Source organism: Xenopus laevis, chromosome 9_10L (assembly GCF_017654675.1).
Source record: "Xenopus laevis strain J_2021 chromosome 9_10L, Xenopus_laevis_v10.1, whole genome shotgun sequence".
Taxonomy (NCBI): Eukaryota; Metazoa; Chordata; class Amphibia; order Anura; family Pipidae; genus Xenopus; species Xenopus laevis.
This window is the reverse complement of record NC_054387.1, coordinates 97,089,838-97,666,553: the sequence shown is the minus strand read 5'-3', so window position 1 is coordinate 97,666,553 and position 576,716 is coordinate 97,089,838. Positions and strand designations below refer to the sequence as shown.

General features: G+C 36.0%; 1 protein-coding gene across 9 annotated transcripts; it reads right to left on the bottom strand.

The window, feature by feature from the left end:
- Positions 1 to 120,440: 120,440 nt before the first annotated feature.
- LOC108701881 (RNA binding protein fox-1 homolog 1) lies at positions 120,441 to 495,918 on the bottom strand. Of its 9 annotated transcripts, none has more exons than XM_041575880.1 (14): positions 495,444 to 495,918; positions 295,548 to 295,784; positions 243,031 to 243,174; positions 241,636 to 241,689; positions 238,847 to 238,939; positions 236,055 to 236,115; positions 233,535 to 233,588; positions 200,754 to 200,889; positions 194,336 to 194,455; positions 190,413 to 190,452; positions 181,281 to 181,345; positions 144,203 to 144,255; positions 124,721 to 124,796; positions 120,441 to 120,568 (listed from the first exon to the last, which is right to left on the bottom strand). In XM_041575880.1, exons 1-14 carry the CDS (start codon positions 495,585 to 495,587, stop codon positions 120,520 to 120,522), a joined length of 1,326 nt encoding a protein of 441 aa, XP_041431814.1. In that variant the 5' UTR covers positions 495,588 to 495,918; the 3' UTR covers positions 120,441 to 120,519. The 9 variants fall into 9 exon arrangements, with proteins under 9 accessions (XP_041431814.1, XP_041431815.1, XP_041431819.1 ...); XM_041575882.1 differs by having other exon boundaries at positions 120,559 to 120,646; XM_041575881.1 differs by lacking the exon at positions 144,203 to 144,255 and having other exon boundaries at positions 124,721 to 124,813.
- Positions 495,919 to 576,716: the final 80,798 nt, after the last annotated feature.

Here is a 576,716-nt window from a genome sequence, read left to right as displayed (position 1 = left end):
AACATATGACAGATGACTTAAGTAGTAACCAATTCTTGTCTATTTGGTTGCCATGTAAAAACCTATAGAAACAACATAAATTCGTAAAAAACGTATCTGAGGTAAGAAAGAAAGAGTCAAAATATGATAAAGGATAAGTATGGCCCGCAATTATAATGATATAAATCCTAATAAATCGAGAACTTATTACTGATCATTTTCACTATGACATGCTTTACAACAATCAAGATAACGTGTAAATGATTCAGAATGCTTGATGCAATAAAATTCAGTCTTATGCTTGTATACATAACTCTAGAAAAACAACTTGTAAACATTTTCATATAATGAGCTCTTCTTGGGTTGAAATTTTCCCCCTTTTCCCATGCTATTAAAATTACGCCATTCCCTTTCTGTTTTCTTTAAGTTAAATATAAAAAGGTGTCTTTGGTAGATCTACTGTGCTTCTGATAAATACTAATATTCTACATGCCACTCAAATACAAGACAAGTACATACATCCTATACAAAAAAATAGAACACTCATTAACCAAGTCCTAAACTGCTGGCAACAAACAAAATGTAGGCTATATCATTTTTTTCCTCAGCAAAAATGCATTTAAAAGTAAAGTAATGTGTCACACAACCAATGAAAGCAGATTGTTTAATGATAGTGCCGGATGAAAAATGGAGACCTCAGGTTTAACAAGCAATGGCGGGAATGGAACCGCATATATCTTCCAAACCAATAATTATGAGAAACTATTCTGTAAGATCAAGCTAAATCAAAGCTTTTAATGCTCTCTAACTCTTGTCAAAGGAGAGAGATTTAATGGCTTAAAGTAGAATTTTTGCAGACTTTACTGCCAGGAAAAAAATGATTTGTCTCTTGATAAATGACTATTGGTCTTTTTTACTTGAAATAAATACACTTACATAGAAATAAATGCTGTAGAACAGGCACATCATTTATATTGCTCACTTGCACCTGCTGCACCAGATTTAAATGCAATAAAGGTGTTAAAAAATGTCCATGATGTATCAAATTCCACAAAAGGACATGTAAAGGCAAATCATTAAAAGGTGTATGCTTAAAATATCCCTCATGCTGTAGAGTTTAATGTATTTGTCTGCAGCCCAGATGCCTTAACATAAAAACTGGAGAAATTCTTTAAAAGTAATTCAAAAAATATATTAAAGGGTTTTCTAATGACTAAAAATGATGCACTATATTTCAGAGATTCTTTTTTATCTGGTGCACCTAACCACACTCTTTCCAGTAAATTTTACATTGTGTAACCCTGATGCATCAATAAAAAATGATCCATCTGTTATAACAATAAAATATATTTTTACTTTGTTCTGTTGCTTATTCTTTGTTAGCAGGAGTCAGCCTGAGGTTCTTCAATGCAAGCAGTAGCGAATGCTCTAAGCAATGAGCTGCACCAATCTAGAAGAGTGAGGGCAGGTACACAGACTGCATAAACAGATTCCTTCTTTGTTAAAGCCATATGCCTGCTGCAGAAGCACAGATACAATGTCAGTGAAACTGAGAACATAAGGTCCTGGGTTCAGTTCTGAAAGCAGCCTGCACCTTTCATATTGGCAGAATGCATGTAAGGGGGTATACGGAGTGATATACGAATATATACGATACAAGTGTGTAAATGAATGTCATGTATGTACAGTATGTGGGGTTATGTATGTTGGAAAAGTAGTAGTGGGAGTTTGGCCACTAGAGGGCAATAAAGTTGTGTCAATTATCAATATAGTGTAGAGAAGAGTACTGTATATAAAGGATAATAAAAAGGGAGGAGGGGTCTTTTTGTAGGCAGACATTGTCCAGTGAAGAACACCTTCTGGAGGAGAAAAGCCCAGGCCTAGGCAACAGGGGACAGGTTTAGCCAGTGGTAGAAGAATATTTGTGTTTGTATGCACAAGTTAGGAAGTGCAAAGCTAGAATGGTGCTTGTGCCAATTACATAGGAGAATGGGTTTCTGAGTGCTTTCCTTAACTACTAGGCTAGGAGAGCAGCTGTTATAGAATATGGTGCTTATGCCAATTGCATAGGATAGTGTTTGGTTTCTCTGGGATTCAAGCCAGGAACCTGCAGGTTTTTGAGTGCTCTCCTTAACCACTAGGCTAGCCTAGTGGATACCATGAAGATTAATTTCCAGAATAACAAGGAGACACCAACGAGGAGTGTCGGGTTGTTGAGGGCAGATGGTGAAAGAGAGATCCCATCGAGGGCGGTGGAATGGAGGGTGACCCATGGTGACAAGAAAGGGAACCTAACATTATGAGAAGGTAATGCTGCAATAGTTATCCTGTAAGTGCAGGGTAGTCTGCTTGCTGGGGCCACAACAGTTATTGCTGAATGTTTGGAACAATTGGAAGTGTATGCATAGATCAGATGCCCCTTGTATGCCTGCTGGAAAATAAAATATTACTATTTTACAAGTGGTTGCCTGTCCTGTGTGTTCCCTGTTATCTATGGTAACTCAGCCTGCATGCATAAGCCAGAAACACTGTGAAGAAACCTGATTGAACTACTGATGAGATTTGGCATTATATATTGAAGGTCTAGCAGTGATAGCAAGAATGTTAAAGGACATTAATATGTTAATATGTTGTGTGAGAAACAAAAATGTGCCAAAAATTGCAAATAGTCTCAGAATATCATTCTCTACAGCGTAATAAAAGTTAATTTAGAGATGATCAACACCTGAAATCAGAAATATGAAGATTTTTGGAAAAATGCTTTGGACATTTTGTAGTATACTGCTGGGAGTTTTTGACCAAAGTCAGAAATGTCCAAAACACTAAACATATGATATTGACTTTCCAATCAGTTGTATTTTTGTGACTAAAATAAATGATGTGTCTCATATGTGTGTTTATATCAAGGAAAATATGCTTAGGTCATTCTGAAAAAAACAATGCATATAGTTTTCCTAGGTAAACTAAAAGTCCCCCCCGAGGAAATGCAGCTGGATGTAAAAACCACAACGTGGTAATAAACGTGGCAATAAAAGTACCAAAGGCATCAAATTGGCTGGCAGTGAAAGGGTTAAAAAAGTATTAGGAATTGTTGCAGTTTTGATAATAAATCCCGGAAAGGTTGCGTTATTTTCCAGCGACCTTTTCAGGTTTTTGACGACAAAAAGCCAGACCCGAATATATCATGGCTTAGTAAATCAGCCCCACGGAGGTCCATTTAATACATTTGGAATTTAAGTGGTATTAGATATTTTTGAAGCCATGAATAAACTCATTTTCACAAATGTCAGTCATTTATCCAAAGATCTGAACTAAAAAAAAGCATGCATGGGAGATATTGCAGAAAAGGCATGAAAATCAAGACTTTTTTTTCTGCAACCTTTTCTGTTTTTTGCAGACAAAAAGCCCGACCCATAAAAACGGTGGCAATTATTGATGCTATTCATTAAAGGTACTTGCACTATAGTTGCACTAAGCACCATTGTATCTGCCCTGTCTTTTCCCATGGTGAATCGTATTCAGTTTTTTTTAACTCTTTGTGCTTTTTATTATAACCTTACTGCCTCTTTAAATACTGTTCTGACTTCTGTAGTGCAGTCGTGCAAAAATGGATGAAAACTTGACAATTATTGATGCTATTCATTAAAGTTACTTGCAATCAAACATACTCCTTGCACTATTCCCCATTGTATCTGCCCTGTCTCTTCCAATGGTGAGATGCATTCAGGTTTTTAGTCTCACCTTTCTGCCTCTTTAAATATAGTTCTGATTCTGACTTGCATTTCTATTATGTGATTTCAATCATCTTTGCATAATGTTGCCAAAAATTGTCTATTTTCATTGGTTGAACATGTTTTCAGACTTTTTTCTCTCCTAAATATGACCTGTATTTGCTATGGATGGAACACAGCAACAATAATACATTTACAAAAGTATCTGTTGCAACTTTCTTTACTTTTGCTGAGGACAGTAGCTTGCATTAAGAATATGAGACACAAAACATGTTATCATATTCCTTTAGGAAATGCTGTATAACAAATAAAGCTTTTAAGCTGGATTTTTGTCAGTTTTACTGTGCTTTAAATTTTACCTTGTTCCAGAAACACTTCAACTTTCCATGCCAAATTAGTTCTTATCTATAGGAACAAAAACTCTGTTTCTTCAAACTACCCAAGTTAGCTTTACAAATAGAGTAAATAAACATCTCAGTGCACTCCTGAAAGTAATTCTCGTCTTTTTCTTTTTTCATATATTTTGCAATCCATCAGTTGCAAGTTCTTTGTGTATTTCCTCTCCCAGTATACTACAGTACCTGATAAACGGCCTTTCCAACTAAAAGTGATTGGTGATCATTATATGACCAAAGAATACATTATTCAGTACATTTTCCTGGTTCTTGCTTAAATTGTCCAGTAATGCTTTATATTTTTTTTTGCATTCCTCTGTGTTAGCGTTACACTTCAGTTTTGGGTGAAAATACAAACAGTAATTCAAACGCAGAAACATACTAAAATGTATTTGTACAATAGCAATAGGATACTGATTGTTGGCACAGATGCAAATTGTATTCTATTGAAATAACAAAATAATTTCTTATACATAACATACAAATAAAATATAAAATCCATTGAGGCAATAAAAGTTGTATTTTAAACAAATATGAATAATGTTTGATTACTGCATAATTTTGAAGTGCGATTTTATGACACATAATGCATTGTATAGTGATGGGCGAATTTGCCAAAAAATTTGCGAATTTAGCGCGAAATTTGCGAAACGGCGAAAAATTCGCGAAACTGCGCCAGCGTCTCGTTTTTGACACCGGCGCCCGGTTTTGACACCGGAGCCCGTTTTTTCGAAGCCGGCGCGTGTTTTTGGCGCCGGCGCCCGTATTTTCGAAAAAAAAAATTTGATGCCAGCAAATTTTTCCCGCGAATTTATTAGCTGGCAGTCGAAACGCGCAAATTCGCTGCGAATTCGCGCCTGGCGAATAAATTCGCCCATCACTAGCATTGTATTCTTAGAACCGTGAATATGGATAATATTAAACAGCAAAAGTGGGAGTGGATTGATGGGTAGTACAAAATTGGAAAGTGTGGGGTGGTGAAAAAGAATAATAATATTATAACACTAACGGGTAAATTCACTAAAGGGGCAAAGTGACTAATGTTAGCAAAAATTTGCCAGCGTGATGTCATTTCGGAATTTTTTTTAGGGTACCCTCCTTCCCCTTACATTTTCTAACATATGGTACATAAACTATACACTGGGCTCATGTGTAGGGCAATATAACAACTCTATTTTATTTTATTAAGGTTCCCTGGGCTTGTGTAGTGTAATGTATTTGCTACAACATAAAAGTCCATTGAAATTTAACTTCCCGCCGTATAAAAATTAGCCAACGCTAGGGCAACTTCGCTCTGCTTGCCGAATTAATGCTAGCGAAACTTTGCCATCGTTCGGCACCCTGGATGCAACTTCACATTTTTGTGAATTAGCGTTGTCCTGGCAAATTTTCGCCTGGCGATGTGTGACGATGTGAGCAAAGCCATCACTGGCGAATTTCCCCAGGTTAGTGAATTTGCCCTATGGCTCAAGCTGGTTATTTGGAATAGGAGACAACGTGGATCAGCCTGAAAATGTTATAAGGATTGTAAGGATTTCCCGATAACCTTCCCCCATAGGAGTCACATCTCCCTCCCACAGACCTACAGTGCAAATTTGATGGGTTCCATTTACTGCCAATTTTTAAAAGACAACACAATCTCTATTAAGGCTAGTGTAGATCAGACTAGTTCCTTGTGTCACGTTGTAAACCATTGCAGCAGCTTTTACATTTGACTTTAAAATTCATTGTGATTAAGAAAGGAAAAATGCAGGGAAAACTGTATCCGCCAGACTACTGAGAACAATTTAATAAATCCTATGTTCTGCTAAGATGTAAAACCTTTTCACATACATCTGTAAATAATTCAGCTTGCTCTTTCAGATACAATTAACTTTTACATATTTCAGCACCAGTACTAGTTCAATGCAAACTGGACTGAATTGTTCTCCTACTGAAGAAGGATTTTAATGCTTTGCAAATGATTAAACAGCAGCAAAGTGCTTGTATTTCACTCACTCATTAGAGTACAACATAAAGTATGGGCTTAAGTACAATAAAGATTGCCATCATTTAATATGCATCGAGTTTTAGGCATATTGAGCCTTTTAAAAAGTTTGACTCTCATTTAATACTTGCTGACAAAACATATCGAGTTGTTCCGCATTCTTACTGTAATAAATGACTTGGCCTGCTATAAAATAATAAAAATGAAAACTTTATAAGTTTAAATGGAAGTAAAAAGCAATTCCACTCATGGGGAAATAACTCAATGACTTAGTAGGGGGAAAAAAGGAACATATTAGTAATAAAATATTTAGATCATCAATATTGAACAGAGATGTAAGAAATGTTCAATTATGGATAATTTGAGTTATTATTCATGTTAAATCTTCACTCATAAAATGTACATGTATCACCGGAAATATTTTATGAGTAACTTCTGGGGCATGAAAAATCTTAAGTGATATGTGTGTACACGTATCTATTTTTTTTTTTATTATTACTATTTTTTATATAATAGAAGTTTACAACCTTTGTTGTATAGGTATCCCTATATCTGTTTAAAAAAAACACTGTGCAACTCTGCATTTTTTTATTACCTTTCTCTCTGTAATAACAAAACAGTACCTTGTACTTTATCCTAACTAAGATATAATTAATCCTTCTTGGAAGCAAAAAAATCCTGTTGGGTTTAATTAATGTTTGAATAGTTTTTAAGAAGAATTACAGTATTGATATCTGCATTACAGAAAGACCCCTTATCAGGAAAACTCCAGGTCCCAAGCATTCTGGATAACATGTCCCATCCCCAACACCATCTTTTGTAAGGGGCTCCTTTCCACCACCATATGCAATTAAGGGAGAACTCCATCCAAATATTAAAAATAAATAAAAGTATGCAATCCATTGCTTGTCTTAAGTCAGCTCTCCTCCAGCAAACACTCCAGTTCCCATAGTGCTTTGCACAACCTTTAATTACCGGACCCCTGAAAGTACAAAATTGCCAAAGCAAGGTATTAAATTGTTGTAGGGTTATGGGAATATGAGTCTTGAATGGAGGAGACCTGATTTTGACTACATTCTTTCAATGATGTATGTAATACAATTTCTAATCTACTGATGGAAACTCCATTTATAAAATAATGTAATAGTCATTGAATACATGTAATTAATGTAAAATGTGATGCTTATAAAAAGTAGTTTGGTATGCTCGTTTAGACAAAACAGTTGAACTTAATGGCGGTCTTTTCTCAACCTCATCTACTGTGTGTTATTATGTATGTTAAATATGATAGTATATGGTTTTTATGGAGATATTAACTTCATGCCTTTAGGCATGTAGGAATGTTTCTGTTTACAAATTCACTCTGTTTCGTGTATGGTGTAGGTGGAATGTAGAGAGACAAAAGAGGAAGCAACTAAAAAAATGCTTTTCTTAAAAGACCAGTAACGTCAAAAAATGAAATTGTTTTAATGTAATAAAAATATAATGCAGAGTTGCCCTGCACTAGTAAAACGGCTGTTCTTGCTTCAGAAACACTACTATTGTTTATATAAATAAGCTGCTGTGTAGCTATGGGGGCAGCTTTCAAAGGAGAAAGGCAAAAGTTACACAGCAGATAAGCTCTGTAGAACATAATGTTATTCATTATTTATCCTGTGCCTTTTTTCCCAGGCACTGTCTGCTTTTCAACAAGGTGTGCTGCTGTTGTCTTCCATGTACATACATTGTTCTTGGCTTTGCTTATTATCACTTTGCCTTTAGTTTATTGCTCCTACAAGCACCTAATGAGAAAAATATCCATTATCCCACTCTAACAAAACATAAAGATAAGAAAATATAAAAGTCACATGGGATATTTTAATCACAGCTATTCTCTCTGCTTGAATCAAGATGATGACTATCCTTAAGCCCTATGGCAGTGCACTTCCCACCAATTGAGATGATATGGAGATGGATGGGAATGTCTGGTGCTAGACAGCTGTAGCATAGAGTCTGAATTGCATTGAATAGCATGGAACAGAATGGCCCATGATTGGGAAGACTGTAGCTCAAATTTAATGAAACATTGAATAACCAAACCCTGCAAGATTGATGATCATAGAATGGATGAGGTGGAATCCAAAGTTAAATGACAGATATAACAGAACGAAGCTGGTACAAGAGCAGGTAACTAAGTACACAGTAGGGGTTAGGACAGGAAGCTGAACATAGGGGAGGTTAAGGTGAGCAGTATTCAACCTACCTGTCAGGGAGCCGGGAGCTCCCTCCAGGGAGGTTGTCTGGATCAAGGAGGAAGCCCTCTTGAGGGAACAAGGTCGCGGTATCCAAAGGGTTAAACGGAGAATAGTCAGGATCAGGCAAGAGTTCACAGGCAGGCAGAATACAAACAAAGTCCAAAGTCCAGGCAAAGGGTCAGGATACAAGGCAGGAACAAGATTAGGCAATAAGGCACACAGGAAACCCAGGATATGCTTCAGGAAAGTAATCCTATTCTTGGGCGCCATTCTGGCGTCTAGTTGGCGTTTTTATTTTCAAATTTGGCGCCATTCTGACGTCATTGACGCTCTTGCGCCGACGTCGGCGCGCTGACGTCATCGCCCGGCGCCGCTACCCACGTGGCGGCCATGGGCGCCGCCATTTTGGGAGCGACGCCGGCGAAGATGGACGCGCCGCCCGGAGCTCCTGGGCCTGCTCCGGGCGGCGATCGTTACAGTACCCCCCCCCTCACGGGGGGCCTCTGGACCACCAGGACTTGGCTTCTGGGGAAACTTGGAATGGAACTCCCTCACCAGACGAGGAGCGTGAACATCACGGTGTCCTTCCCAGGAGCATTCTTCAGGGCCAAAGCCCTTCCACTGAATGAGGTACTGAAGGGACCCTCTGGAGATTCTGGAGTCTAGGATTTTCTCCACCTCGTACTCGAGTTGACCCTCCACTGAGATGGCAGGAGGAGGAGACTGACCGCCAGAGAACCGGTTGGTGATGGCGGGTTTCACCAGAGACACGTGGAACACGTTGGGGATTCTCATCTCTGGTGGAAGCTGGAGTCTGACAGCCACAGGGTTGATTATTTCCAAGATGGGAAATGGTCCCACGAATTTTGGACCCAACTTGGGAGATGGTATCTTCAACCGGATATTCCTGGAAGAGAGCCAGACATTATCACCCACCTTGTAGAGAGGAGAGGATCTTCGACGACGATCCGCGAAAGTCTTATGAACAAGAGCACTCTTCTCTAGGTTCAACTTGGTCGCAGCCCAAATAGCAGACATATGGGCTGCGGAGTCGTCAGCAGCCGGGACGTCAGATAGCACAAAGTCTTGGGGAAAAGCTTGAGGATGCTGACCATACACCGACATGAACGGAGACCTTCCTGTAGAGGAATGACAAGCATTATTATGAGCGAATTCCGCCCATGGGAGGAGATCAGACCAGTCATCCTGGCAGAGGGATACGTGGTTCCTCAGGAACTGCTCCAGGGCTTGGTTGACACGTTCAGCTGCCCCATTCGTTTGCGGGTGGTATGCAGATGAAAACTGAAGAACAATTCCCAGGTCTTTGCATAAGGAACGCCAGAACTTGGCAGTAAACTGGGTGCCTCTATCGGAGACGATCTCCACCGGGAAACCATGCAGGCGGAAGATGTACTGGATAAATAGCTGGGACAACTCCACCGCAGAGGGCAACTTCTTCAGAGGGATGAAATGGGCCATTTTGGAGAAGCGGTCAATAACAACCCAGATCACAGTATTCCCACCGGAGGGAGGAAGTTCGACAATAAAGTCCATAGAGAGGTGCGTCCATGGACGAGAGGGTACCGGCAAAGGCTGTAACAACCCACTGGGGCGGGAATGGCTAGGCTTAGAAGTGGCGCAGACATTACAAGCAGCCACAAAGTCCTTTACATCCTTGCGGATATCAGGCCACCAGACTAGGCGCCTCAAGAGTTCAAGGGTCTTAGCCGAACCAGGATGTCCAGCTTGCCTGGAGCAGTGGGTTTGTTGCAGGATGGCCAGGCGAAGTTCTGGAGGGACGAAGGCCATGCCAATCGGAGTATCTTGAGGAGCCGAGGACTGCCCAGCCAGAATCTGGTCGGCAAATTGGGGATACAGAGAGGCAATGATCTTGACAGGTGGAATGATTGGTTCCTGTCTCTCAGGGTCACGGTCCACCGGAGTGAAGCTACGAGACAAGGCGTCGGCCTTCAGATTTTTGGAACCTGGGCGAAAAGTCAAAACAAAGTTAAATCGGGAAAAGAAAAGGGCCCACCTGGCTTGTCTGGGATTTAGCCTCTTGAGGGACTGTATGAACTCCAGATTCTTGTGATCAGTGAAAATCTGGACAGGAATTTCAGAACCCTCCAGGAGGTGACGCCATTCTTCAAGGGCAAGCTTGACTGCCAAGAGTTCTCGATTCCCGACGTCATAGTTCTGCTCTGCGGATGAGAACTTCTTGGAGAAAAACGCACAGGGGTGCAATTTTCCATCAGAGGAATGTCTCTGAGACAGGATAGCTCCGGCTCCGACTTCAGAAGCATCAACTTCGATGCAGAAGGGTAGTGCAGGATTGGGATGTCGAAGAACAGGAGCGGACGTGAAGGCCTCTTTCAAGGACTGAAAGGCTTCTATAGCAGATGGAGGCCACAGGCTGGGTTTACCCCCTTTTCGGATGAGGGCCAGGATAGGTGCAATGCGGGAAGAGAACCCCCGGATGAACTGTCGATAATAATTAGCAAATCCGATGAATCTCTGGATTGCTTTGGTACTCAGTGGGAGAGGCCACTCCTGGATGGCCGACACTTTCACGGGGTCCATCTCAAATCCCTCTGGAGAGATAATGTATCCTAGGAAGGGGATCTTGGATACCTCGAAAACACACTTCTCCAACTTGGCGAAGAGAGAGTTCTTCCTCAGACGAGAGAGTACCTCCTTCACCTGGGAGCGATGACTTTCAAGGTCCTTGGAAAAGATCAGGATGTCGTCCAAGTATACGACTACGAACCTTCCTAGGAGATCTCGGAACACATCATTCACAAACTCCTGGAAGACGGCAGGGGCATTGCATAGGCCGAAGGGCATAACGAGATATTCATAGTGCCCATCCCGAGTGTTGAATGCCGTCTTCCATTCGTCACCCTCCCGGATGCGAATGAGGTTGTAGGCCCCCCGGAGATCCAACTTGGAGAAAATCTTTGCCCCTTTCAGCTGGTCAAAGAGCTCGGCAATCAGGGGCAGAGGGTATCTGTTTTTCACGGTGATCTTATTCAGACCCCGATAGTCTATACAAGGCCGAAGGCCTCCGTCCTTCTTCTCCACGAAGAAGAACCCAGCCCCTGCAGGAGAGGTAGAAGGGCGGATAAACCCCCGCTGGAGATTTTCTTGGATGTACTCCTTCATAGCGGTAGTTTCTGCAGGAGAGAGAGGGTAGGTGCGCCCTCTGGGGGGCATAGCTCCAGGCAGGAGTTCAACCGGACAGTCGTAGGAGCGATGTGGGGGAAGGAACTCTGCAGACTTTTTACAAAACACATCGGAAAATCCCTTGTAAGTGGAGGGCAAAGTCTTTAATTCCGCAGAGGAGACATTCACCTTCTCGAGGGGCTTTGGCGGAAGGCAATGTTGCAGGCAAAATAAACTCCAACGAGAGATCTGCCCAGTGGACCAGTCTATGGTGGGGTTATGCAGACGTAACCATGGAAGACCCAATATCACTGGAGTAGAAGGACAGGGGATGATGAAGAATGAAAGTTTTTCTTGATGCAGCGCCCCAACTTGTACAGATAGTTCCGCCGTGAACTTTGTGACGAATTCAAACTCCAGGGGTTTGTCATCTATGGCAGTAATTCGCAGGGGAGAAGACAATGGAAGCAGAGGAATCTTCATGCGTTCGGCAAAAAAGGCATCCATGAAATTGCCATCCGCTCCGGAGTCGAGGAAGGCCCTTTCGAAGATAGACTTACTTGCCAGGTGAATCTGCAAAGGAAGGAGAAGCCTGCGTGAATTTTCTTGATACTTCTCCAGAGAACCTCGAGTGATGCCCCCTACATGAGAAACCTGAGACATACCTCGGAGTACAAAACTCTTGGCTTTGGCAGGACAGGCGTTGGCAAAATGGGAATGCCCACCACAGTATAAACAGAGACCTGCCATACGTCTTCGGAGTCTTTCCTGCTCGGAGAGGCGAGTCTTTCCTACTTGCATGGGTTCCTCCAAAGGAGACGTCGACACATGGGTCACAGGAACAGCGGGTGTTTGCAGAATCGGCCTTTGAAAACGAGGGGCCAACATGGGAGAAAATCGTCTACTGCGCTCTCTCTCCACCTGGTGCTCTCTGAGACGAGTGTCCACCTTAATGGATAGAGCGATCAACCCTTCCAGGGTGTCAGGAGTCTCCCTGGAGACGAGATCATCTTTGATGCGGATGGATAGGCCTTGGTAGTATACAGCCTTGTAAGCGTCATCACACCAGGAAGTCTCCGCCATCAGTGTTCGGAAGTCTATAGCATACTCATTGACACTGCGGCTTCCTTGCCGGAGCTGCAAGAGACGGGCAGGGGCGTTCGTAACCCGACCTGGAGCATCAAAGACTATACGAAAAGCTTGGAGAAAGTCTTTAACATCAAAAGTCAGCGGGGAATTCTTCTCCCAAAGAGACGTTGCCCACTCCAGTGGCTTGCCTTCCAATCGAGACATCACATACCCCACCTTGGAACGCTCGCTTGGAAACTGTGTGGGTTGGAACTCAAATTGAATTTGGCATTGCGTGGCAAATCCCCTGCAGGCTTGTGGGTCCCCACTGAAACGAGGGGGAGGTGGAATGCGAGGCTCACCTGTCGGGTAGCTTGTGTTCGTGGGGGCTGCCGCCATGGGGGGATCCCCAGTAGGTGGAGCAGTGGAGGACGCAGAAGGCACTTGAGCCAGCAGGACATCGAGTGCTTGCCCAATGCGAACCTGCTGGTTTTCGTAGTCCTCCATGCGGGATGCCAGTCCGCGGAGCGCTCGTCCGACATGAGGTGTGGCTTCCTCAGAAGGATCCATGGCCCAAGAATAATGTCAGGGAGCCGGGAGCTCCCTCCAGGGAGGTTGTCTGGATCAAGGAGGAAGCCCTCTTGAGGGAACAAGGTCGCGGTATCCAAAGGGTTAAACGGAGAATAGTCAGGATCAGGCAAGAGTTCACAGGCAGGCAGAATACAAACAAAGTCCAAAGTCCAGGCAAAGGGTCAGGATACAAGGCAGGAACAAGATTAGGCAATAAGGCACACAGGAAACCCAGGATATGCTTCAGGAAAGTAATCCTATTCTTGGGCGCCATTCTGGCGTCTAGTTGGCGTTTTTATTTTCAAATTTGGCGCCATTCTGACGTCATTGACGCTCTTGCGCCGACGTCGGCGCGCTGACGTCATCGCCCGGCGCCGCTACCCACGTGGCGGCCATGGGCGCCGCCATTTTGGGAGCGACGCCGGCGAAGATGGACGCGCCGCCCGGAGCTCCTGGGCCTGCTCCGGGCGGCGATCGTTACAGTACCTATGAACTGCTAGAGCCACAAGGCAAATTAGGATGTGAGGACTGAGATTAAAACGAAATGCTGGAGAGTTGTAGTCTACAAACCCAGAGCAAACCCCAAGGACCCGGTCATGGCTCACTCTTCCACCTTTAGCAACCACATTTGGCTTCGGGAGGAGCCCTTCACTACTCGAATGCAGCCAGGTCTTAATATGAGAGGACCAGGGAGAGAGCTCTAGGCGGGCAAGGGAACTGGAGTGGAGAACTAGAAGCGTGGTCAAGTTACAGGCCGGAACATTATCAATCGGGTATTGCAGTACAGAAACAATAGACAAAGCGGAGTCGAGGTCACAGGCCGAGTCAAACACCAAATGCAGTACAAAAATCAGAATCCGGAAGATTGGTCAAAGGACAAGCAAAATCATGACAGGCAGCAGACTAGACAAAATCAGAGACAGGCAGAGTCAAAACGGTACATGTATCACTGGGAAAACATACACAGGAACTAAGTAAATAGACATTTATGTTGGACAATAAACTCAACACAAAGAGCCCTTTAAATATTCAAATTTTGCGCCAACCAATGACGTCACATTCAGCATTTTCCAGATATAGATGGAAATAGCCGAACACTCAAAACTTGGAAGAGACACACATTTAAACCAACAGTGACGATGGAGACAGACGTGGCGCGTGTCCCCGCCGAGGGTGCGGCGGGCGTCTCTGTCGCACCACCACTAGACCACCAGGGTGAGATATTACAATGAGCAACACAGAAATAATGGTTGCAATGTAATAAACTGTGCAATGAATTTCATACAGTGTCCTAAAAGTCCTATCACCTTTCAATGTAGACCATGTATTGCATCCCACATTTCCTCTTCCACTGTATTACACAGCATTTCAGCATTTCCCCCAGCAGTATATTAAGGGGTCCAAATATATCTGTGCCCCCATTCATGTTTGCCTTTTCTGCATAAACCTTCTTTCTTAGATATTTTTTAGCAGATCTATCTCCATCTATCTGCTCTATCACTAGGCACTCTATGACAACCACAACTGTCTAACTTAGGAAAGCAAGAGGGTCATGGATATATGATAGAGAAGAATAAGTATTAATAGTAGAATTTTATAAATGTCATCATTTTGAATAGCAGTTAGTAGTACTTATTGTAGAGCACAATGCCACTGTGTTAAATAACACCATGAATCACAGAACCATATGGAAGATAATGACTTTCATTTGTTCTGCAATTGTGAATGGGATTTTGTTTGGAGGAAATATAATTACTCATACCTAAAAGAATATATCACTCTTGGTAATGCAAATTAGCAGCTCACATGTAATTTTAATAGGATCTCTTTCTTAGGCTTTTTTTCTACAATATATTTGATGAAAAGTCACCATTTGTAAGGAATTGTAATTAATCATTAGGTGTGTGCAAGCAGTTTTGTGTTAGACATGTTGTTAAGCCAGCAAAATGCCAACAGATGTTAACTGTCCATCAGAGAAAAAAGATATTCAAAGCTACGTTCAGCTTCATTTGTTCTTTCTCAGAACATGACCAGGTGCCACATGCAGCAGCACTTTCGAAAGACAACACTGACATTTTTTTTTAATCTGTACAAGTTTCTGCATAAAATAAGAACTCCCTCCGACATTTTCTTGATTATTTTTACTTGAAATAGTCACATAGCCAGTTAAAGCTTTATTTATTCTTATTTATGTAAGTGGTTTTATTGGCTCAAAATTCCTCTGAATTCCCCTGTCCTCACTGAGGCAGATTATAGTATTGTAACATATGGTATCCCGAAATCCAGAGCCTTTGGTTTTGGGAGAAGCCATCCTCAGATACTCAGATGCCAAATGAAAGGACCAAGGGGGGAAGCTTGGGGCAGGCAAGGGAACTGTAACATATACAGAAAAGAAGGAGAACAAGGAGCGTGGACAAGGGACAGGCCAGGTCAATACCAAAACAGACAATACGATACCAAAGCAGGAAGCAGAAGCATAGTCAGGGTCACAGGTCAAGGTCAAACCAAACAAATTCGCAGTACAGTAACAGGATCCACCATAATAGTCGAAAAACAGGCCGAGGTCAGTACAGGCATCAGAACAGAAAGGGTCAAGGTTAGGCAGTGGTAAATAAGCCGGATCAGACGATATAACACACCCAGGAACTTTGGAACATAGCCCTGTACTGGGCAATGAGTCAGAGTAAAGTAGGGGATTTTTATAGCCAGTCAAATGGCTTACACAGATCACATGTGGCCAGATTGGCAACAGGTGAAAAAAGCCATGTTTACTAGCAATTATAAAGCATAGCCATAGGATTGAACCAGGGCCTTAGCTGTTTGCTCACATATAACAGTGTTCATGCAGACAGTACAGGAACATCTGGTTCAACTCCAGGCAGGTTATTACAAGTATTTCCCAACTCTGGCTCTTTAAAGTAGCTATGTAACATTACCAAAAACCAAAATGAGGGATAAAAAATTGTTATACTTAGTTATAACCCCTCAGTTTGCCCAGGGCTATCAGGGTGCACTATTTGGGGAAACCAGGGCTAAACCAGTAGTAAGCATACCCCATATATACCATCATTATATCTACTGCCCTCTAGCCAGTGGTCAAAGTTAGCAGAGCCCACCTATCCACACATCTATAAATAGAACATAGCAAAATATTCGAAAAGGCGCTTTAGACATTCAGAAGACATAACTAGTGAAGAGTTGGAGAGGCACCAACACACACGAGCAGATCTGGTTTATAAAAATCAACTGAGTTTTCATTTCCCACATATTATACAAACAGGGTCAGCTATCCTAGACTCCTGTGCTCCACACATAGGGTAAGCTTAATAAATTCTTACTTTGCATGTAATATGGAAATAAATGGTAGCTGTAACCACATAATGGGTCATTTTTGTGGGGGGAATATTCTTATCAGCTTTTTAATTATTAATCCTTCTAATGTATACAGATGTTTTATATAGAAATTTTACATTGCTGTTTATGTCACTTTTTTTGCAAAGGGTTGTGTGGATCTCCCTTACACTTGTGACTAATCACTTGTTCCTGTTGGACTTTTTGTCTATTTTATGAATCCATTATGGAGAGCCATTGGACTTTTTTTCACTATTGATTGCACACACTTGATGTGATATGAGCTTCATATTTGCATTTACAATGTGCACTGATTGGTTGATTATTTATGACATCTTAATTGAATTATTCACTACCTATTTAAATGCACATGTTTGTTGGAATCCGTATGCTTGACAAACGGGTTTTCCCCGAAACGTTGCTTTGCACTCGGCTTCAATAAAATAGAAGTGTTCACGCAGACCTGTGTGCCATTGGTTTTCTTAGCCTATGTGGGACCTCATACAATAGAAAAAAAGACTTTGCAGGTCGATCCTATTCACAAGAATTTAAAAAAATGATTTTTTTAATACATTTCAATTGTTTTTTTTTTCTTTCTTCGAATTCTGTGTTCATGGGAGTTTTTACAAACTCCCATGATCTCAAAATTCAACCCTTGATAAATCTGCCCCCAAGATTAGAAATGTGCACAAGATTTTTAAAACAAGGTATTTGTGATTCATTTTGCTTATATTTGACCATGCCCACATTTTCTAGAGCTTTTGTAAATGTTAAAATTCAATTGTGAAATGCAGAGAAGCCTGTCAAAATAATTTTTAACTACAAACTTGAATAAATACTGTAGTTTGCAGTATTTGATTAGTTTCAACCCCCATATTCACAGAACATGTTTCAGACAACAAACCCCATTATTTGATAAAGGGTTTTGTTACCCAAAACATGTCATGTGTGTTAATGTACTTTGCAGTAACTTCTGCTTGGGCTTTTTCCTTTAATTTATAATTCACCATTAAGAAGTTTATGTCAGGATAGGACATAAATGGAAGAGCCTAGCTAAAAGGTATTGTTTATTTGTGGAAATCCACAATAGATGTACTACTCCCCGCAGCAAGCATATCATGCCCTATGAGATAAAAGCCCTATGAGATAAAAGCCCCATGCAAACATGACTTACTTTCTGAGTTTGTTCACCATGGCTTTCCTCCTCTGAGACTAAATATATGGGAATGTAATAAAATTTGTTCATCATGACCTTTCTCTTCTAACACCAGAACATATGGGGAATGTAATAAAATCATAAAATAGGAAATATGTTTAGTATGAACAAATTTTTTCATATTTACAGCATGTTGAGATTTCACAGTTTGTAAATATAACTTTTTTTACTACAGTATGCACAAAAATATGCAGTGAAATCAACAAGCAATATCACATTGTGAATGTATCGTCACAAATGTTTGTATTATTGTGGATTTTTATTCCATTCACCCATTAGTCTATTCACTAAGTCTCAACTGCCTTTACTTGTTGAAGTTTTGTATTAGAGTTTTTGTGTTATTTTACACTTAGGGGCTAGGGATGTAGCGAACGTCGGAAAAAAAGTTCGCGAACATATTCGCGAACTTGCGCAAAAATGCGAGCGGTTCGCGAACGGTTCGCGAACCCCATAGACTTCAATGGGAAGGCGAACTTTAACATCTAGAAAAGACATTTCTGGCCAGAAAAATGATTTTAAAGTTGTTTAAAGGGTGCAACGACCTGGACAGTGGCATGCCAGAGGGGGATCAAGGGCAAAAATGTATCTGAAAAATCTGCCTGTGTGTGCTTGGAAGAGATAGTGTAGGGGGAGAGCTGTTAGTGATTTCAGGGACAGATGATAGTAAGTTTGCTGGCTAGTAATCTGCTTGATACTGCTCTGTATTGGAGGGACAGAAGTCTGCAGGGATTTGAGGGACATTTTAGCTTAGGTAGCTTTGCTGGCTAGTAATCTACTGTTCTCTTTAAACAACTGCCATACGTTGACCTTGTAGGCATTGTTTGCCCAGTTTTTTTGGACGCAGCCACTGAAGCACAGTTGCCAGAAAAAATATGCCATATAAATGCTGAAAATAGTAATTTTTCGCCATACGTTGACCTTGTAGACATTGTTTGCCCAGTTTTTTTGGACGCAGCCACTGAAGCACAGTTGCCAGAAAAATTATGCCATATAAATGCTGAAAATATAAATTTTTTTGGTTGCAGCCACTGAAGCACAGAGGCCAGAAAAATTATGCCATATAAATGCAGAAAATATGCATTTTTTTGGTCGCAGCCACTGAAGCACAGTTGCCAGAAAAATTATGCCATATAAATGCTGAAAATATAAATTTTTTTGGTTGCAGCCACTGAAGCACAGAGGCCAGAAAAATTATGCCATATAAATGCAGAAAATATGCATTTTTTTGGTCGCAGCCACTGAAGCACAGTTGCCAGAAAAAATATGCCATATAAATGCTGAAAATAGTCATTTTTTGCCATATACGTTGAGTCAACGTATGGCAAAAAATTACTATTTTCAGCATTTATATGGCATATTTTTTCTGGCCTCTGTGCTTCAGTGGCTGCGGGCAAAAAAACTGGGCAAACAATGCCTACAAGGTCAACGTCGTTGACCTTGTAGGCATTGTTTGCCCAGTTTTTTTGGCCGCAGCCACTGAAGCACAGAGGCCAGAAAAAATATGCCATATAAATGCTGAAAATAGTAATTTTTTTGGTCGCAGCCACTGAAGCACAGTTGCCAGAAAAATTATGCCATATAAATGCTGAATATATAAATTTTTTTGGTTGCAGCCACTGAAGCACAGAGGCCAGAAAAATTATGCCATATAAATGCTGAAAATATAAATTTTTTTGGTTGCAGCCACTGAAGCACAGAGGCCAGAAAAATTATGCCATATAAATGCAGAAAATATGCATTTTTTTGGTCGCAGCCACTGAAGCACAGTTGCCAGAAAAATTATGCCATATAAATGCAGAAAATATGCATTTTTTTGGACGCAGCCACTGAAGCACAGTTGCCAGAAAAAATATGCCATATAAATGCTGAAAATAGTCATTTTTTGCCATACGTTGACCTTGTAGACATTGTTTGCCCAGTTTTTTTGGTTGCAGCCACTGAAGCACAGAGGCCAGAAAAAATTAAACCAGTAGGGTTTGCACCCTAGTTTGTAACGGTGGCGGAGGGAGGAGGAGGACGCTAAAGGACAGCTGTGTGTGGAGTCATGAGGCTTGAAGAGAAGGACAGCTGCATAGAAGTCAGAACAAGTCTTCCGGCGTGCAGTAACCCTCCGAGATCCACCCCTCATTCATTTTAATAAAGGTCAGGTAATCGACACTTTTGTGACCTAGGCGAGTTCTCTTCTCAGTTACAATCCCTCCTGCTGCACTGAAGGTCCTTTCTGAGAGCACACTTGAGGCTGGGCAAGACAAGAGGTTCATGGCAAATTGTGACAGCTCTGGCCACAGATCAAGCCTGCGCACCCAGTAGTCCAGGGGTTCATCGCTCCTCAGAGTGTCGATATCTGCAGTTAATGCCAGGTAGTCCGCTACCTGCCGGTCGAGGCGTTCTTTGAGGGTGGATCCAGAAGGGTTGTGGCGCTGCCTTGGACAGAAAAACATTTGCATGTCTGACGTTACAGACTGGCCAAAGGGCTTTGTCCTTGCAGGTGTGCTCGTGGCAGGATTACTGGCACCTCTGCCCCTGGAATGTTGATGAGTTCCTGAAGTGACATCACCCTTAAAAGCATTGTACAACATGTTTTGCAGGCTGGTTTGTAAATGCCGCATCTTTTCGGACTTGTGGTATGTTGGTAACATTTCTGACACTTTATGCTTGTACCGAGGGTCTAGTAGCGTTGCGACCCAGTACAGGTCCTTCTCCTTAAGCCTCTTGATACGGGGGTCCTTCAACAGGCATGACAGCATGAAAGACCCCATTCTCACAAGGTTGGATGCAGAGCTATCCATCTCCGCTTCCTCATTATCAAGGACTGCATCATCCACGGTCTCCTCCCCCCAGCCACGTACAAGACCAGGGGTCCCCAAAAGGTCACCACTAGCCCCCTGGGAAGCCTGCTCCTGTTGGTCCTCCTCCTCCTCCTCCACAAAGCCACCTTCCTCCTCTGACTCCACTTCTGGCACCTCTCCCTGCGTTGCAGCAGGTGCCTGGGTTCGTTCTGGTGATTCCGACCAGAAATCGTGCGCTTCCAGCTCCTCGTCACGCTGGTCTACAGCCTCATCTGTCACTCGTCGCACGGCACGCTCCAGGAAGAAAGCGAAGGGTATTAGGTCGCTGATGGTGCCTTCGGTGCGACTGACCATATTTGTCACCTCTTCAAAAGGTCGCATGAGCCTGCAGGCATCGCGCATAAGCACCCAGTAACGGGGGAAAAAAATCCCCAGCTGTGCAGATCCAGTCCTACCACCCAGTTCAAAAAGGTACTCGTTGACCGCCCTTTGTTGTTGCAGCAGACGTTCCAACATAAGGAGCGTTGAATTCCAGCGAGTCTGGCTGTCAGAAATCAAACGCCTGACTGGCATGTTGTAGCGCTGCTGAATGTCAGCAAGGCGTGCCATGGCTGTGTAGGAACGTCTGAAATGGGCCGACACCTTTCTGGACTGGGTGAGAACGTCCTGGAATCCTGGGTACTTGGAGACAAAACGTTGGACTATTAAATTTAACACATGTGCCATGCAGGGCACATGTGTTAAATTGCCTAGTCTCAACGCTGCCAACAGATTGCTTCCATTGTCACACACCACTTTTCCGATCTGCAGTTGGTGTGGGGTCAGCCACCGATCGGCCTGTGACTGCAGAGATGACAGGAGTACAGATCCGGTATGGTTTTTGCTTTCCAGGCACGTCATCCCCAAGACAGCGTGACAACGGCGTACCTGGCACGTCGAATAGCCTAGGGGGAGCTGGGGGTGCACAGGTGTGGAGGAGGAGAAGGAGGACCCAGCAGCAGAGTAAGAAGAAGAAGAAGACGAGGTAGAGAGCGATGGAGGAGTAGAGGTGGTGGCAGAACCGCGTGCAATCCGTGGCGGTGACACCAACTCCACTGTTGTTGTTGAGCTACCCATTCCCTGCTTCCCAGCCATTACCAAGTCCACCCAGTGGGCAGTGTAGGTGACATACCTGCCCTGACCATGCTTGGAGGACCATGCGTCAGTAGTCATATGGACCTTTGGCCCAACACTAAGTGACAGAGATGCGGTAACTTGGCTCTGCACATGTTGGTACAGGTGTGGTATTCCCTTTTTAGAAAAAAAATTGCGGCTGGGTACCTTCCACTGCGGTGTCCCAATTGCTACAAATTTGCGGAAGGCCTCAGAGTCCACCAGCTGGTATGGTAAAAGCTGGCGGGCTAAGAGTGCAGACAAGCCAGCTGTCAGACGCCGGGCAAGGGGGTGACAGTCAGACATTGGCTTCTTACGCTCAAACATGGCCTTCACAGAAACTTGGCTGGTGGCAGATGACTGGGAATGGGAACAGGTGGTCAAGGTGGAAGGCGGAGTGGAGGGTGGTTCAGACGGGTCAAGGAGAGCAGAGGTAGAGCAGTAAGATGCTGGACCAGAAGGAGTGTGGCTTTTAGTTTGCCTGTTGCCTTTGAGGTGTTGCTCCCAAAGTGCTTTGTGCTTGCCGCTCATGTGCCTTCGCATAGAAGTTGTACCTATGTGGCTGTTGGGCTTACCAAGGCTCAGTTTCTGACTGCACTCATTGCAAATTACAATGCTTTTGTCAGAGGCACACACATTAAAAAAATCCCACACTGCTGACTTTTTGGAAGTGTGCGATCTGGCGGTAACAGTAGAAGTTGGCGGAGTTGGCGGTATTGGCGGCAATGGCGGGTGCGTTGGCCGGCTGAACACAGGTGCCGATACATGTTGTTGCCCTACTGATCCCTGCGGGCTGTCCTCCCTGCTTCTTCTAAGTCTTATTCTCCTACTGCCTCTCTGACTCTCCGTCTCTCCATCTGAACTACCCTCCTCTTGCTCTCTTCTACTAGGCACCCACAAAACATCAATCTCCTCATCATCATTCTCCTCAGATGCATCAATTTCTTCTGACACATCACAGAAGGAAGCAGCAGCGGGGACCTCCTCCTCATCACTCATTATGTCCATCTCTATCGTGTTCTCTGCCAGAATTAAATCTGGTGTAAGGTCCTCATCTCCTTCATCTTCTTCTGGCAATAATGGTTGCGCATTACTCAGTTCAAGAAACTCATGGGAAAATAACTCCTCTGACCCCAGTGAAGAAGGGGCACCGGTGGTGGAGGAAGTGTTACGTGGGGTGGCCATAGCAGTGGAGGATGAGGAGGATGTTGTGGTAAAGTTAGAAACGGTAGAGGATGGGGTGTGCTGTGTAAGCCAGTCAACTACCTCTTCAGCATTTTGGGAGTTCAGGGTCATTGGCTTTTTAAAACTGGGCAATTTGCTAGGGCCACAGGATTGCATAGCAGCACGGCCCCTAGCACGGCCTCTGCGTGGCGGCCTGCCTTTGCCTGGCATTATTTTTAAAAAAACAACAACAACAACAAAAACTCAGTTGGTTTTTCTGGAAACGATAATACACACAGCTAGATGGCGGGTTGAAGAAAACAGTGTGCAAATAACGCCTACAAGGTCAACGTATACACTACTACAGCGGTGGATACGGATTACGTAAAATATATTATGGCTGCTTGAAAAAAGTCACTCCGGTGTTTTTTCTGGAGACGGTAATATTATGGATATTTAGACAGAATGTGAACAAGGTCACACAGCTAGATGGCGGGTTGAAGAAAACAGTGTGCAAATAATGCCTACAAGGTCAACGTATACACTACTACAGCGGTGGATACGGATTACGTAAAATATATGAATGCTGCTTGAAAAAAAGTAACTCAAGTGGTTTTTCTAGAGACGATAATATTATGGATATTTAGACAGAATGTGAACAAGGTCACACAGCTAGATGGCGGGTTGAAGAAAACAGTGTGCAAATAATGCCTACAAGGTCAACGTATACACTACTACAGCGGTGGATACGGATTATGTAAAATATATGAATGCTGCTTGAAAAAAAGTAACTCAAGTGGTTTTTCTAGAGACGATAATATTATGGATATTTAGACAGAATGTGAACAAGGTCACACAGCTAGATGGCGGGTTGAAGAAAACAGTGTGCAAATAATGCCTACAAGGTCAACGTATACACTACTACAGCGGTGGATACGGATTACGTAAAATATATTATGGCTGCTTGAAAAAAGTCACTCCGGTGTTTTTTCTGGAGACGGTAATATTATGGATATTTAGACAGAATGTGAACAAGGTCACACAGCTAGATGGCGGGTTGAAGAAAACAGTGTGCAAATAATGCCTACAGGGCAAATAATGCCTAAAAGGTCAACTTATACACTACTACAGCGGTAGTAAAATAAAAAAAAGTAAAATAAAAAAAAATGAATATTAAAAAAAAAAAATTAAAGTTGGTGCTGCTGAACTACTAGGAGCAGCAGATTAGCACACCAGTCCCACTCCCCAACACTGCTAGACTAATAGCACTGGGCTCTTATAGTAGTAGTAGTAGTAGTAGTAGTAAAACAACAAAAAAATAAATAAAAGCAGTCCTTACAAGGACTACTGTTATTGCAGCAGTCAGCAGATGAGATCAGAAGCAGGACAGCTGCCCACTGCAGCTACATACAGAGCACTGCAGTAGAAGGTAGATTACTAGCCAGCAAAGCTACCTAAGCTTAAATGTCCCTCAAACCCCTGCAGACTTCTGTCCCTCCAATAACAGAGCAGTATCAAAACGATTACTAGCCAGCAAACTTTCAACTGTCCCTGAAATCACTAACAGGCAGCAGCTCTCTCCTACACTATCTCTTCAGCACACACAGGCAGAGTGAAAAAACGCTGCAGGGCTTCGGTTTTTATAGGGAAGGGGAGTGGTCCAGGGGAGAGCTTCCTGATTGGCTGCCATGTACCTGCTGGTCTGGGGTGAGAGGGCAAAAAAAAGCGCCAACAATGGCGAACCCAAAATGGCGAACGTCGCGCGACGTTCGCGAACTTCCGGCGAGCGCGAACACCCGATGTTCGCGCGAACAAGTTCGCCGGCGAACAGTTCGCGACATCTCTATTAGGGGCCCATTTACTAAGAGTTGAAGTGAATTTTTGAATTCAAAAACTTCAAATTTCGAAGTAATTTTTGGGTACTTCAACCATCGAATAGGCCAAAATTTGATTCGAATTGAAAATACTTCACAAATTCGACCATTCGAAAATAGAAGTACTGTCAATTAAAAAAACTTTGACTTCAACACTTCGCCACCTTAAATCTTCTGAATTGCTGTTTAGCCTATGGGGGAACCTCCTATAACCTATATGAGCTGTTGGCTAAGTTTTGAGGAGTCAAATGTTTTTTTGTAAAATCGTACGATCGTACCATTAAATCGTACAAATCTAACTATTCTAATGATTTCATCGTGCAATCGAGCAATTTTAATTTAGCGGAAAAAACCTTCGACCTCGACTATCGTACTACACCTTAGTATGAACAAATTTTTTCATATTTACAGCATGTTGAGATTTCACAGTTTGTAAATATAACTTTTTTTTATTACAGTGTGCACAAAAATTTGCATTGAAATCAACAAGCAATAATCACATTGTGAATGTATCGTCACAAATGTTTGTATTTTTTTGTTTTTTTATTTCATTCACCCATTAGTCTATTCGCTAAGGGGCAAATGCATCAAGGGTTGAATATCGAGGGTTAATTAACCCTCGATATTCGACTGGGGAATGAAAATCCTTTGACTTCGAATATCGAAGTCGAAGGATTTTGCGCAAATACTTCGATCGAACGATCGAAGGAATAATCGTTCGATCGAACAATTAAATCCTTCGAAATCGAACAATTCGAAGGATTTTAATCCAATCCAGGATTTTTTTTATCGTTCGACCAAAAAAAAGTTAGCCAAGCCTATGGGGACCTTCCCCATAGACTAACATTGAGTTTGGTAGCTTTTAGGTGGCGAACTAGGGGGTTGAACTTTTTTCTTAAAGAGACAGTACTTCGACTATCTTATGGTCGAATCGTTCGATTCAAAGTCGAAGTAGCCAAAAAAACACTTCAAAATTCGAAGTTTTTTTTCTTCTATTCCTTCACTCGAACTTAATGAATGGGCCCCTAAGTCTCAACTGCCTTTACTTTTTGAAGTTTTGTATTAGAGTTTTTGTGTTATTTTACACTTAGGGGCCCATTTACTAAGAGTCAAAGTGAATTTTCGAATTCAAAAACTTCAAATTTTGAAGTAATTTGAAGTATATATGGCTCAGTATGACATACAAGGGTGGGTTGTATGTTTTTTGTTTGCATATTGTCATAGTGTTAGTGGTACCATTGAAGTTGCTGTTATAATTGAAAAATAAATCATTGGAATCTTGATCATCACTTAGCAATAGCAAAAGGTCTAGGGGGTCACATAGTGATGGGTAAATCTGACCTGTTTCACTTCACTGAAAATTCGGGAAAATTTAAAACTGAATTGCATTGAAGTCAATGGGCAACAATTTTTTTTTTTTTGCCGCACAACAATTTTTTTCAATGATTGGAGTCTATGGCCATTTTTTTTTGTGGCAAAACCTGGTGAAAAATGTCACTCATCACTAGTCACCAAGCCTTAAAGAGAAAACGGAAGCTACTCTACTCCTGGTTCCTGCAATTTTAACAGTAACATAACGTTCATTCATACATGCAAGACATACGATACAAACGCATTAAATAGTATACAAAATATATTTATTGAGCCCTTGATAAGTGCAGCATCATGCATTGTTAACCGTAAATTAAAAAAAATAAATAAAAGTAGTAAAACTTAACAGTAAGAGAGATTGCTATTCTTCCAAACTGTCAAGTAAGCTAATTATCAATATGCCACTGCGAGTTATTTTGCCCTCCAGGTAAAACCTGATGGCGAACAGAATTTCTAATAATAAATGTGTCACATAAATAAATAGAAGAAGTGTTCATACTAATGAAGTCCCTTGGAGCATGTATTATGGTTTGCAAATTAAGTGTATAAAACATTTTCCTAGTTAAAAACAAATGGAATTTATACACAAGATAATTTCCACATTGGTAAAAAGGATGAAATCTGTTACTGATAAATGCGTAAACCTGAAATATTTTGCACCCAGTGATAGAATAGGACAGATCATCAAAAATACAAGAGAAAAGTTTTCCCCCGGTTCTATGAATCATAAATTTGTTGCAGAAGAAATAATAACAGCTGGAAGTCGTAAAACATCTAGTCAATAACTTAATGAAAACCTGCCAGACTTTAGAATAGTTTGTGCTGGAATTGTTTGTCATAGACAGCATAATTTAATGTAGACAACATTCCAGAACTAATTTCCAAACTGCTAAGAAATCATCTGAAACGAAATACTGAAACATGTGTAAAAGCAACACAGTACAGTGATACTCCACTAATAAAGTTATAAAAAGTGCTTGTCTATGATATCAGGGTTCTCCTTCTGAGACCTCCAGCAGTTCTATGCTATTAAGGCACATAATGATGTATCCAACAGTCAGCTCTTTCTGGTGCACAGTGTGTGTCTTCCTCATTGTATGAAACAGATTGGCAGGTTGTGAAGGAGAACCTGCAATGCACCTGAAAAATGCAGATTATTATTATTATATAATTATTATTAGCATGTATTTTAAGAGCTTCAACATACAGTATATTGATTTTAACTCCTGTATATATGATCCATATTTAAAATAAAAGTAAGGATGCTCCCTCAGCACACATTTACTTTATGAAGAGGGTATGTGTGATATATTTGCAGGCATTAAACATTTCAAAGCTGTCCCTTTGTGCATTCCATGGGAACTGTGCAGAATAATCACATGTCCACTCCAGCTCTGATTATGGCGGCTTATGAAGTGGTTAAGATTTCTCTCTATGTTAAGTTTCAGGTGGGGTAAGTGATTACAACAGGGTAATTGTAGTTTTGCAACAGTAGCCACATTAAAAATGATACTCTCCCATTGTCCCTAATAAATACCTGTCATGGTTCTTTGTAGAGTGTGCTTGTAAAGTCCAGCGAGCTGCACCAGTTTCATTTGTGCCACACCTATTGAGCACCCTCCTTAAACACATCTACTCAACAATAAGGATACACACGAACGTAAAAAAGATATATGTTTGCATGTCATACTTTCTGGATGTGGTTGCTGCTGATAAAACCTAAACAATGCCCCTAGAGCAGTTGGGTAAGGGAGCCAAAAACAGGGACATTCTTGAGCCAATAGTAGTGAATATTTTCATCCAGGTTTTGCAGAGAAAAATAAACCATCCATAGACTCTAACGTATAGTTGAAAGAAAAACAGTTGTGTGGTTTGGAAAAAGTCACAAAAAAAGCTTATTGACTTCAATGCATTGTGCAAATTTGCAAAACTTTAAGATGAACCGAAACAGGTCAGATTCCCCATCAAGACAGGGACCAAAGTACTAATATGGGGACTGATAGGAACCCTACACCAGTTCCTGCGATTCAAATTGTCACAGGGTATTGTCGAGACTTATCACACGCCGAGGCTCATTTATTAACGCAGCGCAGCGCTAAAAAGAGTGCAGAGGTCTGATATTTGCCCAGAGCATGCGAGTATTTATTAATGTTATGCACAACCCTGCAAGATACCTTAAAAAGTGTGATTGTGCGCTGTTGTAGACGCAGGCAGTTGAGACGGCGCGGAACTGCGTCTCAGTTGTCGCAATGCTTATAATACATTGTGCGCTCTGGAAGACGGCAAAGGTAAGGCTTAGTTGTGCGCATGTATGAACGCACATCTTATTTCAGTTGCGCTACCTATCGCGCATATTGCGTTCAATGTGCCCCACCTGTGTTTATTTTTACGCAAATATTTCTTTGCTTCCAAAGGTTTTTTGGCATCCTGGAACTCTTAAAGGAACCTTGGTCTCTTTTAAAATGTTGGGGGCGAGACCTGGTTGCTTGTTCTCCTTTGAGTTATCTTTAGTTTAACATTTGGTTAGTGGTTATCATTTTCCATTAGTTGTAGAGTTTGTTTTAATTAGCTTTTTATTTAGCAGTTCTTTTGTTTGCAGTTTTAGCAACGTGTTTGCTAGGGTCCAAATTACCCTAGCAAACGCATTGATTTCAGTAATAGATTCAGATATGAAAAGGTTAGGCTTTCAATAGAAACTGGAGTAATAGACACAGCATTTGTCATCTGAAAAACAAACATCCCCACCAACAGGCAGCAGACACTAATTGCCAGAACCCAATTTAGCAGTATTGCCCTGCACACATAAGTAAAATTGACATTCAATCAACATGAATCGCTAAAATGCGAACAAACTAGTGCAGCTATTTTGAAGAGCGTTACTATTACGCCACCAAGAGGCTGTCGTAAAAATTGTGGTGCTGTTGTGTGGGCGCAAATGTGCGAATATATAGACGCAACTCTGTGACGGCCGCAGTACAAGCGCATTGTAGCCACGCCCCCAGACACGCCCCTCTCAAACACGGCATAGTTTGCGACATAAATGCAAAATCTTTTGCGCAAAGCGTATAAAAAAAAGCCATCGCAAAAGCTAAGTGATAAGCGCAATAACACGCAAATATATTTGCGGTGTCGCTTGTGATGGCACAGTCAAATTTTGCGTCCAATTATGCGCTGCGCTGCGTTAATAAATGAGCCTCGCCGACTTTTTCAAGGTGATTTTTTGATAAATTACATACATTTGTGGATAGGAGTTAGGTCAACTTTGTTTTAATAAAAAATTTGATAAATTTGAGTTTTGGTAAATACCCCCAATAGTGTCCATAATCAAAAAATAAAGTCCAATTATCAAGTGATACATTGCTTTAACTGTGTAATCCATATTTAGTCCTTAATAAGGAAAATGCCCATAGTCCAAAGTTTAAATCTCTTAGTATTATAATGGCTACTTTGCAATTTTGCCCATAGTTTAAAACACATTTTATTAAACATCACTTACATATAGACAATATTTGATTGTGGTTTGCCAAAAGGGGTTAGCCATATGAAGAGGCGAGAGATAGCTAGCATACCTAAACTAGAACTTAAGTAACCAAAAGAGAAACAAGAAAATTCTAGATTAGCCTTTGTTAGTAAGTTCTCTGTAGCCAGGGAGGTAAGGAGAATAATCAATAAACACTGGTATATACTTCAAACGTGCTTCCCATGTTAAAAGGTTTTGCAGAGATTCAAGTAATGGCATAATAATAACTTACATGACATATTAATAAAGGCTGACATTGATGCCTTACTGCAGAAGAGACAAACATTTGTAGGTAAGCCAAAAGCAGGTACTTTCCCTTGACTAAGTTGTGCTAATTGCAACAACATAACAAAAGGGACTTTTTTTTACCCACTCTCACAGTGGGCCCAAGATTCCTATTAAAAATACTACACATGCAACTCCTTCTATGAGGTGTATTTAATATAACACAGGTGTACAGGCGTGATAAAAGGTGTCAGCCAAAATGTTGTGTGTTTTGTTGGCAAAATAAACCACTGTTTTAAGATTTGGAGTGCCACAGCACATCTTATTTGATGCATTCACTGCATTCCATGTATGTCTGTTCTAATGAATGGTGCAAAAGTGGACACTAAGGAACCCTGGACATAACACCAATGACCTGACAGTAGCTCTGAGGTCACACAGCAGATTGTGACACCCCTGATTTATGCCAAGCAAAACAAACTCCAATAAATGCAATATTGAATGAATTAAAGAAGCGATGCAACTCCCACTCTGAAAATGCTAGACAAAATTGTTCCCAATTTGCACCAAATGCAATAGCATTTGCATCCATTTTGATGCATTCAGAAATTATAATTGTGAAAGACACAATAAATTTGGGACAGAGGCTACAGCTTTAATAACCAAATGTAACAATATTAATAGGGACCAAATATAACATATTGGCACCCTCCGTAAACTCAGCTTTCTTGTCCTTTGAGAGGGCAGAGCAACACCAGTCACTCTATTAGGGCCCTTTCAATCACATCCTGGACACATTGTACAAATCCCATCTGACCAAAGGTAGCTTTCAGAGATTGGGTTTTACTTACCCATTGCTTCTTTGAGAAATTGTGCTGCATGGAATATCAAACTCAATATAAAACCAATTTCTTAACAATTCTCTGCCTCTACTACTACTGTCCTGCTTTATATCCCACCTGGTGGGCTGGGCAATGGTTCCCTGGGTGACATCACACTTACCGTATGCTCCTAAGTCATCTGTGGAGTAGTACCTTCAACTTTGATACTAATAAACATGCCAACAATGCCTGCCAGACCTATTCATTGGGGTAACCCCATTGGGATGTCCCCTTCCCATTACTTATCAGTAACCATTGATTGCCAACTGGGTCTGTGGCACAAGTGCTACTCTTGCCCTTCTTAGACCTCTGCAATACTCAACTGTCAGCACCAGTGCTTATTATCCCTGATAATTAACTAGACAGCTTCTTTATTCACTATACTGGTGCCTCCTAAAATGTACAGGAAATCAACAGTTAGTTACCTGTTTTACTCACAGTCCTTTGGGTAGTTTGTTTCTCAACAGTGTGTGACAGAAAGAGAAAGAAAGATACTGCTTTACACACCCCCGTTCATACACAGGTGAGCATTCATCACTTCAGACGAGTGAAAAGATAGATAGAGAACAAGTCCTCACCTCACCCCTTTAAAACGTAGCAGATATTACATCTACATTCTTCATTGCTAATGAGTAGGTCATTTAGAAACATCCTGCCAGCAGCACTAGTTTCAGTTCAGTCAAGCAGCATGCCTCCACATTAATCTTCATCTGACTCTCAGTAACAATCTACATGCTGAATGGATATTTGTCATTTAATTTAGATGCACACTGCATGGTTTCACAGAAATAAGTACAGTCTCCATCAGGTATCTATACAATGTGCCAGTTAAACTTGAAGTCTGAGGCTATTATACTGTATGTCTCTAAAGTGAAGGGAATGAGGCAAGAACCCTATTCTACCTGTCATGGTGCTTTATTTCAAATGATTACATTTTACATTACTACTATCACCTGTTACAAATAGGCCTTGTCTTGGTGCTTATCCTTCCTCCAAAAGAAAATAAGCGATTAATTGTTGTTTTAGTAAAAAAAATTGCATTAGACCGCTGCTAAGTTACTCCTCTAGGTCATATCACACCAGTCCACACTAGGGACTGGCAAATTATTTCTCCTTGTTTTGCCAAGGAAATGACGCCCATAGACTTGTATGGCTTCGCGCGTCAAAATGACTCATAGACTTTAATGAGTATCGGCGTCATTTCGTCGGCGGCAAATTTTTCGTGAAGTAAAACAGGTCAAATTTGCCCAACCCTAGTCCACACACATCATGAATAATGATTACAGTGTCATATTAAAGAATTCTTGAAGTTATTTACTGTTATTTTACTTCCTGTACCTACAGTACATTAAAAGTGTAGCCTAATCATTTGTTGGGCATAAATCCTTTAAAAATAAAATGTTAAAAAGTAAATTTGACAAAAGTCAACAAAAATCTTTCATCATTGGCAGTAAGATACAGTAAGCAAAGGGGTAAAAAGATAGTAAGCCAAATGATTACGTAAATTTGGTTCCATTATTTATGCCTTTCCCTTTAAGTATTGCTTAATACACAATAACTTCTGCTATTCCCAAAGGGTCTTAGGTGCCACTGAGGCATTGCAATCTAACTACTCATAGAAATACAACTCTCTGGTAATAGCCAATACAACATTTTACATTTTAGAAGTAAAATTTAAAAAGTCCTAATGTTAAAAAAAGACAATATTCTTAGTTATTTTAAAGATGGCGGTGATCTTTCATTTTAGAATTCCCTTTTTCCAAATTATGATAACACAAAAAAAACGCAATAAACTTGTTTGCTAGCATATTTCCAAAAAAACTCAATGCACTAAACTCTGAATTCAAAAATCACAAAATTTTTTAAATAAAATCTTTTAAAAAATTACTTATTTTTCGGAAATTCATTAAACCCCTGAGGATGGAAGAGTCAGAATCAGAAAATCCAGCATCTCAGACCTGTCAAGTTTGCATATAAGTGAATGGGAGGAATCCCATGTGCTGGGTTTTGGCAATACCCCAAAGTTTTTGGGCAAAAAACACAAGAAATCTGAGTTTTCAGGTGAAAAATCTGAAAAAATCATGTACATCAGTTTTTTTCACGCAAAGCAAATTTTCGGGAAAATGTAATAGTAAATAAGCGTAAAAAAACAGAGCGGATTTGATCGGAGTTTGCAGCAGAAAATGTTGAGATAAAATCAGACTTTGATTAAAAAATCCTAGGTGTTATTTGCACAGGTATGGCTAGCATTTTCTATCATCCTTAAGTATGTTTAAAGACAATATGTCAATAAGTCATGGCTTTCTAAAGTATATACAAAAGCATGTCAGATGAAAAAGCATCTACAGGTAACATACTGATTTTTACACTGAACTCACTGATCAATTGATTGGTCTAGACCATATGTCTGGCTCTTGACATAAAGTGACTGGAAGCTTTCGTTGTTTCATTCTGTTTCTGTATCATTCAGCAACTTATGATTTCCTCTGAGGTCACCCTTAAAGGTCTGTGTGTCATGTTATTCATTTTTGCCTTGTCAGGAGAAACTTGCTAGCACATCAATCAAAGTAATCATCAGGCCTTGATGTAAGAGTATGGTTCATCTCACATTTTTCATTACCACATAATTTATTAATACCCTTCTGAAAAACATTAGATTTATCTTGATAAAACTTTGGTGACACAGTTACAAAGCTGAAAACTAATAATGCGGCGGAGACTTTCTGTCCTTTTCAGCACTTTAGAACTTTGGAAGAAAGAAAATGTCTTCAACCAAAACATTTGAATAAATGAGATGATAATAACATCACGGAGAATTGGATTACTTTACAAATATCTCTCATATTCAGCAGTCAAGAGCTTTGTTATAATGCTGCAGTAATCAAATATGCAGTAAAAAATAATAACTTTTTTCATTTATTACCTTACATTACTATACCCTGATTTACAAAACAGAAATAAATATACATGGTAGGGTTGATTATTATGAGTTCATGTTCCACACTGGTGGACATTTGTTGTTCATTCTACCTGTGTTCCAAAAGTGTTAGTATGTAGCACAGCTGCACAGTGCCCTGTAACTACTGCCTGCCCTGCATGTACACTAAGGGGCATATGTATTAATAATTGAAACAATGCATCACCAGTGATGTTGTCCATAGCAACCAATCAGATCTTTGCTTTTGGTTTTCAAATTTGTGACTGTTGAAATCTGATCAGAATCACAGGTGATGCTTGTCTCCGGTGTTAAAGAAAAACGATACCACTGAACAATGTAGGTCTCCGTAAAAATATATTCCATAAAACAGCTCATATGTAAAACCCTGGGCAAACTTAGTGGAATTTATTAAATATGGGTGCTAGTGCCTTAAAGGGATACTAAAATGGGAAAACGTGTATTTTTCAAAATGAATCAGTTAATAGTGCTGCTCCAGCAGACTTCTGCACTGAAATCTTTTTTTCAAAAGAGCAAACTGATTTTTTTATATTTCATTTTGAAATCTGACACGGACTAGACATATTGTCAATTTCCCAGGTGCCCCCAGTCACGTGACATGTGTTCTGATAAACTTCAGTCACTCTTTACTGCTGCACTGCAAGTTGGAGTGATATCATCCTCCCCCCCAGCAACCCATCAGCAGAACAATGGGAAAGTAACCAGATAACAGCATCCTAGTAGATATAAGAACAACACTCAATAGTAAAAATTCATGTCCCACTGTGACTCCTTCAGTTACATTGAGTAGGAGAAACAATAGCCTGTCAGAAAGCAATTCCGTAGTGCAGCAATGGCTCTTTCTAAATGCATGAGACCAGGCACAATGACCTGAGATGGCAGCCTACACACCAATATTACAACTAAAAAAAATACACTTGTTGGGTTAGGAATTACATTTTATTTGGTAGAGTGAATTATTTACAGTGTAAACAGTGTCATTTAGAAATAAAAACTACACCATAAAAATCTGGTCAAAATCCCTTTAAAAATAAAGTCATAAATAAAATCATTGTTATTATGTGAATCTGCATTAGTCCCCTCTGATATTCTTATTATCCTATTACAACATGATGTCTTGTATATTATAAAACGGACGAAAATGTTGATGCCGTCGTCAATTTGTGGCCATCAAAATTGTCGCAGGCGTCAGAATTGTCGCCGGTGTCCGAATTTGATGCCGGCGAATTTTCTTGGCAACTTCACAAATTTATTCCTGTGGTGAAATGCTGAAATTCGCTGCGGATTTGTACCTGGCGAATACATTCGCCCATCACTTATTATAAATTTTTGCAAAAAGGAAACCAGCAGCACACTGTGTTGAATTGCAAAAGTGCACAAAAAGAAATTTATTAAGCCCACATCATACAAAAAAACAACGTTTCGGCCTACCACGCCCTTCATCAAGATTATAATTAATTAATTATAAATTCTTAAGATCTCTGTACTCTAAATTAATCTTAAAGTCATTTAACAAAATTATTAAAGTATATTTTTATCTGGGCCTCAACCTGCTATTTAAGGAATTTACAGCTACATCACTGGAGGCCATTAGGTAGTACAATAGGTTGCTTGGTAGACTTTTACACATAGAGTTAGACACGGATTTCAACATGACTAGCAGATGTTAAGAAACATAGTTTATGAAACCGACTACAGCAATTTCATTAATTGCATTTCACAGATCATTTCCTCAGAATACATTGGATATTAAATCTGCTTTGTTCTCCAAACAATTACTGAATAAAGTAAATTATCTGAAAACTTTAATGAATTAGTCATAATACTTTGTCAGCCTTAATTTGTTTTTGTTCTGTGCAAAATCTATTTTAATATGGTCCCAGTCAGGCACAGTAACAGGCAAATGCCTCCAAACACATACATAGTGACAAACCCTTTTACATACATACAAACATATTTGCACACACACACCAATACAAAAATGCACACATTATACACACACATGCACTACCACAAACATATTTTAACACGGATAGAGCAAAGTAAGTCAAAAAAGTCTTTACAAATTATGAAGGGTTTTAAATAATAATAATAAGGCTTGTTGTGTAATGTTAGGCCAGAACAGTAATCAGCAATGTTCATCAGCTGCATTTAAAATTTGAGCTCTCACAGTTGCTATCATCAACAGTGATCCCCAACCGGTGGCTCATGGGCAACATATTGCTCACCAACCCCTTGGATGTTGGCTCTCAGTGGTCTCAAAGCAGGTGCTTATTTTTGGCACTTCCTGAAAAAGGTTGTGGACTCGTGATCTAAAGACTGTAATCTACTGATATTTCATATATGGCTTTATACGGATAAATGGTCTTTCCGTAATATGGGTGACTATACTTTAATTCTGCCATAGAATAATTTAAACAACATTAAATAGGATTGTTTTGTTCCCAATAAAGATTTATCATATCTTAGTTGGGATCAAGTACAAGATCTTGTTTTATTATTACAGAGAAAAAGGAAACAACTTTTGCAAAAATTGGATTAGTTCATTAATATGGAATCTATGGGATATGGCCATCATATAATTTGGAGCTTTCTGGATAACAGGTTTCCAGATAACATATAAATAATACTCCTCTCAAAGTTTGCATTAAACCTAGTATCCCATAACGGCTTAGATTCACCCATCGCTAATTCTCCTATAAGATAGTTGACATGGTACAAAATGTATGACAATACTGCATACACCCATTAGACTTTGAGCAATAACAACTCAATAACCTGCTCAGTCTCACAAATCTTTCTAGGTACAAAGGCTTGAAGCAGAAGTGGTAAAAATAATTTCTGAACTCTTAGTGGTCATAGCGATTTTGAAGAAAGTTAGCCCCTACATCACCCAAATACTGTTCATGTTACATGCTGTAATAATGATAAGTCCTCACAGTGGGGCTCATTTCTAAACAGTGGGCAATTTTGCACACGGACAACCATTTTTGCACACCCCTACTCAACCAGTCAGCAATTGGCCTTTTTCAGCCAGTTGCAGGTAGAATAATTAATGCAACTAGGGTGAGACTGGACCATTGGGGGCTCACCTCCAGGGCCCTCATGACGCGTATGTGTGAAAGCCTCTACGTCAGGCTGCATTTCATTTTTTTATGGGGCCAGCCAATGGGAGAGCGGATCTGGGCCAGCGAGACCCAGTCTGACCCTGCATGCAACAATTTGATTGGTTCTATAGGTTATTGCCCATGGGCAAGTTTGCTTAGTGTCGATAAATGACCCCTAGTATATTATAATTGACTCCTCATAACTTCTGTTCTATTATGAAGGGTGGAACATTTACTGTATGCAGTATCTTTGTAGTTTAATAAAAATAACACATACAGTCCAATGCTTATTACTTGAACAATATTACCACATTCAGGGTTAAAATATTAAGTCAGTGCTGCATTAATAGAACATGATAGGAGTGCTGCTGATTTTTATTTAAAGACCATAAGGAATCACAGCAATGGCTGTATATTTTTATTCACACAGACCGTAACTGCTGAAACCTCTTTTGGCTGTATTATGTTTTCAATAACATATGATTTATTACTGATTAGGTAATTAAATCAAATACTAGTGTCTGGAAGGGAATCTGTTTTTATCTTCCTTATAAATTAAAAGTTCTGCATCATATAATGCATGACCATCTTGAAAATGACTAGTGATTTTTATGACCCTAAAGGATTTATTGCCAATTAACATATTGAATTGCATAGTCAGCTTTATCCTGAAATGAGGACCTGATCCAAAATGATTACTTTCATCCATAAAGCTGGTGTATACAGGAGAATGGAATGAACTACAGCCATCAATGAATCTGTTGAAATAAAATGTTATATATATACATAGGTGGTTTTTTACTATACATAAGAAATAATATTCCATTGATTTGGAAGAAGATATTCCATTGTATATGTAGTAAATTCAAATCTGTCAATGCTTAATGTTTTGAAGAAATGAAGTGATTAGGAAATAAGCATTGAATGGAAAAATCTATTAATCATTTGTAAAACTCTGTGATAATTATTATTTTGGCTCATATCAACCTTCAGTTTAAAATACAAAATATAAATTCTTACGTCTAAGAAAAAAAAAAAACGATAAGGTTACAAATACACAGGTTTTCTTCTGGGGACGAGGAATAAAGTGTACTGTACATGACGTATAGCATGTCCTATTTTGCCTACACTTCCCCATCTACTTCTTTACTTTACTGCTCTAAATATCCATTTTTCTCATTTAGTCTCCATTTATTTTCAGTAATGTTTCTCTCACAATATATCTCTATCTGTGGCAGTTTTCTCTAGTTTTCTCTAGTTTTCTCTAGTTTTCTCTAGTTTTCTCTAGTTTTCTCTAGTTTTCTCTAGTTTTCTCTAATTTTCTCTAATCTTCTCTAATCTTTGTACACCCCTTCAATATTTTCCCCATATTTTAAACATAGGTAGAAAGTTGAACACGGTATCTGGCTCATTTGGTCATTTACAATCTACTGCACAAGTACAATATACTAGGGATTTTCCATCTGAAAAATAGAACATTTCTAGCTAAAAGGCACCAGTAGAGGGGCTGCCAAGGGCTCTGTTTGTACCATAAACCTATATTTAAGTAAAAAAAAATCTTCCTGTGTTCTGTTTTGCTAAGGGGTCATTTATGAACACAAATTCAAATCTGCTTGGGTAAGCTACCGATACCTGCTATTACTCACTCAGCCTCAGCATGTCTATATACTTTGTCCAGATTAACCACTTCCCATGCTCCTCCTGGCTTCCTCTGCATGTACTCTCTGTACCTGTCAAAGAATACTATATTTTATTATTATAACTTCAGGGCTGATCCTGCCATGATGTATGGTGCAATATTTTGCACAGTTCTCAGTGTATGACCAAGCCTTTGTCATAAGCATTTGTCTCCAAATTCCAGTTCAATTTGGTCAGGATGTAGTGAGCAGCCATTACCAAGAGCGGAAAAAAAGCTAACTTTAAGGGACCGATTTATTAAAAAGTAATGGGAAAAAAACGTGACTTTTATTATGCGTGAAAACTGCGAAAATTCTGAATCCAAAAATACTCCAGCTAAAACCTGTTAAAATCATATAGAAGTCAATGTGCCTTTTACAGCTGTAAGATCTTTCTTTGATTCTTGGTTTTAGAGATTTTCAGGTGTTTTAGATGCTAGCTTTTGTGCAACAATATGAAAAAGTTGTACTTATTGTATGACAAGTTGAAAAATTATTTTCGGTGACTTCTCACTTTCGTGCTTTTGTAGTTTGGGTCTTTTAATAAATATCATGATATTTGTAGTTTTAGAGAAAGTGAGTTTAGTGGTGGTTTCAAAAATGCTTACTAGTTTACATTGGAAGACTCCTGATGTTGCAGCTCCAGTCTTTTTCTGCAGCACAGGACTTAATTATTAATAATAACCATCTGCAATAGTACCCAGCCTTAGGGAGGAACCTGGTTGAAGAAGACAGACATGAAATGGTCTTGATAATCTGGTTAGATAAAATAACTTGTGCTTGTTTTGTAGGGCTGATTACTTATCATCTGTAGCACATACTTCAGGCAAATAGCATGGGGATTTTAAAATTTGGTACAGAATTACTAAATAATTTCTTTATAAATAAATACCTAGAAATATACATATTTAATGGCTGAATACTGATAATCTTAGGAGTATACTGCATAAATAACAACACTATCTACAAGTAAATGAGCTATTTTAAAATATTCCCACCCATGTTTAAAATATGGGGAAAACATGACAGGAGTGAAAATGAATTTTAAAAAAATGCCATAGAAATTAATTGTAAGAGCGACATTCTAGAGATTAAATGGAAAATAAATAAGAAAAATGGGAATTTGTTGAGAAATTGCTAGCCACAAAGTACTGAATTACTGATTGGGAGCCACTTGTTTAGCAGAATCAATATTCAATATAAGAAAGAAACAGATGGGAAAAGTAAAGGCAAAACAGAATACATCATGCCTTCATAAAAAAGTACACAATGGAAAACTGTCAAGTCTTTGACAGGACAAAATGTGCCATGCAGTGGATTGCAAAGAATGAATAAAATGCAAGCACATCTGAATGTGGTCTGGCTTCTCCTGTTCATTGATAATCAATTCAATAACATGAGAGTAGACTGTAAATAAGTAGATGAAAGAAAAGGATGAATAGACTGCCATGGAATGCACATATTTGTGGAGGCTATAGAGTAAAAGAGTCACATTTGTATTGTGAAAATGCTAAAATAATTATAATAATAGAAACTGAATTAGTTGTTTTCCTTGTGAGAAGAAGGACTGCAATGCAAAAGCTTGGTACTGTATACTATAAGTACTTGTGGTGAAATTGTAATTCTGTAATTTTGTGTTCTCAGGTTCTATATGTGATGACTGCTTTGTTATTCTAACATTTTTTATTTACTTCTTACATCTTTTTTGCTGTGACACTGCAGTTTCTGACACAATACAGGCGGGCTGTTCTGCTGTTAGATTTCTCTTTACAATCTCTTGCACAACACATGCTCCTATTTAATTCAATGTATGTGCAGTTGTACGTATGTGGAGGGTGGTAGTGCTAAGTCAGACCATATGGAACACCACTTTGTTCCCTAGTGACTTGGCCCAGTCTCATTTGTAAGGGCTGCACCACTGATCGTCAAATGCACTTCCATGGTAACTTAACTATAACTAAACAAAACTGTTTTCCTTTGTCAATCATATTCTTTAATGAAATTGCTTCATGATTTACATACATTTACTATTTTCCTATTGCTGAAACATTAATTTCACCCTGCTTTTGATTTAAAGTAATGCTGTTTTTTCTGCCTTGCTGAACATCTTCCAGCTTCACATTTCAAAGTATCATCACCAATTAAAGCAGATACACAAAGCTACCCTGAACAGCAGAGAAAATACCTTCAGCAGCTTACTTTTCTTGGCATACTTGCATGAATGGTTAGTAATTATGCTGTAGCATATTTATCTATTAAGGTTTAAACAAAAGCAGTTAACCCAGCTTATTCCAGCACGTAGACTGGGACATATTATTGCATTATGCATTCAACAGACAAACAAGCAGAAAACATCACAGACAACATTGGACTGTTAAGTGAAGCACAGTTAGTTTCAGCATGCTTTAATCTAGATTTTGCAATACAGGTTTGGGACCTACTATCCAGAATGTGCAGGGCCTGGGGCTTACCAGATAACAGTGCCGGGCCAGCACAGTCAGGTGCCCCAGGCAGCGTGCATGCGCATAAAAACGTGCACGTGAACGCGCTGAAGAACATGTGCACTAGGGACTGCGCGCAAAACCCGATTGAAAAAAAAAGATGCGGCGCAAAAATAAGGATGGGACAAGCAGGGCAGAGGGGCAATCAGGGACCGGACTAGGGAGTAAGAGAGGCAGAGAAGGTGCCTGCCTGGCACCCCCTCAGCTTTGCGCCCTAGGCAGGTGCCTACTCTGCCTACCCCTAGTTCTGGCCCTGCCAGATAAGGAGTATTTCTGTAATTTGGATCATCATACTTACAGTATATACTGTCTACTTAAAATCATTTCAATTATAAATAAACCCAATAAAACATTTTTTGCCTCAAATAAGGATTAATAAGACAGTACCGTACATTCTACTTGATTCTAATTATTGCAGAGAAAAAGGAAATCATTTTAAAAGATTTCAATTATTTGATTACAATTTAGTATATGTGAAATTTTGACCTTTCTGGATAATGGGGTTCTGGATTACAGATCTTATACCTGTACCATACCTGTACCTGCACCATACCCAATAACTCTAAAGTTCAGCAAAACTGGATTAAAGGTACTGTCACACAGGTAAAAGGTTTTTTTTAACATGCAAACACATGATTATATTCCGATATTGCCAAAACTCAGCAAGAGTTGCCCGATTCCTCTTAATATTTTGATTTAGCATTGCAGCCCTGAAGAATATTTCCCTGTCTTAAAATCTTATGAGCTAAAATCTTATGGCTACAATATTTTTAAATGTTAACCTTCTGATTTATCTACACTTGCCTGTACACTTGCCTGTACAGTTAAATTAAATGCTCTTGGCCAATATGAAAATTAATAGAATGACCAATTTATTAAGCCTAGCCTTAAGACTGCTGCTTAGTTTTGGCAGCAGTCATAAGAACTAGGCATCTGTTGTGGCAATGAGGACATTTCAATAATTTGCTGACATTCATGTTTGACATCCCTTCCATTCCCCTCTTGCTTTCAACTACCCTAATAGTGTAAAGTCTTTTCGTTTCTTCTTTGTACATGTTTTCATAGAAAAAATATCACATATTTGACAACCTATTTATAATTGCCAATAAAAAAGGAAAGCTAAAAGAAGATCTAGCGACACACTTTCTTAAATGGCTTTGCTTGCCCATGCTGCTCAAGCTCCATACACATTGATTGCATCAAATAATCTACATAAAAAGGGATGTCCTTACCTGAGATAATGCTCTTAAGGCACATTCCACCCCACACTGACCCTATGTTGCTTCCAATGCCTTTTTAAATGCATGTTTGCCATAATGACTACAAACATCTCTATTTACAACCACCATCTGTTCTCTTGCTCTGTTCTGCCATTCCACCAGTTTCCCTTTCATGCCTGGTCATTCCCTCTCTAACTCATATATTCAATTCATATATATCAACTGGAAAATTTCCATCTACCTTTTAAAGTTCTGCATTCCTGTGTTGCTCTTTATATATGCCTTCATCAACCCATACACTCCTCCTCAGCACTGACCCAGCATGCCTGTAAGGACTCACCCTGGTGGTCTAGTTGGAGGGTGACGGGACCTGTCCTCATTGGCACCGGTACATTGAATGCACATTCTTCCAGGTTCGAGCGCAATACAGAGAATTGCACCCAGGAACTAATAAATAGACCTTTATCTTGGGCAATGAGATTTACACAGAGAGCACTTTAAATATTTGAATTTTGCGCCGGCAAACAGCCGGCTATATCCGGAAAGTGCCGAACATGCCGGCAACGGCATATATTTAAAGTGCTCTCTGTGTGAATCTCATTGCCCAACGTTAAGGTCTATTTATTAGTTCCTGGGTGCAATTCTCTGTATTTCTATTAGTGTTTGACACTGCCTGTTTTTGACCAAGTCCTGTCTGCTGCCTGTCTTTGACCCCTGCCTGTATTTTGACCATTCTCTTAGATCCTGAAAACTCTCTGGTATTTTGACCCAGCCTGTGACCCGATTACTCTTCTGACTACTGTTTTTTACTGCACTGCCATTTGGTAAATTGACCTAAAAACAAAACAGGCCCTGCCTTTTTATCTCTTTTTGTACTTTATGGATTTTTGCCCCTGATGAAGACCACCTCTGTGGTTGAAACACGTAAGTGTTTTTGATTAAATACATTTTTGACTTTTATAAATTGAGTATGCAATCCTTATGTTTTGTTTTTGGATTTATGTATAAGGAGGCGTCTCTTGGGCAGTCTCCATGGGATTAGCACCTTAGCATTCATTTTGGGTTTGTGCCCTCTAAAATATAGTCTTATGGTAAATTGACCTGGCTTGTGACCCTGATTATGCTACCGTCTACTGTTATTGTTCTGCTTAGCTTAGCTCATCTGGTGTATTGATCTAACCTGTGACCCAAACTTCGTTCCTGGTTTTCCCAGTCAGTTTAACATGTGGTTCCCTTGCTCGCTTAGAACTCTTCTCTGGGTCCTCTCATATTAAGACCTGGCAGCACCCGAGTACCGGAGGGCTCCTCCTGAAGCCAAAGGTTACATGCAGAAGACTGAGCCTTGACTGGGACCTAGGGGTTTGTTCTAGGTTCAGGATACCAATCGTAACAATGCCCTAGTCATCCCAGTTTTAAAGAAAGCATACTCAGACCAATTTTCCATCTCTACCTATATGGCAGTTTTACTCTTGCTCTTTAAAAGCCTCTGGAATGGGTTGTCTCTAACCATTTGCATGACCATCTGAATGCTAGTTATCTTCTTGATCCATTTCCGCACAGGTTTCCTGACTAATATCGCTTTAACTTAGGTTATCAATGACATTGATGATACTAAGAACCAAGGATAACTATTCTATTATCATTTTCCATTAACTTCAGCAGCATTTATTACAGGCATGGGTTTTGTTATCCAGAAAACTGTTATTCAAAATGCTCAGAATTACGGGAAGGCCATCTCCCATAGGTTCTGTTTTTGATCCCATCTATAGGCTTGATTCAATTCAATGGGCTAAATGTCCGATAAGAAGTAAAGATGTGTTTACTCTGAAAAATAATGTGCAATTATACCATATTCAATTACAATATGGTTGGTATTGGTTTTTTTTTGTTTGCAGATCACGTTGCAACTTAGATTCTACCTCCAACTAGAATTACATTAATACAGCATATGTCATGCTTATAACATTTTTGGTGCAGAAAATAACTTCCGGTTACCCTCTAACAGTCAATAAAATTTCTGGGAACATTTTCATTTGGTTCATCCCAACCAATCAAAGGTTATTACTTAAACACCACAGCCAGACATAGCAATGCTTTAAAAAGGAGTTGCTGTTCTGGAAGATTCTTGGAAATGCCTTTGCTCTCCATGCTGCAGGTGCTTGCATGCTCCAAGACAGCAATTCCAGGTATGTTTGGCCTTGCAAAACAAACACCCATGTGCATTCTAATAACCCACCAGACAACCATGTTAACTTAACTTTGTACAAAAACAACCTCAACTTCACTCTTTTCTTTTTTCACGCTTTTATATTTTTTCCCTTTTGCTCTTAACCAAGTCCTCTATATCATCTTATAGTGCACCCTATACTGGCAGAAATCTACCTTCTCCAGTCTTCCAGGGAGATATCTTTTTTTTCTGTGACTGCCTTTGCCCTCCATGCTGCAGGTGTTTGCATGCTCCAGGTTTGCTATTCCAGGTATGTTTGGCCTTGAAAAACATACACCCATGTACATTCTAACAGACCACACACCAAAAGAGGGAAAGGACCTTCGCCAGCCTTCCAAACAGATCATCTATCTTTCATTTTCAGCAAGTGTTCTCTTATGTGTGTTTTGTGTTTCAAAATGAAGTGTAATGTTTGAGTGCAAAAATAACCCACATTTAACCAAATATCTTTGTAACATCCTTCATCTACAACAATAAAAACAAACATAATGTACTTACTTAGAACCATTTACTGGTCATGTCTAATTTTTCACTCATTTTAATTCTAAATATAATTAGGCTTCTTCAGTGCATTTAAATGGTTACCCTGTTTAATGAAAAATCTATGTAGCCAATATCATTATTGGATGTTAATGTTACTATGTTTCAAACACCTAAAAATATTTTTTTTCTCCTTTGATGAAAATGTTTAAGTATTATGGACCCTAATACAGTCCACGGTGGCCCTGATGAGACAAACCCACATGGTGATGTGGCTAAAGAACCAAGCAAAAGCCTTCCACTATGGTTCACTTAGTTCTGGTAGAAGAACAAGGAGGTCTTCAAGCCAAGTCAATCTACCAAGGTTAGAAGACAACATCCATACAGACCATACCAATGTCAATACAGTGGATGATGAGGATAGGCAACTAGGCCACAGGTTTAGCTCTAAAGAAAATGTTGCACTAATCACAGCTATCATTGAAAGATAGGATTATCTGTTTGGAACTGGTAATGTGTATACATTCTATTCACAGAAATCAGCCTACTGGAATGAAATCACAGCATCTGTCAATAGCTAAACAGTGTACACAGAAGCACTGATATCATTAAAAAAATAATTTGAATGGGCGGTTAGGCATCGAAAAAATAGATCGCAAAAAGATATACAGTATTGGTTAAAGTGAAAAGTGTTCAGCACAATTAATTGAATTGCGAACATACGAAAAGGCACACTTCAAACGAAATGCACAATATCACATTAAATTGACTCAAGCCCTATATTTGGTATTTTGAATATTTTTGATATACATGTCTTAATGAGTGTTGCAAGATTTGAGAGCAAATACATCAGGAAACAAAAAAAAAGGAAAAAGGTTCTACCTATTTTGTCAAATAGGCCTCTCTATAAAAAATAAAGATATAATCAATGCAATGTGTCTGTTCACATTAAAGGTTTCAATTTCCTAAACACAATAGCCAAGAGAGCTGAATTTTAGAATGCATCTATTTTCTGCATATGACAAAGTTAAAAGCAGCAGTAAATTGGGAAACTTAAACGTGACAGATCATGATAGATGTGAGTTGGCGCTGTTGGAAAATGAGAAACATTAAAATCGTATTCTAGAATAGATCAAGCTTTTAATGCCAGTGAGTGTCAGCAACTTTTCTGATATGTCACCTCCTACAAAAGTTTTTATTCTTAACGCAGTACAAAGTCATGTTTGTAGCATTAAATGATAGATTTGGTCACTTGGTTCCTGGTTCCTTCTAATTTTTTGAAGACTCCTTGCCTGGTAAATATGCTTGTACAATGGCCAATGGTTACAAAAGCATTTTCTGATATGAAAGACATTAAACAAATTTATAATAGCTTTTTTTAATTCAGACACTAAATATGGTGCAAAAGTAATAGTTCCCTAAACAAAAAAAAATACAGCTGCAGAGAAACCCATGTAATGGTTGCGTCAATAAATCTTGAGTCATTGCTTTGTAACAGATTTACTCTACTGCCTCAGTTTTCTAGACTTTTTCAGTCATCGGTTTTAGAAAAATAAAACAGTATTGCTTGCTGCAGAGTTGATGCTTATTTATAAATGACAGTAAATGAATTATTAAGATATTAAATTGCATAGCAGTATCCCATTGTTAGATATAAAATATGTCTTTTTAAAAAAAGTAATTTAAGGCAATTTAAAGCAGCAACCTCAGCATGAATGAATTTTCTACTGATACTCTGGAACAGGGTTAATTTATATAAAATGATATTTCTTCCAAAATTCTTGTGTAGATTACATAACTTAACAAGGGTGGACTAGTGCTCCCACTATATATTTTTCTAGCTCTGCAACATGACTGGATTCTGGTCTAGGTGTGCTCTTCTGCCTATAACAGCCACTTTAGGATTATCAGGGAACAGAGAAGAAACAGAGCAGGGAAACAAGACAAGGTTTACCAGAATATTTCAAGAGTCAAGTCAAGAGTGAGTCATTTCATCCATATATGTTTGTATAGTACAGAGTGAAACAAAACAACATTCCTCTCTGACCAGGGTGCTACACACAACATAGATGTACCGGACTGGAACAGGAGTACAGGATCAAGAACACGATCAAGATATCACGGGGCTTGGAGTCAGCAGTAGGGTCAATAATCCAGCATGGGGTGTTGGGAAATTAGTCTTAAATAGCCCTCAAATGAGCACTTGCCCTCAGCTGGATAGAGGGTGTGCACTAAGGAAGGCTGACCTGGAAGCAATAAAGCAACAGGCATCACATCAGAGCCTGGTCACCACCACACTTCCTCCTGTGGCTCAAGCAGAAAAGGCAGTGCCTGGAACATAACAGGTCCCCAGTTCAAAACCAGGGAGTTCCTCACACTAACAGATGACACCTTTCCCTTGAACAAGACAAAACGTTTTATGTAATCTCTGTATTTTATATCACAAACTTAATAATGATATGTTGAATGGCACAAACACCACCAATGGAACCAACCTGGGTGGCGAACAAGTTATTGAACAAGTGGGGAAGGATTTAACCATAGTTAGGTAGGATATCTCTAAAACAGAGCCAGACAATCAGACTGTTTTATCTCAAGACAAGTCAGGGGACTGGCTTAGATGACAACATATACAAATACAGGGATGACTTGATCCCATTTAAGGATAGGAAACTTACTACTGTCAAAAGGAACAGGACAGGCAGGTTTATGGCTGCTTAGTTTGACTGATCGTAGGCTATATCCTAGACCTACGTCAAAATCCTCCAAAAAGCCATATTCCCTCACCTATAATTCAGGTCACTTGTCTGAATCTGACACTTATCTTACACCCGGCACTAGCATTCCATCGTTTTTAGGGGTAAGCACTCATTCACAAATAGGATCAAACAATAGCCACATCGACCAACAAGAAGAGGGGGGGGTATAGCCATAAAAGGACGCCCTCAAAGGCAGCCCAACAGGAGACGGTAATCTTTAATCTGTCTAAAGATACAGTGACAGACCAGGAACTGTCCCTTCTCTCTACGGGTCTTTCTTTTGTTTCTACTCACCATTTTGATCCTTTTGAGACCATGCAAGACGTATACAAGTTTACCCATAACCTGAAGTTAAAGCATCATTTTACGCACACCACTGACCAGGTAGCCCCTAAATTCCACTCTAAAAGCACTATCCCCCATAACACCCCTGCATCCATTGCATCTCGTTCACGTCTCCTTATGCAAGATTGCTACAAGTTATACCAACAAATCTTTTCTAAGTCCAAATCCTACAGCAACTAATCTAAAACTGAATGGGAGGCAATCAGATCCCTAAGATCTAATGATTCAATTGTGATCAGGCAAGCAGACAAGGGTGGGGTTATAGTGCTTCTTGATAAAGATTACTACAGAACAGAGTTGCTCAGCCAATTAGCGGATACTAGCACTTACCTAAGACTACCACGAGATCCCACAAGTGGCTTTAAAGCAGAACTTGACTCACTTCTCTCCATTGTCCTTCAATCTGGCAGGTTTGGCAATTCCACTTTTACTCTTCACTGAATTTCCAAAGAATCCTTTTATCTACACTATACCTAAAATAAATAAATCTCTCACTTGTCCCCCTGGACGCCCTATCATTTCTGCAGTTGGATCTTTATTTCAATCTGTGGCAACTTTTTTAGATCACATTTTACAACCACTGGTACAATCAAAGGAATCCTTTTTACAGGATATTTACACATTTGATTAAACTGCTCAGTGTCCTCACTGTCCCTCCTAATACTCTACTGGTTTCCCTTTATTTGAACAATCTATACACTATCATCCCACACAACACTGGTATTGCCACTGGTAATGCAAAACACTAACACCCTCCGATAGAGTTCCTTTGCACCTTATTGGACTTAGCCCTGTCTCACAATTATTTTTTCTTTGAAGACCTTCTTACAAATAGCTGGGACCGCAATCGGTTCAAATTTTGCACGTTCCTTTGCCAACCTTTACATGTGGCAGTATGAACAACCTCACATATACCCAATCCCATCATCATCCTAAATCCACCTCCAGGGGGGTCTTGTATTCACAGTTTCTTTGGGTCTTCAGAAACAACTCTGACCCATCAAGAGCCCGTGAACAGCTGCTAGAGATGGCTCATTGCTTTGAGGAAAGAGGATACCACCCAAATGAGATTGCACGTCTAATGGATAGAGCTTTCCACCTGAAACAACAGGATTTGTTGTTTTCAAACTCCACTAATAAAAGTAAGGAACCATCACTGATTTTTTCCAATACATTTTCTACCGAGAGCCCTGCTATCCATAAGGCCTTAATGGACAGATGGGAGATTGTGCAGACAGATGACTCCTTGCCCTTTACCAAGATCAACAAACCAGTTGTTGGCTATAGGAGGGCCAACAATCTAGGCAACATCTTGATGGTTAAAGATTTCCCTCCCCCACCCAAACCTGTTTCCTGACTGGGCACACTGGCAAAACCTGGGTATTATAATTGTACGGGTTGCTTGACATGCAGTGGGATAGTCCAGGGTTCAGTTTTTAATCACCCCCACACTGGGGTAAAATTCAAGATTCGACACAGACTTACATGTACAAGTGCTCATGTGGTATACCTTGTGTGGTGCCCGTGTGGTTTAGCATATGTTGGCAAGGCTAGCACTACGTATTGTGAAAGAATGAACAATCACAGGTGTTCTATCAGGGCAGCCATTAGTACTGGACAAGCCTTGCAGACAATTGCTAAACATTTTTTGGTGGCCTGACATTCATTGCCCCAATTTCGCCAAATGAGCATTGATCACGTCCCCCCTCCTAGGAGGGGTGGCAATTGGGACTTTGACTCTTTTAAATAGGATTCTTCTTGGATACACAGATTGGACACTATTGCACCAAGGGGATTGAATGAACTCCTGCCCTTATCTGTGTTTTTTTGACTTTCATAATACAGTTTTTGCCCTCCTACAAATGGTAGTGAATTGACACTTCGGATATGTAAAATCGTGTGCAACAACAGCAGTTAGTAAGGACTCTTTTCCTATGAGTCTGCTCCACTTTTCATTTTTTCATTGACTTTTCTCCCACAATTATTTGTTGCAGTTTTTTCTATATAATGACTCCTGTTTTCTTGTTTCCAACAATTGCAGAAGGAGTGGTCATTGTGATCATTTTGCTTGGGTCCTTAAATACTCAGATTTAGCTTTAGCTGACCTATTTTTTGGGTCTCCATTTGGACTGCTTTTTCAATCTACACTCCTTATGTGGTGGTTCACTCTCACTTTTGTCTATTTCTCTCTGTCCTCTGTTTTCTCTTTTTTTGGCTCTGTTTTCTCTTTCTCTCAAGGGCTTCCTTTTTTTTCTCCTTTTTTTTTCCTTTGTGTACTTCAACTGTATTTTCTGTCTTTACAACCAACTTTTCTGGATATCCTTACGTGTCACTTTAGTATGGCCCTATCTATTAGTCTGGGTTGGGGCAGTCCCTGTGTGGCCAACACTTTGGCTCCTTCTACAGCCAAATTTATGTGATAACTATGTGCCATAACTGTGTATTTAAGCCATGTGTTCCCATAATTGTGCAATTTGTCTTTTGACTGCTTTAATGTGCAATTGAAAACTGCCATACATACAGCATTATCTGTTTGAGTTTCACTATACAGTATTGACTAGCAGTCTGACGATCAGCCAGGGTTCATCTATAACTACACCAAGTATTCCTGTAATGGTGAAATCTGTCCTTTGACTGCATTAGTGGGCAATGAAAACTGCCATACACACAGCGGTGCTTATAACTGTATTCTATTATGTTTTGGATAAGCAGTCTGACGATCTGCCATGGTTTATGTTTAATCAATTTTTTTGCTCCACATCATGTTTGTGGTGCACATGCTGCACTTTTGGGATTATGCCCCCCCCCATAAATAGACTACATAATTTTTTCAACTTTTTCAATATTGTTATGCCAATGAGAGTTATAGTTCATACAATCCCTTTTCTTTCATTGACTTTAGGAAGCCTGATCCCTAGTGGCCACAATGTTTGTTACTTCATTCCTTGATATGTGTTTCTTGCACTGTCCTTAGCTATATGTGTTAAGGGGCCTCTAATCTCAGAGCCTCACACAGTTCTGTCACTTTTATTCGGGTGGTGCATTCCACTCTGGGCATTCTTGATAGTTTAGCATTTTTGAAACTGTGTTCTGTTTTGGTTCTGGATAAGACCCTTCTGCCTTATCTTGTTTATCCATTTTTGCCATTTTTGGACCCAGTGCCTGGGAACCAACCTCAACCTGCAAGGTAATATCTTGTTAATCCTTTATGCCTCACTTGGATCTTTGGTTATCCCCAAGGAACTGCATTAACTGCTTTGTTTCTTTGTATTATGCTATGAATAAACCAACAACAGCAGCTTGACTTTAACGATTTTCCATAACTAGCTGCATCTGTAGTTATCGCTTGCTCCCATTTTATTTGTTTTTACTAATTTTTGTTAGGCTGGTTTTCTTTAGTTTTTTTATTTCCAAATTGGGTTTCTATGGTAATTAATTGGATTCCTGTTTTTGGTTCCATGTTTTGCACAGCTGGAGGGTTCTTGAGGTTTTGCACTGCTTACGCTCTTGTCAGTTTTTTTCCCTGAGGAAGATGAATATGATGTGATCGAAATGTTGGACTTTCTTTTGTTTTTCTATTAAAATCAGTTACTCTAACTGATTGCAGTATTTTTTCCGCGTTTTATATGTGTGTGTGTATAGTGTGCTGTATATGTATTTAATGTAATCCCATTAAGTAAATGGAGGGGATATTTTGCAAATGAAAATTATTAATCTGTGCTTTATCTAAGGCTAGAAACACTAGATGGTGCTCCCTTTTTCTCTTTTTTTTTCAAAACAAACAAAAAAGATAGAATTGCCACAGCACAATTAAAAATATTCAATTAATGATTTGCATCCAGAAGTAAATGCTGCCTAATTCATTACCCCTAATAATCACAGGCAGAACCTAACCAAGTTAATTATATACAAAAATTTAAAATTATTTTGCTGTGTAGCATTGCTCACATATCAGCGTGTGTCTGGCAGTAATAAGTATCCCATAGGGCTGTACTATGTGGCAACAATAGCATAGATAAGAAAGCTATCAAGCCTGTCCAAGTCCCCTGTGTGTGCTTTGTTCCAATATAATGACATGCAGGAGACTTTTATTAGAGATATGATGGAGGTAGTATGTTGCATAACACATAAAAAAATGTAATTAGGTAATTTACATGCTTGCCGTTAACTATGGATTTCCAGATTCTTCCAGAAATAGAAGATTCAAGCTGTCACTCTAATTATAATGAATGACAGTTACACCAAGAGCTTCTCCTGACTGGTGAGGCACAGGTGGTCTCAATATTTCAGGGAACTACAAAGGATCACAGGATGTCATGAACATTATTCCTTTATGATATTAACAAGAGGTGGTCATAAACCAGTGTGAGACGTCATGCTTCTTTTTACCCTCCTGTATTAAGAAATTGCCATGAAACTCCAAACAATAACATATGCTGAAAATATCTAACCTTTTTTCAACTCTATGGAAATGTAAATCCATTTGTTTGAAAGAATTATGCACTGTACCATACTACAATATCATATTATATACTATAGAAATATAGCTATATATATCTATATTACATCAAGTTTTTTTATATAAAACTGAACAATGAAACACCCTATATAGGAAGGAAGCAAGTGAAAATATAAATGTAACAGAAGACAGGTGCTGAGGGATTACTCCTTAATGTCTGTTGTGTCTGGGGGGTATCACTCTGTTGGTAGTAAGGGTGTTACAGGTCTCCAGTAGAAATGTGGAAGTGTTTTTTTTCACACAACATTTTATAAAAAAAATACAGTTTACTCGTCTTCATTGTAGTCAAATAACAATAACTACAAAAAGAATTGGTGCACCAAGCCAGTATAAGCACTACCACAGTAGATGTAAATCCAATAGTTGAAACAAAGAAAATAATGTGAATAGGAGGACATACTCGCAGTTACACAACCTAGTCCAAGGGTGCATACTCATGAGAAAACAACAATAATTTTGAGTTCCTCCAGAAAATCAACCAAAAATAATAAAAATACAAAGTTTTTTATTAGGACATATTGATTGGAGGCCAAGGCCTCCTTGATACTACGTGTCAGGGACTCAAAAGTGATCTGGCTACCACCCCACAAGGAATTCTTAATGCCTTTGTTGAATTATATAAGGACTTATATAGGACAAGGGCCACCTACTCCCAAGACCAATTATCCCAATTTCTTAAGCCAATACATCTCCCCCGGTTAACACAAGAAGAGGCAGATTACCTTGACCAACATATAACAGCCTTTGAGGTGGCAGAGGCAATTTCATCCCTCCCCTCAAATAAGACCCCAGGTATTGATGGGTTCCTGGCAGCCTGGCATAATTTACAGGGTAATCTTTTAGTCCAGCAGCTCCACAACACTTATAATTATGCCACTGAACAGAGGCATCCCTTCCTCCTTCCTTTTATGAGGCAGTCACAGTGCTAATTGCTAATTGCTAAAGAAAGAAAGGACCCAGAGCTCTGTGACTTCTACAGGCCTATATCACTTAACACCAATGCCAAAATATTTGCCAAGATTCTTGCCACAAGGTTGGCTAAAATTGCCCCCTCTGTCATTCATTCGGACCAAATAGACTTTATGCCTGCCAAATGAGTCTGTCCCATTTTGCTTCACTGAAATTTTCACAAACTCCAGAAAAAATGCATTGAAGTCAATGGTCCACAATTTTTATATGTGCAACTTTTTTGTCCAAATGCATTAAAGTCAATGGGCATCCAAATAATTTTGCCACACACCAATTTTTACATGAGCGACAATTTTTACATGAGAGACTTTTTTGTCGCAGCGAAAATTTTTGCCAGTGAATTTTTGCACTAGTTTCGCAGGTGGCAAAATGCGGACATTTGCCGCAAATCCATGCCTGGTGAATACATTTGCCCATCACTATTATTAACCTTAGTAGAGTTTATACCCACGGTGCATAGCACAATATGTTTCGGACCTCTTGGGTCCTTCTTCTGGTGCAGTTAGTATGAGAGGACCCAAGAGGTCCGAAACATGTTGTGCTATGCACCTTGAATAAAACTACTTTAAGAAACTGAACCCATCTGCTCTCCAGTGAACCTTCATTTTCCACATAATACAATTATTCTGGAAGTGGTAAAACCAGATCCCTGTTTGACTGAGCAGCAAACGACTTTACACACGGTTTGTAGCTTCAAATACTTTTCAGTTTTGGAGTTTATACCCACCTCCAAATCAATTATACTAACATGGGCACTGGGATCCTAGTCTTACTTTAGATTACATTACTTTACATTTACATTAGACTGGAATGGCTCTGTCTTTGGGAGATAATGCGAAAGTTTCGGTTTGGACCAAGGTTTCTCAACTGGGCCTAATTACTATATTTGAAGCTCTTAGCATGCATAAACGTAAACTGTGACTTATCCTCCCCCTTCCCCCTAGCCAGGGGAACCCAACAAGTGTGTCCCCGCTATTGTTTGCACTGACCATCAAGCCTGTAGTCCTTTCTCTCACTTCTCTCCGTCAGAACCCAAGTGTCATTTGTCATTGGGTTTAAACATGGTCCGTTAGAAGATAAACTGGCACTATATGCCAAAGATCTACTGCTATATGCCATGAAGTCACTACAGGCCGCCGTACTTGTTATTAGGTGATTTGGGTGGTATTCAGGGCTCCAAATCCAAATTGGTGATCCTGCCACCAGACCCGCCACCCGCCTTACCCCCAGCAGTACAGGACCTTTAGTGGGTATCTAAATTCCAGTATCTTGGCATCATTTTCTCCCAAGATCTCTCCTCATATACAGTACTGTAGATAATCTAGAACCAGTTAATGGAGAATTCAAGACAGCAACTATGGTCTGTTCTAAGCTGTCTATTACCCTCTGTGGTAGAATGTACTTATATAAAATGATTTAGTTGCTCTATTGCACAATTCCCTGGTATGGGTCCCAGAGCCTATTCCACAGGATCAATTTGATTTGGCTTTTCTTCCTAATAAATCTCCATACATGACCTGGAGCTCTCTCACAGCCCCAATTAATAAAGGGGGTCTCACTCTATCCCACTTGCACTTTAACTTCCTGGCAAGTCAGATCTATCACATACACACCTGGTTCCACAGCGATGTTGAGCACATTACCTTTATGTAGCCTGCTATATCCTTATGAATACAGCTCAAGATAATGTTATATTAACCAGTATTAAGTGAAAAAAATGTACCTTACCTTTTACCTGATAGATGCTGTTCTTCATAGCTTATATACTGTATATATTAAGAGAAAGAGAGTATCTCTGCTGTTTTATAAAGCTTTGGATTATTAAATCTGGTTGCCAATTGATATTCAAGTCTGCTTTTAGTGGCGCTTCCAATCTTATGTATATTAATCTTAACATGACACAATACACAGAACAAAATGCAGTTCAAATGCTGCTTACTTTAATTTCTGAAATGCCGTGAATCAGGCTACGATGACTGCATAATTATGTTCGACCTTGCATTTCATTAAAATTACGAGTTTCAGATGCTTGTGACTTTTAATCTGCAAATGTGCCAAGGTGTAACATAAAACATTAATGATAATATAAATGTTGACATAATTGTAGTTATTTATCCAAACATTGTTGATCTTTCGTTGAAGTCAAGCAAGCAGGCTGCTAGATTGCACTTGGATGAAAATTGTGCTCTGCAACATTAGCTCGATATAAACAATAAATCAACAATAATAACAAAAATTATTAACTCTGGAACATGCTTTTCTAGTGCAATTCTGAATCCTGGAGGCGAATAAATACATTATCAAACAAAAAGAAAATACATTTCCAACAAAAAAGTAATTGGTACAGTAAAATTAGAAACATTAATGCAATAATGAATGTTTAAATGGAGTTCCAATGGTCAAAGGGGGTATTGGGACAGACAGTAAAGAGTGGCTACAGTTAATTTTTAGCTGATTAAATATAGGAATTGCAACTATATCCTGGCAATTTCTTTTAGGGGAAGGATTGTACTCCAGCATTTTTGGGGGACCTTCTAAACATCAGGCAAACCTGGGAACAAATATTTAAGTACTCATATCATTTTATGTTGCGGGGAAAAGATTTTGCCAACCAATATTTCAGATAGTTCCACAGGAGGGCTAAAAGTTGGTCCTGATTTACAGTTGCTAGGAGGGATATTGTTACGATTGGTATTCCAAACTCAGAACAACCCCCAAGGTCCTGGTCATGGCTCAGCCTTCTGCCTATAACAACCACCTTTCACTTTGGGAGAAGCCCTTCGCTACTCGGGTGCTGCCAGGTCTCAGTTTGAGAGGACCAGGGAGAGAGTTCTGGGCAGGCAAGGCAAACCTTACGTTTTACAGGAACAGAGAACAAGGAGCGTAGTCGGTGTCACAGGCCGGGTCAATACACCAGAAGAGCAGAGCAGTACAATAACAGGAGACAGGAACGTAATCGGAGTCACAGGCCAGGTCAATACACCAAAATACAGGCAGGGGTCAGGACTGGCAGAAGACAAGGCTTGGTCAGGAACAGGCAGGGTCAAACACAACTAATAACTACAGAGAACAGTTATAAAACTCTTGTACCTTAAATCAAACAATCTGTATAAATGTACTTAATGGTCATCTGTTAAATACCAATAAAAACTATTAATAAAAAAAAAGAATCAGAAGGGCAAAGATATGCCTCTCATTAACAGAAGCACACATTTAAAAATAATATAATTTCTCATGCAAAAAAAAAAAAAAGAAAGAAAGAACTACAGAGAATAGCACCCAGGAACCAACGAATAGACCTTTACGTTGGGCAATGAGATTTCCCTTTAAATATTTTAATTTTGCGCCGCCCGAAAGTGCGTTTTGCACTTTCTTGAAATAGCCGGAACCAGCCGAACATACGAACATACGAGTTTAGCTGGTATTTGAGTGATTTTAGATATATCCCTTAAAATTTTGTTCCAAAATTCTGTAAGGTTAGGGCATGTGTACCATGTGTGAAGTACCGACATTTCCAACAAGTATCTCTGGGGTTTTGCCCCCAACTGTTTTGAACATCCGTTAAAGGAATGATCTTATTACTTAAAAAAATCACTGATTATTAAAAGGTTTGCCAACTTTAAAATGCTTTCAGGTCTAAGCTAGGCTTAAAGTTGGAATTTAACTGTAGCGGTTGCAATATATATGGCAGTTGTATCAAGTTCAACTTCTCTTTATTCTTGAACCAAATTTGTGGAGTAGCATTAATCAGTGGGTGGGGCCAAAGTTCCTTTGGAATAAGCTCTATAACCAGTTTATAAGGGGTATCGAGGTGTATCCTTGTTCCGATTCTAACCATTCTTTTTCTTCTCTTTCAGGCCCCCACCTCCAAATACAAGTCAACTGTACTGACACATGATAGAGGAAAGTATCTGGGAGAGCTAAACCTCCTTTTCTTCTCCTTTTGAGTTTTGAATTCTTTCCTGCCCAGATGAATTTTGTTATTGCTGATTTCAAGTTTGTAAAAAAGTGAGTTGGTAAATAAATGGGGGGAACTTGCATAAGATAAATAACTTTAGGTAGGATCATCATTTTTGCTTCCACACTTCTTCCTGTTACAGTTAGAGTTACAGTATTTCTGGTCAGGTGATCTCTGAGGCAGCACACAGACCATCCCGAAATGGTGGCTCAAGGCAAGAGATGTTAAAGGGCAATATTTTCTGATATCTATATTCCAGTTGGGTAAGATTCTTTATTAGGTTACATAATATGTTTGCCTTTAATATAAAGTAGGAAAAATGAAGTAAATGCAGTGTACAGCCCCTAATTTTTTTTAAATTAGATTTTTAATTTTCAGTTTGTTCTACAATGGAAGTATTCCCAAACATGGCATTATCTTTTCAAAGTTAAACCTCACAAACATAAAAAACTGAGGCAATGGCTGCAGCTGGAGGAAGGAGAGAAATATTTATACAGGGCTTACTATTTGTATTTAAATTATTTTGATACTAGGGGAAGGGTATGTAGCTTTGAAAGAATGCAAAAAAATCTGTTACTGTTACATTGCGCACTGCACTTGCACTCTCTTGCATTTTAACTAAGCTTGTTACATGTCTAACCTTATCCTTTTAAAAGCAGGCACAATATAATAGTTTAGCAGTTCTAAAGCTACTCCTTTCAATTCTGCATGATTTCACTGAGCATCCGGCATAGTGGAACCATGGAGTTGCACTTGATTATTATGAAAAGCTTGTGCAAGTGCACTTATTGATGCAGGGAAACTCTGGAGCTAACAAAGTCATGAAGGTGTATGTAGCTCCAGTGTTCTCACAATGGCTTGCATCAATAGATGCCACAAAACAAAAGAATCAGACAAAGACGTCATTTTTATGCCAACTGTTGGAAATTGCGACATCCCTACAATTAAAATATTCTTCACCACTGTGTCTGAATTTCAATTTTATGATTAAATTTGGTAGTTAAGAAAAGTCCAAAATGATAAATCACTTAAAGATATGACATTTCTTGAAACTGAAGTTACTCCATGTATGGTCCTTGTGAGGTAGATCATTAGATCACTAGGGCATAGATAATGACAAAAACATAGGAGAAATTGAATGGATTGTATACTGGTAATCAAATTATCTGGCTAACAAGGTCCAAAAGGTGTAATACGTACCTTCTTTAGCTCAATAAATAAACAAAGCAATAAATGTTTTAGGATTAAGACAACAGACAAAAAGTATGTTCAGCACAAGCTGTATTCATTAAAGTAATGTTGAACAAAACTGCTGATTTAAAATTCCCAAATCCCACAAAAGAACTAACCTTTCAGTGTTAAGTAAGTAGCCAATAGATTGTGCAAGAACAATTGTGCTATAATTTACAGATTCTTGAAAAAAATGCTATTGAAATCAAATTATCTAAAAATCCCAATGAGATATTAGCAAATCCTTCTACACAGCAACATCCAGTGACACATTCCTCAGACACAGAAGATTCCAATATTGTAGCAGGAATGCTGCAGGGCAAAGGCACATTAGCAGCTGAAACTGCATGAGCTTTTGTAGAAATGCTAACTTGGTTTTTTATTTAAAAGAAGAATAGAATGATAAATTGTTGTAGAAAATAGTAACACAAATATCATGGAAAACATACTGATAAGGAAGAAAACTGTATTTGAGCCCCCCCAACTAAACAACCTTAAAGTAACCATTACTTTCATAGAAAATAACTTGACCCTTAGGAGAAAAGAGAAAAAGATTATACCATCAGACAATATAATTTGAAACAAAAGCTTCTTCTATTGTAAGAATTGGACACTGAACTTAAATAATCAGATGGGAGCCTGTATGGTGGTGAACCAAGGGTATAACCAAAAATAGCGTTACTGAGTCTTAGAGACATGGTGAAGGAAAATAAGGTTTAATGAGGCAAAATGAAACAAGTGGTTGATGAAAATATTAAATAATATACCAGTCAGTGAAATAAGGAATCAGCAGATGAAAACAGTGTCCAGTAATCAGGCCATGGTCGGGTCAGGCAGCAGGCAAATAGAGTCTAGTAATCAGGCCAAGGTCACAACCAGGAAATCTAACAAGACAGGTAAGGAGGGAACAGGAGAGCCGGAGCAAGACTGAGAATCAGGTCTTCAGAACGGGAATCCAGCAACAGGTAACAAGGAACAGGAATCAAGGCACTGAATAACAAGGTCAGGGCTAGGATGCAAAATGACCAAGCAAGGAGCTATGGTCAGGGACAGGTTTATAAGGGGTTCTGATTAGGGGGATGAAGATCCCATGAGACTAATGAGGTGGGAGGAAAAAAGGGAGCAGACAGAACACAATAAATATGGAAATAGGACTGATGAGAGCCTCCAGTGGCTCAATTGGAAAGTGCCTATTCCCTGGAACACCCCAGAGTTCAAAATCCATCTGATCCTGACACCTATGTTCTGTTTGATCAGAGATGTGTAAATGCCTCCATACAGACTGTATTACAAACTTGCACTGTTGATTTTGAAGTAGGCCCATGACATTTTGGGAAAACATCACCAGTAATATTGCCCACAGCAACCAATTGGATGTTTGCTTTTGTTTTCTAACTTTTAGGTGATTGTTGAATTCTAATTGTTGACTGGTTGCTATGGGCAACACCACCGGTGATGTTTCCTCTAATTTTTACACAGCATGCCAAATAAGCCCCTTTATATAGTGTGGTGGCATCATACTGCATGGGAATAAGGCATTTAGTCAATACAGTTATGCCATTTAGACAATTAAAACGAATTACGTGACAATTTGAATACCAACTCGCATAGTCTGGGCTGATTCTTTATTTTCACTTAAAAAAGTAAAATCCTAGAGCTAAATAAAACTTTAAAGGGCTTCTAAGATATGAAGTGAATTGCACCAGTGCAGTTGTCATTGGCAATTGATCAGCAATTAGTTCTGATCAGTCTAGTACAAGTCAGAAAAGCAAAATAAAGATCTGATGACTTGACATTACGTTACTCAAGCCATTTAGCCTCTATCTTGGTTAATTGGCCTTTTTGTCATATTTTCATAATGGTTAGTTGCTATGTGTGAGCTCATCAGAAAATAATGCACATACTGTACGTTAACACTTGGAGAACTTGCAACTGAATCTGTCTTGTTCCTGTTCCACCTTTAAAGATCCAGATTTCAGTCACTGCTGGAGCAAAGGACGACTGTATATATTCTGCCTTGAGCAGCTAGTAATAACAGGGCTCCAAATACAACTTGTACATACACACACTTTTACATCTTAAATGGTGATTCACCTTTAAGTTAACTTTTACTATGTTATAGAATATCCTATTCCTTGCAACTTTGAAATAGGTTCTCATTATTTTATTTCTGAATTATTTGCCTGGGTCGTTGACCCCAGCAGCCAAAAAATAGCTTTAGTTTGCTACAATTTTATTATTATTCCTACTTTTTATTCATATTCCTTCCTATGCAGACACTCTCGTATTCATATTGCCATTTCTCATTCAAACCACTGCCTGGGTGCTAGGGGTAAATAAGAGAGCTGCTAAACAAAAAGCTAATTAACAGTAAAACCATCAAAAATAAATGTGAAGACCAGTTGTCTCAATTTGTATCAGAAAAGAAATGTCTACATCATAAAATCAAAATTAACTTTTAGAGGTGAACTAACCCTTTAAATGAAATATGGATGGGGCACACATCTGGTGAGACTGGGTCTCCAATATCTCTTTTGTGGTGGAAAGGTGTTTAGCTGGGTATTGGCAAATCCCAACCAAGGCTGTCTTATTTTCAAGGTAAATAATACTGTAATGTGTAGAGGTCTGAAGTAAAAACGCTCTACAATAAAGTGAAAAGTTTTAAGACTATTTTTTCTTTACTAACGGCAAGCTCATCTTTTATTTGACTCATTCCATAGTATTTATGTCCCCCAATAAATGAATACTGTACATGTCTAGTAATAAATGCAACGATGAGTTCACATTCACAAAAGCTCCTATTTCGTCTATTTTTGAGTGTTACACGTTTGAGCAATATTTTCTCCCTCATTTAGAAATAAGCATCTTCAAAGCAAATATATTGTACGTGTTAAGGCTTAAAATTAATTTTTTTTCTGGCAGCTCTTTTATTCAAGGCAAAGAAAGCTGAGGTTTTACAGACTGGTTATTAAACTTGGTACAATGTTCTTTGATTGTACATTAGTCATAAAGACAAGGGTAAGACTGTGGTTGTCAGAGATATCATTAGAGTGAAGGTTAATGAGATAGAGATTCTGTGTAATTTTTCAAGAGTATTTTAGTGATAGGTAAATTGATGTCCTATAAATGGCAACTTTTAACAGTGAAATGTGTCCAGCTTATAATTGTGCATGACATTCACACTACATATAGTGATGTGTGTATCCAGGCATGGATTCACTGCGAATTTTTGTGTTTTGCCGCCCACAAATGTTTTTGTGAAATTGTGGCAAAACTTTTCCCATGAGAAAATTGCTGCAACAAAAAAATGTTACACGTCAAAATTGGTGCGTGCATGTCAAAATGCATTAAAGTAAACGGACGCACGTTTACTTTAATGCGTTTGGACAAAATATTTGCACGTATAAAAATTGTCCCTTGTTGCACATCAAAATAATTTTTGAATTTTTAACTATGTATAAAAACACTATTATTGTTAAATTTGTAATAGCAGCAGGAATTTAATAATTGTAATTATGAATGCCATACTGAATCCTGCAGTTTTGTGTCAATTTTATTAATTCAAGGTTTCTGCATATAGAAAATGTAATTAAAATAGTGGTTTTAAAATCTGTGTATACCATACTGGTATAGTGTAGCTTATTATATTTACAGGGCTGAAGGGAACTGCATTCATAAATATATAACTGCTTATATTTTTATACAATTGTAAAGGCCCCCGTCGGTCAGGCACGGTCTCTTACCATGAGGTAAGCTGATTGCCGGGTCTGGCGTCTTCTGGGTGTCATGTCATGACGCTGCGAGTCATGGTGCACTTTGTCGCGATGATGTGCAATGACGTCATTAGCACTCAAATAATGGGATAGGTATTCCATTGGCTCTTCTCCCTGTCCATCAGGCACCCTTATCCCTGATTGGTCCCTTAGGCTTTAAAACCCTCTCTTTCCTGGTGCCCAAGCTGGCTACTGATCCTCAGATCCTGCTAAAGCTATTGTTTGTTCCCTAATCTGGTTTTGACATTCTGTCTGGCTCCAGACTCTGATTCTAGCTGCCTGACCTGGCCGTGGCCTGTTCCTGTGTGTGTCTCTGCCTGCTCCTAGTCTGTACCGAGTTTACCCCAGAAGCATCCAGGTGCCTTGTCCTCCCCGCTGCACAAAATCCGGTACCCCAAAAGGGCGTCAGTGAAGACTGGGGTCGACAGGGAATCTCCCTGTTACACAAAAGGGGTCCTTCCAGCTGTCTCCTAGGATTCCACTCTAACAAGATCATTACAACAATATTACATGATTGTTCATACAGAGTGCCCAAACAAATATTTTACGTACTATGTAACTCAAGATAAAATAATATGGATAATTATGCAAAGAGATAGTTTGTTTTTCTGAAGAACGAATGGGAACCTTTAAACCATGCAGACCAAACTTATCTTGTTATGACTACAGAATCATATTTGTGACCTGTGTACCACAAAATTGTTGCATATTCCAGGGGTGTAAATAAAGGCCCCACAGGCTCTAGCCCCTAAACCATAACTATGGGAGTCACAAATGCTGTGTAAATAGAGGAGGTTGCAAAGGTCCTTAAAAATTCTGTTAACCATCAATTAAAACTGAATCAATCACTAGTTAATTGTGCATATGGCAAGTAAAATTGCTAACTTTCCAATACATTGTATTAAAAAAATTATATTTAGTCTAAAATGCATTTGCATCATCAGTAATAAAATACACTATGGGGATGATTTATGAAAATTCAGATTTCCTTTTTTCACAAATTGTATTGTTCTCTAAACATTGTCAGTAATTTTATAAGTGAATGATGTTTCTATGCAAAATATTAACATTTCAGCCTTTCCTCCTCCCTGTTTTTTGAGAGATTGCTGCTATTTTTTCATGGCTGTGAGGCACACTGATGGTGTAGCAGAGTCAGGTAAGTAGTAACCCTGAAAACCAACGAAAAATTGAGCTTTGAGTAGTTTCCCATCATGCTGCAGAGGCAGTAATTTAATTTGGACTGCACAATTTAATTTGGACTGCACAACCATTGTTACAACGACTGCAGTATGATATGACAACACTCTCACACACACAAAGAAAATATACAATTTCTTTTTGTCTCTCTTTAGAAGATAAAAGGGCTGAGTTTGAGCTTTAAAGTGCTACACCAGACCCCAATCAGCTGCCAGCATATGCCTGACAGACAAGGAGCAGACAGGAACTACTGTACATTTGTGGAAACCTTTTCCCAGGGAAAGTTCTCCTGAGATGAGGCTTGTTGTTGGAAAAAGGGATGGATGGGACACCATGTCCACATTCATCCAATAGTACCACTGAGGTTAGACTTTATAAGTTTCCAAAGATTTGCATTTCCTGTGCTTGATTTAGCTTAAATGTGGGTCTCCAAAAAGTAAAGTAGTCACTCACCACATTTACGAAGTGGCCCAGGTGCACCGCACTGATCCCTTAGCACGGGGAGCCGATGAACCAAAAAGTAATATATACTGTAGCACACACTTAAATGAAGGCTATCGTCAACCACCATGTTGTAGAAGCATATTTGAAAAAGTTTATTGTGTCCACAGCCTTACGCGTTTTGTGTTACAAACACTAAGGGGCTCATTTACTAAGGGTTGAAGGGAATTCTCAAATTCAAAAACTCAGAATTTCAAAGTAATTTTCGGTACTTTGACCATCGAATAGGCAAAAATTTGATTGGAATTGAAAAAACGTCACAAATTTGACCATTCGAAAATCAAAGTACTTTCTCTTAAAAACCTTCGACTTCGACACTTCGCCACCTTAAACCTGCCGAATTGCTGTTAAGCCTATGGGGGAACCTCCTATAACCTATATGAGCCATTGTTTACGTTTTGAGAAGTCGAAGGTTTTTTTGTAAAATTGTACGATCGTATTATTAAATAGTGCGAATCGAAGGACGATTCGAAGGATTTGATTGTGCGATCGAACAATTTTAATTTTAAGGAAAAAAACTTAGACTTCGACTATCGTACTACACCTATCTGATGGTCGAACTTCGAAGTTTTTTCACTTTGAAATACGACCTTTGATAAATCACTAACCGGCGAAGAGTTGCCAGCGACCTCCACACTTCGCCAGATGAAAATTCGCTCAGACAATGCTAATTCAATAAAATGCGGAGTTTCAATGTGATCGCCGACCACTGGCAAATTTTCTCTATCGTTACTTCGTCAATGCGAGCAATTCAAAGCGAAGATGCGCTAACGTTCATTTCTGCCTATCGCAAATTCGTCAGAGGTCTTGTACTCAGGTGAATTTGCATACGGCAGGAAATTTAAAGTTGAATGGACATCTTTATGTTATATGTTGCAGCAAATACATTACATTTCCACTGTTAATTGCACGTGTCCAGGGAACCTTAAAGGAGAAGGAAAGCTCCAAAACAGTTTATTGCCTATAGATTAGCCACAATAGTGCAAGCTAGGATGCTATATTTATTCTGCAGAATGCTTTACCATACCTGAGTAAACAGCTCTAGATGCTGTCTCTGTTTGTTAGGATAGCAGATTCCATATTCGCTTGGTGTGACATCACTTCCTGCCTGAGTCTCTCCCTGCTCACTCATAGCCCTAAACTCAGAATACAACAGGAATAGGAGGAGGGAGGGGGAGAGGAGCAAACTGAGCATGCTCAAGCCCTGCCCTGGAGGTTTATGCTGAAAACAGGAAGTCTGATACAGAAGCCCATGTGTACACAATAGAAGGAAAGAAATGCTGTGTTTTTTCTTTTGTCAGAGGACTCAGATAAGCATTACTTTGAGGGTTTACTGGTTTATTTATATAGACCTTTCTGATAAAGCTTACTTAGTTTTAACCTTTCCTTCTCCTTTAATAAAGACAACAGAGTTGTTATAATGCCCTACACATGAGCCCACTGTATAGTTTATGTTTCATATTTTAGAAAATGTATGGGGGAAACCGGTTACCCCAAAAAAAATTCAGGCTATCACTCTGAAAAAAAGGAAAGGACGCCAGCGTTTTTTTAAACTTTGATGCATTTTCCATTCACAGAATATGATGTAAGTAACAGAAGATTGAGGAAGATCTATGCACTCCAGTGCACTTCGCCTGGTCTGAGCTGACGAGGGCAAGTCTAGTGAAAGAGGTAACGTTCAGAAAAATACGCATTTTAGTGAATCTGAGGAGTAACTTCCATTCGCCAGAGCGAATTGTGACCTGGCAATAGAGTGCTAACGAGTGCCAGCACCTATCTCTTTCGCTAGCGAATTGCCGCCTGCACCCATTAGTAAATGGGAGATGTCCCTGCAGGCGGTAAAGCTGGCAAATTGTCAACAGTATTTGCCACTTTGTCCTTTAGTAAATCTGCCCCTTAGGCTGACTATGACTGAGTTTTTGTAACATGAAACGCGTAAGGCTGTGTACACAATTAACTTTTTCAACTTTGCTTTTACAACTTGCTGGAAAATTGCCTTCATTTGAGTACCTGCTCCATATTACTTTTTGGTATTTCCTGTACTTAGATTACCGAATTGCCTGTTTAGAAATATGGTGGATCTATCAACTTAATTGCAGGCCTTTATCATGTAGAATACTAGTGTACACTAGCGTATAGTGCTTAGTGAGTATTAGATACATATATATACTCACTAAAAACCTGATTGGAGAATATTTACAGTACCGGTTTCAGTTTTTTTTACAAACTTTCAAGTTTTGGCTTCTTATTGTAAGATATGAGTTTTAAAAGACAACTTAAGCTTAAATAAGTAGGGCAGACATGTTTTATATTATGTTTTGGGGTTCTGTACCAGTTCAAGGAAACAACAACACCCATTTAGCAGTAAAGATCTGTGTCTCTAAAGATGCCCCAGTAGCTCCCCATGTTCTTTTCTGCTGATTCACTGCACTTGCTCTGTGCTGCTGTCCTTTACCTGTGCTTAATGACCAAAATGCAAGATAGTGAATATATATATATCTATATATAGATATATATATATTATTCCATAACTTGTTCTGATGAATATTGATGGGCGAATTTATTTGCCAGGCGCGAATTTCCCGGGGAAATTTGCCGGCGTCAAAAAAAAAATTCAAAAACGAGATGCCGGCGCCGTTTCATGAATTCTTCACCATTTCCCGAATTTCGCGCAAAATTCGCGAATTTTCCGGCGAAGCGAAACGGCGCAAATTCGCTACTGATGAATAAAAAAAATATATATATATATTTTCATCAGAACAAGTTGGAGTGCGGTTCTTTGTGGAATTCTATGATAACAAATTTTGATCCAGCACCCACCATCAAACTAATACATAATATATAATAACATAATATAAAATGTTACAATATAAAGCTGAGGCTTATTAATGAATAATTATTGGTAATTATTGGCAGCTCAAAAACTAGCCATATCCATTTTTAGGGTTTAGTTCTGTAGTGAACTGATTAATCATGCAAGTTTTGTTACAGTTTATTACTGGAATATAGCAAGTTAAACATAAAAAGACTACATACAGTACTTTTGATTTTAAATCATATATTTATATAAAATATGCATGTATTTCTGCCCAGAGTTAAATGTAATCAGTGCTTTATGATGTTAGATTTACCAGATTGTACAAATATAATTTACAGCAGTTTAATTTCTATTACTGTTGTATTAACTACCCCTCGTATTGATGACACACCTGAGTGTGATGAATGCAAATATCTAATATAAACTGGATTGTTTATTGTGGATTAACCATCAATTTTGCCTAAATAAGAGAGCATCCATAGTGGTCTCACTAATGATTCAGAGTAATATTTCGACCTGGAAGAATGCTCCTCAAATTAGAAAGTTATTAGCATCTATATATAAACACTGCTCTATTGTAGCCCTATTATTTTATGATAGCCCTGTAACATATTCTTGGACTAATTCTTCAAACTGTGTAAATGTTCAGATACTGCTGTCAGCAGCTGGAACTTGCTGTAGGCATTTTATCTTGTGTATGGCCATCTTAAATGAGAACGCCAGGCTTTGAATAAATTAATTTTAAACTGACTAAGCGATTTCTGATTTTACACAGTATGTAAAAAAAACAGCATACAGGTTAAACTTATATTTACAAAATAATTCCCAGCTTCTGAAATGTATAAACATAATTCGTTATGTCGTGCAGATTCTTAAGAGAATTTGCATCCAGTTAGATTTCCTAAAAGGCGACAATTACTGTTCTTTTAAAGCTTCACTGAAAGGTTCAAATCTCACAATGGTTCAGAATATCCCATTCAAGTAAACATTGATGCAGTTAATAACTGAACATCACTGCCTCAAGCCAGCAGGTTTTTGTGATACTGTGTTATTTATGCCTTGCAGATATTTGCCCCTAGTTGTTTTTGTTTTCTTTTGAAAAATAATTAAGATTTAATGGCATGTTCTCTGAGTTTTACTTCCAGCTTGTGCCTTTTGCTGCCTACTGTGCTTATTGCAACTGTTTGATCTTGGTCATTACTAGAACTGTACTATAATTGCTCATCTGGCCTCATTAATAAATATTCCATAGGAATGGAAATGCTTCTCTTCTGATGTACATCATGTTTACCCTTGTATGTCTAGTTTTATATATATATATGTGTGTGTGTGTATATATATATATATATGTATATATATATATATATATATTTAGAAATTCTAAATTAAGAACAAATACTCCCAGCATGTCTAAGAATATGGAATGCATAAATAAAATAATACATATAAAAGAATACTAGGAAGAAATGAATAAATAATTTCTAGACTACTCAAATTGCCGCACACCAACACTATTTGGACACCAATTGACTTTAATGGCAGCATCAAAATTGACGCGAGTGACCTTTCTGATGTCAATTTCGAATTTTCACAATTTTTCCTCGAATTGTACAGGAAATTCGTGATTTTTTTGGCAAATCGAAACGGGAGAAATTCGCCTATCACTGTACTTAACAAATTGTGCAGAGTAAGTATCTGCCCTGAGATTCTTTATACAACCATTTTATATGTATATCGCAACCTCCTTGGCCTCAAAACTTTCTGGTAATTCAAGAAATATACAGTATTACTGACCCTTACTGAAAGTATTTCCTCTTCTGTTCTTCAACAGTACCTCAATCATCTATCACTTAACTTAATGCAGCGATGTCCGGGGCCATTTTTACAATTGGTTTGTCCCTTTCTTGTATCCCTTAATGCCTCACACTGCACCTCAGTGCCTGGTAATTTATTCATTATATTAATAATTCCCTCTGTTTTGCTGGCTCCTAATTTTAATTTAATGTTGGTTTTAGGAGGCATTGTACCAAGCATCCTAGAGCTCCAAAACAAAACAAAAGGCATAGGGTAGTTAACTGAACAGACAAGGTGGAATACTCACCTGAAGCAGGTTAAGTGCAGTGTTGTGCAGTGACTATAGCAATATCATGTCCTTTGTTGGAATTATATATTGTAAGTCCAAAAAATACTTTTCAGTCTTCAGTATCTTTTCGTTGGAGGTGTCAGTTTTCATGGTAGCTGGGAAGCATGGAGGCATGGAGGCATGGAAGGAAGAAGCACAAGCAGGAGTTCACCACAAAACATCCCATCCTGGTCACAAATGTAACATTTAATTTATGTGCATTTCACTTCTTAACTATATATATATATTTTTATGAGCTCGGTGTTATTAGGGGCAGATTTACATAGGGTCGAATATCGAGGATTTATTAACCCTCGATATTCGACTGCCGAATGTAAATCCTTCGACTTCGAATATCTACCGCAAATAGTTCGATTCGAAGGATTTTAATCCATCGATCGAACAATTTTTCTTCGACCAAAAAATTGGCAGGAAGCCTATGGGGACCTTCCCCATAGGCTAACATGGCACCTCGGTAGGTTTTAGGTGGCGAAGTTTTTTTAAAGAGACAGTACTTCGACTATCGAATGGTCGAATATTCGAACGATTTTTGGTTTGAATCTTTCGATTCGAAGTCGTAGTTGAAGGTCAAAGTAGCCAATTCGATGGTCGAAGTAGCCAAAAAAAAACATTTGAAATTTGAAGTTTTTTTTATTCTATTCCTTCACTCAAGCTAAGTAAATGGGCCCCTAAGTGTCATGATTTCTAAAGTCTCCATTAGTGATGGGCGAATTTGTGCCATTTCGCTTCGCTGAAAAATGTGTGGATTTCCCGTGAAATTCGCAAAACGGCGAAAAAAATTGCGGTTTTTTTACGCCGGCGGCCGTTTTTGATGCCAGCGTCCGGTTTTTAGGATGCAGTGACTTTTTTTTTTATGGCAGCGAATTTTTACCAGCGAATTTTTGCGGCCGTTTCGCAAATTTATTTATAAAAATTCACCCATCACTAGTCTCCATTAAATATTGTGTACTGAATTATAGAAATTAATGATTGATAGTTGACTATATTAAATCTGACATATTTTTTCAACAATACTATTATTGTAACTAGTGAAATACCACAACTGAAACTTGTATATCTTATGAGTGTCTTATGATGGAAACATAAATACCATCATACATTTTAGTCTTTACTGTTTAATAATTCAGTTGACACACTGACCCATTACTGATATCTTGTAAAGACTCAATGTGAAAGGCTGTACTACATCCTCTTGCAGTGCGTTCCATTTCTAATAAAATCGATAAACCAGAAGAAAATATTGTCGCTGCAGTTCCTTCCCTGTAGCAAGTATCACTCAAAAATGCTGACTGAACTAGTGTCTTGTGGATTTTCACTTATAGTGCTACAGTTTGGCTGCAGCCTTGTTAAGATTAAATGACTCTGCACTAAAGTTCCCAGTCCAGCTTGGTGTAATCAAACAGGTTGGAATTTTTGTTTTCTTTTGATAAACTTTCTATAAAGAGGAGTGTACCTTGAAAGATACTGTATAACACTTTTACTGTACATGTGTCTAACATAAAGATTGTCTTTCCCAATGATATTGCATGAATTATTGATGACATTCTTCTAATCTTTCTTTTCTTTCAGGTAAATTTAAAGCAAACGTAAGGAAAAATAGAAAAAGAAAATAGTGCCTAACCAGCATTATTGTAGCTTTTAGAAGTAGTCTTTCTCAGCAAGTGCATTTATATTTTATATTTTACAGTCACTAATAATGATATAAACAACATTACTTATTACTTATTAGTTAACATATCACAATTGAAAATCAAAATATTGCTTAACTGTATACATTAACCACTACAAAAGTAGTTTGAGTTTCACAAAACAATTGAATGCACAGCCATATTTTATGTCTTTACTAGACTATGGTATGACAGAACAATGGACTGATTACTAGCTGGATGTAAAGTCAACCAGTTGCTTTTTCTTATTTACCAGTAGGTCTTTCCAGCTGACAAGGGGTCACCTTTGATTAGAAGAAAGGGGGTTCCAGTTAATTATTCGGAAGGGTTTTTTTTACAGTGAGAGCTGTGAAGATGTGGAATTCTCTCCCTGAATCAGTTGTACAGGCTGATACATTAGATAGCTTTAAGAAGGGGTTGGATGGCTTTTTAGCAAGTGAGGGAATACAGGGTTATGGGAGAAAGCTCATAGTACAAGTTGATCCAGGGACTAGTCTGATTGCCATCTTGAAGTCAGGAAGGATTTTTTTCCCCTCTGAGGCAAATTGGAGAGGCGTCAAATTGTTTTTGTTTTGTCTTCCTCTGGATCAACTGGCAGTTAGACAGGTTATATATAGACTCAAAAGGTGTGTCTTTTTTCAACCTAACTATGCTACTATGTTACATAAGTAATGAAATGCTACAAAGCTCATGCATAGGTTAGATATAGAAAAATCATGGTGTATGAAGCTTGGCTTTCAGGTGTACCTAGGAGAGAAAATACCCACTCTCCATAAATCTCACCCTAATTGTAGAAAGAGACTGCACCCCACCGCTATGGTTCAGCTATACATACATATAAAATACATATGTATATGCTGAACAGCAACTGTAGAACCTCTTGATGGGGGTAGACTGTATCTTTTCCAAAATGATCTATGAGACAGAGCAAATGTTGAGAAAAACAAGAGGGCTCATTTAGGAGTCCAAGTGCAGTATGCAAAGTGCTTTTTTATCCACTCTGCAGTGCTTTCCCCACAATGGTAGCATAAACTCGCTAATCACAGAACACATAGCAATACCCTTTTTTAAAAAAGAGACAGCATCACCCAGTGTAACTCCAAGAAGGTATTTTGTTTTATTCACAGCAGAGTTTTCAACAAACTTGAAATTTGATAATTTGGCTTCAAACTGTAAATTGAAATACGTTTTGTTCTTTTTGTTCTCACTTCCTGGGCATGAATCGGAAATATTTTTTAAATGCACTGGTGTGTTCTGATGTAGTGTGCTGGCTGGATACAAGCACAGGATATGTTATCATATCACTTTAACTATGCTGTAAGGAACATGAATATATTAAGGGGCAGATTTATCAACATTCAAATTTTATTTGTCTTTTTACTGCAATAAAATATTTTTTTGCTGCAAAAATAGTGAATTCAGATTCAAGTTTCCAAAACTTTTTTTTCCCGGGATTCTTTTACATAAAAAACAAGAAAGTTAAAAAAAAGTTAATAGTTATGCTCCAGCAGAATTCTGCACTGAAATACATTTTTCAAAGGAGCAAACATATTTTTTTACATTTAATTTTGAAATCTGACATGAAGCAAGATATGTTGCTTGTTTCCCAGGTGCCCTTAGTCATTTCTCTATACCCCTCCATTTCCCCTAACATCCTATCAAAAGAACAATGGGAAGGGAACAAGATAACAGCTCCCTGACCCATGATGATAGCTCCCTGGTAGATATGAGAATATCACTCAACAGTAACAATCCAAGTCCCACTGGGTATCCTCCAGTTACACTGAGTAAAAGTAAACATTGTTTATCTGAAAGCAGTTCTATTGTGAAGTACTGGTTGTTTCTGAAAGCACAGGATCAGGAACAATGACCTGAGATGGTTGCCTTCACACCGATATTACAACTAAAAAAATCACTTGTTGATTCAGGAATAAAAAGTTTATGTGGTAGAGTGAATTATTTGTCATGTAAACAGTTCACAGACCTGATATCCTACTACTTGGGATTTGGGATTATTTAAATATAAACGAATACAATTATTTTGCCTCCAATAAGGATTAACTATATCTTTGTTGGAATTAAGTACATGGTACCTCAAGTACATCAAGTTGATTAGAAATTTGGCAGACTTATGGAAAATTTTGAGTACAATTTGATTTCACTATATTCAAGTAGTTTTTTTCATGTTTTTATGTGATTGAGTTTTTGAAATTTTAGACATCTTATAAACATATGAGATCCTCAAGTTTTTTGGATCAAAAAAAATTCTATTTTTGATGATTCAGCCTCCAAGTGTATACAGTTTCAATGCTGATTTCAATATATGTTTTCTATTTCGTAAAATGTATAGTAGTAGTTGATTTTTGTTTATGTATACCAGATGTGTGGTTAGGATTGCAAACACTATAATGTTTACCTCTCATAAATTCTAAGACCTTGTAGAGAAAGAAAGTTTTTTTTTATTGTAACCATCCAGTTAGTACACAATAAGGGACTCTGTTGTGTGTAGGACTGAGACATGTAATGATAGTTACATGAAAAAAACATAATTTGTTCACTTTTGTAATACGAGTATTAGGAATATGAAACCTCACTGATTTAAGTGAAGTAAGTTAACTTATGATGACAGAATTCTTTTAAATCCTTTACCTAGCCAAACATAAGCCATCAAAATAAATACAATTTCATATGATAATTTTTGTGCTATTTTTAGGCATCTATCACATGATTAACATATATGTTAGAACTTGAAATTAGTTAATTAAATAGTTATTGTTTTTGCTTTTATGCTTTTATTATTTTTATGCATGCTCTTTAGTTGGGCCTGCATAAACATTTCATGATTAACTTGCATTGGAAGTTTTATAGAGCAAATTGTGTTTTAATTTGATATTTGATGCATCTACACTTGATTTCCTTGAGTGCAATTAAACAAGAAGGGATTACATTTAAATGAAAAATGCTGACAATAAGAAAGTCTTTCATGTAACCTAATTTACTTAATTGTCATAAAATGCATTATGGTATAAAACCAGATGCTCACTTTTCTTCTAGAATGAAGTATATTCTCCATTTAATTACACAGCATAAAATATTTTTCTCTTAAAGCCATAATTTACTTATCCATTACACATTTATTTATCATATTTAAAAGCAATAATTTGTGAAGGAAACTGAAACATATGTGAAAATGTATAACACATTTTTAATTATAGAAATCATCAGTTTAACTGAGACATATCAAAGTATAACTGAGGTGTTTTCCAGTTTGGTGTCAGAAGAAAGAATTTTAATTTTTTAATTACAGAATTACAGACAACACAAAAAAACACCCCTGCAAAATGTGTGAATACAAAAACAGTAAATGTGCTTTACTTGTATTGCATTGCAAAGCATTATATAAAGTATACTTATTTTGTTGTAATTATTGGACATATATTGGTGTATATCATGGACAGATCCCTTATCTGGAAAACACCAGGTCTTGAGCATTGTAGATTATAGATCCTATACCTGTGCCAGAATTTGTAGACAAGTCCACCTTATACAGCAAATAATATACAGGATCAGTTTTACCATATTTCCTCCACTGGACTATTGATGATGGATTTGCATAAATTCCAGAGCTTGAGAAGTGTGATATACAGGTATGGGATCTGTTATGCAGAAACCTGTTGTTGAGAAAGCTTGGATATATGATCATAACTTTGTAACTAAAATTCTCTGTTTTTGAAATACATGCACTTGCATACAGTATATACTAGATTACACATTTCTATTTTTTATGCTTGTAGTTGATTGGCCAGATCAGTAGCACTTCCATTGTATTTAAATATATTTTTACTTAGCCTTGGAATGCTCCAACAACCCCCCTTTTTAGCATAGTGGGTGGCTAACTGAATAGAGAAATGAAAAACCAAAGTATCTCCATTTAGTTTATATGATATTTTTATTTGTGGTGTTGAGTCTTAATTTAAGAGTCTTAAGTACATAAATGAATTGCATCAATATGAACTCTCCAGTGTATTCATTTTGCAATTGCAGATATATTTCTTAAGTGGTCCTATTGTTAGTTTTTATTCCATGAAGACTGATAAATAAGACTTTAAGCTTTCTTTTTTGAAGATAAAAAAGCAGACACCTTTTTATTATTACATTTTACAAAGTACCATTCTGCAACTGTTACTTCAATCTGAAAACTTTAGAATGGTGTCAATACAAGTTTTTACTCTTTTTTTTTTTTTTAGAAGATTTATAGGGGAACCACCTTTTTTTTAATTCAAATGACTAAACTGTAGTGGATGCTTTAAATCTTTTTTAACAAATAGGTCTTAATCATATTGGTATTATATAGTATATTTTGGGACATCAATGGTTTATTGGTGTGCATAATTAATCTAACATTTTTCCTCCTGCAGACAACTCAACCAATGTTCCCTGTAATTCCTTCACAATTATGTGCGCCAAAAAATTATTTTGTGTACACATTTTAAACTTGTGTATACATTTTTAAAAAATGTGTTCTTAGGTCAGAATAAATACAAAATTTGTTGTTTACACACAAAATGAGTGCGCGTGTTTTACCCTAAATGTGCGTTTGTGCACACAAGCGCACAGGTTATAGGCAACATTGAACTCAACCATGCCGTTTGTCAGAAAAGCATTGCAAATTGCTGACTCGTTTAGAATCAACCTCTTACAGCAGGAAATGTGTCAGCAACTCATAGAATAAGTGTGTTCATTGAAGCGTGGGATAAAATGTTAGCTAGTTCAATATTTGCAACACATTTATTATTTAAACATCCACTAAAGTTGAATCAACTTTTATAAGAGAAACCATTTACCTTGAAGATATAGTGACCAAGTTATGGAAAATTCCAAAGCATTCTGAATAACAGACCCCTTACCTGTATATTAAAAAATAATGAAAAGTAATTGAGACGGCTTTTAAAATTCAAGCAATACACACACACAGTTTTGCCATTTTAAAGAGCCATTGTGTTCAGTCTGGTCCCATCTATGAAGCACTTGGTCTGTCACTATTAATTGAGTTTCTTCTGGGAGATCCAGTCTGTACTCAAAACCAAACACATACTGGTAGGTTGATTAGCTCTATATGAATTTGAACATGATACAGTATATTTGTATGCCTCTTTTAGGATTTTTGTAAAGTTTCAGGAAAACTTGAATATCTCCACATACACGATAGAAAGTGCACTGTAAATAGTTATAAAAACATTAAACATTTGTCCATAAATTGTCCATGAATAGTATACAAAGACTGCTGATAGCACTTCTGCATATGATTAACCAAAATCAGTATTATTCCTCAGGGCACAATCTGATATCCTTCCAGCATAGCCCAGTGCTCAGCTCGAGAAATCGGCACCCATGTATCAATACTCAAAAAGAATAAAGCTGCTTTGTGAGTACCAGAAATGAATGAGATATAAATACCTCAAAAATAAGATTATTGCACAACATTTTTCATATATGATGCTTTGGAACCAGCAAACAAAACACACTGAGCAGATTTTTGGATCACTGGCTATTTTTAAAACAGTTAACCAATAGAGGGATCATCTGAAAGTAGCTGATACCTACTACACAGAACTGATAACTACTAAAACATTTTATAGTCATACAGGAGCAGTGGCCAGCTCCATGTTGTAGCTTTAATTACTCCAGCTTCTGTCAGGTGATCCCTGTGGTGTCCAATGAAAAGGGCAATCATTAGGAAAAACAAGCTTTAGGTAAAACATAGTACTATAGAAATGGCTAAACAAATAGTAGCACTCATAATAAGTCAAATTAAAGTGCAGGAAAGCAGGACTTGCCAGACCATGGATAACTTAGATGCTGTTGACAGAATACACTTTTTTCATTCTATTTGCAAAGCACTGGTGAAGGGAACCACCAATCCATGACAGGTAATAGACTGTAAAAAAGGGACTAATAACATAATATAAAATGTCAATTGCATCCCCAATTCCCTACTATGTAGAGACTGACCTAAGACAATGGGTAATGGAGGATTTAACGGTGGTCCAATAGAGTAATATAAAACTATGCTTATATAATATCAAGACCCTATTACCAGAGGTCAAAGAGTAAACATCATTTGGGATATGAGGTAGAACTGTAGCTACAGAATTGCATGTATACCATGTCTACAGATGGTAGAGATAGACAACAAGGCTTACAACAGTTGGGCTGAGGATACCATTATCTTGAGCAACATGTTTTCCAAAAACTCTCCTGCTCTGATGTAAGGAATGTCTTGACCATGTATGAAAAATCCCTGTACCCCTTTCCTTACAGTAAATGCCCAGTAAAAGGTATAAAAACTTAAGGTATAAAAAAGGTGTGGCTTTGGAAGCCCTCGTGTCATACTTAAGAGTTAAACTCTGAATAAACTACCTAATTTATTCTCAAGAGCGTTGTTTCTAAATTTTGCTTTGTAAACATGTCCTGGTAAATAAATTATCAGTATTGGTAAGGCCCCATGTTGTAAATACAGTCATTTTGTGGGCTTATTTATCAAAATTCAGGTTTATGTAATTCTACAGGTTTTTCTACTTCAAATAAACTGTAATTTGAAAAAAAATATTAAAGAATCTGAATAGAAAATAATCAATATATACAATTCAAATAGATAGTCTCTCTATTTCTAATTTCAATGGTTTTAAAAAACTTTCATTAAAAATGCATTAACATTGCCATAGACAGCATATACTTTTTTTTTACTGGTCTAAGGTTTTTTGGGCTTGAATTTTTAGATAAAAAATAAACTCAAACTTTTCAAGATTTATGATACACCAAAGTTGCAAAAAATCCAAATACAAAAATCCGCCATATCAAACCTGTCAAGATCATATGGGAAATGTCCCTTTTACAATTTGAAGATATCATGATCTTTACTGGGTTTCATCTGATAATCCAAAAAATTCAAGATTTTCGAGCGATAACCCGAGAAAGATTTATGTTTTAGCTCTAGTTTTTTCTCCCGACCTGACTTTTTCTAGGTATTTTATTTATAAATAAAATAAAATGTGTGTTTTAGCTCTAGTTTTTTCCCAACCTGACTTTTTCTAGGTATTTTATTTATAAATAAGATAAAATTGTGGATTAGAGCTTGGTTTAATAAAAATATGTGATAAATTCAAGTTTTAGTAAATAACCCCCTTAATGTATGTGCAGAAAAAGGCATGTTAATTATTATTGCTGTAGTTATTATATTTTCTTAATGAAACATTAGTATGTTAATAAGAAAAATGTAAACAGTTTTGTAACCCAGCATTAATATGTTGGTAATTCTTATCAGCATTAATATTCCCCTGCTCTGCTTTAAGCAAAACATATTCAGTTCAGCTTTTTATCACCAAAAAATGTTAGGCAATAAAATATTTTAATAAATTATATTGCCTTTGGCCATCCTCTTTTTATATTTCCATAATTATATCTGGTAGCAAATAACGGGGCAGCTATAACTCGCTTTTCATAAAAATTAGAACAGTTGTTTCTCCTTCCTAAACACATTTTAACATTATTTGATCATTTTTGTCAATATAAAAATCAGCATCTAGCATCAGGAGCTCAGCTTCCATTTAAAGCTTTGGTTCTATGGAATTAAACACACACATACAAAGCCAAATGAAAGAAATGTAGAAGAGAGGAGTATAGTCTATAGACGCTAGATCACATCTAGTTTTCTTAGAAAGGTGTGGTGTAGTATTAGTGAATAAAGCATATTTTAAATTCTTATTTACTTTTGGGTACTGGTCAGTAAGATGCCCTGTTGATAATACGTATGTCAGTTACATAGTGCATGTTGTTGGTATGTCTAATATTTAGCTGTATGAACTTGAAACATAATTGGATACCACATATTTTTGATTTGGCAAATAAAATCACATTGTGAACTCCACTTCCATTGTGACATCCACTTAGACTTCTAGCACCTGACACTTTTTGTGGATTTCTTTTTGCAGAAGGCAGGGTTGGACTGGACATGGAGGGGCCTACTGGGTTACTATACTCCGCCCCCCCCCCGCGAGCATGCACAAACTTCTTGGCACAAGCCAGCGCACATTTGCAAATGGCTGGGCGCAAGCCAGTGTGTGTGTGCAAACGCTGATGCGCATGCGCTACCGGCACATCGATTCATTTTTATTTGGGGGCCTGGAGATTGGGGAGGGGGCTGGGCCAGTGGGGCCCATGAGTGCCTGGGCCCATTGGTTTTTTTCCTGGCTTCCTACCAGCCCAGTCCGATGCTGGCAGAAGGTGTCTATTAGGTTCAATTATCTAGTTGCTTAGGATTCACAATATAGGTAGATAACAGTATAATCAAAATATATTATTGATTACTGCAGATAATGTTTATGGTTTTTAAAAGACCTTTATCAGCTTGTACCATAATGAAACATAAAAATAGTTAAAATAAATCTCTGTTGCATTCAGTCAGCATTTCTCATTTTCATAAAAACAATTAATTTTTAATTGTTTAATCTGTTTTTCCCTCCACAAGCCAAACAGCAGACAGAATGTAGGATGAACTACTCACCGGCTGCAAATGCCACGCATGTTTAGACAGCCTCAACATTTCAGAGTATACAAAGAACCCGGGCCAAGTCACACAAAAGGTTTCAGAAACCTTATGCCCTTGACAGTTCTCAAAAAGTACCATTATTTTCTAAAATGTAATTATGGCATATAATGCTTAGGTCTAACTTTATGCGTTTTGAGGAAAATTTCCTTTAAAACCTTTTTATATTCTTTTTACTTATTAATGATGGAATAGACACAAACTACGGTGAACAAAGACTTGGTGTCGCTCTACAATGATTAAACTGCCTCTCAAATCCACAGTTATGTCACCTGTGAAAAACATTTCAGTAAGAGCGTTTGTGAATAATGTGTAAAAGAAAAGATATACAGAAGCATGTCAAAGCACAAATACGCCTTCAACCTTTCAGTTATCACTTGACAAGAAAATAATTAAAGAACTGGTGTAGAACTCCAATCTAATCATCAAAACAGCTGACAAAGACGAAGGAATCAGGATAAATTATAAGAGTTACAGTGAAGAAGCGCTCAGACAGTTGTCTGATTTAAAATGTTGTGAGCCTTTGAATAATGAGCCAACATTTATTTATCTCTAGGAAGCAAAGCAATTGATGAATTATGCTTTACGGAATCAATGGGAATATGAGCAAACAGCTGATTTTATGATAATAAATTCTCAGGGGAAGCCATGTCTGTTCCTATTATCCAATGTATATATGAGTTTAATATTCTCCCTTGGTAGCCTCAAACATACATCAATATGACAACAAAATAGCATCTAAAAAGTAGATGCGTCTGATATTCTAGGAAAATCATGAAAAAGTGGAATAGAATTATGTAAATACATCTTTTTAGAACATTGTATGCTTAATTTACATATTTATATTTACTAAAGCAGCATAGTAGGAAATACTTTAAATAATTGCACATGAACATGCTGAGAGACCCCCTAACTGTTTTCTCCACCGACTGTTAGATGTACCACAAAATCCATTCTAGCAGGTTGCATGGTTAGTGTAGGGATTTATCTTGTCTGACCTCATACCTGCATGTGTTCCTGAAATACTGATGTTGCCTAGGACCCAGACTATGTGCATATCTTATACACAATAAACTGTACATACAATATGACTTGAGAGGGCTCAAACCATATTTTGCCCTTAAAGCTCATCAACTGTAGCAGGAACAGTAAAGAATTGTAGGTGTAGTAAGAAAAGATGTTGAAATCAAGGATGGTGGTCATACCATTTTATTTTAGTGTTGTCTGACCTGCGACCCATAGCATCCACCAACATCCTTAGACTGTCAAGGATTGATGGGGGGTGGGTGTTCTGCAACAACTCAAAGACCAGGCAGAGTTTACTTTGCCACCTCAGACCAGGCGAAGTGCTAAAAGCTAGTTTCCTTAATCTTCTGTCACTTACATCATATCCTGTGTGCCGAAAATACATTAAAGTTCCAAAAACACTGATGACGTTTCCTTTTTTGAAGCAGGATTGCCTGCAAAAGTGCTAATTTATACTTTTTTTGTATAACCGGTTTTCTCCAGACATTTCATAACATTTGGAACATGTATTTTACAGTGGGCTCATGTGTAGGGCATTATATTAACTCTTTTGTCTTTATTAAGGTTCCCTGGACATTTGTAATAAAAAGTGGTAACTTCAAGCATTTGCACCAACATTTATAAAAAAAAACCTCTATACAACTTTAAATTCCCGCCCTATGCAAATTGACCTAAACGCAAGATCGCTAGAGAATTTTCATTAGGCACAAACGAACGCTAGTGCATCTTCACTAAGAAATGCTCGCACTGGCAAAATAATGCTAGTGAAAAGTCAAGAGCGTTCGGTGCCCAGGACGAAACTCCGCATATTAGTGAATTGGCGTAGTCATAGCGCATTTGAGCCCTACAAACTAGTGTGAGCTGTGTGAAAATTTGCCCGTTAGTGAATCTACCCCCAAAGGTTGGATAGTCCTATTTAAATAACTAAAATAGCAAAGTTTGTTTTGCTCCTGGCTTTGCCATTATTATTCCTGACTCAAGTATTTAAAGGAGCGAGTCTGTAATCTTTCCTCATCCATACAGTTTATCTTCTCTGCCACCCCCTTGCCTCAGGCCACACAATACTTTAACCTTCTTTTGTGTGCCAAAGCAAGAAAAGGCGAATTGCGCATGGGCAAAAAGTGAACTGCCTGGAAAAGTGACATAGGCGCAATAGAAAATGATGACAGTTAAGTTCAAGAGCAAGGGCTCATGTATAGAGGGACATCAGCTCTTTGGGGGGCAACAAATGTAGTGGTTAGGGGCAACATAATGAGCAATTTCTACAGAAATAATATTGCTGTTCTAGCTTTCATTCTCATTTAGGAGCAATTGTTTGTATTACTATCTTTGTATAATTTAAACTATATTTTTAGAAAATGTAATGTAATGTAAACAATTGCCCAACGGAACCTTTTTACAGTTCAGACACAGTATATTCAAGAAGATATTAAGTGCATGCAATTATAAATTATTTTGCAGAAATAATTTGGTGTTCTACATGATAATGCCAATCATTAACATATCAAAAAATACTTTGTATCTTGAAAGATATGAATTATTGCTAAAAATAATAGCAAATGTAGCTGACAATACAAGTTGCTATGTAGAGTCTGCATGAAAAATTATATTTTAACAATATACTTAGATCTCAGTGATAGCAATTAAAAAAGGATTAATTTAGTGCTTAATATTTAAACCCTGCCAATTATGATTTCCATTCTTTCCTTACTTAAGATAATGAGCTATTTTTTACAGTTAGCACAAATTCCCATATAATCTTAGCTTACCGCGTTAACATTTTTGTTTGTGTTAAAATATATAAACAGGGTTCGGAAATGTTCCTGAACATACAATGTAAAATTGTATACTTGCAAGAAATCTTAATTATGCTGTAAAATAAATATCAAGAAAAAACACAAAGTAGAGGGAATGATTGCAAAAAATATGGCACGCTTAACTGCTTAGCAATTCTCTTTATAAAGCACCTAGTAAACAAGAGGACTTCTCATTACCATTGAAGAAATAACAAAGTCAAGATTAAGTTATAAAATGCAATTAATGGTTATATGACTAGAATAGTAACACCCACCTTCTCAGCACAGAGAGTGGTGAAAGCTGGAAGACTTGAGCTCGGTTTTCACACTTTAATAAATATGCCCCTTTGTTTCTTTTCATCACTTTTTCACATGATGCTGAGGGGATGAGAGAGAAATAAAATAGAGAGTTTTATAAACCAGTTATGCTTCAGTGGTTGTGAAAGGTTTGAATTATTGTGTTTCCGTGAGTGTGTGGGAATTGTCTGCATTATTGTGCAGTAAGTGGGTATCATGGTGTGTGGTTAGGTTTTTTTGTGTTCCACCTCATGTGAATGCATGAGTTAATAGACCCTATTTATTTCCTGTAGTGACTGTACTCACAGGACCACACTGAACCGCCAAATGCAGATGAGGTGATACAGGTCGAAGACGAGTGCCTGGTCAGGTTTTGATGCTGATCAACCTCATCTGTACGTAAAAAATGTGTAGTCTGACTGAAAGCTCTCTCTAACCTATGGGTTAAGTCTCTTACACACTTGCATTTTATAATGTGTTTATAAACACATGCTGAGTGTGGGAAACTGCATTTATTGTATTTATGTGTTCATATATAGTGACGGGTGAATTTATTCGCCAGGCGCGAATTCACAGAAAACTTGCGTGTTTTTGCCGGTGGCACGCGAATTTGCCCTGAAAATTCACTGGTGAAAATTTTTGAATTGTATTGTATTGTATTTGGATTGTCGCCGGTGTCAAAATCGCCATTTCGTGAATTCTTCGCCAGTTTTGCGAAATTCGGGGCGAAGTGAAACGGGACAAATTTGACCATCACGATTAGAAAAATTCGCGAAACGGCGCCGGCGTCTCGTTTTTGACGCCGGCGCCCGTTTTTGACGCCGGCGCCCGTTTTTCCGACGCCGGCGCCCGTTTTTGCCGGCGATTTTTTTACGCGAATTTTCGCGGGAGTTTCGCGAATTTATTCGCTGGCGGCGAATAGCGCAAATTCGCCGCGAATTCGCGCCTGGCGAATAAATTCGCCCATCACTAATCACGATTCAAATATACTTTCTAATAAATGCACTTGAGTGTTTTTGTTAGTTTCAAATGCAACCTTCTATTCTATTGCCTCTTGAACACATGTCAAACACAAAAAAGACAACATGTTGAGCTAAAAAAAAACAAAACAATTAACCTGCCTAGGGGTGTGATTTTGATACCTGCCTCTTGCCTATGGCGAAGTGCTGCAGCTACAGATAACTTTACGGGCAGACACAAACATGGAGATTCGGGGTGATTAGTCGCCTAAAAGTTAACTACAAGGTGAACCACCCCTTTAAGGATGTCCTCCACCTAAAACCTGTTTTTTGCACAAAAATCACTGTAATCAACATTCTAATCTACATTCGATATAGATTTTCAACGGTTTTGGGGAAGAGACACATGTGGAGATTCAGGGAGATTCAGTCGCCCGGCAACAAATCGACTCTTCTTTGGATGACTAATCTCCCCTCAATACCTTTCAGCTGGCTAGAATTTAAATCGCTGGTGGGAATTTAGATTCTAGCTGGCGGGAAGACAATTCTGGGAGATTAGTCGCCAGAAGAAGAGACAATTTGTCTCTGAGCAACTGTATCTCCCCAAATCTCCACGTGTGTCTCCGCCCTAAAACCACTGAAAAGCCTGACTAGGTGCCCAATATCCACAATGCAGTCTGATGTTCTACCTAGTAGATGAACAAATGTCCCATCATCCACATGAGTGTCTACAACAACATTCACATAAGAAGGAGACTTCTCAACTGACCTTTCACCCTGACCCCCATTGTTACATACCTTAATGAAACAGCAGGAGACAAAATTGAGGTAAAATGGCCATAGCATTTATACAGGTTTTATCAAACAAATAGGACCTTGCCAGCGTAAACGAAGGCAATATTCTAAAGCCAGAATTTCATAAGAGATCTTCTATGCTCTGTCATTCCTCACTGATTATTTGACTTTCACTTCTATAGTTGCCATTTGAAACCAGCACAATGTCATTACTGTATATCCACCACTGAGTATTAGACTGCCTTTACCTACAGAGAGGATGGCCCCAACAATGCTACCAGCAGGAGCTGCATCTCCCACCATGAGAGCAGTTCAATAGTATCTGTATCATTCAATGCACCATGCAGTCACAGAAGAAATCCTCCTTACTCCCCTGTGCAGTACTCTGACAAGGTCCTACCACTGCTATGACAAATAAAACTTAAATACATTATTATATAGCCACTGTTTTGATCCAGAGGAAGGATGCTAGTCATTCGGATGCCTTTCCGGATCCCTTGTCATGCAACCCCTGCTCTTATAGCTCTTATAGCAGGGATTTCCTTTATAATTAATCAGAGAACCAAGAAAGAAACAAAATGTAATTGAACTAATAAAATAAAAAGTACATTCAAGGCCAAGTCAGAAATTTCTCAGCTTACAACAACTACTTTCCTTATACACTTGTTCTGCGATGACTATTCTTGGCTAGCAAATGCCTGGCAACCTAAAAGCCTGCATCCACTTTTAGCTGCCATAACCCCACCTTTGCCAGCTACATGAACCTTCTTGTCTTTGCTTCCTGGTTCTCTGTTACTGTGGAGGCAAAAGATAATCATTATTATAAAGCTTGATTTTAAAACTATCTTTTCTAAATACAGTTAAACTCTCTTGGAAAGATGTTCAGTGGTGACTGTGGTGACTTCCTATTTATTCTGTGACTGCTGTATTCATTCCTTAAGCAGCGCCCATCAGTGATTACCAATACATTTACTTTGAGAATGTTGTTTCCAGCTGGTCGCTGTAAAAGGAACAAAAAGAAACTAGTGAATTGCTCAGTTTCAGATCAGCCGCTATTCTAACAGCAAAAGGAGGGTTCTTCTGTAAATAATTGTATATTTCCAACAGCGTGCAAGTCCCCAGCTTTAGGAGTCCAGGTATTCCAGAATCTTATGTATTTGCCTTGTTAACTAGCTGTCAATTCCTCTATATATTTTAATGTTTCCATGTAGTTGATCCACTATTTTATTGTGGAAAAAAAATTTGACACGTGTCAAAATTGCATAAAATTCACGCGAGTCAAAATTATTCTGATGCCCATTGACTTTAATGCATTTGGACAAAATAGCCGTGCATATAAAAATTGTCGCTCATGTCAAAATAATTTTGACGTCCATTGACTTCAATGTGTTTCGGAAATTTTTTGCAGTTTCGTGAGTTTTTTTCGCCATTTCGTGTATCTTGATTCTATTTCCTGGGGATTAATGCTTTGGCAGTTTAAGACATATAGAAAAACAAATGGATTATTGATGGTCTACAGTGCATTCATTTCCAGTTTTACAATGGTCTCAGTATTCTTGTATGTGTATAGTTTTGGAGTGTAATTTACATTCTATAATTTTTTAAGAAATCATTGTTATTGTAATTGTAATTAAGTGTACCGTATAAAAAGTGTATCTGTGTCATTTACTGAGATGCAAGTGTAAGAGTGTCACAAAAGTGTGCCTCTTAGTTCTTGTTTAAAAAGTACTTCTGTCCTGGTTCTTGCTATGCTCTGCATGTCAAACCAGCCCTGTCTTACTACCTGCCATAGGGATGACTATACTGTAAGTACAGGACTCCATTATGGACAGCCGACTGGTTCCCCCCATCTTGTGAATTTGATGCAGCAGTTAGTGAATTGAGGAATTCACAGCAAACTGGTTTAGGAAAATATGGGGGAGGGGCTAGTTTAACAACAGCTGGAGGCCTGCACTATGATTGAATTATAATAATAAGGAACCAAAAATGTAAAATCAGCCATTTGTCAGAGCCAGAAAAAAAAGCTATGTAAAGTGTTTATTTTATTGTTTGCATTTGTAGAGAAACATTATGTCACAAGACACAATTAACTGAATACTATCTGCGTCTTACGATGGATTTCCAAGAATTATGCAGCTATATGTGCTAATTGCCCTTTAATTTTAATGATACGAACCAATTTCTCTAACTTTTTTGTTTCATAGCAGCGCAATTTGACATTTGGCAGTGAAGAAAAATGAACTACAAGTAATAATCACAGATGGTTCATGTATTCCACAGAATCTTCTAGTATAGATCTGTTGGGGTTTTATGCCAGTATGAACTATTTACCTTGCATTTGTGCATGTAAAATTTAGTTTTTTGATAAATGAGTTATATACCTTCAAGGCAACATTACCAGAGCAAAACTAAAGGGGCAAATTTGAAATTAAATTTGAGAACAGAAAATAATTAAAATTTTTATGTCTGCAACAAGATACCCCCAGCAGCTTTCCTTGAAGCAAATATATCCTCTTACAATATCATTCTCTGTATGTTATTTCCTATTTTACTGTTGTTGCCTTTAATTTTAATTTCTCTCAGTTTGATAAAACTGTTACTATCTGTTTCTCATTATCCCCCCTGCCTTGAGTTTGAGGGGTCTATTACACATGGCTGATCCCTTATAATGTCCATGTGACCTTGAGTTATCATTTCAAACTAATGATCTATGAATTGTATACAAATGAGATATTTAAGAGGGTAGTGGAATACAATTTTTAAAAAATGTTAAGTAATTAGGAACTGATTATATCTGTTCATTAAGCTGACAGAGTACATACACTAGGGTCCCTCTCTGTAAGAATGCAAGCAAAGTTTTGAATTCTGGGACAGATTTTACTACCATCAAGTCCTGAGAACTGAGTTACGACGATCGCCCACAAAAAGTGCTAATTTACCAATAGATTACTAATAGACATATTTAGAAAGGTGTGTAAAATATTTTAGGCCAAAAAATCATGATCATAGAAAAAAACATATTTTTTTTATCACTTTTTATTAAATTATTAAAATAGAAATACTGACAACTGATTTATAACCCAGTTTAGCTAGGTTAAGCTTTGTCCAATTAGGGAAGGATGAAGCATCAGATACATTGGACTCTAACACTAAGGGGCAGATTTATTAAGGGTCGAATTTTGAGTTCATAAGAGTTATTTAAAACTCCCATGAACTCAAAACTCGACCAAATGCAATTAAAAAATTTGAATTTTTGAAACTTGGGTGATTTGGATCGACCCATTTGTTTGAGTTTTTTTTCAAAACCAAAACTGTCAAATTCGACTAGGGAATTGTTAAAATTAAATTTGAGTTTTTTTAAAAATTCGAATAAGATTTTCGAGATTTATTATGCTCTGGCCTTTTAAGAATTTGAATTTGACTATTTGCCACATAAAACCTGCCGAATTGCTGTTTTCATCCTGGGATGAATTTGGAATTCAACTTTTTTTTGGAGACAAAACTCGAATCAGGTTATTAAAACTCAAACAAATTCCATTTTAAATTCGATTCAAGTTTTCATATCGATCCTAATCACCAAAGTTTAGAAATGTTTTAAATAAATTAAGAATTCATTGGAGTTATTGTAAGTTTTAAAAAAACTCCCATGAATTCGAAATTTGACCCTTGATAAATCTGCCCATACGTGAAATTATGAAGGGGAGATGTAGTTGTTCTTTGAAGCCGGCGAATTTTTGCCGCAAATTTTCACGGGCGTTTCGCGAATTTATTCGCTGGCAGCGAAACGCACAAATTCGCCGCGAATTCGCGCCTGGCGAATAAATTCGCCCATCACTAGTGCAGGCACCAATTCCCTAGCGAAAGAGACCATCGCTAGCGTTTGCACTCTATTTCCAGGCGACTTTACGCTCAGGCAAAAGGTCCTTACTCTGCAAATTCAGTAAAGTGCTGCTTTTACTGAACATTACCTCTTTGGCAGAGTTGACTTCGCACCTGAGACCAGGTGAAGTGCTTAAAAGAAGCTAGATCTTCCTCAATTTTCTGTCACTTACATCATATCCTGTCTGGCGAAAATGCATTAAAGTTCCAAAAACGCTGGCGACTTTTCCTTTTTTGAAGCAGAATTGAGTGCCAAAGTCCTGACAAACTTTTTTTTGGGGAACCGGTTTTCTCCAGACATTTCAAAACATATGGAACATTCATTGTACAGTGGGCTCATGTGTAGGGCATTATATTAATTATCTTGTCTTTATTACTGTTCCCTGGACATTTGTAAGAAAAACTGGTAACTTCAAGCATTTGCACCAACATTTATAATAAATACCTCCGTACAACTTTAAATTACCCGCCCTATGCAAATTGACCTAAGTGCAAGATCACTAGCAAATTTTCGCTTGGCACAAACGAACGCTAGCGCATCTTCGCTATGAAATGCTCGCACTGCCAAAGTAACGCTAGCGAAAAGTCAGAGTAGATGCCCAGGGCACAACTTCTCATATTAGTGAATTAGTGTAGTAGTAGCGAATTTGCACCTGGCTAATGGTGCAATGTGTGTACACTTTAGTGAATCAGCCCCATGGTTTAGAACAATAAATATTAAAAAGAAACTGGAAATAATCATATGTTTTTAAAGATAAATGTGATGCAGTTATTAGCTGTTATTGAAAAAAATGAACACAGCAGAATTTATTTCCTCTTCTTGGAGCTTTTCCAGCCACAGCTGTTCAATGATACCAATTAAATAATGTGGCTTTATTAAGTATTAATTTGAAAGCAAGACCTACTGTACAACAACCCATTGCTTGCCAAAAATATCCTAAACAATAAGGCACTTTGTGTTAGTATTTAACTTTCTAGTATTTTACAAATTATTTTTATAGATGGAATGCATAAAGTTCAATCTTAAAGCATTAAGCAGTTACCTATAAATCATTAGATCTGCCTGGTGTTTGTAGTGCTTACTAAAGCACAATACATTCATTGTGGCAACTCCCAAGGAAGTCTTACTGATCACTCAAATTACACAGGAGGAAATCACACACCATCTGGATGTTGAGAGAGTATGCTTTTGATTGGGATTATGATAATGTAGATGTTGAGATAGTTCAAGGTGAATAGTAGTGCAGTCAATGACCCATGCAATTGGAAAAACCTGCAAATCTGGAAGTAGTCCATCTTAAAATGTTCTTACTTGCAGTGGATAACTGAGAGGCAAAAATGTTTAATTTTCCATTAAAGTGGTGTGTTTTACGTCCAGGCACTAGAGGGCTTTAGTTGATATTTAGGGGGTAATTTATCAAAGGTCGAGTTTTAGAGGTTTGAGAGGTTTTTTTATACCTCGAATGAACTCACAATTCAAATATTTTACAATTTAAGAAAAAACTCGAATGGAAAAAATTTCAATCAGTGAATTCAGGGTATACAACCACGAAAACTCGATTCAATTGAGTTTTCCGTAGGATAAAAATAAGCCCAAACATCATGAAGGTTATTAACATTGTCAAATGGTTCAAGCGACCTCTGCCATTGACTTCTACATGACATCGACAGGTTTTAGCTGAAGTTATTTTTGATTTGAGCTATTTTATATTAAATCTCATAAACATTGAGTTTTTTTTTTTAACAAAAACTGGAAAAAATTTAGTTTTTTATAAACCCCTGAAAAATTCAAAAAATTTTACCCGAAAACTACCCTTGAAAAAAACACAACTCAACCTTTGTATCCCCCTGATAGTAGAGGAGACAATAGATTGAAATGACTTTTACAGAAAGAAGGCAAGTGGATCAAGAAGCTAGGTACACTTATCCCTGATGGTCTTAACGATTCTTGGAGTCTGAAACCTTATTTATAATATTAATATTATGACTCCTTTACTTTACAGACCTTGAAGTTGTGAGAAAAGTTAATGCTGAAATAACAACAAAAATAGGGTAAGATTTTATCGTTCTAAAGTTTTTTAATAGTCTCAAGTATTTTAGCCTTTTTCTAAGGGTAGTTTTAGATGGTAATATCACTTTACCTTGACATTTTGTATCTAACTTTGTTTTTTAACAGGTTGGTGAAACTAATGTAATCACTGATACATTGTATTTAATATATAGAATTAATTTTGGCTGTTTCTATACATTGTCTTTATTTGACTAGACATTATGGCACTGAATAATGTATACAATGTATTTTTTATATTTTTTATATTTTTTATGACTGGACACTAACTTAAAGAGTACTCAATCACCTGAAGATTTGTGGATTGCACTGGAATCACCTGTGGATACAACATTGAACTTTCTGATAATTTGCATACCATATCAGATTGGATGTGGAGATTTAATTGGCAGAATGGGTGTGTTTAAATGTTCACTGTGTATCTGTGTGTGTTACATTTGAGAAAGGGCTTTTTTGGGCCCGAAACATGTCGTGTCTCACAGACTGAAATAAATAAGCATAAGCAGTTAAATCTGCAATTTGAGTGCTCTCCTTTTACTTTCTACTAAGATTGATACTCTTGGATGCACGGTACTGTACATCCATACAAGAGGATTGAGGCATTCACCGTATAACCCATTGCTGGGCTGAGATTCCCCCATATTCTACTTTGATAAATATGGCAATTAGTGATGAGTGAATCTGTCCTGTTTCGCTTCTTTTTTGGAAATATTTTGTCTCGCAAAAAATTTTTTTCTTGTGAGTAATAGCAAACTACATCAGAGTCTATGGGCCTTTTTTCGTGGCACATTGTTTCTGCTTTGAGAGGGCAAGATAACATGCATTTTTCACTCTGCTGCACACATGCCCTACATTGTTAGAGAACCTCCTATCCAATACAACTGCTTTTATAATAGAAAAAAAGGCTCCCATGTTGGCAATTTCTTAAAAACATGTCTGTGGTTTTTGACATTACCTCTGGCATACTGGTAATGTTTAATTTTGCCGCCATATGATAAATTTGCGAATCTGAATCATGTGCGAAACTACTTAAGAATAGTTTCGCACATGAAATTGTCGCGTGGCAAAATGATTCATTCGACCATTGACTTTAATGCATTCGGACAAAATAGTCGTGCACGTCAAAATTAATTTGACGCCCTTTGACTTCAATACATTTTGAAAATTTTTCACACAGATTCACCCATCACTAGTAATGGTATCTACTACTACACTATGTTTCTGTTTAAGCAAAAAGTACCATCTATAGTTATTTATTACTACTATCTTACAAACGAAATATTTAATAATATGCAAAATATCTAATAATAAATCTGACCACCAACAAATAGGTGCAGATTTATTAAAGGTCGAGTTGTGTTTTCAATGAAAAATTTGAGTTTTTAAAGGTTATTTTTTGGTCAAAAATCAATTTGTTGGGTTAAAAAAAAATCTTTCTTTTTAAAAAACTTTAATTTTTCAAGATGTATTATACCCCAACCCTGTAAATAGCTTGAATCTGAAAATACACCATGTAAAAAACCGTTCGAGGTCATGTAGTAGTCAATGCCAAAGGTTCCTTGAACCATTTGAAGATGTTAATAGCCTTCATGATTTTTACGTTTTTTTCTGTGGGTTTCACTCGAAAACCCAATCAATTTGCGAGATTAGAGGGTTTTTTTTGCCCAGAACTCGCTGATTCAAGTCTTTTGCATTCAGGTTTTTTCTTAAAATAGAAACCATTCAAGTTGTGAGTTGATTCAAGTTCATTCAAGGTTTAAAAAAACTTACATAGCTCTAAAATTTGACCTTTGACAAATAACCCCCTTAATATCTGTTTGTATCCCACATTAAATTTTTTATACCTTGAATGAACTCACAACTAGGGATGTAGCGAACGTCGGAAAAAAAGTTCGCAAACATATTCGCGAACTTGCGCAAAAATGCGAGCGGTTCGCGAACGGTTCGCGAACCCCATAGACTTCAATGGGAAGGCGAACTTTAACATCTAGAAAAGACATTTCTGGCCAGAAAAATGATTTTAAAGTTGTTTAAAGGGTGCAACGACCTGGACAGTGGCATGCCAGAGGGGGATCAAGGGCAAAAATGTATCTGAAAAATCTGCCTGTGTGTGCTTGGAAGAGATAGTGTAGGGGGAGAGCTGTTAGTGATTTCAGGGACAGATGATAGTAAGTTTGCTGGCTAGTAATCTGCTTGATACTGCTCTGTATTGGAGGGACAGAAGTCTGCAGGGATTTGAGGGACATTTTAGCTTAGGTAGCTTTGCTGGCTAGTAATCTACTGTTCTCTTTAAACAACTGCCATACGTTGACCTTGTAGGCATTGTTTGCCCAGTTTTTTTGGACGCAGCCACTGAAGCACAGTTGCCAGAAAAATATGCCATATAAATGCTGAAAATAGTCATTTTTCGCCATACGTTGACCTTGTAGACATTGTTTGCCCAGTTTTTTTGGACGCAGCCACTGAAGCACAGTTGCCAGAAAAAATATGCCATATAAATGCTGAAAATAGTAATTTTTCGCCATACGTTGACCTTGTAGACATTGTTTGCCCAGTTTTTTTGGTTGCAGCCACTGAAGCACAGTTGCCAGAAAAAATATGCCACATAAATGCTGAAAATAGTCATTTTTTGCCATATACGTTGAGTCAACGTATGGCAAAAAATGACTATTTTCAGCATTTATATGGCATATTTTTTCTGGCCTCTGTGCTTCAGTGGCTGTGGCCAAAAAAACTGGGCAAACAATGCCTACAAGGTCAACGTATACACTACTACAGCGGTGGATACGGATTACGTAAAATATATGAATGCTGCTTGAAAAAAAGTAACTCAAGTGGTTTTTCTAGAGACGATAATATTATCAATATTTAGACAAAATGTGAACAAGGTCACACAGCTCGATGGCGGGTTGAAGAAAACAGTGTGCAAATAATGCCTACAAGGCCAACGTATACACTACTACAGCGGTGGATACGGATTACGTAAAATATATGAATGCTGCTTGAAAAAAGTGACTCCGGTGTTTTTTCTGGAGACGGTAATATTATGGATATTTAGACAGAATGTGAACAAGGTCACACAGCTCGATGGCGGGTTGAAGAAAACAGTGTGCAAATAATGCCTACAAGGCCAACGTATACACTACTACAGCGGTGGATACGGATTACGTAAAATATATGAATGCTGCTTGAAAAAAGTGACTCCGGTGTTTTTTCTGGAGACGGTAATATTATGGATATTTAGACAGAATGGGAACAAGGTCACACAGCTCGATGGCGGGTTGAAGAAAACAGTGTGCAAATAATGCCTACAAGGCCAACGTATACACTACTACAGCGGTGGATACGGATTACGTAAAATATATTATGGCTGCTTGAAAAAAGTGACTCCGGTGTTTTTTCTGGAGACGGTAATATTATGGATATTTAGACAGAATGTGAACAAGGTCACACAGCTCGATGGCGGGTTGAAGAAAACAGTGTGCAAATAATGCCTACAAGGCCAACGTATACACTACTACAGCGGTGGATACGGATTACGTAAAATATATTATGGCTGCTTGAAAAAAGTGACTCCGGTGTTTTTTCTGGAGACGGTAATATTATGGATATTTAGACAGAATGTGAACAAGGTCACACAGCTCGATGGCGGGTTGAAGAAAACAGTGTGCAAATAATGCCTACAGGGCAAATAATGCCTAAAAGGTCAACTTATACACTACTACAGCGGTAGTAAAATAAAAAAAAGTAAAATAAAAAAAAAATGAATATTAAAAAAAAAAAATTAAAGTTGGTGCTGCTGAACTACTAGGAGCAGCAGATTAGCACACCAGTCCCACTCCCCAACACTGCTAGACTAATAGCACTGGGCTCTTATAGTAGTAGTAGTAGTAGTAGTAGTAAAACAACAAAAAAATAAATAAAAGCAGTCCTTACAAGGACTACTGTTATTGCAGCAGTCAGCAGATGAGATCAGAAGCAGGACAGCTGCCCACTGCAGCTACATACAGAGCACTGCAGTAGAAGGTAGATTACTAGCCAGCAAAGCTACCTAAGCTTAAATGTCCCTCAAACCCCTGCAGACTTCTGTCCCTCCAATAACAGAGCAGTATCAAAACGATTACTAGCCAGCAAACTTTCAACTGTCCCTGAAATCACTAACAGGCAGCAGCTCTCTCCCTACACTATCTCTTCAGCACACACAGGCAGAGTGAAAAAACGCTGCAGGGCTTCGGTTTTTATAGGGAAGGGGAGTGGTCCAGGGGAGAGCTTCCTGATTGGCTGCCATGTACCTGCTGGTCTGGGGTGAGAGGGCAAAAAAAAGCGCCAACAATGGCGAACCCAAAATGGCGAACGTCGCGCGACGTCGCGAACTTCCGGCGAGCGCGAACACCCGATGTTCGCGCGAACAAGTTCGCCGGCGAACAGTTCGCGACATCTCTACTCACAACTCAAACGTTTTCTGATTTAAGAAAAAAAACTTGATTGCAAAAAACTATAATCAGTGAATTCAGGGTAAAAAAAAACCTCAAATGAATTAAGTTTTCTACAATCCTGAATAGCTCAGAATAATTGAGAAAAAAACCCACAGAAAAAAACCCTGAACATCATGAAGGCTACAGGCCTTTGATAAATAACCCCAAACTTTCTGTTATTTATACTATTTGCCATTTAGTCTGTACCTGGACTAAAAATCAGCTATGACTAAAAATCAGCTATAAAGGCACAAATGTTATATACTACTAGCTAACTGAATAAGGCCTGAAGTTCTGATCAGTGTGATTTTACAGAATAACGCACCCGGAGCTATAGTTCTCTTGATTTCCTTGCTCTAGAATGGATTACAAAGAGCTTGGCCTTGTTCCAAATGTAGCACTGACTGTAAAAAAACACATTACATAGTGTTGAATGCAACGTAAGCATCCCAGGGAACACCCCCTAGCGTGTGCATTAGTCTGTATTACCACCTGCCTATTGCAATTTTGCATCCATTAGTGTTTTTTCACTTGCTGCTGAATCAACAGTAAATGGCCCAATATTGCTGTATTGGTGAGTTTTTTTGTTATGTGGATATTTGTAAAGAAAAATAGAGATTTTATATTTGGTAAAAAGTTTCATTTTGCAATTCAGAAGATGTCTGATTTTACAAAATATAGGCTTTGGCTTATTCTGTAGTTTACCATGTATTTTGGCATAGCAATTGTAACTGTTGGCACCCTAAATCTAGAACCGATGTCAAGCACCCTGGTCTTGGCTCATGCTTCTGCCTATAGCAGCCGCCTTTGGCTTCTGGAGGAGCCCTCAGCTGCTCAGATGCCGCTAGGTCTTAAAACGAGAAGTGCAAGGCGAGGTGTTCTAGATAAGCAGAGGGGCACAACTGTAAACTAGAGTCTTTGGGCAGAAGTTCACAGTTCAAGGCGTATAGAAGAATCACAGTCAGATGAGGCTGGGTCGGGGCAGGCTGAGAGCAAACGTAATCAGGCAGGCAGGGGTCAAACCAGGTAGTCAAATAGAAGGATTAATTAGGAATTGGAGTCAAATGTCAAGCCAGGGTCAGGTTACAGAAAACAGGATCGTCAAATAGCCAGGAAATCAGAATCAGAGCAGGAATCAGGAACAATAGCACAAGGCTCAGAAGGCACCAGGAACAAGATCCTATCACGGCAGTGTGTAAAAGAAAATGTACCTTTAAATACCTGCGCCTTTAAATTACGAGGAGACGCACCGTGCACACCCTAAGAAACCAGCGCCTGCGGCGCAGAAGACAGACGTGGCATTTTTGGTAGTGGAGAACTCGGCAGGTATGGAAATTCAAAATGAGTTGGGCTTTCATGTTTATAAAAGAATACGCTTACTTTACATTTGTCTAAATTATGAAACATTTTTTTTTTATTACTTTTATTACTATGTATCTTTATTCACATATCTTGCTCTGAAAGTGGATTAGACATGTATTAAGATATATTTAAACAATATTTAAACTATATGGCTTTTCTAAAATTTGCTCCCGACTAAGTTGCCTAAATCAAAAGGGCACACAATGTTGAAAACGTGCCTGGCAACCAGGGCCGCTTAAATTATTAAAATCATTTTACAGCAACATAATGAAAAGATTTTGCCATAAAACAGAAATTTAGCTAAATGATTACATTGTTTTGTGTATGTTATGATCCAGGTTCGCCTATAGAGAACTGGTGTGACTCCAGTACATGAATACTACAGATGGCTGTTCATTTCACCTCTGAATATTATTTTAATAATAAAAATAGTGACATACAGTAACTTGTGAATTCTTCACCTGTCATAAAAATGTTTCTTATTTTCCTAAGAAGTAATAGCCTTCATTACAAAGTTCTGTGTACAAGAGCATGAGCACTAAGGACCTGTATACTGTATCATGGACCTCAGAGCATCTAGCTCTTCTGATGTTGAATCCACCCTCTCCACCCTGAGCAGGATTAAAAATCTCATGCAACTCTGTCATAGACAGATGGGAAGTACAGGGCTACCCTGTGCCTTATTAACCCCTGCTTGCACTCCCCACTTATGATCATTCTGCGGGATGCCCATGTAGCACCTACTTCTTGCTCTTCTATGTACAGTGTTCATGATGATGAATGCAGGCAGCTCTGCATACATAGTGAGGAGTGTTGGGTGCAATATGAAAACTTCATCAGAGAAAGGTTGCTATATCATAACAACATGTCCCCTTTACCTTGCCCCATTTTTGTAAATGTCCAGTGTCACAAACATGCCATATTTCTTTTGAAACCACTTTCTTGTGACAAAGAATGATTTCATCAATAGAACAAACTCACATACATGCTCAACATACAATAACGTTTTTATATATTTATTGAAGTAAATGGCAAGTATAAAATCTATAATGTTCAGAGAACAGTTCAGCAGGAAACATAGGGTTTGAAAGAAATTACAGTATATCTTATTTTGCAATTCTTGTTCATTAACAATGAGATGAAGCAGCCTGGGACTATAAGACAGCTCAAACAAGAAAGATAGAACATTAGAACTGAAAAGTTATGTTCTGAACAAAATATAACGTATAGTAATAATGTATTGTTACATTCAGGATTTATCATTTTAATCAGTTAAATTTAACAAAAGGCAAAAATGCACCCTAATATTAGTGATAGGCGAATAAATTCACCTAGTGCGAACTTGCGTCAAATTTCTGCGTTTCACCGCCAGCAAATAAATTCGCAAACTCCAGTGAAAATTTGCATGACATCAACATAATTCGGACACCAATTGACTTTAATGCTTGCGTCAAAATTGACGCAAGCGACTTTTCGGATGTACGTCCAAAATTGACACGGGCGTCAATTTTTGAGTATCACAAATTTTTCTGGAGAAATTCGCCCATCACTACCTAAGATACATGTTGACAATGAAGTATCTTTCCTTATCACATGGTCACATGTACTGCATCAAACATTCTGGCAAACTCCAAACAGATCACTGCAATCCCTCTGTCCAAGTTCCTACTTATTTCATCATAAAAAGCAATTACATTTGTATGACAACATGGGCAAGATTCAATCCAATGAGAAAAAATTTTCATGCGATAAACCATGAGATACGTTTTTTGAATTGAATTGCATCTCAAATTGAATCTCGTCCATGACTTTCCATGTGATAAACCTTTTTCTCACTGAATTGAATCTGATCCCATCTGTCATACTGATTACTACTTCTAGTTCTCCAGAACTTAATAATCAATCTGATCTCTTAACAAACTTGCCCATCACAGATGTCAGACTTACGGGCCTATACCATGATGATTGTGATCCCTTTTTTAATATTGCAGTGGCATACGTTTTTATCCAATTAAAAGGTAAGAATCTAAAGGAAATGAGACAAAATCAGAAAAAGTGGCATGGTTAAAACCACTAATCTTTTGTGAAATAATGCAGATCCAGTCACTAGATCCAGTATAGCATGGGCTCAGTTCTCAACAATCTGTGACATAAAATTATCTTGTAACAAGATTATAAACTTGTTTTCATTAACTGTCCCTCCAAAACAAGGTACAGTTATTTATCTGCCCAGTCATGTGACTCACCCAGTCATATTTCTGCAATGCAAATGACATGATATTTTTCATTTTCAATTGTGATCATTTCCCTAGGATTCCTGAACTTTAGCCTTTCACTTAGTTTCTTGAAATCATTCTTGAGGAATTCCCTCCTTCCTCTTTCTTTATCATTGGTTCCAGTATGTACCTAGACCACTCTGTCTTTCACAGCCCCTCCAAATAGTCTGTCCACTCAGTACACCTCATGGCGAACCCTAGCACCAGGCAAACAAAAGGATCATTAGAACAGATTACCATATCCTCCTTCCTAATAATTGAATATCCTATCCCTACAAGTTGCATTTCCTTATTAGCACTCTTCTTGCCATCTGTAGAAGGGAAGCTGACCCCTTCCCCCAGGGTGGACCAAGATCCAGTTTGTTCCAAACACACCAGCTCAGAGCTGTCCACCCCAAAATATTCACTCAAAATGGCAAATATATTGTCATGGCTAGTTGTGAACCAGTCATCCTGCTCTTCTGTCCCAACTTCCCCATTTTCAAATTATTTTTATTAAATAACTTTTTTTTTGCTTAAGTGTACAGCATTTTCATTGTTCACATCAGACATCACAGTTTGTTAACATATAAATCACATTGATATACGAATGATAATTGTCTCCTGTTGATATATACTCATACTATGATTGCTTTGTTTTGCTACTTTTAGCTTGTTGCCTAATATTTTATACCAAATTATGAGAATAATACAAAAACATTTAACATAGAACTTGATATGGCTATACACACAAATGAGTCTCAAGATTCTCAAGATAGAATGCAGCATTACATTAGCAAAGAATGGTGGTTTGTATTTCTATATAAATTTGGTTGATAGTATAGCAATGCTGGACTGCGAGTGTTTCAATTAGAAATTACTTCCTGATTTACATCCCAATTGTTCCATGTTTTTGAATTGGTCCACTGTGTCATTTCGTAAGGCCGTTAAAAAGTCCATCGGATTCGGTTCAGTAATTCTTGTTCTGTTGGTGGGGATGTCCTTTCCATTTACTTGCTATACAACATCTTGCTGCTGACAAGATGGAATTTGCTAATCTCTGTACTGGGTTTTTAAACTTGGGAATCCTATCTCCTAAGACAAATATCAGTGGGTCTTTGGGTATTTCTGCTAAAAGTACCTTGTTTAGCCATTTACTTACTGAGTCCCAAAGTATTTTGAGTACTGGGTTTTTCCAAAAAATGTGTAATATGTTTCCTTACCCATAACCACATCTCCAACAGGTAGGGGAGGTAGTCTGAGGAAATAATTTATTTAGCAATGCTGGTGTGTGATACCATCGCATTTGTAGCTTATAGATATTTTCTTTGATAACTGAACATATTGGGCCTTTAGTTGTATTCTCCCACATTCTCTGCCATCTGGGCAAATCTTGCATTGGAGATCATTTTCCCATTTTCTCATATAGGTATGTGGGTGTGTTTCCAAATCAATTGCATTCAACAAATAATACCATATGTATGTTAATCCTCTTTGTGTGTAGCCCACACAGCGAAGTGTTGAAAGTGGATCAGTATACCTTTTGGAAGGTGTGTGAGGTGAAATGTCGCAGTTGAAGATAATGAAACTTCAAGAGGTTAACTGTTCCTGTGTCTGAGTTACAATCTTGATAACTCTTTATATTCCTAGTGAGTGGATGAAATACTTTTTATAGCTGAAATAAATTGTTGGTCAGTTTGAAAGGTATATTTATAGTTTCCATATTTGCTGGTAGATCTAGATTTCCCCATAAAGGCATCAATGGAGGCGCTTTTGGTAACATTTTATGTTTCGCTATTGTTTGTTGCCAAAATGTCAATGTATGAAACGTTGACCTCAATAGAGTAGGGTAGCATGGGGGTTTATGTGTAGTCCATAAATAATATGCCAGATGTGGAGTATTGCAGTATGCTAGTTCCAATTGAGCCCACTTAGTGTTTTGATTTTACTCTACCCAGTCCATTGCTTGTTTGAGTTCTGCAGCTTTATAATAATTTGCTAGATTTGGGACTGCCAATCCCCCTTGTGTTTGATGAGTGAACATCGTTTGTCATGCTATACGATGCCTTTTACCTGGCCCTATAAAGTTCATAATAGCTGCTTGTAGTTTATCCAATGCTGTTTTTGGTATCATTAGTGGAAGTGTATCAAAGAAATATAAAATTCAGGAAAGAAGATTCATCTTGATTGCAGCTATCCTACCCAACCATGATAAATTATATGTATGCCATGTTTGGAGATCTCGTTTTATAGTTGTTAAAAGGGGAACATAATTCTGTTTATATAAAGTATTGTAATCTGTTCTGGTTTTTTCATGATTTATTTTGTATCCAGATATATTTCCATATTCCCCTAATATCTGGGAGCACCTGGATAACACCTGAACTGGAACTTATATAACAGTGTAACAAACTGTAACCCACAGCACCTTAATACCCCTCTCAATTGTGTCTGTATGTTACCCTCCCATTTAGACTGTAAGCCCTACGGGGTAGGGTCCTCTAGCCTTTTGTTTCCTTGACACTGAGCACTTAATCTGTATTGTAATTATATTTTTTATATATATGTGAATTGTATTCTTATAATGCACTTATTGTTACTTTTTATTCCAATGACCACTTGTTTGTTACTACTAATTTATTGCTTTGCTGTACAATGCTTTGCCCTCAAGGAGCGCTTTACAAATAAAAATATACATACATACATACATACATACATACATACAATATCTGATGGAGGTTTGGCAAAGAGGTTTGCGGATAGGTAAGCGTTAATAATATATCATCGGCATATAATCCTATTTTGTACATCTCTTTTCCTACTTTAATACCAGATATTTCGGGAGAATGTCTTATAGCTCTATTCTTCAACCAAAAATTCTGGTGTTACTTGCCATTGCTTGGGCCAGATTCATCATTTAGGAGATGTCGTTGGAGATCCGGAACCTGAAGAACCTTGAGAGCAATGAGGCTTTGGTGATGTTGTGCTCCACGAGGGAAAAGGCCAATATCAAAGTGCTCAATATAAAGACCATGTATATAATCAAATACAATGTGTAGAAAATTGAAGAAGCTGCACTAAATTTGGGTGAAAGTACATATTAGGAAGACTGGAAGGGATTGTGGTTTATATTATTTGGCATTCTGATGAGTGATGAATTTGGGTCATGGAAAATAAAATAGAAGAGTGGTAACTCCCTCCTAGCAGTGATAGAATGCTAATTAGAGGACTACATCAGAGCTTCTACAGTTATAAGGCGACAGCACAGCTAAACCTAAAGCTAAAAAATTGTAAATACGCATGAAATACAAAAATAAATTATATGGTTACCTTTAAACCACCTTCTAAAAACAAATATACACCAAGTTAATTCTGCTTAGAGGCTTGTATTCTCCTCTGTGAAGCAACATTAGAAAAAATATCACATTGATTGTGTTATGATAATAATGTAACCTTATTTTACACTGATTCTCTTCTCAAGACATGGATGGTCTCCTGCAGTGAGTTTAGAAAGAGGTACGTTTTCCAACAGTGATAACCAATTATCTGCATCATTCCAAATGCAGATTTCAACAACAAAAAGAATTTTAATGAATCATACTGTGACCTACAAGTCAGATTTTCATTTGAACATAGAAGATGTGAAGATATGAAAAAAAGAGTATGAGCAAGTAAGGTGATAGTTTGCAAAATTTTCAGATTATTCGAACAATAGACTATTTAAAAAATTATATATATATACATATATACATATATATATATATATATATATATATATATATATATATATATATATATATATATATATATATATATATATATATATATATATATATATATATATATATATTATATATATATATATATATATATATACAGAAATGGGACCTGTTATCCAGAATGCTAGGGGCCTGGTGTTTTCTGGATAACAGATCTTTCCATAATTTGTATCATCATACCTTAAGTCTACTAGAAAATCATGTAAATATCAAATAAACCCAATACGCTGGCTTTACTTCCAATACGGATTTATTATATCTTAGTTTGGATCAAATACAAGGTACTGTTTTATTATTACAGGGAAAAATCTTGGATTATTTGGGTAAAATGGAGTCTATGGGAGATGTTCTTTCCATAATTCAGAGCTTTCTAGAATGGGTTTCCAGATAATGTACACTATACCTGTATAGGATCTTTTATGCATAATGTTTGTGATCTGGGTTTTGCAGATAAGGAATCTTTTGTAATTTGGTTTACCATACCTTACATTTGCTAAAAATCATTAAAACATTAAATAAACCCAATAGAATTGTTTTGGCACCAATATGGATTTATGCAGCTCTAGGGCATAAATGCTTTCTGAACCAAGTGCCAGATTAAAAAACTGGCACTCCATTCTGTCCTTACAGCCTGCCTCAGGATTGCTTGCAAAATCAGCTTTGAAGAAGGAACTGCAATGCTCTGAAAGCTTGCTGTGATTATCATCTTAGTTAGCCAATAAAGGTGTCACCTTTACACCACTTTTGTTATGCTTCATATCAAAAGTTCTTCCCTATAACTTGCAAAATGAATAATGCTTTCCAGGCAAAACGGGAAAGCTTTGTACAAAAAAATGTTATATAACTGATGAAACTGAGACTTGGTGGTATAAAACATGCAAAATGAATTTACATTTAGATGGTTATAAAGTTATTAGGGATTAAAAATGGGTATTTTTTCTTTGCATTAAGCCAGACACACAGAATATATTACCAAGGAGAACACTGGGGAGTGTGTTGTGAGATTTCATCTGAACTAAGGATTACTATAAGTAAGGAGAGTAAAACCTAATTATTTTAAGAGATGAAATAGGATTCAAGTTGTATGATCAGTGGTGCCTTCAATTATCGAATATCAAGGCATTGACTGGAGTAACAGGGTAGCCAATTCAGAAAAATCTAATTTTGATACCTCCCAACTGTCTCATTTATCGCGGGACAGTCCCGATTTTTACAGCTCAATCCGCAGTCCCAGCTTGTTACTGAAATGTCCAGACTTTCTCTTTGATCTCCTGCACTGAACAGCCATAAAAAGATACAATGTTTCTAACTTACAGTAATTGGCTTTTGGCAGAGAGCCCAGAATAAATAGTTAGATACTTTTGTAACAATTTAAGATAAACAAGTCTCTTGGGGAAACTGTGATTTGCATCTAAAAGAGCAATGCATCGTTAGTAGCAAAACTCAAATAACACATAAAAACCACAGAAATGTGATCAAACTTTCATTGGAATGTAAAGAAAAAGCAGGGTAGACCGGCACTCAAATGGATCCACAGGACCAGAGAAAATTAGTTAAAAAATATTTTTATTCATACAAAGTTTAAAAAAATATATATCTGCATCTCCATCTGCCCGTATCCTCTTTTGTATTGGAATGCAGTTCTTGTCATATTCAATTCATGGTTCAAACCTCTCGTCCACTGAAAAATCATATTAGAGAGCACATTCTAGATAAAAAAAAAAGGGAATCCTGACTCAATATAGCTAAACATTTCAGTGAATGCAATGGCGGGGGTACTTCAAAACTGGTTTCTATAGGAATTGATAGAGTATTACGTGGGAAAGGTGGTGGGGATATCATTCCAAAACTACTTTGCTTGGAGACCAAGTAGATTTTCTACTTACAAACTAGAAAGCCCCTTGGCCTCAACAGTGATTTTGATGTTACGTGTTATTTTAAATAACTAATTACAGGAGATGGTTCATGGAATTCTATAAGTCACTATTCTGCTAAAAGAGCCTAAGTTTAAATTATATATAAAAAAATCTCTCAAATACAATCCCTATTAATAATTGACTTTGCCATAATATTTCATAATCATCACTGTGTATTATAGCAGTCTATTATATGTATCAATATTTTGTGATTAGAGACTGTTAATATTTAGGCTCATATTATAATTGTTCCCTGAGTACCTTTGTTAAACAAGATGCACCCCTTTGAAATATTTAGAAATTATAATGTATTTACTTACCTTTTGTTCTTTTTCATAATTTTTTTTTCTGATTCATTTTTTCAACATTTGTTTTGATTATGTAACAATCTTTATGATACATTTCTGTAGTTTCTTTTGTTGCTCTGTGTGGGTTTATAGTACAACTTACTGTGGAACAGTTTGTATGTAAATAGGTGAATTGGTATATTGGTTGTGATTAGTTGAGATATACTGTACACTGTTTTGTTTGGTCACAACCCCGATATAATAAATGTACAAGGGTGTACAAGTGCCCCAACAGGCACAAAACGTGTTAGGCCTTCACCTGTAATGTCCTAATAAATGTACTTGTATTTTAAACTACATTTTGCTTGACTTTTTTGGAGGAAACTCACAATTTTCGCTGTGGTTCTATATACATGCACCCACAGACTGGCGTGAACTGTGAGTATATTCTCTCACCTTTATTATTTTTGTTTACTTTTGCAATTGGATTCAAAACAATAGGTTCAAGAGAAAGAAGGGAGTTAGAAGAGACCTGATACTATAATTGTCAGCACACAAATTCAACAGATTTTACTGCAAAATATTTATTGGTACAACATTTTTCGGATCTTCACAGATCCTTTTTCACTTGAAAAAGGATCCGTGAAGATCCAAAACATGTTGTGCTAATAAATATTTTGCAGTAAAATCTGCTGAATTTGTGTGCTCCATCCTATTCCTCTTTGCATATATTATACCAGTAAACCCCCGATTCTCTAAAGAATCGTCACCGCTTAGTCGGTGGTGGCCAGCAGCGTGAGAGCGCTGTGATTGGCCGGCTGCCTGCGCGCAACTTCTGCCTCCCCGACACGCTGGACATATATAGCGGCGTAGCTGACGGGGTTAATGAATGTTACCATGTATATGGTGCAGAATTCCTAGCATAGAGTCATTCCTGTCCTTGCTTAGGAACACTGATTCAGAACTTATTTTGGTTCTCTTACACAACACTGTAAATTCATATTCAGATGTAGACTTTGTTTTTTGGTAACCTAGGACCATCTGTGGCCCTGCAAGAGACTTTGTAGCAAATGATTTCCTGTCCAAACCCATAGTGGCGATATGACTTCTTATGCGACATGCTTTTATTCAATTTACGTGGAATAGTGACAATTCTGGCCGGCCATCTGCTCGGAAATGTTGGACCGACAACGCTGGTCTAGTTGGAGATGACAGGAAGCGTGTTACCAAACGAACATAATTCTTTTGAAATGGGGGATATTTCTGTGACACAGGTCCCCAACCTTTTCCTGCCCACCTCCCAACCCACACCCTATGATTCCGCAATCGTCCCCCATCTTTATATGCAGGAGCTGACCTAATGATGTCAACATAAGGGGCAGGGCGGCATCATGACGTTACCAAAGGGTAGGGGCCTTGCCTGATTTCTGCCCAACCACCCACCGAACGCAGATGTGTGGCTTGGTTTTTTCCACCCGGATCTCGCCCGGCCTGCAGGTAAGGCTGGGTCTCGCAGGTTTTGGCCCGAGCAGCGCAGCATTAGTGTGCATTGTTAAATGTTCCTTGATATACGTGCACACAGCGATTTATATGTCGAATTGTATAATTTGCTTTGTTAAAACATTGCGTTGACACCCGTCCTTAGTGTTCCACCATTATAGCAAGGGATCTCTGCTGCCTTCGGCATCCCACAGCTCCTAATTCCACACAAATGAGAATGACACTGTGGTACTGTCTGTCATGCGTTTCTAGTCGGTGTGTGATTAGTGAATGTGCGGCCCATTTTTATTAAAGTGGTGTCTAAACTCAGTGATAGCAGCTCACCTAAACCCCCGATTCTCTAAAGAATCGTCACCGCTTAGTGGGTGGTGGCCAGCAGCGTGAGAGCGCTGTGATTGGCCGGCAGCCTGCGAGCAACTTCTGCCTCCCCGACACGCCACGCCAGACATATATACCGGCGTGGCTTAGTATGATAGATTTTCTTGTCACAAAATCCAAATAAATATGGATTCAAAATGTCTAAAACCTGCTTGGCAGTAGATGTTCCCTGTTAGGAGGAATTGTGTGACAGTGAAAGGGTTAAACAGGGAAAGTCTGGGGAAGGAGGGGGAGTGGCTGGGAGGATGGCTAAGTTTATTTCATGCTGGGGCTCAGCTTCTGCAGCTTTTCTCTGTACTTTCTTTAGAAATGCTAAAGGGCAGAGCTGCAGAAGGGAGATTGGTCAGTTCTATTAACTTTGTCAGGGCTCAAATTTTAATTAGAAGTTCTAACACTTATGGCAGTGTCTGTAGCACCCGCATAGAGACGATCAGTGACCTTGTAATTCAGTCTAACTGGTCTGGCTCGCAGACCCACAGAGCAACTGTTCAGTAACTGAGCCTCAGTCTGTCACTCAACCTCTCACGTGACCGCCCAGACCCCCTTCTCCTGCACATGAACCCAGTGCACGCTCCGTCCGTTTTGTTGTATAGGGTTTCAGAGGAGCCGTTCATTGGCTCTGGGTTGGCACATGACTGAGTGATAACCAATCAAAGCGGCCATGGGCGGGAGCATGTCACTGCCTCAGCCAATCCAAGAAATCCTGGGCAGGAATGGGCTACTCTTATTGCTGCTGCCTTTGCTACCGGTGGGGGAGTGGGCTTTGGATTCTGAGTGGAAGTGCTGTGGCTCTGTGTGACGCACTGTCGGCTTCATTCTCCTTTTCCACCACCCACGTCTGTGGGTTTCCCCTCGGAGGGAGGGACGCGCTAGAGCCATGTGAGAGTGGCTGCAGGTACACACAACCCCTCACTTCTCACTCTCTGCCCCCCTTTGCTTCTCTCTGTTTCTGTGTCGGAGTGTCTCCCCGTGTGTCCTGTCCCGCCGGGCGGTGCTGCCGGTTGGTGGATGTTCTCATCTTGTTGTGACAGGAGAATGTGTCAGCGCTTAGTGGGTGGTGGACAGCAAGCGCTGTGATTGGCCGGCTGCGATGGCGGCCCGCCCACTGCCTCCCCGACACGCCGGGCATAGAAACGGCTTTCGATTAGTATATAGGATTGGTCGGACTGGTGTGGCCTAATCAGGAGAGAGAGCAGCAACAGATGGTGGATTTTCGTTAGAACAAACCTGCCTTGTTCATACTATAATTGTCAGGAGGGTCAAAGTATGCACAACCTGTTATTAAAATAAACAAACGTTATACTGGTAATGGTGGGATATTACAAGAGGTTTGTAGATAATTTTCCTACTATTGCTGCCCCTCTCACTGAGTTAACGAGGGAAGGAGAAAGCCCACCATGGTTGTATGAAGCTTGAAGCTAAGAAAGCTTTTCAAAATGTCAAAGCTGAACTGGGCCAATGCTTTGTTTTGGTCACACAACAATTCATAGACCAGACAAATGCCCTAGATGTACTGTAGTTCTAGGTGCTATTCTGTCCCAAGTTATAAGGGGTGAAGTGCACTCCATGGCTTTTTTAAGTAGAAAGCTACCTCCTGGTGAAAGAAAACATCCCATGTGCCTGGCCATCAAATCAACTCTCAAAAACCTTTGGGCACAATTCAGATTAGAAACTGACTATACTCCATTAAAGTGAATGGCACAAAACAAGTAAAAAATGTCAGGGTAATGTAGTAAAACACTGACCAGGGAGTCAGCTGCAAATGTGATGCTGTGTATACTGTTTTTATAATGTCTTGTGGCTAAACGTGGCCAAACCAACAAAGAACAAAGAGTAGGATATGTGGCAATGGAGGTATGTTTCTCTTGTGTAATGCTTTATGAAGCAGCACAGTGGGCTGTGAATAGATGCATTTAAAACTGATTAATTGTTTTATTGTAATGTATCCTTAACTATTGTCTTCCCAAGCTGCTGTAGTTTGATTCCTGCAGCTTCTTTACAGGAGGTGCACATTAGTTCAGGGCTGAACACCAGTAACTCTGTGCTAGCTAGAATCTTGCCTTCTTTTGATAAAGTAGAGGCATGTTATGTTTTTTGTTAAAGCATTGCAGAGCAGCACCTTATATCCTTTAAACAGTGGTGTTTTGCTAAATATAGTCAGTATTCCACTAATTCTACCATGAGAGGTGCTCTGTGATGCTTGAAAAAGTCACATAGTCCACCAAACAGAAGCCTATGTGAAATGGTGTTATTTGTTAATAGTGTACACTTATAAGCAGTCATTTACAAATCCCCAGAGCAGAAGTGTAAGTTTTAAGAGCTGCAAGACTGTGCCAGTTAATATTTATTCAGGCAGTGCTATTTTATTCTGTGCAGTTGCAGATCTCTATGCTCAATAATTGTCAGGTTTTGCCAAGCAATGGAAGGATTTAAATTACCTGTTGTCTTCCTTCTTATCAGCAACTGGGGAAGGCTTTTTATAGGTCTTTTCCCCATTGCCTGAGCAAAACTCTTGTGTCTTGCAGCACTTCTATTGAGGTAGCTAAAGGGTTCATTTAATTCCAGAGAGTGTGTTTGATTTGGCCTAACTGACTAATTAATCTTTATCCCTTGGAACCATGTTTGATATAGCTCCCAGTGTATGACTTGGCTCACTCCTCTGGTTACATTCTTGTGAATTTCCCCTGTACTGTGAAGTCAGATTTGTCTGTGTATGACCTGACCTGCCTGACTCTCCCTGCTGACGTTTGCTTTCCAAAACTGCCAACTGTTACTAAGAGTGGCTTCAGTAGTATTGCATCTCTGGTTCTCCAGCTGCATGAATACATTCTAAAGAGGGTAATGCTGTTTAGCTTGTGATTGTGAATCTGAATAGTAACAATATCCTGCAGGCAAGGTAAGGCATAGTCTTAAGGAGACTCAGCTACAGGGGGTCCCTCTGAATCTTTCATCCTGCATCCTAACAGTAATGGAGCACAGAGATCTGTGGCAAGTCTGCAAGGTAGGAGGCAGTGTGCAATAGGGTTGCCACCTCACCCATTTAAAACTGAACACATATGGAATACACAGCCTGCATGGCTAATTAGCAATTCATTTAGATGCATGACTGCACATAAATCAATTCAGTATAGTGCAACATTCCCTTTCTTTTCTAAAGTTGTCTATAGGCTTGGGAAAAAACATTTTGAGTGGGCTGTTTAAAGGTTTGACTGAAAGCTGAAGCTGAAAAGTGCAAAGCATAGAAAAGCTGACCTTGTAATGACCAAGGCAGCATCAAGGCTCCAAACCAACCTACCTATCTCTCCAGTTGGATAACATATTTAGAGTTCTGAGTGGACTTAAAATTGCCACAAATACACTATATTAGTGCAGTTATCCATAAACTGGAAAGATTAAAGACTGAACAATACTACCAATAACAAAGAGACATTTTCCAGGATTAAACATGTTTTCTCCATGCCACCCACAAAGTTTAACTGCTCTCAGGTGCAAAGCAGAGTAAGGGTAGAACTACAGATTCTGCTGGATCCAACGTGCTGCACCAAAACGCAGGCGTCAAGTTGGATGCAATGGAAAACAAGGTAAGAAATACAAGTGTCGGATGGTGTCGCAGCGTTAATCTAACGCGACACGACAGTTGGATGCAGACGCATCGCTTGCATCCGACAGTCATATCGCGTTGGCCGAACGCTGTGACACCATCCGACATTGGATGTATTGTATTTCTTACCTTGTTTTCCGTTGCATCCGACTTGACGCCTGCGTTTTGGCACGGATCTGCAGAATTGCCTACAAAACGCTCATCTAGTTCTGCCCTTAGTCTTTCTCCACACCCCTACCTCCCAGGACCATTTCCCAAAGAGCAATGGCATAATTGAGGGACTACAGGCCCTGGTGCAAAACCTGAACTTGGACACTGGAGCTTTATTTATCCATACCTTCATTAGAAATATGCCTTTCTATCCACTTCCATCAATCTATTTGTCTGTCATACTAAAAAAAATACAAATCCACTGTAATGCTATTGGCATTCTAACTGAATTTATAATTAATGAAATTCATACATTACCAGTAACAAGAATACTTGTCTAACAAATATTTTATTCAGGCAGATGTTAAAGTAAAAGGCCTCCTATATGCAGTGAAAGGAAATAAGTTAAACTCAGCATTTGGATTGTTCTACAATGAAAATAATAGTAACCTTATTAAAAATGAATATCAATATGCAATTGCCTTAGTTAAACTGTACTGTACTGTGTCAAATGGAAATGTAGCACTTAACTCTAATACCCTTTTAGATACTTTTCCACTAAAAAAACAATAAAATGTATCCTAGTTAAATGTATATTTACACTGGTGGAAAAATATATCTAAGTAGATGTGAAAGTGGGGCCATAACTCTGCACTTTTCAGGTTTAAAAGAAAAGCATTTATATATTCATAGGGAGATATAATATGGATAGCAGATTCATTCTAGTGGCATTTTACATAAAATAAGGTGCATTTGTCTCATATACATTCATAAAAGGAACACTGGGAACTGCAATTAACTCTGTGCAACATTAAGGGGCAGATTTATTAAGTAAAAAAATTAGAATTTCAAGCAATTTTTCTGTACTTCAACTAGGGATTCGATTCAAATTTGAAACAAATTTGAATACCGAAATTTATCATGCACTGTCTCTTTAAAACTTCGACTTTGACCTTTCACCATCTGAAAACCTGCCAAATTGCCTTTTCAGCCTATAGGGGACCTCCTAGAACCCATTTGGAGTCAATTGGTGGACTTTGAAAAATCAAAGTTTTTTTTGAAAATAATACAAATCGAATTTGATCGAATTCGATCTTACTTCGAACAATCGAATACAGCTTCACCTGAAAAAAATGTCGATTTTTTTATTACATTTCAGTTGGTCTTTTTTTATCCGAATTTCAAAGTTATGGGAGTTCAAAAAAACTCCCATTACTTTGAAATTCGACCCTTGATAAATCTGCCCCCAAGCTTTATAGTGTTAAAAAAGGGAAAATACACATTTAATATTTAAAAAGAACAACACTACATTTTATGATTATAAAATGGGTGTTGGTCTTGGAGATCTGTCCCCTACAAGGTGCTGAAAGATCAGCCTGTAAGACTAATGCTTTGGGCAAGAGACATTTATCCAAGAAATGGAACCATGCAGGAACTACACGTGGCTAATGAAGGATTATATCGTAATTCTAAAAATGTAAGTAGTAATGGCTGGTTGACTCAGGAATAGAGATGTGTTTTCCTTTACTGTGGATAGCTGAATGGCAATAACATTTAAAATGACAATAGCGTAATAGGAAGTGGTTGTCTCTGAATTTATGATAAATTTCCATATAAAAAAGACCCAATTGTAATAATTGTTTTAATGTATGGTTGACCGGTAGAGATGAGCAAACTTTATTTAACAGGTATAGTTTTGTATCAACATTTTACATTTCACTCATGTCGCCATGTAGTCCATTTCACTGGGAAAAAAAGCAAAACAAAGACTAGTTCTGTTGTGTCTGAAGAAAATGTATATTTAATAATTATTTACAACTTGTTTTCCATTATTCACTATTCACTGTATATAAGTAACTGTCAGGGCAGGAGCAGGAGATAGGAGCTTAAGTCAGAGAATAGCTGGTATAGTAGGAATTTGGTGGAGCTAATTGATGCAGCGCAAGTAGAATATGTGGAGCAGTTTTTGCTGTTTTCCCCAGTTCACTTGCCTATTCTCCAAATGTCCTTGTAAGAGCATTGTGCAGCCCTCGTGTGGCTACTACTGCTGATTTTTGGGGGTTTTTTTGTTTAAATTTTTGATTGATTTATAGTAAGTAATTTTTGATTGATTATAGTAAGGGATCTACTTAGTTCTAGTTAGTGTTTAGGTGCCTTTATTTTTCTTCGTTACCAAACGTTTGATTAAAATTACACAAATTGCCAAGCTTTTTCCTGCCTGAAACCCAGGGCGATTATGGAAATTAATGCAGGGTTTCCTTGATGATTGCATGATCCAAAAAGCTTGCGTAATTATAAATTGGCACCTACTATAAATGCCTGTAAGTTTATCTATGGATTTTGGAGGGCATAATAATGGATAAAATGCTTGAAAACAGGTATGAGACCTGTTATCCAGAATGCTCAGGACCTGGAGTTTTCCGGTCTTTCCATAATTTGGATCTTCATACCTTAGGTCTACTAGAAAATCATGTAAACATGAAATAATCCCAACAGGATGGTTTTGCTTCCAATAAGGATTAATTATATTTTAGTTGGAATCAAGTACATGGTACTGTTTTATTATTGCAGAGAAAAAGGGAATCGTTTTTAAACATTTTGGTTATTTGGATATTGGTCTATGGGAAATGGCCTTTCCATAATTTGGAAATTTCTGGATAATAGGTTTCCTGATAATGGATCACATGCCTATATATTGCAAACCACAATAATATGACTGTGCTAGTATGGTGTTATAAAGAAACCTAAACATTGGGATGACTAATCTACTTAGATTTCGTTACTGCATTTGATACTGTACTACACAGACATTTACTGATTAAATTTAGGAATATTGGCCTGGAGCATAATATTATTACTTGGATAAAGAACTGGCTGAAGGATATATACCAGTGGTAAGTGGATAATTTTCTAATTGGCCCAGTGTCATTAGTAGCTTTCCCTAGGGGTGTATCTTTGTTTTGTTTTTTGCTTATAAACATGTTTATTATTGATCTTAAGGTGGGCATTGTCTCATTTTTTGCTGATTACACTAAAGTGTGTAAAACTAAAAGTTCCATGCAGGATGTTATCATAGATAGAATTGGATAGAAATTGGAGAATTGGGCAGCAAATTGGCAAATAAAACCCAATGTTGCTAAATGCATGGTTATGCCCTTTGTTAGAAATAAAATAATTCTGTTATACACTAAATAGTAATATTTTGGAGTGAATCCTTAATCGAGTGTCACTCAGTTTCTAATAAAGCAAATAAAGTACTATCTTGCATAAAAGCAGCATTAATTTGAGGGATGAAACACCATTTTTCCTCTTTAAAGGTCCCTTGTAAGACATAACCTTGATTATGAAGTGCAGTTTTGGACACCAGTCCTTAAGAGTGATATTAATGAGCTGGAGAGTATGCAAAGACATGCAACGGCACTAGTAAAATGAATAAAATAAGTAAACTATGAGAAAAGACTGTCAAAATTGGGTTTGTTTTATCTGGAGAGGAGATTAAAGAAAGAGAAGGGGGTATATTTTTTCATATGGAAACAATCAAAGAGGCCCCTTTTTACACTTGAGGAGCTGAAATTTGAAAATGGTCCTTCATGCTAAGGGCAGTGAGGCTTTGGAATAGTCTGTTAGACTATGTTGTTATGGCAGATTTTATCAATGCCTTTAATGACAGTTTGGATGACTTAATATATACGCATATATAGATTAACTACAAATTGTTCCATAGAAGTGCTAGAAATGCCTTCATGTAAAAGAGCACAACATGTGTTTGTATGTGAATTATTGCCTGGTACTAAAAGGGTTTAATAGGTTAAAGGGTTACGTTTAAGCAGAAATGCATATGAATATGTCTTAACATATCTTACATTGCTTTCACAGATATATTTAAAATGCTTCACATTTTATCTTTTATGTGGTAATATGCTTTAACCTTAAAAGCATATTGAATATTACATGTATTTTAAAATGTAAGCACTACTCCAGTTCTAATCAAAATATACGATTTTCAAGAGGTTACAGAAATAAGGAAAATATGTATAAATGTTTAAAAGAAAGGTGAGCTATAGTTAATAATATGAATGTATTTCCAAGAATGTATTTGGTTCTGTGCAATATTATAATTTTTCCACAAATAAATTTGTCATTAGAAAGAATGATCAAATATTATATGATCTTTAATATTTTAACTTTAATTATAATTATGTCAGACTGTGCTTTATCCTAGCTTCTGAAAAGTCTCGAGCTCTCTGAATAATTCTATTTTAAATGATTAAATTCCTTTGTTACTATTCAATGCCCCCTACCTATTACACACAGTTACAGTAATTACATTAGAATAAAATAATATATTCAGATATAATTGCAAACTGACCAAGCAGAACATAATTTCCTGCTACACATCCATATATTTTTTATGTATTATATTCTTACGATGATTTTTTTTTTCAAGGCCATATATTTGATAAATACAACTATTTGGTAAGTATTCATGTTCATGCAAGGAATTTTTTAACTATTGAATTTACAGGAAGAACACATAAGTCCTGCAAAAATGTTGAGAAGGTTTTTTTTTTTAGAATTTGGAATTTTTTTTGATGCGCGAGGCGGCGCGACAAATCCTTTTTGCCATGCAACAATTTTTTCACCCATTGGAGTGTATGGGTGTCAGTTTTGCTGTGAAGCTTGCCTAAAAATTTCGCTCATCACTATTTATAATAATTTATGACCTTTCTGTGCTCAAGTTTGCATGAAACAATGTCAGAAAACACAAGAGAGATCTTAGTTTTGCTTGTGTTTTTTTGGCATTGATTTTATTTTCATTGTGTAGGTTTTATTTTTGCAAGACAGTGTATTTAAAAAAAAGATTTGATTGAGCATAAAAAGATAATAAATATGTCCCAAAGAACTGGTTTTTTTCTGTTTCCATGAGGAAGACCCCCCAATTGAGGGGAGGTCAAAACACATTTTTTTTCATGTAAATAAATTATTTTGCATCAAGTATCTTTGAGTGCCCTGCTGTTCTTATATTACATCATTACCAGGGTTTGCTGACACTTGGGGTCAATTACTTAGGCCTGGGGTGCCAGTCCACTAAGGGACTTGTTGTGGATAAAAAGCTGTGTAACTCAGGGGGCACATAAGCAAATCAAGTACTGTCTTGTATAAAAAATGATAATAACTCAGGGGATAAAAATATGTTTCCTTTATAAGACTCTGGTAAGAGCTCACTGAACCAGTTCCGTTTGGGGCTTCACTAAAGATATTAATGAGCTGGAGAGAGTGTAGAAACATGCAACTGACTGGTAAAAGGGATAGAGGATTTAAATTTAAATTATAAGGGTAGACTGTCAAGTTTAGGGTTGATTACTCTGGAAGAAAGATGCTTGTGAGGAACACGATTATTCTTTTCAAGTACATTAGTGCACATTATAGAAAGATAGTGGGGGAGGTTTTTTTTCTCTGATCTTCTGTACAAAGTCAGATGTTAGACAATAAGATTAGTACCTGCTGCATTTAGGTGGCTACTTGCTTTGAGTGCAGTATTACAATACATTCTTTAAGACTAGTCTTTAATTACAAATTAAAGAAATTAATGCTGATTTGGATGAGGCAATTTTCTTTTTATGTATTTATTTATTTTTTCACTGTATCTACTATTTATATTCTGTATGTCAATTCTATAGTTCATATGATCTTCCTTGTTACCCTTTTTCAGAAGTGGTTGTACATTAGCTATTCACCAGCCTGTAAGCTCTTTGGACAGGGACCTCTTTCCTACTGTCTCATATCACATGGCACATAATCTCTGTAATCTATGTATTTATACTTATTTATTGTATTTAATACAATATATAATCTCCCTGTGTGTACTTTTGTATAATTTAAGATTGTACAGAGCTGAGTATCTTTGTAGCACTTGATAGATAAAGGTATACATACAACATCAGTCAATCCTAAGTATATATTGAAGTTCCTTTAATATCCTTGGAAATATGCCAAGCAGACCCAATGACTTAACTATTTTTCATATGAAGACTGCAGAATTAGTAACCCTTGGCAACCAATTATGACCCCATAAGAAGGTGGCATTTACTCTTTGAAAGGAAACATCTAATTCACAGACATGGGTTAATAGACTTGCAGCAAATTTTCATTTCATATTGCTACAAACTTATTTTTTATTATGCTAAAAACATAAAACATTCAGGCAATAATTAAGCAGTTTTTATTGCTCTCAGTATATTTCTCTATTCTTTGCCTTTAGTCTTACTGCTCTTTTTTTAATTTATTTTCATTCATAAATAATACCTGATGTATTGGAACTAATACCTTTATGTCTGGCTATGAAGCCTGAAGAGGACAGTCATTCTTTTTTCCTTTATTATTTATATCATTTTGTTTTCTAATTTCAACTCTTCGTGCGTGTATTTTTCATTATGTCTTTCCCACTAAAACAGTAGACAGGAGAATCGGTCTAAGACATTTTATTCCAGCATGCAATGTTAAAAAAAGCAATGTAAATTATAGTTCAATAATAAGTTGTTGTATGTAAATCAAAACAACAATGAGTGCTGGTTTTATTTATACACAGTATAGAAACACATATAGCTTTGTTTTTCCCTTATGACAAGTGTTAAATTTATTAAAGTTTTTTTCCCCTGGATTCCAGCATCATTGAAGATGCATGCACCGATCACAACTATAGGGCAAAAGTGCAAAGAGCACATTTTGATGCACATATTAAAGCAGCAATATAACATGCCACCACCCTGACTCCCAGTGTGGTCAGAGTCATGAGGTCATAGAACTGTAAATTACATTCCTGCAGGTGGTGCAATGATTATATGTTTCTGTAAGTTGGTCTCTGTGTAATGGCTAACAATATATTAGCCAAGTTTAGAGTGATGTATAGTTCAAAAACATATAAGTTGTTGTCTTACCTTTGAAGAAAGCACTCAAGAATCAGCCAAGATTAAAAAGAAGTACTGTATTTGTCTCTTTTATCAACTCTGTTAAATGCTATATTGGAGCACAAACGCTAAGGGGCCCATTTACTTAGCTCGAGTGAAGGAATAGAATAAAAAAAACGTCCAATTTTGAATGGTTTTTTTTGGCTACTTCGACCATCGAATTGGCTACTTCGACCTTCGACTACGACTTCGTCTTCGAATCGAACGATTCAAACTAAAAATCATTCGACTATTCGACCATTCGATAGTCGAAGTACTGTCTCTTTAAAAAAAACTTTGACCACCTACTTCGCCACCTAAAACCTACCGAGGTACAATGTTAGCCTAGGGGGAAGGTCCCCATAGGCTTTATATTTTTTTTTTATCGAAGGAAATCGTTCGATCGATGAATTAAAATCCTTCGAATCGTTTAATTCTCGATATTCGAAGTCAAAGGATTTTACTTTGACGGTCGAATATCGAGGGTTAATTAACCTCAATATTCGACCCTTAGTAAATGTGCCTCTGTGTGTACACAATAGAAGGAAAGAAATGGGGAGTTTCTTTTGACAGAGGACTCAGAAGCATTACTTTGAGGGTTTATAGGTGTATTCATATAGACATTTCTGATATGCTTACTTAGTTTTCACCTTTCCGTCTTCTTTAAAATAAGAATAGGCCTTCATATTGTACCTATTTTTAATTGTTGTTAATAAAACTTAGTATCCCCATGTTACAGAGTTTGCATATCTGTAAGCCTGCTCACACACACACAATCATACAGTTGCACACAGAAACACATCTGCTTCCACACACACATGTACAAATAGAGGAACACACAGAAACACATGCATACACACGCAGAAACACACAAACATGTTAACAAAAGCAGGAAAATAAAAACAGAATGTTACTTATACATTTCAGACTAAGCTTTTATTTTTTTTTGTAATATTACAAACCATTGTTCTTTATTCACAAATCACTGTAGTGATATAAACACTCATTTCTAATGACAGATATACACATTTCTGGGTTTGCATGTTTCCTTGATAAGTTTTTTTCAGATTATGAAAATCCACCCATTTTTATATTTCCCCTCATAGCTTATACAGTGTCAGTAGTTTTTTTTTTTTTAACATACATGAAAACATTTATCTGAAGATTATTCCCTTATCTACTGGCAACTATAAATGAAGCTACTGATAATTAACATGTCAATCATTTAAATCAGAAATGCTCACTTAGCTCTGATTTAAATGATCCTATCCATATAAGGTGTCTAAAAATTATGCAAACCCTGATGTTGCTTTAAGAGGTGAGGCCGATCTGTTAAAAAAATATGTTGTCTTTGTTTAACCCCAGTTTTACAGTACAGTTTAAATTTTGCATATAGTTTAAAGATACTGGAGGGAATCTCTCATTCGTTTTTTTTTACGCAAAATAACACAAAACAGTTAAGTATTCATTTGTTTGCACCATTTTCTCTTTACATTTCCAAACATAAGATTTCTTACCCATTCTTAGAATGCTACTAAAAACCTTTTTTGTGACTATTGATGGATGTTTGTTCAGTTGAATATATTTGCATGCACATACAATGACAAAGAGAAAATCTGATCACAAACACTTGGTATTTTAACCATTTTTATAGCGAGCTAGTAGGTACACATCAATGTGGTGACAATGTAATAAAGTGGTTTTCTCCATGAATTTGCTCAGTATGCATGAGATACATTTACTTGCAAGTAAAAATGAAGAAGGGAAAAAAGACAGGGCAAGGTGCATTGTGTGTTGTTTGCTAGCTCACTGAAAAAATGAAGATATAAAATAAAATAGAAAAAAAATAGAAAAATAAAGAAAGAACCTCTTGCAACAGCTCTGGCTCAGGTTGACTTTTAAACAGGACAACAAGTAAAAAGCTTACATAAATTATGCACAGACAAGATGCAATTTTTCAGTTACTTAATGCATGGAATTAAAGTTTCTTTAAGTGGATGCCATAACTCAGAACAGACATCTTTGTTGTTTATTATCTTTGATGGATTTGTGTTAAAGTAATGCAATAGCAGCATTTGTAAACAAACACTTCTTTGTAATTTTTGTACCTAAGAATATACTTTGTTGTGGCACACTTTATATTACGTACAAATATTCATACAAAAATGTGTATCCATAATGTATTACACCATGACAATGACTAGTATTGATAATGCTATGTGTTTTTGTGGAATAATACTAGAAATAGTAAATACAGTTATGCCATCATTTATGTTCATTTTCTAAAAAGCATCTATTCAAGTGGCCTGGTGGAAGCATAAGAAAGAAAGTTTTTATGGAGGGCAGTTGTGTGATTTGTAGCTATATGAGTTATTCTTAATGAATGGTAATGAGTATACTGTTACTGAGTATAATGTTAATGTGTCTTTTTTTATAAATAATTTGTAGGTCTTCGTATAACATTTAACTGTCATAAGTCAAGAATTCCTTTGAAGCACAAAACAAGTTGAAAATGACAGAATGCAAACAGAGAAATCAGAATTCAAACAAACTGAAAAATTGCAGATTGTTTACACAACATATCAATGTTTTCAAAAATCACCAGGCATTTGAAAATACCGTTACTATCTCTACTTTAACAGTTGCAATACTTGTAAAATGCTTATATAAATGTAAATATATTTAGTTTGTAATTTCATAAAAATGATACATCTGTCTCTAAGAGTTGATCTACTAGGCTAAAACTAAAGCATTATAGGCGGTGTATAGTTTTTGTAGAACTTAACAATTTCACTGCACAGATGTAAAGTTTATACATTTCTACAGGTACAAACAGTTAAGTTTTTATTACTTTCTTATTTAGCTTTCAAAAAAGAAAAAATAGAAACAGTGCTTTTTTCATTTTCTTAAATAATGCTCCCTTCCCTTATAAAAGTTATTAATGATATCAATAATTTAATATACTGGAAGAAATATAAAAAGAATGTCATGATCTACATATACATATATATATATATATATATTTCTTATTTTCAATATTTTTTGTTTTGTTAATTTTTAGTTTTTTAATCTCAAATTGTTTCTTGGATTTATCCTTTTGCTTCAATATCTACTTACTGTTTTAATATGTACTGCCTAATGGAATGATTTTAAAAAAGATCCTTATGTTAGCTTCCCATTGAATAATATGTACAAAGAGTGAAAACTTCAAAACTTAACACAACCTTTGGCTCTGGACTTTGAGTAAATACTTTACAACATTTAATAAGATTAGGTGCAATGACAATCTTTTGCATTTTTTTTATTTAGCATTATAGCCCTCCCAAAAATGAAAATATATGCAAATGCAGAAAAATGACTACTATAGTCACACTCTTACAAAATGTAATAATTCAATATTGTAATATTCAGCATATAATTATTTTACATATTATAGCAATCTTGATTGTGGCCCTAAAATATTTGTATTCATATCTACAGTAGTCTCTTTCTATATCAACCACAAAAATGTCTACAGCCAACAATCAACTACAGAACCTTCGGAAATTAAAGACCCACAATAGTAAAATACACAGAACAAAAATATCTGAGGTATAAGATAAAAAATGTAATTTCCTTTTTTATGTATTTTTTAAGAGTTGCTAAAATGATGCACTACTGCATGTATTGCAATACCCAGGCCTCGGAAAGCTTCTTTTTTTCCCACACTGGAAGAGTTTTATGGTATTGTCATTTAGTATGGAGCAAAACGGTTGTATCCCCCTCGGTATATACTAGCCTGTAATGAAGAAAGAACGAGACCGACATCATCAGCATGGCTCCTAGTCTTGGCATCAGTGAAGGGTGCAAAAGCATTCTGAAACAAAGCAATTTCATGGGTTGTTTTTTAATTTCCATGTATGTATATATGAAACCTATTTTCTATATATGTTCAACAGTTAAGAGATAACACTCTGCACAGCACACATTTCCTCTTCACATTTTCTGTATGACTACATTTATCATTTTTCATTAGTGATGGGCGAATCTGTCCCGAAACAGTGCTAAAATTGTGAAATAGCAAAAAATTTGTGAAACACATTGAAGTCAATGGCCTTTAAAATAATTTTGATGCTCGACAATTTTGATGTGAGCAGCAATATTTAAATGTGCGACTATTTTGTACATATGCATTAAAATCAATGGGCGTCCGCATAATTTTGATGCGTGATAATTATGCGTGACAATTACGTGTGAAAAGTATGCACATGCCAATTTTAACAAGGCAAATTTAGCGACAGAGAATTTTCGCTGCAGTTTCGTGAAAGCATTTGCGGGCCACGAAACACAAAATTCGCTGCAAATCCATGCCTGCCGAATAAATTTGCCCATCACTATTTATCATGCTATACCTGTAAAATACTGTACTAAATAAAAGTCTCTAAGCAATTTTTTTATTCATGAGTATACTGTAATCTCACAATTTAAGATCTGCCTTTAATGTGTAAAGCAGTATTCTAGAGTCCAATCTAGTAATTTTGAAGGGATACATGTTGTACATTGCAGATTGCAGAATTTTTAAATACTCCCACATTTCATTAATATTTTCATATCAGAAAATCAACCCAATACTGACAGAGGTTGCAGAGACAAATAGATTCACACATACACTGCTATAATATGTTCAGTTTAGATGGATAAGAAACATATAATTAATTTAATTAAGCAGTAATGTGGGAAGCTGCAGGCATGACCAACACTCTTTATTTTTGTTAGAAAATCCACACCCACTGCTATCTCCAAACTTAAACCTTTGTATCTTGCTGCTCCTTACTTCTGGAATTCCATCCCCAAATTACTTTGTATGGAACTCTCTCTCAATCTATAAGAAAAAACTCAGATTCTACCTTCTGGAGCACTAGAACGTTATGTAGCCTAGACTACTGCTGCACTTAATGGCCATTGCCCAAATCCTGTGCACTTTTGCCTTTAAATTCATGCCTGTATGTTTGTATTGACCCTCTTAGACTTTATGCTTTAGGGGACAGGGACCTCCTTCCTACTACTGTATGCAGGGCCGCCATCAGGGGGGGACAGGGGGGACAAGCGTACCGGGCCCGGGCATGAAGGGGGGCCCGGCAGCGCTGCATTTTTTGAAGATCCGGGCCCCCCTTACGAGCGCCCGAGCCGTACGTCTTGCCTCTTGCGTGCCGAATGCGGAAGTGCCGAAAAGCCGAAGCCGATGCGCCGAAAAGACCCGAAGTCACGGAAAAAGCCGAAGTCACGAAGCGCCGAAAAGACCCGAAGTCACGGAAAAAGCCGAAGTCACGAAGCGCCGAAAAGACCCGAAGTCACGAAAACAGCCGAAGCCGAAGTCCTGAAGCAGCGCAAAGACCCGAAGTCACGAAAACAGCCGAAATTGAAGTCCTGAAGCGGTGAAAAGACCCGAAGTCACGAAAGGAGGCGAAGTTGAAGTACTGAAGCCACGAGTTCAATCCTACTGAACAACAGTTTGTGTTTTTTTGTTTTTTTTTAATCCCCTGGACACCAATGTATTATTTTAATATTCTATAGGCCCCTGCCACCAATCTTTTTTTTAAAACTTTTTTTTGGGGCCCCAATTTTTTTTTTAACTCGTAAGGGGCCCCTTGCCACCATTGTTTTTTTTTTTTAAAAAAAAATTAATTTTCTTTTTGGTGGCCCAAATTTTTTTAACTTGTAAGGGGCCCCTGCCACCAGTTTTTTTTCAAAAAAAAATTTTTTTTTTTCAAATTTTTTTTTTGGGGCCCCAAATTTTTTAACTTGTAAGGGGGCCCCTGCCGCCAATGTTTTTTTTCAAAAAAAAATTTTTTTTTTTCAAATTTTTTTTTGGGGCCCAATTTGTTTTTAACTTGTAAGGGGGCCCCTGCCACCAGTTTTTTTTCAAAAAAAAAATTTTTTCTATCAAATTTTTTTTGGGGCCCCAAATTTTTTTAACTTGTAAGGGGGCCCCTGCCGCCAATGTTTTTTTTCAAAAAAAAATTTTTTTTTTCAAATTTTTTTTTGGGGCCCAATTTGTTTTTAACTTATAAGGGGGCCCCTGCCACCAATGTTTGTTTATTTTTTAGTTTTTTTTTACATTTTTTTTGTTGGGGCCCCAAGTTTTTTTTTAACTTATAAAAAAAAACGTTTTTTTAAAAAAAAAAAATTTTTTTTTTTTTTTTGGGGCCCCAATTTTTTATAAGGGGGCCCTGACCATCAATAGCTTTTTACAACTTGTGTGGGGGGGGGGGTTACTTTTTTAACGCTGATGTCTGTGTGGTCTTTTAACTGCGATGTGGAGTGGGCGGGATATGGGGTGGAGCTTGGTCGTCAGTGTGGGCGGGGCCCAGGGGGGCCCCAAAAATTTTGTTGTACGGGGCCCCGTGATTTCTAATGGCGGCCCTGACTGTATGTCTCATGCCACATGGCACTTAATTTCTGTGTATTTATGTATTTGTATTTATTGTAATACATGTACTTCCTGTGTGTGTTCATTGTAAGATTGTACAGATCTGTGTGTACTTGTAGTGATTTATAAATAAAGTTATACATACATGTGTTTCTACTTATTCTTACTTTATACATAACTAGTTAACACACTCATTTGCATTCATCATATGTTTCTATGTCTTCTACAGATCTTTAATTCATTTAAAGGGGTTGTTTACCTTTAAATTAACTTTTAGTATGATGTAGAGTGTGATATTCCAAGACAATTTGTAATTGGTTTACATTTTTTATTATTTGTGGTTTTTGAGTTATTTAGATTTTTATTTAGCAGCTCTCCAGTTTGAAATTTCAGCCATCTGGTTGATAGGGTCCAAATTATCTTAGCAACAATGCTATTCATATAAGAGACTGGAATATGAAAGGCCCTAAATTGAAAGATAAGTAAGAAAAAGTAGCAATAACAATACATTTGTAGCCTTACAGATCATTTGTTTTTTTTAGATGGGGTCAGTGACCCCCATTTGAAAACTGGAAATCAGAAGAAGAAGAAGGCAAATAATTCAAAAACTATAAAAAAAGAAAAAAAAACTAAAGACAATTGTAAAATTTGGTTGGAATTAGCCATTCTATAACATGTTAAACGTTTACATAAAGGTTTGCATACAGTTTGCATCCCATCTTCCACCTTTATAAAATGCAATTTAGGCAGTGGCTAACTAAGGTCCAATACCACCACCTTGAGTGAATAACTAAGAGGACAGAGGACTAAGGACTAAGTATGTTGACCAGCCTGAGGATAGGAGGTGACAACTTATTAGTGCTCTGGATAGATCTAGAACGATAGCAGGATGACTGTTACAGTATTGTTGTATATATCTGGAGCCTTGTTATGAGCTAAAGGGGTCCAGTCAAACAACCAGTTAAGATCAGATCAGAACTGAGTGCATAATTACTGTCCTGGATACTCCCGGAACTGTAGCAGGGTGTCCAATGTTTCTGTACCATTATGAATTAATGTTACCCAGTCTTAAGACCAACTAGAGTATGATTTTGAGTACTTTCCTGTCCAAGATACAATTGGAATTATTACACTGTGGCTGTTACAATTGTGTACATTACTGTAACTTTGCTATGAGGTAAGGTGGTGCAACCTGAAGGTCAACAAGGGTAAGATTTGAGGTCATTTCACCTAGTTGTCTGCCATCATGGCATCCTGATACCTCTCTTGGATCAATGTTTCAGGCCTGCATGGTGTGACCTGGATTTAGGAATTGCATGAAGTCCTTCTTTGTCCTCGCCACCTCTTGTGGGGTAGTGTGATATAATCAAGACCCTTCAAGTTAAAATTTGAATGGGGCTGGTAAATGTCTTTCTGTGATGTCAGGTTTACTGTGTATAAATATTGTCCACTAAATACACAATTGTCAGAAAAGTTTTCCACATACATATAAGAAATTTTGCAGATATAAAACATGCTTACCATGGTACCAGCGCCGTAGGTGGCTGCTGGAGCAAGTGTGTGGTGGTAGGGGTCGGCAGCATAAACTCGTCCGTAACTAAAAATACAATAAAACTGCAAATCATTAAAACAAGTTAATACTATACAAACTAAATACTTATAAGCATATATTTTTATACAATATAGAATTTAAAAAACAAAAAACATACAGGGACAAAAGTATTTAACAATTGCCAATGGCCTGGATGATTTTTTTGGACAGACAATATCAAAGGCTATTGTGATACTAAACGCTATAGTTAGTATAGGTATGGGTATATAGAATTTATGTGAAAATATGGAAGGGTGTGTGTATGGATGCTGGGTTTTCATTTGGAGGGGTTGACTTTGTCTTTTTCAACCCTATTTAACTATGTAACTATGAAATCATCTCTTATAACATGACATGAGTGAAAAGAAGCCAGGCTTTCCACTTGTTTGAATGGTTATGATAATCACATTCTAAATAATTGCAACTATCCTACTATCACGTATCCCACAGTATTTGCCTCTTATCCCGCTTATTCTATCATATCCATTATTTACTTGGTTCATGCTTCCCCTATTATTTGTTTATTGTGTTCCATACATAAAACACACATATTGTTGATTTAATTTAAGAAAGCTTTCAATTGTATTAAACAATACAGGATGCCCTCATCAGAGTTAATTCATGTTCGGTTGCTGTATGTTCTTCCGCCCACCACTGATTTACAGTACCTTAACCATCCCCTGAATGGCCGTGAAAAGTTCAAGTATGATAAACTTCTTTACTAGGCTATAAGGAAGATATTTAGAAAAATATTCTATTCATTAATAGCCATAACAGAAGGAATTTATGCCATTAACAAGACATTTAAAGAGTCCCTTGTGGCCGTCGTGCAAATGCATTTGCAACTAAAGCTCTGTAGTTTCTCAGAGACATGTGAGGCATACAAGTGTTTTAATAAAATAATTGGAATAACCTAGGTTTATGGAATATTGCATAATCAAACTCTTCTGTAGTGATGGGCTAATCTGTTTCGTTTTGCTTTTCTGAATAATTCGCAAATTTCCAGCGAAATTCGTGAAACTGCAAAATGCGCTGTCATTGGAAGAAAAAAAATGGATGCCAGCGACGGTTTCGTGAATTTATTTGCCGGAGGCAAATTGTGGGAATTCGCGCCTGATGAATAAATTCGCCCTTCACTACTCTTCTGTAAAAAAAAAATCTAGCGATGAACAAAACACACCAATCTCAACAAACCAGGCTAAAATAAATGCATCCCACAAATACACCAAATACACTGGAGTGTGAACTTAAACTTATTCAAAGTATTTTTTGTTTTGTCATTTTAGGCATAGTTTACTATAATATCTTACAAAAACACATTGTCTGCATAGATTGGGATGGTACTTTCTCAATTAAAAACACATCAAACATATTTATCCTGTCAATTAATATTAAATCATTACAACTCTCAATTTATTTTCTTAGGAAAGAAATGGAAAATAATTAAGCACCAACCTATGTTGCATAACTTAATACAGGTATGGGACCTGTTATACAGAATGCTTGGGACCTGTGGTTTTCCGGATACTGAATATTTATTTAATTTAGATCTTCATTCCTTAAGTCTACTAGAAAATCATGTAAACATGAAATAACCCCAATAGGCTGACTTTGCTTTCAATACGGATTAATTATATTTTAGTACCAAGTACAAGCTATTGTTTTATTATTACAGAGAAAAAAGAAATCATTTTTAAAAATTTTGATAAAATGGAGTCTATGGGGAGACGTCACGTGATGCGACCGTGAGCAGACGTGCAGGCACATCGCTCCGTCCCGGACCAAGGATATAGCACCTAAAAAGCTCCCTAAACCTGCTCCTTTTGGCTGCCGAAGTACACCAACCTCTGGGGCAGCATGCCCAGATCTGGCAAAACTAAACCCAAAAAGAGAGCTACGCAGAAACCGCTAACAGACTTCTTTGACTCGAACGCTGCGGCTGTGGACACTCCCAAGATGGCGGCGCCAAGCCCGACTTCACCTGCGCACTCTGACGATGTCCCAACGGATAGTCCGGTAAGCGCTTCTTCGGGCACGGTGCAGGACTCCCCACACATTAGCGACATAACTCTCCTCCATAAATTTAAGACACTATTACATACTGAGCTGGAGGAAATGTCCGCTTACATAACTGCGCAACTTACACGGGAGATCCGGGAATTAGGCCACCGCACCGATCAGATTGAGTCGAAACTTGACGAAGTCGTTGTTCAAGTTAATGCGCACGATGTTTCTATTGCCCGTTTATCTGCCCAGCATGATGATTTGTTGGAGCGACTAGAAGATTACGAGAACAGGTCCCGTAGAAACAATATTCGCATAAGGGGGCTCAGTGAAGATGTTAAGGACCTGCATACCGACATTCCCGCGCTATTGGCCACGTTGGTTCCTGAGTTGCCTAAGGACCGATTAGAGCTGGACAGAGTGCATAGGGCACTGGGCCCCAGGAGAGATGGTGGGATACCTAGAGACATTGTTCTCCGATTCCATTATTACGCCACTAAGGAAACTGTTATGGCGGCAATCAGAGGTGTTGCTGATTTGACCTATAACTCCCATCCATATCAAATCTTCTCTGATTTGGCAGGTGTAACTATACAGCGTCGGCGAGCAATGCGCCCTATCACACAACTTCTTCGACAGCACAAAATTTTGTATCGTTGGGGGTTCCCATTTAAGCTCTCCTTCAATTACAACAACAAACAGCATGTTGTCAAGTCATCAGAGGAAGGCCTATCCACTCTTCGGGCGTTACAGCTTCTTGAGACCGACATCGCTACTGGTAGCCCGAGTAAGATGCCTAGCTTGCCACATGAATCGTCACAGGGCCCGTTGGCCACTTTATGGGAACAGACGCCGCGGAGGACGACCCGCAGACAGGACGTCGACATCGGCTCCAACACATAGGCACCTTTCATAAGCTAAATTGGCGCTTTTAGGAATTGTGACAATTCTTCAGGAGACAATCCCTTGGACGGGAGGACGTTTCCCCTCTCACCTTTACACCACACCATCGGTGATGCTGCCATTAGAGGAGTTTTTCTCAGACATGGCGGAACACGCTTTTGTGGCCCCTATTTCGTGGCCAAATTTGGAATCCATACTGGCCTGCAGTTTGGATTTGTTTACTATCTCAGTTAAGTATTTTTTGTTTCTTGTTTTGTTTTTCTTTGCTTCGCTACTTTTTTTTTTTTTTTTTTATTTTTCTGCATTGACCACTGCCTTGAACTATGTTATCTTGGACCGGCCTGACATGCTTTATTGCTCCTGGATTCTGTACGTAATTTTTATGCGTCACTACTCAACTTTCCGATGGCTGTATTTCTCACGCACAATGTGAAGGGCTTGAATAGTCCTCACAAACGCTCACTGGCATTCCGCTACTATCTGTCCATGGGCGTACAGGTACTTTTCCTCCAAGAGACGCATTTTTCTAAAGTTTCACAGCCTAAGTATTTCCATGTACAATTTCCTCATGTTTTTCTGGCTAATGCGGAAAAGAAGCAGAAAGGGGTTGGAATTTTTATTCATAAAAATTTGCCATTTAAGTTGTTGAAATGTATACCGGACCCACAGGGTCATTTTGTGATAATTGTATGCACTATAGGGGAGGCACTCTACACCTTGGCATCGGTCTACAGTCCCAATAGCACACAGAGTAAATTTTATAACAGATTTTTTTTGTCACTGTCTAAGCATGCTCAAGGGCAAATCATAATTGGAGGTGATCTTAATGCAACACTGAATGCTAGACGGGATAGGTTTGATCCACTGAACCCCAATAAGAAATATGTTGAACCTCTGTCTAAACTTATACGTACTAAATTGCAGTCTATGGGTCTGGCTGATGCCTGGAGGGAGTGCAACCCCTTTAAGAACGATTATACTTTCTACTCTAATCCTGATGGGACATACTCTAGGATTGATTATGTGTTGCTCAGTGTTTCCTTAACCGCGAATGTAGCTTCTGCTCGGATTCCGGTGTGTTCTTGGTCTGATCATAATCCTGTGAGAATAACCATACAAAATTTACAATCCCCCAAAGCAGCTCCTGTTTGGCGATTGAATGAAGCCATTCTTACGAACCCACAGGTGCGCACGCAACTGGAGGGAGAGCTAACCTCTTATTTTCAGATCAATGACACTCCGGATCTCAGGCAGTCAGTAATCTGGGAGGCTCATAAAACCTACATTAGGGGCATTCTTATTAAAATATGTTCCAGAAAGAAAAAGGAAAAAAAGGAACGGGTCCGCCAATTGTCAAGTCAGCTGGAATTGGCGGAACAGTCCTTTCGAACTAAACCTAGTGCTGCTGGTTCCCGACACATCCGACAACTTAAAACGGAATTGAATTTGTACCTTATGGAAGAAACTGAGAAACAGCTTAGATGGCTGAAACACAGATTTTATACTAAAGCTAATAAGATTGATACCATGTTAGCAAATAAACTACGGAGCATTAACAAAATACCCCCTACGCATAGCATCCTAACTAAAACAGGGGCCATTACGGCAAATCCCCAGAAAATAGCGGAGTCGTTTCGAGACTTTTATTCACAACTCTACAAGCACCATACGAATTTTGATGAATGTAAAGCAGATTTATTGTTTCGGGATATAGGGCTCCCCGCGTTAACTGTGGATCAAAGGGATTATATGGATCAGGCCATTACTGCTGAGGAAGTGCAGTGGGCTATTAAATCCTTGAAGGCACAAAAAGCTCCGGGTCCTGACGGATTCACAGGCCCATATTACAAGGCTTTTATTAAAGAATTAACCCCGCATATTGTGAACTTATTTAATTCCATAAGAGCAGGAGACCGGTTTGTCCCAGATTCTCTTCGAGCCTTCATAACGGCTATTCCCAAGCCCAATAAGGATAGTAACTTAGTCGAAAACCACAGACCGATTACGTTATTGAATCATGATATGAAATTAATAGGGAAAATTCTGGCTAAACGGATTAATACGTTTTTATCTGATCTATTGGACAGTGATCAAGCTGGTTTTGTCCCTAATAGACAACCCTCTGATAACATTCGCAGAGCTATTGATCTAATCTCTTGGACCAGTGCAGGGGGCACTCCTGCAGTGCTCCTTTCACTGGATATAGAGAAAGCCTTTGATTCTCTGTCCTGGGATTTTCTTAAGTATGTCCTGCTTCGCTATGGGTTCCCAGAGACTTTCCTGTCTTCTATCCGGGCTCTGTACGACTGCCCCACAGCTCAAATAAAACATCAAGGATTTCTTACTCCCCCCATTGTAATTGCACGGGGTACCAGACAGGGGTGCCCCTTGTCACCAATTTTATTTGTGATGGCAATGGAATATTTAGCAGCTTTGATAAGACAAAACCGGGATGTCTCTGGGATTTGTGTGGAAGACCAAGAACATAAATGTTGTTTATATGCTGACGACTTATTATTGACTTTGTCGAAACCTTTGATATCTCTGCCAAATTTGTTTAATGTCCTGGATAAATTCTACGGGGTTTCAGGTCTGAAGATTAATGTGTCTAAATCTGAGGCATTACCTCTTAATATGTCTCCTAGTATGATAAAATTGCTGAAGCTCAATTTTGATTTCGCCTGGACGAATACGTCTATTAAGTATCTAGGAATTCACCTTACAGATTCTTATGGCACGCTCTGTGACGTTAATTATAGAAATTTCATTAAACGCCTCATGGATGACCTGAAGTCTTGGGAGAATTTTTCAGTTTCGTGGTTTGGCAGGGTTAATATTATAAAGATGAGTATTTTACCTCGGATTCTTTATCTGTTTCGTACTCTCCCTTTAGCACCACCAGCTGATTGGTTATCTAAATTGCAAAATGCTTGTCTTAGGTTCATTTGGAACAATAAACGGCCTAGACTTGCTCGGAGCCTATTATATAGGCATAGAACCATGGGGGGCTTGGGTGTCCCAAACCTTCGTGAATATTATATGGCTGCTCAGATGGCGCAAATGTTGAACTGGTTTGTTCCCCTTCGGCCTCCCAAGTGGGTTGTGCTGGAACAGGCTATATGTCAATGTAATTCTCTGGGGATTTTCTTTGGACACATAAGCATTCGCATAGGTCAGTGACTTTTCCAACTATACAGCATACATTGTCTCTATGGCGCAAAATTAAAGTTAATCCCCTTTGGATCTCTAAACACCAACCGATGGCGCCTTTATTTGATAACCCGATTTTCTTGCCTGGGCTTCAACCGACTCAGTTCCGTTGGTGGAGTAATAATAACTTTACACACGTACGGCATTTCATACTACATGGTAACATAATAAGTTGGTCAGTTTTGAAGGATAGATATGATGTCCCAGATCGGGAATTGTATAGGTATCATCAAATCAGACACTATTTGTCTTCGGTGCAGAAGAAATGCTCCTTTGGCTCTAACACTTCTTTTGAAGCGTTATGTCTCCATCGCCCACGTATGAAAGGCTCCCTTAGTTACATATACCATCAATGCGTTAATACCAAGCCCATCACCTCTCTAAAATTTGTGCAAAGATGGAATATGGAACTGACGTTGACGTTGCAAGATCGAGACTGGCAGGATATTTTCTTGAGTGCCAAACGTGCTTCCACCAATGTATTAGCTCAGGAAACTGTATAAAAAGTTATCAGCAGATGGTACTTAGTTCCGAGTCGCGTTGCTAAATGGAACCCCCAAACTAGCCCTAATTGTTTTAGGGGCTGTTCCGAGACTGGAACGATGGCCCATATCTTTTGGCATTGTACCAGGGCACGTCGCCTATGGATCCGGGTGTATCACTTGATATATTCTGTCCTGCAAGTTAATTTACCCAAACGGCCTGCTGACGCTCTCTTACATAGGAGAATTGATGCAGTCTCTCGAGCCCAACACTCTTTAATTACACATTTTTTCACGGCAACGAAGCAGGTGATAGCAAAAGCTTGGCTGACTCCGACTTTGGCTTTTTCTGATGTGAAAACTAGGATAGATGGAGTATTTATTATGGAAAAGTTAACGAGCATAATATTAGACAAGCAGGACCAATTTGCGAAGGTTTGGGACCCCTGGATCACCTACCGCTATCCGACTGGGCTTAATCGATCGGCACTAGTTTACTGAGTACAGATTGCAATGTTTCTAGGTGGGCAGATATTGATTGATTAATTCCCACTCATATAACCTGGGTTGCTACGGCAGTGGACTTTCACCCCCCCCCTTTTTTTTTTTTTTTTTTTTTTTTTTTTTCCCTTTTTTTTCTTTCTTTTTGCTTTTCTTTTCTCGGCCCTATGTTTTGTAGCTTTTCCTTTTTCTCTTGCATTCTATGTAAAAAGGGAAACGTGTACTGTTTATTCTTTGTATTATTTAGCCTTGACACATGTTCAGTATTCATGCTCTGTACTATGCTTGTTGTTACGGTTGGCTACAGCTGTTTTATTGTTCGCTACAGAAACATTTTCGATACTACCTGTATTTATGTAGTACCTGTAACAATGCTGCCGACTTTGTTGTTATGCACGATTTCCTCAATAAAAATTATTGATACAAAAAAAATGGAGTCTATGGGAGACAACCTTTCAGTAATCCGGAGCTTCCTATATAACAGATCCCATATCTGTACAAGGGAAGAACTAAAAGCCATAACAGACAGACAAATCATTAAACATTAACCAAATGTGGCAATGCAGCAATCAACTGATTGCGTTACTTGCAAAGACTAATTACATTTTTTAAGTATATCAGCAGTAAAAACAGGATACATTAAAAACTTAAACTTGCTTTCTTCCTACTGATAAGTTTCGTTACACATTTTGGAAAGATGGAAAAACAAAGTAAACCTTTCTTCCGTACTAGTCAACTATGCATGTCTTGAAAAATCATATTTTTATATCTATCTTCACAACAGGTTTTGCTAGCCTTGAATGTTGTACGTTAGAATTAATATATTTTAGGTAAGGGATATAAAATAGCAAATTATAATTATCAGGGGAGAAAACCCCTGCATAAAAGATATGTTAAAATGCCTACTAAATGAAACCAGTACAGTGGACCTCTTTTGATGATCTTTTCATGATCTTGCTAGCAATCTTGAGGAGACTATTGTCTTAACTGTGAGTTTATATGGTTCCTCTTTATGATTTGGCAGTCCTATAATGAAATGTATATGCAGCACTAACATCATCATTGAGTGATTAGCATCTGCCTCTGTTATTTTATAATACCTTCAATATGTGTTGGTACAAATGAAGCCACTTTTTTGTGTGTTTAACACACTTATCCCATTTAACGCAGAAAATTGCTTTACAGCATTCCATCTAATTAAAGAGTTCACCATTTGTGGACAATGGTGCTTTGGTATGCTAATGAAAAGGTTAAATGCATTAAATGAGTTTAGATGACTTTAGATAACACAGTTTCTTCAGTTTATCTTGAGTCACGGCACATTTAACAAACAAATCATGGCTTCATCTGTAGGTATTTCAGAAATAAAAACAGTGGGCTATGAAATAATTCCACTTTAAGCAAATGTACATAATGCCTCAAAGGCCATTTTACATGTCATATTGGTTTATGGCTTTTGAGAATTTTATTTAAAGCTTACGTATCCCTTTGTCAGGTCATTTATTATGTTATATATGTGTGTGTGTGTGTGTGTGTGTGTGTGGTGTGTGTGTGTGTGTGTGTGTGTGTGTGTGTGTGTGTGTGTGTGTGGTGTGTGTGTGTGTGTGTGTGTGTGTGTGTGTGTGTGTGTGTGTGTGTGTGTGTGTGTGTGTGTGTGTGTGTGTGTGTGTGTGTGTGTGTGTGTAAATATTATGGAATAGAACTAGTGATGGATGAATCTGGCCCATTTCACAAATTTGTTGGCAAAAATTCACCGAAATGCATTAAAGTCTATAGGTGACAAAATGTGAGACAAATTTTTAACTAGCGACACATTTTTTCACCTATTAGAATCTTCAATTTTTGCTACGAAACTTGGCAAAAAATGTTGCTTATCACTACATAGGACCTGTTTGCTTGCAACAATCATTTGATAGTTTAAGTTGTTTTGAACTTTATTCGATTGGGGAAAGGAAGTGGAATCAAACAAAATGTTGCTTCTTTAATTAAAACTGTTGCAAGTGATACTATTTTTTTGCTTTATGGTAAGATTCATAAGTAAAAAAAAATAAAAGCAATCTTATTTTGCTTAAATAATACTGTATAGAAAATCTCAAAATTGAAATATAGTTGAAAAAATTTGAAAAATAGTACTGTAAACTGTATTTTAAAGCTATGAAAATATCAATGTGCTATGGGCTTCTTTTTTGATCACAATTGTTTTTTAATCAGGAAAATACTCATCAAATCACATAGATGTGGTAAGGCATGCAGTGGCACATGGTTTGAAATAGGTGCAAACTATTTTACAGTATTCTCACTTTCACATGATCAAAAGAGCTTCAGTTTGCAGAATCTCCATACTGTATCTAAATCATAATCCCGAGATTAACCTAATCTTGTCATGGTGTCACATTAGACCAGCCGTGTGAACTGACCTAGAACTGTACAGAGAATGCTGTCAAAATGATAATGGCAGTGAGGCTAAAAAAGGATTGACTGTGTTTTTATCAGTTAAGGAGTATTCATAGTAAAAGCCACAGAAAACACATTCTAGCAAGTGGGAAGGCAGTTTGGGGAGATTAGACGCCCGAAGAAGAAGCAAGTTGTCGATGGGCGACTAATCTCCCAAAATAGCAGCGTGGCTCTGCCCTTACTGTGTATTTTATGATTAAAGGATTCCTAACACAAATTAATTAAAGTGCCCTGAAAGCACTTGCAGTAAGAGGTATATTTATTATGTGGTGTAAAAACCGGCAGGATAATTTTCCACACATCACCAAGCTTTGCGGTGTAAAAATAAACTGTAAAAAATGTTGTGCATTTTTTTACCTGTTTTTTCTTAGAGTGTCTTCTGCCAGAAGCAATGTAAAATAACAGCAGCAAATCTGGCTTTTGCATGGCATAAAATAAAACACACCTTGATAAATTCAATTTTTATTTTACACTTTTTTTTGGCAAATTACCTAAATATGTCTCTAAATGTTCAGTTAGTATGAACTTGAAAATGTTGCTTCATTTCTAAAGAACATGAAATGGGTAATTTATTAAACCCTGGGGTGCAAGTGTTAGAGCTCAAGAGCATACCCATTAGAGTTAACTTAACCAAATGCTAAGCAGCTTTTAAATTGATCTTCATTATTTATTCTTTTATAGTTTTTGAATTATGTGTCTTCTTCTTCTGACACTTTTCAGCTTTTAAATTGGGGTCACTAACCCCTATCTAAAAACAAATGCTCTATAAGGCTACATGTTTATACTTATTGCTACTTCTTATTACTCATCTTTCTATTCAGCCCTTATCCTATTCATATTCCAGTCTCTTATTTAAACCAATGCATGGTTGCTATGGAGATTTGGACCCTAGCAACCAGAGTGCTGAAAACTGAAAACCGGAGAGCCGCTGTATAAAAAGCTCAAAAACCAGAAATAATAAAAAATTATAACGAATTGCAACTTGTCTAAGATTATAACTCTTCATCATACTGAAAGTTTATTTAAAGGTTAACAACCCCTTTATACTCACTTACCAACACATTTGGGGCCCCAGGGAATACGGATATTTTTGTATTTATTTTATGTGTTTATATAATGGTTAAGGCTGACATGCTGAAATAAATACAAGTCCAGGACATATACTTCAAATTAAACATTTATACAAGTACACTATAGAAGCAAATTGTAACTTTGTGAGTGACTTCAACATAGCAATAAAGTAAGTAGATAAACTGAAGATTTGGTATCAAAGTAATTGAGAAATTCTTCCAGAAACAGCATAAATGTTATCAAACATAGGATCATATTCAATTCAGTGAGAAAAAGATGTATCATGTGAAAACTCATGGATTCAATAGATTCAATTTGAGATGCAATTCAGTTTAGAAAAACAATCTCACTGTTTATCATATGAAAACTCGAAGTTTATGTAAAAAAAACTGGAACTGAATTTGGAGGGTTTTTTTCTCCTCAAATTGAACCTTGTTTGAGTTATATATATATATAGCAAATTTGAGTACAGTGCACACGGATAACCGAAAAAAGCAATGCCTGTGTGCTGGTTACATGTGTCAATAGTCATAGGCAAGAGAGAAAAACCGCACCAACAGGTCTTTATACAAAAATAGAAAACCTTTTATTCAACGTTTCGGCTCAAACCGCTGGAGCCGTCTTCAGGAACAAAAAAATTGTGCATACCACCAAACAAACTTAAATACCCCCATTGCACGCCAAAAGGGAAGTGACAAGGAGTGGGAGTGTGTACTCTGTAACCAATCAGTGCCCCAATGCTCATCATCATAGTTAAAAAATAAATAATACATAAATAACCATCCAGTGTGTATATATACTCCGTGACCTGTGTGCCATAGTGCCACGTGCAAAGTTAAAAATCATTAAAAACATTGAAGATCGCCGTGTATATTAACTACACATATCTAAGTGAAGCTTACACTGACTGCACCCCGCCGGCAGGAAAGACTGCTCTTACATACCTCCATAGCCATGTCGCCTCAGATTAACAGGTACAGAGCGGTGTATGGAAGCAGCAGAGTAATCCGTCTCAGCAAACTTTTAAAACTGCAACAGATCCTCTCAGATCCCTGACAGCAGCTCTACAGAGTTTCCTCACTATCCCTTGCGACTCACACTGCTAAACACGCCCCCATTCACCATATATGGAATGCTCCTCTTGTGCATACAAGATACTGTATAGCACATTATATTAGACTAGATAATGTATAGCATGCAAGGGATGTGAGCAAGTGAGCAAGTCAGGAATAGTTAGCAACAGCAGCATGTGCTCCAACTAGGAGAGATAAAAGGGAATAGCTCTGAACTAGGCTCTGCTAGCCTAAGTGAAGGACAATACTGAAGAGGGATTCAAGCTAATTTTTTCCCTGATCCATTTCTGCTGTAGAGGATCCAGACCTCTTAGTGCAGCTGCCATGGCTGCATATACCAATCTAACTTTAGAACCCCATCCAATATATTAATATAACTTTTGAACATCCAGTAAATTCTGGCACTTAGGTAAAATTAAGCATTGCTACTGCAATATCGTTTGCAAGCTTGGTTCAATTTCATTCATAATACAACCTATAATATTTTATGATCACTTAGTGGATAAACCTTGTAATAGCTAAAATAAAAGTCAATGGTCAAAGTTAACTTTATTGTCATCTCAGCAGTATACGAATACACAGTGAGATAATGCACCTAAAGCCATTTCTTTATTATTCTGAATGAAATATATTTTGGTTTCTTAATTATCTGTAAATAAATTCAATCTATAGTTAATACGAAAAAGGGGCACAGCATAGTGTATCACACTCAACTCGACAGATTTGTATACTTCTTAATATCCAGATTAAAAAGCTAAATATTGTTGCTTTCTGTTGAAGTAAAATGGATCAGATTCACCGATCACTAATGCCAGATTTTTACATTAGAGGTTTTCAATTTTTTTTGCACATAATAAATCTCTAAAATATGAGTTTTGAAATTAGAATTCAAATTTATGAGCTTAGCTCTAACAAGCTGAAAACTCTGTAAATATTTTTGAACATTGATAAATCAGCCCTTTAGAATTTACTTGCACTAAACTAAAATACCCTGTATCATATACTGCAAAAATAATTAAAGGGCTTTTAAACAACTTTAAGTCCATACATCTAGTTTGTATCCTTATGAGAATTGATGTTTGCCTGAATGACAGAGATCATGGGGTCAACTTCCAACCTAGTTCTTACTGGTCTTAATCAGACAAGATATTAAACCAATATATGACCTGACACATCAATTGTGATCATCAAACACATGACTACAAGAGCTCTGCCAAGTAACCTGATCAAATGCCCCTCACTTTGGCAAAGTCATAAATAAAAGCTTACCTTCAAAGTCAAATGTTATTTCAGAAATGCAATATAGATTTGACTATACAGTATATTTCTATTTGCAAAATCATGCTGCAGATGCCTGTCCACAAAAGCCATATACCTAGTTTTGCAGATTTAATTGAATGTAGCAGATTTCCATAGAGATAAATAAATTTGAGTAGAGATAAATGCATTTGAATGAAATGGGCAGCACCGTTTCAAACCATATAATAACATTAAATTGTGAAATTACATTTTAAATCATGCATATTAAGAAAAAAAAGCTTAGTCACTTGCAAGTAAACTCTCTGCTAAGTGCAAGCTCTCGATAAGAGCAAGTTTACATTTTAGGGAGCTTAGGAAAGAGGGACATGAGAGGTGGAGTAGCTACAAACTGATCTAAAAAGAAAAAATTGTTGCTTGTTGTGCAGTTTTGGATAATAGAAGACTATGATGAGATCTGACTTTTACTGTTGATAGAGACACAATGTTGCAGCCTAATGATTACTAGATAATACACAAGGGATGATAGAACTTCTACCTGCTTTAAATTCTAAGACATTGCAAGGCAAATAGCCACACATGACATTTACTCATAATATTCGCACTACAGTCATGTATCTAAAGTAATGTGATTGTCTCTGTAGACACATACCAATTAGTTAGAGTGGTGACATGGATCTTGGAGGAGCATGTGCAGTTAAATCTTTGTCCTGAATCAGCTACTGTGCATGCTACCACAAAATCCATTTTGCCACCATGATAGCAGAAGAGGATCATTGACAGACAATAGATGTTTGAACTCTGCGGATTTCTAGCAGACCAGGATACAGGTCAACCAAAGTTGTGGTGTAATTCAATCGCAGAATGTGCGCATAATTCGCAATTTGTGAATTTTTTACATATTTAAAAAGCTCTTATAGACATTCGCATTGTGAAAAAAAATGTGCAATTCTGTTTGCACCACACTTATTCAGCTTTATAAATATAACCATGCACAGGGCAAATATATTCACTTTGCGAACCAATCTGCCTTGTGCAAAGTTTATAAATGACCGTCACTGTTTGCTATGCACTAGATCTAGATTGATCTTTGATGATTGATGACTTCAGAATCATAAAAACAATGTGTATAGAAAACGTATTCAACATATGATATATATATATAATACACAAAAGCCATGAATATCTTGTAAATTATATCCTTATAAACGGTGAGTAGTGATGTCATCAGTTATAAACGGTGAGTAGTGATGTAATTTCTGTCACATGACTCACTAAAATTTGTGTATTATAATTAATAAAGTACCCCCAGTTGTAAAATATGAGGATATTATGTTACCTCGGAGTTCCATGACCTGTATAAAAACACTCGGCCTTCGGCCTCGTGTTTTTATATGGTCATGAAACTCCTCGGTAACTTATAATATCCTTATATTTTTCAAGAGGGGGTACTTTATTCACTATATATATATATATATATATATATATATATATATATATATATATATATATATATAGCTTTAAATCTATACTAGTTAATCTCCCTAGTTACTTGACAGAAGCCCATTTATCTTATTTCTTATTTCTACATCTTATTGGTTCATAGAGATAGTGACCACATGGTGACATGGATCTTGGAGGAGCATGTGCAGTTAAATCTTTGTCCTGAATCAGCTACTGTGCATGCTACCACAAAATCCATTTTGCCATGATAACAGAAGAGGATCATTGACAGACAATAGATGTTTGAACTCTGCGAATTTCTAGCAGACCAGGATACAGGTCAACTTCTCAGAAGAACAGATGCTGCGGGGAAGGATCTTGGAGGGGGCAGTGGAGCAGGACGTGGAAGGGGTGGAGGAGGGTAGGGTTTAGTTCTCCCTAAAGGGAGTGACATAGGGTTTGGGCCTGTTTCAAATGAATGGGTCAACATTAAGCTGTGTAAGCATCAGAAATGCTAGATTTGTTGCAACAGCTCACTTATGAGAGCAAGTGCAATATGCAAAGTATTATTTGGAGCATACGTTGCTTTTTCACCTGTTTTTTACACACAATGCCTGGCCTAATAATGGCCAGTGCATTAAAGTGTGCATAAGCTTCAATGCAAATTGGATGTAATTTTCTTCAAAATGCACAAGTGCAAGGAGTGGCTATAGACAAAATTCCCTTTTAATGATTGGCTGATTTAGCTATGGCTAAAGTTGCATGATCATAACATCAGTTGCTTTTAACTGGCACAGAATAATTGTAATATTTGATGCATTTTATCAGTGGAGTGGGAATTGCATCATCCTGGTGCAGAAATACTCAGGGAACTGGAAATTAAATTAGCATGCTATTTTCAGGTGCATTGAGTTGCAAGTTTAAGTACAAGATGCAGAGGAAATCCCAGAGTAACAACACCTTAAGGTAATTCCTTGTGTTTGTACTGTAAATCTAATACTTTGCGCACTGTATCTTAACATAAAAGCTGACAAACTGGATACTTTTGTGCAAGACATAAGTATAGATGATTGTGTAATGATACAATTGCTTTTGTGAACAGCACAGTGCTTTGCTCTGTAGTTTGGGTTATTAAAAAAATGTAAAACCACGCAAATGTTGGATGTTGTTTTATGTGCTCAACTTATTCATAGGTGGTAATAATAAACAATGATATGCTGTTACTACTATATAGTAGATGCTATATCAAGCTGATTGAATATTGGAATAAGGTAACTAGCATGACATTTATATGAAGCCTGGCTAGTGTAATTTCTTTGAAGAGTAAATGCAACCTTAAATCTATATCTTAAAGATTAATAATTACTTGCACACAGTATAAGTCTATCAAACAAAATATATATAATGAAGTAGAGAAAACCAGAAAATAAGAAACTATCGATTTCCTGTTGTTTTATTGCAATGCTTGAAACTTTTCAGTACTGAAGATACTGTAACAGAATTACATACACTGGGGTCCCAAGAGAGAACAAATCATGCATTTTTCCCAACTTATTTTTAAAAACCATGCTATAAAAGTAATTGCGTTATAACTATTCTAACATATATTTCTGTATAAGGATGTTTTGGAGCACAATGCTTTTAAAAAAGCAAATACATTGTTTTGCTATGAACACGGATTTATTGTATGTTAGCTGAGTTATCATCAAGTTCAGAGTACTGTTTTATTAAAAAGCAAATCAGCCAAAAACAGAAATTTGTTTTGTTTTGTTTTAAATTAGCAACTATAGCAACTGTAATGGCCTTGTGTAGTTTTGGAGAACCCATGCCATTCTTTAGGTGTAGCAATCCCATGGGTTATAAAAAGCTATGTAATTATCATATATATATATATTATGGGGGATTTTTAAAGGGGATCCAAACGCTGTGGCTTTATCAACTGAATTCCTGCTAGATATTAAAGGAGAACTGTCATTAGATATAGTGTTCTCTATCTTTTAAGTATTACACAGTAAAGTTAACAATAAAAATTAATACAATATTTTTTCAGAGTTAAACCTATTACATAATGAAACAATAGCCTTATCTCACCTCTGCATCCTCAACCAAATATTTTGCTAATCCCATGCAGCCAAACTCAAAAGCAGCATAGTCTGTGACAAGGTGTCATGCTCCTCCTTCCTGACAAACTTGCCCCTGGCATGACTCCAGATCTGAAGTCCCTATGGAGGAGCCAGTCACTCCGATTCCCAGTCACTCTGATTCTCCCCCCTCCCCCCACCAAAGATTATGTCATAAGGACACAACCTCTATCAGAACCCTGCAATTTGCAATGAATTATGGGGATTGCAGTTTGAATGTGACATTCATTCCATTAATATTTTTAACCCTCCCCCTCCACAGTTGCTTATAATGGGGATCAGAGAAGGGCGGTGCCAATGTGAAATAAAGTTGTGTCATATCTAGAATCTCAGCCATATAGGCATTGAAGGACAGATAGAGTATGGTAAACACACAGGAGCATAATATGTTATGTATATATATATATATATATATATATTATTTTTTTTTATTTGCGCAGGGTGGCACACCGCTAACTAATGAGTGCCCAGGTGCATGGAAAAACCATGTATGTAGCATTCAAAAAGACCAGCAACACTGGGGGGCACATTTACTTAGCTCCAGTGAAGGAATAGGATAAAAAATACTTCGAATTTCAAAGTATTTTTTTGGCTACTTCGACCATCAAATTGGCTACTTCGACCTTCGACTTTGACTTTGAATCGAACGATTCAAACTAAAAATCGTTCAACTATTCGACCATTCGATAGTCAAAGTACTGTCTCTTTAAAAAAGACTTTGACCACCTACTTCGCCACTTAAAACCTACCGAGCATCAATGTTAGCCTATGGGGAAGGTCCCCATAGGCTTTCTAGCCAATTTCTGATCAAAGGAATTTCTTTCGAACAATGGATTTAAATCCTTTGAATCGTTCGATCGAACGATTATTCCTTCGATCGTTCGATTGAACGAATATCGCTAAATCCTAAGACTTCGATATTCGAAGTCGAAGGATTTAACTTCGAGGGTCGAATATCGAGGGTTAATTAACCCTCAATATTCGACCATTAGTAAATGTGCCCCTGGGAGTTTTGGTGAAACAAGTCAAAAATTTGTATTTTGAAGTGCGTATGTAGTCAATGTTACGTTTCAGTCCCCTCTGGGACCTTTCTCAAGGCCTTGACAATATCCCCGAACAAATCCAACTCATAATTTGCATATTTAAATTTAAATAAATTTAATTTATTTAAAAAAATCTAAATATAAAGAACAGCTTGCATTGACAAAACACTTTAAGGGGCAGATTCATTAAGGGTCGAATTTCGAAGTTAAAAATACTTCGAAATTCGACCCTCGAATTGAAATCCTTCGACTTCGAATATCGAAGTCGAAGGATTTAGCGCTAATCCTGCGATCGATCGATCGAAGGATTTTTCGTTCGATCGAACGATTAAATCCTTCTAATCGAACGATTTGAAGGATTTATTCCAACGATCGAAGGAAAATCCTTCGATCAAAAAATCACAGGCAAGCCTATGGGACCTTCCCATAGGCTAACATTGACTTCGGTAGGTTTTACCTGCCGAAGTAGAGGGTCGAAGTTTTTTTTAAAGGGGAAGTACTTCGACTATCGAATGGTCGAATAGTCGAACGATTTTTCGTTCGATTCGTTCGATTTCGTTCGAATTCGAACGAATTTAACCAATTCGATGGTCGAAGTACCAAAAAAATACTTCGAAATTCGAATTTTTTTCATTCGAATCCTTCACTCGAGCTTCATGAATCGGCCCCTAAATCTGCCATAGACAGGAACAATTGACTTTTAAAGGAACTCATCAGCTTTAGATACCAACATTATACATTCAAGTTTTACCATTTTTTTGCCCTTATTTCATTTTTGAAAGCATAATTCAAATTCAGGAGTTTTAACTCAAAAATTACCCTCCTTGGATATGGCCGAATACTACAAAGAGTGAATGTTCAGATTTGGCTAATCCCAAAGCAAATCATACTCAAACATATTATCAAAGCACAACCTGCTAGTGGCTTTGCCATGCCAACTACTTAAGAAGAAGGAAGTTGCTAAAAAATTAATTGTTCAGTGGTATAACCTTAAACCTTTCAGTAGTATAACCAGAAATGCAGGTGCTACATCAATCCCACCTGATGTTTGCAAATCTGGCTGCATGTTATATGTTCCTGCAACTGTAAAATTACTTTCTTGTGCAAGTTTGCCCTGTATTTTACATCTGTCTTGGGCAGGTAGTAAGTATAAAGCTCCTGCTGAGCCTTGCATAGGCACTCCTTTTGGAGCACACTAGTAAGGGACATGCATATGGGTACCCATGGGCTGCTCACATTAAATGTAGTATTGTAAATTTGATTTTGTAAATCTGAAAGAGGCATGTGAAAATAGGGGAGGATTTGGGAGCAAAAAAAACATGGTGTTGCTTTTTGAACTTTCAGCTTTCACTATATATATAATGCCTGAGCTCTATTATACTGTTTATCTTTAATGGCATTATTAGTTAAAATCACAAAATGTTTCGATTTTCACATTTATCACAGTATACCTAAGCTAGATAGGTTAAAACATATTTTTTACAAAGATTTGTGTTTATTGTCCAATCAGATATCAAGCAAATCCATTTTTTTCATTTGCTCTGAAAGGGTTAAAATATGTTATTCAGCTCCCCAGACTATCTGAAAGAAGCTAATCCAGTATCACTTCAATAGATTGAATTAAAATTAGACTCCAAATAAACAATCACAGTCAGCATAACTGCCAAATGTTTGCAGTGGAAAAGAGTCCTCAGGCTAGTGATATAATGAAACCAAGATTGAAGCCTTGATTTTGTTTAAATAGAGCATTCTAAAGTGATTAACTGAAGCTAGAGAAAAAGATGCTGAGAACTAGATGGATGTTTCAAAAAAAGTATCAATGGTTGTTACCTGAAGAGGAGTTACAAGAAATTTCATCTGCTGCAACGAAGACGAATTGATTTCTGTAAAAGAAGATAAAATTCACAATACTGGTTGCTGACTAAAAATGTAGTATCTGCCATTTGAACTGATGTATATAGATGGGCATTGGAAATAAGTATATTTTAATGGGATATTTTAGATCTACAGAATCGATAAGCATTATCATGAAATATGGTCACAGCATACTATAAAATAAGATATAAAATATGTAAAATTTTACTATAAGGTGCTTAAAAAACTAGAATTTGGTCACACATAAATTTTTTTTTGCTAGTCTAAATAACTTTTGAAATGTGGTTTGTAGGTTGTTTAATTTGTAAAAATAACAGATATGGGCCAGTGTATACTGCACCTGCAAAGAAGAGAACTTATGTACATATATGTGTGCATGTACTGTATGTGTATATATATATGTATATATATGTATATATATATATATATATATATATATATATATATATATATATATATATATATTATATATATATATATATACCATTAACGCAACAATAGATAAATGTGTTTCAGTGCATCTTTAATGCATCAACACGTTCGGTCCATGTGGGGCCGTCTTCGGGATATTCACAGGAGGTGAGCTAAACATTAAATACCCCCCATACCCAATCAAAACCATTTAGTGTATCACATATATAGAAAAAAGCTGTATCACATACTGTATAACCAGCACCTGGTGTGCCCTACATCACATAATACTCAATTCAAAATCCATATTAATTCATGAGACCATATAGATCTATAAATTTCAATATCAAAATGTGGAATCCATGATAATTCATTCCAACCTTAATATAGATCAGAAGCTTAATATAAAGTGCATTAAAAATGTGCAAATAGTGTTAAAACACTTAATAAAATATCTAAAAACATCATGCAGCAAACCCTATTAAATTAGAAACAAACAACTTTGTGCACATTTTTAATGCACTTTATAGTTTGATTCAGCTCTAAATAAAGGTTGGAATGAATTTTAATGGATTCCTGGCACATATTGATATTTAAATTTATGGATCTATATGGTCTTGTGAATTAATATGGATTTTGAATTGGTTTGTATGTGATGTGGGGCACACCATGTGCTGGTTATATAATAATGTGGAGGCTTTTTTCTATATATGTGATGCACTGATTGGATTTATATTTTGATTGGGTATGGGGGGTATTTATATGTTTATCTAAATTCCTGTCAATATCCTGATGAGGGACCCATGTGGACCAAAACATGTTGATGTACCATGCAATATTAAAGATGCATTGAAATATGTTTATCTATTGTTGCCATGAGTGCTTTCGTGGATTGCTATCAATATTTATGGTTAGCACCCGGCTGAGCCTCTTGTATTGGTATTCTTTCATTTGCTGGACTTTTTTGTTTTGCTAAACAGATGACAAAAAGAAAAGAACTAGTTTTGTTAATTCAACTAGTAAAGACAAACGTCTTCACAACAAATGTGTTTAATTCACCTTTTATAGGTTAATAATGATTTTCACTTATCATTGCAGTAGAGGTCACTGTAATAAATTGGCAAAGGAAGCATATTCCACTGGCACATAATAGTATTAGGACATAGAAAGTAAAGCCCTATTTATACCAAATATTTGATCGTGCCATCAAAACACAAAGAATTTTAATCATTTCCAACATGACAGAACTCAACAAATCATTTTCCTTTCAGATGCCCTCATACACTAGGAGATGGTTTATCCTAGTCTAAGGGTTTTATCATTATGTTTAAGTCTGTGGAACGAAAGTTACACACAAATGCACAATAGTGAATTTTAAAATGAAAGGGAAAGCGAGTGAAGAAACATACTTGTCTTATGGACACTTTATGGAGGGGAATTTCTATTCAGGACTTTCACAAGTATGTTTATAGCCTACTAATGGATTGCAACATCAGAGAAAGCTCTGAGGAATAAGACGTCTTTCTTCTTCCCCATCCTTCCCTTCATGTGTCTTGTCCTTATTAAAGCTTCTGGTCTGTGTTCTACTCCCTGCAGTTTTATTGTTGAGATATGTATGATTTTTTAGTTGTGCTGTACCACCGGAATTTTTGTTTTTTTTAATATATTTAATGCAATCAAAGGATAGTTTTAATAAAATATGCTCAAATAAAGTGCATATCATCATTCTGTTAGTGGAACAGTTTTATTTTATAATCTAAACATATTGTTTTAATCATTGTTTCTGGCCTGTGATCCTGGTATTTACACATTATCTTCAATTCCATTTTTTCTGTGACTATCATCCTACAACCATTCATACTGATACTGGTATTATAGCAGTGTCTTATAGTGGCACATACAGCCATGTTAGTATTAATGACATTTTTTACAATGCCTTAGGGTCATTGTTTCATGATGGCACTTTGCTTTTAAGAGTATGTAACATTGCACTGTATGTACTTTGAATCTTGTTTTTGTATGAGGCTTCTCTAATTCCATTGAGGTGGGTTTGCCATTAAAAATTTAAGCAAATATATTTGTATTTGGATGATTATGCACAAGACAAGTTTCCTCACCTTGATAGGTCCAAAATGCAACAAAGCTTAATTGTAATATGTATTTAACACTGTTTAGAGGGAAACTATTTTTATATATTTGAAAATGCTTAAAAATAGTTGCATTGTTATGGTTTAAAGTCTCTTTAGCCTTGGAATGTAAGCAAGCAATGGAACCCTTCTTTCTTGCATTCCTTCCTATCTCTTTATTCCTCTTTCTACATTTCTCTTTTCCTCAATTTACTTTTTACTGTTTTGCTCTAGTAAATAGCTGACATGATATACTGATCTAATGTGGCCTTAGATGTCACTAGAATATGTGAGATGGTGTTTGTATCTATTATATACTTTAAACTCTGTCTATCCAGCAATGTGAGCATTATGTTCCCATAAATAAATAAGAGGAACAAAGCCAACAAAGCAAAAATACAAGGTTTACCTGCATTAATGTATAAAAAACTTCCACTTTTTGAATCATGAGTTTGAATTAGGCATGTTTCTAGAAATACATCTTCTATTCCTGGTTCTGGACATCAATTTCAAGACAAATAAATACAAAACTGACAAAAAATCTCTGTGGGTGGAGAAGCAGACCTGGTATAATAGAGGTCACATTTTTCTATAACAATGCTCCCAGACATAGGAGTAATATCAATTTGCTCAATACAGCCAGGGCAAGTGAGCTGTGAAGGTCACTGCATTTAAAGGGATACTGCCAACCCTTAACAATACATCACTGGTCAACAGAGACATCTGTCATTTTTATATAAAATTTTTATGCCTAGAATTAAATTTACAGAATGTCATCATTTTTTGAAATAAAGAGTACAATGGATTATTTATTGTGATGTTACCCTGATCAAAATAAATCAACGACTGCAACTGATTTCTTTATCATTGCCTGGACAATTTTGCCAAAGCCAATGCCAACTGTTGGTACAAGATTAAAGGGGAACTATCAAAAAATGTAAATTCAAAATAAGATTCATCATACGGAAAAAAGAAACTTTCTAAATACAATCAATTAAAAATTCTGTACCATTTCTGAAATAATCAAGTGTATCTTCACTATGCCTGTCTCAGCATCTGTTTCTCTTCATGCAAGAGTTGGGTGTCAGATAATCATTGAGAGTTAGATCCAATATATCTTATAGGGGGTTCATTTTGCCTAGAAGATGTATAAGAACTCACTCAATTAAAACCAGACATTGTGTCTCTACAGGCAGGGTTTGTGCAAAAGGCAGTTATTTTGTTATATTTTGTTTGTACGGGAATCAGTTATTTGAGTGAGCTCTAATTCATCAGTTAGAAAAGGAAGCCCCCCTATAAGATATATTTGATCTAATTGTCAATGAATATCTGACACCCAACTGCTACATGAAGACAGAATGAAGAGAAACAGATGCTGAGATAGGGATAGTACAGATAGACTTGATTATTTCAGAAACAATGCCAAATATGCAATGGATTGTATTTAGAAAGTTCCTGTATGATGCAGCTTATATTAAATTTTCATTTTTGTAAAAGTTCCTCTTTAATTTTAATATAAGTTGTCACAAGACAGCATAAGATTTAAAGCTCACATCAGGGATCACAAAGCAACAGTTTAAATGTCGGGGTGATAGGCCCATTACATGGCAGTTGCATTGTAGTTCTTGATTGCTTGTTTGAAGCTAAATATTGCATTTTTACTGACAAGATGGAAAGACCATAACCTGGAGGAGTGTTTGTGTCTGATCAGTTTTTGACTTTGGTATCAAATCATGCAATGAGAGACAAATTATATATTTAAAAATGAGTTAAAATATGATTTTCCCTAATAATAAAAAGCACCATAAATATTACATTTACTAAAATACTACAATTAAAAAGTACAATCACAGACTGGGGTTTTTAATGGTGTCTCTGCTTGGTTTACATGACTTCACTAAGCAAAAAGTTTAATTGTTAAAAAAAGCCATATCAACAAATATGCTATCCTCTTTCAACATTATAAACATTTTAACTCATGTGCAGATCTTTGTACTGGTTAATTTATTTCCAGCCAAACTGTATAATGATCAGTGCATGTATACCAACAAAAATAGCTTTGCTGATCAACTTCATACATTATAAAACAAAACACTATCAGGCAAAAAAACAAAAACAAAAAAAAAAACAAAAAAAAACAATGACCTGATTCCTGTCATAAAACATTTGAGAAATGCACTGGAAATGCTTCCTTTACTTAATGAGTGATCCATCAATATGTGGACTGATCAGTCAGATCAAGCTAAATGAAATGTGTTTTGTGAGTACACCTCAAAATTAAATTAATTAGATTTTCTTTATAGGCATTGTACCAATATATCAAAAAATTTAGTATTTATTCAATTAAACAATATAAAAATGTAAAAGATGCATTGTTTCTTATGTATTTAATTACCTATACTGTATATATCAAGGTAGCTAGCTATCATTTATCCATCTATATCTGTGAAATATGTATTCTTTAAATACATGTTGGTATAAGGCAATTAAATTGATTTACAAACTTGTACACCTGTAATAAAACATTAGGTAGTTATTTTTTGAATGTATAACTTTCCCTGTAAGGAGCAGAATTGTCATTTTTGTTAAATCTAATATCCAATTTACAAATCTGCAAACCCAGTCTTAGCAGTTAAAAGCGATTTCAATGTTTTCAGCCAATATAAAGCAGACATCATGCTCATCTACAGCCAAATGCATGCAAACAAATGAGAATAAGGGCCATACAACATTCAACCAAGCAGTTTAATGTTGAAAGTGCATATAAAATATTTTACCTATAGAGAATTGATGCACATTTAAATTACCATTAAAACAAAATTGAGAAATGACTAAATGAGTATAAACTAATTATTTAGAAAAACTGGGCAATGCAGTGATTCCATAACAGATTCCATAACAGGTTTCTGGATTCTGTTTCAGCTGAAATGCTCCAAGTGGTTCTATCAACAGTATAATCATCTGGGTATGTGTACTACCCTCAGCGATTGATTTGATTGTGTAATACAGTATAATCTGATTGCTGTGGTTAATGCTTTGGATCAATAGCCAAGCTAGAGGTGCACAAGCCCGCACTTACCCCATTTTTGCATATTGTTACAATTAATCATCCTTCTGGCTAATTTTAATATTAAAATGTTTGTAAAATTACACCAGTCATGTTAAAACTCAAACTAAATATGAGTGCAAGTGGTTTTGCCAGTATCACTCAATATGTGTCTTGTCACATGTGTGTGGTGTTGGTGAAGCAGTTCCATGCAGTAATAACATGTGAAAGATGCAGGTGGGTTTTTATCCTGGAATCTGAACTGCATACTCTAAGAGGGGAACATAGGGGAGGAAAGGTGGCTCATAGAGCAACCACTGGCAGGGGCCAGTGTAGTTGGGGTGGAGAAGGGGCAGTCAAGTGAGGGAGATAGATTTGTGACAGTCTAGAGGAAGTAGGGTACGGAAGGGTAGGGGAACTGGTCCAAAGCAACAGATTCAATATTTTGGGTAAAGATGCTGGGGAGGACCACTCTGAACTGGAGTGTATGGAACAGGCTGATTCTCAGAGCACTCTGGGAGGCAGTGTCTCTAATACAGGTAGTGGGGGTAATGGCAGGTTTTAGTTATAGGGTATTCAATTATTAGAAATGTGGATAGGATAATCTGTCGTAAGGACCCTTCATGCCGGACAGTCTGCTGCTTGCCTGGTGCTAGGGTTCGGCATGTGGAGGAACGAGTGGACAGATTATTGGGTTTGACTGGGAAATCCCGGCGATCTTGGTACACATCAGTACCAATGAAGTCAGAGAAGAGGGGGGGGGAGTCCTCAAGAATGGTTTTAGAAAACTCGTTGAAAAGTTGTGCCTGTGCCACGAGCAACATTAAGAAGACAGCGGGAGCTTAGGGAGATTAATGTGTGGCTGAGAGATTTGTGTAGGGAGGAGGGCTGTGGGTTTTTGGAGAACTGGGCTGATTTCTCAATCAGCTACAGGATCTTTGCCAGGGATAGGCTGCACCTCAATAATGATGGTGCAGCTGCTTTGGGGGAGAAGATGGCTATAGGGTTGGAGGAGATTTTAAGCTAGGCATGGGGGAGGGAGGGTGCAGTAAAGAATTCCATGGAAGATAGGTTAGATGAGGTAGTGTGTTGAGGAAGGGATAATGTGGGAGATATTTTGATTAGGGGGTACTTTTAAGGACAGGGAGGACCATATGTATTTACAAAATTCTCACTCTGGTTCCAGTTTTAAATTTATGTTTTCAAAAGAGAGTCTGACTGATAAAATGGGTGCGGTGGAGGGAAAATATGATGTGATTGATATTGTCAAAACATGGCTAAATGAGTCGCATGACTGAGCAGTCAATATTTTGACTGGGCAGTTAATATCAGTCCCTTTATCGGAGGGAAAGAGGCAATAGAAAAGGAGGAGGGTATGTCTGTTTGTTAGGCAGGATTTAAAAGCTAATAAAAATGAGGAGGTGATGTTAGAAAGTAAGGGGGCTGAAGCCTTATGGGCGGAGCTTTTAACTGAGTGTAAAGAGTCCAGCAAATTAATTTTAGCAGTATGCTATAGACCCCCTAATGTAAGTAAAGAGGAGGAGACAAAGCTCCTGATGCAAATACAAAAGGCTGCTAGTTTGGGAAAGTAATAAGAATGAGGGATTTTAAATTCTCAGATATTGACTGGAGCAACAGTACCACCAGGACAGTTAATGGGAACAAGTTTATAAACTTGTTGCATGACAATTTTATGGCACAGGTTATTGAGGAGACAACCAGAAAAAATGATATACGGCATACATCGATCTCTAATAACCCAGAATGTATAGCAAATGTGCAGGTGATTGAACCCCTGGGTAATAGTGACCATAATGTCTGGTGCGAAAAACAAATATACACTGGGGAAACAAAATCCCTGTATTTCAGAAAAGCACATTTAATTTTAGCACCATAAGGGCTGCCATTCAGAGCATAGATTCGGGCATTATGTTTTCTGCTAAAAACACAGAACAGCAATGGTTGTCATTTAAAATATAAAATAGTTACTGTTCTCAATTTATTACCTTAAGAAATAAATGTAGAAGCACAAAGAACCTCCATAAGTGGCATAATATAGAAGTAAAGAAGTTAATAGGAATGAAGAGAAAGGAATTTAAAAACTACAAGTCTGTGGGGACAGAAGCTGCATTTAATGAATATAAACACTATAATAAATTTTCTAAAACAGCAATCTGGAAGGCAAAGATTGGAAATGAGGAGTGCATTGAGGCAGAGGCTATGACTAACCCCAACAAGTTTTTTGAGTGTATTAATAATAAAAAGATACAGGTTGAGAGTGTGGCTATTTTAAATAATGGTACCGGTATGGTTGTAACATATAAAGGAAGTAATTTGCACATGGATAGAAAACTGGCTACAATGTGGCAATGGTGGTTGTTAATGGTATATTCTCTACTTGGATTAAGGTTCTTAGTGGGGTCCTTTAGGGCTCTATATTGGGCCAATTATTAAAACTTTTATTAAACGTATAATATGAAATATTGCTCATTAATAGATACAGGGAAGTTATTGTAAGTAATTTATCAGTGTTTGCAGATGACACAAAACTATGCAGGCCAATTAATTCCATCCAATATGCAACATCCTTGCAGGAGGATCTTTACAAACTGGCAATCTTGGCGGGTAAGTGTCAGATGAGATTCAATGTTGATAAATATAAATTTGTGCACCTGGGATGTAAAATGATGCAAGCATGTATAACTTTAATGGGACTGCCCTACACAAATCTATAATGAAAAAGAACCTTATAGATAATAAACTTGGTTGTAGCAAGCAATGCCAGTCAGCAGCTTCAAGGGTAAACAAGGTCTTGAGCTGTGTTAAAAGGGGCATAGATTTGCGAGAGGAGAGGATCATTCTTCCACTGTACAGAGCGCTGGTAAGATTCCAGCTAGAATATGTACAGTTTTGGTCTCCAGTGCACAAACGGGATATTATTGAATTAGAGAGGGTACAGAGAAGGGCAACTAAGCTGGTAAAAGGTATGGAAAATCTCAGCTATTTGGATGGACTGGCCAAGTTGGTTTTGAAGAGAAGAGGCACTTAAGGGGGCATATGATAACTATGTATAAATATACTGTATAAGGGCATAGTACAATAACCTCTCTAATGCTTTATTTACCAGTAGGTCCTTCTAGCTGACACAAGGACTACCATTTCGATTAGAAGAAAGTATGTTCCAGCTAAATATTCAGAAGGAATTACTTACAGTGAGGGCTACGAAGATGTCTCGTCACCGGTGGGAAAATTTGAAATAAAAAGATACAGAGGTCACAGGGTTCAATGCCCGAGTATAGGATTTGTTTTGTGCATTCCAGGGTGATTCATATTTCATGTGTTATTGATTCCTGGACTTCTGACCCTGCCTGCACCATGACCTTGCTACTATCTGCCTGCCTATTGAACTCTTTCCTGGATATTGACTATGATTACACCTGATCCCTATTAGTACCGTGAACTTGGACTTTAACCCCTGGTTTTCCTCCTTGGTCCAGACTTCCCTGATAAAAGATAAAAGATGACTTATAGAACAAGTTGATCCATGGACTGGTCCGATTGCCATCTTAGAGTAAGGAAGGAATTTTTTTCCCCTCTGAGGCAAATTGAAGAGGCTTCAAATGGGGTTTTTACCTTCCTCTGAATCAACTAGTAATTAGGCAGGCTAGAGCTAGACTTAAAAGATTGAACTTGATAGATGTTTCTTTTTTCAAAATAATTTAATGTGTTACTAATTTGTAATCAATTTATCGGAAGGTCAGTAAGATGTTCAGTAACTGGTGTTGACAGGATTATCAATAAGGACAGAACTAGAGTGCTGTGTAGTGATGGGTGAGTTTTGGGTAACCCGCGGGTACTCGACCCTAGACAGAACTACACATTGTGTTTAACTGTGATACCATTGCAATATTGGCAAGACAAGCACTGGAATTATGAGAAAATGTAGAGTACCAGTTAAAAAAAACACTAATTTATTCAACCACTGATCCTAAATTGATAAATTGGTTTGCATGCATAACTGAATGTTTTTTCTCATAGAATTTGTTAGTACACACCTCTTTTTTTCTTTTCCATTCATATTTTATATGGAAATGCATTTTATGTAAATATGGTGTGTTTTGAGTTATTAAAGATGGACAATGCAGTGACTGTATTCATGGTGGTATTCATAAAAATGCCTATGATAAAAAAAAAACATCTTAAAATGTTAACTCCAAAGCTCTGCAAAGTATTTAAATGAATATGTCATACTGTATGTTACTATTTGCTGCTCACATTATCAATACCACAACCCAAGAATACTAATTTAAAAAATGCCATAGAAATTGCTTTATTTAAAAACGATAAATTACTTAAATATACCTGAACAGTCTTGAATTTTTTCTTGATTAGCTCTATTCGTCCTGGATGTCCATAGTTTCACCACTAAACTCTATAAGCATATAAAAAAGCTCTGCCATGATTACCATCTTATTATACCTACAACTCATTCAATGTTTATTTTGTTAGATAAATTATGTGTTTGCGATCTGCTACTGCTATTTCTCTACATTTTTACTATTGGAAAGCTTAAATCCTTTGATGTTATCTGTTTTTATAAAACCCAATTATCTCCATATCTACCATGTTTTCTTAAAATTCTTGGCATCAGCAATTGAGAGGAAATATATTCTAAACTGGCTTCCATTTTAAATATTGTTTCAGGTTTAATTAATTCTTTGATTCATTTAAATCATTCTAATTTCTGCATCTAAACGCATAATTTTTTCTAAATAACAAACATTTCCAGGTTACAAGTTACTAATTTGTCAGTTTCTACATCATATAGTCCTATTTAAAATTATGTCAATTGCCTAAAAAAAACACTGTTCCCTTAACCCCTTGCTCTGCCATAAAACACTTTTCAGTGTGAGATTTATGATGTCATATTTATCTCCCATTCCATTTTCTACACAAGTCCAACTTTTTATGACACCCACAAGCTATATTTTTCTTTCTATGAACATGCCACTTTTATAGCAATCAATTGTTTACATTCTTATACTTTTTCTGTTCCCTATCTTATCTAAGCTTAATACATATTTTAATATTAAGAGCCTTGATTAAACATGTGCACTTAAAACTATTTCTATATTCAAAATGTTGTACAATGCCTCCAACTCAGATTTAATGAAAGTTGTGAGTAATGTAATACAAGGGATGGAAAGAATGTAAGGGGAAAGTCATGCATTCACAAGATTCCACCAACAGTCATTGAACAGATCTATCAAGAGGAGAGCAATTTTGGTGGCCTTACTATGTAAACTCAATGGGGGTTATTTATAAACACTGGGCAAAATGCTGCACCTGGTCAGCATTCCATGGCAACCAATCAGATCATTGCTTTTAGTGTAAAATCTACAGTTGGTTGAAAAAAAGCTAATCACTGATTGTATGCTATGGATTACTGCCCATGTGCAAATTTGTCCAATGCTTATAAATGAGCCCCAGTGTGTAAGTACTGGTTGGGACCATGGGAACTATTACCTTGAGCATGAGTTGTGTAGAACTTGAATATGAGTGTACAGTTTAAGTACATATGACACTGCTATGTAATAATCTGTTAGGTATGAATTTCATTGGAGTCCCTGTAATAGCCTATATTTCAGACCAACCTCATTTTCTGCTTGATGATTTGCAACAACCCCTAAGCTTAGCTTCTCAACAGCTGCTCAGAGCCCACTGAGCATGTGAGTGTCGCAGACACTTTCCAAGATGGTGACCCCCTGTGACAAGTTTGAAGTTCTGGATCATTGCTGCTATTGACAAGCTGAAACTTTAGGCTGGTGCAATAAGTTCAGTATATAAAATGTGGCATTTTTAGCCATATTCATATTTTAGGATTGAGTTCTCCTTTAAGGAAAGTTATGCCAAAGTATTATATGATATCATGCACTTTGTTATCCAACTATAAATGGCTTTTGTTACAATATTTACTTGACCTGCCCAGTGTTATAATAGCCACCACACAATTGGCAAACTGTCAGACAAGAGGTAAACTTGTGAAAATGACCTTATTACATTGATGCTTAGGGACACTTCTTGTGCAGCAAAAAAGGTCAGTTGTCTACTTTTCTAGAAAGCCTTCAATTGATTTATTTTATGATTAACATACTGTAACTTTCAATAATGGATATGTATAAGACAGAGCACAAATTAAACAGCTTATTAAATTGTTAATAACGGCTTCATTAAATCTGGTTCTAATATCAGACAGCTGTCAATGTGCTTTTCAATTTTGCAAACAAAACTAAAATATATAAAATTGACTTTTGTTACAATACATTGCATTCAAAATAGTAGCATTAAAGAGTTGAGAAATGTGTAACTGCTATTAAGAACTGGAAAGTAAGAAACAGAATAAAGCATTTATGCTCACTATGACATTTCTATATTTAAATATAACATATTTTGCCTTAAGCAATAGAATATAATTTCAGTCACATTAATAGTGCAACCATGTCTGCTAGGGAGAACAAAGCATAGTTCACTTGCCTCATAAAGTCCAATTAGGAAAGGAACAATAAAGCCTATAGGCTTTGAAAAGAGAAAGTACAAAGGCTCTTAGTGTAGACCTTGACTGTGGCTTATTTATAAGTTGCTCTCCAAATTAAAATCTAATTGCAAACACAAAAAACCTAACATTAAGAAAGATTAACAAGCTGCATTCAGTATGTAATTTTGTTAAAAGATTGATATTGTGATATAAGTATAAAGATAATGTACTGTATGTGGCATTTTTTGGGATTTTCCCCCAGATGTCACTATTGCTATATGGTTAGCATTCAGTCTGCATTTCTGTTCAAAAAGAAAAGAAAGACGAAGAGTGAAAAATGAAGAGATTACCCCTCTGGGTTTTCCTGCCCTGACCCAAGATTCAGGGGAGGTTCAAGATGTAAATTGGGAATTAGCAGATGGATGAGTTTTACCTTTCAAAGAAATGTGCGTGAGCCCACCCCAAATGAGTTTAAAGAACCCTTAAGCAATAATTCATATCAATCTTATATATAGGCATTTTGCTCACTTCGGCAAAATAGCACCCAAGGCTCACATTACTGTGCATCTCATGCAGTTAATGTCCAACTGAGATGTTAATAGCTGGGAGTATGAAACACAGAGAACAAGTCAAAACCTTGCAGTTCTGAAAGGAGTGGAATGACTTTTGAAATCCAATTAACCCATTCCTCTGTTTGTGCCACAGCTGTCGATATAGAGAAAGCTACTGTTCTTTTTACAAACAGCAAGTTTACTTTTTAATTGTTGTTAAAATGTTACTATGATAATCTCTTGGACATGTTTGTCAGATAATGTCTGTCCTCATAGATTCAATTTTGGTATAAACAGTTAATCAGAAAACAAATGAAGCATCTGGATTCATAAGAGGGCAATGCAGGCATTTCTCACATGGAAAAAAATAACATTGTAACAAAGAAGTCAATCATTTAAACATTGCTTTGTTTTATGATGGACCTGTGTTTTTAGTATGTATAAAATAAATTCCACATGACATAAATCTTTTCTATTGTGGATAGTGTCCTTTCATGTTTCTTAGACAGATTTCACCATTATAAAAGTATTGTTACTTAAGTTCTGTAATACAGGTATAGGATCTATTAACTGAAAATCTGTAGGACCTGGGGTTTTCTTGAGGGGGGTCTTGTTCTGCAATGTTGATCACCATGCATTATTAAAAAAGGGAAAAGCCTTTCCTGTATTTCAGATCTCTCTGGATAACAGGTTTTTGGATAATACTATACATTTATACACATTACCATAGCAGTTAAAGAGTTTCAACATACTGGCTTGTCTTGACAGTTATTATGCGTTTTGGCTATACAAGTAGTTTATATTTTCATTTGACAAACAAGCAGATGCATGAAAGTGTGTATAGACCACACGAACACATAGCTGGTCAGGCATTTATATCACCTAGTCAGTCATTTTTGGGCATGTATATAATCTAGTTTATAATAATATAATAGAATTGGCAATTGGGACTCTAATATACAGTTAGTACTGGGATTAAAAGTGTTGTGTAGACAGATGAAACTTTTTTGACATCACACAACTCCCATGGTGCTACATAACATGGTGTAACCTGTTTACAATTTAGAGTACATATTTGTGTACTTTTGTGTGTGCAGTGCCGGATTTTCTCCCGGGTCCCGCTATCGGCGTGCACCTTTCCCCCTCCTCGCACAAGTGGGCACACCCATGCATCATAGTGCTGGGGAATGATGCGTTCCCTATACACTTTAGTATGCAGCTGGGTGGAATGCCACCCAGGCCTGAATTTGTGGAAAGGCCACCAAGGTCCAGGCCTAGGGCGGCAGGATTTTAGGGGATGGCATGCTGCCCAACCACACCCACATTGGTTCAGAAACAGTGGGGATGCGCAGGAGATTTACTCCCCTAAATTTGTGCAAATAAAGGGAAGTAGATGGGGGTGACGAACGACATCTGGCCTATGTAAATCAGGTCTTGATGCCGCCCCTAAAATTTCGCGGCCCTAGGCCTTTTTTTGTGAGGGTATATATAAGTAATATACCCCTTTCAATGTTACATTCTTTAAATTGATTAGAATTAAGTTGTAGTCTAAAAGTAGCCATTATCAGGTCAATTTATATTTAACCTGTTTATTAATGACTTTAAGAAGGGAATTAAAAGCAAAACATCTCCCAATGACAAAAGCTGTATAGGACATCCACCCAGGATTTTCCCCCTTGCAGTTTGTGTGCAAATTGGAAACCTAGGTGGCCAAGTGACAGTTTTACTTGGGCTTTAAATATATGCAGGCTGTTTATACCCACAATTTAACTAATTAGGCAAATCATTGATGTAGGACCTGGGGAAACATGTAGGGAAATAAAACTAGCTATCTCAACCAATGCCAGTAAGAAGCAGGGTTATTCTGTGTTTAAGGGGTAAAGATTAAAGGGAGGAGAGAGAAATACTTCCCATTTGAAAACCACTGGTAAGGCCCCATCTTTAATATGCAGTACAGATATGGGAATATTGAAATATTTCAGTTATGAAGAAAGAGTAGGCACACTGGGATTGTTGAACCTGGAGAAGATGAGGTAACGATAATATAACTTGGTATAAATTCATACCATACAATAAATTCTCTGATGTCTTGCTCAATATTGGATCCTTCCAGAGGATACAAAGACATTCCTTGACCTTTGAAGGTGTGTAATTCTGATGGGGTTGAACTGGCAGATACAGAGTTTTAGAAATGTTTAGACACAAGGTTAACAAAAACTACATTAGCTCTACAAAGTTGAGCCCTAGACTGATCTGATTGCCCTTCTGAAGGAGATTTTACAGCCTCTGGATAAACTAGAAGTTACAGGTATCTGGATAAAAGATCATATACATGTATCACATAAAAAAAAAAAACAACAATAACAAAAAAATAATAAAGGTATAGCATCTGCAAGATGCAATAAATGTCATAGTTTGCATGTTAATAAAAAAGTCTCAAGAAAAATGACAAGTAGTAGCTTTTTGTAAAAAATACCAAAGCATTTTAAGGGGCACATTTACAAAGCTCGAGTGAAGGATTCGAATTAAAAAAACTTCGAATTTCGAAGTGTTTTTTGGGCTACTTCGACCATCGAATGGGCTACTTCGACCTTCGACTACGACTTCAACTACGAATCGAACGATTCGAACTAAAAATCGTTCGACTATTCGACCATTCGATAGTCGAAGTACTGTCTCTTTAAGAAAAACTTCGACCCCCTAGTTCGGCAGCTAAAAGCTACCGAACTCAATGTTAGCCTATGGGGAAGGTCCCCATAGGCTTGCCTGAGTTTTTTTGATCGAAGGATATTCCTTCGATCGTTGGATTAAAATCCTTCGAATCGTTCGATTCGAAGGATTTAATCGTTCGATCGAACAAATTATCCTTCGATCGTTCGATCGTAGGATTTGCGCTAAATCGCTCGACTTCGATATTCGAAGTCGAACAATTTTAGTTCCTAGTCGAATATCGAGGGTTAATTAACCCTCGATATTCGACTCTTGATGAATCGGCCCCTTTATGAGTGTTTTGAAAATATAAATCTTCTAAAACACATAGAAAGAAATGAATTGAAAAGTGTTACGAGTTTCAAGGAATGAACAAGGAAGGAAGGAAGAATGCATTCCAGTTACAGTGAACCAAATAACCCAAGAATGTGGAAGGAATACATTGAGATTGTGAGTTAAATTCTCATTGAGCATAATCAAATCTCAAGCTCAACAAGTAAAAAGTGAAATCTTGTTTCTTTCAATGCACTTTTTGTTTGAGTTTAAACTTTGTAGTGCAGTGACTGCATGATCAAATCAAATTCTAATCCACAACCTAAATACTCAAAATGGAATTCCACTAAAGCATAGTTAGATATCAAATGGAGAGAGAGAGAGAGAGAGAGAGAGAGAGAGAGAGAGAGAGAAGAGAGAGAGAGAGAAGAGAGAGAGAGAGAGAGAGAGAGAGAGAGAGAGAAAGAGAGAGAGAGAGAGAGAGATACTGGATAAATCCTTATGTGCTTCAATTTTAAAGTGGTGCAGAATAATTGCTGGATACTGATCATACTTACAAAGAGCTGCTGCATTTAGTATGGTTATCAGTGAATATAGATAAAATTAATTGCAAATGGCAATGTTAAACAAGTAGTATTTCAAAGTTTTTTTAAAAAATAATTCTTTATATCCTTTTCTTTATTTTAGCTAAATGAAAAGTAGTACAGGTATGGGACCTGTTATCCAGAATGCTCGGGACCTGGGGTTTTTCAGATAATGGATCTTTCCGTAATTTGGGTCTTCATGCCTTATGCCTACTAAAAATTAAATAAATCCAATAGGCTGGGTTTGCTTCCAATAAGGATTAATTATATCTTAGTTGGGATGAAGTACAAGGTACTGTTTTATTATTACAGAGAAAAGGGAAATCATTTTGAAAAATTTGGATCATTTAGATAAAATGGAGTCTATGGGAGACAGCCATTCCGTAATTCGGAGCTTTCTGGATACCGGGGTTTCCGGATAAGGGATCCTATACTTGTATTACTTTCTTATATATGTCTAATAGATAAACCGTTTTTACATTTTTTTTTACCAAAAACATGTAGGGTTGATTTTCGAATTCATGTTAGTTTTTTTAATTCACATGAATTTGATTGTACTCAAAACTCGAATGTTCATCTATTTCTTAAAAAAATTGAATATGTTAAACTCGGACTAATTTTAATGATTTGAAAACTCGAATCAAATTTGAATCAAACCAAACTCGATTCAAGTTTGTTCTCAGAAAAAACTTGAATGTCAGGAAGGCTACAAACATCACCAAATTGATCCCTGGATCTCTCCCATTGACTTATACATTGACTTATACAACAATTCAGCAGGTTTTAGGTGGCGAATAGTTGAATTTGAATTCTTAAAGGGCCAGAGTATGGTAAATCTCGAAAATCAAATTCAAATTTTTTAAAAAAAACTCAAATCGAGTTTGGATAATTCTCTTGTCAAATTTGACTAGGGAAAATTTTTTAACATTTTAATTCAAATTTTCAATTCAACCCTTAATATATCAAAGTATATAAAGAGTTGTACCAGGTCCTCTTTTTTTACCACCTTACTTGCAGGCTCTTTTAATTTTATCAGCTAATTAGTATCCTTCCTATGAACAGGCAGGACAGCATCCAAAACTGCACTGCATTCTCCAGGGAGTGTCTTACGAGGAATTGATAAAAAAAAAAAAATAGCTGGTTCCATTCCTTGAATATATTCCATTTTATACAAGACAGTACTTTATTAACTATAACAGACACTGACTAACATGACTTGCATTTGCCTGTTATTCACAATAATCCCTCTGAATTAAGGAGACCCCTAAATTCAATGCTCCCCTTTAATTTATTTGTGGCAGTGTGCACAACATTTTTTGTGTTGAATTTTCAAATGTAAGTACTTTTTGAAAACTTTGTAAGAGTAAGTACAAAACAATGTGTTTCCAAGCAAAATATTTTGTGCACACTGCAGTGGAATGGCTTTGAGGAACAATGTCCTAAATACAATGCCATTTACTGTATAACTAGAATTTGTGTTCCATAACCTTTATTATAAACACCTCAAAGTCATTTGGAGGTGTAATGTTCTGTTCGTCATGTTACTGAATTTAAAAACCTCTGCAAAATGGAAGGAGCCTGTTGTTTTCCTAATTTAGTATCACCAATAAACACAGAGACACCTCAAGGTCATCTATTAATAAATTAAAAACAATGGACCAAGTACAGACCCCTGCGGTACTCAAATAACACTGGACTAAATCAAAATTACATAAATCACATCTCTTTGAAATATTTCAACAAAGTCTACATAAATAACAACTATTGTGTTCTAGGCTAATATTCTTTAATTTATTAATTGGATATGGATTGGGGAAAAAAAACTTTTCACTTTTTACTGTATCAAAAAAGTAAATCACATTCACTACAATTACAATCACATTCCCTCAGCTATCCAATTAAATTTGTCTGGCATAAAACTATTCTGGCATATATTTATATGGTGAAATGTAATAAGTAGTAAACAAAAAATAATAATCTTATTTCACAATATAATATTTTTACTGGAGAGTTATTACATTTTTAATTAAATATGACCATTTAGGGGCAGAATTAACTTTTTTTCAGTAAGAAGATCTGTTATGTAATCTCAACCACTAAAAGTGGTAAAAAGTGCAATCTTGTTTCCACTGGCAGATAGGTCACTAAATACTTTCATGTATTTGCAAAAGCTTTATTTAATATACAAAAAAATCTTTACTCTGCAAAATAATCTTTACATTGCATATGCTACTTTTATTACATTCCCCAATTAGTTTGTTTTTAAATATATTCCAGTTTCTTTTGCTTCAGTTTCCCCCCCAAATCTTGCCTACCATAGATGTCAAACTAACAGCTTTAGGCTTATGTCATATAGGTTGTAGTTCCCACTGGTTTATGTCCTGTGCCAGAACCAGCACCACAAACAATTCAGCCATATATTTAATGACATACATTAAAGGTTGATGGAAAAATAAGTAAATGGTCTGAGGCTGTGGGCTGTATTATCAGTCTGTAAAAATACACCAGCTGACAGCAGTCAAAGCCATCAGCCTGTGCACCCACAGCCTCAAACTCACAGCTGCTTTAGTACCAAAGGGTTAATTACATTGGTTTTTGTACCTTCAGATGAATAATTCTCTTTTTATCTTCCCTAGAGTCACTTATACATATTATTGTTTTGGTCTATTAAGAAGAAAGTGACTTAAAACTTTAGAATGGTCTCATAAATAAGAATGAGCAAATGTTTTTGCTCTGTACAGTTTGTGTCAAAATTATTAGTTGTGTCAGCAGCACACATTTTTAAGAACACAAATTATTTTGTCACATGTTCTGTTTTGCAAGAAAAAAAAACATACTCTTTTGAGCCTTCAAAAATGTCAATGTTGTTATTATGAATTGTTTGCCTTCCATATAAAACAAACACCCCCTGTATATCTAAGGACAGTGTCGGACTGGGCCGGCGGGATACCGGGAAAACCCCGGTGGGCCCCGGGCTCTTGTGGGCCCCGCCGGCCCAGATCCGCTACTTAGTAGGGCGGCGCGACCCCACTTTGTTTGGGGTCGCGCTATAATAGAGTAACTGCGCATGCGCATAAAGGTAGCGCCGCGTGCCTGCGCACAAACACGGCACCGCGCGCATGCGCACTAGTCCCCTAAAGCACTCCGGAGCGGTAGCGGCGGCCGGAGGGGGGCCCTGGGGCAGTAGCCCCGGTGGGCCCCACACCTCCCAGTCCGACCCTGTCTAAGGATATATCTAAGGATTTGTTTGGGTGAAAGCTTGGATGAAATTGCCAACAAGGAAGCCTTTTTTTTCTAAGAACAATTGTAGCCTAGTCGAAAGGAATGTCTAATAAGGTAGGGCAATGCATATGCTATTGCAGAGCTTAAAAATGCTGTATTAGTAATGTAATTTCACCTTCCCATTGACTAATGCATTCAGCATTTTTGTAAAAAAAGGTCAGCCTTTTTTGTGGTTTGCAAATGGCAATGCAAAACAGGCCATTTCTGCTCATCACTACCCATACACCAGTTTACATGACTCAATATATGTATATAATTTTTTTTTCAAAACGAATATTTAGATATTATTTTTTTATAACTTAAATGCATATGCACATTGTTCTCACCAAATGGGAGGTTTGTAATGTTTTGTTCCCTTCCTTCAGCTTGATAAATGTAATGGGGTAACAAAGCACTACTAATCTTCCTGTGTGCTATGAATAATGTAAACTACAATTCTTAAAAAAAACATAGTTTGTTTTTTTTATTACTGACAACATCTTAGGAAAACATTTTATGTGGTTATTTGCTGAGTGATTAGAACTGTAGTACTGGCTTGATAGAAAGAACCTCAGAACCCCAACTCAGTTGAGGCATATGTGTCCCACAGCTCCAACATTTCGGTACTATGAAATCTGCCATTGGTGTGGTCACATTGATCTTCTGAAATTACATGGGCAAATATTGAGGCACAGCAATTTCTGCCTTACCATCCCAACGCCTGGGTCTGGTCTATCTTAGGAAGAGACAACCCCAAATACCGATAATTAAAGGAAAACTATACCCCCCCAAGCAACGTAGGTCTCTATAAAAAGATATTGCATAAAACAGCTCATATGTAAAACCCTAAAAAAACACACACTAGTTAAGCATCACAAATTGTTTTCAGAAATTCCTTGCCATTGCTGGAGAGATTGTAAGCAACCTGGAGATTTACCTCATATATTCTGTCTCTGTCCCCAAATACAGCCATTTTGGGATGAGCTCCTGGCGTTATAATGCCAGATCATGCTTCAAACAATAGATAAGGAAATTCTTACTTTACACATGGGGAAACCCTCTAAACAATTTTCAAAGCACACACATAAACTAATTAATCATTTACTGTCAGCTGCCTGCATTTCAATTGCTACAAAATGGAAGCCCCCCACTATTCCTTCACTGACAGACAGGAAACAGAGATTCAATGCTATTTAACAATCTGAATATAAATTGACCCTGGTACAGAATAAAATCCCCCAGTTCCTCAAAATATGGTCTTCTTGGGAACTACTTTCAAATCAGTCTTGATCATAGTCCTGAAAATACAATTTAGCAGTGGCCAAGGCTCTTTCTCATTTCCTTCTTTTTTTCTATTGTGAATTGTACCTTTTACTATTTTTTGGTTGTTTACCAGTTGTTTCATGTTCAGTTTAACATATGTGTTTGCATACACAACATAAAACTTTCTATGATTTTCTGTAATCATGCCTTCCCATTGTCTGAGGTTTGTATGAATGACTGTACAAAATGCGTCAATATGCCTTTTTCCTTTAACAACAAACATAAAAGTGTAAGCTACAAAAAAGAACTGTAGGACTGGCATGTTCACATTTATGTCTGATACAGGAAATTACATTTAAAACATTCTTCCCATTTTTATTATTCATACAGGAAATTACAATTAAGATGCTGATTTAATTTTCATGAACAAATTCATTGGAAGGAAAGTTACTTGTCCAATGTTAGACACAGTAATAGCATATGACAGTCCCATGATGCACACACAGTGCACCGTGAATGCATTATTTTATTGCATTATGCATTTCTAGAAAGTGGGCTGTTGGAAACTTTACATTATAGGGCAATATGACAATAGGGGGCACATTTACAAAGCTCGAGTGAAGGATTCGAATTAAAAAAACTTCGAATTTCGAAGTGTTTTTTTGGCTACTTCGACCATCGAATGGGCTACGGCGACCTTCGACTACTACTTCGACTTCGAATCGAACGATTCGAACTAAAAATCGTTCGACTATTCGACCATTCGATAATCGAAGTACTGTCTCTTTAAGAAAAACTTCGACCCCCTACTTCGGCAGCTAAAAGCTACCGAAGTCAATGTTAGCCTATGGGGAAGGTCCCCATAGGCTTGCCAGCGTTTTTTTTGATCGAAGGATATTCCTTCGATCGTTGTATTATAATCCTTCGATCGTTCGATCGTAGGATTAGCGCTAAATCGTTCGACTTCGATATTCGAAGTCGAACGATTTTAGTTCCTAGTCGAATATCGAGGGTTAATTAACCCTCGATATTCGACCCTTAGTAAATCTGCCCCTAGGTCTAATTTACTATGTTTAAGGGTAGTGATGGGCGAATTTGCGGCGTTTCGCTTCGCCGAAAAATTTGCGAATTTTGCGCGAAATTCGCGAAACGGCGCCGGCGTCTCGTTTTTGACGCCGACGCCCGTTTTTGACGCCGACGCCCATTTTTTCTACGTCGGCGCCCGTTTTTGACGCCGGCGCCTGTTTTTGACACGAATTTATTCGCTGGCGGCGAATGGCGCAAATTCGACGCAAATTCGCGACTGGCGAATAAATTCGCCCATCACTATTTAAGGGTGTACTTTAAGTGTGTTGCTAAGGTGCACAGAATTTCACCACTGCCCATAATTGGTGGTGGTGTGTTTTTCACATAATACTGGAAGGTCAAAAGCTGCATCTCAGAGACTGAGTAACATTTGCGGGAAAACGTTTTATGGGATTTCTTAATCAGAAACCCAATATCCAGAAAGTCCCAAACTATGATAAGGCCATCTCCCAAAGTGTCATTTTTAAATATATCATTCCTTTTTTCATTATTTACAAAATCCCATGTGTTACATCTGCAAGCACCACCAGCACTAGAGGATCTAATCAGTGAGTTATATTAAGAAGATTAATAGAGCCTAAAATATTAGACAGAATAGGGGAGATATATTTTCTGCAAAGGAGGGGACAACCCTTAATTAAATAAATATATATATAATATATAAAATATGTGTGTGTAAAGGCATGACCATGCAGTACTTTCTGCAGTTATATTATATATATATGTATATATATAATTTTCTTGAAATGGTAGAATAAAATGTCTTAAAAGAAAATTTTGTGACTGTGTGGCTGTTTATAGTTTACAGTTACAGGAATATCTAGGATAAAAAATACACTGATATTTCAGTGTTTGTATATGTATACCTTTTAAACAAATGGCCTTAAAAAGTGGAACTTGATGCAAAAGTGCTTTTCACATTATATTGTGTAGGCAGGGTTTCATCAAAAAATAAAAAATAAAACTTGATCATAAGATGGTCCTGAGAAACTGTCATGAGAAAAATATCAATAACAGGAAACTAACAAAACATTTTCCATTTTTCAGGGGACAAGGAAAAACTATGTAAAAGTCTAGGAAAATGTTTTAAGCTGCATTTATTGCAATTGTGTGCTGTGCACCAATATGCACATTAATTATGGGGATTGATTACAGTGTATCAATGTGCCTGGTATGAGCATGTGATTTTCTTGACACAAATCAGTAACCCCTATTTATGTTATTCATAAGAGGAACCCTGGAACAAAGGGGGGAATTGGCCAGGGTGGTAAATTCTTTAAGTAAAAAAAATATATATAACATATATAATATATACTGTATGTAGGGATGTGTAAAATAGCCACCCCTAGTATTATGTGTAGGCAGTCCCTCCAGTGTTATAGACAACTTACTGGGTCCTAAAATACAGTTGGGAGGCGTACTGTTTGCTCTTCCTGCTTTAAGCTATGCTCCTTGTTGTTTCCCACAGTGACCAGCAGATGGCATTGTGCTAGAGTGTAAAAGGCTCTGAAGCCATGCTTTCAGGTCCATCTTGTGCTGGCTCTAGCCTGTGCAGGAGGCAGAGCTTGAGTGGAACCTAGACAGGTCAGGTCTAGTAAAGAATAGGCTACTCACCCTTATAGATCACTCTAGGAGTGACAGACAGTCAGATTATTTAGCTGAGCATCTTGAGGCTCCTACGAGGATTGTAGTGGGATTAAGATCCCAGGGTACTCATTGCCCAGAAGTAGGGACTAAGTGTACAGACCTAGGGTAGATAGATTCCCCTCAGGTTCCACTTAGGGAAAAGGCTGAAAACTGGATGTACCTCCTCAAAGCTGCATGTATTGTTCCTATCTCTGAGGAGAATCGTCCTGACCAAAGGTGCTGTGAGTACTGCCTATTCAATGTACTGTATGATCCTGCAAATGTTCTCTTTATGTACACTCCACTGAGGATTATATATTGTGCTCAATAAATCTGTTCTATGGTTAAGTTATAAGAACCACTGGCGCCCAATTCTTTGCACCCTGAATACAGTTACAGTTGCACTACACCCTGCTTCCACATCGCTGCGAAGGCTCACTCCCTAAGATTTTAAGGTCTCATCCGGAGCATATGTATTGGGAGTGAAGCTTATAGTAGAGTAAGGTGCACTCAATTTACTATAGCGCTACATATATAATATAATTTACCCTATTTCACCAGTTCATTGATGCTGTTTTACTCATTGCTGGGTTGTTTGGCACAAAGTTTATCAACCTTATTTGTTTCTATAGTCAAAACTATTGGTTTACCATTCCCTGTCTGTTTAGTCATGGCCATTCATTGTAATCTCCTCAGATAATGCAAAACATGGGACCAACACAGAATGACTGCTTAGTTGTTATTTTTTCTGAGTCCATGCTATAAGTGTCAAGCATCATAGGCCCTATTTCAAATGTAAAAATCATGGTCTCACCCATTTTAAGTACAACTACTACATTATGATTAGAAATAGAAGTGTCTGTAGACATTAATGTAATAAAAATTATACTTTTTCCTTACAGAAGAAAATTGTAATAAGAGCAAATAAATCACAATGTTATTCTTAAAACTGAAACAAAATGTTATGGAATATTTTATTACCCTCTCTTTCAGGGCTGAACTAGAGGAGGGCAGGTCAGTAATTGGATTCTATAAATATGAAGGAGCACTGATTTACTACCCAATATTTGTCCTATTTCTATTCCATTTAACTGCAAGCATTTCAGAATCTAGACCAGATGTTTTAAGACATTTTTTTTCATATCATTAGTTGGTCAGAAAGTAGTCATCAGTTTTTAATTTTGTTGTTAATTATAAACCTTGAAGTCACCAAAAAACGTTGCTGTAGAAAATAGTTTGGTGACTTTTCTATTAGTTAATAGCTGCAAACAATAGCCCTCTCTTATCATTTTAGCATATGTGCACTTCTGCCCCCAGCCAAAAAAAGGGCACTTACAGTATAAACTGATCTTAGGTTTATGTTTAAATACTCCCCATCCAATGTGTACTTGACAGATAGCCTTTTCTCCCAGTAGTCCCTCAATTGCTCCCAGCTATCTGTCATGTCATCAGGATGTGCCACCTGTGATCCAGTTGGAGAGAGCCATCTGGCTAGCTAGGCTGTGCTGGAAGCTGAAGGAAACACCTGGGCAAAAGGGAAGACAGAAGTGGAGCTCTGCCTTGGTTCCCAAGAAAGACGAGGTATCTGACACCTTATAAAGGTTCCCAACAGTCATCTTGGAGAAGAGACTGTGCAAGGAAGCAGTGAGGTCAGTACTTCCTTGCCAGAACAGTAGATTATTAGTTGTAGTAGTGGACAGAGGAAGACTTCTCACTTTTTTTCCAATAAATTATATAATAGCTGTTTAACTTCATAAACTCTGACAAGTTGCACTTATGGCACTTTAGTCCAGGTATGTACAGCATCCCTACAGTAGAAATACAGTGCATTAAGGTAAGCACTTTTTAGCAATGTATACAGTTGCCTTTTAGTGACGGTGGAATTTTTCACTGGGTTTTTTTTGTGTGAAAAATTGCCCATTGACTTTAATGTATTTCAACATTTTTGCTGTTTTGCGGACCAATTTGCCTATCACTATTGCGTTTTATTGCCACAACCCTACTATATATGAATGCAAATTTTTTTTTTAATAAACTTGCTATAAAACATTTTTTTCATTGTGTTCATCCTTTTCTTTGTAAATCGCATTTGGTGAGTTAAGCAGACATAATCTTAAAAAAGAAGTAGAAGTGCTATAATCATCCTTATCAATATAGTTAGATTTACTTGAAAAGTTCCGTGCAAAACCTTTTCTTCTGTACTTTTTTTCTTGGAAAGTACATTAAAATGTTCAAGGGAGCAGAAAGAAATATTAAAAGAAATAAATCAATTTAGACTTTGCTGCAGGCACAATAATTATATTTTAAATAAAGTATTGAAATACATTTGAAGTGTATTGTAGCATACTGGAATTCTTTTTCCAACATATAAATAGATTAATTAACATACCAAGTTTTTCCACACTATCTTTTTTTTTAATCTTTTTGGACCCCTAAAATTATTCTATTTTGTAGTTCTTTGCTAATGGGACTGTATATATATTGGGGTTTGAAAATTTGCATATAGCCCATCAGGACAGGAGGTTCACCACTAGACCTGTCATCTGCTATAACTTTTAACTGAAGCATTCTCCTGAAATGTTAGGTCCATCAGTTTTACTATTTTTATATTTTTACTAGGAGAGCACTATGAAGCAGTGATGCTTTAAGGAACTGTCCTTGACCAACAGTCATGGTAGTGAATGAACCATAATTGCAAAATGGGAAAACAAAAATTGCTTGGTTTCCCATTTTACAATTATGGTTCATCCACTACCATGACTGTTGGTCAAGGATGGTTCCTTAATTCAGCCCTGCACCTAAACAAAACCTAATAAATAAATAAAAGAGCTGCAGTAATTTCAATTTAATTTCAGCCATGCAATATGCATTTATTAGACTTCTCCTACATTTTCCTGCAAATCTTAACCTCCTAAAAAATGTATGGGCATATCTAAGGAATTCATGTTGAAGGGCTGCACTGAATGGGGAAAATAGTAGATACAAAGAAAAAAGAGGGGTGGTAGCTGAAGGACAGGAAGAGCTAGATGTATGAAAAACTGTAAAGAAAATGTTATTATTATTAAGTAGAATGCAAAGACAATGTTTTGAGAGATGTAAAAAAAAGGTTTCATTTCTTGTGTCAGCATCTCTTTAAAGTGGGGGAAACTAAAAAGTGTCAGTGGGTGTGGCATATTATCAGTGGGTGTGCCTTATAATTATGGGTGTGGGTGTGTGTGCAGCGCACATTCCATCCCTCCACCTTTTTAGACCCAATTCCAACACTGATTATAGACACAAATTTGCAAATCAGATTTGAGAACATGTTTTTTTACTTCAAAAAACCTTTTGGGATCATATGATTATTGAGTGACTTTTCTTTTGCTCTAAATAACATTCTTTCTACTGTAGCATTTGCACAACCTAATTTATTGGAAATGTTAAAACTATTGGTGTTCTTCAACATACACAACCATTACTTCTCAGGGCTGTTGGTTGTTTTATTTAAATAGTACCCCTGTAACTACTCCTTACTGCTTTTATGGTATTATTAAATGCTACCACTGAAGGACAGGTGAGTCATAGTTTTATAGTATGAGTTACCTAACAGCAATTGCATGGGATGGGTAGCCAACCAAATCCCTTCTTCTCATGCTTTTTTTTTGTACAGTATACTATTGACCACATGTTTCACCAAAGCATCATGGTAAAACTATCTATAAATTTAATCTCCAAGCTTTACATTTACTAATAAACCATTTAAACATTAAATAAACCCAGTAGGATTGTTTTACCCTCAATAAGGATTAATTATATCTTAGTTTGGATCAAGTACAAGATATTGTTTTATTATTACAGAGGAAAAGTCATTTTTAAATATTAGACTTATTTGATTAAAATGGAGTCTATGGGAGATGCCCTTCCCATAATTCAGAGCTTTCTGAATAATGGGTTTCTGTTTAACAGATCCTATCCCTGTAGTATGCTTCTGTTAGGACTCCATTAAGCAATTTTATGGAAACTGTATATATATATAATATATATATATATATATATAATATATAATATATATATATATATATATATATATATATATACTACTACTAAGTTGTCACATGTTATACAATTTACACATACTAATCTGCCACTAAAACAAGTAACATAAATTACAACAAACTATTAGATACTAGTTAAAATCAAGATACTGTGCAACAAAGTTCTTAACTTCCTTTTTCGATTGCTATGACATTCATATTGTTATCTATGTTACACAATGTATCGTCCTATTGAAAAGAGGTGAAAGGTCTGCACTGGGGCTCTCTCAGTCTTAAACATATTCGTATCCTTATATAGTATAACATCCCTCTAAACTAAAATTAAAAAAACATTTTTTACAAAAATATTTTTTACAATTGTTACCCACCTGCTACTGCTATGATACCCACTGAATGAAGCTATCAACCTTTGAATATTATCAAATCCCTCATGTATTAAGTGACATCCCCAGGCCGTAAATAATAGAAAGAATCCACTAACCATCCCCTAAACACATCGTGGTGGCTATATTATTTATGTACCCCATCGATAGATTAACCCTTTTCGTGCCACAAACTAACAGCCCACACCCAAACCACTAAATGTTCGTCAAAAATTAGCATCAAAAGTCAGAAAGTGCTATAGAAGGAATAAATAACTATTAGAGAATAGATATATATATTTTAAATCACCGTGTCAATAAACAATATATGTATATATCCCAATGAAAGTCACTAAAGAATCGTCCATAAAATAACCAGTGTGAAGAAATAATGGGGGTATCTGGTTGGTAGTCGCTTCGGTGTTGTATATTGTTTATTGACACAGTGATTTAAAATATATATATCTATTCTCTGATTTTTTATTTTTATTTTTATTTTTATGCATATGTTTTTTTGTTTTACAGTCTAATAGTTATTTATTCCTTCTATAGGACTTTCTGACTTTTGATGCTAATTTTTGACGAACATTTAGTGGTTTGGGTGTGGGCTGTTAGTTTGTGGCACGAAAAGGGTTAATCTATCGATGGGGTACATAAATAATATAGCCACCACGATGTGTTTAGGGGATGGTTAGTGGATTCTTTCTATTATTTACGGCCTGGGGATGTCACTAAATACATGAGGGATTTGATAATATTCAAAGGTTGATAGCTTCATTCAGTGGGTATCATAGCAGTAGCAGGCGGGTAACAATTGTAAAAAATGTTTTTTTAATTTTAGTTTAGAGGGATGTTATACTATATAAGGATACGAATATGTTTAAGACTGAGAGAGCCCCAGTGCAGACCTTCCACCTCTTTTCAATAGGACGATACATTGTGTAACATAGATAGCAATATGAATGTCATAGCAATCGAAAAAGGAAGTTAAGAACTTTGTTGCACAGTATCTTGATTTTAACTAGTATCTAATAGTTTGTCGTAATTTATGTTACTTGTTGTGAGTGGCAGATTAGTATGTGTAAATTGTATAACATGTGACAACTTAGTAGTAGTCGATTTCTGATGATGAGGTGTATACGTCATTTTCAAGTTGGCCTGTTTTCCCGCCAACCTGGGTATTTAATGCGTGTGTATTATGTATTATGTACTTTGAAAAAGGCCTCGGAGGAGGCCGAAACGTTAGCCCTTTACAATAAAAACTTTTATTCATTTTTAAGACCTGTGAGTGCGGATCTTGCTTGTACGTTGGAAATTTCGTATTTGATACTTCACCCAGGCAACTGTAACCTGCTGTCGAGAGTGCCGGCTTTGGGATTGACTATATATATATATATATTATATATATATATATATATTATAATATATATATAATATATATAATATATATATATATATATATATATATATATATATATATAGATGTACATTCCTACAGTATTTTTAAAGTCTTCCTGTTATGCCTAATAACTATGTGGAAAACAGTGGGGCCAATTTATCAAAAGTTGAATTTTAGTTTTCTTCAGTATTCATGTAAAAATATTCGAGAATATTCTTTGGAACATTGAATAGTCCGGATTTATTAAAAAAAATAAAACCCACAAAAAGTTGCCAGAAAAAAAAACTCAGCAACTAAAAGCTGGCAAGGTTTATTATATATAAATATTTCCCCAGTTCATTAAAACATTCAAGTTTTTTTATAAGAGGTCTATTTTTTCCGGTAGGGTTGTTTTTGCTGATACTAAATTGAGGGTACATACTGTATATTGCCATTGAAAATCTTTAGTAGCTGTACTTACTTTAGCTTGTCTTGAATGCAGGGCCTTTGTTTAAAGCTGTATTTAGACTAAATATATGCCAGTGCTCATTCAGATTCCTCAGAGCCACATATAACAGAGAATAATATTTTGCCAAGAACTACTGCTAAGCCACAATTGCTTTATAACGTACTTCCGAAAACCATAAATAAATCATCTAGACATGCTTCATCCAGGCTTTAATACTAAATGGATTTCTTGACGTTCTTTATAAATGTTAGTATTTAGACCATTCTTTACTCTCCAACAATGCTGAGAAAAAAAATCTGAATTTTTCCCCCATAATTTACAAAATATATTTGCCTTTTTTTCACCCGCTAACTTTTGAAGCAAACTGTTACAAACAAAGATGTAACACTACAAACTTACAAAATAAAATATATTGTTGCATTGTACTCAGCAGTTTCATCATTTATCTCTGTGGAAATCACAGGCAACAAAGCATTTCAGAATGCAGTCGCAACTATTGCAGGTTAAATAACATGACTTGCTTACCTTTTAGACACACCATGCTCCAGCCATACATGCAAGTTTTAACAAATATTTACCTGATCACAATAATAACGTTAAAGAGCAAGATATTCATGCACAGCACATTACCAGTCATTCCAACTTTTATGTGCATGTTGTTTTTGTAAGACATAAATGCCGTTACATTAAAATTTTGAAATGATATTTTAGAAAGTGGCAAAAATGCTTTGTTTTTGCTTATTTGCAGACAAAGCCTCATGCATATCATAGCCAGTGAAAAAACACAGCAGTTTTCATACAGATTACATTGCATATTGTCTTTGCTTGTTAGTTTTACCAAGTGAAGCTACACTTCTGCAACTTCTGCAATCTTCAGCAAACACATTGTAATGTGTCCATGTCGTTTTTCACAATTAATACAACCATTCTTACACATATAGCCAGAATCACTGTTCTGATCTTTTGATAAGGCAAGAGTTTAATGTTTGATGTTTGATATCTTTGTCATTAATTAAAAATATAAATGGTTCAAATATAATAGTAATAACTAATAAAACCAATAGCATAGGAATAAATATTTACAGAACACTAAGTACAGACCTTATGTCAGTTCATATTGGCCACACTTTGAAAAACATTTCAAGCGTTATATGTTTAGTCAATTTTGCAAATAAATATGTAATCATAGTTATTTATCTATGTATCTCTCCCTCTCAATCAGTTTATCCACCTTGAAAAACGACATCACAAAGCAATTGTGTTTTTGTTTCTCTTTAGCTGAATTAAATACTTCATCTCTAAAATAAATTACATTTCCAGTCTTAGAGGAAAACTGCCATTGCTTTTCATAATTATCACTTTATTTCATTTTTTATAACATCGTTCCAATTTGTATAAATGATTAAAATACTTCAAATCTGTGCTACCTGTATATAAGATATCTAGTTCCATACGGTTAAATAATGTTGTTGTAATAATAAAGTTTGTTTACAATATTCTCCTTAATTATTTAGGTTCTAGTTGTGTCAAAATAGAAAACAATGAGGATTTATTTATGAGGAGGGAAATAAGTAAAAAAATAATATATTTTACATACATTTATGTATATTGTGAACCGGTAACTGGAGAACAGTTTGAAGGGAGATATATTTCCCCTAGGTTCATGTCTTACTCCCATATGTACAGCAGTTCTGAGTGGGTTAACTCCCCTAGAAAGTCGCACCTGGGGAATCATTAGCAGGCTAGATCTGCAGGCTGCGAGAGAGAGAGGGGAGATCCTCAAAGCAAGATTGAGCTACACACTGAGAGGGTTGAGACCTGGGATCTGAGTGAAACAGTTTGGAGCTGCTGTTTGTTTCCCTCTGTAAAAGGTACTGTGACTCTGTGGAGTTGTACTTTTGTGTTTGATTGGGAATCCCAGTAGGGGACCAGTAGAAGAGAAGGAATATACCCTGTGTATTAGAGCCCAAGTGTGGCAAGGGTTTTGTTTTATTTCGTTTTTGTACCTGTTTGCTCTCAGAGTCTGAACTTGTAAACGGTATATGGACTTTGCACTGTTAAAGAACTATCTGTTCATCTGATCCTGCTCACAATCGGTGGAAGTATGCAATGGACAGAAGTTTCCCTTGAAAGTTGCAGAGACCAAAATTTAAAGGTACAGACACGGTTTAATGGCGACGTTTTCAACAAATATTAAAATGGAGGAGATATTAAAGATGATGCTGCAAACCCAGCAGCAAAATAATGCCAATCAACAGCAAGCTAAGGCAAACCACCAGGAAGCTTTAAGAGTACATCAGGAAGCTCTCAGAGCCCAGCAACAAACCCATCATGAAGCTTTAAGAGGCCAGCAGGAGTCCTTAAGAACCAAACAGGAAACCGATCAGCTTCTGATTGCACAATTTAACACCCAAGTGGAAGCCAGTAAAGTTACCTTAGAACAACAACAGCATGTTAACTTGCATTTGCAGGAGATCCAAGCACTGGCTCAGAAATTACAGGGTAGTGCAGCCCTGGGACAAGTACCTATAGTCGCAAAGCGGTACAAAAATCTCTGCAAAAGATGACCCCAGCAGATGATGTTGGGGCCTACCAAGCCATGTTTGAGAGAGTTGCAACAAGAGAAAAGTTATCTCCAGAGGAATGAGCAGAGGTGGTAGCACCATACTTGACAGGTGAACCCCAGAAGGTGTACTATGACCCGAAGGAACAGAATTCCTATAACCATAATAGGTTGAAAGAGGAAATCCTTGCCCACCTGGGAGTCACTGTGGTGGTTCATGTCAAAATGTTCATGTGACTGGGCTTACACCAGAGGCAGGTCTGCACATGCACAAATGCATGATCTTCTGTGTCTCAGAAGAAAATGGCTACAACACATCTGACCTAGTAGTGGAAAGTATCATAGTAGAACAGTACAGAAAAGCTCTACCCTGGGACCTCCAGCAATGGGTGGGACAGATGGACCCAACAGATATGACCCAGATGGGGGAACATGTGGAGAGGTACATGGCTACTGAGGGCCTCAGAGACTGCAAGGAAATTCTGGTAAGACTGCTCCATTTGTTAAAGGGGTGGTTTCCCAAAGTAACAGGGACAAAACCACTGGTGTGATGTCTGGACTGAATACAGGTGCCAAAGCTAAGGTGGCAACTAGTCAGGGGCATGAGGCCTCTGACAGAGATAAAATGGCTGGCGGTGTAGAGAGTTTGGCCATTTCGCTGCTAACTAATGTCAGAGCCTATGGATTGTAGCTGGGGGAAACAAGAATCCATGTATTGATTCTGCATGCCTGGCCTCTCTACAAGAAGATACTGTTAAACAGTTTTGCTTGGTAGTCATAGAAGGACACCGGGTGACAGCTCTCCTGGATTCGGGGAGTTTGGTAACATTAGTTCACGCTAGTTTGGCTAGACCCACGGGTCGGGTTAGTGTGCATTCATGGGGATACTAAAGACTACCCAACTGCTTTGGTTCTGATTGAAACTCCATATGGAACTGTAAATGCATGCTATTATATTTTTTTTCCATTGTTCTAGCAGCTGTGGGGTGGGGATAGTAACTCTGAAAAGGGTTCTTCATGTAAGGCAAAGGAACCATGCTTGTCCCCAAAACTCTTTACAAACCCTGAGAATTATGGAAAAGGTAGGAGTGACTCCTGATGTTCCCTCACCCCTATAAGTGTTTGCAGGCCTTAAAGAGGGGGTAGAGGAAGGTGACATGGTTCCTGATTTAGAGGTTTCCAGACACAACTTTGGAACTGCCCAAATGAGGGACCCCATTCTGAATAATGCTAGAGAAAATATAAAAGTTATAGATGGGGAACCCCAATTTCCAGGTGAAACCGTGTTTCCACACATGGTCCTGAACCAAGATCTGTTATATCATGTGAGCAAAATAAGGGGTGAAATTATAGAACATCTGGTGGTACCCCAGCAATATAGAAAGGTGGCATTAGATATGGTGCATAAACATGTACTTGCGGGCCACCAGGGGGTCAATAAAACTACAGAAAGAATCCTTCAAAGGTTCTATTGGCCTGGGGTGGTTGGAGATGTAAAGCAATATTGTAACTCCTGCCCAGATTGTCAGATAGCAGTACCAAGACCACATTACAGAAGTCTCTTGGTTCCCCTTTCAATCACTGAGGTACCATTTGAGAGGGTTGCAATGGATTTGATTGGTCCCCTGCCAAAATCCACTAGAGGGCACCAACACATACTTGTAATATTGGATTATGCAAACAGATATCCGGATGCTGTGCATTTAAGGAATACTTCAGCAAAATGTATAGCCAAAGAGCTGGTCCATTTGTTTTCTAGGGTGGGAATACCTGAAGAAATACCAGCTGATCAAGGCACACCTTTTATGGCCAAGGTAACCAAAGAGTTGTGTCACCTCTTAGGTATCAAACACTTACGTACCTCCGTTTACCACCCTCAAACTGATGGCTTGGTGGAAAGGTTTAATAAGACCCTGAAAGCCATGTTGAAAAAGGTGGTAGATAAAGATTGGAAAATTGGGACTGCTTATTGCCGTTTTTGATGTTCTCAATCAGGGAGGTGCCACAAGCCTCTACTGGGTTCTCCCCATTTCAGTTACTGTATGGTAGACACCCCAGGGGTCTGCTAGATGTATCTAAGGAAACTTGGGGACAGGAGCCTACCCCATATAAGACAGTGGTAGCACATATCACTCAAATGCAAGAACAGATTGCAGTCGTGTTACCTATTGTAAAGAAACACATGGCCCAAGCCCAGGAGACCCAAAGCAGGATTTATAATAGGTTTGTGTAAGTAAGGACCTTTAATCCTGGTGATTAAGTCCTAGTACTGATCCCAACAGTTGAAAGTAAGTTTCTGGCCAAGTGGAAAAGCTTGGTGAAGTGAACTATAAGGTACGGCAACCTTGTGTGAAAAAACAGGTGCAACCTCAGGAGGTCCTGGTATCAAAACCGGCATCACTGGATTCTAGAAGTAAAATCTACTAAACACTTTTCGGTGTCACAGAAACAAGAAGTAAAATAATTCTTGATGAGAAATATGGCTGTCTTTTCTGATCTTCCTGGAAGGACTCCTCTAATTGAACATGATGTTGTTACTGCCCCTCAGGTAAAAGTTAAAGTTAAGCCATATACTGTAGAATCCCTGAGGCATGGATATAGGCAGCTTCTGATGAGGTAAGAAACATGTTGGATCTAGGAGTAATTGAGGAGTCCCGCAGTGATTGGTCTAGCCCAAGTGTTTTGATCCCTAAACCTGATGGGAGTATAAAATGTTGTAATGATTTCCATTAACTGAATGTGGTCTCAAAATTTGATGCCTACCCCATGCCTAGGGTAGATTATAGAAAGACTAGGCCCCGCTAGGTACTTCACAACTTTAGATCTCACAAAAGGGTTTTGGCAGGTACCACTAACTGAAGGGGCTAAGAAAAAAGACAGCCTTTTCTACTCCTGAGGGGCTTTTCCAATACAATGTACTACATTTTGGTTTACAGGAGGACCCAGCTACTTTTCAAAGGCTAATGGGCCGTGTTCCTTAACAACATAATCCATATGCCTCTGCTTATTTGGATGATGTGGTTATCTTCAGCCCTGATTGGGAGTCTCACTTACCAAAAGTAAAGGCGGTGCTAGACCCTATATGTGAGGTAGGGCTTACTGCAAACCCTAAACAGTGTGGGATCGGAATGGACGAAGCAAATTCTTAGGTTATGTAATTGGAAGAGGCGCAATACAGCCTCAAATAAATAAAGTGGAGGCAATATAAAAGTGGCCCCAAACTGTCACAAAGAAACAAGTCAGAACCTTCCTGAGGATAGTAATTTACTATCGTAATTTTGTTCCTAACTTTGCTTCTATTGAAGCTTCTTGTATCCCTCTTCCTAAAGAGAATAACTCAGTAATGGTTAAGTGGTCAGTTGAGGCTGAAAAAGCTTTCATAGAGCTTAAACATTCGCTCTGTAGGCAACCAGTGTTAATAACACCAGATTTTCAGAAAGAGTTCATTGTGCAAACTGATGCCTCAGATGTGGGTTTGGGACTGTCCTCTTCCAAATGGTAAGTGGTGAGGAACACCCAGTAGTGTACTTAAGCAGAAAGCTTATACCAGTGGAGAGGAGGTACTATATTGTAGAAAGGGATTGCCTTGCCATTAAGTGGGCATTAAAGGCCCTCAAGTACTATCTGCTGCGCCACAAATTTAGAATATTTGAACTGGTTATTGGAGAACAGTTTGAAGGGAGATATATTTCCCCTAGGTTTATGTCTTACTCCCATATGTACAGCAGTCCTGAGTGGGTTAATTCCCCTAGAAAGTCTCACCTGGGGAATAATTAGCAGGCTAGATCTGCAGGCTGCCAGAGAGAGAGGGGGGAGATCCTCAGAGTAATATTGAGCTACACACTGAGAGGGTTAAGAGCTGGGATTTGAGTGAAACAGTTTGGAGTTGCTGTTTTTTTCACAAAGGAGAAATGACTCTGTAAAGGTACTGTGATTCTGTGGTGCTATACTTTTGTGTGTTTGGCTGGGAATTCCAGTAGGGGACCAGTAGTAGAGAGGGAATATACCCTGTGTATTAGTTAGAGCACAAGTGTGGGAAGGGTTTTGTTTTATTTCGTTTTATTTTGATTTTGTACCTGTTTGCTCTCAGAGTCTGAACTTGTAAACAGTAAATGGACTTTGCACTGTTAAAGAACTGTCTGTTCATCTGATCCTGTTCACAATATATAAGCATACTATATATAAGCACCGTCGTCTGGACATCTGACGATGGTCCCTAGCGGATTTTAACACGCTGAGGTCGGATGTAGTAAAGAATATGCTTAAAAATTTAACTTTTGCCATGAGTGCTTTCATTTTTCATATATAATATATATATATATATATATATATATATATATATATATATATATATATATATATATATATATACACAAGAGACGGGAATTCCCTATAAATTATATTCTTATAAAGGGTGCTTAGTGATGTCATCGGTTATAATTGGAGCTTAGTGATACATAGTGGTATATAGGATAGTATATATAATTGTATATGGTCATGGAACTCCTCAGTAACTTATAATGTCCTTATATTTCACAAGATGGGGAATTTATTGCATTCCAAGGAGGTGTTCATCTACCAGGGCACTCCTTCAGGGTACTGAGGGTGAATGCATTCCAAGGATGGTTAACTTAATTTATATGAATTTATTTAATTAAAATACAAACATTTCAAGTTTTTATATAGCATGGAAGATTGCATTTACATCATTATTTGCATTTTTCTGTGTTATGTGTGAGAAATAATTAGAGCTTACCTGTCACTATAAGCTGCTGCAGTTGCTGTAGCAGGCTGAGCATATCGATAAGCTGCATAACCTCCCTAGAAAAGGAAATAACATTTTAATATATCAGAAAAAAAAACAATATACCATAGATAAAAACACCTGGAAATATATTTTCAGACCAATGTTGTTCTCCTGCTAAAAAATACAATGTTCATTAATCTTTTGACAGCTCTGTTATACAAAAAAAGTTACAGAATCTATTGCACTCTTATCTACTCTGTGTTGGCTAAGAACAATTTATTTATTGTTAATGAGCAAATACTACAACACCGCTAATATATTATATGTTGGCTCATTTCTTTATCTGTATTTGAGTGCTGTGCTCTTCACACCTCATCTAGGCATTTACATAAACATGCACAAGATAGAACACACTTGCATCTCAATTAATAATGAGTGCAATGCTATAAAATATAAGAAAGACAAAGGATTCTCATTTGTAAATTCACAACCAGAAAATATTTTTTTTCTAAAATTAAAATTCAGTGGTGTGCAACAAATAATTGCAGCTGTTTAATTAGGCAAATAGGACAAACAAAAACATGAATTTAGAATAGAGTGGTGCTCAGTCATGCATTGATTATCAAACTGTGAAAACAGCAGAGCTTTCTGTTCAGTGGACCACAATGTGATATCAAGCATTTCAAAATGATCTCAGCATGCCAATTAACAAAAAAGAGGCCGATCTTCTCAGATAAAACAAACACCATTTTTGTTCCAATTAGAACTTGCCACTGTAGTGTCTCTCTGGACTTGGTCCCTTTGCTCTCTAAACCTTATAATAATATGGAAAGGACAAGAACGTGATATTTAAAGAAAGTTTGCAAACTACTGTAGCAAACTCTTCTCAAAGAACTCTGCCAGTTCACTGCCCATTCTTAGAAGACAAAGTCAAGAATCTATCTCCATATATTTATCGACAACTATGTATCATTATCTTTCAAATACAAGCTATTTGTTAATATTATTCTGCAAATATTTTCCATTTTTCATCCTGGCGGTTGGTGAGCTAAATATACTAGAAATGTTGCCTAAATGGGATTAATAATTGAATTTTGCATGGCGGCCAACAGATTTACTGCCATTATGTGAAATACTGTAGCATCTTGAATCCATGTAGTTTATGCAATGAAATAACTATTTATTAATAAACATTAAAAAGGGGGTTTAATATGTGTGGCTGAAATGCAATTGAAGTCTTCAGTGATACTACAAAATAAGGCTTATACTGTTTCGTGCACGTCTATTGTGAGGTGGTTTATAGATGGGACTTTGATTGCAACTATCTGTGAAGCTACAATGTAGGTCTAATGTCTGAGAGTGATATGCCACCAATTAAAAGTTGTAATATCCACTATTCAAACTCTTTGTTAATTCATACTGTGTTTAATAGGGTACATAACAGGCAAAAATAAAACAGGACAGATTAACTTATCACAAGACACCTATATTAGTATGTAACATAGTGTTTAGTATTGCTGCTTGCATCCTCTTTTCCTCCACCTAAAGCACCTAAAAAAATGGACCATTGTGTAAATGTGATAGGGACCTAAATTGTAAACTTTACTGGGGCATGAACTATTGTAAATCATATACTCTCTTTAAGGCACTGTAAAATATGTTGTCACTATATACATGATTTATAAATAATAATAATAGCCTTGTACAGTATCTCAAGTATAACATCAGTGTATACCTACCTTCACATGTAAACGGGAAATAACACTTCATAAAGACAAGAAAACAATTTATCTCTAGTCTCTAGTGCTTCTACAATTGCTTCTACAATTTTCAGTGGTTTGTCTTATCTTTCACTCAAATACACATTGATGTAATTGCAATTTATTGCCAACTCTGGAAGCTATCCGTGAATTCTAACTTACTTATTTATTTTTACCACTTGGTGAATCTAAACACAAACATTTTGAATAATTTAGACACTGAACAGGCTCCAAAGTTCTAATTGACTATTATTTTTTTTAATAAAGCTTAAAGCACTACAGTAATCTAAAGCTTATAGCGCCCATTTACTATGACCCCAGACAGGGTCTGGTTTTACTTTGACAGTGGATAAAACAATCTGGCTTGAAGTGAAGAGGGCAGTGTTTGCAGACACAACCCTTGTACTTACTACCTGCCTACATGCCTCTCTTCTGTCTTTCAAATCAATTTGTTTTTTATTGGATAGTGAAGTCAGATAACCATAACATTGTTCTATGACATATGTACGTATGGAACATTTTTTTAATGGAGAACAGGGTTCCATTTAACAAGTGTTACTGGCACAAACTGAAAGCAATACTGTACTGTATATTTTTATTTTAAGTTGATCTAGAAAAGAACATTCCGTTTACATGAATCAATGTTATTTAATTTCTAGTGCTAATGTGACATTAAAGGGGAACTAAAGTCTAAAATAGAATAATGCTAGAAATGTTGTATTTTGTATACTAAACATAAACATTAACTTTCTGCACCACAAGCCTAATAAAACAAATGATTCATGCTTTCAAAGTTGGCCACAGGGGGTCGCCATCTTGTAACTTTTTTACAAGACCAAGACTATGCACATGCTCAGTGTGGTCTGGGCTGCTTAGGGATCATTATAAATTATCAAAACAGCACAAGTCAAATAATATCTGCCAGAAGCCAATACAGCAAGACTGATTAATAATCAGAATATGCAGATTGCACTGGGTCCAGTGTTGTCATATAATCTAATGGGGATTTTATAGTTTTTGTATTCTTTAATAAATACGTTCTCCAACTCTGCAGAACTAGTGGCTGCAGCAAAATAATCCTTCAACGAGAGTCCCAGTTTAAATCTGTCTCCATGATCTTTGCCCTGCCACTGGAGTTGGAAACATTAAAGGGGATGTAAAGGCAAAAATAAAATCCAATACAAATCTCTAACATTCACAGACTGCTCTACAGGGAAACAAACAAAGCTGCTTGAATTCTGCATGGCTGGGAAGTAAGGTGGGGGTTGTCCCCTACTTTTCGTAAGTATAATTGTTTCCCTGCAAAGTAGCTAGGAACCATTTGAAGTTTCCTATCCTCAGCAGTCAGAGCAAGTAAATGAATGGAGAATGTCACTGCATACAGTCAGTTTTCTTATAAAAATGGTACACAATTTTTAATTAAAGTATAGTGGAGATAGGTTTCTTTTTCAAGAAAGTAAAAATGGGATTTAATTTTTTTGCCTTTACATCCCCTTTAAGCAATGGGCATCAGTGGAAACAATATCACATCTGAGCTGCGGTATGCCCAGTAATGGATGAATTAGTGCTTAACTCAAATAAAGGAGCATTTGGGACTGTTCTTTGAATCATACAATACTGTATATTTTACTGGAAATATGATACTCTAACTCAGTATCTATGTTACAGCCCTAATAGGTTTGTAGCATTTATGCAGTATATAATCCCCCTCACATAAATTAATTAGCAGCACATTTAGGGGCCGATTTATTAAGGGTCGAGTTGTGTTTTCCAAGAAAAAAAATCGAGTTTTGAGGTTATTCCTTTTTTTTCTGCTTAAAATAAAATTTAAATTTTTCAAGATTTATTATACCCCAACCCTGGAAATAGCTCGGATCCAAAAATATACCCTCTAAAACCTGTTGAGGTCATGTAGACGTCAATGGCATGGGTCCATTGAACCATCTGAAGAAGATAATAGCCTTCATGATGTTCAAGTTTTTTTTTGGTGAATTTTGCATGAAAACTCAATCAATTCGAGCAATTTGAGTTTTTTGTTGTTGAAAACTTGATCAATTGCAGTTTTCAGGTTGTTAACCCCATACTTGCTGATTCGAGTTTGTTCCATTCACGTTTTTTCTTAATTTAGAAACCATTCCAGTTGTGAGTTTATTTGAGTAATAAAAAAGCTCACATAGCTCTAAAATTTGACCTTTGATAAATACCCCCCTATGTGGGGCGTACCCCCTATGTTAACTAGACTATTGACTCACAGCAACTCAGTTTATTAAAACTTGCCTTGTTGGGGGGGTCATTATAAACTATGTTATGGCAAAAAGGAGTGGGGCAAAAAAGGGACAGGTTTGTAGATGCTTTTTTTATAGATGAATGATATGAGCAAATTACTGAAAATGTTTATTTGCTCTGAGCTACAATATTCTTTATGACAGTTAGCTCAAATACAAATGACAAGTCCTTCTAAAAGAATCTTTCTTTAAGGGCTTTTTCATAGATATAGCACAAGGAAAATGTTTTAGACCATCATATTGTAACATATTTCAGGAAAAAAAAACTGTCAGCTTTCTCCAAAAATGACATCTAGCATTACCTTCCAACTTTAAATGTCATAATTAGAGTTTAGCTGCATGCATATCCATCATCTCTGGGATTTTTTCATTTTAAAGTCAATTCAACAATTTAATCTAGGTTTAAAGCACAATTAATCTGTCCAAAAGAGCATAGAAAAGGTTTAATCACAAAAATGAATCATTCAGTTGATTTTAATCTTACACATTTTGTAAACATTTGTTTCTAGTAAAGCTCTAATTTGTTTTAATATATATATATGATGTTTCACATTTTAGAAAAAATTCGACCAAATTAGATTCCAGTTTTTTTAGCAGCCCGCATTGGGTTTTTTATTGCTCATTGAAGAAGAAAGCCTTTTTCTGTTTGTTTGCACAACACAAATATTTTATATTGTGTTATGTGTGTGTGTGTGGGGGGTTAAAGCTTGCAATTAACAAAAATGCTTGCGATTTTTCTACTAATAAAGTAGTACTGCCTGACAAATATTACTGTATGACTAAAACTTTGCTTAATCAACAATGCTACAGTGCAGACGTATTTCCCATTCAAAATGGCATTGGTGAAGCTAATATACATCTGGTTTCTCTTTTCATTCCCGACATATTCCATGGGATTTCTGACATAGGACATATTCATTTCTGACATATGCACATAGCTGAATATATCTTTTTCTGACAAGTCAACAATTATCAAGATATAGATGCAAGGGCTGTTAGTCTTGTAACTACAGTGCTATGTTTTGCCACAAACAAGACTTTCTATAGCAGCTCTATAAAATGACCCCTCATAAGGTAGATCATGATAAACAAAATAAAGCACCTACGATTTTGGGTAAAAACCCTTGTTACATCTTAAAAGTAACCTTGCTTACTATTAATCCTCTCTTGACCAATCCTGTGTCCTGTTGGTAACGAATACCAAGTTTTCATTATTATTTAATTATTATTCAACCTCCACTTTGTTCTTTGATCATGTTTGGATGATTGTATTTTTGAGTTGATTAATAAATTGACTCATTTTGCACTTTTCGAGATGCACTTTCAATTCAGGCAATGGTTATCTGGAAATGTGTTTGATGTTGCTTTGGAAATCAAAAGCTCTAATAGTTAGAACATATATTGATAATTGCCAATCAACCTAAAAAATCTCTCTATTGTATCTGCATGCATATAATGTTGATTTAGTTACTTGAAATGTAGCCTCGTTTTTATGTGGTATTGTTATTATTTTCTTCACCTCTGTATATAAATATTTAAAAATATAACACATTTACAGCATGTGTATTTCTGAATCAGAATGTAATACATAAATACTACAAATAAGTAATAACACAGCACAGATAATAACAAACCACAGTATGAACAGTGTGAAGTTGAAAGGGCTTTTTATTTCAGATATACTAATTAAGATAGCTTTGATGTTGGCGCTTAATGTTACTAACCACAGGGAGATGCAGCATCACTACAGTAAGTGGAAGATTACCAGTGAATAAGCACTGAAAATATAAATGAGGTATAAAGAGACTAATAACTTTGTATTTACTGTATTTATCTTTCAATTTATAAATTATAATTTATAAATGAACACAATAATAAGTCATGTTCCTGTATGTACTAAGTAATGGAAATTTCTGTTCATGAACATGTGACAATAATTGCAGCACAACAGTAGTCTGATTAAAATTTTAGCAATGTTTATCATGGTACCATGTTTGTAGTTAATTTCTAACTATACTGTTAAAAATAGCTATACACAAACATTGGGCCAGATTCAATTCAGTGAGAAAAAGGTTTATCACGTGAAAAGTCATGGACAAGATTCAATATGAGATGCAATTCAATTCAGAAAATCTTATCTTACAGTTTATCATGTGAAAACTCAGTTAAAGTCTACAGGTAAAAAACTGGAACTGAATTTGGAGAGTTTGGAAGTTTTTTTCTCCTCGAGTTGAATCTTGTCCATGAGTTTTCACATGATAACAACAAATTCAGCTCTCGCACATCCTAATGTAATGAAGGGTAAAGGGCTCAAAGGTAGAGGTTCGACCGCCTCACAAATACTGCTCCATAGAAAAAAGTCCAATGGTACACAGGATTGTTGCAAGCAAGATTGCCTTGCATGTTTAATGCGGGGTGCAAGGTTTCAGGGTCACGAAACGTTGCCCTCCACATTAAACATGCAAGGCAATCTTGCTTGCATCAAGCCTGTATGCCATTGGACTTTTTTCTATTTTCAAATAAACCACTGAATTAATTCTGGCCTAATGTGTCTTAAGGTGGTCATACACTTGTTGATTTCGCCAAACAAGCGGATCTCTCCCCGATATGCCCACCTTGATGTGGGTGATATCAGGCTGATCCAATCGTGGGCTGTAGAGCCCAATGATCAGATCATAATTAAAGCAATACAGGCTTCAGATCGCTGGATTGCATCAACAAACAGATGCCCTCTGCGATTCAACATCTGAACAACTTTCTGCCACATATTGATCAGGAAACCCGTCGGAGGGCCCCACACAGGGGCCACTAAGCTGCCGATTTGGCCTGTCTGCAGCATTTTTACAGCCCAGCTTTAGTGTTTTCCATTTGTTTTGTGTCAATAAATTTGACACAATTTCATCTACATTGAATTGTTTTCATCCTCTCATCCAAATCACAAAGCTGAGTTGCTAGAAACAAACTCTACATCTGGTGCATTGCAGGTTGGCTCTTAATGGCTGTTCATGCTGGCTCTCCATTGCAAAGATGCAATGCTTCAAATGTTGTGGCATACTAGACATTAGAGGCATTAGATTATCTGTGAATATTTTAAAATCTGTATCATTCAAGGTACACCAAAGACAAATGTAGCCATTAAATATTAGATAAAGCAGCACATACTTAAGTAAAGATAAGTGATCTACCCTATATTTACATTGTATATACAGAACTTTACATACTGTAGATTGTTCATCATTTACACACTAGTCTTTTCTGTATGTAATTGTTAAGTAACATGTTTAAAATGTCACATTTCAGAGAAGTCTGGGCTGTTTCTTTTTTTTTCTCAGTGGCAATATTTGTAATTAAATTTATTTTCATAGGAACAAATTATTAGTTTATATATGTGTATATAAATTAGTGATGAGCTAAATATTTTGCCAAGTTTTGCAGTGAAAATGATACCCATAGACTTCAATGAATGTTGGCGAATTTCCACTTTTCCAAATTTTTGGCAAAGTGAAACTGGTCAGATTCTCTTATCACTAATTAAATTATGACTGTTAATACACAGGTGCAGAGATGCTTAGCTCTACATGTATGCATGTGACATGGACCCTCAGGGCAGGCCAGAGATGGGCAGAGAGGCTTAGCTCTGTGTAGAGACCTAAAGTGTTCCAATTGTTTCTCAGATTGCTCCTTAGAAAAAGACATACTGTATGGACATCAATTTATACACGGTAAAGGAAGCTGACAAAGAAGGCAGAACTATAAATATTTTTTTCTGAATGGGAGGAAAATAGATGGGACATTAATATACTATCCTTAAAGAAGTGAAGTAGCTGCTTCTTGTTGTTGAAGCACTAGGGAAAATACTATTATACCTTATTCACACTTCACACTTTATAGGCTAGCTTTCATTCAAACACAGTTATTCCAGGATTGTGGCAATTTTATAACACTAAATACGTGTTTTTAAAACTAAAGTAACAAGGTATTCCAGCTTTTTGTAGTGATGCTGAGATATGGTCTATTTAACAGTAGGAATCAGTATCATTAGAATACTCTCCAGCTTCTTAACTCCTAAGGATTATTTACTCTGCAAAGGGACTTTCAATTTGCATGAGTCAATGGGTTTACATTTTTTAGGTAAGTCAAATATTTTTTTTTAGGTAAGTCAAATAGTTATAACCACGGCACTTGAGTTCCTGCCTTGTCCCTCTGGGTATGTCCCCTAGGGTGAGCAATGATACAATTAGCTGTTTAGAGGATCTCCACCCTTCTGGGTGTTTTTCATTTCTTCTCTTTTAAGTTGTGTAATGGGTAAATCAATTAATGCACTGGCATTCTAATTAAATTAATACTTTGGGTGAAATGAAGCACTAGAGCCCATTTATAAATTCCACATTAATTTAATTAAATTAGATTTTTCATAAATGTAATCATAACTTATTCAGGCAGTAGTCACTTTAATCTGTTGGGGGTTTTTAAGTACTACTAAGCTGCTAAAAGAAAGTCTTTCATTTAGGCTGCTCAAAGGCTCAAGTTTCGAAGCTCTATTTTAAAAGAATTACTAGTAATGTTAGTAATAATAGCAGCAATAATAGTCTCCCCTTTTAGTTATTTAAATTTACCAAAATGTATTAATTTGCTGCTAAGAAAGCAGTAAATTCTTATTTATATGTCAGTTACAGATAGACAGGTAGTGGCAGGTTTAGAAATATTTGCTTTTACAACAATTTTGTTGCCATATTACGGCACCTAAAACCTGCCAATATGCCATAGCAGTTAAAGGAGCTCTTAATAAACACTGGGCACATTTGCACATGAGGAATAACCCATAAACAAGTTTTTTTTTTGGTTGCCAGGGTAACTGAAAGCCAAAATGAGGAAGAGCAGAAAGACTAAATTATAGAAAAATCATAAAAAGTGAAGAACATTTGTAAAATTGCTTAGCATAGACTTGAACCTATCTAATACTAGAGAAAGTCAAATAGCAAAATAGAGAGAATGGATAGTCCAACTTTAGATATTAGATATGTTTTAATAAATGCTAATCTTCGAAAAATGTCAAAAGATTAATATATAACATCCATTTGTGGAATTATACTCACATAAATATCTGCACCATAAAATCCATCCTGGTAAACAACACTGTGGAGGCACAGAAACAAAAACACATATGTTAGTGCAAAACTATGCACAGATATACTTTAGAAAATTACATTACAGAATTAATTTTAAATAATACTTAACAGCATTCAGGCAAACTTCAGACCTATGAAACCCACAATAATTGGGACATTCTCCAGTCATGATTGCTGCCAATAAAGGGGGTGGATGGAGTTTGGAGGGGTAGTTTCCGATGTTTTGAGTGTAACACATACTTAAAAAAAGCACTGAAATTATGGTGTGTGCTATAGGCCTATAGTTTATTACTCTAGATAGATTTTTTAGATGTTCAGTTTTCTGTTAAAACTAATAGAAAAGTAAGAATTAACCAAATTACCACATGGTTAGTGCTTCAGTCAGGAACTTTGAAACCTAGAGTGGGGTGAATGTAACACTCGTCCTTTTTTATCTGGGTTAGGAGCAACATTTATGTATTTGAGACACGTAACCTCGCTTTCTGCTGTGAAGGAACTTTTAAGATACTGCCTAAGGTAAGCTTCCTTGCAGTGTGGGTATAAGAGATACCAAGGAGAGGACCATCACAAAATATTTTAATGACAGAACAAATTCTACAACAATGTACTGCTCAGGTTGTGGAAACCTTCTTGAAGGAGATTTAGACATTTTTACCATTTACACTGCTACACTCCATTTTATTATGGTAGATGGGACCACAGCACATTAAGATTCAATATCAGTATCTTATATACAGTACACACATATTGTTTGGACATCTGAACCCATCCAAACATTGACTTCATGACTGACATTTTTAAAACCTGAAATATCATAGGTCTGCTAAAATGGATATAACTGAGAACATTGACACTATTCAGAAAGACACAGTACTTGCATCTATGCACTCATCTGCAACTTACAGCAAGTGGCAATGTCTTCGTTCAGCCTGCTTTGATGAATCATGCTCAATTACATAGGTTGACTGGACTCTGGAAACTCTGGAATTACCATCAGCCTGGGCCTGGCACTATTTCCAGGGTTCCCTTAGCAGGTTGTGTCAATATCCATAGTGGACTAGTGCCAAGTGAAATGTACGGTATTGCAGTTATTAACACCCAGGCAGATGTGTAACCATTGAAAAACAATTGTAACATGTTTGGTGAAACTTGAGGGAATTTCCAAAATAGACACTAATTCAAGTTGAAATTGATGCATTGTGCAGTAGAAGTTGGCATTTACTCCAATTATGCTAGATTTCTGTGAATAAACTATGAATTGGCGACACAACTATTTGCATTTAAATTTTGCACATTGTACTATATTCATAAATGAACCCTTGTACATGTGACTTTGAGACTGTGACTTCTCATAAACAAAGTACTTGTAAAGAGTAATTATCTCCACTCCCTAGTGCATTTTCTCCAGAGAAAACAACTCCAACTCCTGCTCCTTAATATCCTTCTTAAGAACTGGTGTTCAATACTACAGTGCATATTCATGGCAACCTCAAGTTAATGCCCTTTTTTATGCAAGACAGTACTTTATGCCCTTTAGTAACCACTTTCTGCCACTGTCTAGAGTTATACAATCTGTTATCCACAAAAATCCACAGATTATCTCAATTAAGATTATGAAACTACCAGTTAGTGTATAACTAGCATTTATTATAGTTATTTCTGTCGGTGTACATAACATTGCCAGTTTGCTGCATAGATTTTCAATTGAGTCAAATCTCTCTGCAAATTGACAGCATCCTGCAGTTTTATCCATATTTACTTTTATATTTAGTGTTTTTACAGCTCAGTATCACAAGCAAAAATGGATACAATACAATGCCAACCTCTAGGTCATAAATAAACAAATTAAAGAACAAAGAATCAAGGACCCAAACCCCTGTGGTACATCACTAACAGCAGTGGTCCAATAAGAAAATGTTGCACTTATCACCACTTTTTGTTTAGTATCCTTTAGTCAGTTATATATTCAAGTACAAATATTGTGTTCAAGACCAATATTCCTTAAAGGAGAATTGAAGTCAAAATCACTTTGGGGTGCCAAACATCCCCCCCCAATGATTGTAACAGCTTACTTGATACCCCATGCCAGTATTCCTGTTAGTGGAAAACAAGTCCGGGGTATTTCTGAGGAAGTTCTATGCCGTGATCTTTTTTTTTCTTCTTTTCTCCAGGCACAGCAATGCACTAAAGTGAAAAAGCTGACTTTTTGTTTCTAAGTTTAGCTTTCACACTACTGAACATGTACCTGCCAGAAGAAGAAGAAGCTTCCAAAGAAAAATTTCTTGTGCATAACATTTTGGCACCCGCCAGAGATTTGAACTTTAATTCTCTTTAATTTAATTAGAAACCTCATGTGTGGTACTGTATTAAATGTTTTACCAAAAATAAATCACATCCGCTGCAAATTCAGTCAATATTTTTACCAGGGATGCACTGAACTCTGCTTTTCAGGGTTTGGGAAATCGCCAAATCCAGGGGTTCTGATTTGGCGGGATTACTAAACTTTATCTGAACCCTTCTTCTGCAAAGGAATAGCTGGTGCACGGGTGGACATACCCAATGCACATGCCTTTTAAAAAATCTGTTATATAGGGTTTAAATTCTTTTGGCCAGGCTCTTGGATTTGTTCGAATCTGGAATAGAAATATTTTGGATTCTACTGATTCAGAGATTCGACGCATCCCTAATTTTTGCTTACGTCCTTATAGAAAGCAATTAAATTTGTCTGGCAAGATACTTTGTTTGTAAAATTATGCTGACACATGTTCATAGTATTGTAATTTTAAATTATAGTGACAATTGCAGTTTCTGAACATTCTTTAGATAATCTCTAGATGATGTAACTAATAATACCATGTATAAAACACAACATTCATCAAACCATCGGTTGTTCTACTAATATACTGTAACTTCCCTGACATTGTATTACTGTATACTGTTGTATCATAATATAAAACCATTTTTTAAGAATGAATATAATATAATCCCATAATGGTTTACTTCAGTGTATGTTTTACATCCAAATTCAACACCACATTTATCTACATTTTCATTCCAGACATATTTGCATAATGAAAAACTGGATGCATTAAAAACATAAGAAAAAAGTAAATCTACTTTAAAAAATGCAAGGTGGACATGTCATTTGTTTTATATAAGAACATTTCATATTGTTACAGCAGCTGTCCAGCTAAGCTATGGGATATATTCCTGCAAACATTTCTTAATAATTCTTACATTTTTTGAGATCAATATTTAATCTGCTGCATTGCACAAAGTATTTAAAGTTAATAGATAGATGGGCTGTTTTCACTGCTCTCACCTATTTTAAATTATTCATAGACACATCAAGGAAGGAGCTGTATTCAATCTTTATAAAGCTAGACTATGATGCAACCCAGTAAACAATGTAGCTGCTCACAGCACTGGGGGGAAATTGCTTTTATGTTTAGCTGTTTTTTTTATACAGTACTCCATTAGTGCTGCTGCACTTAACATTGCATATTCCTACAGTACTTAATTTAATCTCACATGTGACCCCTTTCATGCTATTTGTATTTCTAACTGATATCAAGCACCCTAAAGATTATTCTAACATTTATTCATCATATAGTTCTCCTATCTTTAACTTTGTACTGCATTTTTCCATCGCTTTTTCTAATTGGCCTGATTTAGATCTTATGAATACCTGTACTTTTCAATTGTAGTTTAGTCAGGCAAGCAGTGTTTGAGTGCCTTTATAAATATATTCTGTTTTACTTATTATATTTTTTTGTAACACAATATATTAAAATAACAATACATTAAGAAAATATCCCTAGCATCAAAGTAATTAAAATGAATGTTGACCTTAAAATTAACTGTTGGTATGATGTTTTTACATTATTTACCTTTTTTGTTCTGCTGCTCTCCAGTTTGGCATTAAAACTGCTATCTGGTTGCTAGGGTCACTGACCTTGGCAACCGGGCAGTGGTTTGAATAACAGACTGGAAGTTGAATAGGTGAAGGCCTGAAAGAAAGTAATAACAATAATAAGAGGAGTAAAAAATCTAAATCTTTATGCTTTGCTAAATCCGTGTGAGTAAACATATAAAGCCAAATAATTTGAAAAACACAAATAAAGACCTGTTACAAGGCTAGTTACATTACTCCTATTAACAAGATATTACATTCTTTGCTAAACACAGTGGCCTTCAGAAACATTTATGAAGATCCTCACATTAGACTTGGGAAAAACCAACAACAAATTTCTTGCTGTAAGAAGGTTTTGTGGGACTTGGTGTTGATGAGTAGATGTGATAGAATATGTCAATGGATTTTTATTAATACGATCATTTTAGTAATTTAAATATGCAAAATCAAGTCTTTTTCACAGATTTATACTAGATATGCAAGATCTTGTTACAATCAGTTTATGAGAAGATTTTTCATGTATTAATTCATATTTTTTTTTCTAATGACCATTCAAATATCTTGAAAATATTTCTATAGAAATATGGCTTAGCCCTCCACTATATGAACTATAGGGATGTCAAAATTAGAAAATACAAAATGCTGCACCAGGACTTAATATACTTGTAGTTGTTATTTTTTTAATGTAAACTGAATGTTCAATGTATACACCCATTTATTGTACAAAACTGCAAATATGTTTGCACTTTATAAATATGTGTTAACAATACTAATATTAATACAATTATTAGTATTATTATAATTATTATTAGTAATAATAATAATAACATCACTAATGATAATAACACTAATATGTGTTATTGTCATTATTAATAATAATAATAATAATAATAATAATAATAACAACAATAATATGTATTATTATTATTATTAGTAGTTGTAGTAGCAGTAGCAGTATTGTTATTATTATAAACATTTGTTCAAAAGAAGCTAGGTTATGGCAAATGTTTTGATGTACTGCAAATTAAGGGGTTATTTATCAAATGTCGAGTTTTAGACGTGAGCTTTTTAGAACTTGAATGAACTCACAACTTGAATGATTTTTAATTTATGAAAAAACTCAAATGTAAAAATTCAAATCAGTGTGGTCGGGCTGAAAAACTTGAATGCTCGAATTGATCGAGTTTTTGGCAGAAAAAACTAATCAATCTAATTGAATGAGTTTTCAAGTGAAACCCACCAAAAAAAATCCAGAACATCATGAAGGCTACAAACATCTTCAAATGTTTCAAGGGACATCTGCCACTGATCTCTACACTACCTCGACAGGTTTTAGATGGTGTATTGTCAGAGTAACGGTATTTCTAGGTTTGGGGTATAATAAATCTCAAATAATTCATAAATTTTAAAGGAAAAATCCTGAAAAATAAATTTTTTAATTAAAAAACACCATAGAAAACTCAGATTTTTTAGGTAAAATAAAGCTTGACCTTTGATAAATAACCCTCTGAGTATGTTGTTGGATGTTTTTAACTGGTCTTAATTTTTAATATTTTTTGAAATTATCTTTTAATTGTTTTCTTCGGCCTCTTTCCAGCATTCAAATGATGTGTGTGTGTGTGTGGGGGGGGGGGGCATTGCTTTTGGAAGCTAAAAGCCTATGGCTGCCTTAAGCTACAATTTTATTGCTAATGTTCAAGAATAGTCATATCATATTCCATTTAAAACTATCCTAGCAACCAGATAGTTGCTGAAATTGTGAACCGGAGACCAGCTGAACAAAAAGCTAATTCTACTATATTCCAGGTAAACTACCCGTTAACTACATAATTTAAATTCATAGAAACCCCATCATCAAACTGAAATGAATAAAAAATTAAGCTCACTTATCTGTGGGCTATTAGAATTGAACTCTTTAATAGCGATGGGTGAATCACTATTAACATGTAGACACAGGCTACCAAATGACCAATCACAGCACTTATATTGTACCACCCAGGAACGTTGTTCATGCTTTTGTTGCTCCCCAACTCTTTTTACATCTGAATGTTGCTCATGGGTACAAAATGTTGGGGACCCTCGCTTTCACGCGAGTTTGGGTGGATCCAAATGTTTGTTTTTGTATAGCAGTTATTGTAAAGCAATGCAGACTTATGTATTAACGATCCCAGTCACTATTTATATTTTGTACAAAATTGCACAAAATCACCAGTAATAGAAACTTTTTTTTTTTTTTTTTTTTTACAATTTTGTGTGATTCATAAAAAAACCTGTAAGTTATGCCACTATATAAATCATTTGGAAGTGTTTCTTCAGCATTTTTGCAAGCTGAAAAGCAGAGGTTTTTTTTCACATGTGCACTTTTCATGATTTTTGTTTTTGTTTGCATGAAAAAAAGATTTTTCCTGTGATTTTTTTTTTTACCACAGTTGAGATATAACCTTTTCATAATTCTTATAAAAACTAGGGAAATATTGGGAAAAATCACCTTTCTCAGCTGAAATTATGTGTTATTTTTATGAAGATAAACCAGGTACTATGCAACATGTTGAAAAGACCAACTGTTCACTGCAATACCTAAACCACACTGTATTTAGGTAAATGAACAATTATAACATATTTTGTATTTATGTACATGTATGTAAAAAAGTATCTGTATGGCGTAAGTTTCTGTACAATTGTTTGCTGTTCCCTTATAACCAGATGCTTGCATAGTGATTGTGTCTATATGATCCATGTATGGCATTTGACAGTTGTGTGCCCTGGACACAAGTTCGAGAGCACTAAGGGTTGCAAAATTACAACTGCTATAACTAAGTTATAACTAAAAGAGTATTCCTGACTGTACATTAAAATGGTTAGTAGATGTTACCAGGGACTATTGTGACCTGTACTGAGACCCTAAGTGCATAAACAGAACACTTATTTATGTCCTTACAATGAGCAGTAGTGAATACATTTGCTTTTTATTACATCATTTTATTCATTTAAGCACAGTGCAGCAGTGTCTTAAACACCTTCATTTAAATTAGTTGAGACAGAGATAGTTTCATCAATCATCTCATGTTGAGTCAGTAGAGGAAGCACAAATACTGCTCCCTTTTATACAATGCTGATTTAGAGGAAAGTAAATGTTGCACTAAATTAAAAGTATCGGTTTAAATACCTATGATGTCAGACTTCCCTATTCCCTTTTGCTTATAAAAAGGACATTAAAAACCATCTAACATAATTACTCTTACTTCATAGAAATCTATATACCTGGAATAATAAAATAAGTCATTGGTTGAACTTAATGAATTTAAACCCTCTTTCTTTTTTCTTAACTATATGACTATGTGTGCACGTTGGCCTGTTATACTTTAATGATTTCATTTCTATGATATATTGATCAATGGAATTTTTCTTTAGGCATGAAAGAAAAAAGAAAGCTGTATTAGTTATTAGGTTTACTGTCTGCACTGACATTTCTTTATATCAAAATAAATTGTACAGAAAATTGATTGCTCTTTCACTAATAAGCATCATAAAATAAATGCAAATCCAATATTGGATAGTGTCGTATGCACAAATTGCTCTCTCCTTTTGTGGATATGTCCAATAAAGTATTTCTTTCTGGCCACAGATTTATGGTTCACCCGCTGTACTAAATTTACTTTCTATACAAGAACAGAGTTTAACTTTGCATGTTGAACATGTTAAAGATTTTTTGCTCACAGCAGTGTGCATAATTTGTACTATGGGTGTAGGGGCAATGACAAAAAGAAGGAATGAATATTAAACAAAAAAACCTTATACGTCTGGTATGAAATTATAGTTATGCTTAATGCTCCATGGAAAGTACTTAACCATGACCCCCACAAAAAATGGTCTCTAAAATTGTCATGTTATTTTTTATATTTTAACAAATTAAAAATTCTGATAAAATCCAGTGTATCTAAGTTTACATTTTCTTGATTCTTGACATTTTGCCCACTACATGCTGTGGTACTATGTGTACCCCAGATCCAAAGGGTTGAGTTGAAATATATATGCGTGTATATGTATATTCGTGTGTGTGTGTGTTTATGTATGTATAAATCTGCAATTATGAGGAGATATACCATAATATTTATTGTAATCTATGTTATTATAAAAACAATTTAGATTTGATATTAAAGTACTTTCAAAAGGTAAAATAATAACCATTTTACAAATAATGCATCTGGAATAAACTGAAATTAATGAAATAAAAGATTGTATTACAATTTCATGTAAAGCTTATATAAATGCTTTATGGCTCTTCTTATTAAAACAAGGGGTTTGTCAGTTCTGGGAGATTTATTGTTCAAAAATGAATTTCATTAAAAATTTTAGATCTTTGTGGCATAACTCAGTGTTTGCCACTACCAATCTATACCACTAGAGGTGGCTTACAGTTAGGTGCAAATTTACTTATGGTCGAATATCGAGGGTTAATTAACCCTTGATATTCGACTGCCGAATGGAAATCCTTTGACTTCGAATATCGTTTGATCAACCGATTCAATCCTTCGAATTGTTCGATTCGAAGGATTTTAATCGATCGATTGAACGATTTTTCTTCGACCAAAAAAAGATTGCTAAGCCTATGGGGACTTTCCCCATAGGCTAACATTGACTTCAGTAGGTTTTAGGTGGCGAAGTAGGGGGTCAAAGTTTTTTTTTAAGAGACAGTACTTCGACTATCGAATGGTCTAATAGTCGACCGAGCATATTTTTAGTTCGAATCGTTCGATTCGAAGTTGAAGTCGTAGTCGAAGGTCGAAGTAGCCAATTCGATGGTCAAAGTAGCCAAAAAAACATTCTAAATTCGAAGTTTTTTTATTCTATTCCTTCACTCGAACTAAGTAAATGGGCCCCTTAAAGAAATGCCACTTGCTCCTTTTACCTTTAAATAGCTGATTACACTTTCTTGGTGTGTAAATGTTGATGCTGTGGGAGGTTTTTAAGGGAATGCACTTCTTTCAGCTTTAGTAGTATCACAAAGTGTGTACTCCTTATAAGAAGTGCTACACTATATCACCCCTTCACACATTTTTCCTTTCATTTTTCAGTACTCCTGAGCTGTGAAAGAGCTGGCTCCTCCGTTATTGTGTTACTGATTGTGTTGGAAAACAGAGGAGAGCAGGAGTTTGGAGCCGACTTTGAATTGTATAATTACCCATGGTTCATGATATGAAAAGGAAAAGTTGTAGAAAATATAAACTTTTAAGTCTCAAGATGTTAGCATTACTATGAAAGTGACAATCTTAACACAGTGGTCCCCATCCAGCAAATCGTGTACAACATGTTGCTTACCAATCAACTAGATGTTATTCCCAGTGAGGTTGCATAAAAACCAGGTGTAGTGCCAAGCAAAGCCTTCTGTAGGCTGACAGTCCACATATGGGTTACCAAATGGCCAATCACAGCACTTATTTTGTACCACACAGGTACATTTTTCATGATTACGTTGCTCCACAACTCTTTTTACATCTGAATGTTGCTCATGTGCACAAAAGGTTGGGGACCCCTGATTTTACATGAGTTTGGGTAGACCCAAATGCTTATATTTCAGTATTGAAAATTATTTAATTTTTTTTATAGAAGTTGTTGCAGTCAAATGCAGACACCTTGGAAGACTGCCACTATACAGAAATTATCAAGGTAATATTCAGTTTGGCCTGACCAGTTTCAAAGTCCCTTCTGACACAAGAAGTGTTTTTTTTTTTTTTTTAAAACTAACCAACTAGCATTATAAAACAGTAGAGCACAAAGTGTCTGATTATTCGGCAATAAACTCACATTGTACTAATTACAAAGATAACACTGGTTATTGTTCACAGATGAAAATGCTAATTAGAATTCCCTTTAAACTAGATAATGTCAATGAAAGTATAGAGAATATATTAGCAGAGTAAAAAAGAAAAACTTTCTTTTATAATCTTTTGAACAACAAGCAATATTCCACATTTACTCAAAAAGACAGCAAATATGGATTTTCCTAGCAGATCAAAAGCATATTAATCAGAATCCGAGGGGAGTTTCTAGTTCTCAGCTTCGTCCGACCTTCTTAATGACCAGATGTTTGCAATCATCAAAGATACATCTTCAATTGTAACTATTTCTTTGTTTCTGCAGCATTTAAGCTCCAGGAGAATTTACATAACAACATGTGACATATCAAATGCTTAGAGCCACCAACCATGACAGTACAAATTACAGTCATTTTTCAGTAGCTTGTGTAAGGTGCACTACTTCAGGCATTTGGCCTGGCTTCATGCTGTGTTAGTTTCTGTAGTAAGACAAGAACAGCATGCATTTTTTTTTTCAAAAGAGAGTATTTTGCTGCTAGGAAAAATATTATACTAGCATAAATAGGAATAATTTCTTACCCGCCATAAGCTGGGATTGGAGGAGGTGGCGCTGCAGCACGAAATGTGTTGTAGACTGTACGGCCTCGGCCTCTGAGGTGGGCACCTCTGTAAGCAGCAGCAGCAGCTGTAGCTGCAGGGTAGGGGAAGCCTGGTACTACATGGAAACATACAAATTACAAGTTTAGTTATTTTGAAAAATAGCATTTAATAAGCATGTATTTGTATACTGGCTATTTTGATGCAGTCAAAACCATAAAATGTTACTATGTTACTTCAATTATCACAATATAATGCCCAAGAGCCCGTACTATCCTGTAAATGATATCCTTATAAATGGTGCTTAGTGATATCATCAGTTATAATCAGTGCTCAGTGATGTCATTTCTGCCACATGAAACTTGTGTATTATAATAAATAATGTCCCCTGTTAAAAAGGATGATATTGGAAGTCACCTTGGCACTATAATCTGTATAAAAGCACAAGGCTGAGGGCTTTTATATGGTCATTGAACCTCTTAGTCCTTTTATTTTACAATAGGGGGTACATTATTCACTACATAATCAATAATTGATGCAACATTTATAGAAATTTTACTTCCAGTAAAATCATGCTACTTAAAAAAAAACCAAAAAAAACAAACAATGTAGCACAATATAGCTGAGTAAAAGAACAGCCTTTTTGTTCCATTGCACATTTTCTATCTAAGGGTTTTAATATGTTTGAAAGATGCCTAATATGTGTCACACTTTGTATTATTCTATTATAACATGGTGCCTTAAAAGGCAGTTTTAAAGAGAACTGCTCAACTTTGTTATTGATTATTATGATATTGAAGATAATATTTCCATATATACAAAATGATAAGTAAGTATCAATGACACTATAGAGTAGTTGAGATTGCACACCTCTGGATGCTGCAAGGAACTGGGTGTGTCCATAGAGGTTGTAATAGACACTCCTGCATATCACAAAGGAGTTAGTAAAATACTCCTCAGAGCTTGTGATGATAGTGTTGCCATTTCTAACTTGGGTCTAGAACAGGCATTGTTGTCTGGATAGACCATTACTGTTGGCCAACAGATGTCATTTGCATCCGTGTTACAGCCCTGCGAGTCATGAGCAACATGAAAATAAATACCTTATCGATTGCTGTACTTACAGAAAAAAAACACCAGTTCTCAAGGATCAACGGATATTTAACAGATGTGTCTGTGAGATTTTTCTGTTTGCTCATTATAAAGGTTGGTCAACGGTCCTATGTAACTGTATTTAGATCCAGACTGGTATTAATATACTAATTGGTCTCCCTAACTTCCATCTCTCTCCTTTATAGTATGTATTAAACACTGCTGCCAGGATTCTCCTCATCTCCTCCAAAAGTGTGCAGGCTCCTTCCCTTCTGAACTACTTCTCATGGCTTCCCATAAAACAAAGAATAACTTACAAACTCTTCCTCTTAATCTTCAAAACCTTTCATTCCTCGGTACCTAACTTTATCTCATCTCTTGTCACTCAATGGGGCATATATATTATGCTGTGTAAAATTAATTTTGCCAAAAAAACGGTGTAAAAAGCAGTGTCGATTAAATGGTGAATGTATCAACGTGTCTGTAATTTTACATAAAGCAAATGCCAGGTTTGCCATCTTTATTTTATATTGCTTCCAAAACGCATAAAAAAAGTATGTTGTTTTTTACACGGTGAAGCCTGGCGTTTTGTGGTGTATTATCCCGCTGTTTTTTACACAGCATAAAAAATATGCCCCTATATGTTCATGGCTGATAGGGATGTCGCGGACTGTTCTGCGGCGAACTTGTTCGCGCGAACATCGGCTGTTCGTGTCCGCCGCAAGTTCGCGAACGTCGCGCGACATTCGCCAATAGGCGTTCGCGTCAAAATCGTTCGACCATTCGACCATTCGGTCGCTAAAATCGAACGATTTTCGTTCGATTCGAACGAAAATCGTTCGATCGAACGATTAAAATCCTTCGATCGTTCGAATCGAACGATTTTCGGATGTTCGAAGTTCGCGAACTGTTCGCGAACTGTTCGCATTTTTTGCCGGTGTTCGCGAACGGCGTTCGCGAACACATTATCGGCGGTTCGCTACATCCCTAATGGCTGAATCCTTCACTCCTCTCAGAGCAAATGCTTGGTTGCACCCCCCACTACTACTGCTTTTTCCTGCATCAAACCCTTCTGTCTTGCTGCTCCTTATTTTTGTTCTCCTCCCTCAATGTCTCCAGAACTTAACTCAAACACTACCTTGGAGCATTTGCATAACACCTGAATTGGGAACTGGCACTTACTGTATATGGCAGTGTCACTCACTGTAATTTACAGCATTTAAAAGCCCCAAATTTGTGTCTGTAAACTAACCTTCCATTTAGACTGTCAGCTCTATGGGGCACTAATCACTTAATCTAAATTGTAACTGTACTTTATATTTATGTGTATTGTCATTTTTGTACTTATTTGTATGTATTATTGCAGTGACCCTTTGTTTGTTACTACTAATTTATTGTTCAGCTGTACAGTGCTTTGCCCTCAAGGAGCGCTATATAGATAAAAATATACCTACATACATACATACAAATAGGCCATGACATTTCAAGTACAGAGAGACCCAAACAGACCCCAACAGCCCAATAAATAGTGACACCGAGCATTTGCCAGAATGCACAGATCGCCAGGCGTGAGTGTGTGATTTGATTTGTAGGGATTATCTGCAGCCCAATATCTGTTACATGGTTTCGTTTAGCAAAAAATAGCACCTTTAAATATAAATTATGTTAAAATCTACTAAGTAAGCATATATCAAAGTGAGACAATTATTTTTGTGTAGCATAAAGTAAAGATATTGGATTTGTGCATGCCAGCAGCAGAAACTTTTTTTTGCTACATGATTAAGACTGTTTATAAAAATGCCTCAAGTGATTTGCATAAAAAATGTAATTGCACATTTTAGTTACCCAGCATCCTATTTTCCACTAAGAAAATGAAAGTCACCAAAGGCCTTTTCACAGTGTGAAATATTTTGTTTGCGTTGAAGGATAGGTTTTAAGGAAAATGAGAAAACAAAGGAGAACATTTATGATCTATTGAAGCCACTGTTTGAAATGCCTGAGAGAGGTATTACTGAAATCATGCTAAGCCATCCATTATTGCCTGCCTTCACTACCTTCAAGGCTTCATGAGATTCCTTTCATTAAAGAGCATGGTTTACTGTAATTCTGTCAGGATTTAGATGTTAGGGCACAACATAAAAATAGAATATATATGGCTAATAGGCTATTACATTTTTACTGTATACTGTGTAATAATGACTTTATAGATTTTAGTACATTTCACTAAAATATATTGAACCATGTAGTTCCTTTATATCTGAAAAATAAATATATGTACAGCGTTATTGTTTACAGCATTGTTTACAGCCCCCATCTTTATCCCCTGTTTTTCTCTTGATTCTCTTGAATTCCAATGAAAACAAAATAACAATTGTAATATTATCAGTCATGTTGCCAAAAGTCTTAATACACATGTATGATATATAGGACAGTTCAATCTAAAATAATCAAATGAAGAGATGCCTTGTAGCTGTCACTCAGGCAACAGTCACTGATGCACAACTTCATAAACATATAATGGACAAAGATATACAGAAAAGTCTGTTTGAGCAGAGCCGGCAGCAATGAGAAAGTACTTAAAGTTAAATTAAATAGGAACTTCACAGCACACACAATAAATTCCATCAATTACATCAGGCTACTTCTTTAAGTGCATTTGTATTGAGGAAACTGATTCAACTTAGGGTGAAACAATAATGTACTCTCAGGAGAATAGAAATAAAGTATAGAATATCACCCTGCCAAAAATACAAATCTATCAACTGACACATTCTTCAGAAAATATCTACAACATAAAAAATTGACTCTGAGCGGAAAAATATTGAAGCCTAAAGTCAAAAATAACCACTTGGGTCATTTTTTACTATTATTGTGGATAACAACAATTTACAGGGTGCTTATTTTTTTGCATCAGTCTAAGGTCCATATCATATTCACACAACAGTCGCTTAAGCCTATTATGTTTATGGAGTGTAGGAGGAAACTGGAGAACTGAGAGGAAACCTGCCCATGCCTAGGGTGAATGAACACATTCCATAAAGATAATGCCATGGTCAAAATTGAACCAAAAATCCATCAATGCTAACAACTGTGTATGCTGTATATAACATTGCAATTTTTGCTGAAGATTGTGGTTATAATAGCACTTCCCCCTTATACATGATGCCGTTTGCATGACTGAGATCCACTCACTATAACACATTCAATAAACATGTAGGTGCAATATTGCACTTCTTTAATTGAAACAAGCTCACTCAATAACTTATTACAAGTGCAGAATAATACCCTTACCAGACACATCAAAATCATGTAGGCTTTACATTTTATATAGGTCATGATTTATTCATGTCACATTCAAGAATAGCCCAGAAAAGAATTAACAATGAAAAAGAAGAACCATTAACCGGAAAGAGAATATAAAAATAACGATACATAAAAAAACACACACACAAAAGACATTCTCTGAGCATGTCATGATAAAATCACTGCAGGGTACAATAAAATAAGTATAAAGCAAATGTATTGAAGCTTGAACAGAAAATCTTTCTGCCAGAAATATTAGAGGGAAATATTCAAATGACTGAAAATTGAAAATATGCATATTAACTGAGCAAACAATATATTGCTCTCAGTATTTTATATTGACTTTTTATAGGACCTGTATAAAGGAATGTAGGGTAGTGCTGCATTAAACTTCTGGACGTTATTTAGGCAATATGGGGCATACTGCTAAGTGGAAATTCTGTACGTAGATATACATCAACACCTGTGAAAGCATTCAATATCCACTGGCTATTTCCTGGACGCAAATAAACATTTTGCCAAGTAGTTTCTCCAAGGCATGCAATGCTGGTGCTTCCATTTGCCACTTACATCTTAATCAGGAGGCCAATATCATAAGTGCCAAATGTAGTGTCCCTGGGTTCCATGCAGAGACTTCTCTGCAATTTCTACTGTTACCAGTCAGTATGTATTTCCTATATATTTAGTAGGAGTGGTTAGAGAGGTGTGACTGGATCTAAGAGAGTAATGTACCCTGTATGCCAAGGGAGATAAAAAGAGGAGCTGGTGACCCACTATGGAAAAGCAGCAGATAGGTCAAGAAGTATTTGTATGGAGGATTGTCCATTGTATTTAGCAGACATGTGGTCATCGGAGACGAGTTGTGCCAAGTCAGTTGAAGAAAGTGGGCAGAAACCAGATTGAAGCAGAAAACTAGAGTGTTAGTAGAGAGAAAGTGGGAGAAGGGTTTGGTAACAGCACATTAGTTGCCCTTTTTCTCATAAGAGACATATTTATTTGTCATCTTTTCTTTTTAAGGCAAAATAAATAACTTGTGAATGTTAAGCATACTTTTTACTTTTAAACTACACATGGTAGTAATTCCTTGAAGAAATTAAGTATGTACTGAAAATATTATTATTGCCCTCAAGCATAAACATAGTAGTATACAGTATATGGCAACTGGTTTATTGATTTCAAAGTATGATCACTCAGAAAAAAACTTGAATGTCAGGAAGGCTGCAAACATCTCCATATTGATCCGTGGACCTCTACCATTGACTTAAACAGCAATTCGGCAGGTTTTAAGGTGGCAAATAGTCAAATTTGAATTCTTAGAGGGCCAGAGTTGGATTAATCTTGAAAATCAAATTCAAATATTTTAAAAAACCTGAATAAAGTTTTGATAACTTCCTAGTTGAATTTGAATGTTTTGACCATTCATAAATTCAATTTGAATGTTTACGTTAACCCTTATTAAATCTGCCCCTTAGTGTACACAGTACAAAAAGTTGTATTAAATTGCTTATTTAGGGATTGATCCATAATTGCACTTACCAGTAGCCTACAGGCAGTATTTCTATAGAATCAAGAGAAATTTAGCCATTGGTAGTAGATAGTCACCTATTGATTTTAAAATCTATATAATTGCTTATATTAAAACATTTTAAGCCCTTATGGTTATATTTAAATGCAATATTTAAGTAGCAAATGGAAATATAAGGAAATAACAGGAGCACTTGAGTTAGAATTATTCTTCCCCTTGTATATTTATATTGAAAATATACTATTCAATATGTCCAGTTTGTACTATAGGTGTTGTATTTGGGATGACAGAACACTGGCATAGTGAGTAGTTTTGGCCAATGTTTAAAAGTTGAACTGTCCTATAATCTCTTAGCCGTCCATCATTATTATTATTATTATTATTAACATGTCTTTTTAGAGCACCAACATATTCTGCAGCTCTGTAAAATAAATGTGTTTATAAGAAATCATGAATTATATACATATAACATACAGAATTACATGCAAATCGATCAGTACCGGCAAAAAATCTGAGGAAGGCCCTGTGCAAAAGAGCTTACAATCTAAAAACAGAAGGAAATGAGCCACAAGGGGGCAGATTTATTAAGGGTTGAAGGGAAAATTCGAATTCAAATTAAAATTTGGCCAAAACTCTCAAATTAGATTTGTGAATTATCCAAACTTGATTCAAATTTTTATTTGAATTTACATTTTGATATTTATCATACTCTGGCCCTTTAAGAACTCAAATTAGAACATTCACCACCTTAAACCTGCCAAATTGCTGTATAAGTCAATGAGAGAGGTTCGGGGATCATTTTGGTTATGTTTGCAGCCTTCCTGACATTCAAGTTGTTTTCAGAGAAAATTCTATCAGAGTTTTTCTAATTCAAATCTAAATCAATTTGGGTTGAGTTAATTCATCCAAGCTGAGAAAATTTGATTTTATTAATACATTTCGATTGGTCAAATTTCGAGTTTATGGGAGTTTAAAAACTCGCATGAATTTCGAATAAATGTGCCTCCCTGTGGGAGTGGGCAAGATCAGAAATAAACAAGGTGAGAGGTGTAGCATATGGTATTGCATTTGGTAGCTAAAGAGAATGAGGGTAGACTTTTCTAAATAACTGTGTTTTAAGAGATCTTTTAAAAGCAGAAAGGTTGGGAAAAAGACAGACAGACCACGGGAGAGAACTGTCTACTAAACACACTGCTGCTAAGAAGGGTAACAGCAATGGGAAACAGGGCAGGACACAGAAAAAACAATTTGCCAGTTGTTGATAATTTTGTGCCTGAAGGCAAGGTACTCATTGTTCAGGTGCAATGAAGCCCTGTACCTGCATGGTTAAGGGCTAAACTGATTGCTTGCCTGATTTCAAAACGATCCAGAAATATTCTTATACAAAGTGCAATATCCCTACATGGAAAAAAGATACTTTACCACTGTAAAATACACATTAAATATGTATTGCTAAGAAATAGAACAGACGCAAAAACCAATAGAAAACAGATCTAACATAAACCAATAAAAATATAAACTCACTTCAACATGCCTGTATTTTTATATGTGTGTTATGATGAAGAAGAGAATACCATGTGACCAAATATAGGGATGTAATCAAGAAGATACAAACTATGAATGCTTATTGTCTTCTAAAAAAAGCAGCATTTTATTTTTCAAAATAGTCTCCCAGCCCCTTAGGCCTGAGAGTGTTAACGAGCATGCAGTTATATTGTTTTACAAAATGTGATCTTTAAAAATCAAATAAAAATCAAAAGAAGACAAAATCAAATGTAGATTTTGCTATTTTTATGGATAAGAGAGAAGAGAACACCTGATGGGATACTCCATCAGAGTAGCAGGACAATAAATTAGAAATAAAATAGCATAATGGTAGCATGCTGAGGAAGGACAAATAGAATAATTTGTATCAAACTGACTGAGCTAACTAGGGTCTTTGCAGATGTTTGCCTCTGAATTTCATTATGTCAAATCACGGGCTGTGATAAAACTTTCATAGTAGATAACATGGATATAGTTTTGGTATAACAAATTTTGATGTGTTTTAGCATCATGTTAACAATGTAATCATATGAACTGTTTTTTCCCCCATTGTACGTGTTTTTATAAATGTTTCTTTGCGGTGTATAAATTTACAGTTTATTTATTTTATATTGCTGTCAATGTTTTTTCTTTCTTTTCTTTCTTTTTCTTTTACTGGCTAATGTCATTTAAAATGTATTGGAGCAGAAAACAAAATAAATATTTCTAATTAATGAAAAAGTCTAATCACTATTCACCACATGAATAATGTGTAATTTTTCAGTGTTCATTTTTTCTATGTAATCTCAAAACTGACATAACAGGAATGCATTGCACAGAAAATCTACTCCTATTTGAGTTTCTTTTTTTTCGGTGTCTGTGTGTGAGGTTGTTTTTAATTATCCTCCATATTGCAGTCAAGAAAAGCTGCTTGTGGCTGCAGTCTATTACAACATGCAAAAATGTTGATAAAAAAATGTTATGAAAGACTAGATGTGTTCCCCATGACTCGGTGTTACAATTTGTTCTGCTAAAAGACAATAAATGACTTGTGGATTGTCCCTCAGCTAGCTCATGCTGGGCGATTAGTGATTAATTACCTTGCTGCAAATTGACATGGCACAAGGAAATTGACATAGCCCTGATTAATTAACTTTTTATGTGTGATAGTTATTTACAAAACATTGCGCACTTTAATTGAATCCTTTTACACAAAGTCACGGTAGAAAGGCTTTATTCAAACACACATTAGTCCAAATTTCAGTGTTAATCTTGTCTAGCAATTGTTCCTTTTGGTGTTATGAGAAACTCAAGGCTGTCAGCATTAATAAAGCATTTAATAAAGCAAGAGTTAAAGTATTTGGATCTCTAATCTGTATGAAATTGGTTAGTATGCAGATCAATATCAACATATTGATTTTTGGGGTGGAAAGTATATTTGAAAAAAATCATAAAGGTGCTTTCTTTTACTTTGTGTTAACAATTAAAGAAAACAATTAAATGTTTCTAATGTTAATTGGTAATTACAAATTAAGATGACAAACATGCAGACTCATGAAGGCGTTTTGACCATGGGGCTTCAGTATAGGGGGAAAATGATGGGTATGTGGATTGTTTAAGTTGGCAGTCAGAAGTAAGAGGGACCAACAAAGTTTTGTCCTATATTAAAAGGTTTAAAGATTAATGGCAGGAGAGAGAGAGTCAAAAACTGTTTTTACAAGGCATCGTAAAGCCCTATCTAGAATATGCAGTGCAGTTTTGCACCCAATCCTTAAAAGAATAATAATGAAATTGAGTAATATTAGGGTACCCTATAATAAAGTCTTGGATGCTTTATTCACCTGTGGGACCCTCCAGTGAACACAGGGGCATCCATTCAAATAAGCAGATATGAGGTTCCATCGTAAGATACATAAAGTGTTGCATACAGTACATTAGAATGGAGGATCAAGAGAGGGCTAAGTGCCTTTTTAGAAAGTGAAAAAATACCAAGTTACTGAAATTAAATGTAGTACAAAGTTGATTCATGGAGCTGTCCAATTGCCCTCTTGGGTGTCAGGTGCCTAATCTGAATTAACTAGTTAGGCAGGTTTAACTTGGGCAAAAATGGTGAACTTGATGGGCACAGGTTTTTCCAACCTTTTCAGCTATGGTACTATGTTGTTTGTAGAATTGCCACAACTTAAAGTAAAGATGACTCTGGGTCATTATGACCAAAAGGGCCGTTGCACTCATTAAAATGAGATTGCTTTACCTCTAGAAAACAAAACATCTATGCCTTTATTCATTTCATTCCCATCTATCTTAGGATAATTTATTTCTGTATAAATACAATAAATATATATATATACACAAAATAATAGCACTAGGTGGCTGCTGGAGGGTCACCCACTAGCACAAAGAAAATATAGTGGGTTGCGCAATAGCAGTGTCAATTAGGTTACCAGAGACTCCTTCTAAACTGGTCCACGTTACAAAGAACAAAGAAACAACGTTTCATCATTAAGACTCGTGAATACTTATACTCAAGTTCCAATCAGTAATTGTGAGATGAATTAAAATATACTTTGTTTATCAACAAATACAAACATTTAAAGTGTGTTCTCCATAAGATAGACAAAAAATCAAATCACAATAAAACCTTGAATTTGAATGTTAATAAATCTGGACAATGGCTAATTTAATTGCTGGAAGGTTTCCCACTGACAGCAAGGTTGTATTATGTCCAAAGGTTTAAGTCCCCCCTTCATGCTAACTGTGGCATAGACTGTCTCATGGAATTTTGTTGCTATTTTTTATGGGTTATGACTATATTAAAGGCTTACAGATCTAGTTCCCTGAACTTCCACTCCTATTTATAGGTCTACCTACTGGTGTGCTGGGTGCTCCATCTGTTTCATATATGAATTTTGACTCCTGACTGATTACTGACTGGGCCAATAACTTCTGTTGTCTGCTCCAGTCTTGGTATTTTTTAATTATAATGACATTTATAATCCGGATCATGACTATATGTAACCATGAAAACTTGACAATTGCATTCTCTACCACCTTTGATCTTTAGGATCCATATAGTAGCTTTACTTTGGAAACACTTTCAGTGCTTCTGCTTAAGTGTTGGAGGCACCTGAATAGTGAGGACATTGGCAAACATAGCAGATACAGATGAGTTACACACAATGCCCACAGGTATATTTACAAAATGTTCCTGAATATTAAGGCTGAGCAACGCATCAATCAATGACCACAATACTCAATGCTCCCTAAAGGCCATAACTCAAATTTGCATTAATATGGTCCACCAGTTGCCAGTCCAGATCAGTGCATGTCTCTCTTATTGCCCATTCAATGGATATGATCATGCCCCATGTTGTGTCAAGGCAGCAAATGAGTAATTTATATTGTTGTTGCCTGGCATAAAACTGGCACTGGTGGACACCTTTTGTGCAGATAGCATCTTTTATAGAGTGGATTCCATAGGCTAGGACTTTTTCCTGAATGATATCGCTACCCCTTCCATACACTTAAACATATTAAAATGCAATGTCCAGATAGGAATAAAAACATGTAATTTAAAAAAAGTATTGCCACCAAATTTCATTGTTTTCAAGAAGACCAAATGGGACATCTCACTTGTAAATCTGTATGTAATGTATGCTTCTGTGTCCAGATGTCATTAAATATTTACTTTTTATTAACAAAAATAAACATGTAAAACAAAGAGGCTATATTTGATGTAGAACGCATCCATGGAGAGGGGAAATATTAATTTCAAAATCATTTCAATATGGGAAGTAGACTTTTTATTCTAGAGTAAAAAAAAGTTGGTGCACTTATAGGAGCTGCTATAGCTTTTAGATATATTGCTCATATGTTCAAGTACCTTTTGTCTCTGTACATTTCATAAGAACTGACAAGGCAGGCACACTGAAACTCCTATCTTAGATGTGTGGATCTGTTTCATAGCATCCCCCAAGCGATCAGTTCTTCTGTGAATAAAGCTACAGTATATGTTACAAATGTTTCTTAGAGCTTTCTGAGAAGTACATGATGTATGTCCCATAGTACAGTATTTCTACTTAAGTTGTGCAATGTCGCATGTCACAAAATGGATTTGTACTGTACCCTTTATTATTATATAGAGATCTGTGCATATAGTAAGGCAAATAATGCACTTGGTACATGTACTCCAAGCTTTGTCTAAGAGACACATGGGAAGTAAATGATTTCCCAAATATACAAAGAGATGACAAAGAAATATTCTCTAGGCAACTGCACTGAAGATTCTCTGAATTAGAGTTTAGTGGATTAATTCTACAGACATATATCCTCTTAAACAATCTTAATTTTCAAATGAACAGGGATGCAAACACCATCAATCAATTTATTATCAAATGACAGTTTAGTAGGAAGGGCATCATCTTTTATACTATGGGGAATTTGGGGATAATATATCAGTATGGCTATTAAGCTGCAATTAAGGGGCAGATTTATCAAGGGTCCCCCATAGGCTAAAACACCAATTCGGCAGGTTTTAGAGGGGTAATAGTCAAATTCCAACTCTTAAAGGGACAGTACATGATAAATTTCAAAATTCAAATTTTTTTTAAACTCAAAGTGAATTTGGACTATTCTCTAGTCAAATTACATTAAATTAAACCGAAATTCGAATTCGAAAATTCAAATTTTCAAATAAACCCTTGATGACTCTGCCCCTAAATGCTGACAAAAATAAAATCTAAAATGAGAAATTATCTTGTTGGGAGAAGCAAGCATGAATGCACCAGAGGACATCAGAAACACTTGTTAGATTGGTAAATGTAATTTTAAATCCATTTTACAGTTGCCAATCAAGACAACAGAAGCGAGTATTATAGGCAGTGAAAATGTAAGTAAGGAAAGAAGGATGAATGGATGAAAGGATAGAAGCAAATAAAAAAGATGGGAAGACTGAAGGAGGACAAAAACAAACCTGGCTGAATAAATAAGTTTTAATAAATCTCTTCAATGTAGAATTGACAGCAATGACACTGCCAGCACCATGGATAACTATACATTCCCACATTGCTTTTTGTTATGGGCAGCACCCAATTTTTTTGGTAAGATCAGCATGGAAAGCTTGCAAAATATGTTCTAAATCATACATTTCCACAAATTCTTAGCTTTCGTGCTTCTGTAGCCACATGCACAAATACAAATCCAGTATGTTAACTTGTATTGACTTTGGAATTACAACACAATGTAAAATCCATTTTAAGATTGAATATTTATAAGGGACCTTTTCATAATCATATCTAGATTTTTGCCTATGTGGCAAAAAATGAAATTGAGTTTTAACTGCTACTGGCAGGAGTTCTTTAATTAAAAACCTGATTTTGACTCTTGATCACTGTATAATTTACTTTTGCTCTTTCTCTTTATAAGTAAATCAAATGATATTTTACTGCCGGGGGCACATGACTGTTAATTATTCTTACATTCTCTGTATTAGCATAATACCTAACCAACATTTATACTAATGTGAAGAATGGCATTTTCATTAAAGCATATAGTTTCCAAATTAGCTTGTATGTTTAACTAATTGCTTTACAATGTTCATATTAATATGGTGATAATAGCACAAAATATATTTTTCACAAACAGTGTTCATTTTTAATATCCCCTTTTAATTACAATAGTTTAAAAGGCCTAGCTTTTTCTTTGCTTTTTGAGAAGAATTGGTGATGTAATGGATTAATGGACTGAACCTTTTCTCCAGGCTTTATACACCTTTCACTCTGAAAATCCAAGAAGCGCTGTTTTCAAAAAACGAACCTTTTGTAATAGCCTAAATCTAAAGTATTTTCACTTGCATTTGTATGGCAGTCCCATCACCTCGGTAACAGATGAAAAGGGCTTACAGTTGCTATGTAATAATTCTGTCTGTCAGGATAGCAAGATGGAACCTACAACTACACCTTTACAAATTAAAATTGTATGTATTGTATAGATATGGGAAAGACAGCCTCACCCCAACCGTATGTGTCATTCAAAGATTCTTGAGAATATATGGCAGCAGATAAGTATGTCAATTATTTTCCCCAAATATACAGTCCAAAAGGCTGTCAAAAGTTGCAAGAAGCCACTTGTACAATCTAATGTGCAGTAGTAAATAGTGTCCTATATAATACAGATATTTCAGACAAGATTTGAGATTATGAGATTTTTATTTAAAAAAAGTTCACCATAACAGATGACAAAAGTGTCCTTCACAGGGGCAACCAGATAACTGTTCCGTTTTGTTGTAAATTGAGTTTTTTTTTGTAAAAATACTTTCCATTCACAGGCCAGCAAGCAGAGATGTTTGTCCAAATTGCATTGTAACCTGGCTACATTTGGTAGCCTGTTTGATCATCAGTACCATAATGCATTGCGGGCATTGACTTTCATTACCCATTTATACTTGGATAATATTTGCTGGTACATTATTAATATTATTCATGTTAAAACTAGAGGTTCTTCTTGTCATTTTAAAACATGTACTTGAAACTGAGATTCATGCAAACATGCATAAAAAAGTCTTTGAACACCCTCCAAATAGGTGGTTGAAACATTTATGCAAAAACTGAGCAACTATATTCCAAACATTTTGCATAACATATTGCAACATACATATAGGGGCACATTTACTATGGGTTGAATATCGAGGGTTAATTAACCCTTGATATTCGACCATCAAAGTTAAATCCTTCGACTTCGAATATCAAAGCAGAAACATTTACCGCAATTCGTTCGATCGAACGAATTTTCTTCGATCAGAAATTGCTAGGAAAGCCTATGGGGACCTTCCCCATAGGCTAACATTGGTGCTCGGTAGGTGGTCAAAGTTTTAAAGAGACAGTAATTCGACTAGCGAATGGTCGAATAGTCGAAGGTTGAAGTAGCCAATTCGATGGTCGAAGTAGCCAAAAAAATACTTCGAAATTCAAATTCAAAGTATTTTTCATTCTAATCCTTCACTCAAGATAAGTAAATGTGCCCCATAATCTCCTTAATTTCATTACAAAAAGAGGAACATTCAGACAATATTCAGACAAAATAAAGAACATTTTTTTTCAAGCAATACACTGTGGGAAAGGCCATTTCCTGTTTTTCAATTATATATGGTACCATACCTATACCGAGAATTTAGTACAAGCACTAAATTCATTCATTCACTACTTGTATGCAAAAAAAAGTTATGGGACCATTAACACCAGGCTATGAAAATTGTACTACACTTGCAGTAAATGGCTTTTTATTGTGTTTAATAGAGAGGGTTTCTTCTATGCTATCTCTTTTTTTAGCAGATGAAGCTCCCAAAACTGCCTAAGCCACTTGTCATTAGCTAAAGTAGGAATCACCTTTCACCAAAGGTGACATTTGTATTTTTCCCAAAACACGCAAATATGTTCATGAGACTGTTTTAATAATAGTCAATGACAGGCAATAAGGATGGTTTTGGGAGGATCACTGGCTGAAATATGCTGGTATAATACTGCCAAGTATGCCAGAAGTTATTAATAGCTGTTAGTTATGAGTAGCATATTTTTGCATTTCTATTGAAATAATGATAATTAAGAAAAACAAACATGTCATGGATAAAAGCCTCCAGATATATTTGTTTATAAAACATTACATTTCTTCTTTATTTTCTTATACAATGTGCTGAATTTTCAGTATAATAAACAATAAAAAAAAGCAGAAAAATATATCCAGTGTATAATATGTACCAAAATGCCTTACAAAACCAAAAAGGTCTTGTGAAATACATTATTTATATGATATATATATATATATATAAAGGTTCTACAGAGGCCCAATTGCCTTTAGTAATGACATAGATAGACAAATGGTCATCAATCTCAGGTTGGCTGTCTTCAGGTTACTGGGACCAAGGATAACAAGGGTCATTGTTATGATATCTATATGACACAAAACTAAACATTCTTTCTGGCTGTTCATCTGTCACAGATGATAGAGACATCAAAGAACTGTCTAAAATACTGGGGATTATTGAAGAGCTATGTACCTTAACAACATAAACGTAGTAGGGGATTGAAATAACTCACACTTAAAGTTTTTATGTGTGTTACAAACAAGGCAATATTTTAAACTTCTGATGCTTTTTTTTTCTCTGTAATAGCATTTAGATGTTTTTTTAGTAACACACTTAGGGGCAGATTTAACAAGGGTCGAATTTCAAAGTAATGGCAGTTTTTTTGAACTCCCATAACTTCGAAATTCAAATAAAAAAAAAGAACAACCAAAATTTATAAAAATAAACTAGTTTTTTTTTTCCGGGTGAATAGGCTGTATTCGATAGTTCTAATCAAATTAAGTAAACTTTGATTTTACAAAGTCACCAATTGACTTCATATAGGTTCTAGGAAGTCCCCCATTGGCTAAAACAGCAATTCAGCAGGTTTAGAATGGTCAAAGTTTTAAAAAGACACATTACATGATATATTTCCATATTCAAATTTTCTAATTTTTTTCAAATTCAAATCGAATTTGGACTATTCTCTAGTCGAAATACACAAAAATGGCTTGAAATTTGAATTTTTTACTTTGAATTTTCACTTTGACAATTGATAAATCTACCCCTTAAAGTTATACTGACATTAAGGGGTAGATGTATCGAGGGTCAAAGTAAAAAATGCGAATTTCAAGCTATTTTTGTGTACTTCAACTGAATAGTCCAAATTCGATTCGAATTTGAAAAAAAATTAGAAAATCTGAATATCGAAATTTATCATGTACTGTATCTTAAAAACTTCGACTTAGACCACTCACCATCTAAAACCTGCCGAATTGCTGTTTTATATAAACAATGGAAATAAGATTCAACTTTGCGCAGATGCAACCAGTGGATTCGCAAAACAAAATGGGGATTCTGCCCCGAAAAAGGAAATTTAAGAATAAAACAGTATGCGCTTCCTATATTAAATAATCTCCCACCAACAAAGTACTTTTCCTCACAACAGTTTGACTTTTGACAAAAACAGTTCCGTAAAGATCTTTAAATACAGGCAGATGGAAGACAGGTACGTGATGATTAATTCTCCTGTTTGGCACACAGTATCCCCTTCGTGCTCCACCTCAAATGAAAAATAGAAGAAGACAGAGGCCAATGTGTGCTTCCGGTGTTTTAGTATATGGAAGCGCACATTGGCCTCTGTCTTCTTCTATTTTTCATTTGAGGTGGAGCATGAAGGGGATACTGTGTGCCAAACAGGAGAATTAATCATCACGTACCTGTCTTCCATCTGCCTGTATTTAAAGATCTTTACGGAACTGTTTTTGTCAAAAGTCAAACTGTTGTGAGGAAAAGTACTTCGTTGGTGGGAGATTATTTAATATAGGAAGCACATACTGTTTTATTCTTGAATTGCTGTTTTAGCCTATGGGGGACCTCCTAGAACCTTTATGGAGTCAATTGGTAGACTTTGAAAAATCAAAGGTTTTTTAAAAAAATACCTGCAAAAAAAACCCTTTGTTTTTTTAAATAAATTTCATTTGGTCTTTTTTTATTCAAATTTTTAAGTTATGGGAGTTCAAAAAAACTCCCATTACTTCGAAATTCGACCCTTAATAAATCTGCCCCTAATAATTTTCTGTTCAAGTTAGAGTTTCTAATGCCAACTGACTAGAGGAACAGGGTAGTAAGAAGGTTAATGTAAAAGCATCAGGCAAATACTTTTATGGCAAAATTATAAATAGCATTCAATGACAATGTTATGATAGATTTAAAAAAAAAAGTTATTTTCTGATGTCAGTATCTCTTTCAGACATGGTGATCCAAATTACAAAAATATCCCTTATAATAAATCTGATACCCAAACTTTTGGCATATATCTATCCAAGTGTACAATTTTTGTATACCTGAAATGCAATTGATTAACTTTTGCAAGTAAGAGTGCATATAGGTGTAACATGCAAATGGAGTTCTGATATTGCCGTCCACTTAAGGTTCCCTTTCACAGCACGAATATGGATGAGTTCATTTAGAAGTAAGCACTTTACGTAGCAGTTATTCGTATCACATCTACTCATGGAAGGATGGAAATATATTTAAGTTCACAGCCTTCCACAATTTCATCTGTGTAATTATTTCATAGTCATACTGAAAGGTTAATATAAGTAAGTTGACATTTCTATTATGTGCAGTTGTAATATCATTTTACAATGTTTTATTATAATTAGGCTATCTTGTACACTGTGGACACTTTAAAAGACCAAAATGCCAATTATTTTATAGTCTAAGACATGTATCTGGAAGCCCCATTTAGTAATTTATTGGCATTTTCATCTTGTCTCCTTTAAAATATGGTAGCTATAGAGACATATAATTCTACTTTAGTTTACCATATTAAAAATAATTAGAGCCTATTGTATACATGGTGAAAATACTGTGTGTACCTTACAAAATGCAAGAGAAACAAGATAAAAGAATATACTGTGAAATAAGCTCAGTTCAAGCAGTGTATGTTAGACCTGCTAACATGTATTAGAGTCATACACCAATAATTAAATTGTTGCTTCCAATTACAAAGGAACCAGAGACAGAATTTTCACCCAGTCACCCCATTGATGACCATACTGATAGAAACCATTATCTTGCTTACCTAAAGGTTCAACCCTAAGACCCCAGATTTGCCCGTGTGGGTCCACAGTGGCTCACTTCCCTGCTCCGCTGCTCTGTCCCTTAACTGGCAGATACCTAGAAATGGGCTAATCTGAACCTACTCCTTTTTATTGCTTTACGCACACCTCCTATTTTTAGTACCTTCTGGAGATTTCCTAACTTTCAGGGTTCATATTGTGGCCAAACTTATTAATTTCATTAATCTTACTAAACTAATTGCTTCCACTTAATAATTCTTCTACCCTATTACATGTTCATAGACAAAGTAACCCTGTTAAATCTTATCTATCCCTACTGTTTATGTTAACCCAATAAAAATTATGGAAACTGAAAGAATTTGCGCGATTCGCCGCCAGCGAACGGGCGCCGGCGTAAAAAACAGACATCGGCATCAAAAACTAGATGCCGGCGCCGTTTTGCGAATTTCGCGTGAAATTCGGTAATTTTTCGGCGAAGCGAAACGGCGCAAATTCGCCCATCACTAAATCTGACCTGTTCCGCTTTGCCGACAATTTGCGAAACTGTGAAAATTCTGCAAAATACATTGAAGTCTATGGGCAACAAAAATTATTTGACACCGGTGGCGGCCCAACATTTTTTTGTCATGCAAATTTTTTTTCATCCATTAGAGTTTACGGGCGTCAAATTCGCAGAAACATTTTGCTCATTGCTAATGCTAAGCAAACATTCACCATATCCAGGGAATAAGTGAAAAACAGAAGTTGCACACATTGGGTCCACAATATTACCAGTCCAGTTATTGCAACACCTCTTAATTCAAAACAATAAAAAAATCACTGTGTGGTTAAAGGAGAACTAAACCCTAAAAATTAATATGGCTAAAAATGCCATATTTTATATATTGAACTTATTGCACCAGCCTAAAGTTTTAGCCTCTCAATAGCAGCAGTGATCCAGGACTTCAAACTTGCCACAGGGGGTCACCATCTTGGAAAGTGTCTGCAACACTCACATGCTCAGTGGGCTCTGAGCTAAGCTTAGGGGTCATCAAAAATTATCCAGCAGAAAATTAGGTTGGTTTGTAATATAAGCTGATGCCACAAGGCTGATTATTAAATTCTGATGCTAATTGCAAGGGCTTCTTTGCTGCCGTGTATTAATTATCTGTATTAATTACTAATCAGCCGTATATTGTGACATTTCCATTATTATATTTTGCTAGGGTCCCTAAGCTCAGTAAGTGACAGCAGCACAGGGCATGTGCAGTGAATCAGCTGAAAAGAAGATGGAAAGCTACTGGGGTATATTTGGAGAGACAGATCTTTACGGCTAAAGGGTTGTGGTTGCCTTGGTCCTGTACAGAAGCCCAAAACACAATGTACAGCATTTGTAACTACTTCTTTAATTAAGCTTTAGTTCTCTTTTAAATCAACCGTTATCAACCTGCAACCTACAATATTTAGTAAATAAAATAAATAGAATAGAGTAGGATTTATGTTTACTGATGTCCTCGATATGTGAGTGTTACATGTTTTAAAAGGATATGTTACAAATAATTCATAGTGCTGGATCTCTTTTTTGACATTTTTTTGCTTCATGTCTATATTATATTGTGTGATTAACTAGCATGTCAATGCAAAATATGTAGAGTTATTAATGCAATGTAGAGGCCCTTATTTATTTTATGTGACATCTGCCATTTTTATCTTTTTCCATGCATTTCTGACAGAAGAAATACGCCAAGTCTGTTTCATCTTCAGATAGAGCAGATATAATGGTGAAAAAGCAATCAAGCTCAAAAAATATTTCTGTGTATTCATATTGCTTTAAACTCACCTCACACAAATGTATGGCATTTGGTAGCATCCAATACTTCATGCTACATCATTATGTCTTATTTTTTTTTCTTTTTTGTACCTGTTTGTAGGGTATACTAAAGATTGTGTAAATTATAACAAAAATGACTTATAAATATGTATGGTGTTTTATGCCATCCATTATGTTTCACGGTATTTTAGACTGGGATACAACTACGTACAAATCTTTAATCATTTCCTATTTTGCAGAATAATATTTGCTTGATTTGAAAAACAACCACTAGAACGTTGCATACTGATAAATGTGACCATTAACCTAATTTTAGATTTAAATATTAATTCCATTATCCAATTTAGTCTTGAAAACATGGCCTTTAGCATGATTTTGTAAATACTTTGGGTTTAGTTATTATAACAGGATACATTTAAATTCAAAACTCGTTGCACTGTAACATAGGAAATAATTCTGCATGATCCTGGGGAAATAGTTGTTCAATTCCTTTTTCTACTGACTTTATTAATATTTCATAAACCAGTGTTTTGAATGTAATGGCTTACACAAGCCTAGTAGAGGTTTCACAAAATAATTCACTGCTATTCAAATTCATAATGTAAATGTAATTTCCCTTTTACTTTTTTTTTAACATAACTACAGTTTATATTTCTCTCTATAGCTAGTTCTATGTTTTATACATCACTGCAATTTAACTTTTATTATCAATGATCACAATTAATATTCTAAACAATGCAAGTTTTTTTTTTTATTAAGAGAATAGACTGTCCACTTCGAGTCAAACAATGTTAATGTATTGTATAAGGGTTAAGCTGATACCACTCAAACATGTTATGTGTTACAAAAGAGATATTTTTAGGAGATACAGCAGCTAATGTACTGATTTTACACAGAAAGAAACCTCATTTTACACAGTCCCTATACCCAAAGGGAACTGAATAAGTTTAATGAATTATGTTCTAAAAAGTTTGTGTGACTAATATTATTTTTACTTATTTAGTGGATTGCTAGTTCTCTAGGTTTGGCTCTATGACCCCATGTCTTGATTTACCTTTCTGTATGTATTTACTACCAATGTATTGTACAGATCTGTGAAATATATATTTTCTTATGAAATACATAAGAAAAATAATAATAATAGATATCCACTCTATAAACAGAGTTCCTTATTCTTTTTCATGAAGAATTTTGCTGTGCAAACTGTGTTATTAAACAAAAGGAGAGACCAATAAAATACAATGTATATACAGTTAGGCCCATAAATCTTTAGACAGAGACAACTTTTTTCTGTACATTACCACAATGAATTTTAAATGAAGCAACTCAGATGCAGTTGAACAGCAGACATTCAGCCTTAATACAATTGGTTAAACAAAAAGATTGCATAAAAATGTAAGGAAATAAAGCCTTTTTTTAACACAATCATTTCATTTAAAAGCAATTGGACAAATGACTTAAAGGCTATTTCATGGGCAGGTGTGGGCAATTCCTTTGTAATGTCATTATCAATGAAGCAGACAAAAGCCCTGGAGTTGATTTGAGGGTGGGGGGTGCTTGTATGTGGAAGATTTTGCTTTGAACGGACAACATGTGGTCAAAGGAGCTCTCCATGCAGGTGAAACAAGCCATCTTTAAGCTGCAAAAGCAAAAGAAAAAAAAACATCCGAGAAATTGCTACAATATAAGGAGTGGAAAAATCTACAGTTTGGTACATCCTGAGAACGAAGGAAAGCACTGGCAAACTCAGCAACGCTAAAAGACCTGGACCTCCATGGAAGACAACAGTGGTGGATGATTGTAGAATGATTTCCATGGTGAATTGAAACCCCTTCAGTCAAACAAGTGAACAACACTCTCCAGGAGGTAGGTGTATCAATATCCAAGTCTACCATAAAGAGAAGACTGCATGAAAATAAATACAGAGGGTGAACTGCAAGATGCAAGCCGCTCATAAGCATCAAGAATAGAAAGGCTAGATTGGACTTTGCTAAAAAAACATCTAAAAAAGCCAGCACAGTTCTGGAAAAAAATTCTTTGGACAGATGAAACCAAGATCAACCTCTACCAGAATAATGGCAAGAAAAAAGTATGGAGAAGGCGTGGAACAGCTCATGATCCAAAGCATACCACATGGTCTATAAAACATGGCTGAAGCAGTGTGATGGCTTGGGCGTGCATGGCTGCCAGTGGCACTGAGACACTAGTGTTTATGATGATGTGACACAGGAAAGAAGAAGCCAAATTAATTCTGAGGTGTTCAACTGCATCTGAGTTGTTTCATTTAAAGGTCATTGTGGTAATGTACAGAACCAAAATTAGAAAACAAGCTTTATAGGCCTAATTGTATGGTTCTATTGTTGACTGTAGCAGAGTGAGGTGCTACTGAGTGATCAGCTGGGTCTCATTAGCCTCATGTGGCTAATCAGCACTCCTTAAACCCAGGCTGGTCAGTCTCTAGGAAGCTCTGACCGGGAGAGACTCAGTAAGAGTGTCTAGGATCTTGACACAAAGGATCCTATGTGTCTGTGCACACACAGATGGTTTGTAATTGCACTGCCTTTTGTTATTATTGAACTACTACTGCCAAAAAAGCTATTTTTTTTTCTTTGTTTGGAAAGAAAACTGCATTTATTTTGTACCTGTTGCTGCTGGTTGAAATAAGCCATTTTTCTTTAAGAGACTTTGGCTGTCCCGACGCTTACTCTGTGGTAACCTGTCATATTGACCAAAGGGTACTATGTTTTTCCAATCGATAGCACTTTTATTATGTGTGCTGAGGCTTTATTCCAGGAAATGCATCTTTAAATTATTAAGCAGTTCAGTTTTTAGCACTATTACTAACAATGCCGGTTGGTGTTTCATTTTTAATGTATTTTATGGTAGTATTTTGCTTATTAAAAATACATTGACAAAGGACATAATTAGCTGTGCACTAATAATATAGAACATTTTACTTATGTAGAAAGAAATATTATAGAGTGACAGGTTTTTATGAAATATATATTAATTTCTAAACTGTGAATCAGTTCCGTTCAGTATGCACTTCCCATTAAGGACAGTTCCTCTGCAATGTTACACTTTCAGATCTAAATTTTTTGACAGTGATATATATTTATATTTTACAAAGTCAAAAAAATTAGACCATCTGTGATCTTATAAAAAGATTCTCAATAGCGACCATCAAATCAAATTACATTCTTTTTATCTTAACCTGACAGTCAGCCCTTTTAATTAGAGGGCATTTATACAAAATCCTACTAATATAAAAGTCACACCAAGCAATCAGTTGAAACATACGATTTTCAAATTACTAAAAACAATGTTAAAGTATATTCTAGACACATTCACTGAGCTGTGAAACAACCATTGCAATGTATCATAACAACTGAGTGTTTTTATTAAGTCGGCTCAGTTTCTTACAGCCCTGATTGTTGCCAAGGATAGTGTGATATAATTAGTTGTATAACAGATGAGAAGCCCATCTGCAACATTTTAATAGTTTGGTTATGCTTAATGATTCATAGTAACATTATTTCTCTCTCCATGCTTCCCCCACAGAGTTTATTTTCTCTCCACCTCCTCCTCCTTTTCTAATGCATTCCTGTAATTCATATGCGTAGATGTAAAACATCTCCTTCAAGCATAGTAATCCATTTATGACTAGACATGGGCACTTCTCCAGATTATCTTGTAATGTTGAGTATATATTAGGAGCAACTAGAAGTAAAAACATAAACATCAGGGCTGTATTTTTTTGTCTGAGATGTATGGTCTAAATATTTATACTGTTAAAAAAGCTATTTAACATAAAAAAATCTAATTGATTTACTCTTATGTCAGTGCTCACTACATGTATTAATATGTATACAGGTATGGGACCTGTTATCCAGAAAACTTAGGACCTGGGGTTTTCCGGATAATGGATCTTTCCATAATTTAGGATTAAGAGGAGACATTAGGGGGAGACATTAGGGGGCACATTTACTAAGTGAATTTTCGAATTTAAAAACTTCGAATTTCTAATTCGTTTTTGGGTACTTTGACCATCAAATAGGCCTAAATTCGACTTTGATTCGAAGTAAAAAAAAGTTTGACTTCGAAAATTGAAGTAGTGTCTCTTTAAAAAGGTTCGACATCGACACTACGCCACCTTAAACCTACCGAATTGCTATGTTAGCCTATGGGGACCTCCTAGAACCTGTAGCCAACATTTGGCTACGTTTTTAGAAGTCAAAGAAAAATCGTTCGATCGATCGGTTAAATCGTTCGAAACGTTTGATTCGAAGGATTTCATCGTACGATTGAACGATTTTACTTTGACCGAATATGGCCAAATTCGATAAAAAAAAAACCTTTGACTTCAAATATCGAAGTAATGCCATTCTTTGGTTGAATTTCAAAGTTTTTTACTAGGGATGCACTGAATCCACTATTTTGGATTCGGCCGAATCCTTTGCGAAAGATTCGGCAGAATACCAAACCGAATCCGAATCCTAATTTGCATATGCAAGGGGAAGGGGGAATTTTTTTTACTTCCTTGTATTGTGACAAAAAGTGACGCCATTTTCCTCCCTGCCCCTAATTTGCATATGCAAATTAGGATTCAGATTTGGTTCAGTCCGGCAGAAGAATTCGCCCGAATCCGAATCCTGCTGAAAAAGGCTGAATCCTGGCCAAATCCCGAACCGAATCCTGGATTCGGTGCATCCCTATTTTTTACACTCCGAAATTCAACCCTTGATAAATCTGCCCCCAGGATTAGGAGAAGCCAATAGGATAGGATTGTTTTGCCTCCAATAAGGATTGATTATATCTTAGTTTGTATCAAGTACAAGCTACTGTACAGAGTACAGAGAAAAAGGAAATAATTTTTAAAAAGTTGTATAAAATGGAGTCTATGGAAGATCGGTACTTTCTGGACAATGGGTTTCTGGATAACAGATCCCATACCTGTATATGATAACAAGACATTCACTAACATTCATAGTTTAATGCAGTGATCCCCAACCAGTAGCTCGTGAGCAACATGTTGCTCTCCAACCCCTTGGATGTTGCTCCCAGTGGCCTCAAAGCAGGTGATTATTTTTGAATTCCAGGCTTGGAGGCAAGTTTTGGCTACATAAAAACCAGATGCACTGCCAAACAGAACCTCAATGTAGGTTGACAATTCACATAGGGGCTACCAAATAGCCAATCACAGCCCTTATTTGGCACCCAGGAACATTTTTCATGCTTGTGTTGCTCCCCGACTCCTTTTACTTCTGAATGTTGCTCACAGGTTCAAAAGGTTGGGGATCCCTGGTTTAATGTATCAGTATTTTATTGGATGTACCATAATAATAATAATAAAAATAATAACACTATGCTTGACCTGATATTCAGAGATGTAGACTTAAGAGAATTCAAGTCCCCTGCCCTGACATTCACATGCAGAAGTACTTGGATATGCTGTGATATTTATGCTGTTATATTTATCTCCAGAGAAGCTTAAGTGATTTTTCAATATGCATCAGCTTGCTTTTTCATTATTATTGTTCTTTATATTTCCTTTCATCGCTATTAACAAGTACCATTGCATTATTTCTATATCTGTAAAGAAGTGAAACATGCCCTGTGCAATAAGCTTTCTGTTATGCATTCTGAAAGCAGACATTATTATCTGAACAGTATTAGTAACACCTTTTTGAGGTGTAATTGCTTGTGTGAGCACATCGCTAGTGCTATACTATTGTAATATAATTATGTGTAAAGTGTTAAGTACTTAAGAAAATCATTAAATCTCTATTTCCCTTGATATGTGTTTGTAGAGAAACTTTGGTGTGAAAGGGAAAAAAGGCTGCTCATTCTTACACATGAGTGTAAAGTCAGTGCATTAATTAATAATCAAACACTTACATGGTTTACCATCAATGTTCCCTCTAATTCCTTCTCGGCTATGTGAGCAACAACATGTATTTTACAAACTGTGTGCTCAGGTCAGAATTATTACAAAATTTTGTGTTTTCAAACCAAATTCTTTGCTATGTGCATGAGCGCACAGCTTAGAGGGAATATTGTTTACCAACAAATAATGTTGTGAGTTTTTTTTGTATGTCTACAGTTACACCCTTAAAGGTTTGGTTTGCTACAGAAATAAATACAATACAACCTCCATTTTGCATTGTCGCAGGGACCAGAAAAAAATAGTGCAATATCCAGGAAAATGCAAAATTAAAGCAACTTATTCTACAAGTACTCAAAGGATATAATCACAGTAGTCAGTTTTACTTTGATTACTGTTTAATGACAAGGCATAAGCATCTCAGCATTAATGTTACATAATGGGGGGGGGGCATGTGAAAAGGCTTCTCTTGTAGTCACATGCACATCCTAAAGCAATAAGTGATAGGTACATGACTGTATGAGGTACAGACTAATTGGGCTAAAATAAGTTGCTTAGTGTTTTACACTTTTTAAGAACAAACAGACATTTTTGGGAACATACTTTGGTGTAAAAACAGGGAAAACATGATATAAAATCAGGAAAATGTACCCTTTGAAATGCATTATAAATTGGTGGGACCACAAAAAAGGTTTGAAATGCGGCTATGTAAATGGTTTTACTGTACAGGACATTATCATTAAGAAGCTATACTTGGGGCTCAGGGACATTGACTGAGCCAATCGTACTTTTGGTTTGATAATACTGTACTAAAAATATTTGCTCTTTGTCTGAACTAGCCTTATTAAGATGTGTGCTATGAATAACTGGGCCATTGATTTAGCATGTTAGAAAAAAAGGCAGGTTACTCAATTGCTATTCTTTTATTAATATGAAAACAGTGATAAATGCATTCTAATATTGAAGTGTCAGATTTATTAACCTCAAACAATTCCAATAAACCTGGACCGTCTTTTATAATGTAAATACTTGTTATAAGCACAGGACTTACTGTATTTGAAATTAATATGTACAAGTCCATTCTCTCCTCTCTGCTTCTCATTCCAAGTCATTACATTTTCTCCAAACTCTTCTACATATCTTCTGCTATACTGCTTTTGAAACCTCACCACTGTACCACCGTACATGTTTCAAGCCATTTTTATATTTCAAAGTTTCTTTTCAAAGGAGTTCAACAATCTTTTTATTCTACAATGCATGTACTGTATAGTTCAGGGATGAAAACTCAGTCGTCTTCCTGCTGTCACTGTTTTAGAGCTTCCCTCTTTGTCTGTCAGTCTGTGTAACACAATTTAGTTGCTGGCTGGCTCTGTAGGGGTGTAACTACAAAGGAACTCTGTGGTTGCAGGGGGGCTCAGGAGGGTAGAGGACCTATTGAGGCTCTAATTAATGAGCAATTTCAAAATATCTTGTTGGAATTAGTAAACTTAGGGCTCTAACTTGAATTTGCGGTGGGGCTGAGTAACATCTAGTTACACCGCTGTTAAGGGTGATGGATAATAAAGTTCTGAAGTAGATGAAAAGCTTAAGATTCAATATTCTTGTAATATACACTAACGGGCACATTTACTTAGGTTCGAATATCGAGGGTTAATGAAACCTCGATATTCGACCGTCAAAGTAAAATCCTTCGAATATCGAAGTCGAAGGATTTACCGCTATTCGTTCGCTCGAACGATTGTAGGAAAAAATGTTCGATCGAACGATTAAATCCTTCATATCGAACGATATGCTAGAAAGCCTATGGGGGCCTTCCCCATAGGCTAACATTGATGCTCGGTAGGTTTCAGGTGGCGAAGTAGGTGGTCGAAGTTTTTTTTAAAGAGACAGCACTTCGACTATCGAATGGTCGAATAGTCAAATGATTTTTAGTTCGAATCGTTCGATTCGAAGTCGTAGTCGAAGGTCGAAGTAGTCAATTCGATGGTCGAAGTAGCCAAAAAAAACATTAGAAATTTGAAGTATTTTTTATTCTATTCCTTCACTCGAGCTAAGTAAATGTGCCCCTTATTATTGTTATTAATTATTGTTGTTATGTTTTATCTTACTGTTACTGTCTTACTTATATGTGTGAGGATCAATCCTGCATAACATGATATTTAGAGTAAAGTTCCATTATTATTATTATTATTATTATTATTATCAGTAATCAGTAAAGCAAGTATTATTATTATTATTATCAGTAATTACATCAACAATAATCATATACTTTTTTACCATGTTTCTAGGCTAGCCCAGAATACTCTTCTTAAAATTGAATTTGAAAGTTGAAGAAAAGGAGAAGTAATGATATTGAAAGAAATACTTTTACTCAACTATTACCCATAAAGGTTTTTTGTGTTGATTTACTATCTATTTCTTCACTTTTGACTTTAATTATCTGCTTCAACTTCTCAGGACATAACCATTTCTTAGATTTGCATTGCATTAAGGGATCTTTCCTTTATATCGCTACTGATCTTGTCTTCTGAAGTAATTTAACACAATTCTAATTTTCTTTTGCATGCGCGGTGCTCTCCATCCATGGAAGTGAGTTATGTGTATTCAAGTGGTGCATCTTATGAATCTTGTTAAGCTTTACCGCCTTACAGCTCTCACTGACGGAATATTTAATCACAGAAATGAATTGGCAGATATGATATACAATGTGGTTAAGCCTTGCAGTATGTGTCTACACTGGCAATCGAGAAACAGGTGAATTTGCCATTTATCAGTCCTATCTTGACAGCTTTGTGTAACCTTCTGTTTTCTTACTTATTTATGAAGATTAAAGGTGCTTTAAATCAACTGTTTCCATGCAGATATATCATCTTTATTTCCAAAGTAGCCATTTTTTCATAATATGCATAGTCTATAAGAGAATGTTTCTTATTAAACCAGAAGCCATATCTAGAAGTCTGCCTCTTGGAAAAATAACACTTTGCATTCTCTAACTAGTAACTCATTTTGATTACTAGAAAACAACAAAACTGATAAATTATGAAAGCATGTGGTTGTTCTAAAAAATTTTGTTTTTAACCTTTTCAGTCTGTTTTAAGGTGTTATTTAGATACCTAAAACATATATAAATGTATAGTCATACTACCAGACTATTGTAGCAATAGACAGAAATGAAAGAATTATACTGTACATATATTACTAATCATCTACTTTAACTTCTAATGTCACAAATATATAGTCACTACAAAACTTCAGTAGTTTAACTATGACCAAATTCAAAGCACAAATCAAGTCAACAATGCTTCCATTTTAAGTTATACTATATATTAATGTTATATACTAAAAAGTGAAAAAGTGTACTGATGCAATGAGTACTACAAAGTGCAAATATGCCTGCAAAATAGTTTCCACCCATATGCCATTCACAGTACATTCATCAATGCAGATTTCTCCATAATTGCATTTTGAACTCAATTGCAAATTATGTTTGGTTTGAAATATACCTACGATGAAACATTTTTATCAAATGCTGGAGCAGCACTATTAACTGGTGCATTTTGAAAAAACATTTTTTTCCTCTAACTTTAAGGCTAATGACACAGTGGGGCTAAGATCAGCCTGCTGAAATATGCAGGTTGAAAATCAGCCCCATCAAGGGCAGTATCTGTCAAGGGTGCCGGGAGCGCTCAAGAGCGCGTCCTCTCCCGGGGGCGGAAAATCCAAGATGGTGGCGCCCTCTCAGGCCACATGGGCACTGGGACGCCGGCGCAAACACGCCAGTGCGTATGCCGATGCCGACGCAGACGCTGGCACGACAACATCGGCACAGACGCAGGTGTGATGACGCCGTCGCGATGACGTCACCGGTGGGCGCCAAAATTCATAGTAAAAGGGTGCCCTGGATGCTGAGACACTGCCCAATTATAGTTATTACTTCTGTGAAGTACATGGGTGTGTTCCTGTATTCTGTTCCTGTTAATTTCCTGATCTTGATCCCTGCCTAAATTCCTGTTTGTGAACCTGCGCTGCCTGCCTGAAGATTTTTGCCTGTGACCTTACTAATCTCTTGCTTAACCCCTCGGATACCTCGATCTTGGACTTTGTTCCTGGCTTCCTCCTTGGTCCAGACTACTCCCTTTGGGAGCCGCTAGGCCCCCTGACAGTATCCTCCTCTTCTGTTCAAATAAGGAACTTTTGTGTTGGCTCTGAAGCAACACACTTGGCTGATTTCATAGAAGAAAAGCAAGACACAACGATTCCTTATCCAAACAGAAGAGGAAGCTTCTGCCCTCATAGAGGATTCAGTAGACTGATTTAAGCCACCCTGTGGCACTAGCCTATTTATCAAACTGTGTGGAAAAAAATGGTGGATCAAATACACCACATATCACCTCCTTATCACTAGTGATGGGCGAATTTATTTGCCAGGCGTGAATTAGCAGCGAATTCCCGTATTTGCTGCCGGCAAATACATTCGCGAAACCGCTGCGAAAATTCGCCAGCATAAAAAAAATGGACTCTGGCGAATTTGCGTCAGCAGCAAAAAATGGACGCTGGCGTCAAAAACAGATGTCGGCGTCAAAAACTAGACGCCTACGCCGTTTAGCTAATTTTTCACCGTTTTACGAATTTCGCTGGAAATTCACTAATTTTTCAGTGAAGCAAAATGCCCCAAATTCGTCCATCACAACTTATCACCACAAATTGACATTCTCATTGTAAAAAAGTGCATATTTATCAAGCTGTGTATTAAATTGCTGTGGATTTTTTGTTGTAAAATTCCAGCATAAAAAGCTTAAAAATGTTGTGTAAAAACAGGCATTAGTACAGCGTTTGGAGTGCCTAAAAGAAAATTCATGTCTGTTTTTACCATTTTTTTCGGATGCAACTAATTTTGCACAGCATGATAAACTAAATGTAAAAACAAATAGCTCTAAGTAACAGTTTAAAGACTTTTGGGCATTTCTACTTATAATTACAACATAGAAAACAATGTTTAAATATGAAAAAATATGTTGTTTTATTGAGGGGGTAAATAAATGTAGTCTTGTCTCCCAATAACAGCAGGGCTTTTTACACTACTAGCCCCATTTCAAAGAAGTTTGAACTGTTTTTTCAAATACACTACAAGGTAAACGTATCCAATGTCAACTGTGTTCCCATTTGACAATTTCTCTTTACAATTATGAAAGCATTTTGAAACTTTTACGACTATTATACAGAATAAAAAAATGTAAGCATTGGCTCTGTCAGTTTGGGTGAAAAATTATTAAAAGTTTTTTCCCCAACCTTTGATAAATCTTCCCTGTTGAGAAAAGATCACCTATTTTTAACAAATAGGGTAGATTTATATTGAAGCTGGCACAAGAGCGGATTTCTTTAGAGATCAAAAATGATGGCAACAAAAGCTTAAGTCCAGTATTCACAATGACAATATGTTTACAAAGTTTGTCATTTAGATACAGTTGCATTACACGGTGCTCCATTTGTATAAAGCTAATATACAGTCATACAAGCCTAAAAAAAGGACAATGCAGCTCGAAGGACAACATAATTCAAAATACTGAATTAATACAGATCTAATTGTAATTGAAGTTTCTCATTAGAAGGTGCAAATTCCCCCTTGTGCTGTTTCTAAATCTCACTTGGGAATTCAAGTAGTTATACACAAAAATCAATAACCTGCCATTTTATAATTAAAAGACAAAATAAATGTTAGGGGAATGTGTATTAAATTAGGAAATTACTTTAGGAAAGATTGAAAATATTGATTTTAATTTACCAAATTTGTGAACTCCTTATGCCCCATGGAAGGAAAGCAATTAAAAGTTAGGTTGCTAATTCTGCATAAACTTGAAAATAAAATCAATAATTATGATTTTGAAACATTGATTTATTTCCATTATGAAAGAGTAATTCCCACAGTTTAATTCAAATTGGAAAGCATACATTTTTTTGATCCTATAGCAGACCGATTTTATAGAAGCTAATATGTTTGTGTGTGCGTTTGTTTACTCAAAACAAATGGCAAGGAATGAAAGCTTAAGCTTTAAAAAGAAAACAAGGTTTTCAAAGCCTTTAAAAATTTGATGTTTAGTTATATTACATAACTCAAAGAGCAATTAGCACAGGTTTTTTTTAGATGGGTAGTTTCAGGACCAGAGAGATAAAAACAATGAAAGAATGCCTAAAGTGTACAATAGTACCCCTACATAAATATCTGTCTGACATTGTGTAACAAAATGTCACAAATCTCCTTTGTTAAATATGCAATAAGTAATGTTAACAAAGAACACAATGTTCCTATCCTAAGACCAGGGTCTCACTGATAACGAAGTTACTTGGAGTGAACCTATCTCATGAAATCGACTCTGATTATTATTATTTAATATTATTAACATGTATTTATAAAGCTCCAACATTTTTGCAGCGCTGTAAAGTAACTGTGTTTATACAACTAAGTCATATAAATTACATTCATAGAACATATGGAGTTACATACATCACAACCAATAACGGTACAAAAGATGAGGAAGGCCCTGTGTAAAAAGAGCCTGTCAGTGAATTGTCCTCTATGCCTGTTAGTGTATTGGCAATGTCTCTTCTGGTGAATTGTCGCTAGCATTGGCCCAGTAAATCTGCCCCCATGAGAGGATACAAAATACAAAAAGAATGACCTAGTTCTGCTTGTATGTATGATGTTAAGACTAGTTTAACAGATGACAGCCACCTAAATGATTCTGGGATTGGAAAATTAGCAGCCTCTTGCAGATGCTCAGACTTGGAAAATGGGTTACATTTAGACCTCTCAAACTCAAGCTGTGCCATAATATTAGTTGGAAGATGTACTGTATGCCACTTCTCATGTGATGCACACACTTTCAATACCACATATTGCAGAACAGTGCAATTATCACAGTATTTCATATTTACAATTCATATACAGGTTTTTCTTTGTGGAACTGTGTAAATGTGCCTTACCTGCATAGAATTCAGGACTATAAACTGCTCCCACAACAGGATTCAGCTTCCATCCTAAGTAAAAATAAGGATTTTACTATTAATGTCTCCAAAGAAATTGAACTGGAAACATGCAGTCCAAAAAATGTTATGCTCATGAAATAAATCTCTGCTAAATTGCTGCTAAATTGCCCCTGGGCAGTAACCAATAAGCGAACAATAAGGGGCCAATTTACTTAGTTCGAGTGAAGGAATAGAATAAAAAAAACTTCGAATTTCGAATGTTTTTTTTTTACTTCGACCATCGAATTGTCTACTTCGACCTTCGACTACGACTTTGACTTTGAATCAAATGATTCGAACTAAAAATCGTTTGAATATTCGACCATTCGATAGTCAAAGTACTGTCTCTTTAAAAAAAACTTCGACCCCCTAGTTCGCCACCTAAACCTGCCGAAATCAATGTTAGCCTATGGGGAAGGTCCCCATAGGCTTTGGAACAATTTTTAGGTCGAAGAAAAATTGTTCGATCGATGGATTAAATGATTTGATCGTTAAATTGAACTATTTGCGGTAAATCCTTCGACTTTGATATTCGAAATCGAAGGATTTCAATTCGGCAGTCGAATATCGAGGGTTAATTAACCCTCGATATTCGACCATAAGTAAATTTGCCCCTAAGTGATTAGCTTTTTTTTAGACAAGTAGAACAATGCTAGAAAACATTTGATGAGGTTGCCATGGGTCACAAATAAACTCAGCTGTGTACAATTTTATGTTTTAATGATGATAGTAATAGTTTACCCTTACAAAAATAACAAATGATTTTGGTTGAGCTCGGTTTATTAAAAATATGATATAAATTTGAGTTTTAGTAAATAAACCCCATAATGTGTTTTTTTATGAATTGATCACTCATACATTTGCATTTTAATTGATAACTGATGATATTTTTTTTTTTAATGAACCTAAAATCCATTGAACAATTCTGCCAAAGATTTACAAAGATCTGCACCAAATGTAATTTTGCACTAACCCAGTTACACTAACAAATCACTGAACATAGCTAAGAGGCAGTTTCATATTCCATTTCAGTTCTGTTTGGCTGATGGCTGTATTAGATACATTTTTAAAAATTCAACACAGGAAGGAACTAATGCATCTTGATGAAAATAACACCAATTAAAACTTGCTTTATCTTGTCAACTAGATATGTGCTGGCTCATAAGTGTGTTGGTTAATCATGTGTGAGAAGTGCTAATGTCACTCTCAGAATGAAAGAACTGCCAAGAAGCTCGGAGGTGTCATTTATAGAGGTAAGTCCTCTGTTGTGGGTGTTAATGGCTGTATTTGTCTTTATGAATTAAATGTCAATTATACGTTGACATTTGCCATGTCAAATGACTGGACATTAGAGAAATCATTGCTCTTTCCTTATACTTAAGTATTATGCAGTTGTACAGAATGCTGCTTTCCAATGTATTGTAGGTTTAAAATGTAGAAATTTAAAGAGAATTGTGTGCAAATTATTAATGCGTAATACTTACGCACAGTTTTTTTTCAACAAGAAATAAAAAGTGAACAGGAAATGTGTTATTAAATTTAAAAAACACATTATCTTTTTTAGTTTTTTAGCTTGTATGAAATAGGTTATATATATATATATATATATATATATATATATATATATATATATATTTTTTTTTTTTTTCTTCAATGTCTAAGATATTCATTATTCTTATTATTAGTTAATTGTTAATACTGCACCCATACCAAGGGGGTTATTTATTAAAGGTCGAGTTTTGTTTTCTCAAAAAATAGAGTTTTTCAAGGGTAGTTTCTGTAAAAACTTAGGATACATTTTTTTAGGGATTTATTATGCCCTGAAGCTGCAAAATACTCAAAACCAAAAATACTCCAGCTAAAACCTGTCGAGGTGATGTAGTCAAAAGCAGGTCCCTTGAACCATCTGAAGATATTTTTAGCCTTTATGATTTTCGGGGATTTTTTTGGCGGTTTGCGCTCTGAAACTGGACCAATTTGAGGTATTCAAGGTTTTTTTTGGCAATAACTTCATTGGGGATTTTTACATTTGAGTTTTCTCATAAATATGCAAACATTTGAGTTGTGAGTTTATTCCAGGTAGAAAAAGCCTCACAAACCTCACAAACTCAACCTTTGATAAATAATTATAATTTATGTGAAAGTATGGAGGGGTGTGTGTATGGATGCAGGGTTTTCATTTGGAGGGGTTGAACTTGATGAAATTTGTCTTTTTTCAACCCGATTTAACTATGTAACTATGTAACTATATAACCCCCCTAATGTTGTTGTTTTACATGTTTATGAACTGCACCCATGCATGTTTATATCATGTGAGTACCTGCATATATGGGTGTGTTATTTTAATAATAGTTTTTTTTCCCATTGATCTAAATATTAAATTTAGTATCTGTGTATTTTTACAATAATTTCACAATACAATTATAATAGCAAGAACATCATAGCAACATCATAAATGAACTGAACATGAAAACTTACCATTTGTGTAAGGATTTAAGTTTTTTTTGTTTGTCATAACACGAGCAGTAGCATTATTAACCTAAGCACAGAAAAAACAATTATTATGGTGAAATATGTATGCAGACATTTCAATCATGCAATGCTTTTTGAGAACTGTATTAACATTTTATAAACGAAAAACAAATAACGTAAACTAATTACTGTAATCATATAAATGGAAGAATGGAATGTAAAATACAATTTAATAAAGAAGCATTTAAAGCAAATTAAAAAGGGTTTGTGTAGTCTGTAATTCAACTGCATGCTTTTAATACATGATATTACATACAGAGAATATTTATATACTGTTATAAATGAGGGTCACATAATACACATAATCCATGCAATGGATAAAGAAGGGAAAAATAGAATCTGGCAAAACATCGACAATCAGGTCAATATGCAAACTAACCCTTGAGAAACTATAAGTCATAATTTAAAAGGGAATCACTAAGCATTCAACACTTGAAACAAGAGCCACCATTCCATTGCAAAAACCAATAAATACATCCATTCAAGCATATACAAACAGCATCCAACAAAGGATAAAATGGTGCATTACTAAAGAGAGGAAAGAGTTAATATTCTGAGTAAGATGTGCATCAGTCATTCACAGTCCAAATGCTAATTCTCACACTTTTGTATAGTGCATTCTGTTTGCAAACAAAGGTGCAAACGTAGAAATATATGTGGCATATCCGCACTAAACACATGAAGTGGCACATTGACTTGATACCATTAGAACATTTACAAATGATGACTCCATAAAGAGTTGTCACGCGCATCTTGATTATTATTAATTATATATAATAATACATATATATATATATTGTAAAATATGCAACATCTTACTCAAAGACTATATGATTTTAGACAGAAAATGCACCCAAAATGGGGAACCCTTTAATAACACCCAGCATATAGTCTGGATTTTTTTTTCAAAAAAAAATCAGTTTCTTGTATTTTTCTTCTTCTTCTTTTTAAAGAAAGATGGCTCTAAATTTTGGCTAGAAGACAGAAGAGTGGGGACAAACTTGTCAAAATGCAAACCAATGCATTTAAACGGACCTGTCGGTGTAGTGAAACTTTTAAAAGGCTTTCAGTCTTTATGTGACACTTAATTTTCCCCATTTGCTTTCCTCTGCCTTTGCGAATCCCTCATCATCCCTGTAGTAAAAAACAATTACCAGTTGTGTTTGCAGTTTGCTTTTTTTTTTTTTACAATTTCTGTAACATGTGATGGTGTGTTGCCCCTTAAATCTTAAAGGGGTAGTTCACCTTTCACTTTTAGAATTTTGTAGAAATTCCAATTCTTAGCAATTTTTCAATCGGTCTTCATTTTTATAGTTTTTAAATTAATCATTTGCCTTTTTCTTTTTTTTTTCAGATTGCAAATCGGGGCACTGACCCCTGTCAGCTAAAAAACCTATAGCCCTGTGGAGCTGCAATTGTATTGCTATTGTTACAGCTGATTATTTATCATTTTATTCAGACATTTCTTATTAATATTCCAGTCTCTCATTTACACCAGTGCTTGGTTGAGAAGGAAATGTAGACCCTAGCAACCAGATTTTAAAAATCCAAAAACGAGAGCTGCTGAAAAAAAAGCTATAATTAAAAAAAAAACACATAATAAAAAATAAAGACCAATTTCAATTTGGCTCATTGGGGCAAATTCCCTAAGGCGTGAAAATTTGCCAGCGACTGCTTTGCAGACATCACAACACTTGACGTAAATTAGCCAGGACAACGCTAATTCCCTAAAATTGCGTCCAGGGCGCCGAACACTGACAAAGTTGTGCTAGTGTTACCTCAGCAAGCAAATCGAAGTTGCGCTAGCGTTGGCTAATTTGCATACGTGGGAAGTTATAGTTGAATGGATGTATATGTTGCAGCAAATATATTACATTACACAAGCCCAGGGAACCTTAATACAATAAAATAGAGTTGTTATAATGCCCTACACATGAGCCCACTGTATAGTTAATGTTCCATATGTTAGAAAATGTATGGGGGAACCTGGTTACCCAAAAAACATTTTACGGTCTTTTGCAGTCCAGCGTTTTTTGGGACTTAAAAAATTGAGGATGTCCTATCCACCCCATTGCACTTTGTCTGGCACAAGAGGTAACGTTCAGTAAAATCCGCATCTTACTGAATTTGCGGACTTACATCCCTTCGCCAGAGCAAATTCGCCTGGCGACATAGTGTGAATGATCACTAGCGAGTGTCTCTTTCACTAGCGAAGTTATGCCTGTGCCCATTAGGGAATTCGCAAAGTACCAAAATGGCATCACGCTGGCAAATTTTTGCTAGCGTTGGTCACTTCGCACTTTAGGGAATCCGCCTCAAGGTCTCTGCAATATACTAAAAGTTCATTTAAATGTGAACAACCCCTTAAAAAGATATTGAGTATCATTTATGATGCCAATTTAGTGCCAGATTCAGACTATTCTGTCCTTTTGGTTTACAGTAAATTATGGGAATATCGAGTTTTGTTCAGAATTCAGCTCTGAAATTGGATCATAAAAAACATTTCATTTAAAACAATGGGGTATTATTACTCTCTATTTGTAATATCAATGAGATAAGTAAAAAATGTTTTACCTTTTAACATGTAATACAAAGTTTTCCTGGAAAGCTAAAATTAATTTTGTACTAAAATAATTCACAAAAAAGTAGATACATGCATGTTCAATGTACATCTTAAGAAATGAATGAATTAGACATGTATATAAAAATCAGAAGAAATAAAATGCAGAAACATGCACCTCTATTTTACGACCCTCTACCACCGTTCCGTGTAATTTCTCTCTTGCCCTGTCCGCATCAGCACTATTTTCGAACGTTACGAAACCAAATCCCTGCATGCAAGAGGTAGAAGGGAAGAATAACATGCAGATTAATATTCCGTTCATATAAATTATTCACATAAATGTTAAGGTTTTTATTGCTTCTGCTAAATAAAGATTTTAATATACAAGCATATAAAAATTATAGATTGTTGTGGCCACATTTTTGTTTGCACTTCAGATTGATTTAATTAGTATAGCATCTGACTTAGCAGTAATAATTGTGTGAAATATTCTTTTTTATGTGTTTGTGTTGATTACTAAAATGTAATAAAACCAAAGCATGCATTTACGGCATTTGAGATCACACATATTTACTATAGGAAGTTGCTTTGTCATTTTAATAACAGCTGTATTATACAGGTATGGGACCTGTTATCAAGAATGCTTGGGACCTGGGGTTTTCTGGATAATGGATCTTTCCATAATTTGGGTCTTCATGTCTACTAGAAATTCATTTAAACATCAAATAAACCCAAAAGGCTGGTTTTGCTTCCAATAAGGATTAATTATATCTAAGTTGGGATCAAGTACAAGCTACGGTTTTATTATTACAGACAAAAAGGAAATCATTTTTAAAAATTTGGATTTTTTGGATAAAATGGAGTCTATGGGAGCCATTCTGTAATTCGGTGCTTTCTGGATATTGGGTTTCCGGATAAGGGATCCTATACCTGTATTAAGATTTTCATGTTAGCAATATCAGGTTAAAGCTGTTAAGGTGTGTTATAAGTGACTGTTTACTAAACGTTTTCAATGTTAACACAAATGTTTTTAGGTTAAAGATCAATCGTATAGTTGAAAAAAAAAAAATAGAAATGTTTCCGACATTGTAACATCTAGCTTGTTAATAAAGCTATCATGTCAAATATCAATATGTCTGTAATTTTTCCAATTAAACTATAAACATGTAAACAACTATATTTAAACTGTATAGCTATTTTTCCAAGGTGCTGTTAAGATTGTTGGTTTGGACTGTAGTTTTTTCCTTGCCTTAAAAGCATCGCCAACTGTCTTCCTATGTGTTTATAATACAAGAAACCAGAAGGGCATGTGACCTAGCAGTCAAGATATTAGACCAGTATTTTGTGGCCAAGCATGGATGTAAATTATATTCTCAATGCCATTGGACAATTGAATTATGTCAGCCTGGATGTGCCTCCATAAGTGCAATTTTGTGGAAAAGGTTTTAACATTTCAGTTTTTTGTCTGTATGCAAACATAGATTTAGGGCAAATGGTATGACTGTGCATGTACCTTTTATTCTGGCTACATTTTTTAAGGCAATTAGGGCATTATACAAAGTAAACTACTGTACAAATTTAAAACAGGTGTCAATTGTTTACAACGCCAAGTGACCTATTCACTTACTGATATTCATTTATTTCAGGATATATTGTGCTCTTATTTCAGTGTATGATATTTTTATGCTTGGGCATCATTTTATTCCATTTCTGAAGTCATCATTTCCACATAAAATATATACATCTCCTATGTTTCATTTTTTAAAGAATGAACTTAATGACTTAATACTCTCAGAATCTGTCGTAATTTGTATTCATTCATTCATGGGGTTTTTTTTTTGTGTATTTTGTACTGAACAGGGCACTAGAAATTCAAAATTCATTATCTTTGAAGGAATATAATTTGCTGAAATAGCTTTAGTGTAAAATGTATCAGCAACAAATATATATACAAATCACATTTTGTATTCAAAGGGTTGGAATATTAAGGCATTTTGATAGCCAGGAAAGAGTCTACACTGGAGTAATTTGGAGCAATACACAGGGTAATTGCTTGAGAGCATATTAGATTATATTACCAACTTTCATCTCAATAGCAGGAAATACCTATTCCAGCAAATGTTCTTTTTTATTCTGCAAACATAAAATCATTTTCTGTGATGAGAAATGTAATTATCACTGGAGGATAAAGGAAAAATGCAAAGTTCTCGATTATGTATTTCAAGGCAAGCAACTATGCTGGTGTATACATTTAGCACTTAATTCTCATCCTACTATACTTTGGCAAGCAAAAAAGCTAATGTATCAACCAAATTAAATTTGTATTTACAGAAATTTGATCTATACACAAAGCTAAAAATTGTGGCTCAATATGTAACTACACATTTCTTGATAATTCCTTATTAGGCCCATTGACAGATCAGCCAAATATTGTGACAGTTCAACACGTGCTTTAATAACCAAATTGCAATAGCCTGAGTAAAAGACCATTTGGATCACTAAGATCACTGTAAGAGTACAGATTTTTTGCAAAGAAATGGGTAACAACCCCATAAATATGACAGTAGTAGGTCATTGCCTTCTAGTATTGTGTAATAGTATCTGACATGACTGGATCAGGTGTAGGATCCCTAAACACAGGCGAAAAATCAGACCATTCATTTGAAAAATAATCAGATTAGATTATCTCATAGACCTGAATTATGTAGCTGGCCTTCATGTTGCAAACCCTTTTTCCAGTGTTTCGTAATCCTGAATATTTCTAGACTATATAGATATGTAATAACAATCTAAGAAGCCATGCAGTATCTAATTAACTTCTGTTTTGTTTCCTACAAAAAGAAATACTTCAAAATAAAAATAGTAACATATATATATATATATATATATATATATATATAATATATATATATATATATATATATATATATATATATATATATATATATATAATGGAATCCTTACCTTGGAGCCCCGTTCATTAAAAATGATTTCAACATCTAAGATTTTACCGAATTGCTGCAGGGGAAAAAAAAGATTAAAATATTTTATACTATTCTAGTACATTATAACAATAACAATAATACTCAATATATCAAAAGTTTATATGAGTCAAAATAAAACCAGAGCAACAGAAACAAAATGTTTTATGATATGATTTTCTGATTTAAAGAATAAGATTGCAGGTTGACTTACATTTTAACTTTCTGATAAATCTTAATAGGAATGGGCAAATCTTTTTGCTAGGTTTTGCTGCAAAAAATATCCATAGACTCCAATGCATAAGAAAAAAGTTGTGTGGTTTTTTTTTTACAAAGCATTATTAATGATTATATTTAAATTTCCAAGCTCACTTGAAATACTTTTTTCAAATCATTAAGCTCCCAGTATTTGACACTGCATACATTTAAGACAATTAGGGGCATATTTCTCAAGGGTCGAATTTCGAATTAAAAAAACTTTGAAATTCGAATCGTTTGAATTGAAGGAATAGTAATAGACTATTCCCTGGTCGAAGTACTAAAAAAAATTCACCTCCACCATTGATAAATCTGCCCCTTATTGTTTCAGCAGTTCTGAGCTCTAACACCTACAGTACTTCTAACACCTCATAAAACAGAATTGTATTCAACTGCTCAAAACATTAAAATGCATTCTAGTAAGCGAACACATTGATTTGTTTTGATAAATGATAAATAAAGTTATTAAACATTTCCCTTGCTGTCAGGAAAATTGTCCTGATATTCAGGGACTTCAAAAATCCACAGATTCAATATAATTGCTACTATGTTATTTGATATCAGAGCACAATTTTTTTGGTTATTATTGGTTTCTGAAAAGAGAAGAGTGATGATATTGTCCATATTTTGCCCATGAATAATATTGCTTTATGATGCATGATATGCTCTACAAACTCTAACCTCTGTGGCAAAATGTAAGCATTATAAGCATTTCAGCAAATGAAGGTAATAGAACAATGGGGGTTTATTTATTAATTTCCTGGATGCAATTGCACAGAACCACAGGGCCCACATGCAGAGCTATTTTGCCCAGAGCAATAGTCTATATAGGCTGCATGTAGCACCACTGGATTAAAAATACAGTGCAAGGTGAAGTGTGCAGAGCTATCCGGTGCAAGGCAGTCCTGTGCATAACACCTGTAGTGGGTAGGTGGAAAATACTGGGCTTTCCAGCATTTGAGGTCAATTTTTCATCAATATTTTTCTTGAAAAAAATCAAGCAAAATGACGTCTTTGTAACATGAATATAATTAACAGTTCTGAATTGTTATATTTACAACCTTAACATTTATATATAAATACACTTTTTTATATGAATGGATGCAGCTTGATAACTTACACCAAACATTTGTCTAAGATCTGGGTCTCTGAATCTGAAGGGGATATTTGAAACATGAAGTCTCTTAGGTTGTGTTTTGTTTTCTGTGTTTTCAGAAGGTTGTGTCTGTTGCTGTCCATCAGTCTGTGCTGCATCATCTGTCTGCTGTGAAGAGAACACAGAAAAATAGAATGTAAGGTATGTTTTGTTATAAAATACACAAGTGCAGCATGATAACTATTACAGAACATTTCTGATATTAACTCTACTGCCAATGACAATAATATCTATTTCACATTTGTTATGGGCAAATCTGACCTGTTTCACTTCACTAAAAATTAGCAAAATGGCGAAACAATTTTTTTTATTTGTGACAAATTGCGCAACAAATTTTAAATGTACAACAATTTTTTCAGCCATTAGAGTTCATGGGTGTCATTTTGACTGAGAACATTGGCTAAAACATTTGCTCATCACTGAAATGAATGAAAAAGGTTTGGATATAGTATCTTCTGTTATAGAATTGAATTTAAATTCATATAAATAAATATATAATAAAAAAACAACTGCATAACACATGTGTAACTAGTGATGGGCGAATTTATGCCACAGGCGAATACGTCTGTGAAACTGCCACAAAAAATCCTGGACCCTGGTGCAGTTTCGCAAATCTTTTGCCGTTTGGCGAATTGCGCAATTTTTTTGCCAAATCGAACCGCGACAAATTTGCCCATCATTATGTGTAACTTAATTTACATATGTAAATTGATGGATATTAAAGAGGCAGTATAAAACCTTATACAACATGGGTTCAGTGAATAGAAATTGTGTAGAATTCACTCTTTGCCTATTTTTTTAATGATGAAAAATCTATATTTTGTGTTATTTCTTGCCTAAAAGGGGAAGCAAACAAACTAATCCTACTATATGTTTGGCCCTTTTGAGGTAGATAATTATATTACCAAATGCACAGGTTAAACCACAGCATAATTGCCTCCTGCTACCAGAACAATCACAACAAAGAGTGAATTTACTAGAATTTTTTTTAGTGGGGGAGTTATGCTTTTCACTCATATGCAAAGCAGAGTGAATTCTGGAAAGAAAGCCCAATATCACTCCTAATAATTAGGTAGTTAAAACAGGAATCCAAAAACCTATTTCAAATTGCCTTGGTCCTATGGTATTCTATTAAATAATTGAATTTAAAGCATAATTACAAATTGCTCCCAAAGCAATGTTCAAAATTATTTTTCAGTTTAAAATATCTGAGATGTCCCGAAAAATCAAAGACCAGATGACAGGGCTAAACCAAAATCAAACTCCCACTGTGAAAAAGTATTAATAACAGATCTATGTACATGGACATATGCCCTCTTTATTAAATTTGAACAGATTCATTACCTACTGAAGGCAAAAGGACATTAGTGTGGCTGCTACTGTTTACATGTTGGACATGTTTATCAGTGTGTCTCCAATTCAAAAATTAAAAGCCAAAATGGCACTATTTAGGGCATATTCTGATCTGAGCTTGCTAAAAAGAAATCTGTTTTTGTACTCAGAAATGTCTGTCAAAATATTCCAATACATTGTCTAGCTAACCTAAATAATCCTAATATTAAAGTTGTTTTGTAGCAGAAGCTTAATAGTTGTTATATTTTTTTTCATTTTGTAATTGCTTTACAGAGACAAATGCAGTATAATACATGATTAAGCACACTATATACTTGGGGGCAGATTTATCAAAGGTTGAGGTGAATTTTCAAACTATTTTTTGTGTACTTCAACTAGGGAATAGTCCAAATTCAATTCGAATTTAAAAGAAATTCAAAAATTCGAATTTATCATGTACTGTCTCTTGAAAAATTCGACTTCGACCATTCGCCATCTAAATCCTGCCAAATTGCTGTTTTAGCTTATGGGGGACCTCCAAGAACCTATTTGGAGTCAATTGGTGGACTTTGAAAAATCTACGTTTTTTTTTAGGAAAACTTTGAATTGAATTTGATCGAATGCACTATTCCTTCGATTCAAATGATTTGAATTCGGCCGAATACAGACCTATTCAATAGAAAAAACCTATTGACAAAAAAACCTTCAACTTTATTTTGGTTGGTTTTTTTGAATTTCAAAGTTTTTTCAATTCAAAATTTGAGCCTTGATAAATATGCCCCTTAGACATTGGTACACACATATGTATGTGCACACCCATGAGATGCACAAAAAATATGAGTACTTTTCTGATTCTTATTGAATGTGCCTACTATTTAATAGTTTCCTGGCTGAAGGGGGAAGGTATATTGAAATTTATGGGATACTATATCAGTAATTGCTCAATTGCCCCACATACTGTAGGCATTGTGCATTATATTGAAATAGTTATTTAGCTAATGAACACCGTAAGAGAAAAGTGCTGTTTCATTTTCAAGATGGCTGATATGGATTGCCAGTAAGGATTTTATTGTCAATACAGAAATCCAGTGGAATCACACAAAGGTCTATCAAAACTGCTTAACCATGGGCCATTGGGTCCCCTCAAGAGGCAATTCTCTTGAAACTGCTCACAATGCCATCACATAGATATTTGTCTATGCAGCTCTACACTAATACATGTTTGTTTTGTTTTTTAAAACATTGGTTGTATTCCCATTCAGGTTCCCTTAGTACAAAAATGGCACCATCATTGTTTACAATGCATCAGATCTGACCAAGAGCTTATACATATACAAACCACCTTATAAGATAAATTACAGATTGGGCTTACTTTAATTGCCTTACTTTAGATCTTTACTTCATAGGTCCCTGTTTTTACAACCAGACAGTAGGGGTTACTTATATACAGTTGTTCTTTTTAGTTGGAAAATAAGAAATTCATTTAGCAACCAAGAGAAGTAAAACAAAGTAAACCAATACATGCTCATTTTAAACTGTTGAATTAATAATATATACACATATATTGTAATTCATTATAACACCATTCTTTTTTTCTTTGTGTGTGTATTACTGTGTGTTACTGATTATAACATCAAGTAATTTAATAGTACTTGAGGTATGACATATAATTTGTCACTTTCATCAAAAAGCTCATGTCCAATCATTTTCGCATGACTCTCTACAGATTTTTTGTTTTCAACTGAGATGAACTTTCTAATTTAAAAACCCAGACAAACAAGTATTTATATCAGGAGATTATTGATGAGCGATGTCTGGAGAGCTATGGGTGCTGCATCAGCCAGTGATAGAGTAGTCACTGTAGAAAATCACTGGCTCCTAAGCAATAGAGTGCTCAGAACATTGCTGGACAGATTTGTTGGTTATATTTAATATTATGGCATTTCTATTACAGTATATTTTTATCACACAATATAAGATCACTAAGAGAAAAAAATGCAATTATAGTCTATATTCCCCTGTGTAACAGTATAATTTAGGGCTGGTCTCTAGACAACTTTTTATAGATAATCTGTACCTAATCAGAAATAAACTTTTGTTTTTGGCACCAATACCAGTTTATGATTGACAATATTTATGCATTTAAAAATGCTCCTATATAGGAATGCATATAAGCCAACAAGCAAATAGAAATTCTCAATAGCTTCTCAAACACATTTTGAAGACAACATATCCTTTCATCTAAGTTAGTCTGTTTTTTTAATTTTAAAATGAAATTTCTAAAGATGCAGGTTGTAGTAGGCAAAGTGTCCAGATAAAATGTTGCTTGTATTCAGTATAGGATTCCAGGACTAATAACAGTTTCCCATTTAAAGGGGAGCTACACCACATTTAAAATTTACTGTGTCTACAATTTTAGTAGATGTACATGTACTAGTCCACTAGTAGATGTACAAAAATGGAATTACAGGTGGTAGAAATTTCACAGGTAAGAATGTTGTGTACCATCACTGATATGTCATCTTACATATAGAGGATTTTGTATTATGTTGGCTTTATGATAACACTGTCAAACATTAGGAAGAGAGGGAATACTGCTTTTTAGATGATTTGGCGTTCTGAGATAGAAAATTTTTTTTTAAAACTCGTAGCCCCAGTTGCAGGAACAAAGAAGGTTAATTTGGATTTCCAGAGATTTATTTTGCATTTAATGGGGTGGCTGAGCAAAGATTTTATCAAGTAATCACTAGACTATAGGTTCCAGCATGCTTTGTTACTGATAAGATGTTAAGCATTGCTTGATGTTATTTAAATTGCTATTACCCCTATATTAACTTTGGATCCATTATCAATGCTAAACAGTCATATCATCTAGCAGACTCTTCTAACCATTTGCAATAATATATCACCAAAAAATGGAAATATGTTAATGTAGTAAAAATTGCAAAGAGATAAAAAGAATTGCACAAATAAGAGCAAGTTTGCAATTATGGAAAGCCCTGAAGCTATAAGTGCAGGGACTACATGACAAGGGATCTGAATGACTAGAAGCCAGACTACATTGGTTTATGTTTAGAGATTACCAGAGTCAGATCAGCTGTGATTGGGTGAGAAGGAATGAGTTAAGGCAGGGTAAAGCTGTGCTGGGGCGAAGAAAGAGCGGAATGTGATGTCAAGGGAAGCATCAGTTCACTTCCTTATCTTCTGAGCAGGTAGAAACATTCTACCCACCATCCCCTTTTTTGCATATTTTGTTAGGAGCTTCACTTCATTATATGTTCATATTATATATAAATAACTGGATGTGGATGTTGTCCTGAATGCCTGAATGTGTTGCGATATTGTGGTTTCTGTATCTCCATACAGTATAAATGTTAGAGTCTGCATTGTATTAATTCATGTTAAATGAATGCAAAATTCTTGATCCAGGGAATGTTTCTGATTAGTGATGGGTGAATCTGACCTGTTTGGCTTCACCTTAAATTCGCAAAACGGTGATAATTTGTCAAAATGCATTGAAGTCTATGTGCATAAAAATTTTTTTTACTCGTGACAATTTTTTTTTCACCACTTGTAGTCTATGGGTGTCATTTTAGCAAGAGAAACTTGGAGAAAAATTTTGCTCATCACTATTTACGATCATTTGGGTCAGGAAGGAATTGCCACTGGGTTCATGTTGGGTTTTTTGCCTTCCTCTGGATCAAAACATTGGATATATGATAATGTATGTTACGTTTTATTTGTCACAGCAGCGTTAGGACCTTGCCAGAGTACTGCACAGCACATTTTAGAAGAGAAAGAAAGGAAGTTCTCTCCTGTGACTGCACGGTGGGTAGATTGATACAGACACTATTAATGATTGTGCTACGTGACACCCTACTTGGATTTCCAATCATTGAGATACTGCAGATTCAGGGCCGACAGCAGGGCTGCTGAATTTCTTTCATGGTAGGAGATGCTGCTCCTGCTGTTCGAAGATTTTGGGGCCATGCTCTCTGTAGGTAGAGGCAGCCTAAATCTCAGTGGTGGATATAATGACATAGTGCTGACCCCAAGTCTTCAGTGAGGGTATATTCGGCAGAGAATAGTGCCGATCTCTTATGGAATTCTGGTTTAGTATGTATCTTTGGGTTAGGCTGGCAAGGTCCTATTTATTTAATAAAATATGAATAAATGCTGTGGCCATTTTACCACATTTCTGTCTCTTGATGTTTCATTAAAGTATGTAACAATAGGGGTTCCGTGTGATGGCAGAGGGTGAAGGGTCAATTGAGGAGTCCCCTTGTCAATATTCTTCATTACACTGTTATTCCATTGTGAATTTTAATAGCACATCGCACACTTTTAAAACATTCTTAAAATTGGTATAACATAAAAAATACCTTTTCTAGTAAGATGTTTTATTACATACATTGCGCACTAGCACAAACTATAAAATTTGCAATCTTTTTCTCACTCAACAGTTACATATATTAGTAATTGGCTTTCAACATTTTACCTTTGACTAGAAAGAAAAAGGTATATATTGTATATGACACTCTTATCTAGTTTATTATGTTCTTTTTAATATAGATCTGACACCCATCATTGTCTGCTATATTTGTTATGATTGGCTTTTATTGTATATCCTGATATTCTTGCTTTTATTCCTTTGTTAATGATTGCATCTTTCGCAGGTTCCACCTAATTTTTTAATGGTATGGCATGCTTATGGCACTCTTAGTCCAGCTAATAGCCTAGGGGTAAACATGAATTTAAAAAAAAACACAAGTCTGCCAAAAAGTAAGCCTTTTTAATACTAAATACCAAGGAAACCTGTCAGTATGGTAGATTAAAATATATCACTTTTTGCTAGAAAGTAACCAAATTGGCTAGAATTGACTAGCGGTCATATTTATATAACTTGTCTTTATTTTTTTAATATAAGGCAACAAGCAATAAGCGGAATGCTTGAAATGTCTTCATTATGTATACCATAGCTTCATTCTGTCTCTATTAATATTTAAATTCCCAGTAAATATTTAACTTTATATGGAACAGGCATATTAATATGCTTGTATATATTAATCATTCACATCACTCTGCCCCAGTGGATTTAGTTTTCCTAGACATGCATGCATGTACACAAACAGACTTAAGCCAAAACATTTTACTGAACAGGTATTTTTCAAATGTGGAGGGAATCTACTAATCCCAGGGCAGTGCAGGAGGGTAGTGGGGTATTTATATTTTGGGTGTTGACCTGCAGGCAATGTGGTTTTGTGCCAAACAGTGTCAACTTAGTGAATTACTGTAGTGAAATGAAATGTGTACTCAGAGCACAGTATGAGTGATTTTTGCTAAACACTATAGTGGAAGATTGGCAGGGGTAGGCAGAGTAGGCATGTGCCTAGGGCGCAAAGCTGGGAGGGCGGCAGGCTCATACCTCCTCTGTCGCCTACCTCAAGTCCTGTTCCCTTCTCTAGCTGACTCGGCATTTTTTCTCGCTGCTTTGTGCTTCTGCACATGCGCGCGAACCTGAATTCGCACATGCGCACACAAGAGCAAATTCGCTCAGGCGCTGGGCCTGCCTAGGGCGCCTGCCGAGCGTGGCGTGGCACTGTTGGCAGTAAGCTGATGATGATGGTGTATTCTACACTGTGGGTAGGATTGAAATGTATTCTCCTTTCAACAACACCAGGTAATCTCATACTAGTTATGTTTGCAGCGATTTAGAACCAGGGTTGCTCAAAATATATCATTTGGCCAATACAGTTACTAGTGGGGGCTACCCCCCCAGATGGTTAATGAAGTACACTCTGGCTGGTAGATGCATATCCCTGATAACTTAAAAAACTGAGAAGTTGAACAATCTGGTGTGCCCAATATGTGGCCAACCCCCAAACACCATGCCCATTTTGCAAAAACCTTCATTTTTTTCTAAATGACAGCATTAAACATGCAAAGTTAATGCAGAAAAACATGGTCACCACCATTTCTTGACATATTGTGGTCTGTAAAATCACTGTAGCAATAGCTGATATAAACTTTGTTAACTCCATATATGCCAGCAAGAACCCTGGAAGAATGACCAATGAGCACTCCATTAACCTCAGATTTGCCAGTAAAATCACTGTAGAATAGCCAATGTGAATTCAATTAACCCCCGACATGCCAGTAAGACCACTGCAGATATGGCCAGTGAACACTCAACCCCAGATATGCCAGTAAGACCACTTCAGAAATGTACAGATTGAAAACATTACCCCACCCACCATTATCCTTCATAGGCTGCTCTTGTGTTATGAGTAGTATATTGGTATGTTGGAAAGATCTACATTTATATATATATATATATATATATTTATATTTAACTATATTAATTACTATTTTGTAGGCATAGTATGTGGTAGGGCTTTTAATGGACCTGTACTTTAATTTAGTTTTGTCTGTTGGAAATCCCCCTACTGGGCTTGACCAATATTGTATTACCCTCCCTTAAACACGTTTTACTTTGGTTATGTCCCATTGTCAAATATTGTGTAAAATGCTGAATGTTTATTTTGTACACTATACACTTAGGGGCAGATTTATCAAGGATCGAAGTGAATTCGAGGGAATTATTCGAAGTAAAAAAAAAAATCGAAATTCTAAGTAAATTTTTGGATACTTCGACCATCGAATAGGATACTTCGACTTCGAATTTACTTCAAATTCGATTCGAAGTAAAAATAGTTAGAATATTCATTCATTTGATAATCGAAGTACTGTCTCTTTAAAAAAACTTCAATACTTCGCCAAATTAAACCTGCCGAATTGCTATGTTAGTCCATGGGGACCTTCTACAAACTTTTTACAAGTCTTTAGACGTCGAATTAAAATCCTTTGATCGATCGCTGAAATCCTTCGAATCATTCTATTAATTCGATCGATCACTTGCCAAATTCTCTGAAAAGACTTTGAATTCGATATTCAAATTCGAAGTATTTAAATTCGATGGTTGAATTTTGAAGTATTTTCAACTTCGAAATTCGACACTTGATAAATCTGCCCCTTGCAGTAAAACTCTAGGGAAAAAGATAGCAGATTAAACACAATAGTGGCAAAAATGACTGCTTGTATTAATACATGCAAAATAGTCACACAAATATTCCAAACCATGTGCAGTTTGGTTTACAGTGATGGGCGAATTTGTCCCATTTTGCTTTGCGGCAAAATCAGCGAATTTCCAGCAAAATTCACGAAACGGGAATTCTGGTGCCGGCGTCAATTCACGGGCATCGAAACGCAGAAATTCACCGCATACATTTTTAATTTTAAATTTGAATCTTAAAAGAATTATATAATAACAAGAAGGAAAGGAGTAGAAAGGAAGGAGAAAGAGAGAGGGGGGGAAATAGAATGAGGCAAGGGCACGGATTATGATATGACGAGGCTTCTACTGTCATTTATGGTTGACATTTTAAACGTTATACAATACCTTACAATGTGTGCACTTAAAAATCTTTAGCTAGATGCCTAATTACAACCGATTTATCTACAAGGAAGCATACCTGACATTGTATGTACATACAGCATATATATATATATATATATATATATATATATATATATATATATATATATATATATATATATATATATATATATATATATATATATATATATATATATATACAGTATATATATTCTAATGAGAAATACTGTATTTTCCATTCATAAAATACTTTTACTTTTTTCAGAATGTCCTATATTAAAAACTAGCATAGTAAAAGAGAACCATCTGTTATACATAATGGAGTGTTAGGCTGCATCTCTAGGAAACCATTGAATATTTAACATCTGGTACCATTTTTTTTATATGCAAAACACTTGCCATAGTGAATGCGATAAGTAAAAAGTGCATTTCTGAATATTCAGTCGTTCCTTTCTGGTACGGCAATCAAGTTATTTCACCGGGAGAAAGGCATGTGAATTTCTTTGAGGCATTAAATGATTAAGTTGACAATATTATGTGAGCAATGGTTGAGTACCCACTGTGCTGTACTTTTGACCAAATTGATTTGTGTAATGAACACTTGCTCTGTCTCTTCTCTAAGCTTGAATAGGGCTCTTGATTTAACCAGCAATGCTGGAAGCCAAGTGATTTTACAGCCCCCAGTCATTCTCACTCAATGTGAAAAGAATAGCAGCAGCAGTACAGGAGCAAGCATAATTCAATACATTCTGCTATAAGCAGAGAAAATAATATCACAGAACTCTGCCATATACCTATTTGATTTGATTTGTAAACCTGATAAAAAAGCAATCAAGGAAATTCAGGGCACCGATATATATATATATATATATATATATATATATATATATATATATATATATATATATACGTGTTTTAGAAAAATAGCAGTATATTGAATGTGTATAAAGCAGCGGAATATCATGCATATTAATTCAAATTCATTCCTTAGGGATTTGCTTTACTCAATCTATTTCTAACATAAAAATCCAAACAGAATAGATAATTTTCTCTTAAAATGTTTAAAAACACATGGTGACATATATCTTCAAGCAACTGGAAAATACTTTTCTTGTGGCTTGGTAGGGGTGTTTTTGGGTACAGTAGTGACATTCACAAGGGGTAAGCTGGGGTTTTTATGGAAAATAGGGCAAAATAATGATATAAAATGCTGGAAAACATTCTTAAAATCCGGGATATGTTCCCACTTAAATGCATTAGAACATAAAGGAACTGTAAAAAAAAAAGTAAAATCCTGTAAAACTGGTGTATGTAAAAATCATTGTTTGTTCTGATTTGGTCTGTATAACCAAAAACGAAAGATGATAAAATCAGCAAATAAAATGTGTTTTGTCTAATCTTTTCAGACCCTTATACCAATATAAGAAAATGAAAGCAAAGATCCTTGTTGTCAATTATAATAATAATAATGCCACAGATTTCAACAACAGAAAATTGGAAAAGTTAAAGGCACAAAAACATCTATCTGGAAATCAATTTTAATCTTACAAATACTTTTTTATTTTTAGTAACTTTCATATTCATGTTTAGTGTTTACCAAGTGTGAACTAATGTTCTTCTATAAATACTGTTTTGATTATTTTTTCCAACAGTTCAATACATGTTTTGATGCAATGATTCTGCAGATGAAGGCTGCTACTGATTTTTATTCTATGGTCAATAGAGTGTGGTCAATAGTATTTTATTTACTAAAATACTAATTTATCTCGTATTCGGATTCTTGGACAAAACCCAGTGAAGATCATGATAACTTAAAATTTTAAAAGGGACATCTGCCATTGACTTTTACATGACCTTGGCAGGTTTGAAATGGCAGTTTGTGGATATAATAAATCTCGAAAAATGTAATTTTCTTTTCTTCAAAAAAATTGCATTTTTACCCCCAAAAAACCTCGACCAGAAAAAGTAGAGGTTAAATAAATAATCCCCTCCTTATAAGAAAAGATTCATTGGATGGCAGTCACATGCATCTTAAAAATCGTATTATTTTACAACATAAACAAAAAAAACTAAACTAAAAACATCAGCTGCTGATGAAGTATGGACTTAACATCTGCTTCCAAATTAGAAACATATTTTCTATTGTCAAAATGTGAAATATTTGCCATCCTTACAAATTATTTCATGGCACCAGGAATGGGCGAATTTGACCCGTTTCGTTTCGCCAAAAATTCGCCACCGGCGAAATGTCGCAGACGCCCATTAAAGTCTATGGGCGTCAAAAAAAATTTGTCGCGCGGCGAAATTATTTTGTCGTGCGTCTTTTTTTTTTTGACGCACGTCTCCATACAAGTCTATGGGCGTCATTTTTTCGGCAAAACGAGGCGAAAAAATTCGCCCATCCCTACATGGCACTTCTACATAATATTCTCATTCAAAACATGAAAACTATCATGTGGAAGGCAATAAATTAGTCGGTAACCTGCTGTTAGTCTTGTGTAAAAAATTAACAGAGCTCTATTTTATTGTATTGAATGTTTTTATAGATTTGATACTTCGTTGGAGTACAAAGAATAAGATTGGACCCCAAATTAAAAACAAATATCTTTCAAAACCAATACAAATCTAAGAATTGTGCACCGAATGCATATTCTAGATAATAGATTGCATAAGAAAAATACCAATTCATTTAAGTTTTACTTTCCAAACATAGTATATTACTTTGGGGCAAATTAATGGAAGGGCCATCATGTGATAACTCACCCTGGTGGTCTAGTGGGAGGAGGTCTGCCTCGCTGCCGCTCCACTGGGCTGCAAAAGTGTAATAGTTAAGACTCGCTTCCTGGTTTATTTGGGCATGCGCGCTGGCGTGTGAAATTTAAAAATATTTAAAGCCAAAAAGCAGTTCTTTACATTGCCCGTTATAGGAGTTTGTTCCTGGTGGTGGTGGAGCGTTGAGCTACTTTGTATTCTTGATTCCCTTTGTGACCCCTGCCTGGCTTTTTGACTATTCTGACTTCTGGATCCTGACCCCGGCCTGAAATCCAACTACATCTTCTGCTAATCCTTCTGATTGATTTCCTGGTTTGACCCTTGCCTGCCTGACTTCGTTTATACTCTGCCTGCCGCCCCCGCCTGATCTGACTACAATTCTGTCTTACGCCTTGTACCACGACCTTCTGCCCAAAGACTTTGCATTCAGTTGTGCCTCTTTGCCTGTCCAGAACCCTTCGCCTTGCACCTCTCGTTCTAAGACCTGGCGGCATCTGAGTAGCTGAAGGCTCCTCCCGAGGCCAAAGGCGGCTGCTACAGGCAGAAACACGAGCCAAGACCAGGGTGCTTGGCATCAGTTCTGGATTTAGGGTGCCAACCGTGACACATCGCTAGAAAAATGTGCTAGATATCCAATCTGCAGGGACATCGGCAATTTAGTAACAGGCGTAGAGGACAATATGCAAGCAAAATAGTACATTGCTAATGAAGTTATTTGTCCTTTCGTCAGGCAAATTTTCGCTAAGGCAAGCGATTGTTACTTTGCAAATTCACTAAAGTGCAAATTTACTATTATGTTATCCCTCTCACCAGAATTTCCTTCCAGGTTATACCTGGCGAACTGGTAAGATGGAGCTACATCCTCGTCAATCTTATGTCAGTGACATCTTTATCCACTGTGTGAGCAGTGGCAGATCTTTTGCAAATAGGCTATCAATTTAAGGAGGAGGAATTGAATGAAATTGTTTTTGACCTGACTGATTTGTGCTTTTGTAAAATGGCATGACAATTTGTACAGGGAAAGATTTAAAATTAATATTATTTAAAAGGTATCATTTTAACTGTACCTCTAACTATCTATTTTAATAGTCAATGAACATTTTATGCAGAGTGAACACATAATTGTATGAGATTTTTCAAAACATGTATGTACACCATCTTTCAGTAACATTTTTAAAACTTTTTTTGATGTTAAAGACATCCCTGAATCTTCTCTTAGGGGATCATTTATCAAAATTTGGATTTGTGTAGACACACAAATGATGACTGTGAATTTATTTATTAAAAGCTCAGAATATAAAATTAATACAAATATAAATTTGTAAATGAATAAAAATGCTGAACAAATTCAAATACGAATCTGAAAACCTTATAATCCTTGTTTTCCTTTTTTGTGTGTGATAAAACAATAAAAAAAACCTTACAGCCTCTAAAACCTTAAAGCAAAGAATGATTTTACAATTGACAGGATGACTCCTATTGGCTTCTACATGACCTCAAATCTTTTAGATGGTGAAGTTTTGTATTACAAGTTTTTTTTATAGTTTTTTAAACTCATTTATTAGGTTTTACAGTAATTGGTCTAATACAAAATTTTTAGCACTAAATAATTTGATTCAGTGAAATGAAAAAATACAAATCTATTGTAGAAAAAAAAAACCACCATATACCCAATAAACAAATATTAAAGTATCACGACTTTACAGCGAAAGAATGAAAATGAGGTTTGCAAGCTATGATTTTAAAAAATTCTGAAATGCAAGTGTGAATTGATTTGCTTGCTCCAGATTAGTTCATAATCAGCTAATGGAGATTAAGGGGGTTATTAACTAAACTCTGAATACAAAAATCATGAAAAAATTATGATTTTTTTAAATATAAAATCGTACTTTTAAAAAATCGAGAATTTTTCGGAATTTACTAAACCCTGAGGATGAAAAAGTCCAAATCTGAAAATCCACCATCTCAGACCTGTCGAGGTTGCATATAAGTCAATAGGAGAAGTCCCAATGATTTTTTGATGTGCGCTGGGTTTCATGCAATACCACAAATTTTTGGAGTTTTCAGGTGAAAATTTGCGAAAATCAGATGAAAAAATCTGAACTGAATCGTGAAAAAACATTTTTTTCCCGCTCAAAGCAAATTTTTGGGAAAATGTAATAATAAATAAGCGTAAAAAGCCAGAGCGAATTTGATCTGAGTTTGTAACAGAAGATATTGAGATAAATTCAGACTTTGATAAATACCCCCTAAGTATGTGCAGAAGTTACTTATTTCTTTTGCATTCTGAAAAAAAAACTCACATAACAGGGCTAATTCAAATTTGCAGAGCAATGCCCACAATACAGCAAGTTGCAGTTATTTTTTCCCCAACGATGTAGCATTTTGTAGCATTGAACAATACATGTATTCTCATGTATGAATTTTGCATGGCTTGTGTTCTCCTTAATGTGCAGATTAAAGCATTATAAAGCTAAAGGCTATTATTATCAGCAACAACTGCACAATGGGATTTGTACTAGAGATGCAGAGATTTAGAAGTTACTTATTTTTTATCCAATATAAATGTCAGAAACAATATGAACTGTACCTACGTAACAAATCAATCCTGTCAACAGCTTTAATCTTCCTGTTTTTGTACAACACAGTGCAACCGAGTACCATACTTTGTCATAATTTCCCCTGTGAAGTTGGCTTATTTCAAGTGTGTGAAAACCCCATTGTTGTAAAAGTTGTGTTGACACAGCCTACTGCTGTGTAGACAAGCCAGATCAGTTTCATGCTGTGGGTAAAAAGGCTGAATGCCTTCTAAAGCTACGTTAAAAAATAAAAGAACTAAAAGGTGATACCGGGCTTTCATTGTATGAACTATAATAAAGGATCAACGGATAATCCAAAATCATGCTGTGTAGTTATTATGCCGATGCCTATGAATTCTGCACATCTCCTTAGGTAATTATCATGGGCTGAAATAAATCTATTTTCAGTTTGCAGTATTTATGTGTTAAAAATTAAGACTGATATGTTGACTTTACATTGCATAAAGTTGTAAATATTTACCCTTATGGAGTAATGCAGCAAAACATGTTTAGTTATTTTACTTTACACTATGAATCAAATATGGTAAAACTATATTAACTAATTTATTGATGTAACTGCATTAGGTTATTTGAAATATGAACTTAATCTGTTTATAAAGACTACTATAATTAATGAGCAAAAATAGTTTAATAGTTGGTAGATCTTTGGCACAGAAAATAAACATTGGCACTCACATAAAGCTGGTATGGATGTCTTATCATGATCTAGCAGGCTGCTCACTGTGTTTTACAACCCTTCACACTACATTAACCTTTTGTACGGCAAGTATTTATGGTTTCACATACAAGTATTAATCAAACTGAAGGCTAATTTTTAGCAGAGTACTTAAGCCGCCATTGTTTAAGAACATGTTTAACTTGCTTTGACTGAGCATTCCAATCACATAAATTGTCTGGATTTTTAGAATACATTTTCAATGCATGTTAAGACTTGTTGTCTCACCCAGCAAGCCAATAAGCTTGCTAGATTTGATATTGCATGTAAAAGCACTCAGTAGGAACCTTACAATATATTAACATAACACACCCAAGGTATAGTAGTGTTTACCATATTCAACCTTTACCATTTTTTTCATCTACTCACATGACAGAAACATGGAGTTCTGAAAGAAGGGACGGGCAGGATAACAATTTTTCTATAACTTTGGCTAAAGAACAGATAAACGAGGGACAATGACAATATTATTCTAAAAAACACAAAATGGTGAGGTAAAAATAAACGTGGAACCAACCAAGAGCTAAATGAAAAAATAGAGAAAGAAAACCCCTAAAAGCTGAAAAACATTAGGCAAAAACAGCATTAGATTAATTTAGGCAAAATAAATTTGGAACCTCTTCTTTAACCCTGTTAAAAAATGTAATTTTGACTTCAGGGGACTCACATGGCACATTATGGCACACCATGGCATAGCTGTCATTATAAAATGTTGTAATATGATATATATGGAATAATATTGAGCCAAATGTCTAGATGAACTATGCTCAATCTCTTTGTGCAGATTATGTTATTTATAGTTTGATTTGAAAGAAACATGAGTGATTTGGCATACAATATAAAAAATGTAAAAATCTCATAGTATACTCATCATTTACTCTTGCTAAATGTGAACTTAATATACATGTCAGTAAAACAATAGGGTTCATTTTGGAACAGAACAACCTATATTGTCTTATAGCAAAATCGGAACCAACACACGTGTGTAGGGGTCCATAGGGTTAAGTTCCTCTATGGTCTGAAAAAAATCCAACATGGTTGGAAATCCCCTAGTGTGGCCAGCTAATTGGGTAAGGGAGGGGGAGTAATTCCTTTGTCCATTTGCAGTATGACCTGGTAAATTCCAGATTGAGCTGCCATGTGCTCAAGGTCAGTCTAATTTCTGGTTTCACTCCAGTTGGGACTGCAGGGACTGCTACAAAGATGTAGGGGCCTAAGGAATTGTGAGGCCCGTTGAGAGCGGTGTTCGGCTAGGAGGGTTTAGAGCTCAGAGGCAGTGGAGAGAATGTGACAGGAGCTGCCTGTGAATGGATTCTAGTAAAGGGGCTTTGTTGTGCTCACACTATGTATAGTGCTGTGAGCTGTACCCTGAAGATTAAAACAAGCTTTGATGATGTGGAGACACTGTGGATACCTGTACCAGCTCTGTGTCAGCCCCCGGTGTGTCTGCTTGAGGGGAGGTATTGAAAGGCTCCAGTGTGTGTCCCCTGGGTGAGGACAGGTGTTGTCTGTGTACCTGCTACATGGGAGCAACTACTTATGTCCAACAGGAGAGATATTTGGGCAGGTATCGCTACCTGGGGAAAATTAAGAGGGAAAGGTGCTAAGACTCTTTTTATCCACCAGGAGTGAAGTGTGGGACTGTGTATTTGCACTTTTCTTTTCCGACAGTTATATAAAGTTCTATTTGTTTTACTGCAACTGTGTGATTAATCATTTGTTACCTAGTGTGGACACCTGTAGGTGCGTTCCTATACCCCACTGAGTGGAGGCACTGCCATGGAGAGAAAGTCACAGTACCCTTTCATTTTGCAAAGGGGATGCAGGACATGTGGATAGTAAGATATTAATGGTGTATATCCCATAATACAGGTGTGGCGAAGATGGTGTTACACATGTAAACCAGTTTTAAATTAAAGATATAAAGATTTTTATCTTAAATTAACAACAGTAACATTAACATCTTTATTTGCCAAAATAGAACAGCCCAAAAACATTTAATGGATTTATGTCTCTTGAGCAAAAATAAAATGCATTTTTTAAGGTATATAAAATGTTGTAGTTTTTTTTGCTGCAAAAAGCTTTTTACTGTATATGCCTACCCAAGCAAATGTTTCCCCTTTTATGTTAAATGTATTGATACCAAATTGCTTGTTTATTATGAAGTGTAGAAATGAATGTGCTTATTATTACTTGCATCTGCATGATGCTTCTATCTGTTCTATATATTGTTTGCTTGTCTGTTTGGATGCACTTGCTTTAAGCACTTGCTTTAATAGATTACAGATTACCAATCCTTGCACTATTACTACTTATAAACATATCAATGGGAAAGTGAAAGTATTTTAGTATTTTTGTTTATTAGTTCATTATAATGGACACCAGAGCATCTTTATCAAGCTTGCTTTTTTAAAGGGGTAGTTCACCTTCAAACAACTAGTTGTTTTCAGATAGATCACCAGAAATAACGACTTTTTCCAATGACTTTCTATTTTCTATGTGTAACGTTTTTTTTAATATTGAAGTGTAAAGTGTCATTTTTCACCTTCTAAAGCAGCTCTGGGGGGGGGGGTTGTCGACCCTGTAAACTGTTCTAAATGGATACATTTAGTTGATAAATTTCTTATCTTTGTCCCTGCTGAACAGAATCCCTGAGTTTTATTACAGGCAAGTAATAAAAGGCAAACTCGAAAAACAACTGAATTCAAAAAAGTGTTTAGAAAGTGAACAACCCCTTTGTTCACAAGAAAAAGACGTACAACCTGTTGTGCATATATAACCAATAATGTGTTTTATATATATTTAAATGGTTTATTTAACTGTGTCCCAAAAAGACTTTACAAAATATTCTCACATTAAAGCCATAATACTAAAACTATGTTTACACCAATGATGTTTTGTGAATTCTTCCAATTTCCAAATCTTGCACAAAATATTTTACTGAATATCAAAACAAATCTGAACCCTAATTTGCATAATCAAATTTGAGATTATAAAAATTGTATACAAAAATATGTCATAATCAATTATTAACATCATCTGACTTCAGGAGGACATTACACTTCAGACCAGCATCTAGTTGGGATCTGGTATATACAATCCTAGAACTAGAGATGTGCACCAAGCAATACTGCAGCTATCAGCTGCAATTAACATAGGGCTATATTTTTAGTGTATGCATGGATTATATTATTACTGACAGATTTCCTTGGAACTAAAATTTCACATTTATGTTTCATTTATGCTTGTCACTACTTGAAGGGATTCTGTCATTATTTTTATGGTTTAGTTTCTATTTCTAAATTACACTGCAAATAATTCACTCTGTACTACCATATAAAATTTAATTCCTAATCCAACAAGTGTATTTTTTTTAGTTGTAATATTGGTGTATAGGCAGCCATCTGCAGTAATTTTGCCTGGTCATGTGCTTTCAGAAAGAGCAGTGCTGCACCATGGAACTGCTTTTGACAGGCTATTGTTTCTCCTACTCAATGTAACAGAATATGGTTGTAGTGGGACATGGGGTTTTACTATTGAGTGCTGTTCTTTTGAAAAAAACATGTTTTCACATGACAGTATTCCTTTAAAGAGCTATTACAAATGTTTACTCATAGAATGATGTGTTTTATCCTTTTTAACATACATGTAATATTATGTGCATAAAACACTCTTATTGTGTTAGAAAACTGATTTTTTTATTTGGAGGATTGTATTGCATAATCAGTATCCTATGTGCACTTTCTCACCATTGACAAACTGCATGTTTTATCTCTACAACTGAATTGGTTGTCTTCTTTTTATGCTGTTCGATGTACTTAATTCTGCTATACAGCGCATGATCACTGTACAGACAAATGAATAATATAAAATAAATATGTTCTTCATAAGTATCTAAGTAGGGCAATTATTTACAGGTGTATACAACTGCCCTAACAAGGACAAAATTGCCTTATTTCTAGACCGAGTCATTACAATAACTGTCTAACATTACAGCACTTTTTCTGATTTAAAAAACAGTTACTGTAAATCATTATTAAAGTTGTTAATCTGGGGTGGGGGACTATGAAAATTAAGACATAATTAACGTTTCAAAGAATTTTGAGATCAAGTATAAATATGTATATATTAATACAAAGTACAAAACCATATCCAATGTTGGATGTCCCAATGTGCAGTACTGGTTCAGTTATTAGAAAGCAATATTAAAACAAGTGAAAATTTTGAATTTGAATGTTTATGTTTTTTAAGTGGAATTCAACTAGGGAATAGTTAAAATTCGATTTGACTTTTTAAAAAAAATTGAATTAGATTTTTGAAATTTATGTACTGGCTCTTTAAGAATTTGAATTTGACTATTCATCACTGAAAACCTGCCAATTCGCTGTTTTAGCCTATGGGGGACGTCCCTGGTTTTGTTTGCATTTGATTCGACTTTTCTCTGCGGGTCGATCCCATTTCCCTGAGTTTGAAAAATTCAAATTTTTTGATAAATTTAGAGTTTTTATAAACTCCCATGAACTCTAAATTCGACCCTTGATAAATCTGTCCCTAGTTGTTGGATTTTTTAACTTCCATTTAATGTTGGGCTGGTGGGTTGGAGGTGTTAAAATATAATAGCAACATGGGTGTTTGATAGTGATACTAACTTGACTGCTATCGTTGACCACTTAAAAATTTCTTTAAGACCACTATTATGGGGGCATTAGGACAGCTTATTTTTTACATGTTTGTACATGTTTTACACATTTCTATTTTATTGTTTCTTGAATAATATTGAACTCTTGGTAAAGAATCCGTCTGTAGGGAAATACTATTGTTGCCTTGAAATGCATAAGAGATGTAATTTATATCTTTTTTGCTTTCTATTGTGATAATCCAGTCAACCATCAAGCAATTCATCATTGTTCTCCCCTTGACAGCAAAATCATTGCCACCCACAAAGACAACACTAGTTAAAGCCACCTTATCCACTTCAATAGAAACATTGTAATGCAACAGTATTGATTAAACAATATTTACATAAAACAAAGCCTGTATTTAGACTTCTTGCGTCTCTGCTTGAGGTTTATTTCTACAATAAGAATTAAAATAGTCTTAAAGAAGATTTATCAGGTATTTATTGTATGTAAATATTTTAAATGGCAATGTTTAGATATGCTGTAATTAAGAGACACACTCAAATTGGGCATCAATACAATAGGATGGCAATCCCACTCTAAAAACTAACAACAACGGGCTATCAAATTCATAAAATGAATATTGAAACTTTAACCTTAGCTTTCACACTCACAGTTGAAAATTCTACAGGGCTGATGTCCTGTTCAAAATTATTTCAAAATAAATATATTATCCTGCTTTACCAAAACCAAAACCAAAATTCATGCCCTTTGGCCAGGTCTAAAATACTGGATAAACATTGCTATAGCTATTTCAGGCTTATAGCTAATTATCAAGGCTTGATAAAGGGCCCGGGTGGCCCGAAACGTTGCCTTTCTTTTGTATGTTTTGGGTTTAAATAAACCTTACACGTTTTCAAATTTTCAGTGTGCTGCTGGCATTTTCTCCATTGGTCCTGAATCTGCAGTGTCTCGATGATAGGAAATACAAGTAGGCTGTCAACTAGCACAAGCAGTAATAGCATTTGTATCAATCAAACCACCGTGAAGACACAGGAGAGAAGCTCATTTCTCCCTCTGGTAAAATTTCCTGTGCAGTACTCTGGCAAGGTCCTACCACTACTGTGACATATAAAATGTAAATGTGCTTTCATATATCCACTGTTTTGATCCAAAGGCAGACAAAAAAAAAAAAACCCAATCTGAAGCCAGTGCCATTTATGCCTCAAGAGGGAAAAAATGCCTTCCTCACTCAAATGGCAATGGAAACATTCCCTGGATCAAGCATTCTGAATTAACATGAATTAATACTTAGACACTCAACTTTATACTGTATAAAGATACAGAAACCAAACATCTGCATTAGTTATTAATAGATACTATGAGAACATAAAGAAGAAAACTATGCAAAAAACAGGGAGAGTGGGAGGCATGTTTATACCTGCTTACAGTAATGAGCTTCTTTTTCCCCTGACATCACATTCCTCTATTTCTCCACCCACCGGCCCAACTTTCATTTACTCATTCCTTTTCACCTAATCACAGCCACGTCTGCCAATCTCTAAATATAAACCAGTGTAATTGGGCTGCAGGTCATTTGGATCCCTTGGCTCCTGCACATACAGCTCCAGGACCTTCCTTTACTGAAAAAGAACCACATAGCTTATTGTAAAAAGAAGACTTTAAAAAGTGATAAAATCATTCTGGATACTTTCTATATCACCAATTATAAGTAAATTACTAAAGTACTCCACTTTTTTCTGTGACTGCATGGGCCTCTATACTCTATATCTGGGGTCCCCAACCTTTTTTACCCGTGAGCCACATTCAAATGTAAAAAGAGTTGGGGAGCAACATGAGCATAAAAAAGTCCCTTGGGGTGCCGAATAAGGGCTATGATTGGCTATTTGGTAGCCCCTATGTGGACATGCAGCCTACAGGAGACTCTACTTGGCACTATACTTAGTTTCTATGCAATTAAAACTTGCCTCCAAGCCTGGAATTCAAAATGAAGCCCCTGCTTTGAGGCCACTGAGAGCAACATCCAAGGGGTTGGAGAGCAACATGTTGCTCACGAGCTACTGGTTGGGGATCACTGCTCTATATGCAGGCACCTGTGGCAATTCATAAAGAATTGGAAGCCTGGGTGCAAATTGCAAACACATGGCAGATTAAGCCCATTTCTTGCACTTTGCTCCGTGTTGTATAAATAAAACGTTATGCTACTTGCTGTATACATTATCTTTATACCCTTGTATATGCAAACAAAAACTGGATAAATATGATATACTGTACAAAAAAACTAGTCTTCTAGAACTCTCTTCCCAACCTAATAATAGCAGGCATAATAAAACAGGGAACTTAATAAATTACTGTTATACAATTCAGTATGTCTGAAAAAGCAGGAACTCTTGTTCTCATTCTACTGGTTCCAAGCCATCATTTAAAAGTCCCAGTGATCAGCAGGTTTTTCCTTTTTTTTATCACTCTGAGTATATGATACACAGAATATGTTATTGTTTTTTACAACACTTTGAGATTGATATAGGTAATCCATTGTTATTCTCATTGCCAACAAAACAAGACAAAGAACCATGCACCTACTACCTCTTTCCCTAGATAACACTCAATATATAAGAAATATTTCTTTTCAGTAGTGATGGGCGAATTTATTCACCAGGCGCGAATTCGCGGCGAATTTGCGCGATTCGCGCCGAGCGAATAAATTCGCGAAACGCCCGCGAAAATTCGCGCTAAAAATTCGCCGGCGTCAAAAAATTTTTTTTCGAAAAACGGACGCCGGCGCCAAAAACGGACGCCGGCGTCGGGAAAACGGGCGCCGGCGTCAAAAACGGGTGCCGGCGTCAAAAACGAGACGCCGGCGCCGTTTTGCGAATTTTTCGCCGTTTCGCGAATTTCGCGCGAAATTCGCAAATTTTTCGGCGAAGCGAAACGCCGCAAATTCGCCCATCACTACTTTTCAGCCCCACTTATTTTCTACTTGCTCTATAAATCATCTTTTCTAGCTGGTCTTTAATGTCTAAATAACAAATGTTTCTTCACTGTGCTAGTGTGCAGTTATTGTAATATAGAGGTATTGTAATCTTTATTTAAAAGACCCTGAACAGTAAACAACTAGTGGTGGGCGAATCTGTGGTGTTTTGCTTTGCCTAATAATTAACGAATTTGGTGCGAAATTCACGAAACGGTGAAAAATTTGGCGTCCGTTTTTGCACTGGCATCTAAAAAAGATTGAAGTTGGCGACCATTTTCCGTTTTTGCGCTGGCATCTAAAAAAGATTGAAATTGGCGACCATTTTCGTGGCAGTTTTGTGATTTTATTTACCAGAGGTAAATCGCGGGAATTCTCCGGAAATCACTATAAACAATTACAGTAACATTGTGTTTTAATTTAGAAAGAAACTAGGAGGTCCAAAAACTGGCAAGGTTACTACCATGTTTTATTCATACTAGGTGACACTCCATGAAATATTTATATGTTTTGTAAAATATTGCAAGCAGTAGGCTCAAAGCTATTGTAAAGAGAGAGGAAGAAGAGACTGAAGAAGAAGAGAGGAAACTACACTTCCTACTGGGAGAAGAGGCACGGACAGTAACAATAGCTGCACAATATGTAAGAGACTGTCATAGACTGAGAGAGACCCCACTTTCCTCTATTCCCATAAACTGCATCCTTTGAGAGCAAAGGATGCCGATACTACTCGTATAGTAGGTATATTGTGCCTGGGTGCAACAGCCAGAAAATACCAAACATTTCAATGTTTTCAATTCCAAGTCAGTGTTTATTTACAATTCAATGTATTCTAGTATAAATACATTACAAGTGTAGCCTGAACGTTTATTTTATTTCTTGCATGTTTATTACATAGAGGTACTTCCTTACTATTTGAGAAACAGTCAACCTGGCTGTATAAGTGTTTACAGTAGAAAAGTGAGTGCTAACAGTACCCCCCTTTAATTTCTCCCCTAAAGGCATTTTGTAACTAACAGGGTCAGTCAATTGTCTGTAAAAGGAAAGCTAAAATGAGCATAAGATACCTTCCCTGGTTTTAGAATTGTTTAGGTGTCTCTAGACACTTGCACAAATCCCTGAACACCTTTAAGCCATGAACAACATTCATTCATATCATTACACTAAACTACCATTCTATTGCTGTCCAAGACAATTTTGCTTAAAGCTGCTGTCTGGGCACTGTCGAACAATGAGATTTACTCTCTGGTTTCTTTGATGAGGAATTGCATGGCAGCTCCTCATATACGGTAAAATAATGAAACTGTTTTCCTAGCAAAATACCTACAGATTAATTTATTATTTCTATGCTAAAATTGGCACCAAATACCATAAACAAAGCACTTGTTACTCATGTAACAAACTTCTTGCAGCATTTTGGTAGCTAATTAATTGTGCATGAGGTGTACATAAATCAAAGGTTGTGTAATTGAATGCACATGTCCTTGCCCCTGCCACACCTTCCCGCACAGGAACAAATTGTACACATTTACACATGGAGGCCTATTTATTAAAGGTCAAAAGGTTTTTGAAACCACAACTAAACTCACTTTCTCTAAAACCATGAAAGTCATTACATTTATAAAAATATCTGAATAAAAATGCACAAACGGAAAATAACACTGAATGATCTGAAAAAAATAGGAATACCTCAAAAACCTCCAAATTGATTTTAAATGGTCGAATAGGATCAGCGCAGCTCCCATTGACTTCTATAGGACCTCAATACCATTTTCCTTGTCTTTGGTTTTTATAATATAATTATTAATTGATAAAAAAATACACAGAGCCGGTGTAGTGTCAATCAATATTTTAATTGATTGTATTAATTCAAGCACAAGCACTTTATATTTATTGTCACAAGGTGTGAATTTCATATATAGGTGTTATCAGATTGGTGAACGAACTAGGTGGAAAAAGTTGGTCATTAAGCTAATTGATACATTGCCCATAGAAGTGAGGGTTGAATCTAACCATTAAGGCAATTTACAGACACAAACAAGGTTCTTTGTCCTTTCTCTTCTTCTTTTTAAATAATTCAATTTTATCCTTGTGTTTACTGTAGTTTTAGGAAACACTTTAATAAAGAAAGTTAGTGAAACTCTTTTATTAATACCATTTGCCTAGTGAAGTTTTGTGTTAGGTTTTCATGGCTTTTACATTAAATACATTTCTAATTTTTAGAGCTTTTAAAAAAATAGGAAACCCACAAATTCATGAGATTCATGGAAAAAAATAGAAATTTGATTATTAATAAATCAGCCCCATAATGTACAAAAATTAAGCTCCTTCTTATAGATAGACACACAGATTTAGTGCCAGATTTATAAAAGCTCAAATTTTGAAGTTAGGTGAATTTTTTTAACTCTAATAAATTCAAATGTTCTCACATTTTGTCGTCTAATATTCATTCGAATATGAACGACCCGAAAATTAGAATTTGAATCAAATTCAAAACTAGTTTTCCTCTGAAAAAAAACTTGAATGCAGGAAGGCAAGAAACATCTTTAAATGTTCAACAGACCACTGTCATTGACTTGTAAATGAACTCGGAAAGTTTTAGGCTGCGAATATTCAAATTAGGACTGTTTCCAGGGTTGATGTGTGATACATCTCAATTCAAATTTGTGAGTTTTGACCAAAAAAAAATTCAAGAATTTGAATTTACCATATGAACCTTAATAAATCTGTCCCTTAAGCAGAATTTCTCATATTTCTGCCTCCTCTCTGTAAAAGGTTTTACTCTCTTTCCAATTAAGAGGACATGTTACAATTTCTGTCCAAAAAACTGAAAATCATTGTGTTAAAATGAATGTAGTGCAAGTTATTGGGGCTTATTGATATGCTAACCATTGTCAGTAACAAACAAAATGACCATTCAATAAAATCTTCTTGATCTTTTTTTCTTTTTAATGAAGGGACAAGCCATGATAAATCTGCCACACAGAGTTTTTAACAAATTTGTATAATTAATGCTATTTCATCTCTTGGTTCAATTGTGTGTCACTGTATGCATATGAGACGTAAATATAAATACTTTACAATAAATAATTAATTATTTAACTATACTGTGCTAATTAACAACTGAAATATAACAGTATTTAACAAAAAAAGCAGTTTTCTTAGAATCATTTCCCCCTGAACAACAACAAAGTGCTGAGATTGTTACTTCAATTGTAGCTGCTTTTGGAATGAAAAGCCTGCATTGCAGATCCAGCTTCACAATATAAATGTAGATAAAAGCAAAAGAAAAAAGTAAAATATAACGACATACTTTTCAATGAATATTTAATAAGGTTCAGTTTAAAGGGGACAAGTGGGAACTTTTAAAAACAAACTTGAGACTTCCAAATTATATTTAGGGTGATAAACTTTTCAGATGATTGATGGAAACGCATTAAGATTATTCTCTTACCTTAGGCGTCTTTTTCAATAGAAAAAATACATACACTATGAATTCAGCAGCCCTTTTTTGCAATACTATTTATGTGTCATAAATCAAGAATTCCTGACATTTCAACTTGTCATATTTGATACTTGTGACTTTCCCTGTCATACTGTTGAGTGAAATTGACTGGAATTATTGCATTCAGATTATGACAGGATAAAGAAATGAGAACATTCCCTTGTGCTGCTTATATATATTATATATATATATATATATATATATATATATATATATATATATATATATATATATATATATATAATATATATATATATATATATATATATTATATATATATATATATATATATATATATATATATATATATATATATATATATTTGTGTGTTCTACTGACATTACTGAGCTGTTTGTAGACAGAAACATTCTTATGAACCATCAACAAGCTCGCCAGGTTTGATAACATGAGTATGGAAAACCAATCAAGTAAGTTCTTGACTGTTTGTAATGTTGCAAAGTTATTTTCTTCATTCTTAAAGCAGCATTTCACTGGTTATGTTAATTATCCATTCATGCTATAACAGCACCTCTGTCCTTTACTGTTATAAACAAAACCATCTTTGAATCCATTGTATTTTATTTGTTAGCACTTGGTTAAGTTAAACACCACTTATTATATTATAAGCATGTAGTTCAGTCACAAAAGCACTATTATTATACCATTCTGAATGAAAAAGCTAGGAATTCCCTATTTATCAACATTGTCCTGACAGAAAAGACATTTTTTTTAACTGACACATTTATCAGTGAAGATACTCATGTCAGTTTGTCAAAATGTGTTCAACAGCTTTGAGTAGTCTTACATTGTTCTTTTAATAGGAGTTGTACTCAGCAATAAGAACAATATCACATCTGAATCTTTACGTCCTGATGCAAATCTATTGTGGCATTAAAGAATTCAGACAATTATCTTCCAATTCATTCCAGTGTGAAAAAAGAAATATTAGATACAAAACGCCTGATCATTTTTCACTGATCTGTAAAATATATTGAGGCATTTTTAGGAATCTTAAATAGGTGCATAGTATTATAATAGTACAATATATAATATTACATAGTATACAATGTACTTTTCTTAGCAACTTGTTGTTCAATTCGTCTTCATTTTTCAATTTGTTTTAGTTTTTAATGTATTTTCCCACATCTTTTGTCTGTTTCCAGTTTTCAAATGGTGGTCACAATTGCTCTTTGAGGCTTAAAACATTTTTATTATTGCTACTTTTTAATACCTATTTATCTATTGAAGTTCTCTACTATTACTATACTTAAACCACTGCCTGGTTGCTAAGGTAACTTGAACCCTAGCCACCAGATAACTGCTGAATATATAGCTAAACAATTATAAAAAACACAAAAAATAAAAATATTGCAAATTCTATCTCGGTCTACATTGTACAAAGGGGATTATTTATCAAAAGTCTAATTTTTGAGTAAATTAAACATTTTTTAAACTCTAATAAATTTGATTTTATTCATAATTTGAATGGTATGTTATATGTGAAAAAATTTGTCTAAAGTTCAATCGAATAGTCCTGAACAGAAAACTCTAATCGAATTTGAATCGAGTTTTCCTCTGAAAAAAAAACCCCTTGGCTTTTGCACGTCATTTTTTTGACGTGTAACATTTGTTTTTCTCCCATTGGAGATGGGTATCATTTTCAAAGCGAAACTTGGTAAAAGTTTGGCTCATCAAGTGATTTCTGACATTGACTTCTACATGAACTCGGCAGGTTTTAGATGGAGAACAGTTGAATAAGAACTGTTTCTAGGGATCTCAAATTCGAATTCAAATTTGAGTTGGTTGTTTTACAAAAATTTGTGAGTTTTGACCAAAAACAATTTGAAAATTCAAATTTAAAATTCAAACCTTTGTAAATCTGCCCCTAAAAGTTCATCTAAAAGTAAACTACTGCTTTAAAAGGGCATTTTGGCACAAGGCACAGTAAAGAATATTGTGCATTCAAAATACAGTACTAGACAGTTTTGCACTTTGAATTTGTTTTTGTATAAATGAGCCCTTGTATATCCTTTGAAGTATTCGATGTAAATACGAAATTGACTTGTGATTGACATAGGCTTAACATACATATTAAATGAATAGCTATATATATGTAAAAGCAAATAAATGGCAGGATTGAAGACCCAGTAGATACTGTATTTCTTTAATGTTACTGGTATATGTGAATCATGGGATAGAATGACTATGAGGTAATCCTTAACACTTTATCTTTGGTTCCACTAAATTAATTTTAACATTGAGTTTGTATACACTTGCTAAATTGCTGAAGATAATGCTTGTCAGACAAGAATAATTTGAGTAATATCCTTGTCAACAAATGAGGCCTGAGATATCAGTGGACCGTCTACTACATGGATATGATCATGAATCCTAGTCAACAAGAAAATACCACCTTACATTAACTCAGAACCATGCATGGCTAAGTCCTTCATATTTTATTCTAAATTTGCAATATAAATGCCTAAATGATTTTCTATATCAAATCTTTTGATGGTTTGCACTGGCTTGAATCTTTAGTGCACTACCCCATGCAATGTAGTCAGAACATGACTGGGATAGACTATACAGATAATCAGTTTGCTCAGTAGAGTATGTATAGCCATTAACCCCTACTAATGGACTAACAATAACCTCTCTCAAAATAACAATATAAATCACAATTTGTAAAAACAAACTTCTATTTTCCTATGTATATACATATGAAATATACACAAAGTTCTTTAATTAAATACAGTAAAATAACCATAAAACAGAACATAAAAAACTACTGATGAAAAACAATAAATGAATACGTTATTTACACAAACGAGAAGCATTTCAGTTAAACAGGAGCTGGAAATCATTATAAAGAATCAGAGGTCTATTTATGAAGCCTCGATTTTCTGGTCTATTTTTTTGGGGGGGGAAACTTGATTTTTTTGAGATTTATTATGCTCCAAAGCTGCTAAAAATCAGAATCTTCAGCTAAACACCTGTCATGTAAAAGTCAATGGCATATGTCCCTTTTACAATTTGAAGATGTTTCTAGCCTTCTTGAATAACTGAGATAATGAACAACATTAAGCTTATAAGCTCTTTGGAAAATAAGATATTTTGAAGAAAAGTGCTGCTAAAACTGTGGATTTCATTGCCTGAACAAGATGGTGCAAATAATTAGATTATGGTCAAACTAGATTTTTTTCATCTCCTGTGTGCAGTGGCTGGTGAATGACACTTACTACTGACACAGTATATTAAAACATTATTGTAGATCATTTCTTCCAGTCCTGAATCCATAAGGCTCCATAAGCATAAATAAGGCTCCAATGGTAAAAAAAACCCAATAGCTTCTGATTCTACCCTGTATGTTTTTGTGTTAATAGGTAGTTTCTTAATATGAACTGTTACACATGATGTACACCACAGTGCATGTATAAGAACTATTATCCAGAATGCTTGGCACCTGGGGCTTTCTGGATTTCTGGGTCTTTCAGTAACTTGGATTACCATACCTTAAGTCTGCTAAAAATCATTTAAATATTAAATAAAACAAATAGGACTATTTTACCTCAAACATGCAGCTTAGTTGCCATCTTGTAAAATCTATTGTTTTGTTATTACAAAGAAAAAGGAAAACGTTTACAAATGTGAGTTATTTGTTTAAAATGGATTTTATGGGAGATGACCTTTCCAAGATGTATAGATTTCTGCATAAATGGGTTTCCAGTTAAGAGATCCCATACCTGATGTCATTTGTGTGACTTTTGAATTATACCTGATTTTATTTTGCAACTCCTTGGCTGGAAATGTAGAGCTTAAAGAAAATCTCTCATGATGTAATGATTTGTGGTGTCGTTTTTATTACAAAATTTAACTGTGTACACTGCAAGTATTCAGTCTTCATTTTAAAATTGTATTCTTGAACCAATAAATGTATATTTTAGTTTTAATAGGGGTGTGTAGACAACCATCTCAGGTCATTTTGCCCATGTATTTTCGGAAAGAGCCAGCACTTCACAATGGAACTACTTTCAGACAGTTTATTGTTTCTCCTATTCAATGTAACTGAAAGAATCATGACTTGGGTTAGTCAGACTTAGATTTTTAAAAATTGAGCTCTGTTCTCATATCTACCACTAGGAGCATGGAGCATGGGACCATGTTTAGCAATGTTATTGGTTTCCAGAATCAGATACCTTAACAACCAGACAACATTTTTAGTTGTAGATAGGTTCTGACTCGCAAATTAATACAATAAAGCTACACCCTCAACATTATTATGTCAGAGAAATCATATCCTGTATTCCAAAAAAGTCATAAGAAAAAGTCAAAACGCTGGCATTTTTTCATATTTAAAGTGGGATTATGTTTACAAGTTGTAACTGTTAAAAATATCTTATTTACACTTTATTTAATGGTTGAAATTTATGCCACATTTGTTTTAGGATGGGCTCATGGCCTAGGACAATAGAGGATCTCTGCCTTAATTTTGCTTCCTTGGATATTTTTAGCAAAAAGTGGCCACTTCCAGCAATTTCACCAACATCACTAATAAATACATCCGTATGACCTTTATATACCCACTGAATTTAAAATGATGAAAGTAAGTAAGTAAAGCTAGCCATAGATGTAAAGATTTTTAAAAGATCCGATCGTCATCGTGAGACCACGATTATCTCAAAACAATGGTACGATCATACGAATTGTCCATCAACTAAAAAGACCATTTCAGGCAATATTGCCAGGTAAACAAAGGGGAGCTGCCTGCTTGTCCCTTCAGACATAGATAGATTGCACTGGGACTGATAAAGATTTTTTAACCTGGCCGAACAATTTTCTGACAGATGTCGGCCGAAAAATCGTAAGATGTACGATCGTTCGAATCCCACTAACCGCACGATAATTTCAAAGGATTGGTCGGACTTCTCTAAAATCAGTCGTTCAGCAAGAGCAATCTTTGCGTCTATGGGACCTTAATTTAACCAAGTTTCGATAGGAAGAAAGTAACACTAGAAAAAAATTGTTATGAAATTTCATGCCAATGAATCATCACTGGCGAAAGTATGCCAATGTTCTTTTGCCAAGATGTAGTTGCGCATTCTGATGACTATGCGTATTTGTCACAAAATAACATTTGACATAGTTGTAAGAAGTCTGTCGGAGACATCTGAAGTGAAAATTCACACAAAAGTAAATGTTCCCACAGAGTGAGCTATTACAGATTTCTCCTGACACTGACTGCTACTAAGGACTACCTCCACCTCAGGCAGTACTAACCACCCCCTCCAGAAATTGGGGATCCACACAAAGAAGACAAATACATTGTGACTTCCCTTTAAGACTTCCCTTTTAGATTTGGGAATACTGGTGCCCTCTAACTGCCAGAGAAATTCTTTGACCTATAGGAAACAACTTCCCCTGAACTGAGTAACAGTACCAGCTCTTAGCTATTCCAACACCACCTGAATTAAAGGTGTGCAAAACCTTTACCCTCCTACACCTAACTTATGGGGACCCTGTTGCCCAACTTCACTAAAGGAATGGTCTCTTTAGGGCATCCTTCTTTACTGGTGTCTTGTTGTTCCAGGCTCCCCAGAAGACATCCATCCTGTTCAGCTGGTGAAAGACAACAAAGAAGAGCTACTATATTAAACATAACAGATATCTATTTTTACCAGCCACAACAATCACAACTACATGTTTGTTTTCACTGCTAACATTAAAATAAGTATATTGAATATAAATATATTTATTATATGGATATTTGTTCACAAAATATAAATCTGAATTGATCATTCTGAATTAATCTGATCTAATGAAAGGTGTTCATTTCCTTTATAAAATACCATAATTATATATTTAGGGATTCTGGCCCTGTGCTTGTTTAACCAGAGGAAAACATAATATATTATTGCATTAAAATGCTAAATGTGTTTTTTTTTCTTAATGCCCTGTGTGTGCTAAGCAGCTGTCAGTTAAATGTATGTTGTTTGCCTGAATGAAATTGTTATAGATGTATGTTTTCTGCAGTGCTCTAATTTACCAGCGAGGGAAATTGCAGCTTTGAAAATTCAGGCACTTAATATATGGTGAGACTATTTCCTAAATCACGGTTATTGTTCCAAAAAAAATACAGAGCAGTCATTTCCAAGCTCAGTTTAATGTTTTGCAGGAAAGAAGAAGTAAAATATTGTATATTGTTGATACTAACATAGAAAAACAAATAGCTACTGCAAAGCAGTAGAGTTTATTTTACATATTTTGATGAATATGGAAAGTCAATCTAAAAGTTACTATTAACTCTTAGGGGATTATTTATCAAAGTCAGAATTTATCTCAATATTTTCTGCTACAAACTCCAATCAAATCCACTTTGTTTTTTTTACACTTATTTATTATTACATTTTCCCGAAAATTGGCTTTGCACGAAAAAAAATCATGAATGGGGAGAGACTTAACCTCCCCTACCATGGGAGTGCGGCAGCTCCCCCCCTTTTCTGTATCTTTTTTTTTACTTACCTCGTGTATTTTCTTCTGTTTAAAACTTATCTCACTTCCGATTGGTCAATTTTCAATCCCAGGCTTCTGATTGGTCGATTCGAAAAAAGGGGCGTGGATTCGCGGGAAAAGCCGCAAAAGCCGCTATAAAAGGACAAGCCGGCGAACGCTCTTCATTCTTCATTGGCAGCCAACGCGAGAGGATCGTTTGGAAAATCCCACCCACCCACCCTGTTATTGTATAACATATATGAATGCATAATAAATATAAAAAAAAAAAAAAAAAAAAAAAATATTGTCGCAGCGGTTAATTGTTGTTTATAGAGAAGTGTCATATGGAGGTACGTATGCTCCTGGCTAGGTGGTTAATTGGCGGGGCTTAAGGATATTTGTTGTTAATCTTTAAGGCGGTCCGCTGTAGAGATCTGATGCAGAGGCTGGCTGGGAATATATGTATGAGCAGGTATTAGTATCATTAGCAATGGTTAATGTTCTGATTGATATGATATTTAATAAACAACAGCTGCGGCCATTCTCCACCATGCATGTGTCTGTGTCTATAATTGGTTGTTATAATTGGGTTGTGTTAAGTAAGTAATGCTGTCTGCAACTCCCATGAATTTTTCAGATTTTTCATCTGATTTTCACAATGTTTTGGGATTTTTTCTAGAAAACACCAAAAAATTTGGATTATTGCACGAAACCCTGCGCACATCAAAAAATCATTGGGACTTCTCTCATTGACTTATATGCAACCTCGACAGGTCTGAGATGGTGGATTTTCACATTCTGACTTTTCCATCCTCAAGGTTTAATAAATTCTGAAAACAACTGTGATTTTTTTTTCACTAAAAATTCAGATTTTATACTAAAAAAACACAATTTTTTCGGTTTTTCACATTCGGAGTTTAGTAAATAACCCCCTTAGTATATCACTGGAATGAAATAGTTTTATAAAAGATGCAAAGATAGAAACTGGGGTGGGGATTGTCTTTTATATACAATTGTTATTCACAAATAAAGTATTCTTTTCCAACAAATACACTGTAAGTGGCAGTCGCTATTCTATTCACAGTGGACGTGCAAACTGGCATTTGTAGATCACAAAAGGATTGGCAGATTGGCCATTTTTTTAATGGTTCACTGGCTGCCAATAAACAGCTTTTCTACATTTACCCTTCTCACATGTGAATGGCCTCTCTCTTTTCCACTGAACTTCACCTACATGCTTCCTGACCAACCTGGAAAATGTTATATATGTATGTATACAGATTTATGCATCTCTGGGATTACAGACATAAAGGTCTAAGTCATTACTGCTACCCTGAAAACGAATATTTATTACTGTTTCGTATGATATAGCAGTGCCCTGATGGTATATTTGTATTAGCAGAAGATATGATTTTCTGATAACAGCCCTGTCTAAATGCAAGCATATTCCTAAATATGGCTCTGCTCTATATGAAAACAAAACCAAGGAAATAACCGCAAAAATCATAGTTAGAGGGCATATTCAGGGACATTACATATACTTACATTCTGTTTCAAATACAGCAACATTTTGTGAATGACCATATTTATTGCACCTACATAATACTTTCAGTATAAACTTTTCGTGCCCTTTTCAAAAAAACTGAGATTTATAATAATAAGAACTGATCTAACTTTCAAGCTGAAACAGAATTGATTACTTACAAATCTGCCATAGGAAGAGACTTTCAGAGCTACACTCAAAATGTATTTTTAATGGGAAATTAATGACCCTACATATAAAAATGCATTCTCAGCAGGATATATGCAGATTTCTTGTTTCATTGCAGATATTCAGTGCATTTCGATTCTCTGAGATACAGGAGGAACAAGAAGCTTGTCAGAAAGTCTAGACATACAGTAGGTTGAACCAGAGCTTTGGTTATTTGAGTTCAAAACTTTCAGTTCCATGTTTTTGTATTTATTGAATACTGTATGTAACAACTTGAAAATACTACATTAACATTATCTATTTATTATCTTAAATCTTAACTAAAGGATCACTATCTTTAAATACAGATATAAAATGTAATCCATTATCCAACAGAATATATTTAAATGCATATAAAATAATTTAATTGTTCAGTATTTCTGGTTCTGTAAATGCCTAATCTGGATCCGCTGACCTGCAATTCATCCCACATCCACCACCCATTATGTTCCCCTACCCACTCCGGAGCCTGACCAGAACGGTAAAGGGAAAAAAACTTGCTCATACCAAGGTTGGTTTAGCGGCTCACCCTGGTGGTCTAGCGGGGACTAGGGGCCGGCGGGGCCGCCCATGGCGCTCCTGGTGGGGATGCTCGCAGCCCTATTCCTTCTTCACCTCCAGCGTTGGGTTCTATGGCACATGCGGCACGCACTTTCGAGGTTTACGTGCTGAGTGTCACAACATCATTGTGTTTTGGCGTGAAGTTTAAAAATTTAAAGGGGCCTCAGGCCAAAACTCGTTGGCCGTTGTTAGGACTATTTTGATAGTTCCTGGGTGCACTTATCTGTCTGTTATACTCTGGTTTTGATCCCTGTCTGTCTGACTTTGCTTGAACTCTGCCTGTACCGATTACAGCCTGTCTGACCTTGCTTGAACTCTGCCTGTACTGACCACTGCCTGTCTGACTTGCTTGAACTCTGCCGGTACCGACCACTGTCTGTCTGGTCTTACTTGAGCTCTGCCGGTACCGACCACTGTCTGTCTGGTCTTGCTTGAACTCTGCCTGTACTGACCACTGCCTGACTGACTTGCTTGAACTCTGCCTGTACTGACCACTGTCTGTCTGACCTTGCTTAAACTCTGACTGTACCGATCCTGGCCTGGCTGACCTTGCTCCTTGTGAAGTTGGTGTTGAGTTCCCTCCTAAATTTGATAATGAACGTGCCCATTTATTTATCCAGAACTCTTGCTTTGCTCCCCTCATATTAAGACCTGGCGGCTGGTAGCTGAGGGCTCCTCCCAAAGCCAAAGGCGGTTGCTAAAGTCAGAAGACTGAGCAGAGACCGGGAGCCTAGCACTTGTTCTGAATTAAAGGGCGCCAATCACGACAGTTGGTTACCCAGGACTGCTCATGCAGTCAAGGAATTTGGATTATTGCACGAAACCCTGCGCACATCAAAAAATCATTGGGACTTCTCTCATTGACTTATATGCAACCTCGACAGGTCTGAGATGGTGGATTTTCACATTCTGACTTTTCCATCCTCAAGGTTTAATAAATTCTGAAAACAACTGTGATTTTTTTTTCACTAAAAATTCAGATTTTATACTAAAAAAACACAATTTTTTCGGTTTTTCACATTCGGAGTTTAGTAAATAACCCCCTTAGTATATCACTGGAATGAAATAGTTTTATAAAAGATGCAAAGATAGAAACTGGGGTGGGGATTGTCTTTTATATACAATTGTTATTCACAAATAAAGTATTCTTTTCCAACAAATACACTGTAAGTGGCAGTCGCTATTCTATTCACAGTGGACGTGCAAACTGGCATTTGTAGATCACAAAAGGATTGGCAGATTGGCCATTTTTTTAATGGTTCACTGGCTGCCAATAAACAGCTTTTCTACATTTACCCTTCTCACATGTGAATGGCCTCTCTCTTTTCCACTGAACTTCACCTACATGCTTCCTGACCAACCTGGAAAATGTTATATATGTATGTATACAGATTTATGCATCTCTGGGATTACAGACATAAAGGTCTAAGTCATTACTGCTACCCTGAAAACGAATATTTATTACTGTTTCGTATGATATAGCAGTGCCCTGATGGTATATTTGTATTAGCAGAAGATATGATTTTCTGATAACAGCCCTGTCTAAATGCAAGCATATTCCTAAATATGGCTCTGCTCTATATGAAAACAAAACCAAGGAAATAACCGCAAAAATCATAGTTAGAGGGCATATTCAGGGACATTACATATACTTACATTCTGTTTCAAATACAGCAACATTTTGTGAATGACCATATTTATTGCACCTACATAATACTTTCAGTATAAACTTTTCGTGCCCTTTTCAAAAAAACTGAGATTTATAATAATAAGAACTGATCTAACTTTCAAGCTGAAACAGAATTGATTACTTACAAATCTGCCATAGGAAGAGACTTTCAGAGCTACACTCAAAATGTATTTTTAATGGGAAATTAATGACCCTACATATAAAAATGCATTCTCAGCAGGATATATGCAGATTTCTTGTTTCATTGCAGATATTCAGTGCATTTCGATTCTCTGAGATACAGGAGGAACAAGAAGCTTGTCAGAAAGTCTAGACATACAGTAGGTTGAACCAGAGCTTTGGTTATTTGAGTTCAAAACTTTCAGTTCCATGTTTTTGTATTTATTGAATACTGTATGTAACAACTTGAAAATACTACATTAACATTATCTATTTATTATCTTAAATCTTAACTAAAGGATCACTATCTTTAAATACAGATATAAAATGTAATCCATTATCCAACAGAATATATTTAAATGCATATAAAATAATTTAATTGTTCAGTATTTCTGGTTCTGTAAATGCCTAATCTGGATCCGCTGACCTGCAATTCATCCCACATCCACCACCCATTATGTTCCCCTACCCACTCCGGAGCCTGACCAGAACGGTAAAGGGAAAAAAACTTGCTCATACCAAGGTTGGTTTAGCGGCTCACCCTGGTGGTCTAGCGGGGACTAGGGGCCGGCGGGGCCGCCCATGGCGCTCCTGGTGGGGATGCTCGCAGCCCTATTCCTTCTTCACCTCCAGCGTTGGGTTCTATGGCACATGCGGCACGCACTTTCGAGGTTTACGTGCTGAGTGTCACAACATCATTGTGTTTTGGCGTGAAGTTTAAAAATTTAAAGGGGCCTCAGGCCAAAACTCGTTGGCCGTTGTTAGGACTATTTTGATAGTTCCTGGGTGCACTTATCTGTCTGTTATACTCTGGTTTTGATCCCTGTCTGTCTGACTTTGCTTGAACTCTGCCTGTACCGATTACAGCCTGTCTGACCTTGCTTGAACTCTGCCTGTACTGACCACTGCCTGTCTGACTTGCTTGAACTCTGCCGGTACCGACCACTGTCTGTCTGGTCTTACTTGAGCTCTGCCGGTACCGACCACTGTCTGTCTGGTCTTGCTTGAACTCTGCCTGTACTGACCACTGCCTGACTGACTTGCTTGAACTCTGCCTGTACTGACCACTGTCTGTCTGACCTTGCTTAAACTCTGACTGTACCGATCCTGGCCTGGCTGACCTTGCTCCTTGTGAAGTTGGTGTTGAGTTCCCTCCTAAATTTGATAATGAACGTGCCCATTTATTTATCCAGAACTCTTGCTTTGCTCCCCTCATATTAAGACCTGGCGGCTGGTAGCTGAGGGCTCCTCCCAAAGCCAAAGGCGGTTGCTAAAGTCAGAAGACTGAGCAGAGACCGGGAGCCTAGCACTTGTTCTGAATTAAAGGGCGCCAATCACGACAGTTGGTTACCCAGGACTGCTCATGCAGTCAAGGAATCAGGGACTTTCTGCCACAAAACCAACAAAACGCTTTGCAGTTATACAACATGATGCAGGACTCTGGGAAACTAGTATCTTGAGTATATAAAATATCTCATTGACTCTCTCCTGGAAGCAATGATATGTCTGACAATTCATCAGTAGGGTTAGCAGCAGATCTGGAGCAATAACCATCTGTGTATAGAGTCGCTGCATTCTACAGCAGCTCATTGCTCTTTTATATTCCACATGGTGTTGGGAACAAAGAAAGAATTTCAGAAATATAAAAGTAAAAGAAGAAAAAATTAAACTATAATTAGTGGCTATTTTTATGGCTGACACTTCTGTCTCTGCAAACAGTCCAAACTACCTGCATTTGATGTCATAAAAGTTAAAAGTAAGACATATTTATTTTAATATACATAATGTGAAAAAACTCAAAATGAGTATGTTTTTATTCGAAATTGTTGATAACATTTGCAAGTTTTTAGAAAAGCTCAAAAAAACATTAAAAACAATTAACAACAACTTATGTTTCATATATTCTTGGGTACAAAAATAAAAGTATTATAAATATGAATGCTATAGGTGTTTATACCAGTTTGCATATGCATTGTATTTTCCAACGGCATATAGAGATCCCAAAATGTAAAGAGACTTGTATCACTTATCGGTTACTATGCATTACTGCACATAAACACATTTGCCCATTGTTTGTAAAATAGCCCTTATGCTGAATGAAACTTTTGCCAGTTAGGTTGTAAATAGACACATTTCTTTCCTCTCACATCCTGTTTCATGTATGTATCAATAGACATGCCTAGTACATCATTATCTCAAAGCTTCTCTGTATTACAGGCAAATAGAATTCATTATCTACATCCAAAGTGGCCAATGCAGAGGTAATGTAAAAAATCACAGATGTGTTTTTAAGAAATTTGCAACATTGGAACCTTTTTTCTTTTGAAAAACCAGTTGCTTGCAGACAATTTAGCAGAGTTTTTGGAATTCCCTGGTTTGATCTCTATTAGTTCTCTTTCTAAAAAAATTTGGAATGTCTATAGTACAGATCCACACCTGTTATCGAAACCTTCCACTAAATGGTCTGAATTTTTACTTTGTCAAATAACTCCCTCAGATTTGGTAAAATCTATTAGGGATTACAATAAATTAATTATAGCAGAAAGTTGGAGGATACAACACTTTAAACTTACCCAGATAGGCTATGGAAAATTGTTTTCAAATTCCTCTAACAGCCCTATTAAATACTGTCCTAAATGTGACGAGACTAATGTGTCACTTTTCCATTACCTATGGTCCTGTCCAAAGATAGATCTATATTGGAGGGAAATCATTGGGTTTTTGAATTATCAATTGAAGATAAGGATTAAATTGTTTCCGTACTTTGTTTTTTTGCATCTAGATAATGTGGTGTTTTCTTTAATTCCTAACTCAAATTTTATTTCCCATGAAAATAAATTATAGACAGTTTTTTTTTCTAGCTGCTTCCAAGAAAGCTTTATTTAATTCTTGGTTACAAAGAGAACCCCCCTCGTTGGCAGATGCTATTTCTTTTATGAACCAGCTTGGTTTGCAAGAAGCCTTATTAACCAAAACCAAAGGAAATAATTCTATAGACTCTTTTAAAATGATTTGGTCTCCTTATCTTGAAGCTTGTAATTCTAATACGGGTGAACAAATAGGACGGTTTCTCCAATTGTAAGATGCGCTTTCAGACATTCCAGTCGACGAATGGTCATTTTTCTTTCTTTCTTTCAATATGTATACAGTACATCCACTGGCTTAGTTAATTTTAGTTAATTTCAGTTAGTTGTTGGCAGTCTCTTTAAATGGTATTTCGTTTTTAATAACACTATGCCATTGTATAGATTACAACATGTCTTTCTTCATCTGCATAATATTTGCTGTCATACTGTTATCACTTGTTTAACATGAAAATAAAATAAAATATTTTCAAACAATGAAAAACCAGTTGCAGCACAGTGAATAGGAGGTTTTCTTACAATGTAGTATGTGTGTAGCAGTATACTGAGTGACAAATGCATGTGATTTTGCCCTCCCAAAGCAGAAACATGGTGCCATGAAAAAAATGTCCATAGCCTCTAATGTAGTTGGCTATACTGTATACTTCAGTCACTTTGGAATGTCTCTAATTTTACTATAAACTGTAGATAGACACAGTAGATGATAGATAGTGATGAACAAATCTGTCCCATTTCACTTTGCCGTCAAATTTGAGAAACAGTGAAAATTTTGCAAAACGCATTGAAACACATTTTCAAATATATTATTAGACCCATTTGTTTTGCTTTCAGTCCTTTTTGTTTGAATAATGAATTCAATATTGAAGGCTGCATTCATTAATTAATAACAAAAAAGTTTTATCAAAATGAGAGATAACAAAAAATATATCTAAATGTATAATATTTAATTTACATAGAAGTGAGTTTATTAGAAGACAGAAAGTGATGTGTTAACTGCTAAACAGGATAGATGTTTAGATTTCTGTGTGACAACAAAGACTTTCGGGGATTTGAAAGAGATTTGCACTAAACCTTATTTGCAAACAGATAAAAGTACACAAATTCCTCTGGCTCTAAGGAGAGTCAGAAGAAAATGGCATCCATGTTGGCAAGGCAACACGGATCAACTCTCATCCACAGAGACTATATCAAAGCTGCCAGATCAATTTGTTTGAATCAGCAATGTCGTTTCTTTTAGCAGGGCATAAAAAAAGAATAGGTTGAAGGGTAAAAAAAGCATTTTCTGAAATCAGAATTAAAAGAAGCCATGGTTAAAAAGAAAGAGTTGTGCTAATGCAGAATAATGTGAAAAAACTGTTTACACAGCTGTAAATGGTTAATAGTTGACATAACATAGATAACATAATGCCTGCAAAGCATGAAATGAGGAATAAGTTCAAAAACAACAACTAAACTAAACACTTGTCGAAACATTCCTTTATTTTTTGAAAGATAGGTATCTACAGGTACTTGAGTATTTGTGTAATTATGATAGAAAGTTTTGCAGGCCATATTACTGTTATTACTAGACTGAGTTATATAGAACATGTCAATTTACTAGGTTAAATGCTGCAGTGCTATTGATAAATTAACCTGCTGTGAAAAGGGAAAAGTGTATTAACTGAATTGTGTTTGCTTTTTGTATCCCTTTCCTTTGAACATTTTGAAAATAAAGAATGTTTAAAAAAAAAATACATGTAGAAACGTAGACACAAATATCTAAATTAGGCATATCTCAATTTACATCTTCTATGTAAATACCCAGATGCAAAAACAGTTGCAGATTCTGTATATACTGTAGTTAGAAATAAAACTTTCTAACAATAGAATCATTCACAAACTTCGACCATGGATGTACCTATCTATTTTACGACTGATAACAAAACAATTAGGGATACTGGGGATGCATCTGCTAAAACATTGTAAGGTTATGATGAAACTCCTTGGTGACTTTGCATAGACACATTTTAGCATACATAATAACATAGTAGATGGGTTTGAAAAAAAGACTATTCATGTTTTACCTTTGTTATCTAAGTAAACCTGCCTTACTGCTAGTTGGCCAGAGGAAGGCAAAAACCCAATCTTAAACCTATATGCTGATTGAAACAATCCCTGTGTTTTTTAAAACTAAAAATGTATCCAACTCTTTCTTAACACATCTAATAAATCTGCCATTGCCTGTTTTAGGGAGAGGATTCCAAAGCGTTAAAGTTCTCACTGTAAATAAAAAACTGTTGCCTCTTAAAATTGAATCTTTTTTCTTCTAATCTGAATAAAAGCCCCTGTGTCTGCTGGAAGGGCCTGCTCTTGAATAATGCAGCAGATAGTTTATTGTATGGTCTCCTTGTACTGTATATTTATACACAGTTATTATATTTCCTCCTAAGTGCCTCTTCTCCAGTGTAAATAATGCCAACTTAGCCCACCTTTCCTTGCAACTGAGGCATTTAATTATTTTTATCTACTTAGTTACTTTTCTTTTTACTTTCTCTTAAGGAGCACTGGTGACCAAAAACTGGACTGATGGGGCTTTGTCAGTAGGTTTCTACGTTGAATACTCTACAAGCATTCATTTACAACAACATACTGTACTGTGGCAAAATATTATGACACGCAGCTCCTGAAATTGGTCTCCTAATTCACTTCAAGTCTCACTACTTGCCTTGCCCCACTGCCCAAACTAGCAAGCTGTTTTCCAGGTTGTTTGCTCAACCTCCCATCCCAGGAAATTGGAAAATAAAAACCACCTCTTTACAATATTGGAATTTAGCGCACATTTGCAGAGTACTTTGTTTAAAAAAGAAAATGATTCAATTACTTTAAAGGAGACCTGTCACTCAGACAGAAAAAGTTGTATAATAAAAGTCCTTTTTTAATGAAACATAAAACCCCAATTTTTCTTTTATTAAAACATCCATACCTGTAATAGGGGTATTTTAAAATCTCAATCATATATTGCCTTCCCCACCACTATGCCTTGGTGGGGAGGCTGAGCAGACACTTACTTTCACTTTCCATTCTATGCTTCCTAGATGTCACTGCACTCCCCACATCCACCATCTCTCCTTACCAACTACTTGTCTAGTCAGTGCATGGGAATGGGCATCGTGTAAACAAAGTTTTATTTTGCTTATCAAACCAAATAGAAAATAATTTCAATAATTTCTTAGGTTGACAGTGCAATGCTGGGTAGCTTTAAAATGCTGTTGTTTTACTACTATTATTGTATTTACAAATCTACATTTGTTATTTGTATGTACTCTATGTATATTTGTACTTGTATAGCACTCCTTGAGGGCAAAGCACTGTACAGCAGAACAAAAAATAAGGAGGGCAAACAGGGTGTCATTGTAATAATAATACAAATAAGTACAAAAATACAATACATATAAATATAATGTATAGTTACAATACAGATATAAGGGGTTATTTAATAAAAGGCACTAAGTCTGCCCCTGGGCGAACTTATGGAGGGTAAGTGCTTAGTGTCAAAGAGACAAAAGGATGGAGGTCCCTGCACTGTAGGGCTTACAGTCTAAGGGGCCCATTTACTTAGCTCGAGTGAAGGAATAGAGGGAAAAAAACTTCGAATTTCGAATGTTTTTTTTGGCTACTTCAACCATCGAATGGGCTACTTCGACCTTCGACTATGACTTTGAATCAAACTAAAAATCGTCGACTATTCGACCATTCGACCATTCGATAGTCGAAGTACTGTCTCTTTAAAAAAACTTCGACCCCCCTAGTTCGCCACCTAAAACCTACCGAAGTCAATGTTAGCCTATGGGGAAGGTCCCCATAGGCTTAGCTATCTTTTTTTGGTCGAACAAAAATCGTTCGATCGATGGATTAAAATCCTTCGAATCGAACGAATAGCGCTAAATCCTTTAACTTCTCGATATTCGACCTTAAGTAAATTTGCCCCTACGTGTTGGACTTTGTAGCATTACCTAGTACTCAGTGGGGCTTGTTTACAAACATACATGATAAATTGCCCTGTTGCAGCTGTCCATGACAGCCAGTGCTGGGCCAATTTGCCTTGATTACAACCAAAAAGGTCTTTCTAAGTGATGTAGGACTAAATAAAAAGTACTGCTGATCAATTTTGATGGCGAATTTATTTGCCAGACATGGATTCATGGCGAATTTCCTCATTTTGCCACCCGCAAATGTTTTCGTGACTTTATTACACTCAATTAACTGAATGCCATTCACATTCATAAAATGAGAACACCCCAAATATGAGTAATTGCATTGTGATGAGGCATTTTGGTTATCCTTGATCACACAAACCTGGATTAATTGCTGTGAAATTGAATTGTATCATATAGTGATGGGTGAATTTGCGTCGTTTCGCTGAAAAATTTGCGAAACAGCGCCGGCGTCTCGTTTTTGACGCCGGCGCCTGTTTTTTACACCGGCGCCCGTATTTTCAAAAAAATTATTTTTTTTTTGACGCCGGCGAATTTTTGGGCCGAATTTTCACAGGCATTCCGCGAATTTATTCGCTGGCGGCGAATCGCACAAATTCGCCGCGAATTCGCGCCTGGCGAATAAATTCGCCCATCACTGGTATCATGCAGTGAAAGATTAAGCATTCGTTTATATGACATTTTCACAATGAAGGCTGTTATATAGTTATGAGCTAATTTGTCCCGTTTTGCTGAAAAATTTGTGAAACTGCAAAAAAATTTGTAAAACACCTTGAAATCAATGGGCGTCAACATTTTTTTTTTACATGCAGCATTTTTTATGCGCACAACCATTTTTCTCTCTCCAAATGCATTAAAGTCAATAACCATTTTTCTTATGGCGACATTTTTGTCTTGGGATCTTTTTTATCGCTGCAAATTTTTCCATTGCAAATTTTTGATTCAGTTTCACAAAAAAATTCACAGATGGTGAAATGCAGAATTTTGCTGGGGAAAAAATTGTTGATCACTACTGTTATATCATATTCAAGGATGAATACATGCTAAACATATATTTATACCATTTATGTACACTTGTAAATGTATCTCCTTTATAAATAGGTATAGGGAGTAGGAATATGTCTATGAAGATTCTCATTTATCCAGGTCTTGATATACAGCATCTAGCAGAATTAAGTCAAAGGCAACTGGACATTTGGAGTTTTTCTTAAAAACGTTTCACCACTCATGCGTTGAACTGAAGAAGCATCTCAGATGAGTGGTTTAATGTTTTCAAGAAAAACTGTTTTGAAAACAGACGCTGAACATTATTTATCAGTGCATGAGAATATGAAATGCAAACAAGCTATAAATAAATTAGAACCTACTCTTTTGTGTTCTATTTCATGTATGCGTATTGCATATGCTGATATTCAGATAAAATAAAGTTATTTCAGTGAAGGAGAATGAGATCAGAGCAACAGTAGACAGTAGATATTGATTATATCTTACTTATGTATCCTTTGTGTTATGTTTTGGTAGCCGAGGATAAGTAGAGTATAACAGTGCTTTATTAGCAGACTCATGCATCCATTACACAACAGTAACTTCCAACTCTATCACTCTTAAGCAGTATTGATAGTAATATGTATATATAGTATAACTCATGTGCACAGTGACACCTGTGGGCCATTTGTATAAACGCCACATATTCCCCCTATAGTAGGAAAGCATTTGGGCAGATGTAATAAACAACAACAATTAAACAGTATGTATCTTAAAGCAATATTATGCATTATTCACATAGTCCTGGGTCCATGCAGGTAGTTTTCTGATTCTCTCAGTACGCCTTAGAGGTTCAATTTCTTCAGGCCCATTGCAGTTAGCGTCAGGGGTAGGAAAATGTCCTTCATCAAATGGAGCTTCTCCAAAGTCATTCCTAACAGGATCAAGATGACTTGCATTCTATATGCGACCATCAGACAATTCATATATGTATGGTCCTCGCTGGTGTCTTACTTCAAATGGTGTAGTAAATTTAGATTGTCCTTGTTTCAGTAGTCCTGGTTTCTTAATTCTGACTAAAGATCCAGGCAGAAATTGCAGTTCTCTTGCACCAATTTTTCTGTCCATATAAACCTTGCATATGGCTGGGTGACGTTTGACAATGTCAGCAGTAGACGATTTTGTAGGCACAGTATTTTGAGGAAGCTTGATGTCTGCAACATGTAACTTAGTGCACATCTGTCTTGTGATAATTCAGCTGGAGATGACTGGGTTGTTGCATGGCATGTTGCTCTGTAGTTATCTAGGAACTCTGTTGTAAATACTTTCCAAGATTTCCCAGTAAGATTTGCTGTCTGTAGTGCTTCTTTCAGACTTCTGTTGAATCGCTTGATTTCTCCATTTGCTTGTGGGTAATACACTGAAGATTTCCTATGCACAATATTTCTCTCTCTCAGAAAGAATTCAAACTCAGATGAGACAAACTGTGGTCTGTTGCCTGATATTAACTCCTTTGGATTACCTTCTCTGCTGAAGACTGAAAAGTAACTAATGTAGCTGATGTTATATGAGAAACAAATGCAATTTCAGGCAATTTACTGTAATAGTCTATCAAGGTTATAGCAAATCTGCATTCTAGAGGAGCATCTGTAAAAGGACCCACAATATCAATAGCAAATCTTTCCCATGCTGAATCAGGGAATGGTACTGGCTGAAGTGGCGGTGTATGTGCAAGGTCTCTGGTACCAGTAAACGGTGAGCTCCACGGACAACATAGCCATCTACTAAGTACAGTTCATGTCTAATCCTGTAGTAAGGTTGAAGATCAGGACTGAGTTTCTTCTCAGCATTTGGCCATTTGCTTTGTAAGATGTCCCGTAGTTTTACTTGAATTGGACACGTGAGGCAAGCTTGCTGTAGCTGTAACTGTAGATGATAGTAAATCAGTCAATGCTACAACTTCTATGTCCTCATCCAGTGTATCAGAAGCTGCAGGTAAAGGTAAACGTGACAAACAATCAGCAGTAACATTTTTCAAACCTGGTTTGTATTGCATTTTGTAGTTGAAATTCAGTAGCCTTCCTGACCATCTAGCTATACGCATTCCAGCTCTTCCTAGTCCCTTTGTTGTAAGCAGTGTCATTAAAGGGCTATGGCCAGTGCATAAGGTAAATTCTATACCCCATAGGTAGGTTCTCCATTTTTCTGTTGCCCAAACCCATGCTAGAGCTTCTTTTTCAACAGTTGAATACTTACGCTCTGTCTCTGTAAGTGTTCTGGGTGCAAATGCAACAGTTTTCTCTGTATGATCAGCATGGATCTGTGTGAGAACTGCACCAACACTATAGTCTGAAGCATCTGTAGTAACCATAGTGGGTAGTGCAGGATCAAATAAAGCTAGTGGTGGACTGTTCACAATTAGCTGTTTCACTAATTCAAAGCTATGTTGATCAGACTCCACACCAGACTTAAAGTTCCACGTAGTAGTGCTCTAAGTGGCTCCACAACTGAAGCATAGTTGGGAATAAATTTAGAATACCATGAAGTAAAACCTAAGAAACCATGTAAGGTCTGGAAATCAGATGGACTAGGTGCTTGTGTAACAGCATTGACATGGTCAGGATCAGACATTAATCCATCTTGTGAAATTATATGACACAGAAATGACAGCTGAGCTTGTCTGAAGTGGCATTTGGAAAGGTTCAGTTTCAGTCCTGCAGAATCATGCATTTCAGAACATTTTTTAGGTACTTGTAATGAAGATCCATAGTTGGAGCATAGACAATTATATCATCCAAGTAGCATTCTACAACGGGTATGCCATGGAGTATAGAAGACATCAGTCTTTTAAAACAACTCGGTGCTGAAGCCAGTCCATAAGGTATACGCTTGAACTGAAACAAACCATCACGGGTGATAAATGCAGTGAGGTCTCTGCTTTCCTCATGCAGTAATACTTGATGATAAGCACTCTGAAGATCCAGAGTAGAGAATAATTTTGCTCCTCGGAGTTCTGAAAATATTTCCTCTATGTGTGGCAAGGGATGATTGTCCATAACAACTGCTTTATTAGGTTCACGGAGATCAACACACAATTGAATACCTCCAGTTTTTTTCATTGTTACAACAATTGGTGAAACCCATTCAGAGGATTCTGATTTTTCAATCACATCTTGCTCTACCAGTTTCTTTAGTTCATGTGAGACAGTCTCCCTTATAGAGTTGGGCAATCGCCTCAATTTCTGGCGTACTGGTTTTACATCTGGTCTCAACTTAACTTTGTGTACAAAGTTCTTTGCACAACCCAGTGAAGTGTTGCTTTGTGGTGAAATTTTAGACACTTGCAGTGTGGCAGGCACTGGTACTGTAGTAGATCATCAACTAATTGTAGGTTTAATGCAGCAAAGAGATCCCATTCTCGTCGCCAATTTGTTATGTTTTGGTAGCCGAGGATTAGTAGAGTATTAGCAGACTCATGCAGCCATTACACAACAGTAACTTACAACTCTATCACTCTTAAGCAGTATTGATAGTACTATGTATACACAGTATAATGCATGTGCAAGTGACACAAGCACTGATTTTTTTTTTTTTACAAGTTATTAGCCCAAAGTAGCATTGCTCTATTCTTCATTGCTTCTGCATTACTTTTTGGGTGTGATGATTTTTGCTACCATGAAGTAGGCTGGGTTTCTAAAAGGGTCTCTAAAGATAGAGAACATTGTTTTCTAAAGCATATATAGCCGTACAAACTATCTGATGCATTCACTGTTGGGCCAAACCGATGGGTGCCCTTGGCAACCCGGCCGGCCACCTCAGTGATGGCACTGTGCTCATTCATTCACATGCACTCAATTGTGTGTGTGTTAGTTTGCATGCTTGTCAGTCCACATGCCTGTCGCTTGTTCATTCATGGTGCATGAACAAGCACATTCACAAGTGCCCAGACTAGGGTAGGGACAAAAGAGTTACATGTCTAGTGCCCCCATTTTGCCCTTGGCACTTGCCTCTCCCCCCTACCTCTAGTTGTGTCCCTAGCTCGATATTCTAAATATGTAATTCTAACATTATTTATTCAAGCATAATTTAAGAAATTACTGTCAAATTTTCTCTGGGTAACTAAGAATCACATAAACATATCTAGAGGAGAAGTGCAGATCAAATAGTGGTGATACTATATGGGTAAACCTAGTATAGGTCAATCTAAAAACAACTGGACTTGCTGAGTAATCAATGAAGACGTTTCACTACTCATCCGAGCAACTTCTTCAGTTCAACTGACTGGTGTGGGAAGTTTTCGTCATATAAACTCTTCCACTAATCCATTTACAATGGCACATTGTAACTCTTCAAAGAGGTGACATCTAAAGAAATTCACAGAGGTGTTGATTCTGTGTAGTTGTGATAGGATTATCCAATGTGTCATGCAACTCCTAGATACAGGTGTTACTTGTGAGAGTTGCATGAATGGACGTGTGACGTGTTCTGAATCCGCCGGTGTACAGATGTTAGAACAGCATTGTATATAGCAGACAAGAAGTGTCGAAGGCCCCCGCCTCTGTTCAGAGATGGTCTCTCCACCTTGACATGAATCGCCTCTTTCACGCCTCATTCAAACCAGTGGTCTTCTTTATCCAAGATTTGGACCTTGCTATCTTCAAAGGAGTGTCCCTTGTCTTTTAAGTGTAGAAAGACAGCTGAGTTTTGCCCTGTAGAGTTCTCCCTCCTGTGCTGAGCCATTCGCTTGGATAAAAAAGACCGCTGGTTTGAACGAGGTGTGAAAGAGGCAATTCATGTCAAGGTGGAGAGACCATCTCTAAACAGAGGCGGGGGCCTTCAACACCACTTGTCTGCTACATACAATGCTGTTCTAACATCTGTACCCCGTTGGATTCAGAACACATCACACGTCCATTCATGCAACTTTCACAAGTAACACCTGTATCTAGGAGTTGCATGACACATTGGATAATCCTATCACAACTACATAGAATCTACACCTCTGTGAATTTCTTCAGATGTCACCTCTTTGAAGAGTTACAATGTGCCATTGTAACTGGATTAGTGGAAGAGTTTATATTCCCACACCAGTCAGTTGAACTGAAGAAGCTGCTCGGATGAGTAGTGAAACGTCTTCATTGATTACTCAGCAAGTCCAGTTGTTTTTAGATAGACCTATACTAGATATACCATGACCTGGATGAATGAAAATCTTCATAGTTATATGGGTAAACATAATGTCTGGCATTGCTTTTTACAATTAAGTCTATTATTGACAAGTATTTCTAGGCCCTTCACTTTTTTTAGAATAGTTGTTATTGTAGGATAGGGTATAAATAACCTGAATATTTTTAAATCATATGCATGTGCATTTAATGGCACTGAACATCATCTGTCTTAGCTCCACAGAACGGCAGTTTGTCAAGATCCCCATACTAGGATGAAATACCCTGGTTGGATTCACATGTTCTGTATAGGTCTGTGCTTTGGCAAACACTGATAAGTTCCTTTAAATTGCCTCCTTTGGACACAATACTAAATCCTGGGGCTCACCACTTAGAACCCTGGCCCAATCGGAGAATGTGCCACTGACAATTTCTTTCTGCACAAATTCTCTATTCATGTACAAATAATGCCACCAAAGCAAGAGATAAAAAGGCATAAAATTTTGTGGCATTGTAATAAAAGCTTTGCAAAATCTGAGTAACCAAATCCACTGCCATCCAACAACATACTACATTGTTATCGTTATCACATTCATTTGATCTGTAATTCTTATAACCATGCTAATTAGTTATGCTTGGGTCACGCTCCAAGACATCATTTTGAATGTAATTTCTTAACAAACCTTTAAATAACTTCTATATCACATATGTCAAACTCAAAGGCTTATAATTACCAGGTTATGTCTATAAACCCTTCTTTAAAATTGGAATTATGCCAATTAATTTTTTCGCCCAGGGATAACACACTGACAGATCAATGGAGGAGGCAAACGAAAAATATTATATAGTGTTGCATTTTGTTATCCCCAACACACCCTTGCGGTGCACTCTTTTACTCAACGAAAAAATCTAAGAGGAGGTTTCCTTTATCCAGATAGGAGTTAATTAAATAAAATAATGTTCATTTTAATATAATATAATTAATTCAAACACATTACATTACATTTAGAATGTGTGTGGGAGCATTCACTGTGCAGTAGGTCATTCTCATGTGCTTCAATTTGAAAAACACCATTGTTTCTTTATTATCATTTATCTGCTTTGTTTACAGCAGAATGTTGAAATACGTCCAATTTTCCCACCTTTTTGGAAATTGTGCTATTACTATGATCATGTGAGGATTTATTTTAGGCAATGGTTTTTTTCAGAGTATAGCTGACTTGTAATGCCTACTTAACGTAGAACTAAAGCCTAACTAAAGAAATAGGCTAGAAATGTTGTACATTGTGTTTTGGGGTTCTGTACCAGCACAAGGCAACCACAGCCCTTTAGCAGCCAAGATCTGTGCCAAAAAAGATGCCCCAGTAGCTCCTCATTTTTTTTTCCTGCTGATTCACTGCAATGATCTGTGTTGCTGTCAGTTACTGAGTTTATGGATGGACTTACACGAGTTTATGGATTGACTTACACAATATACAGTACATATAAAATATAAATTATCACAATATAAGGCTGATTAGTAATTAATTCAGATATGTAATTACCACATGAGACTAGAAATCAGTGCAACTAAAATCAGAATTTAATAACAGCCCTGTGGCATCTGCTTTTATTACAGGCCATCCTTATTTTCTGCTTGTAAATTTGGTTCAACCCCTAAGCTTAGCTTCTAAACAGCTGCTCAGAGCCCACTGAGCATGTGAGTGTTGCAGACACTTTTCAAGATGGTGACCCCCTGTGACACATTTGAAATCCTGGGTTATTGCTGCTATTGAGAAGTTGAAACTTTAGGCTGGTGCAATAAGTTAAGTATATAAAACATGGCATTTTTAGACACATTACTTTGTAGGGTTTATTTCTCCTTTAAAGGTGGTATACTTTTTTGGAGAAAAATTAACTTTTTGAATAAGAACATACAGTAGTTGAATAACTATGTGGTCGCTAAACACTTTCCAGGTTTGCAAAAGCTATATTAAATATGTGCAAAGGAAAAATTGGGTGAGCAAAGCAATAAGTTTTCAGACTGCAAATATCTATTGCCTTACTGACTTTTATTATATATCTCCCAAAATCTCTTGAGGCTTAGGAATCTGAGCTTTCCAGGCTTTAAGCATTTCAGCAACTGCTCTGAATCACCCTACTGCTGCCACGAGTGCATACATGTTCGGTAGCGAGGCAGATCTTAATTGAAAATTCTAGTAAATGCAAAGAAATGTATTTACAAAGGTGAAGTACAGTTTATCAACAACACTAACACAGCAAGCAGAACCTGTAGCTTATAAACTTCCTTCTATATATAGACTTAACACAAAAACAAGAGAAATCCCTTTGCTACCTTTTATTTGTTCCAAACTGGTTTATACTTTACCACCAGTTGACCTGCATCTACCCTATAAATATGCTTTCAGAAAGCACCCTTTCATAAGTGGCTGCTACGAGAGCTCCAGGTAAGTACCTAATGAAGCATTTGTCCTTGTACTTGCAATGTTTTATAAATAGCAAGGTTTCATATATACTTTTGTATGAACATAGTGCAAATAAAATGCTCAACATAGACATGTTTGGGGGCAATTAATATATTTTACTAACACCTGAGCAAACATGCTTGGACCACAGTATATCTCAATTTGTTAACCAAATGTACATTGCATTTAAGTTTCTTCCATCTTTTAACACATACATTTATAAAGACTATACACAGATTTAAACAGACTAAAAAGGTAATACATTAGATAATAAATAATCAACTATTTAAATATATTTTCCCCAGCACATACCACATTAGCTGACCACTATTATTTCTGGTTAGTATTACAGTGTTACAGTTAAGAAACAGAATATATTAGAAACTTACTGTTGCTGTGCCAGAGACAGTTTGTGCATTTGTATCGGTGGCACTCTGTTCAGAGTGTGTTGGCGCTGGAGGGTATAAATTTAACGTGTGATCTGTAACTGTTGTCTGCCCTGTGTAGTCTGGAGCTGGATGTGGAGTTGTATATTCTGCTGGGATTCCATTCTGGGTTGGGGCAAACTGAGGAGAGGCATACGACTGCGCCATTGTGTCAGGAGGTGCTGTTCCTTCCTGATTACCCTGATAAGAGACAAATAAATATATACATCAATTTGTTTTTCTAAATGATAATAGGCTTAAATAATGATTTTCGTAAGAATCTAAGCAAAAATGTTACAATTTGACCAAAATTTAGTTAAGAGGTAACATTATGTTTTCCTTCCTTAATTTAATCCCTTTTTATGCAAGACAGTCCTTTATTTGCTTTAGTAGCGACTGAGTGCCAACAGTTACACAGCTTGTTATCCACAAACAATCACTAATCCTTCTTAATTAAGGAGACTACTCAACACACCACAAGGGGCAGATTTATCAAAATGTGAGATTACAGCTCACCACAGAAAAACTCACATATTCATTTCTATTAATTCCTAGAGGATTGAGGTGAACTCAATCATAAATATGCTTCAAAAATCCCCTAGGAATCAATAGAAACGGGTGAGTTTTCCTATTGTGAGCTCTATCTCACATTTTGATAAATCTACCCCTATCTTTTTTTTTTCTACATAAACTTGCATTTAATTTGCTGCCCAGTTCCCCAATTTACATCTTTGCAAAGCAGCAATATCCTGCATTATAGTTTTATAAAAGCATCATCAAAAACAGAGACAGTACTTTCACTGCCCACCTCAAGGTCATTTAGAAACAATTTAAAAGTAAAAAGAGCATGGATAGACCCCTGTATATTTCACTAACAACACTGGTCCAATTAGAAAATGTGCCATTAACCTCCACTCCTTACAATCTATCCTATAGCCAGTTTTCCATCCAAGTACAATATTATATTCCAGGTTGATATTCCTTAATTTCACGAATAACCATCTCTGTGGTATTGTATCAAATGTTTTACCAAAATCAAAACAAAATGCATAGGCATTATGTCTTCTATAAACTTATATGGGGATGGGGTGGCAATCAGAGCATCTTAATCAGACCAGTTTTTCTAACAATATAATGGCAAAATGATATAAGGATAAAGAATAATGGGGATGAAAGAAAACTAAACAGTGTTTCTGTATTTAGGCACTTTTTGTTCTAGTGTTTATTTTATAACTATATTAAATTCACGATTCTTTGATTTCCTTGCATTAAAATAAGTATATACAGAAGATTTCCTATTAGACTTTTATAATGTATTTGCTGTTTACTTTACAGAATTGTTATTTTATATGTTTATGAAATATATGCTTACATATATACAATAATCCCTTTTTTTGTAATTCTTTATTTATGAGTTTTCACAAGAAGGGGAGGGGAAGGGGTTACAGAAATAGAAAAGAGGGGGTTGGAGAGGGATATTATATACATGAAATAAACAGTATAATCCCACATAATAATGAAGCAAATCTGACAACTCTAATATAGTATCAGGTAATTCTATACATTTACACCATGTGGTTACAATGACAGTTCTTTGATGTGATTAGGGTTTGTGTATGGGTGTTATATCCTACTAGGTCCTAGTCAGTTTAGTTTACCAAGGTATATACTATATAATCTGATATTCCTAAGGTAGTTTATTTAAGGGGACCACATTTTCCAGTGTTTAGTACTTTGTTATTTTTGGTTAACCATTTGATGTGGGTGCAGTCGTTGTTTTACATTTCTTGGGGATTACAGCTTTTGCTGCTCGAAGCACATGAGCATAATTAGAGGGCGATATTGCATCTTGAAGTTATTTCATGTTACTCTGTTTATGGCCTCTAATACCTCTCTCCAGAATCTATCCATGACGGGGCATGTGAGCCATATGTGTGTATGAGTTCCCTCAAATTGATTACATCTCCAACATTTATTTGAGCTGTTAGGATGTAGTTTACTTAATTTAATGGGTGTGTAATGCCATCTAGTGATCAGTTTAGAAATTGCCTCGCTAGTTCTGAAAGCTCTAGTTTTGTTTTGTGTATAGTTTTAAAGATTTTCGTTCCACATACTCTCTGTTAGAGTTATCTTCAATTCACTTTCCCAAGTCATACAGAAGGTTATATTGTTTTGAGGAATAGCCGCTAATAGAAGTTTATACTGTAGGTCTTAGAAAGCAATTTATCAGTTACTACATGGGGCAGATTTATCAAAGGTCAAAGTTTTGAGCTAATGTTTGTGTACTTCAACTAGGGAATAGTCCAAATTCGATTTAAATTTGAAAAAAAAAATTGAAAATTTGAATATTGAAATTTATCATGTACTGTCACTTTAACTTCGACCATTCGCCATCTAAAACCTGCCAAATTGGTGTTTTAGCCTATGGGGGATCTCCTAGAACCTATTTGGAGTCAATTGATGGACTTTGAAAAATCAAAGTTTTTTTAAAAAAAAAAACTTAGATTCAAATTCGATCTAATGCGCTTTTACTTTGATCCGTACTATTCCAATTCCATTGAATATGGACTATTCACCCAAAGAAAAAAACTTCTGCTTTTTTAATAAATTTCGGTTGATCTTTTTTTATTCAAATTTCAAAGTTATGGGATAGGTTATGCATAGGGCCTTCCCTATGCATAACCAGGTAAATTAATAATATTACATAACTGTTCAATGGATTTAATTAGCCCTTTGTAGTTAGGCAGAGGGATTAAATACGGTTTTTAGTCTCTTATATATTCCTTAGGAGAAACAAATTCATCAACATTATCTTAAAACTTTAGGTATACTTCACCATTAACCCAGATCTTATTGGGTCCAAAGGCTTTTGGTTCTGATGACATAGAAAAATGTTTCTAGTCAGAGGAAGTTTGTATAGGTCTCAGATTTTCTCTCTGCGTCTTCAGTGTCCATGGTGTTCTTTTATGGGTGTGAGTCTGTGTCCCTTCCCCTTGAAGTTCAAAAGTCAGATCCGGTATTTTGCCTTGCTGTGGGATCCAGCCCGCGAGATCAATATTAGACAGATGTCGTTTTTTTCCTGAACAATTTTGTGTCCACGGGGGGAGCGAATCATTGCTGTATTGCCATCTTTGCTTGTGGATAAGGAGAAAGGATATCCCCATCTGTAGGGAATGTTTTGCTCTCTCAGTAAGTCAGTGAGTGGTTTCAGCATTTTCCAATTGAGTAAAGTTGTCCGTGATAGATCTTGAAATAGTTTGTTAGCATTGTTCTCATAAGACAAATGGCTGACTTCTTAAGATTTTGACAGTATTTCTTCTTTTAAAGAGAAATTATGTAGACAGCATAGGAAGTCTTTTGGGGCATTTAAAGGAGCCGCTTTGGGTTTCTGGACTCTATGAGCCATTTCAATTTGAATTTCTGTTGTGGGGTCTCTGTTTAGTATGCTGTTAACAATTTGTTTCAGAACAGTATGAATTTCTTTTGATTGCACCACTTCAGGGACCCCCTCTAGCGCTAATGTTGTTTCTCCTGTCCCTTTTTTCCTGTTCCTCCAACTGTCTCTGCAATTCTTGTATATCAAAGTCCTGTTGTTGAATGTGCTTATAAATAGCTTTTTGGTAGCTGTGCATTTGCTTAAGTCTGCATCTACATCCTCTATGTGTGCAGCCAGGGAAATCATGTCTATTTTATATCATGTATCTCTTTTTAATAGTGGAAGTTACCTCCTACAGCATCTCCTTAATGTCAGCTTTAGATGGCAGGTTAGCAATATAGGACTGCATACCAAAATCCTCTTCAGCTTCACTCTCCCCCTCTGATTGCTCCTTGTTGGTTTCAGCTTCCTCTTCAGACACATCTCGCTGCTTGCAACTTCCTCCCAGGAGTCTTTTCCTTCTACGGTTTGGACCTGTGAGATTTTCCCATCATTTCCTCTGCTAGAACGGCTGGAACAGGTAAGTGAAAAACAGAGCCGTTCCAGGTCTAGCCATGCCCCCTAATGCAATAATATTTTTTTATGATAATATTGGTATGTGTATAGCTAGCTTAAGGCTGGGGATATTGACTTTTATTGCTGACTTTTCTCCACTCAGTGAATCTGATGCAGAGAGCAACAAGTAGGCTTAAAAGCAAAAATAAACTGGATGCTTAGACTATTTTGTTTATGCAGAATTATCTCTGTCTGTCTGGTGCAGGTGGATGTTTGATCCAGCTAACATTTGGCAACCCCCAAGTGATTGTGACTTTAGGTCTAATTTAAGTTATACAATAGAATAAATCATGTTCATAGTGATAACCAAGACACAAGTGCTTCTTGAGTGAGCACTAAGGGGCACCATCTTGCAACAATTTGTTTTCTATCACTTGTGCCCTGGGGAATAGAAAATAACTGCTATATTATTATAACCAAGTGGTTAGGTTTGTGGCATATTGCAAGATGATAATAGGGATAATTCAAAAGTAAGTATAAGTCAATAAATCATACTTTTGATATATGAGTTAAAAATGTGGAGTTTTAAATGTAACTGCATTGAATTCACTAGCAAGAGAGTTCATGCCTAATACAAAGCTAAATGACTTTAAGTATGCACATTTCCTCACATAATATGAACTTTCTATTTAAAATACACAATATTCACTAAGGGGCAGATTTATCAAGAGTCGAATTTCGAATTTGACCCTCAAAGTAAAATCCTTCGAATTTGAATATTGAATTTGAAGGATTTTAGCGCAAAAGCAAAAGATTTTAAGCGACCGACCGAAGGATTTTTATTTGACCCAAAAAAACGTAAAAAAGTGCTAGGGAAGGTCCCCATAGACCAGGGATCTCCAACCTTTAGAACCCGTGAGCAACATTGAGAAGTAAAAGGAGTTGGGGAGCAACACAAGCATGAAAAAATGTTCCTGGGGTCCCAAATAAGGGCTGTGATTGGCCATTTAGTAGTCCCTATGTGGATTGTCAACCTACATTGAGGCTCTGTTTGGCAGTGCACCTGGTTTTTATGCAACTAAAACTTACCTCCAAGCTTGAAATTCAAAAATAATCACCTGCTTTGAGGTCACTGGGAGCAACATCCAAAGGGTTGGAGAGCAACATGTTGCTCACGAGCTACTGGTTGGGGATCACTGCCATAGACTAACATTGGACTTTGGTATGTTTAAAGTGGCGAAGTATGAAGTCAAAGTTTTTTTAAAAAACTTCGAATTTGACCAATTCGATGGTCAAAGTACCCAAAAAATTACTTCGAAATTCGAATATTTTTTCATTCTAATTATTCACTCGAGATTAGTAAATCTGCCCCTAATAGTCTTGGCATTAATGGTTAACAAATGGAAAAGGTTTTCTACTTGTACAGTGAACTAATATTATGCAGGCTCAGCAGGGAGATGTTTATTTGTCACATTTTATTAACATAGTAAAATTCACAAGTCCATATTTAAGCCCCAAACATATTGCCTTCATTGCTAGCAATGGCACTGGAATATAAATATAAATTTAGTTATTTTGTTATTGCAGGAGATATAAGTTGCTTTAATCATAAAACCCCAGCCACAGTAACCTTTTAAAAATAAATCACAAAATGATAAAACCTACTTCAGTAACTGCTGGTCGACTTTAACTGAACCCAGAGAAACATGTGATAATACTGGTAGGAACTACACATATATTTTGTATGTCAGCTACACACATTCCAGCAGAGATTATTACCTGGTTCCCGTCTATCTTGCAGTTGGCTAAAAGAGTGGAAATTGTCATACTGGAAGTCCTTCAAGCCACTGCACAATATGAAGAGAATCAACCAACAGTTTCAAGAATATTTGATTACTAAAGACCTTATTAATTTCTATTTGGTGCGCCCATGAGCCTATAACCCATATTGCCTTGAGGAACAGAGAGCACAAGAATTAACTTTGTTGGCAACAATGTGAAATTACAAATAAATGCACGCATATTCTTGAAAATGTTAACATATGCTGTTTAGCAAAAACAACTAGATGCTATTACATTGCAGAAAATATCTATCAAACTGAATAGACCTAAAGCCTGAGCATATACTGTACACTGTAGTATGGGGAAAAAGGCAACGCTGTGCTCAAATAACTAGTAACTGGGCTCTTCTGCCAAACATTGGAGTCCTATTCTTAATCAATCACCAGTACTGTTTAACAATTTAAACAATGCACAACATTCTTTTTAACTATGCAAAAACCTACCAGTGAAGCCAAAAATGTTTTCAGCAAATGAACCACCCTTGAGTCAAATGCAGCTGGACTTTAAAGCTGGACTCACCAATTACTAAAAAAAAATCTGAGATCTAGTTTCGCTATATGGAAGAACCATGTCTAAATGGTCTCCCTAGCTTGCACTGCATTGTAATGATTTTACCCCTATATTGTCCCCATACATAAACTTTTAACTGGACCTTTACCATACCAAATGCTAAATTAATTTATTACCATTATAGCAAAACTGGACAAAGACAAAGTCATAGGTAACAATTATTGCTTTATCTTTTTTACTGAGCAGATACATATTAACCTGATGAACTAAGATAGTTAGAGGATATTGAAGATAAGGATATTTATGTGAATAAAATATAATAATACAAATATATGGTTCAATAGATACAATAGTTCTCTAAACTACCTTGCAACATATTTATAATGCTGGCATTATCTGAATCTGTTAGGGGGATATTCTCTCTTCTCCCATGTCAAGTACATGATATATTTCCTGTTCTCCTTCCTCACTTGAGAATACAAGGAAAAAACATGCAGGGGTCACATACGCTTCTTGCTACATGATTTCAATACCCACTCAAGAATGGGAAATTAAGTAATAATTTATTACAAATAGTTGTATTCCAACCTCCATACAATGCCCAATTTGGAAATGGATATCCCACAACAGAATTTTTCAGCATGTGGCTGCGAATGACTTATATAGCATCTCTCTATTTGACAGAGAAACTATTTGATAATGACTCTCTTATGTTTATGTTAGTAGTATATTTACAAATGTACCCTGTTTTGTCAACTTTTTATTAATGTACCAAAGGGACAGTGTAAAAAAAACCATGAGTCCATACTACTAACAAGTAAAATCTTTTACTTTAGCAGTCTTCACATAGCTGATGTTTATAAATATTTAGAGATATTATTTGTAAACCAATGCATCCAGGCCTGAGGCTAAAAACAGCAGCCTGGCACAAAAATATTCTTAAAATACTGTATGTATGTATGTACACTAGGTTTGTTAGGTAACATGCATATCATGACAGTAAAGCTGCCATGTTATTAAAGAAAATGGTGGGATATAAGGATGATTTTTATTTAATGTATCTAGTTAAAATTTATACTTAAGGCACTGTTTTTCTCCAAATGTACTAATAAACTAATAATATGATATGATGTTGCGCCATGAAAAAAAAAATGTTAAAATATTAAACTACAAAAACAATTGTTGCAGAAGCTATAAGCTTAGCCATCAATAACTTTTTTAAAATCAATAAAAATTCAGTCTTTGCAAATATATTTTGAGTTCCCATTATAATTCCTTTGTTTGGGGGACTTTTTGGGATGGCCCATTAATCAAAATTCTCATTTTTGTGTTTTTTGAAACCACTAATAGAAGCAATTTCTCTAAAAAACATGAATGCCACGAATATTACAGTGCCTTGTTTAACACCTAGCTTTCTGAAAAAAATATAACATGTAGAAAGTAGGGCATATTTAAATAAACCCCTTTAATATCTCCTTAGAAATTCAATGTGTATTTTGTACATTGGTGATTACTATAAATGGTTTCTAAATTGCAGTTCTGCCATAAATCTCAACATCGTATGTTATGAAAAAAAGTTCAATGGTGCAATAGATAAAATGTTGATTGTACAGTAATTTTCACCTTTTTTGCATATGCCGTAAAATATTGTTACATAGTAGCATAGTAAGTTAGGTTGAAAAAAGACACATGTCCATCAAGTTCAACCTTAAGTCTGTATATGACCTGCCTAACTGCTAGTACTTGAGGCAGTATCATTTTCTTGCAGAGTTCTTCACATTCTGAATTCTTCACATCACCTTCACATAATGGTTTCAGTAGCAAGTACATGTACAAATAACATTTTCTGGTACAAGGTCCCTTTAAACTAACAAATCTTCATAAAATCTGAATATATGATGTGAAAGGAATGAAGGTTATGCACTCACTAGTATTACAAAGAATTAATCCACTGGTTGGTTACATTCTCTACACTCCTGGCTCTGACAATGATGGCTCTGACACCGCAGCATAAGCCGCTGAATAAAAGACCTGGTGGAGAATGGTCTTCTGCCACATTGTCTCAAGGATCAGTACCAAAGAACAGAAATAACATTACAAATAACTTTAAAACATTTGGAATCTGTTAGTTAATATACACTGAAAACTTGTTTAGAATCACATCTTATTTCAGTCTTTAAATGTATCTAGATTCTGTTATGATTTTTAATACTTTTCCACTGTGACACATCTGCAATTACAGTATTTAGAATCTTTAAAACCTTCAAAGTTAAAGGGTGGTGCAAAAACAATGGCATCGTTTACACAGGTTCAGCAATTCACATCATCCAAGTGGCTGGTAGCTTTTGCTAATAAAGAGCAATTAAAATGTTTAAAGCCAACATATGATGTGTTGCTATGGGTTACTGTATCATGCTGGCCTATTTATGCATAAACCATTATAAATCATTTCTTGATGTATTGAATTTTGGTGTCTTTTTAAGAGAAACATATAGATAATGTAAATAAAAACCACATATATAGAATATTTAAATGCTATATAATTACTATAAATGATCATAAAGATAAACCATCATGTTAATAAAAATAAGAAGTAAAGGTTATTTCCATGTAGAGCTTTCCATCTCCATTATTTACTGTACAGAAGAGTTTTAAGCAGGAGAATAATGTTTTGATTTTAAGTGTGCCGGGGGGGGTTGAGATTGAGGTTGGGGGGGATGAGTAGGAAACAGCACTTGTTGGTTTCCACATCCATCCACATCCATCCATGTATACAGTATGTACAGTATATTATAGGCGAACAGTTCTTTTTTTTCTCTTCAGTCAGTATGTAGAGTTGTAAATGAATAAACAAAAAAAAATACAAAGACAATGCCATTAATGGAATGCATCATTAGTTCACTCCCCTGGGCTACAGCGTCTGTGTGAAATGAGTCGAAGAGAGTGAAGATAAACTCAAGGCAATGATCAGAGTCTACTAGGGTCTTTTTTATTTCATCAACCACAATCAGTGACTCAAAACAGGTGCGTTACTACAAAAAGTAAACAAAAAGAAGGCCTAACACACATGAAGTGAATGAAAGAATGAGGAAGTGTAAATAGTTAACTTTAAAACAGAATAAAGCTGGCCATACATGGGCCGATAAAAGCTGCTGACAGAGCGAGTTGGCTGCTTATTGGCCTGTGTGTGGGGCCCTCCGACGGGTTTCCCAGTCGATGTCTGGCCAAAAGTCTTGTTGGTTTGCGGACTGCATCTGTTTATTGTCAAACAAGCTGATCTCTATGTGTATGGCCACCTTAAAGCGAACAAAGTAGTATCTGCATTTAAAATGTATGCTTTTATAAGAGTAAGAGACTGGAATATGAATAAGACAGGGTCTGAATAGAGATTTGAGAAACAAAAAGTAGTAAAAAATATAGATGTGTAGCATTACAAAGCATTTGTTTCTATATGGGGTCAGAAGATAAAGACAAAAAATAAGGCCACTTGAAAGGTTTCATAGAATTAGCCATTCTATAACATACTAAAAGTTAACTTAAAGGTGAACCACCCCTTTATGTGGAAAAGTATGAAACATATTAGTGAAGGACATACGTATATCATATGTTATTATATATTTAACATCTTGGAGAGTTGGTGTGTGAACCTATTCTTGGAATCTGTTTCTTTTGATCCCTGCAGATACATGTTCAGGTCTTATGCTCTTGAATTTTTCGAGATTTTATATGCTCCAAAGATGCTCATAATTCAAAAATACTCCAGATAAAACCTGTCAAAGTCATGTAAAAGTCAATGGCAGACGTGCCTTTTACAATTTGAAGATGTTTCTTGCCTTCATGATCTTTAAGGGTTTCAGGCTGGTTTTCGTTCATTAATCCAAAAAAGTTGAATCTACACATGATTTTGTCCCGACTTTTGCCCGCATTGATATTTTCAATCTGATTTTTTGATAAATTAGGTAAATTTGTGGATGGGATTTAGGTCAACTTTGTTTTAATAAAAAATGGGATACATGTAAGTCTTAGAATACCCCCCTAAGGTTCTTTTATATGATTATGATTCATTTTTAAAGTGAAGGGCCAGGGGCTTTATCAATTCCTGCATTTCAAAAAAGCAGGACCTCAAAAAGTGATCAGCAGCATTTGCCCATACCTTTTTATGGTCAGATAAATGGTATCTGACTAATAGACAATCAGTCAGGTACCTTGATGGGTCAACCCTGTTTTTTTGATTTTTTTTTTTCTATAACCTCAGTTTAGCAATCCATGTTGATTCCAGTAAGTAATCTAGAGCTACGTAAGCATGTATAAAAACTGGTTTTAGCAAGTGGTATTACATGGACAAGTATGATACAGCACTATGAGAGGGAAGTTTAGAGTGCGCCACTCATATATACTGTGATAAAGAAAAGAAAAAAACAACTGGGACTAGAAACAAAATTGAATAGGTACACTTATCAAAATAAGTTACACATTTCTGAACATAAAAATGTTTCGGAACCCCCACTGTTGCTAGATGACAAACATTCCAAGGGATGCAAATTATTACTATTTCAAATATTTTAACTTAGCAATAGTTAATCGAGAACACTGTGGTTTAGTAAAATGTCTTATTATAAGTTTACAATTTACTTCCCTGGTTGTACTTCTATTCTATTACTTCATTCCTTACATTTAACAAGTATTGATGGATGAATCTGTGCCCTTTGCTTGCTGAAAAAATCACGAAACTCCAAAACAAATATTGAAACAGTGAAAATTATTTGAAACGCATTGAAGTCAATGGGCGTCAAAATTATTTTGACACGCAAATATTTTGACACGAGAGACAATTTTTATATGCGCAGTTCTTTTGTCCAAATGCATTAAAATCAATGGGCTTCCGAATAATTTTGACATGCGACAATTTTGACGAGCGAAAATTTTTTTGGCACAGCAAATTTTTCCATGGCAAATTTTTGCAGCAGTTTTGCAAAAACATTTGCATTCTGCAAAATCCAGAAATTTTCCACTAATCCATGCCTGGTGAATACCCATCACTATTAGCAAGCTGCTTTGAAAACTGGAAGCCCTAATAAAATATTTTTTTGGCAAGAGAAAATTAGCAAAGATGGCAGGGATTCAGAATCTACTAAATATTTTGGACAGGATTTTAATGAAAACACATTTCATCTCCAAAATATGTTATGTGGCAGTGTAAATAAATATTTTATTTATATTATTTATATAAAATATTTTATTGCCTTTTTTTGAGCTTCAACAAACTGTAATTGGAGGGATTTATTTTGTTAACAAGCTACTCTATAAATGCCCATAAATAACCATTTAAAGAGTAAATACATGAACATTTCTTTCCAGTTTACTTTTTCCTAATAAAAAGTTTCATCAGAAGCAAGTGCATTAAAAAGAGACAAATTTATAGTTCAGCACTATTTTGGAACTTTTAAATAAATCAAAACTGAAAGCACGGATTCTTGACATTTTAAATGTATTTTCTGTGCTGCATTATATCATCCTGCAACCTTTTATGTGTATGCATTCGGTTCACTCCTAGCTGACAAATAGCCTTTGTTTAGCTTTGTTTTTGTGAGTTCTATCACTCCTGCCAACAGAATTGCATATGCAAAGAATTCTTCTCCTACAGTAGTTAAATGAGCCAAGCAGACTCTCTCTCCTCAGGGCATAGAAGCAAAGAGGAGAAATACAAAATTACATTGTAAACCTGCTGGTTAGAAGAGCAGCACAGTTAGATATTTCAAGCGTAGCAAATAAATAAATAAACATGCTATCTCTTAAGCCTCCTATAGGATAAGTCTAGCAAATATATATATATATATATATATATATATATATATATATATATATATATATATATATATATATTAATGAAAACCTTTTTAGCATTCAAATAGAAAAACTTTTGTATGTAATTTAAATGCATAAATATACTTGCTGTACCATTGTTCTGTCTTTCTTCTTTATAAAGTTAGCAGCTGCTCCAATTCCAGGCCTTGCAGCAGTTGTGCAAAACTAATGTAGCATAATTTGTGGACGATATTCTGTGTAATGTGTGTATAAGAATAGATGGTTAGGGTTTTAATAGGAGGAAAGCAAAATTCAAGCCACACTGATCTACCTCTTAACATCTGACAGTTCCTGAAACCTAACCCAGATCAGATTGTTAAAGCATCGTTCAAGCCACTCGATCAGTTACAGCAAGGCACACCTCTATATACTGTACTCCTGCCAGAAACTTTATTGCACTACTGTGAAAATGATTATATCTTCCTTATAGTATCCTTATATTATTCCTTCTCTTATGAAAATGTGGGCCAAGCAGCTGTACTGAAACTGAAACTATTGCTACTGCATTCAATTTGCAAACAAGTGTAACAATGCAAACTTACTCGCTGCGAGTGTGGAGCTCCCCATTCGTCCAGGCTACTCACGTGACCTCCAGTCCCACATCCTGGCATTGGATTCCTTCAACTCTCTCACTACAAACGGACTTGATTCACGGACACATTCTGGATACGTTTAAAATTCTTCACATCCTTTATTTATTCATATTTAAAAGGTTGTCAGCATTGGCACAGTGCATATAACACACCACTATGTGTTGGTGTGTTATATGCACTGTGCCAATGCTGACAACCTTTTAAATATGAATAAATAAAGGATGTGAAGAATTTTAAACGTATCCAGAATGTGTCCGTGAATCAAGTCCGTTTGTAGTGAGTGAGTTGAAGTGTAACAATGCAGAATTTAAAAAATGAAATACTTAAAAACTCTTTCATAATTTAAAAATATTTATTTAAAGTTTATATCAGACAGTAAGGTATAAATATTTCCCCTTATGTATATTTTCCAGTATGACCTGTAAGGGATACAGTATAAGGGCACATGATTGTCCGCAATTGCAGTGAGCAAAGTGCATTTTAGAGACAATCTTCATTATTTTCCCACCATGCAGCAGTGGTTTTACTTTCAGATGTAAATGATCCCTATAACCATGTTTTGATCCCTGACTGTAAGCCTCTAACCCACACAAGTGATGAGTGAAACTGGCCCATTTCGATTAGCTGAAAAATGTGTGAAACTATTGAAAAATATGCAAAATAGCCAAGAGGAGACATGGGATGGCTGGGGAGAGCTTTGGTGTGATTGGTCTGCATGGAAGGCAAGAACTGCATAATAATGACATATTTGTTTTTTCTGGGGGTTTTTCCTGGTGCAAAAGACCACTTTTTTAGTCAAATGTAACACGTGGTAAAATTCTAGTTCTTTGCAAAAACACAAATTAAGTTGAAAAACTATAAAGGGCAGTGCTATGAAATAGATAGAAAGCTCTGTGGGCACTGTACGATTCATTAAGCTGTGATACAAACATTGTGAAGCCAAAACATAGGTAGACCAATATCAATGCAATATTTGTTGTAGTTGTAGGACCCTGAGTAATAATTACAGTAGTTTCCTAGATAATTAAAATATGTAAAAAAAAAGTCAAACAGCAAGGTTACCCATGAAAATACACCAAAAAATATTTTATAATTAGCTAAATCCAAATTTAACAGATGCTGCTACAATATATCCGTTTTATCTGTATTGTTCCTAATGATGAGTATCATATAAAAATATGGGGATTAAAAAAAAAAGGGTTTTTGCCTTCCTCTGGATCAACTAGCAGTTAGGCAGTTCCATTTAGACATAAAAAGGTTGAGCACAATGGATTTGTGTCTTTTATTTATTTATTTATTTATATTTTGCTATATTACTATATTCTGAGTTCATACAAACTGAATGTTATACTGAGAGGGTTCTTTGAATTTCCCAAAAGGGTTGTCCCTATTAATATTAAAGACACTGATAAATAGTCTTTTGAATTGATCATGCTTAGGATAATATTCCATCTGTGACGGATGGGGCACCAATCACTTGCACTTCAATCATTAGTAAATGAGCCATTATTGAGCCATTCTTACTTAAAGGAATTGTTCAGTATAAAAATCAAAATTGGGTAAATCGGTAGGTTGTGCAAAATATGCAAAAAAAATGTTTTCAATAGAGTTTGTTACCCAAAAATGTAATGTATAAAGGCTGGAATGACTGGATGTGTAACATAATAGCTAGAACACTACTTACTGCTTTGCAGCTCTCCAGTCAAGCAGTAACCAATCAGTGACTTGAGGAGGGGCCACATGTGTCATAACTATTGCTTTTGAATCTGAGCTGAATGCTGAGGATCAATTACATCTCGCTGAACAGTTGGCCTCCCTTAAAGTCATGGACTAACCCAGAGCTGAAAAGCAGGAAGTTGGGTTCTTTTCTGTTATGTTAGATATCTACTACCTCCAGCTTTTATAGATTACAGTTTTGGAAACTAACTATATCAGAAACATTTTTATCAGCACCGCCTATCTATTTACCCAGTTTTTATATTTACACTGGACTGTTCCTTTAAAGTGAGTTACTGTGCATAGAAAAAAGTGTGCTGGTATGCCATAGAAAACTAGCAGATATTTTCAAAATGTACTATATTAGTAAAATTGAACTGCTTAGCTGAATGCTTGCTATGGACTAATGAAATAGTTAAAGCTTATCTATTTTAACATAAAAAATAAGTGGTTACAGATAGCACCTGGCTTCTCTGAAATTAGAGACATTGTACTAGGGTCCCACTGCACTCCCCACAACATCTTAGTGTGTTAATATTGCTTCATATGTAAAACATGTATATTTAAATTGGATTATATGAATAAAGATGGTAAAAAGCAGATATTGTAATTTGTTACTGTTAACTTCAATTTATGTAAATCTAACAAGAAGAATGCCAATTGTTTTTCCACGTATAGTGAAAAAGGGCTTGACTTTTTTGGCTTCTAAAATTTGACCTCATTAAATCACATATTGTATGAAGCTAGCTTAAATAAAATTCACCGAAAATAACATGATTTACATATGGAGTGGGATGAAGACACACATTTAAATATAATTCATACCTGCCATTAGTGTTTTTTAATATGCATTAAAGATTAAATATGTTAAATGCTAAATAGGGGCACCATATCCAATTGTGTCTTGTTGAGTTCTGATCTTTCACACTGCATTTTGCAGCTCATTTGAGATATTTCTATGAAAATGTATTCACTTCAAGAATGTTTATTATATGAGACTGATCATTTAAACCGACTTTCACAAGTGAAGAACATGCAAACGGAATTTCCTGGCATATATGAAATGTAAAAAGTACAGTAATGATGCCTGAGAGGATTATTTTATGCTATTTCTTTCTTATTCTGCTTTAATTGTAGGTACCAATATAATGAATCATAATGCAAGAAAAGAGATCCTCTATATTTTGTGAAAAGGTGCACAGTTTTTTAACACAATTTTTATGCATAAAGACCCCTAAACATAGCCTTGAAGCCCATTTGCTTGACATCTGTTAATATATTAATTAGATGTGTCCAAACTATACAGAATTTTCCACAAGAAGCATACTGCTTTCTTCCCTTGAGATGTTTCACCTCTGCAATGCACCTGATCTCCATAGCCCTGGAGCCAACATTCAACTGGGATCTTTAGTTCACTAACATGACAAAACAACCTCATTTGCATTTTTCCATCTTTTTAGGATTAGTGAATTTTTAAATACAACAAATCAAGAACATATTCATATTTGTAAAGGGCTGACACATATCAAAGTAACATTTTAAATGTGTATATTTATTATATATGAGAAATACAGATTACATTTGGAATTGGTGTAATCTAGTTTATATGCTGTAGCATACCGTTAGAAAAAATATATTTGTTTCCTCTATAGTCTTTATTTACATGCAACATATTGTGAACATGGATGGTATTATATTATATATTTTTAAAGATACCCGGAGATCTGACTTTTAGATGCAATTTATCTGCAGGAATGCGTCCACTCGAGTCAAATAACAGTAGTGTGAATAAAGCCAGTTTTATAGAAGAAGTTTATAAAATGAAAAAGAAAACTAAATTTACTATAACGAAACAGGAGAATGTAAATGAGAAAGTATAACATTGGTGGTTGAAACATAAACTGATTTCTAAATGAAATAAAATTGCCTTGCACGTAAGTAATGTTATACTGTTTACTTTACATTTATGCAATTCTGAAAACTCATTTAGTGCAGAAAGGAAATAACCTTCATGCCATTAACACCAAAATATTTACGAAGCTATTATTTTGGATGATGTTATAGTTACTTTAAATTTCAGCATTAAATTAGCTTGAGAGGTGAATGTATTAATACTTGGCAATTTGAAATAACATGTTTGTTAGTTTGAAATTTGATAAATCAGCCCTGTCACAGCACGTATAAGTATGCATTCTATATCACCCCAGAAGTGCAGTAACAATTCTGTTTACTGAACAAAAAACTCATGACAATTTTGACACAAGTGACAATTTTTATAGTCATGACTATTTCGTCCAAATGCATTAATGCAAATTTTACATAGGCCAAATTTCACTGCAGTTTTGCAAAAACATTCTCGGATGGCAAAATGCAGAAATTCACCGCTAATCCATGCCTGGCACATAAATTCGCCCATCACTAGATTTTAGGTTTAAAAACTCAATTCAAGTTTTTTCTCCAAAAAAAACTTGAATGTCAGGAAGGTTGCAAACCACTCCAAATTGATCCCAGAATGTCTTCCATTGACTAAAACACCAATTCTGCAGGTTTTAGGTAGCATTACTCTACTATCTGTAGCATTTTTCATATAGAATCAGGTGTGGGTGAATGTGGAGCTGCATTTAGTGATACAATTTTGTCAGCAATAATCACTTAACTTGTATTATATAACTGAATGTCCATTTCTATTTTATATGGGAAGTTTTATAATTGTACTACAGAAACTGGCTGAAAGTGAAACTAAAGTATTTGTGTTAGAGACAGGACAAGCTTCCCAATGTTTGCCTTATGCAGAATCTGGTAACCAAAGACAGCTACAGGTATAGGATCTATTTCCAGCAAGCTCTGAATTATAAAATGGGCATCTTACATAGACTCAATATTAATCAATTATTGCAAATTTTAAAAATTTTGAATTCTTTTTCTTCTGTAATAATAAACAGTACATTGTACTTTATCCAACTAAGAGATAATGAAACCTTATCGGAGCCAAAACAATCCTATTGTGTTTAATTAATGTTTACATGATTTTTTAGTAGATGTAAGGTTTAGAGAGCCAGGTTACAAAAAGAAAACCTCAGGTTGAAAGCATTCTGGATTACACCTGTATTGTACTCTCAGTCTTTTGTATGAGTCAGACTCAAATTACTCAATGACTTACAACAGACCTCCACAATCAGATATCAGTCCATTCCATGTGCCCAACATATTATGAAAAACAAAATGATTTTGGTGCACATTTTTTGGCAACAATTATGAGACAGTATTCACTACTATAGTCAGTTGGAAGCATCCAACAGCAAAAAAGTCCAAAAGTCCAGGTTATCCATGGCTGTAAGATATTCAATAAAATTTCTCAAACCCATTTTATGTATATGTAATATATAGGGATGCACCAATCCAGGATTCGGTTCGGGATTCAGCCAGGATTAGGCTTTTTCAGCACGATTCGGCCAGATCCTTCTGCCAGGCCGAACCGAATCCTAACTTGCATATGCAAATTAGGGGCGGGGAGGGGAATAGCGTGACAAAACAAGGAAGTATAAAAGATTTTCCATTTCCCACCCCTAATTTGCATATGCAAATTAAGATTCGGTATTCGGCCGAATCTTTCGAGAAGGATTCGGGGGTTCGGCTGAATCCAAAATAGTGGATTCGGTGCATCCCTAGTAATATATAAGCACAGCACAAACCATTAAAATGCATTATCTTTCTTACTCTCTATTCTGCACTTTAATGTAATGAACTTTAATCTTAATTTATCCTAGCCATATCAGTTGCAGGTTCCAGTTTGGCCACAATTACTCATTCACTGAAAGCATATGTGCAAGTATAATTTTCAGCCTGATTAAAGTTTCAATTATGCATATATAATATGTATAAATAAGCACATGCATATAGTTACCCCTCTTTTGTGTTTTGATAATGTTGACCGAAACAGGAATGTCTGGGTGAAATTAATGTCACAGTGCCATAAAGAATACTAACCTTCTGGCTATTATAAAGGACAAATGTAAAAAGGCGAGACCTTATTATATAAGGCACAGTGTCTGCTGGATTATAAATTAATATGTTTTAGCAAGATGGCAAATTCATTTGTTCATGCAGACAAATAATATAGGGCAGCATATATGTACTTTATTACACTGTAAAGAATTCCATTTCATATTCTAAAGAATAAATTAAGATTGCTTTAAAATTGTGTCATTACACTGGCATAATATGATATGGAAAGCAGTAATGTGCTATATTTGAAATCGAAAAATGACGAAAGTAAAGTAAATGTGCTGTTGTTAGAGTATGATTATGTATATAAACATCCTGAGTCCTATTAGAACATGAGACTATATTAACTGTGAGCTTGTATTAGGTAGTACACATCACCTCTGTCTATTGGTATTAGCAGAAGATGCAAATGAAGAAAAAAGAGAAATCAGCTCATCAATCACAATCACATCGAGACATAGAGAGGATTAGTATTTCGGCCTGCACAGGATTTTTTATAGTCACAATCTAGTGTAATTGAATAAAACCTCAAGTGCATTTTACAAATAGAAGATCACTGTTGAATGCTAGTTTGCTGTAATTGCAGTATGGGAGTTAATCACAGAAACAAAACATTTATTAACTACTGGTAGAATTTCCAAGAATAGGAGTAAATCCCATTTTTTTCTCTATAGTCCAGATTTGTAATTTCTTGTATATAGCAAAATAAGATGACAATGATTACTGATCAAGTCATTACTTAAATATGCATACCAAGTATTATTTGTGTATTTATAATTATTTACTATTTATTCATACTGTATGTTGTACACGGGAATACCAAATCTAGAAGCTGTACTGTAGCATTTCCTAGACATTGCTTTATAGTAGCCTTAGGTAAAGTAAAATATTGCTGTTAGGAACACATCTGTGTTAAGCAAATTTATAATCAATGTTAACTCAACCCAATAGCATTAGTTAAAGGTGGATTGCTACAAAGATTGTAGAGCTCAACAGTAAACCCGGCTAGCACTTTATATATCAAATGACTGACCATGAGCACAGTATTGCTATTATTTTCATTTACTTCGTAGAGATATAGAATTGAGTTTTATTGATATACTTTACACAATCTTATTTATTACTGCAGTTTCTGTTGCAGTAGAAATGACAATCTAATTTCCGTTCCACAGTTCCACAGGTGAATACATTAGGGTCAAGATTAAATTACCCACCAGCATGTTTTTATACCTTGGAAGTAAAAATAAGCACAAAGAGAAACATATATAATCATTGAAAGAATTAGCTATATCTAACATTTGGGGGCTGATTCACTAAGCTCGAGTGAAGGATTCGAATGAAAAATACTTCGAATTTCGAAGTATTTTTTGGGTACTTCGACCATCGAATTGGTTAAATTCGTTCGAATTCGAACGAAATCGAACGAATCGAACGAAAAATCGTTCGACTATTCGACCATTCGATAGTCGAAGTACTTCCCCTTTAAAAAAAACTTCGACCCCCTACTTCGGCAGCTAAAAGCTACCGAAGTCAATGTTAGCCTATGGGGAAGGTCCCCATAGGCTTGCCTGTGATTTTTTGATCGAAGGATTTTCCTTCGATCGTTGGATTAAAATCCTTCGAATCGTTCGATTCGAAGGATTTAATCGTTCGATCGAACGGAAAATCCTTCGATCGATCGATCGCAGGATTAGCGCTAAATCCTTCGACTTCGATATTCGAAGTCGAAGGATTTCAATCCGAGGGTCGAATTTCGAAGTATTTTTAACTTCGAAATTCGACCCTTAGTGAATCGGCCCCTTGGTATCTCTTCCTGTAGTCCTATTGCAACATTTCGGGGCACATTTACTAAGCTCGAGTGAAGGATTCGTAGTAAAAAAACTTCGAATTTGAAGTATTTTTTTGGGTACTTCAACCATCGAATAGGCTACTACGACCTTCAACTATGACTTTGACTTTGATTCGAACGATTCGAGCTAAAAATCGTTCGACTATTCGACCATTCGATAGTTGAAGTACTGTCTCTTTAAAGAAAACTTCTGAGGTACAATGTTAGCCTATGGGGACCTTCCCCATCAGTTTTCTATTTTCGATTAAAAGCCTTCGAAACTTTTGATTCAAAGGATTTCATCATTCGATTGACCGATTATTTCTTTGAACGCTCGATCGTAGGATTTGCGGTAAATCCTTTGAATTCAATATTCAAATTCATAGGATTTTACTTCGAGGGCCGAATTCGAGGGTTTATTAACCCTCGATATTCGACCCTTAGTAAATGTGCCCCTTCCTCTTTACACATTTTGTGGCAGATTTATCAAAGGTCGAAGTGAAAACTCGAATTTTAAAACTTCAGATTTCAAATGAATTTTGTGTACTTCGACTAGGGAATATAGCCGAATAGGTCAGTTTTCGATCGCATACTGTAGGTCCGTATTCGGCCGAATTCAAATCGTACAAATCTAAGTAATAGTGCATTCGATTGAATTTGAATCAAAGTTTTTTTTTAATTTTTCAAAGTCCACCAATTGACTCTAAATCTGCCCCCTAGACTTTCACTTTACCTGAATTCACACTCTAGAATTTCTAGAAAATTGCTTAACAAAATGTATATCTGGTTAAAAATACACCCCACCACCCAGGCCTGGTGCCCAAGGCCAATCCCCTCCGTTTACGTTTGATTTTTTTTTTTTGTTATTTTTGGTTGCAATGTAATTGGGTTTTACTGTTAAATGGGCATTTTGATCATAGAGAGGTTAACAGTAATAAAAGTAATATAGTTTACTTTTTTTAGTCTATGACAGCAAGAAGAATACATTGTACATCAGAACTGGAAACAAAGTAATACTGTTTCAAAAATCTCTTTCATACTTAGATCAAACATGGCAATGGTGTGAAATGGATCACAGTGCACAAGAAAATCATTATCTGCAGACTGGTGAGTTACTGTACCTTGGAAGAATAAAGCAACTAAGGAATGTTGGACCTCCTGTATATGTGTTATATTTTCGTACACCTTCTAGACTAGAATTTCCAGTTCATTACTATAATTTTAACAGACTGTATTTTATAAAATATATATGGGGATATAAAAATGTTTTATTTATGTAGTCAGTTAAGTACTTTTAAAAGGTTTTTGCTTTAAGATTTAATTAAGTAAAACCTTTAGTGAGTATAATTCCAGTTACTATAAGCACAGATACATCACTGTGTTAAATGGAACTAAAGTCTGAAATATGATAATGCTAGAAATGCTGTAATTTGTATACTAAACATAAACATGAACTTACTGCACCAGAAGCCTAAGTAATCAAATTATTTATACTTTCAAGGTTGGCCACAGGGGGTCACAATCTTGAAACTATGTTAAACATGTTTGCAAAAGACCATGCACATGCTCAGTGTGGTGTGGGCTTCAGTTGGGAGGCTAAGCTTAGGGATCATCATAAATTATCAAAATAGCACAAGTCAACAAGTCATATCTGCCTTAGAAGCCATAGCGTAAGACTGATAATAAGAAACAGAATATGCAGACTGCACTGGGTCTGCGGATACAAATCTCTACATGGTCGCCAGCTGCTCTACAGGGAAAAAAAGAAAGCTGCTGTTGTGGGAAGTAAGGGGGGGCCTCCCCCCGCCGCTTAAAAGTATGATTATTTCCCTGCAGAGCAGTAAGGGACCGTCTGAAGTTTCCTTTAGCTAGCAGTCAAAAGTAAAACAAAGGGAGAATTTCACTGCATACAGTCAGGTGTTTTATAAAACAGTAGACATTTTTTAATTAAAGTATATTGGAGATAGATTTCTTTTTCATTAAAGAAAGTAAAAATGGGATTTAATTTTTTTTGCCTTTACATCCCCTTTAAAGAATCACCCTAAAGTTTAATTTTAGTCAGAATTCAGTAGTTTTTTCCCAAAGAGACCTGACCATACATAATACAATTACCATCAAGACTGCATAACGTAAAAAATATATACCACAGTCAGTGGCTACAATTATTTGATTCAGGGTCGATTCTAAGAGACAAAAACTTTGCTTGCAATAGGTATGGAGCTGTGGTCAATTCCATTAATTAATTCATTGTAGCTTCTTTAAAGAAACCACTTTATTAACCAAGCAAGATCAATTCATATTTTATATTATTAAATTGTGGAATCCTACTCAGCCCCATATTATATTATCATATAAAGCTAGCCAATGAGTCCATCATGTTCACTAACTAAGGGGATTATTTACTAAAACTTAAGGGGCAGATTTATCAAGGGTCAAATTAAAAAATCTAAAGTCTTCACAAAATCGTTTTGAGTTGTAGCTCGAAGACCTCGACTTTTCTGAATATCATAAGAAAACGAACGCAGATCACATTGTCAAGAAACATCTTCAAATGGTTCAAGGGACCGCTGCCAATGACTTCTACATTACCTCGACAGATTTTAGCTGGAGTATTTTTGGATTCGAGTGGTTTAGTTTGAGACTGAATTCTTGCCACAGTATTCTGAGGTCAACCAACTATGTAATCAGCTAAATATTATTTGCTTTTTTTTCATAGAAATTCCATCTGAATTTCATGTCACTTCACAGACATTTGCAGACATATGAAGGCTTTTTTTAATGCTCGAAAGATCAAAATATGGTTAGAGTATAAAAATAAATAAGCATCTTCCAAACACACTTATATAAAAATTCAACAGAATATCTAAATAGTTATTTTGAATAGGTAAATATTTTTCTACTTAAAAAAATCATTTATAGCACTTGTCAATTTTATTAGCTTGGAGGTGTGAAAATAACAATAGCAATAACACTGTACTAGCATGGAGCTCCGTATTAAGAATAAAAATCTACCCAAGAAAATCCAATGTTCCACACATTCTGGATAATAAAATCTCTACCTGTATAATAATAAAAAAATTCTTAACAGGAATTAGCAGCTTAACATTTAGAGGGCAGATTTATCAAGGGTCAAAGTAAAAATTCGAAGTAAATAAAATCGAATTTCAAGCAATTTTTGTGTACTATGACTATTGAATAGCCAAAATTAGATTCAAATTTGAAAAAAAATCAACTGTTCGAGTATCAAAATGTATCATGTACTGTCTCTTTAAAACTTCAACTTGCTTTTTTAGCCTATGGGGGACCACCTAGAACCTATTTGGAGTCAATTGGTGGACTTTGAAAAATCAAAGGTTTTTTTTGGAAAATACTTTGAATCAAATTTCATCGAATACTATCTTACTTTGATTCAAACCATTTGAATACAGCCTATTCACCCACAGAAAAAAACTGTGTTTTTAAAATAAATTTCAGTTGCTCTTTTTTTCTTCAAATTCATTACTTCAAAATTCGACCTTTGATAAATCTGCCCCTTATAGTTTGGCTTACTTTTATTCTGAAAACTGCAAGTAGTCCTTAATGCATCTGGTTCACTGACTCATTGCCAACCTACAGTAGATTTGATTATACTAATTAGATTGCAGCTCATTATTTATTTAGCTACACATTTTTACAATCCATTTGACTAGACTTACGTAAATAACATAAATGGCAAGCCTTTAACTTTACATTGTTTTTAGTTCTGTGTGTCAATACAGCAATAAATAAATAATTTAGTAAAGATAAGAGTATCCTTAGAATTTTATATTTAGTTTTCTGTGCATATTGCATCTGTTCTGTTAAAATTCATCAGCATTCTACCTAATCCTTCAAGAAAAGAGCAACACGGAACTGTAAAAAGAATCAAACTTGTTATTTAGTCAAGGACTTGGCACAGCTATTGATCCAAGAGTTGGGATCAATGTCAAGAGTATGCATGCTATTTTCCATCTACTGCTGTGCCAAATCCTTCACAGAACAAGGGACTCTAGACCCTCTTTCAATCACTGATACTCTGTCAGAATCATTACAGGCAGCTGGCTCTATGTTTCATTACTATTCTAAACAAAGTAAACTGGCTTCATTGCTCCAAACCTGGAAGTGGGTGGAAAAGGAAGGCAGGAAAATAATTAATTCACTCTAAATTCCTTCATATGGGTAAAAGCTGTTCTGGCATTTGCATTAGTAAAATATTTGCACATGGCATAATATATTGTATAAGAAAGGCTCAGAAAGGCAGACTTTTGGTACAGTATACTTTGTAATGGTCTGAGACAATTATTTTCTACCCTCAATCTAATCATTAACTATCATTTACACTTAAACCCAGTATACAACGAAAGTTGTCTCTGCTAGGGGAAAGCTTTACAAAGAAACTGGAAGAACGTGATGTTAAAAGCCATGTAGGGGTTAGCTAGAGCAGCTCAAGGTATTCAAAATTATTCTTGCTGGAGCTAGCCTGCTATATGTATCCTTTGATACCAGATCTAGCCCTGATAGACGTATAAGGAAGTAATACCATTTAACAGCCTAGAGAGGGATTGATGTGTATATTAAATAATAATTTTAAATGTATTTACCATTTCAAACATGACTACCTTATTAGATCGTTTGGTTTATCAGATAAGAATATCTAAGCAGCAAGTATAAATAAGTCTTAATGAAGCTTATATCACCTATGTGAGCATTCTGTAAGGTGGTATGGAAATGGTAAAGTAAAGGTTAAAGGGGGAATGTAATATGTTACAGCACAAAAAAACATTCACAAAGACCTTTGCGAACATTAGAGATCAAGATTTTTATTGTCTGACTGATTACAGAACTCAACGACAACGACTGATTTCAGAACTCAACGACAAAGTTTGCTAACAAATGGCTTTTGTATTGTATGCTATAAAATTTTGCAAATGCAAAGCAATTTTTGTGACAAAATATTTAACGAAACGCCAGAGCTAGTATTAGCACTAACCTTTGCTGAGCAATAGAGAGTGATGTAATCGAGAGTGATGATTTTTTTTTACATTGCAAATAGCACTAAACGTTCACAAAAATGCAATTTCAAACAGCACTTGTGATTTTAATTATATTACCCCTTATGGGGGACATTTCCATTTAAAGGGAATCCATTTATTGTCACATACCAATGCCATGTCCTTCATTGTTGTGATTATAAATTACACCACACTCTAAGGGGCAGATTTATCAACATGCAAATTTACAGCGATTTAAGTTCTTCACTGCAAAAGTTTTAAATATATATATTTTGTGTTTTTGAAATATTTGAATATTTAAAATTTCTTCTTTCGAGTTGTTTTGTCACATTTTTAGCCATTCAGGGTGTGAGGGTTGTTTGAGCTTTTCAGGTTTTTCTGAATTTGAAAAAGCTCATTGTCCATTTATATAATATATCATTTTTATTGTCTAAAAAATGAACAAAAAAAACATTTGCCAAGGTTTACAAATAGATGAAAAAACATTTCCAGGATCAAATTTCAGCATTTCATACAATGAACCAATGAGGTATGACATATTTTTTGTATTTTTATCTAGGTCCTTTTTTAAATACCTAAAATTGCAAAAACTCCCTCGCCCCAAGACCCATAATTATTAGTTATTTTGCCCGGAAAAGCAAATCCGAAAGTTTTGTATCTAACAATATTTACTGCTTCTCTACTGGTTGCTGTCTAACCTAAAAACAATACTATTTTTTTTCTTTTTCAAGTCAATAAATGAAAATGTAACTTATGCTCATCTACTGTCACTTGAATAGTATCACATTTTAAAAATCAGTTTTATATAAACCTTGTTTACTGTTTATTTCTACTTGGCAGAAATATTGCCTAAATTATACAGAAAATTGTATTCAAATGCATTAACAGGCAGACATTTTTTGCATTTCTTTAACTTCAAACCTTTGGGATTTTTCTCCAAACTTCACTGTATTGAATTGCCAAAATCATGCATATTTTCCTTATTATGTAAATACATTATTGTGAACTATATGCTGGAAGAAAATCAGCACCTAGAGAGCACTGAGGAAAAAAGTTTTCAAAAGTGAAATAAGACTAAGTTTTTCCCTTCTTATCATTTGCAAATATAATCCAAATATTTGAAAATGTTTATATACCAGCATGTAAAGGAGCATACTGTATGTCTAGCTTTCTATAATTGTACAGCTATATACACTCATTATTATTTTGGTTTATGTGCATGTTATTTGCATAAAATCAAATTGTCCAATTGCTATGAGTGAAGCTATAAAAATCAGGAGAGCCATTTTATTTCCAGGTAAACCAAATACTGTATGCATATAACATTTTACTACTGCTCTATAGTGCTGCTAAGGCAAGGTTTACAGTCCTCATCAATTATTAAATCATGCAGCAAACAAACTATAATATTTCTACAAGGATCAAGGATGATCAGCAGGGCAGTGGATGTTTTTGTGTAGCCAATAGTGATGGGCGAATTTATTCGGCAGGCGCGAATTCGCGGCAAATTTGCGCAATTCGCCGCCAGTGAATAAATTCGCGAAACGCCCGCGAAAATTTGCGGCAAAAATTCACCGGCGTCAAAAAAATTTTTACGAAAAAACGGACGCTGCCATCAAAAAGTGCGAATTTCGCGCGAAATTCTTGAATTTTCCGTCGAACCGAAACGGCGCAAATTTGCCCATCGCTAGCCAATGAACTTTTCATCCATGGGACAGTGCAGGGGGACATTGACTGTGGAAATAAGATTCTCCAAGCTGTATTGAAAGGAACAGCTGGGTCAAAGAATTTCTTACCAAGCAAGTTTCTAATAAGTCATTTTTTATTCAAAATATGTTGGATATGTTTTAGCTGAAAATGGCATATATAATTGTAAGATGAACACATCCCCACTAAGTGACCCAGATATATAGTATAGGTTCTTAAACAATTAAAATATATTAAAGTTGCTATTGGCATCATGAGGCTCAACTCTAAGGGGCAGATTTATCAAGGGTCGAAAAAAATTTCGACCCTTTCAAAAAATTTGAAATTCAAACAAATTTTTGGATACTTTGACCATCAAATAGGCTACTACGACTTCGACTTTGACCTTCGATTCGAAGTAAAATCGTTAGACTATTCGATAATCGAAGTACTGTCTCTTTAAAAAAACTTTGACTTCAATACTTCGCCAACTTAAACCTGGCGAAGTGCTATGTTAGCCTATGGGGACCTTCCAGAGCATATTCCAGAGTTTTTTTGTATTCGAAGGAAAATCCTACGATAAAATTGTTCCAATCGTACGTTTCAAAGTACGATCAGAGTACAATCGTACGAATGTACTAAGATTGGAATACGATCATACGATACAAAAAATCCTGTGAATTCGACTTCGAATTTCATAGTATCTAATTCGATGGTCGATTTTGAAGTATTTTCCACTTTGAAATTCAACTCTTGATACATTTTTTTTACCACTAATAATCTTGCATGTGAAGGAAACATTTGTGCTTGTTTAAATTGTAAGTGTTTTGGTGTTAGAGAAAACCTCTAAAATTACATAAATACAAATATTGATAAATAACTCGCTTAGTGCACACTTTATGCTTTGTTTTATCTATTGATATTTTTATTTAAAGAAGCATAAACAGTAAAGTAAATATTTTTTATCAATTTGAAGAATGAAAACACCGTCTTGTAAAGGTGTGTGTCAAATACATCTGAGAAAACTGAAACTAAAATCTTATTTTATGAATAAAAATGTATGGTTAAAGGTAATTAAAAAATGATTAGTTTGAAAACCTCATAATCTGTTTTAGATAAGTGAGAAAATGTCCTTTATATTCTGTTTAATAGTCTGTTGCATTGCCAATAACAAAGCAATATGTCACCAAATGAAACATAACGTTTGAAATATCACCATATACATTCTATTACAAATGTATTAATATCATTTCAGATTTGTTTTCTTAGTAGCCAAATTCAGAACTCACTAATATAAATCAGCTAAAGGAGCGAAATGTTATTGTGTGTCACATGATTACTACTAATCACAGTAACAGGAACATTATAACTCCATCTGTGTGTTGCTGTATCCTGTCATTTCAAACACTTTAATTATAGTAAAGAAAATGTTGTTTCTTTCATGTCATGTTTTATGTAATTCAAAAACTGAAACCTGAAACCTTGTCTCAAGAGCAGATGTAAAATGGAATAAATATATAAATAAAATTAAAACAAGCTCGTAAGAGTCTGGCTTTCATGTAGCTGCTGCCATCTTAATAAGGTGAGAGCAGCTTCTGAGTCCCAGAAAGATTCAGATGCTGCAGCCCAATCCCTGCCATATGGACTCAGCCTGGAATCTGTCAAGTTCACTTAGTGGATTTTAGCTGTGGGGAGTCAGTCAGGCAAACTAGATGTGAATAAACAGAATGCTGTTGAGATCTTCAGGCTAATACTGGTAGAGTCTTGGGTACTGAACCAAAAAATTCAATTTTTACTTAGCATGTGTTTGACTGTAAAATAAGGAATAATTAGAGCTTTGTGGACCTCAGAAATATTGCTACCACTGAAACAATTCAATTTATGCCCATGTACATGCACATACAATAGCATTCTAAATTCTACTAGACTTCTACTACAAGTGACACTTACAGAGGACCATGGCAGATGCAGTCCATTTGGGCTAATTCTGCTTATTGTTGCATATACCATATTGGCTGGTATGCTCTGGCATTCATATTTTATGATAGTCATTTATTAAATGCAGGACACGGTAAAACTGAAAAAGTAGATGCAACAGCCATACTTTCTGCACTTTTGTTCTGCCCTCTATTTTAGATGATTGACACAAGCCTCTCTGCTGTAAAACTTAGTGCAGAGACCTGCATTGCATGGGGTGACATATGATACATTATGTCAACCACCACAGTCAGGTAATAAAGTTGGGTCAGTGATTATGTATAGCTACAAAATGGAACTGAATTCCCTAAAAATCAACTGTAGTTTCGCAAAATGGAAAAAAGGTTAATTCATTGATTAATGATGGTCTCATTTGATATCTTCTTAATAATAAAAAATGTGCTTTTAATTGGAAAATGTAACAAAACAAAAAAGAAAAATACACTAGACTAAATAGAAAATGTTTAGAAATCTTAACCAGCATTGCAGAACATTATTATATCTTTCATGAAGACATGCTGAATACCAATACTGTTTGCAAAATAGTCTTTCAAGTTGATTTACAGTGATCTCTTTTTTTTAATAGCACAATGCCTCTGAGTATATTATATGAAACCTTCTTCATCACTACTTTCTATTTTTCCTGTGATATAGCATGCTATAACTCAGGTTTGTGACATCACTGCTATGAGTTATAGGCTATTCTTTATGTCAATTCTGTGAAATACTGCATTATGTTCAGTGAGGCTGAGTTTCCATTATAGCCTTCTACATGTAACTACAGTAGAACAATATTAGGGTTCAGACGCCAATAAAATCCGGGAAATTATAATTTAAGACTGTCACTGTGTTTTCAACTCAATCTGCAGCACAAACCAATGAGCATACTGTTGTGAGGTAAATGAATGTAAAATTTGCATATTCTGTATGGGTATTGCAAACTCGCAGAATGTAGTAGCACTTGGTTTTGTCATTTTTGTTCATGTTATCTGTTATCTTATTATTAGGATATAATTATTATTGCCTGGACAAGAGGAAAATGAAATCATACAAGAAGTATAAATAATTGTTAAACAGGCTTACTCCCTTATTGCAAAACTCCCACGTGCATTGTGTCTTAATCATGTTGTAATAAAACAGGCTATAACATTAGTTATAAAATGTGTATGTGGAATGCAGATTTTGTAGTAAATGTAATTATACAGTGTCAGTGGCTGGTGTACAGACTCATTTACAAATGTAGCAGCACGTTGGAATGCCCCCTGGGAGGCTCGAGTCACTAGTGAACTGCCTGCCTCTTGGTCACAATTACTTTTTGTGCCCTAATGAAAATATATGTCTAGCTGGAAGTGTATTTTAAATGCCACCACTTTATCCTTGCTACTTAAGGTGGCCATAGACACACCAATAATATCATACTAAACTAATTTTCGTAAGATATTCGGTGCGTGTATGGTGGGAGGCTAGCCAACATATTTCTGCAGAAGACTTGGATATCTGTTGGCTCGTTGATTGGGTGCAATTGTCAACCACTGTTAGTCTGAATCATCAGTTACAGGTAGATTTCTAGTGTTTGTACCTGTATATCTGACAATTAAGCTCTACACATGTGTATTGAAATGAACTATATTTCCTGGATAGATGTTTTCCAGGAAAGATCGCAGTAACGTAACTAGAGGGGGGCGGGCCCTGGCGTAGGACGTGCAGCTCGGCCCAACTACATATGCTATTTTCTCTGCCTGGAATCAGCAGAGTCAGTGGCGCACGAGCTGCCGGGGGCCCTGAGGGGGTGCGGGCCCTGGCCCAATCTCACCCCCTGCTCCCCCGGTCATTACGCCACTGAAAGATCATAATTGTAACATCTATGGAAGTTATCAAGATTTATTTGCAAATTTACATAAGAGCACAAGGCCACAATTGCAGAATTTTACACCTATATTGTTGATCTGTAAACATATTCATTTTATTGCTTTCCCTGCCTGTTTCCAGTCCTGATTTCTGCCATTTTGGTCATGAAAAGAATCCTGTCTTTTTTTCTGTCTTTTTTTTGAGTGAAATGCAAAATGGGTACAAATCATAATGTCTTTCTGACAGTTCTGTATTTTTGTCTAGTGTATCTGTGACATTATGTGCCAAAGTATAACTTTGGTGTATATAAATTTGCAATTTGCATGTAATCATCTTAAAAATATAGGTACATAATCTAATATCTGAAATGCTTGGGACCTGAGAGTTCCTGGATAAGGATTGTTTCATAATTTGAATTACCATATTCTGACTCTGGGTTGTTCATCTTTGATCTAACTTTTAGTATGATTTAGAGAGTGGTATTCTGAGACAATTTGCAATAGGTTTTTCATTTTTTTATTATTTGTGGTTTTTGACTTATTTAGCTTTTTATTCAGCAGCTCTCCAGTTTGCAATTTCAGCAATTTGGTCCAAATTCCCCTAGCAACTATGCATTGATTTGAATAAGAGATTGGGATATGAAAAAAAAACAGCAATAACAATAAATGTGTAGCCTTGCAGAGCATTTGTTTTTTAGATGGGGGTAAGTGACCCCTATTTGAAAGCTTGAAAGAGTATGAAGAAGAAGGCAAATAATTAAAATACAATAAAACTAAATCATAAAGGTCAATTGAAAAGTTGCTTGGTATTGGCCATTCTATAACAAAAGTTAACTCAAAGATGATTCACCCCTTTAATAACCCCAAATGGGATTGTTTTGCCACCAATATGAATTCATGCAGTTACAATCAAATGCACATACAAAAACAACTACCTCCCAGGAACATTATCCAAGGAATTTGAACTGAACTCAATTACGCAAGAGCATACTAGCGAATTCCCACTCCTGCGCATGTGCATACATTAAAAATGCAAAGTGATTGAAAATAAAACAACAATATGTACACAAGATCGTGTGCAGATCTCCTTGCATTTAAGTTTGACTGCAGACACAAACTGGTATAATTTTTCAGTTTCATTACACTGCTACATTTTACTATTACTAGATAGCTGGCCATTCCCAGCCCCAATCACTCTGTGGTAATGCCTTTTTTAAATTGCATTGATAATCAGATGAAGATGTTCCTCTGTGGTAGTAATGTCCTTTTTATACCCAGATGGTGCAAAGCATTGCTGGCATATGCAACAATTATAGCTCAGCTTCTGTTGCTGAAACGTATATGACCATATGATCGGTTATTATATTCGATCAGAGAATTGGGTTATAACAGGAGGTATGACCAGTGGTCTCAGATGAATTAGACAAGAGCTGTTGGTATTAAATATCACAAAGCCAGTTTTCACTGCATATCAATACTGTATGTATAGAGAAAGCAGAGAATGTTACTTGTCCTTTTTGTATAGCTACATTCTGACTTATTCCTCTACAGTAGTGCATGGCTTATGTAGTGCATGGCCTCTTTTTCTTTGTTGCTAAATGCTGTGATGTATTGTGAGGAATTCCATAGCACAGTGTTGATGTCAATTTGTGAAAATATACAAAATATACATAGTATATACTGTAGATGTGTGTGGGGAAGTGTGGGTATATTGTAAAAAAGCAGTCTGTACTGTCCAATCTTTTTACACAGTAGTCCAGATGTACTGTATATCTTTTTGCACAGCCACATAGATGACATTATAAATGTTTTGTGGTTGAATTATGTCAACATTTAAGTAGATCTATTAGTAGAAACCCCTGTATTAAGAATACAAATGACCCAATACAAACGAAATTGCAAATATAAAATGAAAGAGATGTTATTATACCAGGTAGCTATTCGTTTGATCATTGGGAACTCTTGTTGACAAACATTTTCTTTGCTTTGGCCATGTATTTCAACCAAAAGCTATTACTGAATCGACAAACATATTTTAAATATAACTCAGGCCTTTACATATGTTCCCAGTCCCCATTTGATTAATTTAACCTGTTATAAATATTTCATGTGCAGATCAGTTGTGACTAAAGTATGGTTTGTCTTAATAATCCAAAGACTTTGCAAATTATGCCTGCTTTACTTTATATCAAGTAAAATTACTACTTCATTAAACTCTAATATCGTTAACTACTTTAGAAAATTGGTTTTCAGCAAATGTCTGATTTTTGTATACTTAGGGTTTTTCTACCCACTTAAATGGTAGTCTATTTTTAACATCTAAATATTATAGTTTTGAACCACTCCTGGCAAAGCAGTTTATCTGTCATCTTTCAGAAATCTTCTTTTTTCCCCTGTGCCAATTCTAGTATAATATGTTTGAATTTATATAAGACATTTGGCTAACAGTGTATCTACTGTACAAATGCAAAGTCTACGGGGCCGATTCATCAAGGGTCGAATATCGAGGGTTAATTAACCCTCGATATTCGACTGGGAATTAAAATCCTTTGACTTCAAATATCGAAGTCGAAGGATTTTGGCGCAAATAGTTCGATCGTACGATCGAAGGATTATTCCTTCGATCGAATGATTAAATCCTTCGAATCGTTCGATTCGAAGGATTTAAATCCAACGATCGAAGGAATATCCTTCGATCAAAAAAACTTAGGAAAGCCTATGGGGACCTTCCCCATAGGCTAACATTGAGTTCGGTAGCTTTTAGATGGCGAACTAGGGGGTCGAAGTTTTTTCTTAAAGAGACAGTACTTCGTCTATCGAATGGTCGAATAGTCAAACGATTTTTAGTTCGACTCCTTCGATTCGAAGTCGTAGTCGAAGGTCGAAGTAGCCCATTCGATGGTCGAAGTAGCCCAAAAAACACTTCGAAATTCGAAGTTTTTCTACTTCGAATCCTTCACTCGAAGTTAGTGAATCGGCCCCTACCAGTTTATACATGAAATAATTTACCCTCTATTGTAAAATATAAGGATATAACAAGTCAGTGAGCCACCATGACCATCTGAATGAATGAGGTCAAATTCCAAGTGCTTTTACACAAGTTATGGAACTCTGAGGTGACTTTAATATCTTCATTTATATTATTTTTTATAATACACATGTTTCAGTAAATCATGTGATACAAATTACATCAACGGTTATAACTGATGACATCAATAAGCAACATTTATAAGAATATCAATTACAGGAAATTCATGACTCATGTGTATCATATATTTAGAATAAAAAGTGAGACTGACTTATGAACCAAGTTTCCTTGCTTATCCAAAACCAAATGCTGCTTGAACCGGTAGATCATATCATTTCACTTCTCGAGTGTAACTTAAGGAAGGTACCACATTGATGGTTACTGATTAAATGAAGGAATATTGTTCTGGAACACAATATTTTTACTGGGACAGAGAAGTGGCGAAAGGATAGATTACAAGGAGTGGTGATAAATGAAATATTATCTTATTGGACCAATGTTGTTACTGGGGTACCACAGAAGTTTGTCATTGCTACGTTGCTTTTTAACTTGTTTTTAAATGATCTTGAGATGGGAATTGTAAGTACTGTCTTTGTTTTTGCTGATGACATTAAATTGTTCAAAACTATAAGGTCCAGTTAGTGGAATTAGACTTATTTGGAGTACTAGGCAGCAAATCAGCAATTCATTTGGAGGGGTTGAACTTGATAGATTTTGTCTTTTTTCAACCCGATTTAACTATGTAACTATGTAAATAGTGTATACAGCACTCACACTGGATCTGCTGGAAGGTCCAAGCAAATGGCAAGACTTGGCAGGTAACAGCTAAGGCAAGGTACTGTACTTTTAAATACAGCTAACGAATGCCTTATGGGTGAACTACCTGCAGGGAGTAATCTGTAAGAGAAATATCCGATATCATGATTTAATAACCCTTGAGACTTTTGAATGCACATGGGCAGTTAACATCCAGCCCTGGCTGTAGTCCAGCTGACTGTAAACACTGCATTCTTTTATAGTAGACTCTTTCAGGGTACACTGCAACATTAGGCAATCTATTTATTGTTGCTTATCTGAGAAATAGCTAATCTTACCCAGCTGTGCATCTGTACATAAGATACTGCTACAAGTAGACCAGCCAATAATATTCAGATACCTTGGTTTGCTAGAAGAAGTTTTAAACACTCTTACATTTTAATCATTTTGAGCATGTTTCAATATATAACACAATCATCTCAGTTGTTCTATCTTGTTGATTCTTAGTGCTCTAAAAAATGAAACAATGCACTTATAAATAATTGCTGCCAGCATTTGTATTAAGCAATCTTGCAATTAGGGATGCACCGAATCCAGGATTCAGTTTGGGATCCGGCCAAGCAGGATTTGGCCGAATCCAAGTGCCTGACTGAACCGAATCCAAAAGGTCACGTGAGTTTCCATCATACAAACATGGGAATAAAATGTTTTTCCTGGCCACTTCATTTCAGCAATGCTACGGGTATTTGCTCTGTCCCTTCCCAAAGAAAATGATAAAGGACACAGCCCGATCTCACTTACTTATCTTTTTTGCTTAGTCTTCATTCAGGTTCGCATGGGACATTTTGTCGGTTGATTATTATCAATCCAACTCTTCAGAAGGTTGGCAATTTTCTGAGGGCTATTCAGTGAAACTGTCCCATGAAGCCCCCTCAGCAGGAATCCAATTCCTTGTCAGACGATGCTCCAGGTTAGTGATTTTAAAAGTTGCTACTGGGGTGTAGGATCACCAGGTGGCTGTATTTTCAAACATGCTTTGCCATGGTGGATTGTTCTGCATGTGGGTTATTCACGCTCACATTTTTTGCGTTTTGACGTGTGTGTGTTTTGTTGTGTTTTGGTATGCTGTTGGAGGTGCATAAGATCCTAAGAGTGGATGATACAGTTTCTGATTCCATTCAGGTAATTAAATGCCTGTCTTACAGAAATGTTTTTTCACAATGTTTATTGCTCTCCTTTATTGCTTGTAGCACACCAGGAGGTCTTGAACTGTACTGGTGATCGTGCAGCCTCAGTTACAGCTGCCCTTGTTGCTTGGTAGGTCCCTCGTTGGTTTGAGGCTCAAGTTGAGCTGGAGGTTATGCCAGTAACTACAGATACCTTGGCAGAGACATCCCCAATTGTCTTGGAGAGGAGGTCACTTGCCCTCCTGACAATCATTTAGTGGGGGATTCTCGAGTCGGGGCATACAATTTTCTTCAGTTCCAACTCAAGACATATTTTTTCCCCTAGTCCTGGGGGTCAAGAGAAAAAGAGGTCCTCGAAGAGTATGTTTAGATAATGTTAGACTAGGAGGTGGTTGTTCCAGTAGCTCATGAAGAGAGGGAGAAAGGAATTTATTCAGTGGTGTAACTAGATATTACTGGGCCCCACGGCAAATTATTTTTCAGGCCCCCAAAATTTTATTACTGGGCCCCCCTGCAGGTGCCTCTATAGTTACGCCCCTGAATTTATTCCCTGTTATTTCTGGTGAAAAAAGTTTCGGGAGGTTGGAGGCCAATGCTGGATTTGAAGAAACTGAATTCCTTTGTACATCTTCAAAAATTAAAAATGGAGTCAGGCAGGGGACTGGCTCTTGTCAATCGATTTGAAGGACACATACCTCCACCTCCCGATAGCAGAGCACATCAGCATTTTCTACACTTTGCATATGGCCATAGACATTTTCAGTTTTGGGCCTTCCCTTTTGGCCTTTCAACCTCTCCAAGAACTTTTACCAAGATTCTAATCACCTTGATTGCCGAGCTAAGGCAATTTATTTTTCATCAATAAAAATCACACTATGTACAATTATGGGACTGCTGAAAGCTAAGTTTCACCTAAACATCAGTTTTTAGCAGACTGAAACAGATTATCTTGGAACATTTCCCCTGTATTCTAACCATCAATTACCTTCTATTTTAAGTCCCTGCTGGTGAAAAGCAACCCCACAGCGTATTTAATCATTGCTTTGCATCTAGTAGACTGAGGGTGGATAAACCTGACACATGATGGTACATATAACTTCTACAGGTTTCCATTAATAAAGTCCCTTTTTTAACCATGTGGATCACATGGAACTTGTTATACACAAACTGGAACGCAATGCATGCTATTTTAAGCTAGTTTATCCACATCACCTGCATCAGGCCTTAATGGTACACTTATACATTTATACTATTTGCAGCAAAAACATCAGCAAATCTATTTGCTATATAGAATGCAAAAATTAAGGTAAACAATTTGAAATGTTCCTGAATATCTGTGTCTATTTATATCTCCTATTGACATTTGTATTACTCTGTCTTAAAGATTTAACCCTTCTATCAAACTATTCAATTTGGGGTTCCATTTGGCTTTTACTTTTATACTCATTACAAAAGAACCAGACCATATTATAGAAAAGTAAACTGTTTTTGTACTCAGTTTACTTCTCTCCATCTCTGTTTTCATAAACTTGTGGATTATTGTGCATCTTCTGAAGCATACACTAAGGCAATCTCAGACAAAAATCCCTTTGAATCCAGAGAGGATTTTGTAAGATGATGCCCTGCTCTGGCAGCTTTAGCCTCATTCTCCTGATGTTAGATGTTGTAGAAAGACCATCTTTCCAAAGTTTTATTGTTTTAATAATTATATAAAGAATGTAAAATAGGACTGTTTTAGGTTTGCATAGACTGTGTTTCGTAATTAGATTCATACAGCCATATTCGCCTGATGTATTGATTTTTAAAATTGCTTTTGCAGCATTCACTGCCCCAGAGACAAAGTCAATGAATTTATCATTGTGCTGTAGACAGTAAATACAATTTTTCGGTTTTGTGTTTCATATTTTTTATATGAGTTAACTCTTGAAAATGTGAGTCTTCAGCTGATTTGCTGTCACTCTAAAAGTTTGCACATGTAATAGATATTTCTTAACTTTGCTGAGTTTCAGCATGTATTATGCTATAGAGACCAGTGGTTTGCTTATTTATAAATCTTTAAAATTACTTGCTAGTTCAAAAGAGGTTTCACTAATACACTTATCCTCAACCAGTGGCTCACAAGCAACATGTTAATCACCACCCTATATTGTTGCTCTCAGTGGACTCAACACAAGTGCTCCTTCTTTAAAGTCCTTGCTTTAGGACAAGTTTGGGAGGCATTAACACATAAGTATACTGCCAAATACAGCCTCCTGCAGGCTGACAGTCCACACAGGTCTACTAACTAGCCAATCACCACCATTATCTTGCAACCCATGGGAAATGTCTCATGTATATGGCTCCCCAAATCATTCTACATTGTAATGTGGCTCTTGAGGAAAAACAGTTTAGGTATTAGTTCTCTAATAATACATCATGATATAAAATCATCTTTAATCCCACCACAATTAGATTACATGGTTTTATTTATTTATAACTTTTGTTTATTTTGGAAGCAATGCTGCATCTACTGTATGTAATTCTGTTGAAGTCAATGTGATTTTTTTAACTCTGCAAAAGCATATACTGTACATTGCCCCACTTTGCTAGAGAAGCTCTTTTCCACTATGCTACATCTGTTCTTCATAAAAATACAAGGTAAGGTTCCCATATTGCCAATTTATTCCAAACCCAGTGCCCAGACAGTTCTTTATGATATGATGGGAGGGTTCCCATCCTGTGAATTATAAGGAAGACAAGGGGTGGATAATAATTATTGCTGATTTTATTCTGGCGCAACAGACCACATTATTTTGGAGAAATGCATGGGAAATTCTAGACTGGGTTCACAAAAATGTCACTGCTGGCAAAACCACAAACTTCTGATTGAAACAGTACAGGGAGCCATAAAGTTTGCTCATCCCTATAAATGTCCCTTTATTTCTCAAAAAAAAATGGCAAAATTTGATTCCATACTCAATTAACCATTATAGGCTTTTTGAATATTTTGGGACATCCCTGCCCTTTGATGTGCCCCTAGCGTTTCTGTATGCATATTTCCAGTCCTTTCCAATCCGATCTTAGGGCTACAAGATGCCAAGCTGTTTATGTTACCTGAGAACTCTTGATTAAAGAGAGGCCATGATAATAGCAGAGAACATTTGTGCCTGAAAGCAATATGCTGAATGGGAGTGCTATTTAAAAAAAATAAAATTCACTATATTTTTTCTAAAAAAAAAAAGTGGTGCACACATGGAACTCTAAATTAAATACTAAATCAATTGAAAATAAATTATTATGTGTGAAACTCTTCTGTACTGCAACATTTGGTGTAACAATGGGAAGGCCCTGGGAAGAAAGTTCCTGTTTTATGAAGTGTGTACTTGTATGCAACATGGTCGCTTGGGAATGTTATTATACCAGTGGATGAAACAGATGAAAATAGTTTTGACAAACTATTGTCTGAGAATAATGGATGACAAATGATTATAGTAATTACATCTTGCAGAGACAGTTCAATAAGACAAAACATATTAACATGCCTCCATATGTAGGCTGTAAAATATAGATATACAATATTATGTAAGTAATGTGCTTCAAAGGATCAAATAAAAATATGTTATAATTTTGATCAATATTTAATATTTACAATATACATTAAATTAAACACTCCTATCTTGCATTTGTTGAATTAAAATGTGGCACAATAAAAAGACCTTTGGTTCAAACTGTATTTCCTATTGAGCGATATGCATTATACAGAATGATAACATTACAGTACCACAAAACTGTGAAAGGGACAAATAAGATAGAGGTTAGTTAACCTTATGTGACTGAATAAAAAATAACCAGACATCGGCCTGCTTGTCAAATGTATGTCAAGGTAAATGCATATTTATCAACATTTACAAGTAAAATGTAGAAGCACTACATCTCTTTAAGCAATCATGTTTCACTATTCTTTATAGAAACTTGGACAATAATCCTGTCTTGTAAAAGATTCATGACACAACTTTGCACTCTTGCCTGCTTGCTTTCTCACAAAAACAGTGCAAATCCCATCAAAAATTTAGCAGAACCCCTTTCTCATCTGTTTAGCCCTTAAGCTAGTTGCGGGGACAACTCATTAGGGACAAGCTCATTAAAACCAGCCCTGGAGCAAAAACAGTTTGCGAACTTCCTCATTTTTATTCACTTTTACCTAACCATTTGAGTTGCTTGTGTTTCCGTTATACTAAGCTTTTAATGATTCTGTACAATAAGCAGGGGTCTTTTGAGGAACATGAAACTCAGCGGTCACCAAATGCAGTTTCCTTAAAGCTGCCAGAGCTAATGCAGCTCTGATCATTTATACAGCTTTTGAGAACTAAGTGCCAAATTAATGACAGACAGTGAAGAAAGGGCTCAGAGGAATTCAAATGAACACCCTTTAGTAAATAGAACATACTTGCTTCAGCTAACATAACTCTGACACTGGTAAAAATATAGATATCTTAACTTTACTTGCTGAATTCAAACATGGTCAGCACACTGACACGGACTTCAATACTACGATGATTTTTTACTGTTTTGGTTCTAGGCTTCTACTAAAATCTATACAATAATACAGTGGAGCATGCACTGTTTTTTATTAGATTTAATTGGATAGACAACCCAATGTGCTCCATTTTGGCAGATTTACTAAAAGGCGAAGTGACTAACGATGGCGACGATTCGCCAGAATTACTGCTTTCAGGGACTTTGCTGATTTACTAATAGGCGCAGATGTCACTTCGCTAGCGAAGAAGATAGACGCTAGCTGTGATTCGCACTCTAACGCCAGGCTCTGGTGAATGGACGTTCACTGCAAATTCACTAAAATGCAGATTTTACTGAACGTTACCTCTTTCACCAGACTTGCCTTCACCAGCTCAGACCAGGCAAAGTACAATGGAGTGCATAGAACTTCCTCAGTCTTCAGTTACTTACATCATATTTTTTGAGTGGAAAAACTTCGAAGTCCAAAAAACGCTGGCATCTTTTCCGTTTTTAGGGTGATAGGCTGCAAAATGTTAAAAATTCTTTTCTGTAACTGGTTTCCCCCATACATTTTATAACATATGGGAACATTATTTTACACTGGGCTTTTATGTAGGGCATTATAACAACTGAATTGACTTTATTAGGGTTCCCTTGACATGTGTAGTTATCAGTGTAAATGTGATGTATTAGATGCAGCATGTAACATAAAGAGGTCCATTCAACTTTAAATTTTCCTCTGTATTCAAATTAGCCTGAGCGCAAGACCTCTAGCGAAGTTGTGCTAGGCAGAATTGAGCACTAGCGCTTCTTCGCTTTAATTTGCTTGCATTGCCGAAGTATGCTAGCGAAACTTCGCCAGCGTCCGACGCCCAGGGCGAAACATCGCATTTTAGTAAATTAGCTTTGACTGACGAAATTTTCACCTTGACAAGTGTTGTGATGGGTGTGAAGCCGTTGCTGGCGAATTTTTGATGGTTAGTAAATTTGCCCCTTAAGGTGAAAAATTTAACTATTAAACTTCAATATAAGAAAAACAGTTACAAATAGAAAATAGAAAGTAACTGAAAAAAGTCTTAATTTCTGATGAAATATCGGAAAATAACTGGACTAAAAAAGGGCAAATAATTTGAAAAAATTGAATGTAAAACATTGGCATCTAAAAGCTTGCAAGTTCATGTAGGAGCCAATGCCAGTATGAGCAATATTTTTCAATTCGAGTTTTTCGAATGTTTTACATTTTTACCTTTTTTGTAGATCAATTGAAAACAATTTTGATGCATTTAATTTTTAATGGTCTTTATGTGACCAAGTATTTTTACAAACAATTTTTTTAATAAAAAAAAATATTTTAGTTTAGTAAAATGTTAGTTTTTTTTATTGAAAAAACCTCTAAAATTCACAGATTTCAATTTTGATGAATAAGCATGCAAGCGATTGAATATATACATAATGTAATATACAAATATATGTAATATACAAAGACAAGGGGGTTGAGAAATACTATAGGTCCTACCCTTCTTTTTGATACCTATATAACCATTCTCTCAAATACAGTTCAAAAATGGCAATTACTTAAATATTGTTAAATATTGTTTTTGACCAGATGACATATTTAAAGGGATACTGATGTATTTAAAATGCAATTATCAGTGATCTTGTACAAGTATTGGTTAAACTGAAGTTTGAAAAGCATGAACAGTCATAGGAGGAACTAGAATTTTTCTATAGGCATAATACAGTCCATCTGCATTGTTTAGTTCACAATTCTGCACTAAAAATGAATCTTTGCCTTGTGAGTGTAATGCATCTAAAGCAGCTTCTGAATATTTATTAATATGCAGCAAACAATTGGAAAACTGAGGCTGAATATTTAGTTCCTGATTTTTTATAAAACATGGATAGAATTTATTTTGAAAGTCCTCCAAATTTGCAGAACTGCACTGCACAAAAGCCAAAAACCTAATAGTGCTGTCACAACTCCTTCTGATTAGAGATTCCAAACAAACATGTGTTTCACACAGGGTATTCTTCTAAAATTGCTTTCTTTTTATTCCCAGGAACACATCAAGCACTAAGAGGGAATTCATGCAGTATAGATCAGTCAGGCATTGACAGCACATCAGACTTGACAAGCTGCTTGGTGCTGTTTAAATTCTAACTTAGGCCTTGGCCCATCAAGACCATGGCTATTGAATTATTGACAGACACTCTCCGTGGTGCAAAGGGAGAGAGTGCTGCAGTCTCAGTTCAATAAAGATGAAATGGAAACTATCTCGGAAGCTTATGTTAGCACGTTAAAGGAGTTTTAATGGGCTAGTAAAAAATTCAATAAGAGAATGCATTAGACTGATTACATATGCTGTGGTTAAATTGCAAGATGCAAACTCAAATCTATTACGCAAAACATATCCATGTATAGATGTTTTAGATATCCCAGAAAATATAGTAAAGAGACTATTGCAGCTATGTTTTAATAGTTTGATGACTTCAATATGAACCAAAAGGGGATCTGAAACAGAAAAGTCTAAAGACCTTTGATCTAAAGGATAGACAGACAAAAATATATTTACTCTTTATTAAAGCTATGTAAGTTGGGGAATGTTAAAGGAATCCCACCAGTTCACCACCACATTTTTTTTCACAGTTCCTTAACACCTTCCTCAATGTCAGGATAGCAAGAAAAGTGTTGACTCATTCCTCAAGCAGATCAATGTGTCAATTTGTGAACAAACAATCATCATTCTGTTCTATAGGGTGTTTTAAAGCAATACTGTTTCTATAAAAATCCATTACTAGATAGGTTGAGGCACATACATGTTTCTGCCCAAAGGTCTCCCTAGTCCCACATTACTTACCTCAGCCGACACTCTGACATGGCTTAAAGGTCCTGTGTTAGTCAAGCTTGGATGGAGTTAGCAGGATTCTTCAGTGTGCTAGATTAGTATATACATTTGTAATCTGCTTATTGAAGGAAATCACTACCCTAGCCCAACGTAACTAAAAGAAACAGTATGGCCTCTACAGGTACCACTGGTCTGGAGGCAGCCTGGGGGCATTTTTGATTAAAGAAGCAATATTGACACATTCCTATAGCTTTTTATAGAAATGTGTCAGTTACTTTAAGCTAAGCATATCCTTAGCCCCTGAAATTAGTGCAATGCAAGTTGATTGGAGGCTCATTCATTTGGAACACCTCTCTTCTGCTCTGGAATGAACTGTTAAAGCACAGAAAAAGATCTAGGCAAATCTGATTGTTTTGTTTTTGTAGCAACCATCATGACTGATTATTTGTGATTAAGGCAGATCTAGAGATATGGCAGACATAATGATAAGGAATTCGAGAACACAGAGAGTAGTGCTACACAATCAATCTCACCGCTTTTTGTAGCGTCGGTGCAGGTTGGGACTCCCAGGTCCAGTTCCTTATCCAGTACAAATTTCAGCAGCACTCGGGTATAGTGAGAAATAATTTATTTGTGCAAGTGAAGCAATGTTTCGGTCATAACCAGCCCTTTATTTGTGCAGGTGAAGCAATGTTTCGGGCATAACCAGCCCTTTAAGGGCTGATAAGGCCCGAAACATTGCTTCACTTGCACAAATAAATTATTTTTCACTGTACCGGAGTGCTGCTGAAATTAGGGCTGGTTATGCCCGAAACATTGCTTCAACTGCACAAATAAATTATTTTTAACTATACCGGAGTGCTGCTGAAATTAGGGCTGGTTATGCCCGAAACATTGCTTCACTTGCACAAATAAATTATTTTTCACTATACCGGAGTGCTGCTGAAATTTGTACTGGATAAGGAATTCGAGGAGACTTCTAGCCATGTCCTAGAAAAAGTATAATTGGCCATCAATCATCTGCCTACAATGTTGTAAATGAATCTAAACAGCATTAAAGGGCAGTGATCACCCTGAAATTTGTATCCCACCAGAGGTCTGTGTTAATAGAGTCTGCAGTGCACTCTGGTTGGGTGAAAGAAACAGTAGTTTTTTTCAAAATAATTGCCCCTGCCTGCGCTAGGCTGCCCGCACCATGTTGCAACAGCAACTTGGCAGCCCGCACTAGGGTTAACTAGCACTGGCAGGGAGTATTTAAAAAAAAGAAATTATCCTCCAACATGAGTGTTAGCTTTATAAGCCCCAACCTCTGTATGTTATTTTACTCTAGTTATACATTTTTCAGATAAATGTTCAGTAAAGGCCATTCTGCAAGTTAAAATAAAAATGCTACAGTTGGAGATTCCTATTAACAAGTTCTACTATCTTACATAATCTCTTTTCTCCTTCAAATTTATACCTGCCAAGCTTCACTTGCATTTAAAAAAAACTGATGTCAAATAAACAACACGCTGAAAGTCCCATGTTAGGGCTATAATTAAAAAATACAATGAGGAAGACATCAACCGTCGCATTGACATGTAAAAAATTACTCCATATGGACTTTTAAAAAGCATTCTAAAAAAGCTTCACAGTTAAACTGTATTTTAAATGAATATAAAATAATGAAAGTCATCGTTTTAAGCAATTCATTTAATATGACCCCCATTTTTTATACCATCACTTCCAATGCGCTGCTCCTTGTCAAGTCACAAAAAGATTCTAGCAGTACAACTACATCTGTGTTCATTTGCTTTTGTTCATTGAGTAAATCAAAGATACTTCTCAGGGGCTGTAAGAGTTGCACTAATCTCCAGACCAATATTTAGAAGGCAGCTTAGTCTTCTCCATCTTGAATCATTTCCAACTGATTTGACTTACTCTAATTACAGCCTTCATGTTATCAAAGCCATTTATATGTTGCCATGAAACATTTCGTATTGCAAATACATAGAAATATGCTGAGTTTATACTCCCTAGTTGATTAAAAAAATGCTCCTCTCTTTCTGTATCTCTAATTAGAAAATCACACTGCACAAGAAGCACCAATCTTTGAACATTAAAACCACAGTATCCTTTTGCTTGTTTTGGAATAATTTCCTTGCACAAGGACACCATGGGGCTGCTGTTGCTCACTGAAGAATTATATTAGCAGCAATTTTCCTGTTTGTGTGTATTACAGCTTGCTCATTTAATTTTAAATACTGCATCTTGAATGAGCATTTTGGAATGTATTTATAAATGATGGAAATAAACGGCAGAATAGCTGCTAACCAGGTGCATTTCACTGGGATTTTATGATGCACAACAGATTAGATTGGTAATTTCATGATACTCCCCCTATGTCTGCATGAAAATTAGTTTTCTGAACACTGAACACTGAACTTCTGAGACTGGTGTTTCATTTTACTTGACAGAATAGTTCGATATTTCAAGGGCTCAATGCTTTATTGAGACACAAAGTAAAAACCCTTTGGGGGGTAATGTAATAAATGTGCAACGTTTGCACAAGGTCTATTAACCCATAGCAACTAATCACTATTAGCAGGTTATTTGTTTCAAACTAATATCAAAATAGTTGCTATGGCTCATTACTACAAACTTGGCACTTGCTATTACATGACCCATCTTGTCTTTTATTGACAGGGGTAACAACCAGAACAGCACTATGCTTTGGGTAAAGGACAATAAAATATTCCCTGCAGAGTCCATGGCCAGGAAAGCAGAGGAGCATATTTAAGAATTGCAGTGTTTCCAAGGAAACAGAAATAGAGGGATGACAGCTGAGGGTTATTGTATGTGTGTTGTAGGTGTTTTATTTTCCCTTTTGTGTTATCCTGATTCTGTGTAAGCAGATCTATCAGTTTTCTAGGAATTATATTGTATTCCCAGACATTTTTCCCTGCAGATTTTTAAGAGGCATCTTTTACCATGGAGGTCATGCCTTGACCTACCCACGTGCCCTAAGTTCTAAGAAAGTAAATATTAAAATTCTATGAGGGTTGGTCCTATGGGACCTGTACATAAACATAAAGCCTTACCTAAGAATCACACAGACTGCTTAACAGTGGTTGGTTTCCACTTAACATTAAACCCTGTCTTTAAAATAGTTTTTGTGAAATGTCTGTAACTCTTTCTTCTTTTCCAAGCATGGATTATCTTTTAAAGACCAAAAATACATTTAAATAAAAATGATACCAGGGCTAATTGAAAATGGTAAAACATACAAGATATTCAGTGCTTATCTAAGTATAAGCATTCCATGACATTTATTCTATGAATGTAAGTAGCACTTAATTCAAACATGTTAAAGAGGCCAAGAAGTCAGTATTTATTAATTGATGGATCTACCAAAAGTCCAATTACAAATTGTTTTGAGATTTTTTTTACATTATACTCAGACTAGACATAATAATTTGGCTTCCTCTCAGTGATTATTTCTCTAAAATAATTCAATGTACATACTGTGTATTCTTGTTTATCTTATTTTTAGATTTGTATCCCTTTGTTCTTCTTTTTATTTTTTTACTCTTGGCAGTTTCTCTCTCCTCTCAACCCTTCCCTGTTCACTTATGCAAAAACCTGTTTTTATTTTTATTTTTTATACCTTAATAAGTTTGTGACTGCACAGTGAGTGTGGGAGCTGCTTACCAAGTGTTGCATGTGAATTAAAAACCTAAAGACATTTAAAAACTAAAAATGCACTTTGAGAAATTGCACTTGGGAGACTGTAAGTACTCAGTGTAAATATGAGGACAAGTTGGTTTGCCGGTATTACTCAGTGTGTGTCTTGTCACATGTACTGTATGTAGCGTTGGAGCAGCAGATCCATGCAGTATTTACTTGTGAAAAATGCAGGTGGGGTTTCATCTTGGAATCTGAATTGCAGACTCTAATGAGGAAACTTGCAGGACTGAGGGTGGCAGAAAATGTGGGGGAGGATTATTGGGTGGGGACCCAGTGGTCTTGGTACACAGAGGTACCAATGACAAAGTTAGAAGAGGGGGGAGTCCTCAAAAATGATTTTAAAAAACTAGGTGAAAAGTTGAGGGTGGGGACTTCCAAGGTAATATTTTCAGATATTACCTGTGCCACGAGCAACGTTGAGAGAGATTAATGTGTGGCTTAGAGATTGGTGTAGGGAGGAGGGCTTTGAGTTTTGGAGAACTGGGCAGATTTCTCAAAGAGAAGTTTTAGGGATCACATTCAAAAATCCTTGTGCATGGCATTATCAGCTGCAATCAGCAAGGCAAAAAGGTTAGAAAAAGGAGTAAGGTTCTTAGTGGGCCCACTTTTATTTAACTTGTTCATTAATGACTTAGGGGAAGGTATTGTAAGTAATGTATCAGTGTTTTCACACAACTATGCAGCCCAATTAATTCCATCCAGGATGTGGCATCCTTGCGACAGGCAAACTGGGCATGCACTGTAAGAAGCAGATGTTGATGTAATGTAAAGTCATACACCTGGGATGTAAAAATATCCAAGCCACTTATACCCTTAATGGGACTGCACTAGTCAAATCCATTATGGAAAAGGACCTTAGAGACCTTGTAGATGATAAACTTGGCTGTAGCAAGCAATGCCAGTCAGCAGCTTCAAGGGCAAACAAGGACTTGAGCTGTATTAAAATGGGCATAGATTAGTGGGAGGAGGGGGTTATTCTTCCACTGTACAGAGCACTGGTAAGGCCACTGGTTTTGGCTCTGGCTCAAACGGGATATTATAAGAGAGGGTTCAGAGAAGGGCAACTAAGCTGGTAAAAGGTATGGAAAATCTCAGCAATGAGAAAAGACTGGCCAAGTTGGGGTTGTTCACACTGGAGAAGAGGTGCTTAAGGGAGGATATGATAACTATGTATTAAAAAATATATAAGAGGATCATACAATAACCTCTCGAATGCTTTATTTACCAGTAGGTCCTTCCAGCTGACAAGAAGGCACTTGTTCTGATTAGAAGAAAGGAGGTTCCATCCAAATATTTGGAAGAGATTTTTTTTACAGGGAGAGATGTGAAGACGCAGAATTTTCTCCCTGAATCTGTTGTACTGGCTGATATATTAGATAGCTTTAAGAAGGGGCTGGATGGCTTTTTATCAAATGAAGAAATACAGGGTTATGGAAGATAGCTCATAGTACAAATTGATCCAGGGAATGGTCCGATTGCCATCTTGAATGGCAAACTGAGGAGGCTTCAGGTGGGGTTTGTTGCCTTCCTCTAGATCAATTAGTAGTTAGGCAGGTTATATATAGACTTAAAAGGTTGAACTTGATGGATGTGTGTCTTTTTTCAACACTACATTATGTTACTTTGTTAACACTCTTCTGTTTTATAGCTTCATTTTCTTCTCATCCTTACTGTTCTTTGACTTACCCTTCTGCTCACCCTCAGTACATTATTTACTGATATCACTTCACTTTGTGCAGCATCTGTTGGCCACTCACCATGAGAAGTGCCATGAGATTTCTGCCATCTACACTGTGTATACATAATCCTGCATCTAGACATGTATTCATGTACAATGATATGTGGCATTTCCTATGATCCCTAGACTTTGCATTTTCTCTATCCTGTCTCCTTTTTTACCCATTGAATTCCCTGTTTGAACTCCAGTCCCTTTGTTTCTGCTCTACACTTTGAACTAAATGAGATAGTATTGCCTTGTTCACTTACCTAGGTTGCCCTGTTTAGAAGATGGTTTGTGGATAGTAATGTAGTGAGTTGAATCTTATTAAACTAACATTTCCAGTCTCCAGCTGTTGTAAATACTGTATGTCTCACTTTATCCTGCAACTGTCTAGGGTAGAGAGAGTTGTAGTTTTATATTACCTGGATTTTAGACCATAAAACAAACAAACACTGTTTTGATCTTAATAACTAGAATTCAATGTCTATGGCCACCATTGGGGATCAAGAAGGACAGTCATTATGGGATCCAATTCTCTTGGCAGAAGATTGTGAATCACAAATTGCAATTTGCCTCAGACACTATTGCAGTTAGAACACTGGAATGTGAAAATGCCACTTAATGCTAGAATCCCTCCATCATGAGATACCTGCCCATAGACAATAATACATGCATACATGCAGTAGACCAACCTTTTTAACCCTTGAACCACATTCAATTGTAAAAAAAAATGGGGAGCAACACAAGCATAAAATAGTTCCTGGGGGTGCCAAAAAAGTGCTGTGGTTGGCTATTTGTTAGTCCCTATGTGGCAGTGTAAAGGAAGTTCTGCTTGGCAGTACATCTGGTTGTTGCAACCAAAACTTGCTCCAAGCCAAGAATTCAAAAATAAGCACCTTCTTTGAGGCCACTAGGTGCAACAGCATAGGGGTTGGTGAGCAACATGTTGCGTATGAGCCACTGGTTGGGGATCAATGCAGTAGGGCTCCTTCCTAAAAGTCAATATTCTACTGCAGTGACATACACAAGGATTGAAAATGCAGAGTAGAAGTTCAGCTGAATCTACAGCATGATGACCATATTAGTTGTTCCGTATCAATGACTGTATTTTTAGAAGTGTATAGGTATCTTGAAATCATAAATAAAAAATGAAATCGGTAGCATTCTATTTTGAGATCCGCGTAGCTTGCATTACTACTGTTTTTGTTTTGCTTTAGCGCTGTGCTGAGGTAGAAAATTGCATTATTTGTGTCTTTCACAGTTACTAGATAACTTTGAATTTAATCTGATAGGAGAAGGTGAGCAACTAGACGAAGCTGCATTGATTCAGTGGCCACTGTCTAACATGCCACATCATTAGATGTAAGCTGACAACAGAGAACCCCCTTGTAATCGCCTCCTGTGAGCTACAATAATAAGCAAATTGCTAGCAAGGTTTAAGTGAGGAAACTGTCATAGGATCAGAATCAAGAAATGAAAAAAAATTCAGTCTGAATGATCATGACTCTAATGACTAAATAGGTAAACAGATGGCTAATTGTGTTTGCATAGCATTCAGTTATGTTATATATATTGTCACAATCCTTTTCATTTTGTATCTAAAAACATTTTATTGCACAATGATGTTTGTACAGAAGAATTCAGCAGATTATATTTATCTTGCTCAGAGGATGGATATTGTTATATATCTGGTGCATTAAATGAAAGTTTACTATACAGCTCTATATGCCAACTTTAGCTTATGGAATAGAGATGTATTAAATAGAAGAGAACTTCTGCAATCTACACAATATGGTGGTGCACAGAGGAAAGACATAACTGTATCCTATAGGGTAATAACCATGAACTGACCTTATATTTCAGGAGCATCATTGCTCAGAAGTCTACAAAATGCATTTCATGTCCCACCAAGAGGAATATCAGTTTAGCCATGCCTCTAAAGTGCTGCTTGAATGACCACTAAGGGGCAGATTTATCAAAGGTCGAGGTGAACTTTGAATGAAAAAAATTTAAATTTTGAGCTATTTTTTGTGTACTTCGACTAGGGAATAGTCCAAATTTAGATTTGAATTTTATCATGTACTGTCTCTTCGACTTCTACCATTCGCCATCTAAAACCTGCAGAATTGCTGTTTTAGCCTATGGGGGACCTCCTAGAACCTATTTGGAGAGAACCTATTTGGAGTCAATTGGTGGACTTTGAAAAATCAAAGTTTTTTTTGGGAAAAACTTTGAATTGAATTCGATATATTGCGCTATTAATTTGATTTGAACAATTCGTATTTGGCCGAATATGGACCTATTTGATTGAAAACGGACCTATTCAACCCAAAAAAAACTTTTTCAATTCGAAATTCGACCGTTGATAAATATGCCCCTACGAGTTGTGCCTTTGCTCTTGCACAGGGAAAACTTAAATTACCCTTCTAGTGTGCCACAGCCTATACTGTTTGGGAAAGCAATTTTCCCTTGTTTCTTCTCCTTTTTCTCCTTCTAATGTATTTTCCTGTTAATTACAACTTGTTTCACTTCCTTTATTTAATTTACTTCTTAACTACACTTATCTGTCTTCTCTTCACCCATTTCATTATACTGAAACTGCACAAAATAAAGTCTCAAAGGGCATTACTCTATTGTAATCCTCTTTGATCATTCTGCTTGCTGCTTTTCATATAGTAAATCACCAGCTTCTCTCTGAGTAGCTGCTCTTTTTTGGCACATAAGATGCGGCTCTTTCCAGGCAATGGCAAATAATCTTTTATGTTTCTCATTTTTATTGAATATAACTGTATCACAATAACATTTAGCTGGAGTTGTTCAAGACTTTATTCTTGGGCCACACATGGGGGCACATTTACTTAGCTCGAGTGAAGGATTAGAATGAAAAAAACGTTGAATATCGAAGTTTTTTTTGGCTACTTCGACCATCGAATTGGCTACTTCAACCTTCGACTACAACTTCAACTTCGAATTGAATGATTTGAACTAAAAATCGTTCGACTATTCGACCATTCGATAGTCGAAGTACTGTCTCTTTAAAAAAAACTTTGACTATCTACTTCGCCACCTAAAACCTATCGAGCACCAATGTTAGCCTATGGGGACCTTCCCCATAAGCTTTCTAAGCAATTTCTGATAGAAGGAAAATCGTTTGTTTGTTGGATTAAAATCCTTCAAATCGTTCGATTGAAAGGATTTAATCGTTCGATTGAACGATTTTTCATTCGTTCATTGGATTGAAGTAAATGCGGTAAATCTTTCGACTTCGATATTCGAAGTTGAAGGATTTTACTTCGATGGTCGAATATCGATCGGTTAATTAACCCTCCATATTCAACCCATAGTAAATGTGCCCCTAAACATTACATTCTGGCACTGGAACTCATTTACCAACACTGTGCAAATTTGCACCTGGACAGTATCCCTTGGCAACCATTCTGCCATTAGCTTTTTCAGCCAGCTGTAGGTAGAAAAAGAAGAGCAAACATTTGATTGGTTGCCATGGGTTACTGTCCAATTGCTGATAACCGAGCCCCGGTGGCTCTTTGAATTTTCATCGTTTTTGGATTAACCTTGCTTTAAGAGCAGCTGCTTAACTGCTCTATATTCCCCTTAATCTTAGCCAAAAGCTTTTCTCTTGGTTTTAGTCAAGTATGGCAGTCAAGTCTGATAACCACTTGTAAGGTCATAGACTGACATCAGTGGTCAAGACATGACATAATTGGGAGTGTAAACATCCACAAGTTACACAAATTTAAAAAAGAACAGTGAAGGTGGGAGGTTAGACTAGCATGAGTCAGTTTCTTCCCCGCAACAGATAACAAAAATCCCTAGGGATATTAATAACCTTTTCTCAGTATTGAACACAACTGATCAAATTAACTACCTATCTCAACCTATATATATATCATTCAAAAAGACTAGCAACACCGGGATTTCAGTGAAAAAAGCAAAATATTGTATTCAAGGCAACCACACCCCACACTACATCAAGTTTGAATAGCCAATGATACCTAATCAATTAGGGAAGTGACATCACCCCAATATATATATATATATATATAGTATATTTTATCCTTATTGGAAGCAAATCCAGGCTATTGGGTTTATTTAATGTTTAAATGATTTCCTAGTAAACTTATGGTATGAAGATGCAAATTACAGAAAGATCTGTTATCTGGAAAACGTAGGATACGAAGCATTCTGGATAAAAGGTCCAATACATGTAGATACCTTGAGGAGTATTTACTGAAACTCAAATTTATCTCATTATTTTATTAAAACAAAGTTGACAACTCCCATCCATGAATTTAACTCATTTATCAAATAATCAACTCGACAGAATCAAATGAAGATTCAAATCATACAACTTTTTTGGATTTGATGTCTGAATTGCTTGATTTTTTGAGTTGTCGCCCGAAAACCCCCAAATATTTCATATTATCATATAAAAACTAGCACAGATCACAACCTCTTCAAATTGTAAAACGGATATCTGCTTTAGATTAAGTATTTTCAGATTTTTAGCAGCTTTGGGGTATAAAAAAAATCTCCAGTTTTGTTTCCCTCTAAATTTTTGAATTTTCCCCTTTAGAAAATTGACCAGAAAAAAAAAAGATATTTAATAAATAGGCTCCTTGATGTCATGCAGGGCATTCCTCAAAAATGTTCAAAATGTTTTGTCTTATGTGTATTATGAACAATTTTTTACAGGTTTGCCATTATTATTAACATTACTATTAATAATACTATTATTACATTAATCCAACTAAAGTGATCGCCAGTTACCACTAGTAAAGTAAAACTGCTTCCTGAATCGAAACCAGCAAAAAGACCCACATTCACTTATTTTAATTAGTACTTTGTTGTTGTTTACTAAACGCTTGGGGGGAAAAATCTCATTTATGTGGCATACAGAAAACAGAGCAAGTTTTGTAATGTCTTGATGTAAAAATATGGCAAGTGCACAATAAACTGGAATATAATAAGGCCTGTTTAGACCAGAATTTTGCATCTTTAGTGTTGGTTCCCCATCTCCTGCCACAAGCTCATGCAGTAGAGTGACTGCAGATGTGCCTTTGTACACTCATGTGATAATGCCATGCATTATGCTTTTGATCACCCCTTCTGTCTTCAAAACCTTCAGAGTCACAGACTCATTAAAGAACAGAGAGATCAAACAGCTGCTCATGTAACAGCTGAAGTAATTTCACTGCACATTCTCTTTCCAATTTATTTTTTCATTTACATTATTTGTTCCTTTGAATACATACATATGTGAGCTTGATTTTCTATATTAGTGCATAGAAATTGAAGATACATCAATCTTACTTTTCTGTCATCATATCTATCATTATATCATTATGTCCCTGCAAGCTCATGTTTCTCTGAAATGATTTTATGGTATATACAAAATGAGTGGCGTTGTGTTTGTATTCTCATACACATGAACATTACTGTACGTACATACACAAACAGTCATTCTAATCAGCCAGGTATACTTTCCTGATGTGAAGCTTAATAAGCATGTAAAAACAATATCTAAAAAGCTTAGATTTAAAAAAATTTATTTTATTGAATTTTATTTATCTACCATAGAGTCAATTTTAATTATTATTTCAGATTTTAGAATTATTTCCTTTTTCACTGTAAAAATAATACAGTAGCTTGTACTTGATCCCAACTAAGATAAAATTAATCCTTATTGGAGGCAAAAAATCCTATAGTGTTAGGGGGTTATTTACTAATCTCTGAATGCAAAAATCCCGAAAAATGTGTGTTTTTTTTTTAAATAAAATCAGACTTTTGAAAAATCACAAATTTTTCAGAATTTATTAAACCCTGAGGATGGAAAAGTCTGAATTAGAAAACCAGGCAACCTGTCGAGGTTGCATATAAGTCATAGGGTGAGGTCCCAATGATTTTCTGATGTGCACTGGGTTTCTTGCAATACCTCCAAGTTTTTGGAGTTTTCAGTGGAAAAAAACATAAGAAATCTGAATTTTCGGGTGAAAAATCGGAAAAAATCATGAAAATCAGATTTTTTTTTCCGCAAAGCAAATTTTTCGGGAAAATGTAATAATAAATAAGCATAAAAAACCTGAGCGGAGTTTGTAGCAGAAAATGTTGAGAGAAAATTGGACTTTTATAAATAACTCCCCACATGTTTAAATAATTTTTTTGTATACTTAAGGTATAGAGATCCAAATTGTGAAAAGACCCCTTATGCGAGATACCTCTGAATAACATAATCCATACCTATATGAGTCAGGAAAACTAAGTATTGTAAAGTTAAAAATAGACATCCTAGCATCCTTTTTCTCTCTCATCTGGTGGAGAATAGTAGTCAAATCTGGTAGTCTAATCTGGTGGACATTTTGAAGAATGGTAAAATGATCTTAAGCATTCTGTCATATGGTATTTTGCACCCTGGTTTTTATAAATTAGATACAAAAAACTGATGCAAATTAAGCCCTAATTACTGTGCATGAAAAACTGCAAGGAATAGGAATGTTAATCACTAAAACATTTTAGTAAGTATAACACTTGTGGGTTTTGTTGTACATGCTAAGGTCATACAATCTTTGCAATGTAATAGACTCTCACTATTTAGCAGAAATAATAAGAGTTGGTACCAGTTACACAATATCTTGCCTGTGCCACTGCTTCTGTCCCACTTAGAAGCTACTGCCAATGCAAATTCTGTAGGTTGTGGACAAAACAGGCTCAAAAACCGCGGATACTTTGCTGCAATGTTTATTCAACACAACATGTTTCGATCATTGAACACTTGATAAAGAGCCACAATGCTTGAAACATGTTGTGTTGAATAAACCTTGCAGCAAAGTATCTGCGGTTTTTGAGTTTGTTTTGTCCACAACCTCCACAGACTTGTTATCCAGAATGCTCTGGACCTGTGGTCTTCCGGATAGGGGTAGGGGATCTTTCCGTAATTTGGATCTCCTGAAGTCTACTAAAAACAATTTAATTATCAATTAAACCCAATAGAATTGTTTTGCATCTAGTATGGACTAATTATATCTTAGTTGGGATTATGTTCAAGGTACTGTTTTATTATTGCAAAGAAAAAGGAAATCATTTTTAAAAATGTCAATTAATTGATTATAATAGAGACTATGGGAGAGGGCCTTTCCATAATTTGGAGCTTTCTAGATACCTGTACTATGCATTCCAAACACTTAGGGGGTTATTAATCAAAACTATTTATCTTTTATTTTTGACCCATAAGTACAGTGTATAGTTTAAAATTTAGCATCCAAGAAAATTATTTTTTAAATCTTTACTTCTTCATACCTTATGTATCATGATGGAAAACCAAGAAAAGCAACAGGCAACAGACCAGTCCTTTTTCCCCCATTCAATCTATTTGTTTAAGTCTGTTGAAAATATCTTTCTCGGCAATTAAAGATGATTAGCTCCTATTTTTTTTCCTGATTGCAAAAGTGCTTCTAATACTCATTAATTGTGCATTAGCAGAAATGAAGCTGTGAGAGCATGTGAGAAGTGCAACTGTGAAATCATAGCAATGGGAGAAAGTGATCTCCAGTGTTATTAAAGGATCAGCAGTACAACCAGCTAAGTATGGCAGGGCATATACAAAATGCAAATTAAATGTATACAGCACTTTGTAAATAATGTATCCTGCAATGTTGATGTAAAGCTGATTGTTTTAGTGCTTTGAAATCCACCAGTCATAACTATTTAATTCATCTAATTAGCATTTAAAATGATATAGACCATTCTGTTAATTGTTCATTAAAATAAATAGGTAGAACATTTGTAGTTAAGCGCTATTTTTACCAAAAGTACACAGAATTATACTTCTTTGAAGGACCTTTTACACATACTCCTGAACAACTGGTTATACCACAGAAAGCGAAACGAAGTCACCTACACTTTATGACTCCTGTGACAAACACCTGCTATTACTTTACTTCCCTATGATCGAACACATGACCTGGTCAGCCAATCAAAATAATATTGTTTGAATCACAAAAGTATAAATAGTCTTTAGGAAATATTAGTTATTTTTTAAAACAAATTATCTTACTACATTCAAGCAATCTTAACGATAACGTGGATTTCAAAGTATATGCCAATTAAGTCGTCGCACAAAAACAGTGAATTAGTGTACAATTATTAAAAATAATAATATAAAATCATAGAAAAATTCTGCACCAAAATCAGTTCGGATCCCAGCACAGAAATAAACACTGTGTAAAGATTGCAAATAATAAAAAAAAAATTCTTTAAATTCTCATTTACAATCTTTTGCATCCAGTTTAGCAGGGTGTCAGGGTGCCAGTGCAGCACAATTCTAACTGCTGCTGATAGGTCATTATTTAGCAACTGTAACAGCACTTGAATGTAAAAGGAACTGTGACCAAGCATTTCACATTTCTTCTGCTGCCAGTGTCTAACATTGCTAATATGAAATGTACACACTCACCACACTGTGAAGTACGTATGCCCCTTGCGAGGTTGGCTGGCCACGAGACAGTGTTAGTGGCTACTAGGTAGCTCCATAAAAAAGAAATAGATGAAGAAAGCATTTAAAAAAAAAAAACCACGAGTGATATGCGCATGAGAAAGAATGAGGGATGGGAAATTAATAATCCAACAGGCAGGTTCTCTCAGTGTTATTAATCATGCTGTTTCTCACTAGCTAGAGAGGAGCAGAGATTTGCACATGAGCATGGGAGGGGAGAAGACATCATTGGCCGACTGTGCTCATTCCTATACATCACAGCCAATCCTTCTTTCTTGCCTTTAGGTATAAATATGGTATGTCTGTGAAGCAGTTACAATACCCTGGAAGATGAAAAAGCATGCTCTCAGGCTGGGTAATGCTTTTGTCCAGTTAATGCACTATAAACTTTATTTGAGCTGATTTCTCATTTGATACCCTTGTGACAGGGTCAGTGAACGGCAAGCTATTCCATCCCAAATCATGCCATAATCGAATTGCTGCCTATTTCCCAAACCTGTAATGAAAAAGGCAACCGAAATAATGCAGGTAATGTTGCCAGCCTCCCATTGCTGTCGTACATTATTACTGCCGATTGCTTGCCTCCATTTCCCCAGTATTCTAACAATGAATATATTTCACAGCTCACTTGCTTTACTGTGTGGGTGGTATGGCATAGACACCTACATGATATGAAAGGGAATCTAAATCAATAGGGTTTTGTCTGTGAAAAGGAATATAGCAGGCTGCTGATAAAAAAAGGCAATTTTGTCAGTGTGATATCCCTAGTGTGTGTGTATTTGGAAATGGGGGGGAGGGATTTTAAGTAACACACAGTTTTTTTCTAAATTTGTACATATGCATGCCTCTTTTGTTGATTTGTTCTAATTACATTCATTTTCACTACCTAAACCAGGAAACTCTTAATGCTCTCATGTAGAAGTATTTAATAAGTCCGGTGTTAACCCTGTGTTTGCCAGATAATATTAGAATTTTGTCAATAATGGCTTAAGCACACACGTTAATTTACTAACACTGGGCACATTTTCTCTAGTGCAGTAGTCACACTACATAACAGCCAATCAACAATTAATTTAATTACTCTACTGTAGGTAGAATAATGAAAGAAAATCACAAATGTATTGACGTGGGGTTACTGCATTAGGGCAATTTTACCTACTGCTGATAAATGAGTCCTGCTATACCTATTGCATTTCTTAAAAATGTTCCTAGAAGTATACGTTAATATTAACCTTTTGAATTCTGGTTCCAAGCAACTGTATTTCCTGCTACATGCTATTCTAAATCTAGGCCACAAACAGAAGGTTCTCTGCATTCATGTACTTATGGAGGGGTTAATAAAAGCCATTACAATAAACGACATTTGTAAAAAAAAAAAAAAAATAGTTGCTGTAAAAAGAAAAGTGCTGAATTTCATACCATCTGAAATACTTGAAATATTAGATGGATTTTTTTTTCTTATATTCATGATGAATGACTGTTTAATTAAAGGAAAATGCAAGGAAACATATGGAGGATTATTTTTACGGTTGAAAGATTCAGAAACAGCTGATAGTAACAAGAAGCCAAAAATGTCTTGAACCGAATTCAGATGCTTAAATATCAAAACATTTATTCAAAGAAAAAAAGAAGCAAATGTACAATTGATCACAAAATGAAGCACATCCCTGAGGTTATAAAAAGCTGCAAAACTACCATCACTGCATATTGTGTGATTCACCAAATTCAAAAAATATGCAAAAAAACGTTAACTGTAATAGATAGTAAACAAATTCTAGTCTATTGGTTTGTAATTTCGATACTTAAATATCATCTCAACCAACAAATGAACTGATAAAAAAATTGTGCTTTTGAGGATACATTTGCAATTTACGTTTACAATATTTTATTGTTAGCATTTTTTATCACGTACTGACAATTTTAGACTGCTAATAACAGGGTTTTGGCTCTACAGCTTTCTCTGAAAGTCAGAGACTCAGGCAACCTTAGGGTTAACTTATCACACAGGAAATTGATAGAAAGGCCATAGTCAGTTAGGGTGACTGATACTCTGACCTACAAAGAGAGCTGTGTTGAGTTGAAAGTCTGGTACTTCCAATCTGAAACGGTTTAAAACGAATAGTATCTCAGAAATCACTTAAAATAGAAAACCCTGAGTAAGTCCACAATACTTCACTATTTTGGGTGTAGAATCCCTTTAAGAAATAGATTCAGTATCAGTTAATAAGGGTCATACTGGCACATTGGGGGCCCACTAGGTTCCAAACTTTGGGGACCTGCATGCATGCGCAAATGCCAGTGTGCCGTGCAGCACCATATTTTTCTTTTAGGCCTGGCCGATTGGGGGGAGTGGGTCTGGGCCAACCCACTCCGACCCTGCAGCTAATTAGCTACAACATTTGCAAGGACAGATTTATCAAAGAATGAAATAAGAGAAATAATATAGACCTAAAAATGTGAGTAATCCCAAAAGTAATGACCAAAGATTTAAAAATACAAAAGCTTACTAAAGCATTATTAGGACAAAAGGACCAAAGCCTGACGGGTTTTGTGCCTCCTGGGACACTTGCTCATAAGATTATGAGCAAGCCTATAAGGCAAAAAACCCATCTGAAACCTCTACAATTTACCTCAGATGAGGAAAAATCCTTCATCACCCCAAGACGGCACCCAGCAAAGTTACAGCAACAGTAATGTTGTAATAGGTTTGGTAAAGAAACTTTGCATTTACTCACAGGTGTAAATAAACCCTTGAAGCTGAAACTTCTTATACACAGTTAGGGGCCAATTCACTAACTTCGAGTGAAGGATTCGAAGTAAAAAAACTTCGAATTTCAAAGTGTTTTTGGGCTACTTCGACCATCGAATGGGCTACTTCGACCTTCGACTACGACTATGACTTTGAATCGAAGGATTCGATCTAAAAATCGTTTGACTATTCTACCATTCAAAAGTCGAAGTACTGTCTCTTTAAGAAAAAACTTCGACCCCCTAGTTCGCCATCTAAAACCTACCGAACTCAATGTTAGCCTATGGGGAAGGTCCCCACAGGCTTTCCTAAGTTTTTTTGATCGAAGGATATTCCTTCGATCGTTGGATTAAAATCCTTTGAATCGTTCAATTCGAAGGATTTAATTGTTTGATCGAACTATTTGCGCTAAAATCCTTCGACTTCGATATTCGAAGTCAAAGGATTTTAATTCCCAGTCGAATATCGAGGGTTAATTAACACAATATATTTTCAGACTGCAAGTACCAGACACAAGAAGATGCTGTTTAGATAAATTTAGTTTGTCCAGATTCCCTTGCAAGGATGACACATGCTTGATAGACTTAATTAGCCTACATATGTCATCAGAGAACAATGAAATTCTCACTGGAAGTGTGTTTTTTTCAAAGAGAAGATGAAAGTGTGAATATTCTGCCATATGTTTTTTCTTAAATAAACTAGCATTCAAGCAAAAATTTTGGGAGAGTTTACTTTTTAATCAATGTCAAAGATTAGTAAATAGGCCTCACCATTTGTTTATGTTACTCCCTGTCTGTTTACTTCTCCCCCACTGCCCAAGTTCCTACTTACTTAAGCATAAAAAGTTATTCAATTTGTTTGTTTCATAAAGGCAAAAAGCCAGGATTATTACTACTTATGCTGCCATTCTCCAGAACATCTTGAATGTGATCCTCTAACAGGGCCTGTAACTGTCGTTTGGAGGAAGTAATTCTCCAGTACATTGGTACTAAACCAGATATAGAAAGAAAAAGTGGCCAGGCTAAACCTAAACTAAGCTCTCTAAGTGCTCAAAGGTGTATAATGTCAGCTCCTTCTTCACATTCATTTTGCTAAAACATGTAAGAACCATATGCTGTGTCAAACCCAAGACGATTTTTACAGATCTGCTCATATTTGGGTGTATTCCCGGTTATTAATATCATTACATGTCCCTGTGTGACATTGACATAATGATAAATTGTGAATTTATTGTTATAAGGCAGATGTTTTCCTTCTAACTCTCTGTTGTCCACAAGTTACAAAAAATTGCAATGCCTTTATACAGATTATTAGAAGGAATGCTTAAAGGCATTCTGTCATAGGAAAACATGTTGTTTTTCAAAATGTTTCAGTTAATAATGCTGCTCCAATAGACTGGAATCTGTTTTTCAAAAGAGCAAACATATTTTTTTTTTATATTTAATATTGAAATCTGATAAGGGGCTAGAAATGTTGCCAGTTTCCCAGGTGCTGCCAGTCATGGGACTTGTGCTTTGATCAACTTCAAGTTCATTGCTGATTCACTGCAGGTTGGAGGGATATCACCCAATACACTTGTTGGTTTAGGAATACAATTTTATATGTTAAAGTGAATTTGCAGTGTAAACAAAGAAATTAAGAAAGAAAACCTACACCATAAAAACCATGACAGAACACCTTTACATTTCTAAGACTTTGAAAACAGAACTACTGATTTTGTCTTTAAGATTATCCATCACAGATTTCATATCCCAAAATCCTATTCTTAAAACAATGATCCACACCAAATTAAGATTTCCACTATGCTTCATATAAGGGGGGATTAAGATTTTGGGACTTTTTTTATCAAGCTATCTAAAATTACTTGGTGTACAAAGCAGTGTACAATAAATACCAAATTAAAGGTATATATTTTCTCTTTTCTGCAGCCCAATTACCATATCTGACACCGTTATTTTAATGGCGTAAAGCAATCAAGTAAACTGGAAAGTTCATGTGTCAAGTAACGTCCAGCATTAAAAAAGACATTAAAAATTGGCTATGGATGACCATGTTTTTTGACATAGCATTTTCAAGCAACTGCTGAAAATTTTTTAAAAAAAAAACAATAGGCAGCTTGGTAAATGCACTATTTTTAACACTGCAATGTCTGGAGATCAACCCTTTGATTGCTGTTTGCCCTCTACGAGTGTCCAGCAGTATTCCTTGCTAATCTGGATTACTATCAGAGTTTAACCCTTACTGCTTTTAAATGGATCACCCTATGCTTGCTTGTGTATTATACCATTTTTGATAAGTAATCCGCTTCTCACCATGCACAAAGCACTGCAAGGCTGAATCAGCATGACCCTGCATGGCGAATGAGATATACTGTATCCTTTTCAATCAAACAGAAAGAATATGTGCTCCCTGGGACTGTTGTCAACAATCACAAAAGCTCAGTTGGATAAAAAGAAGACTACTAGTTAAACAACAGGGTTACAGAAACAGCAAACATCTAGCTGAAGTGATAGACTAAGATTTTAACACTGATAATGGCACAATGCTATTATGCTTATGATACAGTTGATAAGTGTTACTCATTTTCCTACGCATTTTGTAATGAAATCTGAGCTATATTAGTCTCAGCATTGTAAGCAATAATTACAATGCTATCAAGACATAAAGTAAACTAAAACTCTATAGGGGAATGTAATAAAAGTAATTAATGGAAAAATATTTGCAATGCCAATAATTATTTCTTTGTGCAATTTTTTTTTTCCTTTGCTTGAATTTAATATAGCTTTTGTCAACTTGGAAAGTGTTTGTTGACCCCTATACGCCAGTGGAAGAAAGTCTGCAAATATTATGTTTTGCACCAGTGCACATTGTCTGTAATAAAAGTTCTTAATTTAAGCAGGTTTTAAAAATGCACTATACTCTAATAAAGCATGTTTATTTACAGTAATTAGATCTGCAGATTTCAAACATTTACAGATTTAAAGATTTACAACATTATTTTTCTTTACAGAAAAAAAAGCAATTGTTCAGAAAACTAAATTGTGCCTATTGACTTTTAGTATAGCTGTTGGATAAAAACAGCTGACAATCATCATCAGGAGATGCTTCCTGCTTCAGTTTATTAAGCTTTTGCCTCTCTTGAGTGGGACAGGGGGTATTCTGGATAATCATTCATGGTGTTAACAGAGCAAAAATTAACGTTACAAAAACTAGTGTTAGTGGAGTAATGTTATGAAACCTAACAAAAAGAATGCAAATTGCAAAAGTGCTCAGAAGAGCACAGTGAGAAATATAAGGGTAAATGTTGTCTTCAATTTAATAGTGAACTTTTTAAAATAAAACAGAATGTTAGTTTAGTAATAAAAATAACATATTATAACATATATTATTAAGAAATAATGTGCACTATTCATAGATACAGTATATGTAGGAACAAAGAATGAACAGAACATGACATTCTAAACTTTATTCATGGTCTAGGAGGAGAAATCGATGTTCCCAGTTAGGCATATTTTCTTTGTACATGTTCAGGAGGAAGCTCTATAAAGCTGTTTCTGGCCAGATAGCTCTGAGACATCATAGAACTGCTGTTTTAATCCTACGACTGATTCAACTCAACTGTCTAAACAGCACAGAAATGGTAAAAATCTTTTAAACATCTTTCACCTAGCTAGAAGAAAACTTTAAATTAGAAATATGTGGGTGTTATCAAATATTGATCCATACAGGCAAAATACAACTACACTATAGTATATTTTAATGATTTCCAATACAGTTGGACCTTATCCTGATTATGTTCTGAAATGTTCAGAGAAATAGACTTAAATATAAGGATATTTCACACAATATTGCACCATAAACTATGGAGAACGTCTTTTGTATGTAAAGAGGGTTGATATAAAAATAAATAAGAGTCACACTGGATGTAATTGAAGCTGTACATTTTATCCAACCTCTGCATTTCTACCAATTACTGCTATTTATCAAAGAGCAGATAACATAAAACCTGGCAGCATAAAAACAAATTTCACTAAGTCTAAAAAATAGTGGAATATCATCAGAAGAGGGGAAAAAAGAGACAAATAATAAATAATTCAATATTCCTGCAGAAAGCTCTTGCAGAAGAGGCCTGAGCTGATTCAAACATCAGAAATAAGGCTGACAAGAGGTATATTGATTTAGACAATTCTATCATTATTATTCTAGCCTGAGTCCTTCAGGAAAGATGCTCCTTTGGCCCTGTTTTATTGCAGAATCTACAAACCTTCCTCTTACACTCTTTTCTTTTGAACTTTTCATAATTTCTCAGATTCAATCAAAACTCGTCAGATGATACACATGAATTGTTCACATTTTGTATTTCTTGAATTGCATATTTTCTACACCATAATAACGCAACATGTAATAATGTGTTTATTTACAAAGACAATGTTTATATTTTCATGAATCCATTAAGCTGCAACTTGTTTTTATATTAAATCCTTTTGGAAAGAATAATGGAATGGAATTTATCGAATAGATTATGAAGGCAAATTGTAGCAAAGAAAGTAAAAATGTTGTTCAATAAAAGCTCACATTAGTAACAGAGAGCCTCAGACCAGAAATATCTCTCAAAACCACACCATTTATGCATTTTGGTTCTGTAACTCTATTTAGCCTTAGTGTCTTTCCAGTTTGATTAAACTTTAATGTGCAGACTTAGTACGACAAAGTTGGGATGTTGCTTTAAAAAGTATTTTTTTGATTATGTCATCTAATATCGAATCAGACAAGCATCCTAAAATCTATGCTTTGATGAATGTGCTACTACCGAACTATATAAGCAAATATGTGGATATTATCACAAAAAAATACATTGGAATTAGATATTAACTTTCCAGGTACCCCATACAAGTATATATGAAACAGGAATTGCTCCTCTAAACACTTCTTCCATACAAAGAGTTTTGATGTTTTAGAGCTTTGAATCGTGGTTTCTGGTATACACTTCCTGAATTTTTCATTGTGAATTGTATGTGCAATATGTATTTTAATGTTATTTATTTTCTCTACTGTTTATCTGATCACTTAAGGTGGTTGCTAAAAGGATGACTGCATTTGTCTAGAAGATGACTGTTTTTTTTAAAAAAAGAATTGAAATAGTCATTTAGGCATTCTAACCAAGACAAATAATAATAACGCCATGTTGTTATTGATAAACTCTGCAGTGACTTTCTGTTTTCAGATCAATTATCCCATATGGCAGGATACATTGGGGTGTTTCACCATTGGCAAACACAGAAACACATTGCAGGCTTAAAGGGAAGGAATAGTCATATCATCAAGTTAAGGCATTTAACTTTAGACTCCCTAAAAAGCAAATACTTTTCCAATATACATGCATTACTTATTTTTTTTATTGCTGTAAAGATAAATGATCTTATTTCTTCCACTCCAACATCCAGCCCTACCTAAGCTGTTCAAAAAACGTAAGTAGTCATTGGCTGTTCTGTTCTCTCAGCACAGCTGTAACCTGTCAGAACATAGAAGACCAATTCACAGTGAGCACATAGTTCTTGCTTCCAATTGGCTCCAACTGCACATGGAGGACTGTGCATTAGGAGACCAATTGGATTATTTTGGAATCAAAGCAAGAGCTGACTGAGACTGTCTATGTTAGCAAAGAAATCCAGATTGTTGATCTTTACAACAGTAAGAATCAAATAATGCACTTATATGAGAAAACGAATCCCTTAACTTAATGAGATGCTATACATACTGTTCCCTTTAAATTATATGTTTATATACATTTACATGGTCTACACATTCTCTGTGAAAATCCTTATAAAGCAGTTATTGCAATGAGACATCAGGCAATTTACAGCAACACGTACAAAGAAAATTCATATGTCTTCATCAGTCATGCCTGTCACAAATTTTTCTTGAAAGGGTAACCGATATTATTACAACATTCACTTTGCTTGTTAAGGAATTTTTTGCCAATCTGTCTTTATTATATTATCTGTCTTTATATATATATATATATATATATATATATATATATATATATATATATATATATATATATATATATATATATATATATATATATATATATATATATATATATATTGTTATGTTATAATCTTTATTATATTTGTCTTATCATTATAATAAATACATATTAAATGGTTTATTTGTGAATTCCTCCTCTACCAGATTGCCCCTTGTTCTAAATGGGAATCTACCATGAGTGGGTGATGTCATGACCAACGTGGCTGTACAAATACAATTTTTAGACCATTTAATAAAATAATTGATATCAACTGCACTTTATTCATTTCAATGACACTTTCACTACCTTCTTGTGCTCATGCTCTATATGCTTCTTCATGTATAGAAAAAGAGCGATTATAGGCAATGATACATGGGACATTTTGTCACCTGCCATAAATCTGGGTTACAGACAATAGTATCTAGTTTCCATCCCACTGAAAGTAATTGCAATGTGAGTAATGTAAAAGCATACCTATTGCTACTGCTGTCTGAAGCTGCCTAACAAGGAAACTTTGGACTACTTTGCAACATGTATGAAAACTATGGGTGCTTTGTTACCTGTGGGTGACAAAATGTCCCATGTGTCATTGCCCTAAGAGAGAGTTTCTTAGATAGGTTAAGGATTATGGTATTTTGCTCATATTATTGCATACTACTATTTAATATTGTGGTCCTTGAAAGAGTTACGACAGCTGCATTCAGTGCATCTCCATATGCTGCAAAATAAGTATTCTTAATATATGCTTTAAGTGGGAGCCCTTTAACCCAAATTAATTTGTCTGTAGAAAAAAAACCCTACATTTATTTTAAGAATGAAATGAGACACCCAGATAAATACTTATATAATAGATTAGTTCATACAGTAATAATCATTAAAATGGTATCATTTAATCCAAATTATCTTGTCTGTTAATCTGCATTTATTAATAAGAATTATATGAAAAATTAATAAAAATACTGATAGATCACTATGTGCCATGTTAGTTGGTGTATCCTTTAACCCAATTTATCGTTTTATAAATGCTGATAGATCAGTACATACAGTATTAATAACTATGCGGTGTATTAAGTTATTTAGGAAAATGGTTCCTCAGAAAAAAAAATGCTCATTTAGGCATCAGTGAGAGAATCTACATTTCATCTTTCAGTCTCTTAATTACAAGCAGATAGGATGTGCCATAGAAAATTAACAATCTTGCAAAGACATCAGAGGTAAACACACAAAACAGGAGCTGTTAGAGGGTCAGGAGAGCAAGTCAATTTTGAGCAAGAATAAAAGAACTGTCATGTATATGATTGCTTATGAAAGGGATGAGGGCAATCCTGCCTTGTTATCATCAGTTAATTAGGCACCACAGTCAGGCATACACGCTCTGCAACATTTGGCATGGTAATAAAATGTTTTATTTAAATGGAAGACAAAACAAAAGACATTGCAATTGTGACAAGGCAGAATACAATATCCTCTCATAGAGCAGTTATATCTTATTGCTCTAACTAACAAAACCAATTGTGCTGATCATTTACAACAGAATGAATGGGGTTCATTATTCAGAAAAAAAATCAGCAAGATACTTTAAATACTACAATACAGGACAGTAAGTAAGCTGATGACAAGCATCTCAAAATATAGAAAACTACCAGTGCAAGGTATAAAGGGCATTCATTAGAATACAGTTGTGGGACCTGTTATCCAGAATGCGTGGGACATGGAGTTTTGGATTTTTCTGTAATTTGGATCTTCATACCTTAAGTCTACTAGAAAATCATATTCACATTAAATAAACTGAATAGGCTGGTTTTGCTTCCAGTAAGGATTAATTATATCTTAGTTTGGATCATGAACAAGGTGGTGTTTTATAATTAAATAATTAATTAAATTAATAATTTAATTAAATATAATAAAAATTCTGATTATTTGGATAAAATGGAGTCTATGGGAGAAGGCCTTTCCGTAATTCAGAGCTTTCTGGTTAACAGGTTTCCGGATAACAAATCCCATACCTATATCTGCATACTGCACACTATTTATCTATCTATCTACAGTTATATCTATCATCTCCATAATATATCTCTATGCCTCTGTCTTCCAATCCATATTTTTTTCTGTGCTGTTCTGCTGGACAGAATATACACAGCAGAGCTTGGAGCAGCACCCACATGTACCGAACTTTTGAATTTTGGGGCATTTTTGTCCAAAACAAAATTAACTAAGTCTGATCCACAGTGCTTAATTCAAAATATAAATTGTATCCCTAGTTTTTATCTTTTTATGAAGAAACAGCAATGTATACAACCTTGTGCTTAAAGGAGAACTAAACCCCCCAATAAGAAAAGCCCCTACCTACTACCCTAGATAGCCCCCTCCCTGCTTCTCCCCCCACATTGTTCATTACCCTTGAAAGTGTTCGGAATACATTGCTCACATATTGGTGCAGAGTAAGCACAGTGGAACTCATGGGCACCATCTTTCTGGATCTTCGGTCTTCATCTGAAAAGGGAGCACCGTACTAGCACCCGCACAGTTGGAGCAGTCTTCCAATTCATAGCAACTGTGCATGCGCCAAAATTGCAGTGAATTGCTGAAGGAAAGGAAGAGGACCCCAAGAAGACTAAAGATCCAGAAGATGGCATCCATGAGCTCCACCGTGCACTGATACGTGAGTAATGTATTCGGGACACTTTCAGGGGTAATGAACTATGCAGGAGGGGGGAAGCAGAGTGGGGGGCTATCTAGGGTTGTAGATAGGGGCTTTTCTTATTGAAGGGATTTCCTTTAAGATATAAGTAAATAACATGGTATACTGCTCTTTGACTAACAGTGGGCACAGTGACCAGTAAATGCTACCTTCTGATTGTTTGCTATGGGTTACTGCTCCTGGGCAAACTTAGTGCCTTTTATAACATAACATTATATTGTAAATTGGACATTTGTTTTAATCAGGGCTGCATCCCCTTCCTCAATCCTTTGCCCAATGAGGATGAATTATGCCTTAACATTCACATTTGAGTCCTCATGTAGGGATAATGTAAAAAAAAAAAAGAGCCTTTCAGACTTAGCTTTGTCTGGCCCCAGGATATCAACAATTTTAAATCGTTCAACCCATGCATAAAATGTTGACTAGTGATGGGTGAATCTGACCCATTTTATTCACCAAAAATTACCGAAAATGCTCTATGCCTGCCAAAATTTTTTACGGCGAAACTCCAAAATTCTTTCTCATCACAAATATTGACGCCTTCAGCTGTAACTTTGAGAATCCAACACCTATACTAAGCAGAAGCTCTTATTCCTCTTTTCACCACAGAAGCATAAGGAAAAAAAAAACGGAAGGATAATAAGCTCAAAATCTTGGCTGTTTGCAAGTCCATTTTAATAATTTCTCTAACTAAGCCAGTTTCTGTTTCTTATCAGCAATAACGTCTGCAAAGGTGAGTGAGTATCTATTATACTGTATATTGTGCATATTTCAGGACTTCAGAATCATTTTTGTTACTTTGATGCCCCTATTTATTTTTTTGAGTAAAGAGAGGATTGAGGATTTGGTTGGCTATGTTGGAGGAACCCTTAATAGGTAAAACAATGACTGTTGCATCCTGATCCCAGGAGGTCGAATGCCAAAACTCTAATTCTTAATTTACAAGATGTCTAGAAGGACATATAGTGGGAAAGGGAAGCCAGGTATAGCAAATTGCTGACTGAAGGCTTATGGCTAGTGATGAGCTTATATATTTGGCAGGCATGGATTTGCTGCAAATGTACGTGTTTTGCTGCTTGCAAATTTCTTTCACGAAACTACGTTGAAAATTCACCTGTGAAAAATCTAGTGCCACAAAAAAAATTGTTGCACGTCAAAATTGGCATGCGCATAAAACTTGACAAGTCAAAATTATTCAGACAAAATAGTTGCACGTATAAAAGTTGACTTTCATCAAAAAATTTACGCCATTAAAATAATTTTGATGTCCATTGAAATTATTCGGCAAAGTGATTCACCCATCACTACTCATGTCTGGAGCTGGACAAAAAGCTGTCATGCAGGGGTTAGTAGTTGGGTTTAGTTATGTAGCATGGGGGGTGGAGTGTAATTAATTTGACTCAGGTGCAGTTAGGGAGGGCATCCATTTTGGATAGAGCAAACAGAGAGCCACCCACTCTCCCATGGGTTAACCCTTTGTGCTGGTTGTAACAATAGTGTCTGGTGTTAGTGGGATACAGGTTAAGTCAACTCTGAAAGGTTATGGTTAGGCTAAAGTTCCCGGCAATGTGAAAGTTTGTTGGCAGTGCGGAGTTTGGCAAGTCCCAAGTTTGTCAGTGGGCCATGGTTGGTTGATTCTTCTCTAAGAGAGTTGGTGTCTGGAAAGTGCTATGTTACATTAGTTGAAGCATGCAATCTGGAGTACCCAAGTGACTGGTGGCTTAGCAAGATTGTCATGCACTTATTTTTGGTCAAGCCAGGGACCTTGCAGATGCTGAGTATTACTGTTATGCTACTGATATTCCACTGTCAATATTTATTGTTATAACACTGTTACTATGTACCTGTTATTTATATTTATGGTTATGCATTGTTATTGCTTATGTCTTGTAATAAAGAAATGTGGCCAACAAAAAAATTCCAACGTAAGGCAAGTGGTAATTATTTCTAGACCAGTTGTTCGGGAAATGGGTCAGGTATTTGGCCCTGCCCATGTCAAGTACCATCCCAAGAAAAGTCATTCTTCACCTCACTTTATACAAAACAAGGGTCATGTTGCTTGTCCACCACCATCTTTCTTTAAGGTATGGGGTATAATAATCCAGGAATAGTAAATAATTTATAACCCTTATTGCCATGGAGGGAATAAGACCATATTTTTTTTTTACCTTTTACGCCAGCAAAAGAAATTCTCCTAATTTGCTCATTTTGATTTTAAAATATCAGTGGTATAAACAAAGCAAATGTTATTCCTGTGTAATTGCATTTTAACATTTTTATTTTGACTGGAATAGTCACATTAGATAAGTGTTTTAATGAGGTATGTTAAGTCAGAGTTAGCAGTGCTGCTTCAAATTAAACTGAATTGTGCCCATGATGCTGTAACCCATAGCAACATATTAGAAATTAGCTTTGATCTGTCAAGTTAAAGTTAGGCTAATTAATGCAAATACCTGATTTCTGTCAAAGTTATATTATTAAATGAACTCAGATATTTCCAATTGGCAAGTATAATGTTATTAGGTAAAGAACATAAAAATCCCTTTCACAACTAGTACAATTACTTTATCTTGCAATATCAGTTAATTTCTTATTTAGCTTGTGAAATTTATATATTTGATTGAAAGGGGTGCATTTCAAAGTGTTTCTGGCACTTTACATTTCTCAATCAAATATACTTGTGAGAAGCCACATGGAAAATCCATTCCATTTTGAATAACATGCATGAAGTTTTCAGAGAATTAAACATCTATAAGTAAGCAGCTTGACCTGTCATGACTAAATCTGGGTAATTCAGTTAATCATCTTTGTATTTGGATGTAGGTGTTGGAAAACAAATCACACAACACGGTTACAGTAAACTAATATGTATACAACACTTGCTGACTATAATGTATAACAGTAACTTTCCTGAATAAACCAAACTATTACTAACTGTTGCACAGAGGAGTCTTTCTGCATATTAGAAATAAAGTAGGACATCATTCTTTATGGGGCACATTTACTAAGCTCGAGTGAAGGATTCGAAGTAAAAGAACTTTGAATTTCTAAGTATTTTTTGGGTACTTCGACCATCGAATAGGCTACTACGACCTTCAACTACGACTTTGATTCGAATCGTTCGACTATTCGACCATACTTTATTTCTTCGATATTCGAAGTTGAAGGATTTTACTTCAAGGGTCCAATTTGACGGTTTATTAACCCTCGATATTCGACCCTTAGTAAATGTTCAGTGTGCATGAACGCCCGTGTCAAGATGGGTGCCAATGTGGACGCATGTGTGTCATCACACACCGCGCGCAGAAACGGACGTGGGCATCTAAACATCTGATAATGTGAACGTGCACGGTGTCATGACGAAGGACGCAGGCGTCACTACATTTGGCGCCAAAACGCCCTCCTTAAAATAACACTCAGGGAAAGATTCTGTGCTTGGTGATAAAGTTTGCTCCTGTATACTTGTATCCTGATTATTTGATTCTGGTTTGACTCCTGCATTGAATCTCTGACTACGCTTGTTCTCCGCCTGCATCCGACCCCAGCCTGTTTACCCGATTACGCTTGATCTCAGCCTGCATCAACCTCGGCATGTTAAACGACTACGACTGAACTCCACCTGCACTGACCTCGGCCTGCCCATTCGACATCTCTTCTGCTTAACCCCTGCTACAACTACTCCAAGTGAACAGAAATTTAAAATAAAGTGGCCTATTAATACAGAAACATTAGGGGGCCCATTTACTTAGCTCGAGTGAAGGAATAGAAGAAAAAATACTTCGAATTTCGAATGGTTACTTTGACCATCGAATTGGCTACTTCTTTTTTAACTTTGAAAATTCACTCAAGCTTAGTAAATCTGCCCCTAAATATTTTCCTTTACTCATGTGAAAGTATTAGGAAATAAAGAGATTTAGCAACACCTATTTTGGTACAACAATATACATTGTTGTACCATATTATATAATTTATGTTGAGTATTCATGTTCTTTGAATTCTAAAGTTGCATAGCTTTTATTTATTTGTTTGTTTTTTTTATGTGGTTTTCCAACATAGAGGCCATTTGATGAAAGAAAGCTCCAGAATATAAAGGGTTAAAGGAAGATCCTAAAGGAATTGATGATTTAGAAGTAGTTCATCACACACTGTGTATATATTGATTTCACTTCCTCTGCATGCCCCTGAAGCCTTTCTAATAACAAAGAATCTAGAAGGTTCAATATCATTCAGTCAGTTCCTTTTGACAAGTCATTTTAAGAACCACAGTGTGCACATGATTGCTGTATATTGTCTACCTGACAACAAATTTACATACAAGATGTTACAAACCATTGTTCCAGTAACTCACAAGAGTTGAAAGGTATTGTGTTCTGGGAAATTACATTTGCATCCAGTTATAAGGTTCTGTTTTAGTTAAAAATAGACCTTTTTTTGTTTGTTTCTAAATTAGTGTTGGTACTACAAACATGTATTGCATTGCCATTATTATTCTTAAAATCATATTTAGATATTCACTTCTACGGTATGTACATATTATCAAATATTAAAATAAACAAACACGTGACAATCAATATGTATTTATAGCCCTGGTTGCTGTGTAATGAAGTAATAATGTTCTATTATAGTAGCTGCAGCATTCTACAGTTTGATACTCTGAAGTATGCAGTGGCAAGCTCTGGGCCAGCAAGGGGCATTGACTCAAGCTGAAGTCAGATATCAAGCAAAGTAGCAACCAGTGGCAAATCATTAAATTCTAAAGCAAGGAATGGTCCAAACTGTAGATCTTAATATCACTGTAGCATTGGATACTATACCTGTCCCTTCTGCACATGTGTATCCAAAAACAATATTCAATGCCACATTAAAAAAAATAAATCTGGTGTGTTGCATTTTAACCAGGTTGTATCATGGATTAAATGTATGACTTTTAATAGAAACAAATAAAGGTTATGTTTCAGTTTTCAGTTCTTGAATTAAGTACCTAAATGCTGCTATAATGGGATTCTCTACAGATAATCTGTATTAATTAAAACAACAGGAAATGTATGGGTTTACGGTATGCCTTTCACATGGGCTTCTTTTTTTCATAAATGTATGTATGTATCCTATGGGCACCCTGTCTGTATATATCCATATTAACTCTTGTATAAGTTTTGTGGGCACCCATATTTTCATAATACTAATTACTGCAGATAAACTTTTGGACTGTATCAACAGATTTTATTGACCTGTATATGGTCTCCTTAAAGGGATCCTGTCATCAGAATTTTCAAAACACATCAGTTAATAGTGCTACTCCAGCAGACTTCTGCACTGAAATCCATTTCTCAAAAGAGCAAACAGATTTTTTTATATTCAATTTTGAAATCTGACATGGGGTTAGACATTTTGTCAATTTCCCAGCTGCCCCTGGTCATGTGACTTGTGCCTGCACTTTAAGAGAGAAATGCTTTCTGGCAGGCTACTGTTTTTCCTTCTCAATGTAACTGAATGTGTCTCAGTGGGACATGGGTTTTTACTATTGAGCGTTGTTCTTAGATCTACCAGGCAGCTGTTATCTTGTGTTAGGGAGCTGTTATCTGGTTACCTTCCCATTGTTCTTTTGTTGGGGGGAAAAGGGAGTGGGTGATATCACTCCAACTTGCAGTACAGCAGTAAAGAGTGATTGAAGTTTATCAAAGCACAAGTCACATGACTTGGGGCAGCTGGGAAATTGACAATATGTCTAGCCCCATGTCAGATTTAAAAATTTATTATAAAAAAATCTGTTTGCACTTTTGAGAAATGGATTTCAGTGCAGAATTCTGCTGGAGCAGCACTATTAACTGATTAATTTTGAAAAAAAACATTTTTTCCCATGACAGTATTCCTGTCATTAGAAAAAAACTATGCCTAAAAAGGTAGATGTGCACTACCTTTGTCTCTATCCACTTAGGGGCACAATTATCAAAATGGGAGATTTGAGCTCAACACAGTTTTATCTTTATTATGTAAAATATGGATATATTTTATATATACATTGTGATAAACATTGTGATTTGTGTGTAAGGCTATAGTAAATTGGAGCTTGCTGGTTTCTCCAGATGAGACTCAATACACTCAGGTGTGGACCTTTCAAATATTGTAGTTGTAGGGCAAGCCCTTGCAAAAACTTTTTACTTCCGCAGTAAAAAGTTGTTGCAAGGGCTTGCCCTGCAACTGCACTCCTTGTGTGTCAGTGTGCTTCTTTTCTACTGGGAGGTTGCTGTATCCTCCAAACACTGGACACCAAGCTTATCTGTGAATATTAGAATAAGGGTGTGTGAGTGATTATCTATTAGAGACCCTTCAAAGATGCTAGTGGTTATTAACTGAACCATAGAACTGATTAATTGAATCACATAGGAGTTAATAAAATAATGCAGGAACATAAGACATTTGTGCATAGGCATATGCTAACAGCACCAATTGTTTTCAAGGTTATTTTTTGGTAAAAAATAGATTTTTTTGGGTTAAAAAAAATTACATTTTGAGAGACTTATTATACCCTGACACTGGAAATAGTTTGAATCTAAAACCTGTTGAGGTCAGGTAGGAGTCAATGGTAGAGATGTCGCGAACTGTTCGCCGGCGAACTTGTTCGCGCGAACATCGGGTGTTCGCGCTCGCCGGAAGTTCGCGAACGTCGCGCGACGTTCGCCATTTTGGGTTCGCCATTGTTGGCGCTTTTTTTTGCCCTCTCACCCCAGACCAGCAGGTACATGGCAGCCAATCAGGAAGCTCTCCCCTGGACCACTCCCCTTCCCTATAAAAACCGAAGCCCTGCAGCGTTTTTTCACTCTGCCTGTGTGTGCTGAAGAGATAGTGTAGGGAGAGAGCTGCTGCCTGTTAGTGATTTCAGGGACAGTTGAAAGTTTGCTGGCTAGTAATCGTTTTGATACTGCTCTGTTATTGGAGGGACAGAAGTCTGCAGGGGTTTGAGGGACATTTAAGCTTAGGTAGCTTTGCTGGCTAGTAATCTACCTTCTACTGCAGTGCTCTGTATGTAGCTGCAGTGGGCAGCTGTCCTGCTTCTGATCTCATCTGCTGACTGCTGCAATAACAGTAGTCCTTGTAAGGACTGCTTTTATTTATTTTTTTGTGTTTACTACTACTACTACTACTACTACTACTACTACTACTATAAGAGCCCAGTGCTATTAGTCTAGCAGTGTTGGGGAGTGGGACTGGTGTGCTAATCTGCTGCTCCTAGTAGTTCAGCAGCACCAACTTTAATTTTTTTTTTTTAATATTCATTTTTTTTTTATTTTACTTTTTTTATATTTACTACCGCTGTAGTAGTGTATAAGTTGACCTTTTAGCATTATTTGCCCTGTAGGCATTATTTGCACACTGTTTTCTTCAACCCGCCATCGAGCTGTGTGACCTTGTTCACATTCTGTCTAAATATCCATAATATTACCGTCTCCAGAAAAAACACCGGAGTCACTTTTTTCAAGCAGCCATAATATATTTTACGTAATCCGTATCACCGCTGTAGTAGTGTATACGTTGGCCTTGTAGCATTATTTGCACACTGTTTTCTTCAACCCGCCATCGAGCTGTGTGACCTTGTTCCCATTCTGTCTAAATATCCATAATATTACCGTCTCCAGAAAAAACACCGGAGTCACTTTTTTCAAGCAGCATTCATATATTTTACGTAATCCGTATCCACCCTGTAGTAGTGTATACGTTGGCCTTGTAGGCATTATTTGCACACTGTTTTCTTCAACCCGCCATCGAGCTGTGTGACCTTGTTCACATTCTGTCTAAATATCCATAATATTACCGTCTCCAGAAAAAACACCGGAGTCACTTTTTTCAAGCAGCATTCATATATTTTACGTAATCCGTATCCACCGCTGTAGTAGTGTATACGTTGCCTTGTAGGCATTATTTGCACACTGTTTTCTTCAACCCGCCATCGAGCTGTGTGACCTTGTTCCCATTCTGTCTAAATATCCATAATATTACCGTCTCCAGAAAAAACACCGGAGTCACTTTTTTCAAGCAGCATTCATATATTTACGTAATCCGTATCCACCGCTGTAGTAGTGAATACGTTGGCCTTGTAGGCATTATTTGCACACTGTTTTCTTCAACCCGCCATCGAGCTGTGTGACCTTGTTCACATTCTGTCTAAATATCCATAATATTACCGTCTCCAGAAAAAACACCGGAGTCACTTTTTCAAGCAGCATTCATATATTTTACGTAATCCGTATCCACCGCTGTAGTAGTGTATACGTTGCCTTGTAGGCATTATTTGCACACTGTTTTCTTCAACCCGCCATCGAGCTGTGTGACCTTGTTCACATTCTGTCTAAATATCCATAATATTACCGTCTCCAGAAAAAACACCGGAGTCACTTTTTTCAAGCAGCATTCATATATTTTACGTAATCCGTATCCACCGCTGTAGTAGTTATACGTTGACTTGTAGGCATTATTTGCACACTGTTTCTTCACCCGCCATCGAGCTGTGTGACTTGTTCACATTCTGTCTAAATTTCATAATATTACGTCTCCAGAAAAACACCGAGTACTTTTTTCAAGCAGCATTCATATATTTTACGTAATCCGTATCCACCGCTGTAGTAGTGTATACGTGCCTTGTAGGCATTATTGCACACTGTTTTCTTCAACCCGCCATCGAGCTGTGTGACCTTGTTCACATTCTGTCTAAATATCCATAATATTACCGTCTCCAGAAAAAACACCGGAGTCACTTTTTTCAAGCAGCATTCATATATTTTACGTAATCCGTATCCACCGCTGTAGTAGTGTATACGTTGGCCTTGTAGGCATTATTTGCACACTGTTTTCTTCAACCCGCCATCGAGCTGTGTGACTTGTTCCTTTGTCTAAATATCATAATATTACGTCTCAGAAAACACTGAGTCTTTTCAAGCAGCATCATATATTTACGTAATCTATCCACCGCTGTAGTAGTGTATACGTTGCCTTGTAGCATTATTTGCACACTGTTTTTTCAACCCGCCATCGAGCTGTGTGACCTTGTTCACATTTGTCTAAATATGAAATATTACGTCTCAGAAAACCACTAGTACTTTTTCAAGCAGCATATATATTTACGTAATCCGTATCCACCGCTGTAGTAGTGTATACGTTGACCTTGTAGGCATTATTTGCACACTGTTTTCTTCAACCCGCCATCGAGCTGTGTGACCTTGTTCACATTTTGTCTAAATATTGATAATATTATCGTCTCTAGAAAAACCACTTGAGTTACTTTTTTTCAAGCAGCATTCATATATTTTACGTAATCTGTATCCACCGCTGTAGTAGTGTATACGTTGACTTTGTAGGCATTATTTGCACAGTGTTTTCTTCAACCCGCCATCTAGCTGTGTGTATTATCGTTTCCAGAAAAACCAACTGAGTTTTTGTTGTTGTTGTTGTTTTTTTAAAAATAATGCCAGGCAAAGGCAGGCCGCCACGCAGAGGCCGTGCTAGGGGCCGTGCTGCTATGCAATCCTGTGGCCCTAGCAAATTGCCCAGTTTTAAAAAGCCAATGACCCTGAACTCCCAAAATGCTGAAGAGGTAGTTGACTGGCTTACACAGCACACCCCATCCTCTACCGTTTCTAACTTTACCACAACATCCTCCTCATCCTCCACTGCTATGGCCACCCCACGTAACACTTCCTCCACCACCGGTGCCCCTTCTTCACTGGGGTCAGAGGAGTTATTTTCCCATGAGTTTCTTGAACTGAGTAATGCGCAACCATTATTGCCAGAAGAAGATGAAGGAGATGAGGACCTTACACCAGATTTAATTCTGGCAGAGAACACGATAGAGATGGACATAATGAGTGATGAGGAGGAGGTCCCCGCTGCTGCTTCCTTCTGTGATGTGTCAGAAGAAATTGATGCATCTGAGGAGAATGATGATGAGGAGATTGATGTTTTGTGGGTGCCTAGTAGAAGAGAGCAAGAGGAGGGTAGTTCAGATGGAGAGACGGAGAGTCAGAGAGGCAGTAGGAGAATAAGACTTAGAAGAAGCAGGGAGGACAGCCCGCAGGGATCAGTAGGGCAACAACATGTATCGGCACCTGTGTTCAGCCGGCCAACGCACCCGCCATTGCCGCCAATACCGCCAACTCCGCCAACTTCTACTGTTACCGCCAGATCGCACACTTCCAAAAAGTCAGCAGTGTGGGATTTTTTTAATGTGTGTGCCTCTGACAAAAGCATTGTAATTTGCAATGAGTGCAGTCAGAAACTGAGCCTTGGTAAGCCCAACAGCCACATAGGTACAACTTCTATGCGAAGGCACATGAGCGGCAAGCACAAAGCACTTTGGGAGCAACACCTCAAAGGCAACAGGCAAACTAAAAGCCACACTCCTTCTGGTCCAGCATCTTACTGCTCTACCTCTGCTCTCCTTGACCCGTCTGAACCACCCTCCACTCCGCCTTCCACCTTGACCACCTGTTCCCATTCCCAGTCATCTGCCACCAGCCAAGTTTCTGTGAAGGCCATGTTTGAGCGTAAGAAGCCAATGTCTGACTGTCACCCCCTTGCCCGGCGTCTGACAGCTGGCTTGTCTGCACTCTTAGCCCGCCAGCTTTTACCATACCAGCTGGTGGACTCTGAGGCCTTCCGCAAATTTGTAGCAATTGGGACACCGCAGTGGAAGGTACCCAGCCGCAATTTTTTTTCTAAAAAGGGAATACCACACCTGTACCAACATGTGCAGAGCCAAGTTACCGCATCTCTGTCACTTAGTGTTGGGCCAAAGGTCCATATGACTACTGACGCATGGTCCTCCAAGCATGGTCAGGGCAGGTATGTCACCTACACTGCCCACTGGGTGAACTTGGTAATGGCTGGGAAGCAGGGAATGGGTAGCTCAACAACAACAGTGGAGTTGGTGTCACCGCCACGGATTGCACGCGGTTCTGCCACCACCTCTACTCCTCCATCGCTCTCTACCTCGTCTTCTTCTTCTTCTTACTCTGCTGCTGGTCCTCCTTCTCCTCCTCCACACCTGTGCACCCCCAGCTCCCCCTAGGCTATTCGACGTGCCAGGTACGCCGTTGTCACGCTGTCTTGGGATGACGTGCCTGGAAAGCAAAAACCATACCGGATCTGTACTCCTGTCATCTCTGCAGTCACAGGCCGATCGGTGGCTGACCCCACACCAACTGCAGATCGGAAAAGTGGTGTGTGACAATGGAAGCAATCTGTTGGCAGCGTTGAGACTAGGCAATTTAACACATGTGCCCTGCATGGCACATGTGTTAAATTTAATAGTCCAACGTTTTGTCTCCAAGTACCCAGGATTCCAGGACGTTCTCACCCAGTCCAGAAAGGTGTCGGCCCATTTCAGACGTTCCTACACAGCCATGGCACGCCTTGCTGACATTCAGCAGCGCTACAACATGCCAGTCAGGCGTTTGATTTCTGACAGCCAGACTCGCTGGAATTCAACGCTCCTTATGTTGGAACGTCTGCTGCAACAACAAAGGGCCGTCAACGAGTACCTTTTTGAACTGGGTGGTAGGACTGGATCTGCACAGCTGGGGATTTTTTTCCCCCGTTACTGGGTGCTTATGCGCGATGCCTGCAGGCTCATGCGACCTTTTGAAGAGGTGACAAATATGGTCAGTCGCACCGAAGGCACCATCAGCGACCTAATACCCTTCGCTTTCTTCCTGGAGCGTGCCGTGCGACGAGTGACAGATGAGGCTGTAGACCAGCGTGACGAGGAGCTGGAAGCGCACGATTTCTGGTCGGAATCACCAGAACGAACCCAGGCACCTGCTGCAACGCAGGGAGAGGTGCCAGAAGTGGAGTCAGAGGAGGAAGGTGGCTTTGTGGAGGAGGAGGAGGAGGACCAACAGGAGCAGGCTTCCCAGGGGGCTAGTGGTGACCTTTTGGGGACCCCTGGTCTTGTACGTGGCTGGGGGAGGAGACCGTGGATGATGCAGTCCTTGATAATGAGGAAGCGGAGATGGATAGCTCTGCATCCAACCTTGTGAGAATGGGGTCTTTCATGCTGTCATGCCTGTTGAAGGACCCCCGTATCAAGAGGCTTAAGGAGAAGGACCTGTACTGGGTCGCAACGCTACTAGACCCTCGGTACAAGCATAAAGTGTCAGAAATGTTACCAACATACCACAAGTCCGAAAAGATGCGGCATTTACAAACCAGCCTGCAAAACATGTTGTACAATGCTTTTAAGGGTGATGTCACTTCAGGAACTCATCAACATTCCAGGGGCAGAGGTGCCAGTAATCCTGCCACGAGCACACCTGCAAGGACAAAGCCCTTTGGCCAGTCTGTAACGTCAGACATGCAAATGTTTTTCTGTCCAAGGCAGCGCCACAACCCTTCTGGATCCACCCTCAAAGAACGCCTCGACCGGCAGGTAGCGGACTACCTGGCATTAACTGCAGATATCGACACTCTGAGGAGCGATGAACCCCTGGACTACTGGGTGCGCAGGCTTGATCTGTGGCCAGAGCTGTCACAATTTGCCATGAACCTCTTGTCTTGCCCAGCCTCAAGTGTGCTCTCAGAAAGGACCTTCAGTGCAGCAGGAGGGATTGTAACTGAGAAGAGAACTCGCCTAGGTCACAAAAGTGTCGATTACCTGACCTTTATTAAAATGAATGAGGGGTGGATCTCGGAGGGTTACTGCACGCCGGAAGACTTGTTCTGACTTCTATGCAGCTGTCCTTCTCTTCAAGCCTCATGACTCCACACACAGCTGTCCTTTAGCGTCCTCCTCCTCCCTCCGCCACCGTTACAAACTAGGGTGCAAACCCTACTGGTTTAATTTTTTCTGGCCTCTGTGCTTCAGTGGCTGCAACCAAAAAAACTGGGCAAACAATGTCTACAAGGTCAACGTATGGCAAAAAATGACTATTTTCAGCATTTATATGGCATATTTTTTCTGGCAACTGTGCTTCAGTGGCTGCATCCAAAAAAATGCATATTTTCTGCATTTATATGGCATAATTTTTCTGGCCTCTGTGCTTCAGTGGCTGCAACCAAAAAAATGCATATTTTCTGCATTTATATGGCATAATTTTTCTGGCCTCTGTGCTTCAGTGGCTGCAACCAAAAAATTTATATTTTCAGCATTTATATGGCATAATTTTTCTGGCAACTGTGCTTCAGTGGCTGCGACCAAAAAAATGACTATTTTCAGCATTTATATGGCATATTTTTTCTGGCCTCTGTGCTTCAGTGGCTGCGGCCAAAAAAACTGGGCAAACAATGCCTACAAGGTCAACGACGTTGACCTTGTAGGCATTGTTTGCCCAGTTTTTTTGGCCGCAGCCACTGAAGCACAGAGGCCAGAAAAAATATGCCATATAAATGCTGAAAATAGTCATTTTTTGCCATACGTTGACTCAACGTATATGGCAAAAAATGACTATTTTCAGCATTTATATGGCATATTTTTTCTGGCAACTGTGCTTCAGTGGCTGCGACCAAAAAAATGCATATTTTCTGCATTTATATGGCATAATTTTTCTGGCCTCTGTGCTTCAGTGGCTGCAACCAAAAAAATTTATATTTTCAGCATTTATATGGCATAATTTTTCTGTCAACTGTGCTTCAGTGGCTGCGACCAAAAAAATGCATGTTTTCTGCATTTATATGGCATAATTTTTCTGGCCTCTGTGCTTCAGTGGCTGCAACCAAAAAAGTTTATATTTTCAGCATTTATATGGCATAATTTTTCTGTCAACTGTGCTTCAGTGGCTGCGACCAAAAAATGCATATTTTCTGCATTTATATGGCGTAATTTTTCTGGCCTCTGTGCTTCAGTGGCTGCAACCAAAAAAATTTATATTTTCAGCATTTATATGGCATAATTTTTCTGGCAACTGTGCTTCAGTGGCTGCGTCCAAAAAAACTGGGCAAACAATGTCTACAAGGTCAACGTATGGCGAAAAATGACTATTTTCAGCATTTATATGGCATATTTTTTCTGGCAACTGTGCTTCAGTGGCTGCGTCCAAAAAAACTGGGCAAACAATGCCTACAAGGTCAACGTATGGCAGTTGTTTAAAGAGAACAGTAGATTACTAGCCAGCAAAGCTACCTAAGCTAAAATGTCCCTCAAATCCCTGCAGACTTCTGTCCCTCCAATACAGAGCAGTATCAAGCAGATTACTAGCCAGCAAACTTACTATCATCTGTCCCTGAAATCACTAACAGCTCTCCCCCTACACTATCTCTTCCAAGCACACACAGGCAGATTTTTCAGATACATTTTTGCCCTTGATCCCCCTCTGGCATGCCACTGTCCAGGTCGTTGCACCCTTTAAACAACTTTAAAATCATTTTTCTGGCCAGAAATGTCTTTTCTAGATGTTAAAGTTCGCCTTCCCATTGAAGTCTATGGGGTTCGCGAACCGTTCGCGAACCGCTCGCGTTTTTGCGCAAGTTCGCGAATATGTTCGCGAACTTTTTTTCCGACGTTCGCTACATCCCTAGTCAATGGTAGAGTTCCCTTGAACCATTTTGAAGATGTCATGATATTTGAGGTTTTTCTGTGGGTTCCACTTGGAAACTTGATCAATTTGAGCAATTCAAGTTTTGTTTTGCTGAAAACTTGATCAATTCGAATTTTTCAGCTTGTTAGTTCAATTTGATTGAACTATCTCTGTTGTGCTCGAACTCTCATAATCAGGTAACCTACTTTTAAATATGTATGATTATTAAGATTAATCTTTTATAAAGCACATACAGTATTTCCTGGTAACATATTTTTCAATTTATTAACGTTAGAGTTCATTATTTGATAAATACTATTCTAAAAATACCATAGGAATTTAAAAAAAGGTGGATTTTTCTACTCTAATTCACATTTAGATAAATCTGCCCCTTAGCTTCTACTATGTTTCTGGCACAGAACCTAAAACAGAATATTTCATTTGACCTTTATATTGGTTAGTACACTGAGATCCAGGATTTGGAAATCACACATACATATGCACACACGTTTGCTATTTTTGTACATTTTGTAAACACATATTTTTATAGAATTTATATTACAATAAAAAGTAGTAGTTTCCATTGCCTATTTATTTATTCTGGCAAGCCACTAGATTATAGTTTTTTTCTTTTTAAAGTACAGTGCCAAACGGTGCATACAAATATTTGTCTTCAATTTTCAATAGGATTACTCCATTATGAACACAGATCTCATAGAGTTTCATAGAAAAATTCACTGACTGCTTCAAGATGTATAAAAAGAGATCAGTCTAGGTTTCATTTCTAATATTAAAGTCAAGCTATTGCACATAATACTTCACACTTGATTTTTTTCATATATACAATCAATACAAGTCTGTGCAAAAATGTTATAACAACAATAATAATAATAATAATAATAGGTATGGGATCAATTATTCAGAAAGCTGGGAATGAAATACCAGGAATACCAAATTGCTATTTCTTGTAGAGTTTGGTTTAACCAATCAATTCTTAATTTGTTATTTTTTATACAGTATGTAATAATTAGAGAGTAGTTTGTGCTTGTTGAAACCTAAACTATCATTTAATTCTATGATTTTTTATTACTATTTATTTAACACCTATATGCACCTTTTAAAACCAAATAATCACAGCTTCCTGTGTGATGAATATTAATTAGTTATTTACATTGATTTAATCACTTTGATAATAAAACATGTTATTACTACTACTACTACTACTATGAGTGCCTGAGAAAAATTTGGTAAATATTAAAAGTAAGCATTAAATATGGTATTGACAAAGACTATTAGATTGATCCAGTAAAGAAGCTATTCGCAAATCAAGCTGAATTATCCTCTTAGTTCAAGCACCAAAATATATACTAGGCCTTCATAAAAGCTTTTACTTGCTTAGTCAATTTATTTGATTGTTTTGAGCAGCCAAACACCATTCTTCTCTATGAGGTGTTAGAACTGTGCAGCGCACAAAGCTGATCCATTGGCAAATTATGATCAGGTATTCATTTTTTGATATGCTAGAACAAAGTCTTCCAGTCCGGAAAGAAAATCAAATAATTTTAAATGCCCTATGTTCACATTTAAAAATATTGAGGAATTATTAAATCAGCTTCTAAAGTTCTTGAACAACATTAGGCAAAAATGTATCACAATCATCTTTTGACTGTATTTCATGTATAACATGATTGACATGGTTAATGTGATAATTGTCCAGTTCTCTTCAGCTCTTCCCTTTAAACAAGAATGGTTATAAATGGGTCTATTCTGAAATGTAAGCAGCCATGTATCATCCAATTTTTATAAGCAATTACAATAGATTGTCAGGTAACCATATTTTGGCTGTGAATCTTTTTCATTGTACACAGGCAAGTAATAACATGATACGTTAACTTCAAAGAAATTGGATATTTTACTGCATGTGAAATTCAATATTAGTTTGAAAACAATGAAGAAACCACTTTGGTGCAATTTAATATTCACTCTTTCACAATTAAAAACACAGATCCACTTTTATGTGAAATGTAGATATTTTAAATTAAAATATTTTTATTTATAAATGTAATACTGAATAGAGTAGCCTTTTAGGAAACCACCAATATGCAACAGTTGCTATCAAAATTAATTTGTGTCAGTGGTCACACTGCAATAATTGGTATCTATTTACATACTGTACATGACATCACATATGGAGTACTTCAGAGTCCTACCATGTCAGGAGGTCTCCACCTAAACAAATATAATTATTGTATCTGGTAGGGGCCTTTAGTTTAGTTTTTTAGTTTAGTTTTAGGTTGGGAAGCACTTTGTAACATTGATTACAAAGATCTAGGGGTCTTTGTAGATAACACGTTGTCTAATTCTGGGCAGTGTCAATCTGTGGCTACTAAAGCAAAAAAAGTTCTTGCATAAAAAAGGGCATTAACTCAAGGGATGAAAACATAAGTATGCCTCTTTATAGGTCCCTGGTAAGGCCTCATCTGGAGTATGCAGTGCAGTTTTGGACTCCAGTCCTTAAAGGAGAAGGAAAGCTACGTAGGCATTTTATTGCCAATAGATTAGCTGCAATAGTGCAAGCTAGAATGTTATATTTATTCTGTAGAATGTTTTACCATACCTGAGTAAAAAGCTCTAGAAACTCTCTGTTTGTTTAGGATAGGAGATGCAGTAACACGGTGTGACATCACTTCCTGCCTGAGTCTCTCCATACTCTGGGCTCAGATTACAGCAGAGAAGGGAGGGGGAGGTAGAGGAGCAAACTGAGCATGCTCTTGCCCAGGGCAATGAGGTTTATGAGCGGAAGGCAGAAAGTCTGATACAGAAGCCCATGTGTACATAATAGAAGGAAAGAAATGCAGTGTTTCTTTTGACAGGGGACTCAGAGCAGCACTACTTTGGAGGTTTACTGGTATATTTAGCTGGACCTTTCTGATAAGGCTTACTTAGTTTAAACCTTTCCCTCTCCTTTAAGAGGGATATAAATGAGCTGGAGAGAATGCAGAGACATGCAACTAAATTGGTTAGAGGGATGGAAGACTTAAATTATGAGGGTATACTGTCAAGGTTGGGGTTGTTTTCTCTGGAAAAAAGGTGCTTGCGAGGGGACATGATTACACTTTACAAGTACATTAGAGGACATTAGCAGGGGACCTTTTTACCCATAAAGTGGATCACCGTACCAGAGGCCACCCTTTTAGACTAGAAGAAAAGAACTTTCATTTGAAGCAACGTAGGGGGTTCTTCACAGTCGGTTCATGCAATAGGATCAGTGTTTCTATTCTAATCTTTTTAATTATTAGTTCTATTTAATAGGGCTAGGGTCAATTTAAGCCTATGTAGTGTTGTTGTTTCTGGAAACAACAACACTACATTAAATCAATGGTTGCATATGTATTTGAAATTTATATGACATAATGTATCTGGTACAACAAATAACATAAGACAGCAATGATGATTGAGAATTAAAAAAGTGAATAAAATATTGAAAGTATTAACTGAATGCCTATCATTCAGTCCATCTAAAGTAATTATGTTTTTTTTCTACAAAGATTCTATATCTGTGATATACCTTTTCATACATATTGAAAGGTTTGAAAGAGAGCTTTTTGTTTAAATGTTATTATTTAAAATATTTCAATTTGTTTTTATCTGGTGAGCCCTTTGGCAGCTAAAAAGATGTAATATATATTTTGCAAAGCCGGACATAAACATTGTTAAATGAAGATCAATAGTAAGCATTCTTTTATTCTTTAAATGCAGAATAAAAAGGTTAAACAAAGAATTACAGTTTATATTGAATACTTATAAAGACAACAGCTGAAAATGTTATTCATCATCCCGCATCTCTCTCTCTCTCTCTAGACTTCTAAAAACTTTGTAGTTACAGGTATAGGTTATTTACTGTAGCGATATCCTCAGGCATGGCACAAATTCAAACACTCCCCAATGAGGCATTATCTCATAGTCTGTACAAAAAACCTCATGAATTGTTTGGTTGATCCAATCCAATGTTTAGAACTACATCTAGAATAGTTGAAATAATTATATTTTATTTTCCCTAATACTATGGTGCAACCAGTCCTAACATATTAAAAAGGCTAGTTATTAAAGTAATGCTATCTAAGTCATGTGTAATGGTCTGCAATTCCCTTCTGTGTTGCACTAAGGGAGCATGTTCTCACATCTGTCCATACTGACAGACTTCTGATTGCATTTTCATCCATCGTATCAAAATGTCTCACTGGACATCCTAGCAGCTGCAAACACACCAGGTCAGCAATGTTAGAGAAGGTTATATTGAGTGAGCCCTATTTTATTCATTGTTGTGTTCTTCATGTCACAACGCTAGTTATGATTTTTATAAAGCCAAAGAGAAGGTCACAGCCAATGAACCATGATATGCAAGTGTAAACTTGCTTTGGCTTTAACTTCAGATGTGGAGAAGACATTGCAATCATATTTTTGTTCCCGCTTTGGCTGGGAAAGGTGATAAAAATCAATAACAGCAGCTATACACAATTAGAGGTGTTGTAACTTTGTGAATGGTGAAGAAAATGATAGTTAACCCCTCTACTAAGGTATCACCTTGTATGTAGTGTCTCCCTGAAGATTATAAATAGTCTAATAAAAACAAAAAGCTACTGTGAAACATAAAAGCAGTTGTGTCACATAAGTGCAGGGTTATTTTTTTGAACACAGAGATAGATGATATAGTGGACTGTTTAAAAGTATTTTATTTGAATTTGATCAATTTTTATGTTTACATTTTGTTTATAGCAAAACATCATATAACCTAACTTATTAAAAAGCATACGTAGTGAGAATAAAAATGTCACAGGAAGTGAAAAGTGTGTCACACCAAGACACTGAAACTGCTGGCACATACATAAGTGGTTACGTTGATTGTACATAGAGAACACACTATGTTGTGCGACACTCAAGAGCTCAGCTAGATATACAGTGTATCAACCTCTGCATTGCATCTCATACCATGCAAAACAAAAGAAGGCTTAACAATCCATTTGCTAATTGAATGAGTAATAACATGTATAAAATCCTGCAGTAATCTGATCTCTTGGAAGGAGGGTCAAAGTAATAAGATGAGCCATTTCAGCTAATGGGGTCCTACCTACCAACCATTATCCCTTCATTAGAATTCAAGAGGGCATGTCCTATTAATCATACTGTACTTCTATATAAAAACAGTGTAATATCCAGTGGCCAATGAAGGCTACAGATTCTCCATGTCCAGCTTAATAAAATTCTCCCCAAATATGGGTACCCCTCAAACCACACTCTCAGGGGGGCTCCAAGAGAAGCTCCAATCGCTGCTGCAGTTGGGCAGGGGGTAGGTGCTTATCAGGTGTAATCGCTAACTATTCCTTAACCCCACTTCCCCTTCTGCCCACAAGGTCTACCCCTAACCAATATCTGTACCCCAAAAAAGACACGCACTTTGCACAGTCTTCCTTTCCAGTGGGCAGAAATGTGTCTCCAAGTAGGCCGCAAATACAGATACTTAGGACACTTGGGAAGGGTCCATACAGTACATTGGCAGATAAATTACTAACTCAGTCTGGGATAGATAGATAGATAGATAGATAGATAGATAGATAGATAGATAGATAGATAGATAGATAGATAGATAGATAGATAGATAGATAGATAGAATATGTATATATTTGATACTTTTAGTTTATACCCTTTAAATTGCAAAGGTAAAAGTAAATTTAGAGTTAGCATCATAGACACATAGCTAAGCCCATATAGGAAAACATTCATGAGAAGCAAGTAACATAGGTAAATCTCATGGTGTACCAGACAGCAATCTCTCACAGACAAAGACTTCTTCCTTGGTAACTCTAAACAGATGTGCTCAGCTTTGGTTTTAAAACCCTAATCCCCTAATAGCTATTTTGTTTCAAATTAGATCTAAACCTTACTAGAACATTTCCAGCAAAAATAAATAGAAAGTCATTCTAGCTTTGGAAAATAATCCTCTTGACGTTATGCATTTACACTCTGCAACTGTCAAAGTTAAAATAAGCTGTCATATTTCTGTACTAAATTATATATAAGCTGGAAGGGGCATGGAGAAAAAAGAGAGTTTTAAGACCTTTAGAATCCCTGCCTCTATTAAAAATCAGTAAATGACATAAAAAAAGTAGGGAGGTACCCTTGAACCAAAAATCATTTTAAAGACAGTAGGATCAGAGGGTTTTTTATCTGACTGTTCAGTTACAGCCTTGTCAAATGTCACATAATAATTGACAATCTCTCTATCTCTTTTTTATCATGAACTCAAATTGAAAGATTGAAATGCCATTCTACTTGCACAGTACTATCTGATACTAGTTACTAGTAAAAATTAGTGACGTGGGTGTCAAATATTTTTTTGTTGTTACCATTACTAACAGTGACTAATACTAGTAATTATATATAATAATAATAATAATGCTCGGTACCTGGGGTTTTCCATAATTTGGATCCCCATTCCTTAAGTCTACTATAAAATAATGTAAACATTAAATAAACCCAATAGGCTGGTTTTGCTTCCAATAAGGATTAATTCTATCTTACTTTGGATCAAGTACAAGCTACTGTTTTATTATTACAAAAAGGAAAGCATTTTCGAAAATTTGGATTATTTTATTATAATGGAGTCTATGGGAGATGGCCTTTCCATAATTTGGAGCATTCAGGATAATGGGTTTCTGGATAAGGGATCCCATACCTGTATATGTATATATATATATATATAATCCTCTCCAGAAGGAGTATATATATATATATATATATATATAGCAAAGAAATCCGCACTCGTGAAAAAAATGGGTTTATTCAACATTTCAGCTCTTAGACTCGAGCCGTCATCAGGAAGGCCCCGAGTCTAAGAGCCGAAACATTGAATAAACCCATGTTTTTCATCACAAAAGACCTATGAGTGCGGATTTCTTTGCTCTATTGATATTGATACATGTTCCAGCACCTAGGCATTTCCATTGTTTTCTGAGTGCACCTATCCAGTAGTTTGTTTAGACAGGGCTCTAAACGTTTTGAAATTGGCCTCAGGTGTGCACCCACAACCCCCCATTTTTGTCTATCTATTTGCTGGAAGCTTTGGCTAAGCTCATGTGGTTGTTGCACCCTCATACCCACCCCTTTATACTTTTGGTGGTCCTTTTTACCTTTTGAAAGTGCCTTGGTTTTGTGCAATATCTCTCTCTTAAAAGCCATAAATGCTAGCGGCATGGGAAGATCTAGCCGTGAAAAAACCAACATCCCATTCAACACTTTTCTATGTACACACACAATACACTTATTGTGTTCTTCATTTCATTTTTCTTAACACACTTTCATTCTATGCACATATTCATACGCATTCCCAAATACACACACACTTTCCCCTTCTCACCACCATACACACTTACACATTTCACATATACACACTATTGTGCAACTGCACATATCACTACACTTTGTTTTTAATTACACCACTTTACTACTTTTTTCTGAAATGGGCGTTGGTTTAGGCAGTCTCTCCCTCTTAAAAGCCGCTCAGCAGTTGGCGGGGAAGGATTTAGCACACAGTTTGCAACCAAGGCATAGGAGATGTTTACATAAAGAATTGTTACTAAACAGAGGTAAAATTCCTTTTTTACTATGATTAGAGGTTAATAAGTTAGGGACCACCATGTGGGGTTTTACCTTGACGTGGTATGGTGGCTTATCAATATTATGATCATAACTGAAACCCTGTTTCAAAATTACATGCACTTGCATATTTACTGGAATCAATTAGACAGGGCTCTAAACGTTTTGAAATTGGCCTCAGGTGTGCACCCACAACCCCCCATTTTTGTATATATAGTGATTAGTGATGTTATCAGTTATTATTGCTTAGTGCTTAGTGATGTAATTTCTGTCACTACTCACTAAAATGTGTGTATTATAATAGTTAATGTACCCCTTATTGTAAAATATAAAGTTATTAAAAGTCACCTTAGAATCCCATTACCTGTATAAAAGCACCTGACCTTGGGCCTCATGCTTTTTATAAGGACTACTATCCTTATATTTTAAGGGGGAAGTCATTGTTCACTATATAATGTAGCTCATGATATACAATAATAATTATACACAGATTTTAAACAAATATGTGACACCAATAACATCACTAGGCATAATTTATGTAACCAATCAATAAAATATAAAAAAAAAAATGCTGCTAGGATGGCTCCTAAGGGAAAAAAAAGATATTACTGGGTTAATAATAGTAGGCTAGGGGGCATAGTATTATCAAAATATTTGCTAAAACATAGAATTTACATATTTTGCAGTTCAATGGTTTACCATATTAGGGGTGTGCTGTAGTACGGTATATGTAATACAGAAATATGAATTAAATTTTTATGGATTAATTGACTTTTCATGATGAAGACACAGATATTAATTTTGCTACAACTATACAGAGTTTAGAAACCAATTTTAGAAAGATTGGATGTTTGTATAAATAATTATTCAAGACATATGAATCAATTCACAAATCAATCCCCCATTGATTCACCCTGAAATGTACAGTAATTGGTATGCAAACCTTAATTCAATTCACAGGTTGATATGTATACTGTATGGTTCCAGTAAAAAAAAAACTCCACAAGTATAGTACAGTCTCTTTAAAGCCCACATTATACAACAGCATTTTATCTGTTCTTTTTTTACATTCTGTGAGAATGTATACCCTTTTGTACAGTAATGTATCAGTCTCATAATGAATACAAGAACATATTAATTAGACATGTCCCATTTTAGGGGCACTCAACATTTTTTTTGCATGTTATGAGTACCTATATTTCTTAACATTGAATTAAATTAATACATGATTCATTGATATGTTGTGTCTTAATTCAAAATTCATGGTTCATTCCACAAATAAATTCATAACTCCATCCTGTCGAATAATCCATAAATTCTTATTCTGCATTTTATTGTGAAAATGGCTTTAGAAACTAGAGAAAAAAAATCAACACTTGTTTGCAAATTACAGAAGGCAATATGATGAACATATTGGGTTATTTATCAAAGGTCGAGTTGTGATTTCCCCAAAAATTTGAGTGGTTTAAGGGTAGTTGTCATTCAAAAACTCACATTTTCTGGGTTTTGTAAAAAAAAATGCTAATTCTTTGAGATGTATTATACCCCAAAGCTGTCAAGGTAACATAGAAGTCAATGGCAGAGGTCCCTTGAACCATTTGAAGATGTTAATAGCTTGCATGGTGTTCAGGGTTTTTTGGTGGGTTTCACTCCAAACTCGATTAATTTGAGCTATTCGAGTTTTTTCCCATGGAAAACTCAATTAATTCATTTATTGGAGTCTTTTCATTCAAGTTTTTTCTTAAATAAGAAAACATTTGAGTTTGAGTTGTGTCATTTGACGGTTGATAAATTAACCCCTAAATGTGCAGGCATGAAATGTTAATTAAAAAATGTAATTGATAATTTTTAAAATGTTTGCCTTTTTTATGAATTGTAAGAAAACAGAAAGAACTATATATTCCAAAGAACACTGTTTATATTATAAGAACACCGTCAGAGGAGGTCAGTTCATTGATGAGTGAGATGAACAGAGATGAAGCAGAGATTCTGAACTGTTATTTTTCATCTGTCTACACAAATTAGAATCCAAATAATGGCCTTCCTTCTAAATAGTCACAATTCTATTAATTCCACAAATGATGCATGGTTCACACAAGGGGACATGCAAAAGAGACTAGAACATATAAATATAAAGAAAGGTCCAGGACCTTTCATTGAGGTCTGGTAAGGTGCTGAGAGAATTGCTAATGTGGTGCCACTATTCATAAAGGGATCCCATTCCCATCCTCAAGGATAGATTACAAAGAGTGGTAGTAAATTTTCTGGAACATTTTCTGATTGGACCAGTTTTGTCAGAGTACCACAAGGGTCTGTACATGGTCATTTGATTGTACATTAATGACCTGGAGGTGGGCATTGAAAATAGCATTTCTATTGTTGCTGATGATAATAAATTTTGCAGAACTATAAGTTCCATGCAGGATGTTGCCGCTTTGCAGAATGATTTGACTAGATTAGAAAACTAAGCTGCAAACTGGAAAATGAGTTTGTGAGGGGACATGATGTACATGATTAAGTACATTAGAGGGCATTAGCAGGAGATCGATTTTTCCATAAAATGTATCAGAGGTAATCCCTTTGGACTAGAAGAAAATTTTCATTTGAAGCAGCCTAGGTGGTTCTTCACAGTGATGACAGTGAGGTTGTGGAATGCCTTGCCGGATGCTGTTGTAAGGGCTGATTCTGTTAACACATTTAAGAAGGGCTTGGATGATTTCTTCAACAAATATCCAAGGCTATAGTGATACTAAAATCTACAATAATGATAGAGATTGGTATATATAGTTTCAGTGGGTGTGTAGGTATGTGCAATGAGATTCATTTAGAGGGGATGCACTTGATGGACTTTGGTCTTTTTTCAACCCAACTCAACTAACAATGTATGACACATTTTTGGACACGTTTTGCTGAACTAAAAGTAGTGAGTGGCTCACCCATTTCTAGTCTGTCTAATTCAGTAAAGAATATCAGCGTATTTCCAAATACAATCTTCATATATTGTCAAATTTACATATACATATTTATGTTGCTCAGAACAAGACATTTTATCTTCCATCTACTCACCAGATATTTGTTGTTTGCTTTTTAATGAATAAAACAAACAGGCTCATAATATCAATTCACAGTGCAGTTTCTGCTTCAATGAGCTGTTGCTGAAAGGTTCACAGCAAAGCTACAGGCACATCGGACAAAGCTGCTCTAACAGGATTTACATTAAACTAGGACAGATAAGACCACATCAAAGAAACTGCTCAATCTACCTTTGATTGAAATAGCAATATAGCTGTGAGGTACTTTGACTACAAGCACCTGATCACAGCATCTCGATTATGCTTATCAGGGTGTAATTTTGATCTAATCTAACATTTACAGTACACGATTATTCACATTTTATGGGATTTAGAATATGTATCACAGTGTAAGCTCATAAGAATGTGTGTATAAAACTACCACTCACAATTTTTCAAGATAAGTAAGTACAAATTGATAACATTGTTGATGGTGCTTTACATACAGTATATGGTGCATATTCCTATCATATTATATTTAAAGGGGTTGTTCACCTTCCAAACACTTTTAATTGAGTTTTTCATAGATAGTACACCAGAAAGAAAGACTTTATTTGATTGCTTTCTATTTTTATTTTGACCATTTTTCTAATACATGTATGTGACCTGTTATCCAGAAACCCATTATCCAGAAAACTCTGAATTACATCTCACATAGGGGGTAGATTCACTAAAGGATGAAGTGGCTAATGTTAGCGACAATTCGCCATTGTTACCATCCACAGGGACATCGCCTATTCACTAACAGGCGCAGGCGCCAATTCGCTGGTGAAAGAGACACTAGTGTTCGTTCTCACTTTATCACCAAGCGACTTTTTGATCTGGGAAATATTACTTAAATATTATATTGATTATGAGATCATTTTTATTGCTATATCTAACAACTATTCCTTATGTAACCTTAACATAATAAATATCTGAATGAAAGACATGAAATAGGAGGGTAATTTAGTCAAGCTGTTTGTTGACAGTGCCTTGAGATCTACTGATCACCAGCTAAAGGTCTATTGGTAGATCCCGATCTACCTTTTGGGTTCTCCTGCATTACATTTTTGTGTTACTTTGTGGTTAATGGCCAGTGCCACTGCACAAACATACTCCTGTTTCTCCCTTGCGTGAATAAAAGTGCTTTCTACAATTTTCCAATCTCATAGCAAACTTTGTTTTCTTATTTCATAATGTTAATAGTTATTTATGCATTCCACATATGATCGTTATTCTCATGCTTCTTTATTAGCTACATAAATGTTAATTAGACCAGAACAATAGTCACAGAAGTTTTTTCTTACTCCATTCTCTCCTGACCTTCCTACTCCCCCCAAGCATGCCAAAACTTCTCCACCTCCCCTTTCCTATTGCTCTTTCAACCTACCCCTTTTCCCAAGCGTTACTTCCCCAATCTGAACTGACCTCCTTTTCTGACAAAAAAGTGCATATTTATCAATGTATCTCTGATTGTGACTGTTATGAGTTTTAAAATAAACCTTTTATAGTAATTAAAATATTATTGAATAAATATTGGTATTGAATGATTAAATATGCTAAACATTACATTAATTAAATGTAATACTGAATTTAATTAAACATTTTATTATTCAATTAAACCATTTCAAACAACACATTTCTAAGCTGTGGGGATCAGTATTATCTGGTGTTCTCAGGTTGGATTCAGCACAAAACATAAATAAATGACTATAAAAATAATAAAGCAGGTTAGAAAGCAACAGAAATTTAAAAATAAAACAGATGCAAAATGCTAGTGGAAATTTTTTGGCATGCATGGATCTGTGGTGAAATACTGCCTTTTGCCATCAGCAATTGTTTTTGCTGCAAAAATAGTCACAGTGTAAAAGTGCCCATTGACTTCAATATATTTTGTGTGGAAAAAGTTGTTGTTAAAAAATGCCCTTTGACTGCAATGTATTTGATTTCTGATCTCTTTTGGTCTCTAATGGCATTGCACTGTTTCTGAAAACAATCAGAATTCTGTTAACCAGTTGTTTTAGAGGCTCCCATGTGCATATGCTTTAACATGCATCAGTAATAAAAATAATCAACTATTAAAAATAAATACTTGTTGTTGATCATACATTGTATGATCTAATGATAAGTAAACAAATCAATAGTGCCAACCACATTACAATTTATACTCGGAAGTAATTTGTGATTCTGTAACACAATAACAACCTGGATCAGTTTACCAAAGAATTTATTATCATTGTTATAAATATCTTTCCTTGCTAGAAAATATCCAGACAATTAAAAGCAAACTTAATTAACACTCAAAATAGCTACCACCAATAATAGCAGTATTTCATTACCTAACTGTAAGAAAATACTACTACTAATAAAATAATAATAAAGATTCTGGTCACTTGTAATAGATCTACTCCTGTCGTCTGTACTTTCCTAAGCATAAAAAACTCAATAAAAAATTCTTTCACAGACTGATAATGACACATGTAATATGTATTTGAGGACTTTTTATGGTTGCAATTGCAACTGATATACAGTAAAATCAAACCATTTTAATATACGAGCCTGCTGTTTTAGAGCTTAAGTTATGCTCTATATCAAATTAACATTGTCAAAATAAAGCCTTTGCTTTTATGGAGCTGCTTGATATATTTTCAGTCTTTGTAGATTACACTGGCAGGGGTGATCAAACCCAGGGCACAAGATCACACAGCTTTGAGTATGAAACTGAACTATTGTGGCCACACTGTACTAACTGTACAGTTAACTAACTAACTAACTAACTAACTAACTAACTAACTAACCCAATTAACTTTGCTCCACAGTAATAATTTTGAAAGCCTCTACAATGCATGTTTCCTACTCGTTTATATAGAGTTAAATTATATCATTGACATGAATTGAAGATGAACTTGAACATGTTTTTTAGTTTTATTTTATATACTATTTTGTATAGTATAAATCATATAAATATCATAAGAAGATTAGCAAACATAATCTTATTGTATTTACAACTACACCTACACATTAATGAAAGCTAATTTCACACTACTTCTTTTATACCACACTTTGGGGCAAATTTACTTAAGGTCGAATATCGAGGGTTAATTAACCCTCGATATTTGACTGTCAAAGTTAAATCCTTTGACTTCAAATATCGAAGTCGAAGGATTTAGCGCTATTCGTTCAATCGAATGATCGAACGAAAAAAACATTGACATCGTTAGCTTTTAGGCGGCAAACTAGGGGGTAGAAGTTTTTTTTTAAAGAGACAGTACTTCGACTATTTTTAGTACGAATCATTCAATTCGAAGTCGAAGTTGTAGTCGAAGGTCGAAGTAGCCAAAAAAAACATTTGAAATTCAAAGTTTTTTTCCTCTATTCCTTCACACGAGCTAAGTAAATGGGCCCCTTTATATTAAAGTATTCTTTTACAAAACCTGGTAGAATCTGGGTAAATTATACAACTTATTGGTTGCTATGGGTTACAGCAACTGGACAAACTTAGTGGACTATATTACATATGGGAATTAATATCCTAAATATATTGATATAGGTGAGTGCAGATGATATTTTTTAGCAACATTGACCTTCGCTAAGGAATTTATATTTTGATTGATACAATTGTAATAAGCATTGGCTCATCCATATCTTAAATGTATGTAGATGAAACCACATAGTCCATTAAGGCTTGTTTCTCTCTTAATAAATCCACAACGGAGGCTAGGTTGGTTGAGTTACCTGCGGGTCATGTTAGTGTAGATTTCAGACATACTGACAAGTACCTAAAGTATTACATTAGTAAAATATGGGAAAGATAGAATTGTATTGAAAAAATGGCTGGGGTCATCTCATTGTGACTAATGAATAATCAGCGCCAATGGTAATTTTTGAATTGTTAAACATCACTTACCTACATTCTTTTAAGTGAAATATTTTAGGTATTATTAGATGGTGTGCTGAAACAAACATTAACAGCTTATATAAAAAAAAAGCAGTTTGATTTGGGAGTTCTTTCTTTAAGCAGCATCCTATTCCAGCTTTACAGGTGTTTACAGCTCTCTGTCAGGAGAGTTAAGCTGTCCATACTTTTAAAGGTCACCAAATGAGCAGATCTTTCCCGATTGATGGTACAGTCACAATGACAGTAAATGTAGGCTGTTCAAGGCAAGCGACACATAAATTAGCCTGATCCATATATTGGTGATTCAGTAAGATATTGGTTGGTCAGGCCCATTAGAGGGCACAATATTTAACCAGATAAGCTAACAACTAGGTCTGAAGGGGCTGAATAGGCAGTTTAAAGCTGCCTGCATATGACCACCTTTATTTCCACTGATTTGTCTATCATGAACTAAGCACTGACAAATTTGGAAATTCAATATTTGAAAAACTATGCATTTTCTCCTAAACTAAAATACATCTTGGTTTAATACAATATCAGATTTCCTTTTAAAAATGCCCCAATTACAATAAAAAATAAAACAATCAATGCAGTGTCTTTTACTTGATTTTTCATGTTTACATGGGTTCTCAACCAAGATATATAAACTCACCTCTACATTACTAGCATCTCCATGTTATTGTAGATGTAACTGAATCATTGATTGATGTCTACAATCAGATTCTGCTACCATACTCTTATATGATGACATGTAGCAGTTCAGCTTTGAGTGTTAAATAATAGGCATCATATTGAACGTGCCTGAGGAAAGGACACAACCGATAAACTTTTCATTTAATTCTGGTTTACATAGTAACACTGCTGATTAATTACTCGCCTTCCCTGGTTTCGTAACTGTGAATATGCACTTCAAATATACATATTTTCACAATAGTTGAGGGTATTACATGTCCATCAATACTGGTCCAGAAGAGGAAGACTATGACCTGTCTCCAATTCAGTGAATGGGATTCTCTAAAATGGGAAAGAACCAGACTCTAGATTGACAGATAAATCTTTTTTTTTTTCACTTGTTAAAAATATCTTCATTCCTTCCTGTAGTCAGCTTTCCCTTTTAATATTCAATTAAGATTGCATTTTGAATACAATTACAATCAGAACTGATGTATAGATGGGTCTAAAAATGGCATATTTTATTTATTATGACAAGTGGTAGAGATAAACTAATAAAACGTCATACCTTACACTCTGATTGACATGAACGCTAGAGGGCAGGTAGTAGGCAGGACAGAGGATGCCTGTGTGTCTCCCCTAGCCTGCAAATGCACCATTGCTAATCACAGGCATACTTGTATTCGGGGGGATGTTCTTTACTTACTTTACTTGCCTGTATGCCCTTTGCAACACTGCCTCATATGTGATACATAACCCCTAATATCATCCAACCAGACTGAAGATTTATATATAATATGTGTTATTGCTATCAATATGTGGGTCTTGTGCACTGGTCCAAATATAAATGCACTCAACTTAGAAACATGCACAGAACCTCACATCAAACATTTATTTGTGCAAATTTACCAAAATACAAAAACATAGTCAATACAAGTGTTCATACATAACATACCACATGGCAGTGTCTCCCTCCCTGTCTGCATACCTCATGTCAGCCACTCCCTCCTAACGTGTTTTGCACCATTGGGTGCTTCATCAGAGGCATACTTGTATTCGGGGGGGGATGTTCTTTAATCCATGTTGGCCTGTATGCACTTTGCAATCCTGCCTCATATGTGATACATAGCCACTTATATCATCCAACCAGACTGAAGTAATTTAAAGATCAATGGTAAGACATTAGCTTGAGTATGCAATGAACCTTTGAGCTGTAAACTTGAAATAGAGCTAAGACTTACCGCAACACTGATGAAAGCAGTGTAGTGGTGAGCAAAATTTCACCAAGATGTAATTGGAATGTAGTATATACATTGCCATACCTTGTTAGAGAAACTTCTTTCTGCTATGCAGTTTTCCACAGGAAAAAATAAAGTTTGCAATTCTGCCAGGGTGAATGCTGGTCTGTATTGCGGAAAAGAAGATCTGGGATGTCACTGTCATGTGATCCCCTGGACTTTAGGCCAATAATACATATATTTTCTAACACATCAAGACCAGCAACATGGCCCTTGGCGTAGTTACAACTCCCAGCTTGCATTTGACAATGCAAAGGTCCAGAGTTAAATATAAACTAAAGCTGCTTTTGCGTGTATGTTGATAAAACCATCTGAGTTGTATGCACTTTACTTTAGGACATCATTTTTTTTAATTGCCTTTATTAATTTCTACACTAAAATAAACAAGATACAGGCAAGGTCAGTTATAATAGGCTGATGCTCTTGTGCGAACCTTAACCTAAGCAGTGTTAGTCTGAATTTAACTGTTGACCTTATGATTAGTGATGGGCAAATCTTTGTAAAACGGTGAAAAAATTTGAGATACGGCAAAAAATTACCAAAACGCATTGAAGTCAATGGGCCAAAACAAAAAGTTGTATAAAAGTTATAAAATTTGTTTTTGGACAAAAGACCATCACTTTAGAGTGAACTCCCTTTCACCTGAAGCAAGGATCTTCATCATAAGGGAGGAAAGGATATAGAGTGCTCTGCCTGGCTATGGCAGATTTCCTTATTGCCTTTAAGAGGGGTGTAGATGACTATTTTAACAGAAAGAATATACAGGTCTTTGATTAATTTTATACTTTTTATGTGAAGATAGGGTCCACCTGTCTTCCCTGGTGGAAACTCACAAGGCAAAAAATAAGTGCTGGGGGGGGCAATTTATCAAAATCTGGATTTGGGCAATTTTCATATTTTTTTATACTTCAAATGGCCTCAAAATCTCAATAAAATATCAAAAAACTGAATAAATAGTTTACCTTTTGACAAGGGCAGCTCCCAATGACCTCACAAGCCTTCAGATCGTGAAGTTTAACATTTAACATATTCTTCAGTTAGTGAACAGGGAACTCCATAGTAATTGGATAATTTTCCCTATTACAGATGAGCTTGAACAAAATAATATGCTATAAGGAGATATTCACAGGAGGGCAGCCCTTCTATTCTGAATGCTACTATATGAAGTATTTAGCATATTATGTGCCAGTGGCTGTCAAATTAGTCTCATCTGAAATACTGTGATTAACATAAGGAATCCTAACATACTTATCACAGTAAGCCACTTGTATTTAAATCATGTTAAAGTGGTTTGAATTGTAGAAATATATTTTTTCCATTTCTATCTCACCAAAACCCATGGGCATTTCAAGCCTAACAATAACCTTAGAAAATCATTGGAGGCTTAATTTTCTGTTGAAGAAGGAAGGAATGGGAAATAGATGTGTGCACTTCTGTGTTAGATTCATTAAGGAGTATTATATATAAAGTGCTATATTAATAATATATTATTAAAATGTATTAGCATTACTAATTGGCAGAACAAATGATTGCACCATTTAAAGTACAGGTAAGATAGTGTATTTTTTTATAAGTCCATAAGGTGCATTTTTTTACAAAGCAATCATGCTGCTCAGCAAAAAAATACAGATAGTTTATAACTTACAAAACTCTTTTTCACACTCTAATGAATCATTGCAAAGCAAAAAAGAACCTATTTCAAATAATGTTCACTCCCATTAAGTTGCATTGCATTAATTTTAATGCAATGCTCAATGCTCATTAGCATTCTGGGTTTGAAGGATTTGATGGCACAGAATAGAGTTTGACTGCTCAAAGTTCAATGTAGATGAATCAGCACATTGATCAAAGCAGCAAATGCTTTACTAAAGGTGCCAGTTTGTTAAAACACTGTCCTGATTGCCATAAAAAAAGAAAATAAATGTGATAAAATACAAACTTCTTTAAATCTATAAGCATTTAAAAAAAAATCAAATCTGCCCATAAAATGTCCTCATTGCAGTTTTTTTTAATGTTCCCTGTACTTGATCTTCATTTCATTAAATACTGTATCTTTGTTTTTCACTATTCTATATATTATTAAAAAAAATATGTTTCTGATATGTTTGTTATTACTAACAGTGCTTGATACTGAGCTTAATGGAAAGCAACTTTACACCTCTCAATACAGAGTTACATATTAAGTTACATAGTTAAGTTGGGTTGAAAAAAGACCATCAAGTTCAACCCCTCCAAATGAAACCCAGTGCACATATATTTACACAACCCCTCCATACACTCACATAAACTATATCTAGATCATTTGTAAGTTACAAAGCAAAAGACCAAGGACAGAGTCCTGCTGTACTCCACTAACAACGCTAGTTAGAGGTTTAAAAAAATCATATATTTCTCTATCCAATTACAAATACTATGTTCAATGCCAATATTCCTTGATTTAATCATTAACCTTCTGTGTGGTCCTGTATCAAAAGCTTTTGCAAAGATCAAGCAGATTCCATCCACTGCCATCCCAGAATCAAGGTTCCTGCTCCCGTCCTCATAAAAAGCAATTAAATTAGTCTAGAAAGATCTGTTAGGGCATAAAACCATACTGGCACAAACTCATTGTAGTATGATTTGCAATGAAGTATCTTATCTCTTATCCCTTGAAAACCCTTTCAAAAGAGGTTTGGCAATCACAGAGCTACTGTGGGAATGTTATAATATTTGTAATATTTTGGGAGCTTTATGCAAATGTGAAATGAATGTATACTAAAATTTAAGCAAATGCATAGCTCTGTCAGTGGAACAGAATATTTTCCCTTTTTGGGATTGTGAAAATGCATTTTTGAAGCATATAAACATAAAATTAGAAGGGTACAAAGTGAACTGCTCAATATTTTCGGCTCTGTTATGATTTGTACAGAACTGGACCATTTTTTTTTATAACATGGCTTTTGAATCCTGATAGCACCCTTTTGCTTTATCCTTCAAAATGAAAAAAAGATTAAAATTAAAAAATCCTACTATATGAAAAGTATTCATAAAATATTCTCTCTCTGATGAAACAGCTAATGAACAGCATATTTTATAGATAGTAGGGAAAGGACTTGCTGCCATTATCTAGGCTTGCATGGGATCCCGGGCTAGCATTTTCAGGGAAGACAGGGCAAAGGATAAAATGAAATACTTACTATGTATGTTTTTCTGACGTATGTAGCTCAAGAAATGGTTATGGATTTATTACCATCTAATTTTCACAATTACAATTTCTGATAGCAACCAATCAGGTCTAAAGTTGAAGAAAAACACTTATAACACAGTTACATTTTAGAAAAGAAAGAAGAACTAATAACACATATTTGCGAGAAAGAATAATTAAACATCCATTGCAGCTTGAGTACATGCTTATAGCAAAGACATGTAATAAGGTCAGTTTATTGAATTAGAATCCATTCATTATTGGTAAAAATAATAATTTTCTTAAAGTGAATATGATATGCTTTAATCATTGTTTTGATTTTACAAAAAAATACATTTAAAGAAAAGCACAAGCTATGCAGTTTTTATTTTAATGGCAAAAGAAAAGGTATAATATTCACACTGTCTCTGCTTTGATGGCTTTTATGATTCTCTTTCACTCATGCACAGATGATAGGAGCTATAGTTGCACACTAGTCAAAGGTCATAAATTCAAGTGATTTCATTATTTAAGAGGATCAGGAGTAGACATGTTAAAAAATAAATTATTGGCAGATTGTTTGCAAGAACACGGGAGACACAAACAGGCAGTGTCAGTAATAGTACTTTAAGGGGCAGATGTATCAAGGGTCGAAGTGAATTAGAGGGAATTTTCGAAGTAAAAAAATTCGAAATTCAAGTAATTTTTTGAATACTTCGACCATCGGATAGGATACCACTACTCTGAATTTACTTCGACTTCGATTCAAAGTAAAAATCGTTCGACTATTCAACCATTCGATAATCGAAGTACTGTCTCTTTAAAAAAACTTTGACTTCAATACTTTGCCAACTTAAACCTGCCAAAGTGCTTTGTTAGCCTATGGGGACCTTCCAAAGCAATTTTCTACGTTTTTTGTATTTGAAGGAAAATCTTACGATCGTACGATAAAATCATTCGAATCGTACGATTCGAAGTATGATCAGTCGATGAATAAAATCCTCCAACTTCGAATTCAAATGTCGGAGGATTCTATTCGATGGTCGAATTTCGAAGAATTTTTCTCTTTTAAATTCGACCCTTGATAAATCTGCCCCTAAGGAGCATATTTATCAAGGGTCGAATTTTGAATTAAAAACTTCGAAATTCAAATTCAAAAAGACCAACAAAAATTAAGTCAAAGGTTTTTTTTTTGGTTGAATAGGTCCGTATTTGATCGAATAGGTCTGTATTCAGCCTTTTGAATCGAAAGAATATTACATTTGATTGAGTTTGATTCACAGTTTTTTCCATCTACTGACTCCAAAAAAGTTCTAGGAGGTACCCCATACGTTAAGGGGCACATTTACAAAGCTCGAGTGAAGGATTCGAATTAAAAAAACTTCGAATTTCAAAGTGTTTTTTGGGCTACTTCGACCATCGAATGGACTAGTTCGACCTTCGACTACGACTTCGACTACGAATCGAACGATTTGAACTAAAAATCGTTCGACTATTCGACCATTCGATAATCGAAGTACTGTCTCTTTAAGAAAAACTTCGACCCCCTAGTTCGGCAGCTAAAAGCTACCGAACTCAATGTTAGCCTATGGGGAAGGTCCCCATAGGCTTGCCTGTGTTTTTTTGATCGAAGGATATTCCTTCGATCGTTGTATTAAAATCCTTCGAATCGTTCGATCGCAGGATTTGCGCTAAATCGTTCGACTTCGATATTCGAAGTCGAACGATTTTAGTTCCTAGTCGAATATCGAGGGTTAATTAACCCTCGATATTCGACCCTTAGTAAATCTGCCCCCAAAAGTTTTCAAAGTATGAGGTGAATTTTCGAATGAAAACAATTAGAATTTCAAGCTATTTTTTGTGTACTTCGACTAAGGAATAGTCCAAATTTAATTCGAATTTGAGAAAAATTAGAAAATTCAAAAATCAAAATTCATCATGTACTGTCTCTTTCCTATGGGGGACCTCCTAGAACCTTTTTAGAGTCAATTGGTGGCCTTTGAAAAATCAAAGTTTTTTTGGGGAAAAACTTTGAATCGAATTTGATTTGTACGATTCAAAAACAGACATATTCAATAAAAAAAACCTTTTTAATTTTGGTTGGTCTTTTTGAATTTGACTCTTGATAAATATGCCCCTTAGCATAGTGGTCCAATTTTGCCCCATGTAGAAAATGCAGTTCAGCAATCTCAAAGTCTACTAGTTTAGTATATAAACTTAATAAAATTGTAGAGCTCATTGTTATCAATAAGGTAAAAGTAAAGTAATAGGAATAAAGTAATAACATACATTAACAATAAGAATGTTTATGTATGTTTATGTAAACCATTTTTAATATTCATGTATCTAATTCAGCTTTTCTAAAAATAAAAACATATTAAGTGACCCATCTGCCAGGTGAAAGATGTATTGTGTATGCAGGTCAACCCATTATGATTATATTAAGGATATTGAGACATTATGTGGAATAAGCTACTAAAAAATACCTGTATGCCCCCTTTAAATAAAACAGGAATTGTTTGTTCATATTGTTTGTTTGCAATGAATTCAAACTGGCCAACTAAATCTTAATCTGGTATGGGCCAGACCTACATCCAAGTTGATCTCATTTATTAAGAATTCTACTGCTTCATTATACAATTCACACAGGGAATAAGTTTTACCTGCAACTTGCTTATTTTCAAGGTTAAAACTACCAAATGGTTGCCCTTTATCAGCCTCCACTTGGAACAACTGACTGGAAAGTGTGGGAGCTACAACATGGAGCATCATCCAAATGGTTTAAAATTTAGTGGTGAGCATAAATTTCCTTTTTTTGATATAGTTTATACAGGATCAGTGGTAAGCCCCATGTCGTAGCTCCCATCATTCCCAGATAATTTTTTTTTGTTCCTACAGTATATATGCATTTAATTTCCTTTTAAAAATGTTCCTTACACTTCCCCATTTTTTTTCAAGAAATGAAATAGAAATTTATATACAAGTATGTTTATTCATACCAGTTGACATCTGTCCACAGTTTAAGAAAAGATATATATATATATATATATATATATATATATATATATATATATATATATATATATATATATATATATATATATATATATATATATATACTGAATATATTATTAATTATTATAATTATTCCAATTGATCTAGAGATGTTTTGCTGATTATACAATGTAAGCCGATGTTTTGGGATATAGTTTAACAACTGCTTGACAATGACACTTCAACAGACAATGCTGCTAAATGATTAAATAATGACTCTGCTGTGATTGCATTATAGTTATATAATGAAAATATTTTACCATGTTATCTGATTTAGAACTCAATCACCAAGAAAATGAAGGGAGTCCGAATTTATCTCAATATTTTCTGCTACAAACTCCAATCAAACTCGCTCGGGTTTTTTACGTTTATCTATTATTATATTTTCCCAAAAATTTGCTCTGTGGTAAGAACTCAGATTTTCATGATTTTTTGCGATTTTTCCATCCGATTATCATGATTTTCACAAATTTTTCGAAATTTTCACCCGAAAACTTTGGGGTATTACACGAAACCCAGCACACATAAAAAAATCATTGGGACTTCTCCCATTGACTTATATGCAACCTCGACAGGTCTGAGATGCCGGATTTGCAGATTCTGACTTTTCCATACTCGGGGTTTAATACGTTCCGAAATTTAATAAAAAAAAATCATGGATTTTTCGGTGATTTTTGCATTCTCAGTTTAGAAAAAATTGTGAAAAAATTAATCATGAAATTTTTTCAGATTCCCACCCAAAAACTCAGTTTTTTTCAGATTTTTGCCCAAAAAGTCAGATTTTCACGTTTTATTTAGGATTTTTCCATCCGATTATCAAGATTTCCATGAATTTTTCAAAATTTTCAACCGAAAACTTCGGGGTATTGCACGAAACCCAACGATTATCAAGATATCTTCAGGACTTCTCTCATTGACAACCTTGACAGTTCTGAGATGCCGGATTTTCGGATTCTGACTTTTTCCATCCTCGGGGTACAATAAATCCCGAAAAATTTGTATTTTTTGTCCACTAAAAATTAGGATTTTATATTAAAAAACACAATTTTTTGGAATTCGGAGTTTAACAAATAACCCCCATAAAGTTACTTAAAATTTACTATTTGAAAAATCCAGAATGCACAATAGCAAAATGAATTGTATCAAATACATAATTCTTAAGCACATTGCTTTACAGTCACATCTGTCATTCTCTAGAATTATGCAGTCATGGTAACAAGGGTTTCACAAGCACCATGGGGATATGGGGTCATTTAGATCTGCCAATACATACTGTAGCTAAAAAAGGTTTAAATATGAGCCATTTTATGCAGTTATTATAGAATAGTGGGATTGCTTCATGTGATGGTTTCATGGAATTGGTCAATGCAATATTTTTACATAAGTAAAACTGTGCTTCTTTTATTCTATTAAATATCATAAATTGAAACTTCATGCATTACAGGATTTAAATGAGATCTGAATCCATTATACCATTGGCATTAAAGATATGATTTATACAGATGTATTAATATGTAAGTCTATTGTAATATGTAAGTCTGTTACTAATATGAGGTAACACAAGCTCATTAGAAACTTTTCTCTATGATACATTTTAATTATTTTCTTAACCAAATAAACTACTGTAAAGTACAATCTTTCCTAAATCAATGATTTCTGCTAGTTTTAACACTTTTGTCCCTTTGTATTCAAAGGCTACACATAGCTTCTACCATGCTGGCAGGACAACATATTAGAAATAAAATGCAATTCTGGTATCTGACACTTCAATTTAGCTTCTTCAGCAGCAACGATCATCAACTGCAGTGCTTTCTCCCATGATAGAAGATCACCTAAATATCCTGTTACTTATGTGAGCTCTGTTGGTAATGGATCTGTTGGTAATGCACATACCCACTTCCCACTACATAACCACCATGCTGCCTAGAAAAAAAAATCAATTTTTAATTGACTGGATTATGCGAAAGATGTTGCTTATCCACAATTTCCCTTGCCTGAGGAATTTTCCAGCGTTAGTGTTACTCACCACTGAAAAAGTACAGAACTCATAACTGTAATTATATTTAGTACTATCTTAATTTAAATAGAACACACAAACACATACAAAAGGAAAATGTCCTTTTATATTCTTAAAGAGATACTGTCAAGTGAAAACATGTTTGTTTTTTCAAAATGCATCAGTTAACAGAACTCCTCAAGCAGAATCATGTAGAACAAATAGATTTTATTAGATTTAAATTTTGAAATATGAAATGAATATATACATGTTCTTAGTTTTTCAAGTCCTCTTAGCCATGTTTTTATGCTTTGATGCTTTTTTGCTTTTTCTATCACCAGCTCACTTTCTGAGTACTATTAGACTGGCCCACATTTTTTAATAAGCTTGGGCAAAGCCTTGTGGTCCTACCAGGGATGATGTTCCATTGCATATTTGTCAGTTTGGTCATTTACAGACATATACTGTCTGCAGGCTTTGGTATGCTAGCACACATAATAGGTAAGCAACTAAATTGAGTTTTGGTTAGTTTTTCACACAACAACAACAACAAAGTTCTGTCCTCTTTTTACACGTACTTCCTTAAAGTGAATATTCTGATAAATTATCAATGGGCTCCTTTACATTGAAACAACACTGATACCCCCTTTTTTAGCAGTGCCATTTCCAGGACCCAATGTCCTGTATTTTGTAACCCAATGTCAAGTTTGTGAAGGAGGAGTCGGGGGTATGCCAGAGGCAGAAAACATCGGCCAGGGGACCATATGTTTACACCACTGTACAATAACATATAAATACAAGCCCATGAAGTTATTTTAGATAATGAGGTCATTGAATTTTATCATAGAGAAGAAAGATTCACAACCAACATTCAGTTAGAACAGCTATGGTTAGAGGCAATATTCCTTAAAATGAATATTCTGGTAAATTATAAATGTGCTCCTTTACATTGAAACAACACTGATACACCCCACCCCTTTTTTAGCAGTGCCATTGACCCAATGCGGGGGATTTTGTGAAGGAAGGGTTGGGGTATGCCAGAGGCAGAAAACATTGGCCAGGGGACCATATGTTGACACCACTGTACAACTATACAACAGCATGAAAATACAAGCCATGAAGCTAGTAAGGTAATGAGGTTAAGAGTACTACCATAGAGACGAAAAATTCACAACCAACTTTCAGTTAGAACAGCTACAGTTGGAGGCAATATTCCAATTAATTGCTAGAAGCTAAAAGGAACAGTTCAGTATAAAAAATAAATAGCTAGGTGGTGCAAAATAAAAAAATGTTTCTAATATATTTAGTTAGCCAAAAATGTAATCTATAAAGGCTGGAGTGACTGGATGTCTAACAGAACGCTCCTTACAGCTTTTCAACTTTCTAACTCTGAGCTAGTGAGCAACTTTAAGGTGGGTCGCATGGGATATAACTGTTCAGTGAGTTTGCACTTGATCCTCAACATGCTAGTTACATTCAAAAGCAACAGTTATGACCCGTGTGGCCCCCTCAAGTCACTGATTGGTTACTGCCTGGTAACCAATCTGTGGAAACTAAGAGAGCTGCAAAGCAGGAAGTAGTGATTTAGCTATTATGTTGGACATCCAGTCACTAGAGTCTTTATACATTACATTTTTGGCTAAGTAACTACAGTGTATTAGAAACATTTTGCACAGCCTATCTATTTACCCAGTTTTTATTTTTACACTGAACAATTCCTTTAAGTCAGTCAATTTGAATTGTTAATGCTGAGCTGATCCACCAGAAATATGTAAAAATTTAGTTATTTGAGGGTGATGTTGGCATGATGATATGGCATGTATTAGCACATAGATTGCCTGTGTAATTTGATATTTTCAGGATGTATCTCAAGGCATGTAATAGAGAAACAGGGAGAAAAATAGTTACTTCTACATATTTTTAGAATTTTTTTTAAAAAAACAGGTGGTTACCAATTTAACGTACAAAATAAGGGGGCATGATATATTAAATATTAAACTGGTGATATATTAAATATTAAACTGGTGAATCTAGAAGGATTCCCATAAGTTCAATATGTTTTCCTACCCAATTGACCAGGAATGGTTTCCCAACAGTCAGAAACAGTGTTAAAGCATTCATAAATTGATAAAAGCAGATGATTTATCCAGCATTGATTAGGAAAAAAGATTTTTTTGGTTATCTTTTTACAAGAAGTTTTGTAAACAATTATAAAAGAAAGTTTTGTAACATTTGTGAAAAGATACTTATAATATATCAGTGTCTAAATGTTTTCACTTTCAGCACCATAATGCCTTCTTCTGATTAGTGATTGAGTAAGAGAAATGTCACTACACTTTTTAAATCCAAGTTCTCTTCTTCTGGACTGACACTGGGTAAAATTAATTATTAAAATTATAAAAAAAAATATTTAATTATTCATCCTGATGGATATATTCATTTTGTTATTCATAATATAGAGAATAATGTGGCAGCTATTGTAAAATATTACAGGCATTTTTATTACTTGTTAACCTTTGGGTTTTGATAAGGAACTCAATTGCCTTCTTCGGAATAGAATGATTTTTCTAAATACGGGCTTTTATTTTTGCAACTATCAAAAATAAAAAGCTTGCCAGATTTTTAGTGGAAAGCATTTTAAGTTTCTTAGGAATCCTGATCATGCAAAAAAGAACTATGTACAAATAAAAAAAGCAATTGATGGCAGAAAATATTAAGGGGCAGATTCACTAAAGGGCGAAGTTGCTAACACTAGTGACTTTTCGCCAGAATTGCCATCCGCAGGGACCTCGCCAGTTCACTAACAGGCATCGCTCACACCTTGGCTTCTATGTTTTTCCCATTTGAGTCAATGAGAGTCATGAGCAGTAGTTAGAGATGCTTTTTGTATATGGAAAACACTGTATATGGCATTGGCTTAATGTTAATCTTATTTATAAAAAGATAAAATTAAAACATGGTTGTCCCCTTTCCATGTATTTTTTCCAAGCCAATTTCTCCAGAATACATAGGCTCCAAAACAAGAGGGGCAGGGATGTGTGAGCCCCCTAAAGTTTTACCTTTGGATATTATATGATATACTTAGTGCACATTTCACTGCACTGTATATACTGCAGTATATATGGGACCCTTCAAGTGAAAACAGCTTCTGCAATCTATACAAGACTGCACTATACTGCATGCTGTATCAGTATATAATGGACAAAATGTACCATATTACTGTACCTCAGATAAAATTCCATTGTCTTTGCAGCAAACATAACCCCCTGCTAATAGCATGTTACTCATCATCAATATTTGTTAGCCTTGTTTTCCAGAACAACATTGTACAGAGTACAAATAATCACCAGGCAGCATTATGCTCAGTGGTTGAAATGCTTTATAATTGTTGGATGTCTGTGGGAGTCTGGAATTCTACAATCACTGCAGAAATAATAGACACACACAGACAGAATCCAGTTTCCAAGTTTAACGTAAACCTACATTGGAGCCTATCTCTGCCCTTTCATTTAGAACTATCCAGTTCTTCATACAGGGGCATCCACTGCGACACACTATATCCAGCTGGCAACATGTTGGGGGACTTAGGTGTGTACAACAGGGTTATACTGGGAGCTAGTCTTATTAATTATAAATTGTCCTGTTATTGTTCACAATGTCTAACCATAGCTTTCTTACAACTTAAGCTATTTAATAAAGTAAGGCTGTGCTTGTTGCACTACCATTCTTGTGTGCAAAATCCTGTTCAGGTGCACTCAAAAAACATAAAGAGAAATGCCTGGGTGCTGGTAAAAAAAAAAGTTGCAACATATTAAGTTTTAGAAAAACAACCATACTCACAGGTCTTGTGAAAAATGAGAAGTGTATAGCTCCATATAGTTCCATATGTGGTGCACACCAGTAAAGGTTCAGCTCATGCCTGGGTGCTGTCACATATTTCATAGACAGTTGTTTTCCTATAATTGATGCACTCCAGGACTTCATAAGAAAATATTTATGTCAAAGTTTTTATTCCTGTCTGGGACCTTTCTCAAGAAACCGAAACATTGACAATAATTGTTTTCTATGTTTGACTGCATTATGAAGTCCTGGAGTGTGTCAATTATGGGGAACAACTATATATAACTGTGTGTATATATAAATAAATATATATATATATAATATATATATATATATATATATATATATATATATATAGAGAGAGAAAGAGAGAGAGAGAGAGAGAGAGAGAGAGAGAGAGAGAGAGAGAGAGAGAGAGAGAGAGAGAGAGAGATTGCTTTATATTAACAGATTTATGTAAAAATTCTTGCATTTGTCATTTAAAAACCTTGTCAATATTAAATGGATTTCTTCCTGTTAACCCCTCAATAAGCCTCTTAATTCTAGGGGGGGGGTTATTTACTAAACTTGAATGCCAAAAACCTGAAAAAATTTGTTAAAAATAGTGAAAAAAATCACAATTTTTTCTGAATTTATTATACCCCGAGGATGGAAAAAGTCAGAATCAGAACATCTGGCAACTCAGACCTACAGCAGTTGTATATAAGTCAAAAGGAGAAGTCCCAAATATTTTTTGATCTACGCTGGGTTTTGTACAATAATCTGAAGTTTTCTGGGTTTCCAGGCAACTATCTGAAAAAAATCGTTTTTGGTTGAAGTTTTTTTGAGAAACTATTGAGATAAATTTGGACTTTGATAGATATCCCCTAGGTGTCTGTTTCAGGAAACTGGAATTGTTATTTGCCTTTGCATAAAATACATAATTCAAGATTTTTGGTACATTTTTGGTAATCATAGAAAATCTACTACATACAGACATTTTTGAGTTAATTTGAATATAGTCAACATTAACTTTCATTGTGTTCCTTTTCTGTATATAAAGGAATTCTTTTGGAATATGGAAATATAATACATCAATGAAAGCAATGAATGTACATGGGTACTTTTACAAGAACTGCATCTTTATTTTATGAAATTTGGTTACTCTCTACTCACTGAAATTTAGTACAAACCAGCAGAAATCTATATTGAAAATGAAAGGTGCAGATATCATTATTTCAACTAATTTTGCCATGTGGTTTTCAACCTTGCCATATAAATAAGAATTAGGTTTTATAAGTCACTTAAAATTGTTCTTCTAATTTATAACTATTGTCTTAATAAATGGGATTTTAAACCAAAGTAATTGCAAATGGGAATTTACAGTAAATAGTCGACATTGTATTATTATATTGTGTTATTGTATCTGCATTGTCTTTTATGATATGATTCATAATAAACATATACACAATATATTTATCATGATAAATATATAGTAAGTTATCATTGAGCTCAATTGAACTTTTAATGCATTTTTCTGTGAAAACGTATGTGTTACAATGATTTTATGCAACCTCTGTTCAAGGCAAAAACCCATGACTGTATGTTTTATTAAGCGTGAGTGTGTGTTTTAAATAGCATAGCTAAAGTAATTGGCTCTTGTCTAGTTCTTTTTGCCTGCATTAAGCATAACCTTAATGAGCTTTGGTTCCCTGTTTGGAGAGATTAGCTTTTTCAGACCAAGCAATTTATTGCCGAAAATGTTACAAAAACAAATAAAATCTCATCTTCCCTAACATTTCTGCCTCGACAAGCTAATATCCTAATGTTTCATTTTCAGCTAAACAAAGCAGCTTATCTCTGCCTAAGAGGGATCTAGTAGAAAATAATATTCAAATCACATGTTTGCCTACATTAAGAAAATGATGACTTTTGCATTCCTTTGCTAGACTAAAAACAGGTGTGTTGAAGGTGCTGGAATGCAGAATAATTCTCTAACATTTTCTTTGTAATGCACACAATGCACTTACATGGATCAGTGAAGAGTTGCTAGGGCTCTGCTGTCAAAATGGAAAAAAAAATGCAATTAGCTTTATGCTGTGGTCAGCAGTTCTCCCGAAAAGATCATGCAGTGACTGAAGAAATCAGATTGGATCAATAAATGGCTTTCATAGCCAAAAGGAAATGTGTGTAAAAAATATCAGAGTGTTAAGGGAGCAGAGTTCGAGATGCTGGCTGTTGATAAAATTGCACTGTCAATAAAGTAAATGGGTTGCAAAACAAGACACTTTTTTTGTTTTCATGCCCATGCTTGGATTTATTTAATTTGTTACATTGCAGTAATGTAATTACTATATTTTAACAGGAGGAAGAAGGAGGAAGTAATCTGTCCATAATGTTTCACTGCTGACAGGATTAAAAGTGCATGTAATGAATTCATAAAGTCCAAAATGGACAGTGTTACATACAGTATCTTCCTTAGTGGGGCTTGAATGGCACTATAAAAGGTACAATGGTATTTTTGTAAATGTGATATATGTAATATATACATTTTGGGTAAGCTCCTATATGTGTAATTATATACACTGTATATAGACATGCGAATTTAGGAAATCAGCATCAAAATAATAATAGAAAGAAAGTTCTGGATAATTAGGGCTTTTGTGTACCCTTTTCTTATTTAGCCTTGCTAATGTCTTGATTGGTTATTGAGAATGGTATATGCTTCTTGGTAGTAAGTGGATGTTAAAGCTGTGCATTGTGCATAAAAGAAAATAAGTTAATACTATAATTAAAATTCAGTAATTATCATATTTGATGTCATGATAAATGTTGTAACTGGTTTGTAGTACCTAGTACTCCTAATGCTAGTAATTCTCTGTTTATTTGTAGGTCTCCAATACATTTGGGCGCCTATTATAAAATGTCAGGGTAGCAAGATTTAGAGGCCCATTTATCAAAAGTCGAATTTCAAATTCATGTGAATTCTTTTTAATTCAAATATACTCACAATTTGACTGGGAAGTTATTTAAGAAAAAACTAGAATGACTAATATTGGATTGAATGGTACAGACCCAAAGATTCTAATCAGATTTGATTCGTATTCAATTCATATAAATCAAGCTTTTCTCTGAAAATAAAACTCGGATTTTTAGGAAGGCTATTAACATCTTCAAATGGCTCAATGGACCTCTTCCATTGACTTGTACATGAACTCGACAGGTTTTAGGTGGCAAATATTCGGAGTTCTACATATAACATATTGTGGTGCTTATGTAGAAAATGCAGTGATACTATTGAACGGATATGGTTATACTTTGTAAATAAAGCAATTGTAAAGGAGTGAATCCCCATATTAAGCTTCACATAAATGTTGCGAAGGCTAATTAGTTTTATTGGGCATATTTTTTAAATTGATGTGAAAAAAAGCAGAGAGATGGTATTTGTGCCGTATGTAGCACAGCGTGCTAAGATTAAACCACTCCAAAAATTATAAACCATACCTACTATTGTAATAACCCTCACCCACCAACACAATCTGGTTTCATCCACTTTAAAGCAAAGACATTTTGCTATTTTCATTTTGGTATTTCTTTCTAATGCTACTGTTCTCTACCTAAATCTTTTCTTTTTATTTCCCCTATATTCTTCTTCTTTTCTGTTCTCTATAACCCTCTCTGATGCCTCCACCTTCTTCATGTGTATAACACCTCTCTTCTCTACTTCTATCCCAGTGATCTTTTATTTTTCCTCCATTTTATTTGCATGCAGAAGTTTTACAAACAAAAAGTTCTGGAATTAGGGTTGCCACCTTTCCTCTGGGGGGCAATTTAATGACATCAGGTGGCATGCCTGCTGATGCCAGGAGCGGTATTATGATGTGGCAATTGGCCAATTGCCACTTCAATCAATATGGAACATGTTATCCAGAAGGACAGCTTTTAGATGGTGCCCATTAGCTTCTATGATAATTTAATAATATAAAGGTCAAAGATTACATCACCTTTCTCATGATTTTTTTATAAAGTTATTTTCATAGAGTAGCATAAACCAATGGCTTACTCATTGTTTCTTGATATGGTGATATTTTTTATTTATTTGCAGCACAGGGTGATGTGAATGATATTGATTATAGTGCAAGTGCAAATTCACTTAGTGCCTTTCAGCTGGACCAAAATATACAGTAAACTGCCTTCACTTTAGTTTGAAAAAAGAGCTAACTGTTGTACCAAGCACAGTAGCTTGTCAGAGAAAGGTATTTATTAATGCTCTTGTGACAGCCAGAAGATAAATTACAGTCCTATTAATTGAAGTTGGCAGATTGAACTAGACAAGAATAATAGTGAGATAACTCTTGTGAGAATTCCAGTGCTAAGTGAGTCTGACCCAGAGCACGTTGATAGAAACATGGTACAAATCCCCTGCCAGTCTTAGTTTAAGAAAGATGGGAAGCATATTATAAAAAAATTAAATATACTGTATGTGCCACAAGTTAGATTTTTTTTTTACCTGTACCCGTTGCAATGATAATTATGTTGCCCATAAATGCAACACGTCACTAATAAATGGAAACTCAATCCATATGGTGAATGCAATTTTGATTTTATTAAATCAATGAATTCAATGATTGTATTTGTATTATTATTGTATTTTATATTTTTATTTGTAAATGTCGCCCACACTCCTGATTCTGACTACATGTAACATTAAAGCAATGTTGCTGTTGTCAGCTTGCAGTAAAGAGTCCTATTTCCACAATGCCTTGCATGTTCTGACATTGAAAAGTTCTGTGAATAATGAGAATCACATATGTGTTCCAGCAGTTCTGGGATTTGGATTTTTAGGAAAATTTTGAGTTCCCTTTAACTGCTATCCAAACATATCACAAGTAACGATTGGCGTTTTGCTTCACCAAAAATTTACATAACGCACGAAAATTCGCAAAATGCAAGTCAAATGGAATTTTTTTATGCAATCTTTTCCAAGCTCCGTAACTTTTTTTTTAACGATACATTGTCGTCTATGGGCGTTTTTTTACAGGGAAACACTGCGAAGAATTTTGCTCATCACTAGTCACAAAATAGTGAATGAATTTCAACTACATCATTTACAAAAATTCTACATTTTATTAACCTTTTTTATTAACCTTTGTTTAAAAACTAAGGGCTCAAGTTACAAGTCCAGTTCACACAGGGCAATATAGGTTCCAGGCTCCCAAGGCACTCACAAAAATTGCTTGAAAAAAGTTAATCCTGTAAACCACTGATTATAAAAGTCAAAAAGTTTTTATTAAATTAGCATAATAAAAATAAAAGTCAAAACGTTTTTATTACGTTAGCATAATAAAAATTGGTACATACTGACCCCCAGAGGATCCACCTTACATGTTTAATACCCTCCGGTACTTAGTCATAGGTGACATAAGATACACCTATGTTTACGGGATTAACTTTTTTCAAGCACTGTTTGTGAAAGCCAAATATGCCCTGACCTCTCAGTCTGTTAGAGTCTTTCTTTGCTATAGGTTGCTAGGCCTGATAAAAAACATGTCTTTTAGAAATACTGACCTTGTACATATGCTCATGTATTAATAATGTTGTCATTTTGTGGATGATAAAAGATGAAATAGTTTTGGAAAAATAGTTTAGACGAACTTCTGAGCCCCAAACCATTATTTTTTACCTAGCACTCCACATTATTTTTCACAATAAAGACTTGATACAGACTTCATTTTATGTTGATAGTTTACCATTTTGTTTCCTGGTGTCAATGAAGTGGTTGATTTAAGTATTCACATTCTTCTATCTAAATTTTTAGTAATATATTGTGAAAAACCCTACAGAATCTTCTAAGATGTAGAGACTCATTTACAAATGCAAGTGTATGTGCAAAACTGCTAAAATTGAAGCAAATAATCATGTTTTTTCCAACAAAATAGATAATTTCCATAATAAGTTACAAATTAGCCTCCACCTTGAATAATTATGCACAAGATAATTTTTGCTAAATTTGGGAACACCTCCTTAAGGCAGGTGTTAACTGCAGGCCTCTTTTGCATCAGTGTGCCCTATTCATTGCACCTGCTTAATCAGAATAAGTTGGACCAGAACATTGCTCTCTCTGTTTCCTCAGTCTCCACCCACATGCTCATTAAGGCCAGATGTCTACAATTAGGTACACGATTGTTCTTGTTGGATTCCCTGCTCTGACTTCTGCCTGTTTCATGGACTTATGATTGATTGCTGCCTGTCTCAACCACCGCCTACTTCACGGATCCGCTCTTGGTTGCCCCTTACCTGATCCTTGTCTACTGAAATACTTTGGGGCAGATTTATCAAGGGTCGAATTTCGAGGGTTAATAAACCGTCAAATTCGACCCTCGAAGTTAAATCCTTTGAATACGAATGTCGAATTCAAAGGATTTAGTGCAAATACTTGATAAAAATACTTGATACGATAAAATCCTTAGAATCGAACATTTTAATCGATTTGATGGAAAGATTATTATTCAATCAAAAAAAGCTTAGAAAAGTGCTGGGGAAGGTCCCTGACACATAAGTTGTAAAATACATGATTAAGTGAAAAGTACTTCTGTGAAGAGGATCTGAACATGCCAGTGTTATTGTTTTGTATATACTTGCATTCATAAAAAAGTATAGAAATCTATAGGTCATTAAAAGTGCTGTTTAATAATTCTGCATTTGTGATTCTTACATAGAATATTGTTTATTTCTTTTTGATAGGTGTTTTAGTCTGATCAGCATGTTCCATAATAGAAAAACTAGGTACACTGCATAACTTATGTATATGTTTATATTGTTTGGTCTTCAGTGCTCAAATGGGATATTATTGAATTAGAGAAGGACCAGAGAAGGGCAACTAAACTGGTAAAAGGTATGGACAATATCAGCTATGAGGAAAGCCAAATTGGGGTTCTTCATGCTGGTGAAGAGGCACTTAAGTGGTGATGTGATAACTAGGTATAAATATATAAGGGGAGCTTATAATATCTAATGCATTATTTACCAGTAGGTCTTTCCAACTGACACAATGGCACCGATTCCAATTAGAAGAAAGGAGATTCTGTCTAAATATTCAGAAATGTTTTTTTACAGTGAGAGCTGTCAAGTTGTTTAATTCTCACCCTGAATCAGTCGTTTTTACGACCACGTTGTCTGGAACCTTGGTTGGTGATTGTACCTTGTGGACGCACAGGAATACCCTGTGGGGTACTCATAGTACAAGTTAATCCAGGGATTGGTCTGATTACCCTCTTGGAGTCAGAAGCTTTTCCCCTTCTGAGGCAAATTGGAGAGGCTTCAGATGGGTTTTTTGCCTTTGTCTGGTAGGCAAGTTATATATATATATATATATATATATATATATATATATATACTGTATATATAGACATAAACGGTTGAACTTGATGGATGTGTTATTTTTCAACCTAATTTACTATATTACTGCATACATTACTGTTTGTAAAGAGACCCCAACATGTTACTCTACAAAAGGGACATGAATATTTTATTATTTGAATATTTCACTTCTTCCATTTCCTGAAACAAATTTTTTTTTTTAATCCAAGAAAGGACATATTAAATACGGATTGACGGTTTCTAAATATTTTTTGTTTTGCTGTTTTGACTGCTTTTTAGTTTCTAGAAAACTGCTGTTATCTATAAGAGACTGTAAAACTGAAACAAAGTCACACTTTTACAAGTTAAGGGAGCTGACATTCCAATAAACATGTATAGCTTTAGCAATTAAATTGAGAGCTCTCTAAAACCCTGAAGTGCACACTTCTAAACTAAATTTGACCAATTTCAGCTACTTGCTTTAATTGCATTACACTTGTGTAAGCAGTCAGCAATTTAGTCTGAAGTGAAATGCATTTAGTTTTTCCCTTTTCAGCTTTTCTGTAGCATTCATGCTAAATGTATTCTATCTATCTAATTTAACCCATGAATACTTGATTTGCCTTCAGAGTGGAAAATATTTGGTTATTATTTTAAAAGCACTTTTAAGAATAATACCAAGAAAAATATCAAGATTTTTTTTTTTACAATTTTCTGTTGAGCAGGTTGTTCCGTTAATTGCCTGTGGCAATACTTTTAAGAGAAGACAACATGGCGGATAGTTAAGGAAAGTGGCAAAAGGAAAGTAAAGTAAGACAGTATGAGACACACACATGCAAGTAAAATGACATGTCTGCTTGTTTTTTTTTTTTTTTTTGTATTGTATTTATTTATAAAGCGCTACAAGTGTGAATAGGACAAATAGGGCCAGAACTAGGGGTAGGCAGAAGGGGCACATGCCTAGCAGGGCTGGTCCTATCAAATGTGGGGCCCAATTGGGACCATGTTGGCGGGGCCCCTAGACAAAGTGTTGCTGGCTACTGAAACAGCAAGTATTTAGGAAAATAAGGGCATACAGGCACAAAATAGAAAGATTATCTGTGCTGCCCTGTGGTGCGGGGCCCCCAGAGGTGCGGGGCCCAATTGGGCCCAATTGGTCCAATTGGCCTAAGGCCGGCCCTGATGCCTAGGGTGCAATGGAATGGGAGCACATACCTCTTCTATATGGATACCTTTAAGTCCAGCCTGTCTGATAAGTAAATTGGTGAGTAGGGGGAGGATCAGGTGGAGAAGAAGAATTGTTGCAGAGTTTTTTTGAGTGGCTTTGGTGTAAATGCCCCCCTCCTCACCTTTTGGAGGATGTGCCTAGGTAATTGAATTGGCCCAGCACTGAGAGTACACAGTGAGTTACAAAGCACAGGAGCATAATTATAATGATTAAATTCTGCTAAGGAATTCAAGACACAGCCTAAATGAGTTTCATGTCCCAAAAGATCTTAAACTGTAGGGGAAAGAAACATAATAGGAGGGAGTCAAGAGAACACATCTAGGTATGTGTTGCTTCAGATGAACACTACTGAAATGCTTCTTTTAAATTCTCCTTGTTAAAGTGGTTTCAGAACAGGGTTTATGCAGCATTGCCTGATGCAAGGAGAGAATTCCAGACGTGTGAGGGGAGGATTTTTTGATTATAACTATTAGTTGTTGTCGTAGTAGTATTAACATGCATTTATAAAATGGCAACATATTCCGCAGAGTTGTAAAACATATTATTAGCATGCAATTGTTCTATCTTTCAGACCCCAAGACTATCAAATTTTGCTACCCACTTGAGATATGAGATATGCTCATTAGGAATAATTTACACTCCAGATGTTAATTACCCCCTTCACATTTATTGACGCCAACACAAAACATGTGTATACTACAAAGTAGGATTCAGAGCAGAAAAGTATATATAGTATCCTGGACATATATTTTTATTACTATCCTCTATTGCATTTATTTCCACAATATAATTATGCATCATAATAAAGAGTGCATAAACGCATTACGGTTGAAACTATTTATTTAATAGTTTTGCAGCTTTATCATATATTTGTATATCTTATATTAATACACATTCACAATAATTAAAAAGTAAAAAGTCTATTTAATAGGAGACAATATACCAAAATCTAATTTTTCTAGACTACATTTTTGGTGATTATAACCCTTTGTTGGGCTTACTATACACTATAAAAAGTTGGCTGATTACATTGATGATATTACACGTGATGTTAAGGATTAAAAAACAACAACAAAATACAGCATCTTGAGGTTCCTACATAGCAGTAGGTTTTGTTCAGTTATAGAAAGACAGAAAAAAAAGCAAAAGCTAATACATTTTTTATACATAATTGACTGCAGACCACTTTCACTTAATTAAAGTAATATTTCATTTGAAGCATAAAAACAATTAAGATGAATTATGTTTTAAAAGAACCCAAAGTCTTCATTTTATAATATTTCAGAAAATACAACAACTGGTAGTTATGCAAACGTCATCACATGTTTCCTATGTGTGAGATAATTTAAATAACCCAATTTTACTACAGGTTTTCAAACATTTAGCTGAGCATAGGGTAATGAATATAGATAGAATAAGGTTTAATTGGCTTTCTGAAATAGAGTTCTTTGTGTGCCTAAGTGTGATACATTGGCATTTGTCAAAGTGAATGAAAAAGAAGTAATTAGTTCTTACACAAATGAACTGAGCTTTGAAAGAACAAAACTTTACCATTTCAGATTGTGCTGTTAAAAAATGTAGTACATAGCAAATTACATCATCTTTGTGTGATTTTGTCTTTACAATTTTTTACAATTCACTTTTTTTCCTGATAACCCACAAAACCCTCAAATATTTGAGTGGGAATATACATTGAAATGCTATATCAATATAGTTTTATTTAATTGTCTGTACAGGCCATAAGTAAACCCAGTAGGGCTCATTTACAGTGAATCACACAGTGTGCAATGTGCAAAACAAGGCTTCAATCTGCGATTTTTTTTCACTTTTCACACTTTGAATGTCAGACTATATTAGTGAGGGCTGAGCAAGAAGAGGCACTTAGGCATCCCCCATCCAGTCCCTACCTTGTGCATCATTCAAAAGTGCAAGGAAAGGAGCTGCAGGAGGTGCTGCCCACATCAGGGTCCTTTGAGAACAGGGCTGAGCCGCTCCTCCTGATGCTGATTTCTGCTCTTAGCACTTAGGGGAACACTCTTGCACTTGCAAGAGTGTGGGTTCATAATTACTAGTGAGTTTTACATGCTATATTCCAGGTGTGGTCCTGTTCACTTAGTCATTTTAACAATGAGGTTATCAAGGATACACTTGCAAGAGTCCGCAGGAGGCAATGCATATTTTCAATTTAACATTCATTAATAATTCCGGTAGACTTTATTATTACTTAATTATTGTCATAAGTTATTGATTAAGCATAGGGATAGAATGTGTGAGAAAATTATATGGTTGGAATATGGTTGGAATTTCTCAAATATGAGTGTATGTTAACTTATCTGATGACAAAAGACTAGTGCAATATAACACAATCCATACATTAGGCCATGCCAACATGTGCTTATAACACAAAAAGAGGATTAAAGGTGGTAATGAGGCTGGTGTAGACAACAGAAAATGTTGCTAAGGCTAAAAGTACAAGATGTGTCAGTAACACCTTTAGAGAAACTATAGCAATGCAGTAGGACATGGAATTAATATTTCCAGTAGCTGAATGTTTTTAATGGAGACGTTATAAATGAATCATTTTTTTATAAACAAACTAGTTTATCCCATTTGTATAGTACGAGAAGGGTGGAGCCATCTTCTTGCAGGCCAGTATATAACTCCTCAACCCCTGGGAGGGTCACCATCAGGGGGGAAAGGGAGTACAACTGTCCTGGGCCCAGATGGTTTGGGGAGTTAAGGGGGGCTTGGTCGTGCTGCACTTATTTGCATAGCCGGGCCTGTGCTATCAGTGAGCTGCAGACTTCGGAAGGGAGGACGGGGCTGGAGCTCCGGTGCCTGTATCTTGCTTACTGTGCTCTGATTCACCAGTGAAGTGTAAGTCCCAGGGGATTGGATGGGTGAAGTTTGAACCTCTCCGTCAGTTTAACCAATGTGGCTTTTTTTTACCAGGACTTACACTTTACTGGGTATCAAAGCACAGGAGGCTGAAGATGCAGGCACCTGAGCTCCCTGGCTGAAGTAAGTGCAGCGTTCATTTTTCTTATAACTTGTAGGGACCCTGGCCACAAATGTTTTTTTTTTAATAACTTGTAGGTGTTACATATGGTGTCCAAAAACCCAGAACAAACCCCATGGTCCCAGTTTTGGCTCATGCTTCTGCCTCTAACAACTGCCTTTCACTATTGAAATAGAGCCAGGTCTTAAAATGAGAGGACCAAGGGGGAGTTCTGAGCAGGCAAGGGACCCATAACATGTACAGGAAGGACAGGGAACAGAGAGCGTAGTAGTGGAACAGGCTGAGTCAGTACAAATTAGATCAGTACAGGAACAGGAACCAGGAGTGTATTCAGGATAAACAGGTCGGGGTCAAAAGCAATTATTAACACAATACAAAGCCAGAATCTAGTAGAGTAGTCAATATCAGGCAAGGGTCAGTGCAGGCAGCGATACAGCAAAGGTCAAAACAGACAAGGTTCAGGAACAGATAATCAGACATGAATCACACCCAGGAACAATCAGGATATAGACCTATGTTGGGCAATGAGTCAGTGCAATGAGTAGGGGTTTTATAGCCAGACTAATGGCTTACACAGATCACCCATGACCAGATTGGCAACAGGTGAAACAAGCCATGCCTACTTGCAAGGATAGCAATTGGAGTTAACCAGGGTCTTAGCTGTCTGCTCAAATAGAGCAGTGGTAATGCAGACAACACAAAAACACCAGATCCCTGGTTCAACTCCAGGCAGGATGTTACCATAGGTGCCATGTCCACCAATGGTTTTTATTAAAATAACTTGTAGGGGCTCTGGCACCAGTTTTTTTCTTATTACTTGTAGGGCGCCCATGGCCAGCAATGGTTTTTTTCTTTAACTTTTAGGGAGCCCTGACCACCAAAACTTGTAGGAGGCCCTTAATGTTTAAATGCTGGTGTCTTTTGTGGCCTTCGTACTGATGGGTAGGGTAGGGGAAGAGTGGCAAGGGGGGCCCAGAAAATGTTGTTGTGCGAAGACCCGTGATTTCTGATGGCAGCCCTGTCCCTCCCACATGCACTGCTTGGATCACCAACCAAACAAACTTGAAGTCTAGAGGAATGATATAAATTTTAGTTGCTCACACATGTTGTTACTCACAGCTCAACTCCCTTGGCAGATACAATGACTCCAAATCATAATGTACTGTGGGTTATTTGCACCCAAAATTATTGTACTTTGCACATACTGTATGGTCATAAATGTATAGTTGATTTTTAGTAATTTGAAATCATGCAATATGAGTCTGTGTCATACACATCAGGTCAAATTTACAAGTGAATATGAATATTTTTTGGACAGAATCCATGAAAAGAGTTAGCCAGACACAATTGAATAATGAATTGAGTACAACCCATTGGCTCACAAATCACTGTATTTCATGTGAATACAAATCTGTTTTTACATTTCTCATCTTTATTCATAACAAGTATTTGTCATATGTGTTTCATTTACTGGATTGTTAAGTGACATACTTGTATTTGTATTTTTAACTTTATGGGTTAGGATGTGGATATATTTTTAATAAAAAAAAGCATTTTTGATGAATAGTATTTATTTCAAGTTCAAAAGAGGTGAAAACATCAATCTGTTCTGATTGAAAATTAATTTAGGCTTGATCACCTATGATATCTTTCATCGATAGCTGCATCAATGTTGTTTCAGGATTGACCAATGAGCTGACCACTCAGCTATTGTTGAATGTTCAGAATATGCCATTTTAATTACTTACAGACTCATTAGGGCTACAATTTTAAGTGAATTTATAGACTTCCGCCTGTCACGCGTGGCGGGGCAGTGCGGGTCTATAAAAACAGGGCAGGAGCGGGCCTGGGCCGGGTGTGGTTCAGGAGGGGGTGGGTTAGGGTCGGGCGCGGGTCGGGCGCGGGTCGGGCGCGGGTCGGGCGCGGGTCGGGCGCGGGTCGGGCGCGGGTCGGGCGCGGGTCGAGAAATCACTAACTTCAACCATTCTCCATCTAAAACCTGCCAAATTGCTGTTTTAGCCTATGGGGGACATATAATCTATTTGGAGTCAATTGGTGGACTTTGAAAAATGTAAAAAAAATTTTGAAAAAACTTCAAATCAATGTTACTTCGATTCATACAATTCAAATGAAAACAGCCTATTCACCCAAAAAAAAAAACCTTAGATTTTTGAAATAAACTTTGGTTGGTCTTCTTTTATTTAAATTTCAACATTTTATTTATTTGAAATTTGACCCTTGATAAATCTGCCCCATACAGTATAGTGCTACGAATTACCATTTTTATAGGCTAAATTAAATTTTAAAAAAGTGCAAACATAGTACATATTCTATAAACCATTTTAAGACAGACTACACCTTCCTCTCTTTCTCCCAAAACTATGCTGTGCATATAAAAAGTGGTACCCACTGAAATCATGTTCAGACCATATGATGTTCTGAATTTCGTTACTTAGCACATTTATCAAATTACCAATATACATTTGGAGCTGCACACTTCAATTCTTGTTTTTATGAGAAACTAATGATCTTCACAGAAAGTATAAACTTGTTAAATTGTTTCATTGATATGTAAAAGATGCAAATAGAATGAGGCAGAAGAAGAGAAAGAAAGTTTGGGTCTGTATGAGTTTAGGAAAACAAGAAGCATTATGCATGTATGGATCAACAGAGAAAGGGACTTTCTGAGTGAGAGGTGGCTAAAGTGAAACAGAAATGTACAAATCCACACACACATTGTAGTGAATTAATTTACTCAAGTTATGCATATCAATTTCTACCCTATTTGTTGTTCCATTTAACCTTTTTTCTTCTATTCCTCGAAGAGCAGAAGAGCCACTGGGAAAAATGCCCACAGTCATTGAGTGAAAAATCCCATTCATTAAGGTTACCACAATCAAAAGGCAATCCTTGTACTCCATATAGTTGTATACTGCCTCCTGTTCTGAAATGGGTGCAGTACACCTATTTATGAAGGGGAACCATGCAATTACCATCATCATTGATTCCCACATTTAACTGCGTCAATCATTTTATTGCCAAAATGAGGCAGAACCTTCAGCACAATTTTTGACACAGATTTTTGTATCAAATGCATAGACCCCCTCATGGCCGAAGTTTACTGTACCTAAAAAGCACTGCATTGTGGCACAAAAAGTCCAGAATTACAAATATGATTTATATGGTAATGCGATATGTTGTTTACATGTTGTTGGACAATCTGACATTTTTTGTACTATTTGTGTCATTTTTCAGTGTCCTGTAAGCCAACACATTTAGGTACAAGAAGAGATGGGTAAAGCAGGTTCATTGTTTCAATGAAACCTTGTTTTAGTACTAGTTTTACCTTTACCTTGTCTACCTAGTCATTACCTAATTAACCTTTCAAAAAGTCTATTTTCTTATCAGTTCACAAAAGAACCCCTTAAAATATCAGCATGTCATTTTATAGTGCTTACTAAACCCAGGAAAAATTCAAACTTACTTTACATGAAAAAATGGCAGATATAATAACCTATGTCTTTGTCTCAGGTAAAATTCTAGTGGTGTAATCACGCTCCCCCTTAGCTTTGAATAGAGAGAAAGAAAAGTAGACTCTAGAGCTGTGCTGGCATCCATCAGTATCAGTATAATCAATGGTTAAAGCAAACTCGATGATGATATCAGACAACAGCTGTTTTATAAAAACAACTAACACTAGAGCTATATTTCTGAACTTGTGTTAGAAAAAATTGCAAAAAATAGAGCCCTCACTCTGGTTGGGGAAAACAATATTTTTTTTTTCTTATAAAAATGCCCCTGCGAGCACTAAGACACCCGCAGCAGCGATGCTCAGTGAAATGCATGTGCATAATAAGTGAGGCTCATACATGTCACACACATGTGCATAACAATTAACTTTATATAAGTGTCATAATATTACTGCCCACATTGGAAGCTGGCTTTAAATATATATGTGTGTATGCATATATACAGTATATATATATATATATATATATATATAGTTTCTCCCAATTGGAAGTGCAGACTCTAGTTCCACAGAAGATTATAGGCAATGATGAACTTTGTGGCAATGATCTGGTTTCCCTTTTTATTTTGTATAAGGGGGTTTGGTTTCCCTAGACAGTAGATAAGCTGTATGTATAACACATCATCCAGGCTAGGACTTGAGGATCTGAATTTCCTTCCATACTATCCTTAAGGTCAGATTTGACAAACTGTAAAGGTCATTTGCTGTTAGACATTTTTATATACAAGAGAGCAATAATACTGAGAGGGCTGTTTTAAATAATGCAGTGATGATTATCTGCTTTTAGTTTTCACTGCATCTTTCACCCTGCAACACAACAGTCTGTTACTAATAATTAATAAATATTAATATGTTAAAGGTACATTAAAATTTTATACATGGAAAAAAGTAATTCTTAATAATAAAATCTAAAGATAATATAATGTTAATAATGCATAATGCCTAATGTTATGTAGGCACCATGGCGATAAACAGTAATGGCAGCTTAAAGTACTAAGTCAGTACATTATTAGCTCTAGGCATGCAATAACTTTACTGCTGCTTACATCACAAAGCAAAACAGTAATTTACAACTCAAATTAAGAGGTTGTGCTGCACGTGTAATGTTTGATGTACTCACAGATGGCCAAGATAAATGTCTTACTGTATTGATCTGTGAAATCTCACCAGAGAGATCATACCATAACACTCCAATATAAAAGTTTTTTGATTAGGTCACTTATTTTATAACAGTTTTTAAGGGAGTGCAAATGTGAGCTGAGACACAATAAAGTGAATGCAGTGCTACATACATTATTTATTTAATCTTGATTAGTTATGAAGTTCCCAAATGATTATCCAATCCTGAAACTAGAAAAGCAGCAGTTTGTTCACAGCAGGGAAATGGCCCCATTACCATTAGGAAAAAATAATGAACATTTTAAGGAATCCAATAACTGCATTGTTTTAATTTCTAATAAAGAGATCGTTAGATTGCTGTGTACTAATAGAAAAAATAGTTATTAGAGCATTCGTTAAACTAACTCCATACCATTTAATGTTTCTGAATGTGCACTTTAATAAAAATAATACTTTTGTTAGATAATGAATTGGTCATGTAGGACCCATAGTTGTGCACAAAGTAGGACTGATAGATACATTGCTGTGTGACCTTGCTCATTCAGCCACTTCATTTTCTTTGTTAAAGGTTTTCAAAGAAAACAAAGTGTGTGAGTTTGTGTGCTGTATGTTTGTCAGCTCAATGACCTGAAGCACTCACTCTACAGCAAGAATAGCAATGGACTACGAGATCACAAGATTATATCAATAAACTCAGATCCCTAGCATTTCAGTAGACTAGTTAAAATAAAAAAAAAACTATAAAAGCCATACAAAAAAATAGATTCCAGTTTAAAATGTTATATTCTAACCAACAAATTCAGTCCAAAAGTACTGTATCTTTTGAAACTGTTTTGTAATGTCAGAACCCTGAAAGGAATGATTCTGAGTTATGTTTATACAATGGTGGTCAATTACAGTCATCATGAAGTTTCCTGTTCAAAGGTTCAGTACTCTATTGATCCTGGTCAAAGGGGTCAATGTTCTCTAAAAAGGTCAATTGTCAGTCTTTAAAATTGCTTTGTATCCTTATGTCATCATGCTTGTATATACTTGCAGTGTCTCAAACATCTTTTCCACATCCATACAAAGTAGATGCACTTTGCTGTTCATAATAAAATAAAGATTTTTTTTCTATTTATTTTGAAAATAAAAAAAGTTTAACATGTAGCATAAGAAAAGACGGGCTGATAACCAATTATTCCATTCAAATGATATGTTAATTAGCATGGACAAAATAATGCACACTGTACTAAAAATGCTTTATGTTTTATGGCTGAATAAATTGTTACATATAGTAAAAAGTAAAAAACTATTTTAATAATAATAAATTAGGTTGTTACAAAAAACATCTTTGTATGTTACATTCACCGACTGCCATCCTTGTTTTCACTTGGGGGGTTATTTACTAAAATCCAAATTCATCTTATAATTTTAATAAAAAAACCATGACCAAACTCCCATACCCAATTTAACCTTATTTATTTTTTTAGGCATTTTTCTAAAAAGCCTGACTTTTTCTATTTTTGCCCAAAACGCCCCAAATGGTTGGATTCCAGCATAGACCACAGAAACTCCATATAGGATAGGGCCTTCTGCCATTGACTTATAAACAACCTCGGCAGGTCTGAGACGGTGCCTTTTTGGATTCAGGCTTAGCATTGGGATGTAATATATCTCAAAAAAGTTTTTTACCTCTTAAAGTTTCGAGTTTTCTAGTGAAAAAAAGTCAAACTTTTCAAGATTTCACATCTCAAACTTTAATAAATAACCCACCAAGTGTGGGTGAGATCAATTTGGTTTTATATAATAACCTTTCAGCATGAAAGTAGCGCTAGGGGACACGCTATGCTGGTTGCTGGTGTTAGTGGACATTAATAACAGCTTGGAGGTGTGAATACATATGAACAACAGAGTTGATTATAACCCACAAAATCTAATTATGGTGACTTTGGCCAAAGAGAACCCCTTCTTGGATGAGGTCATTACAATTGTGGAGCAACACAGGATATAAGTATTGTATAGTTAAATATCTTGCATTTTAAATATGATAAATTATACCTGCAGTGATATATTATCTCAAAAGCCTCCAGTTATAAACGTTATGATTGTATAGGGGACTTTTTAAATCTGATGAATTGATTATTGATTCCTGTTTCATGTATGCCTCCTTAATCAACACTTTTAAATTGTATTTTAATATATGAATTGCAGCTATTTATTTTTTAATTAGGAAGTTGAAGGTAAGTTTAATGGAATGTATGACAGCACAATTCTTCCATACAAGCTGAAGATGCATAGCCATCCAATGCACACGTTCTTACTTATTATGGATGGATAATATAGGGTATGCAATATTTATTGAGGTATAAAAAACCTCACAAACCTCTAAGGGTTAGTTCACACAAGGAGATTTGGGGAGATTTTGTCGCCTGGTGACTAATCGCCTCGAACTGCCTCAGCGTGTTTTGCCAAAGGCTATAATGAAAAGTCACCTGCGCTAAAGCACACGCGGCAATGCATTTTCCATAGTCACCCGAAGTTGCCTCCGTGACTCTGTGAAAGTTGACTCCACCTTTGATAAATAACCCCCTTAATATAGGCATAGCTCTTCTACAATAAGGGACAGATCTATTAAGTTGTTTTCTACATAAAAATTTGAGTATTCAAGTTGTATTTTTTTGCTCAAAACTCAATTTCAGGTTAAAAAAAAATGTCAAATTGATCAAGCTTTTTATTAAAAAAACTTGTATTATACCTCGACCCTGGAAATAGCTTGAATCCGAAAAAACAGCACCTAAAACCGGTTGAGGTTCTGTAGAAATCAGTGGCTGAGGTCCCTTGAACCACTTGAAGAGCCTGCTTGATGCTTGAATTTTTTTGGAGGGTTTTAGTTGAAAACTCGAATCAAGAACTCAATTTGATCGAGTTGAGTTTTTTTCGGACAAGTTTTCGAGTTCGAGTTTTCGGATTGCAGGACTCGAACTCGCAGAATCAGGTTTTTGCCATTCAAGTTTTTTCTAAAGTAAGATACCATTCGAGTTACAAGTTCATTTAAGTTTATTTGAGGTAAAAAAAAACTCTAACATTTGACCTTTGATAAATTAGTCCCTAATTGTTTTAAAGAAACCAGGCTTTCCCTTTCCAATACATTTGCCTTCTTAATGTTGTTTTAATAATGAGAGTGTGTGTTAGTTCAATGAAGAATGAAAATCAATTAGAAGTATAAAAAAATCTAATGAAATAAATGTTCTCCTCCCACTGCATTTTCCACTGCAACTAATGAATTCATAAGTGCAAACATTTTAACATTTTATACTTTAAAGGAAATGTTAATAAAAACTGTGCAAAATAAAAAATGTTTCTAATATAGTTAGTTAGCCAAAAATGTACTGTATAAAGGCTGGAGTGACTGGAAGTGTGACATAATAGCCAGAACACTACTTCCTGCTTTTCAGCTCTATAACTCTGAGTTAGTCAGTGACTTGAAGGGGGGCCACATGGTACATTTGTGTTTAGTGAGTTTGCAATTGATCCTCAGCATTCAGCTCAGATTCAAAAGCAACAGATCTGACCCATGTGGGCCCTCTCAAGTCTCTGATTGGTTACTTTCTGGTAACCAGGGTAACCAGTCAGTGTAAACCATGAGAGCTGCAAAAGCAGGAAGTAGTGCTCTGTCTATGTTACATATCCAGTCACTCCAGCCTTTATACATTACATTTTTGGCTAACTAACTATATTAGAAACATTTTTTATTTTGCACAGCCTATCTATTTACCCAGTTTTTATTGTTACACTGAACAATTCCTTTAAAGGATGAAAGTGTATTTTTATAAGAGCTTATTTTTTTTTTTTAATTAAAACATTTTTATGTATGTGTAGGTTGTGTTAGTATATGGCAAATTCTAGTACATGCATGTACTGCTTATGTCCATGTGCAACATGTAGAAATACAGAACACTATAATTATATAGTTGTTAGTTTACATGTTTTCCTATTTTTGCTTAATCCATATAGACACCATTAACACTTAAGATATTTTTAATCAGTCTCTGTGGTGTTTATTATCAGTCCTCAAAGGAATTAACTATTCTTGGTTCAAACAATTGTTATAGTTTGAATCCAACTGACACTATACAAAGGTATTGGGATAATCAGCACATTAAAGCCAACTGTGAAACCATATGTTAATTATGTAAATGATTAATTTTAATCAGCCAGGTCTATAGAATGCAAATGTATAGCATTATTAAAAATCTCATTATTATTCCTTAGTTCTAAGCTTCAGTCTATCTATCCAAACAGAAAAATTAATAGTTAGATGAAAGATGAAAGAGCTGGAGAGAGAGTCTTGGGGAAACCATCTGTCTTTCTCTGTATCCCTCCAAGGCCTTAACAGTTCGGCAAAAAAATACATGTGTTAAATTTGTCTACCAGAAACAATGGATGGACATCACTCATAATATGCAACTACCTTTCTCCGAGAGCTACTCCTAAAGTTCTTACTAAAACATGTTTTGCCTGTTTCTTTGATTATTTTTTTCTAGGAATAAATGTTTCCATTGAGAAGCTTAAGGTGAGTATATGTTAAGCTTTGTGTATGTGTGTGTTCTGCATAGTAACATAGCTAATCTCTTTTTCTGGAAGATACAATATATTGTAGGGCATTTAACTGATTATAAGGAGAGAGAGGGCAATTAAGCCACAATGTTTATTTAACACTTCCTTGCAGTCGTAGAAGAGTACTGGTAGCATTGCCATTTTAGTACTTGTCATGCTGCATTAAGGTTGCATATATAACAACTTTATATTTAAATGCAGTAATGTTTGAATGAAGCTTTTTAAAAAAATACTTTGTATTTAGATGGTTGCAAACACCATTCAGTACTTACAATGCTGTTTTACATTGTACATACATCAATTTGGAAATTAAATATTTCATACATAATTTATTCCAAATTGATTTTTACAACAGCTCTGCAAAATTATAGATAAAAGCTTTACATTCAGGAAATGGTGTATGTTTTATGCAGAAATTCAGCAAAATCAACAATGGGACACAATGTTTTCTAATTAATCTTTGTACTTATTTGATTTATGACTAACAAAGAGGCCTTGTACATTATCAAATAAGCAAGAACAAAATAAATATGACATCCATATCTGTAATAAAGATAATAAAGCAAATGTTTGCTGATCCCAATGAATATTGTGAGGAATTGTCACCCTATACTAAATGGATAATAGAATATGTAACTATGGTAACATTCATTTAAAGAAAAAAGCTGGATGCATTCTGGGTCTGTGTGAGATTTAGTCTATACAGCAAAGCTGTCTGATTTATTGCACTGCAGAACAGATTTTTTTTCTAATATTAGCAATGAACATTTAATGGCTCACTTGGTGCAGTGCTACTACAATGGAAAAACCCATGTCTATTATTTATTTTATAGTGTAAATATGCACTTATTAAACATTTCCTTTAACATTGGAGAAATAACAGTATATAATCATCATCTACTATAACTTAATTTGCTAGAATTGTCAGTAAATGTGAAATTCCCGTATTGAACAGCATGCATATTTGCAGCTGCTGCTTGGCAGATTAACAATAGCACTGTTAAAACAATGATATTCACTGACATGTTAAAAATGTTATATAATAATAATGATAATAATAACAACAACGACAACAATAATAGTATATTATATACTCTATACTCTATATACTTCTATAAATACTTTTGTGATTATCATTTTATCACTGCTTATATCAAAGGGCATAATATTTATGTTTTGGAGAGTTCGTCTTACATTTCGACCCCTTACAATCAAATCTGATCACTTACATACTTTAAAGAAGGTTTGTGACTTCATATATATAAAGTTGTGCTCACCACTAACTTTTACTCTGTGTGTGTGTGTTCCAGGGGTTTAAAAAAAATGATATTCTAAAATATTAGTCACATATTAATGAATATAGAAAAACACAGCAACAACTCATTCAAAAGGGAAATCAAAATCACAAGGGGTCGCCTCTAACCTCCTTCTACAATGCTTCGGTGCCTAAAATGTTGGTTATCACAGCAGTAGATGTCCCATTATCTCTTCACTGGAATTTATGTTACTTAGCTATGTAGACTCCATTATCTGGTAATGCTACAGCATACAAACTGGAAAATAACAGCCTTAACACTAGTTCATTCTCATTCACTCACCCAGGATCAGCATTTACTGGGTCCTCATGCCTTACATTTGGCAAAATATCCACAATCCTCAAGAAACCAGATTCTAACATATAATAGTGAGCCTACCCTTAATTGTTTCACCTTTCCAACCCCTTCTTGGTAGTTTCCTCCTTCCATACAATCTTATACTAACTCAGATAACAAACTGCTTTATGGTTGCTTATCTTACTGCTTCCATACATTAGTATGATCATGCTAATATATGTCTAAATGCTACACAATAATTGTATGTACATTAATGTAGTTTAAGATAAGCGAACCAGTATTGCAGTGTTTCATGCTAGTTTCAATTGTTATTTTATAATAAGTGATCCCCAACCAGCAGCTTGTGAGCAACGTGTTGCTCTCCAACCCCTTGGATGTTGCTCTCACTCAAAGCAGGTGTTATTTTTGAATTCCTGGCTTGTAGGCACATTTTGGTTGTATAACAACCAGGTGCATTGCCAAACAGAGCCTCAATGTAGGTTGACAATCTACATATGGACTACCAGATGGTCAATCACAGCACTTATTTGGCACCCCAAGAACATTTTTCATGCTAATGTTGCTAACCAACTCCTTTTATGTCTAAATGTTGCTCACTGGTTTAAAAGGTTGGGGATCCCTGCCCTAATGCATAGTTCACAAACTGTGGGGCTTTTTAACTAGCAGGGATATAAAATAACATCAAAGTTGTGTTCCTTAAACTATACTAAGCCTAAACCATTATAGTCAATGAAGAATTTTAGAGTAGAGTTTTAGAGTAGGGCTATTTATATTTCCAAGAAAGATAGCAAGATAAATAATTCCAGACAGAGAACCAGAGACTGAATGCTGGTCCCTTACAAAAGGTCAGAATATATTTGTTGAGTAAATTGTGTTTTTTATACATTGTACCCATAAATGTTGGTGTTATTATGTCCACTAATGTATATACAGTAGCATTAAGTGATCTACAATTCACTTTGAGATAAACGCCAATATAGAGAATAATACTGTATGTCTTCAAAACTTTTCATCACAACAAAATGCTCAAGTATTCAAAAAACAATAGCCTTACTATGTTTGCCTGCAGTGTTTTTCAGTACAAATGCACTACTTTATTCTTAGAAGTCTGTTTGTAGTGTTGCCTATGCTAGGTTTAAGTGGTAATATACTTTATCCACTGCAAAGATTAATTACATCTCAGCATTTAAACTGCAGTAATCCTATTTCCTCAATGCTTCTGAAAATGAGAATATTACCTGTTGCCTTCAGAGATTTATTGCTTAAGTAAATTATCTGCTATTCAAATAGTCAAACATTGTCTTCAGTCATAATAATACTTTAATTAACCTCTCAGACCCAGGAAAGATACACTTGAATAAATGGACACTTTGGGTCACTAATAGTTTTATTCAAAATGCCTTTCTATCCAATGTGTTGAAACAAGAATTAATTAACTTCTACTGAAGACGTGTACATTTAGTTTAAGCAAAAGATCCACTTGACAACATTGCAGCTATTGAGTGACATTTCTGGGAAAGAATCCCATTGGTATCACCTTAATAGATTATTTCTCTAACTAATAATAAATGAACATTGTTTTACTTCAAATGTTTTATCTATAGTCTGATTCTACCTCTTAAAAGAGTTCTAAACATTAAAATGTCTGGAGGGTGCCAAATTTTAGGCACCCCCCGGTGAATATATCTATTTACCTTATACATTAGGGCAGAATACTGCATCAGCCTGGGGTACTTCTGTAAAAGCTCAGCCACCCAGATCATCTTTTTCTTCTTCCTTCTTTGCCTTGGGCATGGACAGGCACATGTGCAGTATAGCGAACAACTCGCCTGTTTCCCTAAGTTTGCACATGCGCTTGCCTGGACTAGAAAGAAGAGGAGGCATTCTGCTAGAAGCTAAATAGAATGGCAACCGTGGACTTCTACAACAACACCCCAGACTGGTGCAGGTTTTAGTGAACAAAAGCTCCAGCCTGGAGTATTAGGTAAGTGATTTTAATCACTGGCAGTGCCTAACATTTGCACAAATTCCACAAGAGCAAGTATACTCTCACTCTTTTTCCCTACATTAGGTTTTAATGAAGATGTAAAGCTACGTTAAGAAAATAGGAGCAAACCAGTAAGCAACTTTGTTCTTAATTCATTATGAAGCTTCTTGTTTATATCATTTATCACTTGATGGTGTAGCAACTCCAGATTTAATCTACTATTTTTTCAACTATATATAGTAATTTAAATGTATCATACTCATTGTAAATCAGCAGATTTACACTTGGATTTAATAGGCTGCAGAATGGAAAAATAAACACTTTAGCAAACTGCCAATAGTTTTTCAGATTTCAAGCAAAAATGTGAAATGAGCCAAAATGCACCAAACACTTCACCTTATGTTGTAAAAAATAAAAAGAGTACCCTACACGCTTGCTTACTGAAATATGTTTAATATGTAGTAGAAAAGCCTTTGTTGGTAATGACAGCTTCAAGGTTCCTCCTGCATGCATTGCTCAGATGGCCCATTCTTCCACACTGTCATGGGGGCCTATTGGCTCCCAGCGGGGGGAAGTCTGGACCAAGGAGGAAGACCCAGGCAAAAGTCCAAGTTCACGGTACAGACAAGGGTTCAAGAACAAAGCATATTCAATATCCAGGCAGAGATCAAAAGAGCAGGCAGATTAGTAGCAAGTTCAAGGTTCAGGCAGGGTCAGAAGTCCATGAATCAATAACACAGGAATTATAAAGCACGTAGGAATGCACAAAACAAATCCTATAGTCGGGCATTGAATCGGCGTCCTGGGCGTCTTTTTATTTTGAATTTGGCACCAAAACTCGGCATGGTGACTTCACGCGTTTGCACAGTGACATCAACTCGCCGGCGCATGAAACCACACTATAACCATGGGCACAGCCATCTTGGATTAGCCACGGTTGGGAGCAGGAAAGCTCCATTGTGTTCCTGACACACACAAACTGTCTGCAAATCTTAAAGTTTCTGGGGGCCTCTTCTATGATCTTCAGTTCTTTCCATAGGTTTTCAATTGGATTCAAGTCTGGTGGTTGACTGGGCCATTCTAGCAGCTTTATTTCCTTTGTCTGAAACCAATTGTGAGTTTCCTTGGCTGTGTGCTTGGGATCATTGTCTTGCTGAAATATCCACCCTTGTTTCATCTTCAGCATCCTGGTAGATGGCAACAGATTCAAGAATGTCACGGTACATTTCTCCATTCATCCTTCTTTTAATTATAAGCAGTCTGCCAGTACCAAATGCTGAAAAACAGCCCCACCCCATGATGTTCCCATCTCCAAACTTCACTGTTGGCATGATGTTTTTGGTGTTGTGCCAAACATGGTGTGTGCAATGACATCCAAAGAGGTTAATTTTGGTCTCATCTGACCAGACTATATTCTCCCATAATTTCATTGGCTTGTCCAAATGTTGTGCAGCAAACTTTAAACTAGCTGCTTTTTCTTCAGCAGTGGAGTCTTGCACAGTAAGCGTTCATGGAGGGCATGTTGGTTGAGTCCATTACTTACTGTATTGTTTTCTTTGAAACAACTGTACCTGCTGATTTAAGGTCTTTCTGAAGCTCCTCTGCGAGTGATCCTTGGCTTTTAGACAACTCTTCTGAGTATTTATTATTATTATTTTGACTCCTCTCTTGCAAGGAGCACCTGGTCATGGTCGGTTTAGTGTATAATTATATTCTTTACATTTCCAGATTATGGCCCCAACAGTGCTCACTGGAACATTCAGAATCTTAGAAAAACATCTGTAACCAATGGCATCAGTATGTTTTGCAACAATAAGGTTGGGAAGGTCTTGAGAGACCTTTTTTGAAGTTTTTGGAGTTTCCGGGCAAAAATCGGAGTTTTCGGGTGAAAAATCAGAAAAAAACGTGAAAATATGATTTTTTTCCCCGCAAAGCTAATTGTCGGGAAAATTTAATAATAAATAAGAGGAAAAAACACAAGCAGATTTGATCGGAGTTTGTCGCAGAAAATATTGAGATAAATTCAGACTTTGGTAAATAACCCACTTAATGTATGGACTTATTTGTTTTGATTTCTTTGTACAGTATGTGTGAATAAATTGGTGTAAATTTCATGTCAAAAGCCCCACTGGAAAAATATTTACTGAGAAAATGGTTGACATGCTCAATACTTTTGGGGAAGGTAGAAAGAGCTGACAATAACAATTCAATTTTAACTTTATACCTTTGCATGGTCTCTGTATGTTGAATAGCTAATTATCCAGTGGTAAGATTGTTGTTATTATTTACTACAGTGTAAATAATGGGAATAGTGGGAAACCAAGATGGATTTTACCAATTTGCATTGTGTACCTACTATAAACTAGAGCTTCTGTCCAGTTGCAATTATTTTCAAAAACAAATTGTGCTATTGTATAAGAGGATATACTGTCTATTAATACATATCTGTTGGCAGTTATTAACCCTTTAAGTGCCACAGAACGTAGAATCTACGTTCTGTGGAAAAGTAACTTGAAATGCCACAGAACGTAGATTCTACGTTCTGCAGCACTTCCGGGTTCTGGAGCGGAGGAGCGGCTGTTAGAGCCGCTCGCTCCGTTCCGCATCGATCCCCTGCCCCTAGGCAACGAGCAGAGCAGGGGATCGAGTGGCCCCTGGGGCGCGATCGCCCAGGGGCCCAAAAACAGCAGCAGGCACGTGTAACTTACGTGTCCTGCTGCTGCAGCCTACACCGCGCTGGATATCTCCGCCCCCACAGCACAGGCACACAGAGGACATCGCAGATCTCTTCCTGAGGCCCTTCCAGATCGCCTGCAACAGTCTCCAGCGATTTTTTCAGGTTAGTGCAACAATTACACACACAAACACACCAACACACACTTATTACAGTAATACACACTTAGATTCACACTTACACACACTTACACATACATTTTTGGGGATTGGGGGGGTCACTTACACTCACTGCACTTACACACATGTGCACACACGCGCACATAACATGTAATTTACCATTTGTACACACGCACACGCACATACATGGCATTGTGGCTTTGTTTTTTTTTTCTTATCGCATCGTTTCTTTTTTTGGCTGAAAAAAATGTTTTATTTCCATTACGAATAGCGTATTCGCTAACCGTACTGTGCAATATCTTTTTTATGTTATTTCGGTGATTATATTGCAATTTTGGGTATTTTGGTGCATTTTTAGCCATTTTATTGAATTTTTAGCCATTTTATTGCATTTTCAGCTCTGCGTATGTTGTGTTCACTTGTTTCTAGCCGTATAACCTGTTTGGCCCAGCTAAAATATTCAAACTGTGATTCTGACGGCCGATAACACTAGTCTGGAAAAAACCATTGATTTTTGTGGTTTTATTGGATTTTTTTGCATTTCACTCTTTACTGCCTTATTTTGTTTTGCCTTGTAAATTTTATTTACTATATATCCATTTGGGGGTCTCTGTGCGCCACATAGTTTGGTATATCTATGCATATTGGGCATCAAAGTGTTCAGTAGACCCCTGGCGTTCATATTTAGGATGTTTTATGCTGATACGTTACGAAATGTGGGGCATATAATGGGGTAAAATTCAAGCTTTGTGACGATTTTCAGAAATTTCATAAAAACCGTTATGTTCAGCATTGCTTTGCAGTTTGGCAGTTTACAGTAGAAACATTTATTTACCCATATTGTATTCGTCAGAATGTGTACTTTCTGAAAATATATGGTTTTCTGGGGTCTCTGTACTGTTAGGGGGGTCTAATGTCGCATAATACACACACCAGGTGCTCAAATTGAAGCAGCCAGCGCGTCAGCCGTGAAAATGTATATACACTATTGTCATTTGGGGGTCTCTGTGTGCCACATAGTTTGGTATATCTATGCATATTGGGCATCAAAGTGTTCAGTAGACCCCTGGCGTTCATATTTATGATGTTTTATGCTGATAAGTTACGAAATGTGTGGCATATAATGGGGTAGAATTCAAGCTTTGTGACGATTTTCAGAAATTTGATAAAAACCTTTATGTTCAGCATTGCTTTGCAGTTTGGCAGTTTGCAGTAGAAACACTTATTTACCCATATTGGATTCGTCAGAATGTGTACTTTCTGAAAATATATGGTTTTCTGGGGTCTCTGTACTGTTAGGGGGGTCTAATGTTGCATAATACACACACCAGGTGCTTATATTGCAGCAGCCAGCGCGTCAGCCGTGAAAATGTATATACACTATTGTCATTTGGGGGTCTCTGTACGCCACATAGTTTGCTATATCTATGCATACTGGGCATCAAAGTGTTCAGTAGACCCCTGGCGTTCATATTTAGGATGTTTTATGCTGATACGTTATGAAATGTGTGGCATATAATGGGGTAGAATTCAAGCTTTGTGACGATTTTCAGAAATTTGATAAAAACCGTTATGTTCAGCATTGCTTTGCAGTTTGGCAGTTTGCAGTAGAAACACTTATTTACCCATATTGGATTCGTCAGAATGTGTACTTTCTGAAAATATATGGTTTTCTGGGGTCTCTGTACTGTTAGGGGGGTCTAATGTTGCATAATACACACTCCAGGTGCTCATATTGCAGCAGCCAGAGCGTCAGCCGTGAAAATGTATATACACTATTGTCATTTGGGGTCTCTGTGCGCCACATAGTTTGGTATATCTATGCATATTGGGCATCAAAGTGTTCAGTAGACCCCTGGCGTTCATATTTAGGATGTTTTATGCTGATAAGTTACGAAATGTGGGCATATAATGGGGTAAAATTCAAGCTTTGTGACGATTTTCAGAAATTTGATAAAAACCGTTATGTTCAGCATTGCTTTGCAGTTTGGCAGTTTGCAGTAGAAACACTTATTTACCCATATTGGATTCGTCAGAATGTGTACTTTCTGAAAATATATGGTTTTCTGGGGTCTCTGTACTGTTAGGGGGGTCTAATGTTGCATAATACACACACCAGGTGCTTATATTGCAGCAGCCAGCGCGTCAGCCGTGAAAATGTATATACACTATTGTCATTTGGGGGTCTCTGTACGCCACATAGTTTGGTATATCTATGCATACTGGGCATCAAAGTGTTCAGTAGACCCCTGGCGTTCATATTTAGGATGTTTTATGCTGATACGTTACGAAATGTGTGGCATATAATGGGGTAGAATTCAAGCTTTGTGACGATTTTCAGAAATTTGATAAAAACTGTTATGTTCAGCATTGCTTTGCAGTTTGGCAGTTTGCAGTAGAAACACTTATTTACCCATATCGGATTCGTCAGAATGTGTACTTTCTGAAAATATATGGTTTTCTGGGGTCTCTGTACTGTTAGGGGGGGTCTAATGTTGCATAATACACACACCAGGTGCTTATATTGCAGCAGCCAGCGCGTCAGCCGTGAAAATGTATATACACTATTGTCATTTGGGGGTCTCTGTACGCCACATAGTTTGGTATATCTATGCATACTGGGCATCAAAGTGTTCAGTAGACCCCTGGCGTTCATATTTAGGATGTTTTATGCTGATACGTTACGAAATGTGTGGCATGTAATGGGGTAGAATTCAAGCTTTGTGACGATTTTCAGAAATTTGATAAAAACCGTTATGTTCAGCATTGCTTTGCAGTTTGGCAGTTTGCAGTAGAAACACTTATTTACCCATATTGGATTCGTCAGAATGTGTACTTTCTGAAAATATATGATTTTCTGGGGTCTCTGTACTGTTAGGGGGGGTCTAATGTCGCATAATACACACTCCAGGTGCTCATATTGCAGCAGCCAGAGCGTCAGCCGTGAAAATGTATATACACTATTGTCATTTGGGGGTCTCTGTGCGCCACATAGTTTGGTATATCTATGCATATTGGGCATCAAAGTGTTCAGTAGACCCCTGGCGTTCATATTTAGGATGTGTTATGCTGATACGTTACGAAATGTGTGGCATATAATGTGGTAAAATTCAAGCTTTGTGACGATTTTCCGAAATTTGATAAAAAACGTTATGTTCAGCATTGCTTTGCAGTTTGGCAGTTTGCAGTAGAAACACTTATTTACCCATATTGGATTCGTCAGAATGTGTACTTTCTGAAAATATATGGTTTTCTGGGGTCTCTGTACTGTTAGGTGGGCTAATGTCGCATAATACACACACCGGGTGGTTATATTGCAGCAGCCAGCGCGTCAGCCGTGAAAATGTCTATACATATTGTCATTTGGGGGTCTCTGTGCGCCACATAGTTTGGTATATCTATGCACATTGGGTATCAAACTGTTTAGTAGACCCATATGTTTACAGTGGTGTGAAAAGCTATTTGCCCCCTTCCTGATTTCTTATTCTTTTGCATGTTTGTCACACTTAAATGTTTCTGCTCATCAAAAACCGTTAACTATTAGTCAAAGATAACATAATTGAACACAAAATGCAGTTTTTAAATGAAGGTTTATGTTATTAAGGGAGAAAAAAAAACTCCAAATCTACATGGGCCTGTGTGAAAAAGTGATTGCCCCCCTTGTTAAAAAATAACTTAACTGTGGTTTATCACACCTGAGTTCAATTTCAAAGGTTATAAAGACATTTCTAAAGCTTTGGGACTCCAGCGAACCACAGTGAGAGCCATTATACACAAATGGCAAAAACACGTAACAGTGGTGAACCTTCCCAGGAGTGGCCGGCCGACCAAAATTACCCCAAGAGCTCAGAGACAACTCATCCGAGAGGCCACAAAAGACCCCAGGACAACATCTAAAGAACTGCAGGCCTCACTTGCCTCAATTAAGGTCAATGTTCACGACTCCACCATAAGAAAGAGACTGGGCAAAAACGGCCTGCATGGCAGATTTCCAAGGCGCAAACCACTTTTAAGCAAAAAGAACATTAAGGCTCGTCTCAATTTTGCTAAAAAACATCTCAATGATTGCCAAGACTTTTGGGAAAATACCTTGTGGACCGACGAGACAAAAGTTGAACTTTTTGGAAGGTGCGCGTCCCGTTACATCTGGCGTAAAAGTAACACAGCATTTCAGAAAAAGAACATCATACCAACAGTAAAATATGGTGGTGGTAGTGTGATGGTCTGGGGTTGTTTTGCTGCTTCAGGACCTGGAAGACTTGCTGTGATAGATGGAACCATGAATTCTACTGTCTACCAAAAAATCCTGAAGGAGAATGTCCGGCCATCTATTCGTCAACTCAAGCTGAAGCGATCTTGGGTGCTGCAGCAGGACAATGACCAGCAAATCCACCTCTGAATGGCTGAAGAAAAACAAAATGAAGACTTTGGAGTGGCCTAGTCAAAGTCCTGACCTGAATCCTATTGAGATGTTGTGGCATGACCTTAAAAAGGCGGTTCATGCTAGAAAACCCTCAAATAAAGCTGAATTACAACAATTCTGCAAAGATGAGTGGGCCAAAATTCCTCCAGAGCGCTGTAAAAGACTCGTTGCAAGTTATCGCAAACGCTTGATTGCAGTTATTGCTGCTAAGGGTGGCCTAACCAGTTATTAGGTTCAGGGGGCAATTACTTTTTCACACAGGTTTGGATTTCTTTTCTCCCTAAATAATAAAAACACTCATTTAAAAACTGCATTTTGTGTTTACTTGTGTTATCTTTGACTAATAGTTAAATGTGTTTGATGATCAGAAACATTTTGTGTGACAAACATGCAAAAGAATAAGAAATCAGGAAGGGGGCAAATAGTTTTTCACACCACTGTATATTTAGGATGCTTTATGCTGGTAATGATACATGGACAATACGATGCTGGAAAGTTGAAGCTTTGAGGCAATTTCCAGATATTTCACCAAAACCGACAACTTTGGGAAAGCCTTGCGACTCAGTAGTTTGGAGCAGAAAGGCATGGGTACCCATTTTAGATTCTGTAGAATGTGTACTTTCCAAAAATATATGGGTTTTGGGGGGTAAACATATATTTCTGTTTTTTACCCCACAAAAATGCAGTCAATTTGTTGATCTTTCATTAGCTGAAGTTACCCACGGGACTGTTTGTATGTGCTAACTTCATTTTGGGGCCTCTAAATGCCAGATACTTTGGTAAACTTATGAACAATGGCCACCAAAATGTTCAGAGGAACCCTGGCAATCATATTTAGGGTGCTTTTTCTTAGTACGTAATGACACATGGGTGATATGGTGCTGGGAAGTTGAAGCTTTGAGGCAATTTTCAGATATCTCACCAAAACCGACAATTGTGGGAAAGCCTTGCGACTCAGTAGTTTGGAGCAGAAAGGCATGGGTACCCATTTTAGATTCTGTAGAATGTGTACTTTCCAAAAATATATGGGTTTTGGGGGGTAAACATATATTTCTGTGTTTTACCCCACAAAAATGCAGTCAATGTGTTGATTTTTCATTAGCTGAAGTTACCCACGGGACTGTTTGTATGCGCTAACATCATTTTGGGGCCTCTAAATGCCAGATACTTTGGTAAACTTATGAAAAATGGCCACCAAAATGTTCAGAGGAACCCTGGCAATCATATTTAGGGTGCTTTTTCTTAGTACGTAATGACACATGGGTGATATGGTGCTGGAAAGTTGAAGCTTTGAGGCAATTTTCAGATATTTCACCAAAACGACAACTTTGGGAAAGCCTTGCGACTCAGTAGTTTGGAGCAGAAAGGCATGGGTACCCATTTTAGATTCAGTAGAATGTGTACTTTCCAAAAATATATGGGTTTGGGGGGTAAACATATATTTCTGTGTTTTTACCCCACAAAAATGCAGTCAATGTGTTGATTTTTCATTAGATGAAGTTACCCACAGGACTATTTGTATGCGCTAACTTCATTTTGAGGCCTCTAAATGCCAGATACTTTGGTAAACCTATGAACAATGGCCACCAAACTGTTTGGAGGAACCCTGGCAATCATATTTAGGGTGCTTTTTCTTGGTGCGTAACGATACATGGGTGATATGGTGCTGGGAAGTTGAAGCTTTGAGGCAATTTCAGATATTTCACCAAAACCGACAATTGTGGGAAAGCCTTGCGACTCAGTAGTTTGGAGCAGAAAGGCATGGGTACCCATTTTAGATTCGGTAGAATGTGTACTTTCCAAAAATATATGGGTTTTGGGGGGTAAACATATATTTCTGTGTTTTTACCCCACAAAAATGCAGTCAATGTGTTGATCTTTCATTAGCTGAAGTTACCCACGGGACTGCTTGTATGCGCTAACTTCATTTTGGGGCCTCTAAATGCCAGATACTTTGGTAAACTTAGGGTGCTTTTTCCTAGTACGTAATGATACATGGGCGATATGGTGCTGGGAAGTTGAAGCTTTGAGGAAATTTTCAGATATTTCACCAAAACCGACAATTGTGGGAAAGCCTTGCGACTCAGTAGTTTGGAGCAGAAAGGCATGGGTACCCATTTTAGATTCAGTAGAATGTGTACTTTCCAAAAATATATGGGTTTGGGGGTAAACATATATTTCTGTGTTTTTACCCACAAAAAATGCAGTCAATGTGTTGATTTCTCAGTAGCTGAAGTAAAGTCCTGAACAATTTGGATGTGCTAACTACATATTGGTGTCTCTAAATGCCAGATACTTTGGTAAACCTATGCATAATGGGTATCAAATTGTTCAGTGGACCCCTTGCAATCATATTTCAGGTGCTTTTTCTTGGTACCTAATATAGTTTGGGATATGCGGAGCAGCAAAATAAAACCTTTGAAATGATTTTTCAGAATTTTGAATTTTTTATTGAAAAACCGCTATGTTCAGACAAGCTTTTATGTTTGGTAGTTGGGAGTAGAGAGACATAGTTACCCATTTTGTAATCGACAGAATGTGTACTTTTCAAAAATGTATGGTTTTCTGGGGTAAACCTACGGTTTCAGGATTTTTTGCCTTGGAATCTAAAGCATGCCGTTTTCTGCCTTAGTGCTTTCAAAATTCGGTAATATACTGCCGGGAGTTTTTGCTGTACAGAAATCCTAAATCTCCGTAAAACTATACATATCTGGTATTGGCACGTTCGAGAGACATAAGGCTTTCCAAATCAGTTGGATTTTTATCCGTAAAATGAAATATTTTTCTGGTATAAATTGATATACGATGAAAAATGGTAATTTTTCATTTTTTTTTGGTATTTAGCACTATAAAATTTTTTGCACAGGTGGAAATACATGAAAACTCAGGCAGATTTAGAAAGCTCAGTTTCTACCGAAAAAAACAATGTATAGTTTTCCTAGGTAAACTATAGGTTTCCCCTCAGAAAATGCCCCTAAAAGTGAGAGAGCACAAAATGTTTCAAAAACGGCTGGCATTTCGCGTAACCAAAATGTGAAATTCTGCTGGCACTTAAAGGGTTAAATATAAACATGATAACATGTTAAAAATAATATTGTATCTACTGTTCCTCGGGACAAAATTTTACTGTAGCAGTACAGAATACGATGCAGAAGAAATGAAAATATCTATATCCATGAGGCCGTAGATCTATAAAGCAAAATCTAGAATAAAGCATTCATAGCTCATCAGAGGGCTACTTAGAAAAGAAAAAACATGCAGTATGCCAAAGTGACATGTCACTGTAGTAAGATAACAAAGCAATATTTTAAATGGACAATTAATTGATGGACAGTTCAACAGAACCGAAACCTATGAAACAAAGAAACAGCATGTGTAAAATAATAATGGATACCAAAAAGAAAAGAACATTTTTGCAGGTCAACTTTAGCAGGTTTCATTATTGTAGAGTCTGGGTTTAAAGTAAATACATTAATAATTACAATTTATAACAAAAATATTGTAAAATATGAAATAATTATTTTGCGACAACAAATATTAAAATAAATATTTGTTATTTACATTTGAAATATTGTATAGTAATCTACTAGGCGAAGTAAAACCTGTATAGATTAAATACTATATATATTCCCTTTCATGTCCCGGAACTAACACCCACACAGTAATGTTGATTGCAAGTGCACTGAAGGGATGGGAACAGGGTATGAGAAACTCATCAGTATGGAGAACAGCAGATAAACGGTAGCTTGATGTGTTTCACACAAGTAATGCACTTCCTCAGGCAACCATAATTAGATCAATTAGGAATCTCTTAGTGTACTGCCATCTATTAGATACAATTCAATACATCTGAATGCAATTAGAATATAAATGTAACACATACTTAACCCTGATCACGTTTCTACAGCAACCAATCCTGAATGAAAAAATAGAAACTACTAATAATTATAATAGACTCATTCAAGGGGACACTATAATCAAATATATGTATATGATGCAATCTTGAGATGAAATAATCAAACATGCCATGAAATACACAGGTTACTGCAAAGCAAGTAATAAATATATATGCACTACAAATCAATACCAGTTATTCAAATAATCTAGATGAATTAAGTCCTTTTTCTGTAGAGCTTACACTCTTATTGAGTGGTAACATGAAGAAAATAAGACAACTAACAATTTTTTGTTATGTCATGTTTTTGTCAGCTGTTAATATTTCAGTTATTTCATGCTAAAATGTCACATTTTATGTTGAAGGAAAAATGATGTGCTTTTTGCAAACCCGTGGGAAAAAAACATTCTGGGACAAAGAAAGTTTTTTTTCCTACTACAAAAATGTGTGAAAAACTTAATTAATATTAATTGCATTTTTTGGACATGTGAGTCCAAAAATGTGATTTGGCAAAATTTAGACATTTCATATACTGTATTTCTGAGGCTTTGCACATTTTTGGGCCATCACTAGGAGGCACTGATGGGGGGTTTAGAAATTGTAGCTTTTCACAATGGTTGGGACACTAAGGGGTCCATTCATTACGTTCGAGAGACAGAATAGAAGAAAAAAAACTTCAAATTTCGAAGTGTTTTTTTGGCTACTTCGACCATCAAATGGTTTACTTCGACCTTCGACTTCGAACCGAACAATTCGAACTAAAAATCGTTCGACTATTAGACCATTCGATAGTCGAAGTACTGTCTCTTTAAGAAAAAAACTTCCACCCCCTAGTTCGCGACCTAAAAGCTACCAAACTCAATGTTAGCCTATGGAGAAGGTCCCCATAGGCTTGGCTAACTTTTTTTGGTTGAAGGATAATCCTTCGATCGTTGGATTAAAATCCTTCGAATCGTTTGATTCAAAGGATTTAATCGTTCGATCAAATGATAATTCCTTTGATCGTTCGATCGAAGTATTTGCGCAAAATCCTTCGACTTCGATATTCAAAGTCGAAGGATTTTCATTCCCCAGTCGAATATCGAGGGTTAATTAACCCTCGATATTCGACCCTTGATGCATTTGCCCCTAACTCATGATTGAGGACTCGCGCATTTGTGATTTTATCTTTCTTCATGTTGTCAGGGTGCAATACACACACACACACACATACATCTTATTTGATTAAATCAGACTCCAGTCAGATTAACAAACTGGTGGCCATCTTGTTCTTGTTGGACCTGCTAATTGTTTTATGTAATATGTTATGAAACAATGACAGTTATGAGCAGTACATAAATGTTAATGAGAGACCTATGATAAAACCTAAGAGAAAGAACAGCTTAGAAGTAAGGTGTTTGCCAGGAGCGAATTTGCAGCAAACTTCCGCGTTTTGTCGCCGGAGAATGAATTTGCGACAATTTGAACACCAGAGACTTTAATGTTCATCACAATTGTTGACAGCAATTGTGCATCAGAATTGTCTGCCGGAGACAAAAAAAATGTATTTTGATGCCGGCGTTAAAATTTGCGTTTCGAGAATTTTTCGCCGGGAAAAATTTGCCCAACACTAGTTGGCAAGGATGTTTTTCACCAAGAGGCAATTACTAGTTGAATGGCTAAGAGGACATGATTATTAAAGGTTTAAGCATGCCTTGCAGTCTTATACAAAGGTTTACCATGTATAGGTAGGAATGCCCTACATTGTCCTATAAAGACTGTATAAGTTATCAAAACTAGAAAATGTGGGGAAAAATACCTCATGACAATTGATCCATGTTCATTATTACTATCAGGTAATTATTATAAAATAAAGGCATAAAAAGGGCAAAGGTCATCTGCCTGAGTGTCTAAACCGCACTTGAGGAAGGACTCTGCTCCCAAATATTGTGGGCTAAATATCCTAAAACAGGTAGATCATCCTTGCACCTTCCTTCAGAAGATGTTACCTTCATCATGACTTTCAGTGATCCCAGGTGGTATTTGGAAGCCAGTGGGGCCATAATAGAGGCAACATATGGCTCCTCAACTACCCCCCCACCACCCACATTTTCCAAACCCCAATAAACACACTGGAAAACAATTCTGTGTGTTGAAAAGCCTCAGAATTTTTATAGTAAGAGGTAAAGTTTTAGTGTAACTAGCCACACTAGCTTGGAACCCACCTCCTCCCCCATCTGATTCACTTCCTTGGGTGCTTACTTACGTGTCATATGCCAGAAAGGAAAATCTGGACATTATTTAAAAGGAAAAGTAGTACACTTTGCTTTTAAAGAAATGGCTCAGTCAAGGATCACCACTGATATTAATGTTGATTTAGTGTTTCTAAGTGCTATGACCATGGTATTTTTAAATATTATTACAAAGAGATTACCCTACACTAATAACTATCCTATTTGATGTCTTTAGAATCACTACTTATGCATTATGAAGGATTATGTATCTCCAAGTGAAAATCATAAGGGATATTAAAAATCACCTGTGGCTTTGTGTATGAATACATTTACAGAACCCTTTAGTGCTTTCTAATATGTCTTCTACAAGATGCACACTTTTGCTCATACAGTATTTTTGTAAAGGATTGCTAACTCTTTAAATCTTTGCATACAGATTATTTCAGTTCCATTAAACAACTGTCCCATAATATGTGATTTTTAAGATACCTTAAAAGTATACAAAGAGGTAAAATGGTAGGCACGCAGCTAAAAATTACTGGAAGAATTCTGAATAAAAAATGTTCCTGCCTAATTGTCTAATTGCCGATATATTTTCATGTATAGATTATTATGAACAATAATCTATATTTTTATGTGTCTTTTGATCTTTATTGTATTATGTTTTCACTGGCTGCTATAAAGGTTACATATATCCAGGGGTGAGTTTCCTGGTGATGTAGTTTTAGGTGAAAACATCAGTAGAATATTTGGGATCATCTTCATCGTTTGTTTTAAAGTCTGTTGACTCAAAAGTAAGATGGGATTTATGTTTTTTGTATAATATATTTGTTCATAGAGATAGAGCACAACTAAAAGACTCTCAGATCTTGTAGGCAATTATGAATATTATATGGTGCTGGTTTTACTTTGGGCTAAAAATGTATTTCTTCAAAAATGTCCCCTTTATTGGAGCTCCCCATAGACCTGGTAAAGACCCATCTGCTTATACCGGAATCTCCAACAAATTATTATTTTGGGATAATGAATACCTTAAATATCAGACAAAGATACATTCAAAGCAATGAAATGTCATTATCAAATTGATAATTCAGATGGATCCATTTTTTTAATTAATAAAAAAACAAATAGGTGTTGGATTCATATAAAGAAAACTGCCAAAATATCAATCTGCCTTTATATACACATATGGGTCCAGTTATCCAGAATGCTTGGGACTTGGGGGTTTCTAGATAATGGATCTTTCTGTAATTTGGATCTACATACCTTAAGTCTAGTAGAAAATCATGTAAACATAAAATAAACCCAACAGGCTGGACTAATTATATTTTAGTTTGGATCAAGAACAAGGTACTGTTTTATTATTAATTAGAAAAAGGAAATCAATTTTTCATCAAAATTTGGATTATTTGGATAAAAGGGAGTCTATGGGAAATGACCCTTCTGTAATTCTGAGCTTTCTGTATAACAGGTTCCCATACCTGTATTATGATGCTTTTTACCTGGTTTTAAAACATACTATTTTTATGAAATGTGTTTTTATGACAATTCTGGGTATTTGTTTTGATATGTTACTATTATGACTTGCAAAGCAAGCTAGAATAAGCAAAATGGCATATTATTTTGCCTTGTTAAAAGTGCAAACAATATTACATTGGAGATTTGGTTACAAAATGAAGAATATATAAGCTTTTTATCCTTAGAAAACAGACCTAGGATTTCATTATATGCTTGGAATTGTCTGCTAGGTAATTTATTGCATGTGTAGAGTTACTTTCATTTTGCATTAGCAGGACCCAGATATCTCTAATGGCATAGAGATTTAGGAAAAGGAAGCAATTCTCAAAGTAAAAATGCTTCAGTGAAAGCAATATAACAGGCAATGTTAATAGAACACATAACCATAACTCATGTCTCTGATGTGTAAGGCATTTATACAGAGCTCCACTTTGATAAACATGTGACTTAATGTTTTTTAATACAGTGTGCATTTTACAGAGATATGCCTTCACATTACTTAGGCATGAAATGAAAAGAAGCTTTCATAGCCCAAAGCAGTGAACCACTGAATTCAGTACAATTAGAAGTTACACATTTCTGAGGTTCAAACAGAATACATTAAGCACATTACTGAAAACAAAGAAGACACTGGCATCTATTTAATTAAACACTGTACATTTAATTTTGAATGATATTAGGCTGCATAATTTTTCAGCTTCCAGTTTGGTTTTGACAAAGAACTGGTTTTAAAGTTTCTGGTCTGAAGTCAGCATTAAAATACTTATTACTATTATGGTGATGCTTAATGCTATTATCCTATATTAAAGTCATCAAAAATTATTAACTATTTCTACTGATGGACAAGTAGTGAATTAAGAAAAATGAGAATAAGATGTTGAAAAAAATTACATATCACTATAACCTTTCGGATATTTTATTATTGTTGTAACCCAGACAAAGGTATTGGTTTCTCCAAGAGAAAGCAGTATAGCATCATTATTATTATAATATTTAAACCATAGCAGGATGGTGTAACACACCTACAGTACTTGACCCATAGGCCTGAAAACTGAACATTTATAAAGCAAGGGAATTTTGAAGTCAGGGATTTAATTTTTCAAAATGTAAAATATATGAGCGTTGTGCTTTATTCTGCCACACCCCATCCCTCATAAAATGGGATCCCTTTATTCTAAAACAATTTGGACTTAAGATGTTAAGGCACGAAGAAAGTATGGTTAGGAAATACACAAAGAAGGAAATGGCGATTTCATACTTAGAGGTGTTACATTGAACATACAGAAGAGATCTTTGCCTTGAAGTGCTAAAGCAAAAATTTTGGTCCAATCATAGACTAACTTCAACAGACTTACACATACTAAAAAAATTGAATGTAAAAAAACTTGATTGAATACATCAAATTCATATCCTACTTATAATTTTCAATGGGTCTAGAAACTCAAAAATTAACAAAATGAGAAAAACTGGAATTGAAAAAAAAATTGCTTTTTTTTTGGGGGGGGGGGGAGCAACTCCCATTGACTTGTACATGAACTCATCTGTACATGAACTCATCAGTAGTGATGGGCGAATTTCTCCCATTTCGCTTCGCCAAAAAATAAAATTAGCAAAACGACGGAAAATTTGTGATACTGACGCCTGCAAATTTTCACGGGAGTTTCACAACTTTATAAGACAACGGTGAAATGTGTAAATTTGCCACAAATTTATTTGCCCATCACTACTCATTAATGATGGGCAAATTTATTTGCCATGTGCAAATGTGCGGCGAATTTTCACAAACCCTTTATTAGAGTCTATGGGTGTTATTTTTGTAGCAAAACTTGCCGAAAAATGTTGTAATTATCCAGTACTAAAGAATACTGCAATGTCAGATAAGCATACTGACAAATGGTCCACATAACCAAGCACAACACTGCATGAACCTCTAGGTATATGTTTTCTCATTTGCTGCAATGTGCTGATGAGTAGTCCTCAGATGCTATGGAATGATGCAATGCCATTAGTCAGATGGCAGGTGTGTCATTTTGGCACACCTGCTCATTATAGCCTTTAAAATGCAATGCTCAGTCATTGTTCTATACTATGCTGAGATATTATCTTTTAGATGGGCATTTGTGGGTAACTGATTTATAGATTGAAATACACTTCATTTGAATAATTTGCCCTTTGCCACAATTTACTGTAAAGTAGTACTTGAAATTGCAATCTTATTAGTCAAATAAATAGGAGGGTGTTTTGCAGATGAGACCATTGTCTTTCATAAAAATGAAATGTACACTATGAAATACCACAATCTTATTGATCAGATAGACTGGTTGGCCATTGTAAGTGAGTGAGTGAGTGAGTGAGGGTTTGTCAACAAAAAGTAGTTGTTGAACTCTTCCTAGATGTTTTTTAATTCTACATTTTTTTCAAAAATGCTTTGTTTTTTAGGCATATTGTATTTTTTTATTTTATTTCCCTAAATAAAACTTGATGTGTTTATTTGACTCTGATCAAGTAAATTTAGAATTATTGAATGGGTTGTTTGACGACAGTGAAAAATAGAATATAGTGTTCTTCTGACATTGGCAAACTAGATATTTTCTGTCAGTATTTGAGAGAATGCACCTCTCACACACTGCTATCAGCATCAAAACAAACTGACAAATTTGACAGAGAAAATGTGTTGGTAACATTTCTTGATCCATGTTTTGAAGCCATCATTCAATGAACTCCAGGAACTGGTAACTGCAAAAAGCCATTGTAAGCAAATAAATACTAACAATACAGAATTTCCTGCTTTATGTCTTTATTTCTTTTGTCATCATCTGGCTTTATATGTGAATTCAAATTATGTATCAGTGACTTTTAACGGTGAGACATACAGGTAAAGGTATTGAAACATTACATCCTTTTCCAAGCAAATTGGGAAAAATGGCTACCAATTATTTAAATAAGGGCAAATTGAATGTCATATACAGTACATACATACAAACATATATACATACTTTCTTTGAAAAAACGTATGCAAACTAAAAAGTTAAAATAGGACGTACTTTACATTTTAGTTTTATCATGTATATTGAGGTTATTAGCAAAAACACTTATTCAATTGGAAAAAAGTAATACACTTCACACTGTAAGAATGGGGAAACTGCCTTCACAATACTTAAATCCTTCTGAAATGCCAAAACCATATAGAAATATTAAAGAAATTATAAAGGTGTAATGTGTAGCTAGCAATATAAAATGATATAATAATATGTATACACTAAACATATCCATAATAATGAACAAAATATGCCCCATGAATCGAAGTCTAGCATCACTGTTATTCACTAGTGATGGGCATATTTCTTTCCACAGGCATTTATATGCAGAGAATTTCCAAATTTCACCACAAAGCAAAAGTTTTCACTAAACTGTGGCGAAAATTTGGCGTGAAAAAACAAAAAAAATTGAAGTGCATCAAAATTATTCAGACTCACATTGACTATAATGCATTTGTACTATAATACATTATATCATTTGATCCTTTAGGATTAAGAAATGAATGAAGACTTCCCCTCCAGTGGTTCTAAAACAACTTAAGCAGATTAGATAAACTTGTATTTTATGCTGTCACATACTGATTGTATAATTCATATTTGGATGATATATGAGACAAAATATTTGCTTAGGTGTATTTCATTCCAGCTCATGACTCAAAATATATAAAACAGTTCTGAAAACTGTGATTATTTTCTTTCTATTTTAACCACACTACATTCCTTTCAAGAATACTACAATAATTGCTTCCTCAACCTGGCACAGAACTGTGCACCATCAGAACTGTGCAGTTAGCAGATACTAAATTGTGATAGGTAGAGATTGCACATGTACTGGCCTGTTCTGCAATGCAGTTGAACTGGCCAGATCTACAGGACAGAAAAATGCCTGACAAAACAATTCTATTGCCAAGCTAGAAATGTTGCATTTTTTTTGTCCTGTCTATTTTTCCAGTGAAGCTTACTTCATCAAGGTGACTTAATCTCTCTTAAGATAACTATACATGTCAAGATTAGGTTGGACAATCAGCCAGTTTTGATCAGTCAGGTACCTTGGAGGTTTGGGCAGTGTATGGCCAAGAAATAATAGATTATAAAAAATAGATTAAATGTAAATTACTGAGTCACATTAAAAACATTAAACTTTCTACTTGCAAACAAAGTAGCTTCAAAAACATTTTCCTTTCCTCTGATTAGAAGGAGTCCATCTTTCATTTCATAAGTGCAGATTTAACTGTTTCAGATGTTTAAAATAGCTACTGTATTTCAAGACTGTAGAATATTGCCTCAAAACTCTACCACTTTACTAGAGACATACTAGTGATATAAACTCTTTAAACAAATCTAACAATAAAACTGTGGTATGAAATCTAGATTTAATGCATCAGTGTTAAATGTTGATTGCCTAGAATTAATGCTTCTAGTTCAGAAAACACTGTAAATTGTTACATCAGACCTAAAATAGCTGTTAAATTAGCAGATCACCTGCAGTGAATTTTACACAGTCAACTTTTGTAAATGTATTTTATTACCAATATAATTGTTTAATATGTGTATTAATGACAGATTCAAAATTGAGATATATTTATGAGTATCTTTTTGTAAAGGGTTAAGATAACGTTCTATTCTTTTTTCTCCTCTTGCCATAATTACAAGTAAATACATACACACCTACATACTAATATAAATCATTTAAAAAATAAATATGTACATTTTTAGTTGTGAGTCAAAATGAGAAAATTACAAATCTCCACAACATAAAATGCACAAGTTTGAAATAAGGTAAGAAATAAGGTGTTTCAAACTAATATACTATTTCTATATTTCAGAATACCATGCTAGTTGATTCCAAAAAGCATACATGCTGAAACAACATGTGTTTCTAAAAATTACATATTGTTCTGCAAAATCAAAACTTTTGTTGATCTGATTTATTCTCATTGAGTTATTTTACTTAAAAACTTTCATTTGTTATGCAAAGTAATGTTTGCACACAGTCCAAGTAATATTAATAGAATAGCAATATAAGGGACATTGAAAAATGTAATTTCTTATTTAAATATGCAAAACTGCTGAATGTTAAATGTAATGATGATGTGAATTATATAATCATATATTTGTTTTATTCCTATGGGAAACAGAGGCGGCATTTTATTTAGAAAGTTTAAAAATGACTACAAGGATAAACATAAGAATATTATGCCTTCACAATATAATATTATGGATACAGTAATTTTATACAGTAGTTGAATATAAGTGAGGCTAAAGTTTACACAGGGAAATTAATCTCTTTTTGTGCTCTTGTATTGCAGGGCCAGCTGACAACAGAAGAGATTAAATACAGTTATCATCCGAAAACAGGAGTCTACATTCTGCAATCTCCGTGGCTGTTATCAACAGAAAGAAATTAGAAGATGAAGACAGAACGGGGGGGAAGACATGGAATAGAACTGAGAATGAGGAGTGAAAACTGGCAGGAAGATAAGAAATGGTATGGAAAGAAAAGATGGGCAAGCAGGAGATCTCAAGGCTTGTTGGACAAGTACATAAAAATCTATAAAAAAAAAACTTGGAATTAAACAGGAAATAATTCTTTTACACACAGAGAGGGTTTTGCTGTAAAAAAATATTGTGTCTTATGTTCATTCCATTTTTATAGCAATAACTCCTTACTTTTCAAATTAAAAGGTGATGGTGATTTTAGCTACAAAAAGGACCATTTATATTAGTATTTATTGCTATTTTTATTAAATTGTATTTGTTATGTTAGTTTTATGTTTTCTTCCATTTGTGAAAAGTGCTGTTTAATATATTTGAGAAAATAGGGCAAACTAAGTAATACCATGGTTGGCGTAGTGATTTTATCCATAAAACACTTCCATTTTAAAGAAACAATATGTCTCTTGCTCTGTGGGTAGGATAAGAGCAATGGAATCTATAGAAAGTTTTTAACAACCCACTTTTCTTTTGGAAAAGATTACAAATTGTATTTCAAAGCATGGTGATGGCATGGTTGGTATAGTTCTCTGGTGTAGAATGCATTATTGCATTTTAAGAACTTCTCTTACTTAATTGTATCTAGCATAAATAAACATTATACATTATAGTGAATAAGGTAAATATGGCAACTGATAGCAGTGAAAGTATGAATGTTACATAAAAAAAAAATCCCTGAACATAAATAAAGTAAAGAGAAAATTGTGGAAAGAAATCCTCCAGTTTTAAAAAATACAAATCAGAATCCACAGAATATTTCTGAAACACTTAGGGGCATATTTATCAAGGGTCGAATTTTGAGTTTATGGGGGTTTATAAAAACTCCCATATACGCAAAATTAGAAAAAAAATTAAAAATTAAAATTTCAAAAAAACTAATTTTTTCAAAAGTCCACCAAATGACTCCAAATTGATTGTAGGTGGTCCCCCATAGGCTAAAACACCAATATGGCAGGTTTTAGATGGTGAATTTGAATTCTTAAAGGGACAGTACATGATCAATTTTGAAATTCGATTTTGGAATTTTTTTTTAAACTCAAATCGTATTTGGACTATGCCATAGTTGAATTACACTAAAATAAACTCGAAATTTAAATTTAAAAAATTTAAATTTTCAATTCTACCATTGATAAACACTGTCCTGTGCCTTTCAGTCTGTTTTTATTATTAAAATATATTGAATTAAATGCCACAAATCTACTATTACCATCCTACCTTATCATACTGGTATTGCTGGTAAAACCTGAAATGGAGATTTTCCTGATTCTTATCTGGAAATATGCTTTTCACTAGGAGATGATACAAACTACTACTGCAATGGTTTTTAAATAGTTTTGGTTCAAGACCATCTTTGATGACCAGCCTTTGGAAAGGCCTATCAAATGTTAGGTTACTGATATATGAAAACATCTGTCATTGAGTCACAGTTTTAACATTATATATTGCAAAAAATCATCACAAAGTCTCACCCTATATAAGCTTTAAGCTGGCATTCTAGAAGTATCCATGGCAACCAAACAACAAGGTAACTGTCCTTCAGGCTGGATCCTGTAATCACTGATGAATTGATTCCCTTTAGAGGTGGAGAGCTTTATTTGAGTTTTTTTATTAATAAATGAGGCAAATCTGGCATGGAAGTTTGGTCAAGCTTTTTTCATTTTAATTATGAGATAAATTAGGATTTTAGAAATAATCACCCAAGATTTAACAAAGATATTCAGACCTTTATAAAACATGTTTTATAAAAACACAAACAATAAGTAGCAGATTTATTAAAACATTAAGTTAGAGTTCACTACAGGAAAATTTAACCACTCTATATACTGTACATTCCTATAGGATTTTTAAAAGCAAATTTATCAGTGGGTGAAGTTAAGCATTCACCATTCAATAAATACAACTCTAAACAAACCATAGAAATTAACGAGAGTCATGGAATTTTACTGTGGTGAGATCTAAATTTACATTAATAGATCTGCCCCTAAATGTTGTGGTCAAAAATCATGATAACATTTCATTTTCATGTCCCTATGAGTGCATTGGCACATACAAAAGGTAAATTGTTAAAAGTACTGTTTTAATAATGAGAGGTGTAATGTCAAATGCAATTTGTGCTGCACTTTTCTGAGATAAGTAAAGAAAAGAACTTTGAATGGGATATCAAATAATTTTAGTTAGAATTTATATATTTTGTTGTAAATTAAGAAAAAATTATTTGCTCTACCCATGTCAAATGTACAAAGTTGTAATATGCCAATAACAAGGATTACAAAACAGAATTTCATTTTTTAGATAAAGTAATGGCTAACACTCCCATACGAAAACAAATTCATTCACAGCTGCTCTCTAAATTTGCATAGTAATTGAGAGCAAATCTCTGTACACAAGGCATTTACTGACATGTGATGTCCCATTGAGAAAGTTAAAGGTCAAAAGCCTTGACAAGAAAGAAGCAGCACAGAAATATTCAATTTGTTTAATTTGTTTCATTTGGTTGCATTTTACTATAATTGGAGATTTGCACTGGAAGAGAATTCAGTAAAGGAGACTAAAGTAGAAATAATTCTGATGCAGCATATTTAGGAATGCTATATGCAAGAACAAAGATTTAACATTCACACATCAACAATTGTGCATGTAATAATTCCAAGGATGTTCAACAATAATGACACATTCAATACAGTAGCATTAACACAAGTAACTCTTGTAAGAAAAAGCAACACCATTTAATAGATGATAAAAGTTCAGGTTTTTCTTATTCTAGTACTAACACCACTTAGGGGGTTATTTATCAAAGTCCAAATTTATCTCTGTATTTTCTGCTACAAACTCTGATCAAATCTGGTAGGGTTTTTTATTTTTATTTATTATTAAATTTTCCCGAAAATTTGATTTGCAAGAAAAAATCAGATTTTCACAATTTTTTCGGACTTTTCTTCAGATTTTTATGATTTTTTTCAGAATTTTCATCTGAAAACTCCACCTGAAAATCCAACGCACATCAAAAAATCATTGGGACTTCTCCCATTGACTTATATCCAACCTTGACAGGTTTGAGATGCCGGATTTTCATATTACGGACTTTTCCTTCCTCTGGGTTTAATAAATTCTAAAAATGTGTGATTTTTTGAAAAGTTCGATTTTATTGCATTTGGAGTTTAGTAAATAACCCCCTTAGGAGCAGATTCATTAAGAGGTATATTTAACAAGGGTTGAATTGTGATTTGAAAAAACTTTGAAATTCAAATTTAAAAAGACCAACTAAAATAAAGTCGAAGGTTTTTTTTGGTCAAATAGGTCCTTTTTCGATCAAATAGGTCCGTATTCGGCCTAATTTGAATCGTACAAATCAAAGGAATAGCACATTCGATCAAATTTGATTCAAAGTTTTTCCCAAAAAAACCTTTTATTTTTCAAAGTCCACCAATTGACTCCAAATAGATTCTAAGAAGTCGAATTTTTAAAGAGACAGCATATGATAAATTTCAATTATTCCCTAGACGAAGTACACAAAAATAGCTCGAAATTTGAATTTTTTATTTGAAAATTCCCCTTAACTGTTGATAAATCTGCCATTAAGAGTCTAATGGTAAATTCAAATTTTTTTGTGTCAAAATTCACACATTTGAATTTTCATCCCCCAATTTAAATGTAAAGTTGAATGTGAGATTTATCACACCTCGACTATGGAAACAGTTCTAATTTGAAAATTTGCCACCTAAAATCCACCAAATTCATTTACAGAGGACAGAGGACCATTTACCCATTTAAATATGTTAATAGCCTTTCTGACATTCGAGTTGTTTTCTGAGGAGAATTTGATTAGAGCTTCATTTGTATTCGATTCGAATACGACATATATTTTTGGATCGTTCACATTCAATCAAATTTTAGATGTTTATATTTTTTATAAATAACCTTCCATTCCAGTTCTGAGTATATTCCAATTTATTTGAGTAAAAAAAAAATTACCATCAATAAATAAATAAATCTGACCATAGATTGAGGAAAATGTAAACTTGAGTAAATGCTCTACAACAAAATACTTCAAAAGTAGCTTACAGTGCTCATTTCCTAAGCACTTGCACCCCCTTGTATGTTGATCATACAGGCATTAAGGACAGGGCCACAGTGAGAAAAGTGCAAAAAATATGGCTGATTGCAGACTTTTTTTTTTCCACTTTCCACACTGCACAGGGGATTGTGAATAGAGTCCTACTATCTGTATAAAAAAAACAAAATACTCATGATGTACACAATTTGCAACAGGAAGAAAGGGGTTAAATGTATTCCCTTTCTGATAGTAATCTACCATTGGGCTAAAGTGCAATTTTCCTATGTTTTCAATCCACAATGCAGTGTTTTTTTCCATAACTCTAGATTAATTGAAGATGCTCGGTGGTGCTAAGCCTGATACAAGTGCATTGTATGCATTAAAATGTGTGCAGTTGAGTTTACACTTCAGTGTGACTTTTGGTGATCATAGCTGAATGATAGCTGTGACAGAATCTTTAGACACAAGTAGTGATGGGAATTTTCACCAATCATGGATATGCGGCAAAATTTCGCATTTCACCAATTTTTTTGTGAAATAAAATGCTGCAACAAAAATATTCATGGAGACAAAAATGTTGCAGAGACAAAAAAGTCATCATAAGAAAAAATGCCCATTGACTTGAATGCAGTTGGACAAAAAAGTTGCAGAGACAAAAAAAGTTGCCACAAGAAAAAACTCCCAATGACTTTAATGCATTTGGAGTGAGAAAAATTGTCTCACACATAAAAAATTGTCGCACGTAAAAAAATGTTGACTCCCATTGACTTCATTGTGTTCTGCAAATTTTTCTCAAATTTTTTGACCATCAAGTTATCAAGGCACCTCTTGTGAATGAATGGCAATAAATAAAACAAAAACAAACTTTGTTAAATGTGATTTTTTTTATAGTACCATGTAAGGCATATATAGTGCATATAAGGGGCCCGGAAACATGGAATGACCATTATCCATTATCCAATATTTACAAGTTTACAAAACACTGCCTGTATTTTTATTATTTCCCTGATAATTTTTATTGAAAGCAGTTATCAGAGAGAAATAAAATGAAAAAAAAAAAAAAAAACTAGCAGCTGAGTCTGTTGATGGAGCCAACTACTTTTAGTCAGCTTCTGGAGGGTTGCTCCAGTATTGCTCTCAAAGAACAAACACAAACAATATGCTAACAAAAAGAAATTATTCCACAAAGGTTTGCTGAGCTTTGTGTGTCAGATTTGAGACAGTCTTTACAGTGATAAATATAAAATACAAGGCTCAGCAGAATATTCCATTACACTCTCTAGAAGTAGAGCCTGTACATTGCAATGCAATGCTTGTTCTACCTGTCTTGTTAACTAGTAACTTCACTGTGCAGCTGTGTAATCAAAAAAACATTTTTATACAGAATAACAACCTTTATTGAAATGTTCTGGATACAATACAGTAGTGCCGACATTAATTAAAGACATTTTATAATGTGATAAATGAACAAAAGCTTACAGTGTGAAACAATTACGCAAGTGTAGTTGTGGTAGTTCCAACTAAGTTAATTCCCAGTACCCACCCACCCTCCCAATCAGTTTATGAACATCTGTCCCCAGAGCTTCAATCACATACTCCCCAGTCCTTCAGAGTCTAATATAAATAAATATATATATATATATATATATATATATATATCTATATCTCTCTCTCTCTCTCTCTCTCTCTCTCTCTCTCTCTCTCTCTCTCTCTCTCTCTCTCTCTCTCTCTCTCTCTCTATATATATAGAGAGAGATATATAGAGATATATAGAGATATAGATATATATAGATATATATATATATATAATGTGTGTTCTTTATACCAGCTTCTGTTTTAACTATTGTTAAAATATATATACATGCTTTATCTAGCATCTGAGTGGTGCCCCAATTTGTAATCTATTCACTCTGGTAATGCTTGCAGATTTGGCATTTTGTAATGACAGCAACATCCCAACAAATCAATAGTTATTTAATTCCCAACAAGCTCTCAAGTCCATTAAACCTGATTACATTCACCCATTTCAGATGGGTGCAGTTATTTTTCCTACACCGGCACTTAATCTATAACAGGAACTTATGAGAACTTTCAAAAGCAATTCCAGCATCAATCAGCATATAGTGAAAGGCACAATTTGCTTGTAATTATTTATTGGACTGAATGGCAATGTATGTGACTTGTATCCAACCTTCATTCATTCAATGGAAAAAGAGACAAAACAGATGGGAAGGACTGTTTGGACTATCTATCAATTAATCTGGAAAACTAACATTTATTAGCTCATTATTACATTTTGTATAATATATTAATTGCATAATTGTATAATATATTAATGCATTAATAGTCATGATGTTTCTCTAAATAGAGATATAGATTCACAAACACCCAGAGAACATGTTATAGAGGTCTCTGTGGCAGATAGATGAAAATAAAGTATCTGTTGCTGTGCAACCTGCAACTATGTGCAGACCAGAGATACAGAAGCCGGAGGAACATGCCACTTGATTTGTGAGGTTACTTGATTGGGATATCAATAACAGGCATGTCTAGATCATTGAATTTTTCTGTAGATACAGTATATTTGTTTTTTCCCCATGAATTTGTCAAAGAGATTATTTGCATTATTTGACCTATTGTCAATTAAATGGACTATATAATCAAAGTTAAACATTTCTGTATTTGCCTGAAGTAATGTACATGGAGCTGTAAAAGTCTAATTTACTTTAACTCTCTGAATTATAGCCATTTTTCTTTTTTTATACTGTATATATATATTAAAGTACTAACGAGCCTATTTAATATAAATTGTTAATGTAGCTCACGCCTACCAAATAAGACATTAGGACAGCAGAAAAGGGCAGCAGGGAATAGAAATTGGGAGGGACATTAAAAATAATGTGGGTGGGGTTAAGGAAAGTCAAGATGCTGACAAACACAAGAAATGATTCGGATATGATTTGTGATAACTTTTACCATAATACTGGTTGCTTTATTAAGCACTATCTGGTTTACTTAGGGACAGATATTAAGGGACTGACTTATTAATAAATTAATTTTTAATTGGGACTTTTCTTCTGCTACAACTCACAATAAGAGCTTTCAAAACTTGAATCTTAGAGATTTATTGAGCACAAACAACTCAAAAACTTCAATGTAAAAATGTGGTAAATATTATTTGATAAATAATCCTCCCCTATACTCACAATTATGGAAATAATCCACAATCGCAAATGAAAAGCCCATGTTTCCATTAATTTTCAATGTGGGAAATATCACCTACAGTAGCTTGAATACTGAAGATGTACTTTCAGTTGACTTGTATGGCATCTGCTCTGAGGTTTTGTACAGATATTTATCTTAAGACAAATGTGAAACCTAAATGAGGGTAGAAGGGGAATGAGGCAGGCAAGCCAAATTCTAAAGAATGCAATAAGTGGTACAAAATTGCTCCCTAGAGTGCCATACACTCACCATTACAATATGTAATACACATATTTGCAAAAGGGCGAAAAATTCGCAAAACAGCGTCTGTTTTTTTGACACCGGTGCCCGCTTTTGACGCCGGGGTCCGTTTTTTCGACGCCAGTGACAATTTTTTTTACGTTGGCTAATTTTCACTACTGTTTTGCGAATTTATTCGCTGGCGGTGAATCGCGCAAATTCGCTGCGAATTTGCGACTGGCAAATAAACTCGCCATCACTAGTCCTAAATGGAAAAAGTATAAAAAAAGAATAAAATCTGCATTTCACAATGTAATATTCTTCATTAGGGAGCTATTACATTGTAAATTGTAATTAACAGTGCATTATTTTAAGGCCTGCTTGAAAGCTGTGGTGTGGTTCTGCATGAAAAGGTACATAAATTCAGTTTTGTTTCCACTGGTGAAATGATAACTGCATACTTTCATGAGATTGCAAAAACAATATTACATTTGTGCAAAAAATAGTTTGCACAAAGAAAAATAATTCACATTGTGTATATTTTTCTGTTATTAGCTTTTATTATATTCTTTTTCCTTTTATTGTATTTTACATTCCTTTATTTTATTAAAAAATGAAACATTTCAGAAACATAATTTTAATAATATCACTACTGCAATTCATATATACTGATCTTCAATCAACAAAAGCCTTTGTTCTGATATTAGCATGAACGTAGCATGCTTATTTTAGGTCATTTAAATAATTACATATTTGCCAAAGGGGAAAAATCTGCTCTACTGCACTTAACCTAGCTACACGGTGATAAGCTATTTTGTCTTAAGATCAATTGTGGGAACGCTGAGTCCCATAGAAGCTGGAATGGATAGAAAATCCTCCTCTCTGCCCTGTGGACAACCTTGCAAAGTGATGGTATGAATTTTAAACAGCAGTTAGATCAATACAAGCAAATATAGCTCAACTATACCATTTATTCAGCCATGAGAGATGTCAATATACAGATTAGGGTGATCCATCTCTTTGATTTCCTGCTGTCTTCTCACTGACTACATGAGAGCTTTTGCCTGTATTAAAAGTGTTTGCTTTCTCAACCATAAAAATTCCAATTATTACACTAAGTGCACTAGAGTTAAGCTGCATGTTGGAAGCGGCCTTGCATTACCTGAACAACCCATGTGAAGTATTGGGTTAAAAGCAGAATCATATGCATTCCGTGGGGATGTAGCAAAATGCCTTGAGATGACAGCATGACTTGAATTATTGCATGAGTCCCAGTATAATTAAATACATCACTGGAAAGTCAAAGGAACATCAAAGTTTTTCCAAACTTCTGGGCTCTGAGCAAAATTACTTCTGTCAGGTCAGAGACATTTGTAGTTGCATCACATGATTAACATCAGCTGGTCTTGTCAGTGCATATTTCCTTACAAGACAACACATGCATGTTAGAGGTTTCATCTTGGCAGCCATCACGATCCAATCTTTATTGATTTTGTTTTCAGAATTGCTAGGCAGCAGCTCTGGTTAGTTCAAATTGTGGAAAGTTGCTGGCTCTGTAAATTGATGATAAACAGTAGCAATGGCTACATTTGTTGGAGAATACTGTTATATTTTTTTCAAAATATGTGAAATGTTTTTAAAATGCGTCTTCCCTGAGGTACAATTAAGAAGTAAATATGCAAGAAATGTCATCTCCTCTTTGCAGGTAACTAAAAATTTGTTTTACTAGATATCACCTGTCCTAAGCAAACTAAAATTGGTTCAAATGTTTCATGTGTTAATATTTTAGAGGAAGTTTAGCTTTACAATCTACACCAATTCCTACAGAAGTTTACAAGACTGGTGCAGCTGTGTACCCATATGCTCCAATAGACTTCACCAAGTGCATTGAATTGTAAATTTCTTTAAATTCCATTAACTCTGGCATACATTATAAACATTTAGAAAAAGCATTCACATTTGGAATTTATGCCAAAGGGCACACTTGGAAACTTTTACATATGTATTTAATTTTATGCAAAATGTTACACTCTTTTTGCCAAAAAAATAAAATACACATACCACATATATATATATATATATATATATATATATATATATATATATATATATATATATATATATATATATATATATATATATATATATATATATATATATATATATATATATATATATATAGTATATATATATATATATATATATATAGGTGTGTTCAGCTGCCTACACATGTCATGCCCATTTGTTATAGAGTAATTACTAATAACAATTATTGCTTATCACAGTGGTCACAATATTTAAAACAGACAATCTTATGGGTGGCATGATGGTATGCCAGTCAAATATGTTTGTTAATTTTTTACTGTATATTGTTAAATTACTTACTACATACAGGATATGATAGGATATCAATGTAGCTAATTACAAAGTCCTTTAGTTTTCAAAAATTGTTTTTTAAACATGGAAGGGACTGTAAGCTTCCTGTTTTCTCACCAGTTGTCTAAAGAACTTCCTGACTTTATGATTCTTCCTCAGTTCAAGTACTGATTTTAACACTACATTGAATTTTTAACCTCACTTTATTCTACTTTTGTGTTACTTCTTTAGAAAAAACTAGAGCAAAGGTATTCATAAGTCATTTTGTAATGTGATTTAGTCATGCTAACAATAGCTAATCATTATCTTTATCCATGCACTGCAAATAATCTTTGCATGTTAGTTTTCTAGTTCTCTAAAAGGCTATAAAGGCAATAAATAAAAAATAAATATTGATGTACTGATACCAGTTAGTGGTGGAAAGCAGCTAGTACATTGTATAATAATTTATTTTATCATTGAATAAAAAAAATGGATATTACAGTATAATATTATTATATATTATTAAGTTATACCATCAAAAACATCCAGTAAGTTCTTTGGGTTGCTGTGTTCCTCAGATAACTTTAAAAGAGTGTTATCATCCTACAGTTTCAGTAATGTGCAGTCCTTGGTGAAATGAAGTGTTGATCCTCAGATTTCAGTAGTTAATTGCCTGTGAAGGATGCTTCTCTGATCAAATGCCAGCCTGTATAGGGTACCCTCCATTCATATGCTGAAGTGCCAACAGTTCATTAGTTTATTGCCTATGCCAAGGGCTATCCAATCATGATGTTTTGAAGCATTGGAATGGCAGCCTCAAGCCCACATAATGCTATGTGTATCAACAGAACTCTTTCGCCCATGATCTAACAGAAACAAGATACATGCAATAAGTTGTACAGGAATGGGACCTGTTGTCCAGAATGATCTGGACCTGGGGTTATCTGGGTAACAGATAACGCCAATATATATTATATCTTAGTTTGGATTAAGTACAATGTGCTGTTTTATTATTACTGAGAAAAAGGAAATAATTTTTAATAATTTGGATTATTTGGATAAAGAAGAGTGTAAAGGAGGAAAGCCTTTTTGTAATTTGGAGCTTTTTGGATAATGGTTTTCCCATACTATGAAAATCTCAGTGCTTTGCTAACTAAGCCACAGCATTCTTATAGTCGTAACACAACACTTGTAGTTAAACAGACATATTTCAGATGCATTTGCTTTGACACATCAGTCAGCTGCAATGACACTAGCATTATCTGGATAAACTGTTGCATTGTGGGTAACAAAATTTGACTACATCAAATTATCTGATCATTGAGTAGCATCAGTTTCCCTGTTTGCCCTGTGTAGCTCAAGGAATAACAAAAACCATAAATATTCTAAAACATGGTAAAAGTATGTTTCAACAGAAACCTATTCAATGAACTCATGTTGAAAAGGGAATGTATTGCCGCTTTAATATACTGAACATTTCTTAAAAACTGTATCTCTCCATTTGTAGGCAAATCTCATGGCTCCTAGACAATGCCTGAATGTCGTTTTCATTTTATGTATGGGATGCTATTGATTGTTGTTATTTTGTCATTTTATGAATCATCTAGATCAGGGCTCTACAACTAGAGGCCCATGGGCCAAGGTCCTTCCAATGAATGTTATGGCTCTATATATATTTTAATATACTGTAATATGTCCCTCAAACATGCTGTATGAGAAATAACTGACCCACTACATGTAATAAGTTGGTCAGTGAACACGTCTGATCTAGATCATTTCCACTTTTTTTCACAGGGAGGCTGGGTCATATTTGCCAACAGTGCTGACATGCTTGACACAAATAGTAAATTTGCAAAACAGAAAGGATTTGAACCATGTAACTGTAACATTTGGTATTAAGATCATATCAAATAAGTGAATATTAAATGTGATACAAGACATATCTCCCAACATTTTGGAAATAAAAAGAGGGACACAAAGGTTTCTTTGACCACACCCATTTTTTGTGACCCCCTAATTGCCATGTTCATTTTACAAAATTTGGCAGGTTATGAAAGTTTAAACATATTTCTGTTTTTTTTTCCCACTTATTACAGTTTTGATAATGAAGGTGAATTGCCCTTTAAGCTGTGAGTCTAACTCACTTATCTTATATTGTTACATAATTGCTTATCTCAAAATTGTTACAACGTATCTTATTTGCAGCTGTGGCTGTTCTGGGCTCTCCAAAAACCAATTAAGTTAGAAATATTGTTTTTTTCTGACTGTTCAGTGCAGAGAAAATCTGGACTTTCCCGTACAAATGAGGGACTGTGGGTTGAGCTGTCAAAAGAGGGACTGTCCCTCTAAAAACAGGACAGTTAGGAGGTATGACAAGAGACAGCCCACAGCACCATGCCAACATTCTATTTCTTTTGTGCCATCTTTATAGTTCAAAAATGATGGTGATGTAAGAAAACTATAATGTTATTATTCCAGTATTGAAAAGAATGTAATTTGAACATGGTTGCTTGATCCTATTTAAGTGAACAAAATTACAAATCTGCAGCATTGTAGATAAATACATTGGGAACGATGCCAATATTTGTATTAGAGTTAGGCCGTACCTCCTCACATGTATTAAAATCAATAGGGATGTAGCGAACCGCCGATAATGTGTTCGCGAACGCCGTTCGCGAACACCGGCAAAAAATGCGGACAGTTCGCGAACATCCGAAAATCGTTCGATTCGAACGATCGAAGGATTTTAATCGTTCGATCGAACGATTTTCGTTCGAATCGAACGATCGAAGCCATTCGATCGAATGATTTCATTCAATCCAATGGCTTCGATCGTTCGATTCGAACGAAAATCCTTCGATTTTAGCGATCGAATGGTCGAATGGTCGAACGATTTTGACGCGAACGCCTATTGGCGACGTTCGCGAACTTGCGGCGGACGCGAACAGCCGATGTTCGCGCGAACAAGTTCGCCGGCGAACAGTCCGCGACATCCCTAAAAATCAATGCCCTATTTTGTACCAAAGTAAGCTATTGCTAATTTAAAGAAGAAAAATGGGCCTCTGGCCTTACTAGGTATGCCACACTAATAAAAATGGTATTAGATATGACCAGGGGCAGATTTACATATTGGGCACCCCTAGGTTTGCTGACGTTCATTGCCCCCATTCCCTCCCTTTTATTGGTGCAAATTTTCATCGTCTGGACTGGAGCAATGTGGATTGTCGGATGGGAAATTTAAAAAGACTATTTTATCTCCTGGGCATCCCCAGTGTTTCTGAACCAATGTGGGTGTGGTTGGGCATCACCCATTCTGCACCCTAGGCCCGGGCCTTGGTGGCCTTTCCACAAATTCAGCCCTGGATATGACAAGTGCTTATACTGAACATTTGCCTTCTGGCCTCACTAGGTATGCCACACTGATAAAAATTGTATTACATATGACAGGTGCTAATTACTATAGTAATAAACATATGCAGCTCTATAAATTATATTATGAAACAAAACTTCTTTAACTCCTGATAAAAAGATACTCGTAGATTTAGATCATTGATACTAAAAGTTTTATTGATTGACCAACTGATCTGCAGACTTTTTTTGATGATAGATATATTTTTAAAATAATGTATGGAAACTAGCAGTGATATTCTCACATTAATAATTTATTATGAATATATGTAACCTTAAAAATGAGGAAGAGACTATCAGGATAATCAAAGCTGAAGACGTTTTTATGCATACATCTTCAATTTTTGGTACTGTGTGTCCCTTGTTTTAGTATTGAATTAAGATTCATCTATCACATTTTATCTATGGGTTTTATTATGAAATACTATTTTGTCTTTCAAGTCTAAGATATGCAAGGATGAGCATAATTGAATCTATCAGTTCTATTTCTGACAATCTATTGATTCCTATCAACAACCAGTGGCCTTTACCATAAAATGTTATTCAGTGTCTTGTAGGCAGATTGGGCAGTAAACGGGTCAAGAAAATATGCTCAAGTCATTAAAATGACTTAATATAGTATGAGAGATTCAGAGCAGTGCTATGGCTGGTTTTATATGTTTGCAGTCATTGTAAAATTAATTAAAAAATGAAGGATTGCTATTCTCCTAATCATAACTGTATTATTTCAGCAAAATTAATAATAAGTGGCAAGTTATCATTTATATGATGATGTTTAGTAACATTTGACACTAAATAAAGCATTAATAGGAGCCAGTTTCTGATTCTGCAATGGTCAGAGGGACTATGTTATGTTATGGGAAATGCTTATTAAATTAACCTGTGCATCAAACCATCCTGATTTATTTCCCTTCTCACAGGACGACACACGCGTTCTCTATGAAAAGTACATTGTATTGCTATTTTACTGACATTCTGCAAATTTACTCCAAAATGTAGCTTTTATTCAATTTTCAACTATTTGCTTTATTATTATTTTTTTTTTTAGTATTTATATAGTACCAACAGATTCCAAAGAGAGGTTGTAGATCATTCACAATTCACATTACTCCCTGTTTATATATATATATATATATATATATATATATATATATATATATATATTATATATATATATGTATATATATATATGTATATATATATATGTATATGAAGTACAGCACTCAACAGGTCTTGTGCAAACAAAAATAATTTTGTTTTTTATTTAAAAAATCCGACATTTCAGTTAGTGACTGTGACCATGCTTGTGTAGACCCTTCAGGAAACATCACAGTCAGTGACCGAAGTGTTGGGTTTGAAAATTAAATAAAAAAAACATTAATTTTTGTTTGCACAACACATGTTGAGTGCCGTAATTGTTGGACTATCAGGGATGGATATCACCTATTGGCACCCAATGCCACCATTGGCCACTCGCAAATGCACATTCCCCCCCATGCCTCATGGTCCTAGCGCCGAACGATGCCCGCATGTGCGCGAGCAAGATTGCTCTCTAGCACAGGAACACTGGGGAGCTTTGAGTCCCCTGTGCTCCATAGAATGTGGCGGGGAGACCATGCCGTCCATAAAATTTTGCTGCCACAAATCCGGGCCTGTGGACTATTACATTATTTGTTACCAGCTCCCAGGCTGATGATATATTTTTGAAATAATGCTCCTCCATTGGGACTATACAGTATGTCCCATGTGGCCCCCCTTCAAGTCACTGACTGACTCAAAGTTAGAGAGCTGAAAAGCAGGAAGTTGTGTTCTGTTCTGTTAGAAATCCAGTCACTCCAGTCTTTATAGATAAAATGTTTGGCTAACTAACTATATTAGAAACATTTTTTATTTTGAACATACAATCTATTTACCCAGTTTTTCTTTGTCCACGGAACTGGACAAAGAACTGCTCCTTTAAGCCTATAAATTTCATTCATGAAACCTCAAATTGTTTGAGTTTTTTTATCCGATTGATTTAGTTTAATTATTAGTAAATTATATATAATCTACAGTTTGGTCATTTTCCTATGGGACCAAACTGTAAATGATATGCTTATACAGATGAAGCCACTTGGATTTGTGAGTTAAATGCGTCATGACTCAGAGTTAATTGAAGAAACTGTGTTATCTAAAGTTATCTTAACTCATTTAATGCATTTAACCTTTTCATTAGCATACCAAAGCACCATTGTTCACAATGGTGAATGCTTTAATTAGATGGGATGTTATGTCACAGTTTTCTGTGTTAAATGAGATAAATGGGATATCTGTGTTTAGTTATTCTGTGTCAAACAGACAAACCAAAGTGGCTGCATCTGTACATGGCACGTTCCTAAGTTAGTATGTGCTGTTTATACGTGAGAGCCAGCATTTGCCACTCTCCTTGCAGCTTTTCCTCCAATCTTGCCCCCCTCCCATCTAATTCTCTCAGGTCTTACATAGCATGGCACTCTTCTTGTCAAAATCCCTCTTAGCTATGGCCATCTCTACTCAGCTATGGCCATCTTGCTGTCCCTCAGTGTCTGCTCTGTCATGCCCTCTGGCTCTCCCCTCAGATGATGCCTCCCTGGTCTCCCTTGTCCATCGCATAGTGCCTCACTGGTCTCGCTTCCCCTCCCTTCCACCCCTTCCACCCACCATCCATGTCAGCTCCGTTTGACTTCCCTCTCCATCAGGCCTCCCTGGTCCCCCTACAATACAATATCTGAGTCAACTAAGTTAAGACTAAACAAGCAGTGATGTATTAAATAATACTCCAAATTTTAAATATAGGCAAAATATTTTGAAGGATAAACCCGCTGTGAGTAGATCATTAATGGATGATATCAATTTGGTGATATGAGTTTGGTGATCCATCCTGCTGATAAGGGAGAGGGAATTGTGCTACTAAATAATTATGACTACCGTGATGAGATTATGGGACAATTGGCTGACAATAGTTTATAACTCTTACTAAAGGATTCAGTGCAACAATTTAAATCCCAAGTGGATGAGGTGATTGATATGGCATTTGATAGTGGCTTCATTAATATACAATTGATGGACTTTTTGAAATAGGAATATCCCATTTTACCAGTACTTTATACTTTGTCTAAGGTGAATAAAAGCTTATCTAAACCACCAGGCCAGCAGATAGTATCAGGTCAAGGGTAATTGCTACACCCAATTCGGATTTATCTTCATACTATTTTGCAGCCTGTGGTCCAAAATACTACTACTTATTTGAATGTTTAATTACATTAAAAATTCCTGATGGGGAAGCATGTTTTCTGGCTAGTTTGGACTTAACCAGCCTGCACGAGGCAGGGATTGAGGCTGTGAAATGCTCATTAGAGGATTTTTGGTCTTATGGCGGCCCTCCAATATCTTATCTTACAGATAAATTCAGGAAAGTTAGCGAGTAGCTAAGGCTCCAACAAGGAGTTAGTGAAGGGTTAGCACCCTGCAGTAACATTGCCGCCAGGTTAGGGACTCAAGTGCTTAAGCTCAGGGATAGAGAGATCCTTGGAGTGTAAAACCAGCTGGGAAGTCACCTTCAATGGGGGGGGGGTGCAACAAAGGCAGGAAAGGGGCTCAATTCACATAGCTGGCTAACAAAGGATCAGACAGTATCCGTGAGTAATACTATTGTGTGTAAATCACCTGCTGCTACTACTTGCTTCATGGAGTGTACTAACTGAGCACACATCCTGAATATGTACTGAGTATTGAGAAGTGTACCATCAGTTCAATAAATGTTCTGCTGTTTTAAAGAACCACTGGCACCCAAAGTTTATTTGATCAAGAGTGAATACTGTGGTGCTTATACCAAGTGGTAAACCCTTCCTCCATACCATAAGGGGGGCCCCACCTGAGGGTAAAGACTCTAAGTATATCATGCCTACCGGGAGTTGCTGGGAGTTGAACCCCTTGCCCGGGTACCAAAACTAGTGGATAGTAACCCAAAGGAAGGTTTAGGAAGACCCTGATGCACCCCCCTGTTCCCCCTCAGATGCTTGTGTGTGCATGCAGGCAGCTGGGCGGCATGCCATCCCTTCAGTCTTGCCGCCCTAGGCCCGGGCCTTTGTAGCCTTGACATTGAAAGAAAGTAGAAAAACAGACATAAGAAATTATGTCTAATGTGTGAAAAAACACAGATGTGGGAAAAGGCAGAAGCTGATTTGTCACATTGTCAGCTATTCTGACATTTAGAAATTATATTATCTATTATTATACCATGAAGGTCTTTTTTATATTTTGTTCTCTGTTTTTAGTATGTTATATTTACAGTAGTTTGACCCAAACAGTTCTAAAGCTTATAACCTAATACATACAGGAGCATTTGTTTTTTCATACATTAATATACAGTATCTCAGTCATGCATTACGCAATGCTGCAGTTAAACGTTTGCTATAATTGTATATCTTTCTAGATATTGTTCAGGTTAAAATTACACCCTGTCAAAAATCATTGAAAATCTTTAAAAAGTATAGATTGTAATGTGACATTTAAAGGGACAACTTTCTAAATTGGTGTCAAATTGCACTAGATTCCCACCTGATTGAAAGTGGAGTGGGAGGTAAGCAAATGTTCTCACTTTTTCTGCCATAAGAAACAACATTTATGTCTCTGCTATCCTGCTTGTAAAACAAGCTAGGCCTATATTAGTGAATGAATTTGCATTATATTGAATATTATTTAATAGCACTCATTTAACAATGCAAAGCAGCCCTATAGAAGGCATTAAAAAGAAGACTTGTTTCATGGAGCTCCTTTGTTGTGCTTTGTGAATCATGTGTAATTAATGGTTGTGCAATGGATGCTGCCAATCAAGCTCAAACAAGGGAGTAGAGTCCTTGTTGAAACAGCAGATATAAGATTCACTCTGTAGAATGAAATGAGTTTTACAATTAAGTGGTAATTTGCAAAAAGTATTCATGGCTCTTTTTACTTATATAGGGTGAAAACCTATTTGTGAATTATATCTGGTGCTGTCAAGAAATATTTTATTTGCAGATGCTGGAAAAACAGGTCTATCCTATAAATGTAAATTAAGTATATTTTAATTATGGTGTTACTTGCATTTATAAATTGGCTTTCTGCCTTACCAAATATGCTGCTTTTCCACGCAACAGCTGTTTGTCAACACAAAGCAACATTATTATTTGGTTCTGCTATTTTACAGGTTAAGATTATCAGAGACGCTACTTGCAGATTTTTCTACTGTGCTGCATAATAACAAAATTGATTCGCTGTGAGGTGTTTGTTCCTTACAGAAGAACTCTTTTGTGGGATATCACCAAGAACTAGAAATTCAAGACCTAACCTGGAAGGCATAGACGTGAAGAAACTATAGGGCATTCAAGGGTCATGCTATTTAGTAAGTAGAAGGGAATGTATGATATCTCCTAAAGCAGCATGAGTAAAGGGAAATGTAAGAGATATGGCTCTGTGAAATCATCTTGAGGCAGTTAGGGTTCATACTCTATTCACCTTAACCTAATATCTGCTAATTGGGAGCAAAGTTGGGCAAAAATACAGTTAGAAATGTAAGACTCTCTCCCTTTCCAGGCAATGTTACAACAAATTGGTTTAGGATAACAGATCTTGTGTTGGAAACATTTCCAAGGTTATCGATCAACAATGAAAGCAAGACAACTTTGTGCAGAATCCTTTACATAGGTGCATAATTTACTTCCAGTTCCTCTCCATAAAGGTAAAATAATTCCATCTAAATGTGCCTACTTCATAGATCTCACTGTAACAAAAAAAAAAAAACATTATGTGCCTTACTACGACTTTTCTACTATCAATCTATTGTGGCATCTGGAAATACCTATTGGTAAATATAGCACCAAATAGCAATTTTTATTCCTATTGTCTGTAATCCTTGGATATAAAACCATGCTTACTAAACAGCATAACTAGAGATACGGAACTGCTTCAACATTTTTCTAAAGTTTGATTTCCCCAAATGACAAAACATTATTGTCATTTTTTAATTTGTGTTAAACCCTATCTATAAACATGATATTTTTGTTATTTGAAGTGGAATAGCAGCCATTGTTAGAATTCATAATAATTAGCTTTTCATGTGACGGTATAATATGTCTTCGTTACCATCTGCCTTTTGACTTCTTTGTGCAACATAAAACGGCTGTGTTCATTATTTAAAAACGTACTTTGCTTGCACAACATTACTTTCCTATTTATGTTGAGCAGTTTCCTTGGTCAAACACAGTGATATGTTTGATTGGATAATGCACCTTTGTAGGGTAATATAAAATGAAGTGTTTGTTCTTCTGCTGTTTCCTGTTTAAAAATAGATTGCTTAATAACCCATCAAAGTTATGTGTAAACCTGGAAAACAATGGAACAGATGTTGACTGCTGTCTTGCGCTTCATAGCCATAATTGAATACAATGAAACACTTATGCAACCGAATAATAGAGGACAAACAAATTAAAATGGTACAAAACAAACAGAGGACTCAGTTAATAGACACCTGCCCTTTATTAATACACATTTAAATGTTATGTATGTAGAATAATGATAAATAAATTATGAGTTTAAAAAAGGAATATATTAAAGTAGAAAAAAGAATATTGGAGTGCTATTCATCTAAAAATCCTTTAACATAGCAGGTACCTATTTTTTATTCATATGTTGGTCCTTTATCAATACATGTTATTATTATTATTAATAATAATAATAATACAGAAATGTATTACATTCCCGGCTCAAACATGCACTCACTCAATATATGGCAAGGGATATAGCTCGGAACACTACAGTACTACAATTACTAACTGTTTTCATATGTAACTCAATAAATATAAATACTAAATATATTTAAGCATTCTCATAGCTTGTCATAACTCAAAATATACTGGTTTGTTATTAAGTTTGCACAGAAAACAATGTAATAAGGAACATTAAGGGGCACATTTACAAAGCTCGAGTGAAGGATTCGAATTAAAAAAACTTCGAATTTCGAAGTGTTTTTTGGGCTACTTCGACCATCGAATGGGCTACTTCGACCTTCGACTACTACTTCGACTTCGAATCGAACGATTCAAACTAAAAATCGTTCGACTATTCAACCATTCGATAGTCGAAGTACTGTCTCTTTAAGAAAAACTTCGACCCCCTACTTCGGCAGCTAAAAGCTACCGAAGTCAATGTTAGCCTATGGGGAAGGTCCCCATAGGTTTGCCTGAGGTTTTTTTGATCGAAGGATATTCCTTCGATCGTTGTATTAAAATCCTTCGAATCGTTCGATTCTAAGGATTTAATCGTTCGATCGAACGAATAATCCTTCGATCATTCGATCGCAGGATTTGCTCTAAATCGTTCGACTTCGATATTCGAAGTCGAACGATTTTAGTTCCTAGTCGAATATTGAGGGTTAATTAACCCTCGATATTCGACCCTTCATACATCTGCCCCTAATACTTTTTAATAAAATCTCTGAGACATCCAAAATGGAGGTTTATTTTTTTTTTCAGTTGAAACTTCATGGTGACAGGCTCACAAATAATTATTATCTATTTGCTTACTTTCCTTGACTTACAGTACAGTACATAGTGCTGAGTGCTGACACATTTACATTGCACTTTACAGAGATTGTTCATCATTAAGACCAGTTCCTCACAGTGGAGATTTTAATCTAAGATCCCTATCACATATATGCAATATACTGTACTAGCTAGTTTTATCAAAGGCAAAATTAAACTCCCTGTATGTACTTGGATCAGAGGAAACCCATACAGACGCAAGGCAAGGCAGACGCAAGGCATAAACCACCTAGTAGCCACCATATGCAGGATGCATTTTTCACTAAGCATGTAATACATAACAGGATTGCTGATGTCATGAACACCATATGTGCAAATTCAACCAGCAAATGTGTGAAAATTATATGTATTATATGTAATATTATTATTAAAGACAGAATGCCAAAAACTCAAAACATTTGATTTTATTTACTATAAAATCTGAATTTTTAGTGGAAAAAAAACCTCTCACATTTTTTGAGATTTATTTTACCCTGAGGATAGAAAAAATCTGAATCTGAAACTCCGGCATCTCAGACCTATCGAGGTTGTATATAAGTCAATGGGAGAGGTTCCCATCCTATTTGGCCATTTCTGTGGTTTGCCCTGGAATTAGCCTGAAATCTGACTTTTCGGGCAAAAATCTGAAAAATTCTGGCTTTTTTTCAGGAAAAAGATGAAAAAAATCGAGTTGTTCAGAAAAAAACTCAGAAAGAATCGTACCATTTGGATTTTTGTTACATTTTTTAGTGTTTTTCCTTGATCCGATTAAATCATGATTCTTTTAATAATAAATAAGGTCCAATTGTGAATTCTAGTTTGGTCAGACTTTTTTCATTAAAATAATCAGAAAAATTCGGACTTTGATAAATAAGGCCCCCAATAAGAGTTAAGAGAAGATAAAAAATTGGTTGCATATTTTGAATAAAAAAAATACTTTGCAAAATATCTAAGTATTGGACTTGTTATCCAGAATGATTGGGACCAAAGGTTTTCTGGATAAGGAAATTTGCATCACCATACCTTATGTCTGCTAAAAAATCATTTAAAATTAATTAAACCCAATAGGATTATTTTGCCTGCAATAAGGATTACTTATATCGCCATTGGGATCAAACCAAGGTATTGTATTATTATTATTATAGAGAAAAAAGAAATTTTTCAAAATAAAATTAGTTTATTAAAATTGAGCAAATGGGAGATAATTCAGATCTTTCTGGATAATAGGTTTCCAGATAATGAATCCCATACCTATAATTAGTTTATTAACACAACAAAGCCATGCTTGTGAAAAAAAGCAGTGGTGCAGTGTGAATAAATCATTAAATCTATTTTGTGCAAATGATTGAATTTGCTGTGTTAGCTAGAAAAAGCCTTTCTGCACAACAGGGATTTGGGGTAGAATTGGCTGCTATGAAGTGCACTTCATCATTCTTCATGCCACAGTGTCCCAAATGCATTCTTCACTCTTGTTTTTATTTTTCATTTTTGCAGCCTTAAAGTGAAGCACTTCCAACTTATATCTTTAAAAGTTGCATCAATTTTATGAAAAAGAAACAAAGCTGTAGAGATCGATTTATATTTAGATTGAATCTGCAGTGCGAGTTTCAGAAACTACTGATACCTTTTCTGTTTACTGTTCAGTATAGTGGTCTACAATACTTGTGTTACCCACTCACTAAATCAATAATGATAAATGATAAATGGATAGATGTCAATAACAAATATATACAGACAGAAGTATAGATAGATAAGTGCAGTTCCCATATTCTCTTTGTCATAGACATATATTTTCTCATGAATATACAAATACAGTGGTATATATTGGTTTTAAGCCATGATTTTATTCTGGGGACTATGAAAAACTATGCAATTTTTGACCCAGTGCACTTTTTAAAGCTTGGTCATGGGGTAAATTCTGAGTCTGATCTGAGAACTTTAAAGGGAATCTGTCGTCATTTTAAACTTTTTTTTTTTGCATTTTTATAAAAAACACACATCCATAAACACTGTCTGGCAAATAAAATGTTAATCCACAAATCCATGCATGTTATTTTAGTTTGTATTTTGTCATGGGGGCTTCGAATTCTGCTCATTACACATTCATCCTGTGCTGCTCTAACAGCAGGCACAGCATTACCTGTGTGCTTGGAGGCAGCCACTCTGTAATGAAAAGCCAGGTCGCACTACGACATGAGAATCTAGCTGTACACTCCCCCTCCCCTCTCTGCCCATGCGTGTGATGTTTGGAGGAGAGAGGTCACATGGTTTGCAGGGAAGCAATTACTTTCACTTTCCAACGTCCTGCTCTACAGCTGCACTAGCAGCCCCTCCTCCCACAGACACTATCAAAGCTCCTGCCGTTCTGTAAGTTTGATCTCTGCATTCCTTTGGAGGGGGGAACTTTCTCTCCTTGCTGCCTTCCTAGTTCGTTTTACTGGTTACTAGATGAGGTAAAGGAGCTGTGAGTTCCCTCTGCTATCCACCTCATACACACCTTGCTCCTTTCCTGCCTGCAATACTTTTTTTCATTAACTACTTACTGCCTCCTTTCTCCTGAGCTATTTTAACCCTTCCTAGACTTCCTCCTAAGTTTTCCTGGGTTTCAAGTATGTCCTCCTTATTTTATCCTTTTTTTCTATTCCCTGTCATCAGTCCTGGGAGTGTACTCCTGTGTTTCTACCATTCATTTTTGTGTAAACAAATATAATAAACTATCTATATAAAATATTTATTTTTTAAACGTAAGTGGGGGCAGTGATCACAGGACTATCTTATTTCAGTCCTTCTGTGTCAGTGGGAGCTTATCTTGATTCCTGCCTATTGTTCAATTGACAGGCTCAGCAGACAAGGCTCTATTTACATTACAGCAGCTTGTAGGAGGGAGGGGTAATGACATCACTCCAACTTGCAGTGCAGCGGTAAAGTGTGACTGAAGTTTATCAGAGCACAAGTCACATGACCTGAGGGCAGCTGGGAAATGTCAAAATGTCTAGCCCCATAGCAAATTTTAAAACTAGATATAAAAAAATCCATTTCTTGTTTTGAAAAACGGATTTCAATGCAGGATTCTGCTGTAGTAGCACTATTAACTGATACATTTTGTAAAAAACATGTTTTTCCATGACAGTATCCCTTTAAGTAGTATTTATTTTGAAAATACTAATGGGATAGATTTTCAGGAAATCAACAGAATACAATGATGCCATTTCTTACATTATTATATTTACCATGAAACTATGGATTTGCTACCGGATGCCCTAGAATTGTATTGTATTTTATTTTTCTATACTACTCTAATTAAATATCTAAAACTGTATTGTACAACAATTTTGTAAACAAACCTTTTTTTTGTCTTTAACTTGTATGTTTCCCTTAGTCTCATAATATTCTTTGAAGATTCTCTGAAGATTGTTCTACAATTTCCCATTATGAACAAAAGTATGAACAAGTTAACAATGTAACTGGAGAGCTTTTACGCTGTGGAGAGGTTTCACAAATGCATGGTATTTTTAAGAATTCCTTAAATATTTATTAAAACAGTCAGCTGTCTATATAAAAATGGTTCACTACCTGCATTTACAAGATATCTTTGTACATTTACCTCAGGCTAACATGATTACACCAATATTATACAATTACAGTCATTACACTTATAATAAAAGCTAAATTTGGGATTAATGTTGCAAGAACAAATTGCCTGCATGGGAAATGAAGAAGCTTTGTGTGGTAAATTACAATTTTTATCTGTTAGGAAATTTCAATCTGGCTTTCTTTTGCTTAAATAAAAAATAATATATTGCATTAATGCTAAAGGAGAAACAGAACAAGCAAGTAAAGAAATGAAACCTTTGTTAATCCCTATTCAGTATTTTGGGAAGTTCCCCAGCCATACTTTTTCACTTTTAATTATTAAGGTTTGCTTGATACTGACTGTTAAAGTGACATTAACATTGAAACCTTGTTTCATATGAGTGTAGGAGCATAGCAATAAAGGGTAAAATGAAGATATAGATCTGTGTAGATAATAAAACAAAAATGCACTGATTGGCCCTAAACAAAAATTAAGAGAACACATTGCAAAATAGTCCTCAAAATGATCAAACGCTGATTAGCTGAAATAAAATATCAGCAAAATCCTGTGTATCTTCATCTATTGTAACTTATAAAAATTTGTACTGAAATGATAATGATGATGCTTGGGAAGACAGAAAAATTAAACAAATAATTAGTAATGGAATAAAACATGACAATTATGATGATTAACATATTCCTATAGCACAGCATCAGAAAAGCAGGAAAGGGCAGGTCCCTTATAGAGGAATAATTTCTTTATTACCTATAACATTAGTCTGAATTTGTGAAATATTTATTGCAATGAAATAAACCCACAGGTGCTGTCAGGGTCCATTTATAAAAAAGTGATCAAAGAAGAGAAAAAGAATGACCCATTGGATTGCACCACCCCGGTATGTGAACCGAAAATTTCCACCAAACAAGTTTTAAATTGGTTAAAACACAACTTTTATTAACAAATGATAAAGGTATGTCCAAAATAAACAAAACATTTAAAATATACATTAGGTGGGAAAGTCAGTGCATTGTCATCCTCTCATAGAAATGTTTTGCCCAGATAGAACTGTGGATGGTCACTGCATCAAGTCACAAAGTTACTGGATGTTACTGGAATGAGGGCTATTGAGAAGCAGGAGTTCACCTGTCTCATATATGTAAGGGGAGTATACCCTGGTACTCTTTTAGGTGTATACCTGTACCGTATCCACAGCTCATACCCAGCTCTTTCCACATAACACACTATATAGCCAAAGCATTAAATTAGTGTCAAGATAAAAGTCATGTTTTCTGTCCAGATCGTGAAGCCAAAAAAGTAGCAAATAAAGGCTTTTTAACTTAAATCCTTGATGGTGCTGTCTGCTACAGTTTGTTTTTATGCAAACAAATCCTTTTGATACCACTACCTCCCTGTCTGCTTTTTAGTGGTATGGGACCTGTTATCCAAAATTCTCGGGACCTGGGGTTTTCCAGATGAGGGATCTTTGCATAATTCTGATCTTTATACCTTAGGTCTACTAGAAAATCGTGTAAACATTAAATAAATCCAAATCAAATAGGCTGGTTTTGCTTCCAATAAGGATTAATAATATCTTAGTTTGTATAAAGTACAAGGTACTGATTTATTATTACAGAGAAAAAGGAAATCATTTAAAATAACTTAGATTATTTGGACAAAATGGATAACAGATCCCTGAGTTACTAGGTTACAAGGTGCCACAGTAAAGGAATAACACCTTTTATGAGCATTGCTTAGACAATCCTGAAAAAGCTATTAAATCTTTCTTCTCAAATGCATGTCCCTTCCTATCTGATGGCATATAAAGCACTGTCTATTATTTTATATGTCCTTTTTTAAAGTTGGACTTAAAGCTTTGAATTTATTTCCTAGAAAGAAAATGTTTGTTATTATACTGTTCATCCTATGGCGTATAACCAAATTATAAATCACTTTTTTCTATAAAGTTTGAAAATCCATTAGTTCTTTCAGCACAAACTTCCCACCGAACCTGATCTTGCTAGCTTTGTTAATTTTAGGTTTAGTCTTTGTCAATAGCACTCTTGTCAATAGCGCTTACTCAGTTTAAAACTAATTGCCCCCTGACCACATACTTATGCACACATTCTTTTCTATTGGCTAATATACGGCTGCCTCTTACAATTAACCTTTTTCAAAGTTCTTCTAGCAAACCACTTCAAAATTAAACAATCAAGTGCCACTTAGTTGATGCACCACTCAAGTAATATAATTGACTACCCTTTTGTATTTGAATGTCTCATCAACAGCTAATAAACAATATATATGTACAGTATTTACTGTGGCATGTTCTGTTCTTGTGGTCATTTCTATAACCCCTAACTTCCATGCATATTGTGCTAAAGTATTTTATATTATTAATGTTAAGAAGCAAATATTAGTGGTTACTAAAACTGAAATTAATGTCATATTTTTATAAAACCAAGCGCCCATCCATGATTTTTTCTTATTTATCAATAAAATAACTCAAAATGTTGGGTCTGGAAATTTAAGTGAAAACCAAAATTGTAAAATTTTTTTAGATTTGACGCCTGAATAGCTTGTTTTTTTCTTTTTGGGGTTATTGCCAAAAACCGGACGAAACCCAGCACAGACTTAGACAGGTTAGAGATAGCAGATAGCTCCAATCATGCTTAAACAATCAGCACCTAACTTTATGATATCCTTTCGGATTATGATAAACAGATTATGCTGATTGGAGCAACATTCCAGAGGATATATTGCTGAAGAAAGATCCTATTTAAAAGTTATTCTGAATTAAGAAAGCCAGTTGGATGTCTGGTGAAACATCTTCAAGGAAAAAAAAAACACAAGTCCAACTGATTTGACTTCTACAGATATACCATGACCTGGATGAATGAGAATCTTATGGGGAGAAAACCCTTAAACGTGTAAGAAAACTGGCAGAGTATAGAAACCACCTGAGCAACCTCAGATGCTGACAACATGGGCTCATAACATGTAAAGAAGCCATATATGTAAAAACTGAAAAAACAAGTTTGAATAGTGGCGGGGGGTGCGACATATGGGGGCAGATTTATCAAGGGTCGAATTTCGAGGGTTAATAAACCCTCGAATTCGACCATTGAAGTAAAATTCTTTAAATTTAAATATCGAATTTGAAGGATTTTAGCGCAAATACTTTGATCGAACGATAAGAAAGGATTTTAATCGATCGATGGATTTCTATTCGATCATAAAAAAACTTAGGCTAACATTAAACCTCAGTAAGTTTAAACTGGCAAAGTATGTAGTCAAAGTATTTTTTAAAGAGACTATCGAATGGTCGAATAGTCAAACAATTTTTACTTTGAATCGTTCGAGTCGAAGGTCGTAGTAGCCTATTCGATGGTCGAAGTACCCAAAAAATTACTTTGAAATTCAATTATTTTTTTTCATTCAAATCCTTCACTCAAGCTTTGTAAATGTGCCCCCTATTGTCTACCACATACACCTCAAAGCTCCAATCATGCTAATACAATCAACACCAAACTTCATGATATCCTTGCGGATTATGATATACAGATTATGCTGATAGGAGCAACATTCCAGAGCATATATTGCTGAAGAAAGATCCTATTTACACGTTATTCTGACTGAGAAAGCCAATTGATGACTGGTGAAACGTCTTCAAGTTGATTTGACTCATTTCTACAGATATACCATGACCTGGATGAATGAGAATCTTCACAAACATATTCTCTTCATAATCCTTGTTGATGCCTCTATAAACTGGGGGCCCATTTATGATTGCCAGAGCCGAAACCTAAAGATGCTGAAGTTTTTCTATGTTGCAAAAACTATAAAAATAAAGATATTTTCAGCTCAAAATTATACTTGATTAGTATAAAAGCTTGGGCAATCATAAATGTGCCCCACAGTGTTTACTGTTGAGTAGGGATGTAGCGAACGTCGGAAAAAAAGTTCGCGAACATATTCGCGAACTTGCGCAAAAATGCGAGCGGTTCGCGAACGGTTCGCGAACCCCATAGACTTCAATGGGAAGGCGAACTTTAACATCTAGAAAAGACATTTCTGGCCAGAAAAATGATTTTAAAGTTGTTTAAAGGGTGCAACGACCTGGACAGTGGCATGCCAGAGGGGGATCAAGGGCAAAAATGTATCTGAAAAATCTGCCTGTGTGTGCTTGGAAGAGATAGTGTAGGGGGAGAGCTGTTAGTGATTTCAGGGACAGATGATAGTAAGTTTGCTGGCTAGTAATCTGCTTGATACTGCTCTGTATTGGAGGGACAGAAGTCTGCAGGGATTTGAGGGACATTTTAGCTTAGGTAGCTTTGCTGGCTAGTAATCTACTGTTCTCTTTAAACAACTGCCATACGTTGACCTTGTAGGCATTGTTTGCCCAGTTTTTTTGGACGCAGCCACTGAAGCACAGTTGCCAGAAAAAATATGCCATATAAATGCTGAAAATAGTAATTTATACACTACTACAGCGGTAGTAAAATAAAAAAAAGTAAAATAAAAAAAAAATGAATATTAAAAAAAAAAAATTAAAGTTGGTGCTGCTGAACTACTAGGAGCAGCAGATTAGCACACCAGTCCCACTCCCCAACACTGCTAGACTAATAGCACTGGGCTCTTATAGTAGTAGTAGTAGTAGTAGTAAAACAACAAAAAAATAAATAAAAGCAGTCCTTACAAGCAGTCAGCAGATGAGATCAGAAGCAGGACAGCTGCCCACTGCAGCTACATACAGAGCACTGCAGTAGAAGGTAGATTACTAGCCAGCAAAGCTACCTAAGCTTAAATGTCCCTCAAACCCCTGCAGACTTCTGTCCCTCCAATAACAGAGCAGTATCAAAACGATTACTAGCCAGCAAACTTTCAACTGTCCCTGAAATCACTAACAGGCAGCAGCTCTCTCCCTACACTATCTCTTCAGCACACACAGGCAGAGTGAAAAAACGCTGCAGGGCTTCGGTTTTTATAGGGAAGGGGAGTGGTCCAGGGGAGAGCTTCCTGATTGGCTGCCATGTACCTGCTGGTCTGGGGTGAGAGGGCAAAAAAAAGCGCCAACAATGGCGAACCCAAAATGGCGAACGTCGCGCGACGTTCGCGAACTTCCGGCGAGCGCGAACACCCGATGTTCGCGCGAACAAGTTCGCCGGCGAACAGTTCGCGACATCTCTACTGTTGAGACCATTAAATATAATTTTAATCTTTTCTGTGGTATTTGCAAGATCACTCAATCATTTTACCAATTCTGTCAGGGTTATGAAAACTTCTAAGAAAAATGAAACAAACTAGTAAAATGTTCCGCACTCACAGGCCTTAACATAAAAAAATTTATTTATAAGTGTACTCTAAACTCAATCTGAAAAAAGCATTGTTACAGTTGGGTATATAAATAGGATAACAAATCAGCCCCTCATTTGGCATACAAATAAACACACTGTAAAGTATTTTAAGCCATGAAGTCATTTAATTAGGACCTCTTCCTAAAATGTCACTGTATGATTTCCATCATCTCATTGGACACACATACAAGTTAAGGCTACAATATTGCCTCATGAGATGTATAAAACCTAATACTTTTTTCTCTGACTACTGCTGTCCCTATGAATACACACTGCAGTTCAGTAAGCAGAAAAGGCCAAATGTAAAAGCATGCATCATGATTCTTTATACTGTAAATATGGTTGATTCAATTTGTTCTAAAATGCAATGAGATACAAGATACAACATATTTATAGAAAGTATACATTTATTTTTGTGGTGTTTAATGTTTAAGTTTTCCAGTTCACGCTAATGGATGTGTCTGGGTCACAAGATCCTCTAAAAATATATCACTTTTTTCCTCACTGTCTCATCTTATTTTTAATAAGCCTTTTATGAGTACATTATTTTTTTATAATCATATAGGGCATTTTCTGGCCATAGCCTTCTTCCATTTATTTAAAACACTCCAAGTTGGCATTTATTTCTCATCCCCAACCAAAAAGACTCATTGATAGATTTACTTCTTGACTTCATTTTTTCTTCTGTGTGATTTTCCCCTTCTCAGATTACATTATTTTTATGCTCTGTCCTAGTTTAATCTCATCCACATATGTTAAAATTTTAAAACAGACCACAATATTCCCATCAGTACATGGTTTTGTTGCGATTGTTGGCAAGTATTAAAAAGAATGTTAAGAAAGTGATACTACTAAAATACTTAACAGAAGTATATTACAGTAGAACATTTTACATTTTTCAGCCGCTTGATAATGGCTACCGATGAGATCTCTGCATGTATTTTCTATCTGATGATATCAATGGGTGACTGTCACTACTTTTTGTTGGACATAACTTTTGTATGGTCGCTGCCTGCCAATTAATGGCTAGAACATTGTCTGATTTGTTATTTTCCTACTAATTTTATTCTGAATGCTTAATGGTAGATCGTTATACTGAAACGAACGAGCGTTCATCCCATAAAGAATAAAATCTGCTCTTTATGGCCAGCTTTACTAGTGCTTCTGCTGCACAAAGTTCACAAAAAATGTTCACAATGTACTTTACTGGTAAAAAGATATGACTGTGGGCTTAATTTATTAAAGGAAAACTATACCCCATCCTCCCCCAAACAATGTAGGTCTCTAGAAAGATATATTGCATAAAACAGCTCATATGTAAAACCCTGCCTCATGTAAATAATCCATTTTCATAAAAATATAATTTTTTATTAGTATGTGTGGGTAATCCTCACTAGAAAACGTATAGTTTAAAAAATAAGTGCCATCCCCTGGAATCGTATAATTCACGGTACACACAAACATACCAAACAAACTATACATGTTAGGTCACATGAGCCAATTAGAGTTCTGTCTTCCACACTTCTTCCTGTTACAGTTAGAGTTGTAGTATTTCTGGTCAGGTGATCTTTGAGGCAGCACACAGACCATCACGAAATGGTGGCTCAAGGCAAGAGATGTAAAAGGACAATATTTACTTAAATATATATTCCAGTTTCACAAGATTCTTTAATATGCCACTTAATATGATAAAACTATCTGTTGCTCGAATATTCATTTTGGGGGTAAAGTTTTCCTCTAATGCTTAGGCTGCAAGTGCTATATCACTATGAGGTGCAACATTTCACCATTTATTGCACAATAAGAAAGCTCTTGGATCCAGAACAAGCTGAATAATATATCTGGTGTAAATCTAGTGTCATTGCAGGTGCATGCTAAGTTGCACACACCACAATGCAAGCATGGCATATTATTATTTTTTTTTGGTAAACCACATGAAGGTTGCAGCACATGTTTTTCCTCCAGCAAACAATTTTAACATTTTGCAGTTACACATGCATTTATATGAGCTTTACTGATTTACTCACTGTCTTTTATCACTTGAATTACTAACATAAAAATCGTTAAGAAAAGCCAGTTATGTTTTATATAATAATGCACATTCATTAGAGGAAGCCCTAGTGATAATACAGGAAATGAATGAATGTAAAATAAACACTTTTCTACATTAATTCCTTGTATTGTTTGTATTTCCCAGGTATTAGTGTCAACTCTTGTATGGTACTTTCTGCATCATCTTTTACATCTAACTATCAGTGCTGCAATAAGTTGCCCCTAGCCCTCTTCTGCAGCATGTGTTTTATTCCTTTCCTCCCTTTCTATCTTGTTTTCTTGCTTTATGTTATTTCTCCTACATGTATTGAGCAGTGAGTGTGCTTGTCATATCTAAGTGCATACTTACATCCTTCAATCATATCTACAGAAGTTTTTTATTTTATTTAATAAATTAGTTACAGTATATCCCTGTATTTAACACAAATGAGAGGTTTAACTTGAGGTATAAGAAAATAATAATAATAAAAAAATAAGCTCAAACTGTATCCAAAACTCATTCTGTATTACCGAATAATGACATTCTGAATGGAAATAAATGAAACCCCTGCAGTGCTATTCTGTCAGCATTTGAAAGTAAATAACTTTGCAGATGACAAGAGAGAGACCATTTTTTCCATCTCCTGCCATGGTGCATTAATTGAGCTATGCAGCTATATTACAGCTAAGATAGAAAAGTGCAGCTCTGTGTAAAAAAAAAAATTGGTTCTTTGCTTGTTAAGGGCATCTGTGTAAGATTATATAGCTTTTACGTGCTGCTCTGTAGTATAATTTACAGGTAAAAAAAAACTATCAACAATAGATGTAAAATATGATATGGTTTATAGTGACGGGCGAATAAATTTGCCAGGTGCGAATTCGCAGCGAATTTTGCGCATTTCTCCAGTGGTGAATAAACTGCTGCAAAAATTCGACCGCTTCAAAAAATTTTGGTTGTGTGTCGGAAAAGTCATATGCATCAAAACCGTCGCACATCAACATTATTCGGACGCCCATTGACTTTAATGCAGGTGTCAAAATTGACAAATTTTTCGGCAATTCGCGAATTTTTCGGCAAAATGGGACAAATTGGCCCACCACTAATGGTTTGTAAATCTAGCCATACATTTGCCTTTCATTAATGTTATTTGCTAAAACAAATGTTAACATATAGTTTGGGAGAACATTTATTGTACTTATATTTGCATTGAATTTTACGGGCAGTGATCCATGTGATTCAATCATGTTTCAACTGGTGGTTAGTATAATACGTGATGTTTGTGAGAGATCTTTGTATGAGAGATTTGTGCGATTAAACACTGACTGTTGACCCAATAAGGTGGGATCAGTAAAATGTCCAGGATTGCAGTCAAGTATTACTAGTGCCTCTTATGTCTCTAAAACCTATATTGTATAATATATATCTATGTTTATTGCCACTCTGCTTTTAATTTTTTTCTCTTGGTTCTACTTCTCAATTTGTAAAGATGACAATATGCATAAATATACAAACACATATTGCTCACATTTCAAGTTATCTCCACCACTGTAGTTGCATTTATTATGTACTGGTGTGCTGAACTGGTAAAACTGGTGTGTTTGCTTCTGAAACTCTTCAACAGTTTATATAAATAAGCTGCTGACTGTGTAGCCATGGGGGCAGCTATTAAAAGCTGAAAAAGGAGAAAAGGCTCAGGTTGCATAGCAGATAACATATCAGCTCTGTGGTATACAATAGGATTCTTCATAATTTGTCTGTAATCTACTATGTATCCTATGACTGAATCCTGCCACAATGACTATCAACAGCTTGCTTATATAAACTATAGTAGTCTTTCTGAAGCAAACACAACAATTTTACAAGTGCAGGGCAACAGTACATGATATTGTCATAAAACACTTTATTTTTTTGGTGTTACTGTTAATTTAACCCAGGATAAGGAAACAGTTGCCCAATTATACTTAGGACCACACTTAAGTGTCCAAAATTCTACGGGACTGCCATACTAAATGATAACAAATTTCAGGCCCCTACATTTGCATACAGAAAGCCATAGTTATTCTAAGCAATTTTCCAATACACATTAAACAATTTCCATTATTTGAAAATATAATTGCGACTAAAACTAGCATTTATTTTATCAGTCTGACTCAGTGTAACAAAAGTTTCCTCTATGTCTTTAATCATCTGCCTTACAACTTTGTCAATAGGGATACTGTCATTGGAAAAAATGTTTTTTTCAAAACCCATCAGTTAATAGTGCTGCTCCAGCAGAATTCTGCACTGAAATCCATTTCTCAAAAGAGCAAACTGATTTTTTTTTTATATTTAATTTTGAAATCTGACATGGGGCTAGACATATTGTCAGCTTTCCAGCTGCCCCCAGTCATGTGACTTGTGCTCTGATAAACTTCATTCACTCTTTACTGCTGTACTGCAAGTTGGAGTGATATAGCCCCTCTCCCTCCCCCCAACAGCCTAACAATAGAACAATAGAACCAGATAACAGCTCCTTGACACAAGATGACAGCTCCCTGGTAGATCTAAGAACAGCGCTCAATAGTAAAAATCTAGGTCCCACTGCAACACATTCAGTTACATTGAGTAGGAGAAACAACAGCCTGCCAGAAAGCAGTTCCATCCTAAAGTGCTGGTCTGAAAGCACATGACCAGGCAAAATGTGAAAAAACTAATTTTATTTTTTATTTTTTTATTTTTATTTTTTGCCCTAAAACTCCCAAAAGGTCAGATTTTCAGGCTGAACCCATCGCGAACCACGATAACTTCAAATAAGTCCTACTGACTTATACAGGACCTCAACAGGTCTGAGATTTTCAGATTCAGGCTTTTTGCAGCATTGTGGTATAATTAGGGGTTTATTTACTAAAATCTGAATTTATCTCATATTTTATTAAAAAAAACCATGGCAAAACTCATCTGCCTGATTTTTATCTTATTTATTAATAAAACAAACTTGATTTAATTGGATCACTGAAAAACTCAGTAAAATCTAGCAAAAACCCGAATCGATCAAATTTTTCTGGCTTTTTCTCGAATTTATAAAAATATACGGGCTTCTTTCGAATTGCTCTAATTTTTCGTGTTTTTGTCTGAAAACCCCAAAAAAGTCAGATTATCGGGCTAATCCCAGTGCAGACCACAAAAACTTCAAATTGAGATTGGTGCCTCACCCATTGATTAATACAGGACCTCAACAGGTCTGAGGTACAATACATCTTGAAGAAAATGTAGGCTTTTTTCCTCTAAAAATTTTAGTTTTCTAGTGAAAAAAAATCGATTTTCTTTGAGATTTTAACATTCAGACTTTAATAAATAATGCTCTAAATCTCAAAAAAAAATTAGGGTTTTTTTTTTTTTTCACAAAAAAATTGAGTTTTTGCCAAAAAAAAGCTCAGAAAAATTAGAGTTTATTAAATAACCCCCTAAAATTGTTGAAAATATTTCACTATTGAATACTGTTAAATTGCTTATACTGCATTTTCTTTACTGTAAAATACAGTTTTTTAGGCACAGGACACTTTAATTGACAATAGATTTATTTCATTGTAAGTTTGAAGCTAATTATCATAGTGATATATTATATATGAACATATATTCCATATGCTCCTCTTAGCACAGTGTCTTATGTTACTTCCCAGGTGCATGGTACAAATGAAATGAATAATACTGTAAGAAAGACCATGTATACATTTTTTTAATCCCATTTCAATTTTCTGCAAGCTATGCATTTAATAACATTTTGGATAGTGAAAGCCCAGCAATTTACGTGTATTGTACAAAAATGCAGGAGGCATTCAAGTTAAGGCGATGAAAACAAATTCAATTACTAATACACCATTTAGAAATTAACAAGAAAAGTGTTGCCTAACCCTTAACAACCAGTTTAGATCTAATTTTCAGTCTGCAGGTGTTTAACACAAACATGGAATGATCAAAACACTTAGATACAATGAATTTCCACAGCTGGAGCCCTATTAAATTTCTCCCCCATGCTTAACTCCATAGTCTCTACACACAATGACTCTCCTTTTTGTATAATTACTTTTGCTGCAGTGCTTTGTAAAGGAATGCAATGCATAAAAAAAGGCAAGTGACTATGTGTTGGTCTAGTCAGAAAGTAAATGAGAGCTGTTAGCAATGGAATGGCATGATTTCCTCAGGAGAGTCCAATGCATTAAATACTTCAATTTCAAACTGATAAATCAATTTCACCAATGCCTTAAAAAGACTGCAAGACCTTTAGGGATCTTTTCATATGGAAGGCTCAGCTTCAGTTCTCGCTAATGTCATTATGGCTCTTAATGCAAAGTGATATACTCTTCATTGAAAAAGCCATTATCACATTTTTTTTCTTCTTCACCTTAAAAGCCTGCATGACTTTTGCACGGCTTCAAACAAGAGAATTATAGAACAAATGCTATTCTTCAGGCATATGACGGAAAGCACAAATCTTCCAATGCACACAAATACAAAGTGTGAATACATAGATATGAAAAGAAAATATTTGTATGTATTTGTCAGGAATCAGATTTAATTAGCATCCAATTTTCCATGCAAGCTATTAACAATGTAATTTAGAAAAAAAAGTAATTACGCATTATTGCATTGTCTGCTAGAATTAGAAATAACACTGTGCATTTGTATTTATAGGGTATTTATTGCCATCAGTCTACTATACTTAGGAGATGCATTCTTAATTTCCCTATATTACAGGTTTTACATGCAAAAAGAAAGTAAAAAGAAAACATACTGACACTTTTGAACAAAAATACCTATTCTTTCTAAGATTACCAGCTGTCCCCAGATGGTAACAATGTTTTTGCATTTAGGTGTTTCATTCTGTTGGGTGTTGTTGTGGTAAGAGGCTTAGGGGCAAATTCACTAACCGGCGAAATGGCTAACGCTAGCGAAAATTCACCAGCGTTACGTCACTTTGCCACTTCGCCAATTTACTAAAAATGTCCCTGGCGAAAATTTGCTAGCGAAGTAGATAGACTAGTGCAACTTCGCAGCCTAACACCAGGCGAAGTTGCACTCTGTTGAAGGGGCGAAACTACGCAAATTTACTAAGGTTTTTTTTTTTTCTGAACGTTACCTCTTTTGCCAAAGTTTACTTCGCCAGGTCAGGCCAGGTGAAGTGCAATAGAGTTGATAGGAGACTGTAAAAAAAAAAAAAGTCCCAAAAAATGCTTGCGGTTTTTACTTTTTATAGGGTGATAGGCTGAAAAAGATCTGCATTTTTTTTTTAGGGTACCCTCCTTCCCCCCTACTTTTGTTAACATATGGCACCTAAACTATGCTGTGGGTACATGTGCATGGCATTAGAACACCTCTATATAATTGTATTAAGTTTCCCTGGGCTTGTGTAGTGTTATTTATTTGCTGCAGCATACACATCCATTAATACTTCTATTTTGCGCTGTATGCAAATTTTCGATCGCTAGCGTAACTTCAACCGCTGATCGTAACATCACAAGCGCAACTTCGCAAATGATCGGTAACTTGTGCGGCGAGGTCAACGCTGGCGCAACTTTGAAGGTAAGTAAATTTGCCCCTTAGTTGGGTCTAAGACACTGTGTAGAGGTATGGGACCTGTTATCCAGGATGCTTGGGACCTGGAGTTTTCCGGATAAGGGGTCTTTCTGTCATTTGGATCTCCATATCTTAAGTCTCCTAGAAAATCATGTAAACATTAAATAAACCCAGGTTTTGCTTCCAATAAGGATTAACTATATATTAGTTTGGATCAAGTACAAGGTACTGTTTTATTATATCAGAGAAAAAGGAAAACATTTTTAAAAATGTGGATTATTTGGATAAAATGGAGTCTATGGGAAATGGCCATGCCATAATTTTGAGCTTTCTGAAAGATGGGTTTCTGGATAACTGATCCCATACATGTACGATGGTTTTTAATCCAATCTTTAGCTCCACATTACTATAGACCAGAGTACTTGGCAAATTTATTTTGCTCTATTATTTTATTAGCATTAGAGTTGCAAATATAGCAAAAGATATGTGCAAAGGTTTGCCTATTCAGTATAGTATATGGTACAATTTCACATGTCTGGAGACTATTTGTTTTCACAAAGTCCAATGCTGCCCCCTTTGGAGAAAAGGCATTTCAAATAGTATTTTTAAGTACTAGAAATAAAATCAGGTTTCTATGAAAATCAATCTGTTGCTTGCATCATACACACCCGAATGTGTGTGCAAATTTGAGGTACCATAGTCTACTCCACTTCAGCATTATTCAAGAGCCAAGTATGAAAAAAGAAGGTGAATGTGAGAGCAGTAGTAATGTCAGATTTTTTTCTTTTGACTCTGACAGAGACTGTCATTTCTCATGTATTGTAGCAATAAACATCCACACTGAGAAAGTATAATCAGGCTACAAAAATGATAAGTATCTGGGAACATTGTGCACATTTAATTCCTTTGCGAAATTCTTAAAAAAAAATGAAGGCTTAATTGAGATCAGTGATGCAGATCGCTGCTCTAGATCCCGTATGTTCAGAATTTCCGTATGGCAGAATTCACATGGCTGCACGAGACTGTGTTAAATTGCCACCTCCTGGGTTTATATGACCCACATATTTTGCATGTCCCTTGTATAACTTGCATATGTTGCTTTAATGTTGTATTATTATTTTGTACAGAAACTGCTTACTAGCACCTGCAGGCAAGATCATGTGGTGACTTCCATCATTTCCTGCATAAGTGTGTATCTAAAAATACTACTTTGAGAAACATTGTTAATGCGCGTTCTTTTTTTAAATTAGAGCTGGTATGAAGATTTGCCCGTAAAGCTTAACATTCCTTCTTAAATCTTACTTTCATACAGTCGTTGATTGTACAGTTCCTCCCATTGCTAGACAAATTTAGCGAGACCCTGTTACTGACTTTGTACAATATAATCTGGAAAAATCAATTATTATTTACTTAATATCCATTATTCCAAACACTGTGGCAAATGTTTTTAAATAAATGTGCTCTCTTTAAGATGTTGGCTTTTAAACATTTCTTCATCCATAAAAGATGCTGAAAATGAATCTGGTGCAATGTAATAACAACATTGCTACTTCACCGCTTCCCTTGACCCAAGCAGCTGATACCAAGATTTGCAACTACAGCATTTTATAAATGCCAATACTGTATGTTAAGACTTACCAGCTTCAGCCACTCTTAATGCTACACTGTAGGTCATATCTATCTGAATTTCTAATTTGATCAAAAAAGATAAATATATCCAAATAGTTAAATTCTGACAACTTTCAACAGTGTCTATACCTCAGTGAAATTGACCTTACTTGTCAGATCACTAATTTTTTTTTTATAATTCAATTCAATTCATACAATGCAATTCATCATTAAGTTTCAATGATAAATGTAAGTATTTGTAACCTTTTGACAGGGTCACAAACCACTATAAAAACTATATTATTCTCTATAAAAGCAATTCAAATGTCTACTATTATTTCAAATATTCATACTTAAATATTACTAGTCATTAAAAGTAAAAAAAAACCTTTTTAACTTATATCACAAAACCTGTCTTATAGTGATGTAAACTTCAGTGAAGTCATGTAGTTAATACGCTATCTAATCATTGTGCATCATACTGCACCACAATTATTGTTCCAATTCTTTCTTTGTTTTTTTGTAAACATAAATAAGTTCAAATAATTTGTTAGAATTTGCACAGGAATAAAATAACACACTATGTTATAGGCTACGGATGCTTATATGTGAACAAAACATAACATTAAGATAATGAGTGCAAGTTGATACGTACTCTAAAGAGAGCACACATTTTCCAAAGAAAGCTTTGTTTGGAGTCTCAGTGCTTAAATGAGGCGTTGGGGGCAGGTGTTTAGTAGTAAATAATGTTAGCAAGGAAAACAAAAGCAATAAATACAAAGAAAAACAAGGAAATGCTGCAGTGCATAGATCTATGACTTTTTTCTTTTTTGGTGATTGTTTCAACCTCATTAGGGCGACAGCGGTACAAAGAAACAAAGTCGAGTGATCATTAATTAGATGTTGCACTATTCGTTGTTTGTTAACTCTTTTTACTGATATTGCCCAATTTGTTTCTTTTTCTGATGACTGTCATGAGGTTAAAGTGGTTATTACTGAAGTTCTGAAGTGGCGCTTAATAAGAAAGCAAAGGGATGCGACAAGTGTTCTCATGCAGGTGTTATGGAAGTGGCATTCTAGTAAACAAAATATGTGTCGGGAAAATGAAACAGCAGTTTTTTATTGGTTTTATTTTTGTCATAGAAAAGGTTACACTTTCTACATTGGTATTTGTTTATGACATGACTCCGATGCAGGGCTAACTACTTAAAAGTGTATTCTACTGCTTCAAACAAGTTACTGCAGAGCTTGCATTTGCTTTGTAAAGACACTGGCAGAATATTTTGTACTAGAAAAGGCATGTAACAATGCGAGCACACTTTTTCTCTTTTATGCTCAGCAGTAAAATAAATACAATGATATACACAAGTGCTTTCATGGTCTTAGTCAAATTCATGGTCTTAGTCAGAAAGAAAGGATTTTGCAAATCTTGCATTTCCCTACATACTCAAGGTATTCAGAAATCTTGGGCAACATTAGAAGTTATGTCTGAACATTCATCATTTATTTATATAACAAAATAAAATGAAGAGGGAAAATCATGAAGGGTAAGAAAGAGGACACAGGGTCTGACAGACAAATGCCTCGGTATACACACATCATGTGTGGACACACAAAAACACCCACATACACAAATGGGATGAATAATTAAATTTAATGACACTACGGTTGTGTTGCATATAAATTTAAAGAAAAATATTTCTTAACTGTGAGTGAAAATTAAGTCTAAAATGAAAACTCATTGCAAACAACACAGTTAACTAATTTAGTGTCAGAAATACATGATTTATAATTCTGTCATAGGTCGCTATAGTAGTATTTATTGTATCTCAGGTAAGCAGCACTTTTACCTTGAGCTTATATCTTAGATCCTACAACCGTATTGTCCACTTTTGTTTTCAGAAACAATACTTTTTTAAACAGTATAAACGTAAATCTGATTCATGTCATAACAAATGAATTCTAAATGATGCTATATTATTTTACAAATAAATATGTCAGCAATAAGCCCTAACTAAAAACTCACCCCACTCCTAACAGACTCTATTTAAATGAAACCATTCTACTGTACTTTAGGTTTTAGCCATTAACCTTGGTGTAAGTCTTAACCGCAGACCAGTATTAAGCTAGTTATTACTGCAGATAGAACAGAATCATTAGCATAACTGTAATTGTTCTTTAATGTTTTATTTCTCTGCCTCTGTAAGTATTCATACTGACCTCTCACCTGGAAATGCACTCTCAAGAAACAAACAATAGCAAAAATTGTTGCCTAATGTGCAGGTTATGACTAAGCAAAAGCAGCTGAATGGCTAGATTATGCAGAAAAAGCACAAATCTGAACTGTCACCTAATAAAAAACATTTCAGGATGAGTTCTGGAGTGGATTAAACCAGTGAAAGATTTATTCTGAAAGTAAAGGACAGGCAGCTATTAGGAAGGAGGTAATTAAAACGGCAGTCTATAAAAGTTGATGTATTCAGCATTTATCAAATGCAAATTTGGGTTCGGAATGCAAACACATGAACACCCTCCTCTTTACCCCAAACCATTCTTATAATCTTTATACACACATACATCCTTTAGCATGCATATATTAGAGCATATTAAGTCTCACAGAAATCTGTAGAGTTCAAGGCTGAAAGGCTGTTGTCCCTTTCACTCTACTGTTTTTTTCATGTGCAGAAAGTCCAAGCTACTGTATGCCAAGACACCAGGAAACTATTAAACCAATCTTTTAGTATTCAGTGCAGTATAGGCGCTGCAGTGCTATATAAAATATAAAACATCATTGTAACCTTCATTTTCTTCACCCCAGAAGTTATTCAAACAATTAGTACTGCAATTTTATATACCAATTAGGGCATCTGGATTGTATACACATTAGTAAAGTGTACTCCTGTAACCTTTGTTAAAACACAAGCAAACATGACTATGCAAAAGAAAAAAGAGGAATGTTTGTATATATAGTAAGTATGGGTTGGAACAATACATGCATAGTAAATGTGCACAAACAGAGAAAAAGTGAAATTCTCCTTTATACAGATATGTAAGTAAATGACTTCCTTAGACATAGGTAGTATCAAACTCCTGTATCATGGTGCTATGTATACAGAATGTCTTTATGTATCTTAATATTTTATTATAGCAACACAAATAGGCACACTGTATCTTTAGTGGACACAGATGAAAAAAGAATTGAACATAGTGAACCTGTGTGTATTTTGTATTACACATATACTGGGCAGTAACACAATATGCATATGCCTGTGAACTGCAATATGTGCTTTACTATTACTGCACACACACACATATGTGCAAACATATATGCACTTCATAAACTTGCATTATAACATTATAAATATATGACTACATATATTAGATTGTGTATGCATATAACCAATATAATTAGTATGAGCTGTCCAATGTAGCACATTATGGAAATGCTTTTTAAGTCATAGTAAAATGTGCAGTTTTCAGAAACAAAGATTACCATTGTAAAGATTTAAGTCCCAGGTGAAAGACTAGAGCCCGGCCAAGATTCAGAGAGATTAGAAAATAGACACCCCTCTCCCTGATTAACTCTGTGACATTCTTTACAATGGTACAAAAGGGCATAGAGCAGAATGGCATACTTTTTACAGTTTATTCTTTCAGACAGCTGCACTGAAAATGAGACATATAATATGCTGGTTTAAAGTGAGCTAGGCTAAATGAACCTAAATGCAGCACAAATGTTAAAGGGAAACCCTTGACTTTTTATTGGGTTAAAACGTGTAATAGACAGCTTTTGCATTCACAATAGGATACATTTATGTGCCATTAAAGAGCAGTATTGGCTTGCCATTAAAAAAAGAGAAAACCCCCCACAAAACTGCAGCACTAAGCAAATATTTCATCGTTACTGCAGCATAGTGCCCAAAAATATAACTGCAGGATATACACTGCTGGCAAAATATTGCCTAACACAATTAGTCAGATAATACCAAAAATTGTTAAAACCGTAACACATTGTTTTCTTTACAGTACGACATATAATAGAAGGATTGGCTTTTAGATAGCAGCATAAATGCAGGTATATCTAGATGCTATCTTAGCCTCATAACCTAAGACATCCAAGCATCTATTATGAACAAATCTCTGCTAGTTTGCTTTCCTCCCCCACCCCCCATCCACTACAGATACACTGGGGGGAAAAGCATGTCATTTTTGGAATAGCAAAAGCAGTGTTGTCACAGTTGTTACAAAGCATGCAATCTACTGTTTTTAGAAGTTTAAATGAATGTAGCAATGCAATAAGAGCCATGCAAGGTAAAACTTACCTGCTGCAAGTACATAAAAGTCAAGGCACAAGAGAGCTGTGGACACATGCCCACATTTGGCAGTGCCACGCAAGTTGCACCCGTCAGAGGATGCTGCATGGTGTTGCTCTGGAGTTGGCGTAGAACAAGTGAATCAGCTAGCATGCAAGCACGTTTGTCCTGTCTTGTCAGCAGGTTTTCACTGATTTTTCTTTTCTTTTCCTCTTTTCTCTTTCTTTTTTTTGAATGCTGCTTTTCTTAAGTTTCAACAATCCTTTTCCTTTTCTTTTGCGTCCCTAGTGCTGAAAATCTCTGTTCATTTGTCAGCTAAGGCAACTAGGCAAATTAAAACTGAAACCGCTTAAGCTGGATGCAAGAGGGGGGAAAAAAAGAAGGATTTAACCAAAGCCTGCAGCCTAATGAAGAGTCAGTGTAACTTCCTCAATGACAGTAAAGCGCTGGAGCTCAGCGTCTCCCAACAGGAGCTTGCTGACTAGCACACAGATTGACTCACTGAAGCTCAGTCGGCTGGTGCTGATGCTGCACGCCTTCTCATTTGTCAAATGGGTCCTAGGGCAGAGGCTTTACCACTCACCAAAATTCAAATACTGCATTCTTAAAATCCCCTGGGAGGGTGGAGAGAAACGGAGAGAGATCGAGTGAGCTAGTGAGGAAAAAAAAAAAAAAAGGAAACGAGGCAAAGAGAGCAAGCTACTGAATGAGAAAGCTGCAGTAGAGATAAACGTGAGATCTGAGCAATTAATGTAGTTGCTCAGCTGGGACCAAGTGTCTGTTATAATTTCTTATGCATTGCCGCTGGTCAGCTGACACAACATGAAATATATATATTTTCAGTTTTATGTTTACACTGATCAGCCACACAGAGGCATTAACAGCTCTGCAGCTATCGGCAGCTATGCACCAGAATGATTTTTTATTACATCTGTATTACACTCTGCATGCAGACTGCTTTTCCTTAGATTTATCATGAGGTCTTTTTGATATGTGTGTCAAATTGCTTAGCACCCATCACAAAATTAGGTACACCCCACCTTTTAAGACACATAATGGATTTGTAGCACTGTATTATTTAAATCGGTGCTGTATTCAGCCTATTACATAAGATAATATCAGGCTACATTTTTCAATTCAATTTTCTTTTTTATTTATTCATATCTACTTTTTTTTTAACATGCATGTCCCAGACCTCCTTTTTCAAATTAGGATTCTTCTTGCAGATTCTGATTTTGTTTTATTGAGTGTAATCATTTATTAGTTGATCAAATTACCCTTATGAAATAAAGCAGAAAGTGTCTTGAAGCTTGAAATTGTTAGGTTTCAAAAAAAAGTCCTTGTACTTTCCAACTTCTGTAGACTTTTAAGGGTTGTCACTATATTGTAATAAAAATATTTAAAAATGACTGCGTATTGCTTATTGTTATTAATGTAATATTTCACCGTACTAATGTGAAAAATAGTAAATTATAGATACCTAAATTCATGAAGGAATGTGACATTCATCACCAATGCTCTAAAAACACAGACAGAGCTAAAATAAAATGAAGATGTAAATGACAATTTTGTAAAAGAAAAAGTAAATATTATGGGTACTGAAATTTTAGCAACCTATTTCCTATACTTTTGTGGCCAGAATAATTCAACCCCTCTTTAATTATCACAACGGAAGTTTTGGTAGGGAGAAAAAACACAAGTCCAACACCTTACTAATTTTCTTTCCCAGACACCCTCTAGTGCTAACAGATTTGGTCCTCAAGCAGGTTAATTTATTGGAGCAACTAGGTTGTTTTGCCTTAATGCTTGAGTTTTTACACCTCCATTTGTTGCAGTTTACAGTTTATAATTTATAATTTCAGATTAAAATGTACACTCAAAAATTATCCAGAAAGATTATTTCTGAACCAATTGTGTGATATTAATAATCAAGGTTTTACCAGTCCGCCATAATTACAAGTAATGTAAACAGCTATGTTTTAAACTCAGATGCCTCCTGTCTGTTGGACCATAAGGTGGATGTTCATGGATGTTCATGCATCTTCTATTCTGTATATTTAGTATAGTTTTTATATATTTCTACCTATGCAACAGAAACCTCAGCATATATCCCCAAGTGAGGACTGGTTTGAGGATCAATTACCATGCACTGAAGCATAGCCAGTTAGTTTCCTCTCCAAGGAAAGAGTTCCTTATATGACATGTTTTCCTAAATTAAGATTTACACCATTTCTTTGGCCATGTTACTTCATAAAAAAAATCAGACAGTAAGAATTAAACAGTTTTGCCTAATGTTTATGCATGTAAATTGTTTGTATCTATTACAATTAAGTATTCATTTGTATTATAATCAAACTTCACCTGGTACTGAGAGCTTATTACTGCATTCTGAGTTAATCAGTAAATGATGTACTATATCAACAAACTATACATTAGGATGTAAATGTCACATGTTTTAAATATAATCTTTCATAAATTAGTAGGGGCTATATTATTTGATTTAAATGTTCTTATTTTCTTTTGAAATAGATAAAGAACAATCAGATAACATACATATTTATATGTTTCTTGGCTGAGGTAATGTATAACATTTCTTTATGTACATTTAAAGGAGCAGATTTATCAAAGGTCGAGGTGAATTTTCGAATGAAAAAAATTAGAATTTCGAGCTATTTTTTGTATACTTCGACTAGGGGATAGTCCAAATTCGATTCGAATTTGAAAAAAAATTAAAAATTTGAATATTGAAATTTATCATGTACTGTCTCTTTAAAAATTCGAATTCAACCATTCGCCATCTAACACCTGCCAAATTGCTGTTTTAGCCTATGAGGACCTCCTAGAACCTATTTGGAGTCAAATGGTGGACTTTGAAAAGTTTTTTTTGGGGAAAAACGTTGAATCGAATTTGATTGAATGCGCTATTCCTTTGATTCGAAAGATTAAAATTCGGTCGAATATGGACCTTTTTGATCAAAAACGGACCTATTCGACTCAAAAAAAAATTACAACTTAATTTCGGTTGGTCTTTTGAATTTGAATTTTTTCAATTCGAAATTTGATTAATATGCCCCTTAATATACCTTTTTTTTTAAAAAAAAAAAAAGGATCCAGTCCAATCAAAAAGTATTGGGCATGTGTTAAGATGGTGAGACTTTACAAAAAATATTTTAAGGGCCAGATTTATCAAGGGTCAAATAGTAAATCTGAATTCAAATTAGAATTTTCATGTGTCAAAATTCACACATTCAAACTTTAATCCCCCTATTCAAATGTAAATTTGAATGTGAGATTTAGGGGCACATATACTAAGGGTCGAATATCGAGGGTTAATAAACCTTCAAATTTGACCCTCAAATTTAAATCCTTCGAATTTGAATATCGAATTTGAAGGATTTAGCGCAAATCCTACGATCGATAGATCAAAGTAAAAATTGTTCGATCAAAAGATAAAATCCTTCGAATCGAACGATTCAAACTAATTTAAGCAATTGATCAAAGGATTTTTCTTCGATCAAAAAAAGCTTAGAAAAGTGATGTGGAAGGTCCCCATAGGCTAACATTGTACCTTGGTAGGTTTGAACTGTCGAAGTATGTAGTCAAAGTTTTTTTTAAAGAGACAGTACTTCGACTATGGAATGGTCGATTAGTCGAACGATTTTTACTTTGAATCGTTCGAATCAAAGTTGAAGTCAAAGGTCGTAGTAGCCTATTCGATGGTCGAAGTACCCAAAAAAACTTCGACGTTTTTTTCATTCGAATCCTTTACTCGAGCTTAGTAAATGTGCCCCCTAGTGTCGAACTGGGCCGGCGGGACACAGAGAAAAAAATCAGTTGTGTCATTAGAATATAGTAGAGAATTGTGGGGGAACAACCAGAAACAATTAAGAAAAATCAAATCTACAAATCTGACCTAAATAGAGACAAAAAATAGGGCAAAATAAAATGCCACTAACGATGCCACCATGACACTGATGATGTAAGCCTAATATGTTGGCCTTCAGGGAGTACCTTTGGTCATATAATAAGCCATCACTAACTTGCACACTTGCTTTTACTTGAGAAGCATGCTGTCTGCCTAGTATATGCTCCTGCAGATTATCTCACATAATTCTGTCTTTTTTAAAGCCAGCAATACTTCCAAAATCAACTCATATTGTTCAAGGCAAAACACATCAATAAAGAAGTTGCTGTAAGTACCACTACCCCATGGAGTTTTGATTTCTGCATTGTTACAGTTAGATTTCCGGGTTGTAAAATAACCTACAGTATATAGGGGCCATTATTAGAAGAAGGCAGAGCATACCTCCATATAGCCCCACAGAAAAACAATTCTCTTATATCTTTATTAATATGCCCTGTTCTTTAAAATGCTGCACACTCCTATCAAAACTGCTGCTGGAAAATGGGGGGTAGAATTATAGTGGGATTAAAACCATTTGTAAGTGGAAAACATACGTACACCTCTGTACTAATACCATATTTGTCTGGTTTACCTGCTACAAAGATTGCAGATAAAATCACTCACAATACCAATGTGATACTCCAAGGAGATGCACCAGAATATTACTGGTGTTGCTGATTTATTACGTTGCAATATCCTTCTACTATGTACCTGTAGTTATTCCTTTGCTCTTTACAGATATATTTCACACCTCTCATCTCTACACTGTCTACTAATTTCAAATATGTTCTGCACTTTCAACTCCCCACTTTTACCTTCTGCATTGAGACGAAAGAGTCTAAATAATCTCTTCTCCTACAATGATTCTACAGATTTCAGATGGATGGCATAACTCATAAAATATGAATTTCCAAATTTAAAACAAAATGTAATGTTGAAAAATAACAGAACACATTTTAACTGAATCACTTGTTAATGTTCTGATGATGACATCAAATGTTGGTGGGCATTGTCTCTTTAAACCACAATTTATCACTCCTCCTTCCTTAATTCCACTATTTAGTATATCTAGGCAATAGTGTTCACCCTTGAGAGTACCTAAAATTGTTTTTTCAGGCACTCCTGATTTTAGATACAGCTGAGATATATGTCAAAAGCAATTGCCTGTACATGTTGTAAATTATTTTCTGCAGGATTACTTGGAAAGACTACATTATGCAGTTGTTAAAAATGTAAGTCAGGTGTGGCTATATCAGTTTCTACCTAGAAAAGTCCAATATAGAATTGATGAAAAAAAATTAAAAATAATTTATAATTAAAATAATGTATATGTATTGTGACAAGCTGGCTGCCTGTACTCATAATTTTGGGGGAAATTAGCTAAGGTAGGCCAGTAAGCAGAGGATCAGGAGCATAATGACAGGGACACCACATCTTCTTGCAAAAACACAGGTTTATTCAGGCAATCACTTCCCAAAATAAAGTCACAGGAACACAGTTCATTAGCCTTTACACAGCACATAATTAAGACTTTTCCCCACTGTGGGTTTCTCACTATTCAGAGTGGTTTCCACACTCGAGAATATTCTGGGATTCTCATTAGGCTCTGCTGACTCTCCCCTTCTAGGATACCAGCTTACCAGCCTTTGACCTGCCTCACCTTCTGGCTTTCCTCAATCGCTTTTGACTCTCAGTCACCTGGTTACATCTCCCTCTGCTCCTTGAAGTGGCAGGCAGATCCCCCAGCCCATATATTGCAATATAGGGACAAACAATCCCTGTTTTGTTTAAAGGGTAAGGCATTTTTCAGTAGCAGTAGGCACAAAATGTCTCTGTCTTAAATCTATTGATAATGGGTTGAGTGCAGAGGACTCTTGTATTTGTCTATACCCCTTTTCGAGTTCCTTACAAAGACAGGTAACCTTCCTGTTCTGTACCCTGCTTAGAGACCTTCCTAACACTCTCACTACAATTAAATACCTTTCCACGGGACAGCCTTCCTGTGGAAAGTGAGCTCCAATATGTGAACTGGACCACTGGAATGGATTGTCTGGCTTGCCCATTTCTTCCAGAACACTATAGCTTCCAGGACCAGACAGCAATATCCTTTAAACAGAGAAACCATTCTCTGTTTAGTAACATCTACTTTGCAGCTTACATCTCCTATTGGGGAGAAATTAAAGGCAAAACTCACCCTTTTTCACTTTTCTTTGGTCACTCTACCACAGTATAATGTAAAACTATATAAACTAATTAATTAATGTAATGAATTTCATGTCGTACGTCCATCTGTGTTCTTCCTAATAGTCATAGGAGTCTATCTATAATTTTTACAGGAATGGAGCATGATTGGCAATACTTACCTGAATTGCTGTTTGCTATATTTTCATAGCCCAGAGAGATATGAAAAGCAAAGGTATTAGCATCTTATACAGTAATTTACCTCATTTCCTCTTTTTAATATTTCTGTTTTGTTTTTTTTATAGCACTAACCACTGTTCAACACACAACTACAAATGTTATAACATACTTCATGAATGATATATGAACTTTTAAAAACAAAAGAGGCAAAGGGAAAGAAAGAAGGATTGAACTTGAATAGAAGGCCCAGATTCCCCGACAAAAAAGGAAGGTAAAGTACTAGATGATGCAAGTGCTTCTGAAATGCATTGTATCCAAAGTAAATCATCCTTTATGAAGTTTACAATTTCACTGGGGTATAGAGTTCATAGATTATATAAGTTTAAAAAGAGTTATAATTCTGTTTTATTACTGTTCATCTACAAATCGACAAAGGTACTTGCTTCCATGTTTTCATTAATTTTTAAGCAGAACTGACATAAACTATAGTGTTTTATAGAGATTATACATCAGTCCCTGTCCCAATGGAGCTTACAACCAAAGTCTCTATCACATTCACACACTATGGTTAATTATATCAATAACCAATAACCTACCTCTATGTTTTTTGAATTGTGAGGAAACCCAAACAGACACAGTAAGAACTAAACCTAGGACCCCAGACCTGCAAAGTTAGCAGTGCAAACCATTGTGCCAACAAGCTGCCAATACATTCTCCTTAGCAACATGCTCATTGTCTTTATGTGCCTGTCTAACTGTTTTGATGAATTGCTTTCTGTTGTAAGGACAGAAGGAAACCTTGCATTTGCTGGTGACTTGGTTTTGGTGGAAATTCCTAGGTTCCCTCAGTGGGTGGTGCCCAAAAAACAACTGATTTGCACCAAGTGAATCAGCCATTTATCCTGTTATACACAATAAGTCAGAAATGTGATTTAGTGATGATTGAATTTAGTGGCAGGCATGGATTTGTGGCAAAATTCCACACTTCACCAACTATGATTGTTTTGCAAAACTGCAGCATAGTTTCGTTAGAAACTATGCAAAAAAAAATCAATTGACTTCAAGGTGTTTCAAAAAGTTTTGCTCCTTTGTGAATTTATCCTCGAGAAAAAATGCAGTGAAAAGCTGCCCTTTGACTTCAATACATTTTGCTTGAAAAAAGTCACAAAAAAGCACACTAACTTTTTGTTGCATAAAGTTTCGCCATTTTGCTCATTTTTCTATGGTTACACAAATTTTTCCAACAATTTTTTTCTCTCTTTACAAATGATGTTAATTGGTGTCTGTAGTGGCGAATAAGTTGTGCATTGCTGCATTCTGTAGTTATCAGATGTCTGTTATTACACTTGATTCCTGTGAAAAACACTGCATTGTGGGTAAAAATATGGTGATATTGCATTTTGCATATGTGTACGTGAACCCTATTGACTCTTGCATAGGAATGGTGTTTTTTCCTTTATCAATCTGAATACATGTTAACATTGTTATATGTCATATTATGGCACTTGTCATCAATAATCTTATTTTTAATTCAACTTGTATTATCCTAAAATTGTGTAGCTACATCCCCAGTCAACAGTGATGTCTAACACAAAAGAGGTACTTTACATCAAAGACAAATATTTAACTGAAAGTGAGATAAAATCCAATTATTTCATCATCCTAAGTACCAGGAACTAATGGTATAAAGTAATGGGTATAAAGTTTTTGAAAAGTAAATCACTTTTTTCGATAATGCTGTTTTCAAGCCCATTAATTTTTATTAAATACACCATTTTTTTTTGCTGTGAGTTTGTACTTTCTTTGCTCTTTTGGAGTGTGCAGAAAGAAACTGTCTCATATCTGTATGTCTCTTTATATGAGTAACTTCAAAGTAGAGCCCCTTTATTCCTTTTGACAAAAGGAAAGTTTTGTGACAATTTAGAACCCGACTCTTTCAAATACTCCTTTTAACATCAGATAAAAGAATGCCAAGTGCCCAGTTGTATGCTTTTTGAGCACACTTAAGACATTGAAAAGTGAACAAAGCATATTCAGTTAAACTAAAGTCAGCTGGAGCGATGTAACACGCCTGACCAGTGCCATTTTAGTCAGTTTCTGAATGGGTAATTTGGCAGAGCCATTAAACGTAGATTGTTTATATTATTATATTGTTGTTATTATTATTATTATTATAATTAATTTATAATTATTACATTAGAAAATATTCCTATTTTACCACATGATATTATATGATGAACTATGGATTATTTATAACTATTTCACAGTTTTCTTTTTGTGCAGCCTTTCAAAAGTGGTGTGGAGTATCTGCACAGATTGTGGCTTCTCACAAGCAAATACTGCCTTACCATAAGCATCCTTGTCTGGAAATGCTTGTTTCATATCATTTAATCTGATATGGTGATGTTGATTGAGTAACAATAGGGGGCTACTTTATCATCCCTGATAACAATAGTAAAATATTACATTTAAAAAATTATTTTCCGGGCCACAACAGTTTGTTCCAGGGTGGAACAAAATGCCTTTTTGGGTTTCTCAGTTCAGTTTTTCGTAAATCAGCATCTATATGTGTGCATGCAAAATTTTCTGTCATTTGTGGTATGCACTGTTGTCTCAACATTGGTAAATATGTAAAAAGCAGGCCTATGAGGAACAATTTCATCTTTTGGTTACTAAATTAAGTCAAGAACAAAGAGATTAGAGCAACTAAAAAGGATATAATTTTTTCAGTTTTGATCACATTTGAAAATCAACCTTAAATAGTTAATTATTTATTTCATGGACACCTGCATTACAATGGGTTAAAGGAGCATGAAACTAAAGGGCCTATTTATTAACATTTGAATTTTATTTTTTTCTCTAAAAATTTATGTTTTTAAATTTCTCTAAAACCCTTAAAAGTTGAGATTTATGAAGACTTAAAAACCATGAAAAAACTAATAGAAAACATGAGCACGTAAAAGCAAGTCCTATATAAGTCAATGTGAGCTGTGCTGATCCTATTGAACCTTTATCTAGCCATTCTGACTTTTAAAGGCTTTCTGAGGTTTTTTTGCTATTAATGTCTGAAAAACACAAATTCAGCATTTTTTGTGCTTTTTATATTTGAATCATTTAATAAATTACATTTGAATCTTTGCAATAAATCATATGGCATCCATGGTTTTAGAAAACATGAGCATGTTGATAAAAGGCTTCTAAGGGGCCCATTTATTAAACCTCAGTTTTTTCTGGTCTAGGTTTTTAGGGGGAAATCTCAAATTGTACGTGCTTGCAGTTTAAAATGCTGTACTCTGAATCAGCGGCTTTAGCTGCCTCTGCAGAGGTTTAGCAGCATTGACAGCCCCCTGGGCAACGAGGCTGGGGGCTGTCATGTCGGTCCTGCGACAGGATTGTCGTAGGGCCGACCTAAAAGAGGCAGACACAACAAATCACGTGTCTGCCTTGCTGCACTGCTTCCTCCTCCTTACCTCATGTTCCAGCGACACCCACACACTTCCTGCTTGCTGTGACTCTGCAGATAGCTTCTCTAAGAACTTCTCCAGCTCTCAGATCACACAGAAACGGTAAGTGGCCTTTATTTAACACACTTACATACACTTACCTACATTTATACACTCATACACACATACACACATATTTTAGTAAAAAAACAAAACGTTTTTTTGCAGTTTTCATTTTACACTTTTATGCACTTATATGCACTTATACACACTTATATACACACTTATACACTGTCACACAATTCTTGGAAGTGTACACACATGTATACACATTTTATTTTTTTTACTTTTTCATTTCACCAATTTGTGGTTTTTTTACCCCTAAAAACTGTTTATTTCAGCAGCGTGACTATTGGATAATCGATTTCGGCCACTAATTTAGCTGTCGGTGCAGTTATTTTGTTATTTCATCGATGTGCACAATTTTTGTGGTTTTATTGCAATTTTATCTCTGCATTATTGTTCCTTATGTATCTTTAGTATAGTTTTGCTGTTTGGTGCTTTGGTATAGAAAGATATATTTTACTTAGATTGATCCGTCAGAATATATGCTTTCCAAAAATATATGGTTTCCTGGGGTCTTTTTACAGTTTGGGGGTCTTACAGCACATAACGCACAGTTGGGGTTCTCTTTTCAGCAGCTTAGTTGGCCAGCGTCAAAATTCATATGCACGTTTTTCATTTGGGGCCCGTACACACCACATACTTTGGTAAATCTATGCATATTGGGCATCAAACTATTCAGTAGACCTCTGACATCCATATTTAGGGTGATTTTACTTTGTACGTAAAACATTGTGTGCGATAAATGTGGCAAACTGCAACATTTTTAGGCGATTTTCAGAAATGTTGTAAAAATCTCTATGTTTAGAAAAGCTTTGCAGTTTGGTAGTTTGGTGTAGAAAGACGTCTTTATCTTGGTTGGTTTCGTCAGAATGTGTACTTTCCAAACACATATCGTTTTGGGGGGTCTTTGCTGTTAGGAGGGTCTTGAGGCACATAATATGAAGTCAAGGGTCTATGTTTACAGAAGGCAAATCGGCAGCAGAGAAAACTCATATGCACTATTTACATTTGGGGTCCGCACATAACAGCTGCCTTGGGATATCAATGCATATTGGGCAGTAGACCCTTGGCATCAGTATTTATGGTGTTTTACAATTGTATGTAAGAAGTTGGGTGAGATAAATGCGGCCAATTGCAATATTTTTAAGCGATTTTCAGAAATGTAAAAACCGTTGCTTTTATCGCCAAAGGCTTGCAACTTGGTACTTTGGAGTAAAAAGACATGCATACCCAATTTGGATTCGCGGGAATGTGTAATTTCCAAAAATATATGATTTTCTGGGGCGAACTTACTTTTTTCTACCTTTGCCCCCCCCCCAAAACTGTGTAAATGTGTCGATTTTGCAGTACCTGAAATGACAGACCATATGGGGGGTCTTCCTTTTGGGGCCCCTATATGCCACGTGCTTGGGTACACCTATACATATTGGGCATCAAACTGTTCAGAGGACCCTAAGCTTTCATATTTGGGGTGATTTATCTTGATACCTAAAAGTATGTGGGAAATGCAATGCTGCAGGTTGGAAATTTTGAGGTGATTTTTGGAAATGTCACCAATTTCACCAAATTTAGGAATGGTTTGCGGCTTGGTACTTTGGAGTACAAAGACATGCATACCCGATTTAGATTCGTGGGAATGTGTTCTTTCCAAAAATATATGGTTTTCTGGGGTGAAATTACTTTTTTCTACTTTTGCGCCCCCCAAAACTATGTAAATGTGTTAATTTTGCTGTACTTGAAATGACAGACCAAATGGGGGTCTTCCTTTTGGGGCCCCTATATGCCACGTGCCTGGGTACACCTATACATATTGGATATCAAACTGTTCAGAGGACCCCAAGCTTTCATATTTGGGGTGATTTATCTTGATACCTAAAAGTATGTGGCAAATACGATGCTGCAGGGTGGAAATTTTGAGGTGATTTTTGGAAATGTCACCAAAATCACCAAAGTTAGGAATGGTTTGCGGCTTGGTACTTTGGTGTAGAAAGACATGCATACCCAATTTGGATTCAGAGGAATGTATACTTTCTGAAAATATATGTTTTTTTGGGGTTAGAAATTTTGAGGTGATTTTTGGAAATGTCACCAAAATCACCAAATTTAGGAATGGTTTGCGGCTTGGTACTTTGGAGTACAAAGACATGCATACCCGATTTAGATTCGTGGGAATGTGTTCTTTCCAAAAATATATGGTTTTCTGGGGTGAAATTACTTTTTTCTACTTTTGCGCCCCCCAAAACTATGTAAATGTGTTAATTTTGCTGTACTTGAAATGACAGACCAAATGGGGAACTTCCTTTTGTGCCCCTATATGCCACGTGCCTGGGTACACCTATACATATTGGATATCAAACTGTTCAGAGGACCCCAAGCTTTCATATTTGGGGTGATTTATCTTGATACCTAAAAGTATGTGGCAAATACGATGCTGCAGGGTGGAAATTTTGAGGTGATTTTTGGAAATGTCACCAAAATCACCAAAGTTAGGAATGGTTTGCGGCTTGGTACTTTGGTGTAGAAAGACATGCATACCCAATTTGGATTCAGAGGAATGTATACTTTCTGAAAATATATGTTTTTTTGGGGTGAACGTACTTTTTTCTACCTTTGTCACCCCCCCAAAACTATGTAAATGTGTTGATTTTGCAGCACCTGAAATGACAGACCATATGGGGTCTTCATTTTGGGGCCCCTATATGCCATGTGCTTGGGGTACACCTATACATATTGGGCATCAACCTGTTCAGGGGACCCCAGGCTTTCATATTTGGGGTGATTTATATTGATACATAATAGTATGTTCGAAATACGATGTTGCAGGTTGTAAGTTTTGAGGTGATTTTAGAAAATGGCACCAAAATTGCCAAATTTAAGAAGGGTTTGCGGCTTAGTGCTTTGGAGTAGAAAGACATGAATACCCAATTTGGATTCGGGGGAATGGGTACTTTCTGAAAATATATGGTTTTCTGGGGTGAACATACTTTTTTTCTAACTTTGCCCCCCCAAACTATATAAATGTGTTGATTTTGCAGTATCTGGAATTACAGAACTGATAGCTCAAATGAGGTGTCTACATTTTAGGGCCCCTATATACCACATACTTAGGTAAACCTATACATATTGGGCATCAAACTGTTCAGTGGACCCCAGGCTTTCATACATTGATACCTAATGAAGTGTGGGAGATATGATGCTGTAGAGTGGATGCAGTGAGGTCGTTTTTTAAAAAAAATCACTAATTTCTATAAAACATTATAACTTTAGGAAACAATTGCAACTTGGTAGTTTGGAGAACAAAGATATATTTACCCATTTTTGATTCACCAGAATCTGTTCTTTCTAATAATGGGTAGTTTTCTAGGTTAAACCTACTGTTAGCCGAATGTTTGGCTTTGAAATCAGAAGTATGCCGTTTGGGGAGCGGTGTTTTGGAAATTTGGTAGTGTAATGCTTGTAGATAGGCACTCAAAGAGCAATCCTCCAGGCAGTAGTAGTAAAAACAGGTCTTTATTGCAGTACAAGTGTGGATTACAGCCGTACACGTTTAGTGTGCTCACAACACTTAATCATAGGCTGATATGATTAAGTGTTGTGAGTGTGAGAACAAGAATCACATAAGGCTGTAATCCGCACTTGTACTGCAATAAAGACCTGTTTTTACTACTACTGCCTGGAGGATTGCTCTTTGAGTGCCTAACCTACAAACAATATGGTAATCTACTAAACTCCTAATTTAACTCATTATTTTATTAAAAAACCACGACTAAACTTCCATGCCAGATTTGACCTTATTTCTTAGTTAAAAAAACTCAAAGTAATCAGATCGGGAAAAACCCAATAAAATCGAGCAAAAAGCTGAATAGTCTAGTTTTTCTGACTTTTTTCCCAAATTGCTCAAATTTTCGGGGGTTTTTACTCGAAAACCTAGAATGTTTCAGCTTTTTGAGCTGAACCCAGCACAAATCACGATGAATTCAAATTGAGATTGTAACATACTCATCTATTAGGAACCTTGGAAGCAGTGGGTACACTCAGATGAACAGGGAACCCCCTGTGGATTCCAGTATTCACCGATGCCCTTTTTGCTGCGGAACCAAGGAGTTAGTGTGTGAAATAGTATAAGTCCGTAAACGAGGTACCAACAAGGATTAGGCAAAACGTAGTCAGGAAATAGGCAATAAGGGTCAAGACAGGCGGCTAGAATTGGAGTCAAAACAGGCAGGAGTAAAAAAAAAAGGAAATTCCAAATAGTAGAAATGCTTCAGCATGATCTGAAAACAGAAGCCAGCTTGGGGGCATTGTCACAATGGAGAATTAGCTTTTTAAGGGAATTGGGCACCAAAATTCAAAATCCACGCCAAATGATGACATCACGACGCTCTGCACTATGACGGAAGCGTCACGGCGCTTAGTGTCGATGCAGATTAAGCAACATCAGCATCACTTCAAAGAATGTGACATCGTCGCCGGACGCACCTTCGCCCTGTCAGCCTGGAAGAGACGCTCCGGGAGGTAAGGATGCCAGGAGATTGCAGAGTTTGGTACAACTCCCATTGACTTATATAGGACCTTGACAGATCTGAGATGGCAGATTTTTGGATTCAGGCTTTTTGCAGAATGGGGGTATAATTAATCTCGAAAAATTTGAGGTTTTTTTCATGAAAATTTTTGGTTTTTGTCCCAAAAAGCATGACCAGATAAATTTGAGGTTTTGTAAATAACCCCCTTATTGTTCACAGTAACTTACTTCTGGTTATTCAAAGTCAGTGATGGCAAATTTCTCCCAATGAAAAATCCAGCAAAATTTGCGAAACGGCAAAAAATCTGTGAAAAATTTGTAAAACTAGAAAATTGATGCCTGCTGCAATTTTGACACCGGTGTTAAAGTCAATGGGCTTCTGAATAGTGTTAATGCACTGCGATTTTGACGCAAGCATCTTTTCAGGTGCGATCCAAATTTTTTTGACGCCTGCGAATTTATTTTCCGGCGGCGAAACGCGGAAAATTGATGCAAATTAGTGCAGGGCAAATTTATTCGCCCATCGCTATTCAAAGTAAGTTAACATGTTTATGTGGTTATCCAGCACATTGCTTCCTACCTGGCAGTTACATGCCTGTGGCTGCACCTGACAGCTGAGAAGATCATTAAATGAGGACCTCCCACTTATGAACTGGTGCCCAAAAACTGAACGACCTACAAAACAATGTGAGATTTGACCAAGGATTTATAAAGAATTTACAACATTTCCTTTTATTCTTTAATTCAACGAAGCTGCTTTACTTTTGCTAGCTGCAATATCTGGATAGAATTGCACCTTTTATATGCTATATAAAAATTACTAAGGCGTATTTGTGCTTATCTATATAGAGACCTTCTGCAGTTTGTAAGATGCGCCTACTTTGGTGCACCCAAAATCTGTGTGCCATTATTATGATTGTATTGAAATGTTGCACTAATTTAGTAAATGATCCTTAGGGGCAGATTTATCAAGGGTGAAAGTGAAAATTTGAATTTTTAAATTCAAATTTCGAGGTAATTTTAGTGTACTTCGACTAGGAAATAGTCCAAATTCGAATCAAATTTAATAATTCGAATATCGAAATTTATCATGTACTGTCTTTTTAAAAATTTGACTTTGACTATTCGCCATCCAAAACCTGCTGAATTGCTGTTTTAGCCTATGGGGGACCTCCTACAACCTATTTGCAGTTATTTGGTGGACTTTGAAAAATCTAAGTTGTTTTTGCAAAATACTTTGATTCTAATTCAATCAAATACAATCCGAATTTAAATTGAACGATCAAATACAGCCTATTCAACCGAAGTTACATTTTTTTTAAAATACATTTTGGTTGGTCTTTTTTATTTGAATTTTGAGGTGATGGGAGTTTAAAAAAACTCTCATCACCTCGAAATTTAACCCTTGATAAATCTGCCCCTTAATGTACACAATATATACTTTATTTGCTTTACTGTTAACCCATTATAGTCAAATCACAATATAAATACCAAATATTATACATAGACCCATGAAGCACTGCACCAACTAACTATTGATAAAACAAGCAAATGATCTATTTGTCCTTTCTTTTTGTATGCTTTTCTTTAGGCAGTTATTTATTGACCTACAAATCTGTTTAAAGCAATAATTCCACATTTACTCAGTATTATGTCTTAAAACCCCTTATAAACACCTTATAAAATGTTTCACACTCACAGGCCTATGGTTTAATGGCTAAGAGTGAGGCCTTGTTTAACATTTTTTTCCCAATCTCTTGGGAAAATGTTATACATAAAAGTATACATGAAGAATAAAAAAAAAATCCTGTATGAAATATTGATTAAGATAATTTCTAATTTATCATGATTTGAATTATTGATTTAAAGGTGTTATTCCACTAAGACAGTGATTAATATGTCATAAAATAATTGACAACTGTGGCATATATATATTGGGTAGATTAATCTTTAATATATTAAAAAAAAGTAATGCTAATAGTCTTTTCACAACTTTAAAAATAAACTTTGCTGCAGAAATCTGTCTTATCAATTAGTATCCTACTTTAATTATAGTCACGGATCACAAACTTGTAAACAACAGTGCGAAGGATTATGCACACCAATAAAATCTGCAATTTCAATTCCATTACAAGAAATAAACTGGCCTTTCATTATGCCTAATTTCATTTTACAGCTATAATTAAAATTGCAAAACATCAGGTAGAGAGCACCAGTGCTAAGAATGGCAAGAAGCATATGCAATTCTGGAGACAGAGAAAAACAAGTTTTAAGAATATACATTAAAACATCAGTTAATTGTTTCTTTCTACATTGTTCTCATTCATACTGTATTTATGTGGACATCAATTTTATCATAGCATGGATTAATACATTAAACTATTTTTAGGGATAAGCAAATTGTATTGCCACCTTTTGCTGAGAAAAAATGCCCATATACTTAAATGGATAGTAAACACAGTTTGAAAAATTGTTGCTCAAAAAAACCCATTCAATGAATTTGGCGAAGCGAAACAGATCAGAGTCATCCATGAATACGTATTTTTACTACAAAATAATTTATAATGTCTCGCTCTTTCTCTCTCTAGCTATATATATACAGTATATATATACTCTTTTTGACACTGTTAATTTGTGATGTTGTCTTTGTAGCTTTACATAGTAATTTTGATACAAATAATTAATCATTGTTTAACAAGCTACAACAAACCTAATTCTGATATGCTTTTTATTGACCTGACAGGTGGGACAAGGAATAAATGATGTCCCATTTTCAGAGTGAGACTGTGCACTGATTGGTGTTCAAGTGTTCTATTACCTATTTATTGTGATTTTATGTACTGAACAGTGTCTTGATAAAGGTTATCGAAGGGAACCGAAACGTCAAACTGTTTTTTTTAATCTATAATTAATAAAAGTAATATTTTTTGAAAGTCCCAGTGTGCATCTGTTATATATGATTTTATATATATATATATATATATATATATATGATTTTTTATATATATATATATATATATATATATATATATATATATATATATATATATATATATATATATAGTGAATAAAGTACCCCCTCTTGTAAAATATAAGGATATTATAAGTTACCGAGGAGTTTCATGACCATATAAAAACACGAGGCCGAAGGCCGAGTGTTTTTATACAGGTCATGGAACTCCGAGGTAACTTCTAATATCCTCATATTTTACAACTGGGGTACTTTATTTATTATAATACACAAATTTTAGTAAGTCATGTGACAGAAATGACATCACTACTCACCGTTTATAACTGATGACATCACTACTCACCGTTTATAAGGATATAATTTACAGGATATTCATGGCTTTTGTGTATTATATATATACATACACATATATATAAAATTTCAAAAAAACAGGCTGAAATGCCACTCATACCCTTTCTTATTGGCTGCACATGGGCAAGGCTTCATATACACACTACTCAAGTTAACCCCAGCACTCCAATATTTTCACCTGGGAAAACATTTTTGCTCAACTGAACTGTAATTTTCCATAGGTGTCTCTCTCTACTTAAATGCTTGCTCTCTCAATCCCCTACCTAATGTGTCTTTGGAAGAGATCATGCTAAATAAAGAGAGAAGCAGGTATGGTCTTTCTCCCCCAATGATAACACTTTATTTTTAAACTTAGGATAGGACTATTGCATGGACACTACCTTGACAGGGCACGTCAGCTTAAAGTTCAGTTGTGTATATAGATATATAGATATATGTATATAGATATATAGAGTATATAGATGTATGGGATCCATTGCCCAGAAACCCATTATCCAGAGAGCTCGGAATTACATGAAGGCTAATTCACATCGACTCCATTTTAATAAGATAATTACAGTTTTGAAAAACAATTGCCTTTTTCTCTGTAGTATGAAAACAATACCTTGTCTAAAATAAAAAATAATATTTATTGGAGTCTCATTGGATTTATTACTGTTTAAATCATTTTTTAGTTACTTAAAGTATAGAGATCCAAATTAGGGAAAGACCCCTTATCTGGAAAACCCTAGGTCCTGAGCATACTGGATAACAGGTACCATACTTTTATAAAATCAAACTTTTAAAAAAAATTATGAATTTTTCAGAGTTTATTAATCCATGAGGATGGAAAAGTCAGAATCTCAAAATCCTGCATCTCAGACCTGCCGAGGTTGCATATAAGTCACTGGGAGAAGTCCCAATGATTTTTTGATGTGCGCTGGGTTCCGTGCAATACCTCAAAGTTTTCTGAGTTTTCAGTGAAAATTTCGAAAAAAATCACGAAAATCGGATGAAAAAAATCAGAAGAAATCTTGAAATCTGATATATTCCCGCAAAGCAAATTTTTGGGAAAAATGTATTAATAAATAAGCATAAAAAAACCTGAGCGGATTTGATCTGAGTTTGTAGCAGAAAATATTGAGATAAATTTGTACTTTGATAAATAACCCCCTGGTGTTCATTCGGTATTATATTATCTGAATTTTATCTGATTAATCACTCTATCATTTGTTTGTTTAATGATTTGATACATCTCCATATACTATACTTACCATTGTTATTCTGCTTGATTTATATCGGCTAGAGTCTCGATAGTAATTCCTTTTCCTTCTTCATTTGTGCCCTATAGCTCTTATAAATTAGGAATGTGACTGACTTACTGGTGCATAAAAATTAAGTCAGTATGGAGCTGCAGATTGATTTCACAAATCCTTGACACAAACAGTAGAAGCTGCCTCAATTATGATCTTTCTGTTATCTTAAATTAAATTAATACAGGCCTGACCTTCATTGCCACTTGGAAGTGAGCTGACAAGTAACTGATGCAGGTAACTGACCTGAAGAAGATTAGTATGATGATGTAAGCTCTTTCCAAATAATCATATACCTAAATATTTTTTATGCAATGCCAATACGTGCTTAAGAGCTTGCCTTATGTTGTGATAAGATCTAGCCTGTAGCTGAAAAAACTGATAATTTGTCCATGGTCACAGTGCATTCCTGGCCATGTTTTACTAATAAGGGCATGTATAGATCAATGTGTGTGTGTATAGATCGAATTTCGAAGTGTTTTTTGGCTACTTTGACCATCGAATTGGCTACTTCGACCTTCGACTTCGAATCAAACGATTCAAACTAAGAATCTGTTATCTGGAAACCAGTGATCCAGAAAGCTCAGAATTAAGGATAGGTCATCTCCCATAGACTCAATTTTATCCAAATAATCCACATTTTCAAAAATGATTTCCTTTTTCTCTGTAATAATAATAATACAGTGCCATGTACTTGATCAAAACTAAGCTTATACTTAATCCTTATTGGAGGCAAAACCAGCACAATTGGGTTTATTTAGGGGCAGATTTATCAAGGGTCGAAGTTAATTCGAGGGAATTTTCAAAGTAAAAAAATTCGAAATTCGAAGTAATTTTTTGGATACTTCAACCATCGAATAATACTTAATACTACGTAATACTACGACTTTGAATTTACTTTGAATTCGATTTGGAGTAAAAATCGTTTGAATATTCGACCATTCGATAATCAAAGTACTGTCTCTTTAAAAAAACTTTGACTTCAATACTTCGCCAAATTAAACCTGCCGAAGCGCTATGTTAGCCTATGGGGACCTTCTACAACCGTTTTTGAAGTCTTTATACATCGAAGTAAAATCGTTCATTCATACACTAAAATCGCTCAAATCGAACAATTTAATCTTTTGATCAAACGATTTTACTTTGATCGTTCAAAAGCCAAATTCGGTGAAAAATACTTCGACTTCGATATTTGAATTCGAAGTATTTTAATTCGATGGTCGAATTTCGAAGTATTTTACACTTCGAAATTCGATCCTGGATAAATCTGCCCCTTCATTTTTAAATGGTTTTCTAGTAGAAAGATCCATTAACTGGAAAACCTCAGTTCCCATACCTGTATAATATAACAACAAGTTACATTCTTAAAAAATAAGACATTCCTGAATGGAGGAAGCCTGCTCAAACTTTTATTAGTATTATGTTACAGCCTAAATATACTCCCAATGGGACTACAACATGTAGCATGTCTACCAAACTAAAAAGTTATCTTTGGGGGAGAAAGACCATACCTGCTCCTCTCTTTATTTAGCATCTCTCCCAAAGACACATTAGGTAGGGGGTTGGGAGAGCAAGCATTTAAGTAGAGAGAGCCACCTATGAAAAGTTACAGTTCAGTTGTGCAAAAAAATAGAGAGAGAGAGAGAGAGAGAGAGAGAGAGATGATCTTTCTGCCATCAAAAATAGCCATGAAATCATGACAGAAATACACATGACAATTAAGATGACCAAGTATAATTAACACCAATAACAGCATATATGTTAAAAACATATTGAGAAAACATTAGTGAAAAGTAAGCATTACCAATAATAAATGTGATGTTGAAGCAAATGAAGTACTACATACTCAAAAGGTGGGTTATTATGAGGGGGACACATTCCCTTTGCAATCCTCCTGTGCCCATATTCCAAGTGCAGAGCAGGATGCAAATGCTCAAAAATGCCCTGTATATATAATCAGCTTTATTGCTATGAAAGTTATATAGTGAATAAAGTATCCCCTCTTGTAAATTATAAGGATATTATAAGTTACATAGGAGTTTTTATACAGGTCATGGAACTCAGAGGTAACTTCTAATATCCTCATATTTTGCAACTGGGGGTACTTTATTTATTATAATGCACAAGTTTCAGTGAGTCATGTGACAGAAATGACATCACTACTCACTGTTTATAACTGATGACATCAGAACTCACCGTTTATAAGGATATCATTTACAAGATATTCATGGCTTTTGTGTATTACATAAATATATACAACATATAAAAAGGTAATGGAAAATAACTTAATGTTCCATATTGTTGTAAAGATGAATTGGTAATTAATGTATTAATGGCTTTCTTGGGTAACCAAAGTGCTTTAAGGAAGGTCTAAATAAGGAAGGATGGTATAATTATAGTTGCAGAAATTGTTAGTCCTAACACTCACACAGCAACCACAGACGGAATGTGATCAATGGAAAAATTAATGACATATGTTATGTATTGATGAGCGAATTTATTTGCCAGGCATGGATTCACGGCAAATTTCCACATTTCGCCGCCCGCAAATGTATTCGGGGAAACTGCAACAAAGATTTGCAGTGACAATAAACAATTGTCGCGTTTCGAAATTGGGGCATGCATAAAAATTCACATATCTAAATTATTCGGGCGCCCGTTGACTTGCGTTTTGCGAATTTTTTGAAGTTTCGCAAATTTTTCCAGGGTTTTGCAAATTTTTCTGCAAAGCTTATAGGGAAACATTCACCCATCACTAATCCTAATGACCAGTTAAAGAGTTGTACTGCCAGTTTGATGGAAGCCCTTGATGAAATTATGAAAATGCAGAATGTTAACCAGCTTGCTTTCTTATTACAAGGTTATGAACACAACCTCAAACCCAATAGACTGTATACCAATGGGAAGTGTCATAGGAAAGTTATACAGAATATAATGAACAAATAATATCTGCCAAATTCCAACTGTCCATTTTTGATTGGTGTCAGATGGAACTCCAACTGTAAATATTAAAAATAATGGATAGCACACCCGATTTTAGAAGCAAATAAATTTATTACAAAAAAAAGAAAAAATAAGCAAAAATAATATAGAAAAGATAATTGAAAATAAAATAATTTAAAATAAAAAGGTGAGCCCAACGCGTTTCGACCTTTAGGGTCTTCCGCAGGGGCACAAAATAAACAAAAAATCAAAAAGGCAGGAACGCCAACTGTGACTGGGATGAGGAATGACTTTGTCCATAAATACTTGGAAAGAAGACATGAAAGCAATGTTTACTGAAAGCTTTTATACTATATTATTTATCTGAGAATGTTATATTCTGAAAATAAATATGTTTACAATGTATATAATAGAAATTAATAAGTTCACTCAATGTCCACAGATATTTTTTTCTGATTATAGAGTTGGAAGTTTTATGCATAATGAAACATTTGACAAAATATCTAACGTGGACAGTGTACTTTGCAATATTCTCCTACATGATCTGAGAGATTTAATAATATTAAAAACCAGAAAGCTTGCCACACAAATGACATATTTTAAAGTGGCAATGAGATGCAAAGTTTATAGTGTTGTAGGTCAAAAAATGCTTTCCACTTATAACTGAATGCTTTTAAAGACTTCTTAAAACAGGTGGTAATTACAAGTCTTATACACATATTACAATGTCTTAAAATACAAAAAGATTTTAACCTTCACTTAGGAGCAGATTTATCAAGGGTCGAATTTCGAAGTAAAAAATCTTCAAAATTTGACCATCGAATTGAAATACTTCGAATTCGAATATCGAATTCGAACTTTTTTCATCGCATTTGGGTATTCTGCGGTCAAAGTAAAATCATTAGATCGAACGATTAAATTTCAGCGATCGATTGAACGAGTTTTCTTCGACTTCAAAAAGCTTAGAAAACTGCTCTAGAAGGTCCCCATAGGCTAACACAGCACTTTGGCAGGTTTAATTTGGCAAAGTTTTTTAAAGAGACAGTACTTTGATTATCGAATGGTCGAATATTCAAACTATTATACTTCAAATCAAAATCGAAGCCATAGCAGCCTATTCAATGGTCGAAGTATCCAAAAAATTACTTAGAATTTTGAATTTTTTTACTTCGAAAATTCCATCGAATTCACTTTGACCCTTGATAAATCTGTCCCTTAAACTACATGGCAGAATTTTTCACCCAGAACCTCTAGTTTGTTATCATAGGTACAGCCTTAAATTCAGAGCCATAAATAAAAGCTTGAAGACAACCTGCTATAATGTGTCCAAAATGAGATCACTTGAGCAAGTACTCAATCCAAAAACCATAATACAAACTTTCAGTGAAGATTAATGACATTTTATGCTTCTTTTATATTTAGTTTTTTTTTTTTTTGGCACCAGTTATTTTCATAGTTAAGGCTGATACTGAAGCTAGCAGAGACCATGCTTGGATTCAGTAGTTCTGGGGGAAAAGGAAGTTGACCCAGATTGCACTTGTTTTTGAGTAATCTTGAGTAAGATGTGAAAGATTTCCATTAGGTTGGTGGCACCCCCAGCAAATATTTGCGACATTAGTATACATTTTAGTTAGCAGGCTGGGCACTCTGTACCAATGTGAGACAGTTTTGTAGTTTTGTGTATTCCTGCAACTTGCAACATATGCAAGTTTTTAATGTAGGTTTCGTCATAAGTTTCAATTTTTGGTCTGTAAATGTTGTCCCTAATTCTTGTTCCAATTTTTATTTGTGGCAACTTGTAGATGTTCCCAATTTTTAAAGATTCTAAGCATAAGATTTTTCTGTCAGCAGGAAAATGAAAATATGGGCCACTATTACTATGAGTTGGTTGGCAGTGAAAGCAATGGCATCTTCCAGTTTGTCATTTAAACCACTGTAGAATTATTATTGTAAACTGGACCCTACCAAACAGATAGTTGAAGATTAGAAAAATAGAATGGCTATGGCTTAATGTCTAAATAAGTTTATTTAGCAACTTAAGTAATTTTAAGGTAAATAATTTCTAATGGATGTAATTTTGTTGAATGGCACGTTTAATTAGTTGCTGATGAGTTTTTGGCATGGTGCTACTAATTAGGGATGTAGCGAACTGTTCTGCGGCGAACTTGTTCGCGCGAACATCGGCTGTTCGCGTCCGCCGCAAGTTCGCGAACGTCGCGCGACGTTCGCCAATAGGCGTTCGCGTCAAAATCGTTCGACCATTCGACCATTCGATTGCTAAAATCGAACGATTTTCGTTCGATTCGAACGAAAATCGTTCGATCGAACGATTAAAAATCCTACGATCGTTCGAATCGAACGATTTTCGGATGTTCGAAGTTCGCGAACAGTTCGCGAACTGTTCGCATTTTTTGCCGGTGTTCGCGAACGGCGTTCGCGAACACATACTCGGCGGTTCGCTACATCCCTACTACTAATAACGTGATTGTACAGAGACTGTGAGGAAGAAGGGGGTAATTATTTTATTTCCTTTTGTGTAAGGAATATATTTTAAATATAAAATGTATTAAATATATGCTGTTTATTGAACTGAAGTACTTTCAAAGTAAAATGAAGAGTACAGGTATGGTACCTGCTATCCAGAATGTTCAGGACCTGGGGTTTTCAAAAAAAAAGTCTTTATTGCAATTAGGATCACCGTGCCTTAAGTCTACTATAAAATCACTTAAAAATTAAATAAACCCAATAGGATTGTTTTGACACAATTAGGATTAATTGTATCTTATTTGGAATCAAATACAAGGTACTGTGTATTATTACAGAGAAAAAGAAATTCAAAAATTTAGGGGCATATTTATCAAGAGTCGAATTTCGAATTGAAATACCTTCGAAATTCGAATTCAAAAAGACCAACCGAAATTAAGTTGATGTTTTTTTTTTGGTCAAATAGGTCAGTTTTCATTCGAAATACAGCCAAATTTGAATCATTCAAATCGAAGGAATAGCTCATTCGATCAAATTCGATTGGAAGTTTTTGCCAAAAAAACTTTTTTTATTTTTCAAAGTCCACCAATTGACTCCAAGTGGGTTCTAGGAGGTCCCCCATAGGCTAAAACAGCAATTCAGCAGGTTTTAGATGGTGAATGGTCGAAGTTGAATTTTTAAAGAGACAGTACATAAATTACGATTTTCTAATTTTCTAATTTTATACAAAAAATTGCTTGAAATTCGATTTTTTTTTCATTGAAAATTCACCTTGACCTTTGATAAATCTTCCCCTCAGAATTCTGAATTATTTATAATGGAGTCTATGGGAGATGGCCTTCCCTTAAATCAAAGCTAAGCTATGGGTGAATTGCCTTCCTGTAATTCTAAACTTTCTGGATAACAGGTTTCTAATTACATATAGTTGGTGTGTTGCTCTGCAGTCCCAAAGACAGGGAATTATTATTAAAAATAATATGGCTTGTAATATACTGTAAAGATTTATACTCCCTCTCATGTCCATGGGATTCTCTCTAGCAATCTTCTTATGTAGCATGATTAAATCAGCCCCCTAAGGGGGAAATGTAATAAAATTCTGAAAGAGAACAAATTTGCGATAAGAATAAAATTTGCATGTCGCAATGTAATATTGTTCATTAGGCTTTTATTGCATTGTGAATCTTAATTGTGCATTGTGAACTTTTAAGTCCTGCTTGAAGGTGACAAACTTTTGGAGTGAATGTAACAACTTTTTCATTAAGAAGTTTTATTATATACAGTATACTGCACACTATCACAAACTATAAAATTCACAATTACTATTCTAATGCCGCACGAGGGGTAAAGGGTTTGCAAAGTTAAAATTGTTTGCATTACAAAAATGTATTCATTTTGGGGATGCATTGCAAATGATTTTTCTGGTAGCGACCACTATTACATTCCCCTTTAAGTAAACCCTTATTTCCACTGCCCTCTCACCCCAGGTGTATTAAGGGTCATATTTATTTTGAATTCAAATTTTCTAGTTTTTTTTATGGTCAAAACTCTCAAATCAAATTTTATGATTTATCATACTCTGGCCTTTTAAGAACTCAAATTTGACTATTCACCACCTAAAACCAGCCGAGTTCATGTATAAATCAATGGGAGATATCCAGGGACCAATTTGGACATGTTAGTAGCCTGACATTAAGTTTTTTTGAGGAAAAACTCAAATCGAGTTTAGTCTAGTTCGATTTGAATTTGATTCAAGTTATGGGGGCACATTTACAATTGGTCGAATATCGAGGGTTAATTAACCCTCGATATTCGGCCCTCAAAGTAAAATCCTTCAACTTCGAATATCGAAGTTGAAGGATTTACCGCAAATGCTTCGAGCGAATGATCAAAGGAAAAATGGACCTTCCCCATAGGCTAACATTGGTGCTCAGTAGGTTTTAGGTGGCGAAGTAGGTAGTCAAAGTTTTTTTTAAAGAGACAGTACTTCGACTATCGAATGGTCGAATAGTCGAGTGATTTTTAGTTCGAATCGTTCGATTCGAAGTCGTAGTCGAAGGTCAAAATAGCCAATTCGATGGTTGAAGTAGCCAAAAAAATACTTCGAAATTTGAAGTATTTTTCATTCTAATCCTTCCCTCGAGCTAAGTAAATGTGCCCCTTAGAGTCCAAGTTTTAGATATTAAATTTTTTTTTATGAATAACACCCCCAGTTGAATTTCAAATATATTAGAATTTGATAGAGTTTTCAAAAACTCACATGAATTCAAATTCAACCTTTACTAAGGGGCAGATTTATCAAGGGTCGAATTTCGAAAGGTAAAAATACTTTGAAATTCGACCATTGAATTGGAATACTTCGACTTTGAATATCGAAAGCCAAAGGTTTTTTTACCAAATTTGACCATTTTGCGGTCGAAGTAAAATCGTTCGAATCGAACAATTCGAAGGATTTCATCGATCGATCAAACGATTTTTCTTCGACTTCAAAAAACTGCTCTTCAGAAAACTGCTCTAGAAGGTCCCCATAGGCTAACATAGCAGTTCGGCAGGTTCGATACTTCGATTATCGAATGGTCGAATATTCAAACTATTTTACTTCAAATCAAATTCGAAGTTGAAGTCATAGTATCCTATTCGATGGTAAAAGTATCCAAAAAATTACTTTGAATTTAGAATTTTTCTATTTCGAAAATTCCCTCGAATTCACTTCGACCCTTGATAAATCTGCCCCTTATAAATGTGGCTCTAAGGGGCATATTTATCAAGGGTCGAATTGTCTAAACATCGATTTACCTCTACTTCCATTGGTGCTTTTAAAAATTTGATTATTCACATATCTATCAAGGTAGTAGAATTTTGACTCTTCGATCGAATAGCTTGTATTCGACGGACTTCTATCGAATTTGATTAGAAGGTTTTGCCTGTATCGTATAGTCGACTATGATCGAAGTTGACCTTGCCCCACTTAAATTCGAATCGATCAATTCAAATTTTAATGCTCCACTTCCTTTCTGTCATTTTTTTCACACAGGAAGCCCTCCAGTGGCCATTTTTGGTGCATTTTCAGCCTGTCTGTGCACTTGCTATTTAGACTCCACAGGTGGAGGAGGTGTCTGAAGGCAGGCTTGGAAATTTTCCAGAAAAATGGCTGCAAGAAGGAGGATTGAGAAGGAGGAGGAATGCATCTCCAACCCTGTGGAGGTGGCAACGGCAGCTGGAGCCCACACTATGTGGATCTTAGTCACTGCAGGAGTGGGGGAGAGGGGGGCATGGGCTTGGGAGTCACTGGGAGGGGTTCCTGGGGGGAGGAAGAGGAGGAGGAAGAGAGTGGAGGTTCCTGTAGGGGGGGGAGAGAGTAGGTCAGGTGGGGGGTCCTGTAAGGAGGGGAAGAGAGGTCAGATACGGGGTCCCTTAGGGGGGATAGAGTAGTTCAGGGGGTCCCATAGAGGTAGGGAGGAGCATAGAGCAGGGAGGTCCCATAAAGAGAGCTAGGAGCATAGGGCAGGGGGGTCCCGTAGAGGGGTAAAGTATAGGGCAGGGGGTACCATGGGGGGTTTACCATAGAGGGGAGGAGTAGGGCAGGGGGTCCCATAGGGGAAAAATGTAGGGTAGGGGTTTCCCATAGAGGGGGAGGATAGTAGGGCAGGGGGGTCCTGTAGGGGGGAGCATAGGGCAGGGGGGTCCTGTAGAGGGGGGAGCATAGGGCAGGGGGTTCCATAGAGGGGGGGGAGGATAGTAGGGAAGGGGGGTCCCATAGAGGGGGGAACGTATGGCAGGGGAGTCCTGTAGGGGGGGAGGAGATCAGGGCAGGGAGGGTGTCCGGTAGAGGAATGGAGGAGCGTGGGGCAGGGGGGGGCGTAATGTAGGGAGGGTGTCCTCCAGCCTATGCAGGGTGTCCCCCAGGGCACGCTGGGTCTCGATGACCATCTGGGACATGCAGCATGTCACACACCCCACCCTGGGCTCAGAGAGGCTCCCCCAGGAGGAGGCCACGGAGGCTGCCCAGCAGTGAGGAGGAGGTGGAGTCACAATCAACTGCCTCAGAGAGGAGACGGGAGGAAAATGGCAACCATTTCTTTATTAACCATTTCCCTACTATAGCACAAATGTTTAGAAACTGCATTAAAGGGGTGGTTCACCTTTAAGTTATTTTTTAAGTATGTTATAGAATGGCCAAGTCTAAGCAACTTTTCAATTTGGCCTTCATTATTTATTTGGTATATTTTTAAAAATATTTTCTTTATGCTTCTGACTCTTTCCAGCTTTAAAATGTGAATCTAGAAAGAAAGGCTCTGTAAGACTACACATGTGATGTTATTGTGAGTTTTTATTACTCATGTTACTCATCAGACTATCCCCTAATTATATTCCAGTTTCTTAGCAACCAGATTGCTGAGATTGCAAAGTGTAGATCTGCTGAATAAAAAGCTAAATAACTCAACCACAAGTATTGTCATATATTACATTCTCTCCTGCTCACATCATTGCAAATGTATTTAAGTTTTAACCATTCCATCTCCTTTGCTGTGCCATTATAGATTGAAGTTTAACCATTTAATCTCCCTTGCTGTGCCATTCCATTGGAGTTAGTATTTGGAATGAGAAATAAAATAGATTTGTTGCTTGTGGGAGGTCTCTACACCAGGCTACTAGCCAAGTACACTTGCAATTCCATATGATTTTGTCTTTTAATACCCTTTTGCTTTCTTTATTCACAATTGCAGGACCGCCACAAACATCGCGGCCTGACCCGGATAGCGACCAGGACAAGGATGACGTCGCTCAGCAACCCCAGAAAGAGGGTGAGGCTAAAGAGTTAGATAGAGCCCCGAAAGTTCAAGGTACAGACATGTTCAATGCAGGGGTGCTCCTGGTACTTTAAGAGTGAATTTCTGGGGGAGGGGGGGCAGGGGGAGGGGGGGGCAGCAGCAACTGCTGCTGCCTCAGGCGGGGGAGGGGCCAGGATCGCCCTTGGTTCAATGTCCTCAACTTGTTTAGAGCATTACTTATATCCTATTTCACATTACAGGAAACCGAGCTGAACGCCGCACACAGTCACAAGCCATGATTCCTGTGGTGCCCCCCAGACGTAAGATGTCGTAAAATGTTTATAACTAATAACCCCTTCCTTTATTTGTATGTTTGTGTCACCAAAGATGCACTGTAATGGTTAAGGTGAGCTCAGGAGAGGTGGTTAGGAGAACAAAATAGTATCAAACAGTTAGAACAGAGTTTTTATGGGAACCAGTTATCTCATCATTGGCGGTTAGACTGGAAGGTGTGTTTGGTAATCTGAGCTGGGAAGAATGCTCATGAGCCAACAGCCAAAGCAAATTCCTGAGGGAGGGGCAGAGTGGGTTAGAGGAGGAGAAGGAATTGTAACTGATTAAGGGGATACTGCAGGTATCTAAAGCTTTAAAAGAGGCTGTTCACTGATTACATTTTTGTGGGGAGGGTTAACAGTCGTTTTTTTGTGCAAAAAAAACACATTTTCAAAGCTACAGACTGGTGTTATATACACTCTAAATAAACACCAACCCCAATCTAACTTGGAATGTTAGCTTTGCCAACTTCCTTCACAACCTTTTCTTTGTTATGGGTTATGCACATGTCCAATATATGTATCTATATTTATATTTGATTTTTCTTGTAGGTCGTGCTGCTGCCTTTGCTGCTCCTGCAGCTGCTGCTCCAGCTGCAGCAATTGGGGGACCACTACAGGAGGAAGGACTGCGATTGGGTGATCGATTTGTGGCGCAACCGGTGCTTGTCGACTCGATGGTGGCTGCCATGCAGCCAATGCTCCATCAACATCGCCGCCAGGAACTCTGGATGAGGCGGTGGATGCCCTAAATCCATGCAGAGATGTGGGAGACAAGGATGACCATTCATCGTGGATTCCAGGACCTGGTGGCAGCCCAGCCTCAATGACCAGGGGGCTCTGCTGAATGTGAAGTCCCTGGACCACCTGCTGCTTCCACTCCACCCCCTGAAGCTCCTCATAATCGGAGGGAAAGGGGGCATGCAAGGGGACAAGGTCCTTTCTGAGGTCTCTCCCTAGGTCTCTGTGTCACTTTCCAATCGACACTGGAATCTTTGCCTATTTACTCCTTGTAACAAACTTTGCCCTATTGATGCTTCAGGTATCATTTTGTCCAATATGGGGTCCAATAACATCTGGAAAAACACTTACAGACATCTAAAAGTGCATTTGCTCTAACACATTACTATGGTGATGCTGCAGTGTTCCCAAAAACATTCACTTGGCCAAAAATGTTGCATGTAAGGGTCAATGAATTCCAATTATTGCAAGCATATGACTACACTTTTTATTGTGTATTTATCACTAGTGCAGTGTTGCTTCAAAGGTAACATATGCTAATCAAGCTCTGTATGTATGTTTTTTACATGTTATCTGCATTCATGTAACAATGGCCTATGTTCATGCAACTGTCAACACTTTCAAGTGAAAAAATTGTTCCTTGTACTTTGCACTATGAAGTATTTTAGGCTACTGAACACTTTGTAAAGCTCTGGCCTTTAGTGCTCAATTGGGGCTGCTATGTATATTGAAATAAATGTTGAGACTGCATTCCTCCTGTGTGTTACAGCTAGGGTACATGTTTAATTGGTTGTAAAAATGTTTATGTGGTGTTCAAGAAACAAACAAAATTTTGTCACAAATCCATATTGTCTTTTAATTCTTCTAAAAATGTTAGAGATGTTGAACAAGATTTTGTCAGTAAACCCACAAAACCAAAAACTGTGTCTGTTTCTTTTTTAACTTTTGCTAAGTTGGTTTCCAAAAATGCAATACACATGGATAATGTCATTTGAAACACACAGAGCACAGTTAACACTTCAGTTCCAAGTCGGACAACAGAAGAAGGGGTTAAATAGGACCAAAAGCCTCAAGACCTGACATGATGACATATTAAGGCCACACAACAGACCTAGGTATTTGTGTGTTTCACAGTCATTATTGAGTTAATATAGATGATGGCTCCTAGAAAGACTCTACCTGATTATCATTAGATTGAGTAGTAAACATTATTACAATGGGGGACTAATAGGTTCAAAGGGTAAGCAAATTACAACATTCCCAGCAGAATAAGATGCTTTGAAAGGTAAGTGAAAATTTTGGAAAAAATCACAAGCACAAAAATTGGATTTAGGAATAAGGGCCTAACAAAATATGTGGCCTTCTTTTGCCTTGCACATACCCTGATGCTAGAAATTAACTATTTTTTTGTGGTTTGGTAAACATCTTAAGTGTGCATTGATAAGCCTCTCACACACTCTTCTCTGTGGTTGATTAACCCTCTATCTGCCGACATACCCCACAATCCTGGAGTTGAAGATCCTCATCAATATGTGGTGTGAGGCCATTCTGCACTGCAACATGACAAACACAATGCTGAGGTGTAAAACCTTCCAGGGGCAATAAAGCAGAGCACCCTCAGTGAGTGAGAGGCATTGTAAGTGTAATTTCATAAACAACTTGTTAGGAGACATGCCTTCCCTTCCTTATTAGTTAATTGATTAACACACATCCAACCTAAAAGTCAGTCAGGTGCCATTAATTACAATCCCTGCCAAAATCACTTAATTGAAGTAAAGTACAAGTCCCAAGAAGCATAATAAATTTTTTTGTTACAAGATTGTAGCTAGTCTATGCCAAAATAAATGCACATTCCTTTAAAGGAATCTTTGAAATGGCTTTGTAGAAAATATAACATATAACTTACCCACAAGCCAGCCCTTGGGCATTTGTCGTTGAGTAAAGAGGTGATTGGGAGCTGAGTGAGAGAGGATAGTAGCATCCTGGAAACTTCCAGGAAACACAGATTTCCAACTTATGATACGCATGTGGGAATCACACACCACCTGCACATTGTTGTAATGGGAGTGCTTACGTTAGTGCTCCTGTTGATGGGGAGGTGGTGTGTGATCAATAGATGAATACAATCAATGAGTCATAGGTAATTAGGGAATCATCCAATTTACAAAAAGTCCTGCTTCAATGTTATCCAATCTGCCTGGGCTGAGGGTAACAACATGAGCCTGGGCGACAGACTCTTTTAAAGTAAAATAGCATCAGGTGTAGGTTTTTATTGTTAATCCAATGTTTCCCAGCATTCCATGGACCCTTTAACCATTTACTTTCAATATTCGAATTATCGAAGTGGGAGATGGAGCTCGGCAGGTCAAAGTTGGGGAATAAATCATTTTTAAAAAAACTAAACTAAATATTGATAAATTTTGAATCCTTTGATATTGAAGTCTAATAATCGAAGTCGAAGAGAAGAATTGGAAAGTCGAATGGAAAAGACTTCGATATTCAAATTTTCCCACTTTGATTATCAAATTCTACAACTCCCACTGTCAAAGTAACATTAATAAATGTCGAAAATTTGATTCGAAGTTGGAAGTCTAAGTAAAAATTCAGTTTTAGTAAATCTGCCCCTAAGAGTTAAGGGAATATGAAACTTTCAAAAACCTAACAGCCTTGTTTGATCAGCAGAAACCCCCTCCAAACACTAAGGGGCAGATTTATCAAAGTTCAAAGTGAAAATTCTAATTAAAAAAATTCTAATTTCGAGCTAATTTTTGTGTACTTCGACTAGGGAATAATCCAAATTTGATTTGAATTTGAAAAAAAATGTGAAAATTCGAATTTCAAAATTTATCATGTACTGTGTCTTTAAAAATTTGACTTTGCCATTTGCCATCTAAAACCTGCCGAATTGCTGTTTTAGAATACGGGGACCTCCTAGAACCTTTTTGGAGTCAATTGGTGGACTTTGAAAAATCTAAGTTTTTTTTGGGAAAAAGTTTGATTCGTACTATTCGTATTTGATTGAAAACTGACCTATTCGGCCAAAAAAACCTTTGATTTAATTTCAGTTGGTCTTTTTGAATGCAAATTACGAAGTTTTTCAAATTTGAAATTTGACCCTTGACAAATCTACCCCATGATACTGGAACAATTTTAAGTAAATATTTTGGGCTAGAGTGTTAGAAGTGAGACTCATTATGCTATTGCAGTAGGCTGTTCACTACTTTATTATAAACAATTATTCATAGTTAAAATGAGATGATGTGCATTTCAATTCTAGGTTATTTACATGGCATATTCCATCCCTTTTAAAAAAGGTATTTGGAAAAAAAGAAACCTGCATCAAGGTAAAACAAGAGTATTTGTTTAAGGCTTGTGTTGGTCAAGGATCAGGATGAGATCAGCTGAAGTGTTTAATTTTCAACTCTGTGTTCAGTATCTCTACTGACAATGACATTGTCTTATATTAGGATCAGGGATCATTCCCATTGCAGTGTTGCTCGAACAATGTCCATCATATTGATCATGAAATTGCTCTCTGCATTTACAATGCAAATATGAACTCTGCATATGCTTTTTACTGAATGTTGCTTAAACAAGCTAAACCACAGTTAAAGCCCATGTGTACTTGACCTAAATGCAATATGAAATCTTGATTAAATATTTATGCAAAAACTGTATCTTAGCAGCAAGATCCCATGATAATTTATCATCCTATTAAATTCTGAAGAAATAAAGAGTTTGTAAGATGCTATATGTTCAATTTTCAGAGTTGTATTTACAGAATGCGTTCATTATGGGGCATATTTATCAAGAATCGTATTTCAATAGAAAAAACTTCAAAATTCGAATTCAAGAAGACCAACCGAAATTAAGTCAAAGTTTTCTTTGGTCGAATAGGTCAGTTTTAGATCATATAGGTCCATATTCGGCCGAATTTGAATTGTACTAATAGCGGGTTTGATCGAATTTGATTCTAAGTGTTTTCCAAAAAAAACTTTGATTTTTCAAAGTCCACCAATTGACTCCAAATAGGTTGTAGGTGGTCCCCCATAGGCTAAAACAGCAATTTGGCAGGTTTTAGATGGTGAATGGTTGAATTTTCTATTTTTTTCATATTCCAGTCGAATTTGGACTATTCCCAAGTCGAAGTACACAAAAAATAGCTCAAGATTCAAATTTTTTTCATTTGAAAATTTACCTCCACCTTTGATAAATCTGCCAATATGTGTTACACAGAAGAGTATTCAGGGGATTCTGGGTGTGTTCTTTTGGTTGATCTGAAGTTAATTAACATGCCCCATATGTAATAAACTGTGACACCCTACACATTTTAACTGAAAAAAAAACATAGGCAATGCATACTATGCTTTTTTTTAATTGCCTATAATCAAATATTCATCACAGTTTAGTAATTCCAAAAGACAAAAGAGAAGATGTAGTAAGGCAAAGATGATTGCTATACTGTACACTGCTGTGGGTGCATTAACAGCAATCCTTTTAACAGTAAGAATGCGTAGGAATGTAAAATTAAATGTAAAGAATTGCTTTGATTAATGTTCATCCCATGACCTACCTTCACCCATTTTTTATTCCTCTTCATCACTTGTTTTCAATCCTTTAATGAATTTGATCACTTATTAGTTGATCCTGCTGCTATTGCTTACCTTGAGTGATGATACGTTGTCTACACATGGACATCTGCTGTGATTTCTTTCTCTTAAAGATGAAATTGAATGAATAAATAAACTCATCAAAAAATATAAATAATTACATAGAGATCTTTTAAACCCTGTATGAATGTTATTTAAAAATGTAAACAAATCGTGTTTCCTCTGTGTGTCTCAATGACTCACTCTCTGCACTTTCATCTTGCCTCTCTTATGCTTCTCCACTGGGCATGAGCCTGTCGAGCTTGCTGTGATAAATTATGTCCAAGTGCATACATTGACATTAGGGAATCCCGTAAATTATTTTACAATCTATCTATGTCTCCTTATACATATATGGCATGGTCCTGGATCCACTGCTGGGTATTGCAATCCTTCCTGGCTTTTACATTTCTGATGCATGTGGACTGAGGCATGAAGTTATTGTTTAACACTTCTGTACAACTTAACTAATTCCTTGGAGTTCTTCCTAACCTGCTCATCTCTCAAATCAAGATCTCTCCTCTTTACTCTCTTGCAAGTTCTCCTTAGTTTCAGTATTGAGTTCTGCATTCTCTTCTCCTCCTTCAACAGTAAAATAACATAGAATCAGTTCATGAAGCGCTTTAACGTTGGTGCCAATGTTATCTGTATTACTTTCCAGGACTTGTTCTTCCTCACTTGGTACCTTCAAAAGAAGGGGAAACAGTTCACCTCAAAAAGATTTCAATATCTCCTTCAGCAAAGGGGTCTTTAGAAAACAGCCTAACTCTTACTGAAAATCTTGCATCCAAAGATTATCTAAAGATAACATGTTAATCTTCAGCATTACACCCTCTATAAGCTGTCTCTGTTTATGCAGGCTTTTTGTTGAAGTCAGTGCCTGATTAACAGTTAGCTCCAATGCATCATTGGTCAGTGCTCTTTTAGATGAAGTATTTGAAAGGTTAATCTTGGACTGTGTGTGATATAGTCAGAAAAAGCTAAATTATCATTGTGTAATGTAATCTGAGGCACCATTAATCCCATCCAAAATTGGTAAATATAAGATACTGTTAGGCAGTCTCTCTGTGCACATGTCAATGGGTTCAGTCTTCTCACCCTTAGGTGTGCTGCATCACTTCCAGAGAGAAATCCAAATAATCAATATTTCAATAGGGGAGGTAAAAGGTGAAAAGTTTACCACTTTCAATTGAAGTGGTCTCAGTCTAGAACTGTACCCAGACCAGATACCATTTGATGGCAATGGCACACAAAGTGATTTGTTGCCTGTGGGAGATTGCCTCTCCTGCTGGTCACAAAGCCTCCCAAAATACAATTCGATAAAGAAGAATGGGGAATGTCAAGTGTAAAACAATTTACATGAATATGATCCTGCTTAATTGCAGGAGATTGCAAATGAAAAAAAAGCAATGCATGTACTATTGCCCTAAGGAGTTATTATATTGCTATAGTCTTCTCTGTTTTCTGGAAGGCATGCAGTGATCAGCAAAAAGAAGATATACATCTAACGAGATTTCTTACTCTAAGGGGCCGATTCACTAAGGGTCGAATATCGAGGGTTAATTAACCCTCGATATTCGACTAGGAATTAAAATCCTTCGACTTCGAATATCGAAGTCGAATGATTTAGTGCAGATAGTTCAATCGAACGATCGAAGGATAATTCCTTCGATCGAACGATAAAATCCTTCGACCGAACGATTCGAAGGATTTTAATCCAACGATCGAAGGAATATCCTTCGATCAAAAAAAGTTAGCCAAGCCTATGGGGACCTTCCCCATAGGCTAACTTTGACTTCGGAAGCTTTTAGATGGCGAACTAGGGGGTCGAAGTTTTTTTTAAAAAGACAGTACTTTGACTATCGAATGGTCGAATAGTCAAACGATTTTTACTTCGAATCCTTCTATTCGAAGTCGTAGTCGTAGTCGAAGGTCGAAGTAGCCCATTCGATGGTCGAAGTAGCCCAAAAATTTCGAAGTTTTTTACCTTCAAATCCTTCACTCGAAGTTAGTGAATCGGCCCCTCAGTATATGAGATATAGCACTACAGTATAACACTTTGCTAAATGCTTAAATAAAATTTACAAAATTTACAACATTTTTGGCAAAACCGACAAAAAAAGCATGCCAAATTGTGCCATACTTTAATATGCTTAGTTATGATAATATTTAAACTTGGATACAGAATAGTAAAAATAAATAATGTTTCCTTATTGACACATGCAAATAACTAAAAAAAGGTTAACCTTGTTAAAAAATAGATATATATTTACATACATACATACATACTGTACACACAAACAAACACATACACATATATTTTCTAGATTAATGAGTTGTGCTTTACAGGAATTAAGAAAATTAAATATAGATCTTCTTTTTGTAGAAAGTTGACCTCATATTGAGTTGACCACTTAGTTGCAATTATTGTTTTCTGTATACTAGGTAATGAATTATTTTGCTCTTCTACTATCTGCATAGAGAAGTTTAATATGTGCTGTTGATAACTATAGAGAGAAACCTGGTGCTATTGTGTATTTACCTTACAATGATGGTATTATTTTTAATGTTTTGCTTATTTTAATAAAAAAGTAATTGTTTTTTAAACGTGTAAGCAGTTTGGGTCTTTGCGTGCCTTACATATCCCATCCTAGACAGCCCTAAGCTAGTTTCTGATATCAGTTAGATTTTGCACGGATGCTAATATGCCTAGGTATGCATTTAAAAGGATTAAACAGCATAATTGTGGAACTACTACCCCCGTTGCCTCTCCCAAAGGTAAACCTTACTACAAAAAAAATACAAATTCGGCACCTGGGGCCAAATATAAAGTTGTGCAGTAGTTGTATTTACAGGGTTTCCCAGCCTCCATGCACATAAATAAGTAAAATACTTCAGACTAAATGGATGCATTTCCACTTGCTTGAGTATGTATTGATACAAGTGAATAGAGGCAATACACGTTTCATCTATTCTTTATTGTGTATTCATAATTATGTTTAATATGTGTTTATTTCCTACTGATACTCTTGTTTTAATGATTTGGGCCTTTTGTCTTAGGGCTTGTGATTTAAAAGGATAATGTTGTTGGGATAAAACCATTTACTTTTGCCTTAAAACAATGTGTCATTTTGTGTGGAGGAATTCAGTGATTAGAATCATAAGAGAAAATTGTTACCATCTCCTGTAGTATCATCTAAACCGCTGGCTAGTAGAGATGATTTACTGCCCCCAACCCTCCTCCTACCAGTGTACCTAACTTTTGGAATATATTTCTATATTTTCTGGGTTTTTTCCACTTAAAATGGTGGGGGCTTTTATACCAGTAAAAAAATGCTGTGGGAGTTTTTGTGACGCAAAAAACTGGTATTTTTCTGGCAAAACAAAATGCATGACAAAACTTTAATACTGTTAATACTGTTATTGATTGCTTGTCTTGCATTTTCTCCTTTATATAGGAAAAAAAATTATTCAATGCAAATTAAGACTCTTGTTCATGAAATATTTTGCCACTGGTGAACACAAATTCTATAGAGAAACTGTATAAAGTCTGTACAGGTATATCTTCATATATATATATATATATATATATATATTATATATATATATATATATATATATATATATATATACTTGATGGTATTTTGTCTTTTTCTATCCAAATTAGCTATGCAACTTTGCAACTATAGAACTAAAAAGTGATGTGTTGAATTAGTCAGTAACCTAGGAATTCAGGTGAACATTTCTGTTGAGGGAGTAAAAGAGGATTTCCTCCTGATGACAATAACAATATCACCTAGGGATTTACAATTTACTCCCTTTAGAGATTCATTTGTATGTATCAATAACAGCCTCAAAGGAAAAAATTTCAGCAAGTTTAAGATTCTCTTTTAGACTCTCAGAAGCCTGAAACCTCAATGTTTGATCCATAACTTAGGCTAAATAAATAGCGCCAAATCAGCCTCCATAGGTCTGTTTCCATATATCTTCCATGGATTGTTTTAACTAAAAAGTTGAGCTCTTGGGCAACAAGCTTTCCCATTTCAATGCATCTTCTTCACAGAAGTTAAAGCGGTGGTTTGCCTTTAAGTTAACCTTTAGAGGCACATTTATCAAGGGTCAAATTTTGAATTCATGTGAGTTTTTTTAAACTCCCATAAATTCGAAATTTGACTAGTTGAAATTTATTATTAAAATCAAATTTTTCCAACTCGGATGACTTTAAATGCCCGAAACACTAATCGAATCGAATTTGAATATCAGAAAGGCTGCAAACATTTCCAAATTGATCCCTGGACCTCTCCCATTGACTTAAACAGTAATTCAGCAGGTTTTAGGTGGCGAACAGTCAAATTTGAATTCTTAAAGGGCCAAATCAAATAAGAATTTTTTAAAAAAAACTTGAATTGAGTTTGGATAACTCCGTAGACAAATTTGACAGTTTTGACCATAAAAAATTTTTTTAATGTTAAATCGAATTTTCAATTCGACCCTTGATAAATCTGCCCCTTAGTATGTTATATATGGCTTATTTTAAGCAACTTTTCAATTAAATTTTTTTTTCTCTTTTATAGTTTTTTAATTATTTGCCTTCTTCTCTGACTCTTTCCAGCTTTCAAATGGGGGTCACTGACCCCATCTAAAAAAACAAAAGGCTACAAATGTATTGTTCTTGTGACTTTTTATTACTCATATTTCTAGCCATGCCTTCTTCTAGTCATATTCCAATCTCTTATTCAAATCAATACATGGTTGCTAGGGTAATTTGGACCCTAACAACACGATTCTAAACTGGAGAGTTGCTGAATAAAAAATAAAAAGCTAAATAACTCAAAAACCACAAATAATGAAAATGAAAACTAGTTGCAAATTGTCCCATAATATATCGCTCTACATCATACTAAAAGTTTATTTAAAAGGAAACAACCCCTTTTAAAAGTTTTGAGAATTTACTCTCAGAAATGGCTTATTGGCTGTTTTTTTTTTTTGGCATGCACATCAGAGATTTACTTTATAAAATCTCACAGAGGAAGGACTCTTGGTACCCTGTGAATACAGTATAAAGTCTGTCTGTCATTAATGAGAGGTGAAACAATTTGAAATGAAAACCATAGGGCTCCTCGTCCTATGAAGAAGAAATAACTTCTAATTCATCTTAAACTGATATGGCTGAACTAAATTCATCTACCTTTCTGGTTGTTTATGATTTAGATCTTTTGGTTGAGATAGCCACAGTCAGCCACAGTCTCTTTAATCCATAATAATACATCCTTTAGAAAAAGTTTCCTCTCTATCAAATCTCCTAGATCATATTCAAACAGCATTAAAGGCTTTAGAAGTAGATATACCTGAATAAGAAGAGCTAGTATAAATAAACTGCTTTATACAATCCTTGCACTCTAACCACATGGTAAAAGTAAGTCTGCATCCTAGACAGAAAAAGGGCAGGAAAGAACCACATAGCGAGTTCCAGGAAACTCAAACTCAAGTCATGACAGTGCAAACAGAAGGAAAAGCTAAACTGATCGTTTGAGGAGGGAGCTTTTAATTATGCAAACTTACTTCTGTCATTGCTACTGGGAGAAGGCAATTCAGAGGTTTGTGTGCTACAATGATGGTCAGTAAAGGTATTTTTTTTTTGCTTAATTAGTTATTAATTTCTTTCCAGGAAGCAATTTTCTGATACACGTATTCTATTTCTACAAAGGTCCTACCTTGTTTTATGGCAGCAATTCCTGTCACACTAATGTAGTTTTTAGGTTCAGAATTGCAATAAATGTCTAGGAAATAAATACCAGCACACTATGGCTTATGAAACATGTACTATTAAACAATATGGCTACAGACAAATAATCCTAAATGTTAATCTTATCTTTGTTTAGGTGGTGAAGTTTAACAAGTTTAATAATGGTTCCTGAAGAGATGCAGACCTTAGATGAAGGAAAAATGATATGGCTCTTGTTTCAATGTTAAATTAAGTGACCAGCACATTCAAAGTCCTGGGTGAAATTCTTCTTTCCTTGCATATTTAGATGTAAGGTAAGAGTCTCCATGTCCAAGATGTCCAAGGGCATCTACAGAATAATCCTTTGTCTTTGTTGTATTAACTATTGTTTGGGGTGAACAGACTCCTAGAACATGACCCTCTGATTTACACATTAAAGCCTTTAAGCTACTGTACTATGTACTGAAAGAAAACTCCCAGTACATGATCTATGTTTTATATATTAGAGAAGCCATGCTGTTGTGACACAGTGTGAAACTGACCAGGCTTCTTTATCTTTTATATGGGCCTAAACCATAAGTCTACTTTGTAGTTTCACAGCACAACAGAAAACATTAACTTTGTTTCATCACACAACAACTGAACCTCAGAGGTCAGTGCCCCACAAGGCAAAACAGAATAAATTACCTTCTTGTGTCACATAACATTATTAAAGCGTAAAACTGAATTGATATTATTGCCTGAATATATCTCTAGACAATGTTTTAGGTAATGTTGTATAAGGAAAGGGGTGCTATATATAATATAGTAACAGCAATACACTCCAAAGAAAAACTGGTTAATTTGCCCAGGTGCTGCCTATATGCATGTAAATCTAATTCACAAATAAGGCACACTCAAGGGACTTTGTAAAGAAAATAAATTAGCAAGTCACTGTTTCAGATCCTCCATTAATACCAACCAAAGACATACAAAAGTGACCCTAACCCCTAAATAAAGTGTGAGTGAAAAATTGCTAATTTGATGCCAATGGCATATTTATAAGCAAAACTACATATCAAAAATCAAGTGGACCCTAAACCCTAGTAGGGAAATAGTGCTCATATCTAGTGATGGGGGAATTTCTCCCAAAAATTTTTGATGCAGGTAAATTTTTGCTGGCAAATTTTTGCGGGAGTATCGCAAATTTATTCGCCTTGCAGCATAACGTGTAAATTCACCATGAATTTGCGCTAGCCAAATTTATTCGCCCATCACTACTCACATTTACTATAATTGTAGATAGATTTATATCATATAATCTAAAGGCCAGTTCAAGGAGCAACAAGAAAACTTGATAAAGAAAATAACTTCCATATGCCATATAACATACCTGGTTCACCACGCATGGTATTAGTCTGTATTGCTTTAAACATCACATCACGAAAAACTTTGGACATTTGCCCGTAAAGTCGGAAGTTCTCTGAGTTTTTGGACATTTTGGCCCAAAATCCCCAAAATCATCTGATATTGGTACTGACAGCAGCACAGACACTGGAACCTTCCCCATTAACTATACAGGACCCCAAGAGCTTTGAGATGCCAGTTTTTTGGATAGAGATTTCATACGATTAGACTTTAATAAATCCCGAAAAATTAAGATTTTTTTAAGGTCCGAAAAATCGGATTTTTTCGGTTTTCGGGTATTCGGAGCTCAATAAATAACCACCTTAGTCTTTAGGTATCCTTGTATAACTAGCATGCCTAATAAAAATTATAAAATCTTTATTAACCCAAAAAGTTTGACTTTATGATAAAACACATAAAAATTGTCTATATTTATAAAGCATTTAAGTATCTTTGAAGACTTTATGTTAAGACACATACAATGGGTCTATATTTATAAAGCATTTAAGTATCTTTAAAGAGTTAAAACAAGCTGTAATATATTACACATGCATCCCCTGTGTCCATTCATATCAAGTTAGTGACCTGTTCTAAAAAGCTGGAATTAAAGCTAACAGCAACACCACAATTCCTATCTAGCAAAATGTGAGAAAAAAGAGGTGCTATGGCTAATCTATCACTTACTCGTGGAGTCAGTGGCCATTCTTGGAAACTATAAATGTAATATGAAGGATGCTCAGCCTAATTAAAGTAACAATGAGTTCAGCAGTCCTACTATGAAACTTTAAGAAAGTATCATATTACCATGTTAGTCATTTACCAAGTATGTGAGTCTGGGGGAAGAGTTTGTATGTGGACTAAGATGGCAATTTAGTGAGAGTGTTCCTGGGAAAACTGGTGGAGAACAAGCAATCATTTTAAAATCCAACTTTAAACTTCTTAAATCCAACTGTAACAACTTACAACCCTGGTGGTCTAGTGGTGCGGCGGGGACGCCTGCCAAGCCGCTCCTCTTCTTTGCACCGGTAAACTAAAGGCGTGCACGGCGCGCATCTTCTGTATTTATAGGCGCAATCTCGCTGGCGTTATAACGCTAGCATGCAATGGCGCGAAATTCAAAAGTATTTAAAGAGACAGTTTGTATTTTTTGATTGCCTGTTATAGAATCATTCCTATTGAATACCTGGTGCTTCAGTGCTGTAATCCTGTCATATATCTGATACCTGTTGTGACCCCTGCCTGTTTTGACGATTCTGACTTCTGTATCCTTACCCCTGCCTGGTAACCTACTCTTCTGTATCCGTATCCCTCCTGATTGATCTCCTGGTTTGACCCTTGCCTATCTGACTCTGCTTGTACTCTGCCTGCCTCGACCCGGCCTGATTTAACTACACCTTCTGTCTACCCCTTTTACTGTGACCTTCTGCCCAAAAGACTTTTGCTTTACAATCGTGCCCCTCTCTGCTCGTCCAGAACCCTTTGCTTGGCACTTCTCTTAATAAGACCTGGTGGCATCCAACTAGCCGAGGGCTCCTCCCGAGGTGAAAGGGGGCTGTTTTAGGCAGAAGCAAGAGCTGAGACCAGGGTTCTTAGCATTGGTTCTAAATTTAGGGTGCCGATTGTGACACCAACTCTTCAATGAATCAAATTCAATTTAATAAAAGTTAACCCCAGCAATTACAAATGTGGTTAGTAATCTAAACAAAAAAAGTGCCTAGGTTGCATGATAAGGGTAAGTTTCACTCAGTCTAGGATTTGAGGAGATTGGGGCAGGCGTTTGACTTGGACACCATTACCCTTAAGCCCTGCACTGATTGTAGGGAAAAATGCATACAGCAACTTTACACAATTTCCAGGTTCTGGTTTTGCTACATCCCGCAACCCTTCTTCAGTAAATAATAGCTACAATGTACATGGCTTTGTACATGAAATGAACCTTTAACTGTAAACTCTACTGGGTATCCTAGAGGCACCTGAAATAGATGAGTTTCAACTGAGAATGTAAAAATCTGTGTTATTTTTGGTCTATCTGGTAATTCCAGGTGGAAAACATATGAAAAATAAAATGTATGTGACCAGGTGCTAGCAAACCATAGCAAAAGCAAACTGTTAAACATGATTTATTATTCCTGTACTGTAGAAAAATTTAAAGTCACAACAGATATTCTAACAGGGCAAATACATTACTAATATCACATTTCTGTTTAAAATATGTTTTTAACCTCAGGAAGTATATATATGACATGTTAACTGAAGACTAAAAAGTTGCACATTCAAGCTTTTTTTGTTTACTTTCATTTACATATAGGTTTTTAGGGATGTAGCGAACGTCGGAAAAAAAGTTCGCGAACATATTCGCGAACTTGCGCAAAAATGCGAGCGGTTCGCGAACGGTTCGCGAACCCCATAGACTTCAATGGGAAGGCGAACTTTAACATCTAGAAAAGACATTTCTGGCCAGAAAAATGATTTTAAAGTTGTTTAAAGGGTGCAACGACCTGGACAGTGGCATGCCAGAGGGGGATCAAGGGCAAAAATGTATCTGAAAAATCTGCCTGTGTGTGCTTGGAAGAGATAGTGTAGGGGGAGAGCTGTTAGTGATTTCAGGGACAGATGATAGTAAGTTTGCTGGCTAGTAATCTGCTTGATACTGCTCTGTATTGGAGGGACAGAAGTCTGCAGGGATTTGAGGGACATTTTAGCTTAGGTAGCTTTGCTGGCTAGTAATCTACTGTTCTCTTTAAACAACTGCCATACGTTGACCTTGTAGGCATTGTTTGCCCAGTTTTTTTGGACGCAGCCACTGAAGCACAGTTGCCATAAAAAATATGCCATATAAATGCTGAAAATAGTAATTTTTCGCCATACGTTGACCTTGTAGACATTGTTTGCCCAGTTTTTTTGGTTGCAGCCACTGAAGCACAGTTGCCAGAAAAAATATGCCATATAAATGCTGAAAATAGTCATTTTTTGCCATACGTTGACCTTGTAGGCATTGTTTGCCCAGTTTTTTTGGTCGCAGCCACTGAAGCACAGTTGCCAGAAAAAATATGCCATATAAATGCTGAAAATAGTAATTTTTTGCCATATACGTTGAGTCAATGGCGGGTTGAAGAAAACAGTGTGCAAATAATGCCTACAGGGCAAATAATGCCTAAAAGGTCAACTTATACACTACTACAGCGGTAGTAAAATAAAAAAAAGTAAAATAAAAAAAAAATGAATATTAAAAAAAAAAATTAAAGTTGGTGCTGCTGAACTACTAGGAGCAGCAGATTAGCACACCAGTCCCACTCCCCAACACTGCTAGACTAATAGCACTGGGCTCTTATAGTAGTAGTAGTAGTAGTAGTAAAACAACAAAAAAATAAATAAAATCAGTCCTTACAAGGACTACTGTTATTGCAGCAGTCAGCAGATGAGATCAGAAGCAGGACAGCTGCCCACTGCAGCTACATACAGAGCACTGCAGTAGAAGGTAGATTACTAGCCAGCAAAGCTACCTAAGCTTAAATGTCCCTCAAACCCCTGCAGACTTCTGTCCCTCCAATAACAGAGCAGTATCAAAACGATTACTAGCCAGCAAACTTTCAACTGTCCCTGAAATCACTAACAGGCAGCAGCTCTCTCCCTACACTATCTCTTCAGCACACACAGGCAGAGTGAAAAAACGCTGCAGGGCTTCGGTTTTTATAGGGAAGGGGAGTGGTCCAGGGGAGAGCTTCCTGATTGGCTGCCATGTACCTGCTGGTCTGGGGTGAGAGGGCAAAAAAAAGCGCCAACAATGGCGAACCCAAAATGGCGAACGTCGCGCGACGTTCGCGAACTTCCGGCGAGCGCGAACACCCGATGTTCGCGCGAACAAGTTCGCCGGCGAACAGTTCGCGACATCTCTATAGGTTTTCACATACAATCCTATTTAACATTCAAAGCAAGAGCAATATACTTGTAAAAGCTGATAAAAAAAATCAAAATAACTATTGCCATCTGGCTACATTATCAAAATTTTTGTGGCAGGGTTCATTTTTCTGCAGTCTCTGTCTTTATTACTTTGACAAGTGATATGAAGAGAAATGCTTTCAAGGAGGGAAATTCATTTGAGTAAAAAAAATTGCAGCATATATAAAACCTTTGCAAAGACAATGAGTTGTTTTGAAGAAATGTATTTTATTTATACCCAAGGCACACTTATTAATGAGTATAATCTTGATATTCCTTTACGTGGAATGGCATTAAAATAAAAGATAAGCAGGACTCTTTCTGAGCTAGTAAGAACTCAAGAGTAAATGGATAGAATTTACATACATAGTAGTCGAAATGTGCTACTTGCACTTCTATATACAGTAGTTGCACTCTGGGGGTCTCAGTCCTTCAAATTTATTTTCAGAGGGTTTTGCCAGAAAACTTGATCAATTTGAGCGATTCAAGTTTTTTTTCGCCGAAAACTTGATCAATTCGAGTGTTTGGTTTCTCAACTCAAACTTGCAGAATCACATTTTTTTCAATCAAGTTTTTTCTTAAATAAGAAACCATTTGAGTTCATTTGAGTTGATTCGAGGTATAAAACAATTCTAACATCTCCTTATTATGGTGTTTATATTCGTTAGATACAGCGTCTGTCCCTACAGACTTGTGTTTTTTAAATGTTTTTCTCTTCATTCCTACTAGCTTCTTTACTTCTATATTAAGCCACATTTGGTATTTATTGGTGCCTCTACTTCTTAAGGGAATAAATTGAGAACAGTAATGATTTAATATAATTTTAAATGGCAACCATTGCTGTTCTGTGTTCCCCTGTCCCTCCGATATCACTCACCATAAACAACACCACCTTTCATTCCACCACACAGGTACGCTGCCTAGGAGTTATCTTAGACTCACATCTGTCTTTTTCACCACACATTCAAACACTTGCAAAATCTTGCCGTATTCAGCTGCGCAACATTTCTCGAATACGACCATATCTCAGTTCAGAATCAACTAAAACACTGATTCAGTCTCTCATGATCTCCCGCCTTGATTACTGCAACTTACTCCTCACAGGTATTCCAACAAGTCACCTTTCACTCCAATCTGTTCTAAACGCGGCCGCTAGACTCATTCATCTATCTCACCACTCACCATCAGATGCTCCCATATGTATGTCCCTTCACTGGCTCCCAATCTCTTCTAGAATCAAATTCAAATTACTTACACTCACATTCAAGGCCCTTAATAATGAAACCCCTCCCTATATTTCATCTCTAATCTCCAAATACACTCCTTCATGAAACCTACGCTCTGCTTCTGATCTTCGCCTCACTTCGCCTCACTTCTCCTCTGATCACTTCTGCCCATTCTCATCTACAAGACTTCTCTCGGGCTTCTGCTTTTCTCTGGAACTCTCTGCCACAGACTTTCTCCTTCTTTCCAAACTTTCAAGCGCTCCTTAAAGACCCACTTGTTTAAAGAGGCTTATTCGATGTACCTTAATTAATCACTGCTGTATCAAAAATGACAACGTTTTTATATAATCCTAATGTCTCAATTGTACCCTAACCTTTAGTTTGGAAACTCTAATCTCTAGGTCCTTCTAACCCTATTGTACTCTGTAATCCTTGTTTGTTATCCACCATTTATTCCCTGTTTGTTATAACTGCAGTAAAGCACTGAGTATCTTGACAGCGCTATATAAATAAATGATAGGTTGAATATTCGAGTTTTTTAGACCTCCAATGAATGCAAATGAACTCAAATTGCTCAAATTGATTGTGTTTTTAAGAGAAATCTTCTGAAAAAACTTAAACATCATGAAGGCCATTACCAACTTCAAATGTTTTAAGGGACCTCTGCCGTTGACTTCGACAGAAACTCAATAGGTTTTAGATGGTGTATTTTTGCATCCAAGCTATTTCCAGGGTCGGATATAATAAATTTGAAAAAAACATGAAGTTTTTTTGACCATAAAAATCTATTTTTGACTCAAAAATAAACTGGAAAACTCAATTTTTTTGTGGAAAACACAACTCAAACCTTAATAAATCTGCCCCTAAAAGAAATCACATTATGCTCACTATTGCCCAGGGGTTCAGTTACTTGCACACTTGCTATAGGTTCTGGGTCATTAAAGATCACTAGATCCAGTATAGAATTATTTCTGGTTAGTGCCTCAACAACCTGTGTCATAAAATTGTCATGCAACAAGTTTATAAACTTAATTGAAACTTGGCAGCCCAAGATGATATTGTAAAGGTCAAATGAAGCCTATCACAGTTTTCCAGAAAACAATTCCAGTGTAGTGTGTTAATTGGTGCTTTGACGATATATAGTTGGTTATTGCAGTTCAGCACTCAGTTGATTATTATGCCCACAGGCGATTTTAAAATGTTTCATCCAACGTTAAGTTTGGCAGGATGGAATAAGAAAGACACGAGCACCCCTTGTGCTGAAATCAACACCACAAATATAAATGCCAAAATGACCCCGGGTATATATAGACAAATACAAGAGTCCTCAGCACTCAAATCATTATCAATATATTTATGACAGAGACATTTTGTGCATACTGCTACTAAAAAATGCCTTACCCTTTAAACAACACAGGGATTGTTTGTCCATATATTGCAATATATTTAAGCTGGCCAACTACGTCAAAGTCATCCCATATCTGGCCAGCCCTATGCTCAATTTTATCTGATTCATTAAGAATTCTGTTGCTTCATTATACATTTTACAAAGGGACTAGGTTTTACCTGCAACTTACTAGCTGCTAGTCTTTTTTGTTTTTTGCTGTTTTATGTTGCATTGCATTGTTTCAAACTGCTGCCAAACTGCTGCCTAATTTATGGTAAATGAGAACCTTCATTAAAAAATACATTAAAGTAAAAATCAAATATTCAAGAAACTAACATAACCAATATGAAAAATGGCAGCTAATACGTGTCATGTATATTTTTGGTCTTTTTCATTCCGCCCCAGTAATGTATTTTTCCTTAGCTACAACAAGCAACGAGAGCTGCAAAATTGTTGTAATAAAAAAGTCTAGTTGTCTAGCAGTATGGTACAAATACAATTATTACTTTTATATAAATAACTTTTGTCAGGAGATTCATTCTTTAATTGAGTCATAATTCTTTATTTAGTGACCTCAGGCAAATATTTTTTGTTGTATTCAGCTTCATCACATTCAAGGTTACCTGAGGTCAGCAGGATATCATAAATAATAACTTATACCATGACCCTATGATGTAATTTATAGTACATGAATACTTGGGATGAGGAAAATAGAAGGACAATCTCAGTACTCACACACTGCTTTATTATAAAATCCCTCGTACAAAACATTTTTTTCCTTTAAAAAATGACCTTTTTCCTGCCTGTGCGTTGGCTAGTCAGAAGTGATGAACTTTTATCTTAGCTATTCAATAATGATGAATCTTTATCTTTTTGGAATGCAAATGTAAGCTAAATTTATAGATGACAATACAGTATTCCCTTTGCTATATGACCCTTCATTACATTTATGAATTGCAGAGTACTCGGATGACTTTCTTTTCACAGATATAGAAATGAATGCCTTGAGACCTCAGAAATGAATGAGATAAAATGTCAGGTTTTACAATGATACTGTTTGTGAAACTCAAAAATGAATTTTTGCAGCCTTTAAGATGATACTTAAATGTTTTAAGGGGTGTTTTAAGGGGTTTGTACTGCCTTCAGTAAAATATACATTTTTCTTAGAAGTGGTATTTTCTGGAGACTCACTTCATTAAAATAAGAGTTCAAGTTTCATTTAAAAGTTAATTATATTAAAAATTATTATGATGTAACGTTAAAGCAATATTTGATGCAGTCAATTTTTTCACCTAGAACAATAAACCAACAACAAACATACATTTCTGTTGTAGACACTGATGCTGTAAATGCAATAAGCATTTCTCAGAAATGGGAAACCACTATTTTAAATAACCGGAAGAGTGCTACTATGTTCTGATTTCCATACAGAATGAGATACAACCCAAGGACAACAAAAAAGTGTAGTATGGGGACTATACATAAATAAATCTTTGTGCACCCAAAACCTTACTTAATGAGATTTATAATAGACAATGGAGAGGGTTATGACTGGCTTTAAAGAACCTGCTGCTTACATCACTGAAAATTCCACATTGTCCTATGCCTAGGTACAATAGTTCAATTTAAGTAAAGAGTTCAAAAGTATTATCAATCAAATAATACATCTCAAGAATTACATTTTTGAAGAACACACTAGGGGCCATTTACGAATATAAGTGCAGTTTCACACAGAAATTGGCATGTTTTTTAACTATGGTGCAGCATTTTCCCATAATTACACCACAGTTGCACCAGATGTGTCAAGACAGATGCAATAGCACCTATATTTTTAACTGGTACAAGTTGCACCTATCATTTTCAGGGTGGTGGTTGTGTTACATCCAGAGCTTGAGTTCAATTCAACGTGTATATGTGATTCACTGTGCACAAGTTTGGTGCATTTGGTCTGGGGTGGCGGCAGTTCCATGGTGCCCCAGTGTCAATTGTGCACCTGTCATCAAAAAAGACAGGATTGACATATTGGTAACCATCTGGAAGTGCAGGATCACATATTTCACTTTCCATTGCATACATTTTTGAGCACCCACTTGCATGTGCATTTATATATGACCCCTAGTGTTTTGCATCTTTTGTGAAGCCTAAATGAAATGGGTCAAGAGGAAAGTTCATGAATAGTTGTAAACGTTGTGCAGGTCCTCCAATTTCTTTTGCCTTTTTTGTTTTTAGACATATTTATACTTTTTCATCCAGTGAAAGCCTAACCGCATTTTATTAGTTTAAAGCTTTTGGGTACATAATGTAGTATGATGCAAACTGAAGTATTCTAAGACAATTAGTATTTATTGTTGTCATATTTTGGAAACATTTTCTGATTGTTTTACTATGCAGTATAAATTGAGAATAACAACAATATCTGTCAGTTTTTTTCTTTGTTGGTTTTGCTGGTGTCAGTTCAATGCTGGGTCAAAGCAGATTAGGGAGGATAATGCATCTTATTATACATTTTAAAAAATGTACAAAAAAGTTAATTCAAAGGTGTATAGGGATTGGCAAATTTTTTCGCCTTGTTTCACCGCAAAAATGATGCCCATAGACTTACAGTATATGGCATTGTGCATCATATTGATGCGTGTCAAACTTTTTTTGACGCCCGTAGACTTTAATGGGCATTGGCGACATTTTTCCAGCGGTGAATTTTTGCCGAAATGGAACGGGTCAAATTCGCCCATCCCTAAAGGTGTATTTTCAGTTTTGTATTGGACAAGTTATATATTTTTATGATTGCAAAGCATGTATCTAACCCCAGTTGTGGATTGATTGCTTTATGTTCAACCTCGATTATAGAGAACAAAACCTCAAACCCCATTTATGACAAAAATAACCTATTTTTCCCCAACCCATAAGAAAACAGAATCACTGCCTCCTTCAAAACCTCTTGTGCTTTTGTACCCCAGTAGCCCTGCACAGGCCATACTAGAACTACTTTTGCATATTTATGAGAACAACTAACAAACTGAAAGAAAAAAGAAGCTTATTTCTTGTGATCCATTTCCAGTTCCTCACTTGGACTAAGATCAACATAGACAAATGATCAGCACCACAAACTGCAGTGGAAATACAAAACAAAAATCTAGTGTGATGCTGTTATTTTATAGGAAAATAACAATACCTAAAGCATGCACAATTGTAAAACAGTAAGTAAATTGTAGAAAGTCTTAGTATATTTTGCATTCAGATTCAATAAAGGATAAAGGGTGCTGCAGTACTTATAAATCGACAAGACTCATAAGTCTTATGATCTTAGAAGAGGGGTTCCTCTTATCTTAGCTGCAGAAAAGATGACTTACGAAACCCCACTATTAGGGTACTTATTAATGTCAGTATTGTCCCTCCTAAATGTTTTCTATAAAAGCAAATAAGAGCTTAAATAGTCACTCAGTGAGCTGTGCATGGTCAAATATTTTCCTATGGGGTAAAGAAATGTTGGCATTTTGTTTCTTCATGCGTACTAACAATAGTTTGGAATTAACACAATGTTTGACCCATTTTGCTGGGGACAACTTCTTTAGAGGTGTATCTGAAGATACTTTTATACCTTATATAGATAATATTAGGTGGACACTTTTTATGTAGGGTTTTCCTTTGCACACAGTCAAGATATACTTTACAAACACATTGTGACTCCAAAGAAAAAAGATTTTTTGCAAGTGTGCAGTGATTATACTAAAAGTACTGTTATATCATGCTACTTTCAAGCAGGTATTAAAAAAATTGCTATGCTCAATTAACATTCACAATGCAGTTAACTGTGGAACATTGTTACTTTGTGAAATCAACATTAGTGTCTTATATTACATATGAGGCAACTATTTTAAAGTAAGGTTAGCTAGTGGTCACAAAACCAAAATGTAGCAATGGCACCTTTAGGGTATGAACTGCTACCTCATAAGACACTATACATTCATAGGAATGTATAGTAAAATTAAATGCTGTTGTTTATCAAAACAATAATATATAACATTAAATCCTGATTTAAACAGAAGAATTAGTGTATTTTTTGTTAATGCATATTACCGCTCCAAATACTTAACAAAGCTTCCATAGTAAACTTTAAATCAATAGTATATATTACTAGACAGAATATCTAAACAAATTGTTATTGTGTGTTATATTGGTTGTTGTTATACAGGAAAGCAGCTTTTGGTATACTTTATAATATCTGAGAAGCTGTATCAGACTTACACAATATAAAATCAAGTAAACAAAAAAACTTCTAGTGGCCATTGAACTTATAAAATGTATACTTTTAAGAGAGTGGGTAAGATTTGCAGAAAGCGTAGTATAAAGTTATTAAACCTGTGAGAGTCATGCTGATATGAGAAAAAAAAATCAGTTAAATCCCAAGATGGCCCAATAGAGCAAGTAATGCATTTTCAGCAGCAATTGTTTCTTTATAATATATTGATTTTCTGCCTCTTACCTAACATATCCCCTTATCTCCCAACAACACCAGTAGTGGTCAAAGCTATTAAGCAGATATTACACTGGTATTGTTCTAGTCAGCATAGTTCAACAATGCAAAGTGACAAAGAGTTAAATATATATAAAAAAAAACCATGCTTGTTGGAACAATTCCAGGAAGTTATGAAAGCAAACATGTTTCTCATTAAATGATGTAAGGTCTTTTACTATTAATCAAGCATTTTCTTCAAAATAATGTTACACCTGGGTAACTATATGCAAACTATACAATTGTAACACTATTTTGGGCTATACAGACCAACGGGGTTAATCACCAGGTAGAGCATGGGTTACACGTGACTCTAACACTTCAGGCTAGAGCCTTCACTAAATGGAAGCTTAAAAGTGTGGTGTAGTGTAACTACAGCTACCACAGGCTACTGTGCAATAAAACAGGAAAAGAATGGGTGCCAGGAGGTTCTTGCAGTCAGACAAATGATCCATAGGGTACTTACATTAGTACAGGTATTTGCAGAATATATGTAGACAAACACATAGCTCACACAGAGCTTCAGAGGCAGATGCATTCCCTGAGGCTGTAGTCAATGCAGTTCAGCATACCTCCAGGAAGAAATACCTCACACGTGGTCTGGATCTCACCCAGTGGAGTGGTCAGGGAGGAGAACCTAAAACCTGACACCCTATCCACTGTGGTCCCTTCATTGTAGGCAATCTTACAGCCTGGGTAGCTACTCCCTGCTACACCTCCTTGTTGGAGCACAAAGCTGCTCTTTCACTCTTACCTCTCTGCCTTACTCTCCTAGAGAGTCTATAACAGTGTATCACTGCCACTCACTAGCCTCATTCACGTGGTTCCTGCTTCCCTTAATGCCTTTAATAATATATTTAAATGTTCTGGGTCTTAATAGTTTTACAAAATTTTACTTGGCCCTTAAGGAAATAAAAAAGCTAAATAATAAGGGGTGTTGTTTACTAACTCCTACCCACGATTTTAACTTATTTATCAATAAAATAAAATAAATCGAAAAGAATTTGGTGCTGGAAAAAAAATCTAGCAGATGCATTCCCTGAGGCTGTAGTCAATGCAGTTCAGCATACCTCCAGGAAGAAATACCTCACACGTGGTCTGGATCTCACCCAGTGGAGTGGTCAGGGAGGAGAACCTAAAACCTGACACCCTATCCACTGTGGTCCCTTCATTGTAGGCAATCTTACAGCCTGGGTAGCTACTCCCTGCTACACCTCCTTGTTGGAGCACAAAGCTGCTCTTTCACTCTTACCTCTCTGCCTTACTCTCCTAGAGAGTCTATAACAGTGTATCACTGCCACTCACTAGCCTCATTCACGTGGTTCCTGCTTCCCTTAATGCCTTTAATAATATATTTAAATGTTCTGGGTCTTAATAGTTTTACAAAATTTTACTTGGCCCTTAAGGAAATAAAAAAGCTAAATAATAAGGGGTGTTGTTTACTAACTCCTACCCACGATTTTAACTTATTTATCAATAAAATAAAATAAATCGAAAAGAATTTGGTGCTGGAAAAAAAATCTAGCAGATGCATTCCCTGAGGCTGTAGTCAATGCAGTTCAGCATACCTCCAGGAAGAAATACCTCACACGTGGTCTGGATCTCACCCAGTGGAGTGGTCAGGGAGGAGAACCTAAAACCTGACACCCTATCCACTGTGGTCCCTTCATTGTAGGCAATCTTACAGCCTGGGTAGCTACTCCCTGCTACACCTCCTTGTTGGAGCACAAAGCTGCTCTTTCACTCTTACCTCTCTGCCTTACTCTCCTAGAGAGTCTATAACAGTGTATCACTGCCACTCACTAGCCTCATTCACGTGGTTCCTGCTTCCCTTAATGCCTTTAATAATATATTTAAATGTTCTGGGTCTTAATAGTTTTACAAAATTTTACTTGGCCCTTAAGGAAATAAAAAAGCTAAATAATAAGGGGTGTTGTTTACTAACTCCTACCCACGATTTTAACTTATTTATCAATAAAATAAAATAAATCGAAAAGAATTTGGTGCTGGAAAAAAAATCTAGCAAAAACTGGAGTTGTATGAATATTTTGGATTTGAGTGACATCTTCCATTGACTTATACATGACCTTCACAGGTTTGTGATCGAGTATTTTCAAATTTTGACTTCAGAAGCTTCAGGGTATCATTTTTTTTCCCACTAAAAAAATCAAGTTTTCCCCTTTAAAACCAGAAAAAAATAAGGTTTAGTAAATAACCCCCTAGATGTGACTATCCTGCACACAGCTAAAACTATGTTAGTATTTCTGACTCATTTATTGTGCAGATAAAAATTCTTAATCTACCTACTTTAAAGTTCTTGCAAAAACATGGCCTCTGCAAAAGGCTTGATCTAAAAAATGTATTAAAAAAAAGCAACACAATAGTCAACATTCAACATATATGGATGACATTCTGGAGTTTCATTCAAGCTAGATTTACTAAGATGTAAATAGTCAGTCTGGTGTTTCCTAATATTTATCACATGTCTCATTTGATGGCAACAAGATTACAAGTTATCATAGTGCGCTGATGAGAACATATGTTTGTGTATACCTATTCAGCAAGAACCCGGAATCAGCCTTGTCTATGGCTAAGGGCATTAAAGACATGTGGGGGCAGATTTACTAAGGTTCGAGTGAATTTTCGAAGCACAAAAAATTTGAAATTCAAAGTAATTTTTTGAATACTTCGACCATCGAATAGGATACTATGACTTTGAATTTACTTCGACTTCGATGTAAAGTAAAAATCGTTCGACTATTAGACCATTCGATAATCGAAGTACTGTCTCTTTAAAAAAAACTTTGACTTCAATACTTCGCCAACTTAAACCTGCCGAAGTGCTATGTTAGCCTATGGGGACCTTCCAGAGCAATTTTCAAAGTTTTTTATATTCGAAGGAAAATCGTTTGAATCGTACGATTCAAAGTACGATCGGAGTACGATCATACGATCGTACGATGAATAAAATCTTCAGACTTCGAATTCGAATGTCGAGGATTCTATTCGATGGTCGAATTTTCCACTTCAAAATTCGACCCTTGATAAATCTGCCCCGTAATCTTCATTTGCTAGGATCCTCTCTTGCTAATGTCACCTTAAATTTTATGGAGGCAAATATCATTTTATAGATTCTATTGGTTCACCAACTGCTATAAACATGTGAATTTCCTAAAGATTCTACAGAATCTTTGACACATGATTTGTGCTTTATTTGATTTCATATATTAAAACCTTTAAATTCAGCTTCTAATTACTTGGCACCTCTTAAATAGAGCTTCTGTAGAAAAGCACCTGGAAGTTTCTTTTTATCAATTCTATGGTGATTTAAAATGTAAGAATGATGTGTGATGCTATTCTTAACGTTAATTTACATTGCACCAGAGAACTTTTTTTTAAAGTTTGCAAATAATACCAATTGGGCCCCAATTTGCGGAGTACCCACCAAGGTACTAGCCCCTATTCACTCCTGGGTGGGTAGTGAATAGGAGTTACTAACTAACCCCTTACTAACTGTTCCCTTTCTGCCTCTCATCCATAAAGTGAGCTATGACAAATTATTCCTGTCCTAGTTAGCCTGACAGCTTTCCCCACCTGGTGTATTATTTCCAGTTCCTTCTTACTGAGTTTAGTGTCTCCGACTCCTGGCTTGCTTCCACCGGTGTTCCCATTGGCCAAAGAGGACCACAACCAATCCTGCCTTCCTTCTTTATACCCTTTGGACCCTCCTCCTTTTCTAGAAAATTTCCAGGAAGGCTTCTTCTAGTGGGAATTTATAGTTATTACATCCTTAATATTAACAACAAAACTCTATTGCATTCTATTGGTGGAAAATATACATTACACACTTCACATTTTAACCTTTTTGTCATCCTCTTACAAGTACAGTATCTTACAAAGTTGTATGCTGCCATCAATGTTAAAACTTAATATATATACACATATATTGTGTATATATATATATATATATATATATATATATATATATATATATATATATATATATATATATATATATATATATATATATATATATATATATATATATATATATATATATATATATATAATGTAAGTAAATGTCTGGTAGGAAATTTTTTATCTTTCAGCAGTAAAATGGAATTAAATCTAACTATAGTTTAGTAGCCACCAAGTGATTGATTTGTGCCAGTTAAATGTAATCTTTTATCATTTTCTGAATGAAAATTAAGCTCCTTTGTCATCAGTTCTGGCTCAACATTTGTGTATGTAGAGTGATGTAATTATAAATTAAAGAGGTGGGGGCTATGAAACCCTACCCAAAAGGCATATAGATTATGTTAAATGTATATATTTAACACTGGTTTCCACCTCTATCTGAGCTCTGAGTCAACTGATTACTTGCCATGGGACCTATTGGCCCAGTCCTCTAATCCAGCAGCTTCAAGAACTATCAAGATGTTTTCCACATGGGGTATTCCCCACTGGAGATTTAAGGAAACAATACTACAGGATCATGGGGTTAAAACATATGACGAATAAAAGATTAGGGATCTTTTCATCTGAATTAAGGTACAATAGTGAGCCTTCCACTAACATAACAGGACCATGAAGCCACTTCAAGAAGCAACTTTATAGCTTTGTTTTCCAAGTATAAAAAAAAACACAATGGAAGCTTGAAGAAAACTTCTCACTTAAGAAATCTTGAGTTAAAAAATAACACAAAACCATACTGGGAAAACCCTGTAAGACCAGGGAAGACCTTGGAGATCTGAAGTTAATAGAAGTAGAGAAATTTATATTATAATCCAAAACCATTTTTATGAAAATAATGATAAATCAATAATCTCATGGAATGAAAACTGTGGAAGGGACAAAGTTATACAAGGTTTGTACCAAAATTTAATTTTGGACACTTTTTTAACCAAAATTCCAAACTGAGCAATTGTGTAAAAATGATCACAATTTCACTAGGTTATTTCATTAATTTCAAATAACGTCTGTACTAATTCTTTAGTCTGCTCTACCTCTTGATACAGTCTGCAGAGGGATCCATGGAATTATGTCCAACTTCAGGGTAGAGATGACTCCAGGGTTCCCTTGTTCTCATAGGAAGACTTGTACTCAATTTATGAAAATAGACTGGGTAGAGGCAAGGGAAAGTCTGATGGGTGTGTTTAAGAGCAGCACCACCATCAAAAATCACCAGGTCATGTGCAACAAAAATTTCTGGGCCCGCCTACCACCACAAGCCCCACCCTAGAGACCCCAGACACCGGGGCTTCAGCTATGGCTATTTTTGTGGCTTCTGGTCTTTTCATTGGTTTGGGACTTCAGCTTCTGGTCTTTTTGTGGCTTTGGCTGCATTCACAGCTTTGGGTCTTTGAGGATTCTTGGTTTCGGCACTTCTGCACTTCGGTGCTTCAGGACTTTGGCTTGCATACTGTCCCCGGCCCCCTTTAGGCCCCGGCCTGGTATGGCTGTACTCCATGTTCATCCCTGATGGCAGCCCTGTTTAAGAGGTATTAATACAAGCAACAATTGCAATTAAAGCAGTCTTCGTAAATGAGTTTTATGTTATGCTGCACCTGTCCTTACTTTGCTCCTTATTCAGTTATATAAATAATCATCTAAATGTGAAAAAACAATCAGCAAAGGTACAATTATTATAAAAAAGTATCCGTTTTCTTATTATTTTAGTGTAAGTATGCATGATTAACACCATTTATGTTGGGTACTGAAGGCTATGGATGGGCAAACCTTTTCACTCTATACAGATTCATGCTAAAATTAGCAGTTTGGCCAGCTGTACCATTTTTCCCAAAATGGTTGGATATTTTACCATGTGACTCCAATGCATGTTGGCAAAATGTCACTGTTTCATTTTCCATGGCTTTCAAAACATTTACACAAAGCCATACGCTGCAATTGACCGCATCACTCCTGAAGACTGCTATTGAACCAATGCAACAAACAAAAGTGTATGTGCTTACAATTCTATCTTGCGGAGAAGTGGTTTGTGACAGATGAACCACCTGGATTGAAAGCTTGTTTGATTGAATTGCTAAACTATTACTTAAAATAAACTTATTGTTTCCTGTTTGCAAAATAAAAGTATTATTATTATTTTGATGATACTATTTTTAGTTATGAGAGAATTTTAATTTATGTATGGGACAATTTTCCACTCCAGCATAGTGATTAATAGTACAGCTTAGAGAAAACATATTGCAGGCTGGTACCATTGGGAATACTTAAGGTGTTATAGGACTGGTTCTTCATTAGCTCCTCCCACCTATTCCCTAATGACTCTTACTCTTACTCGTTAAATATCTGTAAGTTGTATTATGTGAATAGTCAATCAAGGTGTCATCTGGTGACATGAAATGCATAAGACTAATTTGTTTTTACCATAATGGAACTCAGTCTTGAACCCTTTTAAAGGAGAAGGAAAGTCCTTTTTACTTGGGGGTGCTAAAAGTTAGACAACCCCAAGTGATCACATTTACTTACCTGACACCATGGGCTGGTGCACCTATCAGGAGAAAACTGCACTATACCGGGCTTCTTCCATCGAGCGCCTCGTTTCCTGTTTCTTCTTTCTTATAATTTTCCAGGGCAGACGCATGAGCAGTAGAACAAAATAGCCGACTTTTTCTTAAAAGTTCGACTTTGGCTCTAGAAAGAAAAATCCGGAAGACAATCACTCTGTGGTGCTCGCTGGAAGAATCCTGAGCAGGTGCAGTTTTCTCCTGATATATACAATGTTTTTTTTTTTTGTCTAACCAGCCAGTAACTATACCAGTAATTGTTGAGCCAGATTTTAATACACACAAATAAAAACTACATACATAGCTGCAGAGTTAAGTTGGGTGGAAAAAAAGACCAAAGTCCATCAAGTTCAACCCCTCCAAATGAAACCCAGCATCAATACATACACACACTCAACCGACCCCTCAATACACTCACAGAAACGACCCCTCCTTGGCAATCTACCCTCATAATATAATATAATGTGACCACAAGTTTTGGTCTCGCCTAACTACTGCCTTTTCTGCTAAACCCATTGCCTGGAGTCAGTTAGTGAATATGTTAAACCTTAATATACTCTGTATCCAGTAATACTTTTGAACTTTTAAAACCACATAAACCTTTTTAAGCTCTCTGGATGTTATGAATATTTATGTTAGCAGATACAGGCATTTCCAGAAATGACATTATCAGTGCAGTTCTGTTACAAACACTATGCTCACAGAGGTATATTCTAAATAATTCATTTAAAAGCTTGTTACTATTTCGTGCTGATACTTAAATTCTTTCAAAAGGACATAGGGTTTAATTTTCAAAAGCAGCTGTTTTCATCTTCTTCTGGATCAATTAGCAGCTACTTGAGTATTATTTGAGTAAATAGTCACATCTGATAAACATATACTGATCATTACAGCGGCGCACTCCAGGGTCTTCTCAAAAGAATTGCTTAATTCCAAATTATAAGTAAAAACAGTTACTTTATTGATACATCTTGATGGGACGCCCATTGACTTTTGGCCAAACTAGGCTTGCATATAACAATTGCTGCGGGTGTCGAAATTGACGCACGTCAAAATAATTTTGACTCCCATTGACATCAATGCTTTTCGCAAATTTTTCGGAATTTCACTGATTTTTATCCTTCAATAGAATGTTGTTATGTAAATAGGCCATTTGTTATTGCAAAGGAGTTAGCAAACTGTTACAATTAAATTGTACCCACATACAATGATAAATCAGAGTATTTATTTGGTTTTATTATGCATCTTTACCGCTACCAAATGGTCCCTTTCAGTTTCTAGATGTTAGAGAGTCTTTAATCCAAATAGTAAGAATAAAAATGAAAGTTGACAGTTACAGATGACTTTCAGAGGATATGCTACAGTATTATATGCTAATATGCAGCCATTGATCATAGGGGAAAATTTTATGACAACTAAGAATAGCACTTTTCTATGTATTTGTTTGGAGGAGATTGTGACGGTTCCCGGCAATGTGATTAAAAACTTCTAACTAAATACAAACACAGTTCAGTACAGAACTGTGTCTATTGCAACTGTAAAAAAAAAAGGAGAATAACAGCAATACAATTAGTAAATATTTTAATAAGTATACAAAGAAACAGTGTTCCACTATGATTATATTTGCAACACATTTAAGAATATGAGGCCAGTTTAATCCCGTGGGAATTTTTATGAGGTAAAGAAACAGAGCTGTTTGACAGAACACATTAGAGAATGATGAGTTTGTTGTACACACATCATTTAAATAGAGCTTTTAATTAAATGGGATGATGACAGTTCTCAAGGGATGTTTAAGGTGGAGGTGAATGCCATATTATGTTCTTTGTGGCAGCCTACCAGAGAATATTGCAGAGATGCATAAATATTTATGACAATTTTTTCAGCCAACACAGCAAAAACTGGGTTTATGAAGGAAATTGTTTTTAGTAGAAGAGAAATATAAAGCTAAGGGAAGCTGTCATTTATATTGTTTGCTTAAATATGTCATCAGCATCATTTAGACATTTTAGCATTACACAGGGCTAATTTGCAGCAGAGAGCCAAGGAAGGAAATTAGAAAATTGCACAACATTAACATTTCCACTAGAAGTAGGGTGCATTCAAATGTGTATTCAGCAATATCTCCTAAAGAATCTCATACAAATACATTTTATATTTAGTAAATAACAGTTTACCCACTAAATATAACTACAGATATACAGAATATACATTACAGGTTTAGGATCTGATATCGGGAAACTGGTTATCCAGAAAGCTCTGAATCACAGACTCCATTTTTAATATTTCACATTTTTAAAATTTTCCCTTTGCTCTGCAAAAATAAAACAGTAACTATAATTAAAGGAAAATTATACCACCAAACAATGTAGGTCTCTATAAAAATTTATTGCACAAAACAGTTCATATGTAAAAGCCTTGCTTCATGAAAATAAATTCATAATGATATACTTTTTAGTAGTATGTGCCATTGGGTAATCCTAAATAGAAAATTGCCAATTTAAGAACTAAGGGTTCTCCCCTGGAATCCTATGATTCATGGTGCACACAAACACACCATACATGGAGCACACAGACAATCATGAAATTGTGGCTCAAGGTAGGATATGTAAAAGGGCAATAATTACTTTTAAATACATATAACCCTTATTTGGTTACTGTCTCTTTAAATAGCAATTTACCCTTGGCAATCCAGGGGCCCTGAGTTCCTTTTGCATATGAAAAGTACTGGGGACTGGGAATTACAGCGCAGTGCCTCCACTTCAGGAACACTGAGGAACACACCTCAGGGTGATTACACTAGGAATAATAAAACACACAGTTTGCAAATGAAACAAATATACACTTTATATAAACTTTATATAAAAATTATGCTGTTGTTAAGAGCATTAATTTCAGAGGCATTTATTCAAGTTTAAACATTTCGATCCTCACTGGGGGTCTTCATCTGAAGCAGTAGCACCATTTCTTATTATTGCTCAGGTAGTTGTAACAAGCCATTGAACTCAAAAGTTTGATTTTATTTTTCAAAGTTTAGAGAATTGCTATTCATTTATACTTATTTGATGGAGCTGAATGTAGAATTATGTTCCCCTTGTTTTTTTTCAGCTCTTATGAAGTTTTCACTGGCTTATGGCACACAGGGCATTTTGACAGATGCTGTTCTCAAGTAGAAATCGAGGTTGATCAAAATGGCTAAAATCTTGTTTAAGAGAATGGTTATAATTGGGGAAGGAGAACAGGTGGTCTGTGTGTGCAGGGTGGGTTTAACTGCTCGTTACATAGTTACACAATTAATTTGGGTTGAAAAAAGACCGAAGTCCATAAAGTTCAACCCCTCTAAACTAAAAGATATATGAACATACTTATACAGACCTTATCCATGCACATGTTAAACTATATAAGTAGTCCAACGGTTGCACATCATATGCAGCAACAAAACCTGGATGCTAGCACAAAAAATACACAGGAACAAGGGCAGCAATCATAGAATTTTAAAAAATTGCCAAACAAAAATGTAAATACAAAAAAACAAATGGTTTATTAGTCAATGTTTAGTTCCTCACATAAACCTTCACATGGAGTGAAAAACTAACCTAACTATATAAACTAATATCTATACTAAACTAACTGTAGATCTTAAGATCCCAATAGCCTTGGCTATTATGCTTGTCTAAGAAATCATCCAAGCCGCTAACAGAATCCACAACCTCACTGTCCTCACTGTGAAGAACCACCTACATTGCTTCAAATGAAATTAATTTTCTCAAGTCTAAGGGGGTGGTTCTTTTTTGATCCCCACTATGTGTCTATAATTCCCTCTAATGTACTTGTAAAGAGTAATCCCCTTGCAAGTCTCCCCTAAAAGTTTAAATCATTCATTCCTTTTACCAATCCAGTTGCATATCCCTGCACTCTTCCTAGCGCAATAATCAATCTTGTGACCTAGAGGATATAAAAAAAATTGTTAATTGTTCATTTAATGGTCTGGATTTCTGTCTTTGAGTGATCAGACAAGCTTTTGTTTTTTTAAGCCTATGCAAAGAGAAACAGTGTTACTGTATTATTTTGCACAGCTCGTGCAAGTGCAGTGTTCAAGACGCAACATTTTAACAATACAGCAATATTTCCCAGAATTCTAGCATAATTGCAGAAATCAGCACAGAAAGTAGCACAGCTTGCAATTTGTGGCCAATTACCTAATGCACCCAAACAAGTTGCAGTTCCCTTTTCGATTAAGTCATTTTAGAGTGACTTAAATCAGTTCCAGGGTGGAGATGCATGCAGTGCTGGAAATTACTGAACAATTCCTTAGATGCAAGTTGATTGATTGTGTAGGTGCAACTTGCAAGGAGACCCCCTAGTGTGTCCATGCACCCTCTATTTGCACCTCACAACAAGGCAGCCAGCATTTTAGTGGAACACATATGCAAAACAGTGTTTTTATACACACAATTAAGTAGAAATATGTAATAATTATACTTGAACTTGTAAATAGAATTATTAATTCTGTGCCCAGCAACTCTAATATTTTGTACTTTTATATTGCAGGTGTGCATATATTCCCTTTAATGTCAAAAGGATGCCATGCTTATTTTCGTGTACCTCAGTTATATATTGTATGTAACAAAGGGAAATAATGTAAAGGCCTGCAAGGGACTGGTATTTCCTTTTGGACACTGCCTAATGGGAAACACCAAATCACTAGCTGTGTTGCATTTGAGATCAATTGCTAAGTGTAAGTTGCACAACACAGAGCCTTATTAAGTAGTGTGAGGTCAGTGACTCTCCCTTTCAGGCACAGTATGCTTATTAGAGAAAAAGGGATTTAAGGCTGAATGCTACACATAAAAATGGTCTAAATAATTCTATCTGGAATAAATATGTGTAGCAGTTAAAGGGAGGATGCAAAAGGTTAACTTTTTCCAGAAAATCAAGCTAAAACAAATATTTAGAGAATCAAATTTTTATTTTAGGCTCAAGAGAAAAGATGATGCAACGAATGCTTAAATATGTAGGCTTATAAAGAGAGAATAAAAGAAGTTATTACACATAAGCTAAAACCATTATTGGACACAGAGTTACTGCAAATGAATACTCTGGCCCATTTTGAAATTGTCCATAAAATGAGATTTTGTAAGATCAAACTTTCTGATTATGCAAAAAAGGAAAACCTTTAGTATGAAATAAAAACATTATTTAAAACATATTTACAAAATGAAATGATTAGTTCTTATTCAATAACTGATTTTTCTTCAATATTAATTTCAGAGCAAGAAGTTATCCTGGATTAGAAACTTCCCTAAAAATGCAACAGGCACCTGCGGATATACACATATTACAAATACTTAATAAAATATTTTCTTCTTTAGAACTAAATTTTTCAAAGGGGTGCTAGCATATTACATATTTTATAATAGCATGTTAAAGTTATATATCAAAATATCCAAACCAGATAAAGAAAATCTCGTAGGGGGTTAATTACTAAACTCCGAATGCAAAAATCACGAAAAATTTGTGATTTTTTTAATAAAATCGGACTTTTAAAAATTACAAATTTATTAAACCCCAAGGATGGAAAATTCAGAATTAGAAAATCCGGCATCTCAGAACTGTAGAGGTTGCATATAAGTCAATGGGAGAAGTCACAATGATTTTGTGATGTGCGCTGGGTTTCGTGCAATACCCTGAAGTTTTCAGCGTTTTGGAGCAAAAAGCATAAGAAATCAGAGTTTTTGGGGGGAAAATCCGAAAAAATCAAATCCCATAGGAATAAATAGAACATGGGTGAGTTTTTATTTATTAAGTTCCAAACTCACATTTTGATAAATCTACTTCTATGTGTCAGTTTTCTAGTTAGAAAATTATGTAACTTATTGAAGTTTACAGAGGAAGGCTAAGTATGGTTTGCTAGCAGAAGACAAACCACATAAAATAACTGTTAGTTAGTTAACTATTATGGGCTGATTTACTAACAATCACATTTCGGTCATTACATTTTACAAGTCCTTTGGTGACTAGCTCACACCATATAAAGAACTTGGCAAAGTCCATTGTAGCCTGGTTGGTACAGGGTAAGTAGGTGAGTGAAATTATGTAATCATACCTGTCTGGAGTTTCTCCTTTAGACTGATTTGTGACATAACACTTTAGCATAGCAGAGGAAGCTGGTTCAGGGTTGACCATAGCTTCAGTACTTGGCTGGAGTAGGTGCTGTAAGCTGGATCAATTTGATCAATGTTGTCTCTTTAATGCAGTTGCAACTTGCTGCAGGCTTGTGGAGACATATATCATCCTTGGTTTAGAGTTGGTCTAGTTTGGTCTAGAGTCTGTACCCTGCTTGGAGTGCTGGTGGACATACTCTGAGGTGTGCTGCATTGGGTCTTGGACCTCAATCTCCAGATCCAATGCCTTGCTCTGCCTTTCACTGTCAGGGTATATGATATTCTCTAGAGCTTACCCTTCTGCTGTGGCTGCTGAAGCTTCCTTCTCTATGGCAAGCTTTTCTAGAAATGCTTTAAGCCATCTGCTCTTCATCATTGCCTCAGCTTCTAGTTATTCACTCTCTACTTTGGCTTCTGCTTCTAGACGTTCACTATCTATTTTGGCTTCTGCTTTTAGACATGCTCTCTTTACTTTTGATTCTGCTTCTAGATTTTCCTCTCTATTTTTTCCTCTATTTCCCTCTCAGCAAAGGCAGCATGGACCTTTGCTGCCTTTTTTTGCACGGGCAATGACAGTGGATTAATAATCAATGAGTGTTGAGAGGAGCCCAAAACTTGGGATCTAGTCCTTTTCTGTGACATTATGCAACAGTGGATAAGCCTTCAGTCTGCTTTAGCTGTCATGGCTTCTCTGTGCAGCAGTGACTTAATAGCACCATATAGGTCCATAAATATTTGGACAAGCATGCATTTCACTTTTTGAAGACTAAACTTCGGACAGAAAGGCCCACAAACAAACAGCAACTGAAAGCAGCTGCAGTAAAGGCCTGGCATAGCATTAAAAAGGAGGAAACCCAGAATCTGGTGATGTCCATGAGTTCAAGACTTCAGGCTGTCATTGCCAGCAAAGGGTTTTCATCCAAGTATTAGAAATGAACATTTTATTTTCAGTTTTTTAATTTGTCCAATTACTTTTGAGCCCCCTGAAATGAAGTGATTGTGTTAAAAAAGGCTTTAGTTCCTCACATTTTTATGCAATCTTTTTGTTCTGTCCTTACTACGTGTTACTCTGGTGTAGTATGCAGCCTGACATGCAGCTAAACTCCTTCCTTCTTTAATCCACTGACACCAAAATAGAGAGCTTTAGTATACAGCTTGTTATAGCACGACAAAGTATATTAAAGAGGTTGTTCACCTTCCAAAAACTTTTTTCAGTTGTTCAGTTCAGTTGTTTTCTGATTGTTCACCATAAAAAATACTTTTTTCAGTTGCTTTCCATCTTTTATTTTTTTATCATTTTTACAAAATTGAAGTATAAAGTTTAATGTTCCTTTCCCTGGTGTTTCAATCTGGCAGCTCAGTGATCCAGGATAATGCTGAACTGTTACAATTTGCTAAATTTAGTTGATACAATTAAAAACTATCACAATTAGAAAACAGAAAGTAATTTCTAGAGAACTATCTGAAAACAACTACACTGAAAAAAGTGTTTGAAGGTGAATGACCCCTTTAAAACACTGTGGAGGGTACACTGATATATTAAAATATGTAAATATGCACTAAGTGAATGGCAACACACCCATAGAGCAAACAAAAACAATTGTAAAAGTTTGACTTGAATGTCTATAACAAGTTTGTGTATTGGAAATTAAATGGGGATTATGTTCCTCTATAGTCTGTTGCATGTAATAAAACTGGAGAACCACACAAATTGAATTTATTCCCAATAGTAGTACAAGGTACTTTCTAAAAGAATCTACAGTACATTGAGTCTTCCTATACATGTAATGACAAAAGTCAATTCAGTTTGCTGTTTTTTAAAAATAATAGTGTTGGGTTATTCAAAAGTTATAATGCACAGAGGCACATTAATCTAATAGCAATATTAATTCCCTGATATACTTACCAATATCTTTTTTCATACAAAAAAATATTAAACCCAAAATAGAACACTAAGGGCCTAATTTATAAAGCTGTGTAAATAATTAATTGAAATGCAACAAATATTGCCACTTGAACAAAATGGTACACTGTGTTAAATTATGCATATTTTATAAAACTGCACATTTTGCAAATGTGTGTAGAACTTGATAAAGCAATGTGGATACTTAATTCTCTATTAATTCCATATCCTTGAGCTCAGACTATGTAAAAACTGTTTTTAATGTGATTATAATTTTAGCATGTATCATATTTTGTAAAATAAATGTTTTGTGAGGGGGGTTATTTGATGCCTTTCACAAAACATTTATTTTACAAAATATAATACATAGAGAATGTGGTAATAGAGAATGTGTTATGTGCTTTCTATATCAAATAAGTTTGATGATTTAACATCAAAATAACTCTTGATTTGTACATACATCAGCCTAGGTGTATAGATTCTGAAAAATATGTCCAGATAGATTTGATTTAGAAAATGTTTAGGACATCTTATATTATCACGAAATTTGAGATCTGGTCTTTTAACATGAACCCAAATATATAACCCAGCGCTTGAGAAGACACCGGTTGTGAGAAACACTCACCCTGGTGGTCTAGTGGGCCACGGGGATGCCCGCCGCGCTCTTGGCGGGGACGGCCGCCATGCTGCCTCCCATCCTCTTCAGTGCCGGTTCCTTAGTGCGAGCACAGCGTGCATTTCCTTTATTTATAGGCGCATTGGCGCTGGCGTGATGACGTCAAAAAGTGATTCAAAAATTATAAAAGGAGCTTTTTAACTGTAATGTTTGCCCGTTGTTAGATTCATCTTTTGAGAGGTCCTGGGTGCTTTCCTGAATAATCCTGTGTTCTGATTCCTGTTTTGACCCTGTCTGCCTGACTATTCCTGATATCTGTGATCCTGACCTCTGCCTGGTAAATTGACTCTTCTGATATCTGTATTCTGACCCGTGTCTGTCTTGACCATTCTGATTGATCTGCAAGTTTTGACCCTTGCCTGTCAGACTTTGCTTAAATACTGCCCACACTGACCCGGCCTGATTTGATGTTTTTCGTCTGTTCCTTGAACTGTGACCTTCTGCCCAAAAGACTTTGTTAACGATCCTGCCCCTCTGCTTGTCCAGAACCCTTAGCTTGGCTCCTCTCTCTATAAGACCTTGCGGCATCCAATAAGCTGAGGGCTCCTCGTGAAAGACGACTGTTAAATGCATAAGCAAGAGCCGAGACCAGGGAGCCTAGCATTAGTTCTGGATTCTGGGTGCCGATCGTGACACCGGTATAGGAAAGCTCTGGAGCTATAAAAGCAGAGGCTGCATGACAAGGGATCTGAATGATCAGCAGTCAGATTGCAGTGGTTCATGTTTAAATATTGGCAGAATCAGATGTAACTGTGATTGGGTGAGAAGGAATGAGTTAAGCGGGGGTTGGGAGTGGAGAAATAGAGGTATGTGATGACAAGGGAAGAAGCAGTTCACTTCCTTATCTTCTGAGCAGGTAGAAACATCAAACCTACTTCCTTTTTTGCATATTTTGTAAAATAGCAGGAGTTTCTCTTCTTTATGTTCACATATTATCTATCAATATCCAAATGTGGATGTTTTCCTGAATGGTTTGGCACAGTTATACAGTATAAATGTGAGAGTCTGGATGGTATTATTCATGTTAAATGAATGTCAAATATTTGATCCAGGGAATGTTTCTGATCACCACAGGGCTCAGGAAGGATTTTTCTCCCTCTTGAGCCATAATAGGCATTGGCTTCAGGCTGGGTTTTTTGCCTTCCTCTGGATCAAAACAGTGGCTATATGATAATGTATTTAAGTTTTATATGTCACAACAGTGGTAGGACCTTGTCATAGTACTGCACAAGTAAATTTAGAAGAGAAAGAAAGTAGGTTCTCTCCTATGACTGTACGGTGGGTTGATTGATACAGATGCTACTACAGCTTGTGTTATATGACAGCCTGCTTTGATTTCCTATCATCGAGCCTGCATATTCAGGACCGGCAATAGGGCTGTTGAACTTCTCTCATGGTGGGAGATGCAGCTGCTGCTGGTAGCAGAGTTTGGGGCCATCCTCTCTGTGGGTAGAGGCAGCCTAATACTCAGTGGTGGATATAATTAAATAGTGCTGATCTCAAGTCTTTAATGAGGAATGGCAGAGCATTGTAGCAGTGGCATAACTAGATATTACTGGGCCCAACAGCAAATTCATTTTAGGGACCCCAACATATACAGAGGTTGACCTTTTTTACCAATATAAGTTGAAATTGCTCATTAATTAGGGCCTCATGGGACCCCTGTACCTCCTGGGCCCCCTGAAACTGTAGGTTCTGCTTCCACTGTAGTTTCCCCCTGCATAGTAGCGATCTCTTATAGAATTCTGGCTTTGAACATTAACTTGGAGTGAGACTGACAATGGTCTATCTATTTGATAAAATGTGACTAAATGCTGTGACCATTTTACCTTATTTCTGGCTCCTGGTGTTTCATTAAGGTATGTAACAATGGGGTTCAGTGGAATGGCTAAAAGTGAAGGGTCAATTGAGGAGTCCCCTTGTCTCTTCAACATTGAAGTGACTTCAATGTTGTCACTTCCACTCCCTATTTTTAGGGGCACATTTACTAAGGGTCGAATATCGAGGGTTAATTAATCCTCAATATTCGACCCTCAAAGTAAAATCAATTTTAATCCATCGATCGAAACATTTTCCTTCGATCAAAAAAAGCTTAGAAAGCTTATGGGGAAGGTCCCCATAGGCTAACATTGTAGCACGGTAGGTTTAAAGTGCCGAAGTAGGTAGTTTTTTTTAAAGAGACAGTACCATCACGACTATTGAATGGTCGAATAGTCGAACGATTTTTCATTCGAATCGAAGTCGAAGTCGTAGTCGAAGGTCGATGTAGCCTATACGATGGTCGAAGTACCCGAAAAAACTGTTTTCTTCATTCGAATCCTTCACTCTAGCTTAGTAAATGTGCCCCTTAATGTGTTGGTGTATGTTACTATTAATACTCAGTTTAATGGGATATTGTCACTGCTTATGTAAATTATAATGGTGTTTTTATTTAAGTTTCTGGATTTAAAAATTTTAAACACATAGTATGGTTTAAAGTCATAATTTAGCTTCTTATTGCAAATAATAAATATGCCTTTTGGCCCTGATAAAACCAGGAACATATAGCTTTGTCACATAATTAACCATATTGTCCTAAACTGTGTCCTAAAATTTTCAAACCCTGACTTTCCCAAGACAAAATATAGTGAAGTAAATGGCAGATTTTTGCATTTTTTTATGCTGCATTTTTATCACATTTATTCATGCCAAACATTTTTGAGAAATTATGCCTGGCAAAATATTTTGCTTATTCCTTGAAACCTATAATATATATTAAACCTAATACCGTATATTTGGCCTGCAAATATTTCACACTAGATTAGTATAACTTTTTTAATTTTTTTAGGCTAATAGTTTGCACTGCTCATTGAGGCGTCATGCTCAACTGAAGACATTTAATCTCTGATCTCAAGGCAATCACTCACTCTCATTAGTCATATCATAGGTTTTCAAATTTGCCTCTGTGGGAATTGCATGCTTTTAAACATTTCTTGCTTCTTGGCTGCTAAAGTTGCAGGAATCCCAATTGCAAATGTCCCAAATGCCCCCTATTAATTGTGTATTTAACATGTTATTCTTTGTTCTGTTATGCAAAGTGATTTACTATGAATGTTGGTATGAAGAAGTAAATTTATTTTGTTTTCATTTGTTTGTTATAGCTATGGGATTCATTATCTGGCAACCCATTAACTAGAAAGCTTTGAATTATGGGAATACCAACTCCCATAGAGTTAATTTTTATCAAATAATTCAAACTTTAAAAAATGTTTACTTTTTTTCTGTAATAATTAAATAGTACCTTGTACTTGATCCCTACAAAGATATAATTAGTCCTTATTAATTCTTATTCAGGTCCCACGCTTCTGAATAACAGGTCCAATAACTGTATTACTTTTTTATAGTATATTAATTTATCAGTGTCCATTGTTCAGTTCATTAGCTTATAGAAAGTGCCCATGCAGAACCTATTGTTTTAATAACCATGTTAAAATAAATTACATTTTTAAATTGCTATTAAAACAATTTTTTTGTAAGTCTTGATTATATAAAATCAAATTGTTATTTTTAAATATATTATTTGGTTTTAATAAATGCAGTATTAAAAGGGAAAAGGTTGCCTTAGACCCCCTCTTTATATTATCATCATTTATTTATATAGGGCTGTCAAGATACGCAGTGCTTTAATTTTTTTATACAATCTATTTACTTGGTTCTTTAGAGTTTTAGTCTAGCATGCCATATCTGCAAATATTAAACGGTTTGGTTAAGAATGATTTTTTCAATATTTATGTATCTATTTATTTTAAAAGTTTTATTTTATTTGTAAATAGAACACAAATACATTACATAAACATAAAAGAAAAAAGTAGATGGTGTAAGATTCATAGGCACGACTTAAGTTGTAGAGGCGACAGATGAAAATATACATTTATCACGAGACATAGATATATACCCAACATAGGAGTGCGCACTTGAGTGACCATGATTAATCAGGTGTTTGCCAGGTAATCTAAAGGATGTACGTATATCTAGCCAAGGGGACCAGACCTTTTAAAATTTAGTTGTCTAATGGAGGGGTGAATTTTGTAGGTTAACCCAGTGTGAAACTGAGAGCATATTGGTTCCCATCCAGTTCATGATGGCCATTTTTTGCATAATACCATAGAATCCTGGCAAAAGAACTAGATTTGTTCAGTGGGAGTAAATCATCTACTAAACCAATGAGGCCTACCTCTGCTGTGAAAACATTGGAAAATGTCAGGTTATTTATTTATTTATTGTCTGCAATATATTTACCTACTTCCTTCCAATAGGCCTGCAATAATGGGCATTCCCAAGCCATGTGAAGAAAGGAGGTATTTAAGTTTTGACACTTGGGACAATCAGCTTCTGGTCAGATGCCCATTCTTTTTAACCTCAGTGGAGGTTTAAAAAAGCAGTCATTCTTCCACTTTATAGAGCACTTGGCAGATAGGCAGGTTAAAAAAAAAGTTAATGGGTTGAACTTGATGGACGTGTGTCTTTTTTTAACCTAACTTACTATGTTACAACTTACTATGTTACTAATATATATAATTGATGAATACATTTAAATTGGATCAGTCTATCGCAAAGTGGTATCAAGTCCTTATATAGGGAATCAATTACCTCTATTATTCATCTCCAAGGGTAGGAAGTACTTGTACCTATTTGGTATGTGCCCTAGTGAAAGGGGGAGGAATTGTGTCATTGAGAGTTTTGTTTAATCATGATACCAATTTACTAGTTAAAGGATCCCGAAGAACAGGTTCCACTGAAGGATTAACATATTCAACTGTGGATAAGAGAAACTGGGCTTGAAGGGCATGATGTAGTTGTAAGTAATGGTGTTCCTAAGCTGGTAGGAAAATTACAGTCTGCTACCTGATCGCCCAGGAGTTTAGTCCCCAGTAGAGGAGAATAGTAGAAATATTGAAGGGTTCCAAAGGTGGGGCAGATGAGAATTTTTCCAAAAAGGTTAAAATGGAGAACGGAGTGTGAAGGGTCTACCTAGTAGTAGCCATAGACCAGGCCCTATATGGAGTTGGAATAGTTGCTGATAAAGCAGGTTTTTCAGTGCTTCCAATGACCCCAGTGTAAGGGCTAGTAGAATAAGTCCAGAGTCCGCCTCATCATAATGAAACCAACTATGTATGTAGTAAATCTGGCTTGCAAGGAAGTAATGATAAAGGTGTGGGAAGGCTAAGTGAGGAGATTTATTTACCCATAGAAAGAGAATAAGAATTGAGTTTTGGAATATTATCTCAGGAGGCCAAAAGGGTAATTATGGAGCTTATATAAGTATTTTGGCAGGTTTATTAACTTAAACAAATTTAGTTTCAGGTAGTTTAGGGTAGTTTCAATTGGCCTACTGAGAAATTGAGAAGCATCTCAGTGGGTTTCTTAAGAACATATAAGTTGAAATTGGAAATGTTTTTATAATTACTTTGAATAATTCATAATCCTTATTTAGTCCAGTATCTAGATACAGTGGTGTGTTGTCTGTATACAGTGGCACTTTTCCACCAAGGTGGAATCATTACTGTGTCAGCCCTTAATGGCTTAATGGCATGGGCAAAGAACAGAAGCAACAAGGGGCAACTGTGCCCAATGTCCCCACTAGAACTCAAGCCTAAGGATATGCATATAGTGCTTGAATCCGGTCTTAAAATCTAGGTCCAAGGCTGTAACAGACAAGGACATCCCACAGCTAAGACCAATGTACTGTTTCAAATGCTTTCTTTGTGTCAAGCATGACCACCATTTTGGGTCATACTGCACACAACCTTCTTATATTGATATTGGTGGTCATAAAGGGAAGTCTGTTCTAGACTGACAATAACCCCATGTTTATATAATTGAGTATCTGGTATCTTTGAAGATATTTTTATATCACAATTCAATAAATTATAGTGATACCTATTAGTGATGGGCGGATTTGGGGCGTTTTGCTTTGCCGAAAAATTTGCGAATTTCGCGAAATGGCAAAACATTTGTGAAACGGCGCCGGGGACTCCATTTTTTGGACACCGGTGCACATTCGCCTGTGAAAATAGTTAAGCTCTCTGTTGCTATCTTCCTCTGATTCCAAATTAAGCATTGCTGTGTTATTGATGCAGGCCAATGTTGGAACCCAGAGCCACCATCAACTCCAAATCAGGCAATAGCCTGTACAGATGTGCCAAAAGAATCTGATCACAAGTGCTTCCATTGGCACAGCAAAACCTAGAAGCGTCCACCACTTCCAGGATTCCCCCTGCAGGCTGTGTCAATAGATGTACAGTAGCAGAGTAGCACCTAAAGAATTACATCCAGTACATGTTAACGTAACTCCAAGCACCAGAAATTATACAACCCCCTGCTACATGTAGGGGGTTATTTACTAAAATCTGACTTTATCTATTTTTTTTATTAAAGAAAGCTCAACCAAACTTCCATACATGATTTTACCTTATTTATTAATAAAGAAAAACCATGAAAATGTCGGGTCAAGAAAAAACTCAATAAAATTGTGTGAAAACTCGAATCAAAACTCAAATTTTTTTTTTATCACCCTTAAACTCCAAATTCTTTGCGCAAGACCCCAATATCTTCAAATTAGGATAGAGATATCTGCCATTAACTTACATGACCTTGACAGGTTTTCGGTTTCGGGCATTTTGAAGCATCGGGATATAATACACCGAGAAAAATTCAAGTTTTTTTTCCATGAAAAATTCGCCTTTTGTTTGCCCCAAAAAGCCAGACCAAAAAAAAAATCTAATTTCCGTAAATAACCTCCTTATAGTGCGGTTGCATCCAATTTGCAAAAATTCTCAGTCACAAGTGTGCAAGTTTAAGGGTGATGGCACATGGTACAATTTGTTGTCTGCAGTTAAATCAGTACTACTGCAAACAACAAATCTCCCAAAATGGACTTTCCATAGCATAACTATAATGAAAGTTTTCCCTGGTGGTCTAGTGGCTTACCCTGGTGGTCTAGTGGCCTCCGGTGGGGGCGCTTGCGTCCTGCTTCCTCCTGTGCTGGTTTCCCCATGGCGTGCGCGGCCGTGTGCTTCCGGGTTTACCCCCCGGCTTATCACACTTGGCATGAAATTCAAACAGTATTTCAAGAGATTTCAGTGTTTAGCACATTACCGTTAGGTTCTATTTATTGATTCCTGGGTGCTACTTCTACGTGAATCCTGTTGATCTTCTGGTTATTGACCCTTGCCTTGCCTGACTATTCTGAACTCTGTAAGAATTAAATCCTTATTATCTTATGTATAAACATGTGCATTTTTGTCCTTTTTAGCATGAATGGCAGTACAAATAACTTACTATAAACTGTAGTAAGTAATGTTTGTGAAGCAACCAAATAATTTTTGCCAGAGGCCAGTATAACATAATAGTAAGTTATAATTAAATACATATAAAGCACTTTCATTTTTTGGTGTTACTAGTGTTTTAATAGTAGTTGGCAAGTAAACACTATGGGCCAGATTTATAAAAAATATGAGTTTAGAGCTTTATAAATAAAACACCCACATTCTTTTCATTACTATGGGATTTTTAGAACTCTATTTATCCAATAGTGAGTTCTAATTTTCACCCATTGACAATTCTAAAAATCCTATAGGAATGAATAGAACGTGGGTGAGGGTTTATTTATTAAGCTCTAAACTCGCATTTTTACATATCTGCCCCTAAGAAATACTTTCTTCAATTTAAAATGAACTTTAGCTAAAATCCATTATTGCACTTTTTTCATTTCTAACAAATATATTTGCAATAAATGTGTGCGGGTGGTATAGGATACATATTTTGTTGCTTATTATATTTAATATCCATTCAATGTTTTTAGTATTATTTGAATTACTAAGACTGATTATGAAGTTAAATACGTACAATTAAAATAGAAAAATGCCTTATGGAACATAAACTGGAGATACCATTATACTTGACATGTGCCATTGAATGCCTGTCAGGTCATGATAAATGCATTCCATTAACAGCATATACTGTATAAACTATGTGACCTTGCACTAAGGCACTTGATGTAAAATCCCATAAAACACTTTTTCATGCTAAAATTCTATATACTCGAGTAACTTCAATTCCCCTGTTTAGCTCAAGAAATATCAAAATCTATAGATGTTTTGTGGTTAAAATGATAGACAAAAAGCATGTTCAGCAAAAGCCCGATTCAACTAATTCATGCTGACCATTGGGGTATACTGCCACTTTAATGCTCAATAAACAGCATTGGTAACAGAGTTGTAATTGGGGAGTAAAATAATTTCAAAGTTAATTTGGATGGAAAATGTTTGAGACTGCTGTACAGGTATGGAACCTGTTATCCAAAATGCTCAGGACATGGGGTTTTCTGGATAATGGATCTTTCCATAATTTGGATCTTCATGCCTTAAGTCTACTATAAAATCCATGTAAACATTAAATAAACCCAACAAGCTGGTTTGCTGCCAGTAAGGATTAATTATATCTTAGTTTAGATCAAGTACAAGGTAAGAGAAAAAGAAAATAATTTTTACAAATGTAGGGGACTGGTAAATTAGTTTTCCAGTATTATTTAGCAGGCAGTCCCCTAGTGTTATAGACACCTAACTTGGTCCTAAAATACAGTTAGGCGTGGGAGCTGTTTCCTATTCCTGCTTAAAGCTATGCCCCGAGCAGTGGTGATATGGAGTTCACCCACTCGCTCCTGTGTACCTAGCTGCATGGCCCTTACGTATGTTCCCAAGATTTTTAGGGTACAGATTCATAGCCTGTGCCCCTTCAGGGATTTTGGACACTGTTCGGCTATTGTGGCAAGTGGAAAATGAGCTCCCTGATGGTGGTGAGGGTCCTTCCACCCTGTGTTTATGCAAGCCTGCCAGCTCAGTCCCCCATGAAGGATAAATTGGTTGCAATAACCCCTTCTGCTATGTATCTGTGGGCCCAGTTGGAGAATGTGGAGCCTTGTCAGGCCATTGTAGTTGATGGCATACCTGAGCATGGATTACCCGCTATTAGATGGGTTTGAGTATGTTACCCAGGGACCCTCAATGGAAAAGGGAAATGTCCGGTTTCTAAACTGAATCCCTGATGAGCCATGCAAGGAAACTTGGCCTTCCAGGGTGTATCCTATAGGAGCCCCTGCAGAGGACTGCCAGTGTGTATATCAGGATTTCCTTACATCGCAAGTGTTTAGAGAAGCAAAGTCGGCGGGGTTTCTTAATTCGCCTTCTGAAGAGGAAGAGAGTCCAAGGGCCCCATTGGTGAGCTACCGTATGAGCCGCAGAGTTATTAAAAGAGGAGAGTACTGGGCTTATTTAATCCACTGATAGGGGGGATTGCTCGACAGAATCTGAGGTCCCTGCTGCTGAGCTGCTGTGTGAGCCTGAGGGCCCAGTAGCGTTTTTACTAGAGGAAAGCACTCGTACAACTGTAATTCCCCTCTCCCTAGTTGACAAGGGAGGTGAGGGTTGTGTAGTGAACTTGCCCCAGGAAGAGCCTGAGCAGAGTGCTAATGTGCCCCCATGTTTGGAAGTGGATTCAAGTACTTCTTTATTAGAGACAAAGTTGTGTGCATTGAATGTGGAAAAATCCCCTGCCATAGAAGCTGCCTATGTTAACATAATGCATGAATGTGCCTCTGGTGAGGGTGATCCACCAGGGAGAGTTTCCGAAGACGTTGCTGCTGTGGAATTTTGTCCTGCGACATTCTCACCGTCACTGCCCTGCGCAGTAGGGGGTTAAAACGGTGAGCGCGTGAAAGAGACAAAGGAGGCGGGCCAGACCAAACAGAGGAGGTGCCTCCAGAGTTATGGCGAGATGCCGCAGTCTAGAAGATAGTACCGCAGCCATTTTGCATCTTGCCTTGAACCTGCTGGAGTTACCTGCTGGAGTTAGCGGAGTCCAAAAGCTGATTGCGGAGCCTGTTGCTGAACTGGAGGTTCAAGCGCCTGAGATAAAGCCAATGCCTTGCGCTCTTACTCTTGTGGAGCATGAGTGGCAATATGTATATCAAGGGATTTTCTCACCCAGTGCCAGGTGGATGATGATTCCGGTATGTGGTCTATGTGAAATGGAATTAGCCCAATGCCCTAGAGGATCCGGATGGAGCCTGTTCGCAATGTGGTTCCCAACTATGGATGGGACCCTTTCATTGGGCTGACCAGCTTCCATTGGTGGGAGAGACACAGGATGAGGTGAGCGGTAACTCTATACTAATCTTCCAAGAGATAGAGGATGCCCCGGGGGTGTCAGCGGCTGCAACTCCCACACAGGAATCCCTTCTAGTTATTCCCCACAGTGAGGCCTGCCGTAACAAGGAGGGGGGCTCCCCTCCGAAGTTGTTTCGATTGAAGGTGAGGCCCTTGAGACCGTGGATGCGGTTAGTGAAGTAATACCATCTGGCGGGACAGCCGATGCTGACGCTACCCCTGTTCTGGAAAAGCCTGACAGTGAGAGTGATATTATGGCATCGCTAATGCCCATACCCTCAATGGTGACCGTGCTGGTTGCACCAGGGGGAGACGCAGATAGTGAAATGGTGTCAGAGGCTATTGCAGATTTCAGGCCTGAAGCTGTTGCTGTACTTCCCGATGTGGAAACCCTGCAGCATCGAATGATGTTAGAGCTTGGACAGTACCCAAGAAGTGGTTATATAATGTGATGAATGTTATGGTGTTGCACTAATGATATGCAATGTGGAGCTAATATAGGCACAGTTCAGTGACAGTAAAAAAAAATTTCTATGCTGCTGTTTTCTTTCAGATAAGCTATTGTACCTGGGTACACTCAGGAGAGTGACCCTGAAGTGGTTATAAGGTAATGGCTAAGTCTCACTTTTTGATAAAGTGTTTGGTTCTCAAATGGTTTCTAACAAGATGTGCCTTAACTGCTTGTGTCTCAAAAGGTTGCTCGCATGATGTGCCTTAACAGCTTGATTTTCAGGTTAACCATTATTCCCTGGTAGGCCTATGGAGAGGCTACTGAAGAAAATGTTAACCATACAGTAAATGCAATACCTGTGTTATTGTTGCAATGTATTTTTGTGCTTGTTATTTGAATATGTTCCTTGCCGGGACCTAAGGATTTTACCAGGGGGAGAATGTAGGGGACTGGTAAATTAGTTCCCCAGTATTATTTACCAGGCAGTCCCTTAGTGTTGTAGACACCTTACTGGGTCCTAAAATATAGTTAGGAGGGGGAACTGTTTCCTATTCCTGCTTTAAGCTATGCCCCTTGTTGTTTCTCACAGTGACCAGTAGATGGCACTGCGGCAAAGTATAAAACCCTTTGAAGCCATGCTTTCGGGGTCCATTTTGTATTAAACCTGGTCTGAGCAGGCATACAGGACCCCTGTGGAACCTAAATATGAATAGGGTTTAGTCAGTATAGGTTATCTCTTTAATAGGTCACTCTAGGAGTGACAGATAGTTAGTTTATGTAGTTGAGCAGCTGAGGCTCCTCTGAGGATTGTGAGTGGGATTAATATCCCGGGTACTAATTGCCCAGAGTAGGGACTAAGTGTATAGACCTAGGGTAGAGTTGCCTCGCAGGTTCCACTTAGGGAAAAGGCTGAAAGCTGGGTGTACTTCCTCAAGGCTGCATACACTGTCTCATATCTCTGAGGGGACAGATACTGACCAAAGGTGTTGTGAGTAAATGCCTATTAACTGTTGATATATGATCCTGTCTGTTTCTATGAATGTACACTCCATTTAGGATTGTATGTGTTTAATAACTGTGTTCATTGGTTAAGTTATAAGAACCACTGGCGCCCAATTATTGCACCCTGAATACAGTTACAGTTGCACTACACCCTGCCTCCACACAGCTGCAAGGGCTCACTCCCTAGGATTTTAAGGTCTCATCCGGAGCATATTTATTGGGAGTGGAGCTTATAGTAGAGTAAGGTGCACTCAATTTACTATAGCGCTACACAAATATAGATTATTTGAATGACATGGAGTCTATGGGAGATGACCATTCCATAATTTGGAGCTTTCTGGATAATGGGTTTCTAGATAATGGATCCCATACCTGTAGTAAACTACTGTAGGGTTTTGTAGAATAATAAAGGTTTATGGTTCATGAGGTGTTTTGTCCTTCACCATTCACAAGTGGAAAACAGTAGTCAAAATACAGTCACCACTAATGCTAACAGTGACAGAATGCCTCTGCTCAGAAATGCTTGCTGAGGAGCCAAATCAGATTTTTTGAGTTTTGCTCTTCCTGAGCACAGTAGCAGGCACAATGTCCTCAGTAGAATATGTCTCATATTCTTCATTGAGCATCAAAAGTTTCACTTCCCCCAATGTTCACTTATCAATGCTGTTTCATTGCAAAGTTTTAGCTGTTTCACCTAGTTTTCCCATTGTGCCACCATTAACTCTTTCCTTAAAGGGATACTGTCATGGGAAAAAAATTATTTTTCAAAATGAATCAGTTAATAGTGCTGCTCCAGCAGAATTCTGAACTGAAATCCATTTCTCAAAAGAGCAAACAGATTTTTTTATATTCAATTTTGAAATCTGACATGGGGCTAGACATTTTGTCAATTTCCCAGCTGCCCCTGGTCATGTGACTTGTGCCTGCACTTTATGAGAGAAATGCTTTCTGGCAGGCTGCTGTTTTTCCTTCTCAATGTAACTGAATGTGTCTCAGTGGGACATGGGTTTTTACTATTGAGTACTGTTCTTAGATCTACCAGGCAGCTGTTATCTTGTGTTAGGGAGCTGCTATCTGGTTACCTTCCCATTGTTCTTTTGTTTGGCTGCTGGGGGGGGAAAGGGAGGGGGATGATATCACTCCAACTTGCAGTACAGCAGTAAAGAGTGTTTGAAGTTTATCAGAGCACAAGTCACATGACCAGGGGCAGCTAGGAAATGGAAAAAATGTCTAGCCCCATGTCAGATTTCAAAATTGAATATAAAAAAAATCTGTTTGCTCTTTTGA

What these genes read in the sequence shown, in the direction of transcription:
- LOC108701881 (XM_041575879.1), bottom strand. Translation starts at nt 495,587, where the DNA reads ATGCTAGCTGATTCACTTGTTCTACGCCAACTCCAGAGCAACACCATG. An exon ending in TAGAGGGTCGTAAAATAGAG is followed by an intron (nt 236,116 to 238,846) that starts GTGCATGTTTCT and finishes TTCTGTGCTTAG; the next exon opens with GTTAATAATGCTACTGCTCG. An exon ending in CCTACGGCGCTGGTACCATG is followed by an intron (nt 120,647 to 124,720) that starts GTAAGCATGTTT and finishes GCTTTGTTTCAG; the next exon opens with AATGCTTTTGCACCCTTCAC.